The following is a 435,053-nucleotide window of genomic DNA, read 5'->3' on the forward strand; positions in this document are numbered from 1 at the left end:
AAAAACATAAAGAAGAACTTGAAAAAAGAGGTGACGATGATGACAACGAAGATGAAGAAGAAGAAGACGAAGAAGAAGAAGAAGAAGAAGAAGAAGAAGAAGAAGAAGAAGAAGAAGAAGAAGAAGAAGAAGAAGAAGAAGAAGAAGAAGAAGAAGAAGAAGAGGAAAACGAAGATGAAGATGAAACAAATAAATATAATGAAAAAAAATAATATAAAAACAAATGAGAATAATAGAAAATAATAAGGATAAATAAAAATATAAAAGGTTTATTGATATGTTAGAGAAGATACTGAACAATGACAAAATAGTGACAGAAGTATATATATATATTGGCATACTTATTAACACATATTTTTATTAAAAGTAAGATAAATACAAAATAAGAAGGTAACATAGATTAAGTTTATAATATAATGTATTATTAAATTATGACACAAATTATTAAGTTTATATAATTATCCATTTTATTGATAACAAAAGATTTAGTAATTAAAAAAAAATAGTTACGATAAAAGTTACAAGATAGCTGATTTTACATCCATATAACATTGAGAAAAATAATGAAAGTGTAATTGAAAAAAAAAATAAAAATAAGGGATAAATATTAAAAGATATTAAGAAAAAAAGTAAATTTTAAATCATGTAATTATATGGATCATTAGTTTATAATATCCTATAATCTTTTTAAACACAATTAAGAAGTAAATGCTTCTAATTTTTTTCTCTTTTTTTTTTTTTTTATTTTTTTAATTTAGAATCAATAATAAATGAATGTATTTACATATTTGAATGAATTTTATTAGTAATATTTGTAAATCGAATTCATTTTTTTTTTTTTTTGTACACATTTGTGTTTTTATTTCAGATAACATTTTTCCGTTTTATTAAAGCAATATCTTTACTCAACTAAGAAACTTTTTTTCTATTTTGAATTCTTGTTATGTAAATATCAAGTTACATATTAAAAAAAAAAAAATGTGAATAAAAATAAATAAAATAATGTTTTAGTGAAGTTAAATTTTTTTCTTTTTTATTTATTGGCTATTCTTTTCCTGTAATTTACAAATTATGTTATATTTCCACAATATTTTACCCCTAAATACATTATGATTAAAGTATTAAGGAAAATTTAAAAATCAACAAAAAAAAAAAAAATACAGTAAAATAATGATAAAATTAAATCATACATATGATACGTCATAGAAATCTTTATATATTTTTTTTTCACTGAAGTGTATAATGGAAAAAAAAAAATTATGCATATCTCTAGATATTTTTAGTATCTTATCATATTTCTTTTAAAAAAAAGAAATTCAAAATATGGATACCCAATTGCTTTTTTTTCTTTATTTATAGTAATACACTTAGCATATTATTTTTTAATTTCATATCTTTTTTCATAAAGACGTTATATTTATAAGTTTATAGAGTTATTAACTGTTCTTAACCTTCAGATGATTTTTTATATTTTTTTAAATATAACTAATTTTTTCCACTTTTTTTTTAGTTTCTTTTTTTTCTATAATATTTATCAAAAATATATTATATTTACAAAGTTTTTCTTCGTTTAATTTGTTAAATAAATTAAAAAGAAAATGAATAAATAAAATATTTAAAGTATTATAATTTAAAAAAATTCAATTTTTTTCAATATTTTACTTAGCCAATAATTTTATGCATTATAAAGTTTAATTTATTATGTTATTCTTTTTAATTTTGTTACATTTATAAATTGTTTGTATATAGTATTCTTTTGTTTTCTATTAAATAAAACATAAAATAAACTAAAAATATATATATATATTGTTCTATAAGAATTACTGCTTTATTTTATTTGGTTCTTATTTCTTCATGATTCACATCTTCATTTTCTAAATCATTTTTATCAGTAGTCTCATCATGTGAATAGCTATAAAGTAAATCTAAAGGTAAATTAAATCTAGTATTGTTGCTATATCTATTTTTTTTTTCAACGCCAATGTGAAATTCTTTTTTTTTTGTTATATATAAAAATAAGTTATGGTAATTTTTTTCTGCATTTTTATTACTAGAAGGAACATTTATTTTGCCATATTCTTCATTATTCAACAAATTTTCTTCTTTCAATGAGGATATAATATTTAAATATTCTTCATCACTTAATTTTAACTTATTTATTTCTCCTTTAAAAACTTCATTTTCTTTTAGAAGAATCTCTAATTCTTTTTCTTTATTTTCGTGATTCACTGTTTCCTTATAGTTTTTAACTCCTTTTTGTAGATTAATTAAATTTATTTTTTCTTTTGAGTTATTTTTAATTTTATTAGCTTTTTTTCTATTATAAAATTCCGTATTTATCATTATTTCACCTATCGAATCTAAATATGATTTCCCTTTGTCATTTTTCGGTGCACACATATTTAAGTTGTAATCAGCTTCTATACATTTTAGAATAGATTTTTTTCTAGGAGATTTAGATAATATTATATAATTATTTTTCATTTTATTTTCTTCTAATATTTTTAAGGTATTTTCTTTAAGTGAGTTACTTTTATATAAAGTAGGATCTTTATCTTTATTAAAACTATTGTTCGATATCATAGAATCCTTTAATTTACGATCGTCTATTTCATTAAATTTACATAAAGAATCATCTTCATTTGTATTTTTATTTTTTTCAATTTCAAGCAATTTTTTATAACATACTCTATATAGTATATTTACATTATAATAAGAATGTTTTAGTTTTTCTATTTCTGTTTTTCTTAACTCTAATTCTCTTTTATTTTCTTCAATTATATTATTTAAGTCCTCAATTTTTTTTTTGCTTTCCTTATACGTTTCTTGATTTAGATAAAATAATTTAGCTACGTTGTCTTTTTTTTTTCTATATTTTTCTTTATCTTTTGTTTTTATATAATTATTCGTATTATTGAAATTATTTTCATTAAGTGAAACTAAAATTTGATCATGTTTCAAATTGCTTTTACTATTCGAAATTTCATTACTTTTATGTTTTAAATCTATATCACTTATTTCAAAATTTTGACTCTTAGAATAACCTATATGCACGTTAGAATTATTATTTTTTTCTATAATATAATTACATTTTTGGTTAATTTTATTTTTTATATTGACTTCAATTTCATTATATATATCATCCAATTTTTTTTTTTTTTTTTCTGATACTATTCCACGGAATTCTTCATTTTCTTTATCATCCTCGATGTTTATTTTTTCTTCATAACATTCTTTTTTTAAATTTTTTTTATTACTAATTTTTCTAACATCTTTTTTTTCCGGAGAATCATGAGGCTTTTCATTCTTTAGTTCACTCTGTATTTCACTATTTTTATTCTCTCTTATTTTATCGTCGTTAAATATATCGTTATATATATATTTTTTTATATCTTCTATATTATATGTTTCTGAATTTAAGTTTAAACTACAGTTAATTATGTTTTCTTTAGAAAATTCTTTATTTATACTTTTTTCTTTATTGGTATTAACGTTTTCATAATTTATTTCACTATTCACTAATGAGACTTCAGTTATATTAGTAACAACTTCAATGTTTTCATTTAGATTTTTACTTTCTCTTTCAGAATCTTCAATATTGCAATATATTTTATTTTCATCAAAATACAGTGGACAGTTATTTGATTTATCTAATCCTATAATTTGATCAAAGCTTTTATTAGAACTTTCAACCTTTGTATTATTATTATTATTTGTTTTTAAAGTAGTATTATAGTTATAAATATTATTATTAATTAAATTACTGCTTACGTAATTAAAATTACTGCTTATGTAATTAATATTATTACTTCCGGTATAACATTTATTGATAATATCTTTGTCATAATATACACTATTATCATCACTATTACTTTCCTTATAATTCATACTCTTATTTTCGTTATCAGTTTCATCATAGTTCCCCATATTATTTTCATTATTATTCACATCACAATTGGTATTATCATTATTATATTCATTAACATTATAATCAGCTCCCAAAATTGCATTACTATCATTTTGGTTAAATCCAAGAATAGAGTTACTCTTTTTTTCTGAAACATTTATATAGGTAATTTTATCAATTTTGCATTTATTATTATCATTTTTTTTATAATGTATACGGTATTTTTTTAATTTATTTTGTTGTTGTTCATCAGGGCTTAACACATTATTTTTATTTTCATTTATTTCATAGTTCTTTTTTACTGCTTCATTTTTTTCTGCAGTACATTTTTCATTGCTCTTTAATTTGTTGCATCTGAAATAAAATTTTTTATTATCTGATACCTTTATATTTTTAGTATTCTTATACTTAAAATTTTTATCACTTATTAAATTTAGCATTTTTCCATTTTTTACATAATTGGTTAATGGGGAATTTTGTATGAAGTTGTATATTTCTCTAACCATATCTTCTAAATAGCTTATTTTATCTCGTGATGTCACAATATCACATAATGGTATAGACTCCACAAGAAATTTAGGGCAAACTATTTTATAATTTAAAAATATTTTAGGCCTTAAAATATTTATTTCTTGCTTATTAAAGGGAGTAATTTGAGAAACAATAAATTTTTTTTCTTCATTTGTTATTTTTTTTTTATAATCTTCTACTAATACAAAAACTCCTCCTTCTTGACCTAGGCATAATAAATTTTTAATACTGATATATGAATACCCAACTTCCTTGTCATTATTAAGAAAAATGAAATTTAATATATTTGTTTCCTTTATATTAGTTAGCTTATTTTTAACTTTAACTAAAATTTTTTCGTTATTTATTTTAATTTTTGGTTGAAGAACAACAGAAAAATTTTGTGGAAATTCATTTATATAAATATTTTTTAATAATTTATTATCCACATATACACATAAATGTGTTATATTTTTCATAAGTATAGGTTTATATATTTTAAAATCAACTATAAAAGACATTTCAGTGTTAATAGTTGTCTTATAATACATTTTTTGAGCTGATAAATATGACAATTTCATATCATTTTCATCTGAAATATTTTTAGATACTGCAAAGCTTGACTTAATATTTTTAGAGCTATGCCTGCTCACACTTTCTATCATTTTACCTTCTGACAACTCGGAATTAGTTAATGAACTTTCCAGTAATATTTCTTTCTTTTTCTTTTCTTTTATATTTCTCAATAAATTACTTAATGATTTCTTTGTTCTTATATTGTCAAATTTATATTTATTTAATATATAATTATTTGATAATGAATTAATCCTTTTCTCGTTTGTTATAATTTTTTTTTCTTTATATTTTCCATTACTTAAGATATTTTGTTGTTCTAAATTATATTCCTTCTTTTTCTCATCATTCATATTTGTTTCTTTATTAAATGCTTCGTAGGTTTTAAATGATTCTTCTTCATCTGTGTGTAAAATTTTATTAGAAATTTCATTCATAAAATTTATTTCTTGTACAGAACATTTGTTATCATAGTTATCAGATATAAATGGATACTGTTCTTGTATTTCTAAATTGTTCCTTATTTTATTTTTATTTTCTAAAATATTATGTGTATTACTAGGAGTAAAACATTCATCTTTTTTTATTTGTGTTGAAATAATTTTTTCATTAATTTCATCGTTTTTGTTCTCTTTGAATATATCGGGCTCAATAGCTTTTGCATCCTTGCATTTTTTTAAATCATTTATAAAGTATACACCATTTTTATCATGATGATTCTGACCATATATTTTTAGAATTTTTGTTTTTAGAGAGTTTAAATTATCTTTTTCAAGGAAATTTTCTATATTTTTATTGGAAAAATCAAGACCCTTATAATTTTTTGAAGAATTTTCCCTTTTATATTTTGAAAAATTATTTTTTATTTCTTTTTTTTTTCTTATTTTATTTTTGAATCCAGTAATGTTACTTTTTAATTTATTTAAATTAATGTTATAGTTACTCTTTTCAAGTTCCTTATTTTCAAAAATTTTATTATTATTAAATTTTAAATTTGAACTTTTTATATTCCCTTTTTTCGAATTATTTATTTTTGTTATTTTATATAATTTTTTTGCTTTCATGTTAACTGATGGCAAGTGTCTATATGATGAATGACTACCATGGGGTAAAGAATAGCTATTATTTTTGCCATTTTCATTTGAGGTTATATCATTAATTGACTTTAATATATTTTTAGGTAAATTACTTTCATTTAATTTGGTGCTATCTAATTTACTTTCAGAATTATTATTTTTTATATCTCTACAAAGTAAATAAATATCTTTTTTTTTTTTTAAAACGCTTGTATCATACCAAGAATCGTTAGAAACACGTTCAAAGTGCTCATTATTTACATTTTTGATATGAACATTTTGTCCATTATTATATTTTGGCATTACTTCAAATTTATTTAAAAAATGTGCCTTTAAAAATCCTCTAAGAAAGAAGTCATCCGTTTTATTATTTAATTGTGTTTTTTTATATGTACTGTTAATATTAAAACTCATTTTAATATTTTAAAACAAAATAACATAAAAAAATAAATAAAACAATTTATAAATAAATAAAAAAACTTATGATGGACATTAATATGGAAAATAATGAAATATTTATTTTAAATAATTAACAAAAAAAAAAAAAAAAAAGTAGATAGATTTAAGAACTGGTATTATAACTTAATAACTAAAAAAAGTGTTATCTCCAACTTCTTTTATGGAAAAATAAAATAGGAGAATATCAAAATTTTATATACAAAAACAAGTGTGTATTAAATTTTTCTTACATAGAATAAATTTAGAACAAAATAATTATGGTAATGAACAAGAAAAATACCAATTTATAAAAGTATGCATATGCATTTTTTAATATTGTTGACACTAAATTATTTAAAGAAATTGAAATGTTACATATTTCAATGTTTTAATAAAAAAAAAAAAATAATAAAATAAAATAAAATAATTACTCAATATTTTTTTATTTGTTGACAAAAAAAAGTTCAAAAAATTTATTTCTGGAAAAAAATATACAATTGCATTTGATACAAATCACATTAAAATATATATATTTCTAATTTTTATTATTTTTGACAAAAAAAATTTTTTTTTGCGTGTACGCTGTGAACTTTGTTATTAAAATTATATACATAATATCTAGCAATATTATTTTTTTTTTAGTATAAATTTAACATTGTAATAGCTAATTTTAAACATAATTAAGTTGTAGAACCATTTCCTCATTATATGCATAAACCAGACACAAAAAAAAAAGTTATAATAATTTAATTACTAAAGAAATTATCATTTTATTTTGTCAAAAAAAAAAAAAAAAAAAGAAAAAAATTATATTAAATAATAAACTAGTAGCTTGTTCTCAGGCTTCAAAAGAAAATATAGTGCACTCTTATGTCAATCTACAAGAACTACATAAAGACGACTGCATTAAGAATAAGACTTTTTTCCTTCTTTTTTTCTTTTTTAGTAAGTTCATATAAATATATCTTTCAATTTTTATAAATATATTAAGTTATATATAAATTAAAAAATAAAAAGACATATAACAAAAAAAAAAAAAAAATATATAAGAGAAATATACTTACAAAAAAATAAGCTTTTCACAAATTTTTAAATATAATTACATTGCACATGTAAATTAGATGAGAATACTTCAAGTATTATATAAATAAAAGAGTGATTCTATTTACATTATAATGATATGTATATATATAAAAAAATAAAAAATAAATAAATAATCTACTAAGTTAAAAATATACATAAATATAAAAAAATATAAGTTTTATTACCTAATAAAAGGATGCAATTATGCGCATAATTTTTTATTTCTACATAATTTAAAGAAAGTAAAAAAATTTCAAAACATATTTTTCATTTTTGAGAAAATAATTAAAAAAAAAGAAAAAAATACATATATATATTTATTATTTCAAAAAAAATTCATTTTTTCTTCTTTTTCTTTCCTTTATGATTTATTTTTAAAATTTCTTCATTATTTTTATCTGAATTTTTACTTTTTTCACTTTTTACATATTTTCCATTTGTGTTATATATTTTCATACTCGTTAGAAAGAGATCTCTTAATCCGCATTCTGTGCATATATTTGATAAGGTACTCATTCCTTTAGAGTCTAGTTCATACATAGATTTAGGTAAAACTCGGGCTTCTTCTATATCTTCATATTCATTTAATTGTATATCTTCCATACCTCTACAATCAAAATGTTTCCACCTCAATTTATTTAAGCTGTTAATATAAAAATCCACTTCTTCTTTTGGCCCTTCACAAATAATTATTCCGGGATATCCTATTTTAGAATATCCTCCTATATTTAATTCTTTTGCCCATTTGAGAATATAAGATCTTTTAACTAAACTAAGAATATGATGTGAGTAACATAATCTTCTAGCTAATACTTTACTTTGATGTGAATAAGGCATTTTGTAATATAAAAATGGAATATTATTTATTTCATGTGAATTTCTATCGTCTTTACTTATTTTTTCATCTGATGAAGAATCGCTATTATCTATAATTACTTCTTTTTTATTTTGTATATTTTCAACTAATTCATTAACTTTGTATATTATATTTAAAATGCACTCTTGTTCAAAATAATTTTGAATATATTTATATATTTGATCATTTATATAATTATTCGTATCAGGAGAAAAATTTTTTACGCATACATTTATTATTAAAAAAGAATTTAAAGGATAATCTTTTGGTAATTCAAAAGTTAAATTTATTATATTATCATTAATATTTTGATCATTTAATTGCATATATATTATTGTATGCTTTTCTTTATCATTTTCATTTTTGATATTCAACTCTCCATTTAGTACATAAATCAATTTTAAAGCTTCAAGTTCTTTTTTTTGCAGTTCTTCACATTTCATTAATATCTCTTTTCTTTTCTTTTTTTGTATATAATCTGCATCATCTTCCTTTGCAATATTTGTTTTTGTAGGTTTTATATTTTTTACTTTTTTCTCTTCATTATTTATTTCTATTGATTTTTTTGTTTTTTGGCAAAGTTCATTATCGGATACTATTTTATTATGTAACATAATAAAAAAAAAAAAGGAAATTTTACTTAATTTTAATTTGAAGTAAATCAAAATTAATAATAAAATAAAATATATTTTTTTTTTAATTCATAGTTTTTATCTCAATATTTGTACATTTTATGATTTCGCTATAAATCCGCACACAAAAAATGAATATAAAAAAAAAAAAAAAATTTAGCAGATATTTCAAAAATAAGAAATACTTTTTATTTTTAATTTTTTACACTATTACAGAAATGAAGCCATATTTAAATTTTAACTCGTTAAAAAAAAGATGATTGTTTTTTTTTTAAATATATAGTCGATATTTAAAAAAAAAAATTAGAAAAAAATAATAAAACAATTATATATAATAAAGTTATTAATATATTTATGCATTGATATAAAACAAAAGCATTTAACATTTATCTTAGCAATGACGATATTTCTAAGATTTTATTTGAAGGATTATATACAAGTAATATATAGTATATAAGTTAGAAAAATTGTTTTTTATAATTATCTGTTGAAACTTATTTTACTTTTTTTATAGTATCCATTACTTATAAAATTCAAAAAATATGCTTATCAAATAAGAAGTAATAATCAGAAACAAAATATGTGTTTCTTCATTTTTACTACGAACATCTAAAAAGATCAATGTGTTGTAATCTACCTTAAACATTTGTATATGATATATTTTTAAGTAATATATATATTTTCGTTTATAATCTGCTGTTTAAGTTTACAAATAAATTAAAAAAGGAATTTCATACTAAAAAAAAATTCTATATAAAATTTATATTAAAAAGAATGATTGAAATAAATCATGTAAATACATAAAAAAAATTAGATAATCTAAAAATAAATCTACTCTTTCAATTCTTTTTTTTGCTTTGGAACAACAGGAATAGAAATGTTCTAAAAAAAAAAAAAAAATTAATATGAAAAAATTATTAAAAATTTGATAAGATTTAACATATGAATACATTATACCTGAAGACATCTATATCTTATTTTGGCAATTGGCTCATTTTCTACTATAGCAAAATATGCTAATCTAAAAAATTATGTTAAAAAAAAAAAATATAATTAAAGACACAAGCAAACAAAATTTTTTTTAAAACAGTTTTGTTTAAGATTTAATTTTAAAATACCTTGAATAATGACCAACATGGGATGCCAAGGTATCTCTATGAATATTTGTTAACCATTCCCTAAATTTTTTAAGAATTGTAAAAAAAAATTTTATGTAATTTTTAATAAATATTTATTTAAAAACAAAAAAGATGTATTCATAAGAATCATTTTTATTTAATTTTATTTATATATATATATATATATATATATATATATATATATTTTCTCTTTAAAATGAAATTTAATTTTTATGTAACTTTTTTTTTTCTATGTTGTTTCATTAATATTCAAAATACCATCTAGTAGTATCAGAATGACCTGATCCTTGATATTTACTTTGCAGATGTTCTAACTGAGCATGAATATTAAATCTATCAAAAGTAGACATTTTTCTTTTTTGAGTAATTTTTTATCTTAAAAAAAAGATAATATTCCTTCTTATATGTTTGTATGGAAAGTTATACAATATTAAAATAATTAAATATATATATATATATATATAAATTAAATAATAAGAAATATATTTCAATTAATTTAATTTGAATTATTTATCTAATCATTAATTACTAAAATGATTATTTTTTTTTAAATGTAATCCAGTTTTTTGAATGTTTATCTTAAAATTTGAAAAAATTAAATTTCATATTTAACAACAAACATAATATAATTTAATTTTATACTAATGTTATAAAATTATTTGATAATCAATGGAATGAATTTTCTCTTTGTTAAATTGTAATTTTTTTTCTTATCTTCCTTAATTCATATAATTTTAGTTAAAAAATATAATGTATAATAAAAAAAAATTTCAGATGAAAATAATTTTTTTTTTTCTTCTAAATCTTTAAAAAATTGAAGAGTAGTTTTACTATATAAAATTATTCCTTGTAAAATATAAAAAAAAAAAATACATATATTTTGTAAATTTATATTAGTTTTTAAAATTTATTTTATGAAATTGTTTATGACACTAAATAAAAAGAACAAAGAAAATATAAGTGATAATATTCAAATTTTTTATTATTTAAAAATCAATAACAAAAAGCTCTTTTTGTTTATATATAATAATTATAAAAAAGTAACCTTTTTATTATCTTTATATATATTTTTTTTTCGCTTTAGGATTATATATAAATATATTCTTTAATTTTTTTGTTTTTTTTAATTTTTTTTTTCTCTATATGTAGTTAATGTCAAACCATATGTTTTTATTTTATTCCTTATTTTTTTTAATACAAGATATAATGTAATATTAAATAAAAATTAAGTTTTAATTTATACCAAAACAATTTTATCATTTATAAAAATAAGCATTATCATATTTTTTCTTTTTAATTATGTATTATTTTAAAAATATATGTGATAAATGAATATTATGTTACTTTTAAATGTTTTTATTCTATTACTTTTTACTGAAATAATAAATCTATCTAGTTACTGCATAAAAATAAAAGTGTATTAAGAATATATATAATGAATCAAAATTTTTAAAGGTTTTAATAATCACTAAATAAAATATTTTATATACATAAATTTTAGATATAACAGATAATTTGTTTTTTTCTTTAAATAATTAAATCATAAATCAAGTTATTAATATATTAGGAAAAAAGAAAAAAAAAACTATTATTTATGAGCTCATTTAAAGAGTAAAATTTTTATAAGATAACTTAATATATAAAACTATTAAGTTCCACTGAATACACCTATTATTTACCTTAAATATGTTTTTATATAATAGTATACATAACTTTAGTATTTTTCCTAAATATAGAATTATTTTCAAAAAAATAAAAAATAAAGAGCAATGATGTTGCATTAAATCAATACATTTTTTTATTTTTATTTTTGAATATATTAAAATATAAAAAAATATATGCATCTGGTTCTTTTATATATTTTTATATATTTATATAAAATTTTAATTTTAGAGAGGAAAAGATGGGAAAATTATATATTTTAAATTATAATTTTAAAAATTCAATACTTTTTAAAAATTATTTAAAAATAATAAGTTTTTATAATATGGTATCTATAATTAAAAACTATTTTTATACTCATTTATTTTTATGTAGGAATTTTCTAAATACTAAATCTTTCTATTTTCTAAATTTTCAGTATAATAACAATTAAATTATTTAGAAAAATAATACAAAGAAAGGTTTTTTATTTTATTACTTATATGTGTATTCTGAATATTTTGTTGTTTTTATCACTAATTTTGTATTTTTCTTTTTACATTAAGAACTGTTATTTTATTTCGAAATAATTCCTTTTGTTATTTTTTGAAGTAATACACAGAAATAAAATAAAAACAAATATGAAGTTTAGTCCTACAAAAAAAGTGGAAAATATAATTTATTTCTCTTTAAATTTACGTTGCTTCTCTAAGTTAAAGCATTATTATCTAATCATCTACATATTATTTGTTTTATATACTATTATATATTTATATTTTCTTACATTTTTTTTTTTACTTTAAAAATTACATTAAAACTAAATTTTTTTCTTTTATAATGTGTATTCATAAATATACAAATGTTCTAAAAGGAACCCAAAAAAAAAAAATTTATACCTTACAGAACTTTTAAGTATTAAAAGAAATATATTTATACATATAATAGAAGTATGAAATCTTTAAAATGAAAATTAAAAAAAAATTTTCTATTATAAAATATAGTATTCTTAGTAGTATCAAAAGAAAAAAAATATTAAAATAGAAAAAAAAAAGAAGCATACTCTCTATTATTACAATCAAAAAGGATTGATAGAACAACTTACAGAAAATTTTATTTTTAAATTTCGTATTAATTATAAGATTATATTATCATATTTTTTACTCTATTTTTATATAATTTAATTTTAAAAATTTAAGTTTTAAAATTTAAGATTATTAAAAGAGTTCAATTTTTATACTGCTAATGTACTATTTTACGAATATGTAAAAAAGTATAAATACAAATATCATTTCGTTAGTGCGTCAGTGGTTTTTTTTCCTTTTTTTATATCAAAATAGAGTTTGAATTTTTTTTTTTTTTCTTTGCATTTTTTTTAAAAAAAAAATTATTTTTACGTAAAAAGTATATAAAGAAAAAGTGGACTAGCGAGTTAAAGATATTTTTAAAACACCATGCACAAGTAAAACATTTTATAAAAAATTATTTTAATGTATGAAGAAATAAAATTTTTTTATTAACATGCTCATATTTTTATTGCTTCATTTTTATATTTTTTTATACTTTTTATTTTTTAATTTTTACATTTTTTTTTTTAATTTATAAATATTTATATATATATTTATTTTTTTTTATTTTATCTTACTTTTTTTTTTATTTATATTTTATTATATTTATGTTTTTTTCATATTATATGAAATTATATGACAATACCAAAAAAATTTTAAAAAAAGGAAAAATCAATAAAGAAAAAAAACATTATAATAAACTTTGTTATTTTATTTTATTTTTTTTTTTTTTTAATTTTTTGATTCAATAATGAAAGGGAAAAAATAAGTTTCATTAAAGGTCAAGATAAAAGTAAAATTTTTTTTTTTAATATTTTATTTTTTACAAAAAATTCATATATTTTCTTTTAACGTTGTACTTAAAATTTTGAAGGGATATAGAAAAAAAATTAAAGGAAAAAAGGCCTAATAATAATAAAAATAATCTTCTCTGAACAATTAAAAAGAATTCATTGTTCTCTTAAATTTCGAAATTTTGATTTCCATCTTAAAAATTTCTTAGAGAACAAAATTTTTTTACATATATATTACATATTGTTTTATTATATATTTTTTTATTATTCTATTTTATTTATATTTTATATTTAAGTATATATACAAATAAATATATATATATTTATATTCTCTCAATATTTTCTCTTGTTCTTTCCTATCTGTTTGCTATAAATTCATGTAATTTAAAATGGCGAATAAATATCAATAAAGAGAAGTTAGAAAAAAAAAAAAAACATAATAAAATATTAATTTTAAAAACTAAAAAAAAATCTTAACAGAGATACAGGATAAATAAGATTTTAAGAAATAAAAAAAAAAAACAAGTTATTAATCTTCTTAATATTTTATATATATATATATCATTTTTATATATTTTTTATTCATTTTTTTTTATTTTTGAAATGTATTAATTTTATAAGAGATAAATAACATTTGAGAAATTATAAATCTGAAGAGAGTTTGCATTATTACTAAAATGTAAAAATAATTGTTTTTTTTATTCTTATTCTATATATACAAATAAAAATAATAAAGAAAACAAATATTAGTGTTAACATAGAACAGTTATCATACATAAGATTTAAATTAAAAATAAGTAATTTTAAGATAGTAATAAAAAAAAAAAATGGATATATAGAAAAATAAAAGACAACTGTGAATTTAAAATAAGTTACAAAAACAAATTTTTATTAGTAAATATAGAATAAATAAGAAAAAAGAATGTGTAATAATTTTAATTATAGATTTATTCTTCTTAATACAAAAATATATTTTATAGAATAATTTATTTCTAAAACGCATTATTTATTTACAATATAATTAGAATATTTGATAAATATATATTTATATGCCATATATACATATATATATATATACAATTTTTAAAAAAAATTTTATTATATGTTATTTTTTATAGCTTTTATTTTGGAGTTTCTTTTCATTAAAGCAAAAATGTTTAATGTAAACACATGATAATATATTTGTACTGCTTTATTATATATATTTATATGAAATGTCTTATTATTCATTTATTTTATATATATATATAATTTGTGTTGTTTCTAATATTTAAAACAGTATGTGTAATTATACATTTTATAGAATTTGCATTTTATTTTAACAAACAATATTTAATTTTATTAATATATATGTATATATATTTGTAGAAAAATGAAAATGATGTTATTATCTTTTTTAATAAAATTTAATTCTCTATCTACAAAAAAGAATATAAAGAAAAATAAATGAGTTCTTTTATATTTTTAAATAATGTCAAAATAAAGAAAATTATATATAAAAAAAAATAAATTAAATAATTAAGAAAAATACTTTGTATAGAAAAATATATAAAGGGTATTAACTAAATATACATAAAAAAAAATGAAATAAAATAGAACATTCCTGTATTGTTTTATATATATACACTTAACATACATATATATTATTTTGATTTTTAGTTTATTGATACATATATACTATATTCAATTTTTTATATTATTTTTTATTTAAAAATATATTTATATATAATAGATTACTTCTGTATATGAAATTTTTAGTTTTTTTCTTCTTTTTTAACATTTCTATAATTATTATAGTTTAATATTTTTTCAATAAATCATATATATACATAATTATGTATTTTTATATTTATAAGTTTTTTCATTATTATAAAATGATTTTGTGTAATTTTGTATAGAAATACACTTATTACATTATATTTTTATGAATAGTCAAATTTTAAATTTAATAAAGGTTTTTAAATATTTGCATATATGTGTAACACTTGAAATATAATTTTTTTTAAAAAATATGTTTATATAAATATTGATTATTTATATGTGTTTTTTGAATTTTATAAATAGCAGTGAATATTTTTTATTTTTTTTTTTTTATAATTAAAATAGTATATATAAAAATAATAAGGAATAAAAATTGAGTCTAAAATATTTAGTTTTATTCTATATTTTATGGCAATTTTAACAAAAATTAATGGTATTCCTTATTCATTTTATATATATATATATTAGCTATTAATTATTAAGTAATAATTAAATATAAAAATATAGAAATATTTAAATAATCAAAGGTAATGATATTTTTAAAGCTAATTTTAAATAAGGGAAATAAAAAAGGAAAAATAAAAGGTAAAAGTAATTTGTTTATATTAAAAGGAATAAATTTTTTTTTTTAACAATATATATAATTATTTGAATAAAAATTAATACAAGATTACTTTTTTAAGTAATAGAATTGCAACAAATAGTATTTTAGTGAAATGATTAAGATGCCATAGGAAAAAATTAACTTTAAGCATCTAGTTTTTATTGTTTTTTTCCTATTATTAGCATTTATACATTATAATAAAATTATTTTATATAATTTATATTAATACATTTATTTATTAAATGGATGCGAAAGAAAGCTGTAAAGAAGTAGAAATTGAATCAGTTGCATCTACTTTTGAAGCAAACAAAAATATTAATTTTTTTGGCGAAAATAATAGAAATATGCTTATATTAAATAATAGCAATAGAGAAATTAGGAATAGCGATAAAATGAACAATGATATTAGTAAAATGAATGATACAAATGATGACAAAAATGATAATGATAACATTAACAATGTAAATAATATCGATAATTATAATAATATAAATAGTAATTATAATATAGAAAATATTAATATTCGTAATGAAGTAAATATTATTAATGACAATGCTAATGATAGTAATAATAATAATATAGGTAACGTAAACAACATTTATAGCAATGTTAATAGCAACACTACTAATAATAATTCTTATTATGAGTATAACGAAAGTTATTGTGGTGATTTAGATACAAGTAACACAAGAGAAAAATTGTTTAATAAGCATTCTAATAAAAACATGAACTATGATAATTATAGTAAAAGTAATCAAAATAATTTTAGTATTAATAAAAATTTTAAAAATCTTAGAAACAAATTCAATCTATTTAATAAAAATTCCATCAAACAAAATAATTTAAAGCAGAATATGAACAAAGAAAATAATGAAAATGAAGATAGTGAAAAGGAGGCTATTACTAATAATAATTATCATGATGATTTTTACAAGAGAGATGCTCCTTTTTCAACATATAATAATCAAGGACAAAATAAAATTAATTATAGGAATTTCCATGAAAACAGAAAACTAAAAAATAATAATATAAATAATAATAGTTGCGGTGATAATATGAATAATGGTGATAATAATATAAATAATGAAGGAAACAGTAACATGAGTATTAATGATAATAATCATAGTATAAATAATAACATTGGAATTAATAGAAATGATCAAATTAATTCAAATAATAATGGTAATAATAATAATATTATTATTAATACGGTTAAAAAAAGAAGAATAGTTAAATATGATAATTTTTATAAAAATAAACAAAAGAAAAGTTACTATAAATCATTTAATGATCCCATAAAAAGATATAATAATAATTCACTAAATTTAAATGAGATAAATAGTATCAAAAATGATTCATCGAATTATAATAATAACGACAAACAAAAATATCAAAATTATTCCAGTAAAAATTCTAGTATAAATTTTAATCATCAAAATAATGAAGGTAATATGAGAAATTCTTTTATGAAAGAAAATTATAATACAACTAAAAACTCTAATAGAAATAATAATAATTTGAATTATATCTACAATAATATGAATAAAGGAAATTTCAATAATATAGCCTTTTCCTTAAACAAATATTTTATCCCCTTTAAAAATAATGGTGGAAAAGATGACAAAAATGTAAATAATGAAAATATAATGAATAAAAATAAGCTCAATAATAAGAATATTAATTTAAATAACAATGATATTCTAAATAATAATTTTAATAATGTGAATGAAAATTGTAATACTAATTCTTATGATGATAACTGTAAGGATAAAAACAATAATTATGATAATATAAATAATTATAATTACAGTAATAAATGTGATGACTCTATCAGTGATAATAATGATAATTACAAAAATAATGTAAGCGGAATTGAGGATTTAAATAATAACAATAATAATAATAACACTAGAAACAATGCACCTAGTAATTTCAATAATTTGAATTTAGTAACACAAAATTTCAACATAGAATTTTTAAAAAATTATAAAAATAATTTGGAGCATGGATTAAATGGAGATAAGATAAACGGTAATGAAAATTATGTGAAATATGAAGAAAATAATATAAAAGATTATAATAATCAAAATTATATTGAATGTTTAAGCGAGGTATCTGAAATAAGTGATGAAGAGGAGAAAAATATAGATTTAAATAATAAAGAATCAAATAAAATTACTGATGAACAAGTTAATAAAAATAACAATAATTGCAAAAAATGGAATATGCACAACCTTCATTCAGGTGTTACTGCATCATCTATTGATACATGTTTCAATCAGAGCGATAATAATAAATCTGAGTTAATGAATAATTTATATAACTTTTGTAATTATAATAGAAATATTAATACAGATGAAGAAACGAATCATTTTTATCATACTACTAATAATAATTCATATTATAAAAAAAATTTAAAAATAGAAAATAAAAAAGGAGTAAGAAATACTTTCATGAATAATATTATTACCAATTCATTTAACCCTAATTTAAACTATTCTAATGATTTCGATTTAACTAATTCACCAAGTAGTAGTAACAGTAGTATGAACAATCATAAACATGATATGGATAGAAAAAAAAAAAAAAAAAAATTTAACTATATGAGCGTAAATGATAGTGTAAATAATATAGAAAATAGAAATTCTATAAATAATAAAATATCGAATTATTTAAATGAAGATCAAGGTGAAATTCATAATCAGCATATAAACCGGAACCCTAATTTGTTTGAAAGGGGTTTTCAAGAAAAAAATGAAAATTATCTAAATCAAAATAATAATGAATTGATTATGGAAAATGATAATAGTTATGATAGTAGCTGTAGTAATAGTTCTATAAATGATAATACTACTAGTTTAAGAAAAGAATCAAAAAATGAGAAAAGGAACAAGTTAACATTAAATCAAATAAGAACAGAAGATCTATTTATAAATTCCTATATGCCGTACCCACCAGAAAAATACAATAATATTTATGAGTTACATGAAATTAAGATTCTATCTCCTCATATTTTAAAAACAAAATTCCAAAAAGAAGGAAAAACATATCATTCAACATTAAAAGATGGAAAGTTAATTTTACTTTTAGATTTAGATAATACACTATTACAAGCAACTTCCTTTGCAAAATTCAATATGGATTTACCTCTTGAGAATTTTGTTGATGAAAATGGAGAAGCGCAGTTATATAAATTTTATTTACCATCATATAATTTTTTTTATTACTTAAAATTCAGACCATATGTTCGTCAGTTTTTACAAATTTTATCTTTATATTATGAGTTATCAGTTTATACAAATGCAACAAGAGAATATGCCGATGTAGTAATAGCAATACTAGATCCTGATAGAACATTATTTTCTGATAGAATTGTTGCTAGATGCAGTTCAGCAGATAGGGATGAGAATAAACATTTTTCAAGAATTTATCCAAATATAGATTCAAAATATGTAATAGCTTTTGATGATCGAAAAGATGTTTGGTCTGATATACCGCAATCTCATATATTAAAAGCAGAACATTATAACTTTTTTGAGTTAAGTAAATATGATATTTTGTCACATTTTAAAGAAGCATCTACCTGTAAAAAAAAATTTTTAGATATGGACATGCACTTATATTATATGACAAAAGTTTTTCTAAAATTACATAAAAAGTTTTTCGAGAAACCATTAGAAGTAGATGTAGGAAAATTGATAGAAGAAATTATGTCAGATACGTTAAAGAACGTAGGGGTATATTTTACAGGTTTTAGAAAAAATTCAAAAAATGCTCAAAATGTATTATCAGCGGATTGCGAAGAAAGACAAAAGGAAATGGCCTTAGAATTAGGAGCAAAAATATATACTAATTATGATTTACCAGGTGTTACTCATATAGTTGCTGCTAAAAATTGTACAGATAATTTGATAAAATCAAAAAAATCCGATTATAATCATATATACAAAGTTCATACACTATGGCTTTATCACTGTAGAGGTACTCTTGAAAATGTAGATAGCTCATATTTCGATGCTGATGAACTTTGTAAGATTTATAATAATAAGCCACCAATGCACCCAAAAAAAGATCATTGGTTTTTTGGTAATAAACATTTAAGGAAACAAGATGATATGACTGATTGTGTTAAAATTGAAAATCTAAAATCAAGGATTTTCTTAGGAACTGGTGAATATACGCATGATGCTGTTATTTTTTCTCCATTTGAACAGATTCATATTAAGTGGATTGAAAAGGAGGTGAAATTAAGACAAAATTACGATACTTCATATAATACCATATCAAATGATATCAAGAATAACGACAAAAACCAAATTAATGATGATTACGCTGATGATAACTATTCATATGATGATAATACAGAAGAAGACAATGAATATTCATCAACAAATAGTAAATTGTAATTTCATTACCTTTCAATCATTAATAAATTTTATTTATTATTTTATTTATTTACATTTTTATGGAAACTATATTTATTGTTATTTAATATAAATATGTATTTTATTTGGTATATTTTTTGTTTTATAACTCTAAATATATATATATATATATATATTTATTAATTTATTTTTGTATTTTTTTCTGTTCTATTATAATGTTTTAATACAATTTTTTTTTTTTTTTTTTTTTGCATAAAAAGATATTTAATTAGGGATTAAACTTTTTTTATCTATTTAAATCATTTTTGTTTGTGCGTCTTTATTTTTTACAGAAAAAAAACATATATATATTGTTTTAAAACTTTTTTTTTTTTTATAAATTTTTAATTATAATTTTATAAAATAAACTATTTAAACATAATTTATTGAAAATTACCTAAAAAATATTATATTACATTATATTATATAGCCTTATTAAATTTACATATATATATATACATTAATAATTATGTATTTATTGAAATAGAAGGAATAGTTCTTTTTATAATTTTTTATTCATTTATAAATCCAAGAATTCTTTGTAGTAATTTATTTATATACACATTAAAAAAAAAAAATAATAAAATAATTTCTCTTAAAATTTTTATCTTAAAGCTTATAATTAAGTGATTATCTTTATTAAATCCTATTCAAATAATATATTAATTTTAAGAAATTATTCTTAAAAAAAAAAAAAATTAGTAAAAATTGTAGTATGGGTGTAACGCAACATTATAAAATGTTACTATTACCAAGTTTTTCTAAAGAAAAAAAAAAAACTTAAAAAAATGGAGAAATTTTAAAATGAAAAAAAAAGATATATATGCATATTTTTATCCATTTTAATTTATTCTTTTCTCTTATTCTATAGTTCTAATGATATGATGTTGAGCACAGAAATAGTAGATGTACAAAAATAGAAAAAAAAGTACAATGAAAAATAAAAAGTTCCTTTAGAAATATAAAAATAGTTATAAAAATTAAGATTTATTAATTACTATGAAAAAATTGAAATAAAATATGCTGAAAAATTTAAAGTAATTTCTTCTAAAAGAAATAAGTTTTTAAAAATAAAATTCTCAATTTTAAAAAATTAATAAATTGCGTGAAATATAAATATTTTCTAGATATTAAAAGCAATATAATCGAAAAATTTAAAACCATTACATACCTTTTTAAATTTTATCATTATTTAAATTAAAATTAATTTTTGTAAATTTTAATTTTTTTAGTAAAAAGAATAATTCTCCTATTTTGAACTCTTATTTTTTACATATTTCTTAATGATTCACATATTAGAAGAAAATAGACCTACTTCTTTTTATATATATTATTTTTTAAAAAAAAAGCTAAATTCATTAAATAAGGGAGAGAAATAAAAAAGAGGAACGTAAATACAAAAAACTATTAAAAAATTATTGTAAATAAAATATTTTATTTGAGGGGCGACCTAAGAAATATTATATAATATTTAGTAAGAACTTTGTGATGAATTTTAATTATATCTGATTTAATTTAAAAATGTCCATTAAAAAAACAAATTGAAAAAATAGGAAATACGCAAGTAAAAAAATAAATAAACAATTTTAGAAATTTTAATATTTTTTTATTTTTCTTTTCCCTCTCTTTAATAAAAAAATATGAATAACGGATCAAATAAAAAGTGTAAGACATTATATTATATTAGAAGCAAAAACGTTTATGCTAATAATGAATACGAAAATAAATCAGAAAGGAAAAAAGGGCATGTTTTCATTAAAGTAAGTGAAGCAAATGGAAGAAATTTTCCTTATAGAAAAAGAAAAAGTGAAAAAAAAAAAAATTATGAATTAATATTTCAAAGTTGTCAACAAAGTAAGCTTCCAGTATGCACTATAAGAAATTTTAAGAAAAAAAAAATAAGAAACACTTGGGAACAAATATTATTAGAAAAAGTTCATGATGCAACCAATAAAATTAATGAAAAAGTTCTCTCTCTACTTAAAATATGTATTATTAAGATATATAATTTTTCAAGTAAATTAAAAATAAAAAATGAAAAAATAGTAAGAGATTCTTTAAAATATTTAAATATAGAAAATGAAGAAATCCAGTCAAATTATTCAAATATACAAAATCCTATAAATATTTCCAGAACTCCAAAAAAAAAATTACGAGATAACTGCTGTAGATGTATTCTTCGTGATAACAGTGTTTTCAATTCTGAAAATTTAAAAAGAGGATATTATGAAATGAATAATACTAACATTTATAAGGAAAATAATTTTATGAAATGCAAAGATTTACATGAGTTATTTAATGAAAAGACGGATCACACAAATAATATATTGAATAATTGTGCACATTTAAATGAAAAAACCAATAAGTTCGTTTCAGAAGATGAACATATTGGAAGTAACCTTCGAAATATTAGAAATTTTTATATTTCAGTAATAAACAAAAATACGAATACCAAAAAGGTAAGGAAAATAAGTTTAATGGAAATATGTAAAAATCCTTATTTTTTTATTTCTCAAAATTTTTTTTCTACTTTAGAAAGTTATTTAGCATTAAATCACTGTCTTTTATATATTAAAGTAATCAATAAAAAATAATTACAGAAAATTTTAATTATATATTTTGTATAAAATATTATATACATTTAAATAAAATTAGTTTTTAATATAAAAAACATGTATATATATTACTCTATATTTTTATTATTTTTTTCTTTTTCAGAAAAATCAGGGAGAAATGTCACAAATTCATAATAATTTTTTTTCAACATTAATAAACGTGGATGACGTAAATTTTTTAGAAGAAAATGTATCAACATCAATATTAAGGCATATCATTAAAAGATTAAATTCATTATTTCAAATACCAACAAATAACATTAATTCTATTGAATTTTGTTTATATATAAGAAGTAATGATAAAGAAGAGGCTGTGTATTTTACTGAACAAAATACTTATAAATATTCTATTTTAATTTTTTTAAATGCTAGAAATGATAATTACATTGAATTTCCAAAAAATGGACTAAGAATTATGACTACTATGGGTAACTGTTTAATATATGAATGTAATAAAAATTCTTTTGGTTCTAATATTTTTAAATTTGATATATCAGAAGAAAAAATATTTTTTTTGAAATTAAACCTGAAATATGATATAAATTTACATCGATTATTCATAAATGAAGCAAATACTAAAAAATATGTTGAAGAGTTTTCTAAGGAAAGTATTTTAACAGAATTAAATAGAAATATGCTAAAAAATCAAAATGTACTCTCTAATAACGATTTTATTAATAACACTTTTAATACATACAATGCAGTTAATTTTTATTCAATGAATAATCATCATTCGTATATAAAAAAACATATAGAAAGCATAAATGAAAAGTTAATGGAAATAAATATTAATCGTATTAAAAGTGTTACGTCATTAAAAAATACAAATGCTGATGCATACTACACTAACCTTTAATGTCTCAAAATTTAAAACAAAAACAAAAAAAAATTAAACTTTATAATCATCAAAATTTTTAGTATTTTTAATATATATGTAATTAAGCTTTATATAAAAAAATAATAAACAAAAAAAATAGTATTTTATCAAAAAATATTTATTTTTAATTAAAGTAATTATTATAGCTGATAATATTTATTTTGTTAAATCTTGTGTTATATAGATTTATGAATTCATTGATATATTTTTTTTTAATTGAGTCTAATTCATGCATTTAAAATTTAATAAAATTATCTTTATGTATTCCATATGCTCTGCAATATTCTTATTTTAGTGTTTAATTTTCTAAAAAAATTAAAAAGATTTATAAATTAAAAAAAAAAAAAGAATAAGAAAAATCTATAGGAATATAGATATAACAATAGAAAGAGTAAATATATTGTAAAAAAAAGATCTCTTTATTTTAAAATATATGAATAGATATCAAAGATGAAAAATAACACACTTTTAATTATATTTGTAATTTTCTTTAATATTCATATTCTTTAATGATATCATAATTTTAAAAATCACTAAAATGTTGAATTTTTATTTTCCTTTTATAAGCATTTCTAATAGCATAATTTTTTTTATGTATCTTCTATGAATTAAAAATAATTGTAGAATAGTATGTATTACAAATTTTTTTAATTTTAATATTTTAAGGAGTCACTATATGATAATAAATCATTAAAAGTGAGTTTGATATTATAATACAACGAATCATGTTGTACCATTTTCAGAAAAATATATAGATGTTATTATGTAAAATATACATATATATATATATGTTCGCAAATATTATTTTATAAAATCATATCCAAAATAATACTAAATTTTTTATTTGTAATTTTTTTTTAATAGAATTTGGAACATTTTTTTCTTCATTTGCATTAGAACCCTAAAAATTAATACATAAATTTTCAATTTTAAGATATTACAAAAATTATATCTAAATATACATTTTGGATTGGAAGTTTTAACATTAATAAAGTAAAAATTTTAACATGAATAGTTTATATATATATTAAAATTTATGTTTTTATAAAATATTTAGTATTATATTAAAAAGAATTTTAATTCCTAAATTTTTATTGTTAATATATTTTAAAATATAATTATTTTTTTATAGTTCACATAATACTTTCTTTTTTAAATATTTTGATATAAATTATGAGCATATTTAAGAGATGGAACATCAGGATGCTTTACTTCAGTAAATGTTACACACTCAGGTTTGGTAGAACTTCCTTTAAATTTTAAAAAGGCCCCTTTGTTTTTCATAATATCACAGTAATTGGGTGCACTAAAAACAGTGTATAACATACCATTTTGTTCAATTGAATATCCTTCGTCTCTTACTTCATGAGATCGAATAATAAGACTTAAATTATTTCTTTTTAGAAAATTTTCAGTAATATCAGTACCAAAAGAAAATCCTATGCCTCTTTTAGAGGGTTTGAATCCTTTTTCTTCATTTGGATCTGACCATAGCAAATCTGTCATTACTCCTTCATCTAAGGGTTCTGTATTCCTATCAATTTTTTGAATATCTTCTAAAGTTGTATCCATTTTACTTGGTATTCCTCCATGACATATAAAAATTGTTTTGTTTAATACATATGCTAATGGTAAAAATTTGAATGAATCAGAAAATAAGGTATGTAATTTATCATCATATTTTTCTTGTAATTCTCCTAAAAATCCATATAGTTTATTCATATTGTCCGTTTCATGGTTTCCTCTAGTTAAATGAACATTATTTGGAAATGTCAATTTCGCCAAATATAAGAAAATAATTACCTCTACAGAAAAGCTTCCCCTGTCTACAAAATCCCCATTGAATAAATAAGAATTATTTTCTGATGGATATCCATTTATATTCATTATATTTAATAAATCATAAAATTGTCCATGTACATCTCCACATATGGTTAAAGTCTCATCTGACTGTAAATTTAAATATACTAGAGTTGGTAATTCTTTTAACAGATTGATTACATCTAAAACTATTGCACATACACATTTCTTGTTTAACTTTTGATTTGGTACACTAATGTAATCTACTACTTTTTTCAAAAAATCTATATTTAAATTATTTCTGTCATATATAGGAGCATTAGTATTTTCTATTTTAAGGGTATCTAGTACTAATGTCTGGTAGTAAGGCATTTTTTGTTCTAATTCTATAGCTTTCTGAAAATGCTGTTCAAATAAAAGCTTTTTACATTGTTTTAATTTTATCTCAGAATTTGTGTCTTTTGTTAATTTTAATACTTTCTGAAAACATTCTGATGCACTTTTTAAATCAGATAGTAATAAATAAGAGCATCCTTTTCTATAATAAGCTTTCGCATAAAAAGGATTAATTTTTATTGCTTCATCTATATCTTGTATAGACAAACCGTAACTTTCTAGTTTCATGTGACAAAATGATCTATTCGTATAATATATATGAAGATCAGTTTCTTTTATACTAATAAAATTATCCTTTTTGGAAACAGTACTTTTTGTATAATATTCATTAAATAAATCTTTATCTACTTCATCTACACTTACTTCATTCTGTAAGTTATCAATACTTATTTTTTTTAATATTTCTACATTGGTATTGTCATAAAATTTTTTTAATAAATTAATAGCTTCTGTGTAATATTTTAAAGAAACGATATAGTTATTTTCCTTAAAATACTTATTTCCTACATTTTTTAAAGCATCACATATCTTTAGCAATTCAATACTAATATTTTTTTTTGATATATCTCCCTCTTTTTTCTCCTTTTCTCCATTTTTATCTTCTATTTTTTCTTCTATATCATTATCTTTCATGTCTTTTTTTAAATTATCAGCAGAATTACAATCGCTCATTAATGATTCAGGTGATTTAATATTTTCATTTTCACTGTTTTTATCATTGGTGCCTTTCATTTTTTCTTCACTTTTTTCATTCCCCATATTTTCGTTATTTATTATATTTTCTTTATTTTTATGTTTTTTATCTAATGGCTCGTTAATTTTATTTTTATTTATCTGTTTATTATCTATTATATTTGTATTATCTTTTAATGTATATATAATTTCTTTACTTTCATGAATATTTTCTTTTAAACTATTTTCGTGATCATTAAAAGTATGTTCCTCTATTTTAATATTACCATTTATTTTCTCTGTTAAATATGCCATTTCAAAAAAATACAAAAACTTCGTAATTATATAAATTATTTAAATATGTAATTTGAAACTTATATTTTTGTCTTTTATATTTATTATAATTTATATATTTTTACATTTTTTATAATATTTTTTTTTCTATGGATGGTTAAAATTTCTAATATAAATATATTTTTTATATAGTGAAAATAAAACTTTCTTTAATTTTTATTCAAAATTTGTCAAATATATTTGTATATATTTAATAATTTTTTTCTGAATCTGAACAAATAATGAGAGTAAAAAAAAAATATATAAAAAAAATATTACAAAAATATGAAATTCTTTATTTTGTGCACAATTTGTATGTTGACAATTTTTTTTTTTCCCTTCTTAATTTTTTTAGTTTTATGACTAAATATTTAAATTTCTACAATGCTCAAAAAAAAAAAAAATTTTTTCTAAATCGAGACAAAAATATATTTAAAATGTTCTTTTGAAATAAATTTTACTTTAACTCATATAAAAGAAAAAAAATTATAAATAAAGGAATAAAACAATAAAACAAGCCCAAAAAAAAAAAAAAAAACATAAAAATAAAGGTATAAAAAAGATTACCATATATTAAAAAAAAAAAAAAAATGAAGAAAAATTGTATTATTATATATTAAAATTATATTAATAGAATAATATAAATTAAATTTTATCATATTAGGTTAAAAATTTTAAATTTATAATTTGTTTTCAATTTTTTTACTTTTTCTTCACATAAGAAAACTATTTTACTAAAATTCTTTGACCTTTTTTTTTTTTTAAATTCTATAAACAAAAAAAGAAAATAAAAATTCTTAGGAAAAGAAACAAAAAATTAAAAACTGAAATTTATAATTTATATTTTTTTTTTTTTTTGAAATATATTTCCTTAATTATAAAGAATGCTTATGCATATACAAAATAATATAAAATAGTAGTAATCATCAGTAATATTTTTTTACAAAAAAATCATACATAACAAATACAACGCACTATAAAAATTCTTCAAATACAGTTTGGCAACCTATTTATAAGAGTTGTTAAAAGTTAAAAGATTATATGATATAGGAAATTACAGGATATCATAAATTTTGAATATTTATCCTAAAATATTCTTATGAAAAATTTTACTTTAAAAGTTTACTAACATCAAAAATAAATATGATCATGAACTATTTAACATAAAATTGCTCTTTATGTAAAAAAAAAAAAGTCTTGATAAAACGAAAATGTTACTATATAATTCATAATATCATTACACTTCAATTTTTAAATAAAACAAATATAAACAAAATTTATAGATTATTAAGTGAATAATTTTAATTCATATATATTTTTTTTATAAGTTATAGTATATTTATATCATTTAATAACAAATATTCCACTATTCTATAACTATTATCATAGTGTGCTGCTAATTACCTTTATTTATAGTGGCAATAATTAAATCAAAATTTTTAAAAAATTTTAAATTATAAAAAAAAAAGTCTCTAAAATGCAATTATTGTTAAATCATATATCATGTTATTTAATATATGTTACTATATATATATATATATATGTATATAAATATACCTATTTCTCTTTTATTTTTTTGTTTTTTTTATTTTTCAATGGAAATATTAAATTATGAGAAATACCAATAATTTTATATATTATTATGTATTATTCTAAAAAAGAATCATAAAATTTTATAAAAAATATCATACTTATCAAAATGAGAATACAATAAAAAAAAAATATTTATTAAAAATAAATCTTTCATAAAAATAAAAAATATTATACGTTGTTTTATTAATATAATTTTTTTTTTTTTTTTAAATTCAAGGAATATATATATAGAACTTTTAATATAAGCATCTCTTTTTTGCTATTTAAGAATTTTAATTTTTCGTATGAACGTTTATACATTATAAAAGAAAAATGAAGTAAAATAAAATAAAAAAGTTTATCATATAAATAAACATTTTTTATATATAATTTGAATATAATATATCAAAAATATACTATTTTTTATACCTAAAATAGACTTTTTGTGAAAAGTGTTTGATCAAATTGACACAAATAATTGTACACTAAAAAAATTGTAATATAATTATTGATTGACTATGAAAAATTAACAAAAAAAAAATTTGGAAACAAATTTTAGTAATCCTACTTAATAAAAAATTTTATTATTTTTAATAGTAAAATTTATTATTATATCTAATTACTTTTGAAATGATTCAAAGAAAAAAGTAAATGTTCATTTATTATTTTGTATTTAAGAAAATAATAAATTTTCAGTAAATTTCTAAAATTTAACATTCAAATTTTTTTTTATATTCATATTAAGTAGAAACATATACTAAAAAATTTTTTTTTTACTCTGGTTATTTTTCATGATTATAATTTTTTAAAATAATAATAGTTGTTTTTAAAGATATATTAATTTTAATAATAATTAGGAATCTTGTGCATTTAAGCCATCTTAGCATAGTAGGTAATGCGTTTGATTCGTAATCAAAAGATCGTGGGTTCGAATCCCACAGGTGGCTTATTAAGAATAATAATTCGTCTATACGTTGAAGTTTCTGAGTATCTAAATTGAATAAAAGCAATCATTAAAATTTAAAGTAATAATTTAGTAATTTAGAAAGGAAAATGACATTTCTTAACAATAGGAATTACCATTACCTTTATAATTCGTAAACACATTTATAATACCAAGGAAAAATATGCTTATAAAAATAAAATACATTTAAATAAAAAGAGAATAATAAAATAAAATCCAAACATGATGGTATATTTTGTGATTTTATATTTTTAAGATAAAAATTTTTTATGAATATAAATATATTAGAACAAAAAGTTACCAATAAATTTAGCATAAAAATTATATATGATTTATTTTAAAATAAGAAATTTTAGTTTTTTTAGTTTTGTTGTATAGCTATATATATTTTCTTAAATTCTTGATTTTGTAATAAAATAATACCATTTATTAAATTTAGTTTATTATAAACTATATTATTATTAAAATTGATATCTTGTTGAAATATAAAATTATTATTAATTTAATGAAATTAATTTTTTCAGAAATAAAAATAAAATTATGAAAATTAAAAAAATTACTTAATTGAAAAATATTTATTTGATATTTTTATACACTTTTTTTTTTTTCTTTTCTAAATTTATAAGTTGTAAAAAAAAATTTTAAATGTATAATGCTATAAATAAAAATTATTATAATACTTTTAATTAAAAAATCTTTTAATTTAATAGTTAATATAACAATACTTTGTGTAAATATGAGAAATTTATAATATAAAAATTTTATTTATATTATTCAAAAAAATACAATATTATTTAGATATTGTCTATTTATTCTTCGTAGTTTTATATTTCTCATTATATGACCAAATAAATATATAACAAGTATCATTTAATTCATTCATAATATAGAAATATATCCCTTATTTATTGTGAATTTTTTATATTGGTATAGTAAAAAGACAAACAAAAAAAAAGAAAACATATTAAAGTTGCATTCAAAGAAAATAATAAATGCATACAAAAATAAAAATTAGTACATTTTTATATTTTTTTAAAATAAAAACTATCGCATATAATAATCTTCATTTTGCTCTTTTTTTTTTTTTTTTCTTACATAATAGAATTTAGATATTCAGTAAGATATAAAATTTACTTAATTATAAATTAAGTATTTAAATATAATTGTATATATATATGAAAGGTTGTTAATTTACTATGCTAATGTATTCAATTTAATATTTATCCTTATGCTCTCTATTAAAATAAAAATCATAAAAATCTTAATTCAATAACTTATATAAAAAAAAAGCACAGTTGTTATATTCATAGTATACATTATTTTTAATTTATTGTATATTCTTAATATTTTAGTATACAATTTTTATTAAAATTTATTAATTTTTTAATTTATATGTGTAAATTATTAAGATCTTATGCAATATTATTTTTAAAAAATTTTTTTTTTGTCCTATAAAATAAGAAAAATTCACAGTTTTCAAAATATTTTATTTTTTCATGTTATTTTAAATAATCTTGTATTGAAAAAATTTCAGAAAACATATTTACACATCTATATCAAATAGCAAGATATACAATAAAAAAAAAAAAATTGAAACATTTGTAATAAAAATCATTTCTTGTATTTTTTATTTTATTTTTTTATAGAATGCATGAAGCATAAATAATGTGTATAGATATATATATATATTTTTGCTTACCCTTTTTCATATCAATTTAAAATTATTACGAATTTTTAGCTGATTTTTTTTTTAGCGTAATTTTGTTATTCATAATAAATTTTTTTTTTTATATGTATTTTTTTCAATTTTTTCAAAAAATACACTTTTTTATTAGGAACTTTTTTCTAGTTTCCACCAAAAAATAAAAAGGAACTAATAAAAAGAAAAAAAAAAAAAAATTCCAAAAGATATAGACAGAAATATATGGAGCAAAAAAAAAGAGAATACATTACAATAAATGGATATTTCTAAAAGAAAAAATTTAGAAAAAAAATATTTAAATAAAAAAAATTAAAAAAAATGAGATATTCTAACAAAGGAGTATATATAAACTTTATGAGTAAGAAAGGTAACATAATGGAAATTTTTTTTTAAAAGTAAATTTATTGAAATGTATTTTATTGCTGAAAAAAAAATTTAGTAAATAAATATTTTTTAGATGTTGAGGCCTTAAGTTTACTTAAGTTATACAGATTTTCTTAATGAAAAACAATTAAGAAAATTTTTATCAAATCTTAAAGAAATACAAAAAGATAAATTAATTAATCATAGTGTTTTTTTTCACAGAGTTTATTTAGTGCAGTTATAGTATATTTTGAAAATATAAGAATAGGTTCTAAAAATAGATATAGAAGAAATATGGAAATAAATTATTTATTTTTTTTTTTTTGAAATAATTAATAATATTATATATTTATTGAGTTTCATATGTAATACTGTTCACATACACACAACTCAATGTGAAGAATTTCTGTGATGAAAATGTTCCAAAGAAGATTATACTTATCACGAAAATTTGTTTTTAAAACTAGAAAAAATAAAAGAAGATCATAAATGCGATTTATAATTAAAAATTTACTATTATGTTACTAAACAACATTATGCTTATTCTAATTCTTTTAATCTAGACACTAACATAGAAATAGGTTTAGAAATACAAGAAATGGGATAATATATTGTTTTAAAAATGATTTAACCAGAAGTAAATTTGTAAAAAATTGAAAATAAAGACCTTTTCTTTTAATTATTTATCCCTTGTTTATAAATCATTATTCTCTAAATGTGGATGATATATATAATGATGAATTTATATGAAAATATTTAAAATGAAAAACATATGTATTAGTAGAAAAAATTAATATCAAAAGAGAAAATAATTTACTGAAAGAATTTATTAATATTTTACTATTAGATGATTTTATTTCATATATAAATCCTTTATTTTTAAACAGAGAAAAATTTATTTACTGGTATTTTTTGAGAAATCAGTTTTGTAGTTGTACTTATTCATTAGAAGAGAATGAAACAAAAATTAATGTATCCTTAAGATAATGTTTCTATTTTTTAAGCATTCTCAATTATTTTTATGAATTGTTATCAAATAAAAATTTTCATTGTAATACTACAGTTTCCTTTATAATTTAAAGCTTTTTTTAAAATTACAATGTTGTAATTTTTTTTTTTTTTTTCTTAAATTTTAGCTATATTTGTTTTACAAATATATTTAAGAAAAAATTTGTAGATATCAAAAACTAATTAAATTTTTAGTTATTTTGATAAAGCAAACTGCGTATTTTACATTAAATGAAAGGAAATATAAGTAATATTTTTTTGTCTTTTCTCAAAATTTCTGACATATCCTAATAAAAAAAAATAAGTCTATTTTTCCTTTATAAAAAAAATTTTACATATTATTACAATAATTGAAAATTTCTTAATATTTAGAAAGTAAAACCTTTTAATAAATACAGAAATATGAATAATTTCAACCTCATTAAATTAAATTTTCATTATCACAATGCATAATGATTGTCTTTATATAATTTTGTAAATTGCAATTAAAGAAAAACAATTTCAAACACAAAAATCTTAAAAAGAAGAATTAAAAATTATAAAAATTTAAAGTAATAAAAATAAAAGGTGATCATATTTTTTTTAATAAAAAAAAAAAAAAAATTAATTTAAATTAGATATAAATTAAGCACGTACACTAAAAAATTTTATGATGATTAGAAAAAAGGATAGAACTAAGTAAAATTTTTCTCATTTTTTGTGTTTTATATAAATTATTATTTTATAAATAAAAAAATTGTTCTTTTCTGTTCAAAATTTTATCTTAAGATTCCATATGTTACATATATATATGCTTAATTTAATTAATATTTATTTGTATAGAGAAATTTTTCTAAATCTCTGTATAAAGGAGAATCAGCCCCATAAGTTTTTATTATATTTTTTTTTGCCTTATGAATTAAGTTTAAGCCTTCTGATTTCAAATCAAGAAATAAAGCCAATTTTCCTGTTAAAAAAATATAATAGCCATATATTGGTGAAATTTTTCCATATGAAACTTCAATTGATTTTAAATATTGATTTGCAATATTATATGCTAATTTAAATTCTTGGAGTTGTATAGATATATATAAAATTTTGGCTCTCATTTTTTGCAAAGAATATCTAGCATGATGATAAAAATTAGTTAAATAATCAATTTTTGATTTAATTTTATTTAGTGATTGTAAAACACTTTTATTATCATAAGAATATTTTTCATTGAATAGTGTTTCCAAATATATTGTTTCTTTAACTGTCTCTTTTTCTTTATCCATAAGACTTTTTATTATATTATCATGAACTTCTGCTTTACATAGCATACATTTCCAAACATTTTCATTAGTTTTTTTTAAAATAGGATACGTTTTAAAATCATTTTTATTAATATAACACTGTTTATGCTCTAGTTCAGATATTAATACCATTTCCATATAATTCAGAAATTTCTTGCAACTTTCTGAGTTTGTACAAATAAACTCAGTATTAAAAATATTATGGCATTCAGAAGGAATATTTACTTTACATAATTTACATGAACATGTAAAAAAATATTGATCTAAGCATATTGATAATCTTGTATTTCTATCAAAAGCTATATCAATATAGCTTATAGTTAATTCTTCACCTGGATATATATCCATTAACGTTCTTATAAAAAGTTTTTGATTTTTGAATATAGTAACACAATTATTTAAGCATGAATGATTAAAATAAGGTACTGGTTTTTTATAAAAAGCTAAACCAGCTGGTTCTAATTCGTTATCAATTATCTGTAAAGTATTTTTGGAAATTTTTACAAATTTTTCTATAATATTTTTAAGAATACTCTCATTATCTTCAAAATTATGAAATATTTTTTTTTTTTTGCTCATGAGTGCTACTGCTACAATATAGGCAGGATACTTAAATTTCTCATATTTTTCTTTTGTTAATTCAGTAATACTTCCACAGTAATCATAAAAATTAAAATGATTTAAATAACAATTAATCACTAATCTCATTGTTATAGATGGGCAATACCTATCAAAAATATTTGATTTAAAAATATCACATTCTTCTCTATGTGATTTCCATGCTCGTTCTAAACATATTTCACTACAGTATACAACATACTTGCAATTAGGGCAATAAATACATTTATTAAATTTTTCAAAACAATAGAAACATATATTTATTATCTTATAATTATTTTTTTTATTATCCGCATCTATTATTCTTGGTGTCATATACTTAACACAAAGAGGTATAAATATTTCAGGGTGAGATTCAACTATGCAATAGCCTGCTCGGATTTGATTAACAGCAACTACGCATTTTCCTCTATCTTCTTTATATTCTATCTTATACATTTCATTAAAAAAGATAAAAATAAAAATTTACATATTTTAATTTAATTTTATAATATTAAAGAATACATATATATTGCAATTTTATTAAAAATATTAACTTTTTTTAAAAATTATCTTCAAAATATAAAGAAAAATGTTATTAAATAGAAAAAAAATGCTCTTAAGAATTTGAAGAAAATTTTCCTTTAGAATGAAAAAATTAAAAAGTTCCTGAATATGTAAGAAAAAACAATTTTCATAAAAAAAAACTCTTAAAGTTTGAGAAATAAAGTGTAAAAAAAAAAATTTCTTCAATAAGCATAAGAAAAAAAAAAAATTTTAAACTTATGAATAATAAAAATAAATTTTAATAATTCATAGGATTTTATTTAATGTCATATGTTTACAAAAGTTCTATCTATTTTATATAGATTTTAATTATGTATTGCTATTAAAAAAATAGCATGATGAAAGAAAATTAGCTTTGTTCTTTTAACAAAATTTTTTATTTAATTTTTTGTCATTCTTACTAAAGTTTAATTTTTACATTTTCTTCTTCATTTTACTTTTAAAATATTAAATCCTTAAGGTATAGAACTTAAAAGAAAAAAGAAAAAGCTCATCTTGAGAGAGTATTTTATATATATTAATTTTATTAAAAATATTCTTCAAAATTTTTTTTGAGGGATTACATTAAGGAGACCAATAGTATACTGTAACATTATTTAATATTAAGGTGATAATTATATATAATATTTTAGATAAAAAAAATTGTAAATTCAGTGTTTAAAAAGAAAAATGAAAAAAATAGTAAATACTTTTAAAGGTTTTATATATAAAAAAAAGAAAAATTAAAGAGGCATAAAAACATTCAATATAGAAGAAACAAAAATAATTAACATTATAAAAAAACAGGAGTATTACTAAAGAATTAAGGGATATTTTTAAATTTATAGTAGTATATGAAATTTTTTTTTTTTTTATATATTATTAGAAAAGATATGCACTTTATATAACCATATAGAAAGAGGAATTTTGCATTTATTAAAAAATAAAAGTGGTTTTTATTATGCATATATATATATATATATATATATATATATATATATATATATATATATATATATATATATATTCTTTTTTTCTTCTATACAATAGGATATTTAATAACTTTTATTTGTAAAAAAAAAGAAAAAATGACTATTATACATTTTAAAATATGTTTATTATAAGAAATAAGAATAATATCTTTTTGAGTAAATCTTTCAAAAGAACTACATACACATTTTTAAATAGTAAAAAATGTAATAAAATTGAAATAAAACAGTTCTTTACAACATTTGAACTAAGTTCAAGTAAAATTGATAATAAAATAGAAGACTTTCCTCTAGAAAATCTAAGGAAATTTTTAGAATTAAAAAAAATAAATTTAGAAACTTTTAAAAAATTAGTAATGAAAATAATATTAAAAGGGGATGATACTTCTATTGAAAATTTATTACTGATGTTAGTGTTATTTAATAAAAACTACCCCTATTTTCAAGATGAATTTTCTCATAATTATTACGATAAAGTTTGTATGAACATTATGAATAGCATAAAGTTAAAAATACATTACTTATATACTAGTAAAATGTTAATTCATACCATGAACATTTTAATTAATTTAAAGTTAATTGATAATTTTATATTAGATTCATATATGAGTAAATGCTCTATCTTCATAAAAAATGGTGAATATGAAATAGATGATCTTATATGTTTTCTTTCTATTTTTAGCAGAATAAATGTTATGAAACAGGATTTCAAATTTAAAAATTTAAAACGGTTTAACTGGCCTTTAATAAAAATTATATGTGATAAGTTAACGTTTAATTTTGAAGAGTTATTTACTTTACATAAAGATAATACTTATTCTTATAATCTAAAGAAAAAAATTAGCGAAGAAATTAAAATTCTTTCAAATGATATAAAAAATAAGGAAAAATTCAATAAAAATTTAAATAATTATAATAATGGAATTACATTGAAGAAAAAATTAAAAGATACATGTAAATATGAAAAACACTGTAGTAACATAGAAAAAGATAGAGAAAATATAAAAAATGAAATATTCAAAAATATCAAAAACGAAGAAAGAACTGAAAACATGAATAACTCTATTTTATATAATAATAAAGACGATAATAATATAACATCATTTAGTAAGGAAAAGACTTTTCTTTTAGAAATATTACTTAGTATTAGTAAAAGCTTACGAGATTTGAAATATATTCATTTAAGTTTATTAAATGAGGTAGCATATAAATTAAAGAATGTATTTCTTCAATCAGATGAAAAATATATTGATATGGATTATATTTCAGTAAATAAAATTTTTTTTATCATGCAATGTTATTTATTTTTGCAGTTAGATTATCACATGTTTTATAAAAGTATATTAAATACCTTCAAAAATTATTTACAATTTTCAAATAATTTAATAGTTTTTTTTTTTTTATTAGCAAAAAATAAATTATTTCCATCTAAAACTATTGAAATATTTGATTCCACATTTTTAAAAAATATAAATGATCAAATTTATGATTCAAATAGTTTAATCATTCTTTTAGAATCATATGGACTACATAAATATAGGAAAAATGATGTGATTACATGCTTGCTATTTCATCTATTTTCACAAAATAACAACCTTTCAAGAAAGGATGGAAATGTTCATATTCCTAATGAGAAACAAAAAAATTGTATTATAAAAGATACAACTAATAATTCTGATAATATAGATAACTCAAAGAATAGAAAAAATGAAAACTGGATTGAAAATAAAAATACAATAAATAATGAAAAACAATTAACAGAACAAAAAAATAAGGTTAAATTAAAAAATGGGAGTTATTCTATATCCAATAGTATCATAAATAAAAAAGATGAAACAAATATTAATAATAACTTAATTAATTTAAATAAAATGATTTATAAATCAAATATAGAAATAAAAAATTCTTATTTTTATACATCCATTGATATATGTGATAAAATAAAAATACTGTACTGTCTATTTAAATTAGATATATACGAAGAAAAATTAGTTAAGGATGTAAATTATATCATAAATGAAAAGGTAATACACCTAATAAGTTATAAATTATTAATAAAATTATTATTAAGTTTGTGTTACTTTTCCTTTGAAAATGCACATATATATAATTTAATAATTAAAAATTTAATAAAATATGATATACTTTTGGATAATATTTATTTAACTCAATTAAAAATATGTGAATTATCATTGAGAACACAACATGTACCTAATGTATATAATTGTTTAAATGATGAATGTTTAGAATATATAAATTGTATTAAAAACAAGGAAAAAACTGTAGAATATCATATTAAGTCAGATTTACAAAAAAATGTAAAAAATATTCTTTTAACTTTTAATTTAAATATGTCAGAGGAAGTACCTATTGGTCCTTATAATATTGATTTTGTTGAAGAAGATGAAACCATTTATAATATACCAAAAAATTATCTCATTAGCAAAGATAAAAGAATGTCGAAAACTGAAAATTTCTCTAATTTTACAAATATATCTAATAAAAGCAACAATGTAAGCATAAGTAATGAAGAATCAAATCAGCGTTACATAAAAAAAAATAATATCTTGAATAAAGAAATTACTAACTTTAGTAATGAAACAAAAAATTGCAAAAATAAAAAAAAATTAATAATAGAAGTTAACGGAGAAAATCATTTTTATAGAAATACCAAGTGTTATACTTCATTATCAAAGCTAAAACACAAATTGCTAAATGATTTAGGATATGTAGTTATTACTATACCTTATTATGATTGGGGATTATTAAAAACAGATCTAGATAAAAAAGCATATATAAAAAAATTAATATCTAGCAATTCTACCTTTAATCTAAGAAGTATATTACCCCTTAGTCAAAAAAATGATACTACCTTGAAAAAAAGTGAGTTATCAAAAATTAAAGAATCTATCCAACAGTGCGAAAAAAAGACAAAATTTTTAAGTGATATTGAAGATTTAAGAAAAAAAAATAAATTAAAATTTTTAAAAAAAAAAAGTAAACATATATAACTTTCTAATAAACTTAAAAAATTTTCCTTCTTCTTTTTTTGTATGCTTAATAATTATTTGTTTATTTTTATTAATAAATATATGTAAGAAATTTGATTATCAATATAAATATTAAAAAAGAGGTTTTATAACCAAAAAAAATTTTCTATATAATTTATCTATCTATATATATACTTAAAAAAAAATTCTATATATTTTTAAAATAATAAAAAATTAAAAAATAATATATATATATATATATTAAATTTTTATTATATTTTAATGATACAAATTAATCATAATAAAAATTGTATATATATAGATAGAAAAAATAAAAAAAAATAGGAAAATATAAATGAATATTTGTTACTGAAAAAATTCTATAAATATAATTACGAAATACGTCTTTACATATTAAGTAGTATAATAAACATGCATAAATATTAAAAATATTTTATAATTTTAAGTAATTTACAATCTTTTTTTTTTTTTTTTTTTGTATACATTGTGATTATTTAAAGACAAATTTTAATACTCTTACTATTATTTTAATGCGTACCCTATTGATAAATTTAAAATTAATTTATTAATACCCTATTTGATTTAGTATGATATATATTTTTTTATCAGTCATAAAATTATTTGTTTGTAATTTTCAAAATAAAAACAATTTTGTAATTTTTTTTTTAAAGTTAATATGTATATCTAAAAATATGATTTTATATTGATCAAATATAAATATAAATATAAATTTTTTAAATTATATTAATATTCTTCAATCCTTTTGATAGTATTTAAGATGCTATTTTTTTCTTTGAATACTATTTACAATTTAAAAAAAAATAAGATATATTGATAAATATAGGAATAAAAATATCTAAAAGTTGTCAATATCTTCTTGAAAGTCCACATCATCCTCAGGTATTTTATCTTGACTTTGGTAATTCTTAAATGTATTGTAACCATACATATTTTTATTGGATACATTTTCCATAATTGGACCTGCATAATTTGGATGAATTCTTAAAATAAAATTAGTAGGTTCTTGTTCATTTGTTTCTGATAATAGTTTCATATCTTGGTTTATTAATCTGTGAATAATTTTTTTTAATTTATAAATCCATTCGTCTACTTGCTCACTAGATTCTGCTTTAGCATAATTTTTCAAATATAATTCTATTAATTGATCTTGTGTAATGCTCTCACTGTTATTATTAAATTCGTACTCTTTAATAATTTCAAAAATTATAGCTGATATATATTGATATTCACTAGCTTTAATTGTTGTAATTTTTTTATTTTGTTCATTTTTATCATTCTCTTGATCTTGTTTATTTCCTTTATTATGTATCAAAGAGTTATTAGTTTTATCAAATTCTTCATCTAAATTAATTTCTTTTTCATTGGATATTTTTTTCATGGAAGCTTTAAAAATAGAACAAGCAATTTCAACATGTTTAACATCAACAAAATGAGAAAACTTTAATTTAGCAACAGCTTCACTTAATCTAATAAGAGATTCTAATTGACGAACAGTCATTCTCATAGATCTCTGAGCTCCCGGAGAATATTCAATATTTCTGAATGACACATAATAATGTATTAATTTATATTTTGCTTCATCTGTTAATAATGGTTTCACTCTTTTGCTAAGTTCTAAATAAATTTCTAATTTTACAGTATCTAATTTTCCTGCATGAGTTTTAAGATGCTTTTCTGCCTCTTCTCCACAGTGCATTGATACTAAATGATTAGCAATATTAGTATCTTTATCAATATCAACGGTATCAAGCATTGTGTAAAATAAATCAAAACGTGACAATAAAGGAGCAGGAATATTAACATTTTGAGCAAATGTTTTTAAAGAATCATATCTCCCATATTTAGGATTACATGCAGCAAGAACAGAAGCTCTAGCATTAAGAGTAGCTTGTATACCAGCTTTTGTAATAGAAATAGTTTGCTGTTCCATTGCTTCATGAATTGCTACTCTATCTTTTTCATCCATTTTATCAAATTCGTCGATACAACAAATACCTTGGTCAGCATACATCAAAGCTCCTGCTTCTAAAACTGTATCTCCTTGATCTGGATCTCGATGAACAGCTGCAGTTAAACCAGCTGCAGTAGATCCTTTTCCTGAAGTAAAAATAGCTCTGGGAGCAAAACTTTCGACATATTTTAAAATCTCACTTTTAGCTGTACCTGGATCCCCTACTATACACATATTTATATCTCCTCTTAATTTGCAATTAGAAGTAATTTTTTGAACACCTCCTGTCATCATTAATAATGCTCCTTTTTTAATTTCAAGATTTCCCCAAATTTTTGGAGCAATACATTCTGCTAATATATCTACTGTATTGGGATGCGTTGCAATGTCCCTTAACCATTTTAAATCATCACAATTAAGAATTTCTTCACAATTAATATCTACTTGAGCTTCTTCATCAAAAGAACTATCTTTTTTCGAATTATTTAATTTTTCTATTTGACACGCATATATACACAATTTATGATTTAAGTCTTGTATCCCCACTCCTTTAATTCCTGTTAATCCTTGAGATACCAGGGAGTTTTCATTTTTTCTTAACATTTGCCTAGCCACACTTCGGGGTATATCTCCTGGTTTCATTAAAGTTGGAATATCAGGAACTACTATCAAGCATCCTGTTACTATAATTCTATCTCCTGCATGAACACTATCCACTATATCGTTTCTTAATATTACATCCATGTTTCTAGGCATAGAACCAGGTGGACTTTCTTGTGCAATTTCTTGTAATCTTATTTTCTGCCAATCAACAAAATAAGATTGTTCTAAAACCAAAGACCAATCAGACATGTTACTACAACTAGCTGAAGGACACTTACTTGGTTGAGTATATCTAAACTGCTGTTTAACACCATTGATTATATTCCCACATTCATTACATTTAAAAGCTGCTAATGTTAATTCAGGTCTAACGTCAGATGTTCTGGTTACTTGTCCACGGACACTTATCATTTCCCCTAGCATTTCACATCTCAAACTCCTTAAAGAATGTATAGGATTTTTTTTATTATAAAATCTTAAGCATATTTTTCCTACTTCCTTTGTTTTTATAGGATTAATATTTTCTGCTAAATTTTGTACTTTTTGTTCAAATATATCTAATATTCTCAAAAAATGCCTTTTTATATACATATATAATTGGCTTCCTATATCAAAACGATTTCTATCGGTGGGTTCCCACATCAATACATGTTTCATATCCACTACTAAAACTTTATTCCTTGAATATGAATTTTGAAGAATTGAAAATAATAATAATACATAATGAGCATCTTTTGATATTTCTAAACTGCTTGGAAAGTCAAAATTTAAATTATCTTTCCATACATTATCGTCATCATCTTCATCTCCTTTTTTTTCAGAAAAAGTCTTTAAAAATTTTTCAAAAACCTTTGCCATATTTTCATCTTGAACATAAGATGGTTCGTCTTCTTCATCTTCTTCTTCTTCTTCCTCTTCATCTTCTACCTCTTCTTCTACTACATTATTTCTATTTAAATTTGAATTTTCATCTAACTTTCTTTTTTTTTTTTGATTACTAGAAGTTTCACTATTTCCGAAGGCACTATGAGCATCTAAACCAGATAATTCACTTTCATTAAATAAAGAAGACATTTTCTTTAAATACTTTTAAATACATAAGTAGTTTTTCAGTATTCAAAAATGTGTATGCTCATGTAATGCTTAATAGATAATGTTTTAAAAAAAAATTATTTTTTCTTTTAATAAATTTCTTAAGAATATAATCAAAGAAAACGAAAATTTTTAAATAAAAATATATTCCAACAAAAAAAAAATTTTTAAATATATATATATGCAATTAATAATAACTTACTATTCATAAAATTTCTGCATAATTTTTAAGATAAAACAGGAATAAGAAACTGTGTAAATCATTAAGTATACAAATTAGGAAATATAATAGAAATAGATTCTCTTTTTTAAATTATAATATTTAAAAAAAAAAAAACTTAAATTATTTATGTTTTTTATAATAATATTTTTTATATTTTTTATAATATTTTTTATATTCTTTACAATATTTTATGTATTTTTTATAATATTTTTCATATTTTTTGCAATATTTTCTACATTTTTGAAAGCATTTTTTACATTTTTTTCTTAATTTTTTTGCGCTCATTCATTTGTATCTTTTAGTTATATATTCAATTTATTTATTTTTAATTCTTTTTTTTTTTTTTTCTCACTTTTTAAGGTGTATAAAAAAAAAAAAATACATGCTTTTTAACCCAAAACACTTCAGTATTCTTTGAATATATATATATGAAGAAATATAATTTATTAATTCTTATTTTTTTTTATTTTATTAATTAAAAGTTGACAAGAAAAAAAAAAAAAAAGGGAAATAGCATATATGATATTAATGATTAAAACACAAAATAATTTTAATGTTATTTAAAGGTTTTTTTGTATATGAAAAAAGGAAAAATTGTGATTTAGAAAAATAGGAATTTTAACTTAATGAGTTAATAGGATTTATTAAAATTTTAATAATTGAAACATAAAAAAAAAAGACAAAAAAGGAAAAAAAAAATTATATATATTTATCATAAAAATAACTTTAGAAGTGCAGCATATGCTTTTTTTTTTTTTTTAATTATTCTATGAAAAAAAATTAGTATTTTTTATGAATTTAAAAAAGAATATCAATGATTCTAAGATAAGTAGGAATTACATTTTAAATGCATAAAAATGTAAGAAAAGGCTTACAAAAAAAAAAAAAAAAAAAAGGAAGCCTGTGAATTTAAAAGGGTATGAAATATATCCATCTATATATATATATATTAAAAAGTGACATAAAATCCAATGGATAAAATTTTCAAACGAAATAATTTTAAAAAGATATGCACCTTCGTCTATTTAAAAATAAAAATGAAGTTTTATATATATTTTTATTTGTATATTTATATTTTACGATTTAATATTTTATGTATAATGCATACTTAAAAATTTAATTTAATTTTAATATTATTTTTAAAATTTCATTCTTATCCAGTTAAATATAAAATTTAATTCCAATATTTTTTGTTTTTCTTTTTTTGTATATATATATATATATATATATATATATATATATATATATATTGGTATCTAGTATTCTAACTTGTATTTTCTATTATAAATAATATGCTTTCTTGTTGATTAAAAAAAACTCTTTTTTCTCCAGTCAGAAAAAATTTGATTAGTGACATCAAGCTTAGTATTTACTTTTTTTTTATGTTTTGTTATTTTGTTTTTTTGCTTTTTTATTTTTTTGACTTTATCTTTCAAATGATTTACATTAATAACTTTTGTTTTTAATTCATTCAAAATTTCTGTTTTATTATCATATTTATCGTCATATAAATAATCAATGTAATTATTCATCTTTTCTTCATAAATGTTTTCTACATTTTTATATTCTAATAAAATTTTTTTTTTTTGTTTCTTAACCTCTGCTATTTTTTGATCTAAAGTAGATAAAGATACTTTTTCTCTAATAAAAATTTCTTTTTCTTTATCATCAAAAAACCCTTTTGGTATATTTTCATTTTGCGTATTTTTTTCTATTGAATTACTTTCTTCGTTTTTATTCGTTATATCATTTAAATAATCATTTTTATGTTCACCTTTTTTTATATTTAATATTTCATATATTTCATCAATGTTAAAATTGGAATTTTTTTCATTTTCTTTTTTATTTTTTTTTTTATGAAATTCATTTAATTCTTCAAGGATGTTCACTTCATTCTCTTTATTTTTTTCATTTTCTTCATCATACATATTTCCTAATATATTTTTTTTTTTTTCTACTAACATTTTATGTAAGTAATCAAGTTCTTCATAATATGCTGTATCTGATGGTTTATAATATATTAAATCATCTAAATTATTATCAAATAAGTTCATTATATAATCATTATTTCCTATTTCATTATTTTTATTATAATTGTCTGTATTTGAATCTTTTTTTTTTTTTTTATATACTTCATCTTCTTCATTTTCATTATTTTCTATTTTTTTTCTTTTTTCTAATTTTCTCTTAAGAAAATTCTTATTTTCTTTTAAATCTAAATTATAAGTAGTTGGTTCAATAATTTCATATGTTTCTAATATTTCTACATTGTCATCTTTTTCATTTTCAAACTCATTTTCAATGATGCATTCATTCTGCTGTTCAACTGATAGGTTTGATTTATCACCTGAATAGTTCTTTATCATATCATTTTTTGAGTTTCTAACAAAATGAGTGTCAGAAAAAGTTTTCATAATCTCGTCTTTCTTCCCTTTTTCGTTCTCGCTGTGATTTTTCAAATTATTATTAAGATTATTTTTTGTTTCTATTTTATCACCATTTTTTATATCTGATTTATTATTTTTATTATCACATATTTTAAAACTATCAAAAAAATCTTCAGGTAAGCTATCTTCGTTTTTTATATTTATAGAAATGCTATTTTTATCTTTCATAATACTTTTATTAGTATCCTTATTTTCATTTTCCTCAAAAAAATAGCTATTCTTTATATTATTATATTCTGAAAATGCTTCTTTTAAATTATTGTTTTTATTTAGCTTATTTACTGGAGCTGTTGGCTCTTTACAATATTCTTCATTTAGGGCATTACACTCCTTTGATATATCATTTATATTTAAATTTTTATTTTTTATGAAACTATCTTCAGCATTATTTTCATAATTATTTTGTATATTTAAAAAGAGGTTCTTGGGAATCTTTAAATTACTCTCTTCGGAAAAATTTGAATTTATTTCTAGTTTTATTTTTTCTTCCTTTTTTTTTTCATTTCTCATTAATTTTCTTCTCTCCTTTTCTTTTTTAATTAACTCTTTAATATTGCTGCTCATTATTTTTCTTTTTTTTACTGGTATAACCACAGAATGAAATAAATAGGAAAAACGTCCATATAAAAAATAGAATATAAATTAAGAATAATAAAATTAAATAAAAAATTTCAAAAAAATAAAGAATTAAAATAAAAAAAAAAAAATAATTATGAAAAATATTCAAATAGGTTAAAAATTTATTAAAACTTTAAATAGATTAAAAAAAAAAAAAAAATAAAATAGTTTTAATTATACGAAACGAATTTTGAAATATTAAGATAATTCAAGATACTATTTTTAAATAGTTTCAATAATATAAATTATCCTTAATAAAATTAGAATTTTAAAAAAAGTAACAAAAAAAAATGAATATCTTATTTTTATAGAATTTTTTTTTTTTTTAAATTTGTATCATTTTTTTAGTTTATTCTCTTTTTTCTTTTTTTAAAAGTGTAATACTTTCCATGTTTCATTAGATATTTGGAAAATTTTTTAATATGATATGACATATTTATAATAATAATGTGTTGTGTACACATTTAAAAAATACTTATTTTATATATATAATTAAATTTTTAAGTTTATATTTTATTTTATTTTATTCTTTTATTTTTTTTTTTTTTTTATTAAATAGTTTTATTTTACATTTTTTTTTTTTTTAAATTAAAAAAGTGTAAAATAAATTTATATAAAAAATACGAAACATATTTTTTTCTTTATCCTAAAGTTTGCTTTTTATTGTTTTAGTAAATTTATGTATATTTTTATAAATTATAAAATGAGGAAATAAATGTAGTAAAACAGTTCATGCATATAAATTTTTAAAATTATGTTTTGGAAATTTAATTAGTTTTGTTTTAATTCAAATAATTCAAAAATAAGAAATTTTTATGTTTTTAATTTTTGTTTGATTTTTTTTTTTATTTGTTTTATTTTACTTTGGATTTATTCTGTTTTAATATATTTTTTTTTTTTTATATTAATAGAATTCATAAATAACTTCATATAATTTATTTTTAGTAGAAAAATTACATATATATATTTGTATATGTGAAAAATGGAAAAAATTTATTTAAAAGTATTTGAGCTATCAGATTTAAATGATAATGATCATTCTATATATTATGTAAAAGTATATTGGAAGAATAAAAAATATAAAAGTGCTAAACTGCGTGACTTTACTTATAAAATTAATGAGGAGTTTACATTTCCATTGGAAAAATCAGAAGATAATAAAGAAATACTTTTTATTGAAGTATGGATAAATGGAATAGTAAATAGAAAAGTAGCTTACACATTTTTTCCCCTTCAATTTATTAGAAAAGAAAGAACAGTTAAACAAAAAATAAATTTAATAGATGTTTTAAAAAAATGCAGCTTAAAGTTATCTGTTTTTATAATTAAAAGTGAAGGTGATATCATATTTTATAATTTAAAAGAAAGATTTCCTAATAAATCAGATAAGGAAATAAAAGATGCCATCTTAAAAAACTTTAATGAGGAGAATGCTATGATAGACCTTCAGAAAGAAGTTTTTGTTAATAATAATTCCTCATTTCAAAATAATATTCCATTTGCAGAAAATGAATATAGATTGACAAATACAACATATAATATGGTTCCTCATGTAAACGTTATAAATCCTCCATTAGGCATGGCTAATGATCATTATTATAGTAATGCAAACAATAGTAGTATTTACAATCCTATGACTAATCAAATAATGTATCCATTAAATCATTTAAGTAATATAAATAATCTTACTAATGCAAATAATTTAGATAATAATAACAACAATTACAGAGATGCATTCTTGCCTCAGACAATGTATTATGAAGATAATTCAGTATCATCTCCTTATTCAGAAAAATTTCTTTATTTTTCTCCACAAAACAAAAAAAAGGCTTTACTGATAGGAATAAATTACTATGGTTCTAATTATGAATTAAGAGGATGTGTAAATGATACATTGCGAATGAAAAATTTACTTATATCAAAATATGATTTTCATGATTCATCAATGACTATGATAAGATTAATTGATAATGAAAGTAACCCAAATTATAGGCCTACAAGAAAGAACATTTTGTCAGCTTTAACATGGCTAACTACAGATAACAAACCAGGAGATATATATTTTTTTTTATATTCTGGACATGGATCACAACAAGAAGATCATATGCACATAGAAGAAGATGGATATAATGAAACTATACTTCCATGCGACTTTAAAACTGAAGGAGAAATTACTGATAATGATTTACATAGGTATTTAATTCAACCTTTAAACAATGGAGTGAAATTAATATCTGTTGTTGATTGTTGTAGCTCAGGAACTTGTTTAGATTTAGCTTACAAGTATAAATTAAAGTCAAAAAAATGGAAGGAAGAAAAAAATCCTTTTCATGTTGTTTGTGATGTTAGTCAATTTAGTGGATGCAAAGATGGAAAATATGCAAATGAAATTGATAATAAAAGTAATGCACCTGGGGGTTCATTAGTTACAGCAATGATACATGTTTTAAGTACAAGTCAAAATTATTTAACATATGAATATTTGCTACAGAATATAAATTATTATATTAAAGCGTATCATAATCAAAAAATATATTTTATGAGTTCTCAAAAATTTAGTTTAGATAGAATATTTGATTTTGAGCATATTCTCAAAAATAAAAATAAAAAATTAGGACTTATAATCAATGAACATATTAAAACAAAGAGGGAGAAAAAAAAAAAAAAGTATTTTGCCATATAGAAGAAAACTTAAATATGAGTATAGGAATATGTAATACTATATTCCTTTTAAATACATTTCTTAATGCTTTAGTATCTATTGAAAAAGCGCAATATTATCAATATATAAAAATTCGATAGTTCAAATAAACAATCTTATTAAGATTCAGCAATTTTTTTTCTACTAAAAAAAGTAGAAGATTAATTAACATATTCAGACATATTTTTCCTCCTTTTTTTAGTTATTATGAATTAATTTGTTTCAGTATAATTATAAGGATGAAAAAAAAAAAAAAAATAATGAAAATTGTATTTTTTGTCAATACAAAATTTTATTTTATACATCTAAACACAAATCCATAATTTTTATTTATCTAATGTTAATTAAAATATTTTCTTAATTTATTTTTGTAATAAAGAAAAATAAAAAATGGAATTAAAAAAAAAGCAAATTTGCTTTTTTTTTAAATTTTATTTATATTCTAATTAATATTTATTTTATGTTTTTTTTTTTTTTTCTATTTATTAAAACATAATTAATTACTCACCTAATTTTTTTACTTACTCTTTTAATAAGAATTAAAAGAATGTTTTCTTCAAACTGTTTTAGGTATTTTTTTTACAACTTAAAAATAGTTTTAAGCTTTTTATTCTCTTTTTTTTTTAAACGAAATATTTTTATATCATTTAAATTACCTTATCTTTATATATATAAGGTTATCTTTACAAAAGCAAAAGAAAAAAGAAAAAAAAAAACATCAAATAAGTTAAAATTAATTTTAGAGTTGTAGACACATTTTTATTATTTTAAAAAGTTGTATAATTTTTAAGTATTCATTTTAACATAAAAAAAATAAGATATTCAATTAAATTTCTTCTTTTTTTTCCTCTCAAGGAATAGAAAGATGATAATGAATATTATCATTAGCAGTATCAATAAAATACATAATTTTAAGTAAAATAAAAAAAAAAAAAATTTGCTCATTAAAAAATATTTTTTTTTTATTTTCGAGATTTTCGTAATTTCTCTTTATTTCTTTTTTTATTTTCTTTACATAATTATTTATTTACCCATTTTAGTTGCTTATATTATTTTTTAATTCTCTATTCTCAAAAAAACATGCATTTCAAAAAGCATTTTTGCCATTTTTAGCTTTTGATATTATAAGGAAATTACATCAGTTGCTTTTTAATTATATAATTATATATCATGCTTATATATTTAATATATATATATATATATATCTATTTTTTTTTTCTTTTTTGTATATTAATAAATAATTAAGCAAAATTATACATTTTTTATTAGATCAAATAATTAAATTTTTTTTTTATTCTTTTACATGTAGAACAGTTAATGCACTATTTATTAGGTCGGAGTTTTTTTTTAAATTTGATCCCTTTTTTGCATAAAAGTTGTAAGAAGCTTATAAAGTAAAGAAAAGAAAAAGACATTTTTTTTTAATTTTTTAGTATACAACAAGTATTTATTAATTTATTATTTCAACTGTTTTGTATAGTAATATAAATATTTATGAATCTTTTTTTTTCAAAAAAAAAAAAAAAAATATAAAAAAACTTAAAGAGTGTAACATAGTTTTTTCCTTTTTTCCCCTTTCAAATTCTTTTTAAATTTTTTTTTTTTCTATCTTAATAATCTTATGAAATTTTTTAGCTTTCTTTTTTTTTATAAAGTTATTTATGAAGCTAAAAATTTTTTGAAATTTTTTTTTTTGTTAGTGTGAAATATGAGCAATATTATATTCATAAAATTTATCATATGATAAATTTATGTATTTGTATATTTTATTTTTATTTATTATTAATATTTGTTTTTATTTTATCTTTTTAAAGCATGTTTCTTCCTAAAGATGAAATGCTAATTTTACATTTGACTATTCATGATGTATACGATACAAAAGACAATAAAATAACACTTGAAGAAAAACCATACATAAAATTCTACTGGAAAAATATAAAGTATAAAAATTACTTAAAATTTTTTTCAGAAGAGATAAATTGGTTTTGTGAATTTTTTTTGCCTTATAAAATAGGAGATTATATAGAAAATTTAGTTGTTCAAATATGGGCTACTAGTTATATAAAAACAAAAAGAAAAATAGCTTATAATTATATTAATATAAATCAAGTAGAACAAAAAAGTAAAATTAATGGAAAAACAGAATTAATAGGTAGAAGAAAAGGACTTAAAATAATATACAGTCTTCAAATTATATGTTATTCATTATATAGATTCATGAAGAATACTCAAAAGATAATATTAGATAAAATATCTATTTATAAAATGATGCAAATACATAGAAAAAATGAAAAAAATAATTACTGGAAAGAAAAAAATAACCTTTTTGATAAATATCTTATATCATTATTTGAAAAAAAAAATTATGAAAAAGCAAATACTGCTTTAAGATTAAAAACAATAAAATCACCAAATATAAACACAAAAATCAAATCAAACTTCAAATTAAAATTAAAATCAAATTTAAAATATAAATTAAGATCAAAAATAAAATTAAAAGATAAGACAAAAGAAAAAGTAAGTTTAAAGAAATCCAAAATAAACTCAAAAACACGATCAAACTTAAAAACAAGAAAAAAAACAAAAAAAATCACAAAAAAAAAAATAAAAATAAATGGAAATCCAAAAAATAATAATTCAAGTTCAGGAAGTAAAAAACATTTTTTAAATATAGGCTATAAAATACATAAATTATCATCTAAAAAAAGTATTAAATTTTTTAATTTTAAATTTCCTATATTGAATAATGAAAATACTATTTTAAGAACTACAACAAATGGTTCAAATAAAAATTTAACTTATCCAAATTTTAACAAAGCTAAATGTATTTATTACTTGTTAAAAAGAATAAAAAAAGAAAAATTATCATGAGAAAAAAAAAATAAATATAATAATATATACAAAAGAAATATATAAAAAAATACCTACTTTTTAATACAGAACGAAAAATATAAAATACTAGTTTAAAAATATCTTGATAATGCAATAAAAAAAAAAGAAAATTTTTTCAAATAAATTTTTTTGTAGATTGATAAAAATTAAAAAAAATTAGATGAACAAAAAAAAGTTTCTATAAAACAGAATTGAACAATTTTCATTATTAAATGAAAATCTGATAAAAATGTAATTTTTCTTCTAAAATTAAATTTAAGCTAATTTTTTTTTAATATTTTTAATTGACAACTTTAATTTTTAACATATTTAAAAAAAAAAAAAATTTAAAAAAAAAACAGTAGAATTTCATTTTAATTATATATATATATATATATATATTAATGAAATCCCCCTTTTTTTTTTAATAAAATTTTTTTTATCTTTTTTATTTATCAAGAAAAATTTTTGATAAATTATTTTATATATCAATTATTTTATTTGTTATTATTTTTTTTAATTTATATAATTTATTATTTATTCATATTTTTTTCTTTTTTTTTTTTTTTTTTGTTATTTGAACTTAAAAATTTAATTATTTTTTAATATTATTTAAAAAAAAAAAAATGATTAAAAATACAAAAAACAAACAACCTAAAAATAAAATTGGAAATAATAAAATAAAACGTGTAAAATTTAGAAGAATTAAAAAAATAAAATTCAAAGATGAAAAAATACCAGTAGAAAAAAAAATAAATAAAGTGAAAATAAAGGTGAGACTATATTCTTAAACTTTAAAATTTTAATAAATATATCAAAAAAGTAATGAAAAAATATCATGATACTTCTTTATATATAACTTTTTTTTTCCTATAGAGGAGCAAAAAAAAATTGGACACTATCTATAAAAAGAAAGAATATAAAAAAAAATTAGAAAAACAGAAAGATGAGTTTTATAATTTACAACAACAATTAAAAAAACAAAGTTTTGATAACGAAAAGTACTGCATTTTTGTGTTAAGAAATAATGTTGATTGTATTTATAATGCTCCCAGAAGAATCCTTCAAGTACTTAATTCAATTTTTTTTCTTTTTTTTATATTATGACTCGTTTACTTTCTAATACATTCTATTGGCCATTCTTTTATCATAATAAAATTTATTAGAATATATTAGTTTTTATTTATAAAGTTTATAATATTATTAATTATATATACTTGTATATTTAAATTATATATATATATATATTCATAATTCTTTATGCAATTTTTTATTTGTAGAAATTAAATTTAAATAATAAATATGATGGCATATTATTAATTAATACAAAAAAAAATATGAAAAACTTATTTATATTAAATCCTTACATATGTTATGGTTATATAAAAAAATACAATTTTTATAATTTAATGGAAAAAAGGCTTTTCATAAAAGATGATAATAATCAAATAAAAAGAATAAATGGCAATAAAATGATTGAAAATCTATTTGGGAAATTTGGGATTTTTTCTTTTTCGTCGTTTTGTGATTACATTTTCGAATGTCAAGAAAATGCAGATATCATTGCAAAAAAATATATTATGCCCTTTGATTTTTCATTTTTAAATAATAAAATGACTTTTGATTTTTTGCAATTTAAAAATGAATTTAAAGGATTTATGAAAGAAGAAATTAATGAAATATTGGAAAAAATAATTTAAATCTTTATTTTTCTTTGTTAAATTAGTGACCCTTTGAAATAAATAAAATAATATATACTATTTTTAACTGGAATTTTAATTTGTGTATATATATATTTTTTTTTTAATTTGTCATTAGAATTTTTTATGGTTAATTTTAATTTTAATAAATAATACTTAAAAAAAGAAAAGTAAAATTAATTATAACTGTTTTAAAAATATTAAACAAAAATTGATATTATTTATTTTTAATATTTTTTAATTATTTTACACTATTAAATGAAATTTTAATTTGTAACACTGATTCATATATATATTTATTATCATACAGCATTATAGATTTTACTACTTTAATATATATATATATGTGTAAATAGTGATAATAAAATAGTTACTGATATACCTATAGCATCTTTTTTATAAAAAAAATTAATGTAATTGTACTATCAATAATATGAAATAGTTTTTTTTCTGATTAGTTTATACTAAAAATTTTTTTAGTAATCATATTTTCTCGATTTGGACCTACACCTATCCATACAATTGGAGTTTTTAAATATTTTTCTATTGCAAAAATATATTTTTTTGCATTTAAGGGTAATTCTTCAAATTCGTGGCAACTTGATATATCTTCTTCCCATCCATCAAATTTTTCATAAATTGGCTCATATTCTGCTAATTCATCGTCATCAATAGGATAGCAATCCTTCTCTATTAATTCTCCTACAAACAATATAAAAAATAAAAAAAATAAATAATGCATAATCATATAAGAATAAATGAATAAAATTGATTGAAAATTATTAGTGTAATAGATATAATAAAATCATGTAAAACAATTTAAAAAAAAAAAAAAAAAAACTCAATATATTGAAAATTTTTAATATATATATGTTCTAATATAACTATAAAAAAGTACCTGTTTTTTTATTTTTAAAATTAATACATAGTAAAATTTCTTTTAATCCTGATAATACATCTAATTTTGTCAAATTTATCATATCAATACTATTAATATGTTTAACATATAACAACATTGGAATATCTAACCATCCACATCTTCTAGGTCTTTTCGTAGTAGTCCCATATTCGTAACCTTTTTCTCTTAAATATTCTCCGATCTCGTTATCTAATTCTGTTAAGAAAGGTCCACATCCAACTCTAGTTAAATAACTTTTGACTACACCAACGACTAAATTCAATTTTTTATGATTTATTCCTAAACCTGAAAAAATACCACCCACTGTTGTGCTACTACTAGTTACATATGGATACGTGCCAAAATCAATATCAAGCATAGCTGCATTAGCCCCTTCAATTAATACTTTTTTATTATTTTCTATACTTTTATTCATAAAGGAGGTCACATCAACTATCCTATCCTTTAAAATTAAGTGATATTTATAAAATAAATTTAATTCCTCTTCCTTATCATATTGAGTTATGTTATATAAATCCATTAAGTGATCTATTAATTTAATATACATTTTTTCAAAATTTTCAAAATTTTTTAATGCTCCCAATCTTATACCTATTCTGGAAACTTTTGTAGAATAACATGGGCCAATTCCTCTTTTAGTTGTACCAAGCTGGCTTCCTTCTTTTAATTTTTTGTTTTCTTGTAATGAATCAATAATTTGATGTATATCAAATAAGACATGTAGTTTATTAGATAAATATAATCTATCTAATAAATTTCCTCCAACAGAATTTATTTCATCCATTAGGGATTTTACATGTACTACCATACCATTACCCAAAACGCTTATATTATTTTCATATAATACACCGCAAGGTAATAAATGTAAAGCATATTTTTTATTTTTAACTGATATAGTGTGTCCTGCATTTGAGCCTCCATTAAATCTACATGTAATATCTGAATGCTTTGACAATATGTCAATTATTTTACCTTTTCCTTCATCACCCCACTGAGCTCCTAATATTGCTACCACATTTCCTTTATCAACATTTTTAATGCTATGATCAAAGATGTTCATTTTAATTAAATTTAAATATTTATAAATGTGCAAAATTAAACAAAAAAAAATGAAAAATATATTTCTTAAAAAAAAAAAAAAAAAAAAAACACTTTAGTTTTTTATTAACAAATTTCTTAAGATGAAAAAAAACATATTAATTTCTTTAATTTATTATGTTATTTCCTTTTCCCAATGAAATATATGGTTTATAATATAATTTAATGAATCTTTCTTTGTTTTTTTTTTAATATAATTTTAAATGTAAAATTTTAAGGGCATTTTAAAAAAAAAAATTATAATATCTTTTTTTTATTTTCTATTTTTATGTTGGAGTATATTATTAAAAAAATAAAAATAGTTTTTACTTTAATTTTAATATATTAATTTAAAAAAAAATAAATGAAATAAAATAATGCATATAATATTATATTCTAGCTTCTAAAGAAAAATATGGAGAAAATTTTCGATAAAAAAAAAAAAAAATAATAAATTAATAATAGATTACATTTAAAATTCTTACGAAGGGATAAGTTTTTGAAATTTAGAAAATTGAAAATTATAAAAAAAAAAAAAAAATATACATTATTGAGGAAATAAAAATACTTATAATTAAGAATAAAATTAACATTGTATTACGTATTCTTTAAATTAAGAAATTTAAGTACGTAATCATTTTATATTTTTTATCTCTGAGATCTATTCCTTTTATATTTTTTTTATGTATCCTTTATTATTTAAAAAAGGAAATAAAAAGTATCATTACAACTAGCTATATATTTGAACCCATTTAAATTCATGCTTTAAAAAAAAAAAAAAAGAAATAATATACTACATATCTTCACTAAATTATTATGTATTATTAACTATTTAATTAAAATAAAAAAAAAAAAAATAGGTAAAAAGGAAAATATATATTTTTATTAACTTTACATATGAATTAATTTTTTTAATATATTCCTTTTTATAAATGAATTTCTTTTTTTAAAAATAAGAAAATAATTATATGAGCAATGTTACGTATATATTAATTTCCTATTTTTTTTAAATTTAAAAAAAGTTGTGTAATAAATTAAGAAGCTATTATTTTAACATTTTTTCTAATACGTTTAAGATTTTTTTGAAAACAAATTATTTGCTCTTTGTGAAATGTTTATACTTATTTATATATAATTATTATTTTTTTATTTCATTCTTATAAATTAATAAAAAAATGTTGTCTATTACTCTATCCTAATAAATTAAAAAAAATAAATTTATCTTTACTTCTTTCTCACAATATTTCCTCTTTAGCATATTAATATAAAATTTATATTTGGTCAGTAATTTAAAATAAAATCATTTTTTTTTTATTTTAGACACTTCATGCTCCTAATGATTAGTATTAATTTTTTTATTTCTTTTTGTTAAATACATATCCTTTTTCTATTAATTATAAAATTATATATATATATGTATATATGTGTGTTAAATTCATTTATTTTCTTCCATTTTCAGAATAAAAATATATTAAATTATATTGATAAAAAAATGGATACACTAATATTAAATATCATTAGAACTTTTTTTTCCTTTTCAACTTAAAATTTCAAAAAATATTTTGTTGAAATTCGTTCATTTGTTTTTCCTTTCTTTTTTTTCTGTTATATTTTTTGAAACTTGTATTTTATTCTTTAATTGATTACTTTTTAATCTTCTTTTTCTATTTTTTACATTAATATCACAATTTTTCTACTTTTTTTTTAAATTATCCATTAATATTTCCTATGACTTTTTTTTTTCTATTATTTTTATTTCACTATAATTTATTTTTTAAATTTTATTATAATTTTTTTTTCTTTTTTTAATATTTACTATCATATTAACTTTTACATTTTTTTTTTATACTATTTCAACCTTTCATTTTCTTTATTTTCAATATTTTTTTTTCACTTTTTGTAATTCAAACTTGCATGTTTTTGTGAAATAAAAAAATATTTTTATAGCTAGTAAAAAAAAAAAAAAAAATATAATAAAAAAAAAATCAAAATAAAAATAAAAAAACAATTAGAAAAACATAATATTGATACACATATATATATATACATATATATATATTTATCTATTTATTTATTTTAATTACGAAGCTTTAAAAAAAAAAAATTTTAAACAAGGAAACAAATATAATTTTTTATAAGCTGAATTGTGTCAAATAATTTCTATGGTTTATTAAAAAAAAGGGATAAGAAGAAATTATAAGTAAAAAATATATTATACGAAATATTTAATCTTTTGTTGCTTTTTTTTTTTTTTCTATGCCTTTATATAATATGATATCAACACGGAATTATTAAAATAAGACTTTAAAAAACTGAGTTATTTATATAATAATAAATATTTTTAATTAAAACTAATAATATTGATATGAACAGTAACTTATAATTAAATATTTTTAATGATTGCTTCTTTTTCTTTTAAAAAGAAAGAGGAAAAAAATAATAGAAATGATAAAAATGGAGTAATATGAAATACATTAGCAAAAAAGATAGCATTTTGTTAATTTTTTTTTTTCTTTTTTTTTATGAGATTAGAAGATTAAACACATAAAAAAATAAAAAAAAATTTAGAAAAAAAAATATTTTTAGAATAAAAACATTAAAAGTTGTAGATAATTTTATAAATTATTATATATATATATATTAATCAACCTATAAAAATAGTATCAACATTCTTTTTTTTGTTTTTTTTGGTTAATGTAAAAAAAGAACATTAATAAGCAATGTATAACTCTTGGTATGAAATAGTTCGATCCATTTCACCATATAACTGGGCATTATTAGGAATAGCCTTTTCATTATTTCTTTCAATTATTGGAGCAGCATGGTAAAGAAAAATAGAATGCAATAAAAAATAAAAATATTATTCTTTTGAATAAAGAAATAATAATACTATTACTATCATATTTATTTTAACTATGTGTTATTATTTATTTATTATTTTTTTTTTTTTAATTTAGGGGAATATTTATTTGTGGTACAAGTATTATGGGGGCTTCAGTTAAATCCCCACGCATCATCTCGAAAAATTTAATTTCCATTATTTTTTGTGAAGCATTAGGTAAATTTTTTCATTTGATAGAAAAAAAAAAAGAGAAAGAAAACAAAATAAAAATGAATTATATTTTATTTGTTTCAGGTATGTATGGAGTTATTACAGCTGTCTTTTTACAAATAAAATTTGTTGGAATAAATAAAGAAGTCCATCCTCCTTTAGTTTTAATGAATGAAAAGGATCCATTAGTTATGAATACTATAGTAGGAGGATGGGCATTATTAGCTAGTGGTCTTACTGCAGGGCTATCTAATCTTGTTTCAGGGTATTTCTTAAAAATATATAAATAAAAATAATTATAAATATGAAAACATATATCATAGCACATGAACAAAAATAATTTTTTTTTCCATTTTTAATTTCAGTATTTCTGTAGGTATAACTGGAAGTACATGTGCTCTGGCAGATGCACAAAATTCTGATCTTTTTGTTAGAATGCTTATGGTTGAAATATGTGCTAGTGTTATAGGTATGTTTTTTTTTCTTTTTTTTATAAAAGAAAAAGGAATAATAATAAATAATATATGAACATATGAAAAAGTAATGTGTATGTAAAATTATAAAGAAACAAATAACAACATTTAATTTATAATTTTTTTTTTTTTTTAAGGATTATATGGTTTAATTGTCGCCATTGTGTCTATTAGTGATGTTCAATTCACTTAAATTATATCCAGAGTATTCTGTTAATTTTATTTACTTTATATTTTTAAAATTGTTTTTGTTTTATACATCAAAAAATAATATATAAAAAAAAATTCTCTTCTTTGATGTATATGTTTTAAAATCATCTAATAGTCGCTAATTATTACATATGTTTGTAGAAGTTTTTTTAAGACTTTTTTTTTTTATTTAAGTTTTTAGTTTATTTTACTCTTTTTTTTATATATGTATTTTTATTTATTTATTTTTTTTTATAATATTTCCTTAATATATCCCTAATAACTTTCATTATTTTATAATTTTAAATATTATAGAAAGAATTTTAACAATATAAAATATCTCAACATTTTTAGATTTTTATTTTTTTATTTATATTAAAAATAGAAAATATAATATGAAGTTTTTCTTTTTTATATGTTGCATTACTTTTAATTGTTCATTAAAATAGAAAAAAGGCTATAAAAAAATTTTAATCTTACAATTTTTTTTTAAATTGTAAAAAAATTTTATTTATATTTCAACATCATGAAATAAAAAAAAAAAAAAAAAAATCTAAATAAATAATAAATTCTTTAAAAATAAATGATTGAAAAATATACTGTATCATTTAAATATTAAAAAAGAATAATTCACGAAATTTATATCCTTGTTCATTATTATAGTTTTAAAAGAGAAAAAACTTTCATGCTTAAATTTTTTTTTTTTTCTTAAAGGAAAAATAAATAAAAGAATAATTAAAGTAAATAATTGTATCATAAATAATGAAAAAAAAAAAAATGATAAATATAAAATAAAAAAAACATATCTGAAAATTATATATAGAACTTTTCAAATTTTATGAAATCTTTAAAATATATTAAAATCTTATTTCTTTTTTATGTGCTTATATATATATATCTATAAAATTATTATCTTTCGTTTATATTCTTAAAATTTAATAAATATATATATATACATTTTTTTTTTTTAATATTTAATTCATCATTTTAATTTAAACTATAAAATTATTTTAAATCAATACATTATAGTTTGAGTTATTCAAAGAATTTATATATGTTTTATTACAAAAAAGAAAAAAAAAAATATTTTAATCATTAAAACATTTTGAGTACGGGTATCATTTACAAGAATAATTCTATTATCTTTGATTTTTTTTATTTTATAAATATAACTCTTATTGGAAATCAATTTTGTTTATAGATAATTTTTTTTAGAAAACAATTATAAAGAAATGGGTAAAAAAAAAAAAGTTGGAAAAGAGAGAATAGATAAGTATTATAAATTAGCAAAAACAGCTGGATATAGAGCTAGATCAGCTTTTAAATTAATTCAAATAGCACAAAAATATAACATTTTCAAAGATGCAAAAATACTAATAGATTTATGTGCAGCACCAGGAGGGTGGCTGCAAGTAGCTTATAAAAACATGAATAAAAGTAGTACAATAATAGGAGTTGACTTAGTACCAATTAGAAAAATTGATGATAATGTAATAACTATAAAAAGTGACATTACAACTGGTGATTGCATTAAAAAAATAAAAAATATTATACAAAATGAAAAAGCAGATGTAATTTTAAATGATGGTGCACCCAATGTAGGTACTACTTATTCATATGATAGTTACAATCAGAATATTTTAGTTCTTAATAGTATTAAAATAGCTCATCTTTTTTTAAAAAAAAGAGGAATATTTATTACTAAAGTTTTTAGAAATGAAGAATATATTTCATTAATATGGGTTCTAGAAAAATTATTTGCTGAAGTAAAGCACATAAAACCAAGAAGTAGTAGAGAAATATCATCAGAAATCTATTTAATTGCTCTTAATTTTTTAAATAATAAAGTAGACAAAAAATTATTTGATTATACATATGTTTTTAGTGATGAATTCAAAAAGAATTCAAATGAACTAAATTCACTTCACAAAAACGATACTAATATTAATGATAATAGCGATGAAGAAGAATCAAAAAAAAAATTAAAAAAAAAAAAAGGTCTTTCTACTATTCTGAAGCAAAAGAAGAAAAAAAATAGGCAAGGATATGATGTTGGAGACGACTACAGAGTTACAGATATATGCGATTTTATTAATAGTGATAATTATATTGATTTACTTATAAAAAATAATAAATTTACATTTGATAAAAATTATAATGATTCCTCTGATTCCCTAATAAAAACTACGTATAACTGTATCTATTCAAATAAAGAAACCAAAGAAGAAATACTTCATTTATGTAAAGATTTAAAGATATTAGGAAAATCAGATTTATTTCATCTCATCAAATGGAGATATAAAATTAAGAAAAGTATCAGTAGAATTTTAGATAAAAAAAATGAAAATTCAGAAAAAGAAAAAAAAGAGAGTGAAGAAGATGAGAAAGATGAACAGTATCAAGAAGAGGAAAAAAAAAAAGATAATGTAAAGCTAAATGCAAGAAGTTCATCAGAAGACGAATTAAGTAATTCTTCGGATAATTCATCCGAAGTAAATGAAATAAACGAATTTTCTAGTTATATTAAAAAAAAGGAAGAAAAAAAAAAAAAAAAAAAGGAGAAAAAATTAAAAAAAGAACAAGAAAAAAAAAGAAAAATAAATCAAACCCTTAAAATTGATTATGATGAAAATGAAATACATTTTAATAAAGATTTGTTGAAATTATTAAATAAACAAAAATTTGAGGATCATCTACAAATTTTAAACAATAATAATGACGATGAAAAATTAGAAATTTATGAAGATAAATCTGAAATCAGTGAAGAAAATGATTTATCAGATAAAAATGGGGAAACCAATCACTTAAAAAAATCAAACAATTCTAAGTTAGATAAATTAGAATATCTTGTTAACTTAGACTACGAAAAACAAAAAATGAAAGAAAAGAAATTACAGGAAGAGAAAAAAACAGATAAAATGACTAGAAGAAAAAGAGCAATGGACTACAAAAATGAAGAATTAATGAAAATTCAAAAAATAATGGAATTAAAAAATGAAGAATTGTTAATGAAAAAAAAATTAGATGATTATTTTAGTGATGAAGAATCAAGTGATGATAATGATTCAACAAAAAAAAGTGAGTCTGATGATTATGACGATGAAACTTATAAAAATGGAAATTATGAAAAAGACGATTATCAAAATAGTGAATTATTAAAAGAGAATTTACATATACATAATATAGTTAATAAAATAATACGATTAAGAAAAGATGTTAAAAAAAGAGAAGAAGAAAATTCGAATATGAGTCGTTTTTTTGATCAGAAAATATTTTCGAATATATTCGATCAATTAGATAATGAAACAAATGAAGATAAAAACAATGTATTTGAAAAAAATAGTACTTTAAGAAAAGAAAGTGTAATGGATAAGAAATATTGCAATAATGATATTAATGATGATAAATTAAGTGAAGAATTAAATGAAAATATAAAAGAAATAGATGACAGTCAATTACCTAAAATTCCATTGCCAGAAAAGCTAGCTAAAAAAGAAAAAAAAAGAAAATTAAAAGAAAAATATGGAAATAATGAAGTAAAAATGAAAAACTCTAGTTTTTCTATTGTCAAAACCAATGAAAATACACAAAATATAAATAATTATTTTTCAAATTTAGTTAAAGACGAGGATGAATTAGCATTTATAAGATGTATAGGAGAAAAATTAATTCATAAAAAAAGCAGAATGGATTTAATAGACGATTCATTTAATAGAAATTCTTATTTAGAAGATGAAGATACGTTACCTGATTGGTTTGTAGAAGAAGAAAAAAAGTTTAGAAAACCTGTTATTCCTATTGATAAAAAAATATTAGATCAATACAAAAGTAAGATCAATAAAATAACTAGAATGCCTATTAAAAAGGTTATTGAAGCCAAAATGAGAAATAAAAAAAGAGAAATAGCTAAAATGAAAAAACTCGAAGCGAAAATAGGAAAAATAGAAAAAAATGAGGATGATCCTTTCCTACAGCAAAAAGCCATAACTAATTTATTAAAGAAAAACAAATCAGGTACATATATATATATATATATATGCATTTTACATGAAATAAAAAATGAAAATTTTTTTTTTTATTAATTCTTTTATGATGTATATATATTGTTCTATAAATTTAATAATATTTCTTTTAGATTACTGTATATATATACATGAATTTTTTACATTATTGAGAATTTATTTTTCTGAATTTATGCAATATAATATATTTTTATAATTTCATATGATAAAAAATATGTATACCCATAATTTTTTTTTTTTTTTTAAGACAAAAAAAGAGAAAAATCTTACATTGTTTGTACTGGAAAAGGATCTAAAATAGCCAACAAAAAGAAAAAGAAAGGTGGTAAAAGTGTGGTAAAGTATGTTGATAAGAGATTGAAAAAAGATAAGAGGGCTAAAAAAAGAATAGAAAAAAAGAAAAAAAATGTATCAAGAGCTAAATATTCTAAATCGAAACCATTTAAATTTAGAAGAAAAAATTAAAAATTATATATATATATATATTTTATTAAAAATATTAATTTCTACATTATTTATATCTGTGTTTTTTATATATTTTTATTTTATTTTTGTATCACACAATTTAAAAATTTTTTTTTTTTTTTTTGTTTATGTCATAATTCTACTTAATTATTTTATGTTTTAATTTTATTTTGAATTAGCATAAAAAAAAAAAAAAAAATTTCTTTTAATTTAAATTATGATATTTATGAATAAACTTTTATTATGAGTTCAGAAAAAAAAAAAAAAAAAACTAGCATTTTGTTGTTTTTATTTTGATATTTAAATATTTATGAAATTTGCGCATTTAAATAGTTGTAATATAATGTGTCAACTCAAATTAATGTATTTTTTTTAATTTTTAAACTCTCAAGAAAAGAAAAATTTAACAAATACATAGAAAAAAAGCTTATATAAAATATCAAGTATATATGTATTATATTTCCATGTAAAAAAACACATGCGCAATTGCACACACAAAATAATAAGAAACAAATATATTTTATTTGAATGCTCATTTTAGGTGATTATTAACATATTTGAATTAATATGCATATACATATAAAATGAAAAAAGAAAATTGAAGTAATAATGTTATATATCTTTGAAAAAAATGGTAATAATATAAAAAGCAAAAATATTGCAATGGTATTATAAAAGAATTTTAGAATATTTAAATGTATTACAGATATTATAAGTATACGCATTTTTTACTCTTTTTTGCAATTTAGTCATTATTTTAGAAAAAAAAAAAAAAAATTATAAATATTCAGTTAAAAATATACAATATACGGTTAATAATGGATAATCGCTCTTCCATTGCTTTAAAGAATTATTATTTAGAATCTCATAGAAAATACTTAAGTATAGTGAATATTGAAGATAATGTAAAAAATATCTTAAAGATCAAATATACCGAAGATATAAATATAATTAGAGAAAAGGAATATATAAATGATAATTATGTAATAGAAAATAATAATAAAAATAAATTTCTGTTTCATGGATGTTTAGGCATAATAAAAGCAGAAGATATAAATTTTTTGGTAATAGTTTCTGAGGCAGAAGTAGTATGTTATTTATTTAATCGTGCAGTATATAGAATTAATAAATTTTCCTTTGTCCAATTGAACGATAATAATTTGAGTAGGAATCCTAATGAGAATTATGAATATGAGATATATTGCTTAGGGACTAATGGGAATTTAACCCAAGTAAATAATAATACAAAAAAAGAAAATAGAAAATTTTTTTGTAATAAAAAAAAAAAGCAGAGACCGAACTATTTGGATAATATTTTTGAATCCCAAAATGTTTTTTTTGATAGATGTATTTTAAAGTATAATATATTTAATTATTATGATGCTTATATTCATAAATTTAAAAATAGCACATTAAAAAAAGATATATTAAAAACAATAATATATTTTTTACATGCTTTTAATAAAGGCCCATTTTATTTTTCATATTATTATAATTTAACTATTTCTCTTCAAAATCATTACATAAATGAATCAAAGAAAATAAAGGAAATGAATAAAGAGCATTCTCATATATATAATTCTGAGGAGAATTGCAATATTTCTATTAAAAATTCCATGAACTATTTTAATGATTTCAAAAAATTAAAATTTTCAGAAATTAATAAAGAATATACATGGAATTGGAAACTATTAGATAAATTTGCTGAAATAGATGCATCTGACTTTGTTTTATTTTTGATTCATGGATATGTTGACTCAAAAGTGTTACATGTATATAATAATAAAATTATTTTATATTTAATATCAAGAAAAAATAGAAACAGAAGCGGTGTAAGGTTTTGGTGTAGAGGAGGAAATAAAAAAGGAGATGTAGCTAATTTCGTTGAAACAGAACAAATAGTTATTTGCAAAGACTCAAAAAAACTAAACGTTTTTAGTTATTTATTAATTAGAGGATCAATACCTGTCTTATGGAAACAGCAACCAACTTTAAGGATAAGACCAAGAATACATATATGTTCAGATATGAATGAAAATATTAATATTTTAAAATTACATATGGAAAAATTAAAAAATACTTATGGAAAAATTTCTATTACCAATTTAATAAATAAAAAATTTGGTGAAAAATACTTAGGAGAATGCTTTGAAATATGTTTAAAAAAATGTAATGTAGAACATAACTTTACTTGGTTTGATTTTCATAGAGAATTTAAAAAATTAAATTTTGAAACATTACAGAAATCATTAAAAACAGTAGTAAATGATTTAAATAACTTTTCATATTTTTCTTTTTCTATACCTAATACTCTTAATAATCTAGAACATGAGCACTTTTCATGGGAAAATGTAAACGTTCATAGTTTTCAAAAAGGAATATTTCGAGTAAATTGTATTGATTGCTTAGATAGAACAAATGTTTTTCAAAGCTTTTTAGCGAAATACGTTTTATTTTTACAATTAAAAAGTATAAATATAAAATTAGAGCAAAATAACAAGTTTCCTTATTATTTCTTTAAAAATGCATATGATGAAATATTATATCGTAAAATATGGATAAATAATGCTAATGCTATAAGCAAAATATACAGTGGAGCTGGCGCTTTAAAAAATGATATAACACAAAATGGTAAGAGAACAGTTAGTGGTTTGCTTCAAGATTTATATTATATTATACTAAGATATATAAATAACAATTTCTTGGATGGTTATAATAACGATTGTATAAATATAGCTACCAACGAAAATTTAAAATATGCACATATTTTTAATATTCACAAAGGAAATTATAATCAGTTAATAAAAGTATTATTAGAATTTATTATTATTTTTTCTGCATCTATATGTACTAAGCCAATGCAGGAATTGCTAAAAAGAGTTTATTTTTTTTCACATAATTTTATTATTAACTCTTTTTCTCATTGTGCTAATTATATTTTTTTTTTTATAAGGAAAAATTTTCATTTATTTTTGTTTCCGTTAAATCAAACAAAATATTTCAATTTTATTTCTATCTTAGCAAAAACATCAGGTGTTATGTCTATTTCTTTTTTAATTTTCCTTCTTTTTTGTATTTATGTTTTCTTTCAAAAAAAAAGAGTTCTGTCATCACCACAATTAGACACTAATATTTGAAAGAAAAAAACTTGAAACAATTCATTATTTTACAAATTTTAAGTTGAAGAAATTTTATATAGGATTTTTATTTGGGATAAAATAAAATAATTATTATTTTTATCTTTCTAGAAAAACTATAAAGTTTCTATTTTTATTAATGCATATATATTTATTCGTTTATTCTGTTTTATTGATATTACTTTATTTGATAAACTTTAAAAATATTTAAACTGTAGTGTTTTTTTATATTTTAATATATAATATATAAAGCTACATTAATCATTTTAGTAAAATACATTTTTTCATAAAAAAAAAAATATTTCCTTGGAATTTTACATAATAGTTAATTTTTTTTTTTTATTAAATTCAAATAATATCTTATATAAAATTTAAAGAATAATAAAAAAAAATAGTAAAATAGTTTTATATTTTTTTCTGAAAAAGGTATATATAGATATAGCTCATCTATATAATGCTTCTTTTATTTTATTAATTCTATTTTTTTTTTTTTTTTGTTAATTTTTACGTATTAAAAAAATATGTTATTGATACAATTTTTAATTAATTTGAGTTTTTATTTGTGTATATTTATAGTTACTATCATTGTCATTTAATCTTTTTCTTTTTTTTTGAATTTTTTACATCTTTATATTTTTTTTCTGCTTTGTCAAAATATAATATATATGTTTTTAATGTATTCTTACAATTTTTTTATTATTCTTAGATTTCTTTAATAACTTGCATTTTATTTTATTTCATTTTTTATTCTATATTTAATAACAAGTAAAGTTTGATCTATATTAAAAAAATTAGGAAAAAAAAAAAAAAAAATATGCATATAGTTTATCATTAATTTGAATTGATTTTTAAGATTTTTTTTTTTTTTAGTTTTTATAATTTAATTTTTACATCAAAATTTTTTTGCAACATAAAATTTAAAATACAATAAAAATATGAAGTAAAAAGTATATATTAAATGCTCTTTGCAATTACATAAAATGAAAAACATAAAACATAAGCATAATTTAAATAAAAATTATAATCATAGCAATGATATTAGTAATTTACATCTAGAAAATATAAATCTACAGTTTTTAAAAAAAAATAATACAAAAAAACTAATAAAAGAAAACTTTTATGAAGTAACAAACAAAAATAATAAATACAAGAATTATATAAATAAGGAAATTAATAGAAATACCAATATTAAATTGAATAATAAAAATTATATGACAAAAAAAAATGATTTATCATTCAATACAAGCAGTACAACAAATGTAAACAATTATTTTTATAAGGATATTCATGTTCCTTGCTGCAGTTATAAAAGGAATCAAAATTACGAAAAAAGAGAATGCTTCACTAAATATGAAAACTCTGAAAATCAAGAAAAGAATGATTTAGAAAATGAAGAAATTGATTTTAAGAGCACTTCAATTTACAAACCTATAAATAATGAAAATTTTCAGTTAAAAAAAAATTATATTAATAATTCAGACAGAAATAATGAATTTAATGATAATTCTGAAGATTCTATAGATGATATTCTTTTGGATATTCATACAAAAAATGAAATTCAGAAAAACCAAGTTAATTTGAATAATAATATTGATAAAAATAATAATGCGGTAAGTGAAAAGTTTCAAACTCATGAAAGTAATGATAAGCAACTTTTATTAGATCATATAAAAAGATTAGAATATCAGAATAATATATTTCTTAATAACCTTCTAAATATGTATTATGTATGTGTTGACTATATGAAAATGCAAGATGAAAAAATTAAAAAGAAAGAAGAAATAATTCTTTTTCAAAATAAAATTATAAATAATTTAAAAAAAAAAGAAAAATTAGATAGTACAAATGTATGCAACAGTTTAGATTATAACTACAAATAATTTTAAATAATAATAATTATAAATTTGTTACATATAAAATAATAATTGCAATAAACATATGCCTTCTTAAATAAAATATACTTTTTAATAATTATTAATGTTCATATTTAATTTATTTTTAATTTGTATTTAATAGAAGTATGAAACTTCATACTTATTTAAGAAAGAAAAAAAAGTGAAATCCACAAAGTTACATTTATGTAGAGATTTTCATCCCATAGATTTTTTTTTTTTTTTATACCATTATTCCTTCTTTTAAAAAAAATTTTATTTTTTATTTTTATAATAATAAAAAAAAAAAAAATACAATTTTTTTTATAACGAGATTAGTTGAGAGAATAATAAGGCACACACACACACACAAAAAAAAAAAAAAATAAATAAATAAATAAATAAATAAATAAATAAATAAAATAAATTAAAATAGTAAAATAAAAAATAGCTAATTTTTATTTAATACACTAGCATATTATATTATTATTATTTAATACAAATATTTGTTTTTTAATTCTTTTTATTTTTCTTTTTTTTAAGACTTATCTTTTATTTGAAATATTTTTATAATTATCTTATTCATATATAAATGCAGATACTGATATTGTTTCGTAATTTATTATTACAATTATGATTTTTGTTTTTTTATTATTTTGTTATTCTAATATTCTATAATTTTTCTATTCTGTCATTTTATTTTATTTTATTTTTTTTGTATTTTTTTATCTAAACTTTTTATAGATTTTTCCTATTTATTCTCTTTTAGATTTTTTTTTTTTTTTTTTATAGTTATAATTCATTATTACTAATGTTATACAACTTTCATATATTAATTTGAACTCTATTCTTTTTCTTTTACCGTCTTTGTTTTATTCTATGTTTTTCTTATATGCGTATGTTATTTCACTAGTAAGTACTATTATACATTAAAATTTATTCATAAAAACTTCATTTTTCCTGTTTATTATATATTTCATTCTTATTACTTTTTTTATGTCCTTTTTTTATTTTATTATATATTCTAAAAAAAAAAGGAAATCCCATAAGCAATTAATGAAAAAGGTTGTTTAAAAAAAAAAAAAAAAACATTAATTAAATAATAGAAATAATTTATATATTAAGAAGAAAAAAAAAGAGTTTATATGCAAAAATATGAATATAGATAAAGTTTATAATAATGAAAATTATATATATAACAAAGATTTACATTCTAATGACAATATCCATGATAGAAAAAAAAATAAAAAGAATAACATTACTATATTAAATAATTACCGAGATTATAAAAGACAAGACGATGTTACATATAATTATGTATTATTTTCATTAAATAAAAATGGGATCAATAATTCTAGTGAATTGAAATTAAATGAATTAAATGATAATAAAATGAGTAGCAAAATAAAAAAGAAAAAATATCAAAATATTAATAATAATTATTATAACCAAAAAAGTAATAAAATGGTAGATAAAAAGGGAAATTATTTAGATATAATAAAAAGTGTTCCACTCAAAAAAAATTATATAAGTATTAATAATAGTTTTAGTATAGATAATGATTTTTATAACAGTTTATATTTTAGAAAAAATCATTCTAATTGTTGTATTTATGAATATTTTCATAATAATAATAAATATAATACATATTTAAATAATAGAAATAATTTTATCTTAAAAAAAAAAGCTTTTTTACATAACAAAAAAATATCCAGTATATATGATTTAAACACATATGAATACTTCAATGTAAACATAAATAATATATGCCAAATGAATAGCGAAAATCATATAAATAAGATAAATAATATAAAATATAATTCAAATTTAGAAAATATTAACCACTATAGTACTTGCGCTAATTTTACTGCTAGTAATATTAATGATAATGCGAAAAAGAATAATTTGTATTATCAAAGAAATAATGTGCATAATCAAACACTTAATAATAATTCTGAAAAAAATGTATCTATATTAAGTAAAAATTCGCAGGCTATTAATTCTAACTATAGTAATAAAAGCCAATATTTAAAAACTAATAGTAATTTTAAAAGGAACCTTTTACAATTAAATAATATATATAATTATGAAAAGAACAAAATATTAGATTATAGTATATTTAACACAAGTAAAATAAATTTTCATTATTCTAATAAAAATTATAATGTAACCAATTCATGCAATAAAATGAAAATAAATAAAAAAAAAAATCACTCTCTAAATTATTGCCCTAATAATAATTTTATTAGGATAAACACTCCTAATAATAAAAAATCCATTATATCATATTTCAACAAAAAAAATAAAAATGATAACAATGAAATTGTAGAAAGTTTAAGTAAAAATGAAAAATATTCTAAGGTTAAAAAAAAAAAAATAAATAATTTCTGTTCTTCTTTTATATTTAGTAACAAATGTTTTTATGAGGATAATAAAATAGAAAAAAAAAAAAATTTGTGTTCAAAAGATTCTTCAAACTGTGATAATAAATTAACAAGGAAAAATAGAGAAGCAAGCGAACTAAAAAACAGTACTTATTTTATTGATTTGTTATTAAATGGAGAAAAGGAAGCCAAAAATATAATAGATAAAGCTTATCAAAATAAAAAAAAACTAAGAAAACTAATGCATGAAAAAATAGAAGAAGAAATAGAAAACTTTAAACAAAAGGAAAACTTAAAGTACGAAGAAAGTTACAAAAAAATGGAAGAAGAAATAAAAAGTGAACAATTAATAGAAAATGAATTACAGATTATTAGCACTCAAATGCAAACTAATTCTTTAAATATTAATGAAGCATCTAATTATATAATAAACAAAATTATTAATGTTGATTTAACTTTAAGTTATGATTTATTAAAATATTATTTGCCAATGAAGGATATTCTTACTATTCATTTAGATTTAGAACAGAAAAATAATCAACAGAATATAAAAAAAAAAGATACATTAATAATTGATGAACAAGGAAATTCATCAATTCTTCATTATAATCAATATAAAAATGAACACACAGTTAGAAAATTTGGATCGTTCTGGACAAGAATAAGACATAATAAATAATTCCTTCCTTTAAGATAAAATATTTCTTGTAAAATAAGTATACACACATTTTTTGTAAATTATTATAATTTTTTTAATCAATTATTTCTCTTTACTAATGGCCATATTTTTTTTTTTTTTTAGAAACTTATTCTCTACATAATATTTTTTTTGTAAATTTACTATTCTATCTTTTTTTTTTATATATATTTATCTATCTATTCATTAATGTGTTTTATTAAATTATTTATATATTTTTTCTTTTTCTTCAATTTTTTTTTTTTTCCCCCTTTTGTTAAAAATTTTTTAATTAATTATCACAATTAAAACTAAATTAACTTTTTCTCTTTTTTTTTTATAAATTTTGATTTATATAATTCTTTATTGAAAAAATTGTAATAAAGACTTATCATTTATTATATTTTTAATAAATCATTAAATCAAATATTTCATATTATCTAATTAAGATTTTTTTCTTATCCTAAAAAAAAAAAAAAAATCTAAGTAATATATATATATATTCTAAATTATTTCTGTAATAAAAAAAAAACATTAATTATTATTTTTTTTCTTTTTTTTCTTTGGTATTGTAAAGTTAAAAATGTTGAAAAATATCGATATATATAAAATTTATTAAAAAAATATAAAAAAAAAAAAAAAAAATAAATTATATATAAAATTTTTTTTTTTTATATTTATATTTTTAAATTAAAAATTCTTCTATGAATTTTCTTTTTAAAACATAAAAAAATAAAAGAATTATTCATTTTAGTTATTCATTTTGTGAGTTCTTCTTTGTTCTTTCTTGTTCAATGGCTTCAACCTAGGATAACAAAAATAAAAGTTATTATAAGTAATATCATTATTTCGGAAATAAAAATATAAAGGAAAATACATTTATAATAATTAAAAAAAAAAAAAAAAAATTAAATTTAAAAAAAAAAATAATAATCACTAAGAAATGTTTAATACGTAACTTTGTCTAATTTTTTATGTACAATTTAGCATGTATAATTATTTGATCTTTATGATTAAATATATATATTTTGAAGATTAATTTTTTTTTTTATAATAAAAATAATTTCATTAATATATAATTTATATAATTTTTAATTAACCAATGAATTGATTTTCTGTTCATCAATAAAAAGTAGATCCTTTTCTGTAAGTAAAGCAACCTCCACATTTTTACTACTTAATTCTACAACCTATAAAAAAAAACATAGAGAAAAATATTATTTAAGCAAATATATATATAAATATACATGTATAAATATATAAATATTTACTTCAAATATAGCTTTTAATGCTAGAAGAATACATTCATTCTGTTCCATATTTTCATAATAATTTTTTTCTAAAAATTCTTGAACAGTTTTTGCATTTTTTCCAATAGCTTGAGCTTTCCATGAAGCATATATCCCACTTGGTTCAGTTTGATAAATACATATTTCTTTATTATTTTTAAATCCGGCGATTAATGTTGCTATTCCAAATGGTCTGACACCACCTCTATGAGTAAATTTTTGTTGAACTTTCGCAACGTATTTGGCAATATAATCAACCGGTGCAGGCTCGTCCATATTTAAATAATATCTTTGGCATTCCAAACGTGTCTATATATTCATTTAAAAATAAAATAATTAAATATATTTTCAGAAAATAAAAAAAAAAAATTTAGGAAAATTTTCTTTTAATTACCTTATTAATTAACACTCTTGCATCTGCATTTAATCCAGCAAAAGCTAAACAATTATGTTCATCTAATTTTATTAATTTTTCTGTTGTTTTGGGGTTTTGTAATTTAGGAATATTTTTTTTTTCAACTGCTAAAACAGCGAAGTTGGAACTTTTTATTGCCACTGCACAACCACCTTTTTTTACTGCTTCTAAGGCATGTTCTACTTGTAATAAATGTCCATCTGGACTAAAGACTGTTATTGCTCTATCATAAGTCATTTTGATGTTACTATTATTTTTAATGTTTTCTATTCTATTTATTTTACCTACATTAATATATTAAAAAAAAAAAAAAGTAATTAAATAAAACACTTCTAAAATGTGCTTTTTTTTTTTTTTTATATTAAATATATATATATATATACATTCACTCACTAAAGTATATTATAATATAATATTTATTTATTATACTTTATATTGTTTAATAAAGAAAAAAAAAGGGAAAAAAATAGTTACTATGAAATACTATACATAAGAACAATAAATGAATAACAAAACATTAACATTTAAATAAAAATCAAATTTAGCTTAATATACAAAAAAAAATAAAAATAAAAAAAGAGTATTATAATAATTTTTATTAAAATGATATGTAATTATAAATATTTGATAAAAAATACGTATTCTTTACAAATTTATTAAGATATAGATACAATTAAAAATTCTTAATTATTAAAATAATTAAAGATAAAATAATAATATAAAAAAAATATATAATTATATATTCATTTGTATGAACAAAAATGGAAAAGTAAATACATACTTAATGAGATATATATATATATATATATATATACATTTTTATTATCACATATATCTTACAATTAAGGAATCTAATTTTATTTTTTTTTTTATTAAGAATATTATGAATTACCCTTAATTCTTTAATTTTTTTCTCACACCCAAAATTAATTTTTATAAAAAATTATTTAATAATAATTTTTTGAAAAAATTATTATTTTCAAAGATAATAAATTGTGTTGATAAAATCAAAATTATATTCATATTTATTTTTTTATTTTTTTTTAATATTTTTATATTTTCTAATCCTGTTTTTTTCAATATATATATACATATAAAATGTTTTTTTTTTTTTTTTTTTAACTTGCATAATTCTTCAATAATATTTCCTTTTTTTTTTATTTATTTTTACATATATATACTTTTTTTATAAACATATAAGTTTTTTTTACAAGCTTTATTCCATATCACTTTTGATAAAATTTCCCAGTTAACTTCTAGTACCATTTTTAATTATTGTAAAAAAAAAAAAAAAACCTTGTGTTGTTTCTTTTATATTATTTCCTATATATTAGTTCATTTTATTTTTATTTTTATTTTATTTTTTTTTATTTTTTATTATTTTTTTGTTTTTTCTTCATTATATTTATATGCATACACATATTATATATATATAAATATTCTTAATTAAAAATACATAAAAGTTGAAATTTTTGTATGATTAGATATATACGTAAATCATTGATGTTTTAATTTTTTTTTTTCTTTTTTTATCTCATATTAATATAGTAATATAATATGGCTAGAAGATATGATAGTAGAACAACTACTTTTTCTCCAGAGGGAAGACTATATCAAGTAGAATATGCATTAGAAGCTATTAATAATGCAAGTATAACAATTGGAATAATAACAAAAGAGGGAGTAATATTAGGAGCAGATAAAGTTTTTATATCTAAATTAATAGATAAAGCTAATAATTTTGAAAAAATATATAAAATTGATAATCATATATTTTGTGGAGTTGCTGGTTTAAATGCGGATGCAAATATTTTAATAAGACAATCAAGAATGTATACACAAAGATATTTATATAATTATAATGATATTGAGCCTGTATCTCAGTTAGTTGTTCAAATTTGTGATATCAAACAAAGCTATACGCAATATGGTGGTTTAAGACCGTATGGAGTTAGTTTTTTAATTGCTGGTTATGATATGAAAGATGGTTATCAACTTTATCACACTGATCCTAGTGGAAATTATTCTGGATGGTTTGCAACAGCAATAGGAACTAATAATTTAACTGCTAGCTCTATTCTTAAACAAGAATGGAAAAAGGAGATGACTTTAGAAGAAGGCTTATTATTAGCATTAAAAACATTAGCTAAAAGTACAGATAATGAAATACCTAAAAGTGAAAAAATAGAATTAGCTTATTTATCATACAAGGACGGAGAATTCTTTCAAAAATATTTAACGGAAAAAGAAATAGAAGAGTTAATTAAGTTATACACACAAAAATACGTTAAAGAATAAAAATTTTATAATCTGTATTATTTATTTTCCATTATTGTTTGTATAGATATTCTATTTTAATTTATTTTTATTTTTTTATTTTTTTATTTTTTTTTTTTTTCTTTTTCTTTTTCTTTTCCTTTCCTTTCCTTTCCTTTCCTTTCCTTTCCTTTTTTTTTTTTTTTAATATAAAAAGCTGTTAACTTATAAAAAATTATTTTTATTTAAAAAAAAAGAAATACAATGAAAACGATTAATTATTCTTTATTTTTTTTCTTTTTGTAAGATTTTTATTTTTTGCTATAAATAATTCAAAAGTATTTAAAAAAAGGTTTTATATTTATCAAATAAGTAAGGAATAAATTAAAACATTTAGGTTATATATATTTTATTAAATTATTATTTATGACAAAATAAAGAAATATATATAAATATATGTATATATATACTTAAAAATTAAAAAAAAAAACTTTTAATAACTATAATAAATCTAAAAATTAGTATAAGAAGGAAAAAAAAAAGGTGATTGTACATTGTGTTTTTTTTTTTATAAAATAATTACATTCTTATAGAAATATGCCTTTTTTTTTAGTAGTATAATAATATAATAGTAATTCTAATATATTTTAATTCCTTGTTTATAAATTTATATATATATATATACCAATTTTTATTAACAAGCACATGTTATTAGAAATTTATATCTTTTAAAGAAAAAAAAAAACTTATATATATTAACAACGAACAATCATACCACATCCTAGAAAAAATCCAAAGCTAACAGCTCCACCTATTACAGATACAGGAAAAATAAAAAAATTTTTATGAGCAAAAGACGCATATAATCCTGTCAAGCTTCCAAAAATTCCACCAACCATTGATCCCATTTTTACTCCCATTTTTATACTTTCTAAACAAGCTCTTGTTCTATTACTTAAACTTAAGTCAAAAAAATTATTTTTGTCATCATAGCTAAAATATTTCTTATCATCATACGTCGCCGAATCTATTATATTATTACTAGTATACTTAGAAAAATCTTCATCATAGATATTATTTGAAGTATCTTCTTTAAATTCAAATTTAGGAGGTGGAGTAAATCCTTTAAATTCAGTTAAATTTTTCTCATTTAGAGATTTGGGTTTTTCTGGTTCTGCAGCTAAATGATTACCAAAAGGAGGTGGTGCTACATAATCATCATATTCAGATTTAACAGTTTTCTTTTCACTTGATTCTTTTTTTCGAAACCAATTCATATTGCATTTATATATATGTATATATATTTATTTTTAATTTTTCTTATAATATCATTAAAAAAAAAGCAAGTATATTACCTTATTTAAAGAAAAAAAAAAAAAATTGTGTTATATTAAGCTTAATATTTTATATAAAATAATTATAAAAAAAATAAAATAAAAATAAAATGAAAAAAAAGGTCAACCTTTTTTTATTGTATTTAAAATTTTTTTTTATTTATCAATTTTTATTTTTATTGTTTTCAATTAAAAATAACTAATGTTTATGAAGCTTTAAATGGAATATTGAGTACACCTCAATTTATTTTTATTTCATTTTATTTTCTTATGGTGTTATATATATATATATATATATATATATATATCTTCTTATTGTATCATACTTTTAGTAATTATTCTTTATTCTTTAAAAAAAACAAAGTTTTTTAATTATAAAAAAAAAATTGTTCGGATATTTATCATAATATATATATACATTTATTTAATGAGATTAACTATATAAAAAAAACTTTAGCACTCTTGTTTTTAAATGATATAATCTTGTTAAATAACTAAATTTTACATATATATTGTTAATACATAAAAGGATATAACTAATACTAAAGAAATTTATATGGAGATCATTAATAAATAGATGTATATAATTTTAAGATTTTCAGTAACAGCGTAATCTTTAGTAATAGATAAACAAGGAATATTATTTTACAAAAATGGATTTTATTAATCAAAATTTTAAGTAATATTTAACCTTATAAATTTTAGAGAATTTTAAGAAAATAAAATGAGGAAAGAGAAGAAAAATCTCTATATATTAATTTAATAAAATGATAAAAAAAATCAATCTTCTTTTCTTATATAATTAATAATAAAAAATATTCCTAATTACATATAAGATATACATTAGTTCATAACCTTAAAACGATAGCATTTGTTATTTCTTAATAGAAAATTTATAAGAATATATAATACATACAATGAAAAAAAAAAAAAAATAATAAATGGAAAAAAGAATAAACTTCAACAGAAAAAATAGAAAAATATAATCGAAAAAAAACTAAAAGATTTTTATTTTTTTATTTATTACTTATTAAAAGTAAAAAATAATATTTATTTTTAAAAAAAAAAAAATTTTTCTAGAATTTCATTAGTATGTATTTAATTTTTTTTTTTTTTTCTTTATAATTTATCCAAATTTTTGTTTTTACTAAATTTTTTTTACATTCAATTTAAAATAAATATCTGTTTTTTATGATATATATATAAATATGTATATAATAAATTTAACAAATTTAAAATGTTTTTAAAATTAATAATAAATTTTATTGAGCTCTTTTACAAAATAAAATTAAAAAACACTTATGATAAAACATATATATATATATATATATATATATATGTGTATATATGTTACCAAAACAATTTTATGATTTAGATAAATTTTTAATATAGAAAAAATTGAACATTGATTCATTAGTTTTTTTTTTATAATAAAAATTATAACAAAAATTAAAAAATATATATTTATTAGATAATTTATCTTATTAAATTATTTTTACTTTATATATATATAATTAATGTAATATATGAATAATAGAAGGAATTGCATTTGTTAAAAAAAAAAAAAATATGTTGTTTAAGAAAAAAAATTATTTTATAAATATTGTTCTGTAAATATAGAATTATTATTTTAGTGTAACATTTTTTTTTTTATGATTTCTCTTTTGTTTATATGTTTTACCATCTCTTTTTATAATTAAAAAAAGAAATAAAAAATTTTCTTAATTTCAGATAAAAACAATCTTTATAAAAAATAGAGATAATAAGAATAACAATAATAATAATAAAATAAATTGTTTCTTTTTTTTTTATATAAAATATTGTCAAAATGAATGCTTTTAGATTAATAGGTGATATATTACATTTAGTAAGTATGTACATACTTATTATAAAATTAAAAAAGTCAAAAAATTGTATAGGGATTTCTTGTCGTATGCAAGAATTGTATTTAATAGTTTTTTTATGCAGGTAAACAGAAAAAAAAAAATTATATATATATATATATATATATATATATATATATATATATATATATATATATATGTAATAATTTGCTATAATATATATCTTTTTTTTCTCTTCTACAGATATATTGATCTTTTTTTCGTTTTTGTGAGCTTATACAATACTATTATGAAGATAACATTTATATTAACTATAGCATATACAATATATTTAATAAGATTTAAGCTTCCTATTTCCCAAACATACAATAGAAAAGTTGATAATTTTAAAAGTGAAAAGTATTTAATTCCACCCTGTATAGGTATACTTATTTATATAGAATATAAAATGAAATGAGAAATACAAAATAAAATAAAAATATTAATTATAAAATATAGATATTATATAAAAATTATTAGAGAAATTATAGTATTCTATTAGATAATATTTTTTTTTAGAAAATTCTAATTATTAAGAATTTGTTATTTGGAATACATATATATATATTTATTTATTTATTTGATATTTATTTTATTTTTTAATTTAATTTTTTTTTTTAGTTCTAAGTTTATTAACATGTAAAACATATAATCTTTATAATATATTATGGACATTTTCTATATGGTTAGAAAGTGTAGCAATATTACCTCAGTTGGTTTTATTAGAAAAACAAAGAGAAGTAGAAAATATAACGTCTCATTATGTTATTACAATGGGATTATATAGGACTTTTTATATTTTAAATTGGATATATAGATATTTTTTTGATGAAAAACCTTATATAAACGTTGTAGGATGGATAGGTGGTCTCATTCAAACATTATTATATATTGATTTCTTTTATTACTTTGCTCTTGCTAAGTGGTATGGAAAAAAATTAGTGTTACCCTTTAATGGAGAAGTTTAGAAACCATAATAAAAATATTTAGGAACATGTTCTTAGTAATGGAAATTGTTATATATATATATGTAAAGCAGTGGTAATTATAATAACATTAAATAAATGAAACAGTATGCTCAAAAATAATTTTAAAATAATTTTCATTTCATAAGTTAATTTTTTTTAGATAATACATACCATACTTATAAAAAATTATATATTAAATATCCTAAAAAAAGTGTGACTAATAATAATAAAATAAAAATTAATTTGACAAAAAATTCTTCGTTTCTTATCCCATATATAATTCCTGTTTCTATTTTTTTTTATTTTTATGATTTTTTAAAAAAAAATATATATTTATATACATAATTTTTTCGAATTATATGCTAAAATTTCATATGGGTAATTTTTTTAGTTATATATATATATATATATTCTTATATAATTTAAGTATAAATATAATTTTTTTTTTTATAGAATTTTTATATAATTACATTTTCATTTTATTTCTATTTTTAAAAAAATTCAAAAAATTAGTATATTGTTAACAAAAATTTATAATATACAAATAATTATGAATATTTTTTTGTTTTATTTTTTTTAACAAAAGAATAAAAAAAGGAAAGAATTAAAAATTTTAAATGTTGATTGTAAATCAGTTTCTGATGATATTATAGGTAGATTTTGGATATGTCCAATTGACAATTTCTATATTATGCACAATATATATAAAATGGAGTTATATATATATTAAAATGTCTTGTATTATATAAAAGAAAATATTATATAAATATACATTTATAAATAAATTGAATAGATAAAATAAGTTAATTTTCATAATGAATTTATAAAAATATTAAATAAAAGTAAAATCTAGATCGGAAACAATTTTATTTCTTAATAATGATTTAGTAAATCTTGTTTTACAAATAGAACAACAAATTCTATCTTTATTAGTTTGAGAATCCTTTTCCGAGCAGTAAATAGCTAAACAACAAGAACAAATATAAGCTATATCTATTTGCTTGTTGTGACAGGAGCAAACAGCTATATTGGTATCTTCATTTAAGTATGTATTAGAAAAGTATTTTCTCGAATTATTTGAGGGTAAAAACCAAAAAATAATAATTTGTGTCAATATATCTTCAATTTTATCATTGCAATTAACATTTAAAAATATGCTATTATCTATATATAAACCATTGGTAATATTACATATTTGTTCAAGTATTTTCGTTTTATGATTAAGTGAAAAGACATCAATTATTACATTATTTCTTTTAGCATTATAAGCTATGTTCATTAATTGTGTATATTGATTGGTATAAAAGTGGCTTTTGGATATATCTAATAAAAATATTCTAGTATTAATATTTTCATATAAATTACAAATTCTATTATTATAACATAATGCAATGATTAAGGCTGATGATAAGGTACTTTCACTTAATTTATCACTTTTATTTTCATTAATAAAATTAATTAAATTATCATAAGTATCACTACAATAATCATTTTCTGTTAAATTATTTTTAGCATAAGATATATAATTTTCATATATGATTTTACAATTATTAGAACATGTAGCAATTATACATATCCTTTCTGAATTACTCATGAAACAATAGAATCTTATAAATTGAAAAATTGATTTAAAAAAATCGGATAATTTTAAAGTTTTTACTTGATTTTTATCAAACTTTATTTTTAATCCTTCACACCATATTAATAAGTTAACATCTATAACTAAAATTAAATGGTTTTTAACTTCTTTTTCATCTTTTAAATTATCTGTTTTTGAGCAAACTTCCTCATTTTTCTGCATTTTTTACTTTGTATATTTTTAAATCAGTATTCATTTTACGTAATATATATATATATATATTATAATTTTATAATGCAATTTTTTTATTATACCAAAATATTTGCCACATATAAATATACTGTTTTTATTAAATTATAAAAAAAAAAAAAAAAAGAAAAAATTCATAAATAGAATTAGAAGAGATAAAATATAATGAATATTTTTAAATTAAAAAATTATGAATTTACATTTAAAATATATATATACATGTAATTTTTGTTTTAAATAATAATAAACAAAAAATATCTTAATACCCTTTTAAATTAAAAATAAAAATAAGATTTATTTTTTAAAATTAAAAATTATTCCATATATAAATTCTTTTAAAAAAAAGAAAAAAAAATGAAAGAGGTGAAATTATTATTTTCTTTTTAAATAATAAAGAATACTTTTATTTGAATGGAAAATGTGAACAAATGTGAATGTAATATTTTTTGAAATAAATTATCTTTTTTAGTATTATATATTTAACAAAATTTTATAATTTGACGGATATATGAATAAATAAAAATATTATAGTTTAATATAATTTGTACTATTATAGATATATATTATAATTTCCATAATTTTTTTTCCTTTTATTTTTGAAAATTCTTTTTTATAAATATGTCATTTCATAAAAAAAAATTTGTTTTGTTTGCGCAAAAAAAAAATTATACAAATAAAAAAATTAAAAAAAAGAAAAAAAAAATTAGAGATATTAATTATGTAATAGCTACAAAACCTAAAACACTTTGTAAATTTTTTTTGTGTAATGATGACATATCTATATGCTTTTGGAGAAGTTCTTTATTTAAAAATTTTCTCAAGCATATAAAGCATATGCTATCTAAATTATCAGTACTACATCGTTGATTTATAACACTTTTTTCTGCACTAGTATTTGAATTATTAAATTCATTAACATTTTTATTATTATTGAATTGAGTTGAGTTACCTAATACTTTGTTATTAGGATGTTTTAGGTTGCTATTAACGATACATTCCTTAAAAATCTCTTTAGTTTGAGCACTTGAATTGGCATTATTTGGGAGATCATTATTATATTCCTTATTAGATTTATTGCTTATATTATTTTTATTATCTAAATTTTTATTATTACTTTTTTTCTGAAGTTCTTCTTTATCTGAAAAATCATTTTCATCCGCTGAATCAGTAGAAAAATGCTTTTTTATAATTTCTTTATTTTTTTTTTCTAAATTATTGCAACTACTCTCGTTAATATTCATCTGCTCAATTGTCTTTTTTGATGCTAGAGCTATTTTTCTGACTTCTTCTACAAAAGTAGAAATTTTAGTGCTAGTTACATTTTCATTTGTATTTTTCGTTTTATTATTTTCATTATTGTTATCATTGTTATTATTACATATGTTTTCATCTATATTATTTTTCAATGTATTAGACAATAATAATGACTCATTAGTACTCTCATTTTTATGATTTCCTTCTTCATTATCTAAATATATTCTTACTAAACACTCTGCTTTCATATTCCATATGTAATATCCTTTTGATAAAGACATATAAAATTTTGTATTATTATCAAAATATATTTGATAAATTGGGTGATAATAATACTGGCTATTATAATCAAAGAAAAATTCTGTTAACTCAGGCTTTCCTTTTTTTAAAATAATTATTTGAGATGTCCACACTAAAAAGAAAGTATAATGAAGTAGATTCATATTTGCAATTGCTTCAAAATAATTAACAAAAAAATTAAAATATGGTATATAATTTTTAAGAACAATAGCAGATGACTTATTTATATTTAATTTAGCTAAATTTATACAATTAAAAAAGCATTGTTTTTCTTTTTGATTTACATAATCCAACTTTAAATAATTATTTTGAAAATTTATATAATAATTTCCTTCAAGTTCTTTCATCATTTTTTCTGCTACATTTTGATTATTAAACTCAATAAAGCAAAATCCTTTTCTTTTGTTCGAACCTTTTATATCATTAAATAAATAAAAATAATCAACATTACGTTTTTCAAATATATTATTCAAAAATTTTATAATATCTTTATTAGGTATACTACCATCTATATCTTTTAAAATTAACATGTTTGTTTTTTCTTCATCAAGCAATACTTCTTTTGTTGTTTCAAAATTTTCTATATTATTTTCAAAGAAATGAAATAGATTAAATGAATAAAAATTATAATCACTGTTATAATTATCATTTAAAGAAATATCAGTCTTTGCATTTAATATGTTATTATTTTTAATAAAATTCAGCTTATCATTCATAATATCCTCATAATTACTATTTAAATTATTTACATTATTTGTATATCCATGATGAGTATTGAAAGAATCAACTGCAAAATTATTGAACACTTTTTGATCATTGTTTAAATTAAAATTGTTTTTTAAATATGAATTATCTGAACTATTTATATTATTTTTTAAAAAATTATTTATGTTCTTAGATTCATTTTCTACTATTTTTGAATCACTAGTTTTTGCGGCTTTGCAAAAATAGCATACCGTTCTTCGGGAAAAATTTAAAAAATTACAAAAAGAGCAAAACCAATCATTAAATTTTTTTATAGGTACTTTTTCTTCATTATTTTTATTTTTTTTTTTTAGTTTAAATATTGGAAATATATGACAAATATTTCTTTTTATTTCAATACAATTATTTTCTTCAAAAAGAGAAAATAATTTTCCACAAGCTTCGTTAGATGGAAATTCAATTATACAACATTTGTCATCGCTTATTTTATTTTCTAATTTTCCTCTTAGTATATTCTGTTGTATATTGTTAAAATATGAATTATTTTTTAAAAATTCTAAATTTTCTTTTATGAATAAATCATCTTTTATAGAAAAATATGATAATTTATTTATATATATATTGAGAGGTAATGAAAATGCATTATTTATTGCTATATTTCTAATAATTTCATCAATTTCTTCTTCTGTTATATCATCAGGTATTTTATATATAAAAATAAATCTAGATAATTCAATATTAGTTTTCTTTTCTAAAATATTATTTGTATTTTGTATCTTTTTCATATTATCATTTATATGTGAATCATTTTCTTCATAGTCATTGAATCTTTTCTTCTTTCTACTATATTTATGATATTTATCGTCAGAATATGAAGAATATTCTTCTATTTCATCATCATTACGTGATCTTCTATATTCCTCTTTATTTTTAGAAACTGATTTGCTTTCATTTCTTCTATTTTCATTTTTATTGTATGAACTATTATTATTATTACTCCTATTTATTTTTCTTTCTCTTTCAAAATCTCTATCTTTATATTTATTATAGTATTCAGAGTTATTTTTACTATAAGTTTTTTCAATACTTCTATTACTATTCCTTCTTTCTTCATATTTTCTCTTAATCCTTTTTATATTGTATTCATCATCGTATTTACTATCAGACTTTTTATCATATTTATCATCATGCTTTTTATTATATTTATCATCATATTTTTTGTTATATTTATTATCATATTTATCGTTATATTTATTATCATATTTATCGTTATATTTATTATCATATTTATCGTTATATTTATTATTATAATTATCGTTATATTTATTATTATAATTATCGTTATATTTATTACCATATCTTTGCTCAAGTCTATTATCACTCTTATCTCTATTTTCTTGTTTATAATTTCTATCTTTATTTTTTTCAAAATATTTTTTATCGTTATTTTTATAATCTTTTTTACTTAAATTGTTAGGTGACTTTGATTTAGAATTTTCCATTTTCTCCTTTTTATCAAAATTATATTTTTGTATATTTTTATTTTTTTCATAAAAATCTTTTTCTTCTTTTTCTTTTTCTCTTATTTTTTCGCAAACGTCTCTATTATATATTAGATTATTTTTTTCATTGCTATTTTTATTTTCTTCACAATTATCTCTATAATATTTATTTTTATATGGCATTTTCATTCATAATCAAAAATCTTTACTAATAATATTTTAATGTTTTTTAAATATTCATAGCTTTTTTATTTCGTATTTTTATATTAATTTTTTTTTTTTATTAAATATATATTAAAGATAAAAAAAAAGAAAAAACTAAAAAATTAAAAAGATTATATTAAATATGTTTTAAATAAAATATATTAACACCTACATAAAATTAAGAAGAAATGATAGAATTATTTATAAATATTAAAATCTTCCATTATTAATAAAAAATAAAGATACATAAAAAAAAAATTCTTAAAATAGAACTAATACAGAACGGAAATATAAAAAAAAAGAATCGAAAAATGAAAAATCAAAAATAAAAAATGAAAAAAAAAAAAAATAATAATAAAGATCATATGAAAATTTTTTAAATTTTTATTTTTTTTAAATTAAAATTTTTAATTTTTATGAATAGCGTGTATTTAACTTTTTCATTATATATTTATCTTTTTTTTTTTTTTTTTTTTGATTTATATATATTTGTTTTGTTTTGTTTTGTTTTTTAATGATTGTGTATTTATGAAATAAATTTAAATAAAAATAAAAAAATATACTGGAAAATTTAATTCTAAGAAATGAAGATTAAATACTTTTTTTTTTTATTTAAATTTTTAAATTGTCAAAAGATAAAATGGATTTTTTTATTATAATTTTAACAATACTATTTATATATTTCTTATTTGATTATAATTTCTGCTCTAAAGGATTAGTTTTTTATATAGGGAATAAATCTTTAAAAATTCTTAAAAAGTAAAACAAAATTAATATCTATTAAAATTCTATTTATTATTTATTATTGATTGTCAATATATATGTAATATACTAATATTAATAATACTAAAAATATTTTGTCTTTTTTTTTTTTTTTTTTAATAAAATAAATATGTGGGAATATTTAACAAATTTATATATATATATATATATATATATATATATATATATATATATATATATATTTTTATTATTTTTTTAATAGATGCAATAATATAGAAAAAGCTTATAGAAGTACAATATATTTAATGCATCCTTTCTTTCAACATATGTTTGTTCACTTATATTATTTTTATTTAGAAAAAAAAAAAAATTATTTAAGCAATTTAATTTTTGAAAAATTAGAAAAGAGTACATATAATAGTAATAGGAGTGATGTTAGTAATTTTTTAATTAGAATTATTGAAAAGATAAAAAAATTTTTGTATATTAAATTATTAAATATATTTTTTTTTATTGTAGAATATACAAATATATATGAAAATATCAATTTTAATTCTTATATTAATACAAGAGAAGTTTTAAATAATAACAGCTTTGGTACCATAATTATTGACTATTATTTGCCTAATGCTACAATAAAAAAAAAGAATGTTAAGAATTGTAATAAATTAAACAATTCTGATAAAATAGATTTATATGATTTAGTTAATATTAACAAGCAAAAAAAAATCAATTTAATATTAATAGATAAAAAATGGAAACGTATTTTAAATATAGAAAAAGTTGATAATGCTAATGTTCATTATTTATATTTACAAGATACCGTTTTGATTCAGTATCTTCAATTTTCATGCATTCTTAAAAATGGTCTATTAAAAAAATTAAATGATAGAAATGAAAAGAAAAAAGTACATGATATAAAAGAAAAAGAGAAAACTTCTAAGGAAGAAAAAGAAAATAACAAACAGAAAAATATCACCATAATAAATAAAGAATCAAAAAAAGAAATTAAGAGAAATAATGCAAAAAAAGAACAAGAAAAAGATGAAAAACTAAAAAATGGAACAATTACTACGACCGAATTAGAAAAAGAAATAAAATTAAAAAGTAATATAGTAACAAATGAAGAAATGAAAGAAAATATAATAATAAAAGAGAAAGAATTAAATGAAAAATTAAATGAGAAAGAAAAAGTTCAAAACAGTAATAATGTAAAAAAAACCAAAGAAAATATTATTAAAGATAAATTAAATATATATCTTAATCAACTGAAATATAAAAATATAAAAGGAATTATTGTTATAGTACCTGAAGTATTTTATAACTACATAAATATAAAGGATATGTCTAACAAAATACCCTTATATTATTTCTTAACAAAAGATATAAAAATTGATTCTCTTACAATTATAGCAAAATTATTGGGCTATATTTGTGTCCATATACATATAAATGTTAATTTTGGATTATCAATTCCATTTATATTTAGAACAAAAAATACTAATATTTTTAATATATCAAATAATTTTAATATTCATGCAAACGAAAATTACTTTAATATGCGTAATAGAGATAGTAGTATGGATATAAAAAAATCGGAAGATTCATCATATATGAATAATTTAAAAAGCAGTTTTACTTCTGAAAACAATAGATATGAGCAAGTAGGATGCTCTTCTTCATATGCTAGTTATAATGAAAAAGAAAAAATAAATTTTAATAATAAATTTTGTGATGATAATAATATTTATAATTATGAAAATATTAGCAATAATAGTTACAAAAATGATGTTTTTAATGGAAAATATAACAATGAAAGGTTTTACACAGAAGAAACAAATATTCCGTTATTTTCGTCTCCTTTTTCGTTTTTTAGTGATAACTATAATGATTTAAATATAGCAATGAATCACTTTAGAACAATTTTTAAAAATTATAATTTTGTTTTTTTAAGTTTTAATGATGGTACTAATGTTTTATTAAATTATTTTTTAGAAAAAATTTATAAAAAAAAAAAAAAAACAGGGATGGATGAAAATATAAATAATCAATTTAATTTAAATAATGCTAATGTATATAAATATCATTTGCAGAAACATAAAGATAATAATGATATAAAAACGGATTTATGTGACAATGTAAATGAAAAAAAAAATAATTCAAAAACATTTCAATCAAATAAAAGTGAAGAAGAAAAGGATGATATTAATATGCAGAATAAGAATAACATAATGAATTTATTTTTCAAGGATAAAAAAAAAGTAAAAGAAAATAAGGAAAGAGAAAAATATAAAGAACTGAAAAAAAGTAATGTTGAAACAGTATTATGTGATATAAAAAAGAAAGAAAAAAAGATATTATGTAATATATATGATAAAGAAGGAAAAAAAGATAAATTGGATGAGAAAAATTCAGAAGATTCAAATGCAAGCTATGACGAAGTACGAATAATTAATGAAGTAGTGAATGAACAAATTAAGAATAAGGTAGAAGTGGGAGAAGAAGAAGAAGAAGAAGAAGAAGAAGAAGAAGATGATGAAGATGAAGATTACGAAGAAGAAATTAATGGAAGAAAAAAAGACGACGGAGAAGAAAAAGCGTATGAAGAAGAAGATTATGTTGTTTATGACAATGATTATGAAGAAGATAATAATGATAATGAAGAAAATGAAGATGGTGATGAAGAATACTTAGGGGATGAGGAAAGAAAAGATATAAATGAAAAAAAAAAAAGAGGAAAAGAAAAAAAAAATGGTACAGAAAAAAATAAAGAAAAGCACGAAAAGAAAAGAAGAAAAAATAATAAAGAAAAATTGAAAAGAGAAGAAATTGAATCCTTTTTAAGTTTATCAAAATTTAATAATATTTTTAATAGGAGTAAAGAAATTATATTAGAAAAAAATAATGAGGAATATAAAAATAAAATTAAGAAGAACGAATCTAAATTATCCAATTTGAATAAAACAAAAATAACAACAAAAAAGTTAGCTTCAAATACAAATAAAGATTATTCTAATAATAAATATACTAATTTAAACTTAACTAATTTTACACCAATTATTAAAAAGAATGAAAATATTTGTGAAAAAATTTCAGCTGAAAATTTTAAAGATAACATAGAAGAAAATAAAATAAAATCAAATGACAATTTTATTGAATATTTGAAAAATAAAAAAATAAAATTAAATGTTTTAAAAAAATTTGAAAGTAAAGAACTAAAAATGAAGGATGATATAGTAAAAGATGCATCAGGCTTTTCACAAAAATTTCGATATAGTTTTTTTAAAATAAAAAATAAATTTAAACAAAATTTTAATAATTCAGAAAGCAAAATAATACAAGACAAGAAAAATATTGAAAGAGATAAAATGATGATTAATTCTTTTAACAAAAACAAAAATGGAAAAGGTTCTGAAGAAAATAATAGCACCTTAATGGATTCTCATTTTGACGATTATAGAAAAAAACATACAAAAGAACTATGTATTTTAATTAACTTCTCATATAATAATATGTTTGATATATTTAATTATCCTGATGATTTTATTGAAAAAAAAAAAAAAAAATTCTTAATAATTCATAAAATTTTTTATTCTTTAAATATATTTTTTAATTCATTTTCAACTATAATAAAACAAAGATATTTTTTTTCTTGCACAAACGAATTAACTAAATTTCTAAAAATATCTTTATTCTTTAATTATGATGGTAAGTCAATTAATAAAATTAATAATCAAAATACTACGAAATATAATATTTTATGTGATATTAATAAAAGTTGTAGTACTTGTGAAAAGAAATTAAGATATTTAAAAGATCGTTACTGTGTATCACATAATAAAGACATTCATTTAAATAATATGATTTATAATGAAAACAATTGTATTCTTAATAATTCAAATAATATAAAATTAGAGGGTGATGTTCTTAATATACATAAATGTTACAAGAATTCAGAAAATTATAATAAAAATGATTCTAATTATACTCTTAGTTGTTATAACAATAAAAGCAAGGATTATAATCAAATTTATAACAAATGTAGTAAAAATTTTAGTTATAATGTTAACAACTGTAATAATAATATTAATATTAAAAATGAATATACCAATATGTGTAATTATTGTTATAAAAATATTGTTAGTAGATGTAATAGTACAGAGGAAAACCATGAGTATGCTACTAATGATAATATTTATAAAAATCATTCTATTTTTTATGATAATTATTGTTTAACTGATATAAATGATAAAATAAATAGAATAAAATACAGAAGAAAAAGTGATAAAATATATAATTTATCTCTAAATGATGAATATTCAATAAAAACTAAAAAGAAAGAAAAGAGAAAAATATTTTCCGATAAAAATAACGAAACAAATTTAAATATTATTCATAGCAAGAGTAATACACTAGAAGATAATTTAAATAATAGTAATATGACCTGTAACGATAACAGTAACTATAATGATATCAATATAAGAAATCTCAAAAATATATTATATGAGGATAATTTTGAAAACAAAATAAAAATTCATTTTAACATTGAAAAATTATATGAAAGATGGAATGTATATTTTGAAGAAAGCAAATTACATTTAAGTATTCAAGATTATTTTCTTTTTAATTTATCATTTATATATAATATATATAATTACTTAATATTAATATATATATGTACATATTTTTGTGAAGATAGTTACTTTAATTTTTGTGAAAATCAAAAATTTTATCAATTTGTTAAGAAAGTTCATGCACTTAATAAAAAAAAAGATTGTTGTTGGAACATTAGGCATATATGTGATACATCTATCATACCCAATTTTCTTGATTTTAAAGATTACAAACTATTAAAAGCTTTTTTTTTTTTGTTACAGAATTCTTCTAATATGTTTATCTCTAAAAATATAGAATATTTAAATTTTCCTGCTGTCTTCATTTTTTGTTCTGACTCAAAAAATTTTAATTTCAGTCATTTAGATATTATTAAAATTTCAAAAAATAACAATATTATATATTTATTATACAAAAGAGGAAATGAAGGTTTGTTCTTATCAGGTTTAAAACCCTTCATATGGATACATAAAGTTCTTTTTGATTTTGTTGAATCTTTGTTTTTGTCTAGTTATGATAATTAAAATTGTTAAGTTAAAAAAAAAAAAAATACAAATATTATTTTATTATATGTTTTTTTTTTTTTTTTGCGTTTTTAACTTAATATACTGTGTAAAAAATATGGTCCAAATCATTTATGAAAAATTTTTTTTTTGGTAAAATTTTTAAATAATGAAAAAAATATTTAAGTTTATTTATAAAGAATTTTAATATATGCTATATCTTTTTTTGTATAAACATATTTTTTTTAAAATTTAGTATTTCTTTATTATGTACATATAATTTTAATTTTTTGTACATTTATATATTTTTTAAAATTACATTATAAATATAATTAAATGTAGCAAAAAAATTCAACTTATATAAATGAAATTTTATGTATTTATATATTTAAAAATATAAATTAACTGTGATAAAATATACTTGTAAACTCAAAACTGTCTTATATAAAAAAAAAAAACATAATATAATAAATATATTTTAAAAAAATTACTACATATTTATATGAATTATAATATATAATAAAGGAATATATTAATTCTTTTTAATAGTTTTCATAATTTATTTTAGACATATTTTTTATTATATCAAGAGCAGAATTTTTTTCAAAATTTTTTTAAAAATAGTTTAATAATAATTTGAATTTACCAAATAATAATAACAAATAATCTACATTTTATTGCCGTTTAAATTTATTAAAGCATATTTTTACAATTCTTAAATATACTTTTTTTTTACTATTTCTATTACATAAAATATATAAAATAAAAGGTAAATATATAATAAAGCAATAAAAGTATACTACATTATATCTTCATTTATATTTTGTGTTACTTCTTTAATAAAGATAAATCATGCTTTCTTTAAAAGTAGCACATTCAGAATATTTTAAGAAAAAAAATATATACATAAAACAAGTATTAGTACATATATTCTTTGTTAAATAAAAAAAAATTTTTATAATAAAAATAAAAGCAATTTTAATATTTCATTAATAGAACAAGGGCTTGTGTTATATTTTTATGCTTAAATAAAATTTTTTATAATTTCTTCAATAATTTATTATCACACAAATGTTAAAAAATTCTGTCTTCAAATACAACAGAAAATTGGATATAAAAATGTTCTATTCTATACAATTAAAAAAAAAAAAAAAAAATATATTAAAACAAACAAAAAAAAATTGATTTTACAATTTACTGATACACTAAAAACAAAAACCTAAATATACATAATATAAAGTTAAAATAATATCTCAAATTACTAACATTTATTTAAATTTTTTTTTAATAAAATAATGATTACGTAGTTCACAAAAAAAAAAAAAAAAAAGGAAAAATGAAAAAAAAAACATTATGAACATAATAAAAAAAAATTTTTAATTTTGTAATTTCATTTCTATAAGTCTTTGAGCAAATTTTTTATGATTGAAATTATCAGGATTTATTTGAACAACTTTATTTTGATAAGAAATAGCTTCATTTAAATTTCCTAAATTATCATAACAGGATGCAATCAATGATAAAACTTCTGAATTGTTTGGTTCTTTTTTAAGTATTGCTTCAAAATATGCAAGAGCAATGTTGTTATCAATATATCTATATAAGTTACCCAGTGAAAATAATGTAGGTATATGATTTTCATCAGTTGAAAGGATGCGTTTAAATGTATTGATGGCTTTTTCAGTTTGATTCATCTGTTGATATAATACTCCTTTTTTATATATATAATCTACTTTTGAAGGATTATATGAACAAGCTTTATCATAATAAAATAATGATTTATCTAAAAAATCATGTATGCAACATAAATCACCTATTTCATTATACAATGATGCGATCTTTTTATTTATTGAAACATTATCATTGGTAATTGATGAAGACGAATCATAACGTTTATTTTTTTCTCCTAAATTTTTTAAATCTAATTTTAATGAATCATTTGTTACATCTAATGGCCTTATTTCAAATTCTAGTACATTTTTATATATTATTGAGTTATTATCCTTTAATTTTTTCAAAATCCTTAAGGATTTGAAATATAAATCCAATGATTCTTTAAAATTATAGTTTCTTATTTCTCTTGCCTTTTTAATTATTTCCTCAACATCGTTCTCTTTATAATACTCTTCTTCTTTCTCATTTTCTGTATCTAAAAGCCTCATACTTGTATAATTGTAATATTCTAAATTCTTACTAGCAGATCCTCCCATATTTCCTAAAAGTAAAGAATTACTTAATTTATTTTTGAATAAAAGTATATATTTATTAAAATATAGATTCTTTTTTAATTTTAAAATAACCCTCTTATCACAACTTTTCTAATATATTTTATTTAATATTATAAAAATATATAAAATTGTTATTCATACAAAAAAAAAAATTTTATTATTTTTTTTAATTGTGAGTAGTTATTAAAAGATTAGGCATGCATATGGTTTCAGTTTTTTAATAATAAAATTTAAAGATTCAAATATATAAAAAAAAAAAAAGAAATATATATTTTTTTATTATCAGCATTAAATATTTTTATTTAAAATATTTTAAAAGAGGATATATTTATTTTTTAAATAATTACCGCAAAAAAATTATGTTCAAAAAAAAAAAAAAATTATTATATATGAAATTCATATAAAATACTTCATTTATAATATAAATTTGTTATTCTTAATATGCTATATAAAGGAAAACAAGAACTTGTTTATCTATTATAATTAAATGGTAATATAGAAATAAGTTGAAAATGTGCATATCCTTTTATATTTAAAAATATCTTTTTTAAATAAATACTTATTTTTTTTTAAGAAGTTTTAAAATGAAATTTTTTATGCTTTATTTTTTTTTTTATTAAGTGCATGTTTGCAGATTTCAATTTTTATGATTTACAAAAAAAAAAAAATTATCCAAAAATTTGAAAACACAACTACATATTTAATCACACTTATTTATAATTTCTTTGAAACATTTAGATTAATAAGAAAAGTTACTATATTTTATAATTAAAGTATATAATTTTTTTTTTTTTTGTATTTTATTGAAAGTTATAGAAAATTTATTTTTAGTTTATGCAGCGCACTTCCAAATTTTAGAAAAAATGATATCACTTATTTACATTATTTACCTATTCATTTATTATAATTACTTATTTTATTATTAATTATATTTTAGATTATTCTTCCATTCATATTTTTCTTTTTTTTTTCTTCTTTTTAATTTCCATATATAATTAATTTTGGTTTAATATATATATATATTTTTTAAACATAATATTCTATAATTCTATTATTACAATTTGTATTTAATAAAGTAAAAATTTCTTTATTTAGACAAAGTATTTAATTTAAATAAAATGAAATAGAAAAAAAATACGCCTCATACTTGTATTGGAACAATATTTTCAACTACTTTTTAAGAGTTAATTTAACTATTAATTTTAATATCGTTTTTTTATTTTATTTAATCAAGTAATAATACATTTTTTATAGATTTAATCGCAATATAAATAAACTAATATGTAAATATTAATTAAAAAAAATATTATATATTCTTTAAATAATTATATCACTAAATTGTTTTATTCAGTATTTTTTTCAACTTTTTTTTATTTTTTTACAATTTTAAAAAATAAAAACAAGTCTCAAATTACAGAACTATAAATAATTATATCATTTAAATAAAATTTTCGTAAAAATTTAAATGCATTAAAAAAAAAAAAAATTATTATTTTAATTAATATTTAAAAAAAAAAATTTTTTAAATATAATTTTGTTCTAAATTTTTTTCGACGTTTTCTACATTTTTTTTTTATATATAATATTTGAAACAATGAAAAAAAAATTTATATTGTTTTTAATTAAATAAATATATAAATTCAAATATTTTATTTAAAAGAAATGAAATTTTTGTAAAAACATAAATTTCGAAAATTAAGAATAGCCAATGCAATTATAATATTCCAAATTAATTTTTTCTTCTTAATAACAAAGCATAAAAATTACTTTAAATTTTGAAAAAGATGACTTATTTGGAATATAAAGTAAAAAAAGAACACAATAATTTTAGAGAAAATAAAAAAAAAAATATATTAAAGAAGAAAAAAAAAAAAAAATTTCAAAAAGATGAGAATGAAAAAAAAATTTTATTAGAAAAAAATGATATCAATATTAAGGTAAAAAAAAAAATTAAAAAAGATGAAAGAACAAATAATATGGAAACAAAAAAAAATAAAAAGATTCTTAATAATGAAATAAAAAAAAATATTAAAAAAAAAAAGAAAAAAAAGATTAACATAGAATTGGAAAAAACTAATAATTTTAATTCTGAAAAACGCTTAAATAATGTAGAAAATGGTTTAGGTGATTTAAGAGATAAACCCAGTGATTCTGAAGAGAATTCAAAAATTAATTCATTAAATGATTCAAAAAATGATTCAAAAAAAATAATAGAGGAATCTGAAAATGAAAAAAAAACAGAAATAATTTCATCTGAAATTAGTACACAAGAAAATTTTTACAGTGAAATGAAATTTGAAGACTTAAATATTTGTGATGCATTAAAAAAAGGTTTAAAGGAGCTAAATTTTGTTAAATTAACAGAAATTCAAGCAAAATGTATTCCTCATTTCTTAAATGGTAAGGATATATTGGGTGCAGCCAAAACAGGATCAGGAAAAACATTAGCTTTTCTTATACCATCTATACATATTTTATATAATATAAAATTTTTGCCAAAAAATGGAACAGGAGTTTTAATTATATCACCAACAAGAGAATTATGTCTTCAAATATATCAAGTTTGTAAAGATTTATGTAAGTATATACCTCAGACTAATGGTATTATTATTGGAGGTATGAGTAGAAATGAAGAAAAAAAAAAATTTATTCATGGAATTAATATTTTGATTGCTACTCCTGGAAGATTACTAGATCATATGCAAAACACAAAAGAATTTATTTACAAGAATTTGATATGTTTAATTATTGATGAAGCTGATAGATTATTGCAAATTGGTTTTGAAGAAGAAATTAATTTAATTATAAAAAGACTTCCGAAAAAAAGACAAACTGCATTATTTTCAGCAACTCAAACAACTAAAGTAGAAAGCTTAATTAGACTTTCTTTACAAAAACCTATATTTATTGAGGTGACTACAAAAATAGCAACTGTGGAAAGACTACAACAAGGATATGCATTAGTTGAAGAAGATAAAAGATTTCTTTTGTTATTTACTTTTTTAAAAAGAAATTTATCAAAAAAAATAATGGTATTTTTTAATAATTGTATGTCAGTTCAATTTTATAACGACTTACTAAATTATATTGATATACCAACATATTGTATTCACGGCAAAAAAAAACAAAATAAACGCTTGAAAAGCTTTCATGATTTTTCAAGTTCTCAAAACGGTATTTTATTATGCACAAATGTTGCTGCAAGGGGGTTAGATATACCTAATGTTAATTATATTATTCAATATGATCCTCCTGATGACTCGAAAGAATATATACATAGAGTAGGAAGAACTTGTCGAGGAAATGATTCAAATGGATCAGCCATTATATTTTTAATGGAACATGAGTTGAAATTTTTAAACTATTTAAAATTTTATAACATACCAATAAATCAATTTGCATATGATGCTAGTAAAGTTATAAATATACAATCACATATTCAGTCAATTGTTACAAAAAACTTTCATTTACACAAAATGGCTAGAGAAGCTTTTAAAGCATATTTAAATGTAAGAAAATTAAAATATTAATATATATATACATGTATATTTTTTTTTTCAAGAATCTTATATATAATCATCAATTATTACCTTTTTTTTTTTTTATAGAGTTATATTACTTATGCACTCAAAGATGTTTTTGATGTGAACAATCTGAATTTACTTTTAACTTCGAAGAATTTTGGGTTAGAAGTACCCCCAAAAGTTGATTTAAATTTAAAATTAAATATAAAAAAAAAGAAATTTAAGTGAAAACAAATATAATGTAAATATGCTTTTGATTTTTTAATTCTTATTTTTTAATAATTAAAACAAGCTTTTTTTTTTTTTTTTTTTTTTTTGATGCTTTAATATTTTCTTTTTTTTATTGTGTTAGCATTTATTTATAGCAATATATCATTGTATATTCTTATTGAGTTTATAATTTCCCATTATTCATATTTTCAATTTTTTATATTATTTTTTTTCTTTTTAAAACTAATTAATTTTGTTAAACTTTTATAATAATTTTTCTTTTTTAATTTTTCTTTTTCCTCATTTTCTTTTTTCTCTTTTTCCTATATATAAAATAGACATGTAAATATATATATATATTAAAAGAATTATTCTTATTATGTTTTCAAAAGTTAGTACATAATTTTCGTATATATTTTTCAAAATTTCTCCTTCTTTTTTATCCTCTTCTAATTGTTCTAATTTTTTTTTCTTCTTTTCCTCCTATGAAATGTTTTGAGACAAAAAAAAAAAAAAATTATTTAAAGAAAGATTATTTTATTAATATACATATATATATCATATATCATTATGCATTTATATTTATATCATTATTTTTAAATATATTTATTAACCATAGCAATTAATCTTGCATTTTTTAACTCCTCTATTTTTTTCTTTTTTTCTTCTTCTTCTAAAGCTCTTTTTTCTTCATCTTTAATTTCTTTTTCTTTTTGCCATCTTCAAATAAAAATTTGTTAAAATTCAAGTTACGCAGTAAATTTGAAATAATATACAGATGAACTAAATAAAATATAAATTTTTTACCATATATATATATATATATATATATATTTATTTTCTATATATTTATACTTGAATGCTTGGATTTCATCAAAATGAGCTAATAATTCAACATTTTTTTTTTGTTTCATTCTTATTTCTTGAATTTCTTTTTCTTTTTCATCTTTTTCCTTTTTTATTTTTTCTTCATATTCTTTTTCTCGTTGTTCTTTTTCCTTTAAATATCTTGCATATCTATCAATTTTTTTTTTTTTAAATCAAAGTCGATTTAATTTTATATTAAGATGAAAATTTTCTTTTTAATAATTTTTCTTTTATTTATTTTTTTTTTTTTTTACTCTTCATCTTCTTTCTTCTCCTCTCTTTTCTTTTCATTTGAAACTTATTTATAAAAAAGTTAAATATATATATATATATATATATACACATATATAAAGAAAGAAAAAGGTAGAAAAAAATATTGTTACTATTTATTTCACTTTTACTAATTAATAATACGCTTAAATCATTATATATAATTATTTTGTAGATTTTCTATATTACTTTCAATGTGTTTTCTATTGCTGTCTAACATGTAATTGTAAAGTGCTTTTTGTTCTTTGATTTTTTCTTGTCTTTTTTCTAATTCTTCAATCTTATTTTTTTCAAATTGTTTTTGCATTAGTTTTCCTTCTATGATTTTTAATCTATCTTCTTCTTGTTTTCTTAACTATTCGAATAAATAAATTTTTAATAATAAAATAAAATTAAGACATTTATGTATATATTTCATAATAATTTTTTTTTTTAGTATTTAATGTACATAATTTTCTTGAATTTGATTTTTTATTATTAATGCACTTTCTTTATTTTTTAAAATAATATTTTTTTCTGATTCTTTTTGTTTTTTTTCAACTTCTGACAAATATGTAGTTTCAATTTCTTCTCTCTTGATATTTTCTTTATTTAGTTTTTCTTGTCGTAATCTTTAACATGTATAAAGTTATTAAGAATAATATTAAAAATAAAAAAATGTAATTTATAATAATAAATAGATACAAGATATATCATGTATATATATATGTGTATGTTGTATAGTAAAATTTTTAAATATTAACTTTTTTTCTTCAATTTGCTTTTGAAGTTCTTTTAGCAATCCTTTATCATTCTTAATAATTTTTGATGATACATTTTTTTTTGTTTCCTGTAGAATAAAAAAAACAACAAAATAAAAATTTTCATGCGTTGTTAATTCTATTATAAATATTTTTTGTTTTTATTTCTTATACTTCTATTTTATCAGTAACAATTTTTTTAATATTTTTAAATTCATCTTGTTTTTGTATGAACTCTAGAATTTCCTTTAAAAAAAAAAGGGAAAAAATATAAAAGAAAAAGCGATGCATTTAACCTTTTAATATAATTGTCTTTTTTTTTTTCTTTTTTTTTGTTGTTGTTGTTGTTGTATATTTCTCATCATTATATAATATTTTCTTATTTATAATATTTTATTTATTTGTTATTATTTTTATAATTTTTAAAGTTTTTTTTCTTTCTACTATATAAAATTATTATTTTAAAATACTTCTCTTTTCGCTGAATTTTTGGTTTCCTTGTTTTTGTTATCATCTCCTTTTAGCCATTTCTATTTAAAAAAAATTTATTTTTATATTTAAAAAAAAAGAGAAAGAAAATCAAAAAAAGAAAGTAAATGCTATACATACTTCCTCAATTTTATTTAATTCATTTAACAATTCATTTTCTTTTTTTTTCTTCTTTTTCTTTAATTTAGACAAAAAATTACTATTGAATTTCATTTTTTTTTTTTTTTATTATTGTTATTTAATATAGAGTGAATTTTAATAAAAATGTATATAAAATAAAAAAAAATATATTTTAAATCTTACGTTTGTGCAATAATATGTGTAAGAAAAAAAAAAACACTAAAAAATTATTTTTAAAATTTATATTTAAACGAAATTATATATATTTAAAAAAAAAAAATATTAATATGAAGTAAAATGATAATTAATTATCTTCAAATAGAGAGATAAATTAAAAAAAAAAAAAAAATAGTAAAATAAAAATAAATAAAATAATTTATTTTTTTATTTTTTTTATAGATATGATGTCTTCGCAAATTTTGCTTCTTAATTTTAAAATTTCTAATGAGCACTCTACAAATTAAAGGAATGAAAGAAAAATAAAATTAAATGAAGTAAAAACTAATTATGAATACATATAATTCTTTTTACATATATTTTTTTCCACTTTTTATTATTTTATATAATAATAAAATTTTTTATTAATAATAATTAGCTTGAATCTAAATAATTAAGTATGATATATAAATACTTATATATATTTTTGTCTTAATTTTTTTTTTCTTTTTTTTTTTTTTTTTTGTATAAATTTATTATTGTTATGGTTATAAAAGAATATTTTTTTTTTTAAATTTCAGTCTAATTGTTTTCATTATTAATATAAATATAATAATATATTTTTGTTTTTTTTTCATACTTATTAGATGCCCATGATGAGATAAAAAATCTATGTAATAAAAATTATGTTTACTGAATATACATATATATAAAGCAGTACAATCTTCTTCGCATTCTTCTTGATTGCCATTTATTTTTAAATAATCATTTATAACATTATTAGAATAAATAGCATTGCAGTTATTATCATTGTTTTCTATCATAACATCTTGTTTTTTTGTAAAATTGTTTTTTTTATAGCAATATATTTTGTTAATATCTAAAAATCTTACGGTGAAATTTAATTTCTCCAAATTATTTAAAATAATCGTAAAAATTTTATTAATATCTAAATCAGTTTCTATACCTAACTTCCAGTTATTAGTTTCATTATATTTTTCATTTACACAACAATAATTATAATTGTATATATTATTATGATAATTATGATAAAATTGTATTCTTTCTTGAAAATTGAATGTGAATTCGTCATCCGATTTATCTCTAGAGTCATTTTTGTTGTAATCCATATACTCTACTTTATTATCCATTGACTCATTCATTGTTTCAGGAGTATTTGTTTTCTTTTTATTTGAATGAAAAGATCCCACAAAATAAGTATTATTTTCAATTAGATTTAATTGATTACTATAATTGACTTTTAAATTATTATTTGTGAAATTACGTAAATGCAACCTGCTAGAAATTCTATTCTTTATTCTTTTTTTTATTAAATTTATACTTTTATTAAAACGCACAATTTTGTTATCACTTCGATCATTAGCAACGTCAATATATTCCTCTTTAATTTTGAAAAAATCCTTTAAATTATATATATGTAAGATATTATAAAAAGAATTTAACTTATATTTCTTTTCTTTTAATCTAGAATTAGTTTTATTAACATATATTAATTTATGAGCAAAATATATGTTATCCATCTGATTGTAAAATATAACATTTTCTTTATTTGTATACTTGCCTCTGTTAAAATAATTATCAAAAACAAAATGACAATTTTCATCCTTATCTAATAAAGTGCTGTAATTATTGTAATAGCATTTTTCATTTTTTTTTTTATTTTTATGGAATGTATACCCTATCTTTATTAAATATTTTAAAATCTTTTTGTCTATATAATAATTTATTATATTATTACTCATTAAATCTAGAATGTTATAATCAATAAAAAACCATGGATGTTTTTTAATTTGATGTACTGTGATTCTTTTACTAGGATCAACTATTAGAATTTTTTTTATAAGATCTTTTGCATAATAAGATACATGTCCAGGGATGGAAAAAATCCCATTTTTAATTTTTTCAAATAAATCATGTATGTCTTCATCATCAAAAGGCAAGAAACCGCACAGCATCGCAAATAAAATAACACCTAATGACCACACATCTATCTCACATCCCAAATAAGTTTTTCCTGATATAACTTCGGGTGAAGCGTAATTTGGTGAACCGCATGACGTTTTTAAAAAATCGTTTTTCATAAAATTGGACAAACCAAAATCTACAATTTTTATATTATAATTTTTATCTAATAAAATATTTTCTAACTTTAAATCTCTGTGGCAAATATAATTATCGTGAAGATATTCAACCCCACATACAATTTCATAAAAAAATTTCTTTGCTTCTAATTCTTTTAATCTTAATTTATGTACAACGTAATCAAACAATTCTCCATTTTCTACATATTCAAATGCGAATATTATATAAAAATACACATCTAATATCTCGTAAAAATTTACTATGTTCTTATGATATAATCTCAACATTATATTTGTTTCTTTTCTAATTTTGTCTTCCATATTCATATCGAATAACTTTTTTTTATTTATTAATTTTATAGCAACTTTTATTTTCGTTTTTTTGTGTATACCTAAATGGACTTTACCAAAAGATCCCATACCTAAAGTTTCGTGAATTTCATATTTGCTTAATATTTCATTGTCAAGCATCTATTAGCAAAAAAAAAAAAAAAAAAAAAAAGTATTATACAATAATTAATTAATAATATATATTAATAATAGAAGTTATAAAGATAATAAATATAAATAAAACTAACTGAAAAGTGATTTATAATAAAAATATACATATACATGTATTATATATCATTATATGGGTATGAGGATTATATGTATATGTAAAATATTAAATAGTTACACATTTGATATGAAATTTTTTTTTTATAATTCTACTTTTCAATATTAAGTCATAATTTTATTATTAATACCTTTATCCATTCATATAAAAAATTAAGTAAAATAAGGATAACAATTATTTCATATTTCTGTATTTTTTGCCATTTATAAAAAAATTTAAATAGAAGAATTTTTTTTTTAATTTTTTTTTACGATTTTTTTTAAAATTTATAAAATATTACTTTTTTTTTATTTAATTCAAGTTATTTCACTCTACAATTTTATTTTATTTTGTTTTATTTATTTATTTATTTATTTTTATTTTACTTTTTTTATTTTATTTTTTTTTTTTTTGTGTGTACCTTTAAAAATAATAATAATAGAAAAATTTTATTTGTAATAAAATATAGTGAATAAAAGTATTTCATTAAAAACCAAGCATATATTATTACAATTTATTCCATTTCGATATTACACATTGTTTTTTAAGAAAGAATGTGTAATGTTATATTTTTCTTTATTATATTAATATAAAAAAAAAAGAAAATAAAAAATAATAAAAATTTTTTAAATTTTGTTTTATATTTCTTAATTTTTAAAGCATAATATAGTTCAAATATAATATAAATGTTTTTGTTTACAAAAAGAGAAATGCATAAATTATAAATTATTTATATATATTTTTTTATATGTTCTAAAAATAATATAGTGATGTTTTTAATAAATTAGGAAAGTATTTTTTAACATAACTCTATTTTAATTAAATAAACACTCATTTAGGACAATTAAAGCAACTGTTATAGAGTATTATAAATTTTTTTTTATATAAAATAAAAAAAAAAAAAAAATTACATTTTTATTAAATTAAGATACTTTAAAAATTTCTTAATGAATTCACAAGCTTTTGAAACATTTTCATTATTTTCAACAAAATATAAGCAAATATATAAATTAATTTAAATTTAAAAATACTATGAAAAATTTTATTTTATAAAGTAAAATAAATCTAATATATACAAATTCAACGATAAAAATTTAATTAAAAAAAAAAAAAATGCATAAATATGACATGATTATAACGTTAAAAACACAAAAAAAAACTTTATTGAAAAGATCATACAAATAAATACTATAAAGTATTATTAAAAAAAAATAAATAAAAATAAATCATCTTTCTTCACAACTTATTAGTATAATTTTTTAAAATATAAATTATAAAATAAAATAGAAGTTGTAATTGGTCCTAAGCCTCCAGGTACACTTGAAATATATTGACATTTGTCACTGCATTTTAAATCAGCATCTCCAGTAATATTATAATTTTCTAAAAATTTTGCTAATTTATTAGCAAATTTTAATTTTGATTCATTCGTTTTTAAATGTGTAATATATTTTTTTTTTTTTTTTTTTTCTCTATGTCTATTTCTATTTTCATTGTTAATAGAACATATTTTAAAGCGCGTAACCTCGGTGTATCTATGAAAAGGATTCTTCTTTTTTTCTTTTCTTTTTATATATAATGAATTATTTTTATATTTTTTTAATTTTATATTTGTGCATCTTAGGGATGGAATATTGTTATCTACTTTTAATTTTATTTTGGCTTTTCTAAAAAAATACAAAATTTTTCTTTTTCTTTTATTAAAAACAATTTCCACATTTTTATGTCCATATAAAAATCTCCTTTGAAAATAGTTATAATTTTTTTTTTTATATAAATCAATTTTAAAATTAACATTATTATTTTCGTTAATATATTTATTGGCATTTTTGTTTTTATTTCCTTGCTCGGATGATTCAAACTTTGTATTATTTTTTTCATAGTATTTTAAGTTGATTCCTAAATCTAAAATGACAGCACTTTTTTTTATATGTTTTTTTTTTAAAATATTACTACACCCTATACCAATTATTATAACATCAGAAAATTTAATTATTTTGTTTTTCATATTTTTTTTTATGTTTTCCTTGCTAATCTTTCTGTTTTTATTTTTACTAACAATATAATAATTCAAAAATTTTTTACATTTACACCTAAAATCCTCCTCATCTTTTATTAATGATTTTTTATTATTAATATTAAAATAAAATTTATTTCTGTCATTATTTTTATACCTACATAGAATATTTCCTGTTATTGCATCATAAACTATCGTCGAAATTTTATTGCGAAAAAAAAGGATAAACAATGTTAAGAATATATTTATATTATTATTTAAAATTAAAATATTCTTGTTTTTTATATTGATATTATAATACTTAATAAATAAAAGAATTGAATAGACACAGCAAGGAATGTTATAATTAACATTTTTTAAATAATTGCGTATTAATATATCATTTTCCCTCTGTAATTTATTTGAATTTTCATTATCTTGTTTTTTTTTATAATTAAACAACATATTACTTATAGCTTTGCAATTTCCTTTTGGTGTTTTGAGTATTTTGTTATTTATTGAATTATTTGCAATAACAATTTTTTTAGAACTTTCTTTTTTTTCTAATACTGGAAAAAACAAAATTGTCCAAAAAAAATTTAATAAAACATTAAAAATTTTAATATAAGAGTTTTGTAAAATGTTTATAAATGTTAAAAAACTATAAGATATATTAGAACTAACAATATTATTACTATTTTTAATTAATTTGAAGATGGTTTTATAATTAGCACCATCGATATCTTTTTCTTCCTTAATATATTTAGATATATAACATTTATTTATATGACAACTTAAAGGAGATAAAATGATTATGTATGAGTCATTGTTTTTGTTACTTATTTTTTGTATTATATTCTTTAACTTATTTTCACTAACATCCTTATTTATTCTTATAAGTATAAAAATAACATCTGAGTTTAAATAAATACTCTTCTTTAATATAATGTATAAGTAAGAGTAATTTGAAATGTTTTCTGAATAAATTATAAACAACTTCTTAACTTGGCATTTGCTCTTTAATTTTTTTTTGTTGTTATGTATAATCCTTTCTAAAATAGCTTCATCGATCCTCTCAGCTATATTGTACCCATTTAAAAAAGTGCAACTCATAATAGAATAAAAAAAAGAATAGAATAAAATTAAAAATAAAATAAAATAAAGTTTATAATGGGATTTACTTATTTTACAAATTATTTATTTTGTAAAAATTTATATATATTTATAGGAACTTAAAACTATTCATGTATTTATTAAAATACTTTTGTAGATCTTTATATATATATTTATACACATATTTACATAAACTTATTCATTAATATGTTTATTTAAACATACACTAAGTTATTTCATTTTTTTTTTTTTAAAAATAGTCATAATGATTAATAATTTTAGAAACAAAACAATATTAAGAGTGATGATGGAAAAAATTCAAACACCTTAACTTTTTAATTAATTTTTTTTTATACCAAATAAAATAAGATCCAAAATTGTGTTTTAAAAAAAATAAACAAAAATAAAAGAAGTAATTGAGTAAAAATAAAAATGAAAAATTCCCTAAACGTAACTTTTTTTTTTTTTACAAATATTTTGATGCTATCAAATTTTTACTTACTACGAATGAGTTTTTTATTTTTCTTTAAATTTAATTGGTAATAATAAATATAATTAACTAAAAAGATACAAAAAATAAAATAAAATAATATTAAATGTATAGTATTTAATCATAACAAAAAATATACAAAAATAAAAAGGAAAAATAGATATAATAAAACAAAATATAGAAAAGAAAGCAGAGAAGTAATAAAAAAGTCTATATATAAAACTAAAATAGGAATGCAGAATGCCTCTTGAAATTATGGAATAAAAACACGGTTAAATAATAAAAACACTATTTACTTTGTTATTAAATACTACTTAGCAATAATCTTAAAAACAACATATATTTTATTTCTAAAAAGAAACTTTAAATCATTAAAAAATTTTTAAATTTATAACTTTATGAAGTAGAAATTTTCTTTTTCTGTTTTATATAACTATGTTTTATCAAATAAATATAAAAATAATGAAATATGTTAATGCTTCACAGAAATTTTTATATATTTATTTTAGTTTATCGCATCAAAAATTGTAATTTTCTTTTAATAAAAAATGAATCTTTCCTTATTATCTGAAGTTCTTTATCTTTATTTATTTTGATATCCCATTTCCCTTTATTTATGTTTCGTTCAAAACTTTATTTTTTATTGTATAAAGAAGTATTTTCCCACTTTAATATTGAAAACTTTTCATCTTATATTAAGCTATAGAAAAGGTTTCCTTAGTAGAAGATTTGGTTTATACATTAGTTATTTTATTTTTTTTTTTTTATATACATTTATATCATATGTTTAGATATACTTTTCTCATGAATTTAAAATAATTTAATTCTATTTTTAAATTAAATAAGAAAAAAAAAAGGAAAAACACGAAAAAAGCGTTAATATTTTGTCATTAAAAATGTATTTTATAATTATCAAAAAAAAAAAAAAAAAAGGAAAAAAAAGTCTAATATTAAAATACGCACATTTAATTTTACAAACATAATATTTTTATAAAACAAATTAATTATAATGAATATCATATGCATATATATAATTTTAATTATATTTCCGTTTTTTTCTTAGAGATATATATTATTGATTTATTGATAAAATTGTTCCATAAAATATTCAAAATATTTATACATTTCCTTATATTTTCTATTAAATATTTATTACTACTTGTATATATTCTATGAAAATATGATTTAATAAGAATGCTTATGCTTAGAAGACTTTTTTCCTATATTTAATATTTCTACAGTATTGTTTGGCCACCTTGTATTAAAAAACTTCAAATGATTGTCATGTGATACATCATAGTCAACTTCTTTCAAAAGAAAATAATGAATAGTTCTTTCTGGTGCTTCCTGTGCATCATATAAGTAAAAATATTTTTCTTTTGGAGGATCTGAATTTTTAAGATCATTAATATCCTTTTGCTTCATTTGCAAATAAAATGATTTAAATTCAGAATATAATAAAATATCTAAATCGTTAACAAAACCATCAAAAAGATTTTTATATTCTTCTTTTAAATTCAGATCTTCAATGAATTGAGGAATAAAATGAGATAAAATATATTTATTATTTTCTTTATCGTATTTCTTCCAAATCTTATTTAATTTTTCTAAAAATAATTCTTCACTTGTACATTTTGAATTATGAATATTTAGAGAAAATAAAACAGTATAATGATTAGAGCTGCTAATTACCCATATGGGATAAATAGGATATTTGTAAAAATTACCAACTTCACAGTACTTAAATGCTTCAAAATCTGTTAATAATCCAATTAATGGTCTTTTGTTTATACCCTTAAGAACGATATTATTTTTACTGAATGATGATCTTTGTGAACTGAGATTTTTCGAATTTTTCGAATCATTTACGTTATAAGTAAAAGGGGTATTACCTTCATACATGCATATATCCACATCACTATTAGAAAATGTATTTATAATACTGTTATTATCAAACACATTAGAGCATGCTCTACCTGTTAATAATAAGTTAACTAATTCTTGTGAGCAATGCCCATATATTCCTATCAAGGGATGGTTTATATCATCCATATCATTTTTTATATTATTTATTCCCCTTGTTAATATAACTGAATATAAAAATGATATAACACCTGTTGAACTAGAAAATAAAATAAAATGTTCTAAATAAAATTTTATTACATCTTTTATTCCATTAAACTCTTTATAATAAATATTTATTTTTTTTAAATCACGTATAACATTTTCCTTTGAATTCTTTTTGTTCATGTAATAATAATAATCATAGCATTCAGGTAATAAAAATGCTATTATATAATAAGATTTATCAGTACACTGATATAATATATATGCTAAAGATTCTACCAAAGAATAATATTTTAAATCTCTAATATTATCACGTACTATTTGTAAAAATTCGGTATCATAATCCTTTTCATTAAAATTATTTTTAAATTTCTCTTCCTTTAAATTGGTATCTTTTTCAAATCTGGGCTTTTTATTACTATTAATATTATTATTATTATTATTACTTTTATCATTACTTCTATTATGATCATTATTTATATTATTATCATTATTATGTACATTATTTTCTTCATTTATATTCTTATCATTATTTATATTCTTATCATTATTTATATTATTATCATTATCAATATCATTATCATTATTTATATTATTATCATTATTATGTACATTATTTTCTTTATTTATATTCTTATCATTATTTATATTATTATCATTATTAATATTATTATCATTATTTATATTATTATCATTATTATGTACATTATTTTCTTTATTTACTTCATTAGACTTAATATTGTTATTTTTGAATTCAAATGTTAATGCTCCATTAATCTCAAAATTTTCTTTATTATTTGTTGAATTAATTGTACTATTCATTTCGTTAGAATTATTGATTGCTGTATCTGGAGAATTTTGATCACTTGTTTTATTGCTGGTAAAATTTAAAAAATCATTATTTGTTTTTAAAATATTAAAATAATCATTCTCCCACAAGAAATTGTATTTATAATTAAATAATAAAATAATTATAATATATCCTTGAATACTTGATATAAGACCACAAGGACCACTTAAAAATTGACGTAATCCAAAATTAATATTTTTATTTTCATAAAACGATATATTATGATTGCACCATTTTTTTATATCTATTTTGTTAGCATATTTATAATTATTCACACCGAAAACTAAATTATGCACACTTGTAACATCTTCAAGTAACTTCATTTCTTTTAATAAATAATTCAAATAGACGTGGTCATTCAAACGCTTACTTCTATTTCCTCTTCTTAACCATTTACAATAATTTTTAGTCGTATAATTTATTTTCCTATATTTTTTTCTAATTCGTTCTAAAGAACAACAAGACAAAGACGAAGAATTGCTACAATCACTAGAATCTTCACTCTCGTAATCATCCCTACTTGACGTAGAGTCACTCGTATCCTCATTTAATTTTTCATTTCTCTTATTTAAATTTATCAGATAATCTCTTATAATAATATAGATATTCTTATAATTTTTATATATATCTTTCCAAAATAACTTATTGTCAATTATATCATTTTGATTTTTTGTAGATTCATAGGTGTTACATAAATAATAAGTTATTTTTTCAAAATGTTTCTTTATTATATCGTAATAACTATCATTAATATCAATACTTCTGCTTTCACTTTTCTTATGCCCTAAAATTGACAACCTTATAGCTTCTTGTAACAATTCATCATTTTCATCATCTAATTCAAAGTTCTAAAGAAGTAAAAAAAAAAAAAAATAGATGTATAATAAAATTATAAAAAGAAACAATATAAATTAATGTAAAAATATATATAGAGAGAGAGATTATATATTTATACAAAAATATCAGTAACCATGATAAATATTTAATTAAAATATATGTATGCATAACTAAGTTATAAGTTTTTGAAAAAAAATTTATATATATTTAACTATATAAATTTATATATATTGCATTTATACATTAAAAGCGATAACAAAATATATAATAAATTTGAAAACATACAGGTTTAGTAATATGTAAAACTAGATATTTTTTTTAAAAAAAAATTAAAAAAGGATATATTTAAAAAAAAAAACCATAAGTATATATAAAAAATGTGTATAAATTTAAAATTTGCGAAATCATTATTGAATATGGTAATGTGTTAGGTATAGATATTGTTAAAAAAAAAAAAAAAAATCAATATAATATAAAAACAATAATATTAAAATAATAATAAAAAGAGATATATAGATATAATGTGAAAATATTATATTGATATTTAAGTGATACATATAAATACATACACTTTAAATTATTTATAATAGACATGACATATAGAGAAAAAATTAAATTTAAATTAAAGTAATATGATTTAAAAACTAAAAACTATAATAAATTTTTGTATATCTGAATCATTGTCTCTTTTTTCTTCTTATTTGATACAAGTAAATTAAAATTATCTAAATATGATACAGGATAGTATAAATCTAGAATATGCTTATTATAAGTATATATAAATAGTAATAATTTTAAGTTTTATAAATATAGATACTCCTATAATTTATGTTATAAATTGCATGAAGTAAAAACAAAAATAATATTCCATTATAATAGCAATTAATATAAAGCAATATAGTATAATCTTATAAAGTAAATGAAAAAAAAATATGTTCATTCATATTTATTTCATTTTTATTTATTTATTTTATTTTATTCATTTATTTATTTTTTTTATATATTTACTTTTTCGTTATTTTTATTTTGTGAAGCATTATATTCTGCTAACGATAGTGCTATTGTTTTTGAAATTTCCTCTTCTTCTTTACGCATAAGTTCTTCATTTGTTTTCATTTTGAACTTGTTATATTTTTTATTTTTATACAAAGATATTAATTTTTTATATAAAAAAATATATATATATTAACTGCTTGTACATCTTTTTTTAAAGAAAAAATATTTTTTTAAAATTGAATACAATATTGCTTGTAATGTTTTATTTTCTTTTTTTTAATATTTTTTTTTCTTCAAATAATTACTTAAATTTTTTTTTCTTACACATTGTTTTTAATTTTATATCATTCCTATGAATGAGTTTAGTAAAAATATTAAATATCAAAAAATGTATTTTTTTTTTTTTTTTAATTGGTATGAATGTGTGTGCATGAAATCTCAAGAGACCTTCGTTATAATTGTTTTATTACAAATATAAATTTAATTCTTTTTTTTTTATTTTTCTTTTAAAGTAAAACAAACGAAGAATATAATTAAATAGTTAATTATAATTTTAAAAGGAAAATATATATATATATATATATATATATATATATATATATATATAGTTAAAGGTAATATATATCATCCCATAATTTTATATTAAAAATATAAAACATGCGTTAATTTTTCTATCAAGTTTCTTTTTTTAGTTTCTTTTACTTTTACCATAAAAAAACCTTAATAAATATTTTTTTGTTTATTAAAAATAAAAATTCTATTAATGTATATTGAATTTTCATATTATTTTTTCATTTATTTTAATTACAATATTTTCACTTTTAAAAAAAGCAATGAAGACAATATTAATAAAAAGGATTATATATATTTTAAATAAAAAAAAAAAGAAATAGTTAAAATTTATAAAGGAAAAAATATTTTTATTTTTTCATTTTTTGATATGTTAAAGGGGAATAAAATTTGATATTTCATACTTTTAATATTCTTAAATTTTTTTTTTTTTTTTTAAATATACATATTTATTTAGACATGAAAAATTCACATTATTCTTTCAATATTAAATATTATAAATATTTGCTTTTTAATAAATTTCTTATATAGCATAATTTAAAAATGTACAAGAAGCATTTTTAAAAAGTAAAAATGAATTTTAACTTATTATAGAAATCATATATATATGAAAATTCATAGACAAATAAACTTACAACTTTTAAAAGTATTAAATGTGTTTTTTTTATTCAAAAAAATATTTAAGAAAACAAGAAAAAGACGAACCAATTGAATAAGTTATTCATAAATTGAACGGAGAGAAAAAGATATGTTTATATAATGTATACTAAAATCTTTTTATTTTATGAACAAAAAATTTTGTCGACAACATTTTAAATATTATGTGTATTAGAAAAAAATACAAATAAATATTTCTGTTAATTTTTACAAAAAAATTTTTTGAATTTTTGGATTATTTACTATTTATTTTACTTATTTTTTTTTTAATAAAAGTAACTGATATTTCTTAGTTCATCTATTTATAAAATGAAGTAAAATTTTTACATTCAATTGAAGAGAAAATATTCATAATTATCTTTAAAAGTAATACCGAGCGTAATTTTACATATATATGAATATAAAAATATAACTACTTTCATTTTTTTGTAACTATCTAAATCCTACAACTTTATTAAGGATCTTTATTCATGTATTTCCCATTTGGTATATTTATAGTGTATATGTTTTTTTTTTTTTTATATATAAAAAAAAAATATAAAAATACATTGTTTCTTTTAATTTTTAATGATATATTTTTTTAAAAAATAAAATTTTAATAGTTATAGTATATCCTAGTTTCTATGTTAAGCAATATTTTTTTTTTTTTTAAAAAGCATTTCTTAAATATATAGAACTATAAGCATTCATTTTTTTTTAATTGTTTAATGAAACTTTTTTTAATAAATTATTTTACATAGGAAAAAAAAAATAAATGAATGCTATATAATATTTTTTTATAAATAAATATTAAATAAATCAAAAATTGTATTCAGGTTAAAATATCGCATTATATATAGTAATTTTTTTTTTTTTATATTTTTTCTAAAATTTTATTATTTATAAAATCATTAAAATCTATATCTAATATTTTATTATAAAAAAGGAATAAAAAAATCAAATATATGATATAATTTAATGTCTATTAAAAAAATTTCTTGAAATATAAAATAAAATAAAATAAAAAAGGTTATTATTAAAAGGGGTATTTTTTTAAGAGAAAATTCAAAAAACATAATGTTAAAAATATATTACATATACAGATATATAATTTTTATAAATATTTTTGAAATGATAAAAGAAAATAAAGAGTAAAAATTTTAAAATATAATAAATTTAAATGTTTAAAAAAAATTTGCAAAAACAAATAATTATGTTTATAAGTATATAAAATAAAAAGGGTAAAGCAAATTATTGGACAAGTATTAATCACAAAATGAAATGTTATAATTTTTTTCATGTATTTCATTTCAAATAGTATTTAAAGAAGAATATTAAAAAAAAGAAAAAAAGAAATATTTTAGCTAAACACAAATATTTATACAATATATAATTGTCATAATTTTTAATTTAAAATGAAAAAAAATAAAAATAAAAAAAATATACACATATATAGAAATGAATTACAAATATTATTATTATTATTTTATTTCATTTTATTTTATTTTTTTTTAAGCTAAAAATTGTGTATATTTATATTATATTCATCTGCACTTATAATAGAATTATCTTTTTTTTTTTTATAAAACCATGTGCTTGAAAGAATTTTTGTTTTCTCTTCACTTTCAATAGTATAAACAGGTAACTTATTTAATCTAACATCGAATATGTTAATATAACCATCATGAGATGATGATAAAAAATATATTTCATTTTTATTCCCCTTAAGAGAAGTTATTATTTTATCATGAAAATAATATTTATTTTCATTTAATGATATAACTGATTTTTCATTTAAACATCTTATATCAAATAATTTAATTAAGGAATTTTCATCAGCGATTATAAATAAGTTTTTGTTAATAATATCATTACGTATTATAGATTTATTATATGGAAATGAGGAAATCATGCTACCATTCATTGCATCAAAAATTTTAATATTTTTCTCAAGACCACTACACAAAAACTTATTATTGTCAAAAAAATTTAAATTTGTTATAATTCCAGTTTCTTTATGTATACATTTTGTTGGCGCTATTACATTTTTTTTCTTTCTTTTATTATTATCACTTTTAAACTGTTTTAATTCATCTATAATATAATTATTATCATATATGTTTATTTTATTATCAGCTCCTCCACTTATTATTAATGAAACGTCTTTATTAAACGCTATTGATTTAATCATATCATCATGATTACTTAAATATAATTCATTTTTTATTTTTATTCCATCATTTTTTTCTTCATTTAAAAATATTTTTATTGTTCCATTAGATAGTCCAATAGCAGACTCATGATATAAATCACTATTTAATTTATTATCTTTACATAAATTAAAAGAAAATATTGGCATATCAAACACTTTATTTTCATCTATTTTATTAAAATTTTTCAAATCATAATATAATAAATTTCCCTCAAAAGTACTACAATACAATTTATTTTCAATTACAATTAATTCAGATATCCATTCAGATACACTATCTATATTTTTACTTTCTTTTTTTGTTATGGGAACAGTAAATTCTATTTCTATAACACTTTCTGATAATAAATTATTAAGTTGCAAAAATTCTTCTATAGAAGATCTTAGGATTTTTTTATTTATTAAAAATTCAAAAGAAACATTTTCTTTTATATCTAGTAGCTTTTTTATCATTCTAGATAAATCTATTCTCTTAAAACTAACTGGAATTGTATAAATGTTGTTTTCAATTTTATATTTATTATCTTTTAAATTAGAAATAAAACATATTTGTATTTGCTTTTCGCATATGTTATCTTCATTTGAAGTTATATTACCATCATCGTTGTAATTATTATCACTTTCAGTATTATCATCTATTATTTCATCTTCAATATTTTTCATTTTATCCAATAATTTATACTTTTTTTTTGGTTTTTCAATATTGTTCATTTTCAATTTTTTTTTTAATCTTTGTTTACAATTTTCTTTTTAAATGTATTTTATTTGTGTTGTTATAGGATAATAAAAAAAAAAAATCTTGTATATAGTTATTTATTATATTTTTTTATATATATTATTTTATTTTTTTTTTTTTATTACTTAAAGAATGTAAATTTTTGTTCAAATAACATTTTTGGATTATTTTAAAATATACCTTTATTTTTTTTTATTAAAGTAACTAAAATTATATTGCTGTATTTTTTTTCTTTTGTATAATTTTTTTTCTTTGTGAAAATTAATAAAAGTACAACCATATTATACTTTATTTTTAAAGTAATATATCTTTATCCTTTTTTTTACTAATAGAAGCAATTAAAAGAAAAGCATTTTCACTTTTGTTTCTTTGTTTTTTAAGAATATAAAAAATTAATTCTTTTATTTTTCTATTAGCATAATAAAAAAAAAAACTTCACCTATAATATTCCTATAAAATGAATTTTTTAATTTTTCAAAAAAAAAATTATTTAATTTTTAACTTTTTGAATAAAGCTTTTCAAAAAATGTAAATTTTTAGTGTTATTATTTATTTTACAATTTTTAAAAATAATATAAGAAAAAAAATAATAAAGATAAATATATATACATGAAAAATAGTAAAACTATTTTCTTCTATTTGAGCCATATATAAATGAAAATTTATTTTTTAAATAATAATCTACTTGTATAAATTGAAGTTTTTTTACAAATTTTATTATTCCAAATCTTTTTTCTTTTTTTTTTTTACTATTAGGTTAGTAAATAAGCAACAAATAAAAAAGCCTTATATTAAATATTTCAATATTTATCAGTAGTAATTTTTCTTTATTTTTCTTAATTAAAAAATATTTTTCTTATAGCCTTAAACTGTTAAAATGTAAAATTTGTAAGTCATACAACTAAATGCAAAAATATATTAATAATTCATAAGGCTACATTTTCATTTTTATAATTATACATTAAAAATATAGAAGTACACATAATTTTAAAAGAATTAAAAAAAATAAAATAAAATAACTAAATAAACATGAAATATATCACTGATTTTCATTAAATAAATAATATTTATGTCTTACTATTCATTAAAAAAAAAGTGATATGTATTTTTAAAATATTTTTTAAAAAAAAATTAAATTTTTCTTCTTAAAGATAATAACTTACAAAGTTATTTAGTTTTTAGTCTATATTTTAATTAGAATTTAGCATCTATTCATTTTTTGTTTCTAAAATTTTGAGAGTCGTTATATTAAAATATCACATAAATATACAAAAAGTAATTTGTATTATAAATTTTTATAGTTAGAAAGATTTTTTTTTCTTTTTCTCCTTCTTTAATATAAAAGTAGTATTATTTATACTTTATAACAAAAAAAAAAAAAAAAATTTATATTTTATTACATACTACTTTTTCTTAAATATATTTTTTGTTATATATATATTTTTTTTTCGTATTAGTGCAAATAAGATATTAATATTCTAAGCAATTTATTGAGAAGCTTAAATAATTACACAATATAATAACTTAAGCTTCAAAAAAAATAAAAAATAAAAATAAAATAAACATTTTTATTTTTATACCTTTAATAGAATAATAATATATGGAAATAATGGAAATTACTATAAAAAAAATTTTGCAATAAAATAGTATTATTCTCATATTGTGCAAAATTAAGAGAAGTATTATATTTATATCTTTTTTTTTTTTTTTTTTTTTTTTTGTAAAAAGATATTTTATTCATAAAAAAAAAGGATATTCTTTCAATAATATTTTTTTTTTTTAATTATTTCTTTTTTTACTAAAAATTTTTCATATATTTTTCCTATTCTAAAAATTAATTTATTTTTTTTTTTTAATTATTATATTTTTATTTTTATTTTAATTTTATTTATTTTTATTTTTTTATGGAATTTAATTAACTAGCCAATACAATATTTTTGTATTTACATATTTTTTTTTTTCTTTTTTTTTGTATTCCTAATTTTTTTTGGAAATTAAGATATAAGTAGTATACATATTTTATTGTAAATATTATATATACTTGATCTCAATAAAATGATTTGCATTTTTATATTAAAAATTTTTTATTTTATATAACATTAGTTCATTATTATAACTCATTTAAAATATTTAATATTGTATTTTTACAAAAGAAAAAAAATCTTAAAAAAAGTAATTTAATTAAAAGGCAATTCAACTATATTTTATATCTCATTTTTTTTTTTGTTTTTTTGTTTTTTTGTACCATATATTATCTTTTTAATAATATTTCGAATTGTGTATTTTTATTTATATATTACAAGTATAAAAAAAAATTAATAAAAGGATAAAAAAATGAAAAAAGTAGTTAAAGTATCTTTTTTATTAATTGTGTATTATATATTTTTGTTACTTCATAAAGTAACAATTTGTGTTTATATAGATATATCTCATTTTAACGATGATCTTTTTGATAGTATACTAAAATCAGATCTATCATATATGAGTAATCATTTGACCATTAATGAAAATAATAAATCAAATAAAAGAAAAAAAAGAAACGAATCTGATATAGATGATATTAATATACTAACAGACATGTTATCACGGATTATTCCATATAATTTTTCAGTTTATTCGATATCAGTTCCCGATGAAAATATGAGTAGTTATAATAGTGAAATTAATAACTTTTTAGATTTTGTAAACATATATGATCATGATATTAATAACACAATTGTGCACCATTTAAATCAAACACAACCAATAAAGGGATGTGAAAATGATATAAAAAATTATAACTGTGATAAAGATATATTAAAATGTATAACGTTAAATAAGAAGGGCCTATCACAAAGTTGCCAAAATTCTTTAAACAATTCATTACTATATTCATGTATTGACGATTCAGAACTTTTTTGTAATGACTATTCCAAATTTTCAAAAATTTATAAATGTTTAAAGGAAAATTTTTTTCAATTAGGTAACAAGTGTTTAAATATCTTAAGCTACTACGAAAAAATTATGCAAAAATTACATAAAATAAAAAGTAAACCATATGATAATCAAGATTATTTACTTTTTGAAAAAGAAAAGATAAATTTTGTTGATGGAGATAATAATGTTGATAATACAAATAATTTGAAAATTACTATTGAATTTAATGAAGATGATAATAAAAAACATATTCTTAATGGTTCTAGTAAACAAAAATCAAATGTTTCAGATAATTTAAGAAAAGAATATAGTTCTATTTTACCTTCAGTACATCATAATAATTTAGCAGATTTCAAACCAAAAAATTATGTTTATAAATATTTTTTATATTTTTTTGAATTTTTATTTATTTTATTTATAGTATATATTTTAATAATATATATTAAGAAATATTATGTTTTGAATTCAAATAAATTTTATATAATAAAGGAGAAAAATAAATTAGCTAAATTGTGACAAATATATTTATATAAATTTAATGTATTTTCGTTAGTATGATTTATTAACAATATAATTTGTAAAAAAATTATGTAAATACAAAAGTATTCTTAAATTTATTATTCGTAGAGAAACTTTATATATACATTGCATAAATTATATAAAAAATAAGGTAGAGAATTAAATACTTTATAAATAATATCAAAATTTGTGATATTAAAAAAATTTGAGAAACAAATAAGTGTGTATAATCTATTTGTAATTATTATTATTCATTTTTTTTTTTTTTTTTGTTTATTCTTTTTTTTTCTTTTGCTTATATTTTTTTTATTTCTTCCTTTTTTTAGTATTCCGATGAGCATTAAAAAAAAAAAATTTGAATATTACTGATATATTAAGAAAAATTACTTTTATTATTTCACTTTTTTTTTTTTAGTTTTACAATTTGTTGCGTGTACATCTGTTCTAAATTATATATTTATATATACCATTTTGAATGTTTTTTAGTAAATATTTATCAGTTCACAATTTGTTTTGCTTCTAAGTTTCTTTTTGCGCCTAAATTTTTATTTATCCTTAAGGATTATTTTTTTTCATTTTACATTTATTTCATCTTTCTTTTTTAAATATATTATACATATATGAATATTCTTTTTTAAAAATCATAAAATTTTGTAGTTTTTATTTATTTTGTGTAAAAAAAAGTAAAAATAAATTTTTATATTTTAAAAATTTATTTTTGCTTAAATCTAAATGTTAATTAGTAAAATAAAATTTTTTTATATGCACATAAGCATCATACTTTTTTTTCTTTAATAGTCATAATAAAACTAAAAACTTTTGAAAAAATTTATAAATATCAAATATTTTAATTGAAATTCTACGTATCTGTTGTTTAATACTTTAAATGATTCTAAATAATAAAAAATCTATATCCTATATATTTAATCATATAATTTATCTGAATTTAACACGATTGAAAAAAAAAAAAAAAGTTACATTGCTCCTTGTTTTATTTTTTTAAATCTAATTTTTGTATTTATGTATATACTTTTTTCTTATGCTGGAATATTACATATGTTTCAGTATAATAAAAAAATCAAATAAAAATAAATTTTTACACATGTGTTATTTTTTATTAGCATATATTTGGTTCTTTTCTTTTTCGTTTATTTGAATGTCTTTAAATATTTAAATAGATATATATATAATAATTAAAAAATATTAATGCATAAATAAATATTGTAATATTGTATTAATTATAATAATATTAATAAGTATTTTAATTAGATATATTACTGAAATAACTTATATATATAGTTCATATAAACAAATAATATAAAGCTTTTTTCTTGTATAAAAAATTTTTAAATTAAATATATTTTAATAAATCATTAAACATAATTTTTTTGAAAGTTTTTTTTTTTCTTTTTTAAATTTTTATATTTTTGGAATTTTTTATATAATATATTTTTTTTTAAGAAAATGAAAAAAAAATGTAGAAAAGGAGATAAAATGTATGCAAAATTAGAGGGACATTTATGTTAAATTTTTTTTATTTATTTCAAAAAACAAAACACTTTTTTTTTTTTTATTATTACAATTCATTTCTAAAACATAGAAAAAATAACGTGAGCTATGTATCACATAAAGAAAAAAAAAAAAAAAAATTCCATTTTTATATATTTATATTTTAAAAATATGTATGTTTGAATACCATGATAAGGAAAATTCTTATTTAAAATTTTTATTAATGATATAAATATTTTATATAATATTTTTTTATTTGCTTTTTAAAAATAGATTATAGATATTTAAAAAAAAAAGAAAAACTTGATGAATGTTTATTTAATATATTTTACTTGTTAATATTAAATAAAAAAAAAAGGAAAATTTTTTCCTAATGGATTTTAAATTTTTATTGATATCTTTTTTCTTACATTTCTATATGTGAACAAATATTATATATATATATATATATATATATATATATATATATATATATATATATATATATATTATATATATTTTATATAATATACAATATATTTATCTAAAAAAATTATTAGTATGCTTTGTCTTTTTTTTTTTTTATATTATTATGTTAAAAAAGATAAAATTTTATTAAGAATATTATTTGTTTTACATATTTCCATAAAATTTCATATATATTTTAAAATAAAATAAAATTAAAGAATTAGAAATGAATTAATCATTATTTTATTAATTTTTTTTTCTTTATCTTAAAAAGATTATTTAAATTTTTTATTTAAAAAAGTAGACATTAAATAGTTAATGAACCTTTGAAACGATAATAAATATTTTAATTTTTAATAGTTTACCATTATAATGCCATTTATTTACTAAAGAATAACATAAAAAAAAATTATATATAGAAAAAAAAAGATAAAATTTTTTTAATATAATTTTATATTTGTATATAATATAATATTTATTAATAAGATACATGAATTATATTAATATAGTTTTTCTATTTTTTTTTTTTTTTTTTTTTTTGTATTTAAAAGCTTAACGATTTTAATGTATTTTTTGTTCTTTACATTTCTTTAGGAATTATAGTTTTTATTTATTATTTTTATTTATTTTTTTTTTTTTTTGACGTAAAATTGAATGAGTTTTTAGATTTTAGGTTTTTTTCCTCTTTTATAATTTTTGATTTTTATATATTCTAAAATATTTTCTTTATTATTAATTTTTTTTTTAAATTATATTTATTAAAAAATTATGTTGTTTTATTAATATTTTATTATTATGTTTTAAAAATGAAAGATTTATACATATTTCTTCATTTTATGTAATAAACGCTATAACCCTCTTTTTTTCTTCTTTTTTTTTCTTTTTTTTTTCTTTTAATTACTTAAAACAAATAAAATGGCAACACAAAGCAGGACAAAAGGATGGGAAAAAGAATCAAAAATAAATGCGGATTATGAATATGAAAAATTAGTAAAATTAGAAAAGAAATTTAATATAAAATGTTGGCTAAATAAAGGGCAAAGAGAAGGATATTTATATAATATAGTTCCAACAACAATGAATGTAGTTATAAAAAGTGCTAATAAATCTCAAAAAAAAACAGGTAATAATTTGCTACTTTTATTATTCATATTATTATATGTAATAATATAAAGGATTTATGCTTTTTTTTTTTTTTTTTGTTTTGTTTATAGGGGTTCATATGTATTTTGTATCGGATAACAACAAGACATGGAGATTAACCCTATTTTATCGCCCTTATTTTTATTTGAAAACAAAAAATATATACAATTATGAAGAAGTGACAAAATTTTTAAAAAAAGAATTAGATAAATATAATGTAGAGATCGAATATGTAAAGAAAGAGGATTTAAGCTTATATGATCACTTAAATAAAAAAAGGAGTTATTTAAGCAATATATTTTTTAAGGTATCATTTGATACAATTGATAATTTAATGAGTGCTAGAGATTTTCTATCAAGAATAATAGAAAAAAACAAAAAACATAAAAAAGAATACAATTCTAATTATGATAGACATATTTTCAATGAAGAAGAACTGTCTTATAGTAAAGTAGAATTTTCATGCAAGCATGACTATTCTTATTCCTGTACTAAATATGAAGAACAAAATGAAAAGTCACTAAAAAAAAAATATGGAAATAAAAATGAAGAGGAAGAAGAAGAAAACAGAAAAGTAAACAAAAAATATGATAATAATTTAATAAACACAAATAACAAATTAAATATGAATGACATCATAGTTAATACGAAAAAACATATTTTAAGTAAAGAAGAAATTATGAGTGAAATTGTTGAAATATATGAATACGATGTAAAATATATAACAAGAATTTGTATAGATAAAAGTATAAGGTGCGGATTATGGTATAAAATAACAAGAGAAGAAGATGAATTATATACTGAGTTAATTCATTTCGAAATCCTAAATAAAAAAGTATTAGCTCCTCTAAATGTCTTAGCATGGGATATAGAATGTTATAAAGATGAATTAAAATTTCCAGACAAAGAAAAAGATGAAATAATATTAATATCATATATGTATAATGCTCAAGGTTATTTAATAGTAAATAGAAATGTTATGAGTAAGAACATAAGAGAGTTTTTATATAAGCCAAATGAGGAATATTCTGGTGCTGGAAGTTTTAAAGTTTTTAATGAAAAAAATGAATATTTTTTATTAAAAAGATTTCTAGAACATATAAAACTACTGAAAATACATATATTTGTAACATATAATGGTGATTTTTTTGATATTCCTTATTTATATAGAAGATGTGAAATTAACAATTTAAGTGTTCCAAGAGAAGTAGGTTTTATTATGAATAATAAACAGGAATGTTCATGTAACTTCATACTGAATATAGATGCTTATAAATGGGTAGAAAGAGATTCTTATTTACCTAATGGGTCCAGGACGTTAAAAAGTGTTTGCAAAATTAAGTTAAAATATAATCCAACAGAAGTAGATCCTGAACTAATGGTTCCCATTGCAAAAAATAATCCTCAACATTTAGCTGTTTACAGTGTTTCTGATGCTGTAGCTACTTTTTATTTATATGATAAATTTATTCATAATTTTTTATTTGCTTTATGTTCTATTATTCCAATGAATCCTGATAATGTTTTACGTCAAGGAAGTGGTACCTTATGTGAACAATTATTAATGGCAGAAGCTTATAAAAAAAATATTTTGTTTCCTAATAAATCCAAACCTATTTATAATCAGTATTTTACTGATCCCGAAAATAAAAAAAAATATTTTATTTATGATGATTCTTTTGTAGGTGGTACTGTTCAAAGTTTAAAATGTGGAATTTATAGAGATGATCTTAAGGAATATTTTAATCTTGATGTAGAAACTTATAAATATCTTTTGAATAATATTGATAATATTCTTGATTTTTGGATTCAGAAAGATTTGAATAAAAATTGTAAAATAAATGATAGTAACTACATTAGTAAAAGTCAAATACTGAACTTTGAGAAAATTAAAACTGATATAATAAATAAACTAAATTTTTTTATCCAAAATCCTAACATAAATATATGTCCTAATATTTATCATTTAGATGTTGCTGCTATGTATCCAAATATTATTTTGTCCCATCGTTTACAACCAAATGCTATAATCACTCCAGATCATTGCTTTAATTGTTCTTTTTATAAACAGCGTCATTTATGTCAAAAAAAAATGATATGGAAAAGAAAATTAGAAATATCTCCTATTGATTATGGGCATGTATTATCTCTCAAACAAGACCTAAAGACAAGGTTATTTTATCCTCAAAAGAGCTATTTTAAATTACAAAACAAAGAAGATTCAGAAACCAGCACAAATGACAATTCGGAGGAAATGCATATCAGCAAAAAAAAATCGTAAGTTTCTTTATCTTTTTTGTTATGCATAAATAAATAAAAAAATGATTAATTTTATAAATATATATTTATTAATTATTGTTTTCATAAATAAAATGATTGTAATTATATATATTTATATATTTTTTATTACAGATGGAATGAATTAACAGAAAAACAACAACACGACGAACTAATGAAAGTAATAAAAGATTGTTCTCAAAAAGTTTTTAAGAAAACAAAAGTATCAAAAGAAGTAGATGCTTCAAGTTTAGTATGTCAAAGAGAAAATTCATTTTATGTAGATACTGTAAGAACTTTTAGGGATAGGAGATATGTTTATAAAAAAGGATTGAAAGAATGTGAACATGAAAAAAGAGAATTGCTAAAACAAAAAAGAATTGATTATATAAAAATTCAAGAATTGGATGATAAAATATTATTAAATGATTCCTTACAATTAGCACATAAATGTATATTAAATAGTTTTTATGGTTATGTTAAAAGAAAAAGTAGTAGATGGTATTCTGACCAAATGGGAGCAATTGTTACATATACAGGTTCTCAAATAATAAATGGAGCATTTAATTTAATCAATAAAATTGGAATACCTATGGAATTAGATACAGACGGAATATGGTGTATGCTTCCAAAGCATTTTCCTGAAATATATGAAGTTTTTATTTTGGATAAAAAATTATTAAATAAGAAAAAAGAATATGAAAATAAATATGATGAGGACTTAAAAAATGATCCAAATATAAAAAAAGTAGAATTTGAATTTCCGACTAATATATTAAATTTTGAAATGCATAAAAAGTGGACTAATAATCAGTATTTAATCTATAACGAAGAAACAGATGATTATGAATGTATCAGTAAAAATGAAATATTTTTTGAGTTAGATGGACCATGGCATGGTATGTTTTTACCTGCTTCAGAAAAATCAGATGACTTACTAAAAAAAAGATACGTAGTTTTTAATGATAAATATAAAATTAGTGAATTAAAAGGCTTTGAAATAAAAAGAAGAGGAGAATTAAGAATTATTCAAAGATTTCAGAGTGAAATTTTTAACCATTTTTTAAAAGGAAAAACAAAAGAAGAATCATATTATTACGCATCATTAACAGCAAATAAATGGAAAAATTTAATAGATACTAAAGCTGTAGATATTGATAATGATGATGAATTATTTGATTTAATTTTGGCAAAAAAAGTTTTAAATAAATCTGTCAAAGAACAGCCAAATGCAAAAAGCTTTGGTATAACTACTGCCAAAAGATTGAGTGAATTATTAAGTAATGCAAGTTATATTGAAGATAACAATGTTTCTACACAATTTATTGTTGCCTCTAAACCAGTAGGTTCAGACATTACTTTCAGAGCTATACCTATACAAATATTTAAAACAAATATAGATACTCAAATTTACTATTTGAGTAAATGGTTAGGTACAAAACTTCCACCAAATGTGCCAGTTAATGTTAGAGATATTATTGATTGGGATTATTATAAGCAAAAATTGGAAGTTCAAATTTTAAAATTAGTAATTATTCCTGCTATTAAACAGAACATTAATAACCCAATTACATCTATATCAATACCTGATTGGTTAAAGAAGCAAATAAATATTTCTGAGGGAAAGCAAAAGAAAATTACTTCTTTTTTTGTTAAAAAAGCTAAAAAAAAAAGTGAAACCATCGAAGATAAAGATAGAGAAATAGGAAATGAAATAAATGAAACTGGAGAAACAAACATAGGAGTTTGTAATGATTCTATAGAAAAAAAAAGTCCATTAAATAATGAAGACATACCAACAACTACGATAACAAAAAAGAAAAGATTATTAGAACAGTATTTATTAGATAATTTTATAACAAAAAAAAAAAAGTTATTATTATTAAATGACAACGATACATCAAAGATAGTTTATAAAAAAATAAATTCATTTGATAACCACCAAGAAAACAGTGACAATATTATAATAATTGAACATGAAAAAATTAATATTAATAATCTAAAAGGTAAAGATTTACATAATTTATTTGAAACTAATTTTAAAAGGTGGATGCTAATTAATAATAAAATTTGGAAAAATAATAGAAATCAAATTAAAAAAATTAGAATTGAAGATAAATCTAGAAAGAAAGCAATATCTTTTAATGAAGAAGATGAAAAAAATAACTCTCAAAAAATTACAAATTTAGAGCCAAAATATTTACATACCATTCAAAATGCAATGGATATTGTATATTTGTATAAGAAAATTAAAAAAAAAAAGAGTGACAAAAAAAATGGCAATGTTCCTTTAAATAACATAAAAAATGAAAAACAAACATTATTAAAGCCCTATTTGAAATATTTTAAACATGAAACAGAGTCAGATTCTTCTAATGATGAAAAGAATTTTTTTAATGAAAATGATGTGATAGATGAAAATGATGATGATGGTATTTATTATGCAATAGTATCATTAAAAAATATGAATAAATTCTATAAAATAAAATTACAAATATATCGTCATATATATATTAACAATTATGAACAACTAGATATAAAGAGCAATAGTAAAATTACTATAAAACTAATATGTTCTAATAATGAAAATGCACTGTTTAAATCGAAAGCTTATGCTAATTTTTTTCTTCCTAGAAATATCAAAGTATTTAATTTATATGAATTTATTATGACTGAAAAATATTTCAATCAATATATCATTAATACCTTAAATGCAAATTATCATGAAAATATAATTTCCGTATATGAAACGAAAATACCTCTTTATTATGATTTCTTAAGTAGATATGGAAATTCAGTAGAAATTGATTCAAATAATTATAATTCTATTTTTGATGAAAATAAATATTTTAAGTCTCATTGTTTTACTAGAGTAGAACCAAATAAAGGCAAAAATATATCACAAGATTATTTAGATGATATACATATTATATATATAAATATATTTCATACAGTCGTAGATAATATTTGTAACCGTATTTTTATCAATGTTTTTGATCAATATGAAGAAAATAATGATGATATATTATTTGGTAACAAAATTATGTTTAGTGGAATTGGAAAAGAAAATGATTTTGATCCTTATGAAATTTTTATAAAGTTCATACAACTCGATAAGTTTTATCTAGATTTAATAAAAAATAAGACGACTAATTCAAAAGAAAATAATATGAGCAATGATATGCATAAATGCCAAAAAAATAACCTTAATGACTTAAGTTCTTTTAATAATATACAAAATAATGTTCAAAATAAAACTTCAGCCAATGACATTGCTACCTTAATAAATGGATGTACTGAAAACAGTTATATAATTAATATTGAAAACGAGAAAATTAAAAAGGAGGTATTAAATAATATGTTTAATAAAGAATTTTTTATAAAAAATATACAAAGAGATTTTTTATTTTTATATCATTATAGAAAATTTGATGTTTATTACGAAGATAATTCTAATGTTTATAAAGTTTTGGAGTACTTAGATTTATACCTAAATAAATATCGTCATAATATGCTAGTAGGAAAGAAAAAGTATATTTTTTATGTATCATCAACTATTGATAAAAAAAAATTAGGTTGGTGGACTACTAACAAATATTTTCCTTGCTATTTCTACAAATTTGAAAATAGCTATAAATATCAAAATATACCAAAAAAAAATTACAAAAATGAAGTTTTTAATTTATCCTTAGAACTTTTTTATGAAAATTATCATAGAGTAGAAGAAGATTTAAACTTTGCTCGAATATCAAACATCCCATTGTTTAATTTATTAAATATAAAAAAAAAAAATCAAAAACATAAATTTATTTATGATGTTTTATATGCATCTTTCCTAAAAAGGTATAAAGGAATATTGTGGTTATCTTATTTTGGTAATTATGATTTAGGTATCCCATGCTTAAATATAAATAATTTTTGTGATTATGATATAGTGAAAAAAAACATAGACATAATAAACCAAGGAATATACAGGGGTTACATTGTTCATTTATTTTTTAATGAGTCTCTTATTTTTAATAGTGTTAGACTTTTTACAAAATATTCCAATGTAAAAAGTTCTAATGAATATAGAAATTTTGTTAAAAAGAGAGATTCTAAAAAATCTTTTGAAAAAAATCTAAAAACTCACAATAAAAATAATACAAATAAAGATTTAAAAAATATAGATGAACTTAATGAAGAAAATATGTTAATGGAAAATGATAACAAAAATAATAATTCTTCTAATAATGAAAATGATATATTAAATTCATCTGATCATAATCAGAAAAAAAATCTAATTCAGAATAAGTATGATATTAATTCAATAGTAGAGCAAGATTCCCACGTTTCTCAATTTAGTAATTTTGCATTCAAGTTATTAGGGCAATCCTTAGAATACTTAATTTCTAAAATATCTTCTTTATCTATGTTAATTACAAATAAAACTTTTGAAAATATTTCAGATATTTTTACGTCTTTTTATTCATGGATATCTAATAACTCCAGTTTACTTTATGATGTAGCATTATATAATAAAGTATTAGAATGTTCTGAAATATATCAAAATAATTTAATAAGCATTATGAAAAAAAAATTTAACGCTAACATTATATTTGCTGATTTGAGAAACTTTGTTATTTCTTTTAATGAATTTTCTATTATATCAGGTAGAAATATTTTAAAAAATTTAGTACAGTATTTTTCTTCTAGTGATTCTATATATGCTAATGTTCCTTTTTATATTAAACAAGAATATATAGCAGCATGTCAATTTGATAAATATAATTTTATAAGATATAAAGAGTATTCTAATCCTAACGAAGAAAACACTGACGAAAATTTAAAAATAATTGAATACTTACCACCCATCTGTGAATCTTTTTTAAGATATGTTTTAGATGTTATCACTTTAAACCCTTTACACGATACAATTGCACTTTATGAAAGTAATCATAAGAAAAATGAGAATATTCAAAGTGAAGGCAAAACAGATGTTAATAAAATAATTCATAAAGATGAAAAAAATTATTTTAATGTAATATTTAAATCAGATAAATTAACTGATAAAATAAATTTAGCACAAAAAGCTAAATTACAATATATATATGACAAATCTTTTGAAGATCTAGAGGAAATCTGCGAAAGCTTTTCTTTGATAAACGAAAATGTTGATGCTTTATCTTACAAAATTGAAGAAAAATTAAAAGAGCTTTGGTTTATTCCTGGTAATATATATAAGAAAATTAAAAAATCAATAAAATACAAAAAATATTTAATAGAAAATTATTGGCCTTATGACGATGACGAAATAGATGAAAATAATTTAAACATAGCACCATTTTTATTTCCACCAGCTCTAGGTAATTTAGCGAAGCAAGAAAATAACTGGAGACTGGAAATTGTAAAATTTTGTATTTTTTTAATGCAGAATGATAAATTATTAAATTTAGAAAATGAAAACTCTAATGAAGCTTTTCACGAAAAAAGACATGAATTGTATGATATAGTAGGAGAAAGTGAATATAATAGAAAAAATTCTTTTTGGAAAAGTCCATGCCACGAATTAATTTTAAAAGACATTTTTTGTGAAAATTGTTCATCTGTATATCACATGAATGTTGTAACAAGTTTAGTTGAAGCAGAAATAAACGGAAAACCTTCATTTATTTGGTTATGTAAAAATTGTAATTCTAAGTATGATAATGAGTTTATAGAATTAAAAATTTTATCATTATTACAAGAAACATTTGATGCATACAATGTAAGAAAAAAAATTTTTTTTTTTCTTGTTTTCTATATTTGAATTTCATTTTATTTTATTTATTTTTTTTTTTTTGTGCATTTATATATAGGCCCAAGATTTAGTGTGTAATAATTGTAATGCTATAAAATCATTTCACAGGAGATCAATTTGTAAGTGTGGTCAGATGTTTAAACCTCGTTTAGATATAAACAATTGGATACAAACATTAGAGATTATGGAAAATTTAGCAAGTATGCTAAACATGTCTTTATTATCAGATGTTTTAAAATCTATGAAAACTCATCTTATATAAAACTTTTTTTTTAAGTATATAGTTCAATTTTTTTTTAATTGTATTTTTTTTATTATTTAAAAAAATGAATTCATTTGTGTTATCTATACTTGTGATAAACGCATACATATTTATGTATGCTATATTGATTTTGTATATTATTTTATAAAAACAATTATAACAAAAAAAAAAAGCTTCTATTAAAAATAATTATAAAAACCTCCACATAATATTTATATTAGGAAGAAAAAATTAATTTTTCTAAATATTAATAAAATTTTGCATATTTCAAGAATAGATGTATTATCATCATGCACCTTAAAAAAGCTAAGAAAGTCTACCCCTTTTTTAATTTTATATTCTAATTATCGTTAAATTTATTCATGATATTTTTTTACACTAAGACATTTTTCTAATTTTATGTAACTTGTTTATTTTTTTTTTTTTTTTCTTCTCAAGGCTATTCACTTTTACTAAATGCCTTTTTCTTTTTTTTATATTTCTGCAAGGTATATTCAATCACATTATTACTCTTTTACATTTTTTAAATACGAATGTACGTCTGCAAATATCAAATAGATTATTAAAATTATACATATATATATACATATTCTATAATTTTTGTATAAATATATAATAATTAAGAACAAAAAATCCAAATAAACAAATTAACAGTTCCATAATTTTTAACATGAAAAAAAAACTTCTAGAAACAAGTTAATTTTTTATATAATAAAAATTTTGTATTAGAAGATATAAAATAAAGATGAGACTTTAACTTTATATATTTAATTTATCTAAAATTATCTTAAAATATAAAAATTTCTTTTTATAAGAACTTTTTTTTTATTATACCTTTAATAACTAAATATTGCAAAGGATTCGGTAAAAAAGCATGTAGTGGTTCAAAAGCTGAGTCAACAATATCCCTAGATAGAAAATTATAAAAAATTTTCGGATTTAAAAAAAAAAATTCAGATATAAAATCCCAAAAAAATAAAGTGAAAAATACATTGAATTCTCAATTTTTTTTTTCTTTTTATATATACTGAATTCTTTTTTTATGAACTTTTAACAATCTCTGCTTATCGTTCATAAATTCCTCCTCCTCAGCTTTTCTGTGAATTTCTTCTACTCTCATCAAGGAATCCAAAGCTTCAAGAGTTTCTTGTGTGTCTTCTACAGGTGCCTTAAAAATATGAATAGAAAATTTTTTTTTTATAATAAATGTATTTTTTTTTTCAACACTTGAATTTGTGATATTTTTATTTTTTGTTACGTGTATATTTATTTTAAAATCTTCATCACCTTCTATCATTTTTTTTAATTTAGAACGATTAGCCTATATATGTATATATAATACATATTTAAAAAAAAAAAATGCATTTTATAATTTTTAAAAATATTAATTCACATAACTTTATAAAGTTAAATTTATTTATTTAAAAATAAAGTAAGTTTTATTATATATTTTTCATACTGGACCTATAGGAATAATTTTTTCATTTAGAACAATATTGTTGTGCATAATGCACATAAGTAAGAAACAAAATGATACAAAAAAATAATTCATTTTAATTTATTTAGAAATTAATATAATTTCATAAGGAAGCTTTTATTTTATTTTATTTTATTTATTTATTTTTTTTTTTTTTTTTTGTGTAAAACAGTGGTTTATAATTTATTCTTTAATAATTGAATTATCTTAGAACATTCATTAAGTGCCCTTTTAATGATTTAAATAATTTTGTTACTCTTTTATATAATTAAACCCAATGTATTTTTGAACAGTCAAGAAGTAATAATTGGAAAAAAAAAAAAGAAAAACACTGTAGATACATCTTTTCATCTAGCTATTTTTTTTTTTTAATACAAAAAAAAAAAAAAAAAATATATATATATATATACATATATATATATTATTATTACTATTTTTACTATTATTAAATATAAAATTTACTAAAAGGATGTTTTCCATTCTATTGTGTGCTTTATATATTTATTTTGTTGAATGGTGAGCAACATGCATTATATTTAATTTTTTTTTTTATAGAATTTTTGAATGTTGAAAATATTTCTACTTTCTTTATATATATATATAATTTAAGTGAAAAAAAAATGATTACATATCATTTTTTGTTACAAATAATGTTTGAAACCATTTTGTTTTTTAAAAAAAAGGAATCAAGAATGAATGCGTTAGATAAATTCTGTTGTAATTTTTTTTTTTCTTCCAATAAATAAAAATTAACTACAAATTAATTGATATTACAAATTTTTATTTGTTTACTATTGTTTAAAAAATTAATTTTTATAAATTATATTTTAAGTAGGCATTACTGAATTTTTTGTTTTATTATGTGTTCCATTACTTTTTTTTTTTTTTTTTATTGTTGTTAATTTATGAATTCAATAAATTAACTATTTAATTCTTTCGTGAAAAATGAAATTATACAAATTTTATATTTTAACTCCATTAAAATAATAATTTCCTAATAAATTTTTTTTAAATATAATTAAAATACATGTTTTTTAAACTTAGATGTCATAAATTATTTTTTAAGCTATAAAAATATGGAGAATTAAAAAAAAAATTTTACATTTAATATTTATTATTCATACAAAAAAAAAAAAAAAAAGAAAAATGATTTTATAATTCATTTTTTTTTTTTATATGTATTTTATATATTTATTTATGTAATTTCCCCTTTTTCACTATTAATTTATTTTAATTTTTATACTTATATTATTTCATATAAGCATGTTTTGAATCCTTACATGCTTTTAATATGTTGTTTTTTACATTTATTGTCATAAATTTTAAATAATTATTAATCATAATTTTTTAATATTTTTAATATATATATATACTTATATATTCTTTTCTAATATATATACGGTTTTTTGTTCCATTTGTTTTTATTATTAAATAATAAAAAGTTGTTAACGGAAATGGAAAATGAAGGTATTTACGAAGAAAATGATAAAGTAAATAACCAGAAAAAAAATGGAATAAAAAGAGTTACTCGTAAATGTCTTGATCTAATTGATGTTAAATGTAGTCATTTAATAACTCTAATGAATAAAAATCATTCTAGTGAAGTTTTAACAAATTATCAATTTAGTGACGATGAAATAAAGTTTTATTCAGATGAAAATTCTCCAAAAGATATTTACTGCCCTGAAAGTTCCTATACAAATGATGATTTTAAAAATTTGCTAGGATGGGTTCCTAGAAATTTAAGAATTGTTGAGCCTACTAGTACAGACTCTATTCCTTGTGCTTTTTTCTTATCTGATATTATGTCTTTAAAAAATGATAAAGTAATTTTATATTTACACAAATTTAATGAAGACTTAGGTACAACTATTCCAACAGTGTATGCATTACATAAAAAATTAAATATGAATATAATTGCCATGGAATATTCTGGGTATGGCGTAAGTTTTGATAATTATGAGCAAAAACTAGTGTCTGTTGTTAATGATTCTTTTACTATTATAAAATTCATTGTAAATTTTTTGAAAATACCATATAATAATATATGTATTTTGTGTTATGAATTTTTAGCTAGTTGTGCTATAGAAGTGATTAATCGGCTTGAATATATGCACGAAAAAAAGATATCATTTGGAGGATTAATTATCATTAAACCCCAATTTTTAGAAATTATTAATATATCAGAATATAAGAAAGATGATATTACAGAAAGAAATAATATTTGTGATAATATTGTGACAAGTAATGGCTTAATTGATGAATACATTCATCAAAGCAAAGAAGAAGACGTGATAATAAATGAAGAGAGTACAAACGAACAAGATTCAAGTAATAAGTTGTTAAACGAAAAAAAAAGTAAAATGAATCTCAAAAAATCTTTCCAAACAAACTCTTATATGAAAAGAGAGAAAAAGATAAATAAAATGAACAATAGCAATGGAAATGAGGAGAAAATAAAGGGACACAATAAGCAAGAAGATATTCATAAAAAAAAAAAAAAATATATGGAAAAAATTAATTTAAATAAAAAAGGAAGTATTTTTAATAATAAAATAGTTTATAAAGATATTTTGAGCACAAATTATCATGCTTATAATGGCATAATTACGTGTGATATGTCTCTATTTTATAACAACAGTGCCTATAAAATCACAGAAAATAATGATATTCCTTATTTATTAATGAAAAGAATATTAAAAGACACCTTTGATATAAATCATGTTAAAAGTTCTATTAAATCAATCTCTTGTCCAATTTTAATTTTCCATCCTGAAAATTATTCATACAAAAATTCTTGTTCCCATATTTTGCTAAATAGTGCCAATCAATGTTTTAAAAAAGCTGCTTTTTCATTTGATTTTATGAATGAAGATTTTATCACAGCTTTTAAATGGTTTTTTTCTGAAAATTGTGATTCTCAAAAAAAAGAAAAATTGTTTAAAAATTTATTATATTTATACATACATCCTAAATATGATAATTTTGAACATAATAAAAAGAATATAAACAATGATATAAATAATGATGCTAATAATAGTATAAATAATGACCTTAACAAAAATTTTAGTTCTTTTAATAATAATTTAAATAAAAGTTCTAATAGTAATTTAAATAATAATTCTAATGATTATGATGAAGATAACTATAATAATATCAGTACTATAAATATTCCTAATGAAATTTTCGTATGCCCAGAAATAAATGAAAATATTCACAATTAAGAAGGAGACAATTTTTTTTTTTTTTTGAATTAATATACCTATAAATTTATTATTTTTTTGAAATAGGTATTTACCATAATAGGAAATACAAATGTGAAAGAAAAATATATGAATTTTTTCAATTTAAAAGAGAATTTATTTTTTATTTTAGTATTTTTTAATTTCTTTTTTTTTTTTTTTTTGTTTTTTTATTAATCATATATTATCTTTTTAATTAATATATTACATATTTTCAAACATAATTCCAGTATTTTTAATTTTTATAGTTTATTTTTCCTTTTTTTTTAAAATATGAAAGGGGATAAGTTTTTACAGTTTATCTTTATTGAGTACTTTTCACTTCTACATTTTTTGATGTTTTTTTGATAGATTTCATTTCAAACTATATTTTTTTTTATATAAATTTTTTAGTTGTATTTATTTATTCTAATTTAGATTTATGCTTAATTTTATTAATATATTTATATGTTGTTCTATTGATTATATATTTTACAGTGAATAAATGTTTAACTTTTTTTTTTTTGTTATAAAAAATGTTTTATTTTTTATTTAGTTTGTGCAATCATATTTTTAAGCTACTTTTTTTTTTCTTTCTCTATTTTAATACTTATTTAATAATTCTTTACTATCCTTTTCTTAATTTTATTTTATAAAAATTAGAAATAGAATATAAAAATATAAATTCTTTTATTAAATGTAAATGATTCTTTCAAAAAAAACATATTTTCATATTTTGATGTATATACACATTTTCCCAATTTAAAGAAATTTACCTTTTTAATTTTAAACTATCTTATAAAGTGTAAAATTAAATTAATAAGAAATAAGAAAATAATAATTTCTGAAAATAAAGAACAAAATGATTTATTTAAAAAATTAATTGTAAAATTCTAATAATTTAGTTCATAATAATTCATTTTTACTACTTGTATTATCTTAATTTTTTTTTTCTTTTTATAATATCATTAAAAATTTTATTTGTACAAATTAAAATGAAATATATGTCAATTATTTTTTTGTACTTTTTCTATTTTATTATTCAAAGGATTGATTGTTATAAAAAAGATCATTATAGTTTTCTTAATACTAAATCTAATAAAAATATTTCTAAGTAATAAAGAGAATTTTTTTTTTTTTTTATATTAATTATTTATATTCCCACAAAACATAAATTAAATTAATACTTTAGAGATTTAAATGAATTAAATAAGATAAATGAAGAATTAGTTACAAATGAAAAAGAAGATGATGATGATGAAGATGAAGAATTAGAAAATTCAGATTTTGATGATTTAGCGCATAAAAGCCTTGAAAATGTATGTTGGCAAAATATTTTATATAAAATTAAGATGGGTATATGTATAAATATATGTATATTTTTTCTTTTTTAAAGGCTGAAGAACAGGCAACTATTGATCTTGAAAATGCAGAAATAGAAAATCTTTTAGATAATGGTTTTTATTAATATATTTTTATTTTTATCATTTTTTACTATTATCTTATTTTATTTTATTTTTTTTAAGAAATATTTAGAATAATTCAAGAAAGACTAAAAAAATTATGGTTCACTAATGATATAAGATATTATTTCAATCATTATTTTTAATTTAGTCGATAAATTTTATTATTTATTACACTTAACATCTTATATTATAATTACTATTATCTTCCTTTTTATTTATTTATTTTTTAATGTAATTAGGTATATTGGTAAATGTAGGAGAGATTACTCTAGTGTATGTCCTTTAGGTTATATAAAGAATGTTTAATGCAATTTGATATTTTTATTTAAAAAAAAAAAAAAAATTAGAAATAGTTTTATATTTTTAAAATTAATGTATAGAGTTTGTGTATATTTTAATTTAAATTAAGTATTTTTATAATTAATTAAACATTGTTTGCATAATGTAGTTAAGATAAAACGGGATTTTTAAATATAAAATCCTTATATTCATGCACTTACAAAATTATTCTTTATATTATTTTCTTATAAGGATGGAGAATATCTACTTATGATGAAAACCTTTGTATTCCACCTGATACATATGAGGGACTGTTAAAAAAAAAAAAATTAAAAAAAAAACTTTTAAATACTTCCAATGAAATTATGTATTATATATATATATATTTTATTGCTACATAGATGTAGATCAATTGATTTTTCAAACAGCTCAAATACTGATAAAGAGCTTTTTGCTTGGAAATGCGAAGTTGAATGGCCATGTGTTAACTGTAAAAATTGATTACTATAATAAATAGAAAATCGAATTTTTTTTTTTTTTTTTTTGTTTATCAATAAATAATTTATAAATTATTATTTCTTGAACTATTTTATAGATTCCTATCCTATAAAATACTATTTTATTTATTTTTTTTTTTCTTAAGCTCCTAAATTAAAAGTCATGGGCAAATGCCCACTAAGATGGACATCCGTCGGGAATAACCTATGTGTAGCACCTGAAGTAAAAATTAAAATTCTACCTTCCTATTTTTAAAGAAAAAAAAAAAATTTACTCTGAATTATTAAATTATTTTATAAGAGAATTCATTCGTCAATTTTTTATTTAGAACTTTAAAATAAAATTTTGCTACATAAAATTTTTTTAAAAATTATGATATAAAAAAAATACATTATTCTCAAAAAATTGTTTATTATTATTATTTTTTTTTTATAGGATTATGTTGGTAAATGCCCACCTGCTATAAATTTGTCAAATTATGATTATGAAATGAGAGTTAGATGGGCTAATGAATGTAAAATAAAAAAAATATATTTTAAATAATAAATAAAAAACTCCTTATAAAAATAATTATATATTTATTTTTATATATAATTAGGTAATGTTGAGTGGATTTCTCAACCTAAAACAGAATATGCTATTACACATGAAAAAATTTTAAGATATTCTGGAGGCCCTATAGAAGAAAGTGGAAATGTTGTAAAAATTATTCATAAGAAATAATTTTATTTATTATTTTTTTTTTTTAAACAATGCTACGAATAATTTTCTGTTTCTTTAATGCAAATTTTTGTATAAAGTAATTATTGGAATTATATTTTTTAAAAATGCAAAAATTTATTAAAAACACATCAATTTTATTTTGTAAATTTTTTTTTTATTTTATTTTTTTTTTATGTCTTGCTTAAAAGAAAAAAAAAAAAAAAAAAAGTGATATTTGCAAATAAAGAAATGAAATTTTCTCAAATGAATATTAGAATTATATATATATAAAATTATTTTTTATAGTGATTTTCTGAACCTTTCCGATTCTCTTTTTTTCTCATTTTTAATTTTTTAATGTTATTTTTAATTTCTGCTTTTATTTCTTCTGTATTAAAATTTAAAGGATTCTCTAAATCATTTTCAAAACCTGGGATACATCCATTTTCACATTTACAATTGCCACCTAAGTATGTTGGTATATCCTAAAGAAATATAAATTTAGAGTATATATATATATGTTTTTAAAAGAATATAATTTTTTTTATTTGAATTTACATCTTTATGAACAAGTAGAGAAAACCAATCACAATCGGCTGGTTCTTTACTTGGAACAACTTTGGGAATTTCTAATTTATTTAATGTTCTTTTACTTATACCAAATGCCTTTAATGTTTCAATAGTTATTCTAATATATGATGGAGCATTTATTAAATACTAAGAAAAAAAAAAAAATTACATATAATATATATATATAATGTTAGAGAAAGAATGTTATAGATATAAGTACTGTTTTTCCAACTAATTGAGGATGTAGAAATTCAGACAGTTTTGAAGTATTTGCAAAAACTCTTAAAAATCTTCTATCAAATTTTTTAAGCATAAATCCCTTTAAATCAATAAAACGAAAAGTTCTACATAGCATATTATTTCTTTTAGTTTGTTCGTTACATACTATGAATTCATGCTCATTTGAGTAAACAATATAATCTATAAGAATATTTTCAGGTACATTATCTAATAATAAAGTAAAATTACATAATTTTAATCTTGCTATTACAACAGGTTGCTTATCTATAGTTGACTTGTGTTCACATGCTGCTAATGCTTTTTTAATGAAAGAATAATATGGTTTTACTCTATCTGGAAGTACTAAATCATCATCTCCTGAATATATTTCTCTATTTTTTAATAATGGATAAACATTTTTTTTCCTCCACATAACAGCTTTTTCAATTGAATTTACTGCTTCTTCTAACTTATCACCATATGAAAGAATATATCTAATTAAAATCACATCTTCTATACTATCTTTTATATTTTTTATTTTCATTAACCTTTTTACAGTTTTTAATTGGTCTTCATAGTTTTTCAGTAACACATCTAAATTAGATGATAATGTTCCTGGTGAAGTACTCATATTCCTCTTTTTTTATTTTTTCCTCTTTTCTCTTTTCTTTTTTTCTTCTTTTTTAATTATACTTGTTAATAATATTTTTTATATTAATAATAATTAAAATAATATTTCTCATTAAATATATATATATGTATATACATATTAACAACTATTTTTAAAAACTTATTAAAAGTATTATTTCCGAATATTCACTAATGATTCTTTTGCAAATTATATATTTGTAAATTTCTCATAATTTACAAATATTATACTAGAAATTATATGTAATGCATAATTGTTATATATTTTATTATTGTCATATATTCATTTACTTTTTTTTTTTTTTTATAATTAATGCTATAAAAAAAAATTTACGCTTTATTCAATATCTTTTCATTATCATAACTATTTACATAAAACTTAAAATGTTTATAAATTTTTTCAGTAAACTTTTTTCCTTATTCTAATTTTATCTTTTATTTATAAAATAATATTTTTGCTCTTTCTTAATACACACGTTTAATTTAAATTACAAAAAAAAAAAAAAAAAAAGAAAAGAAAAACTAAAAATTCAATTATCAAATTGCTACAAATAATAAATATACTTAAAATATATATTTAAGCAAATATTAAAGAATAAAAAATGCAATTTTTTGTTATACGATAAAATGTTATATGCAAGGTAAATAATTATTATTCAAAATAGAAACATAAAAAATAAAATTAGACAAACGAAACTTCAGTAATACATATACAAGTCATTCCCTTATTTAAAAATTCTATTTACATTTAAAAAAATGTATTTTTATAACATACTAAAAAAAAATATATATACTATTAAAGAAAAAAAAAAAAAAAAATTTGAAAGATCATACTTTAATTTGTTAAGAGTTTTTCAATTTATATGACCTCAAATATAATAATAGAACAAAAATAGAAAAATTATATATTGTAATGATTACAATAATTTAGAACTTATTTATTACTTTTTAACTATTTAATAAATGCTAATGTGTTTATTTTATATGCATAATATTAAATAATTTGTTTAATAAAACAACAGTAACGTGATAATATCAACAAAAAAATCAATTAAATATATTTATAAATTTAAATATTTTGTGTAGTAAAAAGAAAAAAAAAAATATACATATAAATAAATAAACATATATAATTTTCTTGGAAACAAAAAATTTTAATCAAATTTAAAAGCAAATGAAATATATCAATAATATTTCTTTTTATCCTTATATAAATAATTAAAAATACATTTTAATAAATTTGTACATATATTCAGTGAATTTTTTTTTTTTAATTTCCATTTATTTTACTATTTGTATACACTTTTTTTCAGTAAAATATTCTAATACTCATCATGAATTTTCATTTTCCTTCAATTTTTTTTATGTTTTTAAGAAAAAAATGCTGACATAAATATAAATAGAAATGTATAAATTATGATTATATTGGAGATATAGTTTTTTAAATGTCATATGCAAAATATTTTATTTTTTAATATAAAAATAAAAACTGAAGTTTTTTGTTTTTATTTTATATATATATATATATATATATATATATATATCGAATATGTACACATAAATATTTATATAATAAAGTTCTTGTAAAATCATTTAATTACATAATTTAATTAAAAAGAAATACATGCAAAAAAAATATAATTAAATATTCCTAAGTTGGAAAGAGAAAAAAACAATTTCATACATATTTATGTAGATAAACTTTTTCTCATATATTATGAATAAACATTTTAATATTTCACATTTTTCTTTTTTTTTTTTAATGAATATTATTATTATTTAATTTATTATTTTAATATTCTAAAAAGAAAAAATATATAAATTTTTATTTTTTGCGTAATGTTACATTTCTACTTCATTTTATTTTTTATTTTATTTTATATTATTTTTATTTTTGTTTTTTTCATCCTTTTAATTATATAATACCAAAAGAATTATATATATATTTTTTTTTAATTATGACTCATTAAAATTATTATGAATTAAATCTTTTTTTATTTCCGATACTATAAAAAAAAAAAAATTAAATTAGTAAATGGATCCTAATGCTTGCAGAAATTTTCCAGTTTTTTATATTAAAAATAAAGGTAAAAAAGGAAAATAAAATAATATGAAATAAAAAATGATTAAAAAAATATTTAAAAAAAATGTATGTTTTAATAGATTTAATAAATCAATTCATTCATTTTTTTTAAAATGAATATATTTATATATAATATTTTTTTATATATGTCAGAATTTTCAAAATGTATATATTTACATATAATATATTTTTCTACTATATATTTATGTTTGTGCTTATATTTATAGAATCAGTAACTATAGATAATGATGTTTTATCATTGAGCATAAAAAGATTTGAAGAATATATTAATACATGTTTTAGTTGTTTGCCCTATAATGAATTAAAATCTGATAATGATAGCAAATTTTTGATTGAAAATTTTTGTGAATTTTTTGTTTTTTACAACTGTGATACAATAATATGTTCAATAATTGAAAAAAATTGTACAATTAAAACAGTTGATTTTTTTGAAAAACTAGAAGTTAAAATAAATAATAATGAATTCAAAAATGGAGAAGATTTTTTAAAATTTTTTACATGTATATGGGATAATTTTACTTCAGTTATAATTCATATATCAGATGTATTAAAATCGTTTAGTTCTTATAATAAAATTACATGTTCAAATTTTTATTCTCCTTCTTATATATTTAATGAGTTATGGAGAAAATATACCAACGATTTTGTTAATATAAAAAATTATATGATTGCTAGTGTATGTGAATATTTAAAATGGGATAAAATATATTGCGAACAAAATTTTTATGAATATATATGCATGAATATATACGATAATTCTGCAGATATTAATAGAAATATAGATAACATTATTGATAATAGTCATATAAATAAGAGAAAAAATTGCAGTAATTTGTTAAAAAATGAAGAAAATAAAATAAGAGAGAATGATCAAAATAATTTAGAACAAAAAGAACGTGAAGTAAGTAATAGTTGTAGCTTCTATTCAGAACCCATTAAAAAAGAGAATAATACAACTAATAAAATTAACATTAAAAATAATAATGACATAGATAATATGAAAAATAAAAAGGTTTTAAAAATAAATGATAAGCTATTATCTATGAGCTTAAAGATTATAGATATATTAGGTTTATATGAAGAATTTGAAAAAGCATACACAAATGAAACATATATGTACTATAAAGAAAAAATAGAATACAATTGTAAGCATAAATTAAAAACAGCAGATGGTAAGGATGATGATAATTATGATTTGCCAATTGAAATAGAAAATTACTTATGTCATGAACAAATGAGGAGCCATAAATTTTTAAAAGAAGAAACTGAAATTTCTATTTTAAAAATGTTAAAAGATCTTTTAATTGTTGAGCATAAAGATATTTTATTTAGGGATTCATATATAAAGTATTGTATTATTTTTGAAAAATATGATCCACTAAGAATATTATATTTATTTTCTATAAATTTGAATACATCTGATGAATTTTGTAATTTATTTTTTAATTCAGTAGAAGCGTTGGGTGTAGAACTTATTAACGATTTAATTAGTAAAAGAAATAATATAAATTTATTAAATGAATCAATTATTGATCTGATAAATTTTAAATTAAATATTGACAGAATTATTATCATGCCATTCAGATATTCTACAATTTTCATGAAGAAATGGAAGGAAGTATTTGAACATTTTTTAAATAAAGGTATGTATGCTGAAAATTACATTCCTGTTATACTTAGTATATATTTAAATAATTTATTAATGATGTATAATGCATGTATAAAAAAACTTCGAAAATATTATTTATTAAACAAAAAACTAATGAATGAAAAAAATATTAAAGATGATATAATCTTTGAAAAAAAATGGAATAGATACTACAATGGCGAAGTAACTGATAATGATGGTCATTACACAATTACCACGGATAGTGATAACTTATTTGCAATAAAAAAATATTTAAAAAAAAGAAAAAAGAAAAGAAGTGTTTTTGATTTAAATATTAATAATAGTAATCTTGATGAAATAGATCAGTATTTATTCAAAATAGAAAAATTATTTAAAAAATATCATGAAATTGGGAAAAATATTATGAATATAATAACAATTATTCTTAGTCTTTTTAGATATATAAGTGATAAAGAAAAATTTGAAAAATATTATAGAACTTTTATGTGTAAACGATTAATAAATGATTCAAATTTTAATATTATTTTAGATATTAAAGTTTTTAAAACATTAAAAAAAGAATGTGGTGCTCAATTTACTAAAAAAATTGAAATAATTTTAAGGGATATGAAATTTACATCAAAAGCTATGCTTAAATTTTATCAAGATTTACCAGATAATTCAATACAATTATTAAAAAGAAAAAGGTATTCTGTAAATATTATTTTTAATGAATCATGGGAATATGAAAACATAGAAAACAATATTATTTATCCACAGATGATAAAATTATGCAATGATTTTTTTTTTGAATTTTATAGAAAGTGCAACAAAGCAAAAAACATTCAATTTTTACCTTCTTTAGGTTTATGCACCTTAAAAGTAAACTTTGGAAAAATAAAAAAAAAATACATGAATCTTCAAGATAATATAAATAATTTTGATAAAAATGACAACACACATGATAAGAATTTCTGCGATAGCAATTTAAAATCTAATAGTATCACCAATTATAAGAAGAAAAAAAAATTTCAATTTACAGTGACTATATTACAGGCTATTGTTTTATTATTATTTAATGAAAAATATGAATACAATATAGATGAAATAAAAAATTTAACTGGGATTCCAAATGAAAATATAATACGTTACTTAAAACCTCTATACAGCTTAGAAGAAACAAATATTTTAATATATGACGAAATAAATCAAACTTTTAAATTAAATTTTTCATTTCGATCAAACAAAAAATACTTAATAGTTAATTATTCAGATATAATTTATAAAGATCATTCAGTTATTCCTGCTTTAACGCAGGAGGATAATGAATTAGAAGACAAAAGTTTACATATTGATGCAGCTATTGTTAAATATTTGAAAACTAATGGAAAGTCATCAGAAAGAAAAATATGCACTTTTGTTAAAGAAAAGATGAATATAAGCTCAAATGAACAAATTAAAAATAGAATAACTTCTTTATTAAATAGAGAATTTATATTTTTTAAAAATAATGCATATTACTATGAAGTTTAAAAAGGAATATTTAGTAATTTATATTTATTTCCGTATTATAGTAAAATTTATTACATTTTTTTTTCAAATATTTATTTTTTTATATTTTATTTTGTTTTATTTCATTTTATTATATTTTATATCATTTTTATTTTTGGAAAATTATAGTTTTTTTTTGTTTTTTTCCTCTTTTTTTTCAAATAATAATTTTTTTTTTTTAATTTAAAATATATTCAGTACTTTATAATATATACACATATATTTAATAAAAATGAATAGTAATTATAACATTAATAATAGCATTTTAAATGAATATTATATCAAGTTTAATTTTTTCGAAATTAGAAAATTTTTAAATATATTTTTAATTTCATAGAATAATACTTTAAATGAAATTTTTAAACATATAATGAAAATCGTTAATGTATATTGAACTTAAACTTTAAAATATTTCATATATACAAATGATTTATAATTCTTATAGATTTTAAAAAAGACATAATAAAAAATAAAAAAAAATGATAACATTTATAGTTACACCATAACACCATGGAAGTATATTATTGCATTTGTAAAATCATTTCATGCAAAATAAAAACTAAGAATATACAAAAAAAAAAAAAAAGAGGGAATTAAATGCAATAAAACAATATATATATATATATATATATATATATATATATATATATATATATATATATATATATATTTATTTATTTATCTTAAAATTTTTTATTTTTAAAAATTAAATAATTATATAAATGTTTCAAAAAGCAAAATAAAAAAAAAATATATATATTTATATAAAGGATGATCTATATTGATGTATATTTTTTTGTTTTAGAAAAAAAAACTTTTAATTCATTCTTCCCAAACATGTACTTGAACCACATAAACAAATCAGTTTTTTTCCCTCTGATTCAATACCAAACTTAAAAAAAAAAAAAAAAAAAAAAAATAATAAAATAATAAGACTTTAAAAAAAAAAAAAAAAATAATCAAATAATATTTTTCATTTTTAATACTTGATAGTCATATGTTATTTCTTCATGAGCAACAATATCTCTTTTTGCAAATATAACAATATGTTTTAAATTTTGGTCACAAGTTACAATTTTACAAAAGCAGTTTGGCTATAGGAAAAACATATATATGCATATATTTAATTGTTATCATGACTATTATTGATATTATTATTAATTTAGTTTTAAAAAAAAATTAAAAGTTGTTTTTACCTCACAGCTGTGGTTAATAAATCTACTGACATTTCCCCATTTAGTAGCATCAATAATTATATTTTCATTTAATCTAAACATATAACAACTACTTTCAATTTTATCATAATATTTTTCTCTTTTATCACTTATTATATTTCTTATGTATTCACCAATATATTCAATAACCGGCTAAATTAAAAAAAATAATAAATAAATAAATAATAATATAAATAGGGAAAATAGTATTAAATACGAAATAATATATATATTATTTACCTCTCCTTCATTAATAAATTCACATGTATATAATCCATATCCATGTATATTGCTTTTTTTTACATATAATCTTGAATTTGACGAAATATTCATTAAATATCGATAGGACATTGCACTGTTAATGTTATACTTATATTTTACTGTTTTTCTCATGTTTTTTTCCTGAAAAAATATAATATATATATATATACATATATTTATTTATTTATTTAAAATTTTTTATTTTAATCTGTTTTTATATTTTTACATTTTCCTTCTCATTTTCCTTAAAAATTGATGCCTCAAAATTTGAATATTTACATAATAAATTATCATTATAAATAACTTCTCCCATATTATTCTTTATCTTTTTTTTACTTTCTTCTCTAAGTAAATATATAATAAAACAATAAATATATACTATATAATTAAATACATATCATATACATACATTACATTTATATGAAATTTTATCTTTGAAACATTTTTTAATTTTTACCGTTCCCTTTTTTGTTTAACATAACTTTTAATTTTATCACTTAAATTTTTCCATAAAAATTTGAAAAGTTTATATTTTATCTGATAAGTTATACAAGGTAATGTTAAACCAAAAAAGTCATGAACATCAATTAATTTATTATATTCAACCGATTTATAAATATAATTTTGCAAATATTTATATATATGTTTATGCTTCATGATATATTCTACATATTTATCAGTAATATATTTATCATTGTTACAATTAAAAAGAGATAAAAATTTTATATACACTTCATTTATATCATAACCTTCTGCTAAAATAAATTTTTTAGCATCTTCTTCAGAAAAATAATCTATACTTATTAAAGGAAATAAAATAATAGAAAAAAAGAAATTATTATTTTTTAATGTAATAGAAAATATATAGGTAGCTCGCATTTGTAAAAATATTTCTTCCAATACTTTTTTTTTTATAACTAAATCATTAATATTCACATTATTATATATATAAAATAAATAAAAGGAAGGTAGGTTGAAAAATATTCTCATATTTAAAAAACCACATGGGTATACCATTTTTTCTCCATCATATTTTAATATTTCACCAATACTTAAAATATTATGACATCCAATTTTAATAATTTTTGATTTACACATATTACTATTATTATATGTATTCTTTTTATATATGGAAAAATATTTATCATTAATTTTCTTTATGTACACATCATTATATTTATTTATAATCATACTTAAAAAGTGTTCTTTTTTCTCTTTTATATCATTTGTATTATTGATTTCTAATATATTTTCATTTTTTTCTGAATTCAGATTAATACTTGAGATAAAATTACTTTTTTTTTCTTCATTTCTCTCATCAAAATGCTCATACTTCTTATTTTTTTTAATTATTTCCTCATATTTGCAAACATCTTGAAATTTCGTTATTCTTACTTTTTTAATCTTATCAGTTAATTCAAAATAAATATTTATATTCTTCATTTGATTCCCTTTTTTTCCATAACTTGAATTATTTACTTTCATCTTTTCTAGGTTTTTTTCATTTGTATTATTATCATAATTCACGTTATCTGTTTCTGTATCATCTAGATACGTTATAAAATTACTTTTGTTATAGTTTTCATTATTTTCATTTTCTTTATTGAATACATTTTCCTCATATAATAAATTTCTATAATTACTTTTATCTCCTTTTTCTTTTGAATTTAATTCCTTCTTAATTGAAATGGAATTAATTTCATTTTCACATAATACATTTGGTAAATATATATTATATGATTGTTCATTATCATATAAATTTTTCTCATAATTTTCACTTTTTTTTTTTTTGAAGAAATATTCTTCATTTCTTAGGTTTATGTCTTTACCAATAAATAAGAAGTTTTTAAGTATAAAATAGCATTTTAATATATTTTCAGTATTTTTATTATTAATAATATTTTCTATATTTATATAATTTAAATTATTCTTGGTTTCTTCATTATGTGAATTATTAAGAATATTTTGTTTACATAATAACTGGTATCTATTATTAATAAAATTGCTATCATTACTTATATTAATATATTTGTTTATAAATTTTTCAATTTCTTGCATTTTTGATTCTATTTTTTTTTCTTTATTTAAATTATCTTGCAACGATTTTAATGATTTATTTTTATATTTTATTTTTATGCATTGATTTAAATTATATAAAATTTGATCAAACACATAATAAGATTCATTTTCAAAATAAAATTGAATAATATATTTAAATATTTCCTTTTTGTTCAAATGATATATTTTGTTTACCTCATTTTTATTCATTAATTCATTTTTATTTGTTTTTCCACATTTTATTTTTTTATTTAAAATTAAATTTTTATTATTTAGTTTTTTAATGTAGTTTTTTTTTTCATTGATACTATTCTTTTCGTCATTATTGTTTGTATCAATATTATATATACAATCTTTTGTATTTAAATTATTTTCTATTTTAATCTCAGTATCATTATAACTCGAACAATTATTAGAATTATTTATATATTTATTGGTTTTAATGTTTTCATAGTTATCGTTATTATTAAAATATACATTCTTTTTTTCTATATAAAAGGTTCTGTATACTTTTTTTAAATTCCAGCATTTATTGCACCAAATCTTTTTTATTTTATATATTATGTGAACAGGAAAAATATCTTTATACTGGTTTTCAAAATGCTTTTTATCTTCCTTATTGCTACTTAATGAATTGTTAAAATTATAAAAAATAGTGTCATTATTAAATTTACTTATGTTAAAACACTTTAAATAATGAAAAAAATTATTTTTATTACAATCTCTTATAACGGTTGAATAAAAGGCACAATTTAAATGAAATTTTATATTACAATTTTCATTGCAACAATATATACTTGCATTTTTATAGCCACATAAAAAGCAAATAGAATTAATAGAATCATAAATGATTTCTTTTACGTCGTCTTCTTCTATTTCAATCATATTTTCATATAAATTAAAAAAATTTTTATTTTCAGTCCATTTACAATTATCCATTAATTTTATACTTTTTACATTATTATTAAAATTTAGCATTTCTATATATTTTTTTTCTTTTGAGGAATTGCAATTTATAGTATTCACATAATTTAAATTGCTTTGATTAATATTTTCTGAATTTTTGCATATTTTATTTTCATTATTTAAATCATTATTATGATACATATAATTAAAAATTTTTGTTACATCCTTATTATAATTAGAATCGTTATCTACTGATTTATTTTTATTCTTTTTATTTTCATAAATTTTTGTATTTTCCTTTTTAAATAATCTTTTCTTTTTAATGTTTTCATTTCCCTTAATCAAATTATACTCACAGTTATTGCTATTAAAATTATAATATTGTATACAATTTAAACTCCATTTTAAACATTCACTATGTAGATATAAATTATAAAAAGGTATTAATCTTCCCTTATATAAATAATTACCAAAACTGCATAAAAAACATATTTTACTATTTTTTTTTTTATTTTTTTCAATGTTTTGATATTTAAAAAAATTTAAGCTTTCCTCAATATATTTATGCAGCATAATTTTTACATATAATGTCAATTTATTTTTTATTGTAAATTTCACTTTTTTTACATATTCCTTAATATTTTTTTGAAATTCATCTTTATAATGACTTTTTTTTATTATATTATTTGAATTATTATTAGTATTTTTTTTTTTGGTTAATATTTCTTTATTGCATAAATCAGTGATTGATTCTCCACTATTTTCTTTTTTATACAAATTATTTTTCTTTTCTTTGTTATTTTTAAAAATATTAAGATTACTCATAGTTCTCTTTTCATTGCATTTATCCAATATAAAATCATCTGATTCTTTTTCATTAAAAATATGCTTTATGTTTTCAAAAGAATTATTATTTTCTATTTTATTGGATATATTACTACAAAAGATATTTTCTTTTTTTTTCCTATTTTTTTTTTTATCGTTTTTATTTTGTATTTTGAATTTTTTATTTATTCCTGTTTTAGTATAATCCTTCTTTCCATTTTTATATAATTTATATAAGTAATACAGATACAAAAAATATATAGATTGATTAACAAGTTCTTCAAAATGATTATTTGATTTATTTAAATATATGAATAAAGTTTTTCTTGATATATTATATATATTGAATAAATATGTAAATGTTTTATTGTTCATACGTCTAATTTTATATATCCTTACATAAAATAAATCCAGCATATATTTCATAATATAAAAATTAGTAAAATAGCAAGGTTTATGAATATCTTTTAAAAAAAAATTCTTCTTTAAAGAGGTATCTTTCTTTATTCTATTCATAAAAAAAAAATAAAATTCTTCATATTTAAAAAAATTATTATAAAATAACAAGAAATATAGAAGCTTTATATTTTCTTTACTTCCCTTAAATATTTCATCTAATACATTATACATTTCTTTATAAACGCTCCTTTTATACATATTATTATAATTCATTTTTATTATGAAGAATAGGAGTTCATGTAATTTTCTTTTTTCATTTCTTTCTTTGTTAATTTTATTAAAATTTATATAACCTTCATCATATACTAAAAGCTTTAAAATATGATCATATTGTACACTACATAGATTGCATATGCATAATGAATTGAAATTATCATTTTCTTCTTCTATTATATTATCATTTTTTTCAATATTCCATTTAAAAAGCATACAACAAATAGAACATTTATAAAAATTTACTTTATTTTTAAAAAAATGATTTATATCATTATGCTTTTTTATGTTTTCTTTTAAATAGTTAAGATTAAAATATATATTATTATATAATGATATTTTATTTATCCAGTATACACATTCTCTATCATATTTTATACTTTTTTCGTTATTTATCTGAAAATATTTGCTTTTATTTTTACGTGTACTAATTCTATTATAATTTTTTTTATATATTTTTTTTTCCTTATTATATATAACAGTGTCATTGCCATTTTCAACATTATTTTTCGTTAAATTATTGTTTTCCTTGTCACCTAAATTATTAACAATTCTTAATTCTTTATCTTTTTGTTCTTTTTCATTTTTAATATTTGTTATTTCCCCAACATGGTTATTTTCCATTTTCTCATACTTCTCATTAGTTTCATAATAAATATTGTTACTATTACAGTTTTCATTATTATCATTATTTTTAATTTCATTATTTACATTATTATCATTTTTAATTTCATTATTTATATTATTATCATTTTTAATTTCATTATTTATATTATTATCATTTTTAATTTCATTATTCATATTATTATCCTTATTTTCATTATTTTTAATTTCATTATTTATATTATTATCCTTATTTTCATTATTTTTAATTTCATTATTTATATTATCATCCTTATTTTCCTTATTTTTAATTTCATTATTTATATTATTTTCAATTTTATTTGCATTATTTATATCATCATTATCATTTTCCTTATTTATATTGTTCTCATGTTTTCTTGTATTATCTACAATATCATTATCCCTTTCTTTATTTATATCATTTCCATTTTTATTTAAATTATCATTATTATTGCTTTTTTTTCTTTTCGTATATACCCTTTTTCCTTCTCTTTTAATTTCTTTTTTAACTAAACTAGAGTTTCTAACATCACTTTTATATCTTGTATCTGTTACTTGAATTCCATTGTTATTTTCATTTAAAATTTTTTCAAATTCTTCAAGTTCACTAAGAAAATTAAAGGAAAAATCATTTTTATATAATGTAATGCAACTAAGACATATGTATGTACGGGGAGTAATTCTCTTGAATTTTGACTTCAATATAAATTTATTATTTTTTAAAAAGTTAGTTAATTTATTAATTTTCATATTTTTTGTAACTATATTTGTTTGATCCTTATTTAAAAGAGAATTTTCATTAGATTCAAAAAAGTATGAATGTGAGGATAACTCATCTGATACGTTATTGTTATGAATATTATTCTTTTGTTCTTTCTTGACATAAAGAGAAATTTCACCATTAGATAAGTTTTTACAAATTAAATTATTATTATCAGATAATTCAAGAGAACTATTATTTTTAAGGGGGGGGTGTAGTTGGTTATTAGAAGAAGTACTTTTTTTTTCTTTTTCTTTTTGTTTCTCCCTTTTTTTGTTATTTATTTCCTTTTTTTTACTCTTTTCTTTTTCTTTTTCTTTTTTTTTTTCATTTTTCTTTTCTTTTTCCTTTTCTTTTTCTTTTTGCTTCTCCTTTTTCTTATTTTTTTTCATTTCTTCTCTCATTTTTTTTTCTTTCTCTTTTTCTTCTTTTGTTTTTTTTTTTTTCTCATTTTTTACCATATTATTCATACTTAATTTATTTGTATCACAATTAAAAATGTTTTTTTCAAATTTTATCTTTTCTACACATTTATTTCTATCATTATTAGTATTATTTATATCTATTTTTTTTACGTTATTATCATTCAAGTCATTTTCTTTTTTTATTAATATATTCTTATAATCAAAATATAACTTTCTCTTCTTTATTTTTTTACTTCTCTCTAACATTTCATCATTTATATTTTTTTCAGAGAGATTTAAACTATAATTATTTTTATATACATCTATGTTTTGATAGTTTTCAATTTTATTTAAATTTGTATAAGGAAAATTATTCTCTTTATTTTTATTTTCGTTATCCAAATTTAAATGATTCTTTTTTTCATTATTATTTTCATAAAGAACTAAATCATTATGAACTACTTTATCATAATTTTCTATGGCCATATTATATTTATTTTCATCTATTAGATTTGTTGTATTGTTTTTATTTATATTTATTTTAAAATTAACTTCACCAAATGAATTATTGTTTATATTATTAGAATTACCATTTGTATTATCAAAATCCTGAAAAAAAACATTTCTTTCATTTAAATCATCTAAACCCGATACATTTGTTTTACATTTTATTTTGTTATGATTGCTAATATTACTCATTAATTCATCATTTTGATGTAAATTATTTGCATAAAATACATTTTTATTATTACTAGTATAATGAATATTATCATAATTTAATGTATTACTTTTTAATAAATTTTTAGAGTAATTTATGTTTTTATTATTATTATTTTGATATGTATTGTAATAATTATTAAAATTATTTACATTATTTGAATAATGATTTTGATCTATTTTATTTATATAGTAGTTTTTACTAAAATTATTTTCGTTATTTATCTGATATATATCAGAGGTATTCTGAAATATAACATTTTGAAAAGTACTGTCATTGTCATCCTTTTTTATATATTCTAAGTTTGAGCTATTATTTAAACTATAATTTTCATCATTTATTGTAAAATCATTATTATTACTTATATTACTTATTAAATTTTCATTCATTTCATTGTCTTCATTTTTTATTTGATTAAAAGATAATTTATTCCTATTCCTAATAAAATTATTATTCTTGTTTTTCAAAAAGTTGTAATCAGTCGAAGTGGTATTTATATTTAAATTATCACTGTTATTTGGGTTATTGTTGACAAGCATTTTATTATAAAAGTAATAACTGCATTTATATAAATCTATTCCACGTTTATATGAATCTAATTTATTTACATCTTCGTTTAAATATATTTCATTTGTTAAATAACTCATTTTATTAGTTATGTATGATGGATTTTGAAAATTTGGTTCATTTATATTTATAGAATTATGAGGAATATAATTTTTGAAGCTATTTATGTCATTAAAATTTTTAATATTCTTTCTATTATTCATATCATTTAAACTATTAGTTCCATTCAAATTTCTTATATCATTTAGAGTCCTCATACTATTATAATTATTAATATTATTTATTTCGTTTGAATTTGTCATATCATTAAAGTTATATAAGTTGTCTATATTTTTCAAATTATTCATACCACTAAAATTATCTTCATTATTCATATTGTTTAAATTAATCATATTATTAAAGTTAAGAATTTTACTTTGCCCTTCTATGCTTCTTGAATCTATTAAAGCATTATTGCTACTTAATATTTTTACATTTTCCATAATATTCATATTTTCAATATTATTTAAACTATTTAAATATTCATTATTGTTTATATTATTTGTACCATTTGCTTTATATAACACGTTTACATTATCTAAATTATTTACATTATTAAAGATGATATCACTGTTTAAGTTTTTACCATTAAAATTATTTAAATTATCCACATTATTATTATTAAACGTATTTATATTGTTTATATTATGAATATCATTTTTATTAGAATTATATCCAGCTATATTATTTAAATTATTCATATTAATATTCATATTATTTGATTTATTTAAGTCATTTAAGTTACTTAACTTATTATAATTATGAGTATTAAAATTTATCTTAGAGTTTATATTAGTATCAATATTATTATTAGATGAATCAATTTTTTTAAAATTTGTTTCATTAAAATTATAAGATAATTCACACATGTCTTTATTCACATGTACAAGACTTTTTTTTCTTTCACTGAAGTAATTAATAATACTAGGATCAGTGTTATTAAATGCTCTGATATTATTTATATCATCAATGCCATTAACACTGTTTGAAGTACTTTTATGCTTCATACTATTTATATTATTTACAGTTTTTAAGTTATTTATATTTTCAATAACGTTTAAACTATTTATACCATTTATATTTTTAAAATTATTTACATTGTAAGTATCACAAAATGCTGTTTCACCCATTATGTCTTTATTAATTTTATTATTATGGGATGAATAATTATATAATGCTAATAAATTTTGATTATCTTTATTTAATAGCATATCGTTACTGTTACTATTATAATTGTTATTATATGCATTATTATAATTATTAAGTTTATTATTATTATCATCATTTCTGTTTTTATTATTTTTATTATAATTATAATCTACATTCTTTTTATAATTTATGTGATTTTTTTTAATTCTATTTTTTTCATTAATTATTTTTCCATTTAATGCATTTGATAAAATATCTGTTATCAATGATTGGATTTTTAAAATATTTTTTGTAATATTCATTTCATCTCGATTATTTGAAATGAAATTGCCATCAAACAAACTAAGATTTTCATTTTTTTTTTTTTTAATATTCTCCCTCTTTGTATTTTTTTCAAGTTTTGTTGATTTATACCTACTTAACTTTTCATTAAGATATGAATTCATGGCATTTAAAATTTCATAAAGAATAAAATTACATCTAAATTCATCTATTTTAAATAAGCTTAATAAATTTTTTATTTTAATTCTTTTCTTCTTTTTTATTAATTCATATATCTTATCTAAAATGACTTTATTGAATATTTTTTTATTTATAACTATAGTTTCATTATTTATTTTTTCTTCTGGGTCTACTTTAAAATAATCAATAATCAATTCATTATTTAGTATTAAATTATTCGAAAAATTATCTACATCAATATTGTTTCTATTTGTCCTGTATTCTTTCAACTTCTCCATTATTATATCATGATCCTTTAAAGCGTTTTCCAATTTACTATTAATAATATGATTATAATTATAATTACTGTTATTTTTATTATTGTTACTATCATTATTATTATTAATATTATCATTATTACTGCTAATAATATTATCATTATTGCTATTATCATTACTGCTATTATTATTATTATTACCATTATCATTAATATTATCATTATTACTGCTAATCATATTATCATTATTACTATTATCATTACAGCTATTATTATTATTATTGCCATTATTATTAATATTATCATTATTACTATTATCATTACAGCTATTATTATTATTATTGCCATTATTATTAATATTATCATTATTACTGCTAATCATATTATCATTATTACTATTATCATTACTGTTACTGCTGATAGTGTTATCATTATTACTATTATCATTACTGTTACTACTAATAATATTATCATTATTACTATTATTATTACTGTTACTGCTAATAATATTATCATTATTATTATTAGTAATATTATTATAATTATTATTTCTGTTATCATTATTACTGTTAATATTATTTTTATCAATGTCAATATCATTATAAATATTATTATCACTATCTTTACTTGCATTGAAATTATTATTATTCACTCTAATATCACTATTAATAGCACTTTCGTGAAGATCCTTCTTATTTGTAATTCTATTAATATTAAAGGATTTATTATTAATAAGGTCAACATTATTATTGTTAGTACTAATATCATTGTAATTAATAATACTATTGCTATTAACGTTCTTATTAGCAATATTACAAGTATTTATCTCATTATTATTGTTCATATTATAAATTTGGGAATTATGCTGTTTTAGGGAGGAGTTACTTAACGCAGGAGATTCATACTTTAATTTTAAACTATCAATAAAAATATCATTATTTAATTCATTATCATTTATTTGATTATTTTTGTTTATTTTAATATTATCTTTATTATTAACAGTGTCATTAGCAAAACAAGTTTTTATATTGCAATTAGATAAACTATTATCCAATATGTTGGATTTAAAATTTTTGGTTTTAATATTTTCGTTATATACTTTATTAGAATCTACATTATTTGTATTCATAAGAGAATTTTTTTCACTTGATTCATTCAATGCTTTACTATTTTTGCATTTCTCAACTTTTCTATTATAATTTCTTTTTACATAATTACTTTTCTTAATTAAATTTTTAAGTGTCTTTTTGGAAATGTTTACTTTACTTTTCAGAATATCATTAGTATTGTCATCAATTAGATAAAAACATTCATTATGTGATGATTTTCCGCAACAGAAACATTTAAATATTTTGGATGTTTCATCATAAATACTTAATATCTTTACAAAATTATTTTGATTAATATGTGTTAAATTTTCTTTTTCTTTATATTTTCTTTTATTTAAATCTTTCTCGGTAGAATTATTTTGTACTTCTAATTCATTTTCATAATGTGCTTTATCTAAATTATTTTCTTTTTTAGCCAAATTATTAAAAGCATTAATATCGTTAGTATTTATATTATTACAACAAATACTATTCTCATTTTGATCCTTTTTTTTTTGATTATCCAAAATGAAAATACATTTTTTTTTTTCATCTTGATCGTTGCTTGAAACTAACTCATTAGGATGGTCATTATTTGATTTAAATTCATTCTCATTGAGATTTTTATCTTTTTCATTATTAAATTTATTTAAATTGTTTCCAATATTTTTGTCCGATTTTTTATCTTTTAAACATTTTCTTTTTTTACTATTTATTTCTTTTAATGAATTTAATTCTATCTTTAAATTATATAGATATAAGTGAGTTCTATTTTCAAAAATATTGTTAGAAACATTGAAACTTTTTATTTTAAAATAATGTGCATCGTTACTAGTTTTGTCAAATTCATTGTAACATTTATCACATTTAATACAATTACTACATTTGAAATTTCTAGTTAAAACATTTAAAATTTTATTTATCTCCTTTTTATGATCATCAAAATCTTTTAAGTTAAATAAAAATGGTTCAACAATATTTACACATGAATAATGAACAGAAATACCACATACAGAACAGAATAAAAAAGAGTTTTTATATTCGATAGATCCACAAATATGGCAATATTCTTTTAATATATCATTTTTAAATAACTTAATTTTTCTTTTCTTTTTTTTCAAAATTTTATCATAGAAACAATAATTTACTGAATTAGGAACATTCATAGAAAAACAATTGGATTTTTTTCCCAAATACGGAACTATTTCATTGAGCAATCTGCCTAAACTGCTAGTAGCATTTTTATTATGATTAAATAAATTTTCATCATTTTCATACTTGTAATTTTTATTTATTGTAGATACCTTCTTTTTTTTATTATGTTCTGTTCTATTATCAAAAAAAATTATTTGAATACATTTTAAAAAATTAAAAACGTTATTTAATGGACTCACAATTTTTTTTTCTTCTTTTTTAACATTATTAAAATTTATTTTTTCTTTTAGAACATCAATCATAAAAATGTCATTACTTATGAATAAATTAAAGTCACTTTTCTCATAAAAAGTATTGTTAGTTTTTTTTAAACTTTTTTCATCATATTTTTCATTTTTATTAAGTTCACTTACATTTTTTCCTCGTATATTAATTTCATTTTCATTTCCTGATATTTCATTCTCATTTTGTTTATTCTTATCCTTTTCATTTTCCTTTATTGTATTTTTTTCATTCTCACCAATATTTATTTTTTTATTATTATGATCTTTCTCATGTTGATGTAGGATACTTTCTTGTTCATTTATACTTTTTTTAACCTCAATAAGATTTTTATTCAAATTTTTCAATAAATAAACTTTAAGTATTTTACAAACATCAAAATCATCGTATTTATCGAAATTTCTATTAAAATAAATTTTACTATTCGTGTTAATATTGATAATGTTGTAATTAGTCAAATGGTTATCAAATGAAGCAAACATTTCTTTATTTCTATTTGTAAAAAAAGAATTACTTTTAAGGTTAAATAATTCATGTATTTCATATTTTGTAATATCTTTTTCTATATTTTCCAATTTTCTCTTTTTATGAATATTACTATTTATAATATTTTTATTATTACTACTAATTTTAATTCCATAGAATATATCTTCTTTTTTTATGCTATTATCCATACTATAACCTTCATAATTAAAAAATAATTTTTTTTCTTTCTTTATATTATCTCTTTTATCAATATCACACGATGTAACATCAACGAAATTGTTATTATTAGCTATATTACTGGTATCCTCAAGATTTACTATTTCAGAAGTATTATTTACATTAATATTATTTGTTTTAATAATTCTAGAATGATCATTGTTCAAAATATGTGCATTATTATCTAATTCATGAATATTATTTGCCTCTACAAAATTACTATGTGAATCATTAGGTAAATAATTATTTCCTTCAACATAATTATTATTGCTTAAATTAACTTTCTTTTTCTCTAAAATACATAACGATTCGTTATTATTATTTATTTCTTTTTTTTTTTTAATATTTGCAATCGAACTATCCGTTGAACTGTTTTTTCTATCAATCAAATATTCGTTTGTTTTAACAAAAGCATCTTCTTTGCTGGAATTATTGCCACTTCCTAATTTATTTATATCGCTAGTAAAAGTAGTTTCATTATTTTTAATATCATTGCCATTTTTAATATTATCATTATTATCAACTTCCTCATTAACCACTCTTTTGTATTTATCTAAGCACTCTTCGATATACTTATTTAATTCTTCGTTGTTCATATTAAACATATTTTTAATAATAACTTTTCCTTTTTTTTCAAAATTACAAGCATTTTTATATATGGATGTATTAGGCATATGAACTGTTTTTGCATTATGTATAATTAAAATAAAATCATATAAAAAATCTAAAATAGTGTTATATTTTTTTTCCCATATTTTTTTTTTCATAATATATAAATTCATAGGAATTTTTACTATTCTCCAGTATATATAAAAATTAATTGGGACATGAAATGTAAAATTTTTATATTTATCTAATAGAAACAATAAATACAAAATTCTTTCAATTTTATCATAAAAAGAGCCATAACTACATGTAGGACACTTATAATTAATATTTTTTATTGATAATATTTCTATATTTCTATTTTCATTTTTATCGCAACTTAAATGTATCCAAAATTTACAAACATCACACTGTACCCACTTACTACTGTCATTCATTTCATATTTTTCATTGCAAATAATACAAAAATTTTTTTTTTCATATTCTTTATAACAATTTATACAACAATCTAAGTGAAATTCCCATTCATTATAATTTATAAAACATAAATTGGAATAATTACATTTATTGCATTTTAAACAATCATCACATTTCCAATTAAATAAATATATGTCAGGTACATTTGGAAAGCAACATGATCCATGAGCTACCATATGACAATTTTTGCAAATTACATAATTAGCTATATTTGGTGTTTGTTTATAGTTATAAATGCTTTCACAGCAATATATACAACGATAACAATCTTTGCAAAGAAATTTTTTATATGTTATATCATTATATTTTACTGAAGGAATATAGTTGATGCATTTTCTATATTTTCTATTTTTTATTTTCATACAGTTATTTGTATCTATTTCGCTAAATTCATCAACGTTTTTGTAATCATTAACGACATCATTTTTGTATTCATTCATGGAAATTTGTTTGTTCTCATTTATACAATAATTTCCGATCTCATTTAAATCATCATTTTGAGTATCATTTTTGCAACATATATCTGCATTGTTTTTCTCTTCATCTTTCTTGTAATTAGTTTCACTTTTAACACAAACATTATCATTTTTATCTTCACTAAAGCTATTTTCTCTACTCTTGCTACTTTTTTCACAACTGCCTTTTAATGGATCATTGGAAGAATCGATATAATTAGAACTGTTTACGCTATTAACCAAGGAGCAATTTTTATTTGTGTTATTATTACTGTTGCTGTTATTATTGTTGTTATTAATACTTTTTTTTTCTTTATATGTTTTCTGTTCAATTGAATTCCCTTTAACTTTTATTTTTTCTTCTGCTTTTATCATATTTTTAGAACTTTTTTCTTTTTCGATATTGAAACACTTTTTATCCTTTTTTAAACTATTTTTATAAATATATTTTTTATATTCTTTCATTAAAATATTCTTATCGTAACTTTTAGTTATAATTACATCGTCATCTAGGCAATTAGCATGAAATTTTTTGGAACAAATAAAGCATTTAACACCCCAGTAAATGTTTATCATATTTTCTTCATCCATTTTTTTTTTTTCTTTTTCAGAACTTAATTCATATATAGATACAGATAGATTATTAGTATAATGGTCATATCCTTTCATAAAAAATATTTTACACTTACAAATAGAACATTCATCATTTCTTTTTAAAATGTTATCATTCATTTCTTTTTTTTTATCATTCTTTTCTAAAATATCAAATCTTTCAAATTCTTTAGTAGTTTTTAATATCTTTATATTGTAAAAATATGGAGAATACCATCCTTTTATATCTGAAAAAATAAAATCATTTTTTTTTTTATCATTTTCTTCATCTATCCCATTTTCATAATTTGTAAATGCTTCTTTGTCTTTTATAAATTTTTCATTATCCTTTTCTTTATCGTTTTCATCCATTTCATTATTTCTATTATTTTCATTTACATCTTCATTGTCACATAAATTATATACAGAATTATTTGCATATTTTTTCATGTCATTAAAAGAATTATTGTTTTTTCGTATATTCAAAAATGAATTATCGTTGTTTTTTATATGACTAATTTCTTTATTTATACTTTTTGGTGTATCACTTTGTATACTATATCTATAATTTTCTATGTGATGAATAAAAAATTGCTTATATTTAGGAGAATAATATTTTATAATTCCTATTTTAACGTGTCTCTTTTTTTTATTATCTTTTTTTAACTCAAAGCTTACACGGTATCCGATATACTTAAAGCCTTTTTCTTCATCTTTTAACTCAATATATTTATTGGAAGAGTCATTTTCCGCTTTTTTTTTTTTTTTTCTTTTCATTTCATCTAATTTATTTTCAAACATATGATATTTCCCATCTTGTACTTGATACATTACATTATAGTTATCTAATGATTCCTCTATTATACAATTAAAAAATTTTGGTTTTTTAAAAAGCACCTCATTTTCATCAATATTCAAATTTTCTAAAAAGAGGACATTTTGAACTTTTTTTAATAATTTTAACTTTTTTTTTATATTGCTATTATTTGTGTCTAAATAAAACTTTGTTTTTTCTTCTGATCCTTTTATCATATTAATTATATCTTTAATTTTGTGAACGTTAAAATAAAATTTTTTTTTTTCATTATATATAAAACCCGAATAGTTGCATTCTTCTACATTCTGACTTTCTTTTTTCCTTTTTATTTTCAAATTATTTCTGTTTTTATTTTTTCTTATATTTAAATTCAAACTCTTTTCGGTAATATTTCCATTTATTTCATTAACTTTTCTCTTTTTTGACGTGCTATGTGAATTTCTTTTTTTTTTTTTACTAATATCTAATTTTTTTTTTTTTTTATTAAAATCATATATATTTTTGTAAGGAGATATATTTTCTTCTTTATTATTATTGATTTTCATATTTTTTTCCCTCAATGTTTTATGATTTTTTTCCTTTTTAATAGTTTTTGTTGTTTTTCTAAGCTCTCTTTCTCCTTTACTATAATTATCATTCAAATCATTTAACGTATTATCAGTGGTTTTGCTTTCTTTATATTTATCATTATATACTCTTGATATATTTTCTTCACCTATATCATTATTTATAATATTTATTTCATCTGTATTTTTATTAAATAAATTTATTCCACTGGAGTTTTGGTTAAATGAATTTAGTTCATTCATACTATTATGAACTGAACTTATATCATTTGTATTATTTTCTATTATATTTTCTTTTTTTATATTGATATTTGACTTATTTTCATTTATAGTATGAACTTCAGAAACTTCATGTTTTTCCTTTTCGTTGGTATAAGTATCATAGTCAGAAAATATGATTTCATTTATTTTTTTTAACTTTTTTAAATATTTTAAACAAAAAACTTTCAAAAAGTTAACAGCATAAAATTTGTCATTATTCTTTATATATAACGTATCACTTTCAATTTTTACATTTTTATCACTTAAAACAACATCTTGTATAGCTATTATTTGTAATATATTTTTTTCTAGTTTTTCACTATTTAATATTAAAATTCGAAAATAGCAATCTTTTATAATTTTGTAAGTTAAGAAATATTTTTTTCTCTTATTTGTAACTATTTTCCCTTTTTTAAGAAAAATATCATTATAAAAACTTTCAAATATGGTTTCATCATATTTTATAAAATTTTTTAAACTTATTTTTAATTCTTTATTTGTTCCTTCTCCTATTTCATTTTTTTCTATTTCACCTTTATTAATATCTTTGTTACTTAATTCTTTTATTTGCTCATTAAATTCTTGGCATTTTTCTTCATTTATTTCTTTATTTGATTTTTTATATGTTTCTTTACATTTTTTTTCATTTAAAATGTTACATATCTTTTCATTTTGTTCATTATCTGGTTCTTCCTTCGTTTCTTCATATTTTTTTTCACTTATAACTTTGCATATATTTTCATTTATTTCTTTATTTGACCTTTCATTTGTTATCTCATATTTATTTTCATTTATTTCTTTGTCCGATTTTTTATTTTTCTCTTCATATATTTTTTTAATTTCTTCTTTATTCAAGTTTTCATTTGTTTCTTCACATGATTTATCACTTATTTCTTCATTAGACTTTTTTAGAATAAATTTATTTGTTTTTTCTTCTATATCTTTATTTATTTTCTTATTTATTTTTTCATATGATTCCTCACTTTTTTTTTTATCCGCTTTATCATTTATCTTTTCATAAGTATTTTCACATACTTTTTCACCTATTTCTTCATTTTTTTTCTTATCTTTATCAAATACCTTTATATTAACCTCTTCATATATCTTTTCATTTTTTTCTTCGCTTTTTTCTTCATACATTTCTTTAATATTTATTTCAAATAAATCAATTTTTTCATTTTCCTTGCATTCTAAGTTTATATGAGTATCAATACTGTTCTTTGAATTATTTTCTTTAAAAATATTTTTATATTCTTCACTTTTTATATAATAATTATTTTCAATAACTTTGTTCACTGTATCTTTTTCTAAATTATTTATGTTTTGTAATTTTTTTTCTTTATATTCCTTTATATTCATTATTTTATTATATTTTATTTTGTTTAACTCATTTTCCTCTAAAGTATCAACTGGTAAATGGATACATTTACTATTATTCTGTACGTTCTCATACTCATTATCATTCTTATTATTCAATGCAATTTCATTTATTTTTATCTCCTCTTTATTTTTTATTTTATTAGTTTTTTTCCTAATTTTAAAATCTTTATTTCCTTTAAAGTTAATATTATATTTTCTTTTTTGAATACTTCTTAAAGAGAAATTATAGTTTGCATAAGGAAAAAATATATTTTTTTTTAAAAATACTTTATTTTTTCCAGCATTAATTAACTTTCTTTTTTTATATATATTAAAAAATAATTCATAAATTTTCGAGAAATTATTAACTGGAGTATTTTCTTCATTATTATATTGATATTCCTTAAAGCACTCGTCATAAAACAATATGTTGTAAATATTTTTTTTTTTTTTTTTTTTTTTTTTGGGAGAATAACTTATATTTGTATCTGAATATGAGCTTTTGGCTTTATTTATATCACATTTATAACTAAATTTATAACTTTTGTGATCACTACTATTTGTAAAATAGGTAGATTTTGAATTTTTTTTGTACATGAAAAGAGTATCAAACCCTTTGCTACTCTTAAATTTACAATTAATATTCTCTAACGGATTCAAATTAATATTTTTTAAAGAATCACAATTAAAAAATCTATTCGGTTTTGAATTATTTACATCAGAATCAGAACTTTTTTCTTTAATTAAACTTTTTAAAAATATATTTTTTTCACTTTTTTTTTTATCCATAGAGATTAATAAATAACTAGATTTCCTTCTATTATTTAAATCTTTTTCTAAATTAATAGAAGCATCGGAAAAATTATTTTTTAAACTTTTTTTATTTTCTAATCTTTCAGGTTTACACTTTTTATATGTATTCTTCATTATTTTCTTATTTTTAATAAGTTTATTTTCCTTCAAATTCTTGTCATTTAATAATTTCTTACTATCATTTGATTCAACAATTTTTTTTTTTTTTAAATCAATTATATTAATGTTTGTTTTACTAGATGCATTATTTTCAATTTTCAATTTTTTACTTTTACTTTTACAATTTTTTCTATCCAATACTTTACTTTTGTAATTATGACAACTAGAAGAATCAACATTTAATAAATTTCTGCTTTCTATTTTTGAAAAATCATTGTTATTATCATTTAAAATTTTTTTTTTATTTTTTAATTCTTCAACTTTATCATACACTTTATGAATGCTATAATTTTTACTGCTATATATAATTTTATTATTTTTTAATTCAAATAAATCATTTCTTATATTAATTTGTGTTTTCTTTTCATTTTTACTCTTCCCTTTTGTACCATCTTTAATTTTTAATGTGTTCATAAGTTCGTTGGAAGTATGACCTTTTTCTTTTTTTTGAGTAATTTCAGTTTTATCATGTCTCAACTTTTTTATTTTTTTTTTCTCTTTCAGTTTATTCATGTTTATTTTTTTTTTTATTTTCAGTTGTAAATTTTTTATTACAGCATCTTGAATTTTTACTTAATTTAAAAATATATATATATATATTTTTAAATTATATTTTGATCATTTGAATTTTTTAAATATTCTATATTTTAATAATATTTAAAATAAAATAACATAAAAATTTTCTTATTCCATTCATTTTCCATAATATAAAAATCATAAAAATATTAAAAATTACGTCAAATATTTCAAAATATTATTTATTTAAATGAAAAAAAAAAAAAGGAAAATATATTTTACATATAATTTTAGTCAATATAATTTAAGTTTAAAAAATAATTATATTTGGCATAATATTTTAATTATTCTTTAAATTTTTTTGAATAATTTTCTTTTAAGAATTTTTTTTTTTTTTTTTTTTTTTGATTTTTAGAATTAAAAAAATATTGAAGAGATAAATAAAAAAAAAAAATATAAATCACATAACTGATAAAATCTAAACACTTTTAACTATAAAAAAAATAACAGAAATGTAATATAATTTGTGTATTTTTCACAAAAAATGAAATATGAATAAATATTTATTTTTTATTTGTTGAAAAAAATTACAATAAATTTGTCATTTTAAATAATATTTTCCATAAAAAAAAAAATACTTTTATCTTTTATTATTCCTTTTTGCCAAAATTTTCTTCATAACTTTAATTAAAAAGTTAATGTATGATTTAAGTATTTTAAAATTAGTTTTTTAACATTTGAATGCCATTATTCATTATTAATACGCAATTAAATATGGAATCCAAATTAAAGAGAAAAATGAAATTATGTAAAAAATGATATAGAACAAACTAATACATAATTATTTCTGAATTTTTATCTAGTATATATATACATATAAATATAACATAAATAGCATTTGCTTTTAAAAAAGAAATTACTTTCAATGATATGAAGAAAAAAAAAAAAATAAGAGTTTAAGTGTAAATTGATTTGGTTAACTTAAAAAGTATTTATACTTAAAGAATAAAAAGTGAATAAGCATAAAAAAAAAATATTAAAAAGATAGAATTTTAAAAGAAATAATCAAAATATTTTAGAGCATAATTTTTTTACACTGAAAAATATTATGTAATGAAATATTTTTTTAAATATCATAAAAATATCTAAAAATTTAAATATAATTATACTTATGTGTTAAATTTTAGTAATTTCTTAAAAGTTTGTTTCTTGAATTAAAAAGGTTGAAAAATTGGTACCATTTATAAATATAACTGATTTAACAAAATTTTTTAACTAAGTTTTATCTTCTATTATCATAAAAAATATTTTATTAAAAATAGATATTAAAAGAGTTAAATACAAAAAAAAAAAAATAAGATTAAACATTACAATAAAAATTTCAATATAAAAAATAAAATATAAACAAATATTTTTTTAAAAAATATTTATAAATGTGCAAATTTTTTTAAAAAAAAATATGAGAAATTACATAAAAATTTCTGATATTTTTAAAATTTATTTTTCTTACTATTTTTTATTAAAATTATTTTACCTTATATTAATTTTTTGAAAATATCTTACATTTTAATTTATTAATTTTAGATTATTTTATTTTATTTTTTTTGCATATTATTAATGTTCTTTTAATTTTTTTTATTTTTATTCTTTTCATCATACATAAACATATATATATATATACAACTTTAAGTTTTTTTTTTAATTATTTTTTTATTTGTGTTTAATTTTTTTTTTTTAAATGTGACATTTTCATTTTTAAAATTTTCTTTTTTTCGAAATAAGTAAAAATTTTCATGAATTTTTTTTTTTTTTTTTTTCTTTAAGTTGTTAAATTTTTCGTTTTTTGAAGAAAATATAGAATTTATAAATTCTTGCTTGTCTGAACTTCTTTGAACAACTGTGAATCCATCTTCGTCTACTGTATCTTTTTTTTTTTTTACTTTGTTTTCTTTACTTAAATTTAAAATGTCATTAATAATTATTTTTCTTCCTTTATACAAATTATAATAATTATCATAATATTTTTTTATATAATATAAAAAGTTTTTTTTCTCAAAATTTATAATAAAAGGTGCTTGATTTTTGCATTTAAAATAATCATTTATAGGGACACTACATGATAAAATATTCTCTATTATATGTTTTTCTTCATATGTTATATATATACAAAAAGAAAATTTTTTAAAGTTCATCGATAAATGCTTCTGTTGTAAAACATTAAAAGATTTTATAATTCCAAATTTTGAAAAAAATGTTCTTAATTCTTTTTCACTAATTATATTATCAAGTACAGCCACACATAAAGTTTCTTCGTAAAACTCATTAGAAATATCTTTACAATTTGCTATTAACAACTATAGTAAGTAGAATAAAAAAATTAAGCATTTATGTAAAAGATATATATATTTTTTTTATGCGTTATTTATATATAGAACAAGAAAAAATAAAGATACAATATAAAGAATATATATAAAACTAAAATATATATTAACGCAAATTTAATATTTCATATATGTAATTTTAGCATTCATTCTATTGTTTTCTTTTCTGGATTCTTATTGTTTTATATTATTTGTTTTTTACGTTAAAAGTTATAAAGGGATTATCTTCTGCTGAGATATTTAAAATACGAAAATATTTTATAATGTTTTTCATCTTATAAAAAATTAAAATAATTAAAAAAAAAAAAAAAAGCCAAAATGAGGAATGAATTTTATATTCTATATCATTATTATATATCAACAAAAAGAAATTTTATAAACATACACAAATTTTTCTGTTTTTATGAGAAAAAATTGTTAAAAATTTGAAAATTTAGATAAATTTTTTTAAAAATTTTTTAAAATAAATAAAAAAAAAAATTCAATTATCACAACAACGATTATGTATATAAATTTATATAGCAAGATTTTACATACCGAAGTTTTTTTTTTTTTTTTCTAATTTTGAAAATATACACGTGCTTAAATTTTAAATTAGCTCTTGAAATATTTAATACAAAAAATTTTTTAAGGTATTTAAAATTTTTTTTTTTAATATAAATTTTAATTTTCATTTCTTTTTTATATGTGATCAAATATTCTTTTCTATTTTATTATCATTTTTTTTTTATATATATACTTAATTTTTATTTCTTTATTTTTACTAATTGTTAATTTTAGTCTCTATATTTCTATATATTATTAATATGAATTTATTTTCTTAATATTTTTGTTCTTTTTTTTAATATATATATTTTTTTATACGTATTATTAATTTTTAATATTATTAATAAATTAGAATTAATTTTAACACCTTTTTTTAATATAATTTTAATCAGAACAAAGTTTCTATTTCTTGTTAATTGTTTTTTTTACATATAATTATTAAGATATAGTTTCTTTTTTTTATTTCCATATTTTCTTTATTTTTTAAAAAGCAAAAAAAATTCCATATTCTTTAAAAACATAGGTTTTATAGCATCCCTCCGAATTTATTCTTATTAACATTCAGTTTTTATAAAAAATTTATTGTAAATCATATTTAAATTAAAAATATTGTTTGAAATATAAAAATATTGCCAATTATATTTTAAGTAAAATTTTTATTTTCTAACAATATCTATTCTTTTTTTATCTGTGTATGATCTACCTATATTATTCTATATAAATAGGATAAAACCTAGATATTTAGTTCTATGCCTTTTTTTATTTTTTTTTCATAAACCTATAGGTAAATATTTTGTTATACAGATGAAATAATTTTCATTCTATTTTAATAATTCTAAAGAATCATGTAAAAAAATATATGTATTATTTTTTTTTTTTTTTCTTTTTATAAATAATAAACAAATAATTATAAATTTATATTTTTTTTTTATTTTTTATAGTTTTTCTATTTTTATAAAATGAATGAAAATGGATTATCAAATGATTTTCATTCTAATAAAGAAAGCAGAAACACTTTGGATAAAATACTGAACTTAGATAATAAAAAAAATTATATAAATATTGATAAAAGTAATGATAAAATTTCAATGAAAAATAATAATAAAAATGCAACTTCAAATAATAACGATTATTTAATAGAATATAAAAATCAGAATATTCATTCAACTAATAAGCAAGATGAAAAAAAGATAAATAAAAAATTACAAAATGGTAAAAAAGTAGAAGAATTTACATATAAAAATGAAAAGAGAGTTAATAAAGATGAATATATATACATGAATGATGATAACATAAATGTATATCCACCTTATTATGAAAGTAATCAAAGTGATTATTACAATAACGAAAATAAGCATATTGTAAATGAAACAACAGTTGAAAGTAAAAATGAAAAAAATAAAAATAAAAACTGGAAAGGTAGAACTTTTAGCCGTTTCACACCTGGGGGAGTACGATCTAGTACAGTATTATTTATATGTACAGCTATAGGTGTTGGCTTTTTATCAATTCCATATGTGTTTTCAAAACTAGGAATAGTTTTAAGTTTAATTTTGATATTCTTTAACGCGATTGAATCATATGTTACTACAAATATTTTATGTTTATCATCACTAGAACATAATACTTTTGTATATGGGAATTTATTAAAGAAAATTGGTAAAGATTATCATAAAACTATTATTGATATAGGCTTATCTTTTGGTTTTTTTTCTAGTTTTATATTAATTTTAATCTTAATGAGTGATTTTTTAAGTAGTATATTTTCTGTATTCAATTTTCCAAGTTTTTTATGTAATAATATATTTATAGTGATTATCATATGCATCTTAATTCTGCCAATAACATTTAGAGATCAGGTAGGATCACTTAATTATTTTCTTACTTTTTCATTATTTTCCTTATCAGTTACTGTAATAACAATAGGTATTCAAGCATATTCTTATTTTAAAATATTGGAAAATAAAAATATTGTATTATTCAATTTAGATAGAAGTTTTTTTAAATGTTTTAATGTTTTACTATTTTCTTTTTCTCAACAACCTAATGCTTGTTTTATAACAGGGCAATTTAATCAGCCAACTCATAGAAGAATAAATAAATCAGCATATAGAAGTATTTTGTTACAGATAATTTTTTATACATTATTTGGTATTCTAGGATATTTATCTTTTCTAAATACAGCAAAAGATAATATTGTATTGAATTATGAAAATACAAATGTATCCATTCTCTGTTGTAAATTCCTTTTATCAATAACTTTTTTTTTTTCAATACCTTTAAACTTTATGGGATCTTATCAAAGTTTGTTGTCTATATTTTTAGGGATACGTAATATCTTTTATAAAATATATTTTTTTATTTTAAGAAGAAATAGATATATTACAAACTTATCATCAGTTTTACGAAATGATTCAGTTGATCCGTTAGAAGAAATTACACTTAATAATTTTACTGATGCTTCAAGTATGCATGAATCTGAAGCATACGACAAAAAGCAAAGAATTTTTGTTTCAACTGTTGTTACTATTATATGCGCTTTTATAGCATGTAAAGTAAAAAATTTAACCAATGTTATTGGAATAGGAGGAGGAATTACATCTACTCTTATATCATGGTAAAATATAAAATATAAATGCAAAACAATGTTACATATATATATATATATATATATTATTTTTTTATATTTTTTATAATATAAAAAATTTTAACTTATAAAAAAATATAATTTTTCTATTTTCTTTTTTCAATAATAAACTTTTTTTTTTTTTTTTTTCAGCTTTTTACCGAATTTGATTTATTTCAAAAATAGAAAAAATGTTGAAAATAAGTTTAAAAGATATATAACTTTATTTATGCTAATCTTTTTTTCATTTATGGGATTTTTTTCTGTCATCATTACTACATTAAACTTAGTTATTTAATAAAAAAATAAAACAATCTTTTTTCTTTTTTTTTATTTCTAGAACTATTTATTAACATAATATCAATTAAATTTTTTTTCTTACAGTGGTATATTACTTCACATTTTTAAGTGTAACAAAATAAAAAAAAAATATATTATTTTTTTAGAAATGAAAAATAAGTTATTTGTAAAATAAAAAATAAAAAACATATAAAATCAGCAAATGAAAATATGCATAAAATTAAGTAATAAATTAACAATAGATATATAAAATTTAACTATAAAAACTAAATTATATAAAAAAAAAAGAAAAAAATGCTAAAACTGATAAATAAAAAATTAAGTATATAGCATAAAAAAATAAATATTGAAATGAAAAAAAAAAGTTCTGTCTTATTTTTAAGACAAAATATCATACATATAAAAAATATTGTAAATGAAATTTTAAGCATTTTAAACTTTTCTTTTAAAATCATATTATGTAAAGTGAAGACCACAATCTAGAATAGTAAAAATTAAATTATAAAAAATAAGAAAATTATTAAAAATTACACAAAAGCTTTAGAACGAAATAAAATTAAGAAAAAATCATTTACTTGAACTAAAAAAAAAATTTGTCTGAATTCACTTAATTATATAAATTGTTTCTTTTTTAAAAATAAAATAATTTAAAATTTCAATATTATTTATTTAATTTTTCTTTTTTCTTTTTTAAAATAAATAATATTCTGTCTTATGTATAATGACAAGATGAATTAATAATTTATATTTTATTAATAAATTTAACATATTAAGAGAATCTATTATTATGTATATGCGGTAATAATACATTTATATATTCTGTTAAATGATTCAGAATATAAATATTAACTATTTTATCAATTTTTATGTATTTATGCATATCTAACAATATTATTATTTATAATACTTATATAGATTTTATTTACTATCCTTATTTTTTTTTTGTAATTAATTTGATTAAAATTCTACGAAATGTTTGTTAATTTTTTTTTTTTTCTTTTTTTGTATCTACACAAATTTATCCTTTTCTTCAATTAATAATTAGCACATACTTTTAAAAAATTTTTATTAACCGTACTTATATTGTAAATATCATTTGATTTATCTAAATGAAACAAGTGCCTTTTATTTAATTTTTTTTTTTTTAAATATGATAGAATGTGTATTATTATCATATTTATTAAACCGTTAATTATAATTACTTCTATCATTATTATTATTATTATTGTTATCAATACTATCATTATTATTAGTAGTAGTAGTACTGGTATTATTATTATTAGTATTATTAGTGTTAGTATTATTAGTATTAGTATTAGTACTAGTACTATTATTAGTATTATTATTAGTAGTAATGATATTACTATTATTATTACTTATGCTTTCATTATTATCATAGTTGTTATGTTTATTTTTATTATTTATGTTGTTATCATAATTACTTATATCATTGCTATCTTCACCATTATCATTATTTATATTATTTTTACTTGTTAGAACTCTAAAATTATTATTATCTTTGTTTGAGAAAGAATTACTATATAAATTTGATTCATATGAGTTTTCATAAGAGGAGTTAATTTTTTTTTCAATTGTTTCATTTTCTTTAATGCTATTATTATTATGTTCAAAATATGCGTTGATATCATTCATTCTATTTATTTCTTTTTTATCATATAAATTAATTTTTCTATTTTTTTCTGAATAAGTATAATTAAAATTATTAATATAATTTAAATTATTCATATTATAATTCATATGATTCTCAGCCTCATTAACGCAGTTAATGTTATAGTTATTAATATGATTAATGTCGGAGTTATAGTTACATATATGGTTAATGTTCGTATTATAATTATTTATTTGGTTAATATGATTGGTGTAACTATTTGAATCATATATAATATTATTATTACTATTATATCCAGGAAAAGTGTTGACATTTGAATTAAGATGATCATAATCATAATAATTATTTTTATATATATTATTTAGTTCATTATTAATATTATTGTAATAAAAATAATAATTTTTATTGTTTTTTTTTTGTTCATCTGTTATACTGTTAATTATATTGTTTTCATTTATACTAAAATCACTTACATTCATGCTATTTAAATTATTAACCAAATCATATTTTTTATTAGTACAAGAATTATTATTTTCAGGGTTGTTTGTCTTTATTCCATTAGATGTGTTCACCTTAATTTTATAACCTTTGAAGATATATCCATCCATTTCTGTTAAAGCTCTTATGCATTCTTGGTAATTGAGAAAGTGAATAAAACAATAAATTTTATTTTGATTTTTATTGCAATTTTTAATCATTTTAACAAAACAAATACTTTTATAAAAATTACGAAATAAGTTTTCAATTTCTTCTTTTGTTGTATTTGGAGGTAAACTGCCAACATATATAGAATATGTTCCTTTATCATCTAATTCTATACTTAAATTTTTCCCATTTTGATTTATATTATCAGTCATGTTATATTTTGCCCAATTTAATTTAAATTTGTGAATTTTTCCTGGTATCCATTTTCCATTTAAGTTATCAAAACAATATTTTGCAATTTCAGAATTCGAAAATTCAATAAAAGCATACGAATTTTTTTGAGAATTTTTTTCCTTACATAATTTTATTTTCATTATATCTTCTCTAAATTCATAAAACATACAGTATAAAATATAATTTTCATCAACTGTCTCATCCTTTATTTTATCTAAATCACCAACCCATAGTGTTTTAGTATTATATGAATTATTTATAACCTTATTTTCATTAGGCAAAGGTACTTTATTTGAATTATTCATTTTATAATTTATGGTAAAATACTTTTTTAGAAATTTACATATGAATATATTTTTTCTAACTTTTTTAAACTCCTTTTAACTCTATTACAGTTTTAAATAATTTAACATTAAATTATTTTATTTATTCTGTTTATTTTATTTTATTTTTATTTTTATTTTATTTCATTTATTTTTTTTTTTTTTTCTTTTTCCTTTTCTTTTTCTTTTTCTTTTTCCTTTTCCTTTTCCTTTTCTTTTTCTTTTTCCTTTTCTTTTTCTTTTTCTTTTTCTTTTTCTTTATTTCCTTCTTTTTTTTTTTTTTTTTGAATATTTGTCTATTCCATAAAAAGATGAGTAATATAAAAATTTTTTGTTTTAAAACTAATGATTAGTGACTAATGACTAATGATAATTATTTGTATGTTACTTTTAATTATTAAATTTAAAAATAAAATTATAATTTGCGTATATTTGTTAATTTATACTTTAATCTCTTTTTTCTTTTTTTTTTTTTTTTTTTAATATAGAAATAAAGTGCTATAATAAAAACATTTAAAAACTTTATGCTTATGTGCTTATTTACTTCGTAGAAAAGAATATTTTCATTAAATTACTTAAGGAAAAATAATTCTCAGTAATTTATATTTTTGCATTGTTTATTTTATCTTATTTAAAATATTCTTAATGATTTTATTTTATACATTTTTTGGAAGGATTCCACTATTCTTTTTTTTTTTTAATATGGGTCTAATATATCTTTTGATATTATTTTTTTTTTTTTTTCCTAAAATTCATATTCAAATTTAATATAAGGTGAATTGTATATGCAATTTTTGTTTTCTTATAATATTAATGTTGTTTTTTTAACTATTATTGTTACTAGTGCTATTTTACATATATATGTAAGTACTTGTTTTTTTCTCAAAAGTTTATATATAATTTTTTATTTTTCATGACGATAATTATAATTATTAGTTATGCATAAAGAATGTAGAAGCATATTAATTTTTGAAATAAAATAAAAATAAAATTTTTATTTCTTCATGGTATAATTTTCTTTTGAAAACAATTACGTTTGAATAACTATCTTTTTTATTAATAATATTTAAGAATTATACATATTTGAAAAAAAAAAAAAAGCATAATTTGTCCTACAAAAGAATATAATTGAAAAAGTTACCTTTTACCGTAGAAATTATATTTTCTCTATTGAAAAAAATTTAACACTATTTTATATGTTTTTTTATAGTAAAACAAAAATGAAATTTTTATCTTTACATTAGCAACCTCCAATAGAGCATAAAACTAGAAAAAGTAAAATTGAAAAAGGGAAGTTATATAATAGTTTTTTTATATCACAGAGGTTAATTTAATGAAAGAAATCTTAAAGAGAAAAATGTTAAAAGATTTATTTGCAAAACAAAAAAAAAAAAATAATAAAATTTTAGAACATTATAAACAAAAATAATAATTATACTAAAAAACTTTAAATCAAATAAGAGAAATTTTAAAAAAAGTTAAAAAATAAAATTATATAAAAATATATATATATATGCGGTTGATCATTTATTCAAAAAATATTCATTTTTTTTTCTTCCAATTTCTTTTTTCTAGTCATAGATTATGTGTGCTTTACTATATATATATTTAGCAACATCATTACTACGTAAAACTCCAGAATGATCAATTTCTTTGAAGTACTTAACTTCTGTGTTAGCAAAATTACTACAGGATTCTAAACTTTCCAGTGGTACAGTTCCATCTCCTTCTCCATAGTAAATAAAAGGTTCCTTACTTAAATCAGGAGATTGAAAAAATAATAAATGCTCTGTGCTCTTTTTTTTAGTAGTACTATATATACAAAATATTGGAACACCATGATCCATTGAGAAATTTCTATCAGTATAAATTAAATGATTTTCATATCTCATTTTTAATTCTGGACTTAACAAATTGTGCCAGTTTGATAAAGTATATACTCTTAATTTTACATCCGTTCTGTTTGTATAACATTCTGGGTCGTATAGTCCACATGATTTTACTAATGACTGTATTTTTTCATTATCTATTGGGTTATCATCTAAATTCATCAAAATTACAATTTGATCATGTTCAAAATATTCTCTATAAGGAATGAGATCAAATAATGAACCTATACTATTTCCAATAGCCTTCATCATACCTTCTGATATTGAAAGTTTAACAATTTTAGAAATGCTAAATGATATAAAATCCCTATTGCCATGAAGCAATGCTCTAATTGTTTTAAAGGAACCTTTAAATGGTGAATTAATATATATTACAGAATTCAAATATTTGTCTTTCCATTCATCATCTACTACTCTACTTAAAAAGAAATTAATAAATAAACCTCCGAAACTATGACCTATTAAATTTACTTTTTTTTTATTTCTCATTTCATAATTATATTCTATATGTGCTTTAAGAATATCATATTTTTGCTGATATAAAGGATATCTCCAGTCATATGGTGCACCAATTATACTCTCTCCATTTATATAACCATTAGAGATAAAATGAGATGATATGACATTATAATATTTAGTTAATCCTATACCATTATTATTAAAATAATCTAAATAATCAACTCCTTTAAGGGAACCATAGCTTTCTACTCTAATATTTACTCCTTTTTGGTTAATATAAGAATTTTTTTTTTCATCATATATTAACCTTAGAGTATCAAATGTACAATACAAATTTGATTTTATAGAAAATAATCTACTTAAGCTTAACCATATTCTAAATGGTTTTGAATTTAAGACATTTTTACCACAACTATTGATTTGTGCGTTCTTATATTCTGCAATTAGAGTACTTCCCCCTACTCCTGGAATTAAATATGTAGTAGGATTATATATTTCAATATAATTTTTCTTATCATTGTCTTTTTTAGTTTCTTCTCTCGTCCATTTAATGTATCCTTTCATTTTATCATGTTGTTGTTCTTCTTTTTGTACACTATTTTTTTTTAAAAGTGCTTGTTTTTCTCGTTTAAAATTGTCTAGTTCAAATTCTTCATTATATAATTCACCTATTTCTCTATCTACTTCACCTGTTTCTCTATCTACTTCACCTGTTTCTCTATTAACTTCTCCTGTTTCTCTATCTACTTCACCTGTTTCTCTATTAACTTCTCCTGTTTCTCTATCTACTTCACCTGTTTCTCTATTAACTTCTCCTGTTTCTCTATCTACTTCACCTGTTTCTCTATTTACTTCTCCTGTTTCTCTATCTACTTCACCTGTTTCTCTATTAACTTCTCCTGTTTCTCTATCTACTTCTCCTGTTTCTCTATTAACTTCTCCTGTCTCTCTATCTACTTCACCTGTTTCTCTATTAACTTCTCCTGTTTCTCTATCTACTTCTCCTGTTTCTCTATTCATTTCTCCTGTTTCTCTATCTACTTCATCTATTTCTTCTCCTTTCACTTTTTTTATTTTCCCTTCATTTTCTTTTGAATATAATGGATGATTTTCTTCATCATTTTCATCAAATACTTCTCCTGTTGTATAGGAATCCCCAAATGTAAGCCTGTATGGTCCTCTTAAAAGAAAAGAAGCAAACTCATCTAAACTTGAATTTTTAGTTAAAACTAATGAACAATGAAGGAAATTATATAGTATGAATAAATAAAATAAAGTTGACATGATAAAAATTAAAATATAAATAGAAGAAATTAATTTTTAATAGTTAAGATCAGTAAATAAATGATGGCATATGTTCACAGGAATGATATGTATATTTTAAAGAAGTATTATTTTTTATTAAAAAAATATTCTTCTATAACAATTATTTACAAAGATTTACACATTAAGGAAAATTAAATTTTTCTTTTTTTCACTTTGCTTAAACACAAATTAATTTAAGTGATTAATGAAATTTAAATATTAAATGGGAATAACAAAAAAACAAAAAAAAAACAAAATTATATAAATATTATTAAAATTGTAAAAATATAGAAAAATAAATAAAAAAGAAGCAATAAAAATTTAACATACAACATATATTTCTATAAAAATGAATAAACGTGTAAAAAACAGTTGGAAAGCTTTTTATTTTTCTCATCAATTTTTATTCATTTTTTTCTTCTTAGTGGTTCTATGTCAATTTTCAATATTTTTTTAAAAATATTAGATGCAAATTTTGAGTCATAAAAATTTTATAAATTTATTTACTAGCTTTTTTTTAACCTTACAACACACTATGTTGTTAAGTAGATTTTCATTTTTATGCAGATTCATTAAAAGAAAATAGAAAAAATTATTTTTGCATGCTCTTCAGAATTTTTCTATTTTTGCTTAACTCAAAATTCTCTTTCATTGTAATAAATTTATTTTTTTTTATAAATATTATAAACATTTATATATAAATTTTTATAAGAAATGGTGTTTAAAAAAAAAAGAGAAAAAAGGAGAAAATCATATATTTTATATTTATAATATTAAAATATTTTTTGCTCAATTAGTATTTTCTTAAAAATTTCAGTTTCTATTTCTCTTTGTAGCAAATATTTTGATATAATTCAAAAAATAACACCTTATTAATTTTTTCATAATTCTCTTTCATTTTTTTAAATATTATATATAGATAAATTATCTTAATTTAATCTATTTGATATATTTTTTTAAAATTAAATATATTGTGAACAAAGTAAATTTATGAATAAAAATAAACATGCTTTAAAAAATAGAGAAAAAAATTTAATTAAATAATAAGAGAATAATACTTAACGTTCAGTTTTAATTAAAAAGATGTCCTCTTTTTTTTTTATGTCTTCTTGAATGAATTTTTTAATAAATGCATAAAAAAATAATGATGTTGAGTCAAAACTATATATGTTATTGAAAACTTTTAACAAATTATAATTTTAAATTAAACTTTTTTAGAAAAGAAACATTTATACATAGATAAAATAGAAAATGTGTAAATTTTGCCTCTAAAAAAAAAAATATTACATAAAAGTGCATAAAAATAATATAAAACATATTTAAGAATAGAAAATACAAAAAATATTTATTTTTTGAGATAATACATATATTGTTCATGTATATATTAATTTAAAACAAAAAAATAAAAACAAAATTGATGATATTTGAATTTTTATTTTTTTTTTAGTTATAACATTAATATATGAAAATTAAATTAGTGAGAAAATTTTTATTTTTACTCATGAAATAATTTTTCTAAGTTTTGATATATATAAAATCAAAAATCCTTAAAGATGTCTTGGCTTTAAATTAAAAAAAAAATTTATAGCAAAATATTGTAGACAATTACTCATAGATAGGTTATTAAGCCTAAGAAAAAAGTTCTATTTATATAAAATTTTATATTTTGCAATATAATTGCTATAATCATTATTTATAATTCTTACAATGTCTTTTTGATTATTTATTTCAAGAATCTTTCTAACAAAATGTAAATATAAAAGGTATTAAATTAATTTTAGATAAAGAAATATTATCTAAAAATTATTGTGAAAAATTATAAGGTTAATAAAAAAAAAAAAAAAATTAATGCTTGATATTTTTATGATATGAGATAATTTGTTTTAATTATCTATAATAACTTTTTCTTTTTCTTTGATTGTATTTTTTTTCCACATATACATACATAATTAGCAAAAAAAGATAATACACAACTTTATAAATCTAAGAATTTTTTTTACATTTCCTACTAATATAAAAAATAATATATTAATATAAAAATTTTTGTAAATTTAAAATATAATCAGTATCATTTGTTTCATATTTAAAGTTAATAATTTATAAATTAATTAAAAATTTTAGGCCTTAGAAGAATGTATCAATGGAATATCAATTCCTTTTTTTTTTTAAATAGCTTTATTCTTATTTAACTTAGTTTTTCCCTTTTTTATTGCGAATATCTAAATATTCCTTTTTTTAATTATTTTTTATCTAATTTTTCTTTTGTATTTTTTATATTCTATTTGGTCTATATATAATATTTTTTTGATTAAACGAAATATTTTTTTATACTAATTTAATTGTATTTTATGTTACTAATTAATTCAATTATATTATGTTTTATTTTATTTTGATTTATTAATTCTTTATCTTATTTTATGATATATTTTATATTATTTTAACTTAAATTTTATTTAGCACAATAAATTAATCAACTACACTGTTTTAAGTTTTATTTAATTATATATGTGTTATACTTTTATTATTTTGTTTTTTTTTTTTTAATAAATTTTTTTTATTTATTACACAAGAATAATTTTTTTTTAGTGAAAGATCCATTTTAAATTAAATACATTACAATATTTTATTAATGAATATAATTAAAAAAAAAAAATAAAAAAATAATAAAATAATGGAAAACTAAAATTGAACATTTATGATAAAAAAAAATTAAAAATAAAGTAAATGTTAGTAGAATTATCACTAATAATGGTACATATCAGATAAACAATTTAAATAACTTTATAAAAATTACATAATATTTATATGAGTTACAAAATTAATAATAATATTATAAATAATAAAAAATTAAATGTTATTAGCATTATAAGCATACACATGAAATTAATAGCATATTAAATAATATAACAGTAGAGATAATTACACATTGTAATAATTGTAATAAATATTAATTAGATATAGGGGATAAAAATAATATTATAAGATTTAAGTATAAATATATATATATATATATATACATTTGCCTAAACAACTTGAAATTAGAATTATTAATTTTGTTATGTCAAAAATATAGTAAATATGATTAAAAGTAAGATTTTTTTTGTATTTTTAATTTTTTTAGTTTCCAAAATTATAAAAAAAAATGAAAAATGGAAAATATTTATTAGTGCATGGTATAATCATGAAGAGCAAGATGATGACTATGACCATATGAAGTTATATGACGTTCTAGGTGTTCAAAAAAGTGCAAGTTTAGACGAAATAAAAAAGGCTTACAGAAAATTATCAAAAAAATATCATCCAGATAAAGCAAAAGATCAAAATTCTAATAATCGATTTAATGAAATAGTAGAAGCATATGAAATATTAAGTGATGAAGAAAAAAGAAAAATATATGATCATCATGGATTGAATGCAGCTAAGAATTTAGAAACTAATAAAATGGATGAAGATCCAACAGATCATTTTAACATTTATGAAAGTTTTTTTGGTGGTGGATTTAGAAGAGATGAAAAAAGAAAAGCAGAAAATTTAACGTTAAATATAGAAATGAATTTAGAGCAATTATATAATGGTGAATTGTTTTCTGTTTTTTATACAAGAGATGTCAATTGTTTAAGGAGTGATGACTGCATAGAAAAGAAAAGAGAATGTAGTGGTAAAGGATACAAAACAGTTACACAGCAAGTTGCACCTGGTTTTATTATGCAAAATAAAATGAAAGATGAAAACTGTATTGATAGAGGAAAAGCTTGGAAATATAAATGCGCACATTGCCCAAATGGAATGAAAGAAGAAAAAACTATTAAATTAACCTTAGAAATTGAAAAAGGAATGAAAACTAATGATAGAATTGTTTTTGAAAAAAAAGGGAAAGAAGAGATTGGTTATGAGAATGGAGATATTATTTTTATTATTCAAACAAAAAAACATAAAATATATGAAAGAAAAAATAATGATTTGTATCAATTTTACGAGATTTCTTTGAAAGATGCTTTAATTGGTTTTTCAAAGGATCTTGATCATATTAGTGGAACACCAATTAGCATAAATAAACAAACAGTAACTTTTCATAATGAAATTCTTAAAATTAAAGATAAAGGAATGCCTATTAAAAATACTAATAAATATGGAGATCTTTACATCAAATTTTTAGTTCAATTTCCAAAAAAATTAACGGAAGAGCAAAAAAAAGTTATTTCTGAAATGCTATAGATACAAGATTATATAAATATGTGGATATCTACATGTGTATGTCTATTTTGTCATGGTAATTTGTATCTTTTCAAATAATCAACAATAGAATTTGGTATATGAAAAAATAAGTAATTTTAATTTATATATGAATAAATCTTATTAAAAATTATTTCATATAAAAGCATGTTGCTCTTTTCATTGAAAATTAAATATTTGAATTTTATAAAGAATATATAAATCATTTTTATATCTTTTTTTTTTTTTTTTTTTATGAATATGTAATATTTTCATATATAATATCATTTCCTTTTTGAACCATTTACACATAATTTTTTTTTTTAACTTGGATGCATGATGTTACAGATCCACATATATATATATATCTATATTTGCGGTAATATTAATTAATTTAATTATATTATACATTATATCTTTAAAAACATAATAAAATATGATCATATTAGAAAACTAATATAGCTATCCAAACATATCCTATTTTGAAAAAAAAGATTAATTTAAGTAAATATATGTAATCCATCTTCATTACTGACACTTTTTTGTGTTGTTAATAATACATATTATTAAAAAAAATAATTTTTTTTTCTGATTTAAATTCTTTTATATCATAGAAAAAATTTAGAGAAAATTTTAAAAAAATTATTTTTTTCAAATATTTGTGTAAAGTAATATTGAGGGAAAACTTCATTTTTGTGTTAATAGCGAATGTACTTTTCTTAATGCATTATAATAAATTTTCTTTAGTAAGAAATTTACTTTAAAAGAATATATGTATATAAAAAAATGTGAATGTACCTCTTTGATTTTTAATTTAATAATTTGGTTTTTGCGTAATCCTGGTGCAAATACTTATACATTTTACAATACCTTAGAAAAAATCTTTTGTTTAAAAGTTCATATGCTTTTTGTTGTTTTATTTTATTCTATTTTATTTTTTTATTTATTTTTTTTAATTGCAAAAACTTATTTAAATTTTCAATTTTTTTTTTAATTTCTACCAAAATATTTATAAGGAATTTTTTTTCTTGAAATTACATTGATTTAAATGTATTATACATTATATCTTAAAAAGAATAATAAAATTTAACCATATTATAAAACTAATATAGCTATCCAAATATATCCCATTATAAAAAAAAAGGTTAAGTATAAATATATAATTAATTTTCATTATTGACTCATTTTTTTGTTAATGGTACCTACTATTGGAAATTTTTTTTTTTTTTAATTTATTACTTTTTATATATTAAGAAAATCTAATGAAAATTCTCAATTTATTTTTTTCAAAAAATGTTTTTATGAAAAATAATATTAGAGGCACATATCATATTTATGTTAATTATAAAATGTTCTTTTTTTTAATACATGATTATAAACTCTCAAAATAGAAATTGGAAGAATATAAAAATTATAAAAATATGTTTGTGAATATACCTTTTTTATATATTTGTTTATTTAAAAATTTTATTTTTGTTTAATCCTTATATTTGTTTTTCAATATTCAAAAATAGTTAATTAAAAAAAAATTTTGTTTTAGAAATATCCTTTTTTTTTCTTAATTGCAGAATCTCTTAATTATTTAAATTTCCATTTTTAATTACAATCAACATCTTTATTGTGTATTTGTTTGCTTTATGTAAATATTTCTCTTTTTCTTTTAAATCGGTAAAATTTCACTATGATATTAAAAAACAATATAAAAAAATCATTTTCAATTTTTTTTCTCTCCTTTTAAATAGAGCATCTATTCATGTGCATTTTATTTCATTTTATTTTATTTTACTTTAATTTTATTTAAGTTTCCTTATTTTTTTTTTTTTTTTATTTTAATGTAGAATATTTATTTTTTTTTTTTCAATTTCTTAATTAAAAAAAATATTAAAAAAATATAGGATTAATAAAAAAAATGAAAAATCAGGAGAAAAACAAAAAAGACGAAGTTATTGTGAATAATGAAAAAAATATTACGATTTTTAATAAAAATGAATTAAATAATGAAAAGGTAGAAAATAAAGCAGCAGACACTTATTTGGACATGATTGACCATATAAGAATAGATAAAGAAAATAAATGTATATATATAGGTGATGTTAATATTACAGAAAGTGATTTAAAAGAACTTGTGACTTCAAAAAAAAAAAGAACATATGAAAAAAAAGAAGAAACAAAATTAAGAAGTAAGAGAACTTTTAATGATATATCAATATACACCAATGAAAATCACATAAAGGACAAAAGGGATAAAAAAGAAGTAATTTCTTCATCAAAACAATTTTCTCAAAATATGAATTATAATAACTTGGACAGTGATTATGAACATAATATAAAAGGGGACTTCATTGATGATAAAAAACAAAAATGTAATGAAGGTAAAGATATGCAAACGAATGACGAATGCATAGAAAATAATACTTCAAATAAAGAAGAGCCTCAAGGAGGTAATACAAACAATCAATGTAGCAATTTGGAATGCTATATGAAATGTGATATTGATACAAAAAGTGAAAGAAAAACAAATGATGGTTATAATACAAATGATAAAACACAAAATAGTAACAATTTAGATTTTAATAAAGAGTTTCCTTCTTCTCTTGACAATAATAAAATGATTTCTTTAGTATCTTGTCTTAATTATCTAATAGAAAATAGAATAAATAAAGAAATAGATATACCTCAGAGTAATACTATAAATGCTTTGTTCATGGATTTTTACCATATAATAATGGCATATACATATTATAGACAAAACAAGCACAAAATTAAAGCAACATTTGAAATTTATTTTAGGAAATGTCCTTTTGAAGGAAAGTTTGCAATTTTAGCAGGAATTTATGAAGTTATAAAATATATTAATTTTTTTCGTTTTACTAAAGCACAGTTAGAATTTATTAAAAAAAAAATGTGCAATTATAAAGATGTCGATTTATTTATAAACTATTTATCAGATGTAAGTGGTAAAGATGTATCTATATGTTGTATGGAAGAAGGATCTATTATATTTGCAAATGAGCCAATAATGATAGTTGAAGGGGATTTATTAACATGCCAATTATTAGAAAGTGCAATTATTAATTTATTAAATTATCCAATATTAATAGCGACAAATAGTTTAAAACATAAAATTTCAATAAATTATAAAACTTTAGCAGAATTTGGTTGCAGAAGAGCTCAAGGACCAGATGGGGCATTAAGTGGATCGAAATATTCAATATTTGGGTGTGATTTTACTTCAAACGTTTATGCATCTTATTTGTATGATATCCCTTTATTAGGAACAATGTCTCATTCTTTTATATTAGCATTTCAAAATGATGAAGTTTTAAATAGTAAATACCTAGGAAATCATGATTTTTTATCTATTGTAAATAAAAATAAAGAAATAATTCATAAACTATATAATTGTGAATATACAAAAGAAAATGAATTAACCGCTTTTGTTGCATTTGCTCAAGTTAATCCTAATAATTTTATCTGTTTAATAGATACATATGATTCTCTAAGATCAGGAATCTTTAATTTTTTAATCGTAGCCTTATCATTACATGAAATCAAATATAAACCCATTGGTATAAGAATTGATTCTGGTGATTTAAGATATTTATCAAATGAATGTAAGAAAATATTTATTGATATTTCCAAAAAATTAAATGTACCTTTTTATGATTTAAAAATTTGTGTTAGCAATGATATTAATGAAAAATTTATAAAATTCCTAAATGAACAAGAACATCATATAGACATTTTTGCTATCGGTACAAACTTAATTACATGCCAATCACAACCTTCTTTGGGTCTTATTTATAAACTAGTAGAAATTAATAATGAACCATGTTTTAAAATGACAAATGAAAATAAAAAATCAAATCTACCTTATAAAAAAAATGTTTACAGATTATATACCAAAGATAATTTTGCTTCAGTAGATTATGTCCAGTTGTTTGATGAAAAACCACCAATTGAAAACGAAAAATTATTTTGTATAAATGTTTTAGATGAATCTAAACAATGCTTTATTATACCATCGAAAGTTGAAAAAAAATTATTATTATGTTGGGATTATGGAAAGCTCTTAATTAAATTTAAAACATTGCAAGAATTAAAAAAATATACTTTAAATGAATTAACAAAATTTAGAAATGAGCATTTCCGCTCAACTCTTCCTGTTCCTTATAAAGTATCTTTTTCTCTTAATTATCATAAATTATATAAAAATTTGCTAATTAAAAATTCTTTCATTACCACAATAACATAAAAAAAAAAAAAAAAAAAGAGAAAAAAAAATTTTTAAATAAAATAAATAATTAGATAAAACGTATTTATGATGAAGAATTATATAACAGCTTTTTAAAAAAAGTTGCAAAAGCATTAATTTTTTAAAGAATACCTTGAATATGTTTTACTTATTTTCTTTGATAACTATTATTGCTTTGAATATTTTTTTTTTTTTATTTGAAATACTTTAAAACATTTTATTTTATTTAAAAATACGATAACTTTACATAATACTTCAAGTAAAATATTATGCTTTATTAGATATGTGTATATATAATTTGATAGTTTGAATTATTTTAATTGCAGCTAAATTTTATCTAATTAATAGATATCATATTTTTCATACATTATATTTTTATTTTCTACAGATTTGTTTTTTGTATTTTTTTCTTAACTTTTTTTTTTACCTTTTTTTTTTTTTTTAATGAGAAAGTTATTTTTCTTTTATTACCTTCTTTTGTTTCACTTTTTTGGGTATATTTTATTTAAAAATAATAGAAAATAAAAAATAATTTATAATATTCATATAAATTTATAAATTATTTGAAACATAAAATATAATTTTTTTTAAAAAGATATAGAATTTTAATGACCATTACGATATTAAAAAAAAAATACCAATACATCTATTTTAAAATAAGAGAACAAAAAAGTGTAATACAATAATATTAAAGAAGGACCTTATTTACTTTATTAATAAAATAAAACACGTGCTATTGATAGATTTTTAGAAAAAATATTCTTTTCAGATATTTCATTTATTTTTTTTTAAATTATTGTTCTAAGTTACAGTGTTTTTTGTTAATACTTTTTTATACATATAGCATTTTAATTTTTCTATTATTATTTTTATTTTTTTTTTTTTAATACATTTTTATATACATTTATTCTTTTTACAAAGAATTAAAAAATGGAAAACACTAAAGATAATAATATACCAATAATTAATGATTACGATTCATTTAAGAAATCCTATATAGATATATTAAATAAAAAAAAGGTTTTATACAAATATATTTTTCGTTTCAATAATTATAAATTTAAATTTAAAATTATTTCAACTTATTATGAATATTTAATTTTGTGTAATAATATGTTAAGAGATGTTACGGCATGTAATATATTTTTTGGTAAAAAATTATTTTTTGAAATGCTTGGGAAATCTTTTTATTATCCATATGTATTATATATATATGACCTAGAAAATCCATATAATTCTAATTTTAATTCTAATGACTTTAATAGTTTAAAGTTTGAAAAATCTTCTATTTTAGATATTGAAGAGATAATAAGAAAAGGAAAAAATAAAGATAACAAATATTTCAAAAAGTGCAATATGGATTGTGATAATAGTAAAATAATTTTAAATTCAAACGATGTAAATATTGAATTACAAAATTATAATTTAAAAAATAAAAATATTGTTGGTTATATAGAAATGTATTTATTATTTCATATGGGCAGATTATTCGACTCAAGAATTGAAAGACTTGTGATAGATAAAAATTATCGTAATAGATGCTTTGGTTTACTAATTATGTATATATGCATATATATGTTAAAATATTTATATCATTGTAATAGGTGTGACTTAAATGTAGAAAATGAAATAGCATTAAAAATTTACAAAAAGTTAAGATTTTTGAATGTTGATACTAAAGTATATAGACTATATTTACATTGTAATTATAATTTTTTAGAAGATACTAACTCAATAGATAATGATAAAGATAATATTCAGCTGTTTATTGGAAATATAATTAAAAAAATTTGATGTTTTAGATTAATAAGTAAGAATAAGGAAAAAACGAAAAAAAAAAAAAAAATCTAAATAAAATAAAAACATCTCTAAACAGAAAATACCTATACACCATTTTTATAAAAAAAGAAACTTTTTAAAACATTTTAATGATGCAAAAATTAATTTATCCAAAATTTTTTATTACTATAAAATTATATAAATTTTTTTAACATTTTCAAAAATTATTTTAATCTATTTTTATATTTCTTTATGAATATTTTCATTCTTAATATTACCTGAATCTTATCAACTTATATAGATTTATTAGAAATAATACATTTATTAAATATATATATATATTACCTCAATTTTTTACTTATTTTTAAATAAAGTTTTTATATTTCTATTAATTTATTCGTTTAACATAAAACTTATTTATATTTCTATTTTTTTCTTCAAGAATTCTTTTTTTTCGTTTATTGTTTTCATATTATTCCATTCTAAGTTAGAAACTACAATTAATTTATATCTTTTGCTTAGCAAATAATATTTTATAAGATTTAATGAATCTAATTTTTCATATGATCTTTTCATATTATTATCGTAGTAATAATGATTGTTACCATTAATTTCTATGCATATCTGAAAAAAAAAAAAAAAAAAAAGACATAAAATTATATATTAATAAATTAATTTTAATTAAAATATATATATATTACCGAACTATTTATAATAATATCAATAGTATATATTCCATCAAGAAATGGAACCTTAAAAAAAAAAAAAAAAAAAATTTAAGTTAAAAGTAGCATTTTAAAATTATAATTTTATTTTATTTTTCCATTTTTTTTTCATTACTTCACATTCTATATTCTTTACACCTAATGATTTTAATGTTGAAAAAACATCTCTATGAAAACTAGATGGATATGTTACTGAATTATCTATATTAACATTAACATCATAATTTTTTATATATTCAATTAATTCATTATTTTTCTTTAAAGTACTATTTTCATCATAATTTTTGTAGCTATTTAGATATTCTACATAAAGATTATATTTCTTGTAGTTATTTTTATAAAAGTTATTTATATACTTAGCAAAAAAAATTATATTATTTAATAAGTGCACACTTTTTTCACTTAAAATATTACTTACATTAAAAAAACTATAATTTTTTTTGTCATTAATTTCATGTTTGTTCATTGAATATAAATTTGTTCTATGCAAATAATTCGATAAATAATATGAATCTTCTCTTATTTCATTGCAGAATGTCGCATTTTGATTATCTTTTTCATTTTTATAAAAATCAAATAAATATCTTATATATAAATTAAAGTAAATATTGAATATATATAATTGATATAAGCATTGGAGAGGCAAATACAATTTTCTATCATTACCCTCTTTTGTTATTATTATATTATTTTTTTCACTGAAATACCAGTAATGATTTTTATTAAATGTATTGTTAATATTATAAATAATTTCATTATAATCATCGTTATTTTGTTTATCATTAATATAATTATTATTTTTTCTGTCTAATTTATTGTTTTCAAAGTAATTAAAAATGTAATCATGAAAACACTCTAATAATTTATTTACATTTTTAAAATGGATTTTATCAAATCCTAATATTGTATAAGCGTTTAATATATTTGGTATAATGTTAATTATTTTGAAATTAGGAAAAAAAACAAAATTGCTTATACTCTCATTTATTTTTCTAAAAATTTTAGTTAATTTATAAACAATTCCTATATTATTAAATCCTTTTACATTATTAAATTCATTTATAAATATTTCGTTTATAAATTTACAATTATTATTATTATTTTTTTTTTCTTCTAAGGAAAATAATGTATTATTATATATATTTAAATTAATACCAAATATATTTAATTTAGATAATGATATTAGCAAATTAATATATTCATAAAAATTTAAACTTTCTGAATTCTCATTAATTTTGTTTAAGCACATTTCAATGAATTTCAAATTTCTATACTTCAATTTTGCAAACGAATTTAGCAAATTTATGTATATTCCTGTTTGTAAATTTTTATTTTCAATTTGTGATTTTTGTAATATTTTTATTAGCAAAATAAGTATTTTTTTGTTATCGCCTTTTTTACTATACAAATTAAATAATATACTATAAGCGTCAATTATTTCTTCTTTACTATTTTTGCCAATGGAATTTTCTTCATTAACTATTCTATCATGTACATTTATTTTATTATTAAATAAATCGCTATTTTCATAATTTATGTATTTTTTTTTAGAATATAATTCATCTTTGTGTAAATATTCATTTGAATCAATCGAGTTATTAATAATATTATTCATATAATTCTCATCATTTTTTTCTAGATTATTATAAGTAATAGTATTATCTAAATTTTCTGTTTCATTTTCCTTTAAAATCAATTTTAATTTCATAATTATAATACTATTTATATGGTCATGTATTTTTTTTAAATATAATTCTTCATGTACTTTGTTTTCAAAAATATTACTTATTTGATATAAAAAATAAAGTACATAGCTTAATTCTCCTATATTACACATATTATATAATCTATATAAAGATTTTGTCGTAATTATTAGAATGACAATATTCATTAAATTATTTAAGTTATAACATATAATATTTCTATTTCTTCCTTTTAAATTTATACTATAATTCTTCGTTGATTCATTACTAATGTTATATACAAAAATAAAACTTTTAAATATATTTAATATAGTTTCTATATTAAAAATTTCTACAAAATTTTTCATATATATGTAATATAATATGTTTACTTCTTTTAAAGAGTAGTTCGAAATTTTTATTAATTCACTTAAACTTTGTAAATCATTCGTAATATTTTTAATATTCTTATCTTTAAAGGAATTATCTTCATTTGATCTAAATATGTTATCACTTTTTTCATTTTCCTTTTTTGAGAAGTTAGAAATCCTTTTATTTAAATCATCTTGATATTTAAGACTTAGTAAATTTAAAACCTTTTCATAAATAATTTCATTTAAATCATCACTTTTTATATTACATTTGCAAATAGAAAAAAGAATAAATTTAAGATTTTTTTTTTGTTCTTCACTTAAAAAATTAATACTATCAATTATATTAATTATATTATCACCCTGTGATTGTTTGATTTTAGAATTTTTGTAGTTGCTACTAAATTTATTATGGTCCTCTTTTTTTTGTATTTCAGAATAATAAACTGTCACAAGAATTAGAACTAAATCATGAATATTATAAATATTAGTATTTTTAGATAAAAATAATGTTATAATATTTAGTAAATATTTATCATCATTTTGGTAAAAATGGTTAAACAACAATGTGCTATATTTATAATCATTTTCATTTGTCTTATCAATATCCATTACGTTAAAATAATACAAAAATTTTAGTTTATTTATAAAATCTTTATCGTAATATTTTAATTTTTTTAAAATATTAAGAGTAAGATATATCTCATTAAAACTTATATTCTTTACAAAAACATTTTCATTTTTTTTTTTTTCAAATTTTAAATGAATATCATTTATTTTTATGTTATTTAAATTATAGTTAGTATTGCTTTCATTTTTACTAGTTTGAAGAAACTTATAAAGAAAGTTGTTAAAATAATTATTATGATAAATTATATAATCTAGTTTATTACTTAAAATTTCTATTAGCTTTTTCACAACATTTTCATTTGCGTGATTAAAATAATAAAAAGTGTGTAATACATATGATATTCTTATTATATATATATTTTCAAAATGATCCATCTCTGCTTTTTGATATATATTTATTTTATCAATAATATTTTCTAGTTTGTTTAATAATACAACATCATATATATCGTATTTTTTTAGAGTTTTCAAAATGAGATAAATTTTGTTTAAATTCCATCTTTCATTTAATAATTTTATTTTATTCACATAAATTTTAATAATATCTTTGCCAACATTATTATCAGATACATATTTTAAATTTTCTATAATATATAATGAATCTAAATTATTAATAACATTTTTATTACATAAATTCTTCAGTAGGTTATCATTTTTCTTTAAGCTACTTAAACTTGTTCTTTTAATGTATATAAAAAAAATACATTTACTTTTTTCTCTTCTTAATAAACTAGCTATATTATAATTTTTTAATAAATGAACAAACATAATTTAATTGGGATATATATCTATGTTTTAATAATGTTTAGATAATTATTCATAATTTTTTTTATTTTAAATTATTTTAATTTTATGTTTATTTTTTCTATATATTTTGATACTAAAAAAATTGATTTTCCTTAACAATACAAAACATAAAATATAACTATAAAAATTAGAAAAAAGAATTTATTCAATATAATAGAAATTGAAACAGAAAAAACAAAATGTTAAAACAGTTCAAATGATTCATAATAAAATATGTATATAAATATATATATATATATATGTGATAAAAAAAAAAATTAATAAAAGGAATAAGTTAAAAAAAAAAAATTAAAATTAAAATAAAATTAAAAATTAAAATATATGTAAAAAAATAAACAAATGAATTCCTTCAAAAAAAAAAGAAAGAATAACTAAGACATTGATATCAAAAGAAAAAAAAAACTTTATCCAATATTTAAGATTATGTGAAGGCAAAAATAAAAAAAATCAAAATAAATAAAATTGAAATATAGAATGAGAATAATTCTAATATTAAATAATTTTTTTATTTTGATTTCTTAAAATATGCATTATAAAAAATGTGAAACAATTAAAAGGAATAATTTGAAGATATATAAATTGTGCCACTTATATTTTTAAAACTTCATAAATTTATAATAATTAAAAAATAAGAAAAATAGAATATCATATATTTATAATGATTATTTATTTATTTTTGTTTTATTTTAACATTTTTATTTATACTGAATTTATTATATGCTTTAGAATAAATAAGATAAATAATAAAAGTAATTTATTTATATTAAAAAAAATAACAAACAAGAATACTGAAATAAAAGAAGATATTGAAACAAATAGAATAAATAAAAATATTGAAATAAAAAAAAATGTTGAAGAAAATATTAAGTGCAAAATTGGTATAGAAATTCATATACAACTAAGTACAAAATATAAGGTATTCTGCAACTGCTTTAATATTTCATCCTTATATAAGGAAACAACTCACGAAAAAAATCATACTGATTTAATAAAATATTTAAATGAAAATATTTTAAAAAATGAAAAAATAGAAGGAAAAAGAGATATTTTAAATTGCGTGTTAAAAAGTAATGTAGAGAAAAATAAAAATGAGGTAAATAATGATAATAAAAAGATTGAGAATAATGAAATTACTAAAGAAAATAAAATGGTTGCCATAGAAAATAGCAATAATAGTATTATTAAACCAAATAAATACATTTGCAATATTTGTATTGGTGAAGTGGGTTCTTTAAGTATATTAAACATTACATCTGTCTTATTCACATATCTAATTTGCATTATTTTTAATTGCACTTTAAATCGTTTTATTAAATTTGATAGAAAAATTTATAATTATTATGATTTACCAAAAGGTTATCAAATTACTCAGCAAAAAAAACCATTGGGAACAAATGGATTAATTTTTATAAATAAAAAAAAAATTCTCATAAAAAGTATACATTTAGAAGAAGATACTAGTAAGTGCTATTTACTTGATAGTAACAAAAATTTACATAATAATTCAAAAGAAAAGCAGATTTTACAAAATTACAAAGAAAATAATGATCAGAAAAGTTACAATGAAGTAATGCCAGTATATTCATTAAATTTCAATTCAACTCCTAATAAATGCTTTTCTCAAAAAAGAGAAGATAAATCAAATTTGAATGAATTTTATAACCCGAAAGAAAGTGAAAAATATGTACAGAATTTAGATAAAGAAGCTTGTGAACAAAGTAACATGAACAAAAAAATTTTATTAGATTATAATAGATGTGGAATACCTTTAGCTGAAATTACAACAGAAAAAGATTATATGAATAGTGATGATTGTATAAATTTACTTAAAGAAATAAAAAATAAAGTTTGCCTATTAGGTGTTTGTGTAGGTAATAAAGAAAACATAAGATCAGATATAAATATATCTTTTGAATATAATAATATAAATTATAATAGAGTAGAAATTAAAAATATTAATAGTTTTAGAAAAATTAGAAATTACATAGAAATAGAAAAAAACAATTTTATAAACCTTATTATAGAAAATAAAAAGAATAAAAGCATCAGTAAAAAAGTAAATGATATATATACAAAAAGTTATTTAGATAATACAAATTTTATTTTAAGACAAAAAGAATTTTATAATTATGTTCACGAGGGGAATATACCTGAGTATAAAGTAAAAAAAAAAGTAATAAAGTTATTAAAGTTTTATGTCAATTATAAAATAAAAATATATGAAGATGAAAAAAAGTATAAATGGCCAAAGCAATATTTTCATGTATTTTTTAATGATCCTTTTTTATACAATTATTTCAATGAATGCTTAAAATTTGAAGATGAAAAAAATATTTCAAATTTTATTATTAACATATTATTAGATGTTCTAAAAAAAAAAAAAGTTTTATCAAAAAATATTTTAATAAAACCAAAAGATTTATGTTTTCTTATTAATTATTCAATAAAAAACAATTTAGACAATACTTTTCTTAAAAAATTTTTATTCAAATATATTGATAGTGGATTTAAAAAAGAGTTGCTTTATGAGAATATAAAAAATATAACCAATGAAGAAGTTCAATCCATTTTAAAAAAATTAATAGAAAGCAATATAGGATATTTAAAAATAGATAAAGACAAAAATATTTTAAATGAGCAAAATTTTAAAAATAGAATAATAGGGTTACTAAAAAAAAATGTAAATGAAGAAAATTTTCAGCTTAATTTGGATTATAAATTTATAAACAATTTTATTTTTGATTATATAAGAAAATCAACATAATATAATCACATATGCTATTACTTAAATAATATTGTATTTTCTAATTTTTTTTTTTTTTTTTGTTTATTTAAAAGTATTAATTATGATTTAGCTTTTACAATTCTATTAAAAAAAAAAATTAAAAAAGATAAATGAAAAGATATATATATAATAAAAATAAAAAAAATAAAATAAATAAAAGTTGCCATTAAGAAATATCTACTTGTTTTATACATAATAATATATTATTATCAAAAGCTTAATATGAGCAAAGTATATATCATTTACTTTTAATATTTTAAAAAACAAAATTAACAAAATTTTTATCAGCTTTATAAATAATTTTTCTTATTATTTTTGAATTTTCTTTTTTTTTATATAATAACGAATAAAAGCAAAAAGTTGGATTAATTATCTTTGGTAAATATAAATTTTCTTTATTAAAATACAAAAAATAGAAGAGAAGAATATAATTAATATCTATATATATGTTATCGTTATTTAAAATAATATTTTGATCATCTATATAATAAAATTGATTATTCTGAAAAAAAGTTAAATTATTTAAATAAATATCTTTAAAAATACATAAGTTGTTTATGTTGTATTTTACAATATCAAAATAAAAGAAATTATTTAAATAGAATTTTTTATTATTTATATTATAAGTTAAACTAATAGGAAATGATTTAAAATACTTTCCATTTAAGTAAATTTTGAATATTTTTATTTTTATATTATTGTCAATACTTCTAAATTGATTAGTATTAATAATATTTTTGTTTTCTATTGTTTTGATTAAGAAATAATTCATCTGAAGTTTTCCACAATAATTGTTAAAATAATTGCTAATTGGTGATACATGTATAAAATTTTTTTTTAATGTTTTAAATTTTTTTTTTAAAAATTCTTCATGCAAAACAAAAATTTTATTAAGGTTATATTTAATAAAATATTTTATATAAAAAGTATTAACAATTATACAACTTTTCTTAACTTCATAGTATGATTTATCATCAGATATAAGATTTATTATTGCAATATCTTTTTTAATGTTATTTTTTTTAATATATACTACGCTTCTATAAATGTAATAAATTCCTTTTATTCTTTTATAAAAAGATGATATATGAAATAGATTATTATTTACATAAAATTTTATTAAAAAATTCTTTTCATTCAAATTATTTGCATAACTTTTGTTCTTTATATTGATATTTATACTTCTTAAAATTCTTTTTAAAGCACATCTTTTTAAGTATTTATAAATTTTGTTTTTTTTTTTCTTTTCATCAGTTGTTAATTTATTATCATTAATGTAATTACCATTAAGTATGTTATAAATAACATTATTTATTTTATTTTTTTTTTTAATTAACTCAGTATCAATAAACCTTCTAAATAACAACTTATATTTTTTGTTTCGTCTCAGATATTTATTAAGAAATAAAATGAAATCATCAAATAAAATTATATTATTATACCAACTTAAATTGTACTTACAATTTTTCTCTGTCCGTCTTCTTTTTACTTTAATTGAAATACTATTATTATACTTGTATAATACAATTTTTTTTAATTTCATTAAAATCTTAAAAATAGTGAGTATATCAACTAATTTGAAATTAAATAAATTGCAAAATTGTATTTTTTTCGCATTATCTATTTTTAATTCACATAGCACATTAGTTGTATTATATAATTTACACTTATATTTAACCAAAGAAATATATTTAGTTTTTTTTAATAATTGTTTTTTAGATAATATATTATTACACTTCTTTATTCTCAAAAAAAATACCTTTTTTTTAATACATTGAGAAAAATACTTTTCTAAATAAATCATCAAAATGATGATTAAAAAAAATAATAGCATTTTCTCATTTTATTTTTTTTTTCATCTGAATACAATTTTAATTATTTTCATTTTTATTAATCGTATTCTTTTTTAATTATATTAAAACGTATTGTATTTATTTACATAATATTTTAAAAAAAAATTTTGTTTTTTAAATTTTATATTCTAAAATGTTTTGAATTAATAATTTAAAAATTTTAATATTTTAAATTTAAAAAAATATGTTATTAATAATTCATACATAATTTATAAGTTATTTATATGAAACATAGTAACAAATTTTTTTTTTATGTAAATATAAATATATATATATATATAATATATTTATTTTTTTTTTTTTTTTTTTTCTTTGATGCTATATATATATAGATATATTTAAAAAAATAAATAAATAAATAAAGATAATATAAGAAATTACTTTATATTTTTTTAAAATAAAAATGTCTAAGTAAATTTATAAGAATTAAAAAAATTAGAATTTAGAAAAATAATTTTAATACAATTCCATACACGAATATTTTTTTTAATTATATTATTAAAATATAGTTATATATTTTTATTTTTTATTTTATTTTCATTTTTTTTTTTTTTTTTGTTATAAAATTAATTTAATATATTGTATATTTATTCATTTTTTAACTCCAGTTTTTTTTTGCATTTTTAAAGCACATAACTTTTTAGTTTTGTTTTTTTTAATATTAAGAAAAATGAGTCATATATATGATATGCTTGGTATTAATGTAGAAAAAATTAAGAGTAAAAAGAAGCAAAAAGAAAAAAAAAGCAAAAAAGAATTGAGCTTTTTAAAGGAGAACGACAACCTCTTTTCACTTCCTACTTCATCTAAAATTATAAATGTTATTATTAACATTTTTTTTTTTTATAAATAAAAAAGTGTTTCATTATAGATAAATGATTTTTTTATCTCTTTTTTTTTTTTTTTTAGTTTAATAATAAAAATGTGAGTATATGGAGATTAGTTAAATTTAGAAACAAATGTAGATATGATGATTTAATTTTAAAAAAATGGAAAAAAATTGGTTATAAAAATGATAAAAAATTATTAAATGAAAACAATATAGAAGATGACTTTTCATTTGAAAGATTTAATAAAAAAATAAATATTATGAAATATAATGATGAATTATATAATAGAGAAATAAAAAATATGAATATGAAATGGAGTAAAGAAGAAACTGATTATTTATTTGATTTATGTGAAAAATATGAATGTCATTTTATAATCATTTATGATGTATATGATCATAAATATAAGAGAACTATAGAAGAATTAAAGGATAGATTTTACAGTGTTTCTAAAAAGATTATTGAAGATACATATGATCAAAAAATAAAGTTAGAAGAGTCTAAAAAAATAAAAAATAACAATGATATTTTAAAATTAAAAGAAGGAAAAGCAAAACATCCCTTAATAAAATTTACATATAATATGGATGCAGACATTGAGAGAAAAAGTTTATTACATAAAACATATGTAGTGTCAAAAAAAGACATAATGCTAGAAGAAATAACTATAGAAAATATTAAGAAATTTGAAAATAAAATAAAGCATGAATTAAAAAAAGCATCTGATATGAAAAAATTGAAAAAAAAGTTTGAATTAACAAATGATGAAATTGTTCCAGTAATAATAAAGAAATATTCTAAGCATTTTAAATATATATATAGGCATATTTTTTTTTTTTTTTAATTTTAAGTATTTTATTACTTATGTTATTTTTTATTTTAGATAAATAAAATGGCTGAAGACGATAAAGAAGAAAAAAATGTTTATAGTGCTAGATATTATTTTCAAAAACTTAAGATAGATGTATCTTATTTTGATAAGTTAGATGCATACTTGAAAGATAACAATATAGAAAAGCCAACAATCTATACTGAAAACATTTGCTTTTTATATGGGTATAGTCACTATAATTATTTCATATCTATATTTTCTTTTTTTCTTATATTTTAATGTTTTAATGTAAAGTTCTTTAATTTTTTTTTTTTTTTTTTTTTGTAGAGTACTAAGAACTGATGTAGCAATATTACTGAATTTGAGAAAAAAAATTGAAAAATTAAAACAGGTGAATATTAAAGAAATAAAAATAAATATATTTAATTGGTACACTTAAATTTTTTTCTAATACTTTATCCATGCTTAAACATAACATTTATTTTTATTATATATATATATGTATACATGTATTTTTTTTTAATAGGAAAGGGAATTTTGGAAAAATCAAGTAAATAATTTAGAAGAAGGATGTTTAAAAAGTAAAAATAAATTATAATATGTCTAAAAAATTTAATGTAAGTATAAAAAGATATTATGTAAAATAGAAATTGTATTTCTGTATATATAATATTTATATTAAGAAAGTCATAAAATATTAATTTTATAAAATATTTGTAATTTTTAATTTAAAAATGGAAATACTTATGTATGCACAAAAAATGTATTATATATTTGAAAATACAATTACAAATAATATTATGATTTTAAAAAAAAAATTTTGAAAATTTTTTTTTAAAAATATAAGAAAAAAAAAGCTCCTGGAAAGGGTTAAAAAAAATATAAAATGTTCAAAAAAATGAAAAAAAAAAAAAATAAAATAAATAAATATATAAAATTAAATATACACATGTGAAAAAAATGAATTTAAAAAAATAAAATAAAATAAAATAAAATACAAAAAAAATATTGATAAAAAAATAATTATAAGAAAAATAAAATATTCATTTATATAAATACATTAATGAATGTGCATATATTGAGAGTTTAAAAATTATTTAAATTGGAATTAAAATTATTAAATAAAGGAATAAGAGTAATAAAAGGAGAAAAATAAAAAATAAAACAAAAAAATTAAAATTTATAAGAATGAACAGAAACTTCATATTTCTTTATAATGAAATTACACGCAGAATTTAAACAAGATAGTTTAGACGATTTTTTACACGTCTTGAAGGGGCTTAAAGAATTTTCGTCTTTTGCTATAGAAAATTCTTTTCTTTGTTTTAAATTTTCAGAAAAATATTTATATATTTTTGGTAATGAAAAAAAACATGTAGAAATTTTTATAACAATTACTATGAATGATTTATTTTACGAAAATTTTATTTTGAAAAGCAACTCTAACAATGAAATAATTATATTAGTTTATATTTTTCAAATATACGATATATTTAAGAATATTTCTAAAAATACAAAGATTACTATTGATTTATTTGAAAAAAATGGGATATGTATCTTATTGTTCAAACATCACTGTAGTGTAACAGATGCTTTTAAGAAATATGAATGTGGTATAGAAATTATTAATCCATCTATAACAAAATTTCCAAATATAAAAATGAATAAATATTCATTATGTGTTAATTGTAAATTGAAAAAGTGTTGTAAAATTTTAAACACTTACTCTAAGTTTCATTCAGATATAATTGAGTTAAATTTTGAAATTACTAATAAAAATTGTGATATTATTTTCTTAATGGATTCAGTAACAATGAAAAATATAACCACTCTGAAAAATAATTATGTTTTAAAAAATGTTATAGACAAAAAAAATAAAAATGAGTATGAACATAGTAATCAAAATGATTTAAAAAAAGTTATATATATAAAAACATTAACCAAAGCTTTAAATATTTTAAACGAATGTAGAAATAATAAAGATGACATTGGCATATTTAAAATTACTGTGCCTTATAATAAGTGTTGGTTTGCTTTAAAATTGGGCCAATTTGAATCATCGGGAAATTGGAAAGTAGTAATTGTAATTACTGATCTTAATTTGAATTTATAATTTATATATTTATTAATAGACATTATTTTATTATTTTTTTTTTTTTTATTAATTTTAATTTTTAAATACATTTTCTAATAAAGATATATTTTTGATTTATTTTTTTTTTATCTTAATATTTTATGCTATATAAAACTTTTGTTTTTGTTATTTTATATTTAATATAAAATTATTTAATTTTTTTTTTTTTTTAATATTTCTTACACATTTTAAATTATTACAATATATTAAAAATTATTGAGTTTTCCTTTATTAAAAATATATTTTTTTTTTAAATCTTCATATTCCTTTTAATAACTTCTTTTAGCTTAATTATTTGTTAATATAATTTTTTATCTTGTATTAAAAGAAAACGAAACAAAACAGAAAAAAAGAAAAATAATTAGACGTTAATATAATCAAACAAAGCAAATGAATAATTCTATTAGAAAAACAAACAACTTTATAATAAAATAATATTTTTATAAACAAAAATTTATTAAAACCAAAATAATTTTTTTTTTTATTATACAGTATAAAATGTAAAAAAGGAGAATTAATAAAAAAAAAAAAAAAGATAAATAAATATAAGTGAGAAAAATAATATTATAGTCATTATTCTTTCTCGATAAACTACGAATTTAATGTATTTTAATTACACAAAAAAATGAAATTCTTAGATAAAAAAAAACAAAAATTGCTTAATATTTGTTTGAAAAAAAGCAAAAGTATATATATACATTAAATAATACTTTTAATTACAACAAAAAACATGAGTAGCATAGAAAGAAAACAATACATAAACAAAATTTTTAAAAAAAAAATTTGATAAAGTGGTACATTTAATGAAGTAAAGTATATAGAATAGTCATATATAGCATGAAATAATGAAGAAGAAAATAAAGAGCACAGTATTCCTATGAAATTTAAAGAACTACCTGAATAAAAAATAAAATAAAATAATTTTATCTTGTAATACTTTATTTTAGCTAATAAAAACATCTTATACTTAAAAAATAATAGCTAATATACATATATAATAAATTTATACTTCTGTTTTTTTTACTTTTCTTATTTTTATCATTCAAATAGTTAAATATATTATATGATGATAATCCTGAACAGCACATATGAAATAATACACATATTAAATTTCTGATTGAAGAAAATAAAGCAAAAATATGATTTTAAAGATTAATTTATTCTGTTACTAAAAATAGATAAATAACTATTAAATATGATAAAAAAAAAAAAAAATGCAACAATGTGGTAAATCATAAAATGTTTTTATGTTACCTTGATACTAAAATTGAAACAAAGTTTTCCTTTGTTGTTTGTATAGCATATAATAAGTTTTCGGTACTTGAAAATCTATTAGACAAAATAAGAAAAAAAAAAAAAAAAATTATTTAATATTAAAAAAAAATTAAAGTAAATAATATAAAAAAATAATGAAATATATTAATTCTTAATTTAAGATAAAAAATTCAGAATAACCCTGCTGATGAGCACAAAGAAAAAAAAACATATTCTAAAATGTCATTTGTATAAATATATTTTAGTTTTTTCATTTTAGCTTCTTTTTGTCTATCTTCTTCATCATATCTATTTTCAATTATATAGGTGTTTTTATGAAAATATGGTATTTCTATATAATCATCTCTATTTCTTTCTATACTTCTATATATAAAAATCATAGGTATAATTTTAGAAATCTCTTCTACATATGCTATTATAAAAAAGAAATCTAAAAAATATATAACATATAATGTTAATCATAAAACAATAAAAGAAAAATTACATAAATTTAAAAAAAATATCTTGAAAATATTAATATGTATATATATATATATATATTTTTTTTTTATTTTTACAAAAAAATAAAATTATTGAACACAAAAAAAGAAGAGATTTCTTAATTTCCTTCATAAAGCAAATAGAGCAAAAATAAAAAAAGTATAGTGTTAAAAAATATTCTAAAACACTGGCAAAAAAAGTGGATAGAACAGCCCCATATAAAATCATTTCAACAATGTGTAAAAAATTAATTTTTCTTCGAATTCTTCTTTTAAATCTAATATTAAAAATAAATTAAAAAAAAGAGAATATAATAGAATAAAATAAATAGAATATAGAAAAATAAAATAATTTTTTTTTTTTTTTTTTTACAAATATAGATAAAAAAAACTGGGAGAAAAAGAAAAAATTAAATAAATAATTCCCTTGTTTCCATTTGAGGCATAAGAGAAACCTAACAAAATAAGTTTTATGCATTAAAAAAAAAAAATAAAAATGTAAACATATATCTAAATATATATACTATTAAAAAAAAAAAAAAAAAAAGAAAATACCTACTAAAAAAATTATAGAAGAAAAACAGTATAGCAAACGAAAAAAGTTCACCAAGCAGAAGTATTTTACGTATTTTTCATCTTCATCTTCATAGTTGTCATTTTTCTATTTACATGTGTTTATTTAAAAAAGAATAAAAAAAAAAAAGATAAAAATAATAGATATCATCTTATTTATTTATAGTGTTATATCAAATTATGACTTTATCATTTTTCTTTTTAAATATTTATTTAAAATTTTTGTTCATATATATGATTATATAAGAATTATTAAAAATAGACATATGATTAATTTTGTACACAACATAATATAAAAAGTATTTTTGTTCACATATAATTGTAATTTATTTTCAAAAAATATATGAAGAAACATATACATTCTTATTTTTATCTTTTTATAATTATGTATATATACCAATTCTTCATATAGCATTTTAATATACTTTGAGATAATTAGTTTTATTTATGATTATTTTTTTAGCTTTTTACATAAAAAAAAAAAAAGGTTTATTCTTTTTGTATTAAGCCATAATAAAAATATAAAAAGGCATATAAAAAAAAAAAAAAATACATTAATACAATAAATATATTAAAAATAATACACGAAGAAATATATATATATAAAAAAAAATATATGCCTAAAATTAATTGTATCTAATGAGATCTATCTTGCATTAATATAGTGCACTTTTTTTTTTTTTTTTTAAGAAATACAAGTTAAATGATTATATAATTATACATATTCTTATTTTTATCTTATAAAAAAAAGAAATAATAGAGAATACTTTGGAAGCTTAGATTTTAGACAATATTTATTTATTATACTTCATGACTTTTTTTTTAATATTTTTTTTTTTTAAAGAAAAATATATATGTAAAACCAAATTTAATATATAACGAAAAGTAAATAAACTTTAAAAGAATTAAAAACTATTCTTGAGATACCAACAGGAATAATATATTAAATATAATTATTTTAATGAAATACAATATTTTAAAAAATTCATTTATTTTTCTTCATTTTTTTACAACATAAAAATTTTAAAAGCAATAGATAATAATGTACAGGAAGTTTTTCTGCATATAATAGTAATGATCAAGTACTACAAATTTTAAATTGATATCCCTAACATAAAAAAAAGGAAAATACTTTTTACTATAAAGTTTGATATATCTAACTTTAAAAAGAGAATATATATATATATATATATATATATATATTACATTTGATAATACTTCAAAATATTTTAATTATGCATATAAAAAATGTTATAATTGAAAATATAAATTTTTCTATTGTGTATCACATATTCAAAATAGAAAAAGAAAACAAAAAAATTAATAATAATATATAGAAACATTGAAAAAATTTAATTTTTTATTGTTTAAAAATAAAATGATATTCCTTTTTCTTAGTCTCTATAAAGCATAAGAAAATATTCCTAATAATATTTTGGAAGAATGGCATTAACATAATTTTTTAAAAGACCATTATATATAAAATAATTAGAAACAATTTTTAGAAAAATTTATTATTATTTATTGTGGTTAAAGTAAAAAAAAAAATAAAAGAAATAAATTTTTTTTGTTATATGCAAATTTTTTTATCCATGTAATTTAACAATATTAATAAAAATAATTTTTTTTATTTTATTTTACTTTATCTTATTTTATTTTTATTTATTTTTTTTTTCTATTTTATACATTAAAATTTTTATATACTCTTTATTTTATTATACTATATTTTTTTTTGTTATTCATTATCTTATTTATATAAAAATTATATTTTTTATTAAAAGGTAATAATTTATATTTTGAATATTCATTTATTGTATTTAAAAAAATGTAACAGAGAATACATAAAAAAAAAAGAGCAAACAAATAACTAATTTAAAAACTATTTAAAAAATTGTATACTTTATTGTAAACTCAGAAAATTAAATGCTAATAAAGATATAACTAAGTTAATTTTTTTTTTTAATATTTTTAAAAATATATATATTTATTAGAATGGGAATATTTTTGAAATTAAATAAAAACGTCTATTCGAACTGTAAATCTTATGTTTATAAAAGTAGTGGCAGTTCCATTCTTGATAACATCTTTAATGTGTATTGGAGTATTTGTGTCAATTTTGTACCTAAGGTAATAATTTTTTCTTTTTCTTTTTCTTTTTCTTTTTCTTTTTCTTTTTCTTTTTCTTTTTCTTTTTTTTTTTAAATTTTCTTTTTATTTTTAATTATACGACTATTCTCTTTTTTTTTTTTTTTTTAACATATGTATACAATTAATTTTTATTTCATTGAATATTTCTCATTCCTTTTTATTTTTACCTATCTTTATAATTCATTATTTTTTTTTAGTCTATAACTGCTAATCTCTTAACGCTACTGGGATTTTTGTGTTCAACAATAGCATTTTTTCTTATGTATCTTTTTGATCCACTTGAAGAAAAGCATGATTATATATTTATATACATAGGACTTTTTTTATTCTTGTATCAAGTAAGTTTTTTTTTTTTTTTTTTTGTTAAATACTCCACATTATATAAGATTTTTATATTTTATTATTAAAAAAAAAAAAATAATTTACTTCTTTTTTTCATTTTTTAAAGACTTTTGATGCAATTGATGGAAAACAGGCAAGAAGAACTAATACGAGTTCACCATTAGGACAACTGTTTGATCATGGATGTGATTCTATAACCTCAGTAAGATACTTTATTTTAATTTCATTTTATTTATTTCTTCTTTTTCTTTTTTATTTAAATAATTTATTATTCTTTTTTTTTTTTTTTTTTTTTTGAAGTCTTTATTTATTTTTATTGTTGGAAAAGTGGCTGATTTACCAAAAGGATTAGTTTACTATATTGTAAATTTAAAATAAAATAATTGTTTTTAAGAAAAAAAAAGAAATTATAAGTAAATTATAGACATTAATATATCTTCTTTTTTTTTTATGAAAAAATATTATAGTTATTATCATCGATTCACCTTCAAACATATTTGTTTTCGGTATTAAAATAAATTTAAAAAAAAATATTAAATAAATACTATATATAAAATAATAATGCTTTCTTCATAACCACATTTTTTTTTTTATAAAAGTGGATAGAATATCATACACGAGTATATAACACATCTTTTGGGAAATTTGGAATAACTGAAGCTCATGTTTTAGTAAAAATAAAATAACATAAAATAAAATAATAACATTATATATGTATATATATATTTTTTTTTTCTTTTAAGGTTATATCTATGTGTATCATACGTGGAATTAAAGGTGTTGGAATATTTAACACTGTCGTGAATGATATAATACCAGATAATATCCGGTTTTAAAATAAATAATTAAAAATTTATATACATTTTATTCTTCTTAACTTAAATTCAATAGGTTAATTTAATTTTTTTTTTTTTTTGTTTAGCATTTACTTAAGTGAATATGTCTTAGGCTTAAAATTAAATTATCTTATATTAATTCCAGCGTCTTTTTTGTAATTAATGAAGAAATAAAATTATTCTATTTTTAAAACTAATTATATATTTTTAGAAAAATTAAAATATTATTTTATAATTAAAATTATTTATTTCACTATTATTTTTTTTATTTTTTTTTTTTTTTAAGTATTCTGCTTACCATCTCAAGAAGTATCTACATGGGATTGCAACATGCAAAGAAAATAAGAGAGGCTTTAAGTTATTATAATATATATTTATAGAAATCTTTAATAATTTTTTTATATATTTCTCTTTTCTAATATTGATATTTCTTTTTTTTCTTTATAGGCCAATTAGCAATATTTTATATATATGTGTTTATGCAATACTATTTTTATCAATCATGTAAAAAATTAAAAAAAAAATTATATTAAAATTAACGTTTTTTTATTAAATATGATTTTTTATCTAATATATTTTTTTTTATTTAATATTTTTAGCTTTAACAGATAAACATGAACTTATATGCCTCTTAATAATATCATTATATTCAAGTGTATATACTTTACATATGAATTTATCCAGTGTTTTAAAAGTAATTTCTATTTAATTAGCCTTTTTTAATTATATCATTCTTTTTCTATATTGTATTTTTCTTTAAAGTTCACATATATATAATATTTTAAAAAGTATTAAGTTTTTATATTATTTTGTATTACAAATATTAAAAAATATTTTGTCTGTTTTATTTATTTTTCTTTTTTTCAGATTCAAATGGAACTGTTTCCTTCGCCTATTATATTTTATTATATTTCAATAGTTGTATTATTTTTAAAGCATTCAACAAGTCATCAGTTCTTAAATACTTTCATATTTAAAGATATATATATATTATATTGCATGTTGATATTTATCATAATTTATTTGATTGATTATGCAAATACTATAATAACTAATGTTTGTAAGGAGCTAAACATCAACTTCTTGTTTAATAAAAAGAGAAAAACAAAATAATAAATATTATATGATAAACTTCGCATATATATATATATATTTTTTTTTCCTATTTTTTGTTTTAGAATTTTTAATTATTCATTACACACACATAAGTATATTTTTAATTTATCTTTAAAATTTTTTTTTTATAATTTTCATTTTTTATGGGGAGAAAAAAAAATTAATTGTAAAAAAGTATGAATTATAAAATAAAAAAAAAATTTGCATATACACTTTAAATATTTCTTAATTTTTATTTGTTGATTTATATACAACTATATATATATATATATATATATATATTTGTATAATAACAACTATATCTTCATCTTTGTTTTATTTTCTAATATGGAAATGTTATGAAATAACAACTATAATATTATAATTGTAGTAAATATTGAATAGTTACTTTATTATTTTTTAAAAAACATAAATTTCAATTTAAGAATTATGTTAATTAAAAAAATATACATATATATATTTTTAACTCTTAAAATATTACCATGTTTTATAACTTAAATATTTATTTAAAAAATGCTTAAATAATTCCTATAGAAAAAACTTTTAATAAAAAATACTTAAAATTATATAAAAAAAAAAAAAAATATAGCAATAATATATATAAATAAAAAAATTTAATAACAAATTTTAAAAGATAATAGTGAAAAAATGTAAACCAAGGAAAAATTATACGCTTTATGTGAACATAAAATTTATTATATACACTAAAATAGATATGTATAGTACATTAAAAAAATTTTATATTTTTGTATATTTTTAAAAGAATACAAATTTTTTTTTTCTTATTTTAGTAAATTAACATATAATAATTTATCTTTTATTATGTATTATTTTGTTTTATTATATTTTTTATATTTTTTTTTCTTTGGTGTAATTTATGTTTTAAGTGTTGTAAAAATATGAGCATTAGATATGCATAAGAAAAAATAATATAATAATAATTAATAAATTATAAAATAATATATGAAATAATAGTAAAAATTAAAATATGATAAAATAAAAACAAACATGTATTAATATTTATATTTAATAAATTTTACGAATGTAATGATTCAAATTTAAAATAAACTATTAGATAAAAAAAAGAATACATATAAATTATTAAAGTCCACATAATACATAATTAAATTAAAAAAAAAAATTTTAAAATGACACTTTTGTATGGTTAAATAGAGAAAATGAAAATAAAAATAAATATATAACATTTTATTCAAAATAAAAATGTCTATTATTTTATTTCTTTTTTCTTTTTTTATATTTAAGTATAATTAAGAAAAAAAAAATAAAATAATAAATATACATAACAATTAAAAATGGAAAATAAAAATAAAAAGTTTTTTTTGAAAAATTATTTTGATTTTTTATAGTTTATTTCATTTACTAAAACATTATTATTATTATTATTATTACCAATATTATTATCATTTATAAAGCTACTTCTATTAATTTTTGTATTATTATTGTTAATAATGTTATAGTTATCATCAATAATTCTATTATTATTACTATTACTAATATTGCCATTATTATCAATGTCCTTATTATGAATATTATTATTTATAGTTAAGTGAGTTGAATTACATTCATTGTCAGCATTAATGTCATTAAAACTAAAAGCAAAATCTGTTAAATGAGGATCCAATAATACTTTTATTTTACTATATAAATCTGAAGCTGATGGTCTATCAGCGGGATTAGGTTTAGACATTTGTAACATTAAAATGTACCAAGGGTTTAAATGAATTTTAACATAATCAGGTACAGTATAATAATTTCTAAAATCATTTAACCTTTTATATCTTTCCATTATAGTATTAAAACGAGGGCATAATAATTCTAGTAATATTAAAGCTGCACTATAAATATCTGCTTTTTCATCACATAAAGCTCCTCCTTCTGGTGCTGTATATCCTGGTGTTCCTATGATTTGCCCTTTTAAGGAAATTTGACTTGTTAAAGTATTTTGATTAACTTGTGCATAAATATTATCTTTTATGGAATCTTTATTATTAATATCTTTTTCTCTTTTTTTTTCTTCAATAAATCTAACTAATCCTAAATCTCCTATTTTTAAAGTATGTGTATCTGGATCAACAAAAATGTTTTCTGGCTTTAAATCCCTATGAATAAAACATGTTGAATGAATATCTTTTAAACCTTTAATTAATTGCTTAAATAAATCAAACTCTAAAGGATGATTCATATTTTTTTCACAGTAAGTAAAATGTAATGGTTTATCACTTCTTGTTGATCTATCTAACCATTTACGAAGTGTATAACCTTTACACAATTCCATTTGTAATAATAAGACTATTGAAAATTCAGGATCAACATTCTTTTTTTTATAATTTCTTATTTTATCAGCATTTCCATTTTGATTTTCTAATTCTTTATATTCTTTTTCTTTTTCACTCTTTTTGTTATTTGCTTCTTTTTTTTTTATATTTTGAAAATATTCACTTTTTATATGAGAGACATTTTTATAATCATCTTTTGTTCTTTTATTTAATTTTTCATATAAATTGGATTTTTTATCATTATTATTAATACGGTCAATATTATGCATAGAAGAATTTATGTTATACTCCTCTATATTGTGTTTTTGTAATATAGTATTAGCATTACTACTCTGTACATTTGTTTTATCAAATGATTTTTTATTTGTATCATTATCATCTATATTATATTTAACATTTTCGTCAAGTTTGCTATGTTTCAAATGGCTTTTTATTTCATCTTGTCTATATACTTTTTTATCACCATTTTTACTTATACCTGTAAGAATACTTTTATTATTATTATTGTCCGGTATATTTTCATAGTTTGTTATTTCTTGATTATTATTACATACATTACCTTCCTCATTTTCTGCAAAAACAATTAAATCTCTATTTCCTTCACTTAAATATCCATTATCAAATGGATCATATTCTTGAAAACTTGATACAAAACACATATGATTATTTTTTTCATGGAAAGCTGCATATTTCTCATTTGGGTCAATGACATCGAAATTTTGTTTTTCTTCAAGCTTTACTTTCTTTCCTTTTTTCTTTTTTTTTTTTTTTGTTTTCATATTTTTATTTCTATTGAAATCATTTGAAAAACCTTTTTCAGTTAAAATCCTCTTTTTTTTATTAGTTCTTTTTTTTGAATTCAGTTCATTATCACTAAAAAATTTTAAATTATCTCCATTTTTTTTTTTAATTACTTTTTTATAATTTTTTAAATCATTTCCTTCCGTTTCCCACGCCTTCAATTTTTCATAGCTGTCACTAAAATTATTATTTTTTTTATTTTTTATATAATACTTTTTAAAAGAATCTTTGTTCTTTTTAACTAAATTTTGAATTTCTTTAGGCATTAAATGCATTGGTAAAAACTGAGGTTCTTCACACCACCATGTATAATAACGTACAACATGTTTACTATAGATATCTCTATTTGCTGCAATCTCACGAAAATATCTTCTTGAGCTAACATTATCTAATGAACTTACTTTTAAAAAAATAAATTTTACTGCATATGTTGGGGAACCTGGTTCAAGCCTATGTGATACTTTATAAACTGAACCAAAACCTCCTTGGCCTATTAGAGAAATATTTTCAAAGGTTCTCATAAATCTTCCATTTTCTAAAAAATCAGCTAGAGGTGCATCATAAGGAATGTGAGATGTTTTAACTAAAGATATATTTCTTATACTTGAACATTTGTTATTTTTTTTCTCATTATTATTAATTACTATATTTTCTATTTTATTCTTAATATTATTGTTTTGTTTACCTGTATTAACGTAACCACTTTCTATATCTTTGGAATTTTTTTTCTTATTTTTTTTCTCTTCATTCATTTGATTATCTTCTAAAGTACACTTCCTTGTTGCATATTTTTTATTTAGGTTATTTTTGTTTTCGTTATCACTATTTACATATTTATTTCTCTTTTCAGAATTTCTCATACTCTCACTATTACTATTATAATCATCATTATCAATAGTTGTCTTGTTTATTTTTATTAAATGGTCTACTTGTGGATTTTTTTTCATAAATTTTTTATTAAAAGTAGTTAAAAATCCAATGAAATCATTTTTATCAAAATCTTTTTCATTTATTTGTTTTTCTTTTAATCGATTAAATTTTTTATCTCTTTCATTATCTGTATAATTCTTTTTATAATTTTTATTTCCTAATTTGTAGTTACTACGAATTTTTTTTTTTACAATAAAAGAATATTTATTTGTTATATCTTGAGATGCAGCTCTTCTTCTATACACATGAAACATCTTTTTACTAACAATATCCGATTTAATTGTTTCACTTGATTTATTTTTACTAGATTTTACATTCAGAATATTATTTAAACTATATTCAGAATCCCTCCCATAATGTAACGGCAATAGATTAAACCTACCCCCATTAAATTCATAGTAATTACTATTGTTAGTATCTCTTGCATGTCTAGCTAATATATCAATTAAGGTTGGTTGTTCAAGGGATCCAATTTTTTTAATATTATCTTTTTTAATATCTACATCTAACTCTATTTTTGGATCTTCCATATCTATGTTTTCTCTTATAATATTTTTGAATTTTAACTTATCTTCATATAATAAATTATATTTTATATCTAATTCATCATATACATTCTGATCATAATCATTTAATTTTTTTTTTTTTATTATTGCTTTATCTTCATTACTTTTTTTTTTTTTGAATATTCTATAAATAAATAAAAATGGAAAAACAAATATTAGTATAATTGTATATAGCATATTCCAATACCATCCCCTTTTATTTTTTATAGAAGAAAATTCTTTTAATTCTTGATTTCTTGAACTAACTACATTCCTTTTTCTCTTTTTAACTAAAAAAGGTTCATTATCTGGTAATGTACTATTCCTACTTAAATAATTAAATTCTTTGTTGTTATAAGCAAATGCATTTTGAACAACTCTATATAAATTTGATAGTAGTAAACAATCATCATCAGTAACATAATTATTAAATATTTTATCCCATATATTTAGCATAGAACAATAATCAAAACATATATCATTTTCTTCAAAATACAAATCAATGAATTTATTTATGTATTCACATAAATGGGTAGTTCCTTCATTTTTTGTGATATAGGGATAACTTAAATATTTTTTATTTATTGTTCCTGGTAAATAAAATAAGAATTTTTGCTTTGTTTTGTGATATTCATGTATTAAAATTTGCATTTCATATATATAATCTATAGGTATCTTTTTATGTTTATCATAAATAAATATAATGTTTGATAAAAGATATTTTATATCATTTTCAATTGATGTTATATTGACAGATATATTATTCAATCGGTGTAATAACTTTTTTCCATATATTATGTTTTCATCAAAGTTACAAGATGCACTTTCATTATTGTTTGAAACATCATTAGATAAAGGTAAAAAAAGAGTGTTCGGTTTCTTAAAATTAACTGGATTATATGTGAAACTTTTTAAATTATCGTACTCTGATAAGAAATTTATATTTTGCTTCATTATTAAATCTAACGTTAAAATATTAGAAGAATTCTTATATTTTACTGCAAATGCAGATGATATGGACTCTGAAAAAATAAAATTTTTCGATTTTACATTAGAATTTATTTTATTTACTTTTTTTTTCCTTTTGTTTTTATTTTGTATATCTTTAATAGAATTTTTTTTTAAAATATGTACTTCTTCATACACATTACTATTTCTATCCTTTGAAACATTATAAGTATTTTTTATTTTATCACTTTCTATTGGTCGTAATATTAACTTATTCCCAATAATTTCTATTAAAGAATTAATAAATGATGTATCTTTCTTATGGCTATCTGTTATAAAAATCGAACCAATATCTACCCATGTAGTTATCCATTTTTTTTTTAAAGAATTTTCATCAACCGCTTTTATAATCCATTTAACTATACTTATTTGTAACTGCATTTTTTCTCTCTTTTTTTTTTTTTTTTCTTTTCCTTTTCTATTTCTTAATAATTCTAATTTATCATTATATGAACATTTAACTAATAAACTCCTTTTATATATCCTTTTAATAAGATTTTTAATCATATTTTTTCTTTTCCTTAATTTATAAGGTACATTTTTTTGTTTATACTTATTACCATCTTTTTCTTTTTGTGATAAATATTTGTATAAATCATTTTCTTTATTATATTCATTTAATATATTGAAAGAGTCATCCTGGTTATTTTCATTAGCATAATTATCTCTATATATATTTGCTGTCTTAAGTGAAATATCTCTTTCTTGAAATTGTTTTTGACTGAAACTGTAATTATATTTTGATCTATTCGATTTATTAAGAAAAAATTCTAAATATCCATTTGTTAAAACATTTTTTTTTTTTTCTGAAGTATTTTCTATATTCCTTTTATTCTTGTTAGATATATTATTTCCCTTTTTTTTTTCTGATAAATTATTAAAATTATCATCATATTTTTTTATTATATCCCCAGTATCATAATCTAAGTTAATCACTCTAGAAAACCTAGATCCTATAAATATTATATGTGGAAAAAGAGGTGATTTAAAAGGAGAATTATTTACAACATCTTTAATATTTATATTTAAAGGTATTGTCTCATTATTTTCATTAACATAATATAAATTTCCATTATAACTTGAAAGTAATCTTTTATTTATATTTTTAGTTTTCTTTAAATCCTTATAATTTTTTGTTTGTATATTATCATTAGTAACCTTTTCAATAACACTTTTTTCATCATCTTTTAACAGTGCATGACTTTCATAATTTTTTTTCGATAAATATGAGTATTTATTATAATGAAGATTTTTTATAGCTCTTAATTTTAATTCATTATCTGCATCATAATTATTTTTCATTAAATTATTTTTAAATGTTTTATTTTCACTTTCATTTTTTATAGTTTTATAATATTTTTCTTCTTTTTCATCCTCATCAAAATTTATATAATTATGTATATTTTTTACAATTTTACGTTTCCAATAGTAATTTCCATCTGTTGAAATTTTATATATATACCCGGATATATCTAATATTATCAGATCATAGATATGATAAGAATCGTCATATTTATATTGCCCATAAAAATATTTATCTTGATAATATTCAGTAATATTCAAGTCGTTATTATTTAAATCTCTAATTTCTTTATATGGAAATAATATATTCCTTCTCTCTATATTATTTCTATTAGTAAGATCATTATTCATAAAAATCTCTAAATTATTATTTAAATCTTTTTCATTATACAATATTACATCATCTTGAAGTACATTTTCTTTATCATTTGTACAACTTAAATCAAAATCAAAAAAATTGCTTTCTTTTTTCTTACACATAAAGAAATTTTCTTTTTCTTCAGAATTAGGCATATCTTTTATTTCATCTACATTAAAAAAATGTGGTTCATAATTTTTATTATTTTCATTCATATTTACATATTTGTTATTTTTAATTGTATCTATTCCTATATTTTTTGCTTTATCATTTATAATTTTACTTCTAAAAAGGTCACTACTATTTTCTTCACTCAACATTCTTTTATAAATTTTATTTTTGCTCATCAAAGAAATATTAACCATATTACTATTAGAATACAATTCATTTTTTAATGTTTCTAATTTTTTTATTTGATCATCCGAATAATATCCGTTTCTTTTTTCAGTATGCAAATTCAACCTATCATAAATGTCTTTTTGAAAATAAGGGGCATGTTTTCTATTTAAAATATATTTATAATCGTTACAATATTCATATCCATTATTGTAAGTATTCAGTAGCATTTTATAGAAGTTTTCATTTATATAATCATTATTTTTATTTCTATATATCACATTATTTATAATGTTAGATGATATATTATAATAAAATTTATTTTCATCGTGTGATGAAAAAATATGATTCATATTATTATTTTCTTGGTATTTTTCCAATTTCTTCTTAATATTAATATAATTATTAATGTTTGTTAATCCTTCAATAGTTACAATTTTCTCAAAAATATTTTTTAAATTATTTACAATTTTCTCGTTAATTCTTTTTAAAATAATATAATTTTTTATGAAATTTCCATTTATTTTCTTTTTTATATTATTTTCACTTGTTAATTCTTCATTTTTATTTTTACTTTTATTTATTTTCTTCAATTTTATTTTACGATCATCTTTAATATTTAAATTCATTTTCTCAACAAAATAATCAATATTTTTATTCCTAAACATAACTTTTTCTGAATCATCAAATTGATTCTTATGTGATTTGTTTTTTTTATCTAAAATATTATAATTCATTTTTCTGCATTTATTCTCATGTTTATTATTGGTATATCTGATCATACTATAAAATTTTATATTGTGATATAAAGTATTATTCAAAAAATTATGAAATTTCTTTAAAAAATACTTCTTTCTTATATATGTAAGTAAGAAAATGTATTTTAAAAAACATGTAAAAAGTATATGAAGATAAAAAAAAAAATTTATACTTTCTATTTCGTTGAAAATGCTCCCACAAATCTTAAAAAAAAAATTTTTTATATATCCAAAAAATTTATTCAATACTTTGTTACTATATTTTTTATTTAAGACTGTTATAAAATTTGAATAATCTTTATTCAAAAGATTTTTTTTATTACAATTTTTTAGATATTTCCATAAAAAAATGTTTTCTTTCCATAATATATTTGCAATAATGAAATTTAATAAATATTTATTAATAAAATTTTCAAAAAAATAAATTTTTCTATTTCCGCAAAAAAATGTAATTTTTGCTATACTGCACATATTAATTTTGCTTATATTAAAAATACTCAGGCAATGATTTATATAACATTTAGAACACTTATAATTTTTATATATTTTTGCAATTTTAAGTATTTTAATATGTTTTAAATTGTTACATCTAATATCTTTATGTGTTCTATTATTATATCTATTTCTACTATCTGCTCTTAAACCCCGATGAATATATATAATAATTTTTGTGCTTATGTAAAGCTTTTTTCTGTAATATACAAATGCCCATATTACATAAAATTTTAAAGAATTATAAAACACATATATATTAACAAATATGTATGAATATGGAAGAAAATATTTTTTTAAAAAATTATAATAAATTATGTCTATTAAATTTCCCTGTTTATTGTACTTTATAACACAATTATTATTAATAAGTAAAAAATCTTTTATATTTATATCAACATATTTACTTACCTCTTTTTTTAATATGCTATTTTCAAGTTCAATATTTTTTAATGACAAAGATTTTTTTTTAAATTTTTTCTTATTTTTATATTGTTTATTAATTATCATAAAATTTTGTAAAAAATTGTGAATTCCTGTTCTGTATATCTCATATAACTTAAATTTTGTTGTTGATAAATATTTATAGATCTCTAATACTTGTCTTAATATATGAAAGTAATATTTATCTAAATTTTTTTTGTAATTGAACTTGTTTATTATTTTTTTACTGTCATATCGAATTAATTCATCAAGTGAAATTTTAATTTTTTTGTTCTCATTGTTTGTAAATTCTTTAATAAATTTTTTATATGTATCTTCTTCTAAAATAATAGGGTTTACATAAATGTCGTTGTTAATATAATTTTGATTTTTTATTTCATTTGTAAAATATATTTTATCTGTGTTAATTATAAAAGGCTCCTTTAAATATTTTATAAAAAAAAATGAAGAATTTGTCAAAAGAAAATATAAATATATTTTAACTGATATAAAAAAAAAAATAAAAATAAAAAGCGTTGAGTAACTTTTGAAAAATGAGAATGTATTTTTTAAGAAGCACAAAACATAATTCCAAAAAACGAGCAAATAATAAAATAAAATATTTATTTTATGATAAATATTTGATCCTATTTTTATGAGATTTTTTATTGTTCTTATAACCTTTCTATTTAATTTATGTTCTTCTTCAAATTCTTTCATATCTTTTGAAAAAAAGTTTTTTAATTTCTTCGTAACTTCCCTGTTACTATATATGTTTAATCCTTTCAATAATTTTAATAAAATGAATCTTATCGTCAAACTCCCTATGCATTAATATTATTGAGACAAAAAATTAAGATGAAGAAAAAAAAAAATATTGTAAATAAACTACTTATTTATTCCTGCATATTTCTATTCAGTAACATATATATATATGCATATTAAAAAGAAAAAAAATAAGTTATGAAAGAAATCTTAAGAAAAAGTAGAATATATAAAATTAAAAAAAAAAATTCTTTTATATTTTTTGCAAAATATATCATTTAAATAATATCCACAATATATATACATATATAAATACATGTATATATTTTTTTTTATTTAGATTTTGGCACATAAAAAAAGAATTCATTAGTAATATAGAAAACAACAAAAAAAAAAAAGATATATACATTATTTATACTACTTTGGAAGAATTATGTAATTTTTAATAAATATACTATATTAGTCAAATATTTTTTTTTAGAAGTTTCAAAATAATATAAAAATTAAATTTTTTTTTTTTTTTTTTTGAATGCATTAAGCTTGTTGTAAATAAATGAATTTAAAGGGTTTAATTTATTTTTAAGTACTACTTATATTTTATAATTACACATTCTTAATTTTTTTTATTTTATATAATTCACATAGGTAAAATTTCAAAGTACATTTATAAAAAATATTTCAAACTCTCCTAATGACTTTTTTTTTTTTTGCATCAAAGTTTAAAAATATATTTAAAAAAAGGTTATAAAATTTTTCAAAAAGTATTTTAAGTTCTTAAAAATTAAAAAAGCAAATACTTTAACTTTTATCTGAGAAACTATTTTTTTAAAAATACAAATTAAACATTAATTCATCTTTTATATCTTTTTTGTCAAGTATTAAAATATATTTTTTTAATAAATGTAATTTTAAAGGGTATTTAAAAGAAAATATAAAATTATTTAAAATTACTTTTTTTTTGATTGTTATTTATATTGACTTAATTTTAACGAAATACTTTATATTATTGAGCATGTATCTGTTGAGAATATGTTATTCTTAGAGTAGTAATTTTTATTGCATTTTTTTTTTATATATATATATATATATATACAATAATCCAAGTATTATTTTAACATATTTTTTTATTTTGCACATTTTTTTAATTTTGTTCGTGGCAAAGTATTATACTTTAAAATAAACAATAATAAAAATTCTCAATTTTATTCAAATAGAGTGGAAAAAGGAAAATTTTACATTGAAAAGTTTATATGCAAAAACTTTTTTAGAATATAATATAATTTTATTTAAAAGGTTTTTTTTTTTTTTATATAAAGGAAAATTAAAAATGCCTGTTATTATTTTATATTATGCAAGCACATTCAGATACCATACAGGAAAAAAAATATATATATTCTTAGTTTTATTAAGTATATTAATATCTATATAATTTAAAAAATCAGTATATACATTTTCTTTTTATATATAAAAAAAAGAAAGTACATAATAATTATATTTTTATTTCATGTTAAGATTTTACTCTTAATGTATCATTTATTTTACTGAAAAACTTTTGAGTGACATATTAAGTATTTAAAGAAAATATAAAAATATAAAATAGCACATAGTCTTATTGAGAATATGCATATTCAAAAATTCGTTTTAGGTTTATAATCCTTTTTTTAGATTTAACGCTAAAATATAATAATATATTTAAGTCAAATATGTATTTTTACTATTCACAAATATTAAATAATTGAAAAGTGAATTTTCATAAAATAAAAAACCATATGTTTATATATGTGATAGAAAAATTGTAATAGAAAATCCTATAATTTTTTTTATGTTAAAAAATCTTAAAAATATTTGAGTGAAAGGTATATTAGTCTACTGTGTTTTATATTAATGTATGGTTCTTAATAAAACATATTATTTATTATATATATATTATTTCCAATTTTAATTATATTTATATAAAATATGTTTACTTTTTTTTTTCAAAGTTTTTTGTATTAATTGGTTAAAAAAAACTAAGATATGATACATTTACATATTTATATTTGAGCAATATTATTTTTATTAATTATTGTAAATAAAATCCACTTATGTTTGACCAATTTCTAAAATTTTTTATAATTTAAATTTCAATTACATTATACCCATTTGTATATTTTAAATTACTAAATATAAAAAAAACATATTAAATTATATTAGTTTTTTTATAAAAAACATTAATAACATATTAAGAAATAATGAAAAATGTTAAAATTGAAGTAAAAAAGAAATCTTATACAGTAAATGTAAACTACATATATATCATTGTGGGTATATACATAATATATTTTGTGGTGTTAAAATACAAATGTGCATTTTAACTAATAATGAATACTATATTTCTAAAAAAAAGGCACATGCGATAACTCAATAAAAAGTAATGTCCTTTTTTTAATATTTACGTAATATATATGCAAATAACTAATATATTACCTTTTATCTGTTAATAGCTTATATATTTTTTTTTATTAGAATACTAACATATATTTTTTTAAACCTTTTTCCTTGAAAGCATATTTGATATTAAAAAAAATTCTATTTTTAATTACTAGGTGAATTCTAAATAAAATTAAATATGATACTGTTTAGTGTAAAATACTTAAAATTCTTTAGTAACCTTTTAATTCAAAAGTAAAAAAAAAATATTTTTATAAAAAATTTATATTACTTTAATATAGAAGCAAATTAATAATATAAAACTATAGTAGTAAATTTTTTTTTTTATATAAATTGAGTATAAAGATTCATTGAAAAAAAGTTAAATCTTATTTTTAGTGGTTAACATTTCTATAAAAACTTCATGTAATTAAATAAGTATTCTATATTATATGAAAAAAATAAGCATATAAAGAAGATAAAATAATTCTTATTATTATATTCTTTCAAAATATATTTTAATTAAAATCTTAATAAAAAACATATTACAAATATAGAACTTAAATTGTATTTTATTTAATGTAATTTTAAAAAATTCATGTAATACATTGTATTAAAATACAGAAAAAAAGAAAAGTTCATTATATTAGATTATTCCTATTATTTATATTATTTTATTTTATTTTTTTTTTCTTCTATACTTAAAATGTAAAAAACTAATTTTAAAGAATATAAATATATAATCTGCGGAAATTATTACTTATCATATTTCAAATTCTTTATGAAACATATTGGCTTATGGCATTTAAATTAAATATATAATTATAATTTTAAAAATAACCAGTTATCCATATGAAATACTACAAATAAATTATTTAAAATTCATATAATTCTTAAAAGTAGACGTAAATATCTTAATTTTTCTTTTTACATTTTTAACTGTTTAATTATTTCTATATTTTATTCATGCATAATTTGTAATTTTCTAAAAATTACAAATTATAAAAATGGTGCGTCAACTTAAAAAAAAAAAAATTGTTGATCATGTGCATTTTTATGATGGCTGTTCAGAAAAAAAAAAAAAAATTAAAGTTTTATCTATAAATCTTTATTTATAAATAACATGAACTATATGTAGATTATTAAAAAAACTTTTTATATTTTTAAAAAATTTACTACATAAATGAGTATACTAATATTCCACACAAAATATAGTTTACCTATTTTAATTTATATTCATTGTTTTTATTTTTACTTATTCTATTTCTTTTAAAATATTAAAAAATTTTATTTATTATGAATATGAAATTCAGAATTTTATGAATTTCATTTAAATTTATTGTATTTTAACAGTTCATATTATTTTATATAAAAAGCTGTAGTTTAATTCTATTTTGCTTTTTTCATATATTTTATTCATCAAGTAATGTCTTAAAATATCTCCATTATTCTTAGCATCTGCATTTTATAGGTCAGATAATTTCATTATATTTTTGTTTTTTGTCTTATGTTTTTAAATAATTGAATTATAAATTGTTTTTAATTTAATTAAAAAAATTTTTTTTTTCTTTTTTTTTTTTTTTTTTATCAACAATTAATTAATCAAAAGAACATATTAATAAAAAAAAAATAAATATTTATTATTCTTATGGTGCACTGAATTTAGGTGTTGCACACTGTTACACACACAAATCAATAAATATACACACATGAAAATTAATTTTTTATTAAATTTCCAATAAGTAAATATTTCTTTAATATACATGAAATGTTTATCGAATAATGAATGAATCAACAACGCATATTACGCATTAAGAAAATTATATCGTATCGTTTTATTTAATGTTGTAAACATTTGTGATAGTATATATGCTATATATCTTGCAAGCAAAGCTATTGCATGAAGAAATATATATACTTTGATATACGTAAATATTTAACTTTATATGCATATTTGTTATCATACACCATATAAATAGAAAATAAAAATTTTTATAAAAATATCTTATCTATAATTTAATCAATAGATAAATATATAAACCACAGTAAATTTTTGTTTATGTTGTTTGTTTTTGCGTAGATAATTGTGCGTAATATTTAATATTTTACTTCTTTTTTTATATATTTGTTTTTTCATTTTTCGCTTTTTTTTTTTTTTTATATTTTTAATTCTTTTATTTTAAATATTTTAAGGATTAAAATGAAAATATATTTAAATGAAAAAATAAAAATTAATGAAGTAGAATAATTGTTATTAAACATAAATAATATTCTCTAATTTATTGTTAATTTAATTTATTATTAAAATAACTTTTAATGATGTAAACATTCTATATTTAATTTTGTAAATCTTATTAATTACCATTTTTTATACTCTATATATATTTTTTTTATTTCGTAATTTGTCAATCTATGTTTATCTATATATTAAATTTACTGTCTCAAATTATAATAAATAAAAATGAATAATATATATCCTCTCTATGAAAATATAAGTGAAAATGATAAAAATTTAATTTCAGAAAATTTAAAAAACATACTCAGCAATTTTCAAGATAAAAATAAAAATTATGTTTCCGAATTTGTTGTTGTCAGTAGAACAAGATTTTTTAAATCTATTGACAACGATGGAGAATTTTTACTGTTGCAGTCTGCTTCTCGTATAATAAGCAGTTATGAAAATGTTTTACGGTTATTACATAAAGCAAGAGTATACTTGGAATTTGTTGGGTGTTTAAAATTGAATGATTATGATTTAAATAATAGCAAAAAATGTGAAGAAGATATTTTAAAGTTTATTAATTACTTAGAGTCAAAAAAGAAGAAGTATTATCATCAAATGTGTGGCATGCTGATACAGCTTATAATAACTTCTCTAAAAAAAAGTAATAAATCTAATGATAGTAAATCAAACGAAAATGAATTCGAAAAACGAAATATTTTTGATAGTTACAAAAAAAAAAATACTACAAACTATGAAAATATTCATGATTCTACTTTGAATGAAGCAAATAAAATAAAGGAAAATATTGATACATGGGAAACCAATTATATAGTTGAAAAAAGTGTTATTGAACCTTTTGATGAATTAGAAGAATATGGTGATTATCTATATGAAGTTTTAAATCAAATAGATAGTAAATCATGGAAAAATAAAGAATATATAGAATATTTAAAAATGATTAGCTTAAACGATGCAATTATAAAAGATGAAAATGATAAAACACAAATCTCCGAAGATAGCAGTTTCACTAATACTTCAACCTTAACCAATAATATGATTTTATTACCAACATATTTAGAAAATATAAGAAATTCTATATATAATCATCAAAATAAATCAATAATAGAAGTGAAATCGATGATTCAGCATGCAATGAACGATCATATTAAAGCTCCATTGTTTAAAACTGGTAAAATTATTAGTGAGATGCTTCCTTCTCCATATTATGAAAAATACTATTCCAACATGCAATGTGATTCTTCAAATAAGCTAGACACTCCATTGATACAAGATATGGTATTCAAGTTTTTTAATATAAATAAAAATCAGATGTGTAGTAATGTTTCAAATAGTTATATTAACTATTATAATATATTAAAAATTCTTTTAAAAGGAATAAATTCCATAAAAACTGAAAAAGAGGAAATACATATATTTCTTAAACAATTAATGAATAAAACAAAAAAAAAATATTCATATACCTGCAGTAAAGAATCAAGAGATATGCAACCAAGTACTGAAGATAAATGTGATTATTCTTTATTACCTCTACATATATATAGTAATTATCATGAAATATGTAAAGAAGTATTAAAATATGCTATTTGTAGCAATGATTTAGTATTAACACTGAAAATAGTAGATACATTCTTAACAATGGCAGTAAATGAAAATTCTTTAAAATTTTTAATTCATTTTTTAAATACAGTAGCAGAATACATAATTATACCTTATTTAAAACATGAAATGAAAACATGCCATAAAAGTGTCCATGAAAGGTACTCCACTTGTAATAATGCTGATACTAAAACTTACGAAACAAAATTAAAAGTTGAAAGTAAAAGTAATAATAATGAATTTTGTAAAAATAACACTAATTTAAAGAAATTAATTTGTAAAATTCCTTTGCATGAATATGAATCACTAAAACTCTTAGAATTACTTTCTTTACAATACCCGATGTTTTTGAAAATTCATGATAAACCCCAAAGATGTTTAAAAGGTATTCCTAACCCCTGTGAATATTATAGTAATATACTTCCTACTTATGGATCTTATATATTTCAAATTGTTGTTTCTTTTGAGATTGACAATTCCATAAAAGTATTAGATGAATTGGGATCCAAATGTAAAATATTGTTTCAATTAACTGAAGATGGAAATAATGAGGAAGATCACATAAAAAATAATTCAAACAAAAGCATCAATAAATATAAAGAACATAACTTTTTAGAAATAGATTTTCAACAAAATTATATGTATACCAAATCTACCAAGTCAAAAAGTACAATAAATTCGATGAGAGAAAAACAGGTTGAAAGAACAAGTTATGATAAATCAGATCAAATAAAAAAAATTAAAGATAGCAATGAAAACACATATAAAAATAATTTTATAAGCAATGATGAGTTTATGATAAATGAGAAAGTTAAAACAAAAAGCAATGAAAAGAATAAACTTATAAATGTATATGATGTAACAAATATGAACACAATTGTATTTGATATATTGATTGATCAAGGATGTTTTATTAATGAAGGAAATACATATGATTTTCAAAACTATCATGGTAAAATAGTAATTTATTCAAATGGGAGACGTTTATTATCAACGAATATAAAAAAAATGGGTTCCTCATTCGAAAAACATGCTTTATCCAATAATAATATAAGACTAAAAGTATTTACTTCTCGCAGTTGCAGTTTTGAATTCCCAAAAGAGTGTATTTGGTCTTCAGCATTTGTTGAGGATTTAGTAAGCAGAAAATTAATTCCAGAAATAAACAAAAATTTTCTCCTTAAAAATCCTATTAGTGTTATAGAACTTTACAATAAGGTATCTACTTCATTAAATCGCTATTTATATCGTTTCTGTGATTGGAAAGACAATGATTATAAAAAAATAATTGAAGGAGAGACATTATGCACATTATATAATAACATAGATATTTATACATTTGAAGAACTAGTTAAATATACAGAAAACAATAATAAAATTCTTAAAACGTTATTTAAATTAACAAAAAACTGTGTGATAGAAAAAGATAGTATTAATGCCAATAGAGAGGCAAATGAATTTTGTGTAGATCAATTTAATGATTATCTAAAAAAATATAGAGAAGGTATATATGAATGGAATTTAATATCTGATTCTCAAAACTGCGCATTAAGTATTTTGAAATTATATTTAAAGAATAATTTGAATAAGGAGAACAATAGAATAGAAAATAATGAAAATTTTTATTGTTTGTCAGAAAGATTAATAAAATCCTTCTTAAAGATAATTAAACTAAAAAGCCCCTTCATAAATAGGGACGATTTCTATGTAAATAAAAATTATGAAATGGAGGAATTAGATTTAAACGGATGCTTATGGTTATTAAGGAGAAATGTGTTTCAAATACTTCTACAGGCAGATAAAATAATAATAAGTAACATATTTATGAGGGTAAGTATTGAAACCATTTTAAATTTACTCAAATTTTTTTCAGATAATAATAGCTTGGATTCGCAAATGATATTGAAATTATTGAAATCCATGGAAAATAAAGGAATTTTAGAAATAATGATGAAACGGATGTTAAGTGCTCCATCTGAAAAATATTCAGGTAGCTACAAATATGTCAAAGTAAGTTCAACTAATAATTACTTAAATTCTCAAAACATGAATTCTAGTGTATTTTCTTCTTCTTCTTCTTCTTCTAATTCCAATCTTTATAACACTAGTTTTGATAATTTAAACGATATTAATTTGATCAATAAAAAAGATGAAAAAAGAAAGAAAAGAAAATATTATGAAAAAAATAAGCATGAAATTGAAAGATATGAAAAAAGAAAAAAAAATATTAAATCTAGAATTATTGATACCACACATTTTGGTCTTTTTGTTGAAGAATTAATTAGCCTAATAGAATGCCAAACTAACAATGCTATTAATGTACCAATTGTACAGAACAATGAAGAAGATAATTTTTTAATAGAAAATAAAACATATGATATTATCCATAAATTATGTACATTTTATGAAGATGAAACAAAAAATGAAGTTTACCCATATTATGATTATTTTGACATCTGTATAAAAATAATAAATGATATAAAACAAAAAAGTAGCAATGTAAGCAATGCAAGCGAAGTAGCATCTATTTTTTTACGAGGAATTGTTTTAATGCTTACCACATACATATTAACAATAGCAAGTGAATATGAATCTCCTAAAACGTTTTTATACCAGCCTGTTATACCATTTTATAATTTACACAATGAAATGTTAAACATAAAAACTGAAAAAAAAGAGAAAATTAATATACAAGTAGAAGATTCAAAATATGAAAAAAAACAAAAGTTTGCGCAAGATGGATTTAATAAATCATATTCTTCAACAAATCGAATCTATAATACTTTGACAAATGATTTTGAAGATGCAAGTAGTTGTAACAGTAGATATAGTAATTGTATAAATAAAAATGAGCATTTATTAAAGTTTAATAATTGTGATAAAAATGAAAAATCATGGATTCCGTTGATTTCTAGCCATATCCCAGGTTCAATAGATGATTTGTCATTTTATTCTGATGATTCAGGTTCACAATTATATAGGAATAGAAATAAGTTATCACATTGCATTCAAAATAGTCTAGAAAGTGCAAATAATTATATAGGAGAAAATGAAAATGAAAAAAAGCAAAACGAATCATATATTAGCAAAGCGAGTTCTACAGTTTTATCTGAATACAATTTTAGCTCCGATGAAACTGAAGAATTTTATTTTAGAAAACATTTATTTTATTTTAACGAATCAAATAAAGAATTGCCCAATTTTAACAATCAATTAAATGAAATTATATATAAACTTTCAAAAAAGAAAAAATATGATAAAGATAGCAAGAAACTTAAATACTTAAAAAAAAAAATGAGAAAATATAAAAATGATTCAAAAAAATTAAACTTTATTTTTTCTCTTTTGGAAGAAATACTAAAAATAATGTTAGGAGTTGGTCTACGTGTTTTATCTAATATTTCATACCACTATTTATACGAAAAAAATGGTATGCACAAATTTATATATATATTTGGATCAAAAGTAATAAAAAATGACGTAAATGAAAAAAATTCATTTCTGCAATTATGTGAAAATATGATAAAACCTAAAAGTTTGACATTATTACAAGCTTGTAATTTTATCATAAGTGGAATAATTCCCTGTTTAGGATATGTTACAACTCTGTTTGTTCATAAGAAAAGCAAAAAATACTCCTATATAAAGGAATTAAACAACTATTTATCTTTAAAAATGGCTTTAAACATTTGGCCAATGTTTTTAAAAATAACTTTGCAAAGTTTGCTAACATCTAGACATTTATCCTCTGAAATGTCTGTTCACAAAGATAATTTGCATCCCATAACAGAATGTTGTATAAGTATCACTAGTTTAGCTACTCATTTTTTAACATTTTTTACTATTATGACTGATAATTTAAGCAAATATGAAATATACATTAATATGAGAAAAAGTATGAAAATGCCCATTTATCATCCAATACCCCTGATTTTAATTAATTCTGCAAAGTATATTCGCATTTCATCCAAAAAAAATAAGTATTATGATTTTGAAAAGGCAATAAGAACCATACTGTTGCAACTTACAGATTGTTCTGTATGTGATTATGAAAATTACGTTTTTAATCATTACATAGTTCCTCAAAGTATTTCAAATTTTTTATCAGCAACAAAGGAAGCAAATGACACAACTCTAATTAATGACCCCTTATCTAATAAATTAACAACTAAATTAAATCATGATGATAATATTATAAATAAAAGTAACTTACTGGAAAATGAATTTATTAAAGCATATCAATCAACATATGAAGATGAAACTTCTAGAAACATTTACAAAAAAGGAAATTTGAAACAAAAAGAAGGAAGAATTAAATGTAATAAAAAAAATATTGAATTTTTAAAGGATTTAATGAACAACGATAAAGATGCTATAAAATATTTAGGATCATTTTATCGTGTATTTCATAAAAATTTTGAAAGAGCTCAAATAGCATTTGTGGCTGTGTTTTTGCATCTTATAGGTTATAATCATAACCCAATAAGGGATACTGATGAAAATTCTCCAAATGTTGATAACATGGGAAAAAAAGAAAACATATCAGTAAATGAAACCATGGAACATAAGAAAATAAATTTAGCCTGCAATTTAGCTAGGCAGGGAGTTGTAGATCTTATATCTAAAAGCCAGACTCAATTTCAGAAAAGAAACCTAGAACATAAATTATCCTCTAAATCAAAAATCAATGAAAAAAAACAAAATGAAAAAAGTTTAGAATATTTTGAATCAGATAATAAAACATTCGATGAAATGGAAACAAAAATTCATTCAAATAATGATTTGAAAAGTTCATTAAATACAAGAAAAAATTGCACATTTTCTGACAATAGTGGTAAGCAAAACGATTTTCTTTTAGATAAGAATAAGAAACAGAATATCTTGTCTTACGAGCATGAAAAAGATGAGTTCAGTTCATTCAATTTAAGTAAGGAAGAATTAAATTATTTAAATGATACATTACCTAATACAGAAAAATGTAGTGATAAAAGTAATGAATTTATAACAATGGACTTAATAAAGAAAAAAAGAGAGAAACTAATAGATAAAATATTAAAAAAATGTGAATGGATAATAAATACATATCCCTTTGGTTTATGCTCCATAGCTGTAAAGGCTAATTTTTCTCATGAATGGGATGAGCATTTTGTATTTATGCGCAGAAATTCCTATGACATACCTATTACTGTTAGAAAAATTTATTCAGATAGAAGCAATTACCAGATGATTCAAGAAGCTGCAACAATGCCAACATTTGCTACTTGTTTAAAAGCAAATGTCTCCTCTATGAGTTATTTGGACCAATTATTTGGTCACCAAAAAAAAATTGATGAAAAATTGGAATATATGCAATTTAGTACAGAAAACATTTTCGGTAAAGCAACAACGAAAAACTTGTACCTTTTAAAAAGATTATTAAAAACATATAAAAGAAATGTAAATATAAAAGAACCAAATAATACAGATATTAAGTATGATAAACCTTTTTTTGAAAATCATAAACAATTAAATACATATTTATGTAACAATAAAAATACAAACTTTTCAAATAGTTGTCCTAGTTGTGATAGTGGAAATTATTATAATGATGAATCGAATTATTATATGAATTACAATTTTTCTGATAAGAACAATGTTCATTCTAATAATTCATTAGCATTAAAATGCAATATCAGTTGTAAAAATAACATTAAAAATAGTGGAGAATTATGGCTAAATTCACGTACTAGAAATTATATTTTTCAGCAAGATAAGGGTGTACAAATAGAAGAACTTAATTCTAACATTGATAATGATAAATATGATTGCTTCTTTCTTTCACTAAAATCTCTTGATGAAAATGATTATATAATTAGGAATGTGCATAATACTAAATGGGATAATAGCACAAGTCATATTACAAAATACACCCATTCTGTATTTGATTACGATGAAAATTCATATGATTTCAATTTATCCGAAATTAATAATAAAATAAATGGAATTATTAAATGCCAAAAAGAATCATCAGTGAATAGACAAGAATTTTTACATGGATATCAAGAAGAAATGAAAAATATACACTCTTCAAACAAAAAAAAAAGTCTTTCATCGTTTGATTATTTCAAAAATAAATATCATCATATGAATTCAAAAGATATAATGATAAGTAATATATTTGAACAAAGTATTGATTCTAAAGACCTACTACAATTAAAGGAGATATTAAATTTTTTAATTAATGGTCCTGATCTTGAAACAGTTCTAAATGTTATAAGAATAGAACAGTTAACTTCTTTATGTAGATACTTAATAAGTAGAAGTTTAAAATCAATGTTATGTGCAGGAATTTTTGGAGGAATTAGAAATCCAATAGTAAATGTAAGTAATAAAAACTTTTTCTCTAATAAGAGGCCACAAAAAGGATATAATTCTAATTCTGATGATGTCAGAAAAAAAAAAAAAAGTGATTATGAGAAAAATACATCCATTAATAATCGATATAACGTAAATGGGAAAATCCAAAATGAATCACTTATACCAAGTAGTATTAAAAAAGAAAATTACATTTCCGTTAAAAAAAATAAGTTCCTTGTTTTGTGTGAAAATAATAAAGCTAATTTACTTCGAGATCAAAGAAAATATAGGAATCTTGAATTAAATCAAAAGTATAATAAAAATGATAAAAGAAAAAAAAGCATTTTTGAACACTGGAGACAAAAATCTACAAAAAGTATGCAATGGCCAGTTATATTAGATTTGCTTGTTCCATCTTCAAGTAGAGGAACATTTAATGAATGCAACAGAATTATTTCTAATGTTGAACCTTCCTTATTTTCTGTACAGAATTATGGATGGATGCTTTTAAAATTATTGCATATTATAATTATAAAGTTCCGAAATGTAACACCTTTGAAAAATATAATTAATGAAATGAACAAAAATAATAAAACTAGTAATTGCAACAATGAAAATTTAAAAGATCAGTTTTCATATTATTATTGGTTTACTCAACCAATGGAATATGCTCTTTCCTTTACGTTAACTGATATTACAAAAAGTATATGTATTTGGTACTTACGATATAATCGTAAAATGATAGTAAATTCTTCTAGTTTTTCTCAATTTATAAAAAACTCAATGAATACACTATGGATTGAAAGTGTTCTAAGGTTGATAGCTTTACAGATATGTTTGAGGGTAAAACCTTTAAACGACAGTAGATATGTAGTACCATTCTTATATCATATGCTCACAATTTGCCAGCCACTGCTAAGAGAAGTACATATAAGTAGTGACTATTTGAAACATAATTTGTTTGGAGGAAATAAGAAATTATTTTTTACGGACAAAAACAATTCCGTTTTCAAAGTAAAATGCTCTTATTGTCACAAATCTATAACAACACAAACTAAAGACAGAACCTCAAAAATTTCTCATGTCAGCAAAAATTTTAAAAATATAAGAAAAGAGAATTCTGTTGAAATGTCTACAAAGAGAACTTGTAAAAATGAAGTAACAAATAATTTGATTGATGTAAAAGGGTATATACATTCGGAACACATACAAAAAAAACAAAAAAAAATTAAGCAAAAAATTATTAAAATGAGAAATTATAATTCATCAGAAGAACATGAAAATGAAGTGATACTTGACAATGTAATAACAGGAATTGTTATATACCATGCAATTATAGAAGAAAATGTACCTATAAATAAAATGAAGATTGTACAAAATTTAAATGGTTTTAAAATAAAAAAGGAATATTCATATGAAAACCAGTATTGGGCTTTATGTACTCAGCAATATAAGAATTCATCTTTATATACCTTACCTTTAAGAAATATCAATAAATCTATAAAATATACTAACAAAAATAGCTTCATGGATATCAATAAATTTAATTCGTGTTATTGGTATATTAGTGGAGATCCAGTTTATAATATTTATGGTAATGCTAAAACTATATCAGACGTACAATTAGAAATATGTACTAATAATGATTACGATATAACTGCACGATCTTTTCTTAAAAAAAGTAATTATGAATTGGAGTTTTCAGTTAATACAGAATCAAATGATGTAATGAATATTTGGGTAAAAAGAAAATCAATAATTATAAATAAAGAATTAATAGAATGCAGTGACCCCAACGCAATTAGCTCTATAGTAGATTTACAAAATATGGAAAAAAATAAGGAAAATGAAAAAATTTCATTAAAGAGTAAATTCAATAATTGTAGCAAAAAAATAGATAAATTAAATAATAATAAGAATAATAAATTACAAAACAATGAAAATGAAGACCGAGAATATTTATCAGAACATTTTTGTGAATGTAAAAAATTTTCAACAGATCAAGATTTTTCTAATGATAACAATGACTATTCTTATAAAAACACACGCTCCGAAAAATGTAAAAAAGATGATAATACAAATTATGATCAAAATGATAATTTAAATTATAAAAAACTAAAATTAATAAGTTGGAATTTAATTAAAACAGTACTTTGGGGGATACTGGTTTCTGGAGAAAACATGGAAATTGATAATACCAATCAAGTAGTAGCAGAAAGTACTACTAAATATATTAAAAAGAAAATTTGTAACATTCCTGGTGAATTAGATGAAGAATATAATTATAAAAATAATTATAATGATTATAAATCTCAATTCCATTCACTTCAACGAAAAAGTCTCATAGAATCAGTACTAAAAATGATTATGTCAGTTTTAATCAAATTATGCAATATTGTAAAAATATATAATGATTTAACAAAAAATCAAAAAGGCTCATTCTATATTACTGTTAATAATACAAAAATAAATAAGCAGCAAATACAAGATTGTGAGAAAATGATAACCGATTTTTTGTATTCATTAATTAATTGTGTTCAGAACTCGCCAACTGCTGCGGTTACACTTCTTAAATGTTTCCTATTTGGCCAAGATAATCCTACTTATCGTTTTAAAAAATTGAATAAACTAAATATAAATTGTGATTTGTATAAGTTAATTACTGAATGCATAAAAAAGGCTCCTAATGACTCTGATGAAATAACTGTTTTTTTTAATAGATATTTTGATAATAATATATTGAATAATTATAATATTGATCCAAAAAATTACACTATAAACCAAGAAAAAAGCATGAATTATATCGTGGATAGTTCTTTAAAGAATAATATTTACAATATGAATTGCAACAATGTTGATGAGCCTTCAAAAGAAGGTATTAAATATAATAGTTCTATCAAAAATAAAGAAAAAGACATAAGCATATCAAATTTTTTTCTTAAATACTACGATTTTAATATGAGAAAAAATTACAGCCAAAGTAAATTGCATGGTTTTTTTTTATTAAAGTGCTTACCTCCAATTAAAATGTTTCCAAAGCAGTTAATTGTTCAAGAAACAAAAAAATTATTTCATAGAGAAATGAATTTTATGAATGAAAATTATGAATCTATATTTCATGAAAATAATGATAAAAAAACAATGAATACTATTGAAATATCTCAAAATAATAACTTACAAATAAATTCAAGCTCTAAGGAAACTATTTCTCCTAATGATTATCAAATGAATGGAAGTATAATCAATAATGAAAGAAATTCTCAATGTAATAGTACAAATAATATATTAAGATTAATACCAAGAATATCATATAGAAATCATCCTTTTGATGAATTGCCTCAGTCCGAATTTTTTATGTCTAGTAGATCATCTGATGATTTTGAAGCTCATATGGAAGGAAGAGTTTTGAGAGTTTTACGTGGTTTAAATTTAGGAGGAGTAGTTTTATGTTTAGCACCTCTTACATTTCCAGCCTTAAATATTGGACCAAATGAAGTAAACGATATAATTAATTTTCGTATACAAACGAGAGGACGTTTTGGTGTAACAGTTGCACCAGCTGAATGTGTTTTATCAAATGTTTCTGAAGTATTTGATAGAAATGATGTTGTTGGATTCCGCACTAATATGTGTCCTCCATTTCGACATGATGTATTTGCAGCAAATGTACAATATGAACTAGGAGATTTATTAAGTGTAAAATTTAATGTAGAAGATCAGCAAAATCAAAAATGCTTAAGGACAGAACTTATGGTTTCAGGAGTTAGTATTGGATCAGTATTAGAAGTTCTTTTTGAAGCAGATTCTCAAATTGAATTTGAAAGAAGAATGAATTTGATATTTATTTTTCAAGATCCATTGACTATTGTGTATGAAGGACCAACATTTACAATGGAATATGTAGATCCAAGTACAAAAAATTCAAATAATTCAAGAATGGATGAAAAAAATGTAGATGAAGAATATTTAAATGAATTTAATCCATTTTCTGGATATGATAAAAAAAATATGAAGAAACAATTAAAAAAAATGAAGCTGAAAAAAAAAGAATTCTATGAATCTGTAAAACTTTATCAGTCAATTCTTGATTCAGACAATGAAATATTAAAAGATCTAAAACATGAAGTTATAATAAGAATGAATTCCACTTTAACTAGCATAGTTCCATATTTAAGGCATAATTCATCACATTATTTATTTTCTGAAAATGAGTATCCACGTGTTATTGATTTTATACAATCTAAAACACAAGAATTTACATCCCTAAATAATTTATCACATGAAGAAAAAATGAAAAATGGTATATATAATTGTTTTAGGAAGATACTTTCTGGTAAAGATAGCAATGAATTCATAAAAGAAAAAGTACTTAAATCATCCTCTAGTGATAAAAGTAAAAATAATAAAACAAATGACTCTTTAAAAAAAAAATATAATGAAAGTATGAATTTATCTTATGGGGAACAGGAAAATTATAATATCAATAATTTTAAAAATAAGAATATATTAGATAGAAATAATAATAGTAATTATGATAATAAAAAGGAATCTAATGAATATAACATAGAAAACAGTAAAATAACTCAAGAGAAAAGTGACAATTCTTCATGTTTAAATCAGAATTCTTCGTTAAATATAAATATATACAACAAATATAAAGATAATCTAAATTTAAATAAATTAATAAGAGAAGTTTTATCTATAATCTGTATTTTAGGATTAAATATAAATGGAAAACCAAAAGAAAAAAATAGGGATCAGAATTTTGACGATACAAAATCTTTTTATAATGAACTTCCATGGCTATCAAGCTTATCAGATTTAAAAAATTCAGTAACATATGGTTTAGATAGAAAATGTATCGAATTATTTTTTTGTAATTTGGTTGAAATTATATGTAGTAAGGTAATTTTAAGTGCAATTCTGAATTTCATTACTCATAAGATGCATAAAAATGATTATGAAGATCATAGTAGCAAAGATAAAAATAGCAGTAGTAGTTTAAAAACTAATAAAAAAAATAGATATAAATATAAAAATCTAAATACACTTGAATCAAAAGATATTTCTGATGTAGAAAGTAATATTTATAATCAAAATAATATATATAAAAAAAATACTAGTAATAGCACAAATACCTTAAAAACAAATAGCGCAAATGATAATGGATGCTTGAATAATAGCGTTACATCAGCTAATGCAAACAGTAATAATTATAATTCATTAATGAATTCTATTTTTATGGAAGAAAACGGATCATTAGAAGAAAATGAAGTAAATGAAACTTATAAAAATAAAGTGGAAATTTCATGTAAAGAAAGGGAAATAGAGAAAAATTTAGATGATAAAACCATAGATTTAAAAAATAGTTCATTTGGAGAGAGAATGTATAAATATTCCTTTTTTGAATATAGTTTATGTCTAATAGGAACAAAAGCAATAATGTGTTGCTGTAATTTATTGAGAACTTTATTAGATATGAATCGTGATGGAAATTATGAACCTAATGAGGCAGTTTATAGATCTTTTAAAAAAATGCTAAACTTTATTAGAATTTTCTTTTTTGTCGATATAGGAATTAGTGATGTTTTAATTAGGCATTTCTCTGAAAAAAATTTTATGGAAATTGATTACTTATTTAGCAGAAGCAAAAGTAAAGATTCTCAAAATAGTAATATATCTCCATTTATAAACAGTTTTGAGAATAAAACTCCACAAAATACGAAGCTGTTTTCTAATAACTCAAAGGATGATTCCATTTATAGTAAAGACACTAATTTTTCACCTTTTTATTCATCAAAAGGAAATAACTTTACTAAGGAAAATACAAAAAATGAATACATAAACATATTAGAAATAGCAAACATTTGTGGAATCCCGTCTGATTTTCTACAATATTTTAATATATATATTCCAAAAATTAAAAATCAGCAGGTAATAGCACAAAACGATACATTTGACTTATGGATTTACATCATGAATCTTTTAATTTGCTTTAATAGCCAGCATAAATATTCATTATGCTTTCCTTATACTAATAATAATTTTAACCCAAACTCCATTAAAAATACACTCTTTGATTTTGAATATACTAATTCATACTTTTCCAGTAGAATTGTACGTAAAACAGTTAAAATATATGCTTCATGGTTATTAAAGAAATATTTAATAGATATAAATTGTGTTATGGCATTGTTATTACCGAAACTGTTTATGGATGAATTAAAGACAAGTCTAACAAGAATAAGTAAAAAAAAATCAAAGGAAGAAATAAATAAAATTTATATTGATAATTGTGATAATAAAAATGATAATTTAGATTTATGTAATACTATGAAAGTAAATATGAATAAAAAGGAAAGAAAAGAATGTTTTTTAAAGGAATCAGATAAAAATTGTGAAACATTAAATAATGCAGTGGATAGAATATATGATTCCATTAATAAAAAAAAAGGAAGTGAAAATGATTTTCTTAATTGCGATTATCGTAATATTGAAGAAAACAAGTCATTGAAAGATAAAAGTAAAGAAGAAAATGAACATGAAGTTCTTTGGAGTAATGATGATTACACACAAAATAAAGAGGAAAGCTTAAATATTAAAATTATACCTTGCAAAAAAATTAAAAGAAATAAAAAATTACATAACCTAGGTCTATTATTTAATTTTGAATCAAGGAATAAAGAAGAAATGTTAAATATATTTAGCATTATGTATTTGTTTCGTGTATGTGTTTATTATCTTAGTAGGAGTAAAGATTTCAGAAAAGAGGATTACTGGCAAGGATTTCAAGGGCAATTAAGAAATGCAAAAATTAAAGAGAATGTTTATAAATTACTCAATGAAAAAAGTTCCAATTCTTTGTTATATGGATGGCAGAGAATATTCTATCAATGCATTGTTACGTGGGAAGATAAAGATTTGGTAGAGCAACTATTACTAATAATTCAATCTGAATTATTATATCATTTAATGGGTTCAATCGCTCAAACTATGTCACCAAAAAGAGTTAAAGTAGAACAATTTTATGCTATTTCACCTTCTGTTCATGTTGCTCATTGGATGCTAGATACTTTTGTTAGACACCCTTTATGCCCATCCAGAATTAGATCATGCTGCATTACTCCAATAACAATTACTTCTTTATTTGGATTAATTATGAATGGAAATAGACTTCCAATATTTTTAGGTATAGATGTATGCAGATTAGTTTACTGGTCTTCTATAGTTTCTATATGGCAAAATAGCAATATTCATAAAAAATATAGGAAATTAAATAAAATTGATATGTTAACTCAATTTAATATTTGTACCGAAGTAAACACTGATAATGATAACATTAATGATACATTAAATAATAATTATATAAAAAAGAAAAAAGAAAAATTTAAAAATACAGAAGAAAAACTTAAAAGAGTAAAATGCAATTATTACTCTTTTTTAAGTTATATATTTCAGTGTGTTAATATGTGTGGATCATCAATTTTTAATCAAATTATAAATTTAAATAACGAAAATAATCATAAAAATAATACTAGCAAAAATAAAGCCAATGAGAATAATAACAACAGTATTAGAAATAATAATGATCATGTTAACAATATTATAGATAATTTGAACAACAATATTAATGATATCTTAAACTGCATACAGAATTCAACTAATAACAGGGTGTTAAACAATAATTTTAATGGAATCAGTAGTGTTAGTAATGAAACTATTTATAATTTAAACGCAGCCAATAGAAGTAGCCCTAACATTTCCTCAAACAATATTAACAATAACAGTTTACAAGAAAATACAGAAGCAGTTAATACTTGTAATGGTAATAATTCAACTGCCTCTAATAGTTTATACATAAACCCAACATGTGTAAATGGAAAAAATGAGAAAAAAACTTCAAATAATTATTCCAATTTTGATATACCTGAAAATAAAGAACAAGGAAAATATGACTCTATAAAAATTAATGCTGCTTTACTAATTCATTATTTTGCTTGTGCCGCATACTATATTAAAAGAGTTGATATATATAATGAGATGCATTACTATAATGAAAATATACATACGAATTTTAAACAGTATTGCTTATATTTGTATGTTGTTGACCATGTATCAAAAATATATTCTAAATATTCAAAAAAAAATAATATAACAAATTGTGTAAAAGATAATCATGAGAATGAAGAATATGATTTTTCTGATGTAATTAAAAAAGATCAAAATTGCAAATCAAAAACTACTTATGATTATGTGAATAAAGAAAAGACAACAAATTGTTCATTAAATAACGATGACTTTAAAAAAAACTCCTCGAATATATGTGATAAAAATAATTTGCTTGGAGATTATGAAAATATAGAAAAACAATATCGAAGAAATGTCTTAGATAATCATTATGAAGGACATTACCCAGAAATGTTTGTTGATCATGTACTTCATTTACCAAAAAAGGTTTCTGCAAATGTTATAATTGATATTGATGAAAAAATACATTACATATCTTCTTCTAATTCAGATTTTATTAAATTAAAAATAAAAGATATATTTCCTTTACCAAAAAAAAAGGAAGATATTTTTATTCAGAAATCAAATTATATGGAAGGTAATCATAAAGAAAATGATAGTAGAGATACAGTAGAATGCAATAATATTTCTCAAAATGATTATAACAGCATTGAAAAAATTAAAAATTTAAATAATACTGAAAAGGAGATAATTAAAAAGATCTGCAGAAGAAATTTTAAACGTCCTAATATAATTTTTAGTGCAGATAACGACTTCAATTATATTTTACACGAAGTGAAATTTAATAGACCTCAAGAATTTCTTTATATTGAAAAACAATCCTTAGTTAAGGATTTTGATTTTGATGAAATAGAAAAAATTAATTTGGGTTCATACATTGAATTAACTGATATATATAACTTATCTTATCCCTTTTTTTCATTGGGAAGTTTTACATTATATTCAGGATCGTATACTTCTTCGTTTACCCTATCTCTATCATTGACTGATAGCAATATAGATAAATTACATGAACATTTTAATATTTTACCTGATATAGAAATTGGAGTATTAAATATAAAAAGTTATTCTGAAACAGATGATGATATATATGTAAAAAATTATGATGAAAGGAATAATAATGAAATAGAAAAATGTAACAAGGACAATCTTCCACTTAATAAACAATATTATGAAAAGCATATTTCTTCTAAAGATCACTATAGAGAAAGAGATAATATGAATTATAGCAATAAAATTTATTCAAAAGTTAATAGAAAAATGGATAAAACATTAAAATATTCTTCTTGCTTATCAAAAAATATGGAGAGAGAAGATTATATTAGTAGAACAAAAAGAAACGAATATAATTATGAGTATACTTTGAAAAAGAGTGCTTACAATCTTCGTAATATAAATAAACATAGTAAGAAGCCTGTAGAAATTTGTTTAAATAATAAAAAAATTGATAAGATTAAAAAATCTTTAAAAAATTATGATAGTGAAGATGGTGACAATAACAAAAATAGTAAAGATGATATATGCAATAATCTATATTCTGAAACATTATCTGATATTGGCCCTATTAACCGAGATAACTACTTTATTCATAGAAACAAAATAAATAAAAAAGTAAATATGATTACTTTAAATGTTCTAAATGGTACAGTTAACTCTACAGGATTATTTTCTGATAATTCTATTGAGAAAGTAAATCTATTAATTTTGAATAAATTAACAGATTCTGTAAATATTACAGTGAGAATCATTGGTAAACAAATAATATGGTTTGTAAATAACATATTAATTTTACGTAAAGAATTTGATGCAGAAATGAACGAATTTCTGCCTTTAATAAAAATTTCTCCTAAAACATCTCGAGAAGTAGATGAATTTAATAATTTTAAAAATGCTTCTTTACACATTAAATTTAATGAAATGGCGCAAAAAACATTTGTTACTCCTTTATCAAAATTTTACCTTAAATTTGAAAATATTCATAAAATGAAATATAAAAATGATTATATAAATACACATGAATATTGGAACAAAAATTTATGGAAGCCTAAATGCTTTGTATTACCCGATACTTCAACAACAATAACAACAATCAAAAAAGTAATGCCTTTAATAATTCCACAATCAAATAATGAAATACTAATAAAATATAATAACCTTAAACATGAGCAAACTGATTGCATAAGCAATTTTTCTGACACTATGTTTTTTACACCTAATATTCAAATTAAAAGTAAACCAATAGATTTTACATATTATATGTATTGTAAGCATATACAAGGAGAAAAATGGAAATTTTTATCATTTGAAAATATTAATAATATACAAAATATATCAATTAAGAATTATTTTGGTTATATAAATGTGTGCAAACAATCAAATATGAGTAAGTTAGGTTTAAATGGACTAAATCATTGTGAAAAGAAATCCACAAAAACTAATTTAAACATTCATAACATATCAAATACACATAAACCTTATGCTAAAATACTAGAAACAAATTCAAAGAAAGATATACAAAAAGAGAATTTGAATAAAATAATTAAGGGTGACATAAGTTTTCAGAAACATCTAAATAGAATAAATAAAAATAAAGATATTAGCATAAACACTAAAAGCAATCTAGACCTTATAAATAATTTATTTTTAAAAAATGAAAACAAATGTAATGAAAAAAATAACAATTTAACTAGTAATATATGTTCAAAAGCAAATTACTATGAATTAGCTGATAAAAATAGAACTCATTACACATCTTATTATCAAGAATTTATCCCAGAAGGTAATACAAAAGATTATATCCATAGTAATTATATTAATGATTACATTACCACAAACAATGAAAATAATTTACATATAAAATATAAATTTAGTAATTTTCCTAAAATTAAAAGGGATTCTTCTCATAACATAAAGTATAGCTCAATACAAGAAATTGACTCCTCACAATACAATACAGAAACTATATATGATAAGAAAAAACAAAAGCAAAATTTTATTGATATAAATCATAAAAAGAAATATATAAGTAATAAAGACAGTTTTAAAAAAAATCTAATAAGTGATAACAATTATACATTTATAAGCAAGTTCCATAATACAAATCATACGAATAAGGTATGCATGAATAAGAGTCTATCAAAAAAATATAGATACAATGAAGTTGATAAAATCACAGATAATTATAATTTTAATGATTATAATGATTGCTCAAGTAACTGTTGTATGTATTATATAGGTTGTAAAGAATTTAAGTCATGCATAAATTCATATGATTCTATTTTCCCCGCAGAACCTTTTATTTTTAATTGCACCGTTCATTTTAATGAATATAATGATCACAATTGTGACAACAAATATAAAAATTCTGTTGGTATCATATGGGGCATTTATCGTTGGCTATGGACAAGTAGCGGAAATTTCATTTGCCCATTAAGACTTCCTTTATGTGTTTCAGAACTTCCATCTGATAAAATAGAAGAATGCGAAATAAATGTTGTTGGCTTTAAATCTAATGATAATTTATGCATAGAATTTCAACCCTTGTATCAAAGTTTATTTTTTTATAAGAATGGAAATTATGAATTTGGATTTAAATTTGATACTTTTTATAATTATAGGAATAAAATAAATAAATCATTAAATGAAAATAATCAGGAAACAAAAATAGCAGAAATAAGGAATGCATCAAAAATATCATGTTCTAGTGACATGAGCAATATAAATCTTAATGATTTGAGCATTAAGACAAATGTAGAAAGGAGATATAGAAGTACCATAAACAGTAAAAATATTATACAAAAAGATGTATTAAAAATTCAAACTGAAACGGATAAAAATGATAATAATAATAATAATATTAATATCAATAATTCACATATATACTTAAATAACTCTTTCAATTCACTTTGTAATTTTAAAGTAAATAATTCAAATACATATTTTACTTCTAACGAACAAAAAATCAATAAGAGAATTAATGGAACCAACAATATAAAAACAAAAGAAAAAATATTAAATAAGGATTTAAATAATTATTCTGATAATATAATAGAAGAAAATCAAAATGGAACTGTAGTAAGAGTAAAAAATCATGTTAATATGATCAAATTGTATAACTCCTTATTATTAAATGATTGTACAAGTGTTACTTCTGTTTTGATTAATAATCCAGATTTATTATCAAAATCAAGTGAAGATCAATCAGAAATATCATTTGAACGTTACGAAATAAACAAAGAAAAATTTCCTTATGAACTTATTACATCCATGAAAAATATTAAATACGACAAACATTTAACACCATTAATGTTAGCTTGTAAAATAGGGTGTGAAGAGTGTGTACAAAATATTATAGAGTTAGGTAAAGTAAACCCTAATAATTATTGTTATAAAATGGAAAAAGAGACTCCTCTAATGGTTGCAGCCGAATATGGATATAGTAGAATTGTGTGCATGCTAGTCTGTATGTATGGTGTAGAGATAAATAAAAAAGATTCTAAAGGAAACACTGCTTTGCATAACGTTTTATTGAATTCTTGTAATAATGAAGGGAAAAAAAATTCCATTTTTAAAATTGTTCAATTGTTATTAAAGTTGGGTGCTGATATAACCATTAAAAACAAAAAAGGTATATCAGTAGAAGAATTAGCACAAACAAATTCTATAAAAGATAAAAAAGTTGAAAATTTTTTAAAAATGTGGACAAGATTATCTTTAAAAAGTAAAAAAGAAGATAAAATAAGCTACATCAATAAGGACATTATACCTGGTTTGCTGTCTAATTGTTCTATAGTTGTGGGATTTCCATTATATTCAACAAATAATTTAAATAGTGTTTCATCGATTAAAATTAACTCTTTTGTTGTAGGAGGTGAAGAGTTAGCTTGTCTAAAAAATTGTACAAAAATTAAAAATTATAACAATTGGAATATAAGAAGAAAAGAAGAGGAGTATTACAGCCTCGATAATTCTCCTAGTTCTTCAATTTCAGAGTTCTACAACTTAGAGAAAAAAGTCAAAGAAGATAGTGAAAAATATGATGCTTCAAAATGTAGTGAATTTCAAGATGATTTTTCATATTTGCAGGAGAGAAACGGAATAAGTAAAAATTGCATTCAAGAAAAAAATTCATTTCATTTAAATACATATACAGAATATAAAAAAAAATATGAAACAAAAAATGGAGACGATATAGAATTTATGGATAAGAAAAATCAAGAAGATTATACTAAAGAAAGGGATAATATGTTATTTGATTCAAAAGATTATATGAATTCATTATTTGAAAAACATAATAATTCTTTATATTTAAGAAAATATAGTAAAACAGACAATATTAATAATATTGACAATTCCAAAATTTCAAATGATGTTTTATCTATGCAAAAGGAATATTCCAATGATACAAATATTTATGGAAATGAGAAATGTGCATATAAATGGAAAAATAAAAATGAAATGAATTATAATTTACTCAGCTGCAAGGGAAATAACTATTATAATAATATAGGAATAGAAAAAAAAGAAGATAAGAATAATATACAAAACCGAATGAACTCTAATAGTATTAAATATGGTACAACAACAAAAAAAAAAAATAAATGTGCAAATAACATATTAAATTATATAATCGTTCATAAATATTCTAATAAAGGGCATATGTACTCTCATAATAACTTTATAGATGAAAAGAATCACAGAAATCTATTTTTAGAAAAGGAAACTAAAAATAAGGAAAGGAAAAATAATAAAGATAATGCATATATAAAAAAAGAAATTAAAAAAAGTTTTGTATTTTCTAAATTAAGAAATAATAGATTTAATTATCAAGATTTAAAATTCTACCTAACAGAATTTATTAATAAATCAGGTGTATTTTCTGATGTTTTAAAAAATAACTATTTAGATTCAAAAGATGTTCCTAAAATTGATGAACTAAAAAATATACTACTGAAAGTTAAAAATGAATTGGAAATAATTAAAGGATTCAAAATATTTTTAGAATTATTTAATTTTCTGTATGTGGATGAAAGATTAAAATATTTCTTAAATATTGATTTAGAAAAAAATTTAGAAAGTTCTTATAGTTTAATTGATCTAGGTTATATTCTTCTAAAAATTGATAGTTTTTGTAATATTTTTAATAGTTTCAAATTAAAATGGAAAGATAATGCACATAATGAATGGAAAAAAAAATTATTAAAAGGAATTGGGATATACAATGAGTTTTATAATGTTAAATGGATAACGGATTCTTATACCATTTTTAAGTACGAAGACGAAATTTTAGAATCCGCTTCATTTATAGATAAAATATTACAAAATGGTAACAATTTGATATTTTATAATAGTATAATGAATATAATAGAAGATAAAAATGAACTTTTAAAAAATGCTTTGTATGATTCGCAAATATTTAATGATATACTTAAAAGTATAGACATCGGAAATTTAAATAAGGAAACTGTTTTATATGATTTTTGTTCTAATAAAAATATTTTAAAAAAAATTTTCTATCCAGAAAATAACAAGCGAAATATTAATGATAATGACGCAAATGGGAATAATGAGAAAGATAAAAATTGCCTAAATGATTATTTTATAAATAAAAAAGCAAAAGGAAATAAAGAATTATACTCTTCATATCATGATGATGAAACAAATAAAGGCATAGAAAAAGAGACTAGAAGAGATTATTCATTTGATAAGTCTATATATAAAATTGGTTCAAAGCAATATATTCCGATGTTTAAAAAATATGTGGAATTATATAAGGATATAAATGATAATAATAATATAAATAATATTAATGATATTGTAGAAGGTAAAGGTAGTGATCATAGTATCATAGATGATAATACTGTAAGTATTAATAAAACCCCCAATACTGATAAAAAAAAAAGTGAAAATTATTACATATTACGAAATAAAATATCAAATTATTATTCAAGTAATAATAAAAATGAATTCTTAAATATTAATGAAAATAATGACATAGAAGATAAAAAAATAAATCCAAGTTCTACACTATCTATAAAATTAGGGGATCTTATAGATAGTAACTCAAAACTTAATGAAGACATAAATGAAATTTTCAATTATGGAAAATTCAGGAATATTCATAAGATGTTCCAAACAAAGTATGGACGAGATAATAATACAAATAATGATTCTCCATTTGAATCTTCAAGTGTTTTACTAAATAATAAAAACAAAAAATATATAGATAAGTTTACAAGTAAAGAAAATAATAATTTAATTAATTATAACAATAAACATGGTGATATTAATAATTATAATCATGAAAATATCCTTTTCAATAACAAAAATAGGTATAAAAATGGTAAAGAACAAAATAACCTGAATAATATTCCTAATAAATCAAGTTTATATCCTTTTAATTACTCCAATAATATAACTTTAAAAAGCCCTTTAGATGAAAGTGTTTATACTGAAAGTTCAAGTGATAAATATGAAAGTGAAGAAAGTGATTTTGATTTAATGTGTGAAATGGTTTTTACATCAAAACCATGTGAAAACGAAATAATAAGAGAGAAATGTAATAAGATATGGCCACACACAATAGATACATATATACTTCATATATATGATTTAATAAGTAGTTATATGGATTCCCCTGAAAAAGTAAGTTTATTTATTTATCATGCATTTGATATTGAAAAAATAAAAAAAAAATTACCTAGCAAAACGTCACAATTATGGAAAAGAATAAACATGTCTTTAGATGAATTTATTGAAGAAATAAAAAAAGTTCATAATTTTACAATGAGGATTATATATCAAAGTAATTATAAAAGATATCGTATGTTGCCACCAAATTTTAAAAAATATTTTGTTCTTTCTGAAGAATCCTTAAAAAATGTTACAAAAAATAAAATAGTTATGAGCATAGAATATTACAAAAATCATATTCATGAGCAAAATAAAAATTTGTTTTTAAAAATTATACAAGATCGTATAACATTATTAAATAAATTTAATTGCTACTTTGAATCTTGCTTTCCAATAACAGGAATATTATTCAATAAACCTGAAATTGATTTAGAAGAACAAGGATTGAGGACTCTAGAATGCCCCCTATGTTTTTTTATGAGTAATGATAAATATTTTCCTTGGGATATAAAAAAAAATAAAAACGACTTTAAGTATAGTAGCAGTTATATATCTCAAGTAAAAGATGAATCATATAGTAATATAATTAAAAATACATCTATGTTAAGCGCAAATAATAATTATATGAACGTATATATAAATGAAAATTATAATTATTCTACTAGATCCCATAATTTGAATGATTTAAAAGAAAATAATAACAATATAATCATAGAAAATTCTCAAAATACAAAAAAGAAATGGAATAATTTAGGAGATATAGATTATGAAAAAAATAATAACGGTGATTCTTCAAAAAAAAGAAGCAGATATAATATTCTTGAAGATAAAAGAGAATCGTTATCTAAAAATAATGTGTCATATAAAAATGATTCCAGTAGTTATATTAATTGCTCTAATAAAGACAACTCACATTCTAATTATATGGAAAAAAAATTATTTTTCGATAATTCAGAAAATTTACATAAATTAAATGAAATAATTCATTTATATAGCGATGATAATGAAAAAGAAAATTCAAATGAAACAGTAATAGATTGTTTTAAGTATTGTAAGAATACCTATTCCTCTAGTAAAATGGTATTAGCAATGGGGTCATCTGATTTGCCTGTACAATTATCTTCATACTTATTTATTAAAAAACTCCTTAAGCATGATACTATATTAAAGTTATGGAAAGAATGCTTGAAATATATTACTGTATCTAATTCAGAAAAATCTAATTTAACATTAAGGATAGATAGAGGTATGGCTGCGACAGCAAAAAATATTGCTCATACTATGTGGTATCAAAGCACTTTTTCATTATTAAATATAGATACTCATAAACTTAGAGGAAAACCAAGAGATAGACCCTTTATGGTTGTATTTATAGGAGAAGGGGCAACCGATTTTGGTGGACCTTTTCATGAATATCTTTCATCAATTTCAAGAGAAGTTATGGGAAAGTTATCAGATTCTCCGGATAAGAGTTTGCCTGTTTTTCCTTTGTGTATCCCTTCCCCAAATTATACACAAGCTATAGGAGTACATCAAGATACAGTAATAATTAATCCCAAAAGTACCCCATACATAATAAAAGAATCAGATTACGTTGGTGAAATAGATTTCATTGATAATTTGGAGAATTATAGATGGCAAATATTATATATATATAATTCTATTAAAGATATAAAAAAGAAATTACAAAGATCTCATAAACAAATATATTCAATGTTTAAAAATATCCAAGAAGCTAATTTTTCAGAGGAAGATATAAAAAAAAACAGAGAAGAAATTTATACACGAAATTGTGGAGACAAAGTTCAAACAGGAAATTTTTCTAATTTTAATAATACAATAAATAATAATAATAACAATTACAATCAAAATTCGAATATAAATAATGATGATATAATTGCAAATAACGATTTTCCTAATGATGAAACTAATAATAACGAGCATATACACGATAACAATTTAAGAAAGAATTATGATAATAGTAATATGAATAACGATATGAATGATGTATTATTAAATGGAAAATTTCCTCCAAAAAAAGATGATAAAAATATAATTAGCAATAATATGGATAAGGATAAAGCATATCTTTTTAGTAGCAAAAAGTCAGTTACCTTTGAAAAGCTGGAAGAAAATAATAAAACACCTTTCCATATTGATAATCAATACAACAATTATTTCTATGATAATTCCATGTACGACGATGATGTCCTTGAAATTATAAACAATGCTTCCTTGAAATCAAGAAAAGCTTTTCTCGATAAAATATTAAAAAAAAAAAAAAAGGAAAATAATGATACATTACAAAGAGAAAGTAAAAATGAAAATGAAAATATGGGAAATAATTTAAAAGGTAATAATAAAAAATCGAAGGATTCAAATAAAAACAACTTAAATAATATAGAATATGATGAAAAAACTATGAAAGCAATGGAATTAGCTATGTATGAATCCTTAGGTAGAGTTATGGGAATGTGTGTTTGTATAGCATCAACATTAAATATATGTTTTAACCCTATAATTTGGAAGAAAATTTGTGGGATACCTTTAGAATTACAAGATTTATGTGATTATGATTTTGTTGCTGTTGAAATGTTGAAAACTTTAAAAATGTTAAACTCTGAAAAGACGAATGGATGGAATATAGAACTAAAACAGTCCTTAGGAGACATGACTTTTTTAACAGAAGATTCTGGGGGTAATTCTATTGAACTAATAAGAAATGGAATTAATATACCGATAAATTTTGATAATTTAGAGCTTTTTATTCGATTAATGACTAGATGCAAAATGAATGAATCATCTAAAGGGATAAGACATTTACTAAAAGGATTTAGTTCTGTTATACCATTAGGTAGAATAAGATTATTATATGAGTTTAAGGAAGTAGAACATATGGTTTGTGGTGAAAGAGAAATTGACTTAGAAGTATTAAAAGCACACACATGGTCAAATGATTTAAGAATAAAAGATAAACTTTTTACAGTACTTGAAGAGTTTACAAACGAACAATTACAATCATTTCTTAGGTTTGTTTCAGGTCGCTCAAGATTGCCTACAACAAAAAATGATTGGTATATGATTATAGACGTGGAAACTGTTAATCATAATATTAATCAAATAGATCAAAGATTACCTACAGCCGTTACTTGCGGTTTTCGTTTGTTATTACCTCAATATTCTTCTTTAGAAATTTTAAAAGAAAGACTGTTGTATGCAATTAAAAATTGTACTGCTATTGATTTAGATGCATATGTAGTCCATGATCAAATGCAATTAATGTATGGAGAATAATTTTATAGTAACAATTAAAAAAATTTAAGGAAGAAAAAAAAGTATTAGAAAAAGTGGGAATTTTTAATAAATATATTTTTTTTTTTTACAATTACAAATAAGCATGTATTTCTATATATATAAATAATAATATAGTTTAAAGTTTATGTAATAACATTTACAATTAATCACGAACTAATAATTAAAAGGTAATTTCATTCATTTTTTTTTCTCTTTTGCTTTATAATTAATTTTAATTACCAAAAAAAAATTAATTTATATATTTATTTAGTTCCCAATAATTTATCAATTTTTTTTTTAATTTTTTTTTTTTTCTTATTTTATAATTTATTAAAACTTTTTTATTATTTAATTTTAATTTTAGTTGTAAGAATAACTCTTATTAATTTTATTTTAAATTTTTATTAAAATATTAAATATATTACTTTCGTAACTTTTTAAGTAATATTATTTTTTAAATTTGTAACATAAATAGATTGTATTACCTAATATTTTTCTTAGTTTTTAGAAAAAAATATGCAAGTAGTAAATAAATAATATCATTAGTTTTTAAAAATTTGTAAATTAAAATTAATAATACAGTTCTTTAAAGCGATAAACCTTTATTTTTTTTTTAATTTATTATTGTTGCACATTATTATTTTAAATCATCGTATATCTTAAAAATTCACAAGAATACTTTGTTGCCCCATATTTTTACATTTAGTCTGGTTTAAGTATGTTTTTATATTTTATTTTAACAGAATAATTGTTCTTTTATAGTATGCCCTAGAAGTGTATTTAAAAAAACTTAGTTATATATACGGAATTTATATGTATTTATATATTATAGCCTTTTGGGTTGGTGATTCACTTATGCATATTTCAATATAATTAACTTTCCTTGATTTTAAATATGATAGATCTATTTCCTCTATTATTTTTTCTATTATGTAGTGCCCAATTTCTTCTGAGGAGGAGTGTTTTATGGGTATTTTAATGCAATCCTTTTCTGGAAAAGAATATTCTGAATTATCTTCACATGTGATTTTTATGTTATTGTTTACTTTCTCAATTTTTAAAACATCACTGTAAATAGGTAGTATGAAGTGATGATCTAGTTTATTACAAATTTTTTTAACTGCATCTTTCAAAATAGAGAAATCTATTACATAACCATCATCTTGTATATAACCTTTTATTTTTAAAGAAACGTTATAATTATGTCCATGTAAGGTTTCTTTAAATCCTTTATAAGCAATAAAGTGCGCACAGTGGAAGGAAAATGATGGTGATTCAACTAAAACATCTGATATGACATTTTCTAAATTAATTAATTTTTTTTCCATTGTAATAGTTCTTTAATATTTAATACATTTACTTATTTAATCTTAAATGAAACCAAAATAAAAAAAAAATAATTATAAAACAATTAAAAAGTAATAGAATCGAATGTTAAAAAAAGAAAGAAAATGATGTTTTGAAAAAATAGATGTTAAATAAAATATCTACAATTTTTCTTCATATTGTTTAAAAAGGTAAAAATAATTTAAGAAGTATATATATATGTGAAAGATGAATTATTTCCCTTAAAAATTAGAGAGGTTCAAAAAGAAATGAAGATGTACTATTTCTGAGGGAATTATATATTTATAAAAAATAACAATGTTTTTTAAAATAAAAATTCTTCTTATGTAAGAAATATTAGACTAAATGAAAGAATTAATATATTTTATTTAAATTTTCTACTTTAATAAAAAAACAATTTTGAATAAAAAAGTAATTTTAAAACAAAATGTATAAATTATACTAATTTTTAAAATTTAAGTATTTCTTAAAAATAAAGACTTTATACTATTCACATTATTTTCATCTAATTATTAGTATAATTCACAAAAAAATAAAAATAAAATTAAATTAATATAATAAATCGATAATGCTTTAAATTAAAATAAAAAAAAAAAAAAAAAACTTATGTTCTATGCAATAAATATTTCAAAAAAATAAAAAAAATTAACATATATATATATATAAAAATATTATATATTATAAAGGTGAGTATTAAAAGAGATTATAATTTAAAAAGTAGATACATGTATATTAATAAAAATAATGATAAAGAAAAAAGTATAATAAAAAGAATAAAAAAATTTCCATTTTCTATTAAATAAAATTGTTAATATAAATAATTGTTCTTAACAATTATAAAATTGTTTTCAGAGAAAATACATATAGAAAAAAAAAAAAAAAATTAAATAATATGATATAATGAAATTAACTAAACATAGAATTATCATATAAGCACTTCTACTTTAAATGATTCTAGTTTGTAATATTTTGTACTTCTTTGATGATTTTAAAGCTGGATCTCGCATCAACTGAATTCCATGTAAGTAATAAAACCTCTCTTTTATTTTAATTATAAAAACTGATTTATTTTTCAATATTATTAATACTTTATTATTTGGAGTTATTATTTTAAATGACTAAAAAGAAAGGTACAATTTTATGTAAGTGTATTTATATAAATATTTATACATTTATATATATTTTATATTGTGTAGAATTTCATAAAATAAATCTATTGTTAAATTATATATATTCATTTTATCATTCGTATTTTTTTTTAAAATAATATTTAATATAATTACGTTATGGGTTTCCAGGACTATTATTCCTTTTATTCCAATATAAGTAGAACAACGAGATTTATGAATTTCTATGTATGCTCCATTTAACTCTATATCATTAATTGTATCTAAGCTTAACTCATTATTATTTGATAACTCAAGTAGTTCATTAATATAAATATTCCATAGTTGATTTAATTTTTCTGCATCTTCATAAGATATATTATGTTGTGTTTCTACTTTATAAGTATTATATTCATTTGATGATAAACCTACTTTATCTATTCTTTGCTTTTTTGTTTTTTTCTTCATACTAGCATCATCATTATAATTGTTCTTTAAACTTTCATTAATAAAGATTTTTGAAGGTAATTCTAATTCAAAAGCCTTAAATAAATAAAAAAAAGAAAAAAATATATTTTAGACATAAACGATTAAGTATTCCATTGTCTTTATAATAATTAAAAAAAAAAGAAGATATAAAACACACAAAAAAAAAAAAATATATTAGATATAAAAAAAATTTTTAAATACAAGAAATGGACTATATATTTTTATTTACTACCTTATTTAGTTCGTTATCAGTTAAATAAGAGCTATCTCTTGAGTTCTTATTTAAAAAAGGATGGACCATAAATTTATTTTTTTTATTATTAAGGCTACCGTAATTATTATTATCATTATTATAATTAATAATACTATTATTCGAATTATATTTGTTATTAAAAATTGGTTTTATATTTACGTTTATATTTTTATTGAAATTTAATTTTTGTGAAGAGTTGTTATTATTTATACTTAAATTATAAATTTTGTTGCCTTTAGCTTCATGATTGAACTTCTTCGGATTTATAAAAGCTGAATTATTTTCATTTTTTCTGTATAAATTATTGGTATGCAAATAATAATTTACGTATTTACTTTTATCAATTTTTCTTTTTTTATTAATTTCACTTATGTTATCTTCTTCCATTTTTCTTTTTTCCTTCTTTTTTTGTATCTTAATATTTGAATTAATTTTGCTCTTTTTGAGCAATTTACACTTATAGGTAGATAATAATATATTTTTAATATCTTAATTTAGTGATTTCTTTTTTGTTTATTCGGTTTTTCATATTAATATTTATGTAAATCACAGAACCGAATATATTTTGGGATACTTTCTGTGTCTTTTTTTTCTGATTACATTTTTTTTTGTTACTTTTTTAAATTTATGGTAATATTTTTCATATACTTATTATGTTACTTTCATCTATATTTAGCAATAGATGGAGAATTTAAAGATTTAATTATCCCATATATTTGTAATTTAAATATAAAATTGCTTTTTGTTTTGGATGTTAAATTAATTTTTTTCTTTTAATTAAAAAATCGAAGGGAATAAGTTATTCTATAAAAAAGAAAAATTATGTGTAAAATAATATTTTTTTGCGAAAATACAAAAACAAAGTTAAACTTAACACAATTAAAGATATATGAATAATAAAAAATTGAACTAAAAAAAAAGTATAGAAAACTTTTATTTAAAAAGTGATGCTTTTTTCATATGCTCCATATGACTTCAATATATATGTAATAATGAAGTAATATTTTAAAATATATATTTATTGTTTATATTTACATTATAATTATTATAATACAAGTTACCTTAGTTTTCATTTATATATACAAGAATAATTATTCATATAAATTTTAATCAATAACCTTTTTTTTTTTTTAAATATAAATAAAAAATATTTTATAGTATCAATAAATTATTAATTTGTTTAAAATAAAAAGTACTATTTTTAATAACAAAATATATATATATACATATATATTTATCATATAAAATTGTAAACTGTAACTCAATTTTTTTTTTATTTTTTTTTATGGAATATAAAATTAAATTATTTCATTTCTTTTAAAAATATAATTAGGAAAATTGTTTTTAAAAATGTACTAATAAAAAAAAATAAAAAAAAAAAATAAAAATAAATGGATAAATTGATAACACTTTTAAGTGATAAATATGATTGATTCATAAATTGATATAATTGAATATATGAATATATATAAGAATTATGTATATAAAATGATGTATAATAACAATTAGTAGTAAAAAAAAAAAATTATAAAAATAGTATGATTTTGAATTATATTAACTTTTTTTTTTTTTCTTAATTATTCACGTATTTTTACTGATTATTTAATTTTTTGTAATACTTTAATGCAAATGTTAACATTTTTTTAATATATACACATAAAAATTTTTTTTTAATTTATATATTGTTATTACTTTTACAGTATTATTTTTATATTTTTTATTTAATATTGTTATTTATATAATATTATTGATATATATATATATATATATATATATATATATATATATATATATATATATCAATAATATTATATAAAAGAAAAAGAGAAAAAAGGAAGAGATGCTGAAATTATAAGCTAATACTTATGCATTTATATAGATTTATAACATATTTGAAAGAATTAACATTTTAGAACGTTTTAATTTATAAGTTGTAAAAAAAAATATTAAAAAATTTTAAATATATATAATAGATAATTTGGATTATATACAATGAATGATATAAAGAGTCATAAAAATATTTGTAAAATAGATTCAGGTCAACTAAGTTATATTGATATTGATGAAAGTGTTTTCATTAATAAAAATTCATATCCAGTAAATGAATTATATGAAGATGAAACTAGTAAGGGTAACAATCAAATAAAAAATTTTAAATCATATAAAGAAATGTATGAAGAAAGTATAAATAATCCAGAATTGTTTTGGGGGAATATAGGTAAAACTAGTTTGAGATGGTTTAAGTTATTTACTAAGGTTTATTCAGGTGATTTTAAAAAAGGAAATGTTAGCTGGTTTGTTAATGGAAAGATTAATGCTTGTGATAATTGTGTTGATAGATGGGCAGAGATACATCCCAATAAAACAGCTATTATATGGGAAAAGGATAATCCAAATGAATATAAAAAAATAAGTTATAAAAAGTTATTAGAAAATACATGTAGAGTTGCAAATTTATTGAAATTATATGGTGTTAAAAAGCAAGATACTGTTACTATTTATTTGCCTATGACTCCTGAATTAGTATATAGCATGTTAGCATGTGCTCGATTAGGTGCTATACATAATGTTGTTTTCGCTGGGTACTCAGCGGGTAGCTTAAGTGATAGAATTATTGATTCTAAATCAAAAATTTTAATTACTTGTGATTTTGGTTTAAGGGGTGGAAAATTAACAAAATTAAAGCAAATTGCTGATGCTGCTATGGACTTATGTGGAACTATAAAAACATGTATTGTTTTTAAAAATAAAATGAAAATAAATGAAAGTAATATATACCTTAAAACTCCCATGCAAAATCAATTTTATCATTCAACAAGTATTGATTCTCAAATTATTAAAGATTCTGTCACAAAATTAGGTAGCAATTCAAAATTACAAAGCAATGGGATCGACCTAAATGAAAATGTGTATGATAAAATAAACAATAATAGTTCCATTAATTGCTCAAAAAGCGAAATGGAAGAAAAAAATTATATGGATATTTATACAGTTAATAATAATACTCCATATCAAACAAATTCAAAGGCAAATGATTTATGCGAGAAAGATTCATATTCACAAAAAACGTGCACTAAAGAAATGGATAACAACAATTTTAGAACCCATAATAATGATCAAACAATTAAAAATGGTGATATAAAAAGTAATGGAGAAGAATTAGGTAGTTATAAGAACAGTTTAAAGTGTAAAAATATTGCATTATCTAAATACCAAAATTTAGAAGAAAAAAGATTTAAAAGTAGAGATATAGAAAATACGTCAAGTAATTTTGATGAAAATATATGTACTTTAAAAGAAGGTCGTGATATAGATGGTTCATCATTAATGAAGGATATGAGACCTTATTGCCCAATTGAATATGTAGATAGTGAAGATTTTCTATTTTTATTATATACTTCTGGTTCTACAGGAAAGCCAAAAGGGGTAGCACATACAACATCCGGTTATTTATTATATGCTTATGCAACTTGTAAATATATTTTTGATGTAACAGAAAATGATGTATTTGGATGCGTTGCTGATATTGGATGGGTTACTGGACACAGTTATGTTTTATATGGACCATTATTAAATGGAATTACCACTGTTTTATTTTCTTCTATACCTACATATCCAGATTGTGGTAGATATTGGAATTTAATACAAACTCATAAAGTTACCCAATTCTATACAGCCCCCACTGCTCTTAGGGCCTTGATGAAACATGGGGATCACTGGGTAGAAAATTATGATTTATCTTCTTGTCGAATATTAGGAAGTGTGGGAGAACCTATTAATCCAGAAACTTGGAGATGGTACTATAATGTAATAGGGAAAAAGAAGTGTGTTATTGTTGACACATACTGGCAAACTGAAACAGGTGGAATTGTTATTGCACCTATACCCAATTTATTTAAATTAAAACCAGGATGTGCCACTCTCCCTTTTTTTGGAGTTGAATTAGAAATTTTAGATTCAAAAACTTTAAATCCATTAAAAGGTACAAACGTTTGTGGTTTATTATGCATAAAAAGCCCTTGGCCAGGTATGCTAAGAACTGTATATGGAAATCACAATAGGTTAATTAAAACTTATTTTGAAACATGCCGTAATTACTATTTTACTGGAGATGGTGCATATAGAGATGAAGATGGCTATTATTGGATTTCTGGTAGGATAGATGACACCTTAAATGTTTCAGGGCATAGATTAGGAGCTGCAGAAATTGAACATGCTTTAGTTCAACATTTTTTTATTGCTGAAGCAGCTGTTGTCTCCTTTTTTCATAAAGTAAAAGGAGAAGGTATTTTATGTTTTGTTGTTAAAAAAAAAGGAGACTTAAAAAATTATGGAGATAGTGAAAAAAGTGTTAATTTATCTTCCATTCATAATATAGAAAGTATGGAAGATTTTAAGAAAACATATACAGATGAAAAATTAATCGAAGAACTAAAGTTACAAGTTAGACAAGTTATAGGACCTATTGCTACTCCAGATCTTATTTGTATAGTTCCTGATTTACCTAAAACAAGAAGTGGGAAAATAATTAGGAGAATATTAAGATGCATAGCTAATGGCTTAAATGATTATGGAGATTTAACTACTGTTTCTAATTTTGAAATTATTGATGTTATTAAAAATAAATATAATGAGTGTAAAACGAAAATTAATTCTACATCATAATAATATATACTTTTTCCTCATATCTTTTTTTAAAAAAAACATTTTCAAATGAGTAATAAGAAGATTTATTTCAAAAACAATACTATATAAAAAAATGTTAACTTAATTATTAAAAATTAGAAACTGATAAATTCCTAAAGTTTATTCTAAGTTATTACTTTATAAATAAATGAGTAAATAAATAAATATATATAAATATATATAATATTTTGTCATAATCAAAAAGTTAATTTAAATTGTCAAAAAAAAAAAAATAAAATAATAAATAATAATGTAGTTTTTGCAATAATTTTATTATTTATTTTTAAAGTATCTACATAATATGATTATTTCTGTGGATTATTATATACCTAATTCTACTCTTTTTTTTCCATTTTTATATATTTGTTAATTTTTTTTTTTTTTTTTTCAAAATATTGTCAAAATATTTTTATAAATATATATTTTCAATCATTTTATATAATGCATTTTAATTTCATAGAAGAAAAAAAAAAGGAAAAAATTGGAAAATTAAAAAGCATAATCTAAAATTTAAAGTTTACATATTTTTTTTATTTTGTGTGGATTTTATATAGATAAAATGTGCATATGTATTCTGATCGTTATTTTTATTATTATTATATGTATCTGTTTTATTTTATTTTATTTACATACATGTGTATGCTAAAAATATTAGTTTTTATTAAAATTTTTTTAATATTGTTAAATAGGTATTTTTTAAAAAATGTGATAATTATGTATTTATATAAAATAAAACACTATAAAAGTTATACAAAAATTTGAATATATGTAAGCATATATCATAAAAAATATAGTAGTTAATACTTTAGTATTTTCTTCAAATTAAGACTAGTAAGATATATCAACGATATAGTTGACAAAACAAGGGAAAAATATTTCATGATCTCATAAAACATTCATCACCAAAATATAAAAAAAGCAAATTATAAAGTAATGCTTTATTATTAATAAAAATAAAATATATAATTTAATATTTAGTATATTTTCATTCATGTATAAAAATATATATTGAATAAAACCATATTAATACACTATATAAAAGATACACTCACATATATATATATATATAAAATAAATATATACTTTTTTAAAAAACTCCTTTATAAAATTATGAACATATTTCAATAAGAAAAATTCTCATTTGATGCATATAACTGTTACATTTATTCATTCTTTTATTCTATTTTTTCAAGATACTTTTTAAGAAATTGGTCTTAAAAAAAAAAAAAGGGAAAGCATATGTAATTTTATTTTGAAATTTTTTTTTTTATTTAAAATAGGCATCTATAATTAATAATATACTTAAAATGAATGATACGGTATCACGAAAATTATTTTAATTTAAATTTATTTTTGTATTATCTTGAAATTACATATACTTTAAAAAAAATTTTACATATTTTCAGATAACACACTTTTTATACTCTATTTCTATATTAAAAATTAACATTTTTATTTTCTTTTTTTAATACATACAATATTTGAAAGTCTATACTTCTATATAAATATACATATTTTTAATATAAATAAAGATATATTGTTTTTTACAAAATTGCCTTATAGAAAATGTATATATATATATATATATGTGTATATTATTATAAAATGAATAGCATTTAAATATGAAAATTATCATCAATATGCATATTAAGCATATAAATTTTTGTTTCTTTTAAAAAATATATTTTTTTTTTTTTTTTTAATCATATTTCATATTTCATTGTTTTATTTTACTTTTATTTTTTTTATATTTTATTTATTAATATTACTATTATGATTATATCTTAATATATCAATTTTTCATATGATTCGAAAATACATATACAAACCAAAATAAGTAATAATAATGAAAATTGGTAAACTATAAGTTAAATCTAATGTTCAAATCGTTTAGCATATCATTTGGAATAGGGGATGAATGGGAATCGTTAGATGGTTGATAAATTTCTTTCCATTTATTAGGATATTTCTGTTTCATAGTAGATAAAAATTGATGAAAAAAGATATTCAAATTTTGAGACACATATTTATACTTTAATATTATATATAAGATATCTTTTAGATTTTCAGCTGCAATATCCAAATTTAAATATAGAGTTTCTAAAATAGCTTTGAGTGCATTTATTTTTTCATTTTCTTGTGTTCCATGAGACATAATCTTTAACCAAGTTTTTAAAAATTGAGGAAAATAAAAAATTATTTTTTTAGGATAAGTAGAAGATAATCTACCTAAAGTTATACATATATTTTGTAAGAGACAACCATGATATTTTGAATTCTGACAAATAAAAACAAGCTGTTTTATAATTTCATCTACATACATTTCCATATATTGAGAATTAATATGTATACTTATTTCTCCTATAGCCCAACTAGCATTATTTGAAACTGGAGTAGATGGATGAGTAATATGTGCAATTAAGAATGGTATTATATCATTTAAATAAGTTATTAAATATTGCGTGCAAAATCTTGAAATATCTCCTATTAATGCAAAATTTGATTGTAGTATTCCAAAGTTTAAAAATTGTTTTGCTAATTCAGTACTTTCTTCTTTACCTATAATTCCATTCTTTAAAGATGCTTCAGGATTAAGCATTTTAAAATCATGATTGATTTTATTTATTCCATCAAATTTTATATTTTCTAATTTTAAGCAATATCTATGAACTAAAGGTATAAAATTATATTCATTTTCACTTATAATGTTCATGATATTAGAATTCACAACACTTAATATTCTAGATAATAAATCAAAACTACATTCAATTAAATCTTTCTTTTTTGAAGGTGAAATACAATCAATATCTTTTAAGCTGCTAAAATATTCTTCATTCGTTATTTTATAATAAGATAATAATTCATTAGCAGTTGGGGAAATGTTATTTCTGTTAACAATATAAGAAATGGAACTTCCCGCTTTTTTAGAATAATAATATTTAATTTCTTCCTCTAAATCTATATATAGTAAAACTAAAAATTTGATACAAGTTCTTATGACATTTTGAGCATATTTTAAGAAATCTTTTCCATAAGCACTAGTGATACAAGACATACATTCCATTAAAGCAATAATATATGGGCTACTAATACGAATATTATTCCACTTAGATAAAATGGAATTAACAATTTGATGAGCTAATTCATTATTTTCTTTTACAATATTAACACTATCAATTAATGTTCCAACAACATCAAATAAAATAAAATAATTTTTAGCTTGATAAATTTGAAATGCCTGTTGAATAGTATGAACAATTTCATGCAAATAGTTATTTAATAATTCCAGAGCATCTTCTTCAAGGTTTGCAAAAGAAGAACAAGCTGCTTCTTGAACTCGTTTATTACTATCTAAAATTCTTTTTAGTAAATTTAATAAAACAGGTTCAAACCATTTATCACAGTTGTCTGGATGACATATCCAAGAAGAAAATCTTGTAACACACCAGCAAGAAATACTTCTTGCTAATGGTTTTTCATCGTTTAATAATTTAATTAAATACTCTAATACTTTAGGTATAAATGGTGATAAGCTATACATACAACCTTTTGCTATAGCACCTAGGGTTAAGACAGCACTTTCTCTTATGTTCCATTTATCACTCATTAGTTTTTCTTCTATATGAGGTAAAATAAATTCTAATATATCATCATTATATACATTGGATAAATAATCTAAGCATAATGCTGCTCCTTTTCTAACAGTCCAATCATTTCCCCATGTTCTTGCTGTCATATCATCATTTTTTTCATCATCACTATAATCTTCTGAATTTTGATTTGTATCATTTACATCACTTCTATTATTGTCATTATCATTGTTATTATTATTATTTAATTTATTCATTTTCGTTTCATCTTGATTTGTATCATGATTTTTATTGTTATATAGTTCTGGTGTAATATCTTGAATTAAATCTGGTACATTTGCATTGTCATTTTGAAAATGAGATTCATCCATAGTTAAATAATCCCATTTAGTGTACACAGTATTATCAATTAATATTTTACATAAATATGGTAAATAATTTTTTAATATCTTTAAGGCTTCATTTCTTAAATCATTTATATTTTTATATACATTTTCATCAATATAATTTTCTGATTTGTTTACATCATTTTTATTATTATTGGAGTTTGAATATGCTATATAACTTCTATCTTTTATAAACACTGGCCAAAATTCTAAGGCTTCCAATTGAACTTTTCTGTCACTTGAATTAGTTGCGTTAACCATGAATTGAATAATTGCATCCAAATTACTAAATATTGAAGAATAGCGAGTGTCTGTAATAATTGTCATACACGTAACTACAATTTTTAAAATTTGAGTATCTTCTTCTGATGCTAAATATCCTAAACATTCCCATAATTGAGGAAAATAATCATTAAATACTCCATTGACAGTAAAACAAGAAGATGTTATAAATAAATCAAGACATTCTGCTGCATACTTTTTTTTTATACTTTTTTCTTGTGGAGAACAAAAGGAAAATAATTTCTGTAATAATTGAGTCTTGCAAAATTGAAAAAAAAGAGAATCAGTACTTTTTCTATTCATTAATTCATCTTCAATTATTATTATAATAGCGCGAAAGGCACCATCAACAACATCATTATTTCCTCGATCTATTAAAACTAATAAATTATATAAAGCTTCTGGCCATTTTTCTATTCCTTCATATTTTGTTAAAATAGTGGTTATAACAGAACCTGAAGTATTTCTAATTTCTTTTACTTCATCTTCTACTAATTTAAAAATTTCATTCTTTATTATTTTTAAAATATCATTTGTTAAAAATTTATTTTTTGAATTTATATAATTTTTTAATAACAATCCTCCGACTTGTCTAACATCATTTTTTTCTTCTTTGTTCATAAATATATGTAATAAATATAATGCTGCATCAGATACATTTTCATTTAAGTCTTTTAAGACTTTTGTAACTTCAACTTGTACAGTATTATTTGAACTATTGCATGAAGTTAAGGCCTCAATTATTGTTTTATATATTTTTTCATTTGGCTTCCATTCCATATAAGAATTACTATTTTCAAAACAGCTATTATGCATTTTTTTACATGCATATATATATTTATATATATATGTTTATTTATCTTTTTATAATAAAAGTAATATAAAAATTTCTACGTACTTATAAAAAAAAAAAAAAAAAAAAAATTAAATTTTAAATAAACTTTCACAACATTCTAAAAAATATAAACACATAGATGTATTAATTAAATTAAAAACCTAATTCTTGTATATATTTTTTTTAAATGAAGTTTTTGAAAAAATTTTTTTTTTTTATGCTTCTTTAAGCAAATATACATAAAATACAAATTTCAAAATTAAATCTAAATAATAAAAAAAAAAAAAAAAAATTATATATATATATATATATATATTTGTGAAAATTTTAATTAAAATTTGAAATTATATTAATAAAAAAAAAATATATTAAAAATTGAAATAAGAAATATATGAACATAAGATATATTTTATCAAATGAATTTAGAATAAATATATTGTTTTTATATTGTTTACAATACGCATGAATCATTATAAAGATAAAAAAAATATATTATGCATATATATACATTTAACTAAAAGTTCAAATAGAAGTATAATTTGTTAATACATTTAAAATGGTAAAAAAAAAAAAGAAAAAAGAAAAAATTAAGTAAAAGTTTAATATTTTAGTAAATTCATAACTTTTATCCAAAATCAAACAATTAATGTCATTTTTTTCTTAGAAAAAAAAAAATATTTTTTCACACAATTTTTTTTTTTTTTTTAGTAGCCCAATCCACTTCAAAGTTTATATACTATTATCTAGAATTATGTATTATTTACCAAAAAAAAAAAAAAAAAAAAAATAAAGCATAAAATAATTAATATAGAAAATTTATATATTAAAATCATTATATATATATATATATATATATATAGTTTTTTTTATAAATTATTCATCAAATTAAAAATTAAAAAAAAAAGTATATTTTAAAAATATTAATAAAAAACTTTCAGAAGTATCTTTTATTTATATAAAAAGAAAATATTAAAAAAAATTACCTAAAAAAGAGTCATTTAAATTAAGAAATCATTGCTTTATTTCCAATAAAAAACTGAAAAATCATAAACTTTTATACCATTATATATAACTAGTAAAAAAAAAAAAAGAACGAAAATTAAAAAGAATTATTTTTTAGCTAAATTAGTATTTATATAAAAAAAATAAAAAAAGTAAAGAAATTTGATTAATTTAACAAATTTCTCCAAAGTTATATAAAGTAAAATAACTGTTATTTTAAAACATTTAAAAAATTTATCAAAATTTTATTAAAAATATAAATGATTATGTTACTTTATTATTTTTTATAATAATAAAATTTTAAAGTAAAAACAAATATTAAAAACAAAGAGAATGAATAAAAAAATTAACTATATTTTTTTCTTTTTTTTGAAGTTCTACAAGTTATTTTAAAAGGAAAAGACTTAATTTTTTGTGCTGAAACAAATATGTAGAATATATTTTGCTATTTCTCTTAAAATGTTCCTCTTTAAATGATACATATTTAGTAACACAAGTTACAATTTCTTATTTTATTCTTATTAAAACATAGAAAATATATGTTAAAAGTTCAAATAAAATTTTTGTCATACATTAAAGAAATAGAATATAAAATTAATAATTTTTTTGCTTAAAATATTCTAAAAAAAATCTGATTTTTTAAGCTTTCCTTTAATACATTCTTTATAAAGTAGATAGAAATATTCAAAAAAAATAATACTTCATTATTGATATTAGTATTATATTTTATTTATTAATTTAATTATAATTCATTATTAATTGGAAAGTATTTTAAATTGTAAAATTATTAATATATTACATTTTTAATAAATGTAAAAAAAAAAAGAAAGACAAGAACTATTTTATCTTTTTTCTATTTTTAAAGCAAATATTTAAGAAAAAAAAAAAAAAAGATAAATAAAACCAAGTAAAATAAAATAATCATAACTAACCTGAAGTTTTTTACAGCAGGAACATTTATAATAGATATATTTTGTATTAAATTAAAGTGTCATCAGCTAACGTTTTAAGGGCATTTGTTAAGGTAGGTGACATTATTTGATTTAGTTCCAAAACTTTTAGTTCATCATTATTCTTATTATCATATGCTTTAAAAAAACTATTTTTACTGAAATTTTTATCATGATTAAAATTATCTTTATAAAAATTTGTATACTCTGAAGAAACTTTATTAAAATCATTGTTATTTTTCAACTGCTTGTTTTCTTCATTTTTTTGTATCAATTTTGCCTGAGAAAAATGCATAGATGTGTCTTTCCTTGAAAAATTACTATTATTATTATTACAAATGGTATTGCTAAGAAGTGTAACCTTCTTATTATTTACATTATCTTTTCTATAAAATTCATTTTCCTTTTTATCAATTAAAGTATTTATTAATTTTTCTTTTTCTGATTGATCTTTTTTTTTTTCATATTCTTCTTCTACTTCTTCCTTTTTTTTATCTTCATCTTTTTTTTTTTTATTATTTGTAGTTAAGTAAACTTCTTTGTTTTTGTTTGAATTACAATCCTCTCCTTGTTTAGCATTCGTGCTCATATAATAAGTCATAACATTTTCTGGAAGGGAATATAAAGGTTTCATATTATTTATAACGTCTTTATTACTATTTTGAGTTCTGTATTTATATGATTTATCAATATTTTTATCAAAATTAATTTTTAAATGAATATTTTTTATCAAATTAGTTGCTGATGGTAACTGTAAAATCGGAGGCTCAACATTGGGATTTTTTGGGTTTATCAAAGGAGCTTTTAGTATACTAATATCACCAATTCCATCTATAGCACCCAAAGTAAAAGCCCTTTTTTTTTTTTTTGAAATTTGATCCATATAAGCTTTTATTTCTGTATTTTTGTCATAAATATATTTTTCATCTTTTACTTTTTTATCAAATTTATTTCCTAAGGTTTTCTCTAAATAATGCATCCTTTTATCAATTTTATCCTGTAAGTTTTCATTTACATAATTCATTTCATCATTATTTATATTTTTAAAGTTTTTTTCATCTGAAGAACTCATTTTTTTATCAGTATTTTTTTAATATTTTGTCTTGTTCTTTTAAAACCATAGTACTTCTAATTTTTTGTAGATTCTTCACTTTTATATATTTATATAATTATTTAAATATATATATTATGTATGCCTTTTTTAAATAATAGAATATATCTCTATTTTATAATTTTGTTCCATTTCTCTTAATATTTTATTATGTGTGCATAAATTATTTCGCAATATCTTCTGAAATAATTTATTTTTTTTTCAATACTTTATAAATTTATAATTATTCCTTTATTTCATACGTATTCTTTAATTATTTAAAAAAAAATACATAAAATATTGCGTGTCTGTTTTATTTTTCTATTATAGAAAAAACAAAAAGAATTTACAAGAACTTATGTTAAATTATAAGATTCTCCTTTTCAAAAGTTTTTTACAAAAAAAAAAAAAAAAAAAATTTATACACATAAATGCATCTTAAAATACAAACGATTTAAAAAATAATACATTTTGCCTTTTAATTTTAAAAAGAAGGGAAGCAATTAAATTTTTCATGTAACTATTATTGTTTATAGTACTTTTAACTTAATAGGATTACTAATTTTTTTATTGCATGTTTGCTCTATTAAATAAATTATCCTATCAAAAATATATGCAAACTGATATTAACTGTTTAATTGGATATTGCAAATAACAATTTTATATATGTTCATGTGAATAATTACATAGAGTTATGTATAAAAAAAAAATATAATATATATTTTTATATATAAATATATTTTCTTAAGAAAAAAAAGGTAACTAATAATTAAAGGATTTATTCCAAAAGATATATATAATTAAAAAAACTAATTACTAAAAATTTTTATAAGAAGAAATCAGAATTAAAAGTTTATTTGAATTTTATTATATCTTAGATTTTTATCAATTTATATAAGGAAATCATGAGTACAAAAAAAACAGCTTTAGTTGTAGTAGTAAGATATAATAGTAAATATATATAAAATAAAAAAAATAAAGATATCATACATATGTGAATACACGTAAAATGCTTCATTTAAAGTATATTCAATTTCTGTATTAAAATGGTTTGTTTCCTTTGTATATAACAGATAATTTTTTATTATAAACAATTTAAAAATGTGTATATATATAATTTTTTTTAATTATAAATAAATTATATTTTAAAACATTTATATCATTAACTTTCATTATTTATATTTTAAGGCTTCAGGATCCGAAGATGTAGAATACATTTCAGTAGTTGATATACTAAGGAGAGCTAGTAAATGAAATAGAAATATATATATATATATATATACACTTTTGTGTTTATTTAATCATTTGGTCTTCTTTTCATTGTTCTTTTAAATAATAATAAAAAAAAAAAAAACTTTTGAAATAATTAAAAATATGAAAAATTGATTGTACAATAAAAAAGAAAAACAAATTTAAAATTTTTTAAAATATAATTATATATGTATAGTATTACATATTTTTTTTTGTAAATTTTAATTTTTTCTTTTTTTGTAGATATCAGTGTAACAACCGCATCTGTAGAAGAAACAGAGAAGGTTTGTCTTCAATCAAAAAATACCATTATGGCAGATACAACAATTAGAAAAGTAAGAAATATTATTTTTGATGCAATTGTAATTCCGGGAGGTATGAAAGGTTCTAATACTATAGCAGAATGTGAACCTTTTATTGAAATGCTAAAAGAACAGAAAAACAATAACAGAATATATGCAGCTATATGTGCAGCTCCTCAAACCGTTTTAAATCGTCATCATCTAATTGATGATGTTGAAGCAGTTGCCTATCCAACCCTTGATAAAGATTTCAAAAATGTTGGTAAAGGTAGAGTATGTGTTTCCAAAAATTGTATAACTTCTATAGGGCCAGGATCAGCTACTGAATTTGCTCTTAAAATAATAGAAGTTTTATTAAATAGAGAAGCTGCGCAGAAAGTTGCAAATGATTTTATTTTGCATCCATCTATTACTTTTTAATTTTTAAATATAAAAATTTATTCATGTATATATATTATACTATTTTAATATTCTTTTAAAAAAATATGAGTGTTTTTTACATTTTAATACAAAAACTATTAATTATGTAAGTTTATTTTTTTTAAATAAAAAAATTTATAATATAGTAAGAAATTACTTTAAAATAAAGATTTATGTAAGATGATCATAAAAAAAAAAAAAGTGTTCTGTTGTTTAAATTTTGAAATTAAAAAAAAATAATATCAAATAAATAGTACCTTAATTTAAACTTCATTAGGGAATGAAAAAAAAAAAAAAAAAAAAAAATAATAAACATATTAAAAACAAATAATACATTTTAAAATTTTATATAATGAAGAGAAAAAAATAAATTTTAAAATATAAGATATAGTATTTTTTGTACAATTTGAAAAAAAATGTTTTTTAATATAAATTAGAAAGTATTCTCATACAATATATCTTCTTTTAATTTATTGGAAAAGCTAAAAAATTATTTTTTTTAAAAAGTGAAGATTTAAATAAATAATTACAAATATAAAAAAAAATAGGTAGAAAAAGAAAAATAAAAAAAAAATAATAGTAAATATTTTAATATCGCAAATGAATTTAACAAATAATAATAAAAATGATATTATAAATGACAGATATATAAATTTTAAAATCTTTAAAAAAGGAGAAGACTTAACCCCCCATGAAAAAACATTTTTAAAAGTCAATACATATTTAAATGAAGGCATTATACCTAAATGTATTGGAATGGGAATAGGAGGTGGAATTGTGGGTATTTTTATTGGAGCATTTTTTTTCAGTATGCAGCCAAGTAATATAGACTATAATTTAAGTTATAAGGAGCAACTAAGAGAACAGTTTGCAATGTTTAAACAATCAATTAAAAATAGCTGTCGTAATTTTGCTAAAATTGGATTTTTATTTTCTTTTTATGAAAATTCTTTACAAAAAATTAGAGCAACAAAGGATTTAACTAATACGTTATATTCAGGTTGTTTAACAGGTGCTACTATATCTTATAAAAAAGGATTACCTTCAATGGTTAGTGGATGTGCTAGTTTCGCAGCTTTTTCAGTTGCCATTGAAAAATTGCAAAGATCAAACAAATTTTAAATTTATTTTTTTTCTTTTCTAAATTAAAATATGTTTCCTATATTTAAAATTCTTATAAATTTCATAACATTAAACACCTATATTTGATTACATGTGCGTAAAATTTTTTTTATACATATAAATTTAGAAATATATGAATTCATATTAGAGAATTAATAATTGATATAATATTCATATATTTTTTACGAAAATTATTTCCAATGAACAAATATATTAAAAAAGCACTTAAAAATTATTAAAAAAGTTTCCATAAATATAAACACAAGTTTATTTTTGACAATATATATACATTTTAATCAAATATATACTTACGTAATAAAAAAAAATTACAGTATAATAATTAAAGTGAAAATTTTTTTAAATGTTTCAAAAAACAAAAGAGATAGGAAATTCCTAATTAATAAATAATCGCTTGGATATAAATATTTCTTTTTAAAAAAGGTATCACGAATTATAGGGGGATTAGCAAAAAGGAAAGAATATGTTAAGACAAAACATCATAGATGGTATAAAAACTAGCAAAAAGAAAGAAAAAACCTAAAAAAAAAAAAAAGATATACTGTTAATAATTTTAACGCAAATTTTTTTTTTTTTTTCTAACCAGAAAATAAATGTACATAAAGTTCTTTTATGCTACATTTCCCCAAAAAATTAATTAAAATTGCTAATCCAATACAAAATGCATATGCAAATAAGCTTGCAAAAATAACAATTGAAAAGGAATATGTACTACTGAGCATAAAAGATGCTATTTGGCTTTTATCGCCTAATTCACTTAAAATGGTTAAAATAAATGTCTACAAAAAAAAAAAAATTAGATACATATTTATATACATATGATTATGGATATATAATTACTTTTAAAAAAATAGGATATAATGTAAATAGTTTAGATTTAAAATTTAATTTTTTTATTTCCTCTTCAGCTTCTTCACAACCTGATTTAAATAAAAGTAATTTTTTTTTTTTTTTTTGCTATTTTATGTAAATCATTTTTAATGTCATAAAATAATTTTAATCTAAACATATAAGGAAATTATTGAACTTTTTTTTTTAATTATTTTAAAAAAAAACTCTATTTTTATACATAATACAAAAATGTTATGTTAATATTAAATCTTAACAGTATTATTATATTTTATTTTCTTACTTGATTTTTTTTTTTTTTTGAATAAATTAAAAAAAATTTGTAAACTATATATAAAAAATAAAGCTGATGAAATAATTTGAAATGTAATTTTTGAAAAATATTTAGATAAATGGTTTCCCATTAAACAAATTATAATCGTCATACTAACAAGCCCCATATAACTACCCAAGAAAACTTGCATCCATGATTTTGTTGTTAGACCCATTAATATCACTATAAAAAAAGTCTTAATAAATTTAAAATTTTAAACTAATATTGTATATTGAGAATAGAAGTAAATATATAAACTTAACATGTATATAATAAAAATATAGGTTTTAATGAAATACAAAAATATATATATATATATAAAATAAAACAATAGTTACTACATGAACATAATGTTACAATAAAAAATAAAAAAAAAATCAACAATTTTAATATATGGAAAAACAAAATTTCAGCTAAGAAAACAATAAAAATGTTTAGATAATGAAAGAAAGAAAATAATTCTATTATAAAAGAGTTCTAACTTTGTCAAATATTTCAGATGCTGTTACTGAAAGGAAAATTAAAGAAAGCTCAGAGATATATAACTTCATACTTAGAAATCAATGTAAACGATAATACTATTTTTAAAATCAAATATTCACATAAAAAATACTTATAAATAAAAAAAATATTGTATTATACAAATAAAATATATAAAAGTAATGTGAGTATAAACAAAAATTATATGATTTAATCATATCAATATTTTATTAATTTTTTCATTTTTTTTTTTTTTTTATTATTTCTAATTTAATATTTATCATTTATCAAAATTAAAAATTTATCAGAAAAAAAAAAGAAAATGGAAAAATAAGTCTTTTTTCTAATATGGAGAATACAACAATTAATAAAGTAAAAAAAAATAGTCTTAGTTTTAAAGAACTTTTTATTTTTTATTTTTCATAAAAGTTAAATTTATTTATGAAATTATCCTTTTTTATTAACAAAATAATATTTTATTTACTAAATTATATTTTGTTATTCCTTACATTAATAAATTTTAATATAAATAAAAACTACTTATTAAAAAATTTTAATATTTCTATTTTTTACTATTGTTTTTAAATATTCTTAAAGAAATTAATAACTTCAAAATAATTTCACTTATTGTAAACATAAATGTATGAGATATTTAATATTTATACTACAATTACTTCATTATATTTTTACAGTACATTTTCTTGTATATATTAAATATATTTTACATAATATTTTATTTTTTTTTATAATTGATATAATTATACTTTTTTTAAAATGCTAAAAAAAAAAAAAAAAATGCAGTTATAGAAAATTATTTTTATTTTATATAAAAAAAAGTGAGAATAAAGAGAAATGCGAAGAAAATCAGACAATAGTAAATTCAAAAAAGTTTAAAGTTTTTTAATAGTTCAGAATATATAAAAATTTAACTTTTGCTAATAAGATATCGTATAAATTCATATGAAAGTTGATGCCATTTATTTGTTATTTTTAACAAAGAAGAACAAAAAAAAAAAATAAATATAATATTTTTAAAGTTAAATATTTTAATTTTATTATTCGTTCTTACACTAATAATTTATAAACACACAACAATATAAAATAAAAATAGGTCAATTTATAATTAAAGAATATATATATATTTTCTATTTAAAAATATTTTTTTCATGAACATAAATAAATATTGGTCAAAAATATACTGTCAAATAATATTAATATATTTCATAATTTCATTTATATATATATATAATAAATAAAGCAGAATTTAAATTATATTTATAAAATACTTCAGTATTTCAAATAATGTTTTCATAATAATTTGGTCCTTTATAAAATATAACACCATTTCTGAATATATAAATTAATAATATTGAATATTGCGTAAGTCTGAAATGTATAAAAAAAAATTATACTTTAAAGAAAAAAATTTAAGAAACTCAAAAAATGTTTATTTTCATTCGCATAAATTAAAAAAAAAAAAAAAAATGTGCATAAATAATACGCACTTTTTTTTATTAAATATGAAAATAAACATTCTTAAGTCACGTTGTAATTTTACAATAAATTTATAAAAATAAATTTCATTATTAATGCAAAAAAATAAATCATTTAAAATTTTTTTAGTTTTTTTTTATTCCCAATAATATATTTAAATAATTTAAAATTTATATATTTTTAACTTTTTTTTTCTATAAAATTGTATTTTTATAAAAAAAAAAAGGAAAAAAAATATTTTTGAGTGATTAAATTAGCATTATTGAAAACATATATTTTGTACATAAAATTTAAAATATATAAATATATAATTTTTTTTATTATATTTTAGGAAATAAAATCGAAAAGAAATTAAAAAAAAAAAAAAAAAAGATATTGTTAAAAATGAAAAAATTATATTTAAAATGAATGAACGAGTAAATGAATATGATGAACTGTATGATGATATATATGATTATGATGTGAATGAAGTTTTGAATATTAAAGATAATGTTGTAAATTGTAATTTAAATGATAAATTACCTGAAAAAAACTTAATTGCTGAATATAAAAGAATAGAATCTAAATTTGATCATGTAAATGATAAACATACAAACTCTGAGGGAGAAAAAGATATTGAAAAAAATTTATTGAATGAATTAAACAGTAAAAATATACATAGGAAGAATACTGAAAGTGAGTACGATGAAGTATTTGGAGGTAAGAAAAGTATTAAAAGAAAGGAAGAAAATGATTTTGAAAACTTTGAGAAAAAAAATAATAAAAATCATATACAAACTAATATTAATGAATTCAGTACTGCTTCATTGCATTACAACAAAAATGAAACTTCTCATAAAATATTAGATAATGAGAAAAAAATAAAAGAATATAAAATAAATCATGATGATGAAAAAGTGAGAAGTACAGAAGAGATTAGTAATAAAAATAACAATGATGAAAAAATTAATAATGAAGAAGTTTATATATATGATAATATAAATCAAAAAAACTTTAAAAATGATGAAGAAAATAAATTTTGTGAAAATAAATCAAATATTATTTTAAACAATGAAGATAATGAACATGGAAATAAACAGAATAAACAAGATGATATAATTAAAAAAAATAGTATAAATGAAAAATATGACAAAAATAGTGAAGAAAAAGAGGTTGCAATGTTAAAAGAAGATAAGTTAATATATGGAAAATATGAAAGCAATCAAGCAGAAGAAAATGAATATAAATATGAAAAAACTGAAAATAGTAAATCAGAAGAGGATTTGCTTAAAAATGAAAACAATAATGAACATAATAAATCAAAAGAAAATAATTTGAAATATGAAGAAAAAAAAGAATGTAATAATAAATTTGAAGAAAATGAAACCAAACAAGAAAATAAAAACAAAAATACACCTTCGGAAAATGAAAATAGAAATACATTTGAGTGTAATATTTGTTTTGATGATGTAAGAGATCCAGTTGTAACAAAATGTGGTCATTTATTTTGTTGGTTATGCTTATATTCATGGATAAAAAAAAATAATGATTGTCCTGTATGTAAAGCAGAGGTGTCAAGAGAGAATATTATACCTTTATATGGTAGAGGTAAGAGTAGTAATGAACATAAATATTCAAATGTAGAAGAACCTAGGCCAACTCCCAAAAGAAAAGAAGGTGTAAGAAGAAATAACAACAGTACTAACAATTTAGGGTTAAGAGCTTCTTTTGGGGTATGGGTGAATCCTTTTTCTTTTGGTTTATCATATACAAATATGTCAGAGGAACCTTATTTTAATAACAGAAATGAAACCAGAAGAGTGCAAACAGAAACATTTCATGCAGAGGCTGCTTCTTCTTTTTTCTTTTTTTTAGGATTTTTTCTTTCCTTATATATTTTGTTTTATTCCTCTTAGTTTTTGTTCATTTGTAAAAATTATTTTTTAATTTGATAATATATATATATGTACCTTTTTTTTATTAAAGTATTTTATTTAAAATAATTCTAAGCACATACAAAGAAAAAAAACAAAAATAATAAAAATAAAAAAAAATTTTCTTTTATAAGATGATTTTATTTTGTAAATTTTTTTTTTTTTTTTTGGCTTAGATACCTTAATTTTTTGTATTTTTTTTCCATTTTTATTTTATTCTTTTTTTAATAGCAAAGAAATTTTCTTTTTTTTTTTTTTTAAATTATGAAACGTCATTATTTCATACATATTCAGGTGTATGCATGCTAATACATTTTTTATTTTTTTATATATTTGATTTTTAATTTTAGTCTGTTACGTAACTATTATTTTTAATTATTTTTTCTTTTATAAAATTTATTATTTATTGTTGATTCACCAAATTTAATATGAAATAAATGTGTAAAAACATTTTTTTTTTTCATTATTTCCATAGAAATGCTAATTTTTACTAAAAAATAACAAATTAGTTTTTTTTTTTTAAATTTTCCTCTATTAACTATTTTAATATATAAAATATTAAAATATTTTCATTATTTTTTTTTTTTAATATTATTACAAAATTTATTGCTAAATTTACATTAGATAATATATATTTAAAATTATACATATATTTGACAAAAAATTAACATAAAAAGGTGTCTTTAATATATATATATTTATGCATTTTTTTTTCTTTTTTTTTTTTTAAGTATAATTCCTAAAATATTCTTTGTATTAAAAGAAGTTATTATTATATAGAAGAACGAATAACTTTAGTTTCATTTATGTAATTCTTATATTCTATTTTTAAGGGAATGGAAGTTCGTAATTTATTAACTAATTATATAAATTTAAAAGATTTAAATTATGTCTAAAATTTTATTATTTTTACTTTTTAATTTTAAACAAAATTTAGGAGTTAATTGATGAGGTTGAATTAACTTCTCTCTTTAATAAGTTATCTGTAAAAAGAAAATTTCTCATTTCAATATTCCTTTTTTAAGAAATATTAATAATTATAAATGTTTAAATATTATCATTATTAAAATTATAAATATAGTCACAAAATTAATTCTATATATATATATATTTTTAGTTATAAATATTACTATATATTTTTTTAATATATGAATAATGACATTTAGGATGGATCTAAAAATATAAACTCTGAAAATGCAATAGAAATAATTTATAAATTGGTTAGGATTTTGAAATAAATTAAATAATAAAATATATGCTCAATATTAAATATAGTTTAAAAAAAGAAATTTATTTTTAAAAGTAAAAATAATTTAGAAAGAAAATATATTCATTATTAGGGTTATGTGCCATCAAAAGAGGATATAGAAGAATTTGTTAATGTTACAAATGGTATGATATGATAATCCTTTTCATTATTCTTATTATAAAGAATTGTGTTAAGCTATTATTATTATTAATTTATTTAATTTATTTAATTTTTTTAATATTTAGGTAGTTGTACTTTGTCAAACATAAAGAAGTTTTGTATTAAGCTAAAGTCATCGAGATATTCCACTGAAAGCTTAATAGATTTATTTTATTTTTATGATACTCAGGTAAATATTCAACTTCCTTTTTATAATTAATAATTTTATATAATTTTTCTTTTTAAAGATTTTTAAATTAGTATGAAATTTTTATTTTATTGTAATGTGAAAATTATGTATTTTTAGTTTTTATTAAAATATAAAGTTATTAATTTATTCACTATTTGTATTTTACTTTATAATTAATTGGTTAAAGAAAACAGGAAAAATTTCAAAAAATAAATTTAAAATATTATTTACAACTATTGGTTCAAAGTTATCAAATAAAGAAATAGATATAATAACTCGGTAGACTTTAAAAAAAAAAAATTTATAATATATATTTAAATATTAAAAAATATATTTTTTTTTAACAGCGAACTGTGCAATGATGGGGAATTAATAGATTACAAGGAATTTTTAAACAAGTAAATTCATAATTAAAGATAATATAAATTATGCATAATTATGGGAATTAAAAAATAATATATATTTTTTATAGGCTATTAAATCAGTAAAAGTATTTAATTTACTGCTCGTTCTCTGTCTCACTTTTTTGAATTTTTTATTAATACAGAATTATTTTTAAAAAAAATATAGAACATAAAATATACTTAGATTTATGCTTTTTTCATGTAGATAAAAAAATAATTTTAATTATTTGTCTTAATTTATTATATATAACCTTACTATGTTCTGTAAGTAAAAAAATAGAGACAAATATATATATATATATATAATGAATCAATGAAATATAAATAAAATAATATAAATGTTCATTATTTTAAAATCCCCATATAGATTAAAAATAAATTTTAAAAAAATATTTTAATTTTTATATATATTGAAAAAAAAAAAAATGATATAGAACAAAAAAATATTATATTAATTATGAAAATATTCTATTATTTTTAGAAGTTTTATACTTTTTCAAAAAAGTATTTATATTCGAAATTTTTTAACAAAATAGATGTGTTATGTTTATATAGGATTTTAAAAAATGTGAATATTTAATTTTTTTTTTTTTTTTCTGAATACACAATATTTTACTTGCATATTATTTTAATTATATAATTATATTTGGTATCATCTGCTAATATATCCAATCAATGTAATATATTTATTTTACTTCTTTATTTATTTTATTTTTATTTTTTTATGTTTAAATTATTATCACAAGAGAAAAAATAAAACAAAAGTAAATTATTGTTTCAAATTGCAAAAAACATCAAATTTATTATTGTTTTCACTTCTATATTTGTCTTTATATTAATATTTTTTTTTTTACTATTTTTAAACACAAAAAATTAAAATTTTTGTTTTATAATTTTTATTATATTTTAATTAAAAACTATTATTAATATTATTATTAAATAAATATATATATATATTATTTAAATTTAAAAATAAAAAAAAAAAAATACTCGCATATTGCATAAGTAGATGTATATACAAGTAAAAACTTTAATATGAACACATGCTTACATGAAATTATATATTTTTTTTTCTTTCCTTTATATAATTCTTATAAATTATTTTTAATTTAGTAATTGCTTTTTTGCTTTAAAATGACACATAAAAAATTATATTTTTAAATGAAAATGAGTATATATTCCAATATTAATGAACACTTTCATTTTCTATTGAATAAGACATAATTTTTTTCTTTTTTCTTTTTTTATTTAAGCGAAATATACTTAATAAACTTTGATTAATGCTCTGATAAGATTCATATAACTTATTTTTTTTGTTAATTTTATTTTTTTTTGGTAAAAAGTTTTTATTTTGTGATCTATATAATTTAAGAAATTTTTTTAAAACTTTTTTGCAAGTTCTATGTGATAAAACTCTTTCACATGCAACATTATATGATTTATCTCCATTAATATCTCTAACTGATGCGTCGGCACCTCTCTTCATTAATATATCAGCAATATTATATAATCCATAAAATATAGAGTATATTAAGGATGTTTCTCCATGTATATTAGTAAGATTGTAATTAATGTTTTTACTTTCATTTAATATTAATAGAGCTAAATTTTCGTTTCTTGTTCTTATACAAATCATTAATGGGCATTCACCATTTATATTGTCTTTACAATTAACATCTATATTATGATTTAATAATAATTGTACAACCTTTTCTTGATTTTCTAAGCATGCAATGTGTAAAGCATTTTGATGAAACTTATTTGTTAAATTTATATTTACATCGTTTTCTAAAAGAAAATTCAAAACCTCTATATTCCCTTCTTCTGCAGCTACATGAATTGGAGAAAGAACATTGTTAAAATCTAATTGATTTATAATTTCTTTTTTTAAAGAATATAAATATTTTAATATATTTAGTCTTTCTAGTTTTGCTGCTTGAATAAAAGGTAATGACCATAAATTATGACCTTTCTGTAATAGCTGAGGATATTTTTTTAAAAGTAACTGAACCGTTGCTAAATCATTTTTAAATATAGCACAAGATAAGACCTCTGTTAATATGTGTCTATCACATAATCTTTCTCCAGCTCCTGCGTCAATGAAGTGGTTAACCCATGCTTTATTTAAATTATATGCTAATAATATAGGAGTAAATTTATTATGATAACACCAATTAGGATCTGCTTTATTTTCTAATAATAATTGAATAATTTCACTGATGTTATTTTCACATGCCAAATATAAGGGAGATTTGTAATCTCTTACAAATGGACATATTATATTTAAATTTTCTCCATTTTTTACTAATGAATTGACTATAGAAAAATTTTTTTTTTTTATTGCAATATTTAATGGTATATAACCATTTTCTATATCAAAAGGAAAAGTAACATAATAACTATTACATGTATTCCCATATGGACTAATACATATTGTTTTACAATTTTCATTTTTCTTTACTCCATCTAAATTAGATGAATCCGCATCATAAGATTTATTTTTTTCATAAGATATTTCTTGTACACATTCTTTATCTACAATATTTCTTTCACTTATATTTCTCCTTAATTCTTCAATATTTTCATTTTCTGAATAAGTCAAGCTCTTTTCTTTAATATTATGTTCATTTCCATTTTGCTTTATATATGATATATCTTTTTTATCATTATTATTTGCTTGACTGTTTTTTTGACCATTTTTATTGGATAATTTACTGGTACTGTCTATAGTTATTTCTTTATTGTCATTCAAAGAAATAGTGTTTTTATTAGAGGAATATTGTATTATATTATTTTTTTTTCTTCTCTTTCTTTTTTCTTCTAGCAAAACTTCAACAAATTCTTTACATTCATTCTCACATGCAATATATAAAGGAGATTTTCCTAAATAATCCCATATATCAATTTTTGCACCTCCTTTTAAAACTAAATAAAAAAGATATCTATTTTTTTTGCTAATCGCTAAAGATATTGGCAAAGTCCATATATCAATACCACCATTCTCATTTGTTTCTATAGTTAATGGTGTATTTGACAATAGTTCACTACCCTTGTCTCTTAGTAAATAAACTAAGTTGTTATTTTTATATTTTTCACTTTTACTTAATTTATATAATTCTTCTTGTATTTTTTTACTTAACTTAACACATATTTTTATGTTTTCATTTTTTAAAGCAACGCTATATCCTTTTACGTAAATATCTAAACCTATGCTTTCTAAAAAGCATTTACTACCCCAAGAACCTAAAATATCTAAATTTGGTTGCACAAAATGAGATTGGATATATGGGTCATCTACACTAATTAAATTTTTATAGCCATTTGCAAATGGACAATCATTACAATTACATTTAAAATTTATTTCTTCTGTCATATATATGCATCCTTTTCCATTACATTTGCACTTATTCATATTTTTTTCTTCATCTTCGTCATCTTCATCTTCATCTTCTTCCTCTTCATCAAATGTATTGACATTATTATGTAAGATATTCATGCAAAATATATTTTCAGCAGTTAAAATTTTTGTTTTTTTATTGCTACTACTATTTTTCTTATTTTCATTGAAATATTTTTTTTCATATTTTTTTTTTTTATTTTTTTTTTTTTCATTATTATTTTCGTTAACGTTTAATTTTTTCATCTTTGTTTTTTCATTAATATAATTTTCATTATTTTGTTCTACAGGAAGACGATTGTTAGTTTGATCTTTACTTTTTTCCTCTTCCTTTTTTTTGCAAACTTTATTTTTTTCGTCATAATCATCATTAATATCTTGATCAGTTTTTTTTTTAACCTTTTCATTAATGTCACATATATTATTTTTATTAGTACAATTTTTATCATTTCCTTTATAATTGTCATCTTTAATTATTCCATTAACTTTTCTTTCTTTTTTCATATTTTTATTAGCATTGTTTTTAATACTATTTTTCATATCATTAGTATTTGTTATTAAATTAGTGTCTTTTCTTTCATTATCTATAAAATTATCATTTTTTTTATTCATTGTTGTGTAATCACTAGATAAAAACTCATCAAAAATATCTTTTTTTTCATGTAATTCTTGAGCACGAATATGTTCTTCAGTAATTGTTTTATTTATATATTTGTCATTTTCACTCTTTATATTATTGTTTAAAGTATTATTTATATCATCTTTCTTATTTTGAAAATAGTTTTTATTAAAGTTATTATAATCTCCATAATTAAAACTATTTTTAAATTTTGAGGAATAACCAAAATGCTTTATAGTACTATGAAAAAAGTTATTAAATAAATTAAAATTATTATTTGTTTCTGATTGGCTAATACTGCATTCAGTTTCACTATTAAGTAAAGATTTCAATTTTTTTTTATTGTTATAATCAATTATATTTGATTTATCTATATTATTGTCAGTACAATTTTGCAAACTTATCAAATTATATTTATTATTTTCGTTAATAATTTTTTTGCCATTTTCTTCAGTTTTATCATCGTATATCACTGCGTCACTATTATTATTCGATTTATTTTTTTTTAACTTTTCATATTCACAATTTTCTTCATTAGTTATGATCATATTATTATCAAAATTTTTCATAGTTTCCAGGTTCTTACGCAAGTTTTTTAATTTATGATAAATTATATGATTCTGATTATTTGCTCTATTAATAATAAAATTAGATACAATAAAAATTGGCTCTAACCATGCATTTGAAAAAGAGCATATGAAGTTTGTAAAAACTGGCCAATTACTTTTTTTTAACATAACTGTTAAGGGAGCACATGTTAAATATTTATTTCTTACACATTTTATACTTAATGTTTTTAAGGATGGTAATCTTGTTTGAGCTAGAACTTCTAATGTTTTATCTGTTAAATGGTGGCAATAATCAAAATAAATTTCTTGTAAATTATAAATAAATAGATGTTTTGTATTCAAGGAATCAAACTTGTATATTTGATTTAAAATATTAGCCACCGTTATATCTTTTATTAATGTGCATAAAGTAAAATCTAGGCAAAGTCTTCTTCGAACTGATCTATGAATATGCTTATATATTCTAGGTAGAACAAATTCATATATTATTTTAGGATTATAACCTAAATAACTATTAAATATTAATCTATTATTTCCAACCTTATATTTTCTTTTGTATAAGAATTTACATGTTTGACTTAGATTAATTATAGTATGCACATCTAAAAATGGTTCAATATTCTTAATGTATCTTTTCCATCTTTCATTTTTTTTATTTATATGCACGTTATCATTTGCTAATATTTCATTTAAATTATTTTTTTTTAATGTAGTGTCAATATTATGATATATATCGGAATTTAATCTAAATAAATCATTAATACTTATGCTATTTTCTTTTTCTTTTATATTATTATTTATTATATCAGATGTATTTTCTCTCTTTAATTTATTTATATTGCTATCTTTTTCAGTAGCATTCTTTATATTGTTTTTTTCAATAATATTTAAATTATTTTTTCCGGATATTTTTGTATTATTTATTTCAATAATATCCGTTTTTTTTTTTTCAATAACACTTATATTATGTCTTTCATATAAACTCACATTGCCTTTTTCAGTAATATTTGTGCTATTTTTATCAAGAGTTACTACATTTTCACGTCCTTTATTTTGTTCCTTATCATTTTCATTTGATTTATTATTATCCTGAGAAATTGATTTTATATTGTTATTAAAAATTAAACTCAATTTATTTAAAATATATTTATTTATGACATCTTCATTTAATTCTTTTTCATAAGAAATAGAATAATTGTCAAATACAAAACTTTTCATTTTTATCTAAATAGCTTTTTCTTTTCTTTAATATGTTAATAAATATATTTTTTTATATATATACAGCACTTTCCCTGCAATTAACTTTATATTTCATATTCAGTCTTTTATTATATATAATTTTTACTAGCATATCTCTTTATTAATATAATAAATACTTCACTATAATCTCATTTATAATCCTTATTGTTTAAACTTCAGAAAAAGGTTCCCAAATAAGAATAATAAAAAAAGATATGTCAAAAATTAAGAGAAAAAGGTAACTGTTCTTTTTTATTTCATTATTAATTTTTTGTATTCATTTGCATATCTATCTTATTAAGTGAATATAGACAAAAAAAAAAAAATAAATAAATAAAATAATTTTAGTGTCGTAGGAATATTTGATTACTTTATAAAAGAGTTACAATACCATTAATACTTAAAGTATTATGTTTGTAAAATTTACACTAGAATTTTTTAAATCTCAAAAAAAAAAAAAAAAAATAAAAAAAAAAAAATAAATAGATAAAATTAAATCAGATGTTTACGTAAAATAATGACAACATGATTATGAAAACGTGACTGTTTACTATAAATATATATATATATATGTAATTTATTTTAATTTTCTATTTTCCCTATGAAAAAACTACAATCTTCTGTAAAAAAAAAAAAAAAAAAGTAATTTTTATAAAGTTAGTGTTATATAAATATTTATATTCCTAAATAAAACAAAATAAAATTAAAAATAAAATATTTGTTATTTTTATTTCTGCTATTACCTTTTTTTTTTTTTTTTTATACTTTGAATACTTTTACATTTACTAATATTTAAATCTTAAATAAGTAAAAAAAAAAAAAAAATAAATAATATTACTTATTGTATTTATTTTCCATTTAAATAAAATATATTTTAAATTTTAATTTTTTAAAATAAGTAAAAAAAACTTGGAAGCTCTTATTTGATAAAAATAGAAACAAAAATAAGTTATGAAATTAAACACAATGTTTACTTATGCGGAAGTTTTATTTTTAATTTTTGTTTAAAAACAAACAATACCTATAATTATTTAATTCTATTAAAGATAATTAAAAAAAGATAATTAAATGAAATAACCTAAATATATAGGAATGTCTATTTAAAAAAAAAAAATTGTATAACTAAATATATAAACAACAAATTCAAAAAAAATTTCTATGTTCACATACTTATTCCATATATAATCTTAAACTTCTACTGTTTTCTTTTCATTTTATTTATTCAATTATTTACTTCTTTTATCTTATTTGTTTATCTTTTTCTTATGTTAATATAAAATATATCTTTGATTTACAATAATTAAATTATAACAAAATAAATATTCACAAGAATTGTACATTAACAATAAAACATAATTTTAATATGATCTCAATTTTGCAACTTTTTCTTTTTTTTCCTTACTCATTTTTTTTTTCTTTAGTTCAAAAAAAAAAAAAAAAAAATATAAATATTCAAGATATAAAAAAAAAAAAAAAACAAATTTTGCGAAGTAAAAATATATTAATTTATATTGAATTAAAATTTGCACAAATGCATATATATGTTTCCATAAGTTAAAATATAAAATTCATATATTTAAAAATTTTCATACGTCGTAAAAATGTAATTATACATTTATTTTTATAAATTTTATTTTATTTTGTCTTCTATTTTATATTTTTTTCTCTATGAAAAAAAAAAAACGCTAAAATAATAAATTAAAAAAGTGCTCACGAAAATTATTTAAACCGAAAAAAAAAAAAAAAGGCTTTTTTTCTTTTTTATCTTAATAAATATAAATATATTTATGTTTGTATATTGATTGTATATTTCATTCTATATAAATGAAAAAATAAAAAACATTAACATAATTTTAAATTAATTCAAAAGTTTTACATCAAATTAATATATATCATAAATATGTTCTGTATAGCATACGAAAAATTTATAAAAGAAATTTAAAGAAAAAAAAAAAAAAAAGTAATATATATTTATTTTTCATAAAATCATTTAACATATAAAAAAAAAAATCTTCTTTAAATTATATTTTATTTACATAAAAAGTGAATTGCTTTTAATAGGATGTGCCTTTTTTTTATTGCGTACAAAAAAAAAAAAAAGTTTAATAATAAAACAATATTATATATAAGATAAATAATTAAAAACTTTTTTTTACTACACTCTAAAAGATTAAACTATCATTTTTACTTCTTGTTTGATTTTATTTCAAGATTCCTTTTAAAATAAAATTTATGTAGCATTAATTCTTTTTTAATTTAATCATTTACTATTAATGAATGAATTGTAATAAATATTATAATTAAAAAAAATAATAAAACTATTTGAAACTTGCCAATAACATTAATAAAAAAAGCTATAACCGGAAGAATAATAAAAATAATTTACTGATAATATATATTTTTGCATATATTTTAAATAATGCAAAAAAAAAAAAAAAAATAAAAAAAAATAAAAAATAGAGATATAAAAGGTAAAAATTTTAATATAAAAATACTATTTCAATTAATATTTGAAACTAGCAAGTTCATTCGGATAGTTCATGTAAAAAAAAAAAATTCATAAAATTATTTACTTGTTCTTGTGCACTTAAATGTAAAAAATGTGCATATAAACTATAGTTATAAAAATAATAATATTATTTTTCTTATTCATATTACACAAAACTAAAATAATCTGAACTTAAGTTTCATATTTAACATTTTTTGCCTAGTTGAAAAAATAAAAATTTCACATAAAAAACAAAAATGATTTTCAAAAGTAAAAAAATTTGAAATTCAGAAAGATTTCTTCAATTTTTTAATGTACTAAATATTTTTTTAAAGAGAAAGTAATTTATAATTATGTTAAAATATATATCTTTTTAATTGTGAAATATTTATTTTTGCGTAAAAAAAGATTGCACGCTAAAAATTTATATATATATATGTATGGAATTTTAATAAAATATAAATATATATAGAGGTATACGTAGTAAATATTTATATGCACATATTTTTATAATTGCATGATTAACAATTTTCATTTAAAATTTAACTTTTTCCTTTTTTAAAAATTACTTTATGTAATTTTTTTTTATTTCTTAAATATATTTATTATTTTAAATAAATTTAATTTCACTTTTTATTTTGCAAAAAAATAATATTTTAAAAGTTAATTTCAATTTTTATTTTTATATTTAATTCTTAAGAGCGTTTATTTTGGATATTATGGAAAAAAAAAAAAGGGGAAAAAAAAAGCGTTGAATTTTACGAAGGTTAAATTTGATTCATCTATAATATTTATAAGAATTTTTTTTTTTTTAAATAAGTATAGAAACAAAAATATGATTTAATATATTTGAAATTTCTTCATTTAAAATTAAACTTTATTTTGAACAACAATATTCCATTAATTTTACTTTTTTATAATACAAATATAAAAGGAAAAATGAAAATAAAAAAAAAAAAATATTATAATGATATGAGGAACTTATAATATTATAAAAGAAAATTGTAAATGTTCTATTCGTAAATGATTATTTAAAAAATATGTAAATTGTTAATCTATTAATTGTCTTTAAATGTTCTTAAGATGGTTTACCCTTAAAATAGTATTAATTATATTTAAGGCAAAAAAAAATATGTTTTGTTGTTTTCAATAAAGATTAAAATAATATACAAACCTTTGGAAAATTGGAGTGAAATATTTTCAATTTAAAAATTTATATATATATATATAAAATTGCTTTAGTATAAATTTTACTTACTTTTATTTTGTATTTTAGTAAAATTAATATAAAAGAGTATTTAATTTTATTCCATTTTTAACAGTTATAAATAACATTGTCTTTGAATCTCTAAATCATCTTTGTTACAATTTTTAATAGGATTGAGTAAAATATTAAATTTTAGAGTCATTTCATATATTAATATTATAGCATAAAAGTATATAATTAATAAAATTTTAATTAAAAATTTAGTGGACCTAATTTATACAATAAAAAATATAAATTAAATTTATTAATCATAAAATAAAAAGTAGAAATATATAAAAAAAAATTTACATGATGTTAAAATATTTAATAAAAAGAATATATATATATATAATTTAAAAACTTGTCTTTTTTTTTAATATTTAAATAAATTTCATATAACAAATGAAAATTACATAATTAACATGAATTATTATAGATTAATTAAATAACTAAATTATAAAAAGAATCCAATGTATGATATATTTAAAAAATATTTTTTTAAATTAAAAAAGAAAAATTTATTTTTGCTTCTTTGGATAATTTTATTATAAAAATTTCCTAAATTAGGGAAAAAAGAGGGAATTGTGAAAAAAAAACATTAATACTTAAATACTTACATAATTGCAGTAATTCTCTATAATTATATTGATTTTTCATATAATATTAAGAAAGGTTTATCTAAAAAAAACACAAATACATATAAAGAAATAATAATAACATTCTAACATTTTTTTATTGTAATAAGAGAGAATAGACTAAATACATATGTAATATATATTTTATTGTAGTATATAATAATATAAATATAAATAGAAATAATTTTATTAATTTGTTTTCAAATGGAACGAGAAATAGAATGCCAAACAGAAGCAGTAGACATATCAAAAGAAGTAAAAATTTCTGAAAAATTAAATAGCATTTTAATCCTTTATGCAAAAAACATGATATTACATAATCCAATAAAAGATTATGAAAATGAAAATATAATAAAAAAAAGAATTTATAAATGGTCAAAAGAATATTTTAGAAAATTGCTTGATGAAAATGAAGTGAATAAGAATGTAGAGGATGATGATATAAAGTGTGATTTAATCTCTGCTCATACTGATAGTAATGTAATAAAAGATAAAATTAAAAAAGAAATAGAAAGGGTAAATTTTAATGTAAAGAACAATTAATTAAAAAAAATAAAATTAATTTTTTGGTAATTTAGAAAAAAGAAAAAAAAATTTATGTCTTACAACTGCTCTTTTATTATATATTTATATTTTTTTTAAATTTAATAAGAAGAAAAAAAAAAATGCAATATTTATTGAGTATTCTATACATATATATATATAAACAAAACTTTTCACTTTCTCAATATCCAATTTTATGTATTCGGAAAATAAAAAGTACATGTATAGAAAAATTAAATGCACTTTTTTGCATAACAAATTATATTAAATTTTTAATAAATAAATATAGATATACTTTTTAGAGAAATAATTACTTAATAAAAAAAAAAAGAAAAAAAGTAAAAAAAAATAACAGATTATTATTTATTTAATTTTTCTACATATATACTATTAAAATTAGTAAAAAAAAAATTTCAAAATTTAAGTTAAAGGCAATGCATCTTTTATTACATGATATTTATGTTTTGATAAAAAATTTTTTAGTTCTGAACGAGATAACCAAGCAAAATCATTTATATATTCATTTTGTGTTATGTTTAAATTTTTTTCATTATCTGTGTAATGAGCTCTATAATAAAAAATTTTTCTGCCAATAATTTCATTAAAAAGAAGAGGAGTTTTAAATTTCCTTTTTTCAAAAGTACATGGGCAATAACCAACGAAAAATGGAATTTCACATTTTAGATGTTCAGAACATAAATATTTTAAATTTTGCCTAATTGTTAAATTTTTTTTAAAATCAATTAATGGAAACATCCATTTATTGGTTTTTTTATATTTAACTAATAAATATAAAAAATGATTTGGTTTTCTTTTAATATTTTTGTAATCATATTCATTTATATCAACATCATTTTTTTTTTTCTCTTTTATATCTTCATCACTTTTTTTTTTTTCTTTTGTTTTAAAAATATTTTGTATTCCTTCAAGGGAAAGTAGGTTTTCCAAATCTTCCTTTTCATTTTTTTTTTCATATGCTTCCTCATTTTCATCTTCATATTCATTTTCTTTTCCTTTTTCTTTTTTTTTATAATTGATATTGTCTAAGTTATTTTCTTCAAAGTTTTTCTTTTCATCAAAGGAGTTTAAATTATATTTCATATGCAAAAAATCTTCGCTTATTTCTAAATTATTATTAGTTCTTAAAAGCCATTCATCTTTAAAATTTTCAAAATCTCTTTCAAATTCTTCTTGAACAAAATTTAAAGGAAACCTATCAATACATAAAGAGATTTGCACTTTATATTTGTCATGAACTACTATTTCCTTTTCCTCAGGTATATTAGTTGATATAGTTCTATTACCACTTAATATATTTTCTTTTCTTAACTCCTTTGTATAATGTATATTTTCTTTATTATTGAAAAAATGATTTAAACTTTTATTGATGGAATGTATATAATTTTGTTTAATGCTTTTTCTTAAAATGCTTTTTTCTATAATTTTTTTTATCATTTTCTTTTATGTTTAGAAATAATATTATTTAGCTATTTATTTTATTTAAAAAAAAAAAATTATTAAACAGATATGTTATTCTCAAGTTGTCCATTATATATTAAGATTAATTGCCATTTATAATGTGTATTTATAGAAAGAAATGAAATATTTTTAGTATTCTACTTAGGTTTTAATTCTAAAATGTATTCTCTTACATTTATAAAATATACTATATTTGAAACAAATTGTGTAATTTATATGTTTCACTTACAATATTTTTATTCTCTAATGGCTTACATCCTGTTTATTTATTTTTTTTTTTTTTTCCCCCCCCAATAAAATTGAAAGAAATAAATTAACTATGAAAGATTTTGATGATATTTTTTAATGTATACAAATACATGTAGTAGAAGTAACTTTTGAAAAAAAAAAAAATAATAAATTTAATTTATAAAAAAAAAAATTTTCTCATTTTATAATGGATTATTTATACATATTTAGGTGAGATCTTTACAAGCATTTTAACAAATTGCTTATATGCTCATTTTAAGTAACTTTTAAAAAAAAAATACATTTTTCATTTTTTAAAAGTTTTAATGTATTTCACCTCTACAAAATTAAAATATTTTCACAAAAATAATTTTTTTTTTTACTAATATAACTTAATATTATTATTTCAATAATTTTTTAACACATATAAACTGCATTTTTAATTTTACTATCAAACCCAAATGATACATAATTTAATGTATTTGTAGATTCAAATAACATGAAGAATATGAAATTATTTTATTGATGAAAAGCTCTGTTTTTCTTTAAAAAAAGTGAGAATGTATTAATTAATACAGCTTCATTAATAAAAATAAATACCAAATAGTTTTGGTAGTAAAAATATAAAGCATTAATAACAATAGTAATCTTATTGACTTTTTCTCATAATATTTCTCACATTAAGACACCATTGTAATTTTAATTGAATATTACATATTTTATATTTAAGGAAATTTTTGACATTATAATATCTATTTATTTTTTTTTTTTTTTCGTCTTTAAATCAATCAAAATTATAAATTTAAAAATGCTATTTTTTTTTAAATACTTTGAATATGTTAAAAAAATATGGAAAATATGTTTTTTTAAATTGAATAGTATATAGTTTTTTTTTTTTTTTTATTAAAGAGTAAATAATAAATTTATCAAAAAAAAAAAAAAAATGGTTTTAATTTTTTTATGTTTACATTTAAAAAAAATATAAAAAATTACGAATGTTTCTTTTTTTTTTAAGAGAAAACCAAATAATAAATTTTAGAATTATACTCATTTATAATTCTTTTTTTTTTTTTTTTTAAATTTTATTTAATTTTAATAAATATAATAATTTTTTTTTAATATACATTAGATCATTTTAATATTTTGTGTATATATATATGCCAAATTATTTACAAAGCCTTTTCTAATATCCATTTACTTATTCACTCTCTTGATTTTTTTTTTTTTTTTTATCTTAAAAGATTAAGGATATATTTAATTTAAATTTTTAGGTAAAAAGAATATACTAGTAATTTTGTATAAACATTTCTTTATTTTTGTATTAATTTTTATATATTATTTCTCTTAGAGCACATACTTATTTTTTCTCTTATAGTTGCATACACATATATATATCTCTTGTAATAACTTGAACATTAATAATGTACACATATTCTTATAATAATTTTAATATGTTCTATGTATATATATATTTTTGCAACTATTTATAAATGTATTTACTTTTTTTTATATTTTTTTATATTTTTTTAAATATGTGTCTACTCAATTTGAACAACTTTCATTAAGTTAGTACTACCAGCAACTTCTTCCTTAATACCGTGAATAGCAATGACGTTATCTCCCACCTTAACTAAATTTCTTTCTTTTGCAATTTCTAGGGCATTTCTTAAAACAACATCTGTTCCTTGAAATGAACCAACTTTAATACATGTAACTCCTCTATGTATACTTAAGCATCTAACTGTTGATTCAGATGCGCTAAGAGCTAATATTCTACAGCTAGGCTTGTACTTTGCAATTAATCTAGCAGTGTACCCTGTTTCGGTTAATGCTATAATCAAAGAAGCATCAATAGATTCAGCTGTTTCTACCGCTGATCTAGCTACAGCTTCTTGTACACTTATTGGAGTATCTATTGCATTAACTATTGACTGATATAATAATTTGTAATCAATACAAGCTTCTGCTTCTATGCAAATTTTTGACATTATAGTAACAGCCTGAACAGGAAATTTCCCGCTAGCCGTTTCACCTGACAACATAACACAATCAGTTCCATCTAAGACAGCATTTGCTACATCTGTTACTTCTGCTCTAGTAGGTCTTGGATTTTTTGTCATAGATTCTAACATTTGAGTAGCTGTTATTATTGGTTTTCCTTGTAAGTTACACCTATTAATTATTAAAAAAAAAAATTTTTTTTAATATACTATATTAAAAAATAACAAGGAAATGTATGTATGTATATATATATATATATATATATTAGAAAAATCATATAATAAAATGAATAAACAAATAAATAAATATATATATATATATATATATATATATATATATATATATATATATATATATATATATTGTTATCTTATTTAAACACTGAATTATTTTCAAATAAATGAAATAAATATATTTCATTTATAATTATTCAGCTGACTTATAAGATAAAAAAATAAAAGACATGAACAAAACGTTCACAGTCGTAATATTAATTTATTTTTATTATTTTATGCATCACTCTTAAATATATAAAATTAATTTCTATAATTTTATTTTTTTGTGATGCATATGTAAATAATACATTGAGAAAAAAAAATTCTAATAAATTAAATAAAATAATATATATATATATAATAAAAACAGGAGAATAATTATAAAAATAAATATATGTATTAATTTACTTTGAAATCATTAATTTTTGTGCTAAGAAAACTTTTTCTGGAGATATTTCCATTCCTAAATCTCCTCTTGCTATCATTATACCATCTGATTCTGCTAGAATTTTATCAAAATGAATAATACCTTCAATATTTTCTATTTTAGGTATAATTTTAATATGTCTTCCTCTTGGACCCAATAAGGCTCTTATCATGCGAACATCTTCAGCTGATTGAATAAAAGAAGCCGCTATAAAATTACATCCCATTGGAATAGCAAAATTTAGAATATCGTTTTTATCTTTATCACTAATAATTGGCAAATCAACTTTTACATTTGGTAAATTCATATTTTTTTTTTCTCCAATTATTGCACTATTTAATACTTCTGTAATGATATGATCCTCATGTATTTCTAAAACTTTGCAGCTAACTGAGCCATCTGCTATTAATATAATATTTCCTTTTTTTACACTTTGAGGTAATTTTTTATATGAACAAGCAATACAAGTTTCATCCCCCAAAAATTCATAATCAGTAGTCAATTTTAACTTACTTCCTTCTTTTAAATGAACTTCTTTATTTTTTAAAAGTCCTGTTCTAATTTCAGGCCCTTTTGTGTCTAACAACATTCCTAATATGCAATTTGGTCTTAGTTGTTGTGCTTTTAAAACATTATCAAACATTTCTTTATGATCTTCATGAGTACCATGTGAAAAATTAAAACGACATATATCCATTCCTAAGAGAGAAAAAAAAATGTAATAATGGTTTAAATAAATTTCACAAAATAATAAAGATATTAACATAAATATAATATTATTTTCTACATATCTATTATTTTAAATTGTTTATAAAATAACCTGCATCAATTAATTCTACAAGAGTTTCAACGGATTTACATGAAGGGCCCAATGTACAAACGATATGTGTTTTTTTTGATCGTAAATCAACATTACTAGGCTCTAATATTTGTCTTAAAGTTATATGGGCTGCACTTTGTAAATTGGCATTGGAAGATGAATGTTTAAACCTAAAAGAGTTCATTTTGACTTTTTTAGTTCTTATGTTTTTTATTAAAAAAGTAAAAATTGAAGAAATAATTTTGTTCTATTTTATTTGCAATATTATATTATTCTTTGATATTTTTTACGTTTAGGAATTTCCTTGTTATTTTGTTTTATTTTATTTTTTTTAATTCTTATTTTTTTATTTTTATGAAAATATTGATTTTCTTACTTATTATTACTTATTATGAAAAAAATCATATATATATATATATCATTAAATAAAAAGTATTAAAATATAAAATAATAAAAATTAAAATATATATAGCATAAATTTAATGTTAAAGAATTTAAAAAAAAAAAAAAAAAAAAATAGTTTAAATAAAAAATTAGATAAGAAAATAATAAATGAAAATATAAAAAAAAAAAATATGTATATATATATATATATATATATATATATATATATCATAACATAATTATGTATTCTTCCATAACTATGTATATAGAATGATTACATTAAAAATGATTCAAAAGCAAAAAAAATTTTTAATAGACGTGTTTAATATTGAAAAAAATTTCAAATATAACGTATTAAATTATTATTAAAAAAAAAGTCTTTTATATTAAAAAGAAATTTTTAGGAATATATGTGTATGTATTTTAATATAATGGTGAAAAAATATATATTCTTTTATTTTACATATATAAGAGTAATATGCAATTTTCTTTTTACTTATAAAAAAAAGTTATACAAAAATTATCACATCAAAACTCAAAAATTTGTAATAAAATATGTATGTACCTCAAAAATAAACAAATATAAAGTAAAAAATAAGAAAAATTAAATAAATGTGGTAAAAGGGGATATTTTTATTTTTTTATTTAGAGAAAATCAAGGAGAAATATTTTAAAAAAATAAAGAGAAAAATTAATATTTTATGAAATTATTTTATTAAAAATTTTCTCATATCCATATAATTTATATAAATGTATATAAATATATAAAGGCAATATTAAAAAATCTTTAAATAATATTAATATATATATATATATATATCAATAGAATAAAAAATGTTTTACATTGGCAAGCTAATTTTTTTCAAATATTAAAAATTGAGCTAATTATTATATATATATATTTTTTTTTTCCCCCAATTATTTAAATTTTAAAGGAAGAATTCTTCTGAATTATTCTTATAAAATTTTTTTTTCAGAAAATATATGCTTTTCATTAATTTATTGAATAAAATGTAGCAAAATTTCATTTTCAATATATATATTATAAATTCATACTATCTACTAAATTATATAAAAAAATAAGAAAATAAATTGTTATGTAATAAAAATGCATTATTATAAATAAAATTGATGTTTTTATATTATTTACTGGAAAAAATCATGCATATAAATATTAAAAAAAAAAATTTTCAATTAGCATTTAATACAATAGCTAGAAACTTTTTTTTTTTATAGAAAATAAAATATTTATTGCATTTCGTTTATTTCACAAATTAATATTAATATATATAAATAATAAATGAAATACAAAAAAAAAAAAATCATTGAAATTTACTACATATTTTTTGCCTCTACATGTTTGTCTTAGGGTAAAATTTGTTTATGTTTATATATTTTTTTTTCATGTGAAAAAAATAGTGCTTTATCTTATTGAGCTTGTAATTTATTAATATTTATTTTTTTATTAAAAATTACTTTAAAAAAAAGTTCAAAATTTATTAAAAAGAAAAAAAAAAATACAAAATTATAAAGTTAATCATAAAATAATATTGAAAGGTGCTTCTTTTCGTTATCAAAATGACATGAAAAAATGTTTTTCTTCTTATTTCAATTTTTAATTTCTTTATTTCTGATTTTATCTTATTTTTTGGCATTTTGTAAAGGCTAAATGCTATTTGTCTAATATTTTATATATATATTTTTTTTTTATAAAAAAGATAAAACATAAAATTATTGTGAAACTTTAAAGCATTATGTTTTACAAATACAAAAAAGAAATACTACGAAAAAAAAAGTAAATATCCATTATTAAGTTTAAATAAATTTCTCTTTTAAGGGAGTATTACTTAATTAAAATTATAATTATTAATTATTTTTAAAAATATAATTTGCAAAATATAAACAAAAAACAGCATATCAATACTGTCTTTTTAATTAAATGTAATAATATATTAAATATTAAAATGAAATGTTATTTTCTTTTAAAGTGGCTTCTACTAACTTAATTAAGCACTCGATATTTTCCCCTCCACTAGTGAAACCAGAATAATGAACAAATGTTAATCCTTTTATGTTCGAAGCTTTTTCTAATTCTTCACCTTTTAATCCCCTAAAACTAGCTGGGAATGGAAGTCTTAATGTAAAATTTTCATTCTTTTTTGAAATGGCGGTACATCTATAATTTTTATATCTATCAAAAAAAATGCAAAATAAAATATCTCCTTTTATATTTAATTCTTCTTCTATATCGTAAAGATGTTCATAATAAGGACAGTTTTTTGATATGCATATAACCCTTCCAGATTTATGAAAATTATATCTATCATCAATAGCTTCTCTTGTAATATTTTTAGCTAAATACCACACATTTGAATAATAATTTACAAAATGAATAAATTCTTCTTTAACAAGATTAGAAGCTAATTTAAAACGTTCATTTTCATCAACATCATCTTCTAAAAAATTAGGATTTAATCTGTTTACTCTATTTTGTAAAGTTGTATTTATTTGATATTTTTCTTCTCCTTCATATTGATTTATGCCATTATCTATTGCATCAATGGATTCAATAAAAGCAGAATAGATTTTATCATACAAGGCATTCACTTTATCTTCGTCTGTTATATTAAATCCTTTTCTAAATATATCTTTTGCATAATGCTTATATATTAAACCGGCACTACTTAATCTTATGTTATGTTTTTCATCTAATGTATCATTAAATTCTTTTTGATGATGATCATATCTTTTTGTTTCATGATTATATACACCTCCTACATCTACTACAACATCACATTTATCCAATTTTTCCTGATCACGTGTTCTTATAATGGTTGCATTTCTGTATTCAGGTAAAAATTTTAACATAACCGAAGCTAAAATTTCATCAGTATGAAACCTTCCTGAATGTGTTCCTATAATTTTCTGCATACTTGAATAAAAAATAAAAGATGTATATAAAATTTTTTTTAAATTATTCACTTTATTTATTTTATTTAATTGATATTTTTTTTTTTTCTTTCCAAAACTTCTATTTTCAAAAATGTTCCTGAATAATAAGTGGTATTTCCCTATTAATGTTTTCATAAAATTTTTTATTTTATTTTTTTTAATTTTTATTTTTACTATATATTTTCTAATTATTCTTACCTTAAATTTTAACAACTGTTGATATATTATAATTTTCTTTTTTTTTAATAATTTAGTTTTATTTTTTAAGATTTTCTCTTTTTTTTAACAATTTCTGGAGCATTTAAATTAATTTATAATTTTTTTTTTTTTTATTTTCGTTAATATATTTATTACATTTCTTATTTTTTAATTTATTTAGAGTATTTCATTAATTTTAATGTTCTAACTTTTATTATTTTTATTAAAAAAAATATTTATATCTTTTAATTCAGTAAATTTTATATATTTTTATTTAATAAATATTAAAACTATTATTAAATAAAAAATAATAATATCTTTTCAATCAATAAATATAATAATTTTTATTAAAATAATATTTATATCTTTTCTTTCAGTAAATATTATAATTTTTATTAAAACAATTTTTATATTTTTTGATTTAATAAATGTTATATAAAGTTGAAGCTATTATCTAATCCACTTTTAAAACAAATATTAATTTAGAAAAATGCTTTTTTATGAAAATATTTCCAAAGCCAAATGAAAGAGGATACAAAAAAAAAAAAAAAAATTGCAGTAATTAACTTTATTTTAGATATAAATATATTTCGATTTTAAATAGAATCTACTATTTTTAAATATTAACAAAATTACAGTACCTTAATATAATTAAATATGTTTAAGTATGTTTTCTATGGAATTAGTGGGTTACTAAGTGGTTGGCTTTTAAGAGATATAATTTTTTTTTCAATTAAGAATATAAACTCAACAAATGGTATCTTATTAAATAAATTTATTTGTAAGAAAGATGATTTTTTTGAAAATATATTTGAAGAATTAAGATATCGCTTTGATCCACTAGAATTAAAAAAAGGATTTAATAACTACAATATATATATAAAAGAAAATGACTATTTTTTAGAGACATTATATATAGAAAACTGGAATAATATAAAAAATATGAATGAGTATGTCTACAGTGAAGAAAATAAAAAAAATTTGCATTATTTGAAAAATTTAAATATTTTTTTTTCTCCATCCTTATTTGTTTTATTAAAACATTATAATGGAAATGATATCCCAAATTATTTAAAAAAATATATGGAATAAAATGTTTGTTTGCACATTATTTCATGAAATATATATATATATATATATATTATTGAAATTTTTCTAATTAAACTTATAAATTATATTATTAAATAAAATAAATATTTTTAATTATTTAAAATAAAAAACTTTAGTTATTTATAATAGTTGATAATTATTCACAATAATTTTGATATACTTCTGTTAATTTTATGTTTCCTGAATTATAATAATTGAAAAGTTCTAAAAAACTAAAAAAGGAATATTCTTTTTATCTATTGGAGAAGAAAAAAGAAAAAAAATAATCAGAAATAATTAATTATAATAAAAAAAAAAAATTAATATAATATTTATGTCTTTTGAATTAAATAACAAAAATAACTGATTCTTGCTATCTTAGAAAAAACATAAATAATCGTATCTCTTTTAATATATTTCAATATTTTTTAATATGGTATGTTAATTATTTTTATTTTATAATTTTAATTTTTATCGTTTTTTTTGTTTCATTTTAAGATAATGATCTATTTTTTTTTTTTAATATTTTCTTCTTGATACATAGAAATTTCGGCTGTTAATGATTTAATAAGAGTTTCTTTATCTCTTAATTTTTGTTTTATTTGTGTTATATCCTGTGTATTAGTGTATCTTAACTTTTTATCCATCTCCTTTTGTAAATCTTCACATTCTTTTGTTTTTGATTCAAGTAAAATGTTTTTTTTCATTGATTCTTCTGTTTTTTCAATTAACTTTTTTTGGACATGTTTTAATTTTTGAATTAGATCAAATGCAGTTGGGTCATTGCCTTCTAAATTTCTCCACCTGTGAATATTAATTGGCTTTTCTAATTCTTCTGATAACGTTTTAACCTTGTTTTTCTCACTTATTAACTCTTTTTTTAAAGAATTTATTTCTAATTTACTATTATGCAATGTATCTTTTGATACAATGTTTAATTCATTAGCATTTTTTAAATTAGACACCTTTTTATTTAAATTTTTTATCTCTTGTAATAAATTTTTATTATTTAAATCTATTTTATCATGTGAAATTTGCAAAAGTTTTAGTTTTTCTTTTAACATTGTTATTTCTTCTATTTTTTCACAAAGTTCATTATTCAAAGTGTCTTTTTCTTTTTTTACGTGACTGAAATTTTTTTCACTACTTTTCAATTTATTATTTAATTCATTTATTTCTATTTCTAGATGTTCTATCGTTTTTTTATCATGAACAAATGTATTTTTGGAATTTTCACTCTGATTTTTCAATTTTTCTATTTGTTCTCTTAATTTTTCATTTTGATTTATTATATTTTTTTTTCCTTCATTTAAGTCATTTATTTTGCTTTCTAAATTTTTTTTTTCACATTTTATAACTTCTAGTTCATTGGCTTGAATTTTAAATTTCTCTTCTAAGTTGCTTAACTTTTCTTTAGTTTCAATTAAATTTTTGCTGGCATTTATTTTTTCACTTTTAATATTTTCACATAAGGATTTTTCTTTAGCCAAATCATTTTTTAAAGAATTTACAACCTTTATGTATGTATTAATCTTGTTGTCTTTTATTACTAATTCGTTTGTACTATTTATTATCTTATTATTAGTTTGAGATAACTCGTGTAATAATTTTTCTTTTTCTTTTACTAATGATTGTATGTCTTCATTTAGTTTATTCTTTTCTTCTATTCCTTTTTTTATATCTTTTTCTAAGTTTATACTAATAAGTTTTTCTTTCTTTGCTATTTCTGTATTTTTCTTAATAGTATCATCAATTTTTTCAATTAACTTTTTTGTTTGCTCTTTCTCTATTATTAAATCATTTATTTCTCTCTTTTGATTTTGATACTTTGTTTTAACTTCCTCAGTTAATTTTACAATCTTCTGGATTTCATAAGTCAGTGATTTCACATTTATTCCTAAGGATTTTTTTTCTTTTTCTAGCATTTTAATTTTATAATACTCTTGATCTAATTTCATTTTCATTTTGGTATTATTACTAGTCAAGTTACTTATAATTGAAGTATTATTTAAAATTTCACTTTGTTTTAACTTTGACTCATTTAAAAGTAATTTATTCTTTTTATTCACATCTTCTAATTTTTGTTCCATGTCATTATTTTTTTTCAACATTTCTTTTTGTTTTTTTTCTAATAAATCAATTTTTTCTAATAAATTTATTTTGCTATTTTCTAAGTCTTTATTTTTATTAATTTGATTTTCTAACAATTTCTGAGTTTTTATTAACTCTTCATTTATATAATTTCTCTCTTCAATAAGTATTTCCATATTCTTTTCAATTAGTAATTTATCTTTGTTATATTCTTCATCTAATTTTTTTTTTTCTTCCAATTCCTTTTTTAAATTATCTATAGTAATATTTTTTTTTAGATTTTCTTTTTTTATAGTATTTAAATTTTCATTTATTTCATTATTTTCATTTTTTAATTCTTTAGTATTTTTTTCTAAATTATCTACTTTTAATAATATATGTTCATTTTCTCTTTTTAAACTTTCAATTTCATTATTCTTGTTTTCAATTTTTACTTCAAATTCTTCAATATTAGTTTTTAGCGCTTCAATATCTTCCAAATAATTTTCTTTTTCGCAATTCCATTTATCTTCCTTTTTCTGATTGTTGTCAAATAGTATCTGAAGTTTGTCTATTTGACCTTGTAAGAGAAGAATATTTTTTTTTTCTTCATTATAGTTTTTTGTAATTTCTTTATTTTTAATAAGATTTTTTTCTAATTCTTCTTTTAACATTTTTATTTTGTCTTTATTTTGTTTGTTTTTTATTTCATTTATTTTTAATAATTTTAATATTTTTTTAAACTCATTTTTAAAATTTTTTATTTCTTCTGAATTATTAGAATGTAATACTTTACTAATATTTATATTTTCTAAAAAATATATTACACTATCTAAATTGTCGTTTGGGTTATCTATGTAGTCGTCATTTGTAATGCTTTCTGAATATTTTTCTGAATCAATTTTTTCTTTTTTTTTTTTCTTTTTCTTCTTTTTTTTTTCTTTTACGGTTTTTTTGAAACCTAACTCTATTTCGTCTTTTCTTTCTTTTTTATTGTAGCTATCTTCATCGTATAATTCTTTTTGTATATTAGAATCCTTTATATTGTCCTTTTTATTTTCATTTATTATTTTATTTACATATTCAGTTTTTAAATTATTTTTATCATAAAAGTCTTCACTTTTCTGCTTGTTACTAGAACATGTGTTATTATGCAAAATATCATGTTCCATTTATTTAACAAAAAAAAAAAAAATAAATAATGATATTAGACAAAAGAAACCTAATTAAATTATAAAATATAGGGTGATTACGAGTTTATTTACATTGAATAAAATTGTGTTTAAAAAATTTGCTTTTTGAGATAATTATAATTTTAATTTCTTAAAAAAAAAAAAGAGAAAAATTCTTTTGACTCTTTTTTTTTATCTTTATTTTTCTTTTTTTTCCTTATAATAAATAATAATACCATTTTCTTTTGAAATCTTACTTTTTTTATTATAATTTTTCTAAAAGAAAATTTTCTTAAAATTATACATTTAAAAAAAATTGTGTCTACAATTGTAATTAAATAAAAAGTTTTTAAAATCTTTTTTTTTATAATTTATATATATATATATAATTTAAATGTTCATATAATACATTAATAAGATACACAATTTTCTAAATTATTTATTCACATATGTATAGTTATTGTGTGTATAATTTTTTTTTTTTAATATTTTTTAGCAATAAAATTTATATAAACATAAAAATTATGAAAAGAAATATATCTTTTAATAAAAAAAAGGTAAAAATTTAGTAAAAAATACATACATATATAATGAAAATTAATCTAAATTTAAAATATATATATCATTTTAACGGCTTACGTAAATGTCTTTTATAAATTGATGGAAAAAAAAAAAAATGAAAAATATAAAAACAAATAACAAATTACAAAAACAAAAATATTTATGAGGGAAGTGAGAAAATAAATAATAAGGCTAAAATAATGATTAAAACAAAAAAAATATATTATTATTAAGTAAAAATAAAATTAAATTTATTAAATACATTTAAAAATATAATCAAATATAATATATATATATATATAGAGAGAGAGAGACAAAATATATTAAACAAAAACTTTTACATATGATACTGGTATATTATAAATTATCACAAATAGTCAAAAAAAATATATTATTACTAAATAATAGTTAATTAGAAAATGATACAGCTTATGTATAACTTGTTTATCAATTAAAAGAAATATATATATATATATACATAATATGTATCATTTTTATTTTTTTTCATATTATTTAATTTGATTATGAAAAAAAAAAGATATATATATATATTTTATATTTATGTTTATATTTTTTCATAAAAATTAACTTCTATTAACATGTTTGTTAAAAAATTGCAAATTTATAATCTTAATTTTATTTAATTTTTTTTTACTTTTTTTTTCAGTCACATTGCTGTTTACATTATTGGTTGCATCTGAATCATTTTGAGAAAAACTTATATTTTTTTTATTTTTGTTGATAGATTCATCATCATTGATATTTGTTATATTACCAGTAGATGACGATACACGACTAAAAAAACTTACTTTATTTTCAAATTCTTTATTGGTTATATGATTATTTAAATATTCATTTTCATTTTCATATTTATGTTCCTTATAAAATTTATCATATGATTTTTTAGAAAATTTAGTACTAATAGATGTGATAGAATTATTTTTAAATTTTGAAAAAGAATACTCAAATTTTTTAGATAAAATTGATTTAATACTAATGCCAGATTTTTTCATATTTAATTTACTATCAGAATTAATACTATTTAAATTATTGATACCAATATTACTATTACTATTACTATCGTTTTTGCTATATTCATTCTTCATATTCATATTTATTTTTTTTCCATGATTTATATTAGCTGCATTATTAAATTCATTTTTTGTTTTATGTTTATTGAAATCTAAACTTACATTTTTTAAATAACTTTTTTCATCATATTCTATTTTCTCATACTTGTCTATTTCATCATTAAATAAACTCTTGGCTGCTTTAATTTTACAATAAGAATTTGTTTTTCCTTTTACCCCTGTTTTGTATATGTTATTGCGACCATTTTTTGAAATCGTATCTTCTTCGGCAGATGTTTTTTTAACATTACTATCAAAAATGGATGCAGAACTATTGTAAATATTTATTTCAATCATTTTTGCATCATTTAAATTTTCTTTTTTTTTAATATAATCAAGATTAAGGCCATTTTTCATATCTTTACTTTCATAGTTTTTTTTATTTACTTTGGAATTGTAAATATTGGGAATTGGTATCTTGAGTTCCTTTTTACAGTTACTATCTGTATAATTATTTAGTGATTTATGTTTATTTAAATTCCTTATGTTTTCCTCATCATTGTTAAACGATGAACTATCATATGTAGAAATGAGTACCGGAGCATTATTATGGCAAAGACTACTACTATAATTACACTGCCTGAATTCATTTGTGCATATATTAGATTCTATATATTTAAAATAATCATACATTGATTTAAAATTAGATTTAATAATAAGATGATTTATTAAAAAAGAGAATCGTTTTGTTAAATAATTTATAGTTATATTTGATAAAAATAAGTATTTTATCTTAAAAAGCCACCTGTGAGAACTCCCAGTATTAACAATATACTTATTTTTTGAATTAATATATTTATGATTCTTCAAAAAGCTATTATTGTCAATATGATATTCGGCATTGATTACAGAATTAATAAAACTTTTATTTAAATATAGATCTTTTTTACTTGAATTTTTTTTTTTTTTTTTTTTTTTATTAGTATCTCCATTTAGTTCTTCATTTAAAGAAGTGTTTTGATGTTGCATTAATTCTTTACTATCATTTTTTACTAATTTTAAGTGCATAGAATAGCCTATAGTTAAAAATTCATATATTTTGTCGCCTAATTTATTAAAAATGTCTAAATGCTTATCTTTTTCTATTTCTTTCTTTTTTGCTTCTTCATCTTTTTTTATAATATAACAGTTGGGATAAAAAGAAAATGGATAATACATATTATTTTTTATTTCTTGAACACCTCCATATTTTTTTTCTAATTGTGTTTCTAATATTTCTTCTCTTAAACATGTTGAATAATTGTTATCTAAAATTTTTAATTTTTTTGTCATGTAATTAGGTGCGAAACTTAAAAATGATCTACCAAATGTTTTAAATAATTTGGGAGCATCTATTATATACATCCTATATAGCCTACACCTATATTTTGAGTTCATGATCTCAATCAATTTCATAAATGTAGACATTGGAAATTTTGATATAGATATACCTGAACAATCAATTATTGAAATATAATTTTCTATTTTTCCTGGTATACATAAGTATTTTAAAAAAAATTCAAAACAAAAAAAAAATAAATTTATTAATTTTTCAATATTTAATAATTCAACGTTTAATAAATTTATTATCAATATAGGTCTACATTTTTTATCTCTACCATGCCAATACATAACCCCCTTATTTATATAATCTATTACATCTTTTTCTTTTATGGGCAATACATTAGAAATTCTGAATTCATAATTACTTTTAATTAAATCTAAAGCTTTTGCGAAATCAAATTGTGCTGAGTATAAATAACGCAAGCACTCATTTTCAAAAAATGTTTTATTTATTTTTAATGATTTATTTTTGCAATATTTTTTAAATTCACATATTGCTATTTCTTCTTCGGTATTTATGAATGTGTTATGAAAAATATATCTTAAATTAAAATTTTTATCGTATACATCGTCTTTATTTGGTTCGAAAAAGAATACATTTTCATCTATTGTATATTCATTTACATTTTTTTCAATAACCACTTTTCCTCTCGATAATTCCATAGTATAAAATGATCAAAAAAAAATTTTTTTTTCTACTATAAAATTTTTATGTTTATGTGTATTCTCTTTTTATATATAATTTTTCCTTTCTCTTTTTTTTTTTTTAAATTTTTTATTTTTGATATATAGAATCAATTTTCAATAATTTTTTTTTATTTTTTTTCTAAATTTCTAATGAAATTACATTAATAATAAAATGTAACAAGTATTCTTTTGATTGTATTGGGTTATATTACATTTTTTTAAAAAACATATATTTTTAGTTCCACAATATAATTTTTTTTACTATTTATAATATGTAGATTCAAATAATATAATGAATATTCATAAATTATGTAATTATACTCTAAAAAATAAATAAAATAAAATTATATTTTTACAACATAATATTACAATTATATATATTTATATATATATATATATATATATATATATATATATTATCATTGTTTCCATATGTTTTAACACATTTTATCTATTATTAATGTTAATTGAATGTAGTTACTACTAATTATTACTAATATTAATTATTGTTACTATTATTATTACTATTAACTACTCATAATTATTTATATGTTTAATTTTTAATATTTTTTCTATCTAAAAATGAATTCTGCTATATTCAAGGAAATAGAATAATAATCATATTTTTTTTTTTTTTTAAATATAGTATATTGTATATATCAATTAATAATGTATGTTATTATAAAAAAATAAAATCCATAATTTTTTTTAATTAGCTCATGCAAATGTACACAAAAATATTATTTCTTGAAAATATGCTTGAACAATATATGCTAAATAAATGTAAATGTTTGAGGACAAAGAAAAAAAATATAAAAATTAAAAAAAGAAAAAAAAATTTCTCTGTGTATAAATAAAGATTCAAATTATATATAAATTTTAAAAAATAAAATATGAATACTTTTTTAAGTTGTCTAAATTAAAGAAGATAAATGAATTCGTGAAATGATATTAAATTTTTTATTATAAACAATTAAAAGAAAAAAATGGATAAAAAAAAAAATTTTTTTTATGAACAACACATTTAAACAAATATCTTTGATTCGTTTACTACATAAAAGTTATAAAAGAATTTATTTAAATAAAAACACACAATGTATAAAAAAGTCTTTTTTTATAAGTGTTAATATTTTATCAAAAAAAAAAAAAAAAAAAAATTACACAATTTCTTGAATAATGACAAAAAAGATAAAAAAGCGCTGTTTAATTCCTTAATGTTGTTTTATTAAGAATTTTAAATAAAAATTATATTTGGACATTAATAAGAAATGCACTTCAATTATTTTTTTTATAAATTATAACATTGCTTAAATACAGTATATACATATATATATACACATAGTTAAAATGTAAATATTTTTTTTTTTCAAAAATATATCAAAAAAAAAAAAAAAAATATATTAATAATTAAAATTTTAGTAAAATTCAAATGTGAAAAGTAAATGTTCAATGTGTATATTATTTAATTAATATATTATTTATTTTTTTTTTTTATTTTATTTGCTTTTTTCCTATAAATTATAAATATAATTTAATATATAGTTTATTAGAAATAATAACATTCTTTTAATTATCTTTTTATTTCCCCCCTTTATTGTGATAAAAATTTTTGATGAAACATGAGAACATATTCATATTATTTTTTCTTTTTCTTTTTCTTTTTCTTTTTAATTTCACAGGTAATTGAAAGATGTTCAATGAACTAAAAATATTTTTATAAATTTAAAATAATTTGCATGTATTTAAATAGTTTGTATTTATACGTGTTTGTTATTTATTAAAGATAATTAATCAAAAGAGATAAAATAAACATATAAAACTACAGAAAATAAATATAGATTTGAAAATTACTTTTAAAAAAAGAAAAGAAAAAAATAAATAAATAATTTTATATATCTTCTTTATATGCCATTCATAATTTTATAATTTATATTATCATTTTTTGTTTACGTAATTTGTGAGTGTGTATATATGTGGTTGTAGAATAAAGTAATTAAAGAATTGTTTAACTCTATTAAATGCTATAATAAAATAAAGAAATAAAAAAAAAAAAATAGGAAATAAAATAAATACACCGCATTTATGAGAGACAAAAGTATATTTTTTTTAAGATTATCATAGCTTTTCATATTTATCTGTATCCATATTATTTTTATTATCTATTTATTTTAAAAATATATATAAATATAAGTTAAATTATAAAAATATGTATAGGTATATAGCAAAAAATATGGATATGTTAAGAACAGTGCACAAAGAACTACAAAAAACATATTCAGAAATATTAGATTGTACAACAGCTATAATTCAAATCAATTAAAAAATTATTGCGAAGTAAGGAAAAAAGAAAAAAAAAAATTTATATAATTGCATGTATATATATAAAATAAAATTTATATATATATATATATTTATGTACGATATAGACATCGAGAGTTGTGTGTACAGGCTTAGGGGTTGTAACTGGTGTTGGAATAGGAGTTGAACATTTTTGGAATAACTTGATCAGTGGATATAATTCTATTGATAAAATTACAAAATTTGATGTAACAGGTATGGCATGTGGTATAGGTAGTGAGATTAATAAAAATGATTTTAACCCTTATGATTTTTACACTAATAAAAAAGATGTAAATCGAAATGATGATTGTACACATTATGCTGTTGCTGCAACAAGATTAGCCATAGATGATGCAAAAATAGATTTAAATAAGATTGACAGTGATAAAGTAGGTACAATTATTGGAAGTGGTATTGGTGGTTTACTTTTTTTAGAGAAAGAAATGAAAACCTTGCATGAAAAAGGTCATAAAAGAATAACTCCTTATTTAATACCGGCAATGATAGCTAACACTCCATCAGGTTTTGTATCTATTGAAAATAATTTAAGAGGAATATCTCTTGGAATGCTAAGCGCTTGTGCAACTTCAGGTAATACAATTGGAGAAGCATATCGCTATATAAAATATAAAGAGTATGATGTTATGATATGTGGTGGAACTGAAGCAAGTATTACTCCGATCAGCTTTGCGGGATTTAATGCATTAAGAGCTTTATGTGTTGGATATAATGATAACCCAAAAAAAGGATGTAGGCCTTTTGATTTAAAAAGAAGTGGATTTGTTATGGGAGAAGGCTCTGGTATTTTAATTTTAGAATCTTATGAGCATGCTATTAAAAGAAATGCTAAAATTTATGGAGAAATTTTAGCATATTCTTCTGAAAGTGATGCTTACCATATAACTGCTCCAGAACCTAATGGAAGAGGCTTAACAAGTTCAATTAAAAAAGCTTTAAGAATGGGAAACGTAAATATATCTGACGTAAAGTATGTTAATGCGCACGGAACATCTACCAATTTAAATGACAAAATTGAAACGAAAGTTTTAAAAAATGTCTTTAAAGATCATGCATATAAATTACATGTATCATCCACTAAAAGTATGACTGGCCATTGCATTGGGGCTGCTGGTGCTATTGAATCTATTGCTTGCTTAAAAGCAATGCAAACAAATATTATCCCACCAACTATTAACTATGAAAATGAAGATCCAGAATGTGATTTAGATTATACACCCAATAAAAGCTTTTATTCAAAAGAAGATATAGATATTTCATTAAATACAAACTTAGGTTTTGGTGGCCATAATACAGCTTTATTATTTAAAAAAATTTCTAAATAATTTATATACATTTTTTTTATTATCATAATAATTGGTATATATTGCATATATACATATATATATTTTATTTAATTAAGAGATTTTAATAATACATATACTCCTATTCTTAAATTTTAATAAAACTTTTTTTTTTTAATAAAGTATATAGTTTTTTTATTTTTAATAAAAAATTGTAATATTTGTTATGATTATTCATACAATTAACATATTTTAAAAATTAATTTTTAAATTCATGAAATTAATTTTTTATTAATATTATTTGTTCTTTTTATATTATTAAAGAATTTTTTTACATCACATAATTAATTTATTGCTACTGAACATTTATTTTTTCATTTTTTTATAGGCAATTAATTTTATTTATTTAATTTTTATGTATGCATATGCTTATGTATATATATATAGGTATAAATTTATTGGAAATTAATTTTTTTAAATTATATTTTTAATTCATAAATTTTATATAAATTATTATATTTATAATAATAAATTTTAATGAATTTTCAATTTTAAAGTAATTAAAAGAATCTTACAAAAAATAAATAAATTTATTTTTTTTTTTTGTAATACACTCTTATGTTAAAAATAAAAAAAGAATATATATATTACTTCTCCAAATAAGGGTATTTTATTCATTAAACTTTATTTTGGTTTCTTCATAAAATGAACTAATACAATTTTTTCTATATAAATTTAAAATTTATTAAAGAAAAAAATAAAATAAAGTGATTATACATATTAATTATTTTGAAATAATTAAAAGAAAAAAAAAAATATAGAAATAGTATGATGACAATTTTTAAGAGAAAATGCATTGCTACATATATATATAATAGAATATATTTTTTTTTATTTTAAGGAGTTTAATTCTTATCATAAATTTTTTTTTCTTATGTAATTAAAAAAAAAATTTGAAAAACTTTAACAAACATGATATCTAAATATTTATGAAGTTTATATATAAAAGTTTCAAAACAAATAGTAATTAAATTTTGATATATTATTATTTATTATATGAAAAAGCTATTTTATGTACTAAATGAAAAAAAAATAAAATATTAAAAAATTATTTATATATGTGGATTGATCTTAAAAAAAAAAGATGAAAAAGATAAAATTAAATATAACTAGAGAAGAAGATAATATGCAAAGCAATATATATTATGTATGTGAAGAAAATATATTGATATCTCAATTAAATTTAACTATTAATTATGATGAAAATCATTTAACCGAAGAAGAAATCATAGAAAAAAGTAATTCAGTAAATGTGAATATTGATCAAACTAAAACAAATGAAGAAAAAAAGAAGAATATAAATATAAAAATTTCATATAGTGACGAATTGAATAATTTATATTTTAACAATGTAATAAATAATATTTATGATTACATTTTTGAATGTAAAACAAATGATTTAACTATAAATAAAAGCCATAGTTGGTATATATTTATAAATATATATATATATGAGTATACACCTTATATATATGATCACATATGCAATGTGATAAATGTGCATTTATCTTTATTATTAATTCCTCTTTGTTTTTATGACTTTGATTATAAGTGGTATAGAAGTGTAGAAGATTATGAAGAATTATATAAATTGTTGTCTTGTAATAAATCAACTAACTGTAATTTAACAGAAGATGAAAAAAAAAAAAGTTATTTAAATGACAAATTAAAATTGATGGTAAATGAAAATAACACAAATAGTGAGACAGATGAAATGACATCACATGATATTTTAATTTTAGATAAAAATGAACAAAATAAAAATATAATAATCAATCAGTTAGAAAATAATAGTTCTGATTTATTTGTTCAAATTAAAAATAATAGTTCAAGTGGTTTATTTAAAAGATTATTAATTAAATACATTCCAATTTTAGTGACTACAAATGTAGATAATCAATATGTGTATGTAATAAAATTTCTTGATTTTAAAGAATTTTTATTAAACACCCAAAATAAAAATGATAATATTTACAGGAATATTTGTGAAAAGTATAAATTTGTAAATTTTAATCAATTCTCAATTTTTGAAATGAACAATATTAATAATGATAAGAAATTTGAATTAGATGAAAATTATTATTTTCTCTTTAATGCCAATAATACTAGTATATATAAGGATGATATTTTGAAGGATTCTAAATCAACTATTCAATTTTACTATAACTTTATTTTAAATTATTGTTTGAACTATTACAATGACAATTATGTGAAGTAAAAATTATTAATTAAAAATAAATGTCTGATAAAAAAAAAATTATATTTATTTTTTAATTGTTTGAACAATATTTTGTTTTATTTTTTAATATTTCTTCAGAAATTTCCCACAATTCCTATAAACGAAAATAAATATATACATATGTACATATAATTTTTTGTAAAACCATGTACTTCTTTATTTATTCTTTTTCTTTTAATTATTAAATATATATATTTAAATTATTTCAAGAATTATATACTACTAACAATTTAAAAACATAAATATTTTTTATTTATTAAATATAAATTTCAAAGTAAATATTTTCGAAAAATGTAAATTTCTTTTTTATTTTTAAAATATAACCTCTGATTTTTTTTGATTATTTGCATAGGTTCTAATGTAATCTACTTTGCAATCTGAATAATAACACCCTTTTGCCAAATTTTCTCTATCTAATAAACATACATATCTAAAAAAAAATATATATATATTATCATATGTAAAATAAAAATATATTATTAAAAAAAAGATTCCCATACGTATAGTTAAATTACTTAAAAAACAAAATTGACTTACAAAATGCTTTGGGCTCCTTGTAAAGGTGTTTTGACAAAAAAAATATTTTTACATAATGGTCGAAAACAAAAATGTTCATATCTGAAAAGTTCTGTTTTAACTAGACCTGGATTAATTGATACTGAGCAAGCTTTTGTTTTTTCATTTTCTAATCTAAAATGAATAATTATATGAATTATTTAATTTTTGTGAAATAAATATATAAACTATTTATTTTTTTATTCATACCTTTTTTGCAATTGTTGTGTAAAGTAAAGCATACATAATTTAGAAAAGTTATATTCTTTTCTGTAAAGTAAATTTACTTTTGTATTTTTTGAATTTTTTTCATAGATAAAATCATAATTTACATCCTAAAATATATATAAATAAATTAAAAAGGGAAAAATATATTAATGTTATTATTTCGTATGAACTTAAAATATAATAAAAAATAAAATAAAATAAAAATAAAAAAAACATACTGATTCCTTTAATATACAATGGGCTATACTACTTAAATTAACAATTAATGTGTCAGATGACAAGATAAGTTCATACATTAACTTAGTTAAATAAAAATGACCAAAATAGTTAATGAAAAATGATGATTCTAATCTATTAATATATTCGACTTTTTGGTTCAAAAACCCTAAAAATATTTAAGTATTAAATATATATATATATGAAAGAAAGAAAAATTATTTAGATAATATTAAAATTAATATATATAAAAATAAATATAAATTAAAAAAATAAAAATAAAAAATGTTACCAGCATTATTAACTATTATATCTATTTTGGAAAAATTATTTAATATATACTTTGAACAATTTTCTATACTTTGAAAACTTCCTAAATCTAATTCAACACAATAAATTTTAGCACTAAAAAAACAAAAATATTTTAATTTTATATTCTATATTTACATAAATATATATATATATATAATATATATATATATAATATATATATATATATATATATATATATATATATATATATATATATATATATATATATGTATTTTTACTCTGGAAATTTTGTCAATAAATCTGAACGAACTAGTTCCATGTGTTTTATTGATTTGCAAGCTAAAATAATTTCACAACCAAATTTTAAAAATTCCCTAACAGCTGCTAAACCTATACCCTTATACCCACCTAAAAAAGTTATTAAAAAAAAAATAGCAAATAAATATAATGATAGAAATAATAATAATAGTGAAATTAATAATATGCACACATTATATCTTTACCAGTTACTAAAATACGTTTTCCTTTCAATTTATTTTTATTCACTAAAACATTTTTCGCTGTACCACCAATGTTTTTTTTACGTAAAATATAATAATATGTAATAATAATTACTATATTTGTAATGTATTCATAAAATTTATTATTAGCAGAAGATATATTAGAATAATCTTTAAAAATTATATACAAAAGAGCTTTATAAAATGGAAAAAACCTAATAAAAAATGTATAATAAAAGAGAATATATAAGTCAACAAAAAAGTTCAAATAAATAATTAAAAGTAAAATATATCACCATATTATTCCAGAGACAATAATAAAAATAATAGATAGCTTCATCGATGGATCAGTAAGTATAACACCAAGAAACGATTTTGTTTTGTTTTTTACCTCCATTATTATTATCAAATATATATGTTGTTTTTTTTTAAATTGACATATACTTTAAGAAAAAAAAAAGGAGAAAAAATTGCATGAGTTAAATTTTGGTGTATTTATGATTCTTTAAATTAACAAAAAAAAAAAATTTTCTTTTACAAATACAAAATAAATCAAAAATATCTCTTCAAAAAAAGTTACATTAAATTTTTTATAATATTTTTAGTTTTTGTATACACACATTTCAATTAATCTGTATGTTTATATTATTTTTTTTTTCATATATCATCTACCTACAGTGAATTATATAATTTTTTTTTTTTTTTTTAATATTATTATATTTTTTATTTATTTTTTTTTATTTATTATTTTTTTTTTTATCTGTATTTATTTTTAGCATCCTTTTAAAATAATTATCAACATTTTAATCTTTCAATTTTAAAAATTTAAACATGAAAATTATATAAATCCATTAGTTATATATGTATATATTTTTAGGAATTTAATTTTTATTCAATGAATTCAATTATAATTCATTTTAACTTTTAATATTTTTGTTAATTCTTATTTTTTAAAAAATATATTTTTTTAATTTAATTAAAATGAATTCAAAAACACTTGAAATTTTAAACTTATTAGAAGAAAAGTCATTCAAACAAAGTGAAAAATTAATTAGTGTAGGGTTAAAAAGTAAAAAAAATGAAAAGCTTTATTTACTTTTAAAATGTTTACTACTTTCTTATGTTAATGAAATAAAGGAATGCAAACAAATTTTAGATGAGGTGGAAATAGATGTTTATGATGAAAATATATTTTTTATTTTAGTTAATATTTATACAAATTTAAATAATGGGGATAAATTAATTAGCTTATATGAACAGAAATTAAAAGCAACAGAAGAACTTAGTAAAAATAATAATATAAAAATTGTAAATAAGGCAAAATTAGATCTAGAAAAGATTTTAAAAAATTTATTTGAATTTTGTCTTAGTGTAAGTTTTTTTAAGAAAAGCAGTAACTTATCATTAAAATTATTTAAGAACACTAATGAATCAAAATACTTATTTTATAATGCATATTTATTGTATTTGAATAATTCAGATAATAATACACAGGTTTATAATTTATGTTTAAATTTTTTAAAAAATTATAAATATTTAAATAATGGCAAAATAACTGAAAGTTTTTCTTTTTTTTTGATATTATTTTTTCTAAACATAAAAATGAGAAATTTTAATGAATGCATAAAAATAATTGAATATGCAAAAACGAATAATTTTTTTTTACATCCGTTACATTATTATGTTTATAAGTTATATGCATATTTTATTTTTCAAAAATTTCAAGAATATATAAATATATTAGTTGATTTAATTAAAGAAATACCAGAAAATACTGACTATTATATTCTATATATAGATACCACCATTTATTTGTTAAATAAAGATGTATCTTTTTTATTTGTAGATGTTTTTAAATATTATAAAAATGAATTAATGTATCTAGAATTTTTTCAAAAGTCTTTTATAAATGCTTTTACTAAAAAAAATAAAGTATTTCCTAAAAATATTCATGATTTTTGGAGTAGTATCATAGGAACAAATAATTCACAAGATTTTTTTAATGAAATGATTCAATATGTAATTTTATTATATGAAGAAAATAAAGGAAAAAATTCTTTTGAGAATATAATAAATAAAATAGAATTAGATGTTGAATTTTACAAAAAAAATATTATTAAAATATATGAAGAGCATGATGTAAAAGTATATATATATGTATTATTTTTATTTTTATTAAAAGAAAGCAAAAATTATAATTTATTTTATTCTATTAAAAACCATTTGAGCTTTTTAAGAGATGATATGATAAGTATCTTAATAGTTTTTATAAAAATTATTTTAAAAATGTTATATCCGTGTATTAAAAATGAATTAAAATATTTAATATCTTTAAATAAAGATGAAAAAGAAATAAGAAAAAATATAAAAAAAAAGATTTTTCAATACTATAAGCAGATATATAATTTTGAAAAATTATTATATCTATTGTATAAAAAAGATATTAATGATTCATTCAAGAGACTTTTTAATATTTTTATCCAAGTAACTAATAATATTAATGTGAGAGATGATAACGTAGTCATACTGTTGGTTGAAATGGCTTTATATTTGGATAAATATAATGTATGTAAAGATGAGTATAAATGCAATATTAACTATATTACTTATATTCATAATGCATCTAATATTGATAATTTAAATTTTGGCAGTTGTAAGAATATTGACGATTATATAAGTAAAATTGACGATTATGATAATGAGACTGATGAAAATATATCAAAATATAATTTTGAAAATTTTCATAATTCTTTTGCTAATATATATGAAGAAAAATGTTCATTAAAAAAAAAAGTTAATGTAAAACTAATAAATAGAGGTTATTATATTGTAGCACTTAGTATATTAAAATATTCATATAATTATCGGTTGAAAATGACAGAAAAAGAAAATAAAAAAAAGAAAAAAAAAAGCACTTTAAATAATGATTATATAAATGTGATAGTTTTAATGATTTATCTTAACAATGTTATTGGAAACTTTTCTAATTTTTCTATGTTGATTGATAAGTTACATATAAAAAATATACAACTAATAACATATAGTCCAATTTTATTTATTCATACCTACAGCTATTCTTATTATAATTATGTTGATGGTTTATTAAAGATTATTTTAAATTACTATTATGTTCAACAAAGTAACTTAAAAAATTCTATATCAAAATGTTTTCAAAATAATTCTTTTTTTAAAATTAATGAAATTGTTAATTCATACTTCTTAAATTCATCTAATATTATTTTTTACTTTATTAAATTGTTATATATTTTTAAAAAACAAATAGAAGCATCAAAAGGTGATTTCCATTTTAATTTATTTAATAGTTTGAAAAACAATTATATAATACATAATGAATATACAACAAAATTCCCTTTAAAAAATTTTAATACAAAAATTAATTCTGTTAAAAATAAGAATGACAAAACAAATAATGTAGGCAAAGGTACTAAGGCAACTAAAGATATGAATAATGTTAATAATATTAAAATTAATGAAAACGTTGAAAATAGTGTATATAACAATGAAATAATTAAAGATGAAGTAAATAATGTAGAAAATAATGAATTACATTTAAGTTATAATAATGATAAAAATAGTAATAAATCTAGAAATATTAATAAAAATAACTTTATGCAATTATTACAAACATTAAATGAAGATATAGTTCACGATGATCATTCTTTTAAGGCATTTTATTCTAAGTTGATGTTGGATAATTATCACTTTTTAACTATAGATAATCAAGCAATATTAATTAAACTTAGCATTCCATCATTTCGCTTTTCTTATTATAAATCGTTTGATACATTTTTTTATAATAGTATACTATATGAATCACTAAGTAATATAACGGATTTCGAATTTTTAAAGGATATGAAGGTTATGAATCCAATTGAAGCAAATAATATTTATATGCTTAAAGATATAAAACCAATTTACCCTTTAATAATTTTATCAAATTTTTATAATTTGAAGGGTAGTTTGTATTTAATGAATCATGAACATTTATTAAATTCGAGAAATTTCAATGACATATTACGATGTAAGACAATAGGGGATTATTTAAATAATGACGAAAATAACATTTCTAATGAAAAAATAAAAATATTAACAAATTACAGAATTAATGAGCATGAAGTAAATTTCTTTACTAGTTATAACACATATATAAGTTTTGATAAAGATAATTATTTATATAAGAATAAATTCATTTTTAATCATTATATAAATAATTTAAATCTTAATGAATTTTCTATTATATCCCCATTTAATACTTGTTTAACAGATTTATTTAATTATCCACTTCTAACTATTTACTTAAATTCTATTATTTTAAATACTGTTATGTATATTTTTCATAAATCATTTAATTTTTATTCTCTTGATGATTCAAAAAAAAAAAAAGTAATGAATAAAGTTAAGTGTTCTTTTTTCTATTTAATATATATAATTAATTATTACGAATTAATAGAATATGAGTGTGAAGTGTCTAATGATGCTGAACATTTGCCTAATAAAAACAATGAAGAAAATGTTTTTCATAAAATAGATCATAATGAGGATAAAAATGGTGAATTGTATTTATGTACAGAAATGGCAAGTGGAGAGAAAAATATGCGTAATAGGGAGTTTATTTTTAATAACGAATTTAATAACTTGTATTATGATGATTACCAAATAATGCAAGCAGTATATCATAACGATTTTTATAGTAGAGGTGCTTCATTATATTATAAATGTTTAATATTAATTTTAAATATGTATATAAAGATACTAAGTGAGAGTGATGTTAAAGAATTAATTGGTAAAATACAATTATTATACAATAGCATATACTTTCATTTATATAAAGATATAAATATTTTTAAACAAATTTTAATTAGTGATAAAACATATCAAATAATAAATTTATCATGTGTATTTAAGCAGTATAATTATCTTATACATAATATTACTATCTTTTCATTAATAATTCAATATATATATCAAGGGAGAAAGAAAATTTCCAACGAAAATAATTTATTAATCAAAGATTTAATTAATGCAATTTTTTCTATATTATCTGAATTAAATAAAGATTTGTATTATTTGTTAGAAATTTTAAATAATTACAATCCTTTAGCATCTTCAATTTTAGAAAATTTTGAATTTGAATTGATAAATGAAATTTCTTCTTTTTATAAACAACTGATTTTGAATTTGTACAATATAATTAATAATAAATTAAATATCATAAAAACATATCTATAAATAGTATTTATCTAATTTAAAAAATGAGAGAAAAAAAAAAAACTCAATCTTTTTTTTTTTAGATTTCATTCATGATAATTATTAATGTAATTGTTTTTGTATACATGTATTAATAAAAGATTTTTATTTTTTTTAATTACAATTTCTAATTTTTAAATAGCATTCTGCTTTTAGTTTTCTGCATAAACATATATCATTTTAATGAAAAAACTTTAATTTTAAATGCAAATATAATTTTAGACAAAATTAAAATTTATTTTTATTAAAAAAAAATTTTGCTTCTTGAAATATTCTAGTTGTCTTAACATGAAAACATTTATTTTCTCTATTTCTTTAGTTTTCTCACATAAAATTTTTTTTTATTTTTTTTTATAAATTAGAAATTAACAGGAATAAAGATTGACATTTATATATTGTCTATTTTTCATTTAATAATAAACTATGCAAATAGTTCATTTCAAATATGTTAAATATTTATGTAGTATATTGATTCAGCATATAAAAAAATGGAAAATGTTTATTATTTCATTTATTTATTTTATTTTATTTTTGCAAATATTATCTACTAAATTATGTTAAAAGAATGCCATATGCTTATAGATGAAAGTACAAATTTAAAGAATAGAAATTTTTATATATAATATTTAAAAGATTTTATCAAAAAAAAAAAAATGAAAAAAAACTTGAACATCAAAATAAGGTGGAATAAAATATGATAACAAAAATCTATAATTGTTTGAAAGGGTAATATTTAGAAAATCAATATCATTTAAAGATAGAATTAAAAAAAATATAAAATAATATGCATAAATTGCGAGTAATGAAATAGAGGTATTCAATATTTTAATATATAAAAAAAAATTATCAAATAATAAATTATATATAAAAAAATAAGTATTTATATATATATATATATTTTAAAATAAAAAAAATAAAAGTAGCTTAAATTATTTTTTTTAATAAATATATTTTATTTATTGTAGCATTCATAATCTAATTAACGTTAAAGACATTAAATACGTAAAGTATTCACATATATTATCTATGAAATCATTTCCTGAAGAAAATAATATAAGAAAAATAGGAATATATATATGCATATTTATGAAATAAAAATAAAATGATATGTATTAACATGCATGGTACTTTTTTTTTCCTTTTTGTATTAACCTTGCTCACAGCTATCTACTTTTTCTTCTTCGTTGAAAATATTTAATTTTTTAAAGAAAGACTCAGTATTCTTATTTAATATATTATCATATAGAGGTATATTTTTTTCGATATATATTCTGCTATTAAGCATTTTTGTTAGAAAATACTTAGTAGATGCACGAGTGTCTTCATATAATGTCTTTAATTTATTTAAACTCTGATATTCATCTTCTTGATTATCATTAATTATTTCTTTTTCTTTTTCTTTTTCTTTTTCTTTTTCTTTTATTTTTGTTTTTTTCTTTTTTTTCTTTTTTTCATTTTTTTTTCTTTTTTTTTTATTTACATAATTATTGTATTTATCAGTTTCAGAAACGTCCTGACTATCACTAAAATGTATATCAAAATCATTTTTATCACTTATTAATGTTTTTACATGTTCCGATAATTCATATTTAGCTTTATTATTTATTTCGAAAAACTTCTCATAAGAATCGAATTCATGTGTATTTTCTGATTTGAATGAACCTGATATATTTTTAATTTTTTTGTTTAATGATTCAATTTCATTTTTCTCATTATAATTATCACTTAAGAGGTTTTCATTTATGTCTATTTCATTTTTCGGAAATGATTCATATTTTCCAATAGGATCCTCATATAAAATGTTCTGTAATTCATTAGAGTTACCTTCAAAATATAATTCAGAAGGAACCGTTTTTTTTATTTGTTTATCAAAATTAAATTTTATGTTTTTTATTTTTTTTTCTTTATTATTTATTTTCTCTTTTAACTTACTTTTTGAGTTAATTTCTTCTTGATTTACATCATTATTAGCTCTTTTAGACCTATTAATTATTTCTTGTGAATTATCTTTATTATTTTGTGAATTAAGGTTACAAATATTTTTTCCTTTTTTTTCATTAATTTTTGGTTTAAAACGTTCTGTAAAAAAATTATTTTTACCATTTTTTTTCTTAAAAAAGAAATTTGTCGTGTTTGAATATCTTTCATTTTTTTTACTTATTTTTTTTTCTATTTTATTTACTACAGTAGTATAACCAGCTTTCATTTTTTTACAATAATTTCTTATATTTTTGAATACTATTTCTTATATTTCCACAATTTTTTCATCTTATGGATAATTATTAATATTTTATTCAATAAGCATAAATAAAATGCATTATATTCTTTAGAAACAAAAAATTATTCAAAATATAAATAGAAATTTTCAGTGTGTTTCTTATTTTTTTAACAATTATAAAAATCAATAACAACAAAAAAAAAAAATATATAAATTTTAAGAGATTTATTTAATTATTATGATAAAAATACTACACTTTGTTATTTTTATAAAAGAAATAAGTCACTTTTTATATTTTATATAAACAAAATAAAACTTAAGAATTTAAAATTTGTTGTAAAAAGGGGTAATTATATAATTAAAATACTGAAAAAAAAAAGATTATTTCAAGAAAAATAGCTTTTTCGAAAAAAAAAATATTTCAGTCTTCAAAATTTTTAAAATATTAGAAAATCATTATAAAAACAAGAGGAAATTAAGTTTATTCTTTTTTTTTTTTCTTTTATAATATGTTGCAGTTAAACTATTCTCCTTAACATTCATAATTTTTTTTACTTGTGTCTATAATATTACATAATCTTCATATTGCAATATTTTTTTTTTATTATTAACATTCATAATTTTTTTTTTTTTACAGCTTATTTAGAAATGCAAAAGAAGCTTCCAATTTGCTTATTCTCTTTTAGTTAATAGCTAAATATTTTAAACTCTCTGCTTAAAGAAAAATATACAATATTTCTAAAAGGATTATTTTTTCTATTTTTGTCATTGAAAAATAATGAAAAAAAAATATATATAAACACATAAAAAAACATAAAAATTGCCTCAATTTATTTTATAATTATATTTAAAAAAAAAAAAAGAAATAATATTACTCTCAAGTTGTATCAGTATACAAAATACTTGATGTACAACTTTATGTAATAGAAAATTCCATTAATACTTGTAAAGTATATATATTCTTTTTTATTATTTTTCATTTTTTTATTATTTAGATTTAAATTTGTATTTTACTCATTTCATTGATATTATGACGCTTATTGTGAATTATTTCTGTAAAATTTTTTTTTCTAGAATAATATAAAAAAATTTTGAAAATGATAATTAAAAATAATAAAGAAAATATTAATAAAATACTAGAAAAACTCTGTATTTAATAAATACAAGTTCATTATAATTATTCTTTAAGAATTACTATTAATAAAATTTTTAATGCAAATAATTTTATTTTCCTTAATTTTATTTTTTATTTTCTGATAATTTTTATTTCATTAAACAATTAGGAAAATAAAAAAAAAAGGTACATAGAAGAAAAGAAATTCATAGATATTTGCATTGAATATTGTGAATTTATAAAAAAAAAAAAAATTAGTAATATCTTTGTAATTCATAAAAAAAAAAATAAATTAATAATACGAATACATAAGATATTTATGAGATAATAGATAGACATATGTATATGCAGTTTTGAAAAAGAAGAAAGAATAAAAAAAGATAATTAGCATTTAGTAAATGAAAATACTTTGTTAAAAAATATAAAAAGTTTTCAAAAATATTAAGATGAAGCTATTCTATTAGTAGTTTTTAATAAAGTATCATCATTAAAAATAAACATAAAAGAGTGATAAAATTAAAAAAAAAATTTTAAATATATTATATCAGAATAAAGTATATTTTTTATTTATTAAAACTAATAATAGAAAAATAAATAAGCAAATTAGGATAAATAAAATGTGAAACTATGAAATTATAGAAAAGAATTTAAAATAATTGAAAATAAAGCAAATTTTTTACAATTCTAAAAAAAATCGAAAATTTTTCGTAAAAAATAATACATCAAATATAATTAACATATGTATCAGATAAGAACAGTGAAAATTACATATATAAGAGATAAGAATCATTTACTACTATAAATATGACAAATTAAAAGATAAATATAATTATATATTAGAGATTACTTTAAAAAAAAAAAAAGAAACAAATACAACGAATGGGGAAAAAAAATTATATATTTATATTAATGGGAAATTTAGATAAAATATAATGAATAGTTATTTAGAGAACAATAATTTTTCATATCACTAGAAAATGAAAATTTCCGTTTACGTTCAAAAAAATTAAAAATAAAAGAGTTAAACATTTTTGCCTTTTTATTAATATATTAAACATAACATAAGCTATAAAAAAATATATAGTAGTAAATATATATATATATATTATATATCATTTAAATATTAAAAGAAATATTAGAAAATTTAAGGAATATATTTACAAAAAAATAAAGGACAAAAAAAAAAAGAAAAAAGAATTATGTATACATATTTGTGAAATGAAAAGATAAAATATAAAATAAAATAGTTATATTATTATTATTATATAAATCTTAAAGTAAAAAACAACAATATAATTTAAACTTAAAAAATTGTAACAATAAAAAAAATATATTCAACTTTGTAGATAATATGTGGATTATATAAAAGTAAAAAAAAAAATATTTGAAGGATCTTTTTTATAAATATAATAAATAAAGAAATTTTTATATATCAATTTTTCAAAGTAATATATAAAAAATATAAAAAACATAGACAAATGCTATTATTACGGAAGTATTTTATATGATTGGTTTATTATATTATGTAAACTTTTATAATGAATTATGAAGTATAATTTAATTTTTAGTTAAATATTATATTTATGTACACTCTCATATATAGAGTTAGAATAAATTAAAAAAAAAATATCTTTCTCTCTAAAAAACTATTATTATTTTCCACAAAAATATATATTAATAAAAAAAAAAGTGCATACAAATTTTTTTTTATAAATATTTGTTCCGTTGAATCTTTTAGTTCACGAGGAAATATGTGTATAAAAACACTAAGGATTTTTTTTGTGTTTATTTTTTTTAACATTTTGCAATAGAATCTTAAGAAGATATAAAAAAGTTGATAACCTTTTTATTATCAAGTAATAAAAAAACATAAAAACACAATATTAAAAAATATTTATTATATAAACATAGGGAGATATATACTCTAATTAAATAGTTATTAATATTCTTATATCATAATAGGATGCTATTGCAAGGTGTTAAAAAAGATAAACAAGAAAAGATATATAGTGTTTTTATACACATATTTCTTCGTGAACTAAAAGATTCAAAGGAACAGATATTTATAAAAAAAATTTGTATGCACTTTTTTTTTTTATTAATATTTATTTTTGTGTAAAATAATAATAGTTTTTTAGAGAGGAAGATATATTTTTTTTTTTTTTTTTTTTGTTATCTCTTATTGTGTAATTAATAAATTTATTAATTATTTTTATTCTATAAAATATAAAAATATTAAATGATGGTACATTTATTAACAATAATTAATGCTTTTAAATAAATTCAAAAACGTGAGTCATTTAAAAATGATTAATTCTTAAAAAAAAATAGAAGCATTAAAATGTAGTGGCTCACATAAGCACTTTATGTAATGCCTTAATTCATTGGTTGGATATTTAATGACTTTGTTAGAGTAATGAACAAATAAATTAATAAGGATCATATAGATAGATTTCTATTTATTTAATATATTATAATATTAATTATTACAAATGATTACTTATAAATTATGATATTTAACTTAACAGAAAATTTATTTTATTCCAAAAAGAAAATTTTAAGTATTTGTTTAACTTTATTAATTAATAACTAAATATCAATTCTATAACTCATTATGCATTTGAATTAATATATACATTATATAATAATTATTGTACATAGTACCATTGCATTTTTTACTACACATAAATCACGGAATAGTTGAAAGTAAATTTTTTTTTTCTTAAGAATAAAAAAAATTAAAAAAAATTATCATTGAATTTTATATATTTTGAATAAATTTTTATTTTTTTAGTGTACATATTTTTTTTTACATTTTGCGTAATGTTTTAAAGTCATTCACTATACCCATTTTAACTTGCATATTTTCCTCAAGTACCTAGCATGCAAAAATAAAATTATAGCTATTTTATTTTCCTCTTAATACAATAAAAAATAGGTCGATAATACTATCTATTGACCATACCTATAATAATAATATTCTCTCTTAAGGTATGCAAACCTTAACATATCTCACATAATATATAATGAGCATTTAATGAAAATATATAGTACTTTTAATAAAAATGTTTTTTTTATATTTCTATTTCTTTCTATGACAAATGCATGTGATATTAAAAATTATAAAACTGTACATACCACTCATTGATTTGTTAACCATTCAAATACTTTTATGACATTTTAAACAGTCAAATCAATAAAGAGAACATAAAGAAAATTCTATTTTATTCATTGTTATGTCATTTAGTGTAGATAATTATATACTTCTTTTATAATTGTGTTATGCAACTTATAATAAATGGTGAATTTGTTCATATTTAAAGCTTTTTAAATTACTGCTATGTTAAATAAGTATTTAACATTTCTCAAAACATTAAAAATTTATAGATTCCTTTGTAGTTTTTTATATGTCAGTATTATTTACTCCAAAAATTATTATTATTTCTCATATATATCACATTATAAAAAAGTAATTCATTCCCCCCAAAAAATTATACATACCTATTTTTTTTTTTCTTTTTAGTGAGCATACATATGTGCATTTCCTTATATACTTTACGTGAATAGCTAAACTTTTAACTGAATTCCATTTCAACTTATATTTCAAAAAGTTTGTAACATTTTTATATTAACTAGTAACAAATAAAAAATTGTAATAATTAGTTAAATGAGAATTATAAGGATAATAATTCATATTATAAAAATGATATAAATATTAAAAGTATTATATAAATGGAATATTGATACAGTAAAAAATATGTAGTTAGTATAAAAGATTCTTACTTTTTAATATTAATATTGCTAAGTAAATAAAGACAAAAATAATGGAAACTTTCTATGATATATAATGAAAACAATACAAAAAAGGATTATCTAGGGGCATAAACAAATTTTAGTATAAAAAAAGCTATTATGAATATATAACTGTTAAAATAACCAAAATATTCATTTAAACAGCATTTACTTTAATATATAAAATATGCTATATCAAAGGAAATTACAAAAAATGTATTTTAAATAAAAATAAAATACAGACCTAAAAATCAGGCATTATAATTAAAATTGAAATAAAGAAAAAAAAAATTTTCATTCAACCAAAAAACGATAAATAAAAATATGTAGAGTAAAATTTTCTTATAATATATAAATTAAAAAAGTAATATCTTAATGAAAGAGTAGAATTACCTAATAAAGGGGTTAATATTTTAATTAATAATAAAATTATATTAATAAATTTTAATAATTATAATGATAATATTAATGGGAATGTATATATAATAAAGGTATAAACATGTAAGGATAATAAAAAAGCATGGTTTCATTTAAGGGCAAGCAATACATTAGTGGATGTAACTTTTTTAAAAGATACTCTTTAAATAATGAAAGAAAAAATTATAATTTAAAAATAAAAAAGGAAAAAACAACAAAATTACAAGTAAGAAAAATTTTAACCAGTTGCACTTTCACCTAAGAAAGCAGTGAAATATATCATTATTTTCTTTAGAATTTGAGAAAAATAAACAAAGACACTACTGAAAAAATTAATGAAAAAGAAAAAAATTAATAAAAATGAAGATTGTGATAAGCAATCAAGTTTAACTTATAATAATATGAAAAAATAGTTTAATCATAGCATCTTCTTAGGAGAGATAAGAATAAAATCATTGATGTTGGATAGGAATATAAAAATAAAAAGTTGCATCCCACATTTTGGAAAATTTTTTTTTTTTACCATTAAAGGAAACAAAAACTAGAAAAAGTTCTTAAAAACATGAAAGAAAATTTTGAAAATTGATTTATTAATTAGAATTTTGAATACTTTCACACTATGTTAAACAGTCAAATTAATAAAGAGTATGTAGAGAAATCTCTACTAATTTTACATATAATAAAATTACTTGACATATATAATTATATACTCTTTATATAATTATCTATGTATTATAAAATAAAACAAATTTATTTTATATATTATTTTATTTTAATCAATTTTTTTGATATTGCTTGTTACAATTTATTTTTATTTATTTATAAGTTTGGATATTCAAGTTTATTAATAATTTTTATTTTCAATATTTTTTTTTAAAACTTTAATCACATATAAAAAGTTAAAAAGTTCAGTTATTTTTTTTTTTTTATTTATTAAAAAAAAATTAACAATAAATAAAATATATTTATAGATCATGTAAGCCACATGAATAATTAAAACTATTTATTTAACATTTTTCTTAAATAACATGCGAAATGGATCCATAATACCATTAATTAATCTATACCGTATCGAATATGTAGTTATATTATTTATCGGCTATTAGTTTTGTCTAAAATAGGGAAATAATACCATTTATCTATCAAAAATGGAAAGAAAAAACATGATATAATAAGAGATGAAATTTGATTTATTCAGATTATAAAATAAGAAAATAAACAATAAAGAAGATAATTTTGAAAAAAAAAAAAAATACATTGTTATTCCAAATTAGAGGAAAGAATGATATTAATTACGAAAGAAAAAGTATTATTATTAAAAATATATGGATATCTGAAATTATAACTATTAAAATTAAAAAAAAAATAAAATAAATATTTATAAAAGAAAGAGAATAGCTAGCAATAGAAATTAAAGAACTGAACTAATAAAATTAAAATATCATCCTATAGAGTAATGAATTGTGAAATATTAGAATTACATGTTAAGAAAACCTATTTTTTATTCTTCAAAAGAAAAAAACAATAAAATATAAAACATCCTTTATTTATGTGACTTGAAAATTCCAATAGAATTCCAAAAAAAAAAAAAAAGTTGAAATAAATAAAATTGAATTAAATAATGAAAAAATAAAATAAAATAAAATAAAAACACATTAAGTATGCAGTATTCAAAATATAGATATTAAAATAAAAACTATTATATTAATAGTTGCCATCCAAGATGAAACATTCAATAACTCTATTATGATTATTTGGCTAATTGAGTTTTAAATATGATGCAATATAATTAAGCAAAAAAGTAAAATAAAAACCAAACATTTTGGTATTTCTTTTAAATATTACTTTATTAATTGTAAATTTTTGATATTTTTTATTTTACAAGATCTAATTAAACAAAAAAAAAAAAAAAGTAAAATAACTTAAAATACAATCAAAAATAAATCAAAATTAAATTAATATAAAAATAAAAACAATAAACTACACAAATAAAATAAATAACAATACACAGCTCATAATGAATTTACTAACACTAAAAAAAAAATTTTTAAATTAAAAAAAATTAAAAAAAAAGAAAATACTAAAAATTTGTACTATTATAAATATATGGAAAAAAAAAATATATATATATATATATATATATATATATGTATATAAACTGTAAAATATTTAACAATTTTTTTTTATATTTGGGAATAATTAATTTCTATAATGAAATAAAATTTTCTCAAAATTCTTTTGTTTCTTCATCTAAGAATTCTAGAAATTGATCTGATATAGTTTTTTCTTGGAAATCTTCTATTATGCCTTTAATACCTAAAATATCACATAAAATAAGAAATATTTGATTTTTAATATTTTTTGTTTTTAAAGTATCTTGACTATTTTTTATTATTTCTATTATAATTTGTTTATCCACATGATTTTCTTTGCAATATTTTGTTAATTTATCTTTATCTTCATTTATTTTTTTGGTATCATCTAATTTTGACTGTATTTTATTGATATGATCTTGCAAGATATTTTTCTCATGAATCAAGTCCTCAATTATTTTATTTTTATTATTTAATTCATTTTTATAAATTTCTACATCACTTTTTAATTTTTCAAAATTTATTAAAATTTTTTTATTTTTAATTATTTCACCCTTTAAATATTTTATTTTATCGTTTAATAAATTTATTTTAACATTATTTTCTTCTTCTAATGATTTTATAATATTTTTTAGATTTATTCTATTTTCATTATTTATAGAAAAGTCTTCTTCTTCACATTCTATAAGGGAAGCTTTATTTGGAAAAATTTCATTGTTGTTATTTCTTAGTGTATCCTCTTTTTTTTCCAAAGATTTAAAATCTAAATCAGCATTAGTAAAAATTAGAGATTTTTCATCACATGGGATATTATTACTATTATCCACATTGTAATCATTTTTTCTTTTTTTCTCTTTCATATTAGTTTCCATATTTTGAACTTCAATTTTTTCTTTGTCAATGTTGTTATGAAAAATTCTATATTTCTGAAAACCTTCATTAATTGTATTTTCTTCCTTTTTTATAATATGCTTATTATTAATTTTATTATTTTTGCTTTCATTACTTTCTATCCATACTTCATCATGTAAATTACATAAATTTTCATCTTTCAGTACTTTTGTTATAATAAAATTTTCATTTTGTTTTGAAATGTTTTTCTTATTAATAACAGTGTCAGTGTTTTCTTTTTTATATTCTAAATCAAAAATTTTTTTTACATCAATGGTAATTTTTTTTTCTTCAGAATAATTAGAAATGGAGCATTTTTCTTTTGCTCCCTTATTTTGGTCAATGTTATTTTTTAAATATGTTTTGTTATCTTCACTGTTTTCTTTATTTATTTCTTTATCATTGTTTATCTCAAATAACTTATCTACTTTTAATATATTCAAGAATAAATGTGTGATATTATAATCGTATTCCTCTTTATTCATATGAATATATTCAAATTTATCCACTAAATTAATATTTAAAAATTTTGTTAAAATATATAAAATATATTTACACATACAAATAAAATCTAGTAAAAAAAATTTTTTTTCTTCTGTATTATAATGTTTAATTTTGTATTCATTGATAAATAACTGAGTCTTCTCATTTTTTATGAAACTATTAAATAAATTTATGTTATTAATTATTTCTTGATATAGAATATTCTTGGTGTATATTTTTTCTTTATTGTTTTCTTCATCATTAAATAGAAGATTTTTACTGTCACAATTATTTAGAGTTGACTTTTTTATGTTGTAATTTATATTTGATTCTTTTTTATTTGTTACTTCTTTATTGCAATCATTATTCAAACTTTCACTTTTTTCATTTATAAATATTGTATCATCTTCCGTTGATATAACATTTTGAATATTTTTCATAGCCTTATTAATTTTATACCATGCATTTTGCATTGCTATTTTATTTTTTATTTAAAAAATCGAGTAAAAAAATTAAACTATATGTGTTCATACATTTATTTATATATATATGCATATTTTTTTTTTTTTTTTTGTGTATAAACTTTTAAATACAAAATTTTGAAATATTTCAAAAGATAAATAATTTGTGTATTTCTATAATTGTTTTTTCTTTATAACATATGATACCTTTATATTTTTATATATTTTATAATTTTTATAATGTTTATATGATTTTTTGTGTTTATCAATATAAATATGCATTAATATTCATTTGAATATCTTTTATTCTATTTAATTTTAATTTTAATTTCAATTGTAATTTTTCTTTCTATTTTAATATTTATGTTTTATACATATTCTTTTATTTTTTACGTTATGAATGTTCTATTATGCACTTTTTTTTTTATAAATTTATGCATGTTTTAATAAAAAATAAAATAGAGAAACATACAAAAATAATAATTAAATTTTTTAAAAATATTTATATTTTTTAATAAATTGAAAAAAAAAAGAAAAGAAATAAACTTTCATATATAGTAGATATATATAAACAACACTATATATTATAAATTTTTTTTTTATTTTACAAGTTTTAAAATAAAAATATATAATAAAATTTATATTATATATATATATATATATAAAATGGGGAAGATAAATATAAAGGATTATGGAAACATTTGTATATGGTTCAAAAAATTAAGCAGTAAAAAGCCAATACCTTTACTACCAGAGAATAAAAATGAGAGATTAAAAAAATTTACAAATTTTTCTCTATATCATATAATGGAAAAGTATGAATTTTTGCCAAATTTTATTTTACAAACAGAATATTTATACCCAATTTTATATAAAAATCCAGAAGTATTAAAGCAATCATATTTTAATCATCATAAATTTTCAAATTTACAAAATAAACCAAAGTAAAAGAGTAAAAGAGTAAAAGAGTAAAAGGAAAAAAGAAAAAATATATACATATATATGCATACACATAGTGTAGGATATTCTTTTTTAAATTTAAAAATAAAGGGATTCAACTTTTAGTCAAAAAGAAGTTAGTATAACATTACTTAATAAAACAAAAATATATATATAAATTATTTTTTATTAATTTACATATTTATAGTCATTTTTTTTTTTTTAACAGTTTTAGTCATTTATATTTTAAATAAATCAATATTTTACATATTCATATTTTTTTTTTTCTTTTTTTTGTTTTAAAATAAACTTTAATATTTTATTATTATTATTTTTTTTTATAAAGAGTTAATTATATATATATAATATACGTCTTCATTATTTATACAAAATTAAATTTTTACTATTTTTACAAAATGGAAATGTAATAAAAAAAAAAATTAATATTTAAATAAAAAGTTTAATTTTTTTTATTTATTGATATAAAATAAATAAAAAAAAAAAATGTAATAATGGTAAATCTAATTATTACTAGAAAAAAGCATTAATTCTTTATTTTTATATTTCAAGAAGTACTAATCTTATGTTCATGTACAACTATTCTTTTTATGATTATGTCCTTATTATCCTATTTTTTTATTGGCAACATTTTTTTCATATATTTTTTAATTTTTTTTTTTTTTTTTTGGATTTCATTCTGTATAAATTATATTTTTTTTTTTTTTTAATTTTTTAATTTTCATAAGGTTTTTAATCACACATTTAAAAATTATCATCAATTATTAAAACACTTACATTATGTTAATGTATTTCTTTTCACAGGAGTTAAAAACAATATGATTTATATTGTGTTAATATATATTGCTTTTACTATTTTTATTTAAGATTCTGTCAATTTAATATATGCCCGTCATCTATTTTATGTTTATCAGATATATCTTCATTAATATTATTATCATTAGTATTATTATTACTAATTTCATTTTCATCTGACAAATTTTTATTTGCGTCGTCTTCATTTTCTTCATATGTATTATCAGGATTTTCTATACTCGATAAAAATTCTAAAACGTGAGATCTCTTCTGATGACTGATATTAATTTTATAAGAATTTGGAAATTTATTTTTGTGAGGCCAATTTAAAGCAATTTCTACAAAATCTCTAATTGCATAAGAAAGATTAAAAGTATTATCGTATGCATTTTTAAAAAAAAAGACAAGTGCAATAAAGAATGAAGAGCAATAATAATATTTATCCTTTTTATAAAAATAAAATTTGGGATATGGTCTAATTTTTAATTCATTAATAGTTTCTAACTTCTTAAATAATAATCTAATTTTACTTTCAATCCATCCTTTCCATTTATTATGTATTAGTTCATTTGTAGCCATAATTTGAATATGCAAAAAATGTTTATAATTAGTAAAAAGATCAAGGGGTTTTAATATATTTGCCCATATATTATTGCTATTATAAGAAGTGTTATTATTATTATTTAAGATATTAATATTAATGTTAGTGTTATTGCTTGGGTTATCTTCCATATAGTTAATAATGGAGTGAGCCCTCTTAAATTCTTCTATTAATATATTTCTAGTACAATATGTTACATTATATGTAGAATTCATACAAGGAAATGCAGGTGTAATAATAGGCATAACATGTAATTTATCTTTTATGTTTTTTTCAGGATCCCATATTGGGAAATTTTTTAATCCTTCAATGTTAGATTTTTTAATACTTTTTATAAGAACTGGATATTTCCAATTCCATATTGAATATACTCTAAAAAATTTACATATGAGCTGACTTATATTATAATTTGGGTATAACTGACAGACTTTTGCTGTTAACAATGCCCAGGATATACCCCCAAGAAATCCCAAAATGTTACTGTATATTCCTCTATTTTTTGCCCATAGTTTAATAAATCTTAAAGTATTTCTAAAACATTCTTTATTGGGAACCGAATTTAAAATTAAATCAGCTACTCTAATACCATTTAATGATCTAACTGTTATTTCATCTAAATTTTTTAAAATATTATCATTATCTAATGAATAATGACAATCTTTTAATGTTCTATAGGGTAATGTTGCAAGTAATAAATCAATATCTACATCATCGTACATAAATTTAATTATAGGAGTGTATGTTTCTGGTAATGCTTGTAATTTTCTTACGTTTCTATCCTGCTGTAACTTTAAATAAAATTCATTAAAAAATATTTCTCTTGTTATATTTTTCGGGGCCAAGAATATACAATCTATATCGCTATTAGGGGTTATTACACCCAACCTATATGAACCAAATGTGTATAAATTTCCATTTATTTGTTTGGCTTCTTCTTCATTTATCCCTTGATTTATTGATATTTCTATTACAAATTCATGAAATAATTTATTTATCATTCCTAATACTTTTTCTCTTTTTTTTAATCCATATTCAGTTTCAAACAAGTTGTAACTTTTTAATAATTCTACTACATCATTTGTTTTTTTTAAGTCTTCTTCTGTTGGAAACTTTAATGATATAGGATCTGATAATCCATATTCATATTTTTTATTTTCATTTATTTTATCATTTATTATTTCTCTTCTATTCTTTAAAGTATTTTTTTTATCCTCTATTCTTTTATTTAATGCACACTCTATGTTATAATTTATATAATTATCTTCATTTTCATCTTTTATTTCATTTATATCTAAAAAATCATCTATCGATTCTTTATTATTCAGCATAAAATTGCTACAATCAATCAAGTTGTCACTTTCATAAACCGTTTGCATTTATGCAAATCTTCACAAAAAAAAAAAAAAAGAAAAAAAAATTATGCAAAAATTTAAAAAAAAAAAAAAAACATAGGCAAACTATCAAATAAGAATAGAAAAAAAAGTATTTTAAAAAAAAAGAAAAAAAAACAAAAGCAAACTTTCAAATGAAAATAAAAAAAAAGGAAAATTTAAAAAAAAGGTAAAAATTTTTATGTTCAATTTTATAATAGAAAATAAAAATTATTGGTTGTTCAAATTATTAAAATGATGAATCAATTATTCTAAAAAAAATATATATAATTTTTAATCAAATCTTTAATTAAAAACTATATGTTAACATTTAATTGATAAATAATATAAAAAAAAAAAAAGCAAATTTGAAAAAAAAAGTTCTATTTTCAAATAAAAAATAAAAACTGTATGTTATTCAAATAATTAAAAAAGCATTATCAATTGGTATTATGATAAAAAAAACAGTAAACATATAAATATGGACTATTGTTAAAAAAAAAAAATAAATAAAAAGTAATTTTAAAATTAGAAGAAAATATATATAAATATAATATATATATATATATATATATATATATATATATATATATATATTAAAAGGTAATAGAAAATAATACGAAAAAAAAAAAAAAAATCTTAAACCAATGAGCAAAAAAAAAAAAAAAAATTTGCTTGCACATTACTGGATATTATTTTTATAATTGCATGAAATAAATAAATGCATCACATATAATAATAATTAAAAATTTTATAATTTTTAATAATAAAAATTATTTTCTTCAATATCTTGTTCTTATTAAATTAATGCCACATATTTTTATGTTTATAATAAAAGTATCTTCTTTTAGCTTTTTTTATATCAATATCATACCTTTTTTTTTCTACTAATATCTCAATTTTGATCGTGGTTAAAAAATAAGGTAAAATGAAAATAAAGTATTACAAAAAAAAAAAATAATATAACATATAATTTAAAAAAAAAACATAAATGATTAAGTAAACTATAAGTAAAAGGATATATAAAAATTCCGATAAATTATTATTCTTTCTTTTATACTTTATAATAAAATCTTTTCATATACATGAAAAAAAAAAATTAAATAAATAAAATATTTTCAGTATATATCTTTTTAAGTATTCATAAGATTTGAATTTTGTATTTTGTATATTATTATGTAATAAATATTAAATATAAAAATATGAAATAACTTCTTTTTACATATTTTATTATACTTATAAGTCTTGATAAGTCTATTTTCTGAATTTTTTTTAATATACATGTATAAGTTGCAATTTTGTTTCATATATGTGTTTTTTTTGCTTCATATACAACCTTTACACACACATAAAAAAAAAAAAACTTTTGTAAGCATAATTATATAATTACCTTTTCTGATTTTTTTTTTCTTTATTTCCTTTTTTTTATATCTCATAGAAAATATGGCTTTATTTTCAATAATTTATAAAAGGATATCTCACTATTTTCATTTTTTAGTAATTCGATATTTTTTTCAATATATTTTCCTTTATTTATTGCTATATAATTAGATAAAAGAGAGAAATAAATTAGTCTATTTACATTTTTAAAAATGTAGTTAGGTAATCTCTTTAAATATAAATTATAATAATTAACAGCTAAAAATAGTAAATAATTTACACTTAAAAAATAGTAAGATGCCCATATATCGTAATCTGCTATAAAAATAGATAAAAAGGAACTAAGTAAAAAAATAAAAGAATTGAAATAGTGAGCAATATTTTTAAAATAATAAGATCCAACTTGTAAACCCAAGTAATAAGATGAAAAAAAAGAAAAAAGCAAAGAGTTAAACTTTATATGATACTTCAATATTATGTTATATTCTAAATAATTGGATGATGTAATTAAAAAAAAACATAAAAATATACAAAAACTTGATAATACACCGAAAAATATTTTAGATGTTTTGGTAAATTTAAAAAAAAATTCATTAAAATAATTATTTAAAAAATTTATATGAAATTTATTTAAGTGATAAAAAAAATCATTAGAAATATATTCAGGATAAATTTTTTTGTTAGATAATTTATTCATTATATGCTTAAAAAATAATTTGTCATTTAAGAAAAAATAGCAGTCTTTTTGCTGTTGCTTTTTTTTCATTTTACTTTCGTTAATTTCGTCATCATTTCTACTTTTTAATGGAAATTTCATTTTTTCTCTATTAATGCATTCTTTGTTGTTGTAATTTTTTAAAATACTAATATTATTGTAATGTAAAATAAACAAATTAAAACCCTTTTTTTCTTTTTTTAAAATACTGTTTATTCTAAACCTCAATTTCATTTTTATCTATTTACCATAGGAATTATATAATTTTTTTTTTTCCAAAAAATTTAAAATATTATTTTTACATTAATTAAAAAAAATTTATTGCTTCCTTAGATATTTTAGAAATTATTAAAATATTATCATTTTCTAAATTTATATACATATATGTTTTTAATTTTAAAAATATTCTTTTCTTTTTTTTATCATTCACTAAAAATATATATATATATATATAACTTGATAATAAAGTTATTTTCTTTCAATAACATTCAATCTTATATTCAACTTACAATCAATCATTCAATCTTTTTGATATATTCTTCAAAATACTCACTGTGATCTTTTCAAATAAGTATTTTAAGTGAAGCACAATTTTTAAAAAAAAAAATTTTCAATATTTTTTTTTTTTTTTTTTTTTTTGAATAAACCTCATTTTTATAACATTTGTTAAATGCTTACTAATAAATCTTATATCAATTTTTATATATTTTTTTTTCTCTTGCATGCATCTAAATTTTTTAATCATATATATTATACTTGAGAAAGCAGGCCTTCAGAAAGGTATTTTGCTTTACTATTAGAAACTTCAGGTTTTTTTAAAATTTTTTATATATTTTAGCACAAAAATTATTTAAAAATTAAGATAGCAATAAGAAAAAAAAAGTTTATGTTATTTTTTAATTTTTTTAAATTTATAGTTAAAAATATATTTGTCATTTTTTCACATATATATGTAATTTTATATATTTTTTATAATTATAAATGAAAGTATGATTAGGATTATATTATTTTTAATTTTTTATTTTTTTAAGGTTAGTTATGAAATTAACTATAATAATAAACAGAAGATATGTTATTATATGAATATTTTGAAGAAACCAATTTTTTTTAACTGTTATATATTTAGAGATATAAGTAAAAATGGATGTGAATGCTTTATAAAAGAAAAAGAAAGTAAAAGTTCTAAATTATTTTCATTAAAAGATGTATTAAAAAATTCTCTAAGTGATAAAGATATTAACGAGATAAATAGTATATTTCCAATGATTAATGAAAAATTATTTTTAAATCGTAATGGCTTAGAAAATGTATCAAATAGTGAAGTTAATGATATAGATGATCTATTAATTGAATTTAATAATAAGTATTTTAATTTAAAAGATATTAAAGTAAAAATATTAAGTAGTGAAAAGAAAAAACAAGATAGCTATTTTAATTATGTAAAAGATGAAAATGATTATTTAAAAAAAAAAGTTGAAATATTACAAAGCAGCCCATTTAATAAAACATGTTTCAAATCAATACAAGGAAACAAATGTAATAATTACAAAAAAAATTATGAAACTAATATTGGTGCTGATGAAGAATTATTTTATGAATTAGACGAAACTTTGAATGAACAGGAAAATTCAAATATTATAAAAAATGATGAAATAAAACAAAACACAAATGAAAAAGTAGAAAATAATGAAAATGATGGAAAATCATTTTATCATTCTTTAAAGAAATTTTATTTAGTTAATGTTTTGTCGCAAAATCCTTTAAAAATTATGCATAAATATTTAGAATTTAAAGAATATTTAGTATCTTCTAAAGATAAATTAAGGAATTTTTTTGTTAAAGAATATAATGACACTATACAAAAAATCATTTCTGTTTTAAGTGACGATTTAGAAAAGAGCAATAAAACAAATGAAGAAAAAAAAGATAAAGGTTTAACTTCAACTATTTTTGATACCATTTTTTCTATTTTTTATTTTCCATATAAGAATGTTGAGTTATAATTCTATGTAATTAAAAGTAAATTTTTTTATTTTTTTTCCATGCTCCAGTTTTTGTTATTTGTTGACTTTTTTAATTTATTATTAATATTTATTATCATTTTTTTTTTCGGTTTTTTTTAAGAAAAATATTTTATTATAATTAAAAATATTTGAAATAATATTTGTAGATGCAACATTAATTTTTTTAAGCTTTCTTTTTTATTTATTCATTTTATTTATATATATATATATTTTTTTTTATTTGATAACTAATATATAAAAAATATTCACAAAATAAAAACTAATCCTACTTTAAAATTGCGTTATTTGTTAAATAAACTTTTATTCTTTTACATTTGTTTCTTTGAATATGTAAATATTTTAATAATTATAAAAAAAAGAAAAAAAATTGAATTAACGCAATTCTATCTGAAAAATAATTGAATATTAAGTAATATTTTATATTTGTAAGAATTTTAAAGAAATGTATAGTATAAAAAAAAAAAGTTAAGATTTTATAAATGCTTTGTAATTTTTTTTCTATGTAAAACTATTAAATCCCAGTTGATTCTTTTATAAAAAATATTTAAAAAGTAAGGAAAATGTATAAAACCTTTTTACTAATTTTATTTTTCAAAATAGCAATTCATTTTTATCCTTATTTTATACATATATTCTAGAGAATTATATTGATAAGGTAATAATTAGATTATACCTTTAAATTTTTTTTTTTTTTCCAAAAATATTTTTAAAAATAAATAAAAATAAAAAAATAAAATAAAATAAAATGATATATATAATTATATATAAAAGCAGACAAAAAAAAAAGATATTAAGTGAAAGAAGATATATTTTAAAAATGAATTACAATAAAACCGAAACAGAAAAGTAAATGAAATTTTTTGGTGAAATCAAGTATTTTTCTTTTTCATCTCTAAATAAAAAATGAGAAAATGAAATTATTTGATATTATAATAAAACATAAAGCTTTTAGATTAAATAGGAATAAAAATATATATAAGAAAAATATAAATTATTATCATTCAACAAATTATAGCTATTTGATAAAACTTTTAAATGAAAAGAATTATATTTTAAATGAAGTAAATTCCTTATATTCCTTACTTACTACATTATCACAATATAAATATGAAAAATGTAAAAATACAAACAAAAATAATTTAGATTTATTAGATACTAATGAGAATAATATATTAGAACAATGGAAAAAATATATTAAAATTTACATAAGCTGGTTTCCAGAAATTAATGAAGATAAGTATAAATCAAAATGTTTTTCTTTACCTAGTAATATAACTTTTCATATTGTTGTTCCTAATAATGATATAAATTTATATAACTTTTTACAGAAGTATGATAATTATAATTTTCAAAAAATTTTAGAAAGAGTTCATAATAGCTCAAACACAAATGTAAATCCCTCAAATTATAAAAACGACGAAAATAATATTTATTCTAGTATAAAATATACAAATAATGAAGATAACCAAGGTGTGGACAATTCTAAAACAGTTGAGACAGAATTACATGAGAAGGAAAATTTATATGAGAAAAATAATACTATAAATAAATTGTATAAAAATAATGTAAATGAAAATACACCAAAAAAGAAAAAAGAAGAGGATATTCAAAATTTTATAGAATACTCTATAAAAAAAGAGACAAACCTATATAAAATAGAAAATGTAAGAAAACTTCAGAATGAGAATGTTAATTTAATTCAATTTAATAATTCTAATTGTAGTAATCCTAAAGATATTGTTTTTTTTTTTACTTTTAATTTATATGATTTGAAAGATAATGAAGAAATAAAAAAAATATTAAGCCAGTGCTTACAAGGAAATCTTGTAAAAAAACATGATTCGTTCAACCCTTTTCTTTTTATTGTTTACGATTTTAAAACATTAATACACATATTGAACAATATTGAATTAAAATTAATTAACATTAACAGTGTGTTTGATATTTATATTATAAGTTCGTTATTGCAACTTGTTCAAAGAGGAGAAAAATTGCAAAACGTTTTCAATGTATATTTAAATGATCATTTAAATTATGTATATCCTAAAAATTCAACACAACCAATAAATTTTTCGTATTTTTCAATATTCCCTCCTGAATTTTCAGATGTTGTTTCAGGAAAGTTTGGAATTTTTGGATGGGGAAAATATCAAAAAAAAAAAGAAAAAAGTAACAAGAAAAAGAAAAATTTAAAAGAAACGGATAATGAAAATGAGTTGGATTATATAAATAATATGAAAGATAAAAAAGATAAGGATTCTATCATAAAAAAAATTGAAAAAAAAAATAGGTTAAGTAAAATTAAGCAGGATAACTTTAGATTTATTCCTGTGGATATAAAAAATTTAAATAATATTAAGAAATTGGTATTTGGAAATAAAAGGGGTATGCACGAAATAACTGAAGAAGATATGATAAGTTATTGTATTTCAAGAAATTGTTGTTTGATTGTTTTATTTGACTTTTTAATTAAAAAATTTGAAGAAAATTTAAACATATTAAATATTTATATAAAATTGGAACAACCATTAATACTTTGCATAAGTGAAATCGAAAAAAGGGGGATATTTTTGAATGAAAAAAAAATAGAAGAAATTCAAAAAAACTCCATTGATCCACTTATGTATAAAAAGGAGATAGAAAATTTATGTAACTGTAGCATAAATTTAAATTCTTCCAAACAGGTATCTTCATTAATTTATAGAAATTTACTTGATCTCACTTTAAATAATGATGTTTCCGATAAAAAAATAGAGTATGACCAAAAAAGTGAGTATGAAATAAAAAAAATTCAAAATAATGAAAATTTTTCAAATATAACTAACTATGAAAGTAGTATTTTTGATTATACCAATAATGAACCTAGCGAAAATAGTAATGATAAAAGTAGTCATATGAAAAAAGAAGAAAAATATAATAATGATAATTTAATGAGGAATATTATAAACAGTAATTATTCCAATCCTATAACTGTTACTTCATTATCTTCTTCATCTGCATCTAACACAATTGAAGAAAATACATCTTTTTATTTTAATAATACTATAAATGAAATGAAAAGAAATAAAAACTTTCAAACAAATAACAAAATGTTAAAAATTATAGTTGATGAAATAGAAAAAAATGATTCAATAAAAGGGGAGGAAAAAGAAAAAATTAAAAAAATAATAAGTAATATAAAATTATATAGGGAATCAAAAAAGTTATTTCAAAATTATATAGAAAATTTGCCTAAATATATTCAAAAAAATACGAAGAAAATTCACTGCAATTTTAATCAAATAGGTGCATCAACAGGTAGATTATCATGTGACCAACCTAATTTGCAAAATATCCATTCTAGATTCCGATGTGCTATATCGCTAAAAAAAGATAATGGATTAAATGAAAACGAATCTTCAGAAATAAATAGTAAGAACTTAATTACTTTTGATTATAGGCAAATGGAATTATTTGTTATGGCGTATTTGAGTTTTGATGTTAATTTATTGAAGTTATTAACTTATAATGATGTTTTTATTGAAACTGCTAAACTCTTATTTAACACAAATGAGGTAACAAATGAATTAAGAAGGATGACTAAAACTGTAATTTATGGCATATTATATGGGCAAACAGAAAGTGGACTAGCAAAAAGTTTATTAATTAGTGATTCTCTTGCAAATAAATTAATTCAGAATTTTTTTAACTTTTTTCCTAATGTTTATAAATTTATGCAAATGCAGAAATATTTAGTTAAGCATATGAACTGTGTTTATACATTAATAGGAAGAAAAAGAATAATACTTCCTAATATAAAAAATAGATATAGAATTAGTATGAATACACCAATTCAAGGATGTGCAGCAGACATTATGAAATTTTCACTATTATCTTGTTTTAATATTTTAAGTTATGATATTTATAGTAACCAAAGATTATTAAAAATAAATAATATTACACCCTTATCAAATGATGACAAAAAATTTTTGAAACCAACAAAATTAATATTACAAGTTCATGATGAATTATTACTGGAAAGTGAGCAAGAAGCCACTAATTATATAATTCATTTATTAAAACCTGTTTTAGAAAATGCTTTTTATAATTTAATATATTATACAAATTCAATAAATAGACTAATGCTATTATTTGATTACATGCATGATAATATTTCTATCAAAACTTATATTGAAAATTTGGAAAAAATTAATAATAAAAAATATAAAATTAATCAGTATGAACAAAATAACCTAAATTATAATTTATCAAGCGATTTTAATCAAATTTTGGAAAATTATAATTTTAAACTACCTATCAAGGTAGAATTTGGTGGACATTATAAAGAATTCTCTTAATTCCTATATGTATTGTAATTTCAATGTTGTTCTTATTTTTTAACTTTTAGAATTAGTTTTTTTTTTTTCCATTTTTAACATTATTTAAATTCTTCTTTCTAATTTTTTATATAACCTTTTTTAAAACATCTTTCTTCTTATGCTCTAATTAATTTTTATGTAATATATTTTATTATGCCAACTTTTTTTTAAGTTACTTTTTTTTTTAATATTATTTTTTATTATGAAAAAAATGAAAACAAACAATAAAAAATAAAAATAAAAAACCAAAAAAATTACCACAAAAAGGTAAAATAATGAAGATACGAGAATTTGAGGAAAATATTAATATTTCATTTTAAAATTTATATTTGAAGGCACACCTTTACATTTAATTCAAAAAAAAAAAAAAAAAGTATATATAATAATAATTACACGCATTTTTTGTGATATATACTTTTCTACAGTAAATGCATTAACGATTCCTTTTTTTTTTTAATAATATTCATTAAAAATTTCCTTATCTATTGAATCTTCAAACTCTCTTTCTAAGGATTTTTTGCAATAAGGTGATTCTTTGTTAATATTTTTTTTTTTTTTAAGATTCGAAGATTTCTCTTTTTCCAATTCTTCACTTAAATTTTTATTTATTTCTTTCAATACGTTATTTTCTTTTACTAACTTTTTAAAATTCAAATTCAGATCATTTAAACTAGTACTAAAATTTTTTATCTTATCATTTAGAAATGAGTTTTTTCTTCTTAAAATTTCCATTTTGTGTAGAATCAATTTATTTTTATTTTCTAATTCCTCAATCTTCTTATTTTTTAGTAAAAGCAAATTATTCTCTCCATCATTTATATATTCACCATATATTGAAAAACTCATGTAATTTTTACTAGTTAATTCTTTCAAGTAATTTTTACAACTTTTACATTCAAGAGAATTTGAAAATATATCTTTATCCACTTTATATATCTCATTTAGACTTGCATTATTATTATTATTATAATCTCTACAATTTTCAAAATTACATTTTGTATCTAAATCATTTTTATTATTTAGCATTTCTTCATTTGATATTTTGTTATCATATAAAAAGATATCTGAAATATTTTCATTAGGTGCTTTTTGATTTAGTGTTTCATTATTTAAGCTTTCTTCATTGGATAAAACATTTAAATTACAATTTTTTGATATTTTTCTATTTAAAACCTTCTCTACTCTTTTTTTTATTTTTCCTCTCTTTTTGAGTTTATTTTCGTTATCATTAAATTTGGTTTTACGCAAAAAATTATTATTATTTTTTTTTGATTCATATATTACTTCATGTTTCGTTTCATTTACTTCAGGAAAACTTTTAATTTCATTTTGTTTCCTTGATTTTTTAATGTCTCCGGAAATACAAACATTATTATTCAATACTTCCGTTTTGTTTTTACTTATATTCGTTTCTGTTACTTTTTCATTAGTATTATTTTTTCCTTTTAATTCATCTTTTAATTTTGCATTGTCATAACTGTCAATCATATCAAGCATATCGAAAAAAAAATTTGTATTCGTATCTTCCATTTCTTTATTGTAATATTTCATCAAAACATCTTTTTTTATTTTGTCTTATAATATTTCATTTTTATATTCTCATTTTATATTTATTTTGTAAATATTTGTTTATATATTTATTTGTATACTTGTTTATTCATTTGCATATTTGTTTATTTTATTTTAGTTAATTTATATTCTTGTGAATTTTTTATTTGGTAACACGCAAATACTCTTAAAAATTCAATTGAGTAATAATCATATAAATGTGTTCTTTTTTAAAATTATTTCTTTATATAATTCATAAAATGTTTTTTTGTCAAATTAATAGTAATTTACAATTATAAGTTTTCTTCTGAAATAAATGGAAACTTATAAAAAAAAAAAAATACTATGGTATTTTTTTTATAAAAAAAGAATGTTAAAATTGTTCAATAAAACTTTAAAGATAATTTTCTTTTAAAAAAAATTAAAATTTATCTTAACACTACTTTGAGTATATATTTAAAAAAAAAATTTTAAATAACAAACACAAAAAATTTTTTTTTTTCACTTTTTTTTATAAAAAATTAGATATATATATATATATATATATATATATATATATATATATATATATATATATATATGTCACAAAAATAAAAAAAAATGATAATTAAAATGATGAATATTATTTAATATTTATCAATCTGACAAATTTGAATAATAAAAAATTTATAGTACCATCTCCGGCATAGCTATGAAATAAATGATCTGAACAATAGATGGAAATCTTATTTTCTTTCGATGATTTATGAAAGGAGATTAAATTTCTATCTTTACTGTAATTTTCACAATTACAAAAAGTTGAAAAATCATTATTTTCATTTATAGCATAATTCATCGTGTAATTTAATCCTTCTAAGAAGGGAATAATTTTCAAAAACATTCTAGCAAGGAAAAATCTTAAAAAAAATGGTTTTGCCTGAACATCTTTTTTATTTGAAACGATTTTAACTTCAAATAACGTGGAAAATAAATAATATTGTGAAGATAAATCAAGCATTATATGATAAAGGGAAAAAATAAAAACACCAAAAAATAAACCAAGCAGTACATCAGATGTATAATGTATAAAACCAATAATTATAAATACATAAATAAAACAACAAAACAAAGATAAAATAATTTTTAATGTTACACTGTTCATATAATAAAGAGAAAACATTAAAAGTAAAGTTGTTGAAAAAGAGTGGCCTGATACTATTAAATCTGAACACACATAAACTAAGTTCATGTTTATTTTCAATATTTGTAATAAATTAAAATGAATATTTCCACTTTCGAGAGGTAAGCAAGTCTCTAATGTAGCAGGCAAAGAAGTAACATATATTAATATCCCTCTTAAAATATAAAAGGACCCAAGCATATAAATAAATCGGCAAATAATAGCTATAGATAAGTATATGCTATTAAAAACAATTAATCTAAAAACTACAAAAACTGTTAAAATCGCTATTAAATTATTCGACAAATTATAGGAAGCCCACTTAGGTGGATATTCAAATAATTCATGTATTCTATCGCTTAATGGTGGTGTATATCTTTTATAATAGGAATCACTGTAAATCATTAAAAAACCTTGTATAATTAATGAAACTATTAGATATAATAAGGAAAATGCTAATTTAATTATTAATATTCTAAATAATTTCCATTTTGATAAATCATATGGGTCGTTTAATGTTGCTTTTCTTGATATGGTTACGTTATCCATTTCATTACATATATTTATATGATAGTTACAATTCATTTTATAATTTTTATTATTTTGTATTTCTATTACTTCTTCACCTTTATCATTTGCTTCCATAGCTTCTGTATTTTTCATTTTTTACAAATTTCAATTTTTTTTTAACAATTTATTTAAATATATTTAAAAAAAAAAGAATGAAAGGTTTATTTTTAAATTATTCCTTAAAATATTTATAAATAATTATGATTTATTATGTATAATAATTTCTTCTATCTCTTTTGTTTTTCCTTTGAATCATGCTCAAGAGCTAAAAGATTTTTTTTTTTTTTTAAATTAAAAAGAAAAAGGAATTTTTTTTTTTTCCCTCAATTCCACTGATTATTACAAAGTTATTTTAAATTTTATTCATTTATGCGTACCGATCAGTTCAAATTTTAGTATATGTAAAAATACAGTTTTTATAATAGCTTATTATTAAAAAAAAAAAAATTTTGTGCATTTGCTTATAAAAAATGGATATTAAGCTTTTTGGATACGGGCGTTCATCATGTAAATTATGTAAACTTACATTTATGAAGTCATCAAAATAAGCTTATATATATCTCTGATTATATTTCTTTTTTTATATTTCCATACCAAATTTTTCCTTTTAACAACATTAAAAAGAGAATATAATTTTTTTTATGGGGATATAAGTTATTTTTCACATAAAAGGATATATATAAATGATATATTTCAATGAAAGACCAAAAAAGAATATTTTAATTAATGATGTCACATTTATGTGTGCAAGTAATTTTTATTTTATTTAGGCACTACGTATTAAAAATTATATATTTTTAATAACCACACATTTAAAAAAAAAGGAATTTTGAATTTGTCTTAAAGTATTACTTATTTTAACATACGTAGTAGAGTCTTCCCTACTCTATCTTTGCCAAATTGCATATTCAGTTTTTTATAAATTTCAATAGAGACATTTAACAAATCATCATTAAAATATAAGCAGATAAGTTAGTGGACAATAATGTATAGACAAAAATTATATCACGAAAATTTTAGAAATTATTCATTTAAAAAATATGTATCTCTTATAAAATTTTAAAATAATAATAAATTTAAAGAAATTTATAAAAATAATAAAAAAACAAATTAAGTTCATAATGGGAAATAATCAAATATTAAGCAATAAATAAAAAAAAGGAAATTATAAAGAATATGTTAATTAAATAACAATTAAAAAAAGTTTAAAATCTTAATTTACATATTATATTTAACTTATGCATAATATACTCGAAATATTTAATTTTTCTTCGCTAATATTTTTCTAAATAAAGAAAAAAAAAAATACATATATATATAATAATTAAAAAATTAATTATTATTTTTTTTTCTACCTATATTTTTACATTTATTCAGTAAATTGTATATTGAAGATAAGCTATATGAACCATTTCCAGCATGAGAATGATAAAAATGGTCACTAAAATCATAATATTCTTCATTATTAGCATTTTTCTTTTTAATTATAAGACTTTTTGAATTCACCGGTTTACAAGGGCAAAAAGAATTCTAATATTATAAAAAAAAATTATGAAAGATTGTATTAAATATAATATATATATATATAGAAATTTTCTCTTGTTACCCATTCTTTATTATAAGAAGTAGAGATATCTATTCTATAATCCAAAGCTTCTAGATACCCAATTAAGGGAATTAAATAACAAAATAAGTTACATCTTTCTATGAATGATTTTAAATAATCAGAATCCTAAAAAAATTAGAAAAAAAATGTGCACATAATAAAAAAAATAATTTATTTTTTATAAATTTTTTTTAAATGAGTCTGTTCTAATATTTTTTTATTGAATATTTTTATCTTTTTTATTAGGTCCATTATATGAAAAACAATTTTCTTTTTTTTTTTTTATTGCAATTTTTATAATATATATATATTTTTAGTATTAATTATCATTTTTATTTTTTTAGTACGTTAATATAAAAGGATTTATTTATTGCATATCTTTTTGCAGCAATATCAAGAAGGTAATGATAACAAATAAAAACAGATGCTCCAAATACGTATCCCATTAATACATCTACAGTGTAATGGAATCTTGATATTATTATTATAGAAAATATAAATAAACTGTAAATAGAAATACAAACTTTTATGTAAATATTCTTTTCATAAAAAATCCATAAAAATTTTAATAATGTAGTATAAGCGGTATGTCCAGATATTATTAAATCGGTACATTCATATACTTGAGCAAAAATTATAAGGTATGAGGAATATAAATTTTCAAGAAAGCTTTTATCTCTTAAAGGTTTACATGTAGATATTGGACAAGGTATAGTAGTTACATAAATAAATAAAGATCTTATATAATAAATAAGAGATAACATAAGAATCATTCTAATTAGCATTGTTAATGACAATAAAAAAGGGAAAAATAACCCAAACCTTAAAAGAGTAATAATTGATAAAATCATAATGTTTCCATTAACAAATACTGTATTAATAAATGGTGGTATCTTTTTAAATAATTCATGAATCCTATCTTTTAATGGTTCATCACCAGCATTATAGTATGAATCACTTAATATTATAGAATAGCATTGAATATATACTCCAATTATTCCAAAGATAAAAGCATATAGCAAACGGATAAAGAAAATTTTGTATATTTTTCTTCTAAAGTTCAAATTTTTTATTTCTATACTCCTTGAGCTATCATTCTTCTTTTCAAAATAATCATCTAAAAATTAAAAAAACTTCTTATGCATATATATAATAACTTATTTTAAATATTTTTAATATATACGTTTTGAAAATATATGCATTTATTAAAAGGTATTATTTAATTCATATATATATACATATATACAACTGAGATATAACATATATTTCGATTAAAGTTGTTAATTTTTTTTTTTTTTAAGCATAATATTTACACAAAAATATTTTTTAATATATTTTTCTTTTCTTTTTTTAAATACCTATATTTTCTATTGATACACCTTGTAAATCAGGAGAGACAGAATCACTCGTTTTTAATCTCTCATTCTTTTCTGAAATATTATCAGCACTTTTACAATATGTTTGTTTAGTATCGTTAAAATTTAATATAAAGTTAACATTATCCTTTAATGGATCATTTAGTTCATGTATCATTTTTCTATTTTCAACTTTAGGCATTTTTATTACCTTTTTTACAATTATTATAAAATTTATATGTATAATATTATCAAATAAATGGTATGAATTTAAATTTATTTATAACATCTTTTTTTGTTTCTCATTTATTTTGTTAGCATATTTGTGTGTTGAAAAGTATGTAACAAAAAATGTTAAAAATGTATAAGATAATATCCAATTAAAAAGAAAATTAAACTTTAAGACGCCTTAAAATTTTTTTCCTTTAATATTTTACTTTTGCACAATCTACATTTTATATAATGTAAAAATTATTTTAGAAATAACAAAAAAAAATATTATATAGATGCATATATATATATATATATATGTGCGGTGTAAAATGTCTTAATAATGTAATTAAAGACAACTATTATTTTCATAAATTATTTAAATGAAAATAATAAAATATTTACTAAAATGTTAATTTTTTTTCAATTATATTTATATGAAATATTAAAAAAAAAGGACAAATCAAAAAGATAATTTTTTTTAAAATTGTTTAAGCTAACATATTTAAAATATACAACACATTAAAAAAAAGAGAAATTTATAATTTTGCAATTGATAATTAAAAATAAATGAACATAAAAAATATAAAAAATTTCGTGAAACAAAAATAAAAATTTTAAATTTCAAATCCATATAAAATTTCTAGACTCATATAAATTTTAAAATTATTTTTTTTTTCAATTTCCTTTTATTATTTTTTTTCTTTTAATAATGTTTTTTATTTTATTATTTCAATTATGCATGCATAATATAAGCAGTAAATTAATATTTAACAGTTGATAATATTGGTATAAAAATAAGCATGCATATATTTACTTTTTGTTTTGCCTGCAAATAACTTTAAGGAATATCGAAAAAAATAACGTACAATTTAATGACTATTTCCATTTATAATGTGAAAAATATATTGTGATTATAAAAAGTGTATGAAAAATTAAATAAAAATACAAAAAAATTAAAAAGTGAAACAATTTCTAAAAAAAAAAAATATAAAGATATATTAATAAAAATTTAAGATATTAAAAAAATATATGAATAATTTAGAAAGAAATATATAATTTTATAAATTATATAGAGTTATACCTATACATGAAATGCATTTTTATTAAAGTGTAATTTTTTTTTCACTTTTATATTGTTAAAAAAGGATAAAAGAAATATTTAAATTTTCACTCTCTTCATTATAAAATTATAGTCTTTTTTTTTTTACGGTGCATTTTCTCTTTTTAAAATATCTAAATCGCGATTTGAATAATAATTTAAGTGCATTATGGATTCATAATTTTCTTTATTTTTTTCATATAGATCCTTCATAAAAATGGATATAACAAACAAACATGTATGCTGATATAACTGTTATATATAAATGAATAATTATATATTATTTTATTTTCACAGATATAGCTATAAATCAATATATAAAATTACTATCATATATTCTATTCCTTTTTTTAATATTTCAAATTTTTGAAATTTTTCATTTAAGGCATTATTCAATATTTCATTTTGTCCTGGGTTAAATGATTCTTGCCATTTTCCCAACTAAATAAAAGAATAATATAATTATTTTATAAAATAAGTTTAAATGAGAAGTAAAAAAAAAAAAAAAAAAAAAAGCTATTTTAAGTAATGATTTTTATTCTATTAATTTATATAACCTCTATTGTATTTATTTCTAGAGATTCATTTTTTAATTTTTTCTTTGTTTCTAAAAAATAATTCTTTAAAAAAAAAAGGAACATTAATATATTTTTTTATTTTTTATATTTAACAGTTTTCATTATTAAATTTTTTTTTTTTATATATATACTTCTAATAATAATTTTTGTAGATACGTATATAACTTCATCCTATTTTTATTATATATTTTTTCATATTCCTTGCAAATTTTTGTGAGTAGCATTTTTTTTATATCTGTTTCTAATTTTAATTCTTCTAGGACCTTTATCTGTTTTTTTCTTTTTTCTTTAATTTTTTTCAAACTTATTTTTAGTTTTTCATAATCAATAATATTTTTTTCTAATAACTCTACATCTTTATCTAAATTTTCTAATTTTTCTGATATATTTACAAATTTAAATGATTAAAATAATAATATATATATTTCCAATTGTAATTTTTTACGAACTAATACGATGAAAAAGAAAAAAAAATTTCTCTTTGTTATTATCATTACTTTTATGAATTGATATATTTTTTTTGAATTCTTCTAAATATTTCATTTTAGACAAATAATTTTTTTTTTTATTAAGTTTATCGTCCTAACCAATTTATGAAAAAAAAAAAGTTCTAAACTTATATAATTACAGGAAAATTAAAAAAATAAAATAATAATTTAGTTTCTTACTCATTAACTAACCTCTAATTTTTGAATCATTCCTAATTGATCATTTAATATTAATTTAAAATAATTTTGTGTATTTAAAATATTTTCATTATATTCTACTAAAATATTTCTTTTCGAAAATATATTATTCTATTATAAATATTATTTTTTTATATATATAGATAATATAATAAGTTATACTTTATATTTTCATTTTTATCTTTTTGTAGATTAAAAATAAATTTTTGTCTTTTTCTATCTAATTTATCTCTCTCCTATAAAATTATCAATTTATTGACAATTCTATGATAGTTAATATATTTTATATATGTTTTTATAAAATTAGGAAAATAAATTAATTTTTTAAAAAATTAACCAGATTAATTTTTTTGGAGTAGTTTTTTCTTATTTCTTTGAGGGTACTAGTAAATCTACTGTTAATTTCGTCTATCATTTCATTTTGAGACAAAACAATAGAATTTAATTTATTTAAATGTTGAATATTTGTAACATTTATTAGTTTATCATAATCTTTATTTGATTGTTGATTTTTTTTTTCTATTCTTTAATTAAAAAATAACAAAAAATATCAAAAAATATTCATATTACAAATTAATTTATTTTAATAAAAAATAATTTTACTCTGTAGTTTTAGAATGCTCATATATATTTATTTCATTTTTTGTGAGATTATCTAGAAAGGTTTCATAACACTTTAATACATATCTATTTATAATATTTTCAATTTTTCTAGAAGATAAAAACTTAAATGACTTATTTTCCTCTAACTCTATTTCTTTATTTTTTAATTCTAATTTCAATATCTGATTAGAAAAAAAGAAAAAAGCTCTTTATATTAACTTAAAGTATTTAGTCTAATATTTTATATTTTTTAATTCTTTTGTATATTTTTTTTTTGACATAAAATTTATCTAAAATTGTACATATATATTTTTTTACAACCTTTAAATCGTGGTAACCCAAAAATATATTATCATCTATATTTTTTATTTTTGAATTAATATCTTCTACATTTTTTTTCTCAACTTCTATTTCTTTATTTATCTTGCTTATCTTTGTGTTCATCATTTAAAAATAAAATAAAATATTAATATTATTTTAATTAGTTTTTTAATTTATTTTATTTTTTACTTCGTTTATCAATTTTTCTTTTTCTTCCTTTATTTTGGAGTTGATTTTTTTAGTATTTTTCATTTTTTTTAAATATATTAATAACTTTAAAAGTAAAGAATAAAAAAGGAATTTCTTTTATTTAATATGCATATTTTTTTATTATGAAAATTTAATTATTTTAGATAAATTAAAACCTCACTATAAAAAAAAAATGTGTAAATAGAACTACTTATTTACGAGAGATTTATGAATTTAATATTTTAATAAAATTATATTATACATATAAGTTATTTCATCGCGTTTTATTTCATTTTATATCTTTTATTATAATTTTATTTTTGTATTCCTTATCTTTTATATCTTTCATTATGAAAATTTTTTTATATTTTTTTAATACAAAATTATTTTATTTGTCGTTTTTATTAAAAAAAATATTTTAATTAAAATAATGGAAAAAAAATAAAATTTTTTTTATATCTTTTAGTCTTAAAAAAGACAAATTAGTGCACAAAAAAAAAAAAATTAAAAATTGGAGATATTTCAATTAAAAATAATATAAGTTATAAAAAAAAAAAAAATAACTTAAATTTTATATTTTTATAAAATTAAATAATGTACGGAGTTTTTTTTTTTTTTTGTTAACAAATGGCAAAAAATAAAATTGTTTTGAACAAGTCTTTTTTGTAGGAGAAAATGCTATTTTTTCAAAGATTAAAAAAACTGATATAATAAAATATATTGTAAATTAATAAAGATATATATTCATTTATTTAAAAATGTCTGATTACTTTAAAAGTCTTACTGAATTTTCTTATATATGTTAAATTATATTTAAATATATAATTTTTTAAGTTATCTTTTTTGTTACATCCAAGCATTTTTGCATGTGCATCATTTGAAGAAGTGTGGATTCGAAAACAATTTATATGAATTTCTTTTTATTAACCATTATTTTTTTAGTTCAAAAAATTTATAATTAATACTTTTCAATAATTTAAAACATTTTCTTTGCTAAAAAAAAAAAAAAATTAAAGAAATTGGAATTCGTGATCATATATTAAAAAAGAAAAATAAATAGACATAAAATAGTAATATTTCAGAAATGGAAAGGAAATAAAAGTATAAGTATGATCACTTTTTCTTTGAAAAAGTTTAAATTAATTTAAGAAATAAAAAATTTTCAGGTTTTTCACAAAAAATATTTTTTTGGTTATTACTGTGAAAGTTATATTTTGAGTATTTTCATAAGAATAATTTTTTTCAAAAAATTATGAATGCTTTGTTGTAGATTAATGTAAAATGTGATATTAACTTCTATTTTTACATTCATTTGTTCAAATTGAACTTTTTTTTTTTTTTTCATCATATCATCTAATATAAAGCACAATTTTTCTTTTATTAATTATTAAAAAAAAAAAAAATTAGAATAGTTCTGAATCACTAAAAAAAAAAAAAAATAGAGCATATCATGATCACATGATAAAAGAGAATGTTTTATTTATATACATATTATATTAATTTTAATAATTATAAAAAAAAAAATTTTATATTAAATTTAATTTTAATTTTTAGTTGTATATTTATTTTAATATTTAGCTTTAATATTTTGAGAACACAGACTTTTTCTTCTTACTTATAATTCTTATATATATAAAATATTCATGTTTTTTTTTATAATTTCATAAAGAACATTTCACTATTTCAATTTCCCATTTAATTAATTAAAAAAAAATACAATAAAATAAAATTTTCCTTTGATATTATAATTGATTCCTTTTTATCATTGTATTTTTTTTTTTATAAAATGGAAGCTTATATTTTTATCTCCATTTGTATTTTGCTAATTAAATTTATAAACACAGAAGGTTACATATAGAAAAAAAAAATTATATACATTAAATTAAATATTAATAAAACATACAAATAAAATATATAAATTATTTTATCTTTCATTTTCTTTTTTTTCTTTAACTTAAATATAGAACAACATCCATCTTTTAGTAATGAAGGTATAATAAAAAAATATATAAACCCCACACATTCAAAAAAAGACTAATTACAAATTTTAATATATACATTTATCATCCATTTTTTATTTGTTTTCGTTACAAACATAGAAGCGTTTGATTATTATAATACTGAATTATGTAAAGCATAAAATACATGAATATACACACATATTTAAGAAAAAAAATTTTATATTCTAATAATAGAATAGGCAAGTAAATGATTATTTATTTCTATTTTTTTTTTTAAACATAGTTAGAGATTCTACTAAGTTATCAAATTCCGGGGACAATACTGGTAATATATTATGTTAAATATACATTGACTAAATACTTTAAGTAATTATAAAATAAATATATTTAAAAATAATATACTTATAAATTTTTTTTTCCCCCTTTTAAATGTAGTAAATAATACTCAAAGTGCAAGTAGAAATTGTAATTAAAAATTATATTCAATTATATGCTCTATAAAAAAAAAAAAAAAAAAAATAAGGCATATATTTTAATATAATATTCATAAGGGAAATTAATATAATTTTTTTTTTTTTTTTATTTCATTTCAGATATGAATCCTAACTTTAGTTATAAAATAAGAAGATGTTATAAAAATAATAATAATTTGAATTATAAATATATATATGTATATATATAAATATATTCATTATACATTTTAATATAAATAGTGAAGTAAACATATAATTTTTTTTTTTTCAATTAAATATCATTTATTTCAGTCATCCCTTCTAGTGAATGTTATAAAAACAAATATGAATTAATCTATATATAATGAAGCATTAAACCTTATATTATTGTAGAAATATAAATATAAATATTATTTTCTGTTTTTTTTTCTTCAATTATAAAGTGTTGCCTAATTCAATCCTCCCTTCTGTTAATGGTTATATAAACAAACACGAATTAATCTATATATAATGAAGCATTAAACCTTATATTATTGTAGAAATATAAATATTATTTTCTTTTCTTTTTTTTTAAACACATTTAGATTTTCATTTTCCCCCTGAATTACTTTGTAAAAAAAAAAAAATATATTAAGGTGTATGTATATAATAATTATATATTCTAGGTTGAATTATCATAAAGTAAATTAATATTTTCTTTTTCTTTTATATAAATTAGTGTATCCTGATCTTTCCTTTAATCAAAATTTAAGAAGTGGAGGTGAATTATATTATATATATAATAATTAAAAAATTTTAAATAAATAATCATAAAATAAATAATTATATATATAATTTCTTCTATTTTTATTTATTTTAAATATATTAACAGATCCCATACCTTCAACTAATAGACAAAGTATGTATAAAAATATATTAATATACATCTATAACAATTAAAAATTACAATTAATATTATTCTAAAATAAATATATATATAATTTATTCTATTTTTATTTATTTTAAATATATTAACAGATCCAATACCTTTAACTAGTAGAAAGAGTTTGTATAAAAATATATTAAGATACATCTATAACAATTAAAAAATTACAATTAAGATTATTCTAAAATAAATATATATATAATTTCTTCTATTTTTATTTATTTTAAATATATTAACAGATCCCATACCTTCAACTAATAGAAAAAGTATGTATAAAAATATATTAAGACACATTTATAACAATTAAAAAATTACAATTAAGATTATTCTAAAATAAATATATATATATAATTTCTTCTATTTTTATTTATTTTAAATATATTAACAGATTCCATACCTTCAACTAGTAGACAAAGTATGTATAAAAATATATTAAGACACATTTATAACAATTAAAAATTACAATTAAGATTATTCTAAAATAAATATATATATATAATTTCTTCTATTTTTATTTATTTTAAATATATTAACAGATCCCATACCTTCAACTAGTAGACAAAGTATGTATAAAAATATATTAAGACACATTTATAACAATTAAAAAATTACAATTAAGATTATTCTAAAATAAATATATATATATAATTTCTTCTATTTTTATTTATTTTAAATATATTAACAGATCCCATACCTTCAACTAGTAGGCAAAGTATGTATAAAAATATATTAGATATATTTACAATAATTAGAAATTTCAATTTAATTTTTTCTAAAATAAATAAATATACACATAATTAAAAAATTTTTTCATTTTAATTATTATGTCAGTACCTATAATTTTCTCTGATGATTGTAAGTTTAGATATACACAAGAAATATTTATAATAATTAACATTTTTAAATAATATAATCATAACATAAATTCAATTATAAATTATTTTATTATTTCTCCCCCCATTTTTATCATTTTGGATACTTTACTAGCTGTTAATACCAGCAATAGCAATTGTAATTAATCTAATAATTCATTAAATTATATATATATGTATTAAATATTATATTTTAAATTATAATAAAATAAATAAATAATTTCTTTTTTTTTGTTTTATTTTTTATATGGACCTCTATAAAGATTATTATACCGGTTTGATTATCAAAAAAAAAGAGAAAAATTTAAATATCATAAATATATATTTAAGAAAAAAATTTACATAATAATTTATTTTGTATTATTTCGTGTAAAAAATATGAGAATATATATATTTTTTCTTTTTTTATACAATATAATTATCTATTATTTTTATATACAGAATCTACTTCATCGGTAATTGAAAATAAAAAATATATATAAATTATAAAAATAAAAAAATATTCTTTTTCTTTTATATTTTTTAGTCTGATCAGACAAGTATGCAAAACAAAGAATAATTCTATACAAAAATATGAATAAAATAAAAAAGGAAAAAAAATAAATAAATATATATGAAAAAATAAAAAATAAATAAATACATATGAAAAAATAAAAAATAAATAAATACATATGAAAAAATTAAAAATTAAATATATTACATTCATTTAACTTTATATTTGAGATATATATAAATTTCATATATATATGTATTAATTTTATTAAGTAAATAAATTAGTGCATGCATCCATTATCATGATATTTCTCATTGTTTTATTGCATTTTTATTTTAAAGTCTTTTACATAAAAAAATATAAAAAAAATAAAAAGAATAAATTAATTTATATTTAAAGAAAAAAAAATATATCATTTTTTTAGCGATTTCAAAAGAATTATTTTATACAGTTTTTATATAAAATATAATATATATATTATTATATTCATTTTCTTTAAAAATCAAAAATTATTTTAGGTCCTAATATGTTAAGAGAACATTCTACAAAATGGACATTTACAAATTCAGATGATCAAAAAGTTTATATACACAACTATTTAGATAGTTTATTAGATAGTGATACAGAAGAATACAATAAAGAAACTTATTATGAATCAGATAATGAAGTAATTTTAAATTTTTTTATTTAAATTGAGATTCATATTGTTAAATCTGTCTCATTTATTTTTATACATTTTTTTTTTTTATTTATAGGAACCAATTGAAAATAAAGATACAAAATTTATAGACTTAATGTGTATAAAAACGTATGTATTAAAAGCAAAAGAAATTTTATACGGAACACTAAAAGAAAAAGAAAAATTATATTTAGATATATGTAGACAATGCAAACATTTATTTAATAATGAAAAAGAATGCTTAAATTTGAAACTTATCATAAAGGAAAATCATTCAGGTAAAAAATAAAAATATATATATATAGAAGATATGAAATTTGTGCTAGAATAAATGTTAATTTTTTTCATTTTAAAAAATTACTGACATTTTATTTCTTTTCCTTTTTATAGAGATTAAAGTCCCTCAATTAGGCCTTAAATTTGATAAATGGAGTAAATAAAATATGCATATTTAATATATATATATATGGAATTTTTAATTTTCTAATTATTAATTTCATGTTAATATTTAAATTATTTTTTTTTTTATAGATGGAATAAATCAGATAATGATTATTAATTACCCAGTAACGTATGTTTTTTCTAAGTTGCTATCTTTTTTAAATAATGTAAATGTATATGATGAGAGACAAATAAATCATTCTTGTGGTTCATTATTAACAAAAGTATCAATAGAAATAAACAAACATATGATGGGTTTAAAAGAAGATTTTGGTATTTTTAATAGGGATGTTTATAAATATATGATTGATTTTAGATCCATATTTATAACTAGTTATGAAGATAGTGAAAATTTTTTCTGGAGAAGTTGTGAAATTTTAAGAAAAACACTGTGTAAAATCAAAACTTTAAATAATGATTTAATGAAAATTTCTTCAAAAAAACTTTTAAACCCCCAAGCATATTCTAAAAAAGTAGATGAAAACTTAATTCATTTGATATATCCAAAAAGAGAAACAAATTTGCATAATTATATCAAGCCAATTTGTAATTTTATTTTTATTGCTGGTAGTATTGTTGATGAAGTAGATAGAATTTATAATAAAGAAATAAGTGTTGTTTCTTTAAAAAAAAGAGATTACGTAGACTTATTTTATTTAAGAGATACTAATCATGTAAAGAATACTTGTTCTGTTTATGTAATGATTTCTATATCTTGGTTTTTTAATCAAATAAATTTGGATATTTATAATAAAAATAGAAGCGTTAAATCATTATTTCATGAAAAATTTTCCATACAAAATTTAAGAAACATTGTTTATTCAATTTATAATTCTGTAAATGAAACTAAGGGAGACATTCTTGACATATGTCTAGATAGTATGGTTGATATAATTCATATGATGAATTTAATGATATTATTTTATTATGAAAAGGAAAATTTTCTTTCTAGAGATAATTTAACATTTTCTAAATTAATTAAATTTACTGATTTATATATAATGCGCCAAAAAATAACAGATATCAATAAAGATACTGAAGGTTTACGATCAACAGAATCTCAGAAAAATCCTTTATTCAACATGACCAATACTGAAAATACTGTTTGTATGATGAAACACATATCCAATAGAATGAATTTTTTTATTTCATTGCTTAAAAAATCTTATCTGAGAGATCTAATGTTTGAAAATTATGAAAAATATTTAATGGATAATATTTTTATAGATAATGAACAGTTACATTTTTGTACTTCATCTGGGGATTACTTAATTCGTAACATATTTTTTAATAATGTATATCCAATAATTAGTGCTTATATTTAATGAAAAAAATACTAAATGTTTTTTTTTTCTTCTTTCTCTCATTCTTTTTACATTGCTTTGCTCTTCTTACAATAAATTTATGTTAAGATCCCTTTTTTTTTTTCATTTTTGGGTAAATTATATACTAAAAAAATTCACTATATATAAAAGGCATTATTAATGCTACGTTTGTTAAGAATATATTTTTCTGTTTGAGATTTTCTCTTTTTTTTTTGTATATTTTTTTTGTCTTTCATTTTTCAAGATACAACTTTTTTTTTTTTTTTAAGAAATATATGCACAAATTTAATAAAACTATAAAAAGTTTATTTAGCATTGTTAATTAAACTAAAATAAATAAAAAAAAAAAAAAGTAGTAATGTTAATTGAATAAAATTAAACAATACAATATAAATTAATGGTAAAAAATAAAAATATAGAGTGGATAACTAAAGAATAAAAGAATAACGATGAAATATTCTATAAAGTTCAATTGAAAAACCTAATCTTATTAGAACAAAAAAAAATAATAATAATAGAAACTTTTCAAAATGCTTATTAATAAATAAATTTTAAATGAAGTGTATATGTGTTATTTACTTAAGAAAAATTAAAAAACTTTCATTAGTAAATAAAAAATATAACTATAAAAAATATTTCGAAAATTTTTGTTTAAAATTTGGAAAAGTAAAAAAAAAAAAATTTTTTTAAAATAAAACTATTTAAAAATATTTAAAAATAATATTAAAATTTATCATTTAAAAAAATAGAGATTTGTTATCGTATCACGTAAATCTGTTAAATAATTTTTCTAAAAAAAAAATGTAAAAATAAAAAAATTATACATACATAAATTTATTTTTATATTTAAATTTAGATTATTAAAAAGAATTATTGGAATTAATTATTTTTAGATAATAATAAATTACATTTTTATATATAATTAGTCATCAGTAAATTTTTTTTTTTTTTTTTTTTGATTATATAATGTGTTAATTTTCTTTTATTTTATTTTTTTGTCTGTTATTTTCTCATATTTCATTATGGATTATATAAAACTTCTAAGCGCTTTTTTTATAATAATATTAGTTTATGTTTTATTTTCATATTTAAAACTAAAAAAAAATATATTTCTAAAATATTTAAAAAAGAAGCAAAATGTTTGTTTAATTATTGCACATCCAGATGATGAAATTATGTTCTTTTTTCCCACGTTGAAATTATTATTTGATAAAAAAGAAAAAAATGAAATTTTTCTTTTTTCTCTAAGTAATGGAAATTTATATGGGCTTGGTAAAATAAGAGAAAAAGAACTCTTTCATGTATGGTCATATTTAGGAGGAGAAAGACGAAACTGCAAAGTCTTAAATAACATAAATATTCAAGATGGTTGGGATTATTGGGATGAAGAAAATATTTCTAATATCCTAAATGATTATTGTTCCAAACATAATATCAATACAGTAAAATCCATATGCTATATTTTATTATTATATATAAGGAAAAAAAAAAATTGCATAAATTTATATTGTTATTAGATTCTAACTTTTGACAATTATGGGATATCAGGCCATCCTAATCATATAAGCATTTTTAATAGTGTCCGGTATAATGATAAAAAAAAAAAAAATGAATTGTTATAATACTTTTTATGTTACTATTCTTATAAATGTTTTTTTTTTTTTTTTCTTTTATACTATATAATTTAAATACTATTAATATAATTTGCTTCCGGATTTCTATTATTTGAATCACTTTTTTTTTTTAGGTTATTGTCAAAAATTAAAGAAATAGATATTTTTATATTAAATTCAACTAATATAATTCATAAATATATGGGATTTATTTCATTTCCTTTTCTTTTACACAAAAAGTATTTTTTTTTCTTTTTGCGCATTAAAATATTTGAATTTTCCTTTGCTTCACTTTGATAATTATTATCTCACTTTTTTTTTTTTATTAATATATATTTTATTTTGTCTCAATTTTAGGTTTCTCATTTCTTTTTTTAATCCACTTTTGTTGTTAAGGTAAAAAAGAAAAAAAGAAATTTCCATATATTTTCAATTTCTTTCATTTCTTTCATTTTTCTTTATAGGGTCAATGCATTTATATAAGTCACAATTTGTTTATTATAGAATTCTATCCTGTATTTTTTCTCAGTAAAAATCTATATAAAAAATATTTTTTATTTCTCTTTCAAAAATAAATCTTATATATATATTTTTTCTTCATAGATATGCGTACTTCAATACATTTACCTTATTAAATGAGTTGTAATATGTTATAGATTTTTAAAATTAAAAAATTTGTAAAAAATAAAATTATTTATTCAAAATTTATAAATATATCTGTAAAAAATGTGTAAACGTATATATATGATATGATTTTGTTTTACGCATTTTATAAATAATATATTTTTACCTTTTTCTTGGATTGTATAAAATGAATGTTTAATGAAATATCACTTTAAATCAAACACGTAAGAGATAATAGTTAAAAAAAGTTTCAGATTATATATTTAAAACGAAAAAAAAAAAAAAAAAATGAAATGAAATTGTAATTAGAAACATTAAAAAAAGAAAATAATAAAAAAAAAAAAAAATATAAAAAATAAATTAAGATCTCTTTTTATGTTACATTATTTTTTTTTTTTTTTTTTTTGGTTTATTTAATAAAAAAAAAAAAAAAAAAAAAAAAAAAAAAAAAAAAAAAAAAATATAAATATAAATAAATAAAAATCATTAAAAAAATTATTTATCTTGAAAAAACTATAGTACAAATTTTTTTTTTTATTAAATTTATTAAAAATATCTATCAACATAATTTTACACATAACTAGTATGAACTTCATAATATGATTTTAAATAAATATATCATCACATATATATACATAAATATATATCATATATTCTTTAATAATTTATGTTCCTTCTTAAAATGGAAAGAAATAAATAGAACACGGAATACTATTAAAATGAACTATCTATTTGAAAATTTTAATAATTTATTATTTAAATTACATAGATTGTTATAAGCATATAATTTAAATTTAATATTAATATTAATTTTCTTATCATTTGATAAGAAAAATACATCAACTGTTCTAATTCAAATGCTTATCTTTAAAAAGTAACTCTCAGAAATATCTTAATGTATATCCTTAATATTATTCAATCTTATAATACAGAAATTATCTTTTTTTTTTTTAATTTTTTTTTTAGATACATATTTTTACATTGTTTCATATATATATATATGAAAAAATTATAAACAGGAAAAAAGGATATCATTCCAACTTCCCAAAAAAATATTTTATTGCCCATAATAATCTTAATATATGACAAATATGTTATGATAATTAAAGCCTATATGCATATATATATATATACATCCTTTTTTTTTTTTTTTAATATTTGTTATTTTATTTATTTTTTTTAATTAGTTTTCTTAAAATACTGACTTATATTTAAATAAAATTTCTTCATCTTTTTTGTAGAAATAGCCATTATTGGGTAAAAAAATAAAACATCATTTTATCCTTCTTTAAAATATTGATTATTCATATATAAAAATTATAATACACTTTTATCAGTTTTTTAAGCATTCATTACTAATAATTAAAATAAAATATTTACTCTATCACTCCTTAAAAATTTATTAAGAGTTCTAAAAGAAGTAAAACATTTATTTATTTCCATGGGTATCGATTATAATCAATGTATTGGGCCTTAATTTATTTCAGGTAGCTTTTCATTATTTAATTCAGCACTTTTTAAAAAATTTTTTACATCATCCAAATTTAAATGCTGAAATATATTATCACCATTATCTAACAAATTATCATCGTTTGTATTATTGTTATTATCATTTTCAATATTATCATTCATATTACTCGAATTAGCGCTATTACTGTTTTTTTTCCTTCTATACAGAATATATTCTTGAACTTTATTTGCACCACATGCCTCTGAACTATTTGTTATTTTTTTAATATCATAATCAACGCTATCATCTAGTGAAACTTTACTTTTTTGAAAAATTTTTTCATTTTTATTTAAAAGAAAATTATTTTCATCTTCTATTATAATACTTTTCTCTTCCTTGCTATCATTCTGAAAATCATTTTTGTTCATTAAATTTGTTTTTGCACATAAATTTAACAGCTTCTTCTCTATTTCTTCTGAATGAATATTTTTATCAATATTATAAATATCAGTATTAAAATCATTTAAAGAATAACTTGAATTTCTATTAAACTCTTCTATCTTTTCATTACTTTTGCTTGTATTAGAAGGAGGGTGCTTATTACATGAGTTAGATTTGCTTGAGCAGATGCAATAATTAGTATTTTCATATGAATTTTTATATAAATCATTTCTGTAATCATTCATATTTTCTTTATCATTTACGCATGAACTTGTATAATTTAATTCGTTTAAATTATCATTAAAATTATTTTTATTTGTATATGAATTACTATCAGTAAATGAATTTTTCATTTTGTTAAGATAGTCTTGAATAATCGATTTTTCTATATCATCTTGATTTAATTTTTTATTATTTTCAGAAGATCCTAATATTTCTGCATCACTACTTTCAGAGAAAGAGTTATTTAATAATTTACTTTTTGTTACCCTAAGAAATTCTTTAGCTTTGTTTAAAAATTCATCGTTGAATGATTCTCTTATGAAATTTACATTATGAGTGTCTTTAATAAGTTGCTCATGAAACGGATTTACAATTAAATTTAAGTTTTGTAACTCATTTTCATTTTGTAAATTATTTACATTTGATTCTATATTGTTATCATTTATTTTTTTTTTTTTTACTTTTTTTGTATTCTTTGAATTTTTTTTTCTTTTTCCTGTAAATGATGAAATTTCTTCATTTATTATTTCCCTCATTTCATCTGTTATATCACTTTTTATTTCTATGATGTCTTTTGTTTCTGAACAATCAGAGCTTATTGTTAATGGTTGACTATATAAAAGGTGAGTTAATTTAGATTTTGAATTAGAATTTATATTATCTTCATTTTTATCCTCCTCGTTTTTGTTATAATTTTTTTTTGATTCCTTTTCCTTTTTTACCACTTTCTTTTTACTAGATATTAAAATATCCCATTTCATTTCTCGAATGCATTCTTCTAATATATCATCTGCTTTATCCTGAAAATAATTATATAGGCTTTTGAATTTAAAAATAGACATATTTTTATATTCTTCTTCCGTATGTTCATCTTCAATTTTTTTCCTATTCAATAGATCAATTAATTGTTTTAATTTTTCTCTCTTTTCTTCATATTCATTTTTTTCTTCTTCTGTTAGCTTATCACAATGTTTTCTAAAGTGGGCTAATTTTCCTAGTTGTACAGTACCACATTTTGAGCAGACAGCTCTTAAAAATCTTCTGGTTTTTCCTTTTGAATTAGATATAGAATTATTATCATTGTTATTAGGTGTAGTTATTTTATTATTATCATTGTTTTCTGTTTTTATTTCATTTTCATTTATTACAATATTGACTTTAATATTTTCATTTGAATTATTTTTGCATTTCTCCTCACTGCTAGTTTTTTCTATTTTATTTTGTTTTTTCTCATTAAAATCATCCTCTTCATTTTCTCCTCCATTTTCTTTATTTTCTTCTTTTTCATAATAATTATTATTATTATTATTGTCTTGTTTGCCTTCTTTTTCGCATTTTACATTTTCATTTGTAGAATTATTTTGATTGTTGCTATGATCACTTTTATTTTTTATATCAGCTGCTTCTTTAAAATACTTATTTTCATCATCATTAGTACTAATAACTTTACTATTTTTGTAAGTTAATGAATTATTTAAGGTGATATCTTCGTCACTTTTTTTGTTTTCTATTTTCAAACTGCATGTTGATTTTTTATTTGTATTTTCCTGTTCATCTCCTTTTTCATTTATTTTATTATCATTCTCTTCTTTTACATTTTTGATTTCTTTTGTATTACTTTCACATTCTTTTTCTAAATTATTATTTTCTTCTTCTTTTTTTTCTTCTTTATCTTTAATTTCATTAGATGCGTCGTTTTTCGCTGTTATTTTCTTGTCATTACTATCTTTATTGGATTGATTAAATGATGAATTAGCATAAAAGTAAGACTTATCTAACTCTAATGGGAAACAACATTTGCCTGGATATTTGTAATTAGCATGGCAAGGTAATTTACAGTTTTCACATAAAACTAAAAGTTTATGTGGCAATTTTGTATGTAAAAATGTAGTAGATTTTTTTTTATTAACTTCTTTATTATCCTCATCAATTCCCTTTTGTTTTAACATTTTTGCATGTTCTATTCTATTAACTAATTCTTTAACAAAATTAACTGGGAATAAATTTTCATATGCATTTCTTAGTTGAGTTTCATATTTCTGATCCAAAGCATCTATTCTTTTTCTGTTTTCTATAATAAATTTATCTCTTTCAATTTGCTGAGCTCTTTTTCTTTTTTTTGCTTCTAATTCTTCTTGTTTACTATCTTGTAGTTGACTTCTTAATTCTTTTTGTAATTGTTTTTCATTTTCTCTTTCTTCCTTAGTCATTTTTCTTCTTTTCTTTTGTTCTTCTACAGCTTTGCATTTAGAGCATAAAAAGCACACCCAATTCTGGGGTGTAAAATTAACTCCTCTCTGACGTAAATTATGATAATATTCTTCTCCAACATAATATCTTACATAATCTGGAGGAAAACAATTATAACAAAAACTAGTAGGACAAGTAGCACAATGTATTAATAAATTACCACATTGCGATGACTTTCTAAAACATAAGCAGCATTCGTGCCAACTGCATGTCCAAGTTTTTTTTACATTTTCATCTTTTATTCCTTCACATAATTTATGATAAGTTTTAGGGCAACGAAAACAATTTATCATATCTCCATAATCTATTTCTATATCATTTCCGTTTCTATCCTTAACAATAGTTTTGTAATTTTTTGTATTATTACATATAAAGCACCTATATTCATGTTTTATTTGTTTTACTTCTTGTTTTCTTCCCCAATATTCAGGTGTATACATATTTTGCGGTTTTTTTCTTTCTCTTACGGATCTCCATAATGTTGTATCACTACCCAAATTATTTGATGCAAATTGATTGGTATTTGTGTTAGCCTTTGAAAGAGAGGTTTTTGATTTATTAAGATTATTTAAATATAACTGATCATTTCCTTCTGCATATGTTGGACTACAATCGGTTAAAACTGTATTATTGTGTCTAATTTCAGGTTCTTCTGCTTCATCTATCATGACTTCATCTATATCAATTGCGTTATCATCTTCAATATTTTGTGTATCAGCAATTTCATCTTTTTCTATATATACATCATTTTCATTTATATTGTTTATTTCCTCTTCTATGGTACATTTTTCTTCTTTTTCTAAATCTACTCCATTTACAATAGGTAATTTTCTTCGTCCTCTTTCAATAAAAAACTCTAAAGAGAAATCATTAGTATTTTCTACATTCATATTTTGTATAGCTGCTTTTCCATGTAACATTAATTTTCTTATTTCATCAGATGATAACTTCTCTTCAAAATTGTCTAATAAGTCTTCATCATCTTGTGTTTGAACAACTAATTTATCTAATTTTAATTTTTGTTCTCTTCTAAATGCCATTCTTTCTTCGACTGTCCATTCAGTCATCAATTTCCAAACATTTACTTCCCTCCTTTGTCCTATTCTATGTGCTCTATCAATTGCTTGTAAATCAATGAAAGGATTCCAATCTTCATCATACATAATAACATGATTAGCTGCAGTTAAATTAATACCTAAACCACCAGCCCTGGTACTGATTAAGTAAATAAAATATATGCTATTACTTAAATTAAATTCACGTATGTCTAATTCTCTTATTAATTTATTAGTGGATCCATCTAATCTCATGTATTTCCAACATCTATACTTACAATATTCTTCTAATTCATCTAATACTAACTGAAATTGGGTAAATATTAACACCTTATGCATTCTTATTTCCCCTTTTTTCATTTTTTCATTGTTTTCTTCTTTTTCTTCATTAGAACAATTTTTATCGATTGGTATCTTTTTTTCCTCATTATCATAAGTTTCTTCTTTCTCTTGTTTTTGTTTCACTTCTTCTTTTTTATATTTGTCATTCATATTTTGATCTTCTTTTTGATCTATTTTTTTTTCTTCTTCTTCATATACTCTTTTATTTTCATAACAATTTTCTAATTTCTTATTTTCTTCTATTTTCTTTAATTCTTCTGTTTTTAATTCATTTGATTCCTCTTTTTTTATATCATATTTTTCCATTTTTTTTTTATCATTTTTTTTCTGAGAATTATTTGATAATTCCTTTTCATTTTTAAAAAATTCTCTAATATTCATCATTTTACAATTTTCATTTAAAGAAACTATTTTATCATCATTTTTGCTACTTTTTATTTTCCTTCCTTTTAATTTTTTGTCTTCATTTTTATTATTATTATTATTTTTTTTTTTATTATTTGCATCATCATCAATTTCTCTATACTCTTCGTCACCTAATTCATCTTCCTCTTCACTCTGATCATCGGTATCTTCTCCATCTTCTTCTTCATAATCATTTTCATCGTTGCTATCAAATAAACTATTACTATTTCCTTTTTTATTTTTTTTGTAATTCACACTATTAACATTTTTCTCTGAAATAAGTTTTTTCTTTTTATTTTTTTTATTTGATAAACTTTCATAATTTTTTGTATATTCTTCATCGTCACTATCATCATTAGAGATTCTACTATTTTTTTTAGTACCACTATTATTCTCTTCATCATCGAATAAATTATTTCTTTCATTTTCTTTCGAAGAATTCATACAATTATCACTTTCATTTTTATTTTCCTCATTATCATTCATATTATTATTTATATTGTTACAGCTATAACGATCATCTGAGAGATCATTTTCATTATTATCATCTTTAAAAAATATATTTTTTTTGTTATTAGAATCACTGGTATTTTTAAAAAGATCTTTCACTTTATCATAGATACATCTTTTCTTTTTATATGGACATTCATTATCAACAGGCACTGTATGCATAAAATTTTTTAATAAATCTTCTTTTTCTGAAGTTGGTTTTAAATCAAATTTTCCTTTATTATAAATTTCCATAAATAAAGGACTGTTTTCTAATGCTTCAATTTTTTTAAATTTTCCAGAGTGTTCCCTTTTTTTTTTTTGTGCATTATTTTGTTCTTGAATTTTGTGATAGGTATAAGCAGCAACCTCTTTCTTATGCTTTTCAAAATTGGTGGAATAATTTTTAACATATTTACAATTTTCATAATGTAATTGACACAATAATTTATCTATAAATATAAGTTTTGAAGAAGATTCAATATGTTCTTGCCCCGAAATATTTTTTAATTTTATTGCATCATTTTTAACTTGCTCTTTAATTTCTTCACTCTCTTCTTCAAAAAATGCAAATAACTTTTCCATCTGTGTTGGTCTGCTAACAATTCCTTTTGGATGACCACATATAATTCTCATTTTTATAACTAAACCTAATAATTTTTTTACGCTAACTTTTTCCTCTACCATAGATCTAATATCTAAGAGTCTTTTATACCAATGTGCTGATAAGCTTCCTAAGGGTAACCAAACATCATGGAAAATTTTTCTAGGAAGTGTAATCGCTTGTTCTTTTAGCCTTCTTAACATAATTTTATCTAATAAACAACGTATAGATTTTAAATCTTCTTCTTTTATAGCAGACTTTAAATCTATATTGCCAATGTCTACATTTAATTTAGAATTGCCACTATTATTTGTATTCTGAATATTTTTTTCGTCTTTACTATTTTTATTTTTTAAATTACTGTTCTTATGATTACTGCTATTTTGTGATGCATTCATAAATGCTTGCTCTATTATTTCGGAGTTTTTAAATATATCTGGAAACATAAAATTAATTAAAGTAAATAGTTCAGCGGAATTATTTTGTAAAGGAGTACCTGTCAATAATAATCGCATATTTCCTACCACCCTATCCATAGAATGCCTAATAGCACCACTTTGATTTTTTATTCTATGAGCTTCATCCAATACTATACATTGCCATTTAGGTATTGTTTCTACAAAAAACTCTTCTTCATTTTTAACTGTTTCGTAAGTAGTTACATATAAATCATATAATCCCTTTTCTGCTAATCTATCTTCTTTAGCATGGGTTCTTTCATTTTTTGATCCGCAAATTTTGATACATGTAAGGTGAGGTGTGAATCTGTGTATTTCTCTTAACCAATTTCCAACAGTAGATAGGGGAACAACAATTAAATGAGGTCCATCAATTTTATTGCATTTTAAATAAGAAAGAAAGCATAAAGTTTGTATAGTTTTTCCTAAACCCATTTCATCTGCTAAAATAGCACCTCCTGTTAAAAAGGATTTTAGTAACCATTCCACACCATCTTCTTGATGTGGCTTTAATTGGACATTATCAACTAATGGCCTTCTTTCAATTTTTCTTCCATTAGGATAATAAACACTTAAAAATACTGATTCAATAAAGTTATTTGCATTTTCATTTGCTTCATCTTCTAAAGAAGATATGTAATCATCAAATTCCTTAGAATCAATGTCTAAATCTTTTTTCATATTTGTTTTATCGTAATCGTTGTTATTTTTGTTTGATTTCTTACTTCCATTATTATTTTTTAAATTATAAAAATCATTTTTGAATATTTTTGTTAAATTTGCAAATACTCTAGGATTTACAAAAGGTTGCAAATCCTTTCTATGAGCTAATAAAAATCTATTTCTATATTTTATAATTTTTGATCTCCAAAAACTTAATTCCCTTTGTCTTTTTTTCATAATTTCTTGAATTTCATTCTTTGTCCATCTTTTATGTCCTTGATTCAATAAAGGATCTTCATTTTTACAACATGGACATTCCCATTGATCTGAGATATTATCAAAATCTAAGTCAGGTAAACATGTTGGATGAAAAGAATTAGGGCAAAAATCGCAACCTAATAATTTTCCATGCCTCTGACAAACATAGCATGTAGATGAATTCACATGCTCTCCATTCATATTATCAATTATAAAACCTTTTCGCATCCTTCTAACATCTAAATTTTTATGTTCTTCAGGTTTACATACAGGACAAAACCATTTTTCTGTTGTTGGCTCTGACTGTAAACCTAAACAAGTAACATGATAACTATTAGGACATCCATCGCATAGTAATAAAACAAGGTTTGACGACTTTTCTCTACATATTTTACATCTTTCTTCATTTTCTGGAATATCATTTTCTTCATTCATACAATGATAGCATATATAATTTTTTATATCTTTTAATTGATTATTATCTATTAAATTTTCTGCTTGTAAACATTCTCGATGAAATTTTTTTTTACATTGTTTGCATTGCATACACTCGTCTCCTTCTTCAAAATTCTCACGACATAATGTGCACCATGATTTTCTTATTCTCATTTTAACAAGAAAAAAAAAGGAAATATATATATAAATATATATACATATGTATATTTATACACATATATAATATATATATATACCAAATTAATAAAAAAAATTTAAATTAAAAAAATTTTATGAAATTAATTTTAAGTAAAAAAAAATAAAATAAAAATACATATATATATATAAGTAATTTTATAAATTTGATAAAACAATAATATATTTGTTAATAAAAATTATAAATTATTGAAATGAAGAAAAAAAGAAATCTTTAAATAGTAAAAAAATATGTATATTTACTATTTTAAGTGAAAAAGTATTTAATGAACTTTTTAAATTTCCAAAAAAAAAAAATCTTAAATAAAATAAAAAAAATATATATATATATATACTTGTATAAATATATATGCATTTATATAAATATATAAGCGTATTAGGTATATATATATATATATATATATATATATATATATATATATATATGTATATATACATATATATATATATATATATATATATGCAAGTATATATATTTATATATAAAAAAAAAAAATATATATTTTTACTTGCGTATATATATGAATTATATATGTACATATATAAAAATATATATAATCATATTTATTTAAAAAAAAAAAAAAAACGTTTCATCTACATGCATTTTATCGTAACTTTTTTATACATATACGAGTAGTTTTAGTAAAATTATTTAAAAAAAAAAAACTTAATATTTTTCTAATTCGAAAATTAAATTAATATTGAAATAGGCTAAATACAAAAAATAAAAAAAAAAAAAAACAATTTCAAAAGTCAATAAAAAATAGGCAAATACAAGAAGATACATAAACAAAAATATCCTGTAGAAAAAGGCAAGGATCTTTTTAATTTAAATTAACTAAACACATTTATGAGTATGTAACTTTTATTAAAAATATATATATATATATATATATATAAGAAAGGTACAATTAAATTATAAAAGGAAATAAGTTATATTCAAAAAAAAAAAGAGAAAAATGTATACCTATATATATATATATATATACATAAATACATAAATACATATATATATATATATATATATATATATATATATATATATATACACATATATTTATGTATTATATGTAAATATATATACATATATGTTTATATATTTATATACAAACGCTTATGTATATTATTGAAAAATATGGAATAAAAAGGTAAAGATAAAAAAATAAAAAATAAGAAAAAAATAGAAGAAAAATGAAAGAGAAAAAGAGAAAAATGTTTTATATAGTTAATATATTTAAAAAAAAAAAAAAATCAATAGAATATAAATCATGTATGTGTGCGAATCATTTCATAAAAAAAAAAAAAAAACAAATAATTTAAATAAAATGCTGCATAAAATTTGAAAATTAACACTAGCAAATGCAAAAATAAAATAATATTAAGATATACAAGTATATATATGTTTCTAAAGGGGTATTTAAAAATTTATTAAAAATATAGATAATTTATTTAGTTACATTAATAAATGAAGATAATTCTATTCATATTTTTACTTTAAAATTTTCTAATTGTAAAAATATTAAAAGGTTCCTTATTTTTATATTTTAAAAATTTCTCCATTTTTTTAATTAAATTTCTATTTAGTAAATAATAAACTATATGTTAATTAATAATATTAAATAATAGAGTAATAATAATTATAAAAGCAAATTAAAAAAAAAAAAAGTATTTTTTTATATATAACTTTTTTTATTATTTATTTTATTTATATTTTCAATGAGGTTTTTTTTATTTTACACATAAATTAAGCTTACTATATATTATTTTTTTTTCCTCCCTCTCTTTAAAGTATTTATAATAATTAATTATTTGGTTTGTTCATTATTATTGTTAAATAATATATAAATTTTAATATATATAAACTCTTTCTTTTATATTATTTTCATAAATCATGCAATTTTTCTTTGCTTTTTTTTCTTTTAATATTTAAATTTAAAGATAAAGAATGCACTATAAGCACACAATAATTTTTTATTTTATGTAATAGTATTATTATTATGAAATAACAATTCAACTGTGTGTATACTCGAAAATATTCTTTATAAAAAATTTTAGTTTTTCTATTTTTTTTTTCCTTTATAACTTATGTGCATCTAATATATATATTTTGTATTTTTTTTGTCTTATAAAAATATGAAATATAAACATAAAAAGAAAATATATAAAATAATATATGTATAATGATAACAATTGTAATCAAAAAGTATAATTGTAAAGCATAAAAATATATATATATATATATATATTTCTTTATAAATATTATGTGTAATTGGATTATTATTTCAATTAATATAACATTTCTTATTTTTATAGAATATTACATTTTGTCTACATATCTATTTATAATCTACATAAATGTATTTTCTCATGTACTTATTACCATGTATATTTTTTTTAAGAAAAATTAAATGAGAAAAAATACAACACAAAAGTAAAGAAGTCAAATTATAATGTAAACATACATATATATATATGAAAAAATAATTCAAATATCTTTTATAAATTTTTATCAGCGAATCACTTACAAAAATATATTTATAATCTCAAAATTTTATTATATATTTAACAGCATTTAACTTTTTAATAAAAATATTTTATTATATATTCTGAAAATAGTTGTGCATATAAATACAAAGTATATAAATAAATAAAATAAAAAGTAGCTTTGTTTTTTTGTTAAAGTTTTAAAATATTTGTTCTTAAATAGAGTAGTTTCATTATAAAAGTTTATCATATATAAAAACATACTTTTTATTTAGACATTATTAAAAAAACATGTAAAAGTAAAGATGGCTTCATATATATATATATATTATGTATAAATATTTTTTTTTTTATAAAAAATATGTTATCTTTTTCCTTCATCTAGCATTTTTTATACGGTAAGAACCTTAAAAAATAAAAATTGAAAATCTACATAAATATTTTAAAAATATTTATTATATTAACAGAATAAATATACAAAATACAAAAATAAGACGCGGGAAAAATAAGTTATTTTAAAAAAATACAATTAAAAAAAAAATTTATTTGAGCAAAAATTAAAATCTAATAAATAAATATTGCGGTTAATCATTATTAATATTTTTTTTTTATTTATATATTTTTCATTATTAATGAAGTATTTTTTTATTAATGAAATAAATACAAATGCACATATATGAATGTGTTTTAATATTCTTAGACTATTTTTTGAAGATATAATAAAAAATTTTATATTTGAATTTTAATTTTTAATTGAATTTTTCTACTTTTTCATTTTAAATAATATAGTTATTTATATAAATATTATACTATAGTTAAAAGCAAGTATCTGTAATTATATATTTTATGAACTTAACTGTATATTTTTACTATTCAGTGTATAATGACTATTTTCCTTTCAAGTAGAGTGAATAAAATATAAGTGATAATTATTAATATGTTTAGAGTGATAAATAATAAGTTAATATGAATTTAATGTAATATTATGTGCTTTATATACATAGGGAATAGATACAATATATATTAGCGTGAACTGCAAAGTACTTAATGGGAGAAAGTATCTTATTTGTTCAGTGTAAATATTTCCTTCATTTTGTTAAGATATTTAAAAAAAAATAAAGTATTTATAATTTTAAAAATTTTGTATTAAGTTTATATATTTTAGTGAATAATTAAAAAACAAACAAAAAAAAAGTGAATTTTTGTAATATAATTTAGGGCAATAATTTAAATATTTATTTTTATTATTAACATATTTAAAATCTTCATATAAGAATATGAAAAACATTTTTTTTTAATTACTTCAAATAAAGATAATTTCATTTTTAATCATCTAATTTTTTATAGTTTCCTCAAGTAAAAATAAAATAAAAAAGTAAATATATATACAATAACAATACTCAGAAAAATATAAAATTTTGATCTTTAACAAGAACTACTTTAAAAAAGAATCTTTAAAAAGATAGTGCAAATGTGCTAATATAGTTATTATAATTTGTCTAATATACTTTTTTTCTTCTTTTTGAATGGTATTTTCACTTAAATATCTTTTAATGAATTATTTTTTTAAAAAAAAACTTATTCATAAAAAAATCGAAAAAAAAAAAATCATTTAACTGGTAAGTATAAATAATAGAAGAAAGTAAAAGTATTATATTTTAAATTTATATTTTACGATACTATTTATAAAATAGATATAAGTATGTAAATTTATTCTAAACTTGAGTTATTAATATAGTTCCTTAGAATTAGTTATTAAGCTTCCACATATATATTGAAAAAAAATTAATGGTATCACATATAGTAAAAATAACAAAAAGATAAATATTTATCTTTACTAAATTTAGTGTTATAATATTAGAATAATTCTTTATTTTGTTGTTTTTTGATTTTAATAATTTTAAAAAATTCATAGGAAATTTATCATTTTTATTAAAAAAATTATTAAATATAATAAATCATTTGAATATATTTTAATATAATTTCTATAATTACAACTGAAAAAGAAAGATCTCATTTTCTATATAACATTATTTTAATATTTTATGTTTCTAGTAAAATATTATTTAAAAAAATTTCACAAAAAAAAACTAAATATTTGAAGAATAATATTTTGTTTTATTTCTTTACACTCTTACAATTAAAAATTATTTATTGGATGCAAATTTAATTTTTTAATATAAAAAATAATTATGTAAAATAGAATTAAAATATAAAGATATGTGAGATTTAGATACTTTATCCTAATTTCCATAAATATTTTTATACTTTTAAATATCTAAATGGAATAACTCAAATAATACATCATCATTTATTTAATTCTTTTTACATAAAATGAATTGTCATTGTAAAAATTAATATCCAATTAAATATATTAACATTTATAAAGTCCATTTTTTTATTATATTTTATTATTTTCATCATATATATTTATATTTAAAAAATTATATTTCCTAATTTAAAGTGAGAGAAATTTTTCTTGTATTATAAGTTTACTTTTGTCTACTGTGTTGCTATTCTATTTTCGAAAAAATTATTATTTCATAATAATACATAAAAATATGTATTATACCTAAAAATTTTTAAAGATGAAAATATTTGTTCATGTAAGAAAATAACTTTTGTAAGAAGTTTGTATTTAATAAAGTAGGAAAAATAAAATATATATAAGGATATTTTTTCAGAAATTATTTTACATCTATCGCAGTTTTTAAATTGAAAATAATTTCTAATTAAATAAAAAATAGATGTATATTTTTAAAAAATTCATTTACAATTGAAGAAAACTAAAAAAAATATTGTTAAAATTTTAATTTTGTATCTTATTCGTTCTCTGATGATCATAACGGGAAGAAATATAATTAAATTTAAAAAAAAATTTACAGGTAGAATATTTCACTGAAAATAAAACTAATAGTGATATAGCGAGAAAAAGTAATTCTATCTATTTGCCTATGAATAGTTAATAGAGACTGGATGCAAAATATTTATACTTCAAAACAAAATTAATATAATTAAGAATTTGAGTGAAAAAATTACTAAAAATTAAAAATATTATTTAAAAGTTTGTTTTTTATAAGAATAATGAAAAATACTTAAAAAGATATATTCATATTTAAGCAAATGTATGAATATATAAAAGGCAAAAGAAACATAGGAAAAATGTTTCGTATTTTTATTATGTTCATTTTATATTTCAATTAATTGAGCTTTTGAGTTTCATAATACCAATCTGCTCTACAACAAGGGCAAGTTAATTTATTTTGTTTTATCCATTTCTCTATACAATGCAAATGAAAATGATGACCACATTTTCCAAAAGCCGGAGGACAGCTATCACCTGGTCTAATACAATTCGTACAGGTATTTTCCAAAGAGTTATTGCAAATTGCACACACACTATCTAAAGATGTTCCCGACCATTTCCATTTTGCAACAGCATGGAGTTTTTTCACTGTAACCTTTGGCATTTTATTAATATTCTTTTTTATTTTTCATTTTTTCAAGAATTATATACCCTTTTGTATATATTTTTTTTATAATTATATAATTTTTTTTTTTACTTTCTTCTTTATTTTCTTCTTTGTTAATTCATAGAAGTTATTTATTTTTTATGAACCTGTTCATACAAAAAATATACTAAAATCTTATTTTTATATAAATATATCATGAATACACTAAATTTTATTATAAATATTGTACATTTTGGCTTTTTTTTTTTATTTTAAAAATATCTTAATATTCTATTTTGTATAATTTTTAATTTTTTATTATTTTTAAAATTTCATATTTAAAGAAATACTTCTGTATTTCATAAAATTTTGTTATTCATAGTTTTTTTTTATTTTTTATTATTATTTCAAATATTTTTGTGTTAAATTTATGAATTTCATTTGATATAATTATTCTGTGTAAGCTTCTTTTTATTTTAAGCTTGAAACTTTAAAAAAACAAATGATCCAATTTTTTATTCAGATTTTTTTTTTCTTTTTTATTTGTTTAAATATTATAGCATATTTTATATGTCTTTTTCCTTCTAAAGAAAAAAAATTTATATTAATTAAAAATAACAGAATAGTATTAGCAATGAATCAATGACATATATTTTATAATATTTTTCTCTAAAAAAAAAAAAGTAAAAAAGGAAAATTAAATAAAAAAAATAAATTTACTAGAAAAATAAAATATTTATAAAGTTATAACTGAGTATATGTTAAAATTACATTTTTTTTTTAAAAATTAAAATAAATTCCTCACTAAAAAAGATAATATTATAGTTCATTAGCTTATACCTAATTTATCATTTATTAATTCCTACTAATAGTATTAACAATATATATACACTTAATATTAAAAAAGATGAAATTTTAATTTATGAAAAGATTCTACAGAAAGAATTATCACGAAACATGAAAAATTACGTTGCGTTTATAATTGAAATTAATTGAAATTAAAAAAATTAAAAGGTTTCATATAGGTAAACTGTTAATGCCGCTTTTATCTTTTTTGTTTCGTATTAATAATATTTAAGCTTTTATTATGATTGAGATAAGCAAACCAGCTTTTCTTTTTTTTTTTTTTTTTATTTAATAATCATTTTAATTGTTTATTAAAATATAGATGTCCCAATTTAAATAAAAGATATAATTAGTTAAATAAGAAGAGATACTGAAAACATTCACTAGAATTTATAATTCAATATTTAAAAAAAAAATATATATATATACATATGTATATAAACCTTAGATATAAAAAAAAAAAATTAATATAAGTTTTTTTAAAAAAATTAGGGAAAGATGCAATATACTTTAAAAATAAATAAAATTTCATACAAATATAAATTTCATTAATATTTTTTTATTAAATTAGTATATAACTGTTGTAATTTTAAATTAATTGCTAAATAAAATTCATATGCAAATACTGATTGCATAATTATTTATTCTATTTTTTTATGTGTATTAATTTCAATGTTGAAAAAAATAAAAGAAAAAATATATTAGAGAATTGAAATGATAAATTTTTATTTAATTCTTTTTTATTTTATTTTAAGTGTAAAGAATACTCATGAAAAAACAACAAAAAAATATGAATGCATTAATTTATTATCAGATCAAGATTACAATGATAAATTACAAACTTTAAAACTGTATCAAATAAAAGATATTAATATAAAAAATAAAAATAAGTATGTTTTTTCTTATTATGGAGGTTCTGGGAGTAATAAAAGAAGAATTTTAGAAAAAATTTTTAATATATCACCTGAAAAAAGAAATTTTATTAATTTGGGATTTCACCAGAAATTAGACCTATGGCTTGGGTATGATAAAAATAATAATTTTAATATAGTTCTTGATGTAGATTTATTAGAAAATGAAGAGTTTTTAGATAATTATGAAACAATATATAATTACGAAAAATTAGTTAATATGATTATTGAGTCGACAAATATTGTTATAATACCTATATATATTGAAGATATATATAAAGAAATATATGACAAAAACGAAAAGAAAAAATTTCTTGAAAATAATACAAATAAAAAATATCTTTTTAATTTACCAAAAAAAGTAGAAATGCTTCTAAATAGGTTAAATGAGAAAAGTAAAAATATGAATATTTATTTCATTATTGTAGATGACGAAAAACTACAAAGTACTAGTACTCGTAATGATTTGATTAAACATTTAAAATTAAAGTATAATAATTTATATATTTATTTAATAAAACAGAGCAAAATAAGTATAGATTTATTGCAAAATAATAATATAAATAAATATGAACTGCTGATAAATAGTATAGAAAGTGCTATAAAAGAAATGAATACATTTAAGAATTTTGATTTTTTTAATCAAAAATATGTTTATAATGTATATGTAATAGAAGAATCATATATAAAAGTATTAAATTATTTTGATAAAATTTATTACGAGTATGAAAAAGAAATTACAATGGGGAGTGTTATTGAAAATTATGGTACTCTATCAAAAGATCTTATAAAAAACTCTTTACTTTTATTTCATTTATTAACGTTTGAACAAACAGGTACAAAATTTAAAAAGACAATTTTTCAGAAATTATTAGTAAGATTTCAAACATTAATACGTAAACAAATACTAAAACAGTTATTACTTTTAGAAACCACTTATCTTAATAAAGGAAAATATATGATGTTAAATAAATACAACATAAGTAATGGTAAAGATTTGATAGAAAAAAAAGATAAAATCGATCATTTAAAGAATTCTTTAATAATAAAATTTACAATAGAAATAAATAAATTAATCAATGAACAATTTAAATTATATAACAATCTTAATAATACAATTAATGAGTTTTTATATCGATTTGAAGAGAAGTTAGATCAAATATTAAATAGTTATTATAATTTAAATCAAAGCCCACTGAAAAAGTTATTTGATAAACGGAAATTAAAAGAAGCCCTTAAAAAAAAAAAAAAATGGTTTAATCCTTCTTTAAATATGAATCTAACTTTAACGTCATTAGTAAGAAAAAATGGCTATGGAAATCTACAGAGTTACTTTATATATGATTTAGGTATTTTAACATTTGTGCTTGGTATTGTAAATGATAGAAATACACCTGAAGTTCAACAGCAAGGAGATAAAATTCCTTTTTTTAAATTTCAACCAAAGCTGAACCTAAAATTAAATTTTAAGTAGATATTTTTAATAAATAAAAAAAATTAAGTAAAATTGGCTTAAAAAAAAAAAAGGATAATAAAAATAGCTCTAAATAAATACAATGATAAGTTAAAATAATTTGTTTTTTCTTATATTTTTTTTATTATTATTATTTTAAAATTATTTTCTTGTTTCTTCGTATTTTTATGAATCATAAATGGGTCTTATTAAAATATTAGTTCAATTATCATTAAGAAAAAAAAATATATATATTCTTTATATAATTTTTTTGTATTTTTCTTTTTTTTTTATATTTGTTATATAAAACTAAAAATTTCTATTTCTATTTTATTTTTTATTTTGCTTTATTTTTATAATTGAGTGTAATAAATATATTAATATTTAACGAAGTAAATAAAAAATTTTAAATTATTTTGGTTTTATTACTATTATATTATTTTTTAATATTTTTGGTAACAATATATTACATTTTTTAATAGAAATATGAAAAGACATTTAAATTTGTTTATGAACTTTTTTATTTTGTTAAAAAAAAAAAAAAAAAAAAAATATTAGATAAATATATACACAATTTTATGTAAAAAAAATTTAATTTTTAGCTAAAATTTCAAAAAGTAATAAAAAGTGTCTAGGATCAATTTTATGTCCTTTATATTTATGGCACTTCAATTGTGTATATAAAATAATAAAAGAGTTCAATCCTTATTTTTTTTTTTTTTTTCTACATGTTTTTTGGTTTTATAATTAACCCATTGTTTGAATTTATCTAAAAGGAAAATAAGTATATATATTTATAATACTATAAAATAAATTTTTATAATGGGAAAACTCTTAAAAAAGATGAAGTAATATAGTGTAATAAAATAAAATATAAAAAAATAACCGATCCTCTTAAAATGTCCTTTTTATTAGTTTTTTTTGCTACGTTCTTTAATTTAGGCCATAAGGCACAACAATTTAATTCCTATATATATATATAGATAAACATCAAAAGGAATAATTAATATATTTATATTGGAGGAAAACATTTAAAAAAAATAAATATTTTTAAAAGTATATAAAATATATTCTTTTTTTTTTTTTCTTTTTTGCAAATGCAATTATACAAATTCCAATTTTTCATCATCTGAATATTCTTGAAAATATTTTAGCGATTCACAATGCCCATCATAGTCTATCCCCCTATGTTAGTAAAAGAAAAAAAAAAAAAAATAAAGATAAAAATAAAATACATAAAAAAATGAAAAACAAAGTTTTTTTATTTCTTTTTACCAACACTGCCCTGTAGAATTTTTTATCCAACCTAACTCAAATGAAAAATATCATTTAAAAGATAAAATATGCAAAATCAGCAAACTATTTAGAATTATAAATAAATTATTTAAATATTATCATATTTAATATATTACACTAATTCTAAAAAAAAATAATTCTTTTTTTTTTTTATAAAACCTTCAGGGCACAAATAAGAATAGTCTCTTTCATAAGGAGGTTCTTGGCAAACATGTGGCTTATGTTTTGCTAAATTTTCATCATTAATTATATCTTCATTTAATTTTTCTAAAACTTCATTATCTATTCTAATAGAATATAGGGAAAATGAAATAATAATATTAGTTGTAACAGAAAAAAAAGTAAAAGACTATAAAAGCAGTAATAACAACAGCAATAATAGGGATATTGATAGTATTTAATATCTTTTTTATAGATAGAATCAAGCAAATGATAGATTATTTTTATTTATTACTTGTGAATTTTGTTATTCTAAAATTTTGTATTAGGATATTTAAAACAATGTAGTAGGTAAAAATTTGATAAAAAAAATTATATATTAAAAGAAAATAAAAAAAAAAATATATCATCTTACAATATCTTTTTGGGTAGGAAGGGATTCAGATATATTTTTTAGTTCTTTTGACATGTCTTCATAAAGAAAATAAAAAAAATTAATTATATATTTATGTATAAAAAAAAAAAAAAAAAAAAATCATATATATAACCTTTTATTATAGCCATTTGATTAACTATAAATAAAATTAGGATGAGATAAAAGATAGTAAAATAGAAATAATTGGAATAAATTATATTTGAAAAGGATGTTATTTTCAATTTAATTTAATTTATTTATTTTTTTTTGCCTGCTTTTCTTTTTTTGGTCCATGGAAGCATACATTCTGAAAAATGAAAAAACAGGACAAAAATAAACAAATAAATTTCATTCATTCTTAATAAAAATATTAGAAAAACAAATACAAATCAACTATTTTGAGAGTGTACTTAAACAAAAAAAGTTAAATAATTAGAAAGAATAAAATAAGAGAATGAATTAAAAAAAAAATTATCAAAATTTTCTAAATTAATAGGGAACTTTATTTTTAACATAAATTTCTTAAGAAAGAGTTAATTCTTTTATAGCATACATTTATTTTTGAGTTTTGTGTACATACAAAATAATATAAATTTGAATATAATTAATACATAATAATCAAGAAAAATTGAAATAATAGTATATACTAATTATTACTTATTAAACACCAATTATAAGAATAAGATAGTTATTTAAAATTTTATTATTTAAAAAATTGTGGGAATATATATACATATATAAAATAATGGTAATTTAAAATTAATTATATATATATTATTATTGTTTTAATTAATATAATAATTTTAATTTTAATAATTTGAAAAATAATAATCATAAATGGAATTTTATAAGAATAATAATAATAGCCTGATTTCTTAATAGCACGTTCCTTTCTTTTAACATAAAATGTAATTAAAAAAATTATATTTTTAAATTAAGAATATTTTGTTCAATGTTTATTTTAACTTTAACATTCATATAACTACTTAAGTTCATATATATATATATTTTTATACTTTTGAATTTTTTTGTAATTAAAAATAAAGTAAAACTTTATTTTTTTTGTTTTTTTAATTTTATTCTTTTTGATAGTAAAGAATTGAAATAGAAAATGAGCAAGAGAAATTTCAGTAAGGAACCTCCTCCTGAGTATTTAAATTATATTTATGTAAATGAAAGAAAAAAAAAAATACATATATATAATATACATTATATAAGTTTAATTTTATTAGTAATCTTTAACATTCTCCTTTTATTTCCTTTTTTAAAATATTTATAAAACTAATAAGTTAGAAAATTTTATATTTTATGTAATCAGAATTGTGAAAGTTTTATTTACTCAATAGAAACATTAAGTTTTTAAAAGAAATTACAACAAAAGAAAAAAATTTATTTCAAATGCAAAGTTAATTATTCCTTTTTTTTTTTTATTTTTATAAATGAAAATACCAATGTTTAACTTTTAGAATAATGAAACAATAAAAGAAAATTCTCATTCTTTTAATGAAGAAAATGAAAAAGAAAAAGAAATATTTACATATAATTTGCCTGACAACAAAAAAGACATTTGTTTACCCAAAAGTTTAAGAGAACATATTGTTATTGAATATACAGCCATATTTGTTAATTTGGTAATAATAATTAAAAAAAATAGTATGTAATAGAACATAAAAATATTCTTTAAATATATTCTTTTTGTTACTAATATATAATTTACGTATATTAATGTACAGGAAAGTGATATTGTAGAATTCTACCTAAAGTTAGACAATGATTTATTAATAAAATTCCCTTTTTTACATGTTGATCACCCTTTACATGAATATTATGAATTCATTAAATTAAATACAACAAAAAGAATAATAAAGACCTACCCAAATTTTATACCTAGTCCTTTAAAAAGCCTTTTTGAATTTGTTGTTGAATTAGAAAATAAAAAAGTAACTAAAAATGAAGCGACAACAAAAATACTAAAAGAAAAACAATTGAATAATTTAAAAGAAAAAAAAAAAAGAAAAAATGAAGAAAAAGATCAGTCATATTCTACTCTTTTTATGAAATATATGGAATCAGACCAAGAAAGTGATAAAACAACAAAGGGAAATAAAGAAGAATTAACTGATAGTGAAAATTTTGCAGTAATGATAATGAAATACATTTTTTCTCCAAAATATATATATATATATATATATATATATATATATATATATATATATATGCTTAATAATACATTTATTTATATATTTGATACCAATTTAGGAAGTAGATGATCTTATTAACAAAATTTCTACTTTAAAAAATGAATCAGCTACTTTATATATACAATTTCTAATTAGATGTATAGAAAATTTTAAATATTTACAATACGGATCAAAAGAATATGAATATTTCACGTAATTTAATATAAAATAAAAATTAAATATTTAATTTTTAAAGATGTTAATGAAAATGATAAAAAAATAATAAGAAAGCTTAAATGTTAATAAAAAAAAAATTGTTATATATATATATATATTTGTTTTTTTAGAAAAAAAATATTATACAACAAAAATGTTTCAAATGATAAATCATGGAAAATTAATGTAATTAAAAAAAAAAAAAAAATCTAATATTTTACATAAAAAAATTAATATTTAAAAAAAAAAAAATTAAATTAGGGCAATTAAATTTTTTAGCCTATAGATTTTTTAACATTTATTTTTAAATTGGATGAACACAAAATAAATTTTGAGAGTATATCTGGAGACATAAAAGAAGATAAAAAGATAGAAGAAAAGGATAATTTAAAAATGATACAAGATTATAGAAGGTAAAAAAAAATATATATATATATATATGTATATAATATATTATAATTTTATATCTATACTTTTAATGTATGTGAACTTGATTTTAATTTTTTTTCTTTGTATATATATAGAGAAAGAGCGAAACTAATACTTCATGGTTTTAAGAAAAAGTGATATATTTTTTTTTTTTTTTTTTGCATATATTAAAAAAATGAGCCAAATTCTTTTTTTTGTAATTCTTCCCTAGCAACTCTCCTCCTATAAAAAATAATAAATGATTAATATAAAAATATGGCTAAACTTATTATAATAACGAATTAAATTAATTTAAAGAACAGTAAATTAGAAGAGAAATAGAATAAATAATACAAAAATATATATCCATATAAAAAAAAAAAAAAGAAAACATAAAGAATAATTACCTATACAAATATGGGATTTTTATTTTTTTTTTTAAAAATTGTACATTCATCCATTTAGGATGTCTTCTAACTTTTAAGCGTAAATTGCTCTTTGTATATAAGATTTCAGATAAAGGCAATTCTCGAATTAAAGTAGAATTATCATCAACATATGGGAAAACATTTTTACTTTCAACAGTTTTAATTTTTTGCGTAGTTTTCCATATATTTTCTTCACGAACTATATCGTATAACTTTTGAATCTTTCCCCTTTTTAAATTATTATTTAAGTTAATTTCAATTTGAGGATAAATAGAATTATTAAATTCATTTGCTAATTTATATAAATAATTATTTTTATTGTATGTACTTATAGAATCTTTTTTGAAACTTCTTTCATTTGATACTTCTTCTAAACCAATTCCACTAAATTGTTTTTCACTGCTTTCTAAAACATTTAAAATATAATTTTTTATTTCTGGATTATAAGCGCAAATACTTGGCCATATATATCTATTTTCATTAATATTATAATAATAGTTCCATTGTGTTTTTTCCTTTGGCCAAGCTTTAGAAGCATCTATATCAAAGGATTTAGAACTACCATCAGGTAAATACTTTTTATTTCTGTTTTCATATCTATATCCCCATCTTGGAGTTAAAATATCTTCTCTCCTATTATGATATAAACCTCTTTTTTTTATTCTCTCATTCATTCCCCATTTTATCCCACTCACTGGAAATAAACCTCCTTTATGGCCTCCTCGAGGCATTTAATAAACAAAAAAAAAAAATTATAACAATTTATTTTGTATTTAATAAAACAAATACATCTTTTTTTTTTATTTTTTCCCTCTTCATGGGTACACAATATTAACTTAATTTTTTTTTAATAATATGAAATACAAAAAAATGATAAAAAAATAATTTTATACCTGAATTTAAAAAAAAAAAAAAAAAATTTTAAATTACATAAAATTTTTAATTAAAAAGAGTAATGAGAAGAAAAAAAAAGTTCTAAAAAATAATGTTTTAAAATATTACCAAAAATTTATTTAAAAATTAAAAAAGTTTAATGATAATATGTATAATTATTTAAAATAAAAAACCCTTTTTTTATTCATTTGTGTTTATCCATGTATATATATGTTTTATAAAAATTACAAGTTACAAGGCTTGTATAAAATATTATAAATGAAGAGTTCAAATAATTTATTATAACATATACATCACACAAAAATTACAATAAAAAAAATTATTATTTATAAAAATAATATAAAAATTTCTTTAGAAATAAAAATGTGTATATACTTTCAAAAAATATATCATCACATAATATTTTAATTTCATTTTATATTAATTATATTTTTAATATTTTGCATGAGTTTTGTAATAGTTTTTTACATAATTTCTAGGTGTATGTAATAATTTTAGTATTGTGTTTTTTTTTTTTAATTTAGTTTATATTAATTTATACTAATTTTATATTAATTAATTTTATATAAAATATATGTAAATACTTGTTAAATACTTTTTTTTTAAAAAAAGACTACTTAGAAGCATTTATTATTAATACAGTTTTTAACTTCTCATAATAGGTAAATTATGTTTTTAACACGAAGAATATATATATTTTTAGAATATAAACAAACATCTAAATCTATCTCTTTTTTTTATTAATTTAATTATTTAAAGTATTTTTAAGATATTAAAATATAACAATTAGCTCGTGTAAGATTCATCTTAATTGTAGTAAAAAAATTAAAATAGAAAAAAAAAAAAATCATAGATATAACTATATAAATTGATATAAAAATAGAATATATTAGAAAAAAAAATTTCTTTTATTGTAATATTATATTAAATCTTATAAATACTTTACATTCAATTCTAAAAATATGAATGTTATTAAAAAAGTATTATATAAGAATGATAATAATAAGACCGTATATATACATTATAATAAAATTGGATAAAATAAATCCAAGTAACAAGAGAAGTAATAAAAATAGGAATAAAAAATACTTTTATATAAATGTATTGTATTCTATTGTGAGTAATTTTCTTAAATAATTAATAAAAGAGTAAATAAAAATATAATAAAAGAAAAAAAAATATAAAATAATAAAAAATAAAAGCATAATATTCTTATTAATTTAATGTACATAAATATAGAATATGTACATTAAGATAAAATATTACTGCTTGAAGCAACAACAGCTGCCGTGATGGCCGCACCTTTTCCTGATCCATCATCAGCAGGAATAATAATCAAATTTTCTGATTTATCTGCTAAAATTACTTTTAAATGCTCTTTTAATCTTTTACAATACCATGCATTTTTAACATATAATGACCCATCAATTCCGCAAGAAAATTTTGAGTGTTCAATAATTTTGATTCTTTTTGCTATAGCAGCAATTACAGCGGCAGCTAAACCAGCTGAACGGTTATAAACGGCTTCACATATTTTTCTAAGAGCATATACTTGCTCATCAGTTAAATCAATATCCCATGCATCTTTTGCAACTTTTTTAGTTTCTTCAAAATTTTTTGAAGTATCGTTTAATACTACACTACCTGATTCAGAATTAAAAGTATCACTTATCCACATTTTTTTTGAGGATGAACTTTGAAGAACATTAACCATATATCTCCTAACTATTTCACCTAAATAAGCACCAGATATCATTTTTTCGAATAATTGTCTACTTCTGTTAGAGGAATACCAATCCAATACTAAATCAATTGGTGCTAATGGTAAATCTTTGTCAAAATTACCGAATTCAATATTTATAATTTTTCCTGAATATTTATATTTCTTCCATTCTGGTTCATAGTAAGAACCATTTGAGCCTGTTCCTAAGATGACTCCTATGTAACAAGGAGGAGTGCTTTTTCCTTTTTGATATGCACAAGACATCAATGTGCCAACACTATCATTAACTACGCAGCAAACTTTCGCAGGTACACATGATCTTGCAAATGCTTCATTCATTAATTTGCAGACATCACGACCTTCTACTGGATCATTTGTAGCTCTTCCTGTTTCAAATCCTTTCGTCCAATCAATAAGAATTGCACAATTAATTGATGGAGATGTACAAGGAAAAGAAAAAGTAAATCCAACATGTTTAATTTCTTTATTATCTAAATCATTGAATTCTCCCATTATATATTTAATCCTTTCAGCAAAATGGTCAAATAGTTGAGTAGCTGTAGCGTTTTTATCTAGCAATCCTTTCTCATGAGAAAATGTTCCTGTAAATTTCAAACTGTATTTTTCTTGATCTCTCTTAATTTTACCATTCCCATCTAATGAAGCTCTTACAGCCCTAAAATTAGTCCCTCCAAAATCAATTGCATAATAGGTTCCCTTTTCTTTACCTGATGGAATATCAGAAATACATGAATCTAACATTTTAAAGCTGCATTCATGAGGTATCCACAAGTTGGGATGCTTTCGATGTGCTTCTAACCCTTTTTTTAATTCATACACAAAATTATCTACGAATTCTTCTAAAATACAATAAGGGACTCGTAACTGATCAACGAACTTATTTATTCTTTCTAATAATTCCTCATTTATTGGGATATTGCATTCAATAGTATCTAATTTTGAGTATGCATTATTTTCCTGTTCCAAACAGTATTCACTCATTTTTAATTATTTTCTATATAAAAAGGAGATTAATAAATATATAGAAAAAAAAAAAAATAAAAATAATAAAATATAATAAATTTCTTTTAGATAATTTATATATATATATATATATTTATAAATGTGAAATGTATAAATAAAAATCAACTATATAATTAAGCCAGAATATCTATATTAAATATTTAAATGATGTATCAAAGTTACATAAAATAAATTACAATAAATATATGCAATAAAAATAAAAAAATAAAATAAAAATAAGAAAATAAAAATAATATATAAATAAAACTTAGTATATAAAAATGATATTAAAAAAAAAATAAATATAATAAATAATACAAAAGAAAACTGAATACAAAAAAATAAAAAAAATAAATAAATAAAAATAATGAGAAAAAAAATTAAGTGTAACAGTCGAGCAAGACAACTTAAACATTTAAAAATAAAAATTAAACATAAAAATAAAAAATTAAGTTCTTATTTCTTAATTTATTTAATCTTAAAAATTAAATAAATTAAATTTTTTTTAATTATGAATTTCTAAGTAGAATATATGTATTATTTAGTGTATATATAAATGAAAAAATATATTTATCAAAAAAAAAAAAAAAATAGTAAAAAAAAAAATTTAATATACGAAATATATGAAAAAAAAAATATATATTATTTTTAATAAAATAATTAAAAAAGTAAAGACTATTTTTCTATAATATATTAAATAAAATAAATGTTATTAATAATTAAAAAAATAATTATTTTCTAATAAAATATTTAATTTTATAGAAAAAAAAAGCACTGTAAAAGTGAAAAATATAAGAACTTTTATTCAAAAATAAGTATTAAGTGCATAATAATATATATACCTCTAATTTTAATTCATTTCTTTTTTTTTTTTGTATTTATACCGTATAATTAAAAAAAAATATGCATAACTCAGTATTTTTATCTTTATTTAATTTTTTTTACAGTAGAAATGTAGACCTAAAAAACCAAATATTTATTATTACGTTTTATATTAGTCTAAAATAAAAGTAAAATTCCTTAATAAGGATCTATGAAAGAGAGAAAAATCTACAGTTTAATAAAATAAAACTGCATGGAGAAATAAACACATTAAAATCACAAAAAAAAAAAAGTTTTAAAATATGAGAGCTCAAATATAAAAAAAAATACTAGTTTTTAAAGTACAAATTTTACTTTCATCTTTATCCCTCGTTTAATTATTTTTCATTTCCATGTTTATAACTATAGAATTCTTTACTTATCAGTGTATACATATGTATATTTAGATATATAGACATATATTATTAACTAATAATAATTTTATAAATATCGATAGTAACGGTACAAAATTCAGAATATTTAACGTTATGTTAGTAGGAAAATATAACTTAAAGATTAATTACTAAGTTCTCAATGTTTGAGAAGAAAATATAGCTATATGTAACATGCGTTATAATAAAAAAAAAAAAAAAAAATTGAGATGTGATGTGAACTAAAAAAATTTTATAACTTCTTTAATTTTCTTGTCACATATATAGTTTCTAATATTTTATATTTTTATAAAGAATAAAGGAATTTTTTTAAATAAGTTGACAATGAATTTAAAAATTAAAAAGTTTTTTTTTTTATAAAATAAATATTTAAATTGTATATTTTTAAAATACAAATTTTTTAGAAATACTTTATATTTTTTCATAACAATATACAATTACTGAAAGTATAAAATTTATAGTCAATTAACTATAAAGTTTTTCGCACTAATTTTTTTTATTATAGTGATGCCAAAAAATTGTATGAATGTATAAGAAGAAAAAAAAAAAATTTGAAAAATATTATGACATATGTTTAATAGAAATATATTATCCTTTTAGAAAGCTAATATTATCTATTAAAGAATTGATATATTGAAAATAAAAAGGTGGTTTGTTAATAACAAGCAGTGAAATAAGAATATTACCAAGAAGAATTATATATAGAATAAAAAATAAAAGAAAATAAAAAGATTAAATGTAAATTTTTTAGATAAAAGTATATATTAGCTACATAAGAGTATTATATGTATTTAGAATAAAATAATTCCAATTTATACTAGTATAAAAACGTTCTATTATAATTTAATTTAATAATTAAAATATTATAAAGAAAATTTCATTCCCAACAATTTTAAAAAGGCAAAAATATTTCTTATCCATATAATACATTTTATTTACATAGGAATTATGGAAAAATTAATTAAAATTTTTTATTTATATAAAAATTTTTATTCAAATGATAATATTTAATTTATTTTTCAAAAATAAAATTGTACATAAAAAAAAAAAAAAAAAAAAAATTAGATAAAATATTAATACAATATACGTATAATAAAGAGAATTTATGGAATATTAAAATATGCATTAGTAAATTATTAAAAGAGAAAAACTATAAAAATATTTAAAAAAAAATTTATTAAGTTTCAAAGTTCAAAAGTTAAAATATATATTATTATATTTTTTTTAAAAAATTCAAACAAATAAAATATTCTATTACTTTTTTTTAAAAATTTTCGACTAAATCTAACCCATTTTTTGAATAAAATGTAGATCTTTTAATAAAAGGTCGTTGAAGCTTACTGTAATCAAATGGAATTTTTCTTTTCATAGATTTTGAATCATTATTTTCTTCATCGTCGTACCACTCAATTTTCTCTCCCAAATTTTCTAACATATTTTCAGCAGTTGACCAACTAAAGCGAACTATACTAGGAAATCCAAAAACAGAATCAAAATTGTTTTTTAAAAAATTTTTGGTAATGGGATCTCCAGGATATCCTGATCCGAAACCATTGTCTATTTTGATAATTGGTTCCTCATATTTCCACTTTTTTAAAATAAAATCACGAGTTACTTTAGCACATATAGAAGCAGCACTAACTACTGGGTATAAAGAATCAGCCTTTTCTTTAACTGTACATTTTATATGAGGGAATATTTTTTGTAATTTTTCTTCATAAACATTTGCCTTTCCAACTGTATCAACAAAAACTTCAGTTAAATTGAATCCTCTACTAATAACGTGTTCAATCATTGATATAGCTGTATCATGAGATATTTCATTCAAATTATACTTTTGTTTTTTTAACATTTTTGCACTTATATCTTGTGGTAATAATATATGTATTCTCCAACCAAATGGTAATTTTGCATTATTTAATTTTAAAAACATCTTTTCCCTATTTCCTTCGCTTATTTTTTTGGAATCATCAATTTTCATTTCTTTTAATAACTTTTCATCTTCTTTTTTGCAATAAAAACAAGAATATACCATAGGACCTAATACAGGCCCTCTTCCAGCTTCATCTATTCCTAATCTTATTTCCTCATCCCCAAATTCATACAAACTATCAATTATTATCGGCTCCATATTGAGAAAATAATTTAGTATAATATGTTACTATGTATATACTTACTTATATTTCTAAAAGAAAAGAGAAATTTTTTCATCCGTCTTCTTTTGCTCATCTAAAATTATATGTAATATAATTATTCTTGAATATTTATATATAATAAATTAAAAATTGGGAAAAAAAAATTATAAAAAAAAACATTAAGATTTTTCACAAGCTTTTCTTATTGACCTATCATATTCATTTATTAAATTAAAAATTAAATAAAATATAATTTTTTTTTTTTTATTGAAACATTATGCATGAATGTTTTTTAGAGTTTTTATTTCTCATTTTTAAAGACATATCCGTTAAAAAAAAAAATTAGATTCCTTTTTTTTAATTATAAATTAACTTTTTATCTTATTTTAATAAACATTTTTTAATTTGTAACATTATTATAACAATAGTTTTTAATAAAAATTAAGCAAATAAATTTATATTTAAATATTGGGAAAACAAAAAATCTCTATTAAAAAATATAAATAACTTAAAATATATGTATATTATTCTGATATAAAAAGAAAAAATATGGAATAACATTTTTTGTTTATTCAATGCTTAAATGCCATATATATTGAGCTATGAAGATTCCTTTTTTAAAAACAAAAATATATAACATTTTTTAAACATATGAATTCTTCATTTTATAAATTTTATAAATCTCCTTTGTACTTTTTATGAAAGAATATTTTGCTTATAATGAAATTTTTTAATATAATATTATTATAAATAATTATTTTCTAGTATTTAATTAGAACATATGTTTCTCATTATTTTGGTATTATTTCATCAAACTAATTTTATTAAAATGGTTGAACTATATAATATGACAGCTTTTTAAATAATTTAAGGCTTTTTTTCTTAAATATGTAATAAATATCAATAACTCTTGTTTTATCTATTATAATATAATTAATATATGATAGTGTTCATTTTGTCTTTTAATAAAATATATGGAAATTTTATATTATGAACAAAAATTAAAAAATTAAAAAATAAACAAATAAATGAATAAATAAATATATATATACTAGCCTAACGATATAATATAAATGTTATTTTCTTTTAGCATGATCCATTAATGGAAAAAAAAAAAAGTTTTTTCATTAAAAAATTAAAAAAAAAAAAATATTGTTTTAATGATGGCAGCATGATATGTAAGAACCTTTTGAAAAAAAACAAAGAAAAATTACCAAAAAAAAATTTTACTAAAAAAAAAAAAGTAAAATTTTTAATATAAAAAAAAAACTTTTGATAAAAAAATTTAATATAAATAAAAATTTTAACAAAAATGTTAATATAGTTTTAAATATAAAATTTAATAAATAAATTAATGTGAAGTTTATTATAAAATTAAATATATTATATATAATTTAAATATTTCAAATAAAATAGTAAGAATCTCTGTTGATTAAAAACCATAGATTCATACATGAAAAAGAATAGTAACATTTTTAAAATATAATTAAAAAATTATACAACTATAATTAAGTATACAAGTATTTAAGTCTAAGCATAGGCATATTTTTACTTGTTTATATTTTTAAGAAAATATTAAATAAAAAAATATCTTAATTTTTAAAAGAATATTGGATATTTGTTTTTGAATTTAAATACATTGTTTCAAACCTATTTTTTTTTTTTTTTTTTCTTTTTTTCATACATGCGTTGCCGCAATTAAATGAGAAAAAATATTTGTGTATAAACATAATTTAATTTTTAAAAATATATTAATTTTTATTTTGCATGTATTTTATCTAATGTTTTATTTCTTCATGAAATCATTAAAATATTTTGTAATTTAATAGAATAAAAAAGACCTTTCATCTTATGAATCTGTTATTTATTTTTTTTTTTTATTTATATTTTATTTAAATAAAAATTTGCCTTATTAATATAACTAATTTAAATATTAAGAATTACATTTTTTCTTTCAATTAGATGGCTTATTTTATATAAATATTTATATATATATATATGTCAATTTAAATTCATAAACTTTTAAAATGTTTCAATTTCTTAACATTTTTGTAGTTTACAAATTATATATAACATATATATTCTTTTTTTTTTTTTTTTATTTTACTAAAAAATTTTAAATTAAATTATATAAAATAAAATTATTTATAAAATTCATAATTTTTAATTATATGTATTTGGAATATTGTCATAATTATTATTTTAATGGCTACTAATTAAAGAAAAAATAAATGTTTAAATGTAATAAAATATTACAATTTATATATATATATAACATTTTAGTTTTTACTTTAGTTTTTAATATTTATGTTTTTATTATCTTTTTCTTTTTTTTTTTTTTTTTGAGTCAATGTTTTTATATCTCTATATTTTTTTTAATTTTAAATTTTAGGTTTTTAATATTTGTGTTTTAATTTTTTTACAATTTTATATATAATTTGGAGTGTATCAAATAATTTTTTTTTTTTTATAGAAAAATACATAGTATTTATTTCATTTACCTTTTCATTTAAATTTCTATTATAGATTATTTTTATTTTTTTATATATATAGAAATATAAAAGGAAAATTATTCGTTAACAAATGCATAACAAAGAGAATGAATATTCTAAGAATATATCTGAATATAAATCGAGTAAAAATATATACAACTATGAAAAAAAGACTAGCATTTTAAATAATAGTAATTCAGATATAAATAGTTTGTACTCTATAAATAATAAATATGTTTTGAAGTCACATTGCATAAATAATACATTTAATAATAATATTTGTAATGTAAAAGTTTCAGATAAAACAGAGTATAATATCTTAGGAAATAAGTTTCTTGAAAATAATTGTAATACTAATTTAGAATGTAGAAAGAAAAACAATGTTTATAACTTAAAAATTAAAAATAGCATAGAAAATAAAACTAATGAAAAAGGATTAGCAACAATAAAGGAAAACTATAACTATATAAAGAAATTTAATAATAACAATAAACCGAAAGAGTATTTATTTTGTTTCAATCAACATGGAGTAGAAACAAATAATTATACTGCAAAAAGCAGTCTTTATAATCATAAAAATATATCAACAAACAAATTTAACAAAGATTTCTTAATAAGTAATAAAAATTGTGTAGAAGAAGATAAGAAAGCCATTACAATGTATTTGAATAATTCTACTATAAATGATCATACATATTCATATATAAAGACAAAAATTGCAAAAAATAATAATGATAACCACATTGAGAAAAATGAAAAATATCATACAAATTATGTAAATTTTTTTGAAGATTTTGAATTTCTAAATTCTCAGAAAAATATATTTTCAAAAAAAGAAAAGGATAACAATTATAATAGTAATATCAATAACAGCAGCAATTTTAATAATAACAATAATTATATTAATAACAATAGCTACAGTACTACTACTAATAATGTAAATAATAACATAAATAATAACAGTAATAATATAAATAATTATATAAACAATAATAATAATAATAACACGGATAGTATTTATTCCGAAAAAACATACAACAAAGAAAATGGTAAAATTGTATCTAATGAAAATATTACACCTATGAATATAAATAGAAGCATAATTATTAATTGCTTATTAGAAATTAAAGAAAAGTTAGATAATATCAAAAATGAAAAAAAAGGGTACGAACAAGGTGAAAAGTATATTCGTTATCTAAAAAATTTTGAGAAAATTAAAAATATGTATTCAGAAACCAGCACAAGCAAAATACAAAATAAAATTACAAGTAAAATAAGTTTTGATAAAGAAAATAAAAAAGTTCAAGAAATTGATATTTTTAAAAAGAAAGAAAAAAATGCACCTTTTGTAAGCATATTTGAGGAAAAAAATAAAATAGAATATTTGGAAAAAATGAAAGAACAAGAAAAAAAAATTGGCTTTTCTAAAGTAAAACAGAATGAAAAAAAAATTTTTAAAAAGAAAGAAATGGAAAATAATATAGTAATAAAAAAAGATTTTTTAGAAAATGAAGGAAATAATATAGATAAAGAAAAAAATTTTAATAATTTTGATGAAGAAGAAAAGAATTTATTAAAAAAGTATGAACAATCTGAAAAAAAAGTTTCATATAAACAATATGATAATTTAAAAATATTTAAAAAATTCCAGAGCTCTAAATCAGATTCTTCAAAAAATTCTCAGAACAGAAATCATGAATGTATCAAATTAGATTTTTTTTGTAACTCGATAGATAATGAGAGTAATAAATTTTCAAAAAGACTATACACAGGACATAAAATTTATGATGATTTAGATTTAAATTCAAAGAAAGAACAAATAACAGAAGAAAATATTCAAAAGAGTGTTACTTCAAGTTCAAGAAAAATAATAAATTCTTATAATTATAAAATATCTGAATATAATGATATGTATTTTGATAAGAACAAAAATTGCATGGCTTATAATAATAAGTTAAATGACAATTTCAATTGTTCAAATAATACAAAAGAGAAAATAATTCGTATGAATAATGAAAAAAATATAAGAAATGAAAAAATTAAAAAGAAAACTAGTAAAGGAGAAATAGTATATGATGAAAAAAACGTAGGCAAAAATTTATTCATTGACAATTTTAATTTAAATATGATTTCTGATATTGAATTAAATTATAATAAATTTCCAATTGAAAAAAGAAATTCACATGACATTAATAACCAGGATAGTACAACAACAAATTACAAAGAAAATTGCATTAATAACGAAAATGTAGTATACGATGAAGAAAAAAAAATTTTTAAAACTAAAGAAAACTCAAATATAAAAATTTACAAAAGAAGCTTAGAAAAAGAGAAAATGCTAAATTTTCCTTTAATTCATTTAGGAGAAAATGATGTAATAGTGAAAAGAATAAAACTTTATTATCCTTTAAAAAATGAAAATATTTTCACTAATATATCAAAAATTATTTTTATGACAAATACAAATATATGCTCACTTTATATAAGTGATTCCTTTTTAATTAATTATGATGATTTAAAAATTCATTCATATTTATCTAAAGGGGGTTTTGGAGTTGTATATAAAGGTGTTCTATTGAAAAAAGTTAAAAAGTGCGAAGTTATCTTAAATAAAAAGGAAGAGAATCAAGAAAGTAATGAGTTTGAAAAAAAAAATGAGCGAGGAGAAAAAAAAGAATATAGAGGAGAAAATGATTATGAATCAGAAGATGAATATGAATATGAAGAGGAATATGAAAGTGAAGAGGAATATGAAGATGAAGAAGAGTATGATCATGAACATGAGGAGGAAAATAAAGAACGGCCCGAAAATAATAAACAAAAAAAAGTAAAGAAAGTTTGTAATATTGAAAAAAGAGAAGAAAAAGGAAAGAAAAAAGATACTCTCGAAAATGACGATAAAGAAAATATGAGAAAATTATCAGATATATTTTACAAAGAATGTATAGAAGAAAATGAATTTTTTAGCGTTATCAACAATGAAGATAATATTAATTTGGAAACAAAAGCAAATGAAAAAAGTACTAATAATAATGATTATAATATGAAACAGGAAAAAAAAAGTTTTAACAATGATACACAAAAACTAAATAAACATAATAAAAAATTATGTTATCTAAGAAACAAATTAATAGAAAAAATTTTTGACGCATTAAACAGTCAAACGAATCAAAATGATTCTAGTACAAATAATAAAAATGGAAGAGAGAAATTTGATCATAAATCAAAAAGTACAGAAAATAAAGAAAAATATATTATTGAAAATGTTATAAAAAATTTAAATGAATACAAAACAAATAGCTTAAATATGCAAAAATATGTGGAGGATTTTAATAAAGAGATTGAACAAGTTATTTTAGGAAATAAGAATAGTGTTAATATTTTTAATAATGTGCATATAGATATTTTAAATAAAAATATAGAAAAGAATAACAAGACAATATATATTAATGATAATGATGAAACAGGGTTAAATAATAAGAGAGAAAATCTGAAAAATAGTTCAACAATAAAAGAAACAAAAAAAAATGACTGTATTCATGTTCATGAAATAAGGAAGCTTAAAAAAAAATTGTTAAAATTTGTTTATTCAAATAAAAAAAATGATAAAATTAATATTGATAGAAACGAATTTTTTAATGAGGCAGAGAAAATAATATGTAAACTTAAAAATATAAATAAAGATGTTGATAAGAGGTATTACGAAGATCTTATAGGATATTTGTTATTAGATGTATATCATAATAATGTTGTTTATAAAAATAATTTTAGCTTTTTATATCTTAATAGTAAAAATATTATAACATTTGGATTACATAAAGAAGGCTTGTATATATTTGATAAAAAAAACATTTTTCATTATTATAGTGATAAATGTATATTTAAGATTATTTTTCTGGAAGAGAATAAAGAGCTGGTAAAATTTAAAAATTTTACAGTTTATAATGTTTTAAATAATGATAAAATTATTAATAATTCTTCCATATTAAAATATGAGATAAATAAACATAAAAAAGGCTTAAATAAGTTAGCAATTATTCCATTTAGTAAATTGAGTATTAATCATTTGTTAAATGCTTTAATTTTTAGTTTTTTAAAATTTCTTTTTAATTTAAGAAGAAAATATTATAAGCAATCTAAAAGTTGTCCATGCTCAATTGATGGTAATAATATCATAAGTAATATTATTATTGATAATAATATTATATACAATAAATACAACAATAAAATTATAAATAATGACAATAATTTAAATAAAGAAAGTGATTCCGTTTTGTTATATGAAAATATTGATAATTTGGATAAATTTTTATATTGTGAATATGAAAATTCTGAATTAATTAATATAACTAACAGAAATGAAAAGAAAATTTTTTTAAAAAAAAGTGAATTAGATAGCAATATACAAGATAATGGTGTTGATAAATTAGATAGAAAGAGTTTGATTAACATGAGTAATTGTATTATTACTAGCACTCTACTGAATACAAACAATACTGATGAATCAAAAACAACCATGCTATTGAATGTATCAAAGAATAAAAACATATCTAAAGAATATATTAATGAAAAAGAATATAATTATACTCCAAGGTTAAATGAGAAAGAACAGATAAATAAGGAATCGATTACTAAAACGGAATTAAAAAAAAAGAAAAAGAAAAAAGAAAAGGAAAAAGAAAATGAAAATGAAAACGAAAATGAAAATGAAAAAAAAGAGATTAATATTAGCCAAGAAGAATTCATTCATGTGAAAATACCTGTAGCTATTAAAATACACGATTTAAAAGATAGTAAAAATTTAAAAAATTTTTTAAGAGAAATAGAAATATATAAAAATATTCAATATCAAAATATATGTAAATTTTATGGAATATGCATAAAATCAAATAAATTAATGTTATTATTAGAATATTATCCTAAAGGAAATTTATTTAATTTTTTAAAAAATAAAAAGAAAATTCATAAAAAACAAAGGTTAAAATGGGCTACTGAATTGTCTTATATAGTTCATCAATTACACTCACATTCTCCACCAATAATAAATGGAGATATAAAAACATCAAATATTTTAATTGATAATAATATGAACTTAATAATGTGTGATTTTGGGAAAGCTCGTTTTAAAAATTCAAAATTATACAGCAATTTTGGTTCATATAGATATATGGCCCCAGAGACATTTAGCTGTACAATTGAAATAACTGAAAAAATTGATATATGGAGTTTAGCTTGTTGTATTGTAGAAATATTTTCAAGTAAATATCCTTTTTATAATTTTTCAAAAAATGTAAAAATTCGTCATGAACTGTTAGTTAATAAGAGAACTCCACATATACCTAATTTTTTGCCTAATTCTATAAAACAAAATTTGCAAAGATCTTTTAGTTTTATTCCTGAAGAAAGACCAAAAGCATATGAAATATATAAATCATTAAAAAAAATTAAAGTAGTAGAATAAATATATGCTTTAATTTGTAAATAATTAAGCAAAGAAATATATTAATATTTTAATATAATGAATTAATAAACAATTTTAGATAAATAAAATAGCTTGAAAAAAAAAAATTATTTATATATTTTCTTTTGTTGCAGTTAATCTTTTTATTATACAAAATAAAAATAAGTATATTTATCTGCGTTAAATTGCATTTATATATAGTTTATTATAATAATATCTTTTTATGTTTTTCATTATATTGTACCAATTTTTTTTTTAATAATTAATATTTGTTTTATAGTTATTTAATATATATATATATATATATATATATATATATATATATAACTTTTTTCGTTTTAATTGTTTTTACTTTTTAAATATTCATGTGAAATTTTTTTATATATCTGCATGTTTTCTATAATAAACATTGTATTTTTATATATGTATACAAAATAAAAAATACGTTAATTTTTTAAGAAAATAAAATGTTTTATTTTAATGAATTATTGATAATATTTTTAACAATTCTTTTTTAATATGTAAGTAATAATATTTAAAATACAAAAACTTCAAAATATAAATTTTTTTATATGTTTAAAATTTTTTAAGCTATTTTTTCTTCAATCAAAAATGTTTTTAATGGCATACAAACTTATTTTAAATAAGAAAATTAAATAAAAGTTTCTATAATTAAAAATATATTTCATTTTTTTTTTTTTCTATTTCTGAAATATTTCCCAAAAAAGAAAAAAATTCAAAGTAATTTATACTATATATGATATATAGAAGAATTATATATAACAAAATGAAATACATTGACATAAAGTATCATAAAATGAGATATAATAATATATAATAAAATATTACTAAAAATAATTTTATGAAAAATTATTTTATTGTATGATTTAAAAAAAAAGTAATAAATCAAAAAATAAATGATAAAATGAAGAAATACATTTAAAGGAATCATTCTCTTAATATAAAAGGAGAAATATAAATTTATGCGAGATGATAAATTAAAATAATTATAATGATCTTATTTTTTCATATATAAATGAAAAATTTTAAAATAAACATAATAATGTGGAAATAACATTAATTATTATTATATTATACTATTTTCCATAAAAAGAAGAAATGCGAAATGCTTTTTATTTTTTTTTAAAATACATCCTTAATTTTTCTTAATTTTATATACTTTAAAAATGTTAAGTTGCTTTAATAAAATTTTTCTTAAAAATGTAAGAGAATTTAATAGGGGTTACTTACTGTTTATAATTGCAAAAAAAGAACAATTTAGTTATGTAAAATCTACAAGCACAAATTTTGAAAAAATAAATGAAGAATATACGAATATGCAACGTCTCATTCCGTTAAATGAAAATGAGTTATTAAAGATAAGAAATTTACTAATTAAAATAACAAATGAAAAATATATTTTTCACAAAATTGTGCATTCGTATAATATTCCATCATTTTTTTTATTAGATAATGATGTCAGAAATCATTTTCTGAAATATCTTCGAGAAGATTTAACTTATACATATGAGCTAAGAGAATTCATTATGAATGAATCAGGAAATCATAGGGAAAATATTGTTGACTTAAAAAAAAGAAAAGAAAAAGAATTTCAATTAAAAAATAAAGAAGTATATGATGCTAAAAAGGAATTAGAAAATGAAATACAATACATGAAAGATACAAAGTATGAAAAAATTATAAATATTTTACAAATTTTTATAAAAAAACATTATTATAGGCAATGGATATTTTATGAACAAATAAAGAAAATGTGTGATTTTACAGAAATGAGGGAATTTATAAAGAATAGAAATAAAACCAGGAAATTATATTTATATGTAGGACCAACCAATAGTGGAAAGACGTATGAAGCATTTGGAAAATTAGCTGAATCAAAGAATGGATTATATTGTGCTCCTTTAAGACTATTAGCATGGGAAATACATAACAAATTATTAAAATTACATAAAGTTACAAATTTATTAACAGGCCAAGAAGTAATTAAAAAGAATGATAATACACATACTATTTGTACAATTGAAATGACTCCATTAAATAAAAATTACGATTGTGCAATTATTGATGAAATTCAAATGATTAATAATAGTATTAGGGGATATGCTTGGACAAATGTACTCATAAACTTAAATTGTGAAGAAATATATTTATGTGGTAGTGAAAATATTATAAATTTAATTAAGAATTTATCCGACATTTTAAATGATCAATTAATCATAAAGAGGTTCAAAAGATTATCAAAATTGGAACTACAAGAAAAAACAGAAAATTTGGAAAATGTTAAAACTGGGGATTGCGTAATAACTTTTTCAAGAAGTAATATAATGTTATTAAAAAAGAAACTAGAAAAATTAAACAAGAGAGTTTTTGTTATATATGGAAATTTGCCTCCTGAATCAAAAAAAAAACAAATAGAATTATTTAATTATTATTGTCAAATAAACAAAGAAAATAACAAATGTGATCATACTGATTTGGATGATAAAAAAAAAAAAAAAGATTATATGAGTGATAAAAATAATGAAAAAGAAACAATTTTAATTGCTACTGACGTTATAGGTATGGGATTAAATATTTGTATAAAAAGAATAATATTTTATTCTTTGAAAAAATATGATGGAGATATTTTGAGATATTTGTACATTTCTGAAATTTTGCAAATATCAGGAAGAGCTGGAAGATATCAAGAAAATTGTAAAAATGATATGATTGGATATATCACTTGTATTCATTCAGATGATTTAAATATTTTAAGAACTGTTTTTAAAAATAAAAATATAAGTAGTTTAATTGGTAATGATATAGAAAATTGCTTATTATATAATGAAGACAATAATAATTCAAATAGTTTGAATAATAATACAGTGAACTTTTGTAACAATACAAATAGATGTGAAGAAGGCAGTTTTAGTATAAACAATAGTAATGTAAATAGTGTAAATTCTAGTGACAATTTATTAAATAATAAAAGAAATTATGAGAATCTTGAAATTTTTTTAAAAGAAAATGAGTGCAATTCATATGCTCGTGCAGGATATTTTCCTGATTTTAATACAATTGATAATTTAGGAAAAATATTGGAATTTGAACACAATTCAAAAATAAAATTATATGAAACATTACAAATATTAATTGATTACTTAAAATTAAATGAAAGATATTTTTTTTTAACTAAAAATTACAACCAAATGATATTTATTGCTAAATTTTTAGATAGTATTAACTTAGATAAACATATATTATTCATATATACATTGTCACCAATTAATATAAATAATGTAATTATTTTAAACATTTTGAAAACATTTTGTATGTGCCATAGCATATTAGGTTATGTTGATTTTTTTCAATGTATAAATAAAAATTTATTACATACTTTAAATTTAAAAGACAATTTAAAGAATTTATCTGATAGTTTTGAACATGAGGAAACAAATTTTTTTTTTCAAAGTGATAGAATTATTGATAATAATTTTAAAACATTGCCCAGTGAATATAGTGAAAAGCTAAATGCTAATAGTGTTAACGATAATCATATATTTAAGAATAGTATTTTATTAAATACTTCAGAGGAAAATAAAATCATAGCAAAAGATTTACAAAATGAAAATAATAGGAATGATATAAGTTTTGATGAATACATTCAAATACTAGAAGTTTATTATGAAATAATTGATTTATATTGCTGGTTAAATACGAAATTTCCTGATATATATAAAAATATAGATTTAGTAAATGACGAAAAAAAAAAAGTTTCTAGGGAAATTATTAATATGCTAACACAATCATTAAAAGAGGATGAGACATATGTTGATGAAAATGCATATTTAAAAAAATTAGATACATATTTTTTAGGGTATAAAAACCTTTAAGAAAAAAAAAAATAATAAATATATAATCATAAATATGTGTATAAGCAATATAAAAGAAAAATATATAAACGTTTATTTTATATATTTTTATTTTATTTTTTATGTATTGTTTGCATTATCCTGATTATTTATATTAATATTTTCTGATGGAAGAGGAGGAGGATTCGTTTCAGGAGCAGGTGCATGAATTAATGTATCATCTGAATAATTCATAGGCATTTGTGGCCAATCTAAAAAAAAAAAAAAATATATACATTTATATAAATACAATTGATTTAATAAAAACATTTTTTCTACATAAGATAAATACAAAGGAAAATAAATAAATAAAATATATCTATTTAATGTAATAAAAAAAAAAAAAATAATAATAATAATAATAATAAAAAAGTTTACATGTATAATATTTCTTAAAATAACATATCTGTATATATTTTTTTATTTTTTATATTTACTTTGAAAATTTTGCATATACAACGGATCTATAGGCATTTGCTGATTATTTGGGAATGGCATTGAATTATTTTGAACCATTCTATTATTTATAAATGGGAAATTAAAAAAATTGGGTAATATTGGTAAAGGAGGATTTAATGGCATATTATTTATATTTGGGAAGTTCATCATTGTATTAAAATTTTTCCCGTTAGAATTTCTTATAGGAGGATTTCTATTATTTAAATGAGGATCAAAATAATTTGGTGAATTACTATTTCTTTTTTCATCAATAAAAGAATTATTTTGAGAAATTGGAATAAAATTAGGATTATTTATATTTTTATTATTTACTGGAGACATCATATTATTGAAACTTTTACTATTATTTTGTAAACTATTTTGAAATTTATTATTTATATCAACAAAATTTGTTGTAGATTCATTAAAACTATTATTTATTTCATTTAAGTTATTAAAACTATTTGGTGGTTTCATAAAATCATCAGCAACATTATTATTATTAAATATATTATCGTTTGATTTTTTACTTAATTCATCATTTTGTTGATTATTATTATTTTTATCAGTACTTATTTCGTTCATCATTTTTTGGTATTCTAAATCCATTTTAATTTTATCAAATTTATTGGTTGGATTAAATTGTTGATTTTTCATTTGATCGAAAGGAGGAGGTGGCATATTATTATAAGGTGGTGTTGGAATGTTATTAGGATTATCAATGTCATTTTTTATGTAATTTTTTTGCTTAGCTAATTTACAATCAAGAGTAATATGGCCATGATCTCCACATAAGTTACATTTAATTTCCGGTTTTTTAAAATTTTGTAAATTCATGTTTTCTGGGCATTCAAAAGTTAAATGGGTCATAGAGTTGCAAATAGAACATCTTTGAGTATCTAATTGATTTAAATTTATTCCATTAACTAGTGCTAGTTGTTCTAATCCTTTTCTTTTATATTCTTCATGTAAAGGATGAAAAGGATCTAATAATGGTGTAATTAAACTTACAGCCTTTTCAACACATTCCTCACTATCAGCTGATATATGAACGTGTTTAGGCATATTAGCTTCTATTTCTGTTTGATGATCTGTCTTTTTTCCTTCTTTCTGTGTTCCCTTACCTCTTATACTAATTTGAGCTCCACTTTCCGCTTCTAATCTTTTATGATTACAACCCCTAGGGCCAATAATTAATCCCATAAAATTATATTCAGGATATTTATCTATTGGTATTTCTATTTTTCTAATTTTTTTTATTGGCTTATAATTGGGTGGAGCAACAAAGCCTTCTACATGCTTTAATAAGTATTCTACTAACCTATGGTGTTCTTCAATCATACTATTTTTAATTCTTGCTTCTCTTGTATTTATTCTACTTCCATTTTTATCATAAATGGGAGGTGGAGACGGTGGCCTTATGTCTGGATCTACGTATTCTAACTCTCCTTTATTCAACTTTTTGGTCAATTCATCATATCTCTGTTCTCTTAAAAATTGATCTAACTGAGAAGGAGTTAACCCTGGTGGGAAATCTACAAAAGGAAGTGGTAAGTAAGGTTTGTAGTCTTCAGAACCCCACTTACTTGGTATCATTTTATTTTCTATATTATTATTTGACAGATTATTTTCCCATCTTGACTTTTTTTTTGCATTTTCTTCACTTAATTTTTCTACAGGAGATATATTAACAAGAGCTACTAGAGGATCGTAATACATCTCAACAAATATATATGCACTTTTTTCTACCTTTTTTTTTTTTTCCTTTTTTTTTTATTTTTTAATTATTGCAAAATATTTATAATTTTATTCTAAAAAATTATGTATTAAAATAAACTTTTATACATATGCATATTTGATTAAATATAAATATATATATATATATATATATATATATATATATATATATGAATATTTCTTGAAAGGAAATATATTGCATATAAACTTATATATATTTATATGTATATTAATTTTTTTTTGTAATGTGCATATTTTTTATTCTTCAAAAATTCCATAATAAATGGTTCTATATTCATTTTAATCTTCATTTAAAATTTTGCTTATATCTAGGCCATTCTTTTTTTTTTCTTCTTTCTTTTCTTACTCTTTATTTTTATTATACTTTTATATTTTTTATATATAGGTGTATGTATAATTAAAAAATTATATATTTCTTCCTTAATAAAATATATAGTAATTTATATTTATATATAAAAATATCTGCCAATTTATCACTTTATATTTTATACTTTTTGCATTTTAAGTATTTCATTAACTAAATATATATTTTATTTTTTTCAGATTTTTTTTTTTTAATGATATTTCTTAAATATATTTATGTAAAAATAAAATTAAAAAAGAAAAAATAAAATCAAAGATGAAATGAAAATCGAATTATACGTATTATTTTTTTTTTTTTTTATTAGTGCTTAAGAATATTTTCGATGCATTCTTAATATTATAAAAATTTGAAAAATGGAATATTATTAAATCTTTCTTTTAAAATAGAAAAAAAGTTATCAAAATTCATTGTTTTAATCTTATTTTTATTTTTATTATTTTATTTTATTTTTATTTTATATTATTGTTTATTTTAAAATAAATTAAAAATTTTCTTTTTTTACGACAATAATAGATTTTAAGGAAATTTTAAATTAAATCTTTTTTCAACATGAAAAAGAATAGTTTATATTATTAATCATTCTTTAACCTTTTAATAAACGATAAATTATTTAAAAAAGCAAAAAAAAAAAAAAAATATATTCTTATATTAAAAAATTACCTTATTAAAAAAAGGATTCGTAGATCTATTAATAATTATAATTAAAAAAAATATTTTCTTAAAATTTTTACCACAATGAAAGAAATGTAAAAACATGTGACCTAATTCAATATTTTATTCTTTACTCTTTTTATTAATTTTTATATTGTAATTTTAGTATAAATTACAAATATTTTAATTAATAATTAAAAATGAATTTTAATATTTTTATTTATTTCATATATATTTTATTTCTTGTAGAACATAAATATTTTAAAGGTTAAAAAAATAACACAAATTTTTAATTTAAAGGAAAAAAAAATCTCACATATATAAATACAATTTTATCACTTCTGTATTTTATCAGGTGCTCATGGATTAAAACATATTAGTAAATTAAATTATATAAATTTTAATAGGTTTCATAATTATAAAAATGGTCGATGTTTTTCTAAAGCATATGAAAGTTTATACGATAGTTGGGGTATTACGCCTTTATGGAATACAAAACCTTTCTCATTAATTAAATTACCTTTTGTAAATATAATTTTTATAATAATATACAAATACAATATATATACATATCTAATATATGACTGTTTATAATAAGCATCTATTTATGTTATATATATATATATATATATATATATATATATATATATATATATATATATATATATTATAGAATATTGTTAATATGTCACCCTTCTTAAGTGAAGAGTCCATAAAGTACCATTATAGTAAACATCATGCTACTTATGTGAAGAATTTAAACAGTATACAAAAATATTATAAAATATATATATATATATATATGTGAATATAAATAAATGTATTCATTATTTTTTTTATCGTTGTTAAAATGTTTAACTTTTCCTCACTTTCCTTTGAGTATTTTTTCGAAGATTTAGCAGAACAGCATAATGAACTAAAAAATTTGACATTAGAAGGTGCGTGAATATCTTAGACAATATGTTCTTAATAAATATTGTTACAAAATTTTTTAGATTCTTATCAAAAAAGGCATACATTGCTCATTTTAAATAATACTATAATTTTTTTTTTTTTTTCAAAATATATATTTGAATATACATTAATACACATTTATAATATTTTATATTGTAGATATAATAATAAAATACAAAGGATCCATTTATAATAATGCTGGTAATATTCTGATAATTTGAACGAATATATATTGTAAATTATTATCTTAAAATATATAGGAATAAAATGTATTTTTATTTTTAAAATACATGAAAATATATATAAAAATATGTTTTATATTATTTTTCGTATGATTATTCCTAATTTTTTAATTTTATTTTAAAATGTAATTTACTTTTTTATTTCTTTAGCCCAAATTTTTAATCATAATTTTTTTTGGATGGGTTTAAAAGAAGAAGGAGGAGGGGATCCATACGGTGAAATAAAAAAAAAAATTGATGAATCCTTTAATTCTTTTGAAAACTTTAAAGATATATTTCTTAAAGAAGCATCAGGTATTATTTTGCTTCAATACAATGATATATGTGCTTTTTTTCTTAAATTTTTTTTTTAATTATCGTTAAATTTTAGGCCATTTTGGAAGTGGATGGATTTGGTTAATAATAAAAGATAAAAAATTAAAAATTTATCAAGGGCATGATGCTGATAATCCTTTAAAAGATAATGTTGGTAATCCCATTTTAACTTTAGGTATATAAAAAAATAACAATAACTGAAAAAAAAATTAAAAAAAAATATAATTTATTACTTAAAATTATTTGAATATGGAAAAAAATATTAATCTTTTAAAAGAAATAATTAAGAAGACATACTTTAGAAGAAATATTTTTATATTTTAATAAAAAAATTATTTTAGTATAAAAATTGAAAAAGCCATAAAAAATATATTTATACGTCTAAAGAGCTAACATTTATAAAAATAGAAAATTTTTTTTAAAATAAAATATAAAATCTACATAAAAAACACACAATTTATGATTTAACTAAAATAATGGAAAAAAAAAAGAATTATTTTATTAGTATCTTAACTATAAATAATTCACGTCATTTTTAAAAATTAAAATTTATATATTTATATATTTTTTTTATTAAGATATATGGGAGCATGCATATTATGTTGATTATAAAAATTCTAGAGTTGAATACATAAAAGGTGGGAAAGCAATTTTAAATTACGAATTATATAAAATATTTAATATTCATTTAGTTTCTCATAATGTTCATATATATATTTGAAATTACATATAATTATTGTCTAATAATATTTTAAACTTTTTTTTTTTTAGAATGGTTTAATAAAATAAATTGGGATTTTGCCAATTATAATTTATCCATTTTAAGTTAAAAAACATAATCTCTTTCATGATTAATTTTAAATTTAATAAGTGGAAATTCAAAAAAAAAAATTTTTTTTTCATAATTTTATAATTAAAAAGAATTATTTTTTTATTTAAAAGAATTATAATTAAACACATCTTAATACATCTTGGTTTTATAAGTTATATTAAATATACATATATATACATGTACACTTTTTCGAAATGTATGTAAAATACAAATGCAAATTTTGTAAGATTTTAAATTTGTAGAAACCTGTTTCATAATTCATGTTCTAAATGTATATATAAACGAAATATAAAATACCTCGCATATCTTATTTTTTTTTCTGAAAAATATTATATGAATTATCTAAAATTATTTAATAGTTTAAAAGTAAATGCATTGATCCATAATTTTTCCTTTTTCTTTTTTAAACAAAAAATACTTGACAAATAAATATTTAATATAATAATTTCACTATATTTCACTTATCTCATTTCTATTTTACTATAAAAAATTTTTTTTTTCTTAAAGATGTAAAAGGTGGAAAAATATGAAGTTAATATTTGAAAGAAATAGAGAATAATATAATATTTAAAATAATGAAATAAAATAGAAGTGTAATACCTATCGAGCATCCATATGTTTCATTCATTTTCTAAATTATCATTTTTTTTTTAAATCTTAGTATTTTTTTTAAAATCTTAATATTTTTTTAATTAGAATATTTCAAAAAATAAAAAAGATAAACTAATATACAGTAATGTATCGTTATCATAACCCAGAGCATCTACTCTTTTTTATAGCATTGCATGTATTTTAATACATTTCTCACATAATATATATATTATCCTTTCATTGCATTTATTTTTCTTATATTCTGTATAGCATTTAACCAACACTCTTGTAAATTGTATGCTTTAAAAAGCACCATAAATAAAACAAAAACCATAATTGTTTTTTCCTTGTTTTTAATGAATTTATGTGGCATTCAACATGTTATTTAAAAGAAGAAAAAAAAATATTTATGTTTTTTGAATATTTATGTTTTTATTGTTTTAATTGCACCTTTCAACGTTTAATGTGAATAGTATTTGATAAATTTAAAGATCTAATAAAATTTAATTCTTAAAAACTAATACAATTTTTTTTCCTGTCATTTTTATTGTTTTAATATTTTGATTATAACCAATTTAATTATTTTATTTTATTTTTTTTTTTTTTTTTGATAATGATAAAATCCAAAATATTTATTTTTGCATTTTAGAAAAATAAAGATTATGTAAACACAGGAATACATATATTGTTATTATATTTTAATCTTCCTTATCTTTTTTTTATTATTACAATTTTTATATTTTCCCTTTATTATATTTATTCTTTTTTTAATTTTATAGATACAAAAAAAAGTAATAAAAATATTTGCAAAAAAAAAAATTGCTTTCAATTATCATGTTTTTTTTCTCTGTATCAACAAAAAAAAAAAAAAAATTAGAAAACATCAAATCCTTCTAAAAAATATAACATAATAAAAAATACTTCTAAAAAAATATAAGAATTGGGAAAATAAAAAATGAATATTCAAGTAAAAGACTTTAATTTAAGTGAAGAAAGAATTAAAAAAATAATAAAAAGTAAAAGAACTGTTCATGTAAAAAACACATATATATCACCTTATGTTCTTTACAACAAAAGTAATAGTAACAATCAGTTAAAATTTAATAAAATATTTACTAACAAAAATAGTATTTTTATAAATAATAGTTACGATTATACTAAAGAAAATTGCTATGAACAAAAAATTTTAAGAAATAAATTATTTAATTATTTACATACTAAGTCTCTTCAAAATAGAGATGGGGAATGTGAGTTAAATACATTTACTACTATGATACAGATGAATTCAGACGAGGGAAGTGATAAAGATAATGAAACAATAATAAATGAAAATAATGATTTAGCATATAATTTAAAGAAAATTGATATTCTTAATGATAAAAATGATAATAAAAGAACAAAAATTACTTCTAAATCAAATGAATCTAATGACTGCAACAAAATTTATAATACTGATAATATCAATAAAAAAAATAACAACACACATGAAGATATTGAAGCATGTTTCACTTTTTCAAACAATACTTATCTTGGAGATGTAACGTTACGAAATAATACGAGGTGCAATAAGAAAAAAGTTGATTTTAATGATAATTATAATTTTAGCAAAAGCTCTCCAGATGACATAATATACAAATGTGAAGATTCTATACCTCTTGGTACTATATTAAATATTCACAATTTAGATAATAGTAGTCATCTTACCACTGTTATGCTTAGAAATATACCTAATAAGTATACTCAAAATATGCTAATGGATGTTATGAATGAACATTTTAAAGGATTATATGATTTTTTTTATTTACCAATTGATTTTCGTAACAAATGTAATGTTGGATATGCATTTATTAATTTTATTCATCCACATTATGCTGAACTATTCATAAAATTCTTTAATAATTACAAGCTAAATGCTTTTAAGAGTAATAAAGTATGCTCAGTTACATGGGGTAGAGTACAAGGTTTGAAAGCAAATATAGAACATTACAGGAATTCAGCAATTATGACTATACCAATACCTCAATATAAACCTATACTTTTTCAAAATGGAATAGCTGTTTCATGGCCTGAATCAGATAGACCCTTACCAGCTATTAAATTAAGATCCCAAAAATATTGAAAAAAAAGGAATATAAATATATTCTGAATTTACAACTAAAATATACAAAAGATACACCTTTATATATAAATTATATTTGTAAGTATATTTTCATCTTTTTTTTTTTTTTTTTTTTTAAATTTACATTTTATTATCCTTATAAAAAATTTATCATTCTTATTTAAAATTATTCATAAAGTTGTTATGTATAAGAATCTGTTATTTCTTTGTTTTTTGCAAATACATTCTTATTTTTTTGATTATTTTTTTTCCCCCATTTTCCGCTTTAAAGAATAAAGTATTTAAACGATTACTTAAAATATATGAAAATAAAAAAAATTTATATAATATAATAATGTATTAAAATTATGAATATACTATTATATAAATATCTTAATGCTCATTTATTTTGTTATAAATAACAATCTATTATCTCTAAAAAATAAATGAAATGTTTAAGAATAATAATATATATTTATGTATATGCATACAATAGTGAGCTTATATGTATAAAAATGTATTTTAATATATGCTTTTATAAGAGTTACATAGATATATATTTTATCAGTAAAACTTAATGTTAATATTAATGATAAAAAAAAACTTTTTTTTTCATCATCTTTTCATTATTAAATTAACAAAAAATATGAATTTGTATGTTTTCAATTTTTCTTTTGTGTGTAAATATAAATGCTACTTTTTTTTTTATATTTTTATGTGGTTATATGAAACATTAAGATATTTTTTTTTTAAATAAATTTATTTTTACTTTTATTTTTTTTAAATAATTTCTTCACAATCACTTTTTTTTGGAGTTTGTAAGTGGAATCATAAATTCATGTATAAATATTATAATGGTAATCATTTACCATCTTAATATTTTTTATTTTTATTTTTTTACAATGTAAAACTTTTTTTACGTTTATGGTAAATAGCATATTTAAAACAATTTTGCTATCTATATTTTAGCTAGAATAGCATTAAAGGAAAATAATATATATGTATAAAAAATAAAAACCATGAAGTATAATGAATGAAAAAAAAAAAAATATTATTTAAAACATATAAAATCTTAACATTATTTTAATGAAAAATATATATATATGTACATTTTTTAACTATAACTATAAATATAAGATATCTTTTTCTATTTTTTAAATTTAAATATATGTATTAAAAAATTTTTACTATTTTTTTTAATAAAAAAGTGATATATTAAAATAAAATAATAATTTTACAATTTAATTACCCCCCTAAAAATACTTCATATTATTTAAATATAAGATAAACTAAAATTACAATACATATATAGTTGAAATTTTTTTATTTTCTAGACGAGATATTAATTACACAAAAAAAAATATTTTAAATAGAACCGTTCTTCTGATTTATCGTATTTTCTCTTTCCTTAAAATAACTTTTACTTGAAAAAAAATATAACATTTTAATTATTTTAAATATCAGTATTAATATTTTTTTATTATTGTATAAATTAATTACATATTATTAATTATCGAAATTATTTTTCTTTTTTTTTTCAATTTCCATTATTTAAATGTATGAAACATAAAAAAGTTTTTTTTTGTAATTCAGGTTAAAATTAAAAAATAATAATAAAATTGAATAATGTATCTATTCATAAATGAAAAAATAATTAAATCTGTTAGTTTTAATTTTAAAGTCCGAATATTTTTTTTATTATTGAGATAAATATACATTAGGAAATACTATTTTTAAGCTTTGTCCTTTTTATTAAAAAAATATTTCATTTAATCAACTTTCGTAATATCTTTATATAATTTTTTTATTTTAATTTGCACATTATGATTGGACTTTGTTATTTGATTATAAAATTATTCCTGTTTTTTTATTTTCAAAATAAATTTCATATTATTTACTGTCAAAATTGTGATGGACAACATAACTGCAAAAATGAATGTTTTATATTAAATGATGATAAAAGGATATGTTTATGTGATAATGATGAAAAGGGGATACATTGTAAAGAAAAATGGAATGTTTGTGAAAACGATTGTAATATAAAAGGTATTAAAGAATCATGTTCTGTTGCTTTATGTAAAGCAGGTGATATATATTCTTTTTATTCTTTTTTTTTTTTTTTATTAATAATATTAACAACGATATATAAAACAATAAATATATATATAATTTCTTGTCATAAGGAACATGTAATCCAATTGAAACAGAACCATATTATAAATGTGAATGTGGAGATTTTTTTAAAGGAAAAAATTGCGAAATTGAAAATAATCCTTGTACACTCCCTGACACTAATCCATGTTTAAATGGTAAATGCATTTTTATTTCTAAACTTAATAGAATTATCTGTGAATGTAACAATGGATGGACACAAAAAAATATACAAAATTCAACATTGTTAAATTGGGGAAATCAAAAGGTGGAAGTTCCTCCACCATGTGATGGTTAAACAGATATATTATTATAAATTATTGAACTTATAAATACATATTATTACTTCTTGAAATAAACTTTTTTTTTATTTAATTTTTATAGAGCAAATAAAAAGAGGATTATCAAAATATGTTATTTATCATACGCCAAGTTAAAATGGAATTTTTTATTTTATTTTACTCTTATATATATATATATATTTTTTTTTTTTTTTCTTTTTTTTTAATTGTAGCTTCCTACGCCATGTGGTGGCTGATATATGTAATAAGTGTGCTTGTCTTATTCTTATGCTGTTGTAATGTATGTTTTGATTTTTTTTCAAATTCAATGTTTAATTATTTTGGAAGACTTAACAATAAAAAAAAAGATTAAAACACTTATGTTTTCTAGTTTCAGTTTTATGAAAATATGTAAATATTATATATATATAATTATCTTAATTCAAAGAATGATAAAAATTTTAATTCACTACAAAAAATAAATTTAAATAATTTTTAAAATTTTAATATTGTTGATAAAATAGGTATTTAGACATATATATAATATATTTTAAAATATGTTTCATTTTAATTTATAATATATATATATATATATATATATATATATATATATATTATAATTCATATAAAGTTAATAAACTTCTACATGTATTCTTTTTTTTTTTTCTTCATTAAAAGTTCCATCAGCTTTTATAATATCTATAATTTTTTTTCTTATGGATTTATGACCACATATATAAAGTTCACTTTTATTTTCATTAAAAAGTTCTAAAAATTCTTTTTTTTTGTTGAATATTTCATCCTGAACATAAAAAGATGTTCCATCCATTTTTTTTAAAGAGGAAAAAATATAATGAATATGTAGATTATTTGCATATATCTTTTTAAAATATTCCAACTCATTTATATATAAAATGGAATCTTCATTATAAACACCGTAATATAAATGTATTAGACCATTATAATTTGATTTTTTTTTCATATTATTTTTATCGTATCCTAAGATTTTTTTTAAAAAAGAAATATAAGGAGAAATACCTGTCCCTGTTGCAATCAAAATTAAATTTTTATTTTTTTCAACAACATCATTTGGTAAAATAAAATATCCATGAGATCCTGTTAAATATATATCATCATTTTTTTTAATATTGTTTATAAAACCAGAACAATAACCATATTTTAATTTTATCACTCCGTTTTCATTATCTTCGTATTTATGAATCCTTATAGCAACAGACAAATTGTCAGAATTACTTGATGATATGGAATATAATCTTGCATGTTTTTTTATTTTCTTATCATCATTTTTATTACCATTTACCACACTATCAATTTTGCAATAATATGGTATAATCCCACATGACTGTCCTTCTAAATACTTGAATTTTCCATGATGGCATATTTCAATGTTATAAACGTCATTTAGAGAATTTTCTCTCACTAACTTTATTTTATCGACTACTTTACATTTTAAAGGATTTTTCATAGTATATAAATTGATATAATTATTGCATTCTTTATTATTCCAGCATCTAAAATTTTTCTTTTTTTTAAATGCTCTTTCTAAAAATAATATCCTGTTGTTTGCTATTTTATTTTTTATTTTATATTTATGAGCATGCTTGTTATCTGAAATTATTCCATGTATTAGAAATAATAATATTATTACAAATTTAATTTTCATTTAAATAAATTTTATTGTTTTATAATTTTCAAAAAGTACTTAATATTTTTCTATATATATAAAAGCATACGTACATATATATATATATATCTTAATGGTCAATATTTTTATAAAAATTTTATTATTATAAAAAAATTATCAGAACATATCAATGGAAAATAGGAGAAAAAAATAAGATATAAGATAGTTTTTTTATTAATTTTTACATTTTTCTCAATTTTTAATAATTAAATAAATTCATTTATTTATTTATTTAAAAAACAATAGTAATAATAATACACCTAAATTATGAAAATAATTTTATTTACATCTAATTTTTTGTATTACATAATTATATTCAAAAAAAATTAAAAAATAAATTTATATAAAATTTTTTATTTTGTGTATTGAGAATTGGAGGAATGTTATTCTTAAATATTTCATTTTTTATTTTCGTTAGAATGAAAGAAACATAAATGATATGTTAAAATTTTTATAAAACACCACTTTTTCTATTAATGATTATATATCTTTTAATTTCTTATCCTTACTATTTTATTAACTTATCAATATTTTTAGAGTAAAAATATTATTAGTTTATTATTCTTTTTTCTATTTCATTTTTGTATTAGTTTATATAATTTATTCCTTTTACATAACTTATCAATAAAATATCACTGTGAATTTTTTTTTCAAATTTTATTTGAATTTAATGCTGTTTCATTTATTTTTTGAAACCCCAACTTATAATTTTTCTATTTGAATCTGTTAAATTGAATAGATATCTCTTTATATGATGTTCTTAATAATTTTAATATGCATAAAAATAGAATACATATATATATATATACATGTGTATAATTGTTTTCACAATTTTTTGTTTAAATTCTATACAGTAAATATATTGATTTCCCTTTTTATTTTTCCTATGATTATTCAAAATATAGTTATTTATTAATAATATTTAATTCAAAAAAATTAGCCATATAGACTATTTTACGTATTCTATTAAATTTTTAAAGCTTCTATAATTTTTTTTTTTTTTTTATAATAAATAATAATAAAATAATAATATGATCATATAAATATTATTTATTGTTATATATATTAAATAAGAAAAAAAAATATATATTTTGAAATATTTATATTTTATAAAAAAGAAATTTCAGATATTTTTTTTTAATTTTACAACTTTACATAAGAAAATATAATTTTTATTTTTAAACAGCAAATAACATAATTTTTGCTATAATAAAAAAAAAATATATACAACTATGAAATCTTCTCATAAATAGAAATATTTGTACCTTTTTTTTTCTTTTTCTTTTTCTTTTTTAAATTAAAAATACCTCTACGAAATGTAAAAAAAAAAAATAAATAAATAATAAAAAAAGTAATATTAGAAATTATATATATATTAATTATATTTTTATAAATGATTATGAAATAAATATTTATTTTTAAAAATATATTAGGTAAAACAAATTAAATAATTTTGAACAAATAAAAAATATGATAATAAAGAGAATTAGAATAACTAAAAAAGAGATATTAAACGGCATAGTTAAAAAAAAAATGTATTATTTTATATGAAATAATGTGTTTATAAATATGTTAATTAATCACCATATTTATTATATAACTGAGTATTAATGCCAAATGTTTAAAAAAAAAAAAAAAATCACATCAAAATTATTTTTTAAAAAAAGTGAAATTAACAATATTAGCAAAAAATATTTATTGTAAAAATAAAAAACTATAATCATATAAAAAAAAAATTAAAAAAAAAAAAAAAAATATATTGACTATAAAATTAAAGTGTTTAATAAAAAAAATAAAATAAAATTAAATTTCATTAATCTATGTTTTATAAGAAAAAAATAAAATATAATTTGATTGTAAAAATATCTCACATAAATTAATTTTTTTAAAAAAAAAGAAAGAAATCACACCAAAAAAATTTATATAGATATAACTTGATAAAAGAACATTATATTGAAAAAAAAAAAAAAATAGTTAAAATGAAAATAATGTTTTTATGAACTCATAAAAAAAAAAAAAATAAAGAATTAAATGAAAGCAAATATAACTAATAGTTTAATTTAAAAAAAATATCTTGATATATTTTTTTTTTTTTAAAATATATTAGTTAAAATAAATTTGCAAGATCTTTAATAAGGTATAAATAATTTAAAATTATATTTATAAAGAAAAAAATGTTTTCAAAAAACAAAGAAGAACAAAAAAAATACCAAAATATTATAACACAAAAATTAAGAGAACTATTAGGAGAATATGAAGTTGATATACTGACTGAATATGTTTGGCACATGGCCGGAAATGCCAAAAGCAGTAGTGAATTTATGTGCAATGAACTAAAGGACTTTTTAGGAGATCATGTAAATATGATGATAAAAAAAAAAAAAAAAAAAAAGAATAAAATAATATTATAAATGGAGAATAATGATAAAAATTATATATAATATATTTATATTAATATGAAGTTATTAAAATGTTATTTCTTTTCTTCTTTAATAAATGAATTACATATATTTTTACCTTTTTGAATACTTAATATTTTTCAATACAATTTTTTATTATTAAATTCAGACCACTGTTTTTGTTAACTGGTTAATGAAATTAATGAACGACATAAAAAAGCAAAAAAAAACTGAGATTAGCACAAAAAATGAAAAAACGCATAAATCAGGTTATACTAAAGATAAGCAGTATGATGAATTATCAAAATCTAACAAAAGTAGAGGTATAGACACATCATATAGTGCATACATATTTTTTATACGACTTCAAATTTTTTATGCAAATATATGATTTTTTTTTCATTTATTATATATATGTTTTTTCTTTTTTTATAATAAAGTTTTAATAATATTTACACATATTGAAATTGTGCTTTTTTTACTTATTCCTTTTTTCAGACTCAAGGACAAGGCAATCTATTATGCATAACAAGAAAACAAAAGTTTGTGCTTATTGAAAAATATATAATTATATATTTTATAATTCATGATGCACATAAATATATATATTTAAGAAATAATAAATAAAAAAAAAAAGATAAAAGATAAAATAAAAAAAAAGATAAAAAAAAAGAAAAAAGAGAAAACAGAAAAAAAAAAAGAAAAAAGGAAAAAGAAAAAAGAAAAAAGAAAAAGAAAAGGAAAAAGAAAAAGAAAAAGAAAAAAGAAAAAGAAAAAGAAAAAGAAAAGATAAGAATTAATAAATTAAATGAAAATTTGAAAACAAGAAAAATAAAAAAAGGAAAAAAAATAAAATAAAAATAATTAAAAAAAAAAACGATAAAATAATATTTAAAAAAAAAACGATAAAATAATATTTAAAAAAAAAAATAATAATAATAAAATAATAATAATAAAAAAAATAGCAAAATAATAAAGAAAAAAATAAAGATGTATAATTATAAATGTAAAAATTTATATTTAATAAAAAAATGTGCAGATTTTAATTGTAATTTTTTTTTAAACCTTTTTACATTCACAATGACACATTATTTTTTATTTTCTTTTTTCTAATAAAAAATTTTTACTTTTTAAAGGGATATTTAAAGGAAAATGATACTAATAAAAAGGATTTTTCTAGTGTTAGAAAAAGGTCTAGAAGTTTCCTAAGTAGAAGTAGTAAATATTCCAATGAAGATGCCTATTTCTCAAGGAGGAGTAAAAAAAGACAGAAAAGAGGAATAAGTTCTAAATCAAGTTCATCTAGTTCTCATATGAGAAAATTTCATTATGATAAAAATAAAATGAAAACGAAAAAAACAGATAAAAGCAAAGATGGAGATAAAATGAAATTAAAAGATAAATATAAAAAGAGTGATAGAAGTACAAGTCGTTCTTTTTCACCTAGTCGCGTTATTTATGTGGAAAAAGAGGAAGATAAAAAAGAAAAGAAAAATGAAATGTTTTTAGATAATTTATTAAATAGAAGTGGTAATTAATAAAAATTGTATAATTAAATATTACTATTATATATATATAACACTAAATTTCACTTTATATTTTAATTAAATTATTTTACAAATATTTTTTTAAAAATATCATTGACAATAATAATTTTTTTTTTTTTTTAATGCAGAAATAGAGTTAAAAAAAAAAAATGATAGTACTGATGAATATAATACCAACGAAAAAAAAAATAAAGCAATTTTAAAGTAATTTTTTTCTATGAAAAAAGAAATAGAATAATTTTTTTTTTTTTTTTTTTCATATTAATTTTTTAATTATTCATATTTTAATTAATTTTCTTATTTAAGTGCATTTTTATTTTTATTTATACATTTACTTATCTAATTATTTATTTATTTTATTATTTCAAAGGCCAAATCCTCGATTTGTTGGAGACAATTCAGTTTCATATATGCAACCACCAGCTCCTAGTAAACATTTTTTTTTTTTTTATATTCGCACATAAAATGTTTTTAAATTTTCTTTTTTTTTTTATTTATACAAGTATGTTATTTAATATATATTTTTATTTTTAGATGTAAATAATCCAGATATTTCAAGCTATAATATGAATTATACATATGACAACATGAATGCACAAAATTATGACAAAGAGTTAAGTTCTGTTGGAAACTATTACCAAAACAATTATATGATACAGCAGCAAAATGCTTTAGATAATAATTATCTTTCCAATAATATGAATAATAATTTTTTTAATGCTAGATACTCAAATAATATTCAACAAAAAAATTTAAATTTAAAAATGAATATGAATATTAATAAAACTGTTCCTCAGTCCAATTATATGAGTACAAATAGATTTAATAATAATAGTTATTTATATCAGAAACATAATATAATGAATGTTAATGTTCCTAATATTCCTAGTAATGATAAAGTAAACTTACAAAATTATTCAAAACATACTGCTTCAAATATTAGGAATCAACCAAATTATTATATGAATACAAATAATAAAAATGATTTTATTGGCAATAAGCAAAATCAATATCAATATTATATTCCTAAAGCAAATAAGCAGCAAATGTTTATTCAAGCACCGATAAACTCAGAGAAAAACGTAAAAGCACAACAGCTTCAATCGACTAATTTATCAAATAAAAACTTTCCATCTCATAAAAATATAACATTTAATAATGATCAAAATAATAATACTAATATGGAAGCAAATCCAGAATTGTCTAAAATACAACAGAGTACCGTACAATTAGAAGAGGAAAAGTCACAGAGCATTTCTAAAGTCAATGAAAGTAATTTAAAATATATATATATTTAAAAATATAAAAATAAAAATAATAGTAACTTATTGTATATTTATTAATTTATTGAATTATTTATTCTTTTAGTTATATATATATTTATTTTTTATTAATTTTTTTTTTCTTATAGCAAGAACTCAGATATCCAACACAGAAAATGCAACTACTAATCCCAATGTTATTATAAAGGTTAAATATTTATAAGAGATGTTCTATTTCATATTTTACGAATATTTGATTAATATATATATATATTTTTTTGTTTTTATAACTTATATTTTTTTCTTTTATAGATACAAAAAAAATGCCTTTTTTTACCAAATTGTCAATATGGAGAAAAATGCCGTTATATTCACCCCAGCGAAAATGTAAAATATTACTTTATATAAATCTAATCATTCATCTTTTATTTTTGTTTATATACACATTTTTTTTTTTATACAGTGTCGAAATTGGCCATATTGTGCTTTTGGACCAGAATGTATTTATATTCATCCAGATGTTCCTTGCAAATTTGGTAAAATGAAAAAAAAAAATTATTATAGAATTTTATTTTTACGAAATACATTTTATCTTTTTTTTTTTTTTAGGATTATATTGCTGTAACTATTATTGTAATTATTCTCATAATCATGTCAATTCAACGGTAAAAAAGAATATATATATATATAAAAATTAATTAGTACTTGTATTTTTTATTATGCACATAAAAATATCTTTCATAATTTTTTCTTTGACCACATATAGGCTTTACCAGAAGTTGGAACAAATGGATATTTTTTAAATAAAAAATTAATTAATAATTATGATAAAAGTAGTAATAACACGAATTTTGAAGATAAAGTGGCTCAAATTTCAATAAGTATGCCAAAAACACCACCAGAAATGAGAAAAGATAAAAGTAAAAATGAATATAATGAAAATGAGTATATTCAAAATCTCTTAGAAACAGAAAAAGATGAATTAAAAGAGCAAATAAATGAGCAAACAAAAAATAAAGAAAATGTAAATGAATACACAGGAGAACAAAAAGAGGAGAAGGAATATGAAGCAGAAGATGATTTAGATAAGGAGGTAGAGGAAAACTACATATTTCAGAATAATAGTAACCAAAAAAATTACTCTTGTGATAATGAAGGAAATGAAATGAATACAAATATAAAAAATAATGAAAATGAATCAATTAATTATAATTGCTTCGAGATAGTAATAGATCCTGATAACATGAAAGAGAAAAAATTAACAAAAGAGAATTTTGAAGAGTCTATTAATAAAACGGATAATAATTATGAAATAAATGACAATGATAATGGCAATAAAGTATATACTATTGAAGATAGTTCTTAAATTACTATTTTTCTTTTTTTTTTATTTCCTTTTATTTTTTCAATTTTTAATGGAAAATGCTTTCTTTTTTTCACATACATCATATATATATTTTTTCTTTTTAATTTTATTTTTTCAATATAAAAGAAATTTTTTTTTTTAGCTTTAATGCCTTTTTTTTTTTTTATTTTTTTATTCATTCATTTTCTTTTATTTACTTGCATAATTATTATTTTATCATAATTCTTTTATTTACTTTTTTTTGAAAGTTCTAAGATTTTAATTTATACAAAACAAAACCGATGTAAAAGTTGAAATGTTCTTTTAAAAATTTTTTAGTGTAGAAATGAATTTATTTTTTAAAAAAACTCTAAAAAATATATCTTATATGTAAAATTAAGTTTCTTTTTCATTTTATTAAGATGTGCATAAAAATTTTTTCTTTATATGCTTATATTCTTATTTAATACAATAATTAGTATATCTTTAAAGAAAAATTTCACATATTCTAACATTTCTTAAATTCTTATTTTTGCTTCACCCATTTTCTTTTCCAAGCAATATTTAATATTCCTCAATATTTAAGTTTAAATGCCTTTTAAACTATAGAGAAATTCAATTAAAATCAATTGTTCACAAACATATTTAATAAATATGATTTTATTTTGCAATATTATAAAAAATTTCATTGAAAAAAGAGATCAGGAAAATAAAGGAAAATTATGATTTGTTTCATATTTTATCATTTTAAAGAATGTAAACAAATATTTTTTTATGAAACTCTTTTATTATTTTTTTTCTTTTTTTGGAAAAATATTATCTTTAATATTAAATGCATGTGGCACCTTACTAAAAGTTACTTCTTTTTGTGAAAGTCATTATAGAGAGATTTGTTGTTCTACAAATGTCTTTTTTACCAAAATTTAAATAAATTTTAATTTGATTGAAAAACAGATAAATAGAAGAAGACCAAATCAATCTAAATTAACAAGTAATACAAAGTAAGAAGACAAGCTATAATTGTATATCAGATTTTGATAAAAATAAAAAATTAGGTGACCCAGTAACACTTTTAATTTATAATGAGTATATAAAGAAAGAAAATTATAACTCGTTCATAAATATAACCAGTATAGATCATGGGAATTATACTTAATTTATAAAATACCATGTTAAATATAAAAATTCAAATAGTGGATTTTCATAAAGAGAAGCAACAAGAGTAGTAGCAAGAGCTTGTATAGAGTAATGATTAAATAATTTTTATAATTGTATAATTATTTGATATGCACATTATGTTGGAAATACAAAAACTAGCGGATGATATAATTCAAGAATTTGAAAAAATCCTATATCTAGATAAGTAATACGTAAGAATGTTTCAAATATAATGAACAAAAAAGTATATTTATGGATTATTATAATAATATATATGACTTTTATATATTTTTAATAGATAATATAAAAAAAAAGAAAATATTTCAGATAAGCAAGATTATTTTATAGAAAAAAAAATGTAACTCATGTGAATTTAATGAGTGAATACATTCACGAACAAGTTGTCCACACACATATACTGTAGTACAAATTTTTTTCTTACATTTTAAAAATAATAATAAAAGTAGATGATATGGAAGCAGTAGCTATTTTTGTAATTAAAAATGTTCCAATGGATATAAGAGAATATATTTTTGATAAAACAGGAGCTGAATTTGCTGAAACTATTTTATCTATTCTAGATATAAAAAGTTTAGAGTTTGGGATTGGCTTTGATGATTAATATATGCTTAGTTCAGAGCATAATGACATCTTTACTTTATTAAATAAAAAATTAAAATAGAAAAACTGTAAAAATGAAGGAAAAAATAATGAATAAAATGATCAAAATGAAGAGGAAAAAAAAATTAGAATATAATATTATAACATTACTTTAAATGAGAATGAAACTAAATAAGTAGAATATTCAAATATGTGCAAAAATATATCTAACAGAAATATTTCAATTACAAAAACAAATAGTTATAGTGATATTTTGGCTGGTATTACAGCAGGAAACAATGCAATACCTAGATCAGTAATCAATTATATATATTCAGTTATAATAGAAAAAAGAACATATAATCTTAGAAGTAACTTTTTTAATTTAGGTATAAAAAGAATATACAAACATTTTATTTTACCAAAAATCATCGTTATTAATTGAATCATCTCCTATTGTTATTGGTGATTTAATTTTAATGAAAATGGTAAAATATGGAGATAAGCACTTTCCATGATTAGTTTTGTATAAATAAAATATATTAAATGTGTAAAAACAAAATAAAAAAATCATTTTTTTTTATGTATTCTTGAATATATATAATAGATATTTTATAGATATCTCTTTATTATATTTAAATTTTTTATTATATATATTTATTTTTATTTCTATTTTTTAATATTTCAATTTGTAATGATTCAAATAAATATGAGGGGAATTTTATTAAAGTGCTTTAAAAATAAAAATGATACTATGATATTGATATTCTAATGTGTTAAATACAAACGTTTCTTATCAATAAGCAAATAAAGACACATTAGAGAATAAGGATAATTTAATATTACCGAATAAATATGACAATGCAGCACTCCAATGAAAAATATTAAAATGAAAAAAAAAAAAGGTATTTTTTTTTTTTTCTCTGAAACCTTGCAAGTCTACTAATAATAAAATTGAACACTTAGTATTTAAATATATTACTTAATTTGTGTAATTTTATGTTTATATATTAAATCTAATGCTATTTGTAAAAACAATTGTTTGAATAAAAAAATTATTCTCATGAATTATAGCATGAAATTTTAAGATTATTTGATTTATAGGTTTCTCTTGAAAAAAATGGAAATAAAAGGGAAAAAAAAAAAAAAAATTCAAGAATATATATAGAAGATATATTTAAAAATTAAAATTATTAAATAAGAGGAAAAAAATATAATTCAAAAAAAGAATACAAATAAAGTTTAAATTTTTTATAAATAGTATCAAATTATATCTTATTCATTTTTATAAATATAATACTACAAAAATAAACAGAAATGAAGTTTTTTGAATTTATCTATATGGAAAAACATCTAATAGAAAGTAAAAAAAAAATATGTAAGTAAATTTATTTTTCCATGAAGATATTTCATTAATGAAATTTGTTTATACAAGATAAATATTGAAACATTAAATGTAAACATATTAAATATTTAAATAAATGTAAAATAAAAAAATATTAGTTTAAAAATAAAGAAATAAACAGAGAAAAAATAAAGAAGAAAAATATAAAAGGCATAAAAGAAATAAGATAAAAGAAAAAATGAACAAAAAAATAATGTAAAAACAGAACGTTGTATTAAGAATGAAAAAGTGGAATATTAGATCATATGTTAATAACACAATAAGAAAAAATATAAAATACAAAAGAGATATGAACAAAAAAAGTGAAAAAAAATAAACAAGCAAAAAGCTCTAAATAATAATAAAATAAAAATTAATGAAATACAGCATGAAATAATAATCAGCAAAATTAATGAGTAAAAAAAAAATAATAGCATTTAATTAAAAAAATTAGAATAAGAAAATAAATTTTCAAAATATATGTCTTAAGCAGCTTTTTTTATATTTTTATGATGAAAAAAAAATTAAAAAAGAAATTTTTTTTTTTTAATACGCCAAAATAATAGAATGTAATAAAATAAAAGAGAAAAATATATTAAACAGTTATAATATTATGTGAAATTTTGAGGAAGATACAAAAAAATTACAAGGTTATAATGATGGGTATCATAAAATTGTTGAACTGTTTAATAATTTTTATTTTTATTTTATATATTGTTTTAATTTTTTTAACAAAAATATTAAAAGTATCGTTCCAAAAATATTTAAACATTATTTTAACAGTAAATATTATTTTAAAATGTAATAAAAAGTATATATTAATGAAAAATTTTATGTGTAATAAAAGGAAAATGTGAATAACAATATATACAGCAATTATTATGATGTCATTCATGACAATAATTGCGTGAGAATTTTTAATTTTTTTTTTTTTTTTTTTTTTGCCTAGTCAATAAAAAACTAATAACATTAAAAATTTTAATGATTTTTTTATCATTAAAAAAATAAATTTTTGATATATCAAACATTACAATATTCTTCAATGTTAAAAATGAAAAAAAAAATGGCCTGAAGTATTCAGAGGAAATAATTTAAAGATTTTAGTTATTAGTAAAAATTTCATCACTTATATGAATAAAAAAAAATATTACTTTTTATAGAATTTCTAAAGAACATAAAAACATAACACTATAGTTACACAGATATAAAAATAAAACTTCTAATTTTTGTTATCCTATAAATCATTCACCAGAAAATAGAAAATATGAATACAAAAAAACTAAAATAGAAAAGAATAAAAAAAAATAGAAGAATAAATTATATGAGACTTATATATAACGAAGAAAATATTTTAAAAAAAAGGAAAACATGAAATATTTAATTTACGAACATTTTAATAAAAATACTACAATATTAGTTTTTTTTTTTTTTTTTTCTAAAAAATTGTCTAATTCTATAAAATTAGAAAAAAAATTTATAGAAAAAATTCACCTAATACATATTTTGAGGCTAATAAAAATAAATTTCAGAAGAATATGTTAAACGAAAATATAAACTATAATAATACATGCAATAATATAAAATGATCATAATAATATAAATAATAAATTTATTTCTTTTTAGCAAATTATATTATGCTTATTTAAATAAAAATAATTATATTTTGGATTTAACTTTATTTAATAAAAGCCATGGTGTGTATATGGAAAATTATTTTGAATTGAAATATTCCTATAATAATATGAACAATTCTTCAAGCATAAAATGAAATAAATAAGAAAAAAAAATAACTCTAGAATGGTTAAAAGCAATTAAAAATGATTCGCAACTCTTCATAAAATTTATTACTAAAACTCTTACGAAAAAAAATTTAAAGTAATCCCAAAAAAAAATTACTACATTAAAAATAAAAAATCGAATAAAAAATGAACCATGCAAAAAAAAAAAAAAAAAAAAATGGAAAAATAAATGGTTATATATCAAGAAATATATTTTTTGCTAATTTTTAATAAGTTAAATACTTTTAGAACTTGTTCAAATAAAGAATGTACCAATAAACAAGGATTACAAATAACTTTATAAAAAAAAGAAGCATTTTAAAATGAAAAAATTATATATTGCAACGATAATAATACATGTATAAAAAATTTAAAAAAAAAATAGAATTTATGAAAAGAAATATAATTGTATTAATTTTTCTCCATCAAATGCATCTTAGGATAGGCTTATATGAAAAAAAAGGAAAATTATTCTAAAGACAATAAAAATAACTAATCCTTTAAAAATTGTCCCAAAAAGTTTATCTGTTTTATCTAATTTTAATAATAGTGAAGACTATTACATAAACTTTGAAATTTTTTTCTATTGGATTATTAGAAAATGTAAAAAAAAAAAAAAATATAATTACGTATATTTAGATATTTTAGCTATAGATAAAATAATAGCAAGACACAAGGGAGAGGATGAATATATATATATATATAAATGAAAACTGAATATGTTTATTAAAAATATAATATATTTGTATTACTTTACTCGAGAATGTGTAAGGAAAGAAAATAGTATTGATAAAAATAGTTGTAAAAAAAAAAAAATATAATAAATTCTTTAATAAATAGTAACATATTACTGAAAAAAATTGTTTCCTATAGGAATGTATTTAAGGAAATATAAAAGAAAAATAGAAGATATTTTGATTATAAAAGAATGAATATTAAAATTTAAAAATCATAAAATTCAAAATTCTTGACTAAAAAAAGGTAAATCTAAAATAACTCAAATATGTTATATTTTCTTTTATTGCATAAATAATTATCCAAAAAGAAAATACGCTTATATTTATGTGATAAAAAAGAACATTATGTAAAAGTATTAAGTGATTATTATCTGCTATTTTATTTTATGAGGGTTAAGATATACATAATAATTATTTTTCTTCATCCATTTCATTTAATTGGGGTATCTTAAATAATTTATAGAATAATAGAAAATTTTTCTTATAGTTATTATAAATGTAATTTAAGAAATTTTAAATTATCTTTTGAAGATGATTACATATTATACTATATTTATACAAATATACTACTTGACAAAGTTAATTCCATTATAAAACTGAATGAAAAACCATTTTATATTATTAGAAAATATACTTATATCACTATAAGGAAACAAATTTCTCGTGAAATATATGATGATATATACAAAAATAAATTATCACTTGTTCATTTCTATGAAGAATTTATTTAAAATGAAATAATTTTAGAGTTATAAAAAAATATATATTTTAATAAAAAAATGTATAAATGATAAAATTATTCATAAAATATAAAAAAAAAAAAAGGAAAAGAAAAGAAAAATTGCAACTTTCGTTTTTCTTTTTGATTTCAATATGTATTTGTTTTATCAAAAATGCGATTTTCCTATTTTGAAAACTTACAAAATAAAGTACAAGGTATAAAAAAATTAAATTTTTCTAATATTTAATATTATAGAAATAAACTAAAAAATTAACTAAATTTTTTTTATCATTTGAATGAATATAAAAAAATAGTAAAATTTGCGATAGAGATAATAGAGAGAAGAAGAAAGAAAAAAAGAAAAATAATAATCTCTAATATTTTATCATGCATTATAATTATAATAAGACAAACATATAAGATATATATGAAAAATACAGTATTGTCCCTAGTACTAATTTGCATAATAAGATACATATGGGATAGTATACCGAGTATCATGTAATTTAATATATGATAAAAGTAAGCATGGCTTTGTATATAAAGTAATAACTATATACAATAGATTTAAAAATTTTTTGCTTTCTTTGTAATGTAATTATATACATTTTTACAATACAATTATAAAAAAAAATTATCCATAATAAAAATTTAATGAAAGAAAAAAAAAAAAAAAATTTACATTGTAAATTTATATAAAATGAAAACTTTTGATAATAAATACCTCCCATCCTTCAATATATTCAATAACATAACACATTTTAGATATAAAAAAATACTTTTTTATTAAATTGAAAATTTTGCAAAAAATTAAATAAAAAAGTATATAAGAAATAATTGCAGATAATTATTCTAAAATCATTTAATAATAAATAGATGAGCTTGATCATATATGTACAACAATATTCGAAAAAATAAAAAAGTTCTATTTTTTGCACAGATACATATTTTTACTCCTTTAAAATAGTGGCTATATTTTCTTTATTATATTGTTTTAAAAAATAAATTTTTGAATAAAAATATTTTTCAAAATACTTTATCTTATATATGTAACATAATAAAAAAGAGAAATTATAAGAATAATAGTATAAATGATAATAACAATAATAATAATAATAATGTAATAAAGAAAAATCATTTAAGTGCAATGCCAACATAGAAATATAAACAAAATTGTTGTAAATAAAAATTATAAGAAGAAAAGCATATAGTGGAACAGCAAAAGAGGTATTTATGCTTAATAAAATTTAATTCATCCCAAAGAAGAATATAACTAAATGTTAATCTGCTGATGAAATAGAAAAAATTAAATGGGAAAGAATAACCAGTAACAAAGAATATGCATGTAAAAATATATGGCTTTATAAAATTTCTTATAATTTTAAAATTATAAAAAATGAGTTATCTTTTAACAGAAATATATATAAACATCATTTTACTAGAGAAATATCCAATTTAATATTTCATGATTTGTCTTATTTTTTGCGTAAAATATTTTACCATGATTCCTTTTACATAAATATTTGTATAATCTATCAAAAAATGGAATCTGCTAATTACATAAATATATTTTTTTTTGGAATATATTCACTAGTAGATTAGATATTATATAACACATAAAAAATTTTGCCTTTTACAAAATCTTTTCTTCGTTTAATAAAGACCATTTAATTTTAGTTAAATCTCATATTTCCAAAAATTATTTTAATGAAAAAAAAAGCTCTTTACTAAAATACATTATCATGCACATTTTAGCAAATAATACTATTAAAAAAAAAAAAAGAAAAAGCATTTTTTTATATGCAATAATAATATTAATAAAAAAAATTTTAATTTTAAAAAGGTTATAATGTTCCAAGATTACATAAGAGACATTGTAATAGTAGGTACTTAAAAAAAAATAATTATATTCTCAGTCATTTGTACTATTATATGAATTATAAAAATTTAAGATTAAAAAAATATATAAAATACATATAACCAGAGAAATGATGAAATTTTTTTTTATCAACATGAAAAACCTTCATTTGAAAAAGTAATAAATATTTTATAACTACTAAAGAAAATATATATAAGAATAATTGAAATAATAACATAATATATTTAAAAGACATATATAATTAAAAAAAACTTAAGCACCCATAAATTGCATGAGGAAAAACGTTAATAGTAATAACCTTAGTGATACAAGTAATATTTTTTATCAATAAATAGTACCTGAAAAGTACAATATAAAAATAAATAAAAAGAAAAATATATATAATATTATTAAATGAAAATATCAAAACAACATAAACAAAAAATTTTAAATTAATTTAATTATTAAATAATAATGAATAAAACAATATTTCAACTTTGTATATAAGTAAATATTTTAAAAATAAATTCTTATATGCAAAAAAAACAAAAAAAAATTCAAAAATTTAACAAAAAAATATAAAAAAAAGAAAACATGCATTAAAAAAGAATACTTAAAAAAGAACTAGAAATTTTATACTATATGAATGATTCATTATTTTATCATTTGAGCACTTTTAAACTATTTTAAATAGTCAATTAATAAAGAGTATATATTGAAATATATACTAGCTTTATTTCTTATAAAATTACTATATTATAGTTGTATTTTTTAAAATAATCATTAATATAAAATAAAGAAAATCTCTGTTATATAGTTTATGTGTTTTAAATTACTAATTTCAATATTTTGCAATAAATGTTTTTATTCACCCACTAGTTCTATTTATTCACTCAATATAAAGTTTCTAAAAAATATGTAATCTTTGGATAAAAAAAAATATCTAATGAAAAAGAAGATATTTAAAAAAAAAAATTATTATTATTTTTTTTATAAAATTATTACACATATTTTACAAGGTTTTCTTTCTATTTATGTAACATATCTTTTTACAAAAGGATATCTATTTCCATGGTAAAAAATTGATACAAGTATATTAGTATACAATAAATATACAAATGAATATTAATTTATGTGGCATTCATTCAATGATATCATTTGAAATAGGTCGATAATGTTATTTATTGTCCAATAAATTATTTATTATAGTTGAAAGATCCTTTTTTTATTAACTTAAAGTAATATATAATTTTTAAATTAAACGGAAACAAACACAAAAGTAAAGGTAATAAATTTTCAAAAATTATTTTTTCATTGTACATATTTTTTTATTTTTTTATCGTATTAACTTTTATTATTCTATTTTATACTTTTTTTTTTTTTTTTTTAAATTATACCTTGTATTTATTGAGGGCATGCAAAAGTGTCTTTTTTTTTATATTTTTTGTGTTCGTTTTAAGTATTATATATACATACATATACATAGATTCACATTTTTCTTGTTTTTTTCTATTCTTCAAAATAATTTTGTGTATATTTTTCATAATTATTTTATTATTTTAAAATCATTATAGATATTAATAAATATAATTGAATTAAGCATATATCAAGCTCTTAAAGAAAAATTCATTGATTAAAGTTGTGCTATATATATATGATATATCAATGACTTAATTCTATCTTGAACATTTTTATTTAGAAAATCTTTTTTTTTAATAAACATATTAGATATATTATTAATGAAATGGAAAAAAATTTATGTATAATTTAATACCATTAATATAAAAACAAAGCAATATAAGTGTATCATTAGTTTAATTACTTGTATATTCCCTCTTAATATAATTTGTCGAGTTTTATATATAATATTTTTATTAGAAAGCATACAGAAATTAAAATAATTTACAGAAAAAAAAAACACTTTAAAACAATAATATAAGTAATATTATTTGTATTTTTTAGCATTTAATCAATATAAATATCACTAAATAATATGAAATACAATGAAGAAGATATTATTAAGATTTACTTAGTGAATAATTTTTTAAAATTTAAATATTGTAAAAAATAATTTTAACGATTTAATGTTTAATAATTGGTACATATTAGAAGATAATGTCAATTCATATACTATAGTAAATTAATATCAATTTAAAAAGTTCTAAATCATTATTATTATGATTTATCTTCATTTTTTTGCTTTATTTTAACGTTTATTTGTGTAAAACTAAAGAAAATAAATTATTATGCTTGTTTGAAAGAAAAAGATAAATTTCGGTTTTATTTATATCTTGAATAATTTTTAAAAATTTTATATTGATATGTAAACATCTATTTTTTTCTAAATATTTTTTTAATTATATATCTTAATATTCTTATATGAAAAAAATTGATATATATATATATATATATATAGAAAAAAAGGAAAATATATTCCAAACTTAAGAAAATAATATTTATTTTCTAGTATAAAAAAACAATAATAATATAGTAAATTCTATGATTTTATATGTATATTCTAAGTAATTCTATTTATAAGGGACATATAATGTGTTAGATTAAAAAATATCTGAGAATTCACATCACCATTGTTGCTACGTGTGCTGCTTATTAAAGTTTGTTTCTTCTATTTTTTAAACCTTATTAAAATTATTATATTTATTTGAAAAATTTTTCTATCTCATTATTTTTTGTTATTATTTATTTCAGAAGCTATATTATAAATAAGATGCTTATAAATTTATATAATGTTATAGTAAAGAAAATTTCATACTTTTAATAAGAAAACAAAAGAGCAAATATGAGCAATATTATTGTAGAAATACTTCTAACTTTAATAAGGCATCTGGATATTTCACTTTTTTTTTTTTTTTTAATAATTTATTGATTATTTTTGATTATTATTATTAAATAAAGGAGTATATTTAAGAAAATTTAATATCCATTTTACTATATTGAGATTTTTGTAATTATAATAATATAATATTTTCATTAATATCATATAAAAATTTACTTAAAAAAATATGGATATCTTGAAAAACATTGCCAAAAGTTGTCTAACAAATAAAAAATTAAGCACTATATATTAAAAATTAAAGTTTATATAAGGATTTCTTAAATAATTTAAATTTTTTTCATTTCCCTTATAAAAAATTTCATACACACTCTTTTGTAGTATTTGTTTAACAAATAATTTTGATATGAATGCTTATTTATTTGTTTTTATTCTTATATATATTTAAAACTTTATAAATAAGCATAAATTGTGAAATATTAATACATATAAAATATATTACTTTTCTTCCTATACAAAGAGAACTTTAGAAAAACTTATATAATTGAAATTCTTCTGTTAACAAAAAAATAATGAAATATAGCATCTAATAATATATATATATATATATATATATATATATATAGAAGTGTTTTAGTGCGCAACAATAATTTTTTAGATGTAAAATTAATTTGAAAGTATATATAGTTAAATTTAATATTTTTGCATAATTACATATATTATTATAATTTTTTATTTTGAGAAATAACAAATCCTAAATTTTTCTTTATATTTTAATGAAAAAAAATAAAAATAAATTCTGTTAATGTAACTTTTTTTTGGTATTGTGATATATTATATGAAAACTTTGAATTTTTTTTTTATATTTTTTAAAAAAATAATAATCGCATAAAATTATAATTCGTTCTTATTATAAAAAATTTTTTTTTTAATTGTATATTGAAATATTATACAGCGAAATTAAATTTTATCAATAAATATGTAAAATTTTTTATTATTTATAAATATTTGTACTATATATTTGCATGCAAAATTATCTGTCTAGATTTTATGCATTATATTATTTAAAAAAATTTTTTTTAATTATAATATTGTTAGAAAAAAATTTATATATTAATAAAATAATAATGGGAATGTACAAATATATAAATAGTAAAATTTCTTGATTCTTTTTATAAATTAAATTATTACTATCAATAGTACTTAAATTACAATACAGGAAATATATCAAGTATATATGTACTTTGCTTTTAATTTTTTAAGTATTTTTAAATAAGTAGTTACAAAAATTATTTGTAATATTATTTTCTCTTTTTCTGAATTTATAAATAGAAATTTTCTTTTTTTTCGCATTTGTAATATTTTCTTACATTTTAAGATAATCTTGAAGATATTTTTTTTTCGTTAACATTTTTTATTTTTGGATGATAATAATGGTATTCATAACATAAAAGAAACTTCATCATATTTTTTTTTTTTTTTAATTTTATAAGTTATAGCAAATTTAATCAGAAGTAAAAAAATGTAAAAATAAGAAAATACTTTAATCCAACAGAATTAGGAACACTTCTTCACCAGCAATTGCTTGCTTGATTTAGCGACAAAATTTTAGAAAAATGATAAAAGAATAAAAAATTAATTATGTTTTATTTCTTAAAGAGAATGATTCCTCCATAAATTAAGGAATTTTTAAAATGAAGAAAAATAAAAAAAACAGTTAATGTAAATAATAAGGATATTAATATTATAATTTAATATATTTGCTCCTGTTCATAAAAATGACACTTTTCTCTTTGTATTTCAGTTTTACCTTTGGTTTTGACATAATTTTTATTGTAAACTATTTATTTATTTATATAAAAAAATTAATAAAACAGTTACATTTAATTCTCAAAGTTTTTATATTTGTCAATTTTTAAGGAAGGTATATTGATCATACAAATTTATAAAATAACGTGTGCATGAAAAATAGATTTACCTTTTAAAAAAAAATAAATAAATGAAATAAAATAAAATTAAATGAGTAAGATAAGTAAAATAAGATGAGCAAAATAAGCAAACGAAATTAATATATTCAAATAAGTAAAAAAAAGTAAAATAAATCAAATAAATAAATGAAACTTAGTTTTTCCTTTATATATTTTCAATTTTTCATTTAATTATCAGAAAAAAAAAGGTAGAAAAAAAAAAAAAAAAAAAATCAAATTTAAAAAAAATAGGTTATAACGAAATATCTTTTTTTAGTGAATAAAAATTAAATGATTAAACATGCATAAGCTTTTTTGATAAATATTACATTTTCTTTTAATATACCTTACATATATTTTTTCTAATTTTGAAACTTTTTTGTCTTTTCCTACGTTGTAAGTGTATATAATTTTTTTTTGTTTTTAAACAGGAAAAAGTAAAAAATAACTATATTTAATTTTAAGAGTAAAAAGATAATTCAATACACAGCACAAATTTTTTTTAACTTTTGTGTTACTAAAAACTTTCTTTAAATAAAAAATGAAGGTTATAACATTTCATAGAAAATTCTAGGACATTTTCTAGGTTTTATTTTATTTATTTCTTATTATTTATATAAAGATCTCCCAATTTTTTTTTCTTGCATGTAATTTATTAGCTAAAAAATAAAATAAAATAATATTAATATGTATCTTTCATTTAATACTTATAAAAAAAAATAAAATAAAATAAAATTATAAAAAGATTGATAATATTACAACCAAAACAAAAAAAAAAAAGAGTTGAAAAATCAAAACTTTAGAACAATGTTATCATAAATAGTAGGAAGAGATATAAAGATATTTGTATTTATTTTTTTTTTCTTATGTAACTCAATTTTCATAAAGAATTTCGATGTCTCATTTATAGAATAATGATATATATAATACCCATAATTTTTTTTTTTTCCATTTTTGACAGCCTCAATTAATTCTTATTCTAACAATTAGTTTATTAATTTTTTTTTTTTGTGTGTGTAAAAATTAATTTATTCTCATTTTTTTTTTTTTATATTGTTTTTTTTATAAACAGTATCTAATATATTATAAAGAGTTTTAAAAATATTACTTCTGATTTAAATTTTTTTTTTTTGTCTATAAAAATTGTTACCTTGTTGAAACAAAATTTTTCATTTTTCATTTTATTTCATAGAAAATTGTATATTTATACAATTTTTTTTTTAAATTTATTTTGAAAAAATTACATAATTTGTTATTTCATATACATTTAATATTTTAATGTTTAAAAAAATATTAAATAAAAGTAAAACCAAAAAAATATATACATATTTATTTTTATATTTACGTTTATAATGTAGTCTTCGTTTTTAACTTTATATAATGCCAATGCATAAACAATTTTATTTCTTGAAGAATTATCTAGAAAAATGAGTTGAAATAAGTACATTATATTTATATTTTATATGAGAGATATAACGAAATACGTAAGTACATTTCTTTTTTTATAGAAACGTAAAAAATTTATTTTTATTTATTTTTTTCGTTTTTGTTTATATTTAAAATAAAATTATATGTTTATATATATTGTCCTACTCTTCATTTTTTTTATTTTCTTTCATTTTTTCCTTTTTTTCCTTTCATATATTATTTAAAATACAGTTTACTATTTTTCATCAATCAAATAGTATTATAAAAAATATTTTTATTGTTTTTATCTTTTTAATAGTATACTTTATACATACAAACAACATATACATTTTTTATTATATTTTTAATAAGATTATAATTATTAAAACGATAGCAATAACAATAATAACTATCATTTTTATATTTATTATAGTTCATATTACCTTACCATTTTAATTATTATATATATAAAATTATTATTACATTCCTTTTTTCCTTATTGTATTATTTATTTTTATTTTTCCTTTATTTTTTTTTTTCTTTTTATGTCTTATTAAATAAAGCATGCATGAAGAAATTAATGAACATTGCGAGTTATTATATTTATATTACAATAACTTTTAATTTAAAATATAAAATATTATTACACGATTATTTTATTCTCATAAAAAGTATGTATATATATAATTTTATGTTATTTAAAATAGTTTATTTTACCATTTAAATGACTTGATTTTTTTTTTTTTTTATATACTTATTATCATTATTTTGTAAATAGAAATTATGCTGGGAAATCATTTTTTAT

General features: G+C 18.5%; 109 protein-coding genes, 1 non-coding gene and 2 pseudogenes across 110 annotated transcripts in view, besides 2 other annotated features; 56 read left to right on the top strand and 56 right to left on the bottom strand.

Annotated features, from left to right (window-relative positions):
• The window catches only part of PRELSG_1114400 (conserved Plasmodium protein, unknown function), a gene marked incomplete at both ends in the record, with an annotated part of 2,763 nt that extends 2,551 nt beyond the window's left edge, over positions 1-212 (top strand). The window contains one exon of the mRNA XM_028677408.1: positions 1-212. This exon is cut by the window's left edge and continues 2,551 nt beyond it. Coding sequence (XP_028533801.1) covers positions 1-212 — 212 coding nt within the window.
• Positions 213-1,833: 1,621 nt separating this feature from the next.
• PRELSG_1114500 (conserved Plasmodium protein, unknown function) lies at positions 1,834-6,480 on the bottom strand (the record flags this gene model as incomplete). The annotated part of the gene is made up of 1 exon (XM_028677409.1): positions 1,834-6,480. The coding sequence occupies one exon, from the start codon at positions 6,478-6,480 to the stop codon at positions 1,834-1,836; it is 4,647 nt and encodes a 1,548-aa protein (XP_028533802.1).
• Positions 6,481-7,923: 1,443 nt separating this feature from the next.
• Positions 7,924-9,057, bottom strand: PRELSG_1114600 (conserved Plasmodium protein, unknown function; the record flags this gene model as incomplete). The annotated part of the gene is made up of 1 exon (XM_028677410.1): positions 7,924-9,057. The coding sequence occupies one exon, from the start codon at positions 9,055-9,057 to the stop codon at positions 7,924-7,926; it is 1,134 nt and encodes a 377-aa protein (XP_028533803.1).
• Positions 9,058-9,906: 849 nt separating this feature from the next.
• On the bottom strand, positions 9,907-10,564 carry SF3B5 (splicing factor 3B subunit 5, putative; the record flags this gene model as incomplete). The annotated part of the gene is made up of 4 exons (XM_028677412.1): positions 9,907-9,957; positions 10,033-10,096; positions 10,194-10,253; positions 10,473-10,564. 4 exons carry the CDS (start codon positions 10,562-10,564, stop codon positions 9,907-9,909), a joined length of 267 nt encoding a protein of 88 aa, XP_028533804.1.
• Positions 10,565-16,320: 5,756 nt separating this feature from the next.
• Positions 16,321-20,484, top strand: NIF3 (NLI interacting factor-like phosphatase, putative; the record flags this gene model as incomplete). Its single annotated transcript, XM_028677413.1, has 1 exon — positions 16,321-20,484. One exon carries the CDS (start codon positions 16,321-16,323, stop codon positions 20,482-20,484), a length of 4,164 nt encoding a protein of 1,387 aa, XP_028533805.1.
• A 1,658-nt stretch (positions 20,485-22,142) lies between these two features.
• Positions 22,143-23,973, top strand: PRELSG_1114900 (conserved Plasmodium protein, unknown function; the record flags this gene model as incomplete). The annotated part of the gene is made up of 2 exons (XM_028677414.1): positions 22,143-23,078; positions 23,221-23,973. 2 exons carry the CDS (start codon positions 22,143-22,145, stop codon positions 23,971-23,973), a joined length of 1,689 nt encoding a protein of 562 aa, XP_028533806.1.
• A 1,173-nt stretch (positions 23,974-25,146) lies between these two features.
• Positions 25,147-27,177, bottom strand: PP5 (serine/threonine protein phosphatase 5, putative; the record flags this gene model as incomplete). The annotated part of the gene is made up of 1 exon (XM_028677415.1): positions 25,147-27,177. One exon carries the CDS (start codon positions 27,175-27,177, stop codon positions 25,147-25,149), a length of 2,031 nt encoding a protein of 676 aa, XP_028533807.1.
• A 2,464-nt stretch (positions 27,178-29,641) lies between these two features.
• Positions 29,642-29,714, top strand: PRELSG_1115100. Its single transcript has one exon. It is a non-coding gene; the product is annotated as a tRNA-Thr (tRNA).
• A 1,868-nt stretch (positions 29,715-31,582) lies between these two features.
• Positions 31,583-32,781, top strand: CS (annotated as a pseudogene).
• Positions 31,583-32,781: a sequence feature (hypothetical protein, pseudogene).
• Positions 32,782-33,607: 826 nt separating this feature from the next.
• Positions 33,608-35,134, bottom strand: SET6 (histone-lysine N-methyltransferase, putative; the record flags this gene model as incomplete). Its single annotated transcript, XM_028677416.1, has 1 exon — positions 33,608-35,134. The coding sequence occupies one exon, from the start codon at positions 35,132-35,134 to the stop codon at positions 33,608-33,610; it is 1,527 nt and encodes a 508-aa protein (XP_028533808.1).
• Positions 35,135-36,332: 1,198 nt separating this feature from the next.
• Positions 36,333-39,221, top strand: PRELSG_1115300 (RAP protein, putative; the record flags this gene model as incomplete). The annotated part of the gene is made up of 1 exon (XM_028677417.1): positions 36,333-39,221. One exon carries the CDS (start codon positions 36,333-36,335, stop codon positions 39,219-39,221), a length of 2,889 nt encoding a protein of 962 aa, XP_028533809.1.
• Positions 39,222-40,077: 856 nt separating this feature from the next.
• Positions 40,078-42,870, bottom strand: MCM6 (DNA replication licensing factor MCM6, putative; the record flags this gene model as incomplete). The annotated part of the gene is made up of 1 exon (XM_028677418.1): positions 40,078-42,870. The coding sequence occupies one exon, from the start codon at positions 42,868-42,870 to the stop codon at positions 40,078-40,080; it is 2,793 nt and encodes a 930-aa protein (XP_028533810.1).
• Positions 42,871-44,418: 1,548 nt separating this feature from the next.
• On the bottom strand, positions 44,419-46,122 carry PRELSG_1115500 (conserved Plasmodium protein, unknown function; the record flags this gene model as incomplete). Its single annotated transcript, XM_028677419.1, has 1 exon — positions 44,419-46,122. One exon carries the CDS (start codon positions 46,120-46,122, stop codon positions 44,419-44,421), a length of 1,704 nt encoding a protein of 567 aa, XP_028533811.1.
• Positions 46,123-47,158: 1,036 nt separating this feature from the next.
• On the top strand, positions 47,159-48,859 carry MCA1 (metacaspase 1, putative; the record flags this gene model as incomplete). Its single annotated transcript, XM_028677420.1, has 1 exon — positions 47,159-48,859. One exon carries the CDS (start codon positions 47,159-47,161, stop codon positions 48,857-48,859), a length of 1,701 nt encoding a protein of 566 aa, XP_028533812.1.
• A 1,833-nt stretch (positions 48,860-50,692) lies between these two features.
• Positions 50,693-51,748, top strand: PRELSG_1115700 (conserved Plasmodium protein, unknown function; the record flags this gene model as incomplete). The annotated part of the gene is made up of 1 exon (XM_028677421.1): positions 50,693-51,748. One exon carries the CDS (start codon positions 50,693-50,695, stop codon positions 51,746-51,748), a length of 1,056 nt encoding a protein of 351 aa, XP_028533813.1.
• A 626-nt stretch (positions 51,749-52,374) lies between these two features.
• PRELSG_1115800 (60S ribosomal protein L7-2, putative) lies at positions 52,375-53,448 on the top strand (the record flags this gene model as incomplete). The annotated part of the gene is made up of 3 exons (XM_028677423.1): positions 52,375-52,521; positions 52,625-52,816; positions 53,029-53,448. 3 exons carry the CDS (start codon positions 52,375-52,377, stop codon positions 53,446-53,448), a joined length of 759 nt encoding a protein of 252 aa, XP_028533814.1.
• A 454-nt stretch (positions 53,449-53,902) lies between these two features.
• On the bottom strand, positions 53,903-55,427 carry ADSS (adenylosuccinate synthetase, putative; the record flags this gene model as incomplete). The annotated part of the gene is made up of 2 exons (XM_028677424.1): positions 53,903-54,150; positions 54,347-55,427. 2 exons carry the CDS (start codon positions 55,425-55,427, stop codon positions 53,903-53,905), a joined length of 1,329 nt encoding a protein of 442 aa, XP_028533815.1.
• Positions 55,428-58,164: 2,737 nt separating this feature from the next.
• Positions 58,165-59,162, top strand: PRELSG_1116000 (V-type proton ATPase 21 kDa proteolipid subunit, putative; the record flags this gene model as incomplete). Its single annotated transcript, XM_028677425.1, has 5 exons — positions 58,165-58,268; positions 58,402-58,502; positions 58,581-58,761; positions 58,862-58,965; positions 59,107-59,162. The coding sequence occupies 5 exons, from the start codon at positions 58,165-58,167 to the stop codon at positions 59,160-59,162; spliced, it is 546 nt and encodes a 181-aa protein (XP_028533816.1).
• A 1,228-nt stretch (positions 59,163-60,390) lies between these two features.
• Positions 60,391-63,645, top strand: PRELSG_1116100 (large subunit rRNA methyltransferase, putative; the record flags this gene model as incomplete). Its single annotated transcript, XM_028677426.1, has 2 exons — positions 60,391-63,172; positions 63,428-63,645. The coding sequence occupies 2 exons, from the start codon at positions 60,391-60,393 to the stop codon at positions 63,643-63,645; spliced, it is 3,000 nt and encodes a 999-aa protein (XP_028533817.1).
• Positions 63,646-64,463: 818 nt separating this feature from the next.
• On the top strand, positions 64,464-66,782 carry PRELSG_1116200 (inositol-polyphosphate 5-phosphatase, putative; the record flags this gene model as incomplete). Its single annotated transcript, XM_028677427.1, has 1 exon — positions 64,464-66,782. One exon carries the CDS (start codon positions 64,464-64,466, stop codon positions 66,780-66,782), a length of 2,319 nt encoding a protein of 772 aa, XP_028533818.1.
• Positions 66,783-67,762: 980 nt separating this feature from the next.
• PRELSG_1116300 (conserved Plasmodium protein, unknown function) lies at positions 67,763-68,662 on the top strand (the record flags this gene model as incomplete). The annotated part of the gene is made up of 1 exon (XM_028677428.1): positions 67,763-68,662. One exon carries the CDS (start codon positions 67,763-67,765, stop codon positions 68,660-68,662), a length of 900 nt encoding a protein of 299 aa, XP_028533819.1.
• A 1,146-nt stretch (positions 68,663-69,808) lies between these two features.
• PRELSG_1116400 (conserved Plasmodium protein, unknown function) lies at positions 69,809-71,716 on the top strand (the record flags this gene model as incomplete). Its single annotated transcript, XM_028677429.1, has 1 exon — positions 69,809-71,716. One exon carries the CDS (start codon positions 69,809-69,811, stop codon positions 71,714-71,716), a length of 1,908 nt encoding a protein of 635 aa, XP_028533820.1.
• A 751-nt stretch (positions 71,717-72,467) lies between these two features.
• On the bottom strand, positions 72,468-73,654 carry PRELSG_1116500 (proteasome subunit alpha type-7, putative; the record flags this gene model as incomplete). The annotated part of the gene is made up of 4 exons (XM_028677430.1): positions 72,468-72,518; positions 72,814-72,903; positions 72,985-73,311; positions 73,397-73,654. The coding sequence occupies 4 exons, from the start codon at positions 73,652-73,654 to the stop codon at positions 72,468-72,470; spliced, it is 726 nt and encodes a 241-aa protein (XP_028533821.1).
• Positions 73,655-74,974: 1,320 nt separating this feature from the next.
• On the top strand, positions 74,975-75,715 carry PRELSG_1116600 (proteasome subunit alpha type-4, putative; the record flags this gene model as incomplete). Its single annotated transcript, XM_028677431.1, has 1 exon — positions 74,975-75,715. The coding sequence occupies one exon, from the start codon at positions 74,975-74,977 to the stop codon at positions 75,713-75,715; it is 741 nt and encodes a 246-aa protein (XP_028533822.1).
• Positions 75,716-76,428: 713 nt separating this feature from the next.
• PRELSG_1116700 (conserved Plasmodium protein, unknown function) lies at positions 76,429-76,950 on the bottom strand (the record flags this gene model as incomplete). The annotated part of the gene is made up of 1 exon (XM_028677432.1): positions 76,429-76,950. One exon carries the CDS (start codon positions 76,948-76,950, stop codon positions 76,429-76,431), a length of 522 nt encoding a protein of 173 aa, XP_028533823.1.
• A 1,885-nt stretch (positions 76,951-78,835) lies between these two features.
• On the top strand, positions 78,836-79,858 carry ERD2 (ER lumen protein retaining receptor, putative; the record flags this gene model as incomplete). Its single annotated transcript, XM_028677434.1, has 3 exons — positions 78,836-78,975; positions 79,095-79,267; positions 79,512-79,858. 3 exons carry the CDS (start codon positions 78,836-78,838, stop codon positions 79,856-79,858), a joined length of 660 nt encoding a protein of 219 aa, XP_028533824.1.
• Positions 79,859-80,690: 832 nt separating this feature from the next.
• TFB4 (RNA polymerase II transcription factor B subunit 4, putative) lies at positions 80,691-81,659 on the bottom strand (the record flags this gene model as incomplete). The annotated part of the gene is made up of 1 exon (XM_028677435.1): positions 80,691-81,659. One exon carries the CDS (start codon positions 81,657-81,659, stop codon positions 80,691-80,693), a length of 969 nt encoding a protein of 322 aa, XP_028533825.1.
• Positions 81,660-82,402: 743 nt separating this feature from the next.
• PRELSG_1117000 (Ran-binding protein, putative) lies at positions 82,403-85,630 on the bottom strand (the record flags this gene model as incomplete). The annotated part of the gene is made up of 1 exon (XM_028677436.1): positions 82,403-85,630. One exon carries the CDS (start codon positions 85,628-85,630, stop codon positions 82,403-82,405), a length of 3,228 nt encoding a protein of 1,075 aa, XP_028533826.1.
• Positions 85,631-86,291: 661 nt separating this feature from the next.
• PRELSG_1117100 (conserved Plasmodium protein, unknown function) lies at positions 86,292-91,512 on the top strand (the record flags this gene model as incomplete). The annotated part of the gene is made up of 2 exons (XM_028677437.1): positions 86,292-86,410; positions 86,637-91,512. The coding sequence occupies 2 exons, from the start codon at positions 86,292-86,294 to the stop codon at positions 91,510-91,512; spliced, it is 4,995 nt and encodes a 1,664-aa protein (XP_028533827.1).
• A 1,355-nt stretch (positions 91,513-92,867) lies between these two features.
• Positions 92,868-93,701, bottom strand: PRELSG_1117200 (tetratricopeptide repeat protein, putative; the record flags this gene model as incomplete). The annotated part of the gene is made up of 1 exon (XM_028677438.1): positions 92,868-93,701. The coding sequence occupies one exon, from the start codon at positions 93,699-93,701 to the stop codon at positions 92,868-92,870; it is 834 nt and encodes a 277-aa protein (XP_028533828.1).
• Positions 93,702-95,503: 1,802 nt separating this feature from the next.
• Positions 95,504-97,471, top strand: HAS1 (ATP-dependent RNA helicase HAS1, putative; the record flags this gene model as incomplete). The annotated part of the gene is made up of 2 exons (XM_028677439.1): positions 95,504-97,228; positions 97,328-97,471. The coding sequence occupies 2 exons, from the start codon at positions 95,504-95,506 to the stop codon at positions 97,469-97,471; spliced, it is 1,869 nt and encodes a 622-aa protein (XP_028533829.1).
• Positions 97,472-97,753: 282 nt separating this feature from the next.
• On the bottom strand, positions 97,754-100,032 carry PRELSG_1117400 (conserved Plasmodium protein, unknown function; the record flags this gene model as incomplete). The annotated part of the gene is made up of 10 exons (XM_028677440.1): positions 97,754-97,936; positions 98,068-98,173; positions 98,309-98,470; positions 98,575-98,617; positions 98,780-98,945; positions 99,039-99,201; positions 99,334-99,419; positions 99,505-99,576; positions 99,801-99,860; positions 99,940-100,032. 10 exons carry the CDS (start codon positions 100,030-100,032, stop codon positions 97,754-97,756), a joined length of 1,134 nt encoding a protein of 377 aa, XP_028533830.1.
• Positions 100,033-100,315: 283 nt separating this feature from the next.
• On the bottom strand, positions 100,316-102,668 carry SNF1 (SNF1-related protein kinase catalytic subunit alpha, putative; the record flags this gene model as incomplete). The annotated part of the gene is made up of 2 exons (XM_028677441.1): positions 100,316-100,392; positions 100,736-102,668. 2 exons carry the CDS (start codon positions 102,666-102,668, stop codon positions 100,316-100,318), a joined length of 2,010 nt encoding a protein of 669 aa, XP_028533831.1.
• A 1,370-nt stretch (positions 102,669-104,038) lies between these two features.
• Positions 104,039-105,901, bottom strand: PRELSG_1117600 (bifunctional methylenetetrahydrofolate dehydrogenase/cyclohydrolase, putative; the record flags this gene model as incomplete). Its single annotated transcript, XM_028677442.1, has 1 exon — positions 104,039-105,901. The coding sequence occupies one exon, from the start codon at positions 105,899-105,901 to the stop codon at positions 104,039-104,041; it is 1,863 nt and encodes a 620-aa protein (XP_028533832.1).
• A 1,675-nt stretch (positions 105,902-107,576) lies between these two features.
• On the bottom strand, positions 107,577-111,261 carry PRELSG_1117700 (conserved Plasmodium protein, unknown function; the record flags this gene model as incomplete). Its single annotated transcript, XM_028677443.1, has 2 exons — positions 107,577-110,156; positions 111,154-111,261. 2 exons carry the CDS (start codon positions 111,259-111,261, stop codon positions 107,577-107,579), a joined length of 2,688 nt encoding a protein of 895 aa, XP_028533833.1.
• A 2,602-nt stretch (positions 111,262-113,863) lies between these two features.
• Positions 113,864-115,222, bottom strand: PRELSG_1117800 (microtubule-associated protein ytm1 homologue, putative; the record flags this gene model as incomplete). Its single annotated transcript, XM_028677447.1, has 1 exon — positions 113,864-115,222. The coding sequence occupies one exon, from the start codon at positions 115,220-115,222 to the stop codon at positions 113,864-113,866; it is 1,359 nt and encodes a 452-aa protein (XP_028533834.1).
• Positions 115,223-117,629: 2,407 nt separating this feature from the next.
• Positions 117,630-118,727, top strand: PRELSG_1117900 (conserved Plasmodium protein, unknown function; the record flags this gene model as incomplete). Its single annotated transcript, XM_028677448.1, has 1 exon — positions 117,630-118,727. The coding sequence occupies one exon, from the start codon at positions 117,630-117,632 to the stop codon at positions 118,725-118,727; it is 1,098 nt and encodes a 365-aa protein (XP_028533835.1).
• A 2,874-nt stretch (positions 118,728-121,601) lies between these two features.
• On the top strand, positions 121,602-130,147 carry PRELSG_1118000 (DNA polymerase epsilon, catalytic subunit a, putative; the record flags this gene model as incomplete). The annotated part of the gene is made up of 4 exons (XM_028677449.1): positions 121,602-121,809; positions 121,901-124,106; positions 124,242-129,879; positions 129,944-130,147. 4 exons carry the CDS (start codon positions 121,602-121,604, stop codon positions 130,145-130,147), a joined length of 8,256 nt encoding a protein of 2,751 aa, XP_028533836.1.
• A 506-nt stretch (positions 130,148-130,653) lies between these two features.
• On the bottom strand, positions 130,654-131,699 carry PSOP6 (secreted ookinete protein, putative; the record flags this gene model as incomplete). The annotated part of the gene is made up of 5 exons (XM_028677450.1): positions 130,654-130,688; positions 130,982-131,055; positions 131,176-131,315; positions 131,406-131,468; positions 131,607-131,699. 5 exons carry the CDS (start codon positions 131,697-131,699, stop codon positions 130,654-130,656), a joined length of 405 nt encoding a protein of 134 aa, XP_028533837.1.
• Positions 131,700-133,078: 1,379 nt separating this feature from the next.
• On the top strand, positions 133,079-134,848 carry PRELSG_1118200 (conserved Plasmodium protein, unknown function; the record flags this gene model as incomplete). The annotated part of the gene is made up of 1 exon (XM_028677451.1): positions 133,079-134,848. The coding sequence occupies one exon, from the start codon at positions 133,079-133,081 to the stop codon at positions 134,846-134,848; it is 1,770 nt and encodes a 589-aa protein (XP_028533838.1).
• Positions 134,849-135,840: 992 nt separating this feature from the next.
• Positions 135,841-137,811, top strand: PRELSG_1118300 (CPW-WPC family protein, putative; the record flags this gene model as incomplete). The annotated part of the gene is made up of 10 exons (XM_028677452.1): positions 135,841-135,959; positions 136,038-136,164; positions 136,242-136,302; positions 136,372-136,411; positions 136,551-136,597; positions 136,843-136,903; positions 136,992-137,080; positions 137,234-137,310; positions 137,524-137,602; positions 137,687-137,811. 10 exons carry the CDS (start codon positions 135,841-135,843, stop codon positions 137,809-137,811), a joined length of 825 nt encoding a protein of 274 aa, XP_028533839.1.
• Positions 137,812-138,083: 272 nt separating this feature from the next.
• Positions 138,084-139,210, bottom strand: PRELSG_1118400 (sec14-like cytosolic factor or phosphatidylinositol/phosphatidylcholine transfer protein, putative; the record flags this gene model as incomplete). Its single annotated transcript, XM_028677453.1, has 3 exons — positions 138,084-138,275; positions 138,349-138,507; positions 138,581-139,210. 3 exons carry the CDS (start codon positions 139,208-139,210, stop codon positions 138,084-138,086), a joined length of 981 nt encoding a protein of 326 aa, XP_028533840.1.
• A 2,052-nt stretch (positions 139,211-141,262) lies between these two features.
• PRELSG_1118500 (cullin-like protein, putative) lies at positions 141,263-144,473 on the top strand (the record flags this gene model as incomplete). Its single annotated transcript, XM_028677454.1, has 2 exons — positions 141,263-141,314; positions 141,538-144,473. The coding sequence occupies 2 exons, from the start codon at positions 141,263-141,265 to the stop codon at positions 144,471-144,473; spliced, it is 2,988 nt and encodes a 995-aa protein (XP_028533841.1).
• An 835-nt stretch (positions 144,474-145,308) lies between these two features.
• SET1 (SET domain protein, putative) lies at positions 145,309-165,250 on the bottom strand (the record flags this gene model as incomplete). The annotated part of the gene is made up of 6 exons (XM_028677455.1): positions 145,309-145,383; positions 145,478-145,585; positions 145,688-145,858; positions 145,946-146,107; positions 146,193-146,310; positions 146,424-165,250. The coding sequence occupies 6 exons, from the start codon at positions 165,248-165,250 to the stop codon at positions 145,309-145,311; spliced, it is 19,461 nt and encodes a 6,486-aa protein (XP_028533842.1).
• A 1,688-nt stretch (positions 165,251-166,938) lies between these two features.
• Positions 166,939-167,908, bottom strand: PRELSG_1118700 (conserved Plasmodium protein, unknown function; the record flags this gene model as incomplete). The annotated part of the gene is made up of 2 exons (XM_028677456.1): positions 166,939-167,607; positions 167,837-167,908. 2 exons carry the CDS (start codon positions 167,906-167,908, stop codon positions 166,939-166,941), a joined length of 741 nt encoding a protein of 246 aa, XP_028533843.1.
• A 1,231-nt stretch (positions 167,909-169,139) lies between these two features.
• PRELSG_1118800 (amino acid transporter, putative) lies at positions 169,140-171,104 on the top strand (the record flags this gene model as incomplete). The annotated part of the gene is made up of 2 exons (XM_028677458.1): positions 169,140-170,797; positions 170,960-171,104. 2 exons carry the CDS (start codon positions 169,140-169,142, stop codon positions 171,102-171,104), a joined length of 1,803 nt encoding a protein of 600 aa, XP_028533844.1.
• Positions 171,105-172,294: 1,190 nt separating this feature from the next.
• PRELSG_1118900 (RNA-binding protein, putative) lies at positions 172,295-173,920 on the bottom strand (the record flags this gene model as incomplete). Its single annotated transcript, XM_028677459.1, has 1 exon — positions 172,295-173,920. One exon carries the CDS (start codon positions 173,918-173,920, stop codon positions 172,295-172,297), a length of 1,626 nt encoding a protein of 541 aa, XP_028533845.1.
• A 1,589-nt stretch (positions 173,921-175,509) lies between these two features.
• PL (phosphatidylcholine-sterol acyltransferase, putative) lies at positions 175,510-177,570 on the bottom strand (the record flags this gene model as incomplete). The annotated part of the gene is made up of 1 exon (XM_028677460.1): positions 175,510-177,570. The coding sequence occupies one exon, from the start codon at positions 177,568-177,570 to the stop codon at positions 175,510-175,512; it is 2,061 nt and encodes a 686-aa protein (XP_028533846.1).
• A 3,099-nt stretch (positions 177,571-180,669) lies between these two features.
• On the top strand, positions 180,670-181,806 carry PRELSG_1119100 (DnaJ protein, putative; the record flags this gene model as incomplete). The annotated part of the gene is made up of 1 exon (XM_028677461.1): positions 180,670-181,806. The coding sequence occupies one exon, from the start codon at positions 180,670-180,672 to the stop codon at positions 181,804-181,806; it is 1,137 nt and encodes a 378-aa protein (XP_028533847.1).
• A 1,906-nt stretch (positions 181,807-183,712) lies between these two features.
• On the top strand, positions 183,713-186,058 carry NAPRT (nicotinate phosphoribosyltransferase, putative; the record flags this gene model as incomplete). Its single annotated transcript, XM_028677462.1, has 1 exon — positions 183,713-186,058. The coding sequence occupies one exon, from the start codon at positions 183,713-183,715 to the stop codon at positions 186,056-186,058; it is 2,346 nt and encodes a 781-aa protein (XP_028533848.1).
• Positions 186,059-186,988: 930 nt separating this feature from the next.
• Positions 186,989-187,852, top strand: PRELSG_1119300 (conserved Plasmodium protein, unknown function; the record flags this gene model as incomplete). The annotated part of the gene is made up of 1 exon (XM_028677463.1): positions 186,989-187,852. One exon carries the CDS (start codon positions 186,989-186,991, stop codon positions 187,850-187,852), a length of 864 nt encoding a protein of 287 aa, XP_028533849.1.
• Positions 187,853-188,254: 402 nt separating this feature from the next.
• On the bottom strand, positions 188,255-192,013 carry PRELSG_1119400 (RAP protein, putative; the record flags this gene model as incomplete). Its single annotated transcript, XM_028677464.1, has 3 exons — positions 188,255-188,461; positions 188,539-188,589; positions 188,678-192,013. The coding sequence occupies 3 exons, from the start codon at positions 192,011-192,013 to the stop codon at positions 188,255-188,257; spliced, it is 3,594 nt and encodes a 1,197-aa protein (XP_028533850.1).
• A 697-nt stretch (positions 192,014-192,710) lies between these two features.
• On the top strand, positions 192,711-194,816 carry GATB (glutamyl-tRNA(Gln) amidotransferase subunit B, putative; the record flags this gene model as incomplete). The annotated part of the gene is made up of 1 exon (XM_028677465.1): positions 192,711-194,816. The coding sequence occupies one exon, from the start codon at positions 192,711-192,713 to the stop codon at positions 194,814-194,816; it is 2,106 nt and encodes a 701-aa protein (XP_028533851.1).
• A 277-nt stretch (positions 194,817-195,093) lies between these two features.
• Positions 195,094-196,641, bottom strand: PRELSG_1119600 (conserved Plasmodium protein, unknown function; the record flags this gene model as incomplete). Its single annotated transcript, XM_028677466.1, has 1 exon — positions 195,094-196,641. The coding sequence occupies one exon, from the start codon at positions 196,639-196,641 to the stop codon at positions 195,094-195,096; it is 1,548 nt and encodes a 515-aa protein (XP_028533852.1).
• Positions 196,642-197,360: 719 nt separating this feature from the next.
• On the top strand, positions 197,361-198,950 carry PRELSG_1119700 (conserved Plasmodium protein, unknown function; the record flags this gene model as incomplete). Its single annotated transcript, XM_028677467.1, has 5 exons — positions 197,361-197,510; positions 197,600-198,298; positions 198,404-198,576; positions 198,689-198,743; positions 198,879-198,950. The coding sequence occupies 5 exons, from the start codon at positions 197,361-197,363 to the stop codon at positions 198,948-198,950; spliced, it is 1,149 nt and encodes a 382-aa protein (XP_028533853.1).
• Positions 198,951-199,568: 618 nt separating this feature from the next.
• Positions 199,569-200,465, top strand: PRELSG_1119800 (conserved Plasmodium protein, unknown function; the record flags this gene model as incomplete). The annotated part of the gene is made up of 1 exon (XM_028677469.1): positions 199,569-200,465. The coding sequence occupies one exon, from the start codon at positions 199,569-199,571 to the stop codon at positions 200,463-200,465; it is 897 nt and encodes a 298-aa protein (XP_028533854.1).
• Positions 200,466-201,185: 720 nt separating this feature from the next.
• Positions 201,186-203,228, bottom strand: PRELSG_1119900 (conserved Plasmodium membrane protein, unknown function; the record flags this gene model as incomplete). Its single annotated transcript, XM_028677470.1, has 8 exons — positions 201,186-201,382; positions 201,511-201,599; positions 201,741-201,815; positions 201,942-202,191; positions 202,319-202,518; positions 202,614-202,695; positions 202,796-202,901; positions 203,211-203,228. 8 exons carry the CDS (start codon positions 203,226-203,228, stop codon positions 201,186-201,188), a joined length of 1,017 nt encoding a protein of 338 aa, XP_028533855.1.
• Positions 203,229-204,805: 1,577 nt separating this feature from the next.
• On the top strand, positions 204,806-207,252 carry CEPT (choline/ethanolaminephosphotransferase, putative; the record flags this gene model as incomplete). The annotated part of the gene is made up of 12 exons (XM_028677471.1): positions 204,806-204,940; positions 205,159-205,299; positions 205,410-205,505; positions 205,604-205,666; positions 205,771-205,809; positions 205,903-205,974; positions 206,047-206,132; positions 206,226-206,294; positions 206,426-206,496; positions 206,587-206,643; positions 206,739-206,833; positions 207,007-207,252. 12 exons carry the CDS (start codon positions 204,806-204,808, stop codon positions 207,250-207,252), a joined length of 1,170 nt encoding a protein of 389 aa, XP_028533856.1.
• Positions 207,253-208,603: 1,351 nt separating this feature from the next.
• On the bottom strand, positions 208,604-217,225 carry PK4 (protein kinase PK4, putative; the record flags this gene model as incomplete). The annotated part of the gene is made up of 1 exon (XM_028677472.1): positions 208,604-217,225. One exon carries the CDS (start codon positions 217,223-217,225, stop codon positions 208,604-208,606), a length of 8,622 nt encoding a protein of 2,873 aa, XP_028533857.1.
• A 4,915-nt stretch (positions 217,226-222,140) lies between these two features.
• Positions 222,141-248,810, top strand: PRELSG_1120200 (HECT-domain (ubiquitin-transferase), putative; the record flags this gene model as incomplete). Its single annotated transcript, XM_028677473.1, has 1 exon — positions 222,141-248,810. One exon carries the CDS (start codon positions 222,141-222,143, stop codon positions 248,808-248,810), a length of 26,670 nt encoding a protein of 8,889 aa, XP_028533858.1.
• An 809-nt stretch (positions 248,811-249,619) lies between these two features.
• On the bottom strand, positions 249,620-250,138 carry PTPS (6-pyruvoyltetrahydropterin synthase, putative; the record flags this gene model as incomplete). The annotated part of the gene is made up of 1 exon (XM_028677474.1): positions 249,620-250,138. One exon carries the CDS (start codon positions 250,136-250,138, stop codon positions 249,620-249,622), a length of 519 nt encoding a protein of 172 aa, XP_028533859.1.
• A 963-nt stretch (positions 250,139-251,101) lies between these two features.
• PRELSG_1120400 (conserved Plasmodium protein, unknown function) lies at positions 251,102-252,392 on the bottom strand (the record flags this gene model as incomplete). Its single annotated transcript, XM_028677475.1, has 3 exons — positions 251,102-251,275; positions 251,441-251,806; positions 251,985-252,392. 3 exons carry the CDS (start codon positions 252,390-252,392, stop codon positions 251,102-251,104), a joined length of 948 nt encoding a protein of 315 aa, XP_028533860.1.
• A 1,605-nt stretch (positions 252,393-253,997) lies between these two features.
• Positions 253,998-256,670, top strand: ACS (acetyl-CoA synthetase, putative; the record flags this gene model as incomplete). Its single annotated transcript, XM_028677476.1, has 1 exon — positions 253,998-256,670. The coding sequence occupies one exon, from the start codon at positions 253,998-254,000 to the stop codon at positions 256,668-256,670; it is 2,673 nt and encodes an 890-aa protein (XP_028533861.1).
• A 1,882-nt stretch (positions 256,671-258,552) lies between these two features.
• Positions 258,553-261,765, bottom strand: PRELSG_1120600 (transportin, putative; the record flags this gene model as incomplete). Its single annotated transcript, XM_028677477.1, has 1 exon — positions 258,553-261,765. One exon carries the CDS (start codon positions 261,763-261,765, stop codon positions 258,553-258,555), a length of 3,213 nt encoding a protein of 1,070 aa, XP_028533862.1.
• Positions 261,766-263,764: 1,999 nt separating this feature from the next.
• On the bottom strand, positions 263,765-264,808 carry PRELSG_1120700 (conserved Plasmodium protein, unknown function; the record flags this gene model as incomplete). Its single annotated transcript, XM_028677478.1, has 1 exon — positions 263,765-264,808. One exon carries the CDS (start codon positions 264,806-264,808, stop codon positions 263,765-263,767), a length of 1,044 nt encoding a protein of 347 aa, XP_028533863.1.
• A 923-nt stretch (positions 264,809-265,731) lies between these two features.
• On the top strand, positions 265,732-266,799 carry DJ1 (protein DJ-1, putative; the record flags this gene model as incomplete). The annotated part of the gene is made up of 3 exons (XM_028677480.1): positions 265,732-265,764; positions 266,015-266,072; positions 266,321-266,799. 3 exons carry the CDS (start codon positions 265,732-265,734, stop codon positions 266,797-266,799), a joined length of 570 nt encoding a protein of 189 aa, XP_028533864.1.
• Positions 266,800-267,399: 600 nt separating this feature from the next.
• TIM22 (mitochondrial import inner membrane translocase subunit TIM22, putative) lies at positions 267,400-267,921 on the top strand (the record flags this gene model as incomplete). Its single annotated transcript, XM_028677481.1, has 1 exon — positions 267,400-267,921. The coding sequence occupies one exon, from the start codon at positions 267,400-267,402 to the stop codon at positions 267,919-267,921; it is 522 nt and encodes a 173-aa protein (XP_028533865.1).
• Positions 267,922-268,405: 484 nt separating this feature from the next.
• Positions 268,406-269,652, bottom strand: PRELSG_1120950 (transmembrane protein, putative; the record flags this gene model as incomplete). Its single annotated transcript, XM_028677482.1, has 5 exons — positions 268,406-268,458; positions 268,523-268,718; positions 268,780-268,859; positions 269,072-269,297; positions 269,584-269,652. The coding sequence occupies 5 exons, from the start codon at positions 269,650-269,652 to the stop codon at positions 268,406-268,408; spliced, it is 624 nt and encodes a 207-aa protein (XP_028533866.1).
• Positions 269,653-271,479: 1,827 nt separating this feature from the next.
• Positions 271,480-272,970, top strand: RNF5 (E3 ubiquitin-protein ligase RNF5, putative; the record flags this gene model as incomplete). The annotated part of the gene is made up of 1 exon (XM_028677483.1): positions 271,480-272,970. The coding sequence occupies one exon, from the start codon at positions 271,480-271,482 to the stop codon at positions 272,968-272,970; it is 1,491 nt and encodes a 496-aa protein (XP_028533867.1).
• An 854-nt stretch (positions 272,971-273,824) lies between these two features.
• On the top strand, positions 273,825-274,988 carry PRELSG_1121100 (myosin light chain, putative; the record flags this gene model as incomplete). The annotated part of the gene is made up of 7 exons (XM_028677484.1): positions 273,825-273,830; positions 273,926-273,973; positions 274,155-274,208; positions 274,329-274,380; positions 274,483-274,586; positions 274,774-274,865; positions 274,934-274,988. The coding sequence occupies 7 exons, from the start codon at positions 273,825-273,827 to the stop codon at positions 274,986-274,988; spliced, it is 411 nt and encodes a 136-aa protein (XP_028533868.1).
• Positions 274,989-276,176: 1,188 nt separating this feature from the next.
• On the bottom strand, positions 276,177-280,793 carry PRELSG_1121200 (ankyrin-repeat protein, putative; the record flags this gene model as incomplete). The annotated part of the gene is made up of 1 exon (XM_028677485.1): positions 276,177-280,793. The coding sequence occupies one exon, from the start codon at positions 280,791-280,793 to the stop codon at positions 276,177-276,179; it is 4,617 nt and encodes a 1,538-aa protein (XP_028533869.1).
• Positions 280,794-285,387: 4,594 nt separating this feature from the next.
• PRELSG_1121300 (conserved Plasmodium protein, unknown function) lies at positions 285,388-285,726 on the top strand (the record flags this gene model as incomplete). Its single annotated transcript, XM_028677486.1, has 1 exon — positions 285,388-285,726. One exon carries the CDS (start codon positions 285,388-285,390, stop codon positions 285,724-285,726), a length of 339 nt encoding a protein of 112 aa, XP_028533870.1.
• A 420-nt stretch (positions 285,727-286,146) lies between these two features.
• Positions 286,147-287,181, bottom strand: PRELSG_1121400 (mitochondrial ribosomal protein L46 precursor, putative; the record flags this gene model as incomplete). The annotated part of the gene is made up of 1 exon (XM_028677487.1): positions 286,147-287,181. One exon carries the CDS (start codon positions 287,179-287,181, stop codon positions 286,147-286,149), a length of 1,035 nt encoding a protein of 344 aa, XP_028533871.1.
• Positions 287,182-288,971: 1,790 nt separating this feature from the next.
• On the bottom strand, positions 288,972-291,140 carry PRELSG_1121500 (pyruvate kinase, putative; the record flags this gene model as incomplete). Its single annotated transcript, XM_028677488.1, has 3 exons — positions 288,972-289,605; positions 290,118-290,835; positions 290,957-291,140. The coding sequence occupies 3 exons, from the start codon at positions 291,138-291,140 to the stop codon at positions 288,972-288,974; spliced, it is 1,536 nt and encodes a 511-aa protein (XP_028533872.1).
• Positions 291,141-293,299: 2,159 nt separating this feature from the next.
• Positions 293,300-294,427, bottom strand: PRELSG_1121600 (conserved Plasmodium protein, unknown function; the record flags this gene model as incomplete). Its single annotated transcript, XM_028677489.1, has 1 exon — positions 293,300-294,427. One exon carries the CDS (start codon positions 294,425-294,427, stop codon positions 293,300-293,302), a length of 1,128 nt encoding a protein of 375 aa, XP_028533873.1.
• A 720-nt stretch (positions 294,428-295,147) lies between these two features.
• On the top strand, positions 295,148-295,582 carry PRELSG_1121700 (conserved Plasmodium protein, unknown function; the record flags this gene model as incomplete). The annotated part of the gene is made up of 1 exon (XM_028677491.1): positions 295,148-295,582. One exon carries the CDS (start codon positions 295,148-295,150, stop codon positions 295,580-295,582), a length of 435 nt encoding a protein of 144 aa, XP_028533874.1.
• Positions 295,583-296,085: 503 nt separating this feature from the next.
• On the bottom strand, positions 296,086-298,821 carry PRELSG_1121800 (conserved Plasmodium protein, unknown function; the record flags this gene model as incomplete). Its single annotated transcript, XM_028677492.1, has 1 exon — positions 296,086-298,821. The coding sequence occupies one exon, from the start codon at positions 298,819-298,821 to the stop codon at positions 296,086-296,088; it is 2,736 nt and encodes a 911-aa protein (XP_028533875.1).
• A 1,145-nt stretch (positions 298,822-299,966) lies between these two features.
• Positions 299,967-302,498, bottom strand: PRELSG_1121900 (Sec14 domain containing protein; the record flags this gene model as incomplete). Its single annotated transcript, XM_028677493.1, has 1 exon — positions 299,967-302,498. One exon carries the CDS (start codon positions 302,496-302,498, stop codon positions 299,967-299,969), a length of 2,532 nt encoding a protein of 843 aa, XP_028533876.1.
• Positions 302,499-304,141: 1,643 nt separating this feature from the next.
• FabB/FabF (3-oxoacyl-acyl-carrier protein synthase I/II, putative) lies at positions 304,142-306,205 on the top strand (the record flags this gene model as incomplete). Its single annotated transcript, XM_028677494.1, has 3 exons — positions 304,142-304,201; positions 304,737-304,856; positions 304,949-306,205. The coding sequence occupies 3 exons, from the start codon at positions 304,142-304,144 to the stop codon at positions 306,203-306,205; spliced, it is 1,437 nt and encodes a 478-aa protein (XP_028533877.1).
• Positions 306,206-307,307: 1,102 nt separating this feature from the next.
• PRELSG_1122100 (conserved Plasmodium protein, unknown function) lies at positions 307,308-308,441 on the top strand (the record flags this gene model as incomplete). Its single annotated transcript, XM_028677495.1, has 1 exon — positions 307,308-308,441. One exon carries the CDS (start codon positions 307,308-307,310, stop codon positions 308,439-308,441), a length of 1,134 nt encoding a protein of 377 aa, XP_028533878.1.
• Positions 308,442-308,493: 52 nt separating this feature from the next.
• Positions 308,494-310,631, bottom strand: PRELSG_1122200 (oxidoreductase, short-chain dehydrogenase family, putative; the record flags this gene model as incomplete). Its single annotated transcript, XM_028677496.1, has 9 exons — positions 308,494-308,556; positions 308,787-308,892; positions 309,000-309,152; positions 309,228-309,352; positions 309,464-309,630; positions 309,754-309,866; positions 310,013-310,142; positions 310,238-310,449; positions 310,531-310,631. The coding sequence occupies 9 exons, from the start codon at positions 310,629-310,631 to the stop codon at positions 308,494-308,496; spliced, it is 1,170 nt and encodes a 389-aa protein (XP_028533879.1).
• A 584-nt stretch (positions 310,632-311,215) lies between these two features.
• On the top strand, positions 311,216-315,484 carry PRELSG_1122300 (conserved Plasmodium protein, unknown function; the record flags this gene model as incomplete). Its single annotated transcript, XM_028677497.1, has 1 exon — positions 311,216-315,484. The coding sequence occupies one exon, from the start codon at positions 311,216-311,218 to the stop codon at positions 315,482-315,484; it is 4,269 nt and encodes a 1,422-aa protein (XP_028533880.1).
• Positions 315,485-316,470: 986 nt separating this feature from the next.
• Positions 316,471-317,708, bottom strand: PRELSG_1122400 (conserved Plasmodium protein, unknown function; the record flags this gene model as incomplete). Its single annotated transcript, XM_028677498.1, has 3 exons — positions 316,471-316,541; positions 316,655-316,900; positions 317,027-317,708. 3 exons carry the CDS (start codon positions 317,706-317,708, stop codon positions 316,471-316,473), a joined length of 999 nt encoding a protein of 332 aa, XP_028533881.1.
• Positions 317,709-325,270: 7,562 nt separating this feature from the next.
• On the bottom strand, positions 325,271-326,983 carry PRELSG_1122500 (conserved Plasmodium protein, unknown function; the record flags this gene model as incomplete). The annotated part of the gene is made up of 1 exon (XM_028677499.1): positions 325,271-326,983. One exon carries the CDS (start codon positions 326,981-326,983, stop codon positions 325,271-325,273), a length of 1,713 nt encoding a protein of 570 aa, XP_028533882.1.
• Positions 326,984-327,637: 654 nt separating this feature from the next.
• Positions 327,638-327,919, top strand: PRELSG_1122600 (conserved Plasmodium protein, unknown function; the record flags this gene model as incomplete). The annotated part of the gene is made up of 1 exon (XM_028677500.1): positions 327,638-327,919. One exon carries the CDS (start codon positions 327,638-327,640, stop codon positions 327,917-327,919), a length of 282 nt encoding a protein of 93 aa, XP_028533883.1.
• An 882-nt stretch (positions 327,920-328,801) lies between these two features.
• PRELSG_1122700 (poly(A) polymerase PAP, putative) lies at positions 328,802-330,700 on the bottom strand (the record flags this gene model as incomplete). The annotated part of the gene is made up of 1 exon (XM_028677502.1): positions 328,802-330,700. The coding sequence occupies one exon, from the start codon at positions 330,698-330,700 to the stop codon at positions 328,802-328,804; it is 1,899 nt and encodes a 632-aa protein (XP_028533884.1).
• Positions 330,701-332,126: 1,426 nt separating this feature from the next.
• On the bottom strand, positions 332,127-333,023 carry PRELSG_1122800 (conserved Plasmodium protein, unknown function; the record flags this gene model as incomplete). The annotated part of the gene is made up of 1 exon (XM_028677503.1): positions 332,127-333,023. One exon carries the CDS (start codon positions 333,021-333,023, stop codon positions 332,127-332,129), a length of 897 nt encoding a protein of 298 aa, XP_028533885.1.
• A 755-nt stretch (positions 333,024-333,778) lies between these two features.
• On the top strand, positions 333,779-334,792 carry PRELSG_1122900 (conserved Plasmodium protein, unknown function; the record flags this gene model as incomplete). The annotated part of the gene is made up of 1 exon (XM_028677504.1): positions 333,779-334,792. The coding sequence occupies one exon, from the start codon at positions 333,779-333,781 to the stop codon at positions 334,790-334,792; it is 1,014 nt and encodes a 337-aa protein (XP_028533886.1).
• A 932-nt stretch (positions 334,793-335,724) lies between these two features.
• On the top strand, positions 335,725-339,150 carry PRELSG_1123000 (DNA polymerase 1, putative; the record flags this gene model as incomplete). The annotated part of the gene is made up of 1 exon (XM_028677505.1): positions 335,725-339,150. The coding sequence occupies one exon, from the start codon at positions 335,725-335,727 to the stop codon at positions 339,148-339,150; it is 3,426 nt and encodes a 1,141-aa protein (XP_028533887.1).
• A 474-nt stretch (positions 339,151-339,624) lies between these two features.
• PRELSG_1123100 (conserved Plasmodium protein, unknown function) lies at positions 339,625-340,701 on the bottom strand (the record flags this gene model as incomplete). Its single annotated transcript, XM_028677506.1, has 1 exon — positions 339,625-340,701. One exon carries the CDS (start codon positions 340,699-340,701, stop codon positions 339,625-339,627), a length of 1,077 nt encoding a protein of 358 aa, XP_028533888.1.
• A 640-nt stretch (positions 340,702-341,341) lies between these two features.
• SMS2 (sphingomyelin synthase 2, putative) lies at positions 341,342-342,541 on the bottom strand (the record flags this gene model as incomplete). The annotated part of the gene is made up of 1 exon (XM_028677507.1): positions 341,342-342,541. One exon carries the CDS (start codon positions 342,539-342,541, stop codon positions 341,342-341,344), a length of 1,200 nt encoding a protein of 399 aa, XP_028533889.1.
• A 1,239-nt stretch (positions 342,542-343,780) lies between these two features.
• PRELSG_1123300 (sphingomyelin synthase 1, putative) lies at positions 343,781-345,611 on the bottom strand (the record flags this gene model as incomplete). Its single annotated transcript, XM_028677508.1, has 4 exons — positions 343,781-343,978; positions 344,055-344,180; positions 344,402-345,171; positions 345,413-345,611. 4 exons carry the CDS (start codon positions 345,609-345,611, stop codon positions 343,781-343,783), a joined length of 1,293 nt encoding a protein of 430 aa, XP_028533890.1.
• Positions 345,612-346,826: 1,215 nt separating this feature from the next.
• Positions 346,827-349,161, bottom strand: PRELSG_1123400 (conserved Plasmodium protein, unknown function; the record flags this gene model as incomplete). Its single annotated transcript, XM_028677509.1, has 11 exons — positions 346,827-346,928; positions 347,049-347,162; positions 347,279-347,341; positions 347,431-347,678; positions 347,797-347,881; positions 347,980-348,076; positions 348,148-348,221; positions 348,323-348,509; positions 348,589-348,770; positions 348,910-349,020; positions 349,099-349,161. 11 exons carry the CDS (start codon positions 349,159-349,161, stop codon positions 346,827-346,829), a joined length of 1,326 nt encoding a protein of 441 aa, XP_028533891.1.
• A 5,166-nt stretch (positions 349,162-354,327) lies between these two features.
• Positions 354,328-356,246, top strand: PRELSG_1123500 (conserved Plasmodium protein, unknown function; the record flags this gene model as incomplete). Its single annotated transcript, XM_028677510.1, has 4 exons — positions 354,328-354,468; positions 354,557-354,758; positions 354,871-354,912; positions 355,012-356,246. The coding sequence occupies 4 exons, from the start codon at positions 354,328-354,330 to the stop codon at positions 356,244-356,246; spliced, it is 1,620 nt and encodes a 539-aa protein (XP_028533892.1).
• A 1,022-nt stretch (positions 356,247-357,268) lies between these two features.
• Positions 357,269-358,342, top strand: PRELSG_1123600 (N-acetylglucosaminylphosphatidylinositol deacetylase, putative; the record flags this gene model as incomplete). The annotated part of the gene is made up of 5 exons (XM_028677511.1): positions 357,269-357,688; positions 357,764-357,831; positions 357,994-358,098; positions 358,217-358,255; positions 358,324-358,342. The coding sequence occupies 5 exons, from the start codon at positions 357,269-357,271 to the stop codon at positions 358,340-358,342; spliced, it is 651 nt and encodes a 216-aa protein (XP_028533893.1).
• Positions 358,343-359,956: 1,614 nt separating this feature from the next.
• Positions 359,957-367,729, bottom strand: ISWI (SNF2 helicase, putative; the record flags this gene model as incomplete). The annotated part of the gene is made up of 1 exon (XM_028677513.1): positions 359,957-367,729. One exon carries the CDS (start codon positions 367,727-367,729, stop codon positions 359,957-359,959), a length of 7,773 nt encoding a protein of 2,590 aa, XP_028533894.1.
• A 5,726-nt stretch (positions 367,730-373,455) lies between these two features.
• PRELSG_1123800 (anaphase promoting complex subunit, putative) lies at positions 373,456-373,725 on the bottom strand (the record flags this gene model as incomplete). Its single annotated transcript, XM_028677514.1, has 1 exon — positions 373,456-373,725. The coding sequence occupies one exon, from the start codon at positions 373,723-373,725 to the stop codon at positions 373,456-373,458; it is 270 nt and encodes an 89-aa protein (XP_028533895.1).
• Positions 373,726-375,267: 1,542 nt separating this feature from the next.
• Positions 375,268-376,938, top strand: PRELSG_1123900 (conserved Plasmodium protein, unknown function; the record flags this gene model as incomplete). The annotated part of the gene is made up of 1 exon (XM_028677515.1): positions 375,268-376,938. The coding sequence occupies one exon, from the start codon at positions 375,268-375,270 to the stop codon at positions 376,936-376,938; it is 1,671 nt and encodes a 556-aa protein (XP_028533896.1).
• Positions 376,939-377,641: 703 nt separating this feature from the next.
• PRELSG_1124000 (conserved Plasmodium protein, unknown function) lies at positions 377,642-379,143 on the bottom strand (the record flags this gene model as incomplete). The annotated part of the gene is made up of 9 exons (XM_028677516.1): positions 377,642-377,686; positions 377,804-377,884; positions 378,027-378,102; positions 378,193-378,223; positions 378,373-378,500; positions 378,668-378,684; positions 378,788-378,843; positions 378,921-378,944; positions 379,092-379,143. 9 exons carry the CDS (start codon positions 379,141-379,143, stop codon positions 377,642-377,644), a joined length of 510 nt encoding a protein of 169 aa, XP_028533897.1.
• Positions 379,144-379,898: 755 nt separating this feature from the next.
• PRELSG_1124100 (conserved Plasmodium protein, unknown function) lies at positions 379,899-381,750 on the top strand (the record flags this gene model as incomplete). The annotated part of the gene is made up of 7 exons (XM_028677517.1): positions 379,899-379,955; positions 380,254-380,418; positions 380,521-380,925; positions 381,047-381,180; positions 381,315-381,369; positions 381,463-381,596; positions 381,708-381,750. The coding sequence occupies 7 exons, from the start codon at positions 379,899-379,901 to the stop codon at positions 381,748-381,750; spliced, it is 993 nt and encodes a 330-aa protein (XP_028533898.1).
• A 29-nt stretch (positions 381,751-381,779) lies between these two features.
• On the bottom strand, positions 381,780-382,750 carry PRELSG_1124200 (conserved Plasmodium protein, unknown function; the record flags this gene model as incomplete). The annotated part of the gene is made up of 2 exons (XM_028677518.1): positions 381,780-381,834; positions 381,999-382,750. The coding sequence occupies 2 exons, from the start codon at positions 382,748-382,750 to the stop codon at positions 381,780-381,782; spliced, it is 807 nt and encodes a 268-aa protein (XP_028533899.1).
• A 1,412-nt stretch (positions 382,751-384,162) lies between these two features.
• Positions 384,163-385,638, bottom strand: HK (hexokinase, putative; the record flags this gene model as incomplete). Its single annotated transcript, XM_028677519.1, has 1 exon — positions 384,163-385,638. The coding sequence occupies one exon, from the start codon at positions 385,636-385,638 to the stop codon at positions 384,163-384,165; it is 1,476 nt and encodes a 491-aa protein (XP_028533900.1).
• A 2,538-nt stretch (positions 385,639-388,176) lies between these two features.
• Positions 388,177-389,043, bottom strand: PRELSG_1124400 (ribonuclease H2 subunit A, putative; the record flags this gene model as incomplete). The annotated part of the gene is made up of 1 exon (XM_028677520.1): positions 388,177-389,043. One exon carries the CDS (start codon positions 389,041-389,043, stop codon positions 388,177-388,179), a length of 867 nt encoding a protein of 288 aa, XP_028533901.1.
• A 2,587-nt stretch (positions 389,044-391,630) lies between these two features.
• TKL4 (tyrosine kinase-like protein, putative) lies at positions 391,631-397,000 on the top strand (the record flags this gene model as incomplete). Its single annotated transcript, XM_028677521.1, has 1 exon — positions 391,631-397,000. The coding sequence occupies one exon, from the start codon at positions 391,631-391,633 to the stop codon at positions 396,998-397,000; it is 5,370 nt and encodes a 1,789-aa protein (XP_028533902.1).
• Positions 397,001-398,187: 1,187 nt separating this feature from the next.
• PRELSG_1124600 (ATP dependent DEAD-box helicase, putative) lies at positions 398,188-400,893 on the top strand (the record flags this gene model as incomplete). Its single annotated transcript, XM_028677522.1, has 1 exon — positions 398,188-400,893. One exon carries the CDS (start codon positions 398,188-398,190, stop codon positions 400,891-400,893), a length of 2,706 nt encoding a protein of 901 aa, XP_028533903.1.
• Positions 400,894-400,992: 99 nt separating this feature from the next.
• Positions 400,993-403,068, bottom strand: PRELSG_1124700 (transcription or splicing factor-like protein, putative; the record flags this gene model as incomplete). Its single annotated transcript, XM_028677524.1, has 2 exons — positions 400,993-401,123; positions 401,349-403,068. 2 exons carry the CDS (start codon positions 403,066-403,068, stop codon positions 400,993-400,995), a joined length of 1,851 nt encoding a protein of 616 aa, XP_028533904.1.
• A 1,254-nt stretch (positions 403,069-404,322) lies between these two features.
• Positions 404,323-406,463, top strand: SOD2 (superoxide dismutase [Fe], putative; the record flags this gene model as incomplete). The annotated part of the gene is made up of 9 exons (XM_028677525.1): positions 404,323-404,389; positions 404,478-404,647; positions 404,796-404,886; positions 405,022-405,060; positions 405,236-405,277; positions 405,469-405,612; positions 405,689-405,808; positions 406,212-406,271; positions 406,405-406,463. 9 exons carry the CDS (start codon positions 404,323-404,325, stop codon positions 406,461-406,463), a joined length of 792 nt encoding a protein of 263 aa, XP_028533905.1.
• A 1,548-nt stretch (positions 406,464-408,011) lies between these two features.
• PRELSG_1124900 (RNA-binding protein mei2 homologue, putative) lies at positions 408,012-409,175 on the top strand (the record flags this gene model as incomplete). The annotated part of the gene is made up of 1 exon (XM_028677526.1): positions 408,012-409,175. One exon carries the CDS (start codon positions 408,012-408,014, stop codon positions 409,173-409,175), a length of 1,164 nt encoding a protein of 387 aa, XP_028533906.1.
• Positions 409,176-410,977: 1,802 nt separating this feature from the next.
• On the top strand, positions 410,978-411,959 carry PRELSG_1125000 (EGF-like membrane protein, putative; the record flags this gene model as incomplete). Its single annotated transcript, XM_028677527.1, has 4 exons — positions 410,978-411,239; positions 411,338-411,598; positions 411,690-411,737; positions 411,820-411,959. 4 exons carry the CDS (start codon positions 410,978-410,980, stop codon positions 411,957-411,959), a joined length of 711 nt encoding a protein of 236 aa, XP_028533907.1.
• Positions 411,960-412,217: 258 nt separating this feature from the next.
• On the bottom strand, positions 412,218-413,270 carry FNR (ferredoxin--NADP reductase, putative; the record flags this gene model as incomplete). The annotated part of the gene is made up of 1 exon (XM_028677528.1): positions 412,218-413,270. One exon carries the CDS (start codon positions 413,268-413,270, stop codon positions 412,218-412,220), a length of 1,053 nt encoding a protein of 350 aa, XP_028533908.1.
• A 2,195-nt stretch (positions 413,271-415,465) lies between these two features.
• Positions 415,466-419,865, top strand: NAB2 (nuclear polyadenylated RNA-binding protein NAB2, putative; the record flags this gene model as incomplete). Its single annotated transcript, XM_028677529.1, has 12 exons — positions 415,466-415,648; positions 415,860-416,013; positions 416,189-416,232; positions 416,827-417,220; positions 417,366-417,441; positions 417,608-417,666; positions 417,772-418,509; positions 418,649-418,707; positions 418,812-418,886; positions 418,963-419,035; positions 419,109-419,164; positions 419,266-419,865. The coding sequence occupies 12 exons, from the start codon at positions 415,466-415,468 to the stop codon at positions 419,863-419,865; spliced, it is 2,511 nt and encodes an 836-aa protein (XP_028533909.1).
• An 895-nt stretch (positions 419,866-420,760) lies between these two features.
• CS lies at positions 420,761-422,068 on the top strand (annotated as a pseudogene).
• Positions 420,761-422,068: a sequence feature (chorismate synthase, putative, pseudogene).
• Positions 422,069-435,053: the final 12,985 nt, after the last annotated feature.

The sequence above is a fragment of the Plasmodium relictum genome, assembly GCF_900005765.1.
Source record: "Plasmodium relictum strain SGS1 genome assembly, chromosome: 11".
Classification (NCBI taxonomy): domain Eukaryota; phylum Apicomplexa; class Aconoidasida; order Haemosporida; family Plasmodiidae; genus Plasmodium; species Plasmodium relictum.